General features: G+C 37.0%; 1 protein-coding gene across 1 annotated transcript; it reads left to right on the top strand.

Moving 5' to 3' along the window:
• Positions 1-37,150: 37,150 nt before the first annotated feature.
• On the top strand, positions 37,151-474,463 carry PLCL1 (phospholipase C like 1 (inactive)). The gene is made up of 6 exons (XM_043998093.1): positions 37,151-37,983; positions 394,461-396,932; positions 401,343-401,546; positions 421,280-421,355; positions 422,171-422,280; positions 472,411-474,463. The coding sequence occupies exons 1-6, from the start codon at positions 37,738-37,740 to the stop codon at positions 472,591-472,593; spliced, it is 3,291 nt and encodes a 1,096-aa protein (XP_043854028.1). The 5' UTR covers positions 37,151-37,737; the 3' UTR covers positions 472,594-474,463.
• The last annotated feature ends 24,756 nt before the right edge of the window (positions 474,464-499,219 follow it).

Below are 499,219 nucleotides of genomic sequence, written 5' to 3'. Positions count from 1 at the left end.
AAGAGGGCAACCTTTCCGAAGAAGTGGGGATTCCTGAGACGCCATGGACAGCCCCGCCCCTCCTCCCCAGCATTTGTCGCTGTCACTCATCCCAGGGAAGGAGAGCAGAGGGCCTGCTCTGAGAACAGAGAGCCCTGCATGCCCCACTGCTCACCCCCAGACTTTGCCTGGGAGCCACTCAGAAGAGGAGAGGTTTTAGGTCACTCACCTTTTATCTCGGGAAAAGTCCCGAAATGACCACTTTAGCAGGGGGGTTATTACAAACTCCACCTTCCTAGGTTCTTGGCCTCTGGCCCTCAGGGTTCCAATCCCCTCTCTGAGCTTCTGTTGTGGCTAGGTCCTGACACATTCCTTCTCTCTACTACTGTACTCTGGTATCGGTTCACCAACAAGCCCATAACTCTGCTGATCCTAGCCTGGCTTAGACACAAACCTCCAGGAATAGCATCCCCTATTAATCTATTCCCTATAATAAACCTTATTTCATGTTTTTGAAGAGAATTCTTTCCGTAGGAAATACTACTCCAGGTTTCATTGGGAAGAAAAACTTTGAGTAGTTTGTTCAAGAGGTAGCTGAGACTCATACTTCAAATTTTTTTTTAATTAAAAAAAAAATCACGAATCAAGAAGACAGCTTTTAACCAGGAACAGGAATAGAGAGAAGTGTTTTGCGATACTAATTCTCAATAGTCTTGCCAAATGACCACTACTACAATGGATTTTACTTCTAAGGTAGAGGCTTAAAATAAAAGAATGAAAGTGTCTATATTAATTTAAAATCATTCAAAGATCACCATTAGGGTGATCTTAATGTTATTAATTGAGTATAATGGGAAGCATGCTTTTTATCCTTCTGATGTATCACATCTTTTCTAGATTTTCCCCATGATATTTAAACTTAAATTTTCTTGCTGTATCCCCATTCTAAAGAATGTTAGTCTTTTTTTTTTTGGGGGGGGGAGGATGAAGATTAAGTGACTTGCCCAGGATCACACAGCTAGTGTCAAGTGTATGAGACAGGATTTGAACTCAGCTCCTCCTGAATCCAGGGCTTTATCCACTGTACCACTTAGCTGATCTAAGAATGTTAGTCTTTTGATTGTAAAAGACGTTCTAGAATTCAGTAATTATGTTTCAGATTTCCAGTAAGTCTACTGTACTTTTAATTGCTTATCCAGGAGTGGTGATGGGCTTATATTGAACTACCAAACCTTTCTTGCCTTATTCACACTTTGCCACTAAACACATGTATTCAGAAGACCACTGTCATCTAAATTAGTCAGAAATGCAGGGCCTGGCAAAGAACAGAGAGAAAATGTCTGGCAGAGGGGATAGAGCACATGAGCTTATTAGAGATTCATTATATGCAATCAAGTTCATCAATTGTAGCTTAACGTTCTTATCATCCCCTCTCTTACAGGTGAATAATTCCAATTCCTTTAACCTTTATATCCATCACTCTCCTTTAGATATCTATTTTAGTTATCCTAAAATAAACACTAATTTTCTTACGAGGACAAGCATATCTCAACCTAATGTCATTAATTTCTGAAATGCTAGGGCAAAATAATACCAAAGGAGATAGTTAATTCCACAGGAACAATATTATAAATGGGTTATCACGATCTGAATATAATGTAGTTTTATGACTTTGTAGTAGGCTTTTAGTATAATATGGTAAGGATATTATTGGAAAGAGAGGGACCATGAGTAGTATATAGAGAACTAGCCTTAGAATCAGGAACAATTGGGTTCAAGTCCCACCTCTAAAACATATGGGGTCTTGGGCAAGAAATTTAACTTCTCAATGCCCCGGATAACTCTAAAACTGTAAAGTGCCATTCTGTACCAACGGAGGGAATTTCTTCACAAGAGCTTCCTATAACAATGTAATTAGTTAGAGGACCAACTCCCAGAAAACACACACACACACACACACACACACACACACACACACACACACACAAAACCTCATTAATTCAGTGCCTGTATTCACCTCTCATCTGTTTTCATCATGTTCAACTCATCTGAAAGCTTTCAGTGGCATCACATTAACTAGAGAATTAGGGTCAGATTCCTTGTCCTGGTGTGATTTTCTGACCCCATCCTTGCTTAATAATTTTACCTTCTGGGGGTAGCTAGGTGGTGCAGTGGATAAAGCACTGGCCCTGGATTCAGGAGGATCTGAGTTCAAATCCAGCCTTAGCCACTTGACACTTACTAGCTGTGTGACTCTGGGCAAGTCACTTAACCCTCATTGCCCTGCCAAAAAAAAGGACAAACAATTCATTGCATTAATTTTCCTCCTCAAATCTTTGCTACCTGTATTCTCCCACCTTAATGCCTTCCCTTGCCCTTTTGGCCTGTCTAAATCTCACCCACTCTTCTAGGTTCAGTTGCTCTGTGAATCCTTTTTGCATCACACTATTAAGTATGTAGTTATTTCCCTCTCCCCCGAACTTTTGAGCCAATTGTTTATATATTTAATCATAGGCTCATAGGAGTTAGTGCTGGAAGGGACCTCTGACATCATCTGTTTAGTTGTTCAGTTGTTTCAGTTGTGCTTGACTCTGTGACTTCATTTGGAGTTTTCTTGGCAAAGATATTAGAGTGGTTTGCCATGTCCTTCTCCAGCTCATTTTACAGATGAGGAAAGTGAGGCAAACTGGGTTAAGTGACTTGCCCAGGGTCACACAGCTAGTAAATATCTGAGGATAAGATTTGAACTCGGGAATATGAGTTTTCTGACTCCAAGCCTGGTAGTCTATCAACTTTGCCACCTAACTGCCCATCTGATTTAGCCCCCTCCTTTTACAAAATAGGAAAGTGGGGCCCGTAGTGATGATATATTTGCTTAAAATGAAACAGGCATATGTTAAGTCATAGAGATGAGATTTGAATGAGGGTCCTCTGATAGTATTTTGGGATGGCTAGGTGCTATAGTAGATAGAGTGTTGGGACTGGAGTCAGGAAGATATGGGCTTAAATGAGGCCTCAGACTCTGATTAGCTGTTTGACCCTGGGCAAATTACTAACATCTATCTGCCTCAGATTCTTCAATTATAATATGGGGATCATATTAGCACCTAGTTCATTGGGTTATTGTGAGGATCAAATGAAAAAATATTTGTAGAGCATGTAGCACAGTGCCTGGCACTTAATTATATGTTTTCTTCCATTTTTAATATAGCACACTGCCTTTCATAATATTATTTGTATTGTTCATCAGGTATTATTTGACTTTTTATGTGTGAGTTCCTTCTGAACAGAAACTGTGTGTCTTATTTTTATTTTCCGGTATCTAGGACAACTATACGTACATAAATATCTGGCAAATGAATGATTCATTTAACCCTAATCATTCACTTACAACTTTAAGTTGTATTAACAGAGGCCCTGACACCGCCCCCCCCCCCAGCCCCCATAGGGACTAGACTTGTGATTTTATTAGTGTAAGGAAATCCAAGATGAGAAAAGTCTATCTACCAATATAGTAGAAACCGCCCTGAAATTTATAGCTTTGGAAAGTTACTTGTGGGTACCGAGAGGCTAAATTACTTTGCCAACATCACATGGTCAGTATGTGTCAAAAGTGAGACACAACTCGATTCTAAGGCCAGGATTGGCTATCCATTTCCCTGTGTTCCCTATCTTCCTTACATTATTATACCCAAATCCTATCAGAAAGTTAAAAAAAAACAACAAACGGTTGCAATATAATTCCACAGAATCCCTTCAAGGTTTGCAAAACACTTTATAGGAGTCTGGAAGATCTGAGCTCAAATCTGACCTTAGAAACTTACTTTGTGACCCTGGGTAAGTCACTTAAACCTTATTTGCCTCAGTTCATAATCTGTAAAATGGGGACATACTGGAGAAGGAAATGGCAAACCACTCCAGCATCTTTGCCAAGAAAAGTCCCTGGGAGCCAATACAACTAAATAACTGAACAACAATATAAGAGGTTAAGCCTAGTGAGGGGTTGGTGATTAAGACTGTGGTCTCTCTTCAACAACATCCCTTAGGTGCCTTCAAGGAATGACTTCAAATCCTTCCTCTTCATAAAGCTTTCTGGAATCACTCTGGTGTATTTCAATTCTTCCCTCCCCAGATATTAATTCAATTCAAGTTAATTCAACTCAACTCCTATAGCATTTGTTTGGTCTATCATTCATTTTGAAATTAAAATGTTATTAATCAAATGTAATTAATCTGATCAAATCAATAATCTGTCCTTGTGCCAAGATTGCCAAGTTGCCAAGATTGCCAAGATTGCCCAGCTAATAAGTAGCAGAGCTGGAGCATGAACTGTAGTCTTCTGACTTCCTTTAGACCTTTCCACAATCACAAAAACTCAGACTACTTTTTCTCCCCTATACTCAAAAATTAATCAAGGGCATGCTTGGGTTACAAGGAAAACTCAAGCTGAAGAATTTTTTTCAGATTCTTAAATACATTAAAACAATAATTCCATAGAATAATAAACCTAAATGGGACCTTAAGGTCATTTATTCCATCATGCTGCATTCAGGTAACATCATACTTAAAGCATCTCAAATAGCTAGACATTTATCTGTGGTAAAAAGAGCTACAAAGAAATTGTTTTTGTAGAATAATTATTTTTCTATACAACTGAAATTTTCGTTCTTTCCTTAGAGAAGAAAGATAATAGATACCGTTCCTTTATCAAGTGTCACCAAAAAAAGGACAAAAGTACTTGGTTCCACTTATCTGCAATGACTGGGTAGGCACCTACAAATAATAGAGCTTTCAATCTCAGTCTTGACAATGAAATGTCATAGGAAATTATTAAAAGACCAGCTATCATGGGGCCCTCTCAAATCCTGTTACTCTGAGGGAGATTTGATGGGTTGTTTGAAGAGGCTAAAGTGATGACATAGGAAATTATACCAAGGTCACCATTTGTCATCAAAAACATGGTAGGGATTAGATGTTGGTCTCATTATCTATATTTTGCCTTTTTGGACATAGCCAAACATATCTGTCTCCTGAGCTCTAGTCACATATTTCCAATTTCTGTTGGATCTCTCCACCTGGATGTATTGGGGGGCAGAGATGTATTGGATCCCCTCCAGACAGATTGTTACATTTTTTTAGTGTGAATAAACTGCTATAAAGCAGGATCTTGAGGTTTGTGTTGATTGTACTTTAGAATAGTAATGGAAGGGGCAGCTAGATGAGCACAGTGGATAGAGCACCGGCCCTGGAGTCAGGAGTACCTGAGTTCAAATCCGGCCTCATATACTTAATACTTACTAGCTGTGTGACCCTAGGCAAGTCACTTAACCCCAATTGCCTCACTAAAAAAACCCAAAACACCCCCCCCCCAAAAAAAGAAAGTAATGGGAAAATGTTAATAATGCAAATTAAACTTGTTGTTGTTTGTTCTTCACTCTTGAAGGGGACCGTGACATCAGGGTGATGTCATGACTTGTAATGCATTGGATTTAAGTGAGGGAGGGCTGTACAAGGTCACCAATCTCACTCTCTCCTTCAGAGCCATGTGGGTCCAATGGCAAGATATACATCATGATGACTGGAGATGGCTCCAGATTTTATTTATTTTATTTTAATTTAATTTCTTCTAGGCAATGAGGGTTTTAAGTGACTTGTCTAGGGTCACACAGCTAGTGTTAAGTGTCTGAGGCCACATTTGAACTCAGGTCCTCCTCAGTCCAGGGCTGGTGCTTTATCCATGTAACAATTGGAATGATGCCACCTGCTGGAGACTTATTGTAGAAAAGCTGCGCCATGAGGTGAAGGTCTCTGAGGGCAAGAACATGCGTCTTTTCTTTGGCATCAAGGAAGTTACATTTGCTAGTGGGAGGAAGAAGGGGGAGCCTGGCACTCTTGACTCACTCTCTTTCCTGTGGACTCTGGTGGAGAGCAGAGCTAAGAATGCTCTCTCCCTTTAATAGATAGATGAATGTAGGCCTTTCTCTCTTTACCAAATTCTTATTCTCCTTAATAAATGCTTAAAAGCCTAACTCTTGCTAAAGCTTATAATGTATTGGTGACCACTCATTAGATATTTTAGACAGTTTAGCTAGAATTTTAGCCCTTAACAGATGGCTGAACCACGAAGAGGAAAGCTGAAACTTCCATCTTCTGATCTTTTGGTTGGGTAAGAAATTTCCTCTACCCTGTCTCTTTAAACTGCCAAGTACCAGCTGTTTTCCCTTAAATTTTTTCAAATGGACCTTTTAAACTCCCTAATTACCCTATTTTTGATTTTAGTCTGTTTAACCAGACAAAATGGGAGATAAGATCATGTTAATGCTTTGTTTTTGTGGATTTTCTATTTTTATTTTTATTTTTGTTAGAAGAACCAGCAAGGTGCTCACACAAGGGAATATCTCCCCCTCTCCCAGCCATGCTTTTTCAGAGAAACCTCGGACTCCTGTATTTTTTTCAAATTCTAATGCTAGGAGATTCTCTAATTTTGCATGCCTGGAGGCTAGGACCCAACCTCTCGAAGCCTTTAATCCCCTAGCAGTGGAGGAAGTGGGGGAAGGAGAAACCAGGCCTGAGTTCAAAATTAAGTCTGATTCAAATTGCCCTGGTCCCCCCCCTCCTCTCCAGACCCCCCTTCTACCCCTCCCTTGGCCAAGCCCCTTGATTCCCCTGCCCAGGTAGTCCAGAGATCTAATGCAGCTTTCTCTACCTACATTTGCAGCTTCAGCCCTTCCCCAGCCTGGCTGTGCTTCTGATTCGACCTTAGAAAACCCTTTAAATTCCAGATATGCTCACTTTGTTCATAATTTTGCTAATCTGCTTTTGTCTTTAATTAGTAACCTTCTAGAGCATTTGTATTATGAAAGGACCAACAGACAATATAGAAGGGCTAAAGAAGAAAAACTTAAGCTGAATAAAATTGGCTATCATCATAGTTCAAGACTCCGCTTCTTTTGCCAGGAAGGGTACATATTTTACAGAAATGTAGAAGTAAGCAGCAAGGTATTGATATGAGTATTGGGGATTTTAGATATTAGAATCAAGTGTTCTAACTTCACTCAGAGTAATAGTATTAGTTCAGAGGTTACATAGGATTCTATGCTATTACATCTACATTTTGAAATAATGGTATGGGTCTATTTTCATAGAGATTTCATGCTTTTGAGACTGTGTTTATACTTAGCTTTAAAAAAAGAGAATATTTGTACAAAGCTTTTATAGTCATGTGATCAAGTTTATATTTTTAATACTATTATTAATATTAATTTCATATTCATTGGATTTCCCTAGTTTGATTCATTGTCTATTCATTCATCTATCTAATTTTGAAACATTGCTAGATGTTTTGATTTCATACTACAATGTTAATTCTAGGAGTATTGTGCTCCCATATTCTTGTTTGTTTTTGTTATTTTTTTCTCTCAACTTGATTATGTGAATTAAACTCTATAGAGCATTTCCCCTGGCAAATTGGTTGTCATGGCAAGTGTAAATTGATTCTAGAAGTATTATTTTTGATAAGGCCTATTCCAAAAAAAAAAAAAAAGAGGGAACATTTGTAAAAAGTTTTCTTTTTTTTTTTTAAAGTTTTCTTGAGATTGTATTGTGATTTAACTTGTATTTAAATGTTACGATTTTTCACAAAAGTAATTGTATCTTAGTAAAAAAAAAGGTATTATTTGAAATTGATGCATAATTGTATATTATATTCTTTTTTTTTTTTTTGCGGGCAGTGGGGGTTAAGTGACTTGCCCAGGGTCCACACAGCTAGTAAGTGTCAAGTGTCTGAGGCCGGATTTGAACTCAGGTACTCCTGAATCCAGGGCGGTGCTTTATCCCACTGTGCTATCTGCCGCCCCTGATATTATATTCTGAGTCAAAGTACATTCACATTTTTTGCGATCATTTATTATCTTCAATTTTTAAAATCCATATGAGACTTGGAGGTAGAGGTAACTTATCTATTTATAGATATTAATTGCCTTATATTCTGAGTTATCAGATGCCAGTTGGCCAAGATGCCATCCAATCACAAGACGAATACATGCCAGAGCAGACACTTGAAACCGTCACATCAGGGGAGACATGCATGAAGCCGAGGGAACAGCTTTTGACAAATGTTGAGGCTGGAATCTCTTGGTTTAATATTTTTATTTTCTTTTTCCCCACAATACTATACAATTGGCTGGAAGTTTTGATCCCATGCATTCATTCTTTCACCTGGCTTCTTATGCCCCCTTCCTATATGCCTGATGCCATGGAACATCTCAAATCCCATGCATAATGATTAAGTCTGACTCAGCTATTCCTCCAATATGTTCAGTGGCATGGACATATATTCCATCCACCTATTTTAAGCCTGGCATACTGCATGGGCAGTATATATTGCTCAAGTGTGGGAATGCTCATATCCCATCATTTATCTGTTCTTTTATGGTAACCCCCATAATTATCTTAGGTGTCATGATAAATACAGTGTTGGATTTGGCCTTGACATCTGTTACCAATTGTATTAGATTTTAAAATTTCTCATAATGGCATGAGGATAATTAGGCAGATGATGCAAAAAGTGATGAAACAAAGATAAAAATTATTAAAAAAAATTAATATCACAGCAATTGTCTTCTCAATTTACCCTCCATAAAGGGGAACTATAGTAATATTAATTTAAAAGAATGTTTCAATTTTTGTTTTATTATATGTTTCATGTGTAACAACTAAGATTCTGAATTCCCTTAGACATGTTTTTGAGAACTTTCATTGTTTGATTTGATTATTGACAAAGCTATTTTAAAGTTGTGTTAAGCTCAATTTTGTAGGAAAGATTCCTGGCTTATTACCAGCATCCACACATCAACCCCTGAAAAGACTTCCATTCCACGACTACACCTAGAGGACATCTGAGAAAAGACTTTCAGAGACTTAAAATGAACAGTTTTGTTTCATTGTTGTTGTTGTTGTTGTTTCTTTTCTCTTTCTGTTATAATATACACCATCTGTAACATGTACTCTCTGCAGAGGCCCTCCCTTTGCAAGACTAATGTCAAAGCACAGGTTCATGAGGACAAAAAAACACCCCTCTGGACAAAACTTTCCTCTCTCCCTTTTCTATATTGTTATTAACATATTGTTAGTTAGCATAGGTTATTATATCCTGTTATTTTTGACTGTTTCATCAAGGAAACACCCTGTTTCTTGAAGAAACAAAGCAGGGACTATAACGACTGGAATGATACCACCTGCTGGAGACTTACTGTAGAAAAGCTGCACCATCTAGCTGCCCCAGTGGCTCCAGATTTTAAAGTAAATTGGGGTTAATTCACTTGCACAGGGTCATACAGCTAGTATCTATCTGAGGTGAGATTTGAACTCAGGTCCTCCCAACTTCAGGGCCAGTGATCTATCCACTGCAACACCTAGCTGCTGCTACATTAAACTTAAAAAATGTGTCCAAAAATCTGTGTTTTTCCCCCCAGAGAGCCAGTTCCTAGCACGTTCTTTCTCATTGGCATCTTGAACTCAACATGTCCCAAAACCAAAGCCTTTGTTCAGCCTGTCCCCAATTATTGAAATACCGCCCCCCTCAAGTGCTCTAAGAGGTCTTTCTTGATTTCTTCAGTTTTTAGTGTCCCCACCAAAATCAATTTTTATTTCTTTCATATGTATTTTCTACTTATTATATTTATATATGCATGTTATTTTCCTCCAGGCAAATATAAGTTCATTCCCTTGAGGGGAGAGATTGTTTAATTTTTGTCTTTTTATCCAGCCTCATAGGAAAGTTAATAGCAAAGTGCTGGGCACTTAGTAAGTACTTAATAAATGATTTAATTTAATTTAATGAATGAATTTTAAAGTGTTAATTACCTAGTCTTCTTTACCCCTTGGCAAAGAGTTGTAGTTTCTTTTGCCTAATTTTATTTTATTTTTTCTAGCTTTCATCAAGAGAATTAGTTTGGTTTACTTGGAAGAGCACTAAAATAAGTATCAGGAGATCTGTGATCATTTGTATGTTTCTTAAAACTCTCTGAGTCCCAGAAAGAGTGGTTTGGACTGAAATGATCTTTATGTTCCAATGAGATTCTTTCTGATTTTTCCATTTTTTTCCTATGTGTTTCTATTCTCTGTCCTCTATCACTATAAGATATATATATATATACATTATATACATATATATAAATATATATATGATGCTCTAGCATGACTAGACTTTAACATAATGAGAAAATTTACTTAGACTCATGGAATTTTAGAATCAGAAGGGATATTAAAGATCTAAGCACTCCAACAATAAGGAAAAAGTTCTTTAATCTATGGGTGGACAGGTTATAACTTTGGAAAGTTGTTTTTCAATGTTTATTAAGCTATCAGTAGCCATATAAAATAACACTCTAAATCACTAATAATTTTTCAAAAGTAAAGCACTTCTGACATTCAGTCTCAAACCTATCAGAGTAGTAAAGCTGACAAAAAAAGAAAAATGACAGATGTTAGAGGAGTTACAAGAAACAAGCGCAAGAACACACTGTTGTGGATTGTCAAGTGGTATAATCATTCTAGAAAGCAATTTGGAAACTATGCCCGCAAACATACTAAATTGTCCATACCTTTTGATTCAATGTGTTCTACTACTAGAGCTATATCCCAAAGAGATCAAAGAAAGAAGAAAAAGACTAATGTGTGCAAAAATTGTTATAACAACTCTTTCAAGCACTTAGCACAGTGTCTGGCACTTAGTAGGCACTTAATAAATGTTTATTGGTTGATTTTTGCAGTGGCAAAGAACTGGAAACTATGGGAGTATCCATCATTTGGAGGAATGACTGAACAAATTGTGGTATGTGGAATATAGTGGAATATTGTTTCACCATAAGAAATGATGAAGAGGACAATTTCAGAGAAACCTGGGAAGACTTGCATGAAATAATGCAAGAGAACAACAACACTGTAAAAACTAATAACCTTGTAAGACTTAAGACTTCTCATGAAGTCAATAATCAACCATTATTCCAGAGGACCAATGCTACCCAACTACTAATGGAGATGTAGGTGATAGATTAAATAAGATAATCTGAACCAGTGATTTCTGTGATATGTCAAGAATGCTTGAATGAGGAAATGCCCTCTACCAATAGAGGCCAACACTTTCTCTGTGACTTGTGGTTAGGGGGTTACCTAGAGCAATGAGAGGGTAGTGATTGCCCAGAGCCTCTCAAATAGTGTGTAGGAGAGTTCAGTCAGGAATCTAGGTTTCCTTGACTCAGGGGCTAACTCCCTTCTATGTCTCTTGTAATGGTTATTACTTTAATACATCACGTATTCATTACTTCATAGGTTTGGGTTCTAGCTCCACCCCACACAATTTGAAAATGTTTTTACTTTAGTAGAGGATCTTCATGAGCTACTCTGTAGCCAAAAAAAGTTACCCTCTGCTGGCTGATCTTTTAGTGATGAGCTTCTCTACTCATGGCAAAAACTGGTCTTTAGAGAACACCATCGATCAATTACAGCTCAAAAACTGAAAGCCTTTTCAGCTAAGAAGGACTGTTGAAATATACCTTTCATTAGTATAGGCTTCAATAAATCAGGGTCACATCCATGCCATGAGAAGACATAAGAGAAGACTTTAATGAATGATCACTCAGTGGTGTAGAGACAGATAAAATAATATCAGAATGTTTTGCTTCCCTCATGTTGTAAACATCATCAGCACTTTCTTACTATGTGAAAGTGATCCTGCTTCCTCTTTTAGATGTTAGAGTATAGCTGGATCAGCATTCAGATCTAGAAGAGTGTAAGGGGAAAAGATTTGGCTATAAATAGTAGTTCATAGAGAGTAGACCTTGACTAGCTAAGTGAGAGCTGACTCTTTGACTCTTTCTAGGTTACAGCGGTATACCTTGATGTAGTTTTCCAAAACAGTAGAAATTGAATGGAAGAAAGTGTAGAAAAAGGGCTTGAACTGAAGAAGAAGGAATTGTGAAGATTTGGAAAGTTTGGAAGTTGTGAAGAAGGCCTTATGGAGGTTTTAAAATTAAGTAAAGAAAGAAAAATTACTAAAAATGAAAGGAAGTCAGTCTGTCAATCAACAAACACTTATTAAGGGCCTACTATGTGCCAGGTACTGTGCTTTGTGTTGAGGATACAAAAAGAGGTCCCTGCCCTCAAACATTCTAATGGGGAGACAACGCGCAAACAACTATACACACACAATATATATTCAAGACATATCAGAGGTAATTTTTGAGGAAAGGGACTGGCATTAAGGGATACTGGGAAAAGCTTCTTTCAGAAGGTGATGTTTTAACTAAGACTTGAGGAAGCCAGTGAAAACCAGTAGGTAGAGATGAGGACAGAAAACATTTTAGACATGGAGGACACTAGTGAAAAACGCACTGAGTCAGAAGATGGATTGTTTTGTGTGAAGAAGAACAGTGAGGAAGCTACTTTCAACAGATTGTAGGGTATGTGGAGAGGAGACTGGAAGTGTAGAAGGAGCCATCTTACAAAGGATTTGAAAGAAAAAGAACCTGAAGGAAAGAAATCAAGCAGAAGCAGAAGGAGGAAGAGCAGAATAAGGATGATAAGAGCTAGGAGCAGAAAAAAGATTACTCTAGGGAAGAAGCAAAAGGGATTTAAAGAAGAGGAAAAGGAATTGAAGAGAAGAAAAGTAATATAGAATAAGGGAGACAAAGTCAAAGGTAATAAGGACAAGAGAAAAGTTGTGCGTGTCTGTGAAGGTGCTAATAAGATCTACTGTTGGGGGCAGGTAGGTGGCCCCAGTGGAATTAAAAGCACCTGTCCTGGATTCAGGAGACCTGAGTTCAAATATGACCCCAGACAATTGACACTTACTAGCTGTGTGACCCTGGGCAAATCACTGAACCTTCATTGCCCTGCCAAAAAAAAAAAAAAAGATCTATTGTTAACTAAGGTGAGAAGATGGTATCAGGGTAAGGAGAATGACAGTGTTGAAAACTTAAAAGTTCCATCTTACAAGGGAGCAACTAGAAAGTATAACAAAGGACTAACAATCTCATCAGTAGCAAGCCTTGAAAGCAGGATAACTCTTGTAGGGTGATCTGCTTGGTGTGAGATGTTCGTACTTCCATCAAGACCAGAAGACTATGTTCAAAGTTCAGGGTGGTCTTCCTCCTAGGAGAGAAGGTAAATGGGTTAATGGAACAACTTTTTACTCTCCTTGTTTTTATGGGAAATTAAGTGTTGCTTTAAAAAAAAACCCAAACCAACCAACCAAAAACAAAAAGGAAGGGCTTCAATATAGGGAAAAAAGGTAGTAAAAAGAATCTAAAGAGGGAGAAGGAAATTGGCCTAAATGAAGAGGTTAGAAGGTAGAAGAGTGTGAATGTAGAGGAGGAAGAAAGAAGGGCCATTGTACATTGGGGCTAAGTCATGAATATAAAGATTTTACCAAAGAAATAGAGCTGGGAGGGTTGGGTTGGACAAAACAACAGTGAGCATAGACAATGGACATGTATTTGAGTCACAAAGTGATGAGATTTATGGAAAGGACAACCTCAGTGACCATTAATGTCCCAACATTTATTAAGTGCCTAATATTTGCCAGGTACTGTGCTATGCACTGAGGATACAAAAAGAAGTAAAAGACAGTACCTGCCCTCAAGAAGCTTACATTGTAATGGAGGAGACAATGCAAACAAATATATACAAAACAAACTATATACAAGGTAAATAGAAAATAATTAACAGAAGGAAGCCACTAGAATAAAGAGAGCTGAGGAAAAACTTCCTATAAAAGATAGGATTTTAGTTGTGACTTAAAGGGAGGAGGTCAGATCGGCAGAGGGAAGGATAGAGAAGAAATTAAGTGACTTGCTCAGTCTCACCCAAATTGTAAGTATCTCATGAACACTTGCTGTATAATAATGAAGTAACTCTTCAGGTATGGACTGATAGCAATCCATTGACATCTTTTGACCAGTTCCAAACTGGATGCTTCTTGCTAGGAATGGGTAGCAGCAGTGGTCAATTGTGATCTCAGCATATGGGTATAATAGGACTAATGTGGATATAGATACTTTCTCCAGAATTTCACTGAATACTAGAGCTAAGATGTTACCAGAAAGAGTGTTTGAGATCAGTCTGTGACACACATGGAGCTGGACTATAACCAAGTAGAAGTACAGATGAGAGCTTGGGACATCTTCCAGAATGTATGCCAAATATGTATGTGAACCTTGTTTCATTGAATCAATCTTCTTTGCCTCAGTTGTCTATAGAAAACTGGCAGCAAGAGCAGCTGGCTGATGGACTGAGAGACATGATAAAAGCCCAAAGCAACATAATGATCTTAAATGTCTTGAATTCCAGTCAGCCAAAGATATCTTACTGCTGAGATAATGGCAGAATTTGGAGCAATGTAGTGAAGTAATGAATAATCCTATGCATGGAATCAGAAAACAACTAATGCTACCCAGAGCATGCTATCCCAATAGCTATGCGTGCTTTAGATCAGCATGCTGGCTCACGCCAGACACCCATGTGCCTGGCCAAATTATAATGAGGGAAGCCCCACCATGACTAGAAAGCCAGTGAGGACAGGTCAGGTGATCTTCGGTGTCTGGAAGCTGGGGGGCTGGCATTTGTAGAGCCGCTTGTTAGTTCTGTCAATCAAGGCTGCCAGTCAATTAGCCTGTGCCTTTGTGTGTGTGGTTGGCCCTATTTCCTGTGGGAGAGGGGGCTTCTGGGAGAGAGAAGGGAGGAGAGAGCACTCTGGGGTGAGCAGTGGAGGAAGTGAGACGCTGGAATGCAGTGGGTTCTCTTTGAAATTGCTGATTTCCGGGTGGTGGTGAGTTGTGGATTGTATCTTTTTCCTTCCCCTATTCCCTTTTTCTTTGTCCCTAGTACTATTAACCTTACTTGTGTTTAAATTTGTTCCCATTAATAAACCCTGTTTTGTTTTTTGAAAGAGGCTGTTAATCTCCTTTCTTACCCCAATATTACAGTGAGCCTCCCAATTAACTCTCCCTTTACTAAATTTTGGCCCTTACATTTGTATTGAAATAACTATTTAGAAATGTTTTCTATCTTTTAGATGCACTGGTATTTATCATCCCTTCAGATTTTAGTATCTTTCCTATAGATTTATTTCTGTGCTCTAGGTTTTTAATGAAGTTTTCTTCCTTATGAGATCTTTGGTGGTTTTAGGTTTTTCCCCTTATAGTCTCTCATCATTCACTTTCATACTCCTTCCTCTTTGATGATATGTTTTCTCCCAGGACTGGATATAGCTGTCTCAGCCTCCTCCCATATTGGGGCGTTCACTTTTCACTGGCCTTGGTTCCTGCTACAGGAAACTTCTAGGGGGATAGACCTAGCCTCAGATGGATGCCAGTCCCTTTTCCTTCTTCTTTTATTCAACCTCACAGGCTAGCTTCCTGCCCTAGTATCTTCCATTCTTTAGTTTTCTGGTGGGAATGAGTTGGTAGTACTGTCTGTCACTTTTTGCAGAGTTGTAGGAAGGTGTTCTTGATAGAATTTCTTCCACCTTTGAGTTTCCTGTACTAGGACTACTCTAGGTTGAGCTTGGCCACTCCAAGAAGAGTACAGGACTTCCCTTCTAGAACCTCTCCCTCTCTCTTCCACAAGTGGTTGGGCAGAGTTGAAGTTTAACTGCTTGCTGCAACTGAATGTTGGGAGCAGCAGCATGTGCCAGCAAAGATTATTGATGCAGGGAAATGGCAGACTAGGTTTCAGAGCGTAAGGTGGTAGAGTAGATTGGTGCTCCCTGTTGGATGTGGAGGGTGGTGGGATAGGAGTGCTGAGTGAGTGCTAGGGATTAGCATTCTCCACTGTTAATTCATAAAGCTGTTACCTCGTTGGCCCTCTTCATTTCTTGGTTTCTGGAGTGAGGGAATTGAGGGGATTAGGACAGCAAATAGTTAATTGTGAAAATTGAATGAACCACATTGACTCCATTTTCTAAACTCAGTTCTGGAGCTAGCTTAGTTCCCTTTCTATTCAATTATGGGTTTAATCAAAATTCTTTCTTGCGAGAAAACTTTATTAAATTGTGAGAGGAAACCTTATTATATTGTTTGAACCTACCCCTGCATGGCTGGGACATTCAGTAACTTCTACCTGCTGTTTAGAGACCCTTAACCAAGGACTTGGGTTATGCTGACCAGAAATTTAGGCAGGTCCAAAGATTGATGCAAGGAGTTTTCTCACAATTGTAAATCTCAAGCAACCCATATGTCTTATTTGAAAATTGGCATGGTATTGATAAATCCATTGTTGTTTCTATGTTCCTTTGATTGTTTTTAGACATTTTGGGGTGTGGGATACCTCATTTTCTGTTTTTAGGGAATTGCATCTGTTCACTCTTCTCTCCCAACTTGGAAAGTCCCTAATCTTTCCTCCAGTTAGAAATCAAATTACCACATGTTGTATTGCTTCCTTTTAATTAATTGGCCTTATTTGGTTAATTATTTATAATGTATAAAAGTCTGTCTCTCCCTGTATTTGGGGTCTAGCCCTAATCTGAGGAAGGGGCCTAGTCCCAATTTGTTAAGCAATTGTCATGCATTGTTTAATAAATCAATTCACTCAGAAGAGTGAACTTTTATTTTCCTCCATGATTTCATCTCTCACCTGCTACAGGAGGCAGTTGTACTTGTCCAATCTTTACTGCATAATTTTTTTTTAATGGTGATTGTAGAAAATGTTTAGTCTTCCATTTTGATCATTTGTCTTAGAAGCCTTTAAGATGAAATTTAATCGGGAAATTGTACAACCTTAAGCCAGAGTTAAAAAACCAACACAACAACAACCTCAAATATATGACTGGGGAGGTGAAGCTAGAGAGCAGTTTACCTGTACAAATTTCAGTATTTTATTGAACTGCAAATGCATTGTGAGGAGTCTACAGTGTGATATAACATTCAAAAAAAACCCTAATGTAATGTTAGGCTTTGTTGAAAGAAGCATTATCAGTATCCATGATTAGGTAGGTGAGAGTTCTACTGTTTTCTTCCCTGGTCACATGACATCTAGAATATTGTGTCCTATTATGGGTGCTACATTTTATGAAAGATATTGATAAGTTGGAGAAAATCCAAAGGAGCTCATCAAGGGTGGAAAATAGCCTTGAAATCATGTTTTACTTCTTTAAGTTTTTCATTGTTTATTTATTTATTATTTTATTTTCCCCAATTACATGTAAAACTTTTTTTTAACATTCGTTTTTAAAATTTTGGGTTCCAAATTTTCTCCTTCCCTCCCCACCATCCTCATTGAGAAGGCAAATAATTTGATATAGGTATGCATCATGAAAAACACATTTCCATATTAGTCTTGTTGTAAAAGAAAATATAAACCAAAAAATCCCAGGAAAAATAAATTTTAAGAAGTATGCTTCTAACTGTATTCAGACTCTATCAGTTCTTTCTCTGAGGTGGACAGCATTTTTCATCATAAGTCCTTCAATGATTTGAGTCATTGTATTGCTAATAATAGCTAAGTCATTCACAGTTGATCATCTTACCATGTTTCTGTTATTGCGTACAATATTTTCTTGGTTGTACTAATTTCAATTTGTATCAGTTCATATAAGTTTTTCCAGGTTTTTCTGAAAGTGTCATCATTTCTTATAGCACAATAGTATTTCATCACTATCATATACCACAACTTGTTCGGCCATTCTCCAATTGATGGGCATCCCCTCATGTCTTACTCCTAAAATCTTTTATTAAAGCTCTTTTTTTTTTTTTTTTTGATGAGGCAATTGGGGATAATTGACTTGCCTAGGGTCACACAGCTAGTAAGTGTTAAGTGTCTGAGGCCGGATTTGAACTCAGGTACTCCTGACTCCAGGGCCAGTGCTCTATCACTGAGCCACCTAGCTGCTCCAAAGCTCTTTTAAAAAAATCTTTGCCGTTGCTTCCCAATGATTCCTACATACCTCTCACCAAAAAGACTCTTATAACAAATAAGTATAATAAGCAAAACAAATAAACACATTGACCATATTTAATTATAGAAGCCTGGTTCTTCACTTATAGACCACCACTTTTCTGCCAAGAAGCAGAAGGCATGATTCATCATGAAGCCTCCTGTCAAGACAAATAAAGACCTGGTGGATCGCTGTATGATCAGAATTATGATATTTTAAAATGTTATTTTCCCCTTAAATTACTGTGGTAATTGTATAAATTATTCTTTGGTTTTGCTTACTTTTTTTTTCGGGGCAATGGGGGTTAAGTGACTTGCCCAGGGTCACACAGCTAGTAAGTGTCAAGTGTCTGAAGCCAGATTTGAACTCGGGCCTCCTGAATCCAGGGCCGGTGCTTTATCCACTGCGCCACCTAGCTGCCCCCCAGTTTTGCTTACTTTTCTAAGAATCACTTCATGCAAGTCTTCCTAAGTCTTTCTTCCTCTTTCTTTCTTTCTTTCCTTCTTTCCTTCTTTCTTTCTTTCTTTCTTTCTTTCTTTCTTTCTTTCTTTCTTTCTTTCTTTCTTTCTTTCTTTCTTTCTTTCTTTCTTTCTTTCTTTCTTTCTTTCTTTCTTTCTTTCTTTCTTTCTTTCTTTCTTTTTTTAGTGAGGCAATTGGGGTTAAGTGACTTGCCCAGGGTCACACAGCTAGTAAGTGTTAAGTGTCTGAGGCCGGATTTGAACCCAGGTCCTCCTGACTCCAGGGCCGGTGCTCTATCCACTGCGCCACCTAGCTGCCCCTCTTTCTTTCTTTAGAATTTTATTTTTCCCCAATTACATATTAAACCAAATTTTAACATCCATTTAAAAAACTTTGTGTTCCAAATTCTCTTCCTTTCTCCCTCCACCCCTTTAAGAAGGCAAGCAATTCAATTTAAGTTATACACATGTAGTCATGCAAAACATTTCCATATTAGGCTGTGAAAGAAAACAGACAAAAACTTAATAAAAATAAAGTTAAAAAAATTATGCTTCAATCTGTATTCCAGCATCATCAGTTCTTTCTCTGAGGATGGACAGCATTTTTCATCATGTCATCAGAGAATATGCAGATCATTCACAGCTGGTCATCTTACAATATTGCTGTTACTTTGTACACAGTACATTTTACTTTACATCAGCTCATGTAAGTCTTTCCAGGTTTTTCTGAGAGCATTCTGCTCATTATTACTTATAGCACAATAGTGTTCTATCATAATCACATACCATAATTTATTCAGCCATTCCCCAATTGATGAACATCCCCTCAACTTGGAATTCCTTTCCAACAGAAAAGAGCTGCTATAAATATTTTTTGTACATATGGATCCTTTGCTTTTTTGTTTTTTATCTCTTTTTGGATACTAACCTAGTAGTGGTATTCCTAGGCCAAAGAGAATGTATGGTTTTATAGCCTTTTGGCCATAGTTCCAAATTGCTCTACAGAATAGTTGAATTGGTTTACAACTCCAGCAACACTGCATTAATGTCTCATTCCCCCCATATCCCCTACAACATTTGTCATTTTCCTTGGCTGTCCTATTATCCAATCTAATAGGTATGAGGTAGTACCCCAGAATTGTTTTGACTTACATCTTTCTAATCAATAGTAAGTTAGAGCATTTTTTAATATGACTATAGATAGCTTTGATTATTTCATCTGAAAAGTGTTCATATCTTTCAATCATTTATTAATTAGGAAATGACTCTTATTTTAATAAATTTGACTCAGTTCTCTATATGTTTGAGCAATGAGGCCTTTATCAGACAAACTTGCTTCAAAATTTTTTTCAGTTACTACTGCTAACTGTATTTCCTTCCATCCTATTCCCTCTTCATACCATTTACTCTATTCTCTCTTTATTATTTTTGGTTAGGCAATTGGGGTTAAGTGACTTGCCTAGGGTCACATAGCTAGTAAGTGTTAAGTGTCTGAGGCCGGATTTGAACTCAGGTCTTCCTGACTCCCGGGCCGGTGCTCTATCCATTGCACTCCTAGCTGCCCCCATTTACTCTATTCTCTATCTCCTTTCACCATATCTTTCCTCAAAAGTGTTTTGCTTCTGACTGCCCACTCTCCCAATCTGCTCTCCCTTCTATCACCACCACCCCCTTTTCCTCCTTCCCCTCCTACTTTCCTGCAGGGTAAGATAGATTTCTATACCCAAATGATCATATATATTATTCACTCTTTGAGCCAATTCTGAATTCCAAATTCTATCCCTCTCTCATTCCTTCCCTCCCTATACTCCCCCCTCCATGAGGTGGTGAGCAATCAGATATAGGTTATACATGTGCAGTTATGTAAACATTACCAATATTAGTCATTTTATATAAAAAGACTCAAGTAAAAAAAAAAAGAAAATGCAAAAGCAGCATGCTCCAGTCTGTGTTCATTCAATATCAGTTCTTTCTCTGGAGGTGGATAGTATGCTTTATCATTAGTCTTTTGGGGTTGTCTTGGATCATTATATTATTAAGAGTAGTTAAATCATTCACAATTGCCTTTGAGCCAATTCTGATGAGAGTAAGGTTCAATCACTCTTCCACAGTTCCCCCATCTTCCCCTTCACTGTATAAACTTTTTCTTGCTTCTTTTATGTGAGATAATTGATCCCATTCTACCTCTCCCTTTCCCATTCTCCCAGTCTTCCTAAGTTTTTCTGAATTTTTTTATATTCATATTTTATTATGGCATAATAATTTTCTATTACATTCTTATGCCACATTTTTTTTAGCCATTCTCCAACTGATATGATCATAAGAATTAACTGAAAGAATTGAGAATGTTCAGAATGAAGAAAAGAAAACTTAGAAGGTAAATGATAGCTATCTTCAAGTGTTAGAAAGGCTGTCATGTAGAAGGTTAGATTCTTTCTGACTGGCTCCAGAGGACAGAGCTACTGTAAGAGCAAAGAGTGAATATGACAAAGATTTAGGCTTAAGGAAAACTTCCCAACTATTAGAGCCATTGAAAAGTGTAATGGGATATAGCAAGCTTTCTTTCAGTGGTGGTCTTCAACAAGACTTGGATATGGTAAATAAGGGATTCTTCTTCAAGGATGAGTTTAGCTAGATAGCATCTGAAGTCCCTTATAAGTATGATTTTATAATTCTTTGAATCTATGGAATATCCAAGGCTATCTATTTCATTTCCTAATAAAGAATGAAGTATAAAACATTCATATACAAGAGGGATTAGAAAAAAGAGGGACAGAAATTCGGAAAAAATATTTAGACATGGTATTATAGTAGGCACACAAACTTTTAGTTCTTGCTAAATTAGGGATCACAGAATCAGAATTTTAGAGCCAGAATAATGATGTCTAACTCCCTCATTTTACAGATGAAGAAACTTAGGCTCAGAAAGAGCCACTTTCCCAATTCCAGTAACTACTTAATGGAAGAGCTATGTAACGATTGGAATGACGCCACCTGCTGGAGACTTACTGTAGAAGAGTTCCGCCCATGAAGTGAAGGTCTTTGAGGGCAAGACCAGGAGTCTTTTCTTTGGTGTCAGGAAGTGACCTTGGATAGTGGGAGGAGGAAGGAAGAAACTGGTGCTCTGTCTTGCTCTTTTCCTGGGGACGCTGGTGGAGAAGGGAGCTAGAAACGCGCTCTCCCTTTAATAGATATGAATCTAGGCCTTTTCTTCTCTCTTTACCAAATTCTTATTCTCCTTAATAAATGCTTAAAAGTCTAACTCTTGCTAAAGCTTATAATTTATTGGTGACCACTCATTAGATATTTTAGACAGGCTAGCTAGAATTTTAGCCCTTAACAGCTATAAGTAAAACTCTGGTCTCTAACTCCCTGTCTAATATTGTTTTTATTGTGTAGGTAAAGTGACTTGAAAACTTTGAAGTGCTATAGAAATGTCAGTATTAGTAACAGCTATTATTAATACTACTAATAAAATACACCTTAAACACCTATACTAGTAAAAGATCTGTCCATTTAAACTAACTTTATGATTGTAGAACTGTGCATTGCTTCTGTGATAGACTGAACCTCAACTGCAGGAATAGTTTCTTTTAAACCATGCAAGAACCAAGCTGTGATTCCATGCTCTCTTGGGAAGTCATAGGGTCCTCAGACTTGTCAGGTATTGATGAATTTTCTTTTGTCTTGCAGTGGCTACTCATGGAAGTCTTGATATGTTTGGTTGATCTGGAGGTCATATTCCCTTCTGTTAATATTGTGTGTGTGTGTGTGTGTGTGTGTGTGTGTGTACTTTTTAACCTGTTTATGCTCAAGGTCTTTAACTGAGTTTTCTTCTTCCTAAGCTCTTTGGTTCTTTCCCTCCCCGCACCTTTTATTCTCATATTTATTACTTTCTGACTCTTTCCCCTTTGATTGCATTTTCCCTAAGGGCTGGACATCAAAGTTGTCTTAGTCACCTCCCATGCTGGGAAATTCACATTTCACTAGCTATAGTTTTTGCCCCAAATGACTTCTGGGGGTTCATAACTGGACTTAGCTTGATTTTAGGCTCTTTCCTTCTAGCTTAGTGGAGTCCCATGTAGCCACACAGCTGGTATCCTGCCCCAGTTTCCTCTGTTTCTCAGATTTCTGCCTGAGCCATTGTAGCACAGAGTACTGCATTGATTCTGTCTCAGTCAGGACAAGTTTCTGCCTTTTAGTTTTCCACAATACTAGGTGGAAGAGGAGTAGGTCTGTAGACCTGAGTTCTGCTGAAAGCTTGTGGGTTGTCTTGTATAGCCCTAACCACATAGTGGGTGGTTGGGGAGTGGATGCTGAGCGAACATGTTAGGTGTTAGGGATTACCTTTCTCTGTTGCCATTTCATTGGATTGTTACTTTATTAGAATTCTTGATGTCCTAGACTATGGAGTCAACTAAAATTGCTTTATATCTTGCACATAATTCCTTTTTGGAAGATGTTTGAGAAGTATGAGGTTTGGAGAAAATGTCCTGTCTTTCATCTTATTGGTCATGTGACTCAGAACTTAGCAATATAGTTTAATAATTGATAAAAAGTAGGTCATTGTTGATTTATGTCTAGAAGAGAATTTTTGTGCTAGTCCATCACCCAAATAAAAGGTAATTATAGTTATTAGAATTTAATTCTATCAAAGGCAATTTGTTAATGTGGCAAGAACTCTAAAAAGTTTAAACATGTGCAATAAATTTAAATTTAAATAAAAATGTCAATATTTACTGTGCTGATGACATTGTATACCGATTCAATTGTTAAATTAAATTTCAGCTCTCTGATGCTTTTGAATATTACAGATCTGCTTCCATAATTTTAAATACATTTTCCAAGGATGTTATGTCAATATCTGAATATATTCACTAGTTCAATTTATACACAACACAGAATGGTGTAAATATCCAGTGTGGGTCAGCAGCTGTTGCTTCTTCCCAGAGGACCAAAGACAGAGAGAGTTGTATCCATGGTGACCTTTCTGACTCAATGAGTGTGGGAACTGTGGGATTCCCATTGGGGTTAATGACTGAACAAGCATTGTCAATCTAGGTTTCCTTAGAAAATTGGCTAGGAATAGGATTGACTTTTATTATTATGACATTGAACAAAGTACATGTATTTTTATAGTTTTCCAATTAAAAATAGGTATAGGTGTACATCATAACATTTCTGTTTTCTCATCCTATAAAATATTTATGAAAATAGGCAGTATGTGAATCAAGGGTATTCTCTACAAAATTGAGGGAAAGGAATGAATAGGTTTCTATGGGCAGTTTTTTTATAATGGCTACAACTTTATTGTTATATAGCTGACAGAAATGGAAAGATGGTGATATCTGGCTATTCATATTAGATGATTTTAAGAAATCCTATCCATATGAAATATCTCTTATAGGCACATCAATATCAATACTCCATGACATATTCTACTACAGAGATAATTTTATTCAACGATTCACTAATGACATGAAATAAGATCTTACAGTGATAATAGTTCATCAAAGAAAGGTATTCACTGTTGTCATGGAAGACATCCTATGCAAAGCCCAAAAAGAATGAGCTTCTTCAGAAGCTCCTGTTCACAGATGACATTTTATTAATCACACTGAATCTAAGAAATTGCTACAATTATTCCTGTATGAAATTCAGAGTAATTTAAAAGAAAATAATCTAACCATCCACAATGAAAAAACAAAATGGATGAAAAATGTATAATGCTGAGATTGTGGCATATAAATGCATTGACAGCATATCAAATCAAGCCATCAAAGTATGTATCCTATTAGAAAAATCCTACATATGGATAGTTATCTGAGTCTTAAGTAAGTAGCAGAAGGAGTTTGGGTTGAGCTGCATTTGGGAAGTTGTGCAGTGCTTTTGTTGATCTCATATTACCTGTAATGACCTATTTCTTTACTAATAGTCTCCTGATGTTGTTATACAACTATGAATAATAGATCTTATTAGCACCTTCACAGCCACACACAACTTTCTCTTGTCTTATTACCCTTTGACTTTGTCTCCCTTATTCTATATTTCTTTTCTTCAATTCCTTTTCCTCCTTATTATAATCCCTTTTCTTCTTCCTAGAATAATCCTTTTCTGCCTTTTAGTTATCCTCCTTCTCCTTCTTCTTGATTTCTTTTAAATGCCAAATAACCTAAAGGGCAAGGGAAAGAATAGGTTAAGATGATCATTATTAGGCTGCAACAAATGATAATTTGCATATGAGAAAAAAATAGGATAATCAGAAAAGGAGATGGGCTGGTAATGAAGCAAGAATAAGAAATAACAGATGGATAGTCTGAGTGCTACATTGATATTCTTTTTTTTTTTAAGTGAGGCAATTGGGGTTAAGTGACTTGCCCAAGGTCACACAGCTAGTAAGTGTTAAGTGTCTGAGGCTGGATTTGAACTCAGGTACTCCTGACTCCAGGGCCGGTGCTCTATCCACTGCACCACCTAGCCGCCCCTACATTGATATTCTTAAAGACTAAAATAACAGGAGAAAGGTACTTAGTGAATTCTGTAGAATGTCTTTGAATGATTGAGAGATAAACTTGGAAAAGAACACCATACAACTAGAAGACAAGAAGGGGGTTTTGTTTCATCTGGACTGGTGGAGAGAATACCAATATCAAATAAATCAATGAACCATCAAAGCAAGGTAGATATGTTTCAGACAAGTTCTTTGTAATCCACATTTTTACATAATGCATCATGTAATGATTCATTCTCAGAGAAGAACACTTTTGGCTCCCATCAAAATATATGACTTTCTGACTATGTTCTGGGATACTAATGAGCATGAAGAATTCTCATAGCTTATCAGTCTTGGGTGTTAGGGGGTAGGATCCACTACATGACAGGGAATTGGGCTGGGGATGTACTACTCGTTTGGCACTTGGGTTAAGAGGAAGTAGTTCATTTGATTCTATTGTAGGTTCTCTCTAATAAGCACAAAGTGACAAGTGCTAAGGATTGGTTTGAGTACCTCAAGCTCCTAAACTGTCTAAAGAGCCTCTCCTTTGAGAGGAATGGGGTTTGTGAGTGGCCATTCTTACCCTAAATGCAATTCCATTGAAGTTATTTCTCGACAAGCAGGTATGTTGCTTGTAGAGCAGTAGGAGGCACCATCACTCCACCCCAACTCCAAGATCCATACTAGGGGATTGTGATGTTTAAAATCTTAATTGTGGTCACCAAAAATTAAAAGGCTTCAGTACCAGTCTTTGGGCATTAAACATTTATTAGAACATACAGATATTTACAAAGAGTTCAGAAGGTTATGAAAAAGAAGTCCTACCTAGCCTAGAGTTCCAGCTTGGTTGGGTTCTTCCTGAAGTCCTCCTCCACAAGCCTGCTTTAATCAGGAACTCCTCCACCAGCCTGTTTTAATCAGCATTCCTTAGCAAGATGTTTGTGGAAGCTTTTTTATAGATCTGGAAACAGAGGTGGTCCTTACACACTGCTTTCAAGGTGATTGGTTGGCGTCATCCAAATCCATTGTCTTTGAAGGTGTTCTCAAGTTGAGTTCACAGTCTAGTTTCTGAGAACAATACCTTCTAAGGGATAGCCAGGTGTGATTACAATTCAATTAACTTGAAGTAGGCTTAATCAGAAGTCAATAACTCTCACTTGATTCAATCAGTCTTGATTAATCTCCAGGTGGGTTTTTGGTATCTGCTAAATCCCATTATTTTCATCACAGGATGTTAGAAAGCAGACCATCTACTTATTAGTTTTCAAAGTTGATGCCCAGAGGCTTAATAAAAGGTGGAGGAAGTGTATCCAACATACAATGACAGAACATTGAGGGATTGACCTGAGGACATTCACCGGGAATGAAACCCAGTCTTAGAGTAGAGTTCAATGGAATGTTTTTGAAGAACACTTGGGCATGGATAGTAAGGATACAATGCTTGCCATCAAATAGCACAACAGGTTCATATAACAGATATTCTCCAATGTCTGAATAACATAGAGATATCCAAATCCTAAATTCTTTCTGATAGTTATTGACTGGAGAACCACTAAATAGACCCATTTTTACTAAATTAATAACTTTAGATTTTCATTGATAGGTTCTTTACAAAATGCTTCTTGTATGAAATAGAATGGACTAATTTCTACTTTTCACATGGTGAAACTTTCTTCTCTAATGTTTCTAATAAAATACAAAGAAGTATATTTCCAACACTCCATCTTTGAGGGTTTCTTTGACATAATCACTCAACAAGCATTTATTAAGTACCTACTATGTGCCAGGTACACAGTGCTAGATGGTAGATTCCTTGGAGCAAAGGATATCCTATCCTTTTTATATTTATATCTATGCCTTGTTTTTCTTTGTGTCTCCTGTTTTCATTTATTTTAGTTTGGCATTTATATTATAGATCATTCAAATCTTACTAATTCAGAATTCTATTGACCTCTACCCAAATAACCTTAATACCATAAAAGATGCATGATTTTGTCAGTATAAGTACCTGCTACACTGCAAACCCTCTATCCCTTAACACAGTCTTTCTGAATTGTTGCTGTTCAAACTATGGTAGCTAACTAGGTAACGAGTCTGTCTGAATTTAGCAAGACTGGTGCACAGACAACACATATGCAGTCTATAATGAAGGCTGTGCTCAAGATTTTCCCAATTTGAGAATACCATCTAACACTGCTGGCATAGATTTCAAGAACTCAAGACCATTCCTGCCCTAAGGATGAGTGAGGACTTTACTGGGAAGGTTTTCTATATTATCAAGTCCAAAATGTATATTTACTTTATGTTTGGTAAAGTCCCAAATAAATTAAAAGCAACAACATCAAAACTCTGAGATTTGAACATGCTGTACTTGATTTACAAAGATCTTTGATTTCTTTCAGTTCATCTTGAAGTTATCAGGAGAAATAGTCCTAGATGCCTTGATTTCTTTATTACTCATAAGTGAATAATATTAGGTCTATGCTCTCCTAATCCAGAAAGAGAAACATGTTGATTATCTTCTCTGTCTAAAATCTACCTTGAGCAAAGTAAACAAGGTTCAATCTCAAATTTTAAAAATTGAGGTGATACTGATGGGGAAGTAAGATCTTTGTGACCGTGGTTATTAGTTTTCAATTTTGACAGAATGTTTCCTCAAAATGTAAGAACTGGCTTAGTTACTTTTCCTGGCTTATCATCCACAATATTTCTCCTAAGATTGGGTGTTCCTCAAGGTTCTATCTTGTTGTTGTTGTTGTTGTTGTTGTTGTTATTGTTGTTGTTGTTGTTGTTGTTGTTGTTGTTCTTCTCTCTCTCTCTCTCTCTCTCTCTCTCTCTCTCTCTCTCTCTCTCTCTCTCTCTCTCTCTCAATAACCTTGTCAGCTCCCTTGAGTTTAGATATCATCACTGATTTAGATATTAGATAATATCGCTTCAGGTCTAACTCTCTTTCTTGAGCTTTATTCAGTTCTTTTTATTTAAAAATTAAATTGTATTTTATTTTCAGTTTCAGATTCTTCTCCTTTCTCCTTCCTTCTCCCACTCTTCTTGAGAGGGCAAGAAAAAGAAAGTCTGTTATAAATATGTATGGTTCAACAAAACAGTCTCCCACTTTAACCATGTCTGAAAAAGAAAGAAAGGAAACAAGGAAGGGAAGAAAGAAGGAAGACATATGCTTCAATCTGCACTCTGAGCTTAACTATCTGCAGGTGGATAACATGTTTCATTTTGAATCCTTTGTAATTGTCCTTGGTCATTCTGCTGAACAGTGTTCTTAATTCTTTCAAATTCTATTGTTATGATATAAATGTTCTCCTGGTTCTGTTCATTTCACTATAAATCAATTCACATTGTCTAGTTCTTTATGAAGCTATCTTTTTGAAAATTATTTCTTATATCACAATAGTATTTTATCACCTTCATATACCATGACTTGTTTAGCTGTTCCCCAGTTGATGAATACCCAATCAGTTCCTCAATTACTATGCCACCATGAAAGAGCTACTATCAATATTATTTTTTGTACACATGTGCCTTTTTCCTCTTTCTTTGATCTTTTTGGGCTATAGACCTAATATGGGTATGGCTAGGTCAAAGGTAATACACAATTTAATAGTTTTTGGGGCATTGTTCCAATTTGCTTTCTTAAGATTTCGTTCTGCATTATCAAATTACCTATGGGATCTTTCTGTAAAAAAATTAATTATTAATAACTATAGTCTAATCTGGAAAAATATATAATTGGACTATGAAAAAATTATGATTATGGGCCATAAATTATAATTGGTGCCGTAAGTCCTGCCGCGGTCACCATTCAAATGTGGAATATTTTTGATGACTAGAGCTAATTTGGGGGGACTAATCTATGCATGACTAATCTGGGGACTTTTGACTAACTGGCTATCTGACTGCTGTAAACTCAATGTGGGCCATTATAAAGTTCCACCACACTGCTCCACTCCAAATTGATAAGCAAAATACTAAGAAGCCTCTTAACTAAATAATCCAAGCAGAGTTTATTTATGAGATACTATTTAAAATTAAGAATACAGGGAAATAAAATGTACAACCTGACTGCATTGCAGTGCATCTCTTTGCACTGCATTCTCTTTGGAACTTCTTGAATACAATAGGGGCCTTAGCTGCGCTTGCCTTAGGGCACTCAGTCCTTTATTCTACACTCGGGCCCATTTCACTTTGTAAATCCCCCTGCTTCTAACTTTCCTCCCTTACTGTCACCGCTGAACCCCTGTGTTTCTCTCTCACTGACCTTCTGGTCTGATCTGCTCTGTCAGTCTGCCCTTTGGCCTCTCTTTTCCCTGCTCCTAGTCCTTTCATCTTCTCCTGCGTCCTAGTAGCCACCCATCTCTAGTCTCTCCAATCTTTGCCATCTCCTCAGCTGCCCTCTTGACCTCTTCTTGTCTGTCCAAACCTCTTCTCAGCAATCTCTCGTCCGCACCTTGTCCAACCGACTGAGTCCAACCATTCAGGTCTATATATACCTTTTCTTCTCTCCACTCAAATCTCGGGACTGTCTTGCACCCACACACCAAGCTAATCCACTAGCCCATGGCTTGTAGCTGGTGTGTGTGTGTGTGGGGGGGGCGCTCCAGCTTCACAGGCTACGCCAGAGCCTAGCATTTCTCAGATACCTTCGCTCAGGTTGGAGGGGAGCTGGGGGCCTTTTTTTTCCCCAACTGTCTGACCTGGCGTCTTGTACAGCCCACGGGCTTTTGGGCTCAGCTGAAGAGGAGGGTGGAAGGGCACCAGCCCCTCCCACACAGAAGAGACCTCTGAGGGCCTAAAGGCTTTCCAATCTCAGCCCAAAGATAGGGTCCCCAAATCAAAGTAAATTTCCACATTTCCAACTGGATATCTCAAGAGACAACTCAAAATCAATATGTCCAACACAAGTTATTAAAATCCTACTAAATCTTTTCTTCTTCCAAATTTCCTTGTTTCTGTCAAAGAAACCATCATGCTTCCCAGTCTCCCAGGTCATCACTTTGCCATTATCCTGGTCTTCTCATTATCTCTCACCCCTATGTTTCCAATCAGTTGTCAAATGTTGCTCTTCTTCTACCTTCACAATTCTCTTACATCTGACACTATTCTCACTATTCACACAACTACACACTTAGTTCAGGACCTGACTAACTTTAAAAATAATTTATTTTTTTCCAATTGCATGTAAAAACAATTTTAAAACATCTTTTAAAAATTGAGTTCTAATTCTCTTCCTTTCTCTCTCCACTCCCCCTCCTCATTGAAAAAGGTAAGTAATTTGATATAGGTTTTACATGTGCAGTTATGCAAAACATTTCCATATAATGTTGTGAAAGAAAACAGACAATAAGTTCCAAGAAAAAATAAAGCTTAAAAAGGTAGCTTCAATCTGTATTCAGACTCTATCAATTCTTTCTCCTGGGAGTTGGATATCATTTTTTTTTGGTGATAAGTCCTTCAGAATTGCCTTAGCTTGTTGTATTGTTGAGAATAGCTAAGCCATTCACAGTTGATCATTGTACAATATTGCTGTTACTGTGTACAATATTCTCCCTGGTTCTGCTCACTTCAATTTGCATCAGTTTATGTAAATCTTTCCAGGTTTTATGAAAGCATCCTGTTCATCTTTTATTATAGCACAATAGTATTTCATCACAAAGCATATTCCACAACTTGTTCAGACCATTCACCAATTGATGGGCATCTCCTCAATTTCCAATTCTTTGCCACTACAAAAAAAAGAGTTGCTACCAAATATTTTTGTAGATATAGGACCTTTTATTTGTTTTGTTTATTTTTTTTAATATCTTTGGCATACAGACCTATTAGTGGTATTGCTGGAACAAAGGGGTATGTTCAGTTTTTATAGCCCTTTGGGTATAGATTCCAAACTGATTTCCAGAATGGCTGCATCAGGTCCACAACTCTACCAATAGTGCATTAGTGTCCTAATTTTTTCCACATGCCCTCCAACATTTGTCCATTTTTCTTTTACTCTTATATTGACCATAATTTGATAGTATAAGTAGTGGTAACTCAGAGTTTTTTAAAAATTTGCATCCCTCTAATCAATAGTTATTTTAGAGAATTTTTATTCATGTGACTATAGTTAAGTGTTGATTTCTTTATTTGAAAACTGCCTGTTCATGCTCTTTGACCATTTATTAATTGGGGAATGACTTGCATTCTTATAAATTTGACTCAGTTTTCTATATATTTGAGAAATGAGCCTTTATCAGAGAAACTTGCTGTAAAAATTTCCCTCACCTTTTCTGTTTTCCTTCTAATCTTGGCTGCATTGGTTTTATATATGCAAAAAACCTTTTAAAATTTAATGTAAATAAAATTATTAATTTTATATCCCATAATGCTCTTTATCTCATTTGGTCATAATTCTTCTTTTATTTATAGATCTAACAGGTAAACTATTCCATGCTCTCCTAATTTTGCTTATGATGTCACCCCTTTATATCTAAATCTTATATCCATTTTGACCTTATCCAATGTAGTAAATGTAGACAGTGTTAACTTTATTTGCAGACACATTATAATTTTTTCTTTCCTGTTACCCTTTTATGCTTCTCGTCAAATTGTATTTAAAAGTAAATTTTCTATTCAGCTCTTGTCTTTTTCAACATGTAGGGGTCAAATTTAGTTATGGGTGAGAGTTTAATTGGGTGGCTCACTGTAATAATTGGAGTTGTAGAAAATAATGAGAGCCCTCAAGGTCCAAAGTTTCCTCCCTTACAAACTGCCTTTTTAGTTATTTCTCCAGGCTAATAAGAAAGGAGATTAACAGCTCTTTTCCACAACACAAACCAGGTTTTTATTAATGGGAATAAAATTTCAACGAAGGTGAGTTAATAAAGCAGGGACAAGGGAATAAGGGAGAGAAAATGAATAAGTTCACCTGGCTCTAGGCAAAGATTGGACTCAAACCCCAAACTTGCTTCTGCTCAGTTAGCTCAAAGAGCTGGCCTCAATTCCACTCACCCACCTGGGGGCCATAGTTTCAATGGGAGTCAGCTGTGCCGAGATCCCTCTTCCAGTACACCCCTCTATTCGCCAGAAAGGAAAGAGAAACGCTCAGAAGCACAAGCTTCCTCTTTTTACCTTTATCTCTCCTTCCCCCCAAAGGGGAGGTCCTTCAAGTTAGATGGCTGAGAGTGGTCCCCTAGTGACCTTAGTAGTATACTAACACGTCATTCAGGGCAGCCAGTGTAGCTGTATCTAATCATCCCCAAGTAGTGTACTTATTCCTTTTCTCATTCTCACCCAATTCAACAATATTCAAATCATCAGGTGGAGCCCCTGAGCATCTGCCAAATTCCATTATTTTATCACAAACAGGAATGTTTGCAAGTCTTCTATTTCACTGAATATCCATTTTCCCCCTTAAGAATTATACTCAGTTTTGCTGGGTACATGATTCTTGGTTGTAATCCTAGCTCCATTGGCCCCAGGAATATCATATTCCAAGCCTTCTGATCCTTTAATGTAGAAACTACTAAATCTTGTATTATTCTGACTGGCTCCATAATATGTGAATTGTTTATGTCTGACTGATTGCAATATTTTCTCTCTCACCTGGGAGCTCTGGAATTTGTCTATAATATTCCTGGGAGTTTTCATTTTGGCATCTCTTTTAGGAGGTGATTGGTAGCTAGTTTTCCTTTGAAAGAACAACTCTCAGTGAGTGGGAGTTGTGATAAGGATCTTCAGAACTTATAAGGGCTAAATGTATTTGTCTCCTCCATTAGAATATGAACTCCTTATAAGTAGAGATTATTTTATTTTTGATATTCTTGTCCCCAAAGTCTAGCACAGTGTCCAGCACAAGAGAATGCCTACATAGCTGGGTAGTGGCAGAGGTGGGACTAGAAGACAGGCTTCCCAACTTCTAATTTTGTATATTTTCCTTTATACCACAATTCATAGGATCATGGGCCACAGGGCTAGAAGTGGTTTCAAAAGTTCATCTGGTATAGTCACTTAATTTTACAGATGATGAAACTGAGGCCCAAAGTCCTTGCCCCATCTGCTATTATAATATAGGACTGTAGAATCTCTTCCATTGTTCATAGGGAGTAGCAGGAATGGGGGTCTTCTCTCTAGAAAAAATTAGGCAGAAGGGGCAGCTAGGTGTATAGTGGATAAAGTACCACGGCCCTGGATTCAGAAGGACCTGAGTTCAAAATCTGACCTCAGGACACTTGACACTAGCTGTGTGACCCTGGGCAAGTCACCCTCATTGCCCCACAAACAAAAAAGAAAAAGAAAAAAGGAAAGAAAAAGAAAAATAGGCCGAAAAATAGTATCTTTTTTTGTATCTCTGAGTAGCATGAGAGGCACTACATTTTTGAGGGGTCTTTCTGGGCCTTTCTAAGACTTATGTGGGGAATTAGTAATACTTAAAATTTATTGGAGGGGTGGCTAGGTGGCGCAGTGGATAGAGCACTGGCCCTGGAGTCAGGAAGACCTGAGTTCAAATTCCGGCCTCAGACACTTTTGTGACCCTGGGCAAGTCACTTAACCCCAAATTGCCTCACCAAAAATACCCCACCAAGAAACCAAAACACACACACACACACACACACACACACACACACACACACACACACACACACACACACACACACACCCCCTTATTGGATCAAGGTTGGGCTATTTGCCTAAAGTAGGCTGAAATAGGTAATGTTTTTAGGTAGTTAGACCTGAAAAAGAATTCAATGTTGTGAAGGTGCATGTTGCTTGTGTGTGTTTTTGGGATGTGGGGATGGAATGAGAAGGGATGGGAAAAAAGAGAAATGGTTCAACTAGCAATCTCCATGAAAAAAAAAAATGACATTAAATTGTGGCAAGGTGATAATTAGTTTGTAGTTCTATTGTTGGAATGTCATATAAAGCTTTGTCTTGGGAAATGTAACATGAATATCGTGGCACACTGATGTGATAGCAATGCTTATTCACTTACAGACATCAAAAAAGGTCACAATACAAGATGAAGGCTTTATTCTTTGGGAGATTATAGGAAAAATGGGGTACCAAAAGAATTGAGGGACTAACAAATATTAACTTCAATTCAGGAATAGTCAGGAATTTGTAGAAATTGAACAGCTGTGCAAAGAATTGGGGGAAAAATGGAGGATAATTTTCCTAATCAGAAGGGCCTGAAGTGAGTTTAAAGGTCATGGAAATGGAGAAGAAAACTTTTTTTATTGGAACTCTAGAGAGAGCTTACTGAAGTGGGAAGATTACAATCCGATGGGCCAATGGAGGGGGTTGTCTTCTGTTTGTTCTGCTTTTGTTTGTTTGTTTTTTTGGTGGGGCAATGAGGATTAAGTGACTTAACCAGGGTCACACAGCTAGTAAGTGTCAAGTGTCTGAAGCAGGATTTGAATTCAGGTCCTCCTGAATCTAGGGCCAGTGCTTTATCCACAGCACCACCTAGCTGCCCCCTGTTTGTTCTGTTTTTAAAAATTTCCTTGAATGTTTTTTCATTTCCTTCCTTTTCCTTTTCTTTATCCCTACCATCAGCCTCAAAAAAATGCAGACTATTTCCACTAGGGCAGAGTGTAAAATAAAGCTACAAAATTTCAACCTCCCCTCCCTCCTTTATAGCCAAGCAAATAGTATATTCTAAAAAATCTACTGCTTGCATTTCTTTCAGTTCCGGCTAGAGGGGATGTTGTCTCTAAAACCAGAGATCCCTTCTCATTCCAGTACTTACTCAGCGGCATTTATATTTTTAAGAAAATAAAAAGTTAAGTTTTCTGTTTCTTTCTCCTGCTAAAGTTGGAAAATTCTGCAATTAAAACCACCCAAAAGCTCCAGTCCATACCCCACTGAGGTATGCAGCCAAGACCAAAGCTTCTGGGACCTAAAAGAATTTCAGGAACTAACATCTTAAAACTATGAAAAATCATTTCTCAGATTGAATGTTGATATTTAGGGTCTTAATCTAAATATTATTGTGAAAACTGCCTAAATTATGACCCCTGATTTTAGGCTACACTGTCTTATAGAATGCATAGGGCCTACATCTCACAGCTTTCTTTTACTTCTGATTTGTTTATAAACAAATTTTACCCTAGGTGTTCATTCTGAAGGCAGTTTTGAATAGACCTAGCCTTCCTTAGGTCTTTTTTTTAAACTATTGCAGGCCAAGTTCACTACTCTGGGATTCCAAATCAGAAAAAAATCCTAGGAAATTCTAGGCAGTTCTGTTTTCTAGGCCCTTTGGTAGATGTATTTTTTTTAAAGTATAGCTATCTATAGGCAAATAGGTGATTAAGATTATTTTATGTGAGATTTCATGAACATGGGGAGCTTCAAGTGTTGGAACTCCTATAAGCAGATCAAATGCATGAGGCAGCTACAGGTTAAGTGACACATAGAGGTCATGCTGTCTCAGAAGTGGTATTTGAACCCAAGCCTTCCTGATTCAAAGAAACTCAGTACTCTACCCATTACACCATATTTCCTTATCCATCTGTCTATCTGTAAATACAAATCTCTTTCTTTCTTTTTTTTTTTTTTGGCGGGCAGTGAGGGTTAAGTGACTTGCCCAGGGTCACACAGCTAATAAGTGTCATGTATCTGATGCCGGATTTGAACTCAAGTCCTCTTGATTTGAGGACCAGTGCTTTATCCACTGCACCATCTAGCTGCTCCCTGTAATTACAAATTTGCCCAGCAGGTCAGTTTCCTCTTCTAAGACAATTGTTTGTCTGTCTCTCTGTATCTTTTTAATCTATTATCAACTTCTTCATCATCATCTCTCTATGCATTTAGTTACGAAGAGATCTTTGTTAGAGAAATTAAAAGGCAACATTTTTTTTAAGGCTCTTTAGATTTCTTAGCTTCTTTAGAGCAGTACTTGTTATTGTTAGATAATAAGTAGAGCCTTAGTTGAAGTGACTTGGAACCAAGGTTGTGAACAACCAACTTTCTTTTAAAAAAAACCAAAAATGCGTAATTGCATTCAGACTTTTAAGTTTAGTTCACATTAGTAACATTCTTCCATCACTTTCTTGAATCTAGACAACAAACAAAACAGTAAATCAAGCCCTGATTTGTAGCATTTTCTGATTTCCCAGGGTGTAAATGCTCACTCTGAAAATTTAACAATCAGAGCTGGTCTTAGCATAGCCCTTCTGGAATCCACCCCTATAAGTTCTAGGTATGGGGTAGCTTTCATTCTATCAGCTTCAGGGATTGTGTGTTTTGGTTTGGTTTTGAATAGGAGAGAGGGCTTGTATAATATTAGGATATAAGTATGAGCAATAGTTTTTCTCTATAGGCAGTTTACCTAAACAGTGGTACAATGGGAGCAAAGCTCTCCATAAGTTCTTAAGGTAAGCAGAAGAATTCCATTATTTGTGACTTTACAGGAGGCATAAATTCTTACTACATCTTTTAGTTTGTGTAGTCCTGCTCAGTTCTGAGCAGACAGTTCTTTGATAGGATAAGTGATTAATGCCATAGTCGCAGCTTCTGTTGCACTCGTTTTGGCCTGACAGGACACTGTGGGGCATGTACTAGGCTAATAATTTATATATTTTAAACTTATATATGTATATATATTTATTAAGACACAAGTCAGGCACTTTTCATATTTTTGAAATTCATATTAATATTTGATTCCTTTATTCATCACATTTATTCATATTCTGTCTTAGTGTTACTATCTATCCCTCATTTTATGTTTTCCCCCTCCACATGAAAGAATTGACAATTCCTGAATAACACCCATCTTATCTCTACCTGGTGTTTCCTTTTAAAAGAAGCACGTGTGAAGCTGAAATTAACCTCTCCTTAGGGCGAGGGTCCCTCCTCCTCTGCGCCCCCTTCCACTCCCAAGCCCATTCCCATAAATCACTTTTCTAGGCAATGGATGCTTTTAAGCATTTGCATCCAGCACTCCCAGGAGCTGATTTGTTCTGCAGATGGACGCGACCCCCTCCCTCCCCCCCGTCCACCCCTCCCTCCGTCTATTTCATTTTTCACCTCGTTTCAAATTTCAAAACTTGCCAAAATATACGTGAGGAGCACCCTCTTGCATACGCACACACACATACACACACTCTTAGATCCGTAACACACAGTATTATGTATGAGACCATCTGGACCTATTCCCAATACAGAACACATTCCATTCTTTTCTCTTGGTCACACCCCTCTCCATTGGGGATTGGTCACGCAGACCCCCTCCTTGGTATCGCTCGGCCCCTAAGAGGCCCAGCTGCCTGCCAATCCTCACGGGCTGTCAAAACAAGTCTCCCTCCCTGTCACAACAGAGAGGAGTGGTGGAGGCTGCCGCGGAGCCACTTCCTGCTTGCTCTCCTCGCTCGCTCCCTCGCAGCCTAGCTCTCTGGAAGGCAGGTGGGCGGGGTGCATCCGTGCCGCGCTCGCTCCAGCTCCTTCTGCGCTCTGGCTCATACTCATCTCGGCTCAAGGAGACCACTTTGAAAAGGCGCCTTGGTGTCTTTTGTTTGGTGGCGAGTGGAACGTTTGCATAGGATTTCTTGGCGACCGGACACCTCCCTTCTTACTCGTCCCTCTTTCTCTCCCTTTCTGTGCCCTAATCTTGCTCTATCTTTCCAAACCAAGTTTATCTCCTCTCTCTTCTTCCCTGTTTCCCTCTCGCTCCCCTTTCTATCACTCAACTCATTGGGGTAAGGAGTTCCATGGACGGCTCATCTAGAGTGATGTCTTCTCTCGAGAAAGTTGCAGTGGCTGCCTCGGGGCAGTGAAAACAAAGTCTGGAGGGTCGGTTTTGGGGTGCATGTTTGCTTGTGGGCGGAGGGGTGGATTCCGATCTCCCTAAGTCCTCTCTACCCCGGGAGGAGCCCGAAGCTGGTACCACGATGGCCGAAGGTACGACCTGCAGAGAAGGTTCCTCCTCATCCGAGGTGAACCATGGCGAGGAGGATTCTCAGGTGTGCCCAGATCCTGCATCGTTGGAAGGGCTACCAGCGGGAGCCGCAGGACGCCGAAGGGACCGCAGAAGTGGACTGGCGTTGCCAGCCTCCGCGGCCACCTCTGCAGCTGATTGCGAAGCTAGTCTTCTGGAAGCTGCCCGGGTGACACCTCGGCGAAGTAGCATTATCAAGGTATGTCCCCGTTGACCCGGGAGTGGAGTTGTCCTCTGCGTCCCCGCTGATGCCCGGGCTTCCCTTCCCGAGCATCTGGAGTGCAGCGCAACCCTGGGAAAGAGCAGGCGGGAGCTGGGGGCCAGGATGCAGGATCCCTAGAGACATCTTGAGGTTTTGTGTTGTTTCCCTCACCTCCCTTCATTACCAAATCTTCCTTCCTCCCCAGGATGTTCACAGGCGCTACCGTTGACTACAAGCGACTGATTTCGGTCAATTAGGCGAAGGACAAATCCAACTCCACTGCTATTAATTGTGTGGCTATGGCTCACATCTACCCCCACCCTCTGCTCCCAATCCTCTCTGTATGCCTTCTGAAAGTTTCCAAAAAGCAGTTATCGGGATAGGGCTGCAGTGGGGGTTAGAGGAGGAAGACTGATAAATTCTGTTTACAATAGTACTGTTGGTTGCGCATTAATCCTATAAACATTTGTCTCAAACGGGTACTCAGGCTTCATTTCATGTTCTTTATCTCCGAGAGAGGGTTAAATTTTTTGAACTGCAGCTTGTGAAGTATATACTGTTTTTCTACCAGTGAAAGAATCGCTTTCATTAGCAAGTGGCTTTGAAATTCCGGAATTTAACTTTCTCTTCTGTGAAGTACCCCAAGATCAGTAGAGCCTTTTCCCTGAAGCAAAAAGCAACAAGGCAGGAAGTGGGGTGATTGGGTGGGTTTCAGTCTTGAGGCAAAGTCCAGCCAGGTACCCGATTAAGCAAAAGTGGGGAAAAAATCATCCAGGGGAAAATGCCTCAGGCAGCAAAAGATACCTGGAACATCTTAATGAATTCTGGAGTCCCTCTGATTACTAAAGAGAGTCTAGCGTCTCTTTAACTTCCAACCTCTATTGAATCTAAATTTTCACATTTACCTCAGGGTTAATGAGAACCCTAGGATTCGTAAGGTGGGGTTAGGGGAGAGAGAAAAAGGAGGTAGGGCAACTAGGGATATACTTTGGTTCTTTGACCTTCTTCCTCCTTTCCCTCCCCATCTCCAATCTTCTTTTCCTTTTGATTGTACTCGGTTTGGCATTTTACCTTGTGGGTGCATCATTCCACGATAGTTTTTTTTAAAGTTCTTGCCCACAATAGTCTTCGCACCAAACATAATTGGAAGATGCCTCTTAAAACAAATGCCTGTGAGCAAGCAGACCTATATTTGATTAAGATCGATCTTGGCTGGCATGGTGTTTTGAGTCAGCATGAAACTACTTATGGGAAAAAATGATAACATATGGCTGATTTTGAACTCTTCACTTCTGCATCTTGTTGGTGCTCAAAGAAATGCACATTTTCAAAATCCATGTTCAGATCTGAGGCAGTGTACCCAGAACCTAACGACATTTTCCCAAGATCTAAATTGGAATTCTCAGCCCAAGTGTGGGTAGATTACTCCTATAATACATCTATCTCATCCGTAAATACAACCTCTGCTCTTCCCCCCACCCCGCACAGTACTCTGACACATGCAAGGTTAAGACCATCAAGGAAGGTGCTGTATTAAAAGAACAGTGGGTGGTGTGGACCAGATATAAACAGTTTATAGCAGTTTCGGTGGTTTTGTGGTCCAGTGATTATATGACATTATATGGGAGGTAGTGTCCTTTTCAGGTTATGAATTGGGATAAAAGGGGAAAAAGGCCAAACTGTAAACAAACGACTCCCCCCCCCCAAACAGCATATACTTTTGAAACTAATACACTTGGAGTTACAAGTAGTGAAGGAAGTATCCATACATTAGATGATTAAACTTACATATAATTCTAATTATATATAATAATAATAAATACATTATATATTTATATATAAACTTATATAATGTGGTTATATGCTGAGGAAAGTATACGTTCTCAAGAGATTTAAAATACATATAGTACAATATATTATGTGTTTTTAGGAAGACAGGTGGGAGGTGTTTCCTGATCCATGATATTCTAGGGAGACAACTCTCTTTATCAATGCACATGTCACACTGTTCTGCAATTTGGTATTAGTGAGTTGCCTATGGCAGGCACCGAGAGGTTAAATGCCCAGCAATACATAGCCAGTATGGGTGTAAGGAAGAATTGAGGGTTTCCTCACTCAGAGCCTGGCTTGCTATCCACTATGAAGTATTGCTTTGTGATGTTGGAAAAGCAAAATGAAAATAATAGTCCATAAAAAATAGGTTGCTAAAGAAATATCAATTCCTGCAAACAGGTTTGTTTTTCTTTAGCTGCACATTATCTACCTTGTACATTTTTGGTGATGGCTTAAATTCACACAAGGGCAATTTTGGAATTAAAATAAAACTGGGGGGGCAATGATTATTTTGCTTTTAGTTTGCTTTTGTGATTAAAAAAAAGAAGGTAACAATGTCAGGTCTGATTTTTAAAAAATTCATAGCCTAATATGTAGTGATGTTAACACAAACTGAATCACATTTCAGGTTTGAAGGGCAACAGAGGACAAAGAAAGTTGTGACCTCTCCTAACTTAAATGTTGTAAAATTCAGGAGCAGGTTCTTGTTATATAGGCATGACATTTCAACAATCATCAAATTGGTTTGGAAAAGGTTGGATTATCTAAATAATTATCTAAATAATCTAAAAGGTTGTATCTAGATGAATTTCCAATTAAGAGATCTTGATCAGTGTCATTCTTTAAGGCCAACTAGATGGATTGTGGCTCAGTAGCCACCAAAATGGCCCCCTTTTCTGCAGCTTGAAAACATTTACATCTCTACTTTCCTTTCCATTTCCTCATTTGCTCTCCTGACCTCCCTTACCCCCATCTTTTCATTTCAGTTAACTGAAAAGTAGATTTTTTTGGGGAAAGGTTGGGGCTCATGGCATGATCTAGAGAAATACATAGCATTTGCTTTTTTTTTTTTAAAGTTACATCTTTAAAAAAACTACCTATTGTGTTTTTTGGTTTGGGATTAATATACAGTAAAATGTTTTTTTCTGACATTTTAACTTTGACTTATAAAAAATTAGATAGCATTAATTATTTACTAATTAAATATTAGATGACATCTTAAATATTTACAGCCCAGGGATAACTGATGCTCAGAACAATCTTCACTGAAAATTGTGAATCATCAAAGATTACATTATTTTCAGCAGAGTTTTCAAGCATTTAATTGTTTGCTACTTCTTTGAAAATTGGTGGTCCAAACATGTAGGGTTATTAATGAGAGTATTTCAATATACAGAGAACTGCTTTCCTTTTCCATACCAAATTATGGTGAACAGAAAAAAAGAATCTTTTTTCTATTACTCTGACCTATACTTTGTGGAAACACAGCTCTAGTTTAGATAACATTTCCTTCTGACTTGGAAAAAGTTACATAGATATGCTTTATATTTACATATCTTTCTATCATGCTATGGGAGTTCCAAGGTACACTCTTCCCAAATCCCCTCATGTTTTTTCTTAAATCTTCTTTCTGTAGAGTCTTGGATTTTCCCAGGTTTAATAATCTGAGTTGAACTAGATTCTCCACTTGTTCTCCTACTTTTTTGCTCACTCTTTCTGATTTTTTTTTTTGTGAGGCAATTGGGGTTAAGTGACTTGCCTAGGGTCACACAGCTAGTAAATGTTGTGTCTGAGGCTGGATTTGAACTCGGGTCCTCCCGACTCTAGGGCTGGTGCTCTATCAACTGCACCACCTAGCTGCCCCTCTGAGCTTATTTTTTAAGAGCTATTAGTCACCAAGAAGGTTTTTTTGGGGAGTATGCACACTGAGTGTAGGCAAAGGGAACACACAGGAGTTGATATCAGCTGTCAGTGGACGGTTTGTGGTTTGAAATGCTATATATTAGATAGGATCTGATATGTAAAGTAGTAAAGTTGTAATTTTAAGTAATTTACTATTGTGTTTCTGAATGTATCTCAGCAGTTTCCCTAGAGGTGTTTACATTCTCTGAAATCCTATAGTATGGTTCCATACTATTGTGGAAGTAGCTATACTTCATAGTACATATCTGAAGTGATTCTATCACTTTTCAAGGATGTTGGGAAATTTAATTTAGTTTGGAGTTTATAAAGATCTTTTGCTAAAATGGGATTTAGAAGTGTCTGTTAAGGTGACCATTTATAGTACTATGATTGTACTTTTTTTTTTCTCCTTGGAAAAAACTGCAGATTTAAAAAAAAATAGAAGCAATCACAGTCACAGAGGAGTTAAATGTATACTGAAATTAAGCTTGTGGTCTTGACACTTTTTACAATGGAGAAAATAGGTTATTATATTTTGTGTAGTGATATGTCATTTGGATATTTTTTGCTAAGCCATACCTTAGGTTTATCAATACAGGAAGACATCAGGGGCAACACATAATTGACCTTCTAGGTTACTGTACGATTTCCTGCTCATAGAAAAGACAAGCCACAGTCTCATGGAGCAATGCAATATGAGAGCATGAGGAACTTTCCTACTCTTTTTTAATTTCATATAATGGAAAGAAGCAACATTAAGCACCTACTGTGTGCTGAGCACTGTGCTAAGTACTTTACAAATATTTTCCCTTTTGATCCTCACATCAATCCTGGGAAGTAGGTGCTATTATTATCCTCATTTTACAACTGAGGAAACTGAGGCAGACATTGAGGCCAAATTACCTGCCTAGGATCACCCAGATAATAAGAGTTTGAATTCACTTCCTGATTCCAATTGCAGTGCTCGATCCATGGCACCATCTAGTTGCCTCTAATAGTTTTAAACATTAAACTATTTTTTGGGGCACACAATAATAAAGCTGGGACACAGGTAAGAATGTAAGCATTCTGATTGACAAGCTCAATATATTTACTTATATAAGTTAGAAACTATAAGAAGGAAAGTTATTATTTCATTGTCTCCTTGTTTATCCTGGTCTCTTACAGGTTATCTGATGAGAGTGTGCCTACTTTTTATTACTATAATCAAAACTTTATAAGGATCAAGAGTTACTTTTTGGGCTTATTATAGAAAAAGGCTATTTGTAATTACACAGAAAAAAGATTTTAGAATAAAAGTAGTTCCATATTTTCCTCATAGGTTTCATTATATTTACTAATTCCACTGTGCTGATTACAATAAATTGACAGTACATTACAGGTTAGTTCCTGTTGCAATAAGTACAAATGTACAGCAAAATTTCTGTATAACATAGGTTTTTCCAAGCCCTAGCCAATATTTTACCCAATTTCAAACAATAATTAAACAATAATTATCTTTATAAATAGTCAAGATTCCTTTCACCTGAGAAGAGTAACAATTTGTTAAGGGCAAGTAGAAAAGAATTACAATTTTAATTTCTTTTATTCTTTCCAGGAAGAAGGCAAGCTGATCTGCAAACAAATGTTAAAAACACAAAACTAGGATGATAAGCTTGTTCGATTTATAAAACTTTTTGTGATTATTATAAAAGCATGAGAGAATTAAATTTCCCCTGCTATATGCTCGCTGAGACAGACTTTAGGAACTTTTTTTCTTTTTTAAATATCAGATGAGAATTCAGTAATTTCACTTACAAAGTCCTTCTAGCTCAGGGATTCTTAAATTTTTTTGTAGGTTGATGTTGGCAGGTTGGCAAAACCTATGGACCTCTTCTTGGAATAACATTTTTAAATGCATAAAATAAAACACCCAGAATCATAAAAGAAACTATACTGAAATACAATTATTAAAATAGTACAACATTCATTGACCTTGCCTCCCTCCCCCAACCCCACCTAAATGAAGAACACTTGTTCTAGAGAGTAATCTTTTAAGTAATCTCAGGCATAATTAAATTTAGAATTACATCAATACTTTAGAGTCTGTGATTACTTCTTTGTGAGTCCTCCCTCCAGTGACCCGAGTGGTCACAGATAGTCTTCAAGAGTCACCTTTATTCCATGATAAAGTACTGGAGTAGAATTTGTGGAATTTAAAATTAGTTGTTGAAAATAAGAGTGATGGGGCAGCTAGGTGGCACAGTGGATAGAGCACTGGCCTTGGAGTCAGGAGTACCTGAGTTCAAAGCCGGCCTCAGACATTTAACACTTACTAGCTGTGTGACCCTGGGCAAGTCACTTAACCCCAATTGCCTCACTAAAAAAAAAAAAAAGAAAAAAAAAAGAAAATAAGAGTGATGATCTCTAACTTTGAAAACTTATGTAAGTATTTAAGGAATAAATGTCGTAGTTTAATTATGCTATATAATCTAATAGTTTAGACGGCCTCCTGAATATTGGGTGGCCCTACTCTGTGAAACTTAAAGGAAGACATATAACAGAATTGCACAGGATGGGTAGGCATGGATGGGTTGTTTTCTTCATGGTTGTAAAGAACAACCTAATGTATGAGACTGCAGATCCTTTTGCACAGTCAAATTTATAATCCTCCTATTAAAAAGTTTTACAAAATAAAAGTATGTATTAATTTTTAAGAGGTGTGATTTGGATTGATTTCTAAAGTCAGAATACTTTTTTTTTTGTTCTTTTATACTGACTCTTGAAAGAATCTAAAAATTGCCTTGAAAACTTAAGAATTGTCATTGTTGCGCATTGGGAGACTTATTGTATAAGCTATGCTTTTATGTCCTATGTAGCTCAGGCAATTTGTGAAGATCTCATTATTTTAAATTTAGACCAAATGGTAAAAAATTTTAAATAGTTAACATTTCTCATCAATATGTTTGTTGAGGAAGAAAGTAGCTACAGGGCTTCATCTATATCATGTTGTTGAAACAGCAACTTTCTAAGTTATTTTAAACTTTAACTGATTAAAACTTTTATATTGTGAAGATTACATAGTTATAATTGCATAAATTTTTAAAGTTAGGGGGTATCATTTTTATTTTCCAAGATTAATTTTAAACTTCACTGAAGGATTTAAGTTTTTCTCAGCAAAACCTTACAAAACTGACATTTTTCAGTTTTCATTTGTAAAGGGATAAATTTATAAAGGGATAAAGTATGCCGATGCTTATCACTCACTGAATTCTGTGGGACATTGTCAAGATAAAAGAATACTTGGCTAAGAGGCTATCAGGCATTACTAATCATCAAGCATCTATGAAAAACTGGGAGGTTGTCTTCTTAGTGGAAAGTCCTGAAAACTGATTCCTTCACCGACCTCAAGGAGGGCAAAGACTTCATTAACACAGATATTGCCTTTGTTTTGCTAGAATCTCCCTATGTCAGATGAATAAACATTAATTTTGGGGAAATCCATAACCTCAGGGAAAGCTTAATAGGAGGAATAATAATGTAACTTCTGTTGATAGATAGAACTTCCTTGTGTGGTTAGTAGGGAAATGCTTTTAGTGACTTTAAAAAAAATAATAACACACGAGAATGGATGGGTTGGTAGGGTTTTTTTTTTTTGAGGGGAGAAGGAAAAACTTTGTTTTGTTGAACTGAAGTGGTTTCAAGCTGAAAAAGTTTAAGAATCATTATTCTAAAGCAATGATGGTTATAACCTTATGATTTAAAAAATAACTTAATTTGACTTAGCTTCTTGTTGTTGTTTGGTCATTTCAGTCATGTCCAATTTTTTGTGACCCTATTTGGGGTTTTCTTGGCAAAAACACTGGAGTGGTTTGCTATTTCCTTCTCCAGCTCATTTTACACATGAGGAAACCTAGGAAAATAGGGGTAAGTGACTTGCCCAGGTTAAGTCTTGCCATAGCTAGTAAGTGTCTAAAGTCAGATCTGAACTCAGAAAAATGAATCTTCCTGACTCCAAGCACCACACTCTATCTACTACCCCCTAGATACCCTTGCCTTTACTAGGGTAAAGGAAAATTAATTTGAAAGTGGCATCTTCATTCTGCATTTGGTTTTTTGTTTTTTTTTGGGTTTTTTTGTGGGGCAATGGGGGTTAAGTGACTTGCCCAGGGTCACACAGCTAGTAGGTGTCAAGTGTCTGAGGCCGGATTTAAACTCAGGTACTCCTGAATCCAGAGCCGGTGCTTTATCCACTGTGCCACCTAGCTGCCCCTTCATTCTGCATTTGATGAACTTCAGTGGAAAATAATGGGGGTTACATTTAAGAATCTACATAGTTCTTTTATTTTCATTTTATAATGCAATTAATTTAATTTCATGGTATGATTAAAATTTTACTGATGATTTATGTAGCTTTCTTTTTTATCTTTAATTTAATAGACATATTTATCTTTCTACTGAATGGCAGCATCTAGGAATATGGCTTAAATCGACTTTGATTTTCCTATTGTTTAAATTCTCCTCTAATCATAAAAAAAGTCATTCCAGTAAAAAATTCAGTTTTTTAGTATAGATTGGCAAGTGTAGGAAGAAGGTTGAGACAAAGGATTTTTAAAATGAAGAAGTATAATTATAAATAAGTTTCCTTGTCGATCCTTGCTTAAGCCATTATGTGAGCATAGGTTTAAAATAATTTTCATGAGGAAGTAGTCATTTTGGAGTCAAGCAACCTTTATTTGATCTTTGGGTTTGATATTAGACATGTGATCATGGATAGTCACTTTGCCTTTTTATGCCTAAGTCTCCTCATCTATAAGAAGGGAATGTAATAGTACTTGTATAGGACTAATAGTACTTGTGGCTACCTCATGGGTTTTTGTTGTTGTTGTTTTGTTTTAGGAAATAACTGGATAAAACTTAAAACACTATATAACTATGAGTTTTGTGTATCTGTCTCTATGCACACACACACACATATATAAAGAGAGAGGAAGAGAGAGAAAGGGACAGAGACAGACAGAGAAACAGAGAAACTAAGTTTTCTCTGAGATGGTTGGGTTTTTGTTTTTTGTTTTTCATGAGAAAGAATTGTATGATGGATTTTTTCAGGGATCTTTGGTTTAAATGAGTCCCTTCACAGTTCATTCCTTCCTAGGAATGATTATTGATGTTGTTTGTTGAGGTGATGTCATGACTTGCAATGAATTGGATTTAAGTGAGAGAGGGCTGTCCATGGTCATCAACCTTATTCTCTCCTTCAGAGCCACCTGGGTCAAGTTGTAAGACATATATCAGGATGAATGGAGATGGCCCCTGATGTTTAAGGCAATTGGGGTTAAGTGACTTGCCTTGGGTCACACAGTTAGTGTCTGAGTTGAAATTTTAACTCATGTCCTTCTGACTTCAGGGCCAGTGTTCTATCTACAGCAACACCTAGGAATGCTAATCCCAAAGAGAAGGACTTGGTTTGAAATTTACTCATATAATTACTGGTAACATTTTTGTTTGTTAACAAAACTATTGGGACTAATACAGATGTAGGTTTAATAGTTTGTGTAGACTGTACTTCTTTATTTTTTAATCCCTTTTATGGGTTCTATTCCAACTCCTTCAGAACTGTATAGGTTGAAAATGCATGGGGTGGGGTTGAGATCATTGACATTAATGAAATCAGGAGTCTATCAAGGAAGCACACTTATGATTGCCACCTACTTCCTATTTCTTCTCTTAAATAATGGTACTGAGATTTTCCTAAGATTTGAGGAGAAAGTACTCTTTTAAAGCCATCAGAGTCATTTAACCTTTCTTAGCTTTAGCTCCTTCTCTAAAATATGAGAGGTTAAATTATACAGCCCGTAAGGTCCCTCCCAGATCTAAAGCTATGATCCTATAACCTTAAATTAATCAATCCCAGGTTATCATCTAGGCTTTGAAGGTGTAGGCAGGTAATTGGTAACAAATATCACCGAAGCTCTGATGGCTGACAGTGCTTAATGAATATTTGTCAAATAAATGAATTATTGAATGAAGGTACATAACCTAAACCTTTCTTTACACACACACACACACACACACACACACACACACACACACACACACACACACACACACACACAATTATGAAAGACCTTGCAGGTAAAGTTTAGAGTTGCTATTTAGTGTTTGTAGCTATATGTTGAAGAATTTAATTGACAACAGTAACCTAATGATCTGTTTATTTAACAAACAAGTATTGGGATCTGTTTCTTGAGAAGCTAATGAATTCTCCTGTATTTTCTCATTTGTTACCTATTTTGGTATTTAAATGACTTTTGATGTACTAATAGCCAAGAGAAGACCTTTTAGCCCTTAAAGTATAATAAACAAACCAAACAGGACAGAATTTATGCAATGTGCTACGCAATTTTTTGACTTTTGTGGAATTTAGCCATAAAACACATTTATGGGGGGCAGCTAGGTGGTGCAGTGGATAAAGCACCAGCCCTGCATTCAGGAGGACCTGAGTTCAAACATGGCCTCAGACAATTGGTACTTACTAGCTGTGTGACCCTGGGCAAGTCACTTAACCCTCATTGCCCTGCAAAAAAACCAAAAAGACAAAAACACCCCACATTTATGCAGTGGATAAAGCACCGGCCCTGGATTCAAGAAGACCTGAGTTCAAATTTGGTCTCAGACACTTGACACTTACTAGCTGTGTGACCCTGGGCAAGTCACTTAACTCCCATTGCCCTGAAAAAAAAAACCCCAAACCAAAACAAAAAAACCCCCCACATTTATGCACACATATAAATCTACTGTGACTACCTATGGGTTTAGGAGATGTAGGCTGGTAACATGTTGTTTTGTACCCATAGGAGTTACTTTTGCCTGTCTTGGGAGATTCCTATCCTTTTTACTTTCCTTTACTCATGATGACACCAAATGCTAGCTCCGACTTTTGGTACTCAGTTGAGTTACAAGATGTTACCAGAGATGTAGTAATCTCCCATTGTCCCAAAAGGCATAGACATATAACAAGGTACTTTAACTTCCATTCTTTGTTGAGCAGCTATGAAGTGAAGGCATAAGTGCAGGAGAATAGAGTAGGACTGAATATTCTTTGGCAACTATCAATGTCAAGTTTAATAAATATATTTATCTCCTTTTCTCCATAAAACCTCTCTGAAGTCTTCTAATCTGGAGATCTGATCTCCAATCTGTATTCCTGGGCTACTGACACATGACTTTCTGAGTTAGAAGGCACCCAATTTGAACATCTCTTTTTCAGTCTTTAGTGACTTTTTAATGTTCCTGTTGTTATACTTGGTGCTTTTGCATTGCCCTAGTTATGCTACTGCATTCATGAAAAGAAGCCTGGAGGAGAAATGAAGAAATTTGGCCCTTGTTTCTCTTCCAACATTTTTCATGGTCTAGAGCAAATTGTTAAACCTTCCTGTTTGTTTTTTTTCCATCTGCAAAAGTGCATCTAATTCCTTTTCCTTCCCTACTTCAGGTGACTGTAAAATGCTTTGTGTTCTTTGGAAGGAAAGTAAGTTCAAAATGACAATATTGAAAGATTGGTTGTGGGGAGTTCTGAATAAACTATTGGAGATTCAGGCTCCAGTTTTGGTCTGCTACTCTCCTGTGTGACTATGGGCAAATAACCTCACCTTCCTAAGCCTCAGTTTCTTCATCTGTAAAATGGCCGAGGTGTTGACGGTGGCTAAATTCATTTTGAAGGCAATCTGTGATGTTTTTCACAAATGTAAGATTTTTCATAGAATTTTAGTAATGATAATAATAATGTCAAACACTTACTAGGGGCCAAGCACTCTGCTGAGCACTTTACAATGATCTTATTTGATCCTCTCAACAAGCTGAGAGGCAGGTGCTGTTTTTATCCTTATTTTACAGTTGAGGAAACTGAAGCAAACAGAGGGTTTGTGAGTTGCTCAAGGTCAGCTAGCTAGTAAATATCTGAGGCTGGATTTAAACTAAGGCTGTCTTGATTCCAGGCCCAGAGCTTCATCCGTTGTGCCACCTTTTAAGGTAAGCATTCTCCTCCCAGGTTAAATCTCTCTCTTTTTTTTAAGGAATAAAAAGCTGGCTGTATTGAATTTTGAGTCAAAGGATCTGGGTTCAAATTCTGCCTTTGCCATTTACTACCTATGTGACCTTGAACAAGTCATTTAACTTTTCTAGGTCCCAGTTTACTCATTTATAAAATGAGAGTTTGGGACTATATAATGACTAAGGTCCATTTCAGCTCCAAATCAATGAGCCTATGAAGTCAGTATTATGTTTGATTCATGTATCTTTAATGTATTTTGAGAACTATAATATTATCTGTAGATATCTATGATGGTTATATGTATTTATCACTGTTGAAATTTAAGCTCTAAAACTTAAATTTCCTACTTATTCTGTTATTGGTCCCCACGTACCTACTATATAGTACTTAGCACTTTGTGAATGTTTAGTAAATGCTGTATTTATTGACTGACAGACTAAGGAGGAGCAAGGAAATGACTTTTATCTGGCATGAAGAGGGGAAAAGATTCTTTGCCTTTTTTTACTTTTTTAAAAGCAAAAAAAGCTTTGCTTTACACATTAACATTTCATAATCATTTTGAAAACATATGATGCTATTAGCAAGGAAATCTTCATTTTGAGCTGTTAGTATGCAAAATACAAATGTATTTTGAATTCTTTTCCTTTTTTTGAATTCTCTTCTATCTCAAGAGCATTTTCTGTCATACTAATTTAGCTTTTGTTAACACAAACACAATGTTTTGATTGTTGATGTCCTTCAGAACAGTGATTGTACCCTGTTGAGTAGTTCCTCCTGTGAAAACACCTATTGCTTATGCAAGTAAGAAATTTGTCTATACTATAAGGTCATATAGAGATGTTTGAAGGGAATAAGGGGTCAAGTGACTTATGCATGGTCACACCAATATTGTATGTTAAAAATACAATAGGATTTGCACCCAGGTTTTCCTATCGACTATGAAATGCTGTTTCACTATTTTCGTGAAATAAAACATGCTGTCTTAAGACCTCTATTAAGGGAATGCCATTAATAGCAATATTGACATTAGAAGAAGAGATGTTTTTTGAGGAAGGAATTATGGTTATTTGTGATTTCTGTTTAACTGAGAACTCTGTTTCATCCATTTTATAATGACTTCGGAAAATGTATTTATATATTTTTCTTATTTAATGAGCATTATTAAAGCATTCTTTGATTTATCATCTTATGGTCATTGGTAGTAATCATTATGAACTTTAATTCTCATTATAAAGTAATTGAGATGTAGGATTAACTCAATTTTCACTATTTCCAGAATATATCCCATTTTCCAAGAAAATTAAATCCTTTTTTATTAACTTATTTTATTATCATTTGTGGCTTCTTCCTAAAAAGTCTAATTCCCCATATTTCAGTTATTTCAGGGCTTTAATGGTTGAAAAATTTTATGATATTAGTTTTATTGTTTGTTTTCACTGTTGAAAAGGGTTGTGTTCAGGGGCAGCTAGGTGGTGCAGTAGATAAAGCACCCGTCCTAGATTCAGGAGGACCTGAGTTCAAATCTGCCCTCAGACACTTGACTTGACACTAGCTGTGTGACCCTGGGCAAGTCACTTAACTCATTGCCCTGCAAAAAAAAAAAAAAGAAAAGAAAAGAAAAGAAAGAAAAAAAAAAGGGCTGTGTTCATTTTTGTTCATAGTGATTTGAACCTAAGCAGTAATAGATGAAACAACAGATTCTTTTGTTGCTCCCTTGAAGAGCCAACATGTCAGCAATAAATGGTTCTAAGAATAGCATTTTGAAACTTTCCCAAGGACTATTCAGTAAAGAATTTCCCCCCTTTCTCCAAGGTTCTATCCTTAGAACCCTCCATATACTCTTTCCCTTGACAATCTCATTCACTCCCTTGGCACCTGTGTCCAGATAAATCTCAAATCAATATCTCCAGTCTTCTATTTTTCCTGAGTGCCACTTCAGTCCTGAGCTCCTGCTTCCTAAAGGGTATCACCATTAGGATGTCTAATTTGCCAAAAATGAAATATGTCCAAAGGCAAACATAACATCAATTCCTTCTCACTTTTCCATTTCTTTTATGAGCATTCTCATTTTCTCAGTCCCTCAGGTTCGAAACTTTGAAATCACTTTCATTGCTTTTATGCTTTTGCCCCTGCCCCCTACGTTTGGTCAGTAGCCTAATACTATAAATTCTATCTTTACCATGTTATCAGTCCATCCATCCCCTTTTAAAATTTTTATTTTTCTAATTCCTAGTTGAGGTTCTAGTTTTCTCTTGCTCTCTACCTCCAGATTCTCCTTTACCCAGTCCTCCAAAGGGTATGGATAGGGATTGGACTAAGGATTTCATTTGTATAGGGTACTTGCAGAAGAAATTCTCTACCACTTCTTATTGGCATCATCTCTGCAATGTAGAATCATAGAGTTGCTTGGAGCACCGAGAGCTTGAAGCAGCATGTGCCAGGGGTGGGACCTGACCCTGGCTTTGAGGCTAGCTCTCTATCTACTGCATCAAGCTGCCTTTCTCTAATCTTATATAGCACAGCCAAATTAATCATGCTAATGCACAGCTCTGGTCATATCTCCTTTAATATCTTCAATTATTCCCCATTGCCTACCTAATGAAGTTCAGATACCTCCAGAAAATTATCTCAGCCTGTTCTTCCAAACTCTTCTGTCCTTATTTCCCTACAGATACCCCTAAATATGTATTGTGCTTTCCTCCTTTTGTGTTGAGTACTTTTCTTCCCATCTCTGTCAATTCGATTCAGTTCAATCAACATTTATTATTTAATTACTATGTGAAAGGATCTCTGTGCTGGATGCTGGCGATACAAAGATAAAAATGAAATAGTCTCTGTCCTCAAGGACCATAAGGTCCAGTTGAGGGAAACATGTATGAAGGTAGATAAATAAATACAAAGCACAGACCAAGTAAGAGTACTTCTAAATGGGAAGATCTGTCAAGGCCTCATATTGGAGGTGGTGTCCAAGCAGCTAGGTGACATAAGATAGAGTATTGGACCTCAAGGTTGGAAGACCTGGGTTCAAATCTTGCTTCAAATACTTGCCAGGTAGATGATCCTGGAAAAGTCACAATCTCTGTTGTGTATTTCCTCCTCAGCAAAATGGCAATAATAATATCACCTACCTCACAGGATTATTGTGAAGATAAAATGAAATAATAGTTTTAAAGTGCTTTGCAAACTTTAAGTGCTCTATCAGTGCTATTAAAATTTTTTTTATTATTATTATCCTTGTTTTTTATTTTTTATTTATTTTTATCCTTTTTTTTTTTTGCAGGGTAATGAGGATTAAGTGACTTGCCCAAGGTCACACAGCTAGTAAGTGCCAAGTGTCTGAGGCCATGTTTGAACTCAGGTCCTCCTGAATCCAGGACCGGTGCTTTATCCACTGTGCTACCTAGCTGCCCTCTTTTATCTTTGTTTTTAAAGGAAGTGAAGGCAGGGGTAAGGAGGGAGAGCAGTCTTAGGTACAGGGGATTACTTTTGCAAATGGAGGAAATGAAGTTATGTACAGATTCTAGATACCAGGCCAGTTGGATTAGAATGAAGAGTACTTGGTGAGTAACAAGAAATTAGAATGGAAGATAGAAAACAGACTGTGGAAGACCTGAACTCCCTACACATCTTTTAAGACCCATAAGAAATACCTTATGCTTCATGAAGGTGTCCCTTATTTGTCCAAATGGATGCAATCTCTCCTTCCTTTCCTTTCCCATAACATTTTGTTCATACCTCTTTGTTTGGCACATAGCATATTTTGCCTTTTATTTTATCTACTTGTGTACTTGTCTTATTCCCTCTTTCTAGATTGACGTTAGGTATTATGTCTTATTTATTTATTTATTTATTTATTTATTTTTACCTCTTCTCCCATAGCGCTTAGCACAGTACTTCATATATAGTAGGTGCGCAAGCATTTGATTTTTATTCCTTTGCTTCAGAATCCCCTCTGAAAAGTCCATCTCACAAAATGACAATTTTTGCAAGATAAGCAAGCTTAATATTGTAGTACTACAGTTTTGAGTGAGGTGGTTTGCTACATTTTAATCACCTTAACCAGTGCCGATGCTCACTGATTAGATAAATATTTGTGTGTTTACTATATGTAAGTATTGTTTGTATAATCTTTTTTTTTCCATGAAGAATTTAAGGCATATACTTTTATAGGAACCACATAGGATAAAGCTAGTGGATTGAAACCTGCTAACATTTCTTTCATTTTTGGATTCCTCTCTCAAGCCCCAGCCAAATATATACAAATCCTTGGTACTATGCTTAATACTATGTGAGGTTGACACTGTTAGACACATTCCTATTTTATATGTTTATTCAATCTTGATTTTTCTTCCTATTTAAAAATGCATAGTACAGGAAATTCAAATGGATAATTTCATCATGGAATTATGGTAACAGGGCTACTTTGTTTTATTAATATTAGCTGTCTCATTTTGTCTAGCAGGGAAACTTCAGGTTTGAAATTTGCTGAGATATAGTACTGTCAGTCTAATTGTAAGCCAGGATCTGTTGCAGATTGGTCTGATGCTATAGGGACTATAAGATACCTTTCAGGGACATTTACATGTCAGGTTTAATGATCCTCTTGTAGTTCTTTTATTGTATTACTAAAGGAGACAGACTTTGGTTTCTTTACCTTCTGCTCTGCCACAATAAAGTGTAACGTTTGCAAAGCCATCCCCATTTCAGAAAAGTCAATGGATTATTTAGCAAATCATTTTTCTAGACATTCTCATCTACTATCAAGGTAATTTTATGTCATTGCTTTTCTATTTTAGTGTCCGCTCTGGGTTCACACTTGTGTAATGTGAGAAGCAATGTACATGGTTGAATAGAGTGAAGGGCTGTATTGGGAAAAACTACTAGCTGTGACCATGGGAAAGTCATTTAAGTTTTCTCAGCCTCAGTTTCTTTGTATGAATAAAAGAGGATAATAATATCCATAGCACTGACCTCAAAGGATTGCTGTGAAGCTTAGATGACATAATATAAAATGTTTTGCGAACCTGAGAGTGCTGTTTAGTCACTTATTTGTATGCAGGGGTGGCAGCCTGGCGAGGATAGGGAGTAGGGTGAGAAGACACCATATTACTCAATCACCTTAGAAGTCAGAAGAATTGGTGTTATAAATTCCCACAATGGCAAAAAATGGAAAGGACTGCAAAGGTGATATCATTCAATCCCCCCTTCCTACTGGTCAAGTTTACAGATAAGGAAGCTCAAGTTCATAGAGGTCAGGGGATTTGCAGCCGATCACAAGGATAGTGAGGCAAAAAAAAAATGTGGCTGAAAGGGAGGCAGAATAGATGTCTCTAGCCTCTTCTGCCCCTACCCTTCTCTAAGAGAGATGTTCATTCCTTCCAGGAGGGGAAGCAGGAGGTTGGGGTAAGAGCTTTTCTGCTCTTCTCAGAGAGAGGGGGTACTAGAGTTATATCTATCTGCTTCCTTAAGTATTGGTCATCTAGGTGATATGATCAGGTTCCATCTTACTTCTGATAACTTTGTTATTTTGGGGAAAGGAGCTCTATATCCAAGTCTTGATCCCTTTACCACCAAATGTCAGTTCCACAATGAAAATATGTAGGGAACAACAAAAACAAAGAAACATAAATTTATCCGAATCATTGCAAAACAGAAATCAGAGAAGGAATATATAGGACAGACTATACCAGACAATGCAGAGTGAAAGAGCTCTCCTACCCGCAATGAGATAGCTCAACCGAGAGAGAGAGAGAGAGAGAGAGAGAGAGAGAGAGAGAGAGAGAGAGAGAGAGAGAGAGAGAGAGAGAGGGTCCTGTATCTCAATTTAGGGCAAAACTCCCTGAAGCCTCTAGAGTAGCAAGCTGGAAACAGAGACATGATGGAGCCCACCCACTCCTCTCATATCTTTCCAGAATCCTTTCCTTCAGCAACCTAAAGTAGATTTGTCTGCTTCCATCTTTCCTCTTGAAGTTGTAAAGCTGGTAGTGCCCAAAGTGACTAGAAGAAGTACTTTTAAAGAAGATTCAAAGCTTGATGAACCCCCAAAGGGGACAGGCCCTGAAGAGTCCCAAAGTGGCAATAGCCTTTGGAGAGTCCCAAAGGGACTGGTGAAGGATGGAACTCTGTCCTTCATCAACTCTACACTGCCCCTCACATATGACAGGGCCTTCATCTTCACCAATAAGGAGATTGTTTCATGCCAATGGGCTTTGGGACAGACATTAAACTAGTAATGGAACTTCAAAACAGTAGTGAACAGGAACAAATAGTGTAGGTTCTCTTAAGTTATTAGAACAAGCCTCTGTTTTGTGAATTGAAGTACATGTGAAATGACCCCTAGATAAAAATATCTCCCTACAAAACATTCTATCTGAAATCCTACCACTGTTAATTTACTTTGGGGAAGACGGAGGCCTTTGGTATTTGTGGGACCTTAAGAATTTTTAGTCTTGGGGCAGCTAGGTGGTGCAGTGGATAAAGCACCGGCCTTGGATTCAGGAGGACCTGAGTTCAAATCCAGCCTCAGACACTTGACACTTACTAGCTGTGTGACCCCAGGCAAGTCACTTAACCCTCATTGCCCTGCAAAAAACCAAACCAAAACCAAAACGAAGACTTTTCAGTCTTTAGGAATCTTTTATTAAAATACCTTTGGAAGAGCCAACAGCTCCCAAAAAACATTCTGTGGAACTTTGGTATTTAATATGATTTGTATAGTTATCTCATGAAATCAAACAAACAATTTTAGCCCTATCTCTTCTGCTAAATATATTAAACATGAAAATATGTTATCTGCACCCATTTTTCAGCACATCATTTGGCTTCTAATTTATTTCAAAATTTCTCTAACTTCCCTTTATCCTGGGGATGTATAATGTGCTAAGTTCCCCAGACTAGCACTTATGGACTAGTTAATATACTTCAAGCCCCATGGTGTGACTTTGCCAAATTAATTCGAGAAATGCTGCCTTAAGCAATTAGCAGCTAATCCTTAGCTAGGGATTTATGACAGAAAGTGGGAATAGAAACAGAATAGGCAGCTGGGAAAAGGTATCATATCCAAAAGGGGAGAGAGTAGAGGGTGCTAAAAGATAGTTTACCTCAGTTCTGCAGGGCCAGCTCTGAGGACAAAGATAAGGAAAAAAATAAGTTCATTTTTTTTTTTTTGCTTTTTAACCCCGACCAAGAAATTTTCAACATGTTACAGAAAAATTGACAATTGGTTTCTCATAAGAAAAGTAAATCATAGATATAATTAAAGACTCACAGAGCTGGAGGGGACCTTAGGAATTTAAACATATCATTGTTCAGATAAGGAAACCTTTCTGACATTCCCTTCCCTTCTGACAGGTTGTCTTTAGGGAATAGGTTGAGATATTATTGAAGTCTAATTAAGGATTCTATTTAAGATTCCTATTCCAGTAGGGGTCTGCCAATGCTTTCATTCCATAATTTACCCTCTCTTCTGGAAAGATCTCACTGTTGTTCCTTTGATTTCTGCCTTCACCTTATACTAATTTCCAAAGTAACAACAATGACACTGTCCCCCCCCCTCCCCACCCCAGCTCCCCAACTACAAAACTCACACACAGAATTTATCAGGTCAGTGATTTGGTTGGGAAAGGGGCCCAGCTAGAGTGTAGAATTTAAGGTGGTCTAAGACTGCTGCTTGCTCTGAGATGGGAAAAGCAAGAAGCTAAAGAGGGAGGGCTTAAGGAGGTTCCCTAAACAGCACTGGCAGAGAACCCAGAGAACATTGCCAGAACAGGGCTGGCATTCCTCGGATCATATTTGTGAACCTTTCAAACTTTCCTTTAGTACCTTGGAGGTCACAGCTCCCAAATTTTAAACCACTTCTTTACAGTGAGTTTTTCTTGAGTCTAAATTATTTTTCTTTAAAATCTTTAATTATTCTCTGAATTAATATGCAGTTTTTAAGAGATACTTTTACAGAATTTTTCCATCTTTAATATCTAAATACAGTTTGGCAGCCAAGATCATATATGATTCAATTTCTATATATTTCATAATTCTTTAAAAGGGAACTCTTAAACCCTACTTTTTTTGGTGCACATTGGCCCAGAAATCTGTCATTTAGAACAAAAGAATCCTAGCATGCTAGAGTTGGAAAGGACTTTGGAAATCATCTAATTCACTGCTTTTATTTAACACATGAAGAAACTGAGGCCAAACAGAGTTTAAATAGCTTGTCCATTATCAAGCATCCTGGATTCGAACTTGGGTCTCTTGACTTCAGAACTTGAGTGCTTCTTTCCTTGTGTAAACTTGGAAATATGATGGAAAAAAGAACTTGGCATCCTGTTCAGGAATGTAAGATTTCTGGATAATATCCTTAATACATATTTTTTAAAAATCTGAAGAACAGTTTGCAGATCTTCATAGCATTCTTACACATTTGTTTTGGTTTTAGGTAGACTATAACCTTTAGCACTAGCTTAGGTTCCAGAGATCGGATGTTTGTTTACATAAAATGAGAACATTGTGCAGGATGTTTTAGCTAGATTGAACTCCTTCCAGAGAAGTTAATGGGAACTAAGCAGCAACTTAACTTCTCTAAAAACCATGTCTAATGTCTTATTATCCTTTGAAATCTGCTTTCTTTTGAGGTGCAGAAATTCAATGTTTTGAGATTTCCTAGGAAAACAAAAAAAGTTAACTTGGTGTTCACTAGATTGTGTCCTCAGTCTTTATTTTAATTCTTTTTTTTTTGGAGGGGCACTTTTATTTTTATTTTGCAAAGATAAAGAATGACAAGTATAGTAAGCTTCAAGGCAATGAGGCAACCTGATCTAGTGGAAAGAGTGTGGAAAAGAATGTGACTCCATGGGTTTAAGGCTTGGTTCTATAAAATCAAGGATAATAAGAATCTCATATTAGTGGGATATAGTAGCTATCGGGCCTCGTAGGGTTGTTGTGAAGTTATGATGCATAATATCAAATATGATATATGTGTGACAATATAAATGTTAGCTATTATTTTGACTAAGGTTTTCCCCCCTACAATGTTATCTCTCTTAAGATTATTGTAATATGACACACATAGTAACATGGCAAACATTCATTAGTTTTTCAAGTATTTGTTGTTCAGTTGTTTCAGTAGCATCCAACTCTTTGTGACCCCATTTGGGGTTTTCTTGGCAAAGATACTAGAGTGGTTTGCCATTTCCTTTTCCATCTCATTTTACAGATGAGGAAACTGAGGCAAATAGGGTTAAATGACAGGCCCAGAGTCACATAGTTAGTAAGTGTCTGAGGTCATATTTGAACTCAGGTCCTCCTGACTCTAGGGCTATCACTCTATCCACTGTGCCAACTAGAAGTCAAACAATTAAGGTTTATCTAACCTGCAGCACTCTTTTCCCCCATGATACTGACATCCTTATGATTTAGTGGAAAGAGTATTACTATTGGAGTCAGAAGACCTGGGTTCAGATCCATCCTCTAATAATTACTCTCTGAGTGACCTTGAGGAAATCATTTAACCTGGACCTTAGTTTCGCCATCTGTAAATGAGACTCTGATGTTCTTTCTAGCACTCATTCTATGCTCCTAAAATCTACCCAAGTACCCTTCTAAAGCCTTGTTAACTTTGAATAAGTGGAGCTAATGTACCCTGAAATGTCCCTATAATCTTTAAAATAGGGTGGAATTCAGCAGAAGACTGAGAATATCTGTACTTGCCTTTCTAAGTCCTGTATTTTCAGCTTGGTGATATCCTATCTGTTCTAAATTGCCCCTGTTTCTATAAAAATGTACTGCAGTAAGTAATATAAATGGATTTCTCTGAGCAAAGATGTTTCTGTGGGTGAAGTGCAACATAACTTGTTCACTTGTTCTTGGAAACAGCATAGTGCTAAGAGTGCCTTTGGGATGAGAAGAGCTGAGTTCATATCCCTGCTCTGCTGTTTACTATTTGTGCAATCTGGACTGTGTCTTCTCTTTCCATTTCTTTCATTTGTCAAATAAAGCAGTTATCCTAGTTCTAGTGTCTTGTGATTCGTATAATAATAGCTAAAATTTCTCTAGTACTTTAAGGTTTCACTAAGCTCTTTATACCTCACTTGATCCTCCCAACACCTCATGAAGCAGATGCTATTATTGTTACTGTTTTATTGATGAGGAAATAGACTGAGAGACTGGGTCACTTGCCCAGGGCCACTCGCTAGTAGGTATCTGAGGCAGGATTTGAACTCAGGTCTTTTTGATTCTTAATCCCCTACTCTATTTGGTAAGCCATCTAGCTGGCTATGAAGTAGAGTTTTTTTTTTTTTAAACTGAGGCCTTGCACTAAAATGAAACTGTTTAAATTTCTTATCTGTCAAGTGAGTGGGTGGAACTAAATGATCTCTAAGGTCCTTTCTAGTTCTAAAATAACATCATTTTATAAAATAAGAAAGAGGGAAATCACACTTGATATTTATAGACTCTGAAGTGAAATATGCATGTGTTAAGTTGAAAGAATTAGTCAAGTGAAGTACTCTTAAATGAGTAAAAGAGCCAGGATACTATATAATATCAAAATATACGGAGGAGAGCACTTTTTTCTTGAGTTCAGAATTTTTCCTGATTATGTTTACATGTACACACTAAGTGGTTCGGTTAGCTCAATTGATGAGAGCATGATCTTCATTCCTTTGTGGACCACTTAGTTTCATGCAGAGATATCTCTAACCTACAGCCATACAATGCATTCCTTATATGGGATAGCATGAAAACATATGTCAATTAGCTTTAAGGAGAACTAGGAATGAATTTAAGTTATTTATGAATTTAAGGAGGTCAGTAGAAAAGATGGTTCAGTTCAACCCCACCACCCATTTTGAAGACCCATCCAAAGTGTACATTCTACTCACAATTTATCATTAGAGTCACCATGTTTAAATGAATGAAAAAAATTGGATGTTTCTGCTCTGTTCTAAGTACTATTCAAAGGACTGGAGATTCAAAGACAAAAGCAAAGATAGTCTGCTTTCAGAGAGCTTTAATTCTAATATGGGCAGGCAACAAACAGGGGGAGTAGTGGAGGGGCCACTTTCATTGGGAAAATTACAGGGATGGTGAGTGGTTCTATAGAGGAGCAGAATTGATTTGAACGTGGTTATAGAACAAGAAGGGTGGGGGTAGTGGGAAGGATACACAACTGGCAGGAAGGCAGTTGAAAGGGCCAGGGAATAGGGAGTGAAGTGAAGTATGGCTGGGTCTTCTTGCAATAGTGGACCAGGATATGAGTTGGGAGAGTTGTGGTAGACCAACAAAAGGGTGGCTTTGAGTCCTAGGAATTTGGATAAATTTAACAAGAGCTGCTGCTCTTATGCCAAGTAGGGGAGAACAGGATCAAAATAATGCTTGAGAAAGACTGGCCTGAATAAATGTGTGCAAGTCAAATGAGGAGAGAAAGTAGTAGGGAGACTAGGCTATTGAAGTAATCCATGTGTAAAGTGATAAGCTCCTAGACTACAGTTGTACCTTTGGAGATGCAGTGAAAAGGTGAAAGGTGAGAAATATTTAGGGGGAAGAAATAACAAGATTTCCTAACACTGGTGGAGGGAAAGAAGTAAAAATGACTTTGGGGGGCAGCTAGGTGGCATAGTGGATAGGGCACCGACTCTGGATTCAGGAGGACCTGAGTTCAAATCTGGCCTCAGACACTTGACACTTACTAGCTGTGTAGCTCTGGGCAAGCCACTTAACCCTCATTGCCCACCTACCCCCCCCCCCAAATAATTGACTTTGAAATTTTGAACTTGAATTACCTTAGGACATTTCAGTGACATCTATTGTTTCTTTAGCTAGTCATTATTAGATTATAAAATTATTTTGATTATTGAGATTTGTATCCTCAAGTGGTACTTGGCTTGTTAATTACTTGATTGTGGTTTTTATAGTTATTTTTAGAATTTAATTTGTCAATAATCGATGTTAAGTCAGTTGCTTTTCAGTCATGTCTGACTCTTTGTGACCCCATTTAGGGTTTTCTTTGCAAAGATACTAGAGTGGTTTTGTTATTTCCTTCTCTAGCTCATTTTACAGATGAAGAAATTGAGGCAAACAGGATTAAGTAACTTGCCTAGGGTTACACAGCTAGTAAGTATCTGAGGCCACATTTGAACTCAGGAAGATGAATCTTTCTGATTCTAAACCTGGCACTATATTCTCTGTGCCACCTAGCTGCCCAGTTAATTGATAATAAATAACACATTTGTCACTAATGAATATTATTTGCAAAATAATGCATGGTAAAAGACAGAAAATACTATACTTAAAATCAGGAAATCCAGGTTCTCTTCCTATCTCAGATACTCATTATCCAACCCTGAGAAAGCCACTTAACCTCTTGTGGCCTCAGTTTCTTTATCTCAAAATGAAGTTAATTATACTTTATTATCTATCTCACAGGGTTGTTTGCAAGGAAGGTGCATTGTAAATTTTAAAACATCATATAAATATGAACTATTATCATAATTATTATTACTATTGTTGTACATTTGCTAATTTTAATTCAGTGCAACAATTCACAATATTATCTTGGAGGTAGATAGATATTTTAGTTTTATATATGTACAATCATATACCTAGATTATGAATTTTAAAAACTGAGTTGTGTGTAACTATGCACAGCATGACTAGAGCACTAGTCTTAGAGTTAGGAGGACTTTTCATATCTTATTTTGGATTCAGTTTGGGTATTAACAACAATAACATAATGACATTTAAATAGAACTGTCCATCCCCTGAAGTGGTTTGTAGCTGAGTATTGTTTCTTGTTAACATCAATATATCAAGATGTTGAATGTGGTTTCACCCACACAGTTATAAGTCAAAGCAAAAATTGGCAATGTACTTTGAGGAAAATTATAGTGCTCTTTGTGATGGGACACTGATACCTTCTGAGTATACTCTAATGCATGATTATTTTGGGAATAGACAGACTCCCTGCATGTAATGGTAGGGGAGAGGAAAGACCTTAAATTTAAAAAGGAGAAATTTGAAACGATATTATTTTGTAGATCCAACCAAGCTCTCCACAGTACTTCATTATTTCAGTAGATTTGTTATCTCATTCAGATCACAATTCATCCATTCCCACCTAATATTTTTGACTTTCCATGTTCATGTCCATGACTATGTCTACATAAAGAAATCTACCCAAAATTTTGGGGCCATTTCATTATTTTCACATTGCATTGATAGCAATGAAGTATATGGATAGTTCACCATTTATACCTTCATGGACAGATGAAGTGATCTAATGAGCAGTGGCAATCAAAGGACCAAAATTCATCCTTGGTCTTTATGTCATTTGTCACCTACTTTTACTACTGCAGGGATCATTAATCTATAATTTGGGGAAGAGTTGCTCCTGAAGTGCTGGGAACTACAACATCTACTCTGTAGGGTCTATAATAAGACTCAGTATAAGCTCATTTCCTTTCTACAAAGGAGACCAATCTATAGAAAATGGGAAGGATTGTGGTTGTGTTTTTTTCCCTTATTTCCTCTAACAGTATTTTTGAGAAATAGAGAAGCTATTTAAAATCAAGCACTGACACCTCCCCCACCAATCAGCCAAAAATCTAGTCTCAGTCTTAGGTGTAAATGCTCTTTTGTATCTCACATTAATACTTTAAAGACTCATGATTTAATCTATGTCATTGATTATCCCTGCCTGTGCAAACTATGACTTCTTAATGCCTTAATTTAATGAATCGCTGTGACCAAAGAAAAAAATCATCAGTGGGTGCCTCGGGGAATGAGCCTCACCAAACCTACTTAGTTTGGTCCTCAGAGGATTTTTCATTTGTCTCCAGGCCCTCATTTGAAGTTTGATCCCTCTAGTTGTTAATATACTCTCTCTCTTCTCTCTTCCTAAAATTATCATGTATGTTTATCTGTAGTATCCTCCTAATTGTGCAAGCTTCTTGAAGGCAGAAATTACTTTGTATTTCAAGTGGCTTGTGTGGTGCCAAGTACATTGTAGTGTGGAAATATTTTTGACTAGTTGGCCTAATTTGTTGAGGGACTAAATCTATTGGAGGACTAATCTGACTGGCTATCTGACTGCAATTAATTTAATGTGGGCCATTTATAAAGTTCCACCACACTGCTCCACTCCCCAAATCGATAAGCAAAATATTGAGAAGCCTCTTAACTAAATAATCAAAGCAGAGTTTATTTATGAGATACTATTTAAAATTAAGAATATGGGGAAATAAAATGTACAACCTGACTGTGTTCTGGGCATCTCTTTCCACCTGCTGGGCCTGGAACCTTTTTCAGTACAATAAGGACCTTTGCTGCCTCTTGCCTTAGGGTATGTTCCACTTTCACTGCTCAGCTACTTTCTTCTAACTTTCCTCTTAATCTTCTGGCCTCCTTGTAGCATCTCTAGTCTCTGTTCCCTCCTTGTAGCCTCTTTCTGTCTGTTCCTCTCCAACCTCTTAACCTTCCGGCCTCCCTGCATCCTTTTCCGTTCCCTTAAAATCTTGTCAGTCCTCCCCCAAGCTCTGTCAGTCTGGTCTCCTAATCTTGTCTGCTGGCCCCCCATTCTTTGAATTCCCAGGTCTATATATATTTTCCTTTTCTCCACTCAAATCTTGGGGCTTCTTTCGCCCCCACAGACCCCAAGCTAATCCGCCAGCCAGGGCTGTGGCTGGGGCTGGGGGGACGCTTGAACATCACGTGCCTCAACACAAGCTATGCCAGAGCCCGGTCTGGACAAGCCCAGGATCTCTGGGATAGATGAGTTATCAGAGTAGGACTTTGGTAAAAAAAGAAGAAGTCACAGAAGTAAATTACTTATTCTAGAAACCCAAGAATTGTTACTGTATTTTTTTTAAACAAACATTATAAGAGATCAAACCCACCTGGCAGATCTTTAGGTAGCCTATAATTTCAGTACAAATGAAAATTTATGCCTTTGGGTGTTGTTTTTTAAAAGCTGTTTTTCATAGTATAGTAGGGAAACTGTTGGATTAGGAGTTAGGGGACCTGAAGATATTATCATCCTGAGTGAAGGAGGATGGAGCAGATAGGATTCTGATAATCCCTTTCCCTATGATATCATTCTACTAGACAGTGTTTAAAAATGGAAGGTTTCTTGTTCCATGCTTCTAGACTTTTTTTGGGGAAAGCATTGACAATTTTTCTTAGGCATAGGCAATCTTTGCTTTGGAGACATCTCTTGGAGTTTCCCCTCAAATTGCCTTGTTAAATGATAGAGACAGATAAGTGGTATAGTAGACAAGATATATATATATATATATATATATATGTGTGTGTGTGTGTGTGTGTATGCATGTATTATATATGTACATATATAAAATACATATATACAATACATACATACATATGTGTGTGTATGTTTTATGCACACACATAAATGTAAGCTCAAGGGAAGAGAATGTTTAATTTTTTCTTTGCATATGAAGTGTTTAGTATGTGTCTGACATGTAGTCATTGCTTAACAAATGCTTGTTGATTGAGTGACTAGTATTTATAACTTAACTTCAGTTAAGACAATTATTAGAAATAACTTCTTTGTTGGCTTAGTTTCAATGATATAATCTCAAAATCCAGTTATAGTTTAGAACTTTGTTTCTTGTGGGGTCAAATAAGAGGAATTGTGTAACCAGTTTTGTTACAGTATTTTTCTGGACTTATTTGGGTCCCTTATGACAGTTGGAAAAGACAGCTAAGTAATAATGGAAATATATAATATCCATGCTATAGCCTTCATTTCCTGTCATCTATATTGAAGTGGCTCTTTTGAGAAAACATATTAAGAAACAGTAACAAAATACTTCTTGAACTGGCTTTTCAAAATCTATCATGAATTTATAAAACTATCTTACAAGCAGCTAACCAAATACATAACGAGAAAAACTTACCCTGAGGCAAAATAATTTTAAATGTACTTAGGGTTTGACTTTTAAGATATCTGCATGAGAGGTCAATTCTAATAGAATGGAAAAGATCATAAAAATAAAGTATCATTATAAAAAAGGTGGCTAAAAAGATATTGGTGACTATAAACTATTTATCTACTTTCTCATCTCAATAAAACCTTTCATGAGAATGATCTATGCACATGTGTAGAGTATCCTTGATGAAAATAAGAGAAGAGATCAGGCAAGCTTTTGGAGATAATTCTCTTTAGCAGATTATCTTCACAGTCACATAGTTGCCTGAGAAGTTTAGAGAATTCAAGATTCCACTGTTTGTTGATAACAAAAACATGTGATACAATAGAGCAAAATAGCTTTAAAGACTTTCTTCTAGCAAATTGTCTCCTATGCATATATTTAGAACATTTAAGATTTCCTGATTTTTCCATGATTCTCTGGTTATCAATATCAAGCAATGTGTAAAGGAGGGAGACATGTTTACTAGAGTAGTTTGCCATAGTCATAGAGGATGTCCTATGCAATCTAAATCCCTGATACTCATTTAGGTAGAAGACATTGTACTGATGGTATTTGTAGCTATATACGTTCTTTGGGCCCTTATCCCAACTCCCACTCATATTGATGAGTTGAGTCTTCAGAAAGTTGGCTACTTACATCTCCCCCTCAGGACTCTGAGGGAACACCTGAGGGTTAAGTGGCATTCTGTAAGATTATCAACTCACATATAATCAAAATGACCAAATTATATAGAAAATGAACAAGATATTTACTAGGAGATTGTTTTTGGGTCAAATCATATTCCACCATTTCCATGTTTTTTTTTGGTGAGGCAATTGGGGTTAAGTGACTTGCCCAGGGTCACACAGCTAGTAAGTGTTAAGTGTCTTGAGGCCAGATTTTAACTCTGGTCCTCCTGAATCCAGGGCAGGTGCTCTATCCACTGTGTCACCTAGCTGGCCCCCACCATTTCTAATTGTTAGTTTTAGTTGACAGTGTGAGGTATGCACTGATGGGTGATATAAACCAGATGTCCAAAATAGCTAAAACAGAACACACAAACACATGCTAACTAAAGCTATTGCAAAGAAGGATCCCCAGCTATATGATCATAGACTCCATGGGAGGCAAAGATGATCAACAGTGTCATGTATTGCAGACAGGTGAAGAAGGATGAGGACTGAGAAAAGGTCATTAGATTTATCAATGAAAAGATTAATAAATTTGGACGGGATAGTTTCAGTTGAATGGTGGAATAAGAAGCAAGATTGGGGCAGCTAGGTGGCACAGTGGATAGAGCACTGGCCCTAGAGTCAGGAGGACCTGAGTTCAAATCTGGCCTCAGACACTTAACACTTACTAGCTATGTGACTCTGGGCAAGTCACTTAACCCCAGTTGCCTCACCAAAAAAAAACCACACACACACACAAAGAAGAAGCAAGATTGCAGAGAGTTTAGGAGAGAGAGAAAGAGAGAGATTGTAAACTCCTTGAGGGTGGCGACTGTCTTTTGTTTCTCTTTGTATCCCCAGTACTTAGTATAGGGCAGCTAGGTAGTGAAGTCAGGAAGAGTCATCTTTATTATTTCAAATCTGGCCTCAGATGCTTATTTGCTGTGTGATCCTGGATAAGTCACTTAACTCTATTGGCTTCAATCCCTCATCTGTAAAATTAGTTGGAGAAGAAAATGGCAAACCACTCCATTATGTTTGCTAAGAAAACCCCAAAGGAGATCATGAAGAGTTGGACATGACTAAAAAAACAACTGAACTGCACTTAGTGCAGTACCTGGCACATAATAAATATTATCGACTAAGAATGAGAGGATAGTAAGTGGAAGCACCAAAGTGGATGGCTTTCTCAAGGCCATAAAAGGGGGAGGAGATACCTAGGATGATAGCTTCTGTGGATGGTAGGATTAAGTGGGAGTTTTTAGGGGATGGAGAAGACATAGACATGTTAATAGGGAAGGAGCCAGGGAGAGATTAAAGATAGAGTATAGAGATGATAGAGGGGGGCAATCTACTGGATAAGTCAGAGGCGATTGAATTAAGGATGCATATGGAGGGGTTGGCTTTGGAAAGGAGAAGGGATACTTAATCTGAAACCAAAGTGAAGGAAAATGTTGAGGGGAAAGATGTCTGAATGATGAGATGTGAGGAGTTGGGGAGGAGGGAGAATTCTTGGCAAATGGCCTCAGTGAAGAATGTGGCAAGATCCTCAGCTGAGAAGGTTGATGTGAAAATGAGGAATATTAAAAATTCATAGATACAATCCTTGATGCATGATGGTTATTTACATTCTGGGTAAAGTTAGACCAAATATTATCACCTCAAAATAGTTGTAGTAGAATTGTTAATTAGCTTACCAAATAATAAAAGAATAAAGGCCTTTTAAATAAAATATCAATCAATCAACCAATAAGCAGTTTTTCATAAATCCACCAAATATAACCTCATTCTGAGTTAGGCATGACTCTCCAGTATAATGTAAGCTTCCAAAGGTTGGGATTGTGTGTGTGTGTGTGTGTGTGTGTGTGTGTGTGTGTGTGTGTGTGTGTCTTTCTGAACACCTAGCATAGTCTTATGTACATAGTAAGAACTTAATAATTTTTTGTTGAATGGAATTGAAAAAAATTCCGATGATTATACTATTATTTAGTTGTTTATATAGGTTAATCTTATTTGATTTAGTCTGTAAACCCCTTGAGGGCAGTAACAATGGCCTATACTCCTATTTCCTTTACCACATCTAATGAGTGCTGGGCACATAGCAATTATTCAATGACTAAGGAGAGGTGATCAGAGTTTGCCCCCATGGCACTGAAATTTAGAGGGGATTGTTGGCACTTAGCTTCTTCAGCAATTTAGGAACAACTAAGTGTAGTACCTAATTAATAAGAGTAATTATGTAAAGTAGGAAGCTACCAGATGGGAGCTAATATATACTCTTGCCTCTTTGAACATTTAGATTCCCTTAAGCATCAGCTCAGATACTACCTCTTTTTTTTTTTCCTGTGGGGCAGTGAGGGTTAAGTGACTTGCCCAAGGTCACACAGATAGTTGTGTCAAGTGTCTGAGGCTGGATTTGAGCTCAGGTCCTCCTGAATCCAAGGCCAGTGCTTTATCCACCATGCCACTTAGCTGACCTCTCAGATAGTACCTCTTGTAGGAAGCCTAACTTGTTTTCTAAATTGTTGTGTTCTCTCCCTAAATCACCTTGTATTTATGTATCTGAATATGTTTGAACCCTGTCCCCCCATAGAATGTAAGCTCATTTCTTCTATTCTTCTAAACCCCTCCCTCACCCCCACATGAACTCTCTAGTAGTGGTTTATCTTGAGAAGGATTGGCAACCTACTAGGGAATCTTATACTAACTTTTGCTTTTATACTTCCTCAGTAAGTTATTTAGGACAGTTACTTTTAAGCTGTTAAAATGACCATTGGTCACTTTTCCACTCTCCTAATTTTAAACAAACAAAAAAACCTCTCTCATTGGTTACAGTAACTAGCACTGTTCTTTCTTTGAATGAAGGAGGTGTCTAATACATATTTATAGAATGAGTCATGAAAGATTTACCAGCCTGGAGCTTGAAAAGGTATGTCTCTGGCACTATGGAATACTTTTTTTTTTTTACATAATGATACACCTTAAAACCCCCATGCAAATATCTTAATTATGGCATAAATGGTCTATGCCAGATATTATAATTAAGCAACCACATAACTGGAGCAGAGATATGTGTCTTAAATAAGGTTACCTTCCAACTTCCCTCCCCTAATTCCTTCCCCTAAAGAGCATGAACTATACTTTATTTCAAGAAAAAGTTCACATAATTGATTAAAATCATTGTATACAACGTAGTAAATATGGGCTCACCATAGGGGAGGGTGATATGGAAGTGGAAATTGTGGCTTTGGTGTTTATTTGTACTAACTGAGCTGATATAGGTAAATGAAAGGCCACAGTTAGGAGTCTGTAGTCCTTATTTCTGAGAGTTCAGTTCAATTCCTTTCAACAAACATTTATTTTGTGTCTACCAGATGCAAAGCACTATGCTTGGTCTTGGGTATATAAAATTAAAAAAAACAATAGTCCCTGTTCTACTGCCCTACTGGGCAGGAGAAGAATGGGGGTTTATGACATATTCATGGAACAGACAAGAGATAGAACAGCTAGGTGGTGTAGTGGATAGAGTGCTGGGCCTGGAGCCAGAAAGGCTCATCTTCCCAAGTTCAAATCTAGCCTCAAATACTTCCTAGATGTGTGATCCTAGGCAAGTCACTTAACCCTGTTTTCCTAGGCTTCCTCATCTGTAAAATGAGCTGGAGGGGCAGCTAGGTGGTATAGTGGATAAAGCGTCAGCCCTGGATACAGGAGGACCTGAGTTCAAATCCGGCCTCAGACACTTGAGGCTTACTAGCTGTGTGACCCAGAGCAAGTCACTTAACTCTCATTGCCCCGCAATAAAATAAAATAAAGTTTTGGGGCAGTTAGGTGGTGCAGTGGATAGAGCACTGGCCCTGGAGTCGGGAAGACCTGAGTTCAAATCCGGCCTCAGACACTTAACACTTACTAGCTGTGTGACCCTGGGCAAGTCACTTAACCCCAATTGCCTAAAAAAAAATGAGCTGGAGAAGGAAATGGTAAACCACTCCAGTTATCTTTATTTTTTTATTTGATTTTATTTTTATCATGAGTATTTTACTAGCTGTGTGACCCTGGGCAAGTCACTTAACCCCAATTGCCTAAAAAAAAATGAGCTGGAGAAGGAAATGGTAAACCACTCCAGTTATCTTTATTTTTTTATTTGATTTTATTTTTATCATGAGTATTTTATTATTTTCCAATTACACGTAAAGATAGTTTTTGACATTTGTTTTCATAAGATTTTTAGTTCCAAATTTTTCTTCCTCTCTCTCTTCCCTCCCCCCTTCCAAGACAGAAAGCAATCTGATATAGGTTATATATGTGCAATCACATCAAACACATTTCTGCATTAGTCATGTTGTGAAAGAAGAATCAGAACAAAAGGGAAAAACCCCCAAAACCAAGAAACAAAAATAAAAGTAAAAGTAGAAACAGTATGGTTTAATCTTCATTCAGAATCCACTGTTCTTTTTTCTGGATGTGGGGAACAATTTTCTATCATGAGTTCTTTGGAATTGTCTTTGATCATTGCATTTCTTAGAAGAGCTAAGTCTATCACAATTGGTCATCACACAATGTTGCTGTTACCATGTACAATGTTCTCCTGGTTCTGCTCACTTCATTCATCATCAGTCTACTTAAGTCTTTCCAGGTTTTTCTGAAATCCAAAGAGCAGGGATTGTTAACCTAGTTCTTTTGATGCTAGCATCTCTTCCCTTCACTGCTTAAAGTTAGGAACTCCAATTATCCTTGCCAAGAAAACCTCAAAGAGGGTCACAAAGAGTTGGACATGACTGAAATGACCAAACAATAATATACAAGAGAATTTGAGAAGTGAGAGAACTAACAACTTGAGGATCTGGAAAGGCTTTTTTTTTCTTTAGAAAGGGGCAAATTTTATTTCATTTTTTTCATAAAAGTATTTGATTATTTTCCAGTTATATGTGGAGATAGTTTTCAACATGTTTTTATAAGATTTCTAGTTTCAAAATTTTCTCCCTCCCTTCCCTTCTTCTCCCCTCCCCCAAACTGGAAAGGCTTTCTAAGGGTGTTGCTATCTGAGTTGATCTTTTAGAGAATTCTCTCTAAGAGACAGGTGTGTGTGTGTGTGTGTGTGTGTGTGTGTGTGTGTGTGTGTGTATGTGAATTACACACCATGCATGAGGTACAACTAGTATAAAGGTAATGAGATGAGAGATAGAATGTCTAGTTTAGGGGCCTAGGTTAGTTTGGCTAAAAGAGAATGAATGAGAAGGAATAATACAAAATATTTCGTAAGATGGACTAGGGAGGATTATGGAGGACTTTAAATGCCAAATTGAAGAGTTTGTATTTTATTTTGGGATATAGTAGAAAGCCACCACAGATTTTTGAGCATGGGGATAATATGGCAAGAACTGTACCTTTGGAGATAATAATAACGGCATAATAATTGTTAACATTTATATAACACTTTAAAGTTTGCAAAGTATCTCATTTGATATTCAAAGCTTTGGACCATTTGGAGAGTGGGTGAGGGTGGAAGCAGGAAAACCTAATTAGGAAGCTTTTGTGATAGTCCAGGTAAAAGGTTTTGAACGTCTGAACTAGTGCTGATATTCTGTGAATGGAGAGAAGGAAATGGATTTGGAAAATGTTTTAGAGATAGAATCAGCACAACTTGGCAGCTGATGGGATATGGGGAGATAAGGAAGAGGGAGGGATGCTTCTGAGATTGTAGACCTGGGTGACTGGAAAGATAATGGTGCCTTCAACAGAAATAGGAAAGTTTGGAGGAGGGTTGGCTTTGGGAGATTGAAGATAGATAGAGAACCAGGAGAGAATAGTGCTACAGAAACTAAGAGAGGAGAGAATATCTAGCGGGTGGTTGATGTCAAGCTGCAGAGGAATCAAGTAGGATGAGAAGTGAGACAAAGGTCACTGCAAGTGATAAAGAAGTACTTGGAAAGGGAAGGATATGAGTAGTGAAGTTTGTTGGATAAAGTGGCCCACAGAAAATGATTCTAGGAGTGGCACGCAGGGTTGATTAGAGAGGAGTAGTCTGGATAGTAGACAGTTATGGTTGACTGAGGGATTTGATGGTGGAAAGGAGGAAATTTCAGAACCAATAAACTATTAAATTTGAAAAATAGTTTAAAATTATTTTCAAGAAATAATACAGTATAGTATCACTTTGTAATACAGAGATAAAATTGTTTTATTTTTAAAATTATTTTAAATTTTTTTTTTTTTTGTGGGGCAATGAGGGTTAAGGGACTTGCCCAGGATCACACAGCTAGTGTCAAGTATCTGAGGCCGGATTTGAACTCAGGTCCTTCTGAATCTAGGGCTGGTGCTTTATCCATTGTGCCACCTAGCTGCCCGAGATAAAATTGTTTTAGATCTTTTTAGGATTTTTTTTTTTTTGCTCAAAGATTATTAGTATTAAAGTAATCTAATTTAAAACATTTGTCAGAAATCCTGCAGGTAATATTTACATTGTTTCCTAAAGACACCCCAAATGACTTTTGTTGTTGTTGTTGTGAGTACTTAGTGTGCTATAAATCACTATAAACTGAAATTTTTAGTCAGTGGAATATATTACTTCAGATGATATATTTTTTTTTCTATTTTTATTTATTGATCTTTAACTTTCCTTGGTTATAGTCTGACAGCTCTGTAATATTCACAGATGAACAAGTATATATATATATATTTTTTTTTTGGTGAGGCAATTGGGGTTAAGTGACTTGCCCAAGGTCACACAGCTAGTAAGTGTTAAGTGTCTGAGGCTGGCTCCGAATTCAGGTCCTCCTGACTCCAGGGCCAGTGCTCCATCCACTGCGCCACCTAGCTGCCCCAACAAGTATATTTGTAAGGAAGAAATTAAACTTAATTTGCTTAACTTTTCTAAAGCAGTAACATAAATACATGGTGTCCCAAAAGTCCTAGTGTAGTTTAGGCTATTACATCTTAAAATTCATTGACTTCTGGGACACCCTGGATTATTTTGAATTAAATGTGACTGAGTCATTTTAATCATTATTCATAGGTATTACAGAAATATTTGAAATGTCTATTTTTCTGTTTAGGATTATTAGTTGTATGGGTAGTCCCATTTTAGTGGTTTGATACATCAGATACTTGCAAGAGACCAATGTTTTTGGTCAGCTGCTACAGTGTGGTACAAAGAGTATTGCATTTTGGAATCCAAGGGCCTGGGTTTGAATCTTGGCTCTATTACTTCCTTGGGGGGATAGAACACCAGGCCTGGAGTCAGGGAGACTCATCTTCCTGAGTTCAAATCTGACCTCAGACACTTACTAGCTGTATGACCCTGGGCTAGTTACTTAACCCTATTTACCTCAGTTTCCTCCTCTGTAAAATGAGCAGGAGAAAGAAATGGCAAACCACTCCAGTTATCTTTGCCAAGAAGACCCCAAATGAGGTCATGAAAAGTCAGACGAGACTGAAAAATGGCTGAAAAGTAACAATCTACCACTTGCTACCTATGTGATATGAAATGTCACTAACTTTTAAAAGCCCATTTCCCTTTTTGTTTTTTTTAGTGAGGGAATTGGGGTTAAGTGACTTGCCCAGGGTCATACAGCTAGTCAGGGTTAAGTGTCTGAGGCCGGATTTGAACTCAGGTACCCCTGACTCCAGGGCCTGTGCTCTATCCACTGCACCACCTAGCTTCCCCAAGCCCATTTCCTTTTGTAAAATAAGGTTGTTGCACAAGGTGATTTCTAAGATCCCTTCCAGCTCTAAAACTATGATCCTATGAAGACTATCATGAAATTGCTAATCCAGTGTTATATTTCAAAAATGGTGGACACTGAAGTTTTACTTAGAGGATCAGTTTTTTTTTTTTGAGGGTCAATGAGGGTTAAGTGACTTGCCTAGGGTCACACAGCTAGTAAGTGTCAAGTATCTGAGGCCTGAAGATCAGGTTTTAAAATGTTTATTTTATTTTATTTCATTTCTTTTTTTTGTGGGGCAATGAGGGTTAAGTGACTTGCCCAGGGTCACACAGCTAGTAAGTGTCAAATGTCTGCAGTCGGATTTGAACTCAGGTCCTCCTGAATCCTAGGCCAGTGCTTTATCCACTGTGCTACCTAGCTGCCCTGGGTCATTTTTTTTTTTAAAGAAAAAAACCACACTGTTAACATACATGCATTTTAGTTGTGAAAAATTACCCTTGAGTTCAAAACTTAAGGAATTCCTTTTTATGACTTAAATGCTTTCAAAGTAGGTTTTGCTTTGAAATGGAATACAATATCAAGGTATAATAAAGTATAGTTGAGTGTAAAACTGATCATGGAATTTTAAATTGTTTTTCTAGGAAGTGCATCACTGACTATAAAGAGAATATTAGAATGATAAAATATTATAAAGAGAAAATATTAGAGTGATTCAGCAATACTAATTTGAAATTATAGCATGAAGAGGAGAGATCCTTTAAACATTTTTATCCATTAAACTACGTAGTTATGTAGTGTCATTGGAAGCTTTATTATGGTAGGCATCCAATGTCATGAAATAGTATCGGTGGCCATAACATTCATTGCTGTAACCAATTTTAAGATGACTTGCATAAATCCAGGATTGGATGCCTAGTGACTGCCATTTTCTTAAAAGCAAATGTTGAGTGTTGTCATGAACAATCCCCTGAAGAATGTATCAAGAACATATGGAAATCAGCTGACTTTAGCTGTCCTAAAACAATTCCATAAATGGTCATTACTTTCTCTAAAAAGTTACAAATCCCATTAAATCCATTGTATTTTTTTACAGGGACTGCCAAGTGATTGTGTAATTATATGTCATATAGCAAAAAGCATGATTTATGATGTTATTGTTACAATAAGCATACCCAATAGGAGAATAAAAAAATGGGAAGTATGGTATTAGCAGAAATGTTGTAGTAGAACTTGACAGAATGTTGCCATTGAACTTGATAATGGTAAGGGACAGAACAGATGTGTTGGGGGCAGGGAGTCATGTTCTGAAATGAAGGTCATCTTGGACAAAATAAAGGTATTTAATTTAAACAATGTGGGTTTGCAAATGTAGGATTTGTTACAAGATTACTTCCAATAAATGTATTATTATAGCTTTGATGGTTATAGTGAATTTTCCTATAATAAAAAGTAACAATTCTGATTTCTGTATTTATTTTTTCACAGAATAATTATGATGTATTTTTATATCTTGCATCACTAAAATTTATATAAAGACAGAATTTTGATAGTGGAAAAACCAGTCATTTCTCCATTGAGAATTTCAGAAAATACTAATTTCCTTACTTTCTCATTTTTTAGGTAATATCCATCACACGAACCATTTGCTCATTTGCTATACATAACACTAATAGTCGTCTGCTTTTAATTTTACTGATAAAACTGAATAACTCCATTTAAGCTGGATAACTGGGTAATGACTGTGTTTTTCAGTTGTGAAGAGTTCTCTATAGTCATAGATTATTATTATTATTTTAAACTTGGCAGGCCTCCATCTCTTCTGGCTGCACACATTAGTCATGAAGTGCCCTTTGTATGTTATAGGACACATTTTTCCCATGAGTGTCAGGGGTTGGTTTTTCTGACTTAGCCTCATTAATAATTGGTGAGGGCTTTAATGTTTTGTGGTATTTTTTTTAAAGAAACCAACTGCATCTCTTAATTATGTCCAAGCTCTTTCTCCTTGTGCCCACCAAAAGAAAAAAAGAAAAAGGAAAATAAAGAATGAGGCATCAGAATCAAGCTCCTGCAAGAACTTTACTTGCAATTGATCATTTATAACTATAAATGATCAGAATCTAAGTCTTTAATTACTTTAAGAAGAAACTATTATATGCTAAGATGAAAACATCATGGGCCCCAGTTCCAGAAAACAAATTACTAAAAATTGTCAATGAATTGGTAGCTGGACTATTAAGCTGGACTACTGTTTTCTGCTCATAATCCCTGATTGAGAAACACAATACCAAGCATTATCACTCAATCTCCCATTTAACCAGCAAGTATTTATTAAACACTTTCTATGTTCTGAGCATCCTTCTAGGTGCTAGTGATACAAAAATTAAAATGAAACAATTCCTGCCTTTAAAGAACTTACATTCTACTTAGTAGAAATAGCATATAGATAGAAGTATATGAAAAATATATACAAAAATAAACATAAGGTACTTTGCTGATACATTTAAGTGTGAAGAGTACCTTGCAATGCACTAGGTTAAATATTTGAATCTAGGGGAAAACAATATGGGATGGGTAGCCATTCAGATACATTGTTTGCTTAGCCTCAAACTATTAGAACTCGAAGAGGTCTTAGCAATAATCTAGTCCAACCCTATCATTTTACAGATGAGTCTCTTCCTTCTTTTCTCCCAATCTCCCTTCCCTTCCCTTCCCTTCCCAAGATCCAATGATCTCTTAACTACAAAATCTAATGGCTTTTTCTCAGCCTTCATCATTATTGACATTTCTGCAGCATTTGACATTGTTTATCGCCTTTTCCTGTATACTCTCTTCTAAGTTTCCATGATTTGGCTCTCTTTTGGTTCTCCTATCTGCTTTATTGCTCCTTCTTAGTCTTTGCTGATTCTTTACTCATATCACTCCCATTAGCAGTGGGTATGCCCCAGGGGGTTGTCCTGGGCCCTCTTTTCTAATTTAAACCTTTTCCTAACTTGGCTACTTTTTGAGTCTTATACTTTACAAATCCTCCATGTACATCTATGATCCAATTACAGTCCTTGCTGTTCCTAAAACATAACATTTTCTTTTCTATCTCTGCCTTTGCAATGGTTATCCCTCATGCCTGGAATGCTCTTGGGATAACCTCCACTTTTTTGTTTTTATGAATTCCTTCAAGACTCATTTTAACCTCATTTTCTGCAGGAGGTCTTACCCTATCACCCTTAATGCCTTCCCTTTGAGTTTACCTTCCATATGTATCTAGTTATTTACATGCTATCTCCTCCATTAGAATGTCAACTCGCTGAAGTCCCTTTTCTTGTTTTTTCAGTCTTGGTGCCTATCACATAGTAAATGCTTAATAACTGCTTGAGGTCTTACTCACTGTGATATGGAGCAGGGGAGATGAATGAGTTCACGACTGATAAAGTCTCTGTCTTTTCAGTAGAGTGTGAGCTGAGAGAAGAGGGCATAAAGAAGGAAGAGGAGGTTTAGAATAATTGCTAGGAGGAATATTATATGAAGTGAACACTTGAATAAAAAGATTATCTTGCAGCAGTGAAGCCCATTTGAGGGTAGATAGCATAAATTTATACTGAGCTCCAGAAGTATTCTCAGATTCTCCTAACTAGAAGCAGATGAAGTGAATAATGGTGGTGGCAAGCTTATCCAAGGGTGAGGATAATCAGTAGAAAATCTGAAGATTAAGTGGAGAAGAATAACATAGTTGAAATGCTTGACCATATGACCAGTTGGTTAGTCAATAAGTCCTTATAATGTCTTACTATATGCTAAACGCTGGAGATAAAAAAGAAAAAAACAGGGTCCCTGCTCTCAAGGACCTCATATTCTAATGGGGGAAACTATATGAAAACAACTACAAACACATTAAATATACAAAGGCTAAATGGGAGGCAAAGAGGGAAGACACTAGTTGGGTGGGTAGGTAGAGATGGAAGGAAGCTTCCTCTTGCAGAAGGTGAGACTTGAGGTGAGTCTGAAAGGAAGCTAAGGTACTTAGGAGGTGGAAGTGATGGTGGAAAATCAGGCATGGAAGGATAGCCAAGATTGTTAAGGGAGGACACTAAAACAAAAGGAAGGTGAAAAGCATAGTATTAGCGGAAATAGCACTGGCCTTGGCATCAAAATATCTGGGTTTGAGTACTGTCTCTGGCACTTATTACCTATGTGACCATCTATGACTTCACTTCTCTGGGCCTCAGTGTTATCATCTGTACAATGGAGTTGGATTAGTTTATATCTAAGGTCCTACAAGATTTAACATTCTATGATGAGCTGGGAGAACAGAGAAGTAAGTATACGATAACTCCCTGTTCTATATACCCATACCTAGTTTCTCCTCTGAGCTTCAGTAAATGAATAAAAAAGCATTTATTAAGCACCAGTTCTGTGCCAGGTTCTTTGCTAAGCACTGAATATACAAGCAAGATATTCCTTGTCTGCCAGGATCTTATATTCTAATAGAAGAAAACAGCACATATAGGGAAGTAGTGGCCAGGGAGGAGTCAGAAAATGGTTATTGTTCTTTCTAGGAATGGTAGGGTTGATTTGAGTGGATATTATTTAGAAGCATGGAATGGGGATAACTAGGCTAGAAAAGGTGAAATAAATGCTCACATATCAGAGTGCAGGGTCATAGGAGTGGGAACTTCAGTTCTGGATGAAGACAGAAGTTGGAAAGAAAGTGGATGGTATGAACACCAAAGAAGAGTATTAATTGTTGGTTGCAGAGCAAGAATCAGGAAGTGGCATGGAACAAGGAGAATGACAATTTGTCCTTCTGGACCATTGAGTTGGTGGGGTGAGAAATAAGAGAAAGATCAGTGAATGCTGGAGGAGCTGGTAAGGACTATGGTATATTCGGGAGAAGGTCAGGTGTCAGTTAATAGTGGAAATGGAAAGAGCCACAAGGAATCAAAGAATATTTATAAAGGAAGGAACCAAAAAGCATCTGTTTAGTCTTTAGGGAAAAATACAAAAGTAAATTACTATGTTACTAAATCACTCACTTAAAAGCCCCCAAACTTATATTTTTATTGATTTAGAGGAACTAGATAAATAAGTCAACAAATATTTATTAAGCGCTTCCTATGTGACAGGCACAGTGCCAAGTCATGATAAAACAGTAAAAGGAAGAAAAAAGAATCCCAACTCTCATAGAACTTGAATTTTAATAGGGAAGACAACAGGTAAATAACTGGATGCATACAAGTTATACATTTATATAGAGATATAGATCTTTCTATGCGCATATATATACATATATGTGCATACACATTCACATACCGTAATTGATTCAGCCATTCCACAATTGATAGATACCCCCTAATTTTCCAGTTCTTTTCCACTAAAAAAAAAATGGAGAGATGTTAACTGTCCAATAGAAAAGTTTATATTTGATCTTAGAGGTAATAGGAAGCTACGGGAGCTTATTGAACAGGAGAGTAGCTTGGCAGACCAACATATCAGAACTGTGATTTCATTAGTATAGAGAACCCTTAGGTAAGGAAACTCCCTCTTGCTAATCCAAGTTGGCACCTTCTCTGCAACTTAGTTTTAGAAGGTTGAGAATTAAGTGTTTAAGTTACTTGTTAAGGGTCACAAAGTCAGTATGGTTCAGGGGATGAACTTGAACTCAGGGCTTCTTAGATTCAAGGCCAGCTTTCAATTCACTACACAATGTCACCTCTAATATTAATTTATAATAATATGATGTTCTCTAACTTAAAATTAGTCTGAAGTTTCTTATAGCTGCTAACTAAATAAATTAAATGCCAGTCTTTTTAAAAAATAAAAATGACTAGCTGTGTGACCCTGGGCAAGTCACTTAACCCCCATTGCCCCGCAAAAAAAAAAAAATGAAAACTCAAGACAAAGTAGTCTTTAATCAGGTTTCTGAACTCTGTTTTCTGGAGGGTTTCTAGGGTGACCATATGGAACATATGGAAAATGAATGTGATACCAAGGGTCATTCTCAAAATATACCTAATATTCTTAGAATATTTAAAGAATACCTAGTATTCTTTGAATGTTAACTTTGTCTTTTAACAATTTCCTTTCAAGAATATGGGTTTTATATTAAAGAGAAAAGAATACTTTGACATTTATGTAATGTAAATAGTGAATCTATTTATTTCCCTAGATACTTTACAATTTAATATGACCTCTCCCCCTCTTCAAAATGGATGTAAAAATTGTGGTGGTTGAATTTTATTAACTACTGTTTTGAAAATGTTTATTAATTAAATTTCCCCTCTATTTTGGTGACAACTTTTATTTTTAATCAGGTGTAATAAGCTTTCTAGAAATTTAAGACACAATCAATACATATGCCTTTTTTAAAAAAAATCATTTATTTCAGTCCACTCTAAGGTATTAGTGGTCTTATAATCCTATCTTGGCTAATACATATTTTTTCCCTTGGTCAATTTTGTTGCTTGTTAGCATCCCCATCTGAAGATGGATAGAGGAAATAAAAGATGATAACTGCATACTCAAATTTGTTGATTTTTGTTAGTTCTGGTAAAACATATTTTCATACTTAACTCTATATGGTTCTAAGAGATTAAAAAGGGCATATACAAATAAAATAAGCAAATAAGAGTGCAAGATGTATAAGCCAATCAGCAGACATTGATAGAGTACCTACCTATAATGGTGCAAGACACTCATGAAGGTGTTATGAGGAATATAAAGATTCCTATCTGCCTTAAAATAGTTTAACATTTCAGTTGGAAATGGCATAAGTGGAAAGCTAAAAAATAACTACAGTGGCTTCCATTTGCTTCTAGAATAACATAGAAACTCCTCTTTTAGTTTTTAACTCCCTATACATCCTGGCCTAATCAATCTTTGAAGTTTCATTGGACATTTTTCCCCTTTCCACATTCTGCCATCTAGTCAGATTGCCCTTCTCCCTGTTCCTTAAAGAGGTATCTCAGGTACCATCTTGTGCATGAAAATTTTCCCGATCCTTTTCCCACTCCAAATGCTAATGCTCTCTCTCCTAAATTACCTGATACTGAACACTTTGTACACATTTGCATTTATTAACTTCATATTTATGCTGTATGTATTTTTCATATATACTTGTTGGTTCGACCATTAGAATGTAAGCTCATTATAAACTGAGATTGTTTCATTCCTTGTGCTTATATCCCTAGTACCTGTCAGGTGCCATGTACCTATCGGATACTTAATAAATACATTGGTAGATTGATTGTTCTAAGTGGGTAATACAGACAATCAGTACTTAGGTGGTTCAGATGGCTATTGATGTGGTCTGGACTGATTAGGAAAAACTTTATAGAGGAGAGAGAAGTTATAGGTAAAGGTATGGAGACAGTGGGTAGAACTGACATCTCAATAATTTTATTTTGTTTCAAAAAGCAGTTATTTTATCAACCTATGAAGTTGCTTGTCAAATATTAAATATTAGTAAATAATAGCACTATAGCAACATATCTCTGGACTGTTTCTATCTGAACTCAACTGGAAAAATGAGAACAAGATAACAATAATGATAAAAACTACTGGCATTTATATAGCACTTAATGTTTGCAAAGCATTTTACATATTGAAATACAATTATAAAGTAAATCTTATAGCTTAAACCAGTTTACTAGTATTTTTGAGGTCCTAAAAGGAAAATAATGATAAAAACTTAAGAAAAAGAGTTAGAATTACAGTACTGAAAGGGATCTTGAATGGTTGTCCAATTCAGAGATGTCAAACTTGCCTCCCTAGTGCATCTGGAACCAGATTAAGATACAATGGCGGGGGGGGGGGGGGGGGGGGGGGGGGGGGGGGGGGCAGCTAGGTGGCGCAGTGGATAGAGCACCAGCTCTGGATTCAGGAGGAAATGAGTTCAAATCTGGGCTCAGACACTTCACACTTACTAGCTCTGTGACCCTGACAAGTCACTTAACCCTCATTGCCCTGCAAAAAAAAATAATAATTGGGAAGTACTTAGCAAAATAAATAAAAATACAACATAATGTTAATTTGTGGTTTTAAAATTCAATATGCAGCTTGCAAGGACTCTTTTCTATTTGATTTTTTTTTTTTTTAGTGAGGCAATTGGGGTTAAGTGACTTGCCCAGGGTCACACAGCTAGTAAGTGTGAAGTGTCTGAGGCCGGATTTGGACTCAGGTCCTCCTGACTCCAGGGCTGGCGCTTTATCCACCGTGCCACCTAGCTGCCCCCTCTATTTGATTTTGACAGCACTACTCCTGTTCATTTTCCAAATTCTGTTTTTAGAAGAGTTTGAAGCTAGAAGAAGATAGGACAACATAGGACAAAACTTATGTGTGTCAGCGAGTAGCTGGAACATGACAGCCTTGTGACATATCTCACACTATTCCCATACACATACCCTCTACTACAGCCATATTGATTTTTTTTTTTTAGTTCATAAAGCAGGTTTTTAGATTTCTGATCTCAAGGGATTCCTTTAAGCCAGTTATGTTCTTTTTTTTTTTAATCAGTGAACCTTTCCTTTAAAAAAAAATATTACTATGTTCCTGGCTACATTTTCATAACATTTGTGATTTTAACCTTTGCAGAACACAGCTAGAAATAACCATTTGAAAAGAACCCCAGGAAAAGAAAATGTAAACAACAATTCAGACTGAACTGATTTCCCTTTTCAATTATAACTGTTTAAAAAGTGGTAATGGAAGAGTGCCCTCCTTGTCTAAAAAGTATTACAATAGAAAATGCAAAGTCAGCTTGGAATACAGAAGACGCTAGGCTTTTGAAGAAAGAATGTATCTTAAGTAGGGCAAATTAATTAGTTTGGGGTTGGGGGAGGGGAAAGGGGATTTTCCTTATTTTTCCCCACCAAAGTTGGCACCATTTCTGAAACTGAGGCCGGAACTTTTGGAAGGCTTTACAGATGTCTGGTTAACTTTTTTTTTTTTTTTGCAACTTCTCTATACCCACTTTCCTCACAACACATTTGGTCAGTGTGGGAATGAAGACTTGGGAAGGCCTTGGAAAAACTTCACTGGCTGGTTGAAAGGGCAGACAGTGTTTATGACTCTTCTCTTGATAGAAAATCCTCTTCATATAGCTAGTTCAGGAGGTTTGTGAGCCAAATCTAAGGTATAGGTGAGCCAAATATGATGAGAGATTTGAACTTTTATTTAAGTTCCTTAACTTTCCTTTTCCCCTGCCAATCAAAGCCAACCCTCTCTAGCTATTTTGTTCTGTGGATTGTGGGAGTGCTGGGGGTGGGTGAGTAAGTGATGCTGATACAGCTCAAGCTGCTCCCTTTTTATTTCTAACAAAGCCTGATGGCCATGTCCCACTGCCCGCAGCATCTTTGGAAACAGATTTTGTAAACTCTCCCAGCATTCTTTTAAGGTAGGGCTAGGAGGGAGGTGGATGAAACAGGAGCTGGTGTTACTAGCTTCTAATATAAGTGGACTAATGATGATAATGTGAAAAGAAGAAAGGAAATGTAATATGTTTCCTTCCTTCCTATTCATATTTTTTTTTGTTATAGTCACTATTGTTTTTATGGCTTTGTGTAAGTGTATTTCATTCAGAGGGTGGAGTATGGAAAAGAGGAAAGAATACCTACTGTGGATAGGCCTTCATATTCCATACCTTATCTGTGTGTCCATGGACAAGTAACCTAACTTCTCTAGATTTATGATCCTATGAGAGAGTCTAATAATTCACCTGGGGCTTCTCCCTCTAATTGGAGGGTGAAGGATTTCACCCCCCCCCAATCTTCATTTAATAAGCATGGCCCAGACCAGCCATACCTTCATTTCCTACCAGGCTGGATTCCTCTGGACATATCCCATTGGTATCTTTTCTCCTTGGCCCCAAACCCCTTTCCATATCATTTTATGTATTATCTTCCCCCAGTAGAGTATAAACTCCTTGAGGGCAGGGACTATCTTTTCTTTTTCCTTGTATTTGTATTCCCAGCACTTAGCATAGTGCCTGACATGCAGAATTGAATAAATGCTTATTGAATGACTGACGAGTGGCACACAAGGCTACTTTTTTACTTTGTTTTTATATAGGAGAGGCAGTCTTTCCTGAGCAATAGAAATGTGTTGTCATGGAATGAGACCCAGAGTTGAACTCAGGAGTTACATCAACTATGGGGAAGATATTTCACCTTTCTGTGCCTTAGTTTCTCTCTCCAAAAAAGGGAAGGTGATAATAATTGTATCACCTATATTATACAGCTATTATGAGGAAACCGTTTTATAAATTTTAAAGTGCTACAGAAATATGAGTTAATAATATCATCAATACACTTAAGTGAATACTAGTGATAATGCTGTTTTAAAAAAGAATTGCCACTCATTTAATGTTGATTTGGAAAAAAAATTCAAGAAATGGAAGGACCCTGAGGTCTACCTATGGGCATACAGCTTCTTAACAACTGCTTTCCAACAATATAGATTATCTTATATACTTGTTTGATATTTCTGGGTAAACTATGAATGTCAGAGTCCCCTCTCCTCATCCCCATCATTACTACCATCTCTCTCTCTCTCTTTTGGTGGGGCAATGAGGGTTGAGTGACTTGCCCAGGGTCACACAGCTAGTGAGTGTCAAGTGTCTGAAGTTGGATTTGAACTCAGGTCCTCTTGAATCCAGGGCTGGTGCTTTATCCACTGTACCACCTAGCTGCCCCCATCACTACCATCTCTTAAACCCAGTGGAAATGTGTAACTCACTACAGTGTATAGTCATGTGCCCTGCAAAATTTTAGGACAAAAATTAAAAGGTTCCATGAGTGTGAAAGGGGTCATCAGGTAAGGCGATATGGTGGGAGGAACACCAGCCTTCCAATATCTAGGAAAACCTAGAGCCTAATTATGGCTCTGCCACTAACTTGCTTGTGTGAAATTGGGAAAATCTTTTCACTTCTCTGACCTTGTTTCCTTGGTTGTAAAATGAGGTCCTTGGCCTATGGGATGTGATGCAATGGAGCTTTGAAATTCTATGATTTTATGTCAGCTGAATTTTCCAACCTCTGCATTTCTGTGAGATTAGCAGTTAATTCCTTGAGGGCAGGAAGGTCTGCTTTATTTCACCATAATTTCTAAACATTTTGTCAGATGCTCTACGTGGTCCTCATTGTTCATCAGCATATCATCACAGTTATATGGGCAGCATTTAGAAAGAGCTAGAATGCTTAACAGTTGAGGTAAGTATTTTGAAGTTTATTTTCTCCTCTGTAAAATGGGAATAATAAAAATAGTATTATGTCACAGGTTTGTTGTGAGCTGATAAATTACACATATGTATGTAAAGGCAATTTCTGATGGTAAACTGCATTAAATATAATCTACTGTTACTAGTGACTTGGGTAGTCTGTAAATTGAAGTTTAGCATATATGCAGAATAGCTTCCTTAAAGTTCATATTACAATGATACCACCATCTTCCTAGTCTTTTAAAGACATCTAACTTCTGTCACTGGCTTCTTAAACCGTATCTCCTTCCACTCTAGTCTAAACTTTTCTCTCTGTCCTTCAGGAAAGGAGAGGAAGAAGTAATAGTAAACAATAGTAGGTCCAGGGAAGGTTGGAGAGATTTAATTTTGTTGTACCTCTTCTACTTATGAGGACAGAGGCATTGCAAGATTGTGTGTTGCCTAAGATGATGACAGCAAGAATTGACAATTATATACATTTTAAGATTTTCAAAGCATTTCACCTATTTGTCCTATTTGCTCATCATATAACTGGCCAGTAACAAATAGTATAGGCATGCCTCATTCTATTGTGCTTCGCAGAAATTGTGTTTTTTACAAATCGAAAGTTTGTGGCAATCCTTCATTGAGCAAGTCTGTGGACATTTTTCCATCATGTGTGCTCACATTGTGTCTCTGTGTCACATTTTGGTAATTCTTGAAATATTTCAAGCTTTTATTATTATTATAATTATATCTGTTATGGTGATATGTGATTGGTGATTTGATGTTACTATTGTAATTGTTTTGGGGCACCGCTAATCTTGCTACATAAATCTTAGCTGTTATTATTATTATTACTAGAACGCAGGACTCCTAAGTTCACATGTATTCCTTCTGCAAGGTGATATAGGTTATATCACAGCAACTTAGCGTCTATTTCTAGAGAATAAAAAAAATTCTACAATAAAATGGTGTGGGGAACATAAAGGAATATGTACAGTAATCTAGATGTGGATAGTAGAAAGTAAGTTGGAAATCTAGGATTGGTATTGAACTATGGAGGAACCTTAAGATAGGGAGTGTGAGTTTTGTTTGGTGGGCCATAGGGAGCTATCAAAGAATTTTTAAAAGATGAACAATATATCTCTGCATAAGGCAGTATAGTATAGTGGAAAGAGTGTTAGACTTAGAGGCAGGTGAGGCTTAGTTTCAAATTCAGCCTCTTATACTTAACTAGGTTTGTGACTAGTTAAGTCATTTAATTTCTCTGAGCTTCAATTACTTCATCATTAAAATGGAGATAATTTATAAGGTTATACTAGGATCAAATGAGATGCTTATTAAAGTATTTTGTTTTTTTTGTTTTTTTGTTGTTTTTGCAGGGCAATGAGGGTTAAGTGACTTGCCCAGGGTCACACAGCTAGTTAAGTGTCAAGTGTCTGAGGCTGGATTTGAACTCAGGTCCTCCTGAATCCAAGGCCAGTGCTTTATCCACTGTGCCACCTAGCTGCCCAAAGTATTTTGTAAAAGTTAAAGCACTGAGAAAACATGGGCAGTTATTTTTATTATTAATTATCTGGAATCAATAACCATCATCAGTCAACAAGCATTTATTTAGTACTTGTTATATACCAGCCACTGTGCTAAGTGCTGGAGACAAAAAGGTGAAAAATATCATCCATGATCTCAAGGAGTTCACATTATAATGGAGGAAGACAACTTGCTAATAACTATACACATAAAGGATATATTCAGTGAAAATATAAGATAAACTCAGAGGGAATATATTAACATGGAGGTGGGAATTTGGGGGCAGGGAGAAGTATGGGGAAAACACTGCAGAAAATTCTATTTGAGCTGAGTCTTGAAGGAAGCCATAGAAACCAGGAGGATGAGATGAGGAGGAAGAACATTCCTGGCATGAGGCACACAACCAGTGCAAATGCACCAAGTCAGGAAATGGAATGTCTTATGTGAAGGACAGCAAGTGAGCTATTGTGCCTTGTTTGTTCTGTTCATGGAGGAGAGTAAAGTATGTGAACACTAAAAAAGTAGAAAGGGGACAGATTATGAAGGGCCCTAAATGCCAAAAGGAAAAACTTATATTTGTTCCTAGGGAGAATAGAGAACTACTAGTATTTATTGAGGAGGGAGGTGACATCCCCCAACCCATTCCTTAGACTAGATTGGAACAGAGTGAGCCAAGTTGAGAAGAGAGATTGGAAGCTATTGTAATGGTCCAGGAAAATGGTAAAGAACATCTGTCTTAGTTTGGTGGCAATAAGTATGCAAGAAATCATTGAGGTAGAAATGATGGGATATGACAAGTGGTTGTATATGTTGAAGTAAGGGAGAGGGGAAAAATGAAAAATAACTTCAGGTTTTCAAATGCAGATGACTAAATGAATGGTGTTGGAAATAGGAAATATGAAGGGGATAGGGAAAAATTTTTGGATAAAGATAGTATTCAACCTTGGATATGTTGCAGTTGAAGTGCTGGTGGGAAGTCAAGCTAGAGATGCCTTATAGGCAATAGGAAATGTGAACTTGAAGCCTGGGGGAAAGCTTGGGGGAAAGCTGGACTAGAGATAGATATGTCAAATGCCAGGTGTTTGAGAATTATACACTTCTGGTCAAAGTGAAGAGAGAGCATGCTGCTGTTGAAGTCCCACGTCACTTCTCTAATTACCCTATAGATTTAGAGGTCCCTTGGTTTACCGACAATCCTCCAGGATTAATTTAGCTTGATCCAGGTGGAGTAAATACTAGTTAGTTCGATCTTCCCATTTGAGCAATAACTAAGCAGCCCTTTATGTTAAACTTCCGTTTTTCCTGGCAAAAACAAAGCTTATTCCTCTTAAAGATAGGTCTGGTGGCTATAGAATTGCTGTTTCATTTATTGTGAGGTAGATAGCAAAAGTTCGATTATCCCCATTATACAGACAAGTCAAAGAGCCGATTTATTTGGTCATACAGTGAATCGGTGCTCAACTCATTCATTTCCCAATATACCTTACTGCTTCTAAAAGTTTAATGGGCTTTTATCATGTCGTTTGCTCTCTACTCATCCTTTCCATTTGTTATCTGTTTCATGGGAATTATAGCTGTGCATCTGTAATGTAAACTGTAAAATACTAGGATTAAATGTAATCATTTTTGTTGTTGATTTAATACTGAAATTTGTTGGAAGAACCTTTTAAAATAGTTACAGCCTGGAAACTACTGATTTGTTATAGGATTAAAATAAAAATTCTTCTAATTCCTATTCCCATGACTAGAAGCATTCCTTCAAATGAATGAAACAGCTTTTGGCATTAACAGTAGTTCACCCTGATTTCTCAGGAAGTCATTTAGACATTATAAACCATGCTTCATGTAGGAGAAAGGAGAGGACTGGGAATTTACTTAGTACAAGGACCTTGGAGGTCAAAATTGTCATTTAGAAGGCTCTAAGATATATGAATTGCATTTTATGCTTCTAATGGTAGGAGCTGAGTGTTGTGAGCATTTTGGTCCTTGTGTTTTCAAGTTAAATCAACAAGCATTTAGTAAGTGCTTACTATCTGCCAGTCACTTTGTTAAGCATTGGGAATTTGTGTAAAAGCAGAAGACAGGCCTTGCCTTCCAAGAATTTATATTTTCTTTTATTTTCTTTCTTTCTTTCCTTTTTTTTTTTTGCAGGGCAATGGGGGTTAAGTGACTTGCCCAGGGTCACACAGCTAGTAAGTGTCAAGTGTCTGAGGCTGGATTTGAACTCAGGTCCTCCTGAATCCAGGGCTGGTGCTTTATCCACTGCAACACCTAGCTGCCCCAAGAATTTAATTTTAAAGAGGGAAGACAACACATAAAGGAAAGATGAAAAGGGGGTGGTCCAAAGGTACTCCAGTTGGGGGAATGGTCTGAATTGAGGAGCAGAGCTTGGAGAGGAGTAATAACTGGCTTTGGCACTCCCTCAAAATGGGTACTTAAGTGGATAAGCACTTATCCAAGTATATGGATTTCAGGGTTAGAATCATAGTTTCATAGGTAATTACAGATTACTTTGGAAATCATCCAGTCTAATCTCTTATTTTAAAGATGAGGAAGCTGAGAGTTCTATCTCTTATTCTAGGTCATACAAACCAGAAAATGGAAGAACTGGCATTAGAATCCTGGGAATCAGGAGATTGAGAATCTCCTGATTTGCAGTTCAGAGTCTGATACCCAGCACCACATAATCTTCCATAATTTATTGATCATTCATGGGCTATCTGAATTAAGGAATAGAACTAAAATAACATCAAGAAGTCAGGTATAGTAGAGAGACTCCAGAGTCAGAACACTTGGGTTAAATAGTACCCCCTAAATCTTACTACTCTTGCAACCTTTGTCAAGTTACTAACCTTCCTGGCTTCAAGTTTCCTTCTCTATAAAGTGAGGGGGTTGTATTAGATGGCTTCTGAAGGTCTATTCTATCAATGACCTGACTCTGTGTCATAATTTAGTATAGAGAAACCCAGAAGCATGTGACCCCCCCAATTCAATAAACTCCAATGACTTCCTATTGCATACAGGAGCAAATAAAAATGTTCTGTTTGTCCTTCAAAGCCCTTCATAACCTAGCCCCTTCCTACCTTTCTAGTCTTTTTACACCTTACTCCCCAACATTTACTCTTAGTTCCAGTGACACTGGCCTCTTGTCTGTCCCACAAATAAGACACTCTGTTTCTCACCTCTAGATATTCTTTCTGACTATTCTCCATGCCTGGAACACACTCTTTCCTCCACTCTGACTGCTGACTTCCCAGGTTTCCTTTGACTCCTAACCAAAATCACACCTTCTATAGGAAGCCTTCCCCAATTGCTCTTATTTCCAGTGCTTCTGTCCATTCACTATTTCCTATTTATCCTGTGTGTAGATTGCTTTTTATATATTCGTTTGTATGTTGTCTCCCCCATTGTAAGCTTCTTGAGGACAGGGATTGCCTTTTGACTTTTTTGTATCCCCAGTGCTTTCCTGGCACATATTAGGTGCTTAATAAATGTTTACCAATTGAAGCATTAAAATGTTTAAATATGCCATTAGAGTCCAATATACATATATGTAATATGAATATAGCTCTCTATATACATTAGATAGACAATTTGAATGTATGTTATTGGATAAGAGTAATGAGAAGAGGTAGAGGGAACCTCTAATACTTAAAATTTTTTCTCAATAATAAATATTTTTATTTAAAGTTTTGAGTTCCAAATTTTATCTCTTTCCCTCTTACCTCTCTCCTCTCCCTGAGGCAGTAAGCAATCAGATATAGGCTATACATGTGCAATTATGTAAAACATTACCATAATGGTAATTTTATACAAGAAAATGGATAAAAGAAAAAATGTAAGTGAAAAAGAGCATGCTTCAGTCTGTGTTCAGTCAATATCAGTTCTTTCTTTGGAGGTGGATAGTATGTTTCATCATTAGTCCTTTGGGATTGTCTTGGATCATTGTATTGTTGAGAATAGTTAAGTCTTTCACAGTTCTTTATCAAACAATATTGCTGTCTCTGTGCACAATGTTCTCTTGGTTCTGCTCACTTCACTATACATTAGTTCATACAAGTCTTTCCAGGCTTTTCTGAAATCATCCTGCTTGTCATTTTTTATAGAACAATAATATTCCATCACCATCATATACCACAGTTTGTTTAGCCATTCACCAATTGATGGGCATTTGTTTGATTTCCAATTCTTAGTCATCACAGAAAGATCTGCTATACATATTTTTGTACAAATAGGTTTTTTTCTCTTTTGGGGGATGTCTTTGGAATATAAACCTAGCAGTGGTATTGCTGGATTAAAGGATATACACAGTTCTATAGCCCTTTGGACATAGTTCCAAATTGCTTTCCAGAATGGTTAGATCTTTTCACAACTCCACCAACAGTGGTTTAGCATCCCAGCTTTCCCACATCTCCTCCAACATCCAATATTTTCCATTTTTTGTTATATTTGCCACTCCAATAGGTGTGAGGTGATACTTCAGAATTATTTTAATTTGAATTTCTCTGATCAATAGTGATCTAGAGGGGCAGCTAGGTGGTGCAGTGGATAGAGCACCGGCCCTGGAGTCAGGAGGTCCTGAGTTCAAATCTGGCCTCAGACACTTAACACTTGCTAGCTGTGCGACCCTGGGCAAGTCACTTAACCCCAATTGCCTCACTAAAAAAACAAACAAAAAACCCAATAGTGATCTAGAGCATTTTTTCATATGATTATAGATATCTTTGGGTTTTTTTTGTCTGAAAAACTGCCTGTTCATATCCTTTGCCTATTTATCAATTGGGGAATGACTTGTATTTTTATAAACTTGACTCAGTTCTCTATATATTTGCGAAATGAGGCTTTTATCAGAGATATTTGTTCCAAAAATTCTTTCCCAGTTTTCTGCTTCCCTTGTAATCTTGGTTACATTAGTTTTATTTGTGCAAAAGGCAGTTCTTATTTTCAAGGAACTTACAGTCTAATGGAAGAGACAGTGATGGACATGGTTGTAGTTTACATGCCTATTTGGGTATTTTAGAATATTTGAAGAGAGACTATAAGGTAGGTGAAATAAATGAGTATGTTCTTATGATACTAAGAGTGGTCCAGGTAACAAGGATGTAGTAGTATACTCAAAGAAGAAAAGGAATATAAGAAAATATGAAGGAAATAGCTGTAAAGTAGCAGTTGTTAAAGTATGGTGCTTGGAATACCGGAGATTCCCTAAGACCCTTATTCAGGGAATGAGAGCTTTGTCATTACTAGTACTATACTACTACTACTACCACAACCACAACCATGACCATGACCATGACTACTACCACTATAGCAACATTATTTTCCAATTAAAATTAAATTAAATCCAATTATACATCTGTGTGAAGTTGGGCTTTCTTCATATACTTCAACCAAAACAAGATATCACAACAGATTAAATGCAGAAGCAGAGATGAGAATCTAGCAGTCTTTTATGAAGTCAGATATTAAAAGAATTTTCAAAAACATACAAAACAATGCCACTCTTATAATTAATTTTCATTTTAGAAAATATGGTTATTTTTCATAAAATGTTATGTTAACATATAATGGGTTTATTTTAAAATCAATTAATACATATTTTAAAACTATCCATTTTAATTTGGCATATAGCAAATATCAATAGATATTATACAAACAAAAGCTCTTTGGGGTCCTCAGCTTTTAAGATTATTAAGGGGGCCCGAGACCAAAAAGTTTGAGAGCATAGCTACAGGCACATAGGTAGTACTGTGGATAGAGTACTGTGCCTAGAGTCAGGAGGATCTGATTTCAATACTTACTAGGCATTTGACCTTGGGTAAGTTACTTAACCTCTTTTTGCTTCAGTTTCCTCAGATGTCAAAAGGGGTATAATAATAGTACCTGCCTCACAGGTTGTCATGAGGATCAAATGAGATAATATTTTTAGTGTTTAGCACAATGCTTGGAACATAGTGGATGCCATATAAATGCTAGTTATTATTATTATTATTACAATATTATTTGAAATATAACATCTGTAATAATCCTGAGATTCTATTCTTGGGTATTGTGAAAGATAGTAGTACCTTTAATTAACATGAGGGAAATTGGCAAACACATTGACTTTGGAGAAAAAAGGAGGAATTTAGTTTTAGTTATGCTAAGTTTTTGTTTTGGCAAGGCACTTGATTGGAGTTATGTAGCAAACAAGAGGAATTTTAGGAATAGATAATGGAAGAAAAATAAATTCTGCAGAATTAGATCAAGGAATTGTTTGTGAGATGTTTAGAAAGTAACTGGTATTAAAGGGATGGTGTATAGATTTGGGGACCCAAGATGAAGTCCAAAGGGACTACCATTGTTAATAGAAGGGAGGTAGGTTTGGAGAATCAAAGGCAAATTGTGAGACTTTGCTTTGGAAACAGAGGTTAAAAAAGCATTTGGAAAAGGAGGAAGTGGTTGACATTGTTAAATAGCAGAGACATTAAAGAATAACCAGGATGAAAGAACAGCATTTGGCCTTGATAAACCACTTGGAAACTTTGGGAATGGATTAAGTACACTGGAATTTACAATAGGAAATATTTCCTCACTGAATTTTATGGGAGTGAGGATCAAAGTGTTGGTTTCCCAGTGGAAGCTGGATGAGGCTGAGAAGTACCTATTGTAGAACAGAGGTGTCAAAGGCCCCCGCCAGAACCAGATTAAAATCTAATTGGGAAATATTCAACAAAACAAATAAAAATACAATAGAATTTAGATAATCTTAACCATCCCTCCCCATTTCTATTTGAGTTTGACATTGCTGTTAACACTTTCTAAAGAACTTTTATTAGGTTAATATCCTGATAATGAAAAATAGGCTGTGGGTTTTAGGGAAAGAATGAGAGGAGCTGTGATGTTGGTTTGAAACTTAGAGCCCCTCATTCACATTTTCAAACTTTGAAACATCAGGCTGGGCTGTTGAGCAAGTGTATATTCTTTGGTTTTGCAGGAATGGTATGTACTTTGAATTCTCAAAATAGAATTTTAGTTTACTTTCTTGGTATTTCCAGTGAGAAAGGTTTGGGCCATATCTATTAAAAATTACCAGAAAGCATTTATCAGGGATTTTCTTTTGAACTATAAGAACCTGGGGACATCCATAGACATTCACAGAATGCCTAGCATAAATATATTCCCACCCCTAACCCATTAGGCTGATCTCATTGTTAAAAGCTATGCAATATTCAAATCACTGGAGATGGGACAATTATAATTAGAATGGGTTCCATTTTCTTTCTAGGAAGATATAACAGGAGGAGCTTTACTCCATTTGAAACACAACAAGTAACTGCTTTTTGACTGGGATTTTTAATTTCAAAAATACAGAGATAGAATTTGAGGAGCAGGTTATTGTATTGATTTGAATGCTAACTGTGTCTGTGGATGCATAGTTTGTGAAGATAGACTTTTCTGTACAACTTGCTTTCCTGGGTAATGCCATCTATTTCACCCTTCAAATGTTGCTTTGTTGATGTTCATATTCTGAGGGACAGTAATATTTCATTTTCCCCCCTCCCCTCTTACAATTGGTTTTCTGCTCATTGGCTCTTAAAGCACTGACTTCAATCAAGGTTTTATGATTTTGGTTCTAATTAAGTGTTCCTATTATTTTGTGGCTGATGCTAGATATGAGCCCAGATGAACAAATATGTATTTTTTCAACCTAGTTCTCAAAGCAACCTCCTCACTGTATTTATGTCCAGAAATGAGAAGCTGTAGATGACACAGTTTTACATTTGGCACTGGGTCTCCCAAGAATAAGCTTTCACATGCAGTTTCAGGCACCTTTGTGGTTTGGGTTATATTTTGACAGTTGCTAGGTAGCTTGAATCAGAGTACAGCTGTGCAATGTAACTTTTCTTTCCTCTACCTCATCCTTTCTGAAGAAAACTAAAAAAAAACCCTGTGCTCTATCCACTGCACCATCTTGATGCCCTTCAAATGAAAATTTAGGGAATTGCTTTAAGATCAATTAGAATAGATAGAAATTTTTATTTTGTTGAAGTCTATTGCTAGGAGTAAAAGGGTTTCTTAGAATTAGATGAATCAGACAATGCTAAAAGCATCACTCCCTTTTAATTTGATATGTTTAAAAGAGGGGGAAGCATGGACAACAAGGGAAGGACACTAGGGAAGTCTAATGACCCTTTAATAATCTTTGTACGGGGGCCATCTCTAAAAGTGGGGCTATTGAGGGATAGGAAAGAGATACAAGCAGGGATATCTCCAGAAAGCTCCAGGAACAGTTATCTTCAGGCCTTGTCTGCAAGAAGGAGTCTGCAGTAATTTAGGATTACTAGGTCTATATTTCAGGGCAACTCCTGTATCTTCTTGGATGTTCCAACCAATTTTAGGATCAGAGCCACTCAGGTATTTTTATATGTAGGAGAGGAGTCCTGCTCAGGAAGGTATAAGTGATGTTCTTCCCCTGAGGTCCCAGGCAGGGAGATGCCAATCACCTAGGAAAATCAAAGTGCCTCATGTTTAATGTTCCAGGTATAAAAGTTTTTACATTTTGGGGAGAGTGTGGCAGTTTCTGAGAAAGAACAGGAAAGAAGTGAAGGGCTTTTATGCAGAAGAAAGGAACATGACTAAGGAATAGACAGCCTGCTAGACAGAGAAAGACTAGGTCAGGACAATTAGAAATTTTTTCAGACCACAACATATTTATAAAACCCTTATTTTTATATAGGTTTCTAGGAAGCTCTCTCTCTAGAGATTTTGAAAAAGAGAAATGGATATTCATTTGCTTTATAGTTTATGTTTTCACACAATTCAAGAGACCATTGATACCATTACCCAGTACTTTCTAAATCTTATTTTTGGTTATTCTATCAGAAACAAAGAATGTTGGACTGGGGATTAGGAGACCTGAATTCTTGTAGTAGCTCTGGCAGTCACTGGATGATCTTGGGTCATATCTCTATTTATTCATCTATAAAATCAAAGGATTGGGCATGATTAGACTGAGGACTTGACTAAGGTCCCTGCCAGCTCTAACAAGCCAAATGTTCATTCTAAATGTCTTCTATGTGTAGGGCACTGTACTAGTTGCTGGGGACATGAAGATGAGACAGATTGTCTTTAGGAAGATTACATTCTGCTGAAGGGGAGTGATACAACATTTATGCACATAAATAAACTCAAGATTACTTGAGGAAGGAGAAAGTATTACCAACTAGAGGCATGTGGACAAGCTTCCTATTGAAGATGACACTTTTTCTTTAAAGGAAGTTTAGGATGCTTTGAGGTGGAGATGAGCAGGGAGTGTCTTCCCAGCTAGTAGGATAGCCTCTTCAAAGAGATTAAGACCAGAGAAAGAATTCCAAACTCAGGAAACAGTGAGTAGGCAAGTATGTCTAGAATGTTGAGTGTGTGACTGGGAGTGATTATGAAGTTAGTATAGAAAGGTAGGATGGAGCTGAATGTGAATGGCTATAAATGACAAGTTGAGTTTATATTAGGGCAATAGGGAGCCACTGAAGATTCTTGAGCAATAGAATGACAATGGTCAGATCTGAACTATAGCTTTTCTCTTAACCTATCATTACCCCAAAATTACTTTTGCTTCATTAATAACTGAGGGCCTACTATGACCAAATACTTTTTCCAACCCAAGAACTCAAGGAAATCAAGAGTAACTTGAGAAAATGTGAGACTTTCCTGGAATCCAGAGTATGTTATTGCACAGAATTGCTTTAAAAAACATCAGTGTATTAGTGATCAGATGGTGAACATTTTGGGAGCTGGGGACAAATGAGCAAGTTCCTGATTCTTATTGTTTTTTAGAAAGAGAAAATGAGGAAGTAGAATGCTTGAAAAGGGAAATTAGTCACAAAAAGAGATCATGCACGAGAGCCATGTATTAGGCAAACCTCGGAAAGCATGTACCTTGTCACTACTGCTTTTTCATTCTTTGTAGGAAATGAAGTTATGATGCTATCAACTATAGGTATGGTAAGTTTCAACTTGCAGTGTGTCCAGAGCTAGTGATTTTTAAAATTCTGTTTTACTGTTGTCTCTGTACAGTGAAACTTAGGAGCCTTATTAGGAGATTATTAGGAAACATCAGTATTCTGATGATTACAAATCTGGAACTAACCAGTAAAAAAAACAATAGGGGAACTCCATTGAGAAGACATGAGACCTGAATACTGTAACTGTTATTCTATAGCTGGTTGGTTCATTACAGAGAAGAAAAAAATAGAAAAATAACAACCACCAGTTTGATTTCAGGGCTCTAGGTATAAAAGGATAATAATCTTTGTTGTTGTTGTTGTTGTTGCATGAAAGTCATAAAGTAGATGGTAAGATCTTTGAAACCAAAGACAATGTTGTTTTTCATTTTTGTGTCTCCAGCTTCTAGTATAGTGTTTTGTATTTAATATTTTTTTGGATTGTTGAATGATGTAGTCTCCTGTTTGACAGCCTCTTCTCAATGGTATCCTTGGGCTTGGCAGCTAGATCTAACCTAGTATTTCAAAGGAATTACTATGTGGGAAGCTGTAGTCTTGACAACATTCATAAGTCAAATATTTAGGGATTGAAAAACTTCATCATCCTGAAACTTGCAAAAGTGTCACTTATTTATAGGGCAAATTCAAGCTAAAGTATGAAGTGATAAAGACTGTTTTCTGACATCAGGCACATCACAATTAAATCATCATTTTCTTTTGTAGAAATATATTAGGTGAAAGATATTACTAGTCAGTTCCATAGAATGAGTGTTTGTGTGCCAGTAGCAAATGCTATAGTAATTGAAATAGACTGATGCTTGGTATGTTGAAGGAAAGGGAGCCTCTTAAATTCAAGTGCTAGCTTGAATTGTCACCAATCTCCTTATTTGCCTCCTCTTTAATGGTGTAACAGCTGAATGGTGTTTTCATAGGTGTTGTGGTGAATGTTGAAATTTGGAGTAGTTACCAAATTCCATGAACAAATGGTATAGATGAGATAGATGAGTCTGTGCAAACTTTGGAGGTGGTTGTAGGAGTGGTGGTGGGGTAGAGGCTTCTTTCACTGAGGTAGTAATGAATAAATCATGGATCCTTTTTTTTTTTTTTTTTTGCAGGGCAGGGCTAAGTGACTTGCCCTGGGTCACACAGCTAGTAAGTGTCAAGTGTCTGAGGCTGAATTTGAATTCAGGTCCTCCTGAATCCAGGTCTGATGCTTTATCCACTGTAACACCTAGCTGCCCCCATAGATTATGTTTTAAATGGGGCTGGCAAATTGAAGAATGAACATTAATAGTGAAGGTGATTTCCTGGAAGGTGAGAAAAATACTTAGGATAAAGATATCTCAGCCTTTGATTTGCTCATTTACTATGAAGAAAGACAACTGACCAAGAGGTCAAGTCACCTACATATTTATGAGAATGAGGGAATGTTCACAGAGCAAGTTTACATCAGAGATTCCATTTTTTCCTAATTGCCTTTTTAAATGTCACTGTCATTTTTGGATCTAATCCTGCTCCTCCATTTGAGTCTTTTCTTGTAACAAAAGAAAAACAGTTAAACAAAATCAGCTGTCAAGGAGATCTCATTTGACAGTACATAGTGTATTTTGTACTCATGGTCCCCCATCTCTATTGAAAGAGTGTTTCACCATTTGTTTTTTTGGGGGGAACATAGAGTATTTGTTACAATTAACCTATCGGGGACATTGTTTACCTTCAAGAAAATAAATTCCTAAAGTTGGGGCCAGTTACTAATGCTTCCCTATGTTCTACTCAATAGGATGATAAGATAATAGATGATTTAGAACAGAGAGAGAATTTAGGGATTACCTAGTGCTATTCCTATCTTTATCCACAGCTGCATCTTCAGCATGTTATGATAACTGAAATTCACAAAGATAAACTCGAGTCATCAGGGAAACACTGATTTCTATTCAGGATGGTCAGTTTAAGAAGCAGGGAAACCCGCAAGTCACCATCACAACAAATTTAACTAAAACTTAACTAAAAAGGGTCTAGCACTTAAAATGTTAACTTTCAGCTGGCTGGAAAACTGGAGAATTTTCACAGAGCTGAAGTTTTATTGCCCTTCAGATTGCATTGTCAAGAAGACAGGGAGATGTCATGGTCTGCTAAATTTTATATCTTTACCTGTATTACCAGTACAATTTTATTCATTCTGTTATTAGGAAATACTACACATGTATTCATGGGTAAATCACTGGGGAAAGGTCATATTTAATCCCTTTTGTTGTGTGCATACATGTATATATCAACAGCAGCTATGTCTTTAATCTGTAGCTTCACAATCCATAAATACTACTTCATGATCATAGAGTAAATAATTCTGGATGAAGACTTCTATTCTATTACATATCACTTAGTTTTTACTTTTTATTGCATTAAATATTACTTTTATTGACCTGTACTTTTAGAACTAAATAGGTCCCAGCTCTCGAAAATTTTTCAAGAGCTGGGACCTGTTTAATTGTTTGAACTGGGAATTTGACCTAGTTCACAGAAGTGACAGTTAACAGTGAAGTCAATTCTGTTTTGATTAAAGTTGTTAGTTCAATTCGGAAAATTTTCGTTGAGCCCCTATTAGATGCTTTTTAACAAACAATGAGAATTTGCTAAATATCTATTCTGTACAAGCCAAATCTCTAAGATTTTAAATCAAAGGGGAGCTATCAACATCTATCATGAGGAGAGTTTCTTTCAGTTTCCCACACTGTTGAAATCAAAAGGTCAAGACCAACACACAAGGAGGTACTGTGCAAGGTGCTGGCCTCAGAAAGAGAGAAATGAAACAGTTCCCGTGCTTAAGGATCTTCCACTTTTCTGAATAATAAAAACTGATTTATACCCTACAGCATTAGGGCTTATTTGTTCAAATGAATAATATAAATTCCCCTTGGGACCATCACCATATGTCCCAGGGTTGTATGAAGGGCTGGTAAAAATGGATGGTCTGATCACAAGGACATGTCTCTCTACAAGGCTGAGCAAAATCCATTTCACTTTTTGCTGTGACTGAACATTTTTACAGAATTAATACATATTCATTCATATGCTTTGCCTCACTACTGTTTTAAATATGTAGCTTATTGAAAGCACTTATTTCAAGCTATTTAAAATATAATATTTTATTACTGTATTAAAATACAGAGAGCTAAACACATTATTAAGATTTCTGTTTTCCATAAAATCAAAGAAAATTAAAAAAAAGTCAAGAAGAAAGAGAAAGTGGAATTTAGCACAGACCTTTCCCTATCCTGCCCCAACCTCTCTGTAGACCTCCAATCTCACATCTCCAAGTGTCTTTCAGAAATCCTGAACTTAACATGTTTAAATCAGAACTGATCTTTCCCCCAAACCCTCCACCCTCTCCTACCTTCCCTGTTGCTACAAAGGGCATTGGCATCCTCCTAGTTTCTCAGGCTTGCAATTTAGAAATTATCCTTGACTCACTATCTCTCGCCCTCCATAGCCAATCTGTTGCCAAGGCCTTTGCACCTTTGCAACATGTTTCAAATGCCCTCCCCCTTCTCTCTTCTGACAATGCTAGCACTCTAATACAGGCTCTTATTGCCTCACTCCTGAATTATTGCAACAATCCCACAATTAGTGGGTAGATCTGCTTGCCTCATTTTTCCCTTCTCCAATCCATTCTCTATGCAGTGACAAAAATGATTTTCCTAAAGTGCAAGTTTGATCATATCATCTCCAGGATCAAATACAGAATCCTCAGCTTGGAGTTCAAAACCCTCCCTAATTCAGTCCCCCTCATACCTTTTCATTTTTCTTTCCCCTCATTTCTCACCATATATTCTTCAATCCAGTGACACTGACTTCCTGTCTGTTCCACAAACAAGACTCCCCATCCCTCAGCTCTGGGCATTTTCTCTGGCTGCCTTCCATGCCTGGAATGTTTTCTCTTCTCATTTCTGCCTACTAAATTCTCTGACTATCTTTAAAGTCCTAACTAGAATCCTACTTTCTGCATGAAGCCTTTCTCAACTCCTCTTAGTTCTAGCTCTTTTCCTCTGTTAATTGTTTCCTATTTATTCTGAACATAGCTTGCTTGTATATTTGTTGTATCCCCCATTAGATTGTGAGCTCCTTCATGGCAAGGACTGTCTTTTGCTTTTTTTTTTTTTTTTTGGTAATCTCCAGCACTTAACACACTTTCTGGCACATAGTACATGCTTAATAAATGTTGACTGGTAGACTTGACCTCTCTGGGCCTCACTCCTCATGTGTAAAGCTTGGTTAATAGTATTGTCAATCTATTACCTACTTCATTTTGTGGGGAAAGTGCTTTGTAAATAACTAACATTCATAAAGTCTTTTAAAGTTTGCAAAGCACTTTGCATATATTATTTTGTCTTCCCACAACTCAGTCAGGTAGGTACTACAGGTAAACCTTAAAAAAACCCCTTCATGTGTGAGTTATTACTGTGTAATAACATTATTTACAAGTATTCATTTGTAAGGGACCTAGAAAGTATCTGTTAATGTCAATACCTGTATAAAGTACTTGAGGTGGATAGTGGGGGTTGGGGGAAGTACAGTATATTTATTTCTTTAATCTCTTAAACTCCTTATTTTAAGCCACCCCACCCTTTATTAACCCTGGCTTTTGGAGATACTACATGCTGGAGTAAAAACAGAGAGAAGATAAAAGAAGGTGCCTTTAGACTAAAATACAAAATCATCAACCTGGCATTGAAAACCTTCTACAACATGACTCTGACCCACCTTTCTAGTTTTATATCATATTGCTTTCCTCCATGCTTAGCTTGTTCCAGTCCAACTGGCATGCTTAGTTCTTCCCTGTATATGACACTTCACCTCCCTCTCCCCCAGTAGACTGTTAGCCTTTACATAAATGTGTCAGAAAATTTCTAAGTCCAACGAAGGAATAGAAACAGTGAAGTCTCTAAGCCATAGAAAATAGGTTTATTGAGAGAAGGTACCAGTCTCACTCACAATAAAGCAGGTCAGTCAGGGGTAGAACCTGAAAGACCCCAAGCAGTACCAGGAGATGGTATTTATACCCCATAGACTCCTCCAAGACTCCTTCCATTGCACCCTCAGAGAATTGCAAATGGTACAGAAGAGGATACATTGAAACTTGAACATTATTTTTAGTGACAAAGGCCATCTAGCCAACTAATCACAAGAGGGAAACAGTCTTACAGCTTATTTCTAAAGCAACATGGTTAGGTCTTTCATCCTGAAGCATACTTCTAAAGTAACAGGCCATATATCTCAATGTTGATTGGTTCCTTCAGCTTAGAAGATACAATTCTTAGTCTTATGGTTAACCACAATGCACCTTTTGAAAAGGGACATCACTACAAAGCCGATACATGACCCTTAGTTGAACATGTGGTCAAGAGTCAAGTTTACAAGTACCACATTGGATCAAACCATGAAAAGAATATTCAGAGAACATAAAAGACCAAGTTACCCAATACCTATGCTTTGTGCTAGAATTTTAAGTTCAAAGGGACTAGAGAATACTTAAGATTAGGTAAATCACTTTTAGAATTGAGTAAATCTTATTTTGTAGTCAATAATATTGATTACTGTAATAGTTAAATCACTCATATCTAAGGGGTGGGAAAATATCACTCACAGATGGTTCCCCCATTTTTTAACATACCCCCTCCTGATTTATACCTCCTAGAATATGGGGTTCTTCAAAGCACAGCACAGATGCTATTTCTCATAATGAAATTGAATCAACAAGCATTTATCAAGCATTACTGTGTATTAGGTATTGTGCTAAGATCTGAGAATACAAAGAAAGGCAAAATAGCCCCTGTTCTTATTCAAGTTGCTCATAATCTAATAGGGGAGACAACATGCAAACAGCTATACAAACAAAATATAAAAGGGATAAATTGGAGATAGAAGTTCTAGTCCTTAGCACTATCTCTTTAGAAATTATTTTGTAGAACTGTGTTTATCTTTTGTATTTACATATGTATGTATGTATGTATGTGTGTATATATTATCTGTCTGATGTGTGGTTATCTGTCTATTTACTTGTCTCTCTATCCACCTGTGCATCCATCCATCTGTTCATCTGTCCATCACTCCATCTACATATCTATCTATCCATCACTCCATCTACATATCTATCTATCTATCTATCTATCTATCTATCTATCTATCTATCTATCTATCTATCTATCTATCTATCTATCTATCTATCTATCTATCATCTATCTCATCATCTCCTTTCAGTAGAATGTAAGGTCTTTGAGGACAAGGACCATTTAAAAAAAATTTGTCATATGAGATGTAACTTTGCTCAAAGTAATTGACATCCTGCACATGAAGCACTACTTTTGTATTCAATTCTTTTCTGTACTAGCTAGCTTGAGATCATGTATTAATAATGCCAAGAATAATAATTCCTCATATGAGATGACATATATACTCACATATTTATAGCTTTGCAAACCTTGAAGCACTATATAAATATTATTATTAATAACATTTCTTCGAGGTCCATATATTTCTACTCATAACAACCTCATGTGGTGGGCATTTGTATTTCCATGAGTATTGCCCATTTTGCAAATGAGGAAACTGAGTCTCAGATTTGCTTGTGGTCCAGAGTTAGAGCTCGAACTCAAACATATTTCTTCCAAAATCAAATTTTCTTTTGTAGTGTAGTAGTCTTTCCCTTGCACAGCATTTCTCATAAATCACCTGAGGCCTAGACTTTTAAATTTACCATCAAGAGTCAAAAGTTAATGAAGAAGAATCTTCAAGTGACTCTTCTCTGAATAACAAAAATGTTTCTTGTTTGTTTATGCTTTGTGTTTTGTGATAGAGTAAATCAATCTAAGAATAGGTGTTGGCAATAAGTAATAGCAATAATAATTGATATTTATGTAACACTTGCTATGTGCCAGGCACAGTGCTAAGTGCTTTACAATTATTCCATTTGATCTACACAACTTAGTTGGGCCTAGGAGGTAGGTTCTATTATCGTCCCCATTTTGATAGGTTTGTTGTTTAGATGTCTCCAACTCTTTGTGACCCTCTGGGCCAACTGTCCATGGACTTTTGTGAGAATATTACTCTCCAGGGCGCTCTGCTGAGAAAGCACGAGATGATGTTTCTGAGGTTTCTAAGGTCGAATTGGCATCCTGGAAGTTGCCTCACAATTCATGGACTCCCTTTAAGTCATGTCAATCAATGGACTTGGATGCTACCAGCCAATTAGCTTGGAGCTATGTGTGGGAACCACCCCTCTTCCTGTTCCACAGGGAGCTTCTGGTCAAACTGACTGGGATTCAGTCTCTGGAAGTGTGACCTGCTAGGGGAAAGAGGTTTTCTCTCTCTGTCCCGCATAGATCTGAGCTAGGTTTTCCTATTTTTTCAGAGACATGTGCTCTCTCTTTGCTAACCCCTAATACACTTTGATAAAAGCTTTAAGCCTAAACTGTTGCTGAAGCTCCTAATTTATAAGTAATTCCTAGCTAGTTTTCCCACACACACTGGGGAGGGCGGTGGTGGTGGTAAGGTGATTTAGTTTTACTCATCACACTTTTCTTGGCAAAGAAACTGGAGTGGTTTGCCATTTCCTTCTCTAGTTTTATGCAGGCAGTGGTTAAGTACCTTGCCCAGCATCACGTAGCTAGTAAATGTCTGAGGCCAGACTCGAACTCTAGTCTTTCTGACTCCAGGCCCAGTGCTCTATCCACTGCACCACCTACTTGCCCCATTTTATAGATGAGGAAACTGAGGCAAACAGATATCAAGTGCCTTGCATAGGGGCACAAAGTTAGTAAGTGTCTGAAGCTGGATTTGAATTCAGGTCTTCCTGACTCCAGGATTGATAATATTGTGATTGGCCTGGATTGTGGTGATATACAACAAATATTTATTGAGGGCCTACTGAGTGCAAGACACCCTGCTTAGATTTTAGGGATAAAAACATAGCGATGTCATAGACCTTGATGTTGCAAAGCTGACAGTCTGATAAGGGGAAAAAATCCCAACCATATACAAATAACTGATATAAAAGAGCATGGGCTAAGTATAATAGAGAAGTCCAAGAGAAGATCTGTGAGAAATTGGAGGTGTAAGAGATCACTTTCAGTTGAAGGATCAGAAAAAGTTTCATGGAGGAGACAAGTCAGCTAGGTAGTGCAGAAGACAGAACCCTGGGCCTGAAGTCAGGAAGACCTGAGTTCAAATTCTGCCTCAGACACTTCTTAGCTGAATGACCCTGGGCAAGTTACTTAACCTCTCTCTACCTCAGCTTCCTTATCTGTACATTGGAGATAATAATAGCACCTATGTCCCCAGAGATCATTGAGGGGATCAAATGAGACAACAACTATAAAGCATAATAAATCATAATACTATGTGCACAGTGTCTGACTAATAAATGTTAGTGATTATTATTTTAGAGGAGGGAGTACTATAGTTGGGCCTTGAAGGAAGGGAAGGACTGCCATTTGACAGAGAAGGAAGCACATTCCAGTCATGGTTTATGACATGAGTCAAGAGAGCTGGAACATAGAAAATGGAAAGCTGAGGCTGGAAATACAGGTTGGAGCTAGACTGCAGAAGGCCTTGAATGCCAGGATTAGGAATTTATAATTGTGTTCAACAGGCAGTGGGGAATAACTGAAGGTGTGTAGGAATGAAGTGTGCTCAGAGCACTACTTTGGAAAGATTGCATGCACAGTGATGGAAAAGAAGAATTGGAGATGGGGTAGATTGTAGAGAGGGTAGGTTAGGAAGCAGGGGAACCAGTAAGGAAGCTATTTTAATTATCTAGGTGAGAAGAAATGAAGCCTTAAAATCGGGATGGTGGAAGGAGTAGAAAGGAGCATATAGAGATAAAAGGTAATGCGGAGGTGAGAAACTCCAGGACTTGTCAACTCACTGGATTTATAGGGCGGGAAGGAGGGAAAAGTCAAAGATGTTCCTGAGCTTGAGGTTGGGGGACTTAACAGGTGGATGAGGCAATGGCAAAATAGGCATCTGAGACCAAAGGCTTTATGGAATGCCCAGATTGTGTGTTGATCACTTGAATTTGAGATAAGGTGGGGAAAGGAGCAAACATCTAAAGAACACTCACTTTGGAGTCTGAGGACCTTGCATATAAGTTAACCTCTCTGGGCCTCAAGCATAAAATGAGAGTGGGATAAAATGAGAGATAGGTCTCAAAGTCCCTTCCATTTCTAAATTCTTTTTTTTGCAGGGCAGTGAGGATTAAATGACTTGCCCAGGGTCACACAGCTAGTAAGTGTCAAGTGTCTGAGGCTGGATTTGAACTCAGGTCCTCCTGAATCCAGGGCTGGTGCTTTATCCATTGTGCCACCTAGCTGCCCCCTTCCATTTCTAGATCTATGATTTTGGAGGTTTTGAGACAGGGAGTATCGATGTTTGTCATCTCCTCCTCCTTCTCTGGAGGCAATAGGGGTTAAGTCACACAGTTAATAAGTGTCACCTAGCTCTCCAGGAGTGTCATCTTCTGATGTGTATGCTAGGGATCTCCTCCTCTCTATTCTGTCATTTGACTATAACACCATTTAATAACGATATATGTTTTGTCATGGCCTTTTTGCAGAAGTGTGGATATTGTGTGTGTTGCAGCAGCAACCACAGGAGCCAATTATATACTCATTTATCTGTTTTCCCTGTAGGAAATGTAGGGAATGAAAGTAATCTGTATCTGTCTTTCTAAATTGAATAGCATTTTAGATTAATGTGTCATGTTACTTCTTTCACTTAAACCTTTTTTCACAGGCTGATTTTTCTTCAGTGTTCCAATATGTTAGGAGTGCTGAAAAATAATAGCTGACAATTTGTAGAACATTGCAAAGTTTGCAAAATGCTTTACATATATAATCTCATTTGAAACATAAAACCCTATGAAGTAGGTATTATTAGCCCAGTTTTACAGATGGGGAAACTGAGTTTGAAGAGATTAAGTGACTTGTCCACATTTTCATAGCTAATAAGTAGCAGAGACAAGATTTGAGTGCAGTCTTCTGGAATCCAGATCCAAGAATCCGTGTTCTGACTGAGCATTTTCACTGACTGTCCCAATGCCTGGAATACTCTCCTTGCTCATCTCCACCACCTGGCTTCCTTCAAGTCTCAGCTTAAGACCTACCTTCTGCATTCTTGTAGAATTCTTTCCCAGGCTTCCTCAATCTTAGTGTCTTTTCTCTGAGATTATCCTCATTTAGTCCTTTCTATAATATCTTGTTTGTACATGTTGTCTCTCCATTAGAGTGTGAACAGCTTTAGGGGCTGTTTTTGCCCTTCTTTGTATTCCTGGAGCTTAGCTCAGTGCCTGGAATGTATTATGCACTTAGTAAATGCTTGTTGATTGACTATTGACTGACTAGTCAAGTCAAGTCAAGAAACATTTATTAAGTACCTACTATGTGCTGGGTACTATGATTTTGGAGCCAGAGGACTTGAATTAAAACCCCCCATCTTTGATAATTAGCTGTGTGGCTATGGGAGGTCACTTAACCTTTTTAGGCCTCAGTTTCCACATCTGTAAAATGAGAAGGTTGGCTTAGATGACCTCTGAAGTTCCACATCCCACCCCTGCCCAGCCTTTGATGCTATGATTCTTTTGTAAATTTGACTCATGTTCATATAGAAAGAGAATTTTGGTGTTAAGGAAATCAGTTTTCATAGTACTAATCAATTTAAGATTGTTGAAAGAACTGTTTAGTTTTCTAAACATACTCCTTTTCACCTCATCCTATTCAGTCCTGGATCTAGCTCATTCTCCATCTGTAGTCTACAATTTTCACATATAGACAACTTGCTTGAGAACTTTCAAAAGAGCATACTGGTCTACAAAGCAAATGCTTTTAAAAAAAATTCATTTATATTCTGAAAAACACCAAACAAAACAAGCATGTCCATATATAAAATAGAAAAGAAAAAAGATACACATGAAACTGTGAATCTTTATTATATATAGCAGTGGTATGTCAAACTCAAATAGAAATTTTTTGTTGGTTCAATTGTGTCTGATTCTTTGTGACCCCATTTTTTTTTGGCAAAGATACTAGAGTGGTTTGACATTTTCTTCTCCAGTTTATTTTACAGATGAGGAAACTGAGGCAAATAGGATTAAGTGACTTTTCCAGGATCACACAGCTACTAAGTGTGTGAGGCCAGATTTGAACTCAGGTCTTCTTGACTCCAGGCCTGGTGATCTATTCACTATCTTGCTGCCCATCAAATAGAAACAGGGGCCACTAAGCTGTATATGAGGATCTTTGAAGCTACATATAGACTTAGAAATACATTATCTATGTTCTACAGTATTTTTATTTATTTTGTTAAATATTTCCCAATTACATTTTAATTTGGTTTGTGTCTCTCTTTGGAGTAGGCCCAACATCTCTGATGCACATACCCATGCTTTTTCTTTAAACTAACTATATGATAAACTCAACATGTAACCTTCAAAGCTGTCTTGCATTTCTGTCTTTCTTTCTGGTCTTACTTTTGTTCTCTTTACATTTACAAATATTCTTCAGTGGCCATTTTCTTTCTTTTCCTTTTATTCTTTTTTTGGGGGGAGGTGACAAATCTATCCCTCCTCATTACTCCCTCCAACCCAAGTCAAATACTTAAAAAAAGACATAGATACAAAGGTAACTTGTATTTTCTATACTTCTCAGTCTCAGTTGGAGTATGACCACAAAATAAGGATTTGTTATAGAAAATTTTCTACAAAAGCCTTCCTGGTCCATTTCTATATATTTTTTGAGGAGACTACTAATGAATGCTTTGACGTCATTAATAAAAGTATTTATGGGGATATGAAAGCAGGAATGTGAATTACTAGTACCTGATGCTTTCTTGGTAAGGTAGCATGATAAAATGGAAAGTGTGTTAGAACAAGAAAGATCCAGGTTGTAACATCTCTTAGCCATCTCTAACACTTAATAGCTGTGTTACAGTGACCAATCATTTAACCTGCTTGAGCTTCAATTTCCAAGTCTGGAAAATGGGGTTATTAATATTGGGAATACTTATCTCACACAGTATTCATAGGGATCAAATTAATACATGTAAAGGACTTTATTGATCTTATAGTACTATATAAATGTCAGTTATTATTATCACTGTGATCTTTGCCATTATTTTAGAATCTATTGTTTTATAACAGGGCTTCTTAAACTTTTTCCACTTGTGACCCCTTTCACCCAAGAAATTTTTATGCAGCCCCAGGTATATAATTATATAAAGTAGGTATATATTACCTTTTATTGTTGCCAAATTTTTCATGACCCGCCCATTCAGTTATCCCCTATGGGGTCATGACCCACAGTTTAAGAAGCTTTGCTCATGGGGCAGCTAGGTGGTGCAGTGCATAGAGCACTGGCCCTAGAGTCAGGAGGACCTGAGTTAAAATCTGGCCTCAGACACTTGCCACTTACTGGCTATGTGACCCTGGGCAAGTCATTTAACCCCAATTGCCTCACCAAAAAAAAAAAAAAAAAGCTTTGCTTTATTCAATACCGTAAAAATTGATCCCCAACCCTTTCTTTTTCTTTCTTTTTTTTTTTTTTTAGTGAGGCAATTGGGGTTAAGTGACTTGCCCAGGGTCACACAGCTAGTAAGTGTTAAGTGTCTGAGGCCAGATTTGAACTCAGGTACTCCTGACTCCAGGGCCGGTGCTCTATCCACTGCGCCACCTAGCTGCCCCAATCCCCAACCCTTTCAAATAGAATTGGTTTTGGAGTGGATTTCCTCTAAATATATTTAGCTGATTCTAGCTGCCCCTACCTATTTTTATCTTATGAAGTATTATTATGATTTAATTATATAATGTTTTACACATTGGGATGGTAGAACCCAAATGTAGAGCTCTTTATTGTTGCTGATAAAATGAGATCATTCATTAAACTCCAGTAGCTGTTTGTTGCCTCTGAGATAAAATAGAAATCCTTCTCTTTGGCATTTAAAACCCTTTATAATCTGGACCCAACCTATCTATCTATCTATCCATTCATTCATTCATTCATTCATTTATTTATTTATTAATCCATTTATTTATTTGTTTATTTATTTATCTATCTATTTATTTATTTGTTCATTTATTTATTTATTTATTTTGCTGGGCAATAAGGGTTAAGTGACTTGTCCAGGGTCACACAACTAGTGAGTGTCAAGTGTCTGAGGCTGGATTTGAACTCAGGTCCTACTGAATCCAAGGCCAGTGCTTTATCCGCTGTGCCACCTGGCTGCCCCCCCAACATATTTATTCTTTTTCTCCTTCCTGCACTCCATGATCCAGCTAAACTAGCCTTCTTGGATTTCCTCACACATGGCACTTTGTTTTTTGTCTCTGTGCCTTTGAAAGAGTTGTCCTTCCATGCCTGGAATGTTCTCTCTTCTCTCCTTCTTAGAAATTATTGTTTCCTTTAAGACTGAGGCCAAGCATCACCTTTACATGATGCTTTTCCTGATTGTCCCCAGGTCTTAGTGATCCTCTCTCAAATTAACTTTTTTCAATTTTGTCTATATGCTACACACACAGATTTGTGTACAAGGGGCAGCTAGGTGGCACAGTGGATAGAGCATTGGCCCTGAAGTTGGGAGGACTTGAGTTCAAATCTCACTTCAGACACTTACTAGCTAAATGACTTAAACATCTGGGGTTATCACCAGTCATCCTGATAATGTATCTTGCCACTGGACTCAAATGGCTCCAGGGGAGAAAGTGAGGCTAATAACTCTGCACTGCCCTTCCTCAATTAAATACAATTCATTGCAAGTCATGACATCTGTCATGGTCCTCTTTGAGGACGAAGGACAAACAACAACAGATTTGTGTACATGTTGTCTCTTCCGAAAGAATGTAAGTTCCTTGTGGTTAGAGACATTTCTTTTTTTTTTCTTCTTTTCTTTTTCTTTCTTTCTTTCTTTCTTTCTTTCTTTCTTTCTTTCTTTCTTTCTTTCTTTCTTTCTTTCTTTCTTTCTTTCTTTCTTTCTTTCTTTCTTTCTTTCTTTCTTTCTTTCTTTCTTTCTTTCTTTCTTTCTTTCTTGCAGGGCAATGAGGGTTAAGTGACTTGCCCAGGGTCACACAGCTAGTGTCAAGTGCCTGAAGCTGGATTTGAACTCAGGTCCTCCTGAATCCAGGGCTGGTGCTTTATCCACTGTGCCACCTAGCTGCCCTGTGGTTAGAGACTTTTCATTTAATAATGATAGCTAGCATTTATATATTGCTTTATAGCATTTATAGCTTTATATTTATTTCATTTAATAATAACAATGCCTAGCATCTATATAATTCTTCTTTTTTTTTTTGCTGGGCAATGAGGGTTAAGTGACTTGCCCAGGGTCACACAGCTAGTAAGTGTTAAGTGTCTGAGGCTGGATTTGAACTCAGGTACTCCTGAATCCAAGGCCAGTGCTTTACCCACTGTGCCACCTAGCTGCCCTATATAATTCTTTAAAGTTTACAAAACTCTTTTCAAATACTATCTTATTTTATCTTCACAACAACCCTGGGAGGCAAGTGCTATTATCATTCCCTTTTTTTACAGATGAGGAAACTGAGGCAAACAGGAGTTAAATGACTTGCCCAGGGTTACACAACTATTAAGTGTCAGGGACAAGATTTGAACTTGGGTCTTCTTCCTGTCTCTAGCTTGCCAGTGCTCTATCTATTACAGCTTTTATAGGCCTCATTTTTATCTGTTTATTTCCACTACCTATCCGAGAGCCTGAAACATAATAAGAATTTAACAAATGCTTTTTTGGGTGATAGAGCACTATACCAAAATATGATTGTTTGGGATAGACATTTAGCCAATTTGTATCATTTCACATTTGTTTTTAGACTGATTTCATCTACATACGTCCCTAGAGGTAGAAAAAGAACCAAGAGAGAGAAATGTTATGAAAGCCCAGAAAGGAGAGAGTATTCAGTAGAAGAGGGGAGTTAATAGTTTCAAATACTATAGAAAGGTCAATAAGGATGAGGAGAGGAAAGAAGCCATTAGCTTTGGTGATAGAGAGCTTATTGGTATCTTTAGAGACAGTCTCACCTGAATGAAGAGGTTGGAAACCTGATTGCAGAAAGTTAAGAAGAGAGTAAAATGAGAAAAAGTGGAGATACTGAGTGGAGACAGCTTTTTCATGGAATTTGGCTGAGAAAGGGAGGAGACATTTAGGTTCATAATAGGGATGGCAGGATCTAGTGAGAATTTTTACTTAAGTATGTTTGTAGGTAGCAGGAAAGTAATCAGTAGATAGGGAGAGACTGAAAATAAGAGAGGGAAGAAGGGAGAAAAAGGGAGAGGGAGGGGGAGAGAGAGACAGAGAGGGACAAAGAGAGAGACACACAGAGAGAAACAGAGAGAGAGACAGACAGACACAGAGAGAGGAAGTGGGAAGGGGGAGAGAAAGTGAGGAGGAATGAGAGAAGTAGTGGCAGTGGGAACAAACTAATGGAGGTTATAGTAGGGAAGGAGATAGAAGGTAGCTCTAGGGACTGACTGGTGAAATGAAGCATACACATAGATTGGTAGCTTTTGATGTTTTCTTGATCACTTTTTTTGGCTAATGATATAATCTGTGATTGGGGCAGTCATTTAGTACCTTCTTTTTTGGATATCTTGAAAAATTAATTATTTCGCTTCCCAAATTGTGGTACCTTCAGTATTTATTTTTTTGTGTACTTGGTCTGGTCTAATTGCTTTTTCCATTGTCATTTTAAAAAATGCCATTTTTACTTCCTCACATCATCAGGGACTAAGGTGTTGAGTCCAAACGTGGTGGTTCTCTTATTATCAATGATGAAAATAAGTTATTAAAGAAAATGCTGACAGACATGTCCTATTTTTCATGTATTTATCATCCTCCTGCCTTTTTTTACTTATAAATGTTCTTCTATAGATCACTAGATCATCATCTATCTTAGTTGGGTCTCATGGCAATATTTCTGTTGATTTATTTCCCCTCCTCTGCTCTTTGTTATTTTATGAAGAGATGCTTCTTATGATCTTTTGTCCTATTGCACTATAGCATTTTGCAAATACATTAATATTTAGAACCAATGTTGCCTTTGGCTTTCACGCCTCTCTATTGAGTAACAAGATCAGATGTTTTCTAGCTTAAGTGCTATGTGGGTTTTTTGACCCCCATGTTCTGTTGTTTGCTTTAGGTCAGCTAACTTCTGTATGAAATGGTGACAGTCCAAATTAATAGCTTTTCCTTTATTCTCAATTTTTTTTTGTCATCAAGTTTGAACAGGGTAGGTAGTATCATATTTTCACATTTATTCTTTCTGCTAGTTGATTTTCATAGCTTTAGAACCCTAAAGGGCATCTAATCCAATCCCTTCACTTTACAAATGAAGAAAATAAGGCCCAGATACGTTAATTGACTTGCCTAAAAGTCATATAGGAAGTAAGTTTCAGAACCCAGATTCAAATATTAGTTCCACTGACTCCAAGTTCATTGTTAAATGATCTCTGACTCAACTGACTCAGAGATAATGAAGAAAGTTACAGTCTTTAGATTGTTTTTGAATATTAATTTAACTGTTGTAACTCAAAATGCCCTTGTCCAATGACCAAGCTGACATTATTAAATGTGTTGAAGCATACTAGAATTGACATTCTCATTATAAATAAAGCCAAAGTATATAGAGTAGCCTAAAAATCTTGAAACTAGTGCAATTTTAAGCTAGCAAAGCTTATTTCAAGTTTGGTTGAAACTAAATGGAAGGATGGTTCACAGAATGACATCACAAAGTCAAAAGTTCATAATCATTGTGAGTAGACCAAACTTCTGAAAGCTAAAGCAACCACTGAGTTTGGGGATGAGGTTTTCATAAGGGACCCCTTATAGTCAGTTCCCCATTCTGCTCTTCCTATTTCTGAGCCAGGCATTATTTTAGAAAAATCCAAGTTATCTAGTATTTCTTATCTAATAGACTGGCATTAAAAATGGGAGAAATTAAAATTCTGTAATTTGATCATCAGTGGCAGCAAAAACTGTCAAAGTCTCTATCTTCTTCTGGATGCAACCTATTATTTTCAGGCTTATTTCAGCTTGGAATAATAGAATGATGATATATACACCTTTAAAATTGTCTGTCAAATTTAGCTGTGCTCTACATGGTAAATGCCAGAAATGTCTGGGACCCATGATTTCATTAGTGTGGAAGCTCCCTCTTCTGATGCTTACTGCAATGTTTAAATTCTCAGAGAATTGCTTGAAAATCAAAATTTGCTTGTGGTCACTTAGCTAGTAAGTATCAGAATTAGGATTTGAATCTAGCTCTTCCTAATTTAAATTCTAGCATTATATCCATTATGCCACTCTATAGTAAGAAAGTGATCAAATTGAACTATTCTGTCCCAAGTATAAAAGTGTAGTAGTTAGAGGATTTGCCATCAAATGAGCAGTATTTATTATCAGGCTATACATGCCACTATGCTAAGTAAACAATTGAATACTTTTTGAGTACTCACTATGTGCATTGCACTGTTTCTCACAAAGGGGAACACAAAGAGGTAGTATAGTACCTATATTTAAGGAGTTTAAAACCTTTACTGCCAACCCCAATGTCTCGAATATGGTAGGTTCTTTGTTGTTTGTTGTTGTTGTTGTTTTTTGTTTGTTTTTTTTGTGAGGCAGTTGGGGTTAAGTGACTTTCCCAGGGTCACACAGCTAGTAAATATTGTGTCTGAGGCTGGATTTGAACTCAGGTCCTCCTAAATCCAGGGCTGGTGATCTATCCACTGTGCCACCTAGCTGCCCTGGTAGGTTCTTAATTCATGTTTGTTGGAGCAAATGAATGAAGTAAAAACTTGAGGCTCAAAAAAGGTTAAATGATTTGCATATGGTCAATCAACAAATCAGCCAACATGTATTTATTAAATGTAAGAAGAAGTATCTGTAGTAAGCTAAGAAGTATCTGAGATGGGATTTGAACTTAGGCTTTCTTGACTCCAAGCTCAATTAGTATTCTGACTAATGGCTCCTTTCTTAAAAGAAATAATATGCAAAAATAAATGCTACATGTACTTAACAGGATGTTTTAGGTTGTTCTTGGTTGACCCAGTTGGAATTTTTTCAAATGTCAACAGATCAATGAATGCAGAATGTTTTGACATTAATTCCACTCTAGCCATTTTTACTGAGGCTTGTTTTTCCATTTCTGTTTTTTTTCTCTGAAGGTTCTATTATAGTGCAGTGATAAGGTTCCATTTCACAAAGATTAGTGGTTACACTTGTGAGAGTTGGAATAATGCCCCCTGCTGGGAGGAACATTTTGTGAACTTTGGCCTGAGGATAATTCATGTGGTCTTGGTGTCAGGAAGTGATGTTTGCTCGGGGGTACTGTTGATCAAAGCTACCAGCCAATTAGTTTGGAGGTGTGTGTGTGTGTGTGTGTGTGTGTGTGTGTGTGTGTGTGGCCCTGTTTCTGTTTTCTTGGGAGGCTTCAGGGACAAAGAAGGGGCAAGGGTCTCTCTCTTTTGCCCAGGACCTGGTTCTGAGTGGAGCTGAGATGCTGGCTCACTGAGATAGATAGAAGAAGGAATCTTGGCCTCTTTCTCTCTCCTCACCAAATTCTTATGCTCCTTAATAAATACTTAAAAGTCTAAACTCTTGCTAAAGTTTATAATTTATGGCGATCCCTGATTAGATTTTTTAGACAGTCTAGCTAGAATTTTAGCTCCATACAGATAGCAACTTTGCAAACTGTTAATGAAATGGAGATGGAAATGAGCTGGGGAAGACATGGTTAGATTTCCTTTAGCACAAATGTTATAAAGGTTTTGAAATAAGTGAATGTATTCAGCTTTGTTTGTTGTTCTTTCTCTTAATTAAATTTTTGTTTGTTTTTTGCAGGGCAATGAGGGTTAAGTGACTTGCTCAGGGTCACACAGCTAGTGTCAGGTGTCTGAGGCTGGATTTGAACTCAGGCCCTCCTGAATCCAGGGCCAGTGTTTTATCCACTGTGCCACCTAGCTGCCCCTTTAATTTAAATTTAAGATCAATTTTTTACATACTACGTATGCATATAGTATACTTAGAAAAATATTAAGCATATTCTCATTTCTTTTCAAGAGAACATAAATTATGAAAGCTTTTTTCCCCATTCAATGTGTAAAGTGACAAATGATGTAAAAATGAGTCTTAGCCAAGAGCTAAACAATATGCTGTATGCCATTTAGGGATAATTATTTGACATTTTGGTAAATCTCAAATCTGAAAGCTTTCAATCAGAAGGTGAGGAATTTTAACTGGACTGGAAGCTAGCCAGAAATCTCAACTGTGTAGGAACATGATATTTCTTAACTGGTAGAAAAATGACAACAACCTTCCTCCTCTGCAACAACACACATTAAAAGTAATTTTGTTACTTGGCAGTCACTGTTTCTGTAAACAGTGTAGAGTTAAAGATGAAATAAACAATATTTGTGACTTTCCTGGCTTCTATTGATTGCTTCCCTATTACTTTTGTGATTGCATTTATAATTCATCTTTCAGGTACCTGAACATAAATTAGGAAGATTTCTCTGATATTTTTTTCTAAAGAACTTCTGGAAGACTTTGTAATACCTCTGAAATAGTGCATCCTTTCCTTTCCACTTCTTGCTATTACTGCTCTCACCATCTCAGTCCTGACCTGTAGTATAGAAGGAAAGGGAGTAATTTGGATTGTAGTAAAAAGGCCACACAGGAATGCCATTTAGTAAAACTTTATTACTACTCATAATGGTAGAACAGATATCAAGAGGAAAGAATCTCAGCATGTGGCATCCATTGCCCTTAGTCCAAAGGCAGTACACAGAGGGTGGTCTTGGGTATACCACTGTGCAGTGGTTTGCACGCTTCAGGAAAGGGCCAAATCCTGTCAAGGCTTAAACTTATATAGCATTTCAGACAAAGAGATAACATGGAACTATTAGGAGATGAACCATCATAAGGCAAAAGGGTAACCTGGACTATTGAGATGAGAGGATTTTCTGAATAAGGAATGAGAAAAGTGGTGCAGGAAACTTAATGCTCTTTTGTTGTTATTCAGTAGATCAGTGATTTTTGACTTTTCATTACCCCATGGACCAATTGCCCATGGGATTTTCTTGGCAAAGGTATTGGAATAGTTTGCTATTTCCTTCTCCAGTGGATCCGCTGGATCCTTTTGTCAGGCAATCAGAGTTTAAGTGACTTGCCAAGGGTCAGGAAGCTAGGAAGTGTCTGAGGTTGGATTTGAACTCAGGTCTTTCTGACTTCAGGCCCAGTACTCTATACATAGAGCTTTTATCACTGTTCCCAAAATGTTTGAATTGCTCCAGGTAGAGCAGTAAGACTCATCAATACATACACATAACCCAGTTAAGCTGGGGTCATACTTATCTTTCAGCACCATTCCTGGTTTCACTCTCCAATACTTCCTAAATCAAATTTCATCCTTAAAGAATACCCAGCCTTCTAAGGATTTACTCCCAGATTCTTCTACAAATTGCTCAAATGAAGACATCCACAAACCCAAATACCAAAGTGTTACAACATTCTCTAATCCCTCTCTGTCTCTGTCTCTCTGTCTCTGTCTCTGTCACTCTTTGTCTCTCTCTGTCTCTCTGTCACTCTTTGTCTCTCTCTATCTCTGTCCTCCCTCCCCCTGCCCCAGGCTAACTATCCTGATAATCATCAGTCACACACAGCACTGATTTCCACACTCTCAGTAGCTGTCACAAACATTCATAGGCTTGAATCTTTATTGTGCCTATTCCATCAATAGTCCACCTAATTACCAGTGTCAGGAGAAAGACCTGACCTCTTTTTTTTTTTTTCTAGCCAGGGTTATTAATAACTACAGGCAGCTGTGAGCCCTCTTCTACTTGGATATACATCATTCCATAATCAGACTTTATCAGCTCTGTGCTGGGATACAAAAAAGAAAAAAAAAAGACACAATTCATACTCTTATGGAGCTTACAGTGTCTCCTGTGGGGATTGTTACATATACACAGGTCAATAAAGTATAGTGTGATAAAGGCAAAGGAGAGACCAATATAAAGTATTCTAAGAAAATTTGAGGAAGAAGAGAGAAAAAGGCATTACATACTGAATTATAAACTTAAGGTTTTTTTAATTAAAAAATTTTAAAAAAGAATTTAGAAAGAACTTTTTACTTAGGAGAATGCAGAGGTAGTTGTAAAAACCTATTATACTTACGAAGATTATTGAATTACTATAGAAACTAAACTTTTTCCTTTTCTAGATTCTTCAAGGAACCATAGAAGTGAACCAAAAGGCAAGAATTCATGCAGTCCTAATGTGCAAATCCTGCTTTATAGAAAATAACATTTTTTTCAAGCTAGGCTTTGATTTTAAAGATTACATATTTAAGAAAGTTCTGAGTTGCTCAAAAGCTTACTGTTTGTAAATGTTGGAAAAGTTCTTTGTGAACATGAATGGCCTGTGATTTTCTTGGGAATTAGCTCACTCTGACTACAAAATGCATGAGTCTTCATGCCCAGGATTTCATATTAAAGTTGTGGCAAAATCAGGAATACAGTCTATTTATTAAACTATTACAAAAGACCAAGTAACTAAACATTTAAATTGACCAAGGATTAAAAAATATAAAATTATATTATATTTACAAAAAAGAACTAAATCATGACTTCATTATTTTGTTTTATACATGAATTTTTAAAATACACATTCAAAACCAAGATGGAGGCTAAACAGCTTTCTAGGAAGCCAAAAAAGCAATGTCACATGGTCCCAGCACTAAAATAAATACTCTTTCTTTATAGGAAAACCCTTAGTCTCTCACTCATAATTTACTCTAATTTTATATACAATTCTAATAGGTTTAGTGATATTTTCCAAGCCCTTTTCTTGATAGACTTTGAAGGTAGGTGGGAGAGAATAGCACAGACAGAAGCGAGAAGTTGAAAATTAAAAACTTGATAGGGAGAGAAAAGAACAGAAAAACCATAATGTATAGACTTCAGAACTGAAAGCTAATAGTTTGGGACTATTTACTGAAAGGACAAATTTGGGTACAGGCCCTCATCGTCTCAATAGGAGGTGGGTCTGTCTGCTTCAAGTCTCTCCTCACTCCAATCTATTTTCCTAATACACAGACAGGTCTAATCATGTCACCCCTACACATTCTTCCATCCAGTGACACTTGCTTCCTGGCTATTTCACCAACAAGACACTCCATCTCTTGGCTCTGGGCATTTTCTCTGGATGTCTCCTATGTCTGGAATGTTCTTCCTTCTCATCTATACCTACTGGTTCCCCTGATCTCTTTTTAATCCCAACTAAAATCCCATTTTTTACAGAAAGGCTTTCCCATTCCTCTTAATTCTAGTGCCTTCCCTTTCTGTTATTTATTTCCTATTTATCCTGAATATAGTTTGTTTACATATATTTGTTTGCTTTTTATCTCCCACATTGGATTATAAATTCATGGAGGGTAGGGACCATCTTTTGCTTCTTTTTGTATCCACAGGGATTAAATACACAGTGCCTGGTATGTAGTAGGTGCTTAATAAATGTTTATTGACTGACACAACTCACTGCCACACCTTACTAATACATGGTGCCACTGGGATTCAAATCCTTGTTACTGTGTGTCCTTAGGCAAATCATTTAACCTCTCTTGACCTAAGGTTTTGTTATTGTCGTTTAACATTTAAGAAGTAGGGACTAGGTAGGCCTAAAGTCCATCCTAAATACAAATTTATGATTCTATCTCCTATATTTATTTAAGATATGTATCACCCATTCACAAAGGTAGCAAAATTATTCAGTGGACTTTTTTGTCCATTCATTAAAAGTATGACATTAATTTATTATTCCAGTAAATATTTATTGATTGCTTATTAGGTGCAAGGCATTGTACTTTGCACATAAATTAGAATACACTGCATGGTTAACATATTTCATTTGGTGTTCTCAGAGAGATCCATGGGACTTGAATATCATAGCCCCATTGATTATGTCATTGTTCCCTAGGCAAAAGACATTTTTCATGGGGAAGGAAGACAGAAGACAGAACTCCCCCATTTATTTGAACCGTACAACTTTCATTTATCAAATGTGTCTTGTAAAATGGTAGGGTTTGTTTCATGGAAACATTGTTGTAGCCCTATCAAAATTGAAGCATGCATTATTCCAGTAACCTTTGGAAGGAACTAGTGATAAGCTAGCTAAGAAGCTTACTTCTTGCAGATTCTTTTAACGTTTCTTTTGCTTGAGCAAAAATATGTGTAAGGAATCCTAATGAATCAATTGAAGGACTGATATAATTGATTTAGGTGAAATCCTACCGGGTGACTACATGCTGAAAGTGAAGGATTTTATGAGGGATGCTAACACAAATGTACTTTGAGCACCACTGTATAAATGTTCTTTTCAATGATTTGGAAATAATCTACCTAGGTGTATGTAAGGTTCTATGGCCTCTTGCTGATTTAATGGATTGATTATTATTGACAAAGATATAATTGTTTTGTAGCTTTGATACTTTTTGTAACTTACAAAATACTAAATGATGCCTCCTTACATGTAAGGCTAACACAAAATAATTGCTCTAATAGGTCAACATTCTATTTTATTTTCATCTCCAATGATATTTATTGGCATAGAAATTCAATTACATCAAGAAAGTCTCCTGCATTAAGGAAACTCTAAATACTTAGAAATGCCATTTAATTAGAATTAGTTGTGCATTTAGACGACCTTTTAGCTTGAAGCCAAGTTTGTAGCACATATGCTACACACTACCACCAGTGTGACTTTTGAGGAGGGCTTTTATCATATTATCCAGTGACTGTATTTCTTCCAAGGTTAAGCCTCACATATAGTCAGACAGGAAGTAAGCTCTGTATTCAAATAGGCACACACTGCCAACTTCTTTAGTACTGTTGCTGAGTGCTTTTGACTTTAAACATCATGACCTCTAGACCCGATAGCCTGATTGGATTAACCTCACATGATTTTGGCTACCAGTCTCCCAGAAAGCTAATTATTCTTACAAAGAACTTTATAAATACCAAGGACTATATAAATGTGAGATCATAATAAATGTGGGATAGAGTTTGCAGAACAGTTCAAATTTCTGGTTGTGCCTGCCTTTAATTGCAGTTGATAAATGGATAAATATTCTAGGCATAGCTTGCTTTTTATTTATTTATTTATTTTTTTGCAGGGCAATGAGGGTTAAGTGACTTGCCCAGGGTCACACAGCTAGTAAGTGTCAAGTGTCTGAGGTTGAATTTAAACTCGGGTCCTTCTGAATCCAGGGTCGGTGCTTTATCCACTTGTAGCTTGCTTTGGGGATAAAAATTGCTGATTTTCTCCATGCTTGGAATACTTTCACTCCTCATCTCCACCTCCTGGCTTCTCTGGCTTCCTTCAAGTTCAGCTAAAATCACATCTTCTATAAGAAACCTATCTTGATCCCCTTTATACTACTGTCCTGACTGATTATCACCAACTTACCCTGAGAATATTTTGTTTGTATATAGTTATTTACATACTGTCTCCTTAATTAGACTGTGAACTTGAGAGCAGGAACTGCTTTTTTTTTTTTTTTTTGCCTTTCTTGGTATCCCTAGTTCTTAGCACAATGCCTGACACCTAGTAGGCATTTTTTTTTTTTTAGTGAGGCAGTTGGGGTTAAGTGACTTGCCCAGGGTCACACAGCTAGTAAGTGTTAAGTGTCTGAGGCCGGATTTGAACTCAGGTACTCCTGAATCCAGGGCTGGCACTTATCCACTGTGCCACCTAGCTGCTCCACCTAGTAGGCATTTAATAAATGCTATTGGCTGACTGATAGTAGGAAGAACATCCAGAAATGATGACTCTCCATTTTAATCGAACTAATTGTTCTGATTGCTCCCCCTCCCCCCCCACTTAAGTGATGTTTAATTGGCTGATTGTTTAGCAATTCAGGTCGGTGATAATGATAGATGTGCTGCATGCTGAGCTTACTGACCCAGAGAGAGCATCCTCTAAAGTTTAAAATCTGATGAAGAGCTATGAGACACACTTAGGTTCTCTCAGTGATATTTATGATGATAACAATTAGCTTCATAATGAAAAAAAGCCATTTGAGAAGTTAGTTGGAATAACAACTGCTCTCAAACATTTGAGGGTATTAAATAGTTTCCTTCTGCTTTCTGAACACTGAGGAGGCAAGGATGTTTAAAGGTGAGTGGGAAGTTTTATTACAAGTGTAGGTGGTGGATCAGGAAAAGGAGATTTAGGCATTTCCTCTTTGGAATTGTCTTTCCTTTTGGGCTCTTTCCAAGCAACTACTTTGCCCTGAGTCCTCACATGCAGTTTTCAATGAAACTTAGTAGACATTTCACTCAGGAAGCCTAGAGTGGTGGAAAGAACTCTCGCCTTGCTTTTGAGTCTTAGGTCTGGCACATGTAGACTGTGGGGAAGCCCAAGATGAGTCATCTTTCTTTTCTAGAAATTAGGTATAATAATTAGTGCTAATGACAATTGTATTGCTTGCTGAGTTTCCTGATAGGCAGTGTAACCAATCTCACAGTGGGAAAAATGTTGTATTGACAGTAAGTAAAATATTAGGATATAAGAGGATGCCTATTTTTATCTATAAATATCTATACATTTTAATCTTTGTATCTATAGTACCTGCAGAGCCTTGCACATAGTAAGTGCTTAATAAATACTTCCTGAATGTGAAATATTATTATTGTTATTATTATTCAGTTAACAAATAGTACTGTTGAGAGGCAGTCTAGAGAACAGCACTAGTTTTAGAATCAGGAGGATGGGTTCAATTCCTTCCTTTCACACAAACTCATTGTGGGATCCTAGGCAAGTCACTTAACCTCTTAATGCTCTAGCCAACTTTCTAAGGCTAGACATGACAGAGCAGATACCTCCTTTGAGAGATGCAGTGAAGAACTGCAGAGTTAGCTCAAGTATTCAAATGGATTTGTGATCTCAATGATTTGGGAATTCCCACCAATGAGGCACCTCATCCTTTGGGACTCTTTTTATGTTTTCCTCAAAGTTGACCTTAAGGGGGTCACGCAACATGTTGGAGATTTCTCCTGATAACACAAATGTAGCAGTGGAGCACTCTGACTGTCCATTTGCTCTTCCTTGCTCTTGCCACAGGGCCAGTCCATTTTCTTTTCCTATCATACAATTCCTTGATGACATGCTTTCTCTTGTTCTTTTTAGGAGTACCTTGTTGGTTATTTGGAGCCCTAAGAAGTTCTACATATTTATTATGTTGTTGTTGAGTTATTTCAGTTGTGTCCAACTCCTCATGACCCCATTTGGGGTTTACTTGGCAGAGATAATGAAGTGGTTTGCCATCCTTCTCCAGTTCATTATAGTGATGAGGAACTTATGCAAACAGGGTTAAGTGATTTGCCCAGAGGTCCACAGAAGCCAGATTTGAAATCATGAAGAGTTAAAATCCCACCTGTGTCACTTACTAGGTATGTGTTAAACATGGAGCATGTAAAGATGAAAATCAAACTCCCTACCCTTGAGGAGCTATCAGGTTAATATTTGAGGGTTTTGGTAAATATGATACATTTCCTTGTTTTTAGGTGACTTATCATAGACATGTTAAAAAGTGTTCTCATTGGATTTATTCTGCTTATCCACCCCAGTACATTTTTGCGTGTGTGAGGCTATTGGGGTTAAGTGACTTGCCCAGGGTCACACAGCTAGTAAGTGTCAAGTGTCTGAGGCCAGATTTAAACTCAGGTCCTCCTGACTCCAGGGCCAGTGCTTTATCCACTTCGTCACCTAGCTGCTCCAGTACATTTTTAATATAATTTCAGATCACTAGTGAGAAGTACAAGGAGAAAATTGTAGAAGATCTCAGACATAATTGAAGTAGTATTTATTGCATGATTCATTGCATCATTAGTGGAATATGTATCCTACCTTTTACCCTTGGGGAAAAAAAATATATATATAAATCAGATAGTGATTTATTAGATTCAATTATTTTGGCCTATTTTGCATGCTTTTTCTTTGTGTATTTAAGGAGCTTTGTGCCATCAGGTATTATGAAATTGCCATCTATTCTCACAGGATATTATACTCCATTAATGTGTTTATTTTTATTAATTTCTTTCTTTTTTTTTTTTTGCAGGGCAATGAGAGTTAAATGACTTGCCCAGGGTCACACAGCTAGTAAGTGTCAAGTGTCTGAGGATGAATTTGAACTTGGGTCCTTCTGAATCCAGGGCTGGTGCTTTATCCACTGTGCCACCTAGCTGCCCCCTCTATTAGTTTCTTAAAACAACATTTTAAAGGTATTTAAGTGAGGGAAATTGTCAGAATAATTCCTAATTCTGTGACACCCTCCCATATCGAGGTGTGTGGGTCCCATGACCATTCTGGCCCATTGATCCTTTCCTTCATGAGATAACCCAATGGGATTTTTTCTTAATCACTTGAAGATTATAAAAAGATTTGGAGAATATATCTGACTCACTGAACATTTTCTATCACCATATTAAAGAAACAAAAATTCTATTTATTTATGAATAATAATTTTAACTAAGCAGCTAGGTAGCACAGTGGAACCTGGGCCTGAAGTCAGGAAGACCTAAGTTCAAATTTGACCTCAAACTCTTACTAATTATGTGATGCTGGGCAAGTCACTCTGCCCTTGTTTGCCTCAGTTTCTTCAACTGTAAAATGGTAATAATTCACCTACCTCACAGGGTTATTGTAAGGATCAAATGAGTTAATATTTGTAAAGTCCTTAGCACAGTACCTGGCATATAGTAGGTGTTTAATAAAGAATGTATATTCCCTTTTCTCCTCCTTCCCTTCTAACTGTAAACAATAACAATTTCTAGCATAGGTATTTATATATATATATATATATATATATATATATATATATATATATATATATATATATATATATAGAGAGAGAGAGAGAGAGAGAGAGAGAGAGAGAGAGAGAGAGAGGGGGGGGGGGAGAGGGGGGGAGAGAGAGACACACACATATCTATCTATCTATCTATCTATCTATCTATCTATCTATCTATCTATCTATCTATATCTGTCTATCTAGTTATACAGCTGTATAACCCCATATCTAATCCTTTCACCAGGGCCCATATTCTATATGATTTCTAATAACCCATTTAGAAATTTAGCACTCCTCCAATGGAGGCAACAAATACCATGTTATCTGAACTACCATGATAATTTACTAAAAAGGGATTGGTGGTTAGAAGAAGACAGAAGTTTGTCAATATTTCTTCCCTCCTTCCTTACCAACTTCCATCCCCTCACCTGAATGGTTTTTCTCTTTCTTTGATCTCTGGTGGGATTTCACATTGTTATATCCTGGCAACAGAGGCCTAAAGGAATGAATGTAACAAATCTTCTTTCACCATTTGTCCCCTAGTTCCTCAGCCTTTTCTCTGTTCATTTTCTCTTTGTTTCTGCCTCTGTCTCTTTTTTTCTGTTTCTGCTCTGCTCTCTCTGTCATTCTTTTTCTCTTTCTCGTTAAACAACAGACTTTCTTTGTCTGTTAAGTGCCATTTTTATTCCACTGGGATATTTCAGATGTATGTGATAATGAGACTTCATATGTAAATGAATAGCACCTGAAAGCCATAAAAATGTTACAAATTCCTATCTGTGGAAACAGGTTGAATTTCTGCTTGTGAAAGCACAGTGTTCAGGGCTTATTATCCAGGTTATTTGAGTCCTTGGTACTAATTGCAATTTTATCTTAGCCACTTTACATTAAGCCACTTTAATTAATGGTAGATCTTGAAGCCCCCTGCATAGGACTTATATTCTGTATGATGATTTGCACTTTGGTGCTCAATCAATGTTAGCTTCAAGGTAATAAGCAGCACATGTCATTCCATAATTGAAGAACCTCAGGCATAGCAAAATTAAGTGACTTGTTCAAGGTCAGGCAGTTCAGGATGAAAAAAAAAATCCATGTTTCTTGGTGCTCATTCTAGGAAAGCACGTTTAGGTCTCATTAACCAGTTTTTGAAAAGGAAGGAATGAAGAACTCATATGGGTTTTTTTTTGCTAGTCAAATAATGGATCGCAATCTAAGGCTTCTAATTGAGGGAGCAATTTCATTGAAACTCATCCTACTCACTCTTAAATTTTCTGAACATTTTATTTCTCTTAAGCTACATTAATGTGAACTGTACTATTTATCCTTCTCTTTAAACAGAAGACACCCCATACATTTCTTCTCTTTTTTCCTCTTCCCTTCAGTTTTGTTTTCCTTGAGCAGGTTTATCTCTCTAAAAAGAATGTTTTCATCATATTATTTCATTGTTGAAGAACACACAACTGACTCACCAGTGATGAGTGCATCAAGTCCAAACTCATCTGTCTGTTTTTCAAGGCTCTCTATTATCTGGCTCCATTTTATATTATTTTCTACTACTATCCAGCTAACTTTTTTTTTCTTTTTGCAAGGCAATGAGGGCTAAGTGACTTGTCCAGGGTCACACAGCTAGTAAATGTCAAGTGTCTGAGGCTGGATTTGAATTCAGGTCCTCCTGAATTCAGGGCCACTGCTTTATCCACTGCACCACCTAGCTGCCCCCATCCAACTAACTTTCCACTCTAACCCTATTTTCCGTTGTGCACCCTTTCCTTTGTCAAGGATGGTCCTTCACACAGCCATCTGAAGTGCTCTTCCTCTTCCCTTTCACATATCTAAAATCTTCCCATCCCCATTAAGGTGTAGCTAATATCTTAGCTCCTCCATGAAACCTTCTATAGTCAAGGCCACATTGATCTGATCTACCCTTTTTTGTAGTGCTATTCCTCTTAGTTTCACACAATTTAGGAGTTGTTTAATGGTTTCATGTGTGGTAACTTGGGCTTTCCACGATGCTTGAAGACAAAGGCTTTTTTTTGGGTATCCTCTCATTGCCTGTCAGGTATTGGACATGTTAAGCACTCATTTAAAGAAAATCAATTGACCCCACCTTACTGAGAGGAGTTTAAATAGAGAATCATGGCATTGTGGGTGGTAATCGTTGAGTACTTTCAGAACAATAATGACTTTTATAAACACAAATCTACATGACTAAATTAGAAATGCAAAGTAGCACACATCAAAATAAAGGAAACAAAGGACCAAAACTAATCAGTTAGCAGGTGGCTGAAATAGCTGTTTCAATAATTTAGATTCGGTGACAATGATACTAAATATAGATTGAACTGAGCACAGATGACTATGTATTGCTGAAGTTCACCATAACATTTCCTTGGATAAAGGATAAGGTTAGCTACCTTAAGTGTTTGTCGTGTCGGAAAGTGTTCCCTAACTAAAGTGAAATGAAGGCAGTTTTAGATTCCTTTCTTAAAATAATTCTCCTGCACCATAATTTACACAAGATGAATTTAGCACTTAGTTTAAATACAAAGTATACCAAGTTTTTCATTGTTTTTCATATGGTCTTTCTATTGTGTTGCTTTGCATTTTCTTTTCTGGTGATCCTTTAGGAGACAGTGATTTTGTAATTCTCATGTGTACTACATAAAAGCCACCCTTTTTAATATCACGGAAGTTATGGCAGGATCAATAATACACATTAATAGAATGGAAGAGCTTCTTGAAATGATTTAAGAACCATTAACAAACACAGTACATTTGATCTTTGTTGGACTGCACAGTCCTAGTTCAGAGAAGAAGATTTTAGGGAAAAGGATGAGAGGAATGCTAACTATGCTATGTCACTCTTACCTTTAGATGCATTGTAGGAGTGTTGGGCAGGGAAGAAGGCTCATTGCTTTATTTTCACATTGGCAGGAATCATGTTATTTTTCTTACATACTTTGCATAGTAGGCACTCTGTAAATTATAATTGATTGATACCATCGTGGCTTGCTGCCATGATCTTTTAGAGATGTGTCTGGGACTGCATCAGACAGGGGCTATTCCTTGCTTCCTTTTGACTTTGGAGGTAGGGGTGAGGTTCCCTCTACACTTCAGAGTCAAATCCCTTTCATGGTGTTATCTTTATGCTGTAGAGCAGTGGTGTCAAATAGATTCTTATAAGATGCATATTTACTTAGAAACCCACAAATTAGCAATATCTCTGTTGTATTGTATTTTTATTTCTTTTGGTAAACTCTTCCCAATTATCTTTTCATTTGATTCGGGCTGCATTCTGGCTGGAGTTACCTCTAAGTGGGTTGTAAGTTTGTGAGCATTTCCAACTGTTATCTCCTTTTAAAAGAATTGCTTTCAAGACAAATATTTTTCACATACTTTTGATAAAATGGTGAAACCAATACCACTTTCCCACCTGGTCCTACCTTGTATAGCTTTCAAGAATATTGTTGAAGACAATATAAACCAAGTTATGTTTATTCATATGAACAGGGAATTTTTCTTATACTAAGGAAATAACTGAAAAAATTAAAATATTAATTATTGTCTTTCCTTACATTTACATTTTGTATTATTTTCTAAAGACTATGCTCTTTGTAAGCTTACTTTGTATCAAATCCAGACCATTTTATTGTTTTAAAATTCTTTTAATAAATTGGTTTTATCTCCAACACATAGATCCAGATTTACCAATACTTCTCTTCAGTTTGCACTCCTCCATCATGCCCCAGAAAGCTGCTCCTCCCAGAAATTCATTATAACCCTGGAGGCAGGTAATGGCACAGTGGATAAAGCTCTGGGCCTGGAATTAGGAAGACTTGATTTCACATCTAGTCCCACACTTACTAGCTGTGTGTTTCTGTGCAAGTCACTTAGCCTGTGTTTGCCTTGGTTTCCTCAACTGTAAAATGGGTGTAATAATAGCACCTATCTCCCAGGATTGTGAGGATCAAAAAATGCTTAACACATGGTAGGTACTATACAAACACTTATTCCCTTCCCTTTCCATCCACATTGGGAGTATGATTGGATAGTTCTTCTTAGGACCTTCATGTAAGAAAAGCCCCCAGACAACCATATCTCATTATTTTCTAGGCTGCACTCTGGACTTCAACCATACTCACTCAGTTTCTTCATCCTCCCTCTCTCTCTCTCTCTCTCTCTCTCTCTCTCTCTCTCTCTCTCTCTCTCTCTCTCTCTCTCTCTCTCTCTCTTTCCCTCACCCAAGACTTTTATGTGAATTGAATGGTAAGGGATATCTTTCTGCTTGAATTTGTATTCCCAGTCTTTTGAACAGTGCCTGACACAAGTAAAAAAATACTTTGTAAGAGTATTAAGCCAGTTGATGCTTCCCTTGCAACCCTTCTCCCATAACCATCAGGGTTTTCTGGGATTTTAAGTTGGGGGAAGAACATAGGGGTTAGCTAGGTGGCGCAGTGGATACAGCACTGGCCCTGGAGTCAGGAGTACCTGAGTTCAAATCCGGCCTCAGACACTTAACACTTACTAGCTGTGTGACCCTGGGAAAGTCACTTAACCACAATTGCCTCACCAAAAAAATAAAGAAATAAATAAAGAAATAAAGAAGAACAACATAGGTGGCAGGGCCAGGAAGGTCACTGGATGTGGAATCAGAAGACTTGAATTAGAGTTATGTCTCTGATTAGTCCTTGTTAGCTGTGGAACCCTGGGTAAGTCACAGTGTCTCTGAGCTTTATTTTCCTTCTACTAAAGTATCCCAATGGACCTGTGATTTCACTGACAAGGTTAGAAGGGTTGTGCAGGTCACAACTCATCCATACTTATCCAAATGGGGATTACAATACTCCAATTACTTTCTTCCTTGGTTGTGGTGAAGATTAAATGAAATAATATATGGAAAACTCTTTGTAATTATAAAGTAATATATAAACATCCCTTACTATATTTTTATAATTATTACCCTGCCATGAAGAAAAGACTAAATTATGTTCATTCTACTATGTTTAAGGAGGCAGGGAAGCATGCAAAACAGTTTTAGGAGGCCTAGTCAGCTGGATGGGTTTTTATATAGTTCTTAGTGGTCTGGACAGGCTAGAAACAGGGACAGATTCAGCTTTGTTGTAAAGATAAGGAGGTTGGAGTTGTGTTGTGAAGCTAACATTTGTGACCCTGGCTGCCCAGGTTGTGGGTGGTCAGGAGTTAAGAGTTAGACTGTTTGGGCCAGAACATTAATGGACTTTAGTTAACCTGACTTTAGTTAACTCTCACATTTCCATATTGCCACCATTAGCTTAACTTCACTCTGTTTTGGGGACACTCCCTGAAATTGGTGGGGTTTATGGTCTTTGGGGTTTCAGTGTGGCTCACCATATACACATATTTATATACACACATTTCAATGCATATATTTATATGTATATACATACCATCATAAACAAACCATCAGATACATACATATGTACACATACATACACATATATATATGTATATGGTTTTGGCTCAGAACCATCAATTAGAAGACTTTCACTTTGTTGACTTTCTCATTTGCAAGATATTTAAAACAGTCCACATTCAGGGCTTTTCTGAGTGATAGTTGGTTGTTGTTGTTTATCCTTTATTCATGTAGAGGACCATGATATCAAGGTGGTGTCATGACTTGCAGTGAATTGGATTTAAGTGAGGGAGGGCTTTGGAAAGTTACCAGCCTCACTCTTTCCTCCAGAGCCATCTTGGTCCAGTAGCAAGATATACATCAGGATGATTGAAGATAGTCCCAGATATCTGAGGCAATTGGGTTTAAGTGACTTGCTTAGGGTCACACAGCTAGTAAGTGTCAAGTGCCCGAGGTCAGATTTGAACTCAGGTCCTCCTGACTCCAGGGCCAGTGCTCTATCCACTGTGCCACCTAGCTGTCCTGAGTGATAGGTACTTCTTTGTGGAATCAATAGACTGTGAGTTCCTTAAGCACAGGGACTGTTTTTTACCTTTCTTTGTATCTCCTGTGCTTAGCACAATACCTGACTCACAGTGGGCACTTAATAAATGCTTATTGACTTGACTTGGTTTTGAACTTATCGATAAAGATCAATACCTGCCCATTTCTTGTTATGTTCTGCCCTTGGCTGAATAAATCTTTAAACTTCAAATGCAAAAGTCCAGCAGCATTCATATAAGAGCATCAACAGCTTTGGCCTTAATTGTGTGGTCACCTTAGTCTTTGGCATACATTTTCAGGTGTGGTTCATATATTTGCAATTTTAGTTTTCTTGTTTTAGGAGTTCTGCCACTTTGGAACTTTATAGTTCAACTCTAACAACCCTGCATATTAGGGAAGAGTTGAAATAACAATCAGAAGCACATTAGGGCTGTTCTACTTTGTAAAGGGGTGGATAACCAAGACTCGCACTGTGATTCAAGAGGAGCCAGATGTAATACTGACTTCTCCACTGAGTTGCCTTACACAGATGGCAAAATAACCCGTGGCAGGATGTAACTGTTAGAGCTTTTTGATGTTATCCTACTATTTATGTCTCTCTTCCTTTTTTCCTCACCCTCATTAATTTTACTGATTTTATTTCTGATATAAATGCAGAGTAGACAATTGCTCTAGTTGGTGGCCTTACCTCTGGCATCCGTAATTTACAAACTCCGAATCACAATTTCAATAGTCATCTAGTCCAACCCCTACATCTAAATGAATCCTCACTACAAGATATCTAAGGGGTCGTTACTCTGCCACTGCTCTCAGACTTTCAATGAGAAGAGCTCTATTACTTTGATGATGGAGGCCCTTTCACTTTTGGATAGCTCTAATTGTTAGAAAGATTTTTGGGACATCAGACCTAAATTTATCTTTCTGCAACCTCTATCTGTTGTGCCTGGTCCTATACATTGAGTTAAGCCGAGAAAGTCTTATCGCTCTTCCAAATGACAGTCATTCAAATACTTTGAATATACCTTTCCTATTCCCTTTGAGTCTTCTCCTGTCTAGACTAAACAAGCCAAGCTCCTTCAACTGGTACTCATATTGGCATGGACTGGAGGCTTTCCACTTTTGTTCCTCCTCATCCATTGTCGTTACTCTACTCTGGATGTTCCTCAAGTTATCATTGACATTCCTAAACTGTGCTTCCCAGAACTAAATACAATATTCCAGATGTAGTCTTACTAAAAAGAAGAATAGTGGGATTATCACTTTCTTGTTCTTGGAGTCTATGACTTTTGCAGTGCAGGATTACATTAGCTTTTTTGGCTTTCATTTCATGCTCATCCTGAGGTTGTACACTTCTAAAACCTCCAAATTATATCCAGAAAACTGGGGCCTCATCATGCCTCTCATGTCTGTACTTGTGAAATCAATATTTTGAACCCAACTGTAAGACTTTAAATTTATCCTTATTTAATTTAATCTTATTAGATCTTGCTGCAAATTCTAACCTGTCAAGTTCTTTTTTTGGATACTGACTGTCACTCGGTGTGTTAGCTTTTCCTCTAGCTTTGTGTCAGCTACAGATTAGATCAGCATGCCATTAATGTCTTTTACTAAGTCATTCATAGAAATATCAGAGGGGGCAGCTAGGTGGCGCAGTGGATAAAGCACCAGCCCTGGATTCAGGAGGACCTGAGTTCAAATCTGGGCTCAGACACTTGACACTTACTAGCTGTGTGACCCTGGGCAAGTCACTTAACCCTCATTGCCCTGAAAAAAAAAGAAATGTCAAACAGCATAGGACTAAGCAAGTACCTTGGGGGTACTTCAGTGGAGAAATGCTTTCTAAGTTGATATCAAATCATTAGTGGCTACTTTTGGGATTTGGTCATTCAACCAATTCTAAATCAGTCTAATTGAAGTTCTAACCCATACTTTTCCATTTTTTTGCATAAGAATGGAGCCTGAATTTTAGGTAAAGTGCCCAGGTCAGCCATATCTTCATTCTTCTCAGGTATATTCTCCTGACTCTCTGAATTTTCTCCACCATGGCCCTCTGAGGGTAACTTCTTCCAAGTTTCCTTCCCCTGCCCTCAAGTCTTCCTTTTACATGTTATTTTCCTCCATTAGAAGATGAACTTTTTGAGGGCAGAAAGAGTTTTTTTGATACATAGTAAGTGCCTAATAAGTGCTTATTGACATGACTTGTTGACAAGAATAACCTTAGACAGTTTATTATTTTAAAAAAACTAGACAAACTATATCTACTATTAATTTATATGGGCAATGGGTAGTATCTGCCATATTGCTAATAACTGCTGTTATATTCTCTTTTTTCTCTGAAATCAGCAACAATTCAAATTCTATAATGCTTACACACATGAATTCCTTATCAGAAATCATTCATGACACATACCACACTTCATTAAGTGTCAAATGGCATTGAAAGGTAAAACCCAAATGCCAGCTTGGTTGGGAGACTCTGAAACATCACTGATTTCTTTTTCCTCTGAAAATAGCTTGACAAACTGCTTCAACTGAACTTTAGTTCAGATGATGTATTAGATCCAATTAGGCCTGACTTATGTCAAGGTTACCATCAGTAAGGCAGAAAAAAATGGGCATAAAGAAACTTAAAAAGATGTTAAACTTCAAAGTTTTAAGGTATTTGATCTGCTCTACAACATTGCTAAATTGAGAGTGGCTAAGACCAAGAACTTTGGTATGAGTTGGAGATTTGTTTACTTTGGGTAAGTGATATGAAGATGACAAAAACCTTCATGTAATAAAAGTCTGTTTTAGTCCATGTTTATAACTACAGGATACCCTCATAATTCTTTTCCATATCTTTCCATCCAGAATTAAACTCTCCCCTTACCCCTCTTGCTGTCTTTTTCCAATTAAACTTTGAATTGTACTTATTTGCGTTCATGTTTTGTTTTCCCTACTAGACTACCAGCTCTTTGAGGTCAGGGATCAAGTGTTACTATTTTAAAAAATCTCTCATAGGATTTAAACAGTGCTTTTTATATAGCAGTTATCCAATATTTGTTGAATTGAATGGAACTGAATTGCTACATTGTGTAGATCCTGAAAACAGGGTAATCTGTCAGTGTGTACTGAAAACTTACTGTTAAACAGGAAAGGCAGGGACTAGAACTGCAAACCACATAGATGTGGCAAATGATTGGCAAGATTCTTAGAACTCAGAAGAATCTTTATGTTTTGGTTGCTTAATTTGCTTTATTATTATTATTCTTATTTTGGCTTGGCAAATTCTTATCTTTCTTGCAGTTATTCCAGAGGACATTTCATACAGTTGTAGAGCCACAATGTGTCTCCCTCAAAGTGCTTTGAGTTGGAGAGATGTAGAAAAGCCCTGAACACTGGTTGTAGGATGTTTCCTAGAGACCTCTTGGGGGAGATACTGGGCTAGCTGGAGGAAAGGCCATAGAGTCAGACTGAGATCGGGTGCTGTGGAAAAAGGTGGGAAGTATAGGCTCCTGGGACTGCATAAATGCATCATGCATCTTCAAAGCTTCCATTTTAAAATTTAATTTAATTTTTTCATTTTTAATGAAATGTTTTATGGAAATATTATCTTAATTTCTGAATATATCACTGAGCAATTTATCTCTCTAGTTTTTCCTTGTAACATGGAATTATATAAAGTAAAATCAGTTTAAAAAGCTAAAAATAGGGGCAGCTAGGTGGCACAGTGGATAGAGCCCTGGAGTCAAGAGTACCTGAGTTCAAATCTGGCCTCAGACACTTGACCCTTACTTGCTGTGTGACCCTGGGCAAGTCACTTAACCACAATTGCCTAACCCAAAAGAAAGCTAAAAATACACAGAACCTCTCAAATAGGGATTATTTCATTCATTGTATTTGTATCCCCAGTGCTTAGTACCATGCTTGGCACTTTGTTTTTCAGTTTTTCAGTCACATCTGACTTTTCATGGCCTCCTAGACCTCTGTCCACAGGGTTTTCTTGGGAAAGATATTGGAATAGTTGGTCATTTCTCCAGTGGATCATTGATCCATAGGGAAACAGAGGTTAAGTGACTTGGCCGAGGTCACACAGGAAGTTTCTGAGACTGGATTTTGAACTCAGATCTTCCTGATTCTGAGCTTAGTACTCTGTTATCCCAGCTAGCTGCCTGGCACATAGTAGGTACTTAAAATATTTGTTGATGGATAGATCAACCAAGTGTGACATCATGTAAAAATGTACTAAACTTATCATCTCTCACATCTACAAAGAAGGGAGGGAAGTGAATTTTAAAATATATTTTCTGTGGCCAAGCTAAGTCTTAATTTATCATCAAGGTTTCCTGTACTGGCCTGGCAATGTAATTTTACAAAGAGTTACACTGAAATCCTTTAAATAAGGCACAAGTTAAATAAAGCACAATTTTTGGTTTAAGAGCTATTATAATTGAGGCTCAATATGTAATGTATTTGTAACTGGCAAATGAATAGTCCTATTTGGTGGATAGTGCACAAAACTGGATAAGCCATAATTTTATCTTGTGTCTGTTACAGTAGATGCCCCAGTCTGTACCAATAAACCTCTGCCTGTCTGTCAATGTGGCCTCAGCTGGCAAATTAGAAATGGCTGGCAATAGTTTCTGAGAAAACAAAACAAAACAAAACAAAACTCATCATAGGTTGCCCGTGTTAGTCATCCAGCCAAGCTTCCTCAGAGGATTGATTCACATGCCCCACCAATTATTTTGATCAGACTTGTGATTTTATTGGTATAGAAATTCCCTCCATTGAAGCAAATCAGTAACTCATCTGTAACTTAACAGTTTCTTAGAGAGTTTCCTGTAGTGTCATACCCACTAAATATGGATGTCCTGCAGGGCTCTGCCCTGGGCCTTTTTCTCTTCTCCCTCTACACTACTTGGTGATCTCATCAGCTCCCATGGATCTAATTACTATATCTATGCTGATGATTCCCAAATCTATTTATTCAACCCTCTTCTTTCTGCTGACTTCCAATCTTTCCTCTCCAACTGCCTAGTGAACACCTCAAACTGAATGTCCTGTAAACATCTTAAACTTAACATGTGCAAAACAGAACTCTTTGTTTTTCTCATCAAACTGTCCCCTCTTCTAAACTTCCCTATTACTGGCACCACCATCTTCCCAGTCACTCGGGCTTAAAACCTAGGCTTCATCCTCAACTCCTCACTCTCTCTCACCCTCCATATCCAATCTATGGTTAAGGCCTTTCAATACCATCTTTGTAGCAACTCCTGTATATGGTCTTTTCTTTCATCTAACATTTCTACCTCACTGGTGCAGGCTCATATCATCTCATGCCTGGACTACTGTAATAGCCTGCTGGTTGTTCTCCCCACCTCAAGTCCCTCCCCATTTTGGATCACCCTTCACTCAGCTGTCAAATTAATCTTCCTAAAGCTCAGATATGACCATGTCATCACCTATTCAACAAACTCCAGTGACTCCTTATCATCTCTAGAGTAAAATCTACAGTGCTTTGTTTGGCATTCAGGACCTTTCAGAACTTGACCTCTTCCTACCTTTCTGGTTTTCTTACATCTTACCTCTCCCAATATATACTGCAACCCTGTGATACTGGCCTCCTTGCTGTTCCTTGAAAGAGTCCATTTCCAGTGACTCTGTACATGACAATAGACTCTTCACTGGTTGTTCCTATGCCTGCAATATTGTCTTTCCTCATCTCCACCTCTGACTTCCTTTAAATCCCAGATAAAATTCAATTTTCTAAGACAAGCTTTTCCTGATCTCCCTTAATTCAGTGTTTTCCTTCTATTGGCTGTTTCTAATTTATCCTGTATATATCTTGTTTGTACATAGTTGTACATGTTGTCTCCCCTAGCTTTTGAACTCCTTGAGAACAGCAACTGTTTTTTGCCTTTCTTTGTGTCCCTGGTGCTTAGCACATAGTATGTAATTATTGACTGAGTAACTGAATGACTAAAGTTGTTGTTTGTTCTTCATTCTTAAAGAGGACCATGACATCACGGTGATGTCATGACTTGCACTGAATTGGATTTAAATGAGAGAGGGCTGTGCAAGGTCACCAACCTCACTCTCACTCTCTCCTCTTGAATCATCTAGGTCCACTGGCAATTCCCCCCCCTCCCCCCCCATCTCTAATCAGGATGATTAGAGACGGCACTGTATTTTTGAGGCAATTGCATTTAAGTGACTTGCCCAGGGTCATGAAGCTAGTAAATTTTGGAGGTGAGATTTGAACTCAGGTCCTTTTGACTTCAGGGCCAGTGCTGTATCCACTGTGCCACCTAGCTGCCCAAACTGACTGACTAAAGAGGCCAAGTGATTGACCTATGGTGACAAAGCTAGTATGTATCAGAAGCAGGACTTGAACCCAGGTCTTTTTGGCTCCAAGCCATGGTCCTCTATCCACCATGGAGTCCTGTCTTTCTTAGCTTCTCAGAAAATACAAGTAAATGGAGTCCTCAAAGGAAAAAAAAAGGTCTTTCAGGGGACACTTACACAGCAATACTGCCACAGTTTAACACTCATAACTCTGTATAGACACAGATGAATATACTGGAAAGAGAGGATTAGACATGAAATGTCTAGAAGGCAAGAAGCCAGTCAACAGGACAGTATAGAACACATAATAATGCTGATTATCTTTATACCCAGTGCAGCTCTGATTTGCCTCAGAGCAAACTAGAGGTGGGTATTACTGTAAGACACTAATCAGTCATGAGGCAGACCTCCTGCTGATGTTTATAACATTGCCACCATAATGTTCGGTGGTCATCATATTAAGCTTCCAAGTTGATTGTGTTGTTAAATTTTTTCATATTCCCTATCCTCACTGGAAGTGGGAGGACACGGACACCGTAGACTCAGTCCTGGGATCTGAGAACCCACAAGTGCTAGTCAGTCATTTTACCCTGATTTGGTAGCAGTTTGAAAACCCCCAGGTCACGTACTAAACTTCTCCTTCCACTTTGATAAAGAACCATGTTCCGCAGTTAGGAGTAGAGGTACAGAGTAGAGAATTTGTTATATGGTTCTGTCATTTTGGTGTTGGCAGTGGTTTAAAAAATGGTCAGTTAGAGCTTGTGATGACTTTTATACTGATAAGTAGATGTCTATTTCTAGGAGACCTCTAGTTACATGAACATAACCAATGGATAGTCTGGCCATGGTGCCTCTCTACTGAATTGAAAAAAGACTGAGGTTCTATTTCCTGCTGATCATAAAGTACAGGATAGAGAGAGATCCCATTGATGAATGTGCTCTGGCTGAGATTGTGTATCTTTTTGGGCAATAGGTGAGAACAGAGTTAGCTTATACAATAAGGCAAGCATGAATTTATCAAATTGGCCTACTCTCCTAGGCTTATGGGGGAGAGGAATAAAAAAGAGAAAATATAAGTTTCTTGTTGTAATTGGAAATGCAGACTAGTTACTTAGCATTATGGGATTTGTTAGATCTCAGCCAAAACTGGGCTTGGCATTATCTCACAGTTCTGTCTTCCAGGGAATGTTAGGGGTAAACATTGGACTGACAGTCCAGTGGGGAAAGGAGACCATGGAGTACAAGGGAAGTTTATGGGAGGGTCCCTATGTCATGGTCTCTCTTTCCTCTCCAATACATCCTCCATGAAGCTGTCAAAGTGTTATTCTTCAAGCATGGACTACATCCCTCTCCTGCTTAATAAGCTCTAGTACTTCCATATTGTTTTAGAATTAAATTCAAATGCTTCTGTTTGAAATTTAGAGACTTTCACAACCTGGTTCCAATTAATCTTTCCAGGCTAATTATGCATTACCCCCCTTCACATTTTATCATCTAGCTGACCTGCTTTTCTTGCTGATTCTCACACATAGTATTCCATCTCTTATCTCTGCTCCTTTGCACAGGCTGTCCCCTATGCCTGGAATGTGCCTCACCTTAGAATCCCCAGCTTTCCAGTAATCATCAAAACAAATCTGGTACTGTCTAAGAAATAGAGTGGTGGATAAGTGGAATAGGTTAGGCACACAATGCATAGTAATAAATTACCATAATTATTTAGTGTTTGATACACCCAAAGCTTTTGGAACAAGAACTCACTATTTGACAAAAACTGCTGGGAAAACTGGAAAACAGTATGGCATGCATAAACCAACATCATACACTGTATACCAAGATAAGGTTGACTGGCTTCCCTTAAGGAAATTAGGGGAGCATGGAATAGTTTACCTGTCAGATCTATGGATGGGGAAGAGTTTAGGATCAAAGAAGACATAGAGAACATTACAAGATATAAAATGGATAATTTTGATTATATTAAATTAAAAAGTTTTTGCACAGAAAAACCAACATAACCAAGATTAGATGGAAAGCAGGAAATGGGATTTTTTTAGTGTCTCTGATAAAAGCCTTATTTCTCATCTAAGTCAAATTGATAAGAATACAAGTCATTCCCAAATTGATAAATGATCAAAAGTGGTGAACAGGCAGTTTTCGGATGAAGAAACCAAATCAATTGTACAGTCATATGAAAAATGCTCTAAATCACTATTGAGTAGAGAAATGCAAATTAAAATAACTCTGAGGTACCACCTTATACTTATCAGATTGGCTAATATGACAAAAAAGGAAAATGACAAATGTTTGAGGGGATGTGGGAAAGTTGGGACACTAATGAATTGTTGGTAGAGTAGTGAACTGATCCAACAATTCTGAAGGGCAATTTGGAACTATGCTGAAAAGGTAATAAGACTGTGCATTCTCTTTGAACCAGCAACACCACTATTAGATCTGTATCCCAAAGAGATTTTTTTTTAAAAGGAAAAAGGACAAATTTGTACAAAAATATGTATAGCAGCTCTTTTTGTGGTGGAAAAGAATTGGAAGTTGATTTCCACATCTCCTTCTGATCCAAGGACCCCCATGTGAGGAAAGTACCCAATCATTCATGTCTCATTCTTTTCTAGACTGTACTCTAGAATTTCTCTACCATTCAATAATTCAATAAATTGAATAAATGTATTAACAAATTAATAAATTGAATAAATAAAAATCAATAAATTGAAGCTCATTCCTTATCAGTTGGGGAATTGCTGAACAAGTGGTATATGATTGTGATGGAATACTATTGTGCAATGAGAATTGATGACCCATAAAAAAAAGAATTGATAATGTGATGTTTAAAATCTTAATTGTGGTCGCCAAAAATTAAAAGGCTTCAGTACCAGTCTTTGGGCATTAAACATTTATTAGAACATACAGATATTTACAAAGAGTTCAGAAGGTTATGAAAAAGAAGTCCTACCTAGCCTAGAGTTCCAGCTTGGTTGGGTTCTTCCTGAAGTCCTCCTCCACAAGCCTGCTTTAATCAGGAACTCCTCAAGGAGCCTGTTTTAATCAGGAACTCCTTCACCAGCCTGTTTTAATCAGGAACTCCCTCTCAAGCTGTTTGTGGAAGCTTTTTTATAGATCTGGAACAGAGGCGGCCCTTACACACTGCTTCAAGGTGATTGGTTGCCGTCATGCAGATTGTCTTTGAAGGTGTTCTCAAGTTGAGTTCACAGTCTAGTTTCTGAGAACAATACCTTCTTAAGGGATAGCCAGGTGTGATTACAATACAATTAACTTGAAGTAGGCTTAATCAGAAGTCAATTACTCTCACTTGATTCAATCAGTCTTGATTAATCTCCAGGTGGGTCTTTGAGTATCTGCTAAATCCCATTATTTCATCACATTCCCCCCTTTGTTTCTTCTAGGAAGAGGTGTTCCTAGATGAAACAGTAAAAAATTAATTAAGTCTTTGTAAGTCTTTTCTCAGTTCTCTTGTCTTCTTGGAGTGGTAAGATGTCATCAGGAGGAAGCTGGATTCTTCTTCTTTAACTGTTTGAATTGCTGGATTTTTTTACTAAACCTTAGCATAGCATTGCCACTGATCAAATTTAATACATTTCATTACATTCCCTCCTTTATATAATAGAGGGTTGAGGTAGCCATGCAATCTATCACACTTCTTACCACCATATGTCTGGATCAAAGCCAAATTTATTAATGTATTCATGATACCTGAAAATGTTATGGAAAGGTTATCATACCACATCTCATGGTTTCGAGACATCCAGTAATTGTGCTAGGCCACAGGTGGATGGATTCTGACCATGCCATCAGACTTAGTGAAAGAAAAAGAAAACTTTTAGAAGGGAGAGAGGAAGAAACTGGACTGTGTCCAGCAATTGTGGTCTATATAGTTGCCATCATAAGCAAACCATAGACTTACATGTACCTGTCTCTCCTCCTGTTGTACATATATTCTCTACAGGGCCTATATCAAACTCATTGTAAGAGTAGTTAGTCTCTGAGATGATAAATTTCCATAATTCATAAATCTCATATTAATTTCACCAAAGACAATATGATGGTAAAAATGCATGTTATGCTGCATAACTGATGATGTACTTGTAATATATACAATAATTCCAAACCACAGTATACGTAGTCACAATGACATGTAAATGATAAATGAATGTAAATGATTGATAATATTAGACATTATGACATAATCTTCTTTTAGCAAGTAAACACATTATCTTATACATGAATTCTCTATCTAGTATGACAGTAACAGATACTTAAAGTGATAAACAATTTATCAAAAAGAAATAAGACTCTATATTCAATATGTCCATTGATAAATCAAGCAATAGGTTTTAAACATAATACCATAAACAGACTCATTAAACTCATGGTTCAAAACAAACAAACAAACAAATGGTTTACCTGAAGAAGGAAAAGCTTGTTAAGGTTAAAGTATTTAAGCAGTCAGAATTTGGGGTATGCCACTTTGTTTTATCTATGTTCCATTCCTCCCCAAGACACCATCATTCCTGTGTCCTCCTCTGAGGGGGACCTTGGTTACCATTATTCTGGTACTGCCTTTCTGTATTCCTCTGATAGGGTCTTATTACTGGTATTCTGATACTCTCCCTCTGTATTCCTCTGAAAAGATCTATTTCTATTATGATTTCGCCTGTAATTAGAATTTCTTCTCCAAGTCCTACATTCCCTCAATGTATGCCCTTCCTTATGATAGTAACAACACACCTTAGTGCCCTTATTCCAGTGTTCACATGACTGACTAGGAATTGCCGGCGCCAGAATGCTCTGTTTAGGGCGATCTGGACTTTCCTCACGTGAGTCAAAGACATAATTTGCAAGGTCCTTAATTCTATCAGCTGTGAAGCTCCTCCAATCTGGACATTGAGTCAGAAAATATTTGCGTACTTCTGGTAGTGAATTACAAACAAACATGTTGAGGATAATATAAGAATTTTTTAAATCAATTGGATTCAATCTGGTATATTGCCTAGCGGTCTCACAAAGCCTATCGTAAAATCTGCTTGGTCTTTCATTAGCCTCCTGAAATGTGCTCATAAATTTTGTCCAGTTTTTGGGTTTTTTAGAACATAATTCTGTTCCCTTCAGAAGTGTTTCCCTAGCATCTTTTAATTTTTGGAATTCCCTGTCGTTATTATAATTCCACTCTGGATCCCTTAGAGGCCATTCCATATTGGCCTGACCCTTCGCAACAAGGGCATTTCCTGCTGAGATAATATCTGTAATCTCAGTTGGGGACAGTAAAGTTTCCATAAGGCAAGTAACATCTGCCCAAGTGGGTTGATATGCATTAAATATAGTCCTTAACTGTGAAATTACAGTGTTTGGATTTTTCTCAAAACTAGGGATGATTGATTTCCATGCGCTCAAGTCACTTGGTCTAAAGGGGCTATGTTTTCTAACTTGAATTGGCACTCCCTTTTTACTATGTTCTATAGCTTCCTGCAGGGGGAGCAGTTTCTGCTGATCTGATTCTAAACTTGGATCATCTCTAGTAGAAGGAACCATCTTGGCGTCTCTTTCCATATGTGACAATTTTCCCCATATTATAACAATGATAATAACAAAAATAAAATCCTTAGTTGTATGAACTATGGATGTGGTATTAAAAGGTATTTCAATTGCAGGCATAAAATTTCTACTTATATTAAACGCATTTTCCCAAAGATTCACACTTAGACTATTATACTAAAAACTTTTTGCTGCCTGAATGAAGAAAAAACCAATAATGTTATGAAGCACCATTGAGTAAACTATTCCTCTAAGTTGGGACTTTATGCTGTCCCAATACATTCCGATGAGAAAAATTAAAGGGATAGTAGAACATTCAAGCATCTTGCCCTTTAAACTGGACCGCTTTTCTGTTTAAAGGAAGGCTTTTAGAGGCTTAAAGCAAGGGAGATTAGGCAAATGAGGGAAAGTCCGGGGGAGGGGAGGTATTTGGAAAATCCCCCAAATTAGCTGGTTTGTGGCCAAACTAGGGAGGGTGGGAGGGTCCTTAAGATCCCTTCGTGGTTGCCAAAACTGTGATGTTTAAAATCTTAATTGTGGTCACCAAAAATTAAAAGGCTTCAGTACCAGTCTTTGGGCATTAAACATTTATTAGAACATATAGATATTTACAAAGAGTTCAGAAGGTTATGAAAAAGAAGTCCTACCTAGCCTAGAGTTCCAGCTTGGTTGGGTTCTTACTGAAGTCCTCCTCCACAAGCCTGTTTTAATCAGGAACTCCTTCACCAGCCTGTTTTAATCAGGAACTCCCTCTCAAGCTGTTTGTGGAAGCTTTTTTATAGATCTGGAACAGAGGCGGTCCTTACACACTGCTTCAAGGTGATTGGTTGCCATCATCCAAATCCATTGTCTTTGAAGGTGTTCTCAAGTTGAGTTCACAGTCTAGTTTCTGAGAACAATACCTTCTTAAGGGATAGCCAGGTGTGATTACAATACAATTAACTTGGAGTAGGCTTAATCAGAAGTCAATTACTCTCACTTGATTCAATCAGTCTTGATTAATCTCCAGGTGGGTCTTTGAGTATCTGCTAAATCCCATTATTTCATCACAATAAGGTGGATGATTTTGGAAAAACCTGGAAAGACTTTTATGTGAACTGATATGGAGTGAAGTGAGTAGAACCAGGGGATCATTGTACACAGTGACAGCAATATTGTATGATGAACAACTGTGAATGACTTAGCTATTCTCAGCAATACAATGATCTAAGACAATCCCAAAGGACTCTATGAAAAATGCAGTCTGCCTCCAGAGAAAGAACTGGTGGAGTCTGAATGCAGACAGAAGCATAGTATTTTTTCCTTCCTTCCTTCCTTCCTTCCTTCCTTCCTTCCTTCCTTCCTTCCTTCCTTCCTTCCTTCCTTCCTTCCTTCCTTCCTTCCTTCCTTCCTTCCTTCCTTCCTTCTCCCATCCATGTGTCTTTCCATTCATCCCATCTATTATCCATTTTTCTATCTGCTTATCATCTGGCTATCTAAGGAGATCTCAAAAGCTTTTGCACCATCACTTACCTAGAGCTAGTTGTCATTGTATTCAACTGTTTTCCAGCTCTCACAACTGGAACTTTTTATCCCTTTAACACAATTCTCACTAAACCTGGATCATGATTATTCCCAGATTCTTTGAATTAAATGGAACAAAATGAGCACAACAGCAGTCATACAGCATATGGCTTGATTTTTTTTTTACTAAGTTTGAATGGAATTTGGAGTCTTGGATCTCTTAAATTACAATGACATTGGTGATTTTTCATCTTTTGTTTCCCTGGGACTTTAAAAGTGGTCTTATAGATCAATGTAGATAAGAAATTTTCTCTTAGGTGGATATGAAGTTCAATCTTATCTAAATTCTATGACTTTTTACTCCACTACTTTCTACTCCCCCTAGCTTAAGCAGCTTTATTTAAAGATAAGTTTGATAAACATTTCTCATAGAGAAGCAAAAGAGGTCAATAGTTGTAAGATGAAATGAAGTTAAAGCTTGTTTATTAAAAGCTGTGAATGTAAGAATACATACAGTGACCTCTGGTTAGTTGGTGGTTAGCTCCCTGCCAAACAGCTTGGCATACCTTTAATCAGGACTTAAATCAGTGTGAAACAATGTCCTTGAGAAAACTTCACTGGTTTACAAAGAACACTTTGAAGTTTACTTGCTCTGCTTTTCTCCTTTGATCTTCATTCTCATAAACAGAGACATTAATTGATATTTTTTTCTTTCTAGAGGCAATGGAATGTTTTCAGTTGTTATTATTGATGCTTGTCATGATACTATCAAGAATGTTGGGAACAGGGCTTTATTGGGAGCCACAGAGAACAAAGTTTCTAAGAAACAGTCCATTAAGTTTTAGACTTATATTTACCATTTTATGGAACTTAACTAAAAATTATTTGCCAAAGAACTCGCAAGTTTGAAGCAACAGTTTGTAGTAGTTCTATAAAAAATGGTATCCAGGACTTTTTGTGTATCCAGCTGGTCCCTCATTTTAGATATTAATTTATATCTCCAAAAGTTTCATTTTGCAAATTTTGAATGATCATTTGCTTTGCCATCAAGTGAACATTTCACTTTGGGGCAGCTAAGTGGCACAGTGGATAGAGTGCTGGCCCTGGAATCAGAAAGACTCATCTTCCTGAGTTCAAATCTGGCCTCAGACACTTACTAGTTGTATGATCCTGGTGAAGTCTCCTAACCCTGTTTGCCTCAGTTCTTCATCTGGCAAATAAGCTGGAGAAGTAAATGGCAAATCACTCCAGGGTATTTAGAAAACCCCCCAAATGGGGTTACAGGGAGTCAGACATAACTAAAATGACTCAACAGCAACAACCACAACAACAATCAACACTTTACCTAGTGGTAGAAGGGAAGTATTGTAGGCATTGTGGGAGAAGACACTAAGTTCAAAGATAATACAGTCTATCCTCAAGATCAACTTTTGTGATTTCAAGCATTTGTGTGATTTTATTACTAACCTCATTTTCACTTTCACATTCATGGGTATATTTGTAGCTATGTTCCCATACTTTGAGACCCTTAAGGAGCTCAAATGGTGCAAGAAGCATCACTGGCAAATTATTTCAAGCTGATGCATCCTTCACCATCTCCAAAACCATTCACCAGCTGTGAAAGACAGAGTATTGAAGGTGATGTAGAGACCTTGCCAGTGTCAATGTCTTTCAACATTAAAGTCCCACCAACTTCTCCCTTGATGTTTTGAGGGCCTCTAAGGACAAATGATGAAACCTTCTTTCAGAGAGGTGATGATGCAGAATGAGACATACATTTCTGGATGTGGACAATTTCTTTTGTTATGTGTGTTTGTTATAAAGATTTTGTTCAGATATATATGCATGTGTTTATATGTGTATGTACATATATGTATGTGTATATAGACATATATACATACATCCATATACACACATACTTTTTTTTTTTGGTAGGAGAGAGGGAAGTTGGAAGTATTGACAATAAATGCTTTTTAATTGGTTAAAAAACAAAATGAAATTTCCCTTAAAAAGGTATATATGTTAATAATACAGTTAGCCCTTCTACATTGAGGGGGTTAGGAGCATAGCACCCAACAAGCTGAAAAATCCATGGAAAATTTTTCGGCCCTCCATACCAGAGAAGAAATGTGAATTTTTCTTTTTTATTTTCTTTTAGAGTACCTTATTGTAAAATTTGGGCTAAGTATTTTTCAGTGTTATCTGCTGGCCTTCTAGTGTCATCTGTAACTTTCAACTCTCCCCTGCCCCTTGCAATTAAATTTCTTATGCAGACCCATAATACATAGAAACTTTGAGATGGGAAAAGTTAAGATGAGGAAGGGATAACTAATTGCATTGATTTTTCTGGGCAACAAAATTACTAGTTAAAACTCTGCTATTCTATAGTAGATGTTTGATAGAACAGAAGAAAAGCTTACTAAATTTGGACTAAGAGGACCTCAGTTCAAGTTCTATTTCTGATGTTTAGTACCTGTGAGTTTTTTGGCGAGTCACCTAACCTCCGTGGAATTCAGTTTCCTAGTTTATAAAATTAAAGATTTGGACTAAATGACCTCTGAGGTACTTTTCCGCTGTAGGCTTATGAGTTTATGACTGTGGCCAAATCACTTTAACCCTCTGGGACTTTCTCATTTGTAAAATGAGGTGTTTCAAACAGATTATCTCTCCTAGCTCTGACATTCAATGATATCTATCTAGAGTGGCATGGTGGTTCCACTCTCTTAGGAAACAGATTGTCTGAAATCAATTCCTGGCTTTGAGCTAGTTCCTTTACCTATCGAGGTATCAGCAGATGAGGAGTCTGGGCTAGATAATCTCTGTGGTCCCTTTCAAGTTCTATATCCTATGATCCCATGATATGGAGCCTTTGCTTGGGCCAATTATACAAATATAATTATGAGAAAATCGAACCTATTTTATGACATGATATATATTCAGGCATCACAGGGAAAAGCCAGGACTGCTTATTCTACTACTTTTTGTCTTTTCAAGCTGTTGATAGCTACAAGGGTAGGTAAACTTCTTTTTTTTTATTCTGGACTGATATGACAGTTATCATTATGCAACCCTATCAAAACCCTTCTCTTTTTTTCTATTCCATCTTATGATGTTGCTTGCAAGTCAGACTTTTAAAATAATTTCTCAAAGAGAAGCTAAATGAAGCCAGTGAGTATTTGAGAACTGTTTTATATCATGACCTTCTATCAGGATATAATAAATTTTGGGGGCGGTGGGTTGGGGCAATGAGGGTTAAGTGACTTGCCCAGGGTCACACAGCTAGTAAGTGTCAAGTATCTGAGACTAGATTTGAACTCAGGTCTTCCTGAATCCAGGGCATGTGCTTTATCCACTGTGCTACCTAGCTGCCCCTAGGATATAATATTTCTAAGTCACTTGAAAGGAATGCAGGGTGTTGTTTTGGAGAAGCCCAAAGAGATAGGAGACTTGGGATCTAGACTTGACTCTGCCATTGACTGTGTATCTTCAGACAAGTGACAAGCCCTTTGAATCTCAATTTCCTAACTTTAAAATGAAGAAGCATGAATAGTTAATTATTAAAGGTGCATTCCTGCTCTAATATTCTACTGCTACCAATATTTACAAGATGGCTGATAACTTTCATTAGTTCTTTATTACATCAGGTGTGTGAGGTAGGCTGGTATTGTTATCTTCATATTACGTAGAAGGAAAATGAGGTACTAGGAGAGTAAATGATTTGCCTTGCCTGGGATTCAGATAGTTTTTATGTTTTTAGTCTGTTCTTAGACACTGAGCACCAACTATTCCATGTTAGACTTCACTAAGACATTAAAAGTATCCTGTCTACAGACAAGGGAAAAGGTTAGAAACATGTCGCAAAAGAAACATTTTTCTTCTTGTTGTTCATTAAAAACAAATGAACAATGAAACTGCAGAATTTCTGGTGGGAGTGTACAGGGGACTATAACCCATCAAGAATGGTTCCCTCTTTTTAGATTTTAGTTTGATTACTTACTCTTGCCCTCTGTAATACTTTCTACATGTTTTTCTTGGAGGAGGGAAGCATTAGAATTTAAAAAATTTAAACCTCACACTATAGGAAATTCTTTGGCTAACAAAGAATGCTTGGAGCGTTTATTCTGAAATTGCAAATGGACTTTTCCCAGGATGTTTTCTATATTGAAACCTCCCTGAGTACAGAAACCATACTATCCTTTTAACATATTTATTTTAAAAAGTAGTGTTTGGGGAGCAGCTAGGTGGCACAGTGGATAGAGCACTGGCCCTGGATTCAGGAGGACTCGAGTTCAAATCTGGCCTCAGACACTTGACATTTACTAGCTGTGTGACCCTAGGCAAGTCACTTAACCCTAATTGCCTCACCAAAAAAAAAAAGTAGTGTTTGTACTATGGTGGGCCCTCAATAAATATTTGTGAATTGATTGACCTTTGTCAGAAGTTATTTCTTTATAATTTTGATTTCTGCTGGTTCATTAACAGAAGTCCTTTGATTATTATGTTATATCATATAAAACTGCTGCTATTATCTATATTCTGAACTATTATATTAAAAGCAATTTAGATGATTTACTTTGGCCAAATGTTAACAAAGTCAAATTGGACATAACAAAATCAATTAGAAAAAAATCTGTTCTAGCTACCTAAAACATTTTCATAATAACAATAAAAAGGAATCTTTTATAGAATGGAAATATCCTTACTATATTTTTGACCCTAGGGAAGTCCCTCTATTTCTTTGACCTGTTTCCCAAAAGTAAAATGGGCACAATGACTTGAGAGGCTTGTGATAGTGAAAGTTAAGTCTTAAAAACAAAGCTCTAGAAATGGAAGTTACTATTACCAGCACTTGTATTATAACTTATAAATGACCACAACTCCACTGGGAATAAAATCTTGCCTGAAATATATATTATATGCCAGATATATATGATCTTTTCGGAGGCTTTTAAAAAGTTTTCTAAATGAGTTGGTATCTGCATCATCTTATTGTAATTCTTATTGATTCAGTGATCTCTTATTTCTAAATGACAGAGGTCAGGCCTAATGCAATTTTAACAAGGAGATTGAATTATAGAATAAGAATACCTTAGCATTATGTGCTTTATTAAGAATTATCATTTTACATTCCCCATTATATTTTTACCAGCCATTCATATAGAATTCATTAATTTACTGGTCAAAAATTATTTTGTAATCATTGGATGTACAGTTAGGTCATACACAGATGATTATAGGAATCTTTTTCATTCTTAGTAAAAGTTGTGCTTTTTATATTTTTGGAAGCAAGTTTAAGGGGTGGGGGAATCATATCCTTGGTTAGGGATGATACCATATTCAATCTAGGCCTTGTTCAATTGTTTTACAATCTTATCTGACTTTTTGTGACCCCTTTTGGGGTTTTCTTGGCAACGATGCTAGAGTGGTTTAGCCATTTCCTTCTCCAGCTCATTTACAGATGAGGAAAAAGATGAGGCAAACAGAGTTAAGTGCTTGCCCAGGGTCACACAGCTAGAAAATCTCTGCGGTTGGACTTGAACTCATGAAATTGATGTTTCCAAAGCTCTATCTACTGTGCCACCTAGCTGCTCATCAGTTTAGGATTATGTTGCCATTATTAGAGTTCAGTAATGTCCTCACTGGGAGGACATTAAATGGGAGGCTAGCTAATGAGATTCAAAGATTTTGGAAAGAATTAAGCTGGTGTAAATCAAAGGAGATTGTTGTCAAGCCAGGAGCTGTCCTTCTTGGGCTAGGATACACTGACAGCTCTCTCAGAGTAGTTAACTGTCTAATGCTAAATGGCATAAATGCGGCAGCACTTGATGGGCTAGTGAGGCATCTTTTCACTCATGCCACGGACAGAATTTAGACTTTGATGTAGTTCTGCTTTGGCAGCCCATTGAGGCTCTCATCTTTTTGTGCTAGGAAATAGAAGGTGAAGAACTCTGAAGACTCACAGTGGTGAGACACAGGGGCAAACTGGCCATCAAAATGAGAAATCTTTATTATCTATCCAGTGGGCAAATTGCCAAGGCACCTTTTCCTGCTTATAGAAGTAGAATATCCATGCTTATTTAGTAGTAGGGAGCTGGATTCACAACTTTTCATTCCTGGTGGTTGAGTACTCTTCTTTTTAAGGGGAAAGAAGAGATGAGAGTATTCATTATGGTTTTTTTGGTTATTTATGTTGAATTTTTATTTTAAGTAAATGTCCTTTTGCATTTGTGTGATAAGTGGGGTGTGCTTGTGTAATGCTGGCTCATCAATAATCAAAGAGAAAATAGGAGCTTGTGAGCAAAAAAATGTGGAATCAAATAACTTCTAGATAATTGCAGATAGAATTCAATTAAACTAAAGTGATAGTGTAGACAAAGAAGTTAAAGATGGGAAACATCAGGGTTTGCTGAAAAAATTTTTGGGGGGAGAGGATCTGAACCTGTGATTTTATCAGTTTAGGGAACTCCCACTATGGAATTCCTTCTCCCAACGTAGACCAACACCTGCTCTGCAATTTAGTCTTAGGAAGGTGCTTGGGACAATGAATGAGAAGTTAAGTGATTTTTTTTCAGGATGTCACTGCCAATATGTGTCAGTATGTATTCTATGCCAAAGACTAAATAATTAATAAAACATGTGTGATTTGATAAAAGCAATACTTTAAGTTGTATTTGAGAATGTGCTTATTTGGACTTTAAATGTCACTTAATATCCCCCAAGAACATTTTTGGACACAGTATTAGGCTTAGTTTATTGCTGATAGCATGGAAGATTTTTGCTAAGGTGAGGCAATATTTTGTAGGCTAGAAATGTGAATGAAGCTGGTATATTAACAGGATGTTCAATAATATTTTCTTAATGAATCTGGATCTTTTTTAAATGTGTAGAAGGCCCAGGCACTGGCCATGGAACAAAACTTGAATTCTTTACCCTCATTTAATCATTTTTTTAAAAGTCTAGCTCATTATGTAAGGAACTAGTAAAGGGGCAAGAAAACATTTCACTTTTCTTTTTCTTCCCAATTGGTTAAGAGCTAACTCTAGGCTAACATATTCATTCTCCTGATAACACCCAGGTTCTAAGGATTACTAACCTTTTTGATTTGACTTTGGGAATACTGTTGTTAAACAGTCAATTTTCAGTTGTGTCTGACTCTTTATGATCCCATTTGTGATCTTCTTGGCAAAGATATTGGAATGGTTTGCCATTTCCTTCTCCATCTCATTTTACAGAAGAGGAAACAAAGCTAGTAATTATCTGAGGCTGAATCTGAACTCAAGTTTTCCTTACTCCCGGCCTGGCACTCTATTCACTGTGCCACCTATTGGGGTCTTACTTACTATTTATTACACAGATAATCCAGGACCAAGGTTTACAGTATACTATATAATATAAAGGGCTGGCCATATAGTAGACACTTAAGAAAGACTGTTGACTGATTGATTTGGAAACCAGGGCACACAACACAAGCAGTGTTGACAAGCTATCCCTTCTGTTACAAAACAAAATTAAAACCAAAACAACAGTTAAAAAGTAGCAAGAAAGTAAATGTATCAAATATTCTTCTATTAATCACAAATATTACACTTTTCGACAATGAATCCAAAGCTGATCAGAAGCCATAATCTCAGCAGTGTTGTAACTGTTTGCTCTTTTGAATACAATCACAAAAATGGATTCATGCCTTAAGAAAAAGTATGCAATAAATTTCTTTAAAAGATATAATTGTGTGCAGATGCCCCAAAAGTGTAAGATTTTTTTATGCTTTGAAGTGCAGTGAACTGCAACCTGAGCAAAACTTAAATTCTAGTTATCTTTTAATTGTGCACTGCAGCATATTTCCAGTGTTCAATTATGTCAGTCATCATAGAAGAAAGAAAATCCAGTTGGCCTCACATTTTACTTTTTCTTAATAGCTCTTCTTGGTGAAGAGTGTGGGAAATGAGCTCGCTAAATCTCATATCCCACTTGATGAAAACCCTTTTTGTTATGTTCATGCATAAAGGTCTGTGTAAACTATTGCATGCACATGTTAAGTAATTAAGATAAACATAGGGAAATATGAAGAATATAGAAAGGTTATGAATATAATTAGTTTTAAGCTCTTGGAAGAAATAAAAACCTAACCACAACTTTTCAAGTGAATTAGCTTTTATCTAATTATATTTTTAAAATAATTTAGTTTCCATATCACAGCTGGACCAATAATATTCATAAAATGTAGAAAAGCCCTGGGGATTTTAGTGTAGAAATGAATATACATTTTATACTAGACAGCTAAGTGTTGTAGTAGATGGAGTACTGGACCTGAAATCAGGAAGACCCTAGTTCAAATCCAGTTCCACTCACGTTCTAGTTGTATAACCCTACAGAAGTCACTTAACCTCTGTCTCAGTATCCTTATCTGTAAAATGGGGATAATAATTACCTCTACCTCCCAGCATGTTGAACAGAGATAGGACTTGTAAAATGCTTTGCAAACCTAAAAGCCCTATGTAAATGTAAGTTATTATTTTGATAAGGGGGTAAATCTCTTATCCAGTCTTGGGAATAAGCTACCTTAGTACTTCAAACATCCCTTGTTTCTCCTGTGGGGTCACTTGCCCCACCACTGCAGACAGGATACTACTCATGCTTTCCTAGTTTAAAGCATGCTGTTTCTCAAAGCTGTGTTAGTGAATCTCTCTATTTGATGATGACTAGTATTTAAATGACAGACAGAGTACACCACCAGGCCCATCCTCAGAGCCTATGAAGCTTGGCAGGACCCATAAGAGTTTGTGTTTCTTCCAACATAGAACTTCCAGCACCCATGGACACCTCCAGCTGCAGGAAGGTCGAGGAGTATCACCTTTAATGAAATTGTGAATAATCAAATCACTATCATTTTTTAACCTTGTTCTGTGGAAAGGACCCTGTACTAGAGACTCTAGCAGTTAGATAGTACCTTTTCCCCTTTTTTATTCCTCAGTCTGATTTGTGTGTGTGTGTGTGGAAATTGGGGTTAAGTGACTTGCCCAGGGTTACACAGCTAGTAAATGTTAAGTGTCTGAGGTCAAATTTGAACTCAGGTCCTCCTGACTCCAGGGTCGGTGCTCTATCCACTGCGCCACCTAGCTGCCCCTCAGTAAGACTTTTAATACCAAAGTGCAATGAGGGATTGAGAGAGTTAGTGTGTATTTGTGTAGCTTTCCTTTGCTTGTGGGTCTTACCACTGCATTCAAAAAGATGGTAGAGCCTGGACTGCTGTTTAATTTCTAATGTTGGAGCTTCGGGGAGACAGGATGAAAAGTAATAGATAATGAATTAATCACCAACTTCATAAGATCCCAGACAGAAAGTAAGTATGACACAATATCCATTCAAAGTGATGATTATTTGGAAGACTAATAATAGATAAGCAGTAACAGAATGTCAGAGACCACAAAGGCCATCTCTTCCAATACCAACATTTTAAGTCACTCTCCTATCCAAAATCAGTGATAAAATTTAAATTGCAGCTTTATGTAACATGCCATTTCTCTAGATTGTACATCTTGAAAACGATAGCACAGGTTAGCTAGGCAGGTAGGGTGCTGGGCCTGGAGTCAGGAAGACCTGAATTCAAATTCTGACTCAGATACTTACTAGCTATATGACCCTGAGCAAGTAACTTAACCCATTTCCCTTAGTTTCCTCACTTGTAAAATAAGTATAATAATATCACCTACTTCATAGGGTTATTGCAAACATCAGATGAAATAATTTTTTTGTAAAGTACTTAGCACAGTGCTTGGCACATAGCAAGTGCCACATAAATGCCTATTCCTCCTCTCCACCTCCACCTCTACTCCTACTCAGATTGGAAACTATTAGTGAAAAATTTCACCTTGAAGTGATTTTTTGTGTGTCCTTTGAACCTCTCAAATAATGCTTTGGTGGAATCAATTGTATGGTATTTACCAAAGGAAACTCTGGCTTGTATTCTCATGCATTTCCTCTGCCTTCCCAGACTTTGAGCTTTAGGCAGGGTCTTTGTCATATATATGTGTATGTATTTATGTATCTGTATATCTATCTATCTATCTATCTCTATATCCCCCAAGCAATTAAATAATGACTCCATAAAGTTGATCCTCAATAAATATTTCTGTAATTAATATAGGGTGTGGCATAAGCAGTGTGGCATAGTTAGAAAAAATTAGTAGACTTGGAATCAGAAGCCCTGGGTTCAAGCCTCTACTTTCCCCCTTACTAGATAAGTTACTTTTGGTCTCTGGACCACATTTCCCCATTTTTAAAAGGAGGGGTTAGGACTAGATAATTTCTAGTTCCCCTTAATTTCTAACATTTTGTGATTCTGTGAATGGATGACATTGGGCTAGGAAAGGTTAACATTTGGGTAAACGATAGAAATGTCCTTGCTAATCCTATCTCAAATTGTAAATAATCAAAACTAGTAGAAAATAGTCAGCTATTAGACATCTCAGAGTAGAAGAGAAACTAGTATAGTCCAGGATAGTCAGACCACTGCAAATTCTTAGAGATGGGGGAAAATTGAAGGTTATTTTTGTGTATAGCCTAAGCTTCCATTATCCTATGACAAATCTGCTTCTCCACCTGTTTCCATTACTGTTCTTTTAATAGATTCCCTTCCTTTGGTCTCAGAGAATGAAGTGGCTCTCCTTGCCAATGTTAAATCTTTCATCCACTCTCTTTATCCTCTCCTTTCCTTCCCCCTCTAGGACCTTGCTCCTTCAATTATCTCCTCTTTTATTTTTGCACCTCCAGTTTCTCTCTTGGTACTTTCTTCTTCCCCCTGCCTTGTAAACATATTCAAATCTCATATATAACTAACAAGAAACCATCTACCGGGGCAGCTAGATGACACAGTGGATAGAGCACCGATCCTGGAGTCAGGAGTACCTGAGTTCAAATCCAGCTTCAGACACTTAACACTTACTAGCTGTGTGACCCTGGGCAAGTCACTTAACCCCAATTGCCTCACTAAAACAAAACAAAACAAACAAAAAAACAATCTACCACTACCCTCATCCTCATCCTTTGATCCCAATATCCCCACAAACTAATGTGAGGCAGTGTGTTGGAACAAAAAAAATTTTTTTGGAATGGGACAAGAACTTTCTAAATATTGTTTCCCACATCTGCAACAGACTTTCTTTTTATCTGGACTTTGCCCTAGTCTGACCACATCTGAAATATTGTGTTCAATACTGGACACCACACTTCCTAAACTGGAAGGTGACCATGATGGTGAAAGAAATTATGTCACATGAGATAATTTTTGAAAGAACAGGAGGTGTTTAGCCTAGAGATGAGACGACTTAAGGGAGAAATGATGGCTGCTTTTAGGTAGCTGATCACTTCAGTTGAATAGGCAGTGTGCTAGGCAGTATGCACAGCAGTGCTGGAGAGACAAAAAAAAAACAACAACAAACCCAACCAAAACCAGAAACTCCCCCCCCCCCAAAAAAAACCCCACCCCTCCCAACAAAGCCAGTACCCATTCCCAAGGACCTTACATATTACTTGGGGGAAACAAGATGTACAAAGATAAGTATAGACATTGAGGTTTGATGTAAGAAAAAATATTAATGATTAGAGCTATCCAAGAGGAGAGTGGATTGCCTTTCTAAGTAATGCGTTCTCTCCTTTCTTTGGAATATTCAAGAAAAGACTGAATGATTACTTGTTGAGTTTATTTTAGAGAGGATTCTTGTTCAGGCATAAGTTGGAATAGCTATTCTCTGAGGTACTTTCTAGCTCTGAGATTTTTGTGATTAGGGGCTCTTCTTCCAACTGCTGGTATCCTTCTCTTTCTTCAAGGACTAGCTCAAATACCACCTCCTCCATGAGCCATCATTGTGCCATTGTGAGAGTACTAGATTTGCATTTAAATGGACCTGAGTTTGAATCCTGCCACAGATATGACCCTGGGTCAATCACTTCATTTTTTTCTAGGCCTTCATTCTCTTATCTGTTAAATGGTGAAAATACTCGTAGCCCTTACTTGTTGAAAAGATTAAATGCAAAGCTCTATACAAATGTCAGTTATTGTTACCTATTTGTCCTTTCCTCCATGAATATCTCAGGCTATTCTGACCTTTCATACATATTTCTGTCATTTCCCATCATATCAGAGCGGAAGTGCTTGACCTTTTTTTGTGAAATGGATTCCTTTTAAAGTCTGGCGAAACCTGTGGACACCTTCACAGAATAATGTTTTTAAGTAAAATGAAACACTTAGTATTACAAAGGAAATCAACTATATTGAAATAAAGTGATCAGTATATTAAAAAAAGTTCATGAACACCAGTTCCAGAATTCCTTTTAGAGCTTTTGCATACACATATCATCTTCTTATCAGCTTGTGAGCTCCTTGAGGTAAATATCTCTGGTTTTTTTTTTTTACTTTTTGTATCCCTAGAACCTAATCCAGCGCTTTTAATATAGTATTTAAACTTGTTAAATTGAAAGGACTTAAGAGTACATAGGTTCAGGGCAGCTAGATGGTGCAGTGGTTAGAGCACCGGCCCTGGATTCAGGAGGACCTGAGTTCGAATCCAGCTTCAGACCCTTGACACTTACTAGCTGTGTGACCCTGGGCAAGTCACTTAACCCCCATTGCCTCACCAAAAAAAAAAAAGAGTACATATGTTCTCTCTTGGAACTGCTTTTCTTAAGCCTCTGGATTAGAGCTGGTCCTTTCTAATGAAAGTACACTTACTGGCTTTGGATTCAGTATCCTCCCATTTGTTCAGCTACTGTCATTTACAGGAACCACGACAAGCAAAAAAGGGAGGAAAAAATGTTTCTCCATTCATAAGCCATTAGAATAGAAGAGAGCTTAGCGATAGCTAGGTGGTGCAGTGGATAAAGCACCGGCCCTAGATTCAGGAGGACCTGAGTTCAAATACAGCCTCAGACACTTTACTCTTACTAGCTGTGTGACCCTGGGCAAGTCACTTAACCCTCATTGCCCTGAAAAACAAACAAATAAACCTAGAATAGAACAGAGCTCTAGCCGGTTGTCTCCATAACTGGCCATGGATTGTAAAAAATCTAGTTTTCTTTTTTTATGTACTGACAGGCTGATTGGATTGAGAAATGATAGATATACCGTATTGTAATTTTATTAAGCTTTTGTTTTTGTGTTAAAAATGACACCTATCTTGTGAAATATAGTATATTATAGTAGATAAATTGATCTTCAAATCAGAAAGACCTAGGTTCAAGTTTTACCTCTGACTGTAACATTGCATTTTTGGATAGCTCTCATTGATAGGAAGTTTTTTCTTATATCAAGTCTAAATCTCTTTCAGCTTGTCTCTCTTGCTGGACTTCACCTCCTTGCAAGAATCCTTGCTCCCTTGAGATGACTATGTCCTGGGGCTTCTTCTTCTAAGAAAGTTCTGTCCTGGATTACCATTTCATGAGGGCCCTAAGCCATCCTCACTTCATTCCTAGCTCAGCTCATTTTCTGTGCTTCTTTCCTTCTTTTCCAGTAGCCTGACCAACCTTGAGATGCCTCCAACCTGGGTTCTATTCTTCAGATTGGTGAGACCTTGGCTGGGATTGTCATTTCATGAGGATCCCTTAGCATTCTCACTTCACTTCAAGTTGGGCTCATTCTCTTACCTTATCTACCTTCTTGGTAGCTTCCCCTTTAGTAGGTAGTATAGTGGATAGAGCACTGGCCTTGAAGTTGGGAGGACTTGAGTTCAAATCTCACCTCAGACGTTTGCTAGCTAAACGACCCTGGGCAATTCACTTAACCCCAATTACCTTAAATATCCCGGGCCATCTCTAGTCATCCTGATATATATCTTGCCACTGGACCCAGCTGGCTCTGGAGAAGAAAGTGAGGTTGGTGACTTTGCACAGCCTTCCCTCACTTAAACCCAATTCAGTGCAAGTCATGACATCACCCTGATGCTGTGGTCCTCTTCAGGAATGAAGGACAAACAACAGCTCCCCTTTCTGTGTTTTCTCTTAATAGAATATAAACTTCTTGAGGGTAGAGAGTTTCATGTTTGTTTGTATTTGTTTCCTCAATGTCTAACCCAGTGCCTGGCATATATTAAGTGCTTAACAAATATTCATTATATGCATACATACATGTTTTTCTCTCATCTTTCTAAATCTGCTTCATTTGTACCTATTTCACTTAGTTCTGTACAACACTTCAACTATTTGAATATAGCTGTCTTAAATCCCTGTTTTGCTCTCCATTCTAAAAATCTGGAGCATGTCTTATAGTTTATCCCCCAACTTGCACTAGAAGGTTGGGTCTCCTGATGGTGGCCACTACCTTGGGTTTGAGGGTGCATCTTACCAGACTGCCCTTCTAACACTATAGCTCATAAGTCCTCATTAATGTACTTTCCACAACAATTAGCCAGTATATTTAATATATCGTAAATTATATTAGCTCTTAGAAAAGGCATCTACTAAAATTGTATGATAAGTAAAGGCATTTACTAAGATCGTATGATAAGAATATTTGGTACATTCCTTCCCCAAACCTAGGGTTACCTCACCCACAATTACACAGCATTTATGGGAAGAGTTGACTTAAACTTGGATGACAGTAATAGTGAGGTGCATGTGTAGAATACATGTATGGAAAAGATGAATCACAACTCTAGAGTGCCTGTAAGACATTTCTTTCTTTGTAGAATCTTCATATAACTACATTTGAGTGTAGTGTTTATGTTGGGTAGGTTGCATAGCTGGGTTCCCAAGGTCTGCTTTTTTCTAGAGTCCATAGTCAGGATTCTTCTCTGTCAAGAGGAATAACAGTCCTCAAAGGTGCTTATTCACTTGGCTTACTGTCCTCAGGTGTGAATCTCTCCTATCAGTTGGGTGCATTGTTTCCTGCTGGTCTAGTAGTTCTGATGACATAGCCAATGGGACAGGGATGGGGAGGTGAGTAGAAGGGAGGGTAGAAAGTTCCCTCCTCTCACCCTTGCAAGGCTCTCCCCTACAAAGCATTCCCAAACATGGACTCTTCTTCAACTACTGAATGACTTGACTTCTGACTCTGTTAGTTGAAAAACTATACAAACAAATTTCCAATTGACTTGAACATGGCAGATTATCATTAACTTGTGGTTAGATTTTGCTTCATCAGAATGAATCAGCTTAAAAAGTGGCTTTATAACTTCTCCAACATTGTTCATTTATATTCAGTATTATTATAATAAGCTGTTGGTAATTTACCCCAGTGTTTTGGATTAACATGCAGGATGGGCATGTTAAATCTCTTTCTTATATAAGAAGGAAATAAAGCTAGTCAGCTCTATTAGAATTAAAAAAAAAAGATTTTCTAGAGAAATTCTAGAATGGAATATGTGTTTTTGTGAACTATATGTGCAGTTGTAACATCCTACCAGTGGTCAGAAAAGTAGCTTCCATGTTTTCTTGTGAATCCTAGATTATTCAGGTTGAATGTCAATATTTATGAAACAAACACCAGTTTAACCAACATGCTTACTCTGCTATTGAAGTATGTTTTCAGTGGCTCACATTCAAAGATGATATCTTTTACAATATTCTGATTCGGTGTAAAAATGTGGATAAAAATGATTTTTGTGTGGGGGTTCTTCTTACAGATGGAAAAATGAAAGGCACAGCTCCAAAAGGTTGATATCTGATGTATGATTTTTATATTGTTATAGCTGAAAGGAATCTGAGAGATTGTTGAGTCAAAACTTTCCATTTTATAGGTAATGAAACTGATGCCCAGAGACCTTAAATGACTTACCTGAGAATGCATAGCAAATCAGTGTCAGACCCAGGAATCTAACTCAGACCTTTTAACTTCCACTTCTGTGCAGCAGTTTAAACAAATATTTCTTAGACTTTGCAGGACATAAAACATTTTGAAATGTTAGAAAAGCTAACTATGTTAAGAGGAAAAAGAAGCCAAATTTGGAGGTCAATTTTCTTAATCACAAATGATTGGTGACAGGTGGTATCTATATAGGGCAATTAAACTATGATTTCCTTGAAAAAAAGTCTATGGGATTGAACAGTAGATGAAATTTGATATTTTCCTTATAGCCTTGCTATTAGGAGGAACAGTAGTGATACAATTGCTAAAGGTTATTGAACTTTCCTATCAAATCTCAGTAATACTACATGGGACCTTGGACAAACCATACCACTTTTCTTCGTCTCAATACTTCACCTGTAAGGTAAGGTTGCTAGGTTTGCCAATCTCTAAAGTCCTTTATTTTTCTAATATTTTATGATACATCTGTGAAATTTCCAACCTCCAAAAGACTCCTTTCTTTCTTTCTTTCTTTCCTTTCTTTCTTTGTAAAACTTTTTATTTATTTTTAAATTTTAAGTTCTGAAGTTTCTTCCTCCATCCTGCCTGTCCCCACCCATTAAGAAGGTAAAAATGTGATCTCAGTTATACATGTGAAATCAGGCAAACATTTCCATATTAGCCATGTTGCAGAAAGCAAGAAGAGTAAAGAAAGTGAAAAAATGTTTCAATGTACACTCTGACTTCATCAGCTCTCTCTCTGGAGATTGATAGGATTTTTCATCATGGGTTCTTCAGAATTGTCTTGTATCATTGTATTGATGAAAATAGAGAAGTCACACACAGTTGATGATTGTACAATATTGCTCTTGCTATGTACAGTGTCCTCGTGGTTGTGTTCAGTTTTGTTTGCATCAGTTCATATAAGTTTCCCTAGGTTTTTCTGAAACCATTCCTCTCATCCTCTTAAAGCATGATAGTATTCTATCAAAATAATATGCCACAACTTGTTTAGTTATTCCACAATTGATGGATATCTCTTCATTTATTTTTGCAAAGATCCCTTTCCTTTTTATACTTTTGGATACAAACCTCATAGTAGTATTGCTAAATCAAAGAGTATGCACAGTTTTATAGTCCTTTGTTCATAGTTCCAAATTGTTCTCAAGAATGGTTGGACTAGTTGACAACTCTATCAAAAATGTAGAACTGTCCCATTTTTTCAACATCGCTTCCAAAATTTATTATCCTTTTCTCTTATGTTGGCCAATCTGATACATATGGGGTGGTATCTCAGAATTATTTTAGTTTGCATTTCTCTACTCAATAATGGTTTAGAACATTTTTCATATGTCTATAGATAGCTTTGATTTTGTCTTCTGAATACTGTCTGTTTATATCCTTTGACCAATTATCAATTGGGAATGACTTGTATTTTTATAAATTTGACTCAGCTCCATATGTATTTGAGAAATGAGACCTTTATCAGAGAAACTTGCTATATTTTTTTCTCCTAGTTTCTTGCTTTCTTCCTAAGCTTGGCTGCATTGGTTCTGTTTATGCAAACCCTTTTTAATTTAATATAATCAAAATTATCTATTTTTACTTATTTTGATACTCTCTATCTCATGTTTGGCCATAAAGTTCAAAAGACTATTTTTATGAAAGACTTCCTTGTTTCCTTCCTTCCACTCTTTCTTTTTATCTTTCAAAACAAAATAGGTGGATCTGTGATTTCCCTGGTGTGGGAAGCTTTCATTGAGAATACTCCCTCTACTAATGTATATCAGCAATTGCTTTATAACTTCTTCGAGATACCTTAAAATTATGTATTCTATCATGGTAGAGGTTGTATTTTATGTTTCTTTGTACTTTTCACAATACCTAACAGAGTGCCTTGCAAATACTAGGTGCTTGATCAATGTCTGCTGCACTGAATTGAGTGCTCAGGGGGCAATGCCCTTGCAGTCTATATGATGTGGAATAAAAGAATGTTTTCACTTCAATCAGAATTTACTTCATATTTTTTATATGTCTCTATGTACACCCACATATATTTATACATACAGGTATTATATGTGAAGTACAATTTAACTACTTAGAAATTTTGTAAACTATCCTTAAAATGTGTTGTGGCAATATCCCCCAAGGAAGTTTTGTTTTATTTGACCTCTCTCTTTGCTAAAGTAACATCCTGTTTACTCTTGATTTACTGAGTGAAAGCTTCAACTGAGTCAACTGTTTTGTATATATTAGAGCCAACTTTTAATTATTGAAACTAGTTAAATCTCAAGAATCTCCAGAGAACTGGAGAACATTCTTATGTAGGAGGAGATTTCATACCTAATTGTGAGGCTGATAAATAGCACCAAGATACAAAACAAGTAGCTGATTCCCAAGGCCAGTTTCACTCATTTCTTCAGCAAGAAATTATTAAAAGAAGATTTATATATGAGTACATGACAGGGGAGACAAATCAATAGGTAGGGATTAGGAATGATGGTACTTTTACTTTGATGATACTTTGGGTTTATACTGACTGTACTTATTCTTCTTTTAAACCCAATTCTATTTCTCTTTTTGACAATTTAGTGATTGGACATTGGTTGGAGACTGAACAAATGTCATATAGAGAAGAAAGATGAGTAAAATGTACTCTCACTAAATGTACATTGCTTACACTTCTAGTGTCAAGGCTGATTGTTTTAAATGAAATATTCTTTTCTAAAAACCATCAGTGCTTATGAGCAAAAACAGTGGCTTTGAATGTCCACATTTGTATTTCCCAATAGGAATCCAGACTCAGTCAACACTAGAATGAGCTGATACTTGTAATTCAAACATTGAGCTTTAGCAAAGTTGATAAATGATCATTCTTCACAACTGAAATGTAAAAATGAAACTATATCCATGAATTTGTTTCATTACTTATCCTATCTTGCTCTGGATACCAGGCACTTGAGCTTTACAATCATGTTGTTTGTATCTTAGGTGTTTTCATTTTTTTGAGGGGGAAAGATACCATATTGTTCATTAGCACTGGAGCAGACAGAGAGTGGGGTCATAAAGATGGTTTAGGAGGCTGGTACAACCATCTAAGAGAGCAACATTAGGTCAGTTTTAGAAAGACACTGATATGCTAGAAAAAATAGAGCAAGACAAGTAGGTTGGTGCCTTGAATCCATGAGGTTTATAGAAATATGTGGCCTGGAGAAGAGAAGAACCATGGGTGGCATGATAATTATCTTCAAGTGTTTGAAGGGCTATCTTGTAGAAGAGAGTTTATATTCCATTTGTTCCCTGAGAGTAGAATAAGTAGCAACAGATTGACACTTCAAATGGGCAAATTTAAACAACTTGATGTCAGGAAGACTTTCTCACAATTAGAGCTGTCCAAAAGTGGAATGGGATGTCTTGAGGAAGTAGTGCTTATTCTCATTGGAGGTCTCCAAAGAGGGGCTAAGTGACCATTTGACTAGACTGTTACAGGGAGAATTCATTTTGGGTGTGGGCTGGACTGGATGACTGCTGGGGTTCCTTCTAACCCTAAAACTCAGAAATTCTATGATGTGGACTAGGTTTATATTTATGTGCCAATGAAGAGAAAACTGATTTTGAAGTAAAAATTGATAGAATTTTGTGACTAATTGGTTGCATGTATGAGACAAGAGAGAGAGAAGAATCAAAGATAACTCCCACCTGGGTGACTGGGAAGATGTTGGTATTGTCAATTAAAATAGGGAAATCAGGGGGAAGAACTAGGGTGACATCTTGACAGAAATAGAAGTTTCTTGAGAGCTAGAACTTTTTTTTTTTCATCTTTTTGCATTACAGTGCTTTACCATAGTGCCTGGTGCATAGCGGGCACTTACCACATGCTTGTTAATTGATTGACATCCAGTAAGTAGGACTGAGTTCAGAGGAGAGATGTGAGTCTGGAGTGGTTTTGGACTCATCTGCATAGAGATGATAACTGAAATCTTGGGCAAAAGATCATAAGATCCCAGATTTACAATTGGAAAAATGAGACCAGAGAAAAGATGCTACTTGCACAAGTTCACTCAGGTAGTATCAGAGGTAGGGTTTGAATGTAGTCCCTCCTCTTCACTTCTTCCTCTTCCTCCCTCTACTAGGCTTACCATCACGTACAAGGTCTCTGGTGTTTGGTGTGGATAGAGTAGAGTACAGAAGTTGGAGTCAGGAACTAGGGTTTAAATCCAACATAATGCTTACTGGCTATGTGGCCAAGGAGAACTCATTTAACTTCTGAGTCTCAGTTTTTCTATCTGTAAGATGGTCATAAGACCTGTGGTACCTATGTCTCAGAGTGGTTCTGGGCCTCATATGAGATCATATACTTTGCAGATATGAAAGCCCATATAAGTGTAAATTATAATAAGGTTATATGCAGTTGTTCTTAACTGCACTGTAGTGGAGAAGGAAGCTTATTTATAGAGAATGTAAATATTTGATCTAGTGCCTGTAAATTTTGGAGAAATCAACAAAAGCTTTATCCATGGATATAATATTGTTCTCTCTTAAAACAGATCTGGATTCAAGTCAGATGTTAAAACTGAACATTTGTATTTGAAAAGGAGACTTACCATTGGCAATGCTTCAGTTTTGAGTGACAGTATTTGAAAACGTTGGAGAAATATGTAGTGAGCATAAATTCATCTTTGCTACAATGTGTGTGGAGTTATTGCATCTTGTTACCTGGCAGCTGTATGTTCTTGATAGTTACTCCGGAGCTCTTGCCTCCACAGGAAAAACAGTAAAGTCAAAGAGACCGTTATGTAATTTTACTTGTAATTTCTTTGGGAGAAATAACAATACTCTCTGCTCAGAAGTGCTTTATATCTCTGTCTTTTTTTTTTCCAATTTTTTTTTTTGGGGGGTGAGGCAATTGGGGTTAAGTGACTTGCCCAGGGTTACATAGCTAGTAAATGTTAAGTATTTGAGGCCGGATTTGAACTCAGGTCCACCTGAATCCAGGGCTGGTGCTCTATCCACGGTGCCACCTAGCTGCCCAGAGACAGCTGTCTCTGTCTTTATATATTTATTGCTATCAAATCAAGACAGATTTATGTTATGGGCCTTTACAAGCATTTGTATCATATATGTAATATTAATTTGAAAAGTGTAGAAATCCAGAAATATATGTTATGTCCCCCCTTTCAATCACACAAATCGGTGAGGAAGATCAGCAAAGTCCCCAAATGGGTGGGGTTTGATCTATCCTAAAAATGCCTCTATAAGGAAATGAGCTCGTTTTTCAGGGCCCAGTTTATAATTCCATTCTTGCTTCCTTCTCTAATAATTCTAATAACTCTTCCTTTTCATCACCCTTTATTCCTGCCCACTCCCATATTTTGGACTGTTGAATATTGAGCTATAGACCTAACCCCGAGTTTGTATTTTTTCTCTTGGTAAAACAGTTTAGTTTTATTCCTTTCAGAAAGGGCAAGTGATAGAGAAATTTTGGCATGAATTTTCCTTCTGCATGAATATACATTAATCCTAAATAATAAAAGAAAGGTAAATTCCCAACACAAATATAATAAAACATTAAAGAAAAGGAGGGCATCAAGTAAGGAAAAAAATGCTCCTACAAGAATGAAATGCTTTGGCAAAAACAAAACAAAACTAAAACAGAAACCCAGATGTGTAACCTTCAGCCTGAAGAGGTCAATCAACTTGAACATTTGGCTCCTAGAATACATGAGAAAGCATCCATATTTTTTGAGCCTTCCTTCATTTACCCAATCAGAGACTTTATCGTTTATTCTCCCTTTGCACCATCTTTCACATTTGTCCCTGTCTCTCCATATCTACGACCACCATCTTGATCTTTCCTAACAAGTCTTCCTGCCTTTCTCTCCTTGTAATTTATCCTTCCCATTGCTGCCAGATTAATTTTCCTTATACTTAGAATTTTTATGTCACTCCTCTCCTCAAAATCTTACGATGGCCCCTGAGGTCTCCTTTATAAGTCTACTTTCCTTTAGCTTTGCATTCAAAGCTCTTTTTACCTTCTAGCCATACTTCATAGTATTCACTTTATACAGTCTATGCTCCAACCAAACCAGACTATTTTCTGTCTCCCATATGCACTCCATACTTTATTACCTCTGTATCTTTGCTCCTATTTGATTATTTCCCCCTCAAATGTCTTGTTTTCCCTGTTGAATTCCTAATTTTGAAGATAAATTCAAACATCACCTCCCCTCTAGGAAACTTCCTACTCCTCCCCCCTCAAAATGGTAATGATCTTTCCTTCTCTGACTCCACAAAACATTTTATTTATACCCTTCACAAATTAATACATATATTATTGTTATTTGTGTGTATCATATCTTGCTACTAAATTATAAACTCCATAAAGGCAGAAACACTGTCTTATTGAAACCTTTTATCTAGCACAGTGCTGCACACTCAATATTTTATAAATATTTGGTGAAGTTGAATAGGAAGGGCTTCTGCCACTGGTTATCTATCTAATATCATTCCATGTACTTATGGTAATTCCCTTTGCTACATATAGGCTGATTTACTTTCATGCTTCTTGATCAGTTGTTTTCCCCCAGGTGCTTTATTAATGCAGTTTCCATTCTCTTTCTATTCCCAAATCCCTTCTTTTGAATGTCTTTGCTCCTTCCTCACTGGCAAACCAAATTATATATTTTCTTGAAGGCCCAGTTGGAAGCTCATTTCCCCAAAGTGAGAAGTGTTAGTTAATTTAACAGTAGTCAGCTTAACCCTATACTGATCATTCCATTACTTTGAATTTCTATAGTATTAATAAATTCCCTTGTATTTGTTCATAAATGTTGTCCTGGGATTGTTCTTTAGTTGTTTGATATTAACAAGTGATCTCTCCTAAAATAGATTGTATGCTCCAGCAGAGAGTTTTCCATTTTCATTCATACATTTCTTAAATGTGCACCATATGCACAGGGCAAAGACCTGTACCATCTACTCCTTTGCTATGCTCATGTCCATAGTCTAATGCTCTGAATGTTTGTCTTACGAGAGAAATGAAGCTGCTTCAAAGTGATCAGTGTTTTTTGACCCATCATTACCACTGCTAGGTCTCTATCCAAAAGCGAACAAAGAAGGAGGAAAGATCCTTTATGTGCAAAAACTATTTGTATTGTCTCTTTTTGTGGTTGCAGAAGATTTGGAAACTAAGGGAATTTCCATCAACTGAGGAATGATTAAATGTCGTGGAATATGAATGTGATCAAGTACTATTGTACTCCATAGAAGAAATGAGGAAATAAAGGAAATGAGGAAATAAATGCTTTCAAAGATACATATAAACTGATGCAGAGTTAAGTAAGAAGAAAAATTTATACTATGACATCAAAATGACAAAAAGGACAATTTTGAAGACTTCTATAAACTGACAAAGAATGAAATGAGCAGAACAAGTATAACAATTTATACAATAATAATGCAATAAATAATTTTGAAAGCTATAAGAACTATAATCAATACAATATGCATTCATGATTTCAGGGGACAGAGGATGAAATATGTTATCTGTTACAGAGAGGTGATGGATTTGGGGTCAGAATTAGACATGCATGTACATATACATACATACATACATACATACATACATACATACATACATAATACATATATACATACACACATTGTGGGAATCTGTTTTTCTTGACCATGAATCATTTTATTCTCCAGTGGAGTTGGGGCTGGGAGAACATAGGATGTTAACTTTCATGCAATCTCCAAATGTTTATAGTGTAAAAACAAAACACATCAATAAAATGTGGAATTAAAAAAAAAACACCAAAGTTACCACTGGGAAGGAATGTGTGTGTGGGGGGAATAAATTGATCAGGGGCTGAGGGACAATAGAGTCTGAAAAGATCAATCTAGGATCAGCTTCTGGATTCATGGAGCATACTTGAACCCACTAACCCTTTCTTCTCTCCTCTTCAGACATAACTTATGGCATCTGGTCATTGGACTTTTTCCTTGAAGTGCTGTCTGAGAGCAGTTCAACTATGAAAGTGTTCTTTTTTCCTTATCCAAAAAGCAAAAATTGTGCATGGTAGAATCAATCTTCTGCTTTAGGAAATAATGGATATTTTTGCCATTTTTTTATACATGTATAGTACTGTTCAGATTTCTATTAAAGCGTTTATTAAGTGGCTTCATAGCATTTGAAAACTAATAGAGTAGCAGCTTCTTTTTGTTGTCATTTCTGACTCTTAGCGACCCCATTTGGGGTTTTCTTGGTAAAGATATTGGAGTGGTCTACTGTTGCCTTCTCCAGCTCATTTTACAGATGAAGAAACTGAGACAAACAGGGTCAAGCCCAGGGTCACGTAGCTATTAAGTATTTGAGGCCTGATTTGAATTCAAGTCTTCCTGTCTTTAGGCTCATTGCTTTATCCACTGAGAGAGTAGCAGCTATGCCTCTAGAAATTGTGTCCAGTAGTTAAGCTATAAGGAAACTAACAAATCATTTAAAATCAAAGAGAACTGTGTAACTGGATGTGCACAGTTACAGCCAAAGAGGAATCAGTTATCAGTGTTGTCTCTCTAAGTAGTCCTGTCTTGGAGGGTTCTTCATACATTCTTAGGCCCCTGACATTGCTTTATACTTTTTAGAACTCCTCTTTTGGAATTACTTTCATGGCTATTTTATGATCTGTCCAAGAAAATCACATTGCTACTTTAGAATCACACCTTGCTTTTGACCAAAAATGGTATTCCTCAGTTTGGTCTCTTGCTTGGTTTATCACTCTTGGTGTGGAATGACTTTTGGTTGTTTCCAAAAACCAAAGCCATCATAAAAAATTAAATATTTGCTTCATGAAAGAAAAGAAAATGCTGAAGACACTGAATACATCTCTCAATCTTGAAGACTGATTCTTACATAAAATTTTCATTTTTAAAATTGTCAGCCACTGATGCTCTCTTGTCTAACTTTGAAGAATCTAAGGGAAAACATAGGCAAGTCAAAGATTATTCATTTGGGCTTTTATCTTTGTTTTGTTTCTGCTTATTCGTTTAACTTTATTTTTCAATATATATTGATTTCACATCATTCTAGGAAGAAGTAAATAAGACTCTTTAAGAAAAGAGCTAGGCGGCTCATTAGATATAGTTCTGGGCATGAAATCAGGAAGACTCATCTTCCTGAGTTCAAATCTGGCCTCAGATACTTACTAGCTGTGTGTCCATGGGTAAGTCACTTAACCCTGTTTACCTCAGTTTCCTCATCTGTCAAATGAGTTGGAGAAGAAAATGGCAAAACCTTCCAGTATTTTTGCCAGGAAAACCCTAAATTGGGTCACAAAGAGTCAGACATAACTAAAAACAACTGAACAGCAAAGTATACACTGATTATAAAACACAATTATACATTGATTTCTTTTAAGTTTGCTAGTCTCAGACATTGAGTAATGCAGATAATGATCATATTTAAGTAAATTGTTACTTTTAACAGAATACTTTGAAAGTGTTATTTGAATGACATGCCAAGTTGATAAGTAACCAAGAAATACTTTATTAATAGCTGCTAAATAACAACTTCAAATGAGTCTCAGCTTTGCTTTTTTTGTATGTAGAAGAAGCAATGCTTGAAACTTGATGATTTGGTGTCATGTAACAGCCATGGAACCCCAAATTAACTTGTGAAAAATAGGCCTTGAGTGAGAACACTTGGGTGAAGGAAACACATTGATGTACTTCTGAAGGACAGCTATGAGAATTATTCATATTCATACACACATATGTCAACATATACATACAGCCTGTAAGTTGAGGCCCTTCCTGATCTCCTGATCTGCTAGTGCCTCCTTTTTACCCCCAAACTACTTTGTTTTTATGTTAATTACATTTTGTAAATGTCACATATTGCTTCCTCAAATAGCATGTAAGATCCTTGAGGACAGGCGCTGTCCTGTATCCCCACTGTTTGTATTCCCAATGCCTGGCCCACAGTAGGCACTTAATAAATGCTTGTTGGTCAATTGAAGCCTTGCTATAATGTTGCCCTGAGGTATGTGATGTGTGGGTATATTCAGGTACTTGTTAACCCATTCATGTAAACTCATATGTCACCCTTTCTTGTCCAGCTTCTTTTGTGACCACCAAACTGCATCCTCTTCCTATCTGCATTTAGACTGGCAGCCTTCAGAGCATGGTAAAAAGCTGATGTTAATGTTGAACTCATGATCTTTTTATTGCTTTTTCTTCGTATCACCAGTGAGCACATAGTAAGAGCTTAATAAATGATTGTTGATTGGTTAATTGATGACCTTGACCTAGGTAACAGCATGTTCCAACTTGTATAACTAACCATAGATTACAGATTGTCAGCTGTTCAGTCAAATTGCTTGTGTTCTTCTGATACTGCCCTAGGGATCATAGCATCAATACATTTGTAGCCATAATCATTTGCATGTGTACTAAAATGATTACAAATATAACGCATGCTTCATAAATTATTACACAGTTTAAGACATATTTTTCTCTATTTGCACATGATACATATGTAAAAGGGCTTAAATATGACACATAAAAAATTGTTTATCCACATGATCTTTACACATATGTCTGATTATATACTCCTTTATTCAAACCAGTGATTTTCTTAAACATTTGAATATTCTCTGATTAAAATTTAGTGGTCCTTGTTTACATGTACTCAGTTAAAAAAGAACTTTGGCTTTGTTTTGCTTTCATCCAGTTACTTTTTTCCTGTATGGAAATTTTTGGGTTTAACCTTCATTTTCTTCAGAGGAGTAAAGCTTAGTGCAATTAACATTGCAGGTGATAAACCTGTACTTTAGGACTTGGAGTATTTGGTTTCACCTCAGTTAAAATGGGAGGGGCATCTTTTGCATTGAAAGAAATTAAGATTTAGTTGGGAATATTAAGTAAAGGGAATGGTATGGGGCCAACTTAATCTTCTTTTCTCATAAGTGTAGTACAAAAGCACAAAAATTTAGAATGATTTAATTTAGGTACAGTGAATGCTATAGGCACTGTTCAGAGCCTGAAAGAAGACATGGTCCCTGGCCCTTGGGCCTGTAGCCTAACAGAACCTCACTGGAAACTCCTGGACAGTGTCAATTGAATATTCCCTTTCCCATTTCATTTTTCAATACTCCTTCTTTGTCTGTAGATGTCTCATTGGTAAGTCTTTGAACCTTATTTCCAGCAGCTTTTTTTTTTTTGGTGAAGGGTGCTTATTATAAGGTTGCTTGAAGAAGTAGGTTTTCCAATGGACTTGGAAGAAAGGAAAACACAAAATGATCCCACAAAACTAAAAATATTTTTCTTTAAAGTGTGCAATATAGTCTTCAGATAAATGGATCATTCCATTTTTTCTCCTAACTTCATTTAAGTACTATAATTTTGGAAAATCTATACATAATCTGTGAAAACAGTGAAGTGGAATGAGTGGTAGCCTCTTTGTAACTTGAATTCTGGGAATATAAAGTAACTTATACAAGAATGTCAAAGACAATTGTTTCTGTAGGGAGATTATTCTTCCATTTTGTGCTATTTCTCATATATCAACAAGTAAGTCTTTCAGAGTTAGAATAATTGACTTTTATTGGGGGGGGTGTGAGGCAATTGGGGTTAAGTGACTTGCCCAGGGTCACACTGCTAAGTAAATGTCAAGCGTCTGAGGCTGGATCTGAACTCAGGCCCTCCTGACTCCAGACCTGGTGCTCTATCTACTGCACCACCTAGCTGCCCCAGAATAATTGACTGTTTAAAAACTGGAAAGAACCTTAGAGATCATCTAGTTCAATCTCATTTTATAGATAAAGAAACTGGGGGTCCCAAGAGATTAACAATTTGCTTAAGATCACATAGCTAGTGACAGAACTGGTCTATATAAGCAAGGTTTTCCTGACTTTTAGTCCAATGCTCTTTCTTATAGAAAGAGTTGAAATCCCCAAGAGACATATTTACCAAAAATAAGCATGGAAAAAGTATTCCTCATTAAGTAACTCTGATTAGTGAACATGATAATACAGGATATGAAAAGGAATCAGATGAACCCTTATAAATATCATACTTAAAAAGGGATGCAGTGTACTTGAAGGTCTAGGGTGATGCTCTTATTTTTATCCATGGTTAATTAAAAAAAATTACTTCCTTTGATTTTACTGCTATTAAAGAGTTTGGAAAAAAGTCAACATTTTGCTTGCCTAGTTGCAGTTTTCATTCTAAGTTTTTCTTGGTTCCATGCTGAGAAGATCCAAAGTACCTTATCCTAAAACAGTAAAAAACTCTCCAGTTTCACATTGGCAGTTTGCACTCTGTTTTGATATACCATTGCTGGGAGTTTCATGTGCAGACAAGTATAGGAGGTTAGTGGCTTTCTATCCCCTCCACCCTTCCTGAGGAAACGACTATAGTAAATCACATCCTCTTCTGGGAATATAAAGATTTATCAGTCTGATTGCAATTCTTATTTCTGCATTCTATTTAACAATATATATCCTCACTAGTATTACTTTTCCCCCTTTTAAAATTTTCATTTAACTAAATGGATATAAAGAAATACTTTCCTTCCTTTTAACATGTCTTATAGCATGGAATAGAAAGAAAGGTTAGAGTCCGTAACAAATTGTATGCAACTGCCCTTCAAGGGTAGTGCCAGCTTGCCAAGATCCCTCTTCAAAGAGAAATTGTAACCATGCATGGGGTTATACATTGGAATTTTATGCAATTATTCAAAGACTAAGATAAATGGTATATAATTCTTATGTTTCCAAAGAACCAAAAAGAGGCAACTGGAAAAGGAATTATTTAAAGCTGTGTTCAATTTTGACATTCTATGATACTACCCTAATTGAAAAACCAGTTTTGCATGAGAGTAGAATACAAAATCCTAAAAGAGTCAGGGAGAGGGACAGTTACAATTTTGTACCTATGAAACAAAATGTGTAAGTTTTCTGTACTAAAATATAAAAGCATAGACATTGACCTTTTATTTTTGAGAACAGTTATTGAGTCTTTTGTAGCCTAGGGCACAGTAGCTTACAAAATGTTGTTCAGTTGTTGCTGACTCTTCATGACCCCATGGTCCACAGTACATCAGGCCCTTCTATCCTCTACAATCTCTGTCCAAGTTCATGCTCATTGTTTCCATGTCATTATTTATCCATCTCATTCTCTGTTGTCACCTTTTCCTTTTGCCTTCAGTCTTTTGCAACATCAGTCTACCAAGAAGTGATGTCTTCTCAAAGTATTCAAGCTTCAGTTTCAATATCTGACCTTCCACTGAATGTAATAGACACTAAACAAACATTTGATAATTGAGAACTATTTAATAGAGTATAAACTCCTTTGACTGAGTTGTAAACTCCTTTGCATTAAGGACCATATTTTAATCTTTATGTATCTTGCACATAGTAAGACTCGATAATCTTTATTGAATGAAACACATGATATAATAAATTATGACCATCATGCTACATTTTGAAAGCTTGAGAAAATTAGTTTGCTAAAAGACCTAAAAGTTATGATGATAGGAATGCTGTCTCCTGTATTCTGGGAGATTTGGGGTAAGTCTTAAGGATATGATTTGGATGGGAGTAATCATCATGATTAAAAATAATTGTGGTCCAGTATTAGATGATTTATATAGGATTCTGGGATTCAAATATGTTTACAGTGTCAATCCATTGTGATATGGTTTTGATTACTTAGGTGGAAGTATTATATGTTAAATATCATGCTTCATATACAGTAATAATATTCAACTTAACACTTTTAGAGGCAAGAGATGAAAAGTTTAAGAAATTCATGTTCTCTTCCTTTAGTGAGCTAACTGTAGAAAAAGAAGCTAAGTGTGGTAAAAATTATTTGTGGTAAAGATATAGAGAATCCAGCTTATTGGAAGTTTTAGCTGAATCATTTGAGAGATTGCACATGCTACTGAAGTGGCTTTTGAAGGACCTCCTTTTTTGGGGAGGAGAACTCAAGGAACTCCCGGTACGCAGACCTAAAAGTGAGGGAGGGAATGGAAGTTGGCATTCTCTGGCTGTTAAACTTAGCCATGGTGGCTCGGGTGAGAGGATTTCAGAAACACGTGGTTGGTGTGCTGGTTCTCAGCCTGGTGGGCAGTTTGGGATTTGGTGAGTTTTATAAAGGAAAATAGACTAAGTTTAGATCTAAGGTCATTCATCTGTATTTCTACTTCCCTATTTCCCTAATTGGTATCACCTTTTGTTGTCTAATTAATTCCCAAGCAATAAAAATCAATCCCTCATAGATTAAAGCTCAGAGGCTTCATTTCTTTAGTGGTCTGGGAGATACACACACACACATATATGGGAAAAGTTAAAAGGGGGAGTTTAATGTTCCATATATCCAATTTTGAATCTCACATAAGACACCAGAAGATTGCCACTAAGCATATTACATGATAAGTTCATTAGGAAATTACAAAACAAAGTTCTGGGTGGAGTTTTGCAGGAAATATTGTTACTAACTGCTGGTGGGGAGGGTATGAATCACTAGAATCAGGTATGATATTCCTGTATCACTATCAATAGGCTTATCAACTGTAAGTTGCTTTCTCTTAGTATTTACTGTTAGATTTTTTTTTGAATCATTCATATTCTTCACTTGGTCTACCTTATGACAAATGACCCTGGAATGGATTGAAGCAACTTTCCCTCTTCCCCAAGGATGCCATCAGGTAATTAGTTTAATTAGCACCATATTTAACTGAGCTAAATTAATGCATACTTCTACATGCTTGATCCAAAATCTTCCTTTAAAAATTTTATCTTCAGCATCACAACATTCTACAACATTGAGGTTTTTGCTTCATATTCCTGTATTTGAACAGGGCTGGTTTACAAGATTAGATGAGGCAGATGGAGGAATGATAGACTGCATACACACAGAAATACAAAGACACACTCAATTGTCAAGGCTAATTTTAGGTTTGTTGGCCTTCGCATTGTTCAATCTACACTACAAAAGTCACATGTATTTATGAGGGTGGAGAAAACATATGATAATTAAATTTTAGAGCTTCAAAAAACCTTAGACATCATCTAGTGCAACTTCCCACTCCATGAAGGAATCCTTTTCTAACATCTCTGACAAGTGGTCAGTCATTAGATGTCTGATGGGAGCTCTGTTTGCAAGGCAGTACATTCCATTGTTAGATGGCCTGATTTGTTAAAACATTCCCCCATATGTTGAACTGCCCAAATCTGCCTCCAATTAATCAATTAAGCACCTATTATATGCCAGTCACTGCGCTAGGTGCTGGTTATAGAAAGACAAAAGCAAAATTGTCCCAACTCTTAAGGAGCTTATATTCTAATAAAAGAGGCTGTACATTATAGGGTATATATGTACACATAAAATAATATATAAAATAGATGTAGGAAAGTCCTGGGTGGCTCTTGTGGACTTAGACCTTATGCTGCTTAAAAGAACTTGTACTAGTCTGGCTCCTCTAATGCATCTTGGTCTTCAGTTCTCTCTTTACAAATAAATCAGGAATGCCATATTGTAATAGGACATAATGGGAGAAATAAAGGCAACACACCAAGAATGACAACTTTACATATTACATATTGCTCATTTATTTGTCACAGTGATAAAACATCTTAAGGAATAAAATATGGGTGGTTGGGTATAGCAGATAAGATAAAAACATGGTAGCACATATACCAGTATTTTACAGGCAGATTTTAATATACCATCCTATGAAATTAATTCAAATACAGACAATGTTAAGTATATACTGATCTTATGCTTTCATTATGAATAATAAAATAGAGAAAATATTAAATAGATCCCTGAAATTTTTATTACATCTAATAAAAAGTATACTCTTCATGTAGATGATACTTTTCCACTAACTGACACTGAATAGCAAAAAAGATATTTGAGTTATGTACACTTTTATAATTGTGTAGAAGAGGAGGTAACAATTCTGTACAAAATAGAAACTATTTTTGTAGTATTTTTTGTTCACTATAGAGGTTTCAGAGAATTAGTATTAGATCTCCTTGAAGAAAAAGGAGGCATTTTACATCCCTTTTATTTCAATGCATTGCAGGAAATACTTGCTCTTAAAAAAAGCTATATGAAATCATAACAAGTAAAAAAATATGAGGACATATTGAAGAAAATATTCCATTTGTAAATGTTTAATAATTTGTTTAATGATCAGTGGACAGGTATCTGAATTTCTTGTCTCAATAGCAAGGTTAGTGGTCTTTTTAAAGAACATGCAATAGCGCAGTGGATAAAGCACTGGCCCTGGATTCAGGAGTACCTGAGTTCAAATCCGGCCTCAGACACTTACCACTTACTAGCTGTGTGACCCTGGGCAAGTCACTTAACCCCAATTGCCTCACCAAAAAAAAAAAAAAAAAGAAAATACTGTTTGGGGCAGCTAGATGGCGCAGTGGATAAAGCACTGGCCCTGGATTCAGGAGTACCTGAGTTCAAATCCGGCCTCAGACACTTACTAGCTGTGTGACGCTGGGCAAATCACTTAACCCCAATTGCCTCGCCAAAAAAACAAAAAAAAAAAACAACAAAAAAAGAACATGCAATAATAGAAATATACAGTTCTTTTAAAAGAGGCTGAAGACGAATCTTTGCTATTTCTATGGTGGTAGATTGAGTTCCAGAAGATGAATGTGCCATTCAGTTTCCCACAGCTATTCATTCCAGGAGATATTATATGCATTTGGCTGGTGAGCTCCTTTTTTCTTCACTTGGAAACTGTTTTGAGTTTGGAATTTACTGTTTAGATCATGATTCATATTGCCAGAATAGAATTAAGGAGACTCTTCTAGGTACTTGGCAGAGTCAGGAAATGTTTCCTTATATAGATGGAAAACCTTTGCCACCCATTTTTGGCTTGAGTAAATGTTATTTAAAAAGTTCAATCCCCAATGACTTTTTTTTGCTCAGTAGTAATGGTAGGCACTATGAATTTATGCCTAAAAAGAGTTGATGTCCTTTCAACAAGGAGAAATGATCATGCCTCCTGATAACCTTATTCTTGCTAATTTAACCTCTCCATACAGATAGTTCTCTCCACCCTGTGTGGGTAGTCCTAAAGGTGCAGCTATATTTTTATTTGGGATTAGAAAGGAGAAGGATGATGACCAGTCCTAATTCTATACTGGTCCTCAGATCTCAGGAAAGATCTGAAAGTAGGTTCTTTTACCTCCCCGCCCCCAGTAGAAGTTGCCCTAACATCTTGAGAAACTGACCAGAAACTGTTTAGCCACTGTAAGGAGGTGGGTCTGTAAGGCTTGACTTATTACTTTCATTGCTTAGAGTGTATCTAGGACTTGGTCATGGGAGGGATATAGCTAGGAATATAGCAGCAGGGGTTATTAGCAGAGCTGGAATTAGCAGGGCTAGACATTTGGAGGAGGGGCTTGCTTTCTTCTTCTCCTAGCTCTCACCTCAAATGGCCTTCTGTAATGCCATTCCCCTCCTCCAAATAAAATGAAATAAAAGAGGAAAGATGCTGAACTTGTTATAGCTAAGTGAATTCATGGCTAGTTACAATTCTGGTAGTTAGTATAATATATGCCCATAAAAAACATGGGACCATAGAACTCAAGTGGAAAGGGGCCTCAGAGTTCATCTGTTTTGGCACCCTTATTTTATTTTATTTAATTTTCAGGGCAGTGAGGATTAAATGACTTGCCCAGGGTCACACAGCTAGTAAGTGTCAAGTGTCTGAGCCCAGATTTGAACTCAGGTCCTCCTGAATCCAGGGCTGGTGCTTTATCCACTATGCCACCTAGATGTCCCCTGGCACCCTCATTTTAAAGCTGAGGAAATTGAGGCTCAGAGATGAAAAGAATTGCTTAAGTGTGAGAGGTGACATTTGAACCCAAATCTCTCTCCAGAGCCAGTAGTTTTTTTTTCTTTTTTCTTCTTCTTCTTTGTTTTTTTTTTTGCAGGGCAATGAGGGTTAAGTGACTTGCCCAGGGTCACACAGCTAGTAAGTGTCAAGTGTCTGAGGCCAAATTTGAACTCAGGTTCTCCTGAATCTAGGGCTGGTGCTTCATCCACTGCACCACCTAGGTGCCTCCCCCCCCCCATCCCTGAGCCAGTACTTTTCATCATGATCATAATCATAATAGCTAGCATTTATATTACACTTTGAGGTTTGCAAAGTGCTTTACAAATATTATTTAATTTTATCCTCATGGCAAATCTTGGAGGTAGATGCTATTATCACCCCCACTTTACAGATGAGGAAATTGAGGCAGTTAGAGGTTAAGTGATTTGTCCAGGGTCACAAATTAGTCACTTAACTTTTAACTGCTTCAATTTCCTCATCTGTTGCCAAAACCATGAATGGCCTCTTCTTAATCTTCCTTCTTTTAGACCTCTCTTCAGCCTTTCACACTGTTGATCACCTTCTCATGTTTGATAATGCTCTTCCCTCCACGTTTTGGGGATATCACTTTCTTCTGGTTCTCCTCCTACCTCTCTGACCACTCCTTTATCTACTTTGCTGGATCCTCATCCAGATTATTCCCTCTTACCATAGTTGTCCCACAAAGTTTTGTTCTGGGTCCTCTTCTCTTTTCTCTGTATCATATTTCACCTGGTGATCTCATCAACTCCCATGGCTTAATTATCTTCTCTATCTGATGATTCTCAAATCTACCTTTCCTGCCCTAATCTCTCTGCTGACCTCCAATCTTGCATCTCTACCTACCTTCAGACACCTTGAATTGGATGTCCAGTAGACATTTTAAACTTGTGTATAAAACTTATCACCCTCTTTCCCCCTTTTAACTTGGCTGTTACCGTACAGGGGAACACCATCTTCCTTCCAATCCTCCAGGATCACAGCCTAGGCATCATTCTCCACTGCACTGCCCTGATACTGGCCCTCATCACCTCACATCTGGATTATTGAAATAGTCTGCTTGTGGGTCAGCCTGCCTCAAGTCTTTCCCTGCTCCAATTCATCTTCCATTCAGTTACCAAAGTGCAGGTCAGATCAGGTCACTTCCCCTACTTAATAAGCACCAGTGGCTCCCTATTGCTTCTAGGATCAAATAAAAAACTTCTCTGTTTGGCATTCTAAACTCTTAGCAACCTAGCCCCTCTTACCTTTCCAGTCTTTTTATACTTTACTACACAAAGAAATACTCTTCAAACCAGTGACACTGGCCTCCTGGCTGTCCCATGGATAAGATACTCTATGTCTTGGCTCTGGGCATTTAAAAAAAAATTTGCTATTCTCCATGCCTGGAATAGTCTTCCTTCTCATCTCTGCCTACTGGCTTCTCTGGTTGCCCTTAAGTCTCAACTAAAATCCCATCTTCTAAAGGAAGCCTTTTTTAACCCCTCTTAATTCTAGTGTTTTCCCTTTATAACCCTTCTCTCCACCCCACATATTTTTCTGTATATAACTTGTTTGTATACATTTGTTTGTTGTCTCCTCCATCATATTGTGAGCTCCTTGAGGGCAGGGACTGTCTTTTGCCTCTTTTGGTATCCCCAGGACTTAGCACAATGCCTGACACATAATAGGCACTTAATAAGTGTTTATTAATGGACTCATAAGTGTCTGAGGCTGGATTTAAATTCGGGTCGTTTTTACTCTAGGTCTAGTGCTCTATCCACTGAGCCACTTAGATGTCCCTGTGCCATATCTATGATATGACAAATGCCCCTAGAGAAAGATAGTGAATGGGATAAGTATTTATGACAGATGAGATTAAACAGGCAATAACTGTCAGAAATGGGATTTGAACCCAAGTTCTATGATTCCAAAGCCAATGCTTTTTTTTTTTTTAATGAGGCAATTGGGGTTACGTGACTTGCCTAGGGTCACACAGCTAGTAAGTGTTAAGTGTCTGAGGCTGGATTTGAACTCAGGTCCTCCTGACTCCAGGACCAGTGCTCTATCCACTGAGCCACCTAGCTACCCCTAAAGCCAATGCTTTTTCTATCATGCCCCATGTGTAATATGACAAATGCCCCTGGAAAAGAATGGTAAGTGGGGTTCTCTCTTCAAGAGAATAGTGGTCAAAATAAAAGATTTTAATGACAAAAATTCAGTAAGTGAGCAGAGAAAATGTCTTCCAGTATGAAAGGAAAGTAATTCAAATAACACATCAAAGGCAACTTTTACATGTTCAAGGATATTTCTTAAGATCAACTCTATTTCTAACCTACTTGTATAAGGCGGTTAGATGGCACAGTGGGTAGAGAGCTGGGCTTGGACCCAGGAAGACATGAGTTAAAATCAAGCCTCAGACATTTACCAGCTGTGTGACACTTAAGTTACTTAAGCTCTTTCTGCCTCAGTCTCCTAATCTGTAAAATGGGGACAAAAACCCAACCAGGGTTGTTGTGAGATTAAAATGAAATAATACTTTTTTCTATTTAGAATTGAAAATTTCCCCAATTACATGTAAACACAATTTTAACATACATTGAAAAAACTTTATGTTCCAAATTTTCTTCCTTCCTCCCTCCCCACTCCTTCCTTTAAGAATGCAAGCAGTTAGGGCAGCTAGGTGGTGCAGTGGATAGAGCACCGGCCCTGGAGTCAGGAGTACCTGGGTTCAAATCCAGCCTCAGACACTTAACACTTACTAGCTGTGTGACCCTGGGCAAGTCACTTAACCCCAATTGCCTCACTAAAAAAAAACCAAAAACCAAAATAATGCAAGCAGTTAAATATAAGTTATGCATGTGTAGTCATGCAAAACAAATGGAATAATACTTGTAAAGCATTTTGCAAACCCTCAAGCAATGTAAATGATAACTATTATTGTTATTATTATATATTTGTGGCAGATAAGGTAAATCCCTCTTACACAGTCCTGACTTTGAGAGAACATTAGTTTGAGGGCAAGTAGTAGAGGACTCTTTTAAATTCCTTTTTTTCTAGGATATATTTCATATTTTCTATTCAGAGTGTGAATTAGTTGTGTAGGAAATTGTAAGGAAAAGGGTTGTCATTAGAGAAAACAAGGAAAATGTAGTATCATACATTTTGGGGAACTGACCTAGAATTGAGAAGATTTTTAGTCCATGTAGTTAGATCTGTAATGGATGATATAGGGAGGATGAGAGTGATGACATGCAGAATGGATCAACTAGGATAAGGCTGAATGAAGGGAGGGATAAAAATATTAATAATAGCCAACATTCATAGAGCACGTACTATTTGTCATGCACTGTGCTAAGCTACAATTATTACCTCATTTGATCCTTACAACAACACTGAGAGGTAGGTGCTATTATTATTCTCATTTTACACATGAAGAAACTGAGGCAAATGGAAGTTAAGTGACTTGCCCAGGGTCACATGACTGGTAAATGTCTGAGACTGGATCCGAACTCTAACTTCCTAGCTCCAAGCCCAGCACTCTATCCACCATGCCACCTAGCTGCCTTACACAAGTTTAGGGTAGAAGTAGGGTTGGCTTTAAGAAATATTTTCAAGTATGTAAAATTCGCCTTCAGTGTGTTATTTGAATTGGCTTCCTTTCATACTGGAATAGCTTTCTCCTGGCCACTTGCAACATTTTTTATTTGTCCTTAAAATTGTTAAAATTGACCACTATTGTGGGCTTTGAAGCATTAATTTTTCTCCTCTCACCCCCTTCTGGTAACAATTTGTGGATTCTTTTCATTCAGAAGTTCTGGACAGTTTAAAAAAAGATGTCTTGCATTTTGGTGTTAAGGGTTTTTTGTTTTGTTTTGTTTTAGGCAATTGGGGTTAAGTGACTTGCCCAGGGTCACACAGCTAGTGTCAGGTGTCTGAGGCCATATTTGAACTCAGGTCCTCTTGAATCCAGGGTGGTGCTCTATCCACTGTGCCACCTAGCTGCCCCGGTGTTAAGGTTTTTAATCTTGTTTAGTGTTTTATCTTTTTTGGCATTAAGGTTTTTAACTATTATTTTGGGAGGCCTATTAGCATTATTAGCATTAAAGGATCTCTGCCCATCTTCAAAGACAGTGGCTTATCTAAATTTTTTTTTCTTTAAAAACATTATTGCTTTTTCCTTTTATTCTGTCAAATAAATTTATCTCCATTTCAACATTTTTGTTTTTCAGATTTGTTAATTTCTCTTTCACAGCTTCTCTTTCTTTAGAGAGGTCATCTATCATGGACTAAAATTTTCCTACTATGCTAATTAAAAATTATTGAGATAAAATTTCTAATTTCTTATTTTATGTATTATATTTTGCTTTTGGACCTTTTTGAAATGTCTTATAGTTCTATGAATTCTGGGGAGTCTACAGCATTCTGATTCCCTTTCCTTCATATTAAAATATTTGTAGATCATAGATTCTGAACAGAAAAGACTTGTAAAGACCACCTGGTCAAATCTTTGCATTTTATAGATGAGGACCTGAGGCACAGATATTCAGTGAGTTGCCCAAGGCCACACAAGTACTAAGTTATATGCTCATCATACCTTGTTTCACTTTGAGGTTTAACTCATTCTCATTTCTACTTTTAAGACACAGTTGATTTATCTGCTTATGTGCAGAACTTTTATTGAAGCTTTCTCTCTTGCTCTTTTTTGGTGTTTTTGCCTTTTTTCTTGTATTTTCTGTCCCTTTCTGGCTCCTTTCCACTCTTTGGTGGGAAGACCCTTGAGGCTGGCCTGAAGGGCTGCCTTAGCCTCTTTACTTTGGAAGATATGCTGATCATCATTTGAATCCCTGCCCTGAATAATCTTTGAGAGACTTGGAATAGTCATAGGTGGTTTTTCTATCCTCTTTTCTTTGGGCCTAATACAGGCACACCCAACATATTTTCACCCCACCCAATTCATCCCACAACTCTTCTTCTTTCCTGAAATGGAAGAGGTTCCTATCCTAGATTCAGCCCCTGGACATGTCTATAAGGTTTCTTGTCTTCACTGCCACAGGGATGAGGAGGTAGGTGCCTAAGTGAGCCCTCTAAGCATTAATTTTCTTTGCTGTTAATTACCTTGGCTAGGGATGGCTGGTAGTAGCATTGGGTCTATCTTCTCATTTTGTGTATTTAGTTCTAATTACTATACAACTGGCTCATATTTCCTTTCTTTTAGGGTTAAAGGGTTGAAGAAGTTTGCAGAAAGTGACTAATATTCCATCTTGCTGGTCACAGGATCCTTCCTGGGGTGTGAAAGGAGGCCAAGGGATGGGCAAGATGAACCAAAGGAGGGGAAGCCCTCATATCTCAAATTCCTTGCCCTCCCCCTCAGATTTTCTTGACTACTGGTCAGAATCGATCTCTGACCCTAGGATACAGAATTTGATAAAGGAAAAAAAAGAAACATCACAAACCAAGCAAGACCTCACACTCCTCTTGTATCTACCCAATCCTTCTCAAACCTCTGCCATACTTCTCTGACTGTTACCTTCAGTTTTCATAACCTACTCCTTTCCTTACTACCCTTCTCTTAAGCCTTGGGGAAAAATATGCTGGATGGAGCTGGGGATAGTTTAAGTTACAAGACACTGTAAAATGAAAGGATTGTATGAGAAATCACCAGGTAATCTCCAAAGTACCTTCCAGCAATAACATTCTTTGATTCTAAGAATGTTACTCAGGAGACAGAAAATAGCATTTACTGTTTGTTCCTTGTTCTCTGTTCACAATGGTCATTAGAATACCCTCTAGGTCAAAGCTTCTTAAACTGTGATGATCCCCTATGTGGTCGAATAAATGAATGTGGGGGTCATGAAAAATTTGGCATCAGTAAAAGGTTATGTATACCTCTTTTACATACTTATAGCCCTGTGGTCACATAATAATTTCTTGGGCAAGAAGGGATCGTGATTAGAAAAAGTTTAAGAAGCCCTGATCTAGGTTAATGCCAGATAGAGGTTGTCTATCACTGACCTATTATTATCCCCTTCTTCAACTTCACTTGCACCATACTAATGCAAATTAAGGATAATTGCATTTGGACAGATAGGGGGGAAATCTATGGAGCTGGAGAGATGTTTGAGAGAACAACTAATCACATCCACTGTTTCACACTCCACCAAGTACTTTATTAAACTCTAATCACTCACAGTTGTCTCTGGGATCAAATAGAACAAGTCCTTTCTAACCTGGCCCCTTCCCACCTTTCCAATCTACTTAGACCATGCTCCTCTCTGAGCACTCTGCATTTCAGTGACAGTGGCCTTGCTGTTCCTCACACGCAACAATCCCCCTTCAGACTCCATTTCCAGACTCTGAATGCTTTCACAGGCTGTCCTTCATGCCTGCAAAGATCCTTCCCCCCTCATCTCTATCTTCTTGCTTCCCTGGTTTCCTTCATGTCTCAGCTAAAGAAGCTTTTCTTATTCCTCCTTAATCTCCTTGTTTGTACATAGTTGTTTGCATGTTGTCTCTCTTATTAGACTGTGAGATCCTGGAGGGCCTTTCTTTGTATACTCAGGGCTAAGCGCTGAGCTAAGCATAATCTACTATTAATAAATAAATGCTGGTTGAGGGAGTGAGTGACTGACCCATCCTGGGTGGGAAAGTTATCAGTTACTCTGATTACTCTGGGAAAACTTCATGGAAGAGGTGGGATTTCAAGAATGGAACAATATAATACTTGCTAAAGATGAATTGTAGCAATGGTTATTTTGTGTGCTGAGCAGGACTGAATCTAGTTCCCTAGAAATAACAATACCCTACATCTTTGTTCTACTTGATAAACAACTGCCTATTCCTAGTAGTGAGATGGAACTGAAAAAACAAAAATGAAAGAGCATGAAAATTAATATTTTAATTGAGGCATGCAGGTCAGTATTAGTATCTGAGCAATACTTCAGAAACATTCCTTCAGCAAACAGAAGAGAAATTTTGAACCCATTTAACTTGGTTTAATTTAGGCAGTTTCTTACTTAGTATGGAGAAGAAACAACAGACTGAAAGAAGTTGTTTAATCTCAAATTGTCTGGTGCCCTGAACTGGAGAAGTCCTGAATTTGGATTCAGAGGGTCTTCTTTGAATTCCTTCTCTCTTACTATCTGACTGACCTTAGGAAAGTCACTTTAATTTCCACAAGCCTCAGTTTCTTCACCTTTGAAATGGAAATAATAATATTTGCACAAGCTACTTCACAGGGTCATTGTGTAGAAAGCACTGTGTAATCCTTAAAACTCTCAAAAATGTGAACTATTATTATTTTTCTTGTTTCTATGTTTACAGATATATCATAATAACAAATATTGTATTAATCATAGTTCAAAATAGACATATGCATATTGCCTCAAATTAAGTTTTTCCTTGTAATTAATCAATAAATACATTAGCCCGACAAAATTTAGAGTGGGGCAAGACCCTGACACCCACCCCCAGACTTCAGTCTTTACCCTCAGGGCCTTGTGCTGCGCCACCTGTTACCTTGACCCAGTTCTTGGCTGGCCCTTTTATACCTCCTCCTGCTCTTGCTTGCTGTGATCCTGGCCTCCTGAGACTTCATGGGACATAACATCATGACTTGCCATGAGGTTGGATCTTGAAGTAGGTACTTGGTTAATCAAATCACTGCTTCTTTCAAAAGACCTGTCTTCAATCATTGATACATAGCCTAGACTCATTCCTTAGCGATTCACTAATGTTACTCCCTTATAATCTATCTCTCCATTTCAATGATTGAACCTTTGCCTGACAATTTTCCATCCACATTCTTCATCCCCAGACTCCTACACCCTTACTCCCATCTACCTGAAACCTACCCTTGCAGTGTTTCACTCCAGACTGGCCTGGCCCTTGTACTGTGGTTTCTGGAAACCTGATCCATAATTAACACACTTCTTTTCATCTTAACAGTTTTCTTTTCTTACTCCTTCCATCTTCTAGCATACCAATTACACTTCCTCTCAAACTTCTTAACTATTTCTTTTTCCTCAATACCACTTCCAAACTCATTTTCTGCTGTCATCACCCAGCAACCTCCTTTCCTTTTAGGTTTTCTATTCACATTTATCATCTATTCCAAATCCTTATGACCATTATCCCTCAATTCCCAGGACATATTCCTCTCAACCTCAGTGAATTCACTGCTCAGTCCCTTGTCTTTCTCTCTTCACAATTTCTGCTTTCATACTAGGGGACTTCAACATACACATGTATTCATGCTGCACCAACACTTTGATTTCCCAGTTCCTCAATCTATTTGATTCCCATGACCTGTGCATTAACTCCATCACACCTATGCACAAAGATAGTTATACCCTTGATCTTACCATCAACCACAAATGTTCACGAACTTTACAATTCCTTTATCTGATCATAATCTTTTTTCATTCCATCAAATCCTGGGTGACTTAAACAAGTTGTTTAACCATTTTCAGTTTGAGTATTGGTAAAAGGAGTGGTTTATTGTTTTTGGGTTTTTTTTGTATGTGTGTGTGTGTGGGGCAATGAGGGTTAAGTGACTTGCCCAGGGTCACACAGCTAGTAAGTGTCAAGTGTCTGAGGCTGGATTTGAACTCAGGTTCTCCTGAATCCAGGGCCAGTGCTTTATCCATTGCACCACTTAGCTGCCCCAAAAGGAGTGGTTTAAATTAGATTCTAGCGACTAGATAATATCTAAGGTGGTAGATAGAGCCCTGGACCTGGAGTGAGGAAAACCTAAGTGCAAATACGGTCTCTGTCACTTACTAGATATGTGACTCTGGGCAAGTCACTTGACCTCTGCTTGTCTCAGTTCCTAGAATTGTAAAAATGGGGGTAGTGATAGTACCTATCCTCCAGGGTTGTTGCGAGGATGAAATGAGACAATATTTGTAAAGCACTTAGCATAGTACCTCATACATAGTACACACTTAATGAATGCTTTTCTCCTTCTCCTTCCCTAACCTATTTTAATCATTAATCAAGTAACAATGTTTCACATTTCTGAAGCCCTCTAAGGTTTATAAAGGACTTTACTCCAAACTTCAGGGATAGGGGAGAGGTTATTTTTCCATTTTACAGATAGGGAAACAGCCTGAGCAAGTTTAAATGACTTGTTCGTGACCACACAGTAAATGTTGGAACTGGGATCAAATTAGTAGCTTCATTTCTTAACAATTACAACATGCCAAGTTAAACAATTGGAACTAATGAAATAATTACATAATACAATAAATATGTTAAAATTGCAAAACTATGTGTCAAAGTGAATGAATCTGTAACTAGCACACTTAGGCATTACATTCTTGGCCTGAACTATTATAGTAGTTGATACTCTAAATAAGTGATACAAAACATATACTGGAAATGCTTCATCCCTACCCCACTCCCCAGCCAAGGACCTTGTGCATATTCCATAGAACAATGGTTCATTATATTATCTGTATATATACATTATAACTATTATCTAGGAGCTAACATTATTATGAAATGCTATATAATATTCAACATGAATAAAAATACAAAAATTCCAATTTTTACTAGTAAGTTTGAGCAGTTTTACTTATTAGGCCTTAAGAATCATACATACGGGGGCAGCTAGGTGGCAGAATGGATAGAGCACTGGTCCTGTATTCAGGAGGACCTGAGTTCAAATCCGGCCTCAGACACTTGACACTTACTAGTTGTGTGACCCTGGGCAAGTCACTTAACCCCCATTGCCCTGCAAAAAAAAGAGAATCATACATATGACACTAAATATAAGATGCTTTTGTGCTTCTAGGGGATGACTTTCTTTAATCTTTTCTTTTACATTGACTATTATTCATGCCAGGAGGTGAGTGTTGGACATTAATGAGTTTTTTGCTCTCTAAGCAGTGAAGGCAGTTTTAACAGATTGCTGGACCTAAAGTTGGGAAGAACTGAGTTCAAATCCAGCTTCAGACATTTACTAGCTGTGTGATCTGGGGTATTTCACTTGAACTCTATCTGCTTCAATTTTCTCATCTGTAAAATAGAGATAATAATAGTACCTACCTCCCAGAGTTGTTGTGAGGATAAAATAAGATAAAACTTGTAAAGTTTTGAAAATCTTAAGAATCTATAAAAATTCTAGCTAGTATTATATTACATCAAAAGTAGTGATCAGTATTAAAGAAGTAAAATATCTGAAAAAATTCAGTGAGTTAAGTAGTATTACCATTAAAATCCTCCACACTGTGGGAAAATTGGAACACTAATACATTGTTGGTAGAGCTGTGAACTGATCCAACCATTCTGGAGAACAATTTGGAATTATGCCCTGAGGGCTATAAAGCTGTGCATACTCTTTGACCTATTAGGTCTTTTTTCCAAAGAGATCATAAAAAAGGGAAAAGGACCCACATGTACAAAAATATTTATAGCTGCTCCTTTTGTGGTGGCAAGGAATTGGAAATTGAAGGGTTGCCCATCAGTTGGGGAATGGCTAAACAAGTTGTGGTATATGAATGTAATGGAATACTATTGTGCTGTAAGAAACAATGAGCAAGCAGATTTCAGAGAAACCTGGAAGGACTTGCATGAACTGATGATCAGTGAGATGAGCAGAACCAGGAGAACATTGTACACAGTATCATCAACATTATGTGTTGATCAACTGTGATAGATTTGATTCTTCTCAGCAATACAATGGTACAAGATCATTCCAAAGGACTCATGATGGAAAAGGCTCTCCAAATCCAGAAAAAAAAAGAACTGTGGAATATGGATGCAGATTGAACCATACTATTTCTTTTGTTTTTGGTGCTGTTTTTCTTTTTTGAGGTTTTCCCCTTTTGCTCTGATTCTTCTTTCACAGCAAGACTAATGCAGAAATATGTTTAATTTGATTGTACATATATAATCTCTAACAGATTACTTGCTATCTTGGGGAGGGGAGGGAGGGAGAAAAATTTGAAACTAGAAATCTTATAAAAACAAATGTTGAAAACTATCTCTACTTATAACTCAAAAATAATAAAATACTTTTATAATTAAAAAAAAAGAAAAAGAAAAAATCCTTCTCCAGTCTCTCATGCTGGTATACTATTTTGTTTGCTAATCTCATCAACTCTCATGGATTCAATTATTGCCTCTATACAGATGTTTTTCAGACCTATTTCTTCAGCCCCAACTTCTCTCCTGGCCTCCAATCCTTTATCATTAATTGCCTATTCATATCAAATTGGATATCCTGTAGACATCTTAAACTCAACATGTCCCAAACTGAACTCATTTCTTCCCTACCCCAAACCTTCACTCTTTCCTAACTTCCCTATATTACTTTTCAAGGGCACCATCATCCTTCTAGTCTCTCAGCCTCACAATCTAGTTGCCATCTTTGACTTCTCACTTTATTGCCTCAGCCCCCATATCCAATCTTTTGCCAAGTCCTGTTGATTCTGCCTTTCCAGTGTCTCTTCTGTATGCCCATATTCTCCTCTCTGACAGTGCTATCATCCTGGTGCTGGTACTCATAACTTAACAACTGGACTACTGCAATATTGATATTCCATGGTCTCTCCCTACCCCAGTTCATCTTCTATTCAGCCATCACAATGATCTTCCTAAAGTGTGGGTCTGACCATATCATTATTATTCAACAAACTCCTGTATCTCCCTAATACCTCCAGGATCAAATATAAAACCCCCTCTTTAGCCTTTAAAGCTCTCATAACTTGACCCCTTCCTTTTTTCCAGCCTTCTTACAATTTATTCCCCTCCATGTACTAGTGACACTGCTCTTCTTATTGTTTTTCACACAAGATTCACATTTAAATTAATTAATGATATTTAATAAAGTGTCATGATAACTTTTATTAAGGTATCTGAATAAGTTCCCCTCAGGATTCTTTGTCTAGTTATTCTCATTCACTTTTCCTTTGATCTTTAATCAATTCATAGACATTATATAGAATGGCTAAGACCCAATACCAGTTAATATCCTGTATTAGATAATATTGAGTAGCATATTTTGCTAAAGGATCCTCCTGAAAGCTCTTGGGGATAAATATTAATTTATTAGCTTAAGTAATAATAATAATAATAATAATGAAAATAATAACTCAACAGTTATTGAGTTATATAAAGGAAGACATCATAGCTTGCTAATGATTTTTATTATTGTTTGTAACTATCTTGCTAATTTACCTTTATATTCAATGTTTTGTGGGGTTTTTGTGGTTTATACACAGTTGGATAATCAATATTATTATTGTTATTGCTGTCTATGTCTTAAGTTCCCTATTGAGTAAACTCCTTCTACTGTTGCAGATCAATAACTATTCTGAAATTTAGAGTCTCAGGAAATTGCCTAGAGGCATTGAAAGATTAAATGACTTCCTAGGGACTGTATAGTCAGTTTTTGTCTTTCTGATTCTGATATCAATTCTCCATCACCACTACATTAGGCTACTCCTTGCTTTTATTATAAGTAGTGGTATATAAAAATGTGCTGATTTTGGTTCATTGACAGATGTGATAATCATAATGGAGGTTAAATACCAGTTCTAATAGATTGAACAGTTTTAAATTTAGCTCTAACAGCATAAATGGAGCTATTTCTAATTAAATTTACTAATTGTTTTTATTTTCTATGGCTATTAGGTGATACAGGGTGGGCCCAAAGTCACAAATATTTAATAACTCCTTTATTTTTTGTTTTTAATATACAATACCATAGCATCATATACAGTTTATGTAGGAAACCAATTTACATTTTATGTGAAAAATCAAATCTCATAAATGGTAAAAAAATAAAGAAAAATAATTTTCAAAAAGTTATTAAAACATCAGTCCCCTTCATGACTTTTGACCCACTGTAGTTTATGAACATACACGTACTTTTATTTTTTTCTCTTTTGCTTTAGCTTTTATTTTTCTTTCCCCCCTTTTCCTCCATTTTTAATTTTTGGAGGAACTGATGCAAATATAATGAAGAGAAATAACTACTTGACAAAATTGCAGAGTAAGAAAATAAAAGAGATGCTGAATTTAGATCTTTGGATTACAAACTTTCTGGAAGTCAACTGTATGTTTATTATAATTGCTTCAAGATAAAAACCTTTTAAAAATGACTGGGTTTAATGAACTCACAGAATTCTTGAGGTTAAGTAGTTAAAAAGAAAATGTAAACTGTTGTTTCCCCTCCAAAAAAGATGAACTTTTTTTGATTAATTTTCCCATTAGTACTGTTCAGAATGGAAGTTCTAATTTTTCTAATACACGAGAGAGATAAAAACTTGGGTAGCAAATGTGGAATTATTGGTGATCTTTCTTGTGCTTAATGAAAATGAATGATTGGAGGTTTTACCAACACTTTTTCTACTTTTTCACATGAGAGAGTGTGAACTCTCTTTTGCCTTTTTTCGTATCCCCAGGGCTTGTTACAATGCTTGGTGCATAAAACTTAATAAATGCTTTTTGACTATATATACATAGTTGAGAGTGATATTTCATTCTGAATGATCTATGAATGAAATCAGTAGATTTCTTTAGTTAATACTGACTCCCAGTTTAGTAGATAAGTTCTGAAAAGTTGATAAAATTTGGTAGATTATAGGATAATAGACTCACAGATTAAGACAACCCCTTCATTTTACTGATGAAATGGTGAAGTACAGGAAAGTGAAGGGACTTGTTCAAGGCCACAGAGTTAATAAAGTGACAAAGTCAGGATTTCAATCCTATTAAAACCCAAGTCTTTTGACTTCAGAGCCAGCTCTTTTTACCGCACAACATTGCCTCACTTCTAGGGTATAGCTGGAGGTATATATCCATTAAGTGCCTTATCCAGGGTTGCATAGCTACTTAGTCTCAGAGGTAGGATTTATGTATTTCTGGTTCCAAAATTGTATACATGTAAAATAATAAGTTGGAGTTAAGGAGTGTTGGGTTGATTTTCAGAGCAGGATTCCATAGTGGTAGAAGAATAAAATATGGTACGGACTCTTCATTTTTAGTTCTTTGAGAATAACTACTTATAATGGAAATAAGTTGTATTTTGAAATCTGTGACTTTAATTAAGGAAATACAAAAATGCCTTAAGACTATAGTAGAATAAATGAAAAGACAGTAAATATTTTTCCAAATACAATATTCCTGAAATTTAAAAAAAATAATAATTTCAATAATTTTAAGGCTGCACATGGAAAGTGATACTAACCATTGCCAATGATGCATGTCTATATATACACAAACACACACATAAATACACACATATGTGTACACACACACACACACATACACACACAAATTTCAGTTATCTCAACCTGACATTCATAGCCTTTTTTTTTTTAAAGCGAGGCAATTGGGGTTAAGTGACTTGCCCAGGGTCACACAGCTAGTACGTGTTAAATGTCTGAGGCCAGATTTGAACTCAGGTACTCTTGACTCCAGGGCCGGTGCTCTATCCACTGCACCACCTCGCTGCCCCGATTCATAGCCTTTTAATTTTTGTCCTCCCTAACCAAGTTTTTCTCTCACCACTCTCCAGTTTAACTATTTTGCTCTGTTAAGGCTAGGCTTATGTATCCTAACGGGATTAATATTCACCACCAATCTTTGCTTATATTGTATTCTGATTTTGGATGGATATCAACTTCCTGTCTACCAAACCATACCTATTTAATCATCCAATATAAAGCCTCTTCCTTACAGACTTCTTTTATCCTGACCTCATCATTTTCTTCAGCACTTAGAGATTATATCTCACCATTGAACATTTAGACAATATTCTCTATTGTTTCACAAATTGGCCTTTCTTCTGAAGTTTAAGGTCCTCAAAGTAAGAACTATATCTTATATTTCTCTGTGTCCCTAAATGTGCCTAGTACAATGCTAGGAACACAATATACACATAATTAATAATGGTTGACTTTACTTGAGTATGGACGGCATCATTCCAATTGTGTGCCTCACTTTTTGCATTAGAGGGAATTTCCATTTGTATTGCCACAGAGGAGATGCTTGGGTATTTACTTTTAGATGAGGAAGGAAGTAATGTCACAATTAGTCTGAGTTAACTTGCAGCAAATCACAAATCTATATAGTATAAAGCAGAGGGAGTCTATTAGGGATCTTAATTACTTCATGGTTCCTAAGTAGAATTGTATTCATTGTTCTCTGATTGCTTCAACATTTGATGGAAAAACTGTAGGTAAAATCATCTTTTTTATTTAGATTGAGTTCTGGCTCCAGCCAGGTTAGGATTAGGAGCAGGTCTTTCCTGTTGTTTTGGGAAACTCAGGGCAGGCATCTAAAAAATTATCCTTTCAATACAGGTAGTTCTTTATAACGTTTAATTTGAAAGCCAAGAAATTATTTTTAACTATGTGTGCATTTTCCTATATTGTACAAGTTTCTACTAGAGTAGAAATAAACAGTTACTTGGATTATGGAATCAATTTCTCATTGAGTGGAAATCTTTAGACAAAACAAAAATATATGGAGAAAAAATACAATTTTGGGGAGGGGACGGTGCTCTGAATTGTGATGTTTAGCTCTAGGTTTACATATATGTTTCTAAATTTTGCAACTTAGAATTGAAAATTGTAAATATTTGAAAAATTGTGAAAATATATTCTTAACCTGGAGGAGAGAGAATTGAACTTGGGAACAAGATATCTCAGTTCTGGGTATTAAATTATCAAATCAGAAGACTTTATTTTTAAGCTCTTGCAAGAACTGTGCTCCAAAGTGAATATAAGCCTGTAATAAAAATAATACTTTTTAATGTGTCTCATACATGAACTTCCCTCTGCCCATTCTTTTGGTTGCATCTTCCTTCGATCATTGTAGCCTTCTCTTTATTGTTTTCTCTTGTCTTATGATTTTCCAGTCAGCTTTACATGCCATAGCTATCTATCTACCTATCTTCATCTGCCTTTTTAACAACTAAGTATCACAATGTGAACTAAATGAAAACTTCTTGCCTTAAAACTTATTAAACTTACCATAAACAATCATTTAACAAACATTTCTTAATCATCTCATATGTGCAGAGCACTGTGTAGGAACTGTAATAAGACACAAAGATTGGGTTCCTTTCCTTTAAGTGCTTACTACAATCTAGTAGAAGAGGTGAGTACACAAATGACTTTAGTATAAATTAGAGTATGATGAATACATAGAAGTCTAAAGTACTATGAGACCACTTTCAGCTGAGGGAATGAGGAAAAGCTTTACAAAAGAGTAGCCTTTGAATTGGGTCTTTTAAGGTAGATAGGATGTCAGCAGATTGGGAATGGGGAAAGGTAGAAGTTGAAACATGCAAAAGTTAGAAAGTATGGCATATTTGTTTGGATTGTAGAGAAGATGGGAGAGAATAATGTGAGATAAATCTGGAAAGGTAGGTTAAGTGTAGGTTGTAGAGAGTCTTGAATACCAGCATAAGGAGTTTATACTTTGTACTTTATCCTTCAGCCACTGGGGAGCCAGTGAAGGTTTTTAGGTTGTAAATGTATAGCTTGCAGCTTTAAGACTAATATAGCTATATGGAAGAGGAAGACCAAGGTAATCTCCTCTGTTAGGAAGCTTGTGTGATCAGCCTCTTAAGCTTTATTTAGTTACTTTTTATGTTCCAAATTGCTGTGTCAACAATCAATGTACTCACTCCTTTCTTGGCTTCCCACTTTTAGAATGTGAGCCGAATTGGTATGGACTTCTCTTTTAATTCTGTATTCTGTACAATGCCTAATACCTTTTGATGATCAAAGTTTATTTTTAGACATGAGGAAAAAAGAGAAAGAGAAAGAGGAAGAATTATAATAAGCAAGAATTAGCTGTTAGAGGGGCAGGCAGCCAAGGCAATAATATATGTCTGCTCAAGGTACATCTTGCAAGGACTTGGGAGGAATAGCTACACTGGTTTCTAGATTTAGAAACTTTTCTGGCTCATTTGGAAGAACTATTTGGGAGGAAGGATGTCTCCATAGACATTCTTTCTTGTGGATCAAGCCTTATGATTCAAGTTTGTGTGGGTGAGATATTAATACTGTTCCCAAGGGATGGATTGCATGACTGTTTCTAAGATGAAAATGTTTTGAGCAATCAACATCCATATTTATTACTGAAATTTCATTAGGGTTATGTAGTTCTTTAGGGAGTGACCAGAATAGATAGTTATAATTAGCATTGATGTAGATGTGGTCAGATCATGTGAGAGTAGAATAACAATGCTTTGCACATAGTAGGTTCAATAGAGAGGATAATAGAATCATAGATCTAGGGTTGAAAGAGATCTAATACAGTCTCCTCATCTTACAAATGAGGAAGTTGAGGTCCAGAGCGGTTGTGACTTGTCCAGGGTCACCCAGGGAGTAAATATCAGGGGGCAGAATTTGATCCCAGGTTCTCTGTTTCTAGAGTCAGTGTTCTTTCCATGATACCAGAGGCAATAAATGAAAGCAGAATTTCATTGAACTGGGAAAAAAGGGAAGGGAAGTCTTTTCAGGCCAAGCATGAACATTTTCAATATGAAAAATCCAATAGTGCAAAGACTGAACTTTAATAGAGGAGATTGTCATTGAAATTTGAAGGCATGTATGTAAATATTCTCATCATATTGTCTCCTATCTACACATGAGATATCAATATATCTTTAGGCAGTATGATGTAGCAGAAAGGATCCTGGATTTGGTGTCAGAAGCTTTTGGTTCAAATCTTTACTTTGTCACTTATTGGGGCAGCTAGGTGGCACAGTGGATAAAGCACCGGCCTTGGATTCAGGAGGACCTGAGTTCAAATTCAGCCTCAGGCACTTGACACTTACTAGCTGTGTGATCCCTGGGCAAGTCACTTAACCCTCATTGCCCGGCAAAAAAAAAATCAACTTTGTCATTTATTGTCTGTGTGACCATGGACAAGTAAGTCACTTTGCCATTCTTGGCCTTGGTTTTTTCAATGGCAAAATGGAAATACATGGCACTATTTATTTTATGGGATTTTTTGTCAGAACTAAGAATTTTTAAAGTTGAAAAGTGTTTTATGAATATATTATATGTATATATGCAAATAAATTATAAGTGTGTGTGCTTGTGCACATGCGTATACATATAATACAGAACACCATGAACTAAAAGAACTGGCCATCTACATGCAAATATGCCTTTAAGGAAAATTTTATTCTTTACTTACCTTTGCTCAGTGAACTATGCTGCCAGATAAACATGCAGAATGATGTATTAGCTCTTTGGTTCAGACAAGCATTTTGTTCCCAATTAGATTATCATTCACTTTAAATGGCTTAAATGTCTTGGCAAGGTTAAATCTCCTTGGCTCTGTATTCAGTGGTGCTGAACAAGTGAATGCTGCTATTTTTTCTTCTCTTCACAATGCAGTCCCAACTGTGAAGAGGTTGAGAGTAGCTCTCCATGGATGACTGGCATAGTGAAGCCCATCTTGTCCCCATTAATCAGGAAATTTTGGGGGAAACAAGCTAGATGCCAGACAGTCTTGGAATTGGATGCTTTTGATAAATATTCAAGACGCTATGAAGAGAATCTGCACTGCCCAAGCTACTCCAGGGACAGAGTTACAGAGTAATATTGTATGTAACTTTTTGAAAATGACTACTGCTTTTAAAGTGGATCATTAGCACTGCAAGAGATTGTTTTTTTCTCTTTAACTTTTCGTAGTGTCTGTATGTATGATGTGTTTATAGGAATAAGGGTTAAATTGTATTAATACAATGTGGGCTTAGAATTTAAATCTAGGGGGCAGCTAGGTGGTACAGTGGTTAAAGCACTGGCCTCAGGAGAGGACCTGAGTTCAAATGCAGCCTCAGACACTTGATGCTAACTGTGTGACCCGGGGCAAGTCACTTAACCCTCATTGCCCCACCCAAAACCCATACCAAAACCAAAATAAAACAAACAACAACAACAACAAAAAGAATTTAAATCTAAAAGGCTGAATCTACTGAAAAATCAGTGTTCTACTTGACTTCAAACTAAACTAGGGGAAAATATTAACTTGAGAATAATTTTACTTTGGTGGAGTCTGGGGAGAGAGGACTTAGATACTTAAGCCTTTCATCTTTGATTTCTATTCTTTATTTGAATTCTGAGACTGAGTTTCATTTATAGATAAACAATTAGAGATAAGTTTTGTTGAGGTAACATTTTCATCTTGATGTGTTTCACAATATGTTGCAGCCTGCTTATGCCTACCATTTGCCTTGCCATTACCCTTTGGGTAATTTTCAACTCTATTTCTCTGGAATTGTATTTTTCCATGACTTGTAACCACATAGCTTTACTGGAAGAATGTGGTATTAGAAAGAAGTAAATTTATTCAGAGAGAAGCTTGGGGCCATTAAAAAACAACAACTTTGCAAGGAAATCCAACCTGCGGTCCTCCTTGTGTTCAATTCTCTCTCCATCTAGCTTATTGTTCATCTGTTATTCCTTTCAAGTTATATATAGATGAGCTCTATGACATGTCCATTCAGTTGTATATAATAATCTGGACAACAGGCATTCTTAATCCACTTGGTTTTTCCTATGTGGATAGTTATACAGAATTCTTTTGAATTATTTTACCTCTAATTTAGGAGTATTTGCTTTGTTCTGGGGATTAATGACAATGTCATTTCAGTCAGTTATTAAACATTTATTAAAGGCTATATTTCAGGCACCATGCTAAGCACTAGAGATACAAAGAAAGGTAAAAGCTAGTCCCTAATCTCAAGTAACTCACAATCTAATGAGGGAGACCATCTGCAAATAATTATGTACAAACAAAGCTAGTTGGAGGATAAACTAAAAATAAACAATAAAGAGAAGGAACTAGAATTAAGAGACTTACCTGTAGAAAGTGGGATTTTAATTGGCACTTGCCTGAAGCCAGGGAAGCCAGGAAGTGGAGATGAGGAGAGAAAATATTCCATTTATAAACTAAAGCACTTCATCATCTATAGAAAATCCCTCCTTGACTTGGACTCTGCACTGGATCTCTTCTATGACAATATTGAGAGATAACTGAAGGACAGCTTGTGTATTCTATTGGCTTCATCATGATAGCAAAAGAAATCAAAGATGGTTCTAAATATATTGCCTTTATGAAAAATTTATGGAGGTGGGAAGAATGGATTGGAATTTACATTATTGGACAGAATACCTCTATTGGTAAGCTTACAGATGAATCTGAATGTTCTGAAATACTATACCTTCTTGGATTTTAAGATTCTGTATGAGCCCTGGATGGGAAAGCACTAGTTTGGGCCTCAATTTCCTGGTCAGCATAATATGTCCTGCCTCCAGTTTCTCCCTTTTCCAATCTAGCCTACACACCACAGCCAATGTGCTTTTCCTAAAACACAGGTCTTCCCATGTAATTCCCTGACCAAGAAAACTCTAATTATTCCTTGTTGTCTCTGTGATCCAATAAAAACTCTTTTGTTTAGCTTTTAAAACCCTTCAATCCTGGCCCCAATCTTTTTCCAGTCTTGCACATTATTACCCTTCTTGTTCTCTATGCTTCATGCAAACTGGTCTTATTGTTCCTCACAAAGGATATACCATCTACTGTCTCTATGTCTTTACACTGGCTATCCTCTATGCCTGGAATTCACTCCCATCTCATCCCTGCCTTTCATAATCCTTTGTTTCCTTCAAAACTCTGCTCAAGTAACAATGCCTTCTGCTTGAAGCTTTTCCTGATTCCCCCAGCTACTAAGACTCTCTTTAATTTACCTTGATTTTGGGGGAAATATATTTTGTATATGTTTATTTATGTATTTTTTGTCTCCCCTGATAGAATATATCCTTTTTGGGGTCAGGGACTGTTTTATTTTTGTTTCTTTGTCCCTGGTATCTAGCTCAGGGGTTGGCATATAATAGGCACTTAACAGAAATGATTATTGATTGATGAGTTGTTGATTGATTCTTGGGCCCACCTGATGAAGAAATATCCTTATGATGGCCTCTTTTGAAGTGGGTTTTTTTTTTTTTTGCCATCTAGACTATTCTTTATTCCTATTTCTGGGTGTAGTCTCAACCTTGGTACTTTAAGACCACTACATATAGCCAAGTACTATGTCTGTGAATTGTTTTGGTATGGAAGATATTTGTTAGTTTTTTGGAAAATCTAATTCATTCAATTGTCCACCTTATGGAGCAATAGTTTTTAACTTGGGGTCCATGACCTATTTTCCTTAATGCACAAATAACTACATTTCAGCAAAACTGATTTCTTTTATAATTCTATGTATTTCATTTTATGCATTTAAAAGTATTATTCTGAGAAGGGATTCATAGGTTTCACCAGAATGACAAAGGGGTCTGTGACACAGAAAAGATTAAGAACCCTTGAGTCTAGAGATACAGCAAGTTAAGCCATTAGTGTCTGAATAGTAGATAAATGTTATACAAGGGTTATTGGGGAGTGGGTATTTTGCATATTTAAATGATCAGAGAGTAAAACTGAGAGATGTCTTGAGAAGTTTAGGAAGAATAAAGATTGGACAAATGTAGTGGGTTGAGGTAGAGAGAGGGTTGGGCTACCAATTAAATTCTAATCAGTCAAATGAGTGCTTTTCCTTCATGCTCTCTTCACACATAACTTTCTTAAATCGTCCCCTCCTTCCTGCTATCTCAAAGCTACAGGTGTACAATGATTGTGCAACAGAAAGGAAATAGAGAAAATGAATGAACAAATTATATAGTTAATCAGAATTAAGTTATTGAATAAAATTTATTATCTAAATTAGTTTGTTTGCTAATTCTACTTCCTCCATCTGGCTCTGAGCCACAAATGTTTCACTGAGTGCCAATTGGTGTGGAGGCAGGCAGAGATGGTGTGGGCTACTGCTCCCCAGGGATGAATCTACATAAAAGGGTATACTGTAATTTGTGCAAATGACCTAGCAGTCATAGAGTTCCCAGAGTGAAAAAAATCCATTACTACTGCTCCATATAAACACACACAGTCTTAACGAGTTGAAGTGGTCTGGAATATAATATACACTATTTGAAGTTCTTCCAAGTTAAAAAAAATAAATAGAATTCTGAGAGAAGATAGTGGCATTTCACCATCCAGGGTTCACCACACACACACACACACACACACACACACACACACACACACACACACACACACACACCCACACACCCTATATTTTCATTTTAAATAGATACTTTTTGAAAAGCCAGTCAAAAAGAACCCAAATTACTATGTTTTATTGAAAGTCTCTTGAGGAAAACATCCAATAGAATCACTTCCCAAACAACATTACATTTCACAAATTAATACATACATACAAATACACTCACATACATACATACACACATATATAATACATGCACACAAATACTATATACACACATGTATACACATATGTGCCTGTATTTCAGCCTTCAACATGGATTGCTGTCTTAGGAAAGAGAGCTTTGCCTTCTGTTATTAGTGTTATGGTTATTATTTTATTTTGTATTTGATGACTTAGAAGCTGTAAAAAACCATGAAGTTAAAATTGAAAATGAAACCCCAGGATTAGGCTTAATTTGGTATATATTTTATTCCTTCTCACTTGTTCATTCTGAAAAGGAAATTTGTTTTTGGAATTCTTTATATGCAAGACCTCTTTATTGACTCCTACCTTTGATCTGCTTTGCAAATTTGAAAAAAGAACTGGAGGTCCCTTCAGATCTTTCTCTTGCCCAAACAACAGCTTTTATCAGTAGCCAGGTCATCTGAGCTGCTAACAGTTTGGCTTTCTTGGCAATCATACTAGTTGGGTGACAACAGAGAATTGTCCATGGGGAATTCTAGCCCCCAACGTGGGCCATCATCTCCATAATTCCTTATAAACTTTCATGTGACTGCCTGCGAACAGCTTAAGGTGTGGACTTCTGATTTTATTAACAGAATTAATAACTCTCAAAGCTTACTATATAAGGAGAAAGAATGATACACTGTCTTTTTTTCCTTCTGAGAAATATTTTGGTTTATTGCCTCTTCAAATTGTTTTGTTCCTCTTCTCTTCAGAACTAATCCCCAAGATGTCATGGAAATTTGATCTTTAGGACATTTCCCCCTTAGTATCTCTGATCTGTTATAGTATAACATTTTAGTTAAAATGAAAATCAAGATCAGCTTTGAAGAGAGAAAAGATGTCACAATAGGGCAGGATGAGGCTGAGGGGTGTTTGGCATCAGCTGATCACACTCCTTCAGGATTTTATATTAGTGTCTTAGGTAGTTTTTTCTATCTATCATCTATCTATCTATCTATCTATCTATCTATCTATCTATCTATCTATCTATCTCTCTCTCTCTCTCTCTCTCTCTCTCTCTCTCTCTCTCTCTCTATCTATCTATCTATCTATCTATCTATCTATCTATCTATCTATCTATCTATCTATCTATCTATCATCTATCTAATCATCATCATCTAGCAGCTATGTATCTCTCATCGATCTAATCTGCACTTGTTATTTATACTAGCTAGTGTGAGCTCCCTCATTAACCCTCTATGCCTACAATTCTGACCTTCTGGTCTTTGAAGTAGGAGTTCCTGGGAAATATGAGCTGAAGCAATTGTCTCTGCTTACCCAACCCTAGGGATGTTTCTGGTAGTTATCTAGGTGCTTCCAGTTGCTTTCCTGTTAAATTGACTGACCCAGGATAGGATAAGAATCAGGTTTTTGTGGGACCCTTGTGAAGAGGTTTGCTGGTTTGCTTCTCTAAATTCTGTCCCTACTGATCCTGGCATTTCAGAAGATTTCTGTAGAGTGTACAGTTTACCCCTGACAACCCCCTGTGCCTTGTTACATTGTTGGAGAATGGCAACAACATGTAGGTGAGAAGCAAGGAGAAATATTATCAGTGGCTTACCCACTCAACAGGACTACCCATATTGGGTGAAATTATTTCAAGTTCTGTAGTGTGTTAGGAATTTGGGGATACCACCAGTGGTTTCTCCTGATCAGACCAGGGTTCAAGAATATCTGTATGAGGTCAAGGATGGCCAGTTAAGTATACCCAGCCCACTTGATGGGTCATAGAGTCAGCTAGATCTTATGTCTAGATAACTATGGTTCAATTCAATTAAACCAGTATTTATGAACCACCTACTCTGTGCAAGGTGCTGTTCATAATGTTGATAAAAAAGATTTTAAAAGCACAACTTGTTTGTTAATTGGGTGTATGCAACACACACAAATAAAGGTACTACAAGCAAGAATGTAAGTGACAAAACAGAAATTCAGATAAAATGCTCAAAGAATACTTGAAGATGGAGCAATTGTTGTGAGAGGGGGTGAGTGATTAAAAAAGGCTTCATGGAAGACATGTCACTGAGTTAGTTCTTTAAGAGAAGATTTCCAACAAGAGACAAGGAGGAAAGTGTATTTATGATTAGGATCATAGAATGACAGTTCCAGTACAACTTGGTCATTTTCAAGAGGAGGAAACAGAATTTGTAGGGCACTTTCAGGTTTGCAAAGCACTTATTTTACTTGATTTAATCTTTATAATAGCCTTCTGAGATAGGGGGGTGGTTATCCTCATTTTACACATAAAGAAAATGAAATTCTTCAGTGTCTGAAGCAGGATCTGATGTTAGGTCTTCCTGAATTCAAATCTTACACTGTGTCTACTATGCCATCTTGCTGTCTGAGTGACTCACCTAAGGTTACATAGAGACTGAATAGCAGAACCACCATTCCAACCCATATTCTATGACATCAAATCCTGAACCTTTATAGAACTACCTCCCTCTCCCACTCCCTCCAAGTAACTAAGGTTAGTTTTTCTATAAAGTTGTGAAACCTTTATTTCAGTTGTTTCCATTTATGACAAGTGGCTAAATCCAGAGCTTGTAGCTAGCCTTAAGGACTTCAGGAGATGGAAGTCTGAGGCTACCCTGGAAGACTAGCTGGTACTCCCTGTGGCCGAGGTCTCCACCCCAGGGCAGGGACCAGAACACTGGGTAACATTGACCCAAACTTTTGTGCCACATGTAAGCTAATTTTGGCAAGGACTGTTTTTTTTTGTCAGTCAGTCAGTACAGGTTTATTAAAAGCTTACTATCTGCTGGACACAATCCTGAGTGTCAGGTAATAGAAAGTAAGGCAAAAGACAATCAATCCCTACCCTAGTGCCTAGATCAGTGAATTAAATTGAGTGATTTCTAGTCAAGGAATCCCTTTATGCAGTTAGATGGCAAGACAAGATCAGAGAACAACAGGTTAGGAGAGAAAGTAAAGCAATATGAAATAAAGCTAGTAAGGTAGGATGATGACAGATTGTGGTGGGTCATACATGTCAGGTTATGGAGTTCCTGAATTTGTTATTGAGGAGCCTGAGATCTTAAATGGGCCAATTGTTATAAAGATTAGGGTCTAATCTGATAAATAAAAAATTTAAGAAAGCCAGCCCAAGAACTAATAATGAAAAAGGTTTTAAGGGAAATAGGTTTCCTGTATGTTATAGATCCTTTAAACAAGACATTAGAGAAAAACAGAGACTCCAGCGAGTGGAAACCATCATTAGATGACTCACAGCTCTCTGTTTGGGATTGTTTCTATTCTTGCCATAGATTTGATATATCCTGCATGAGGGTTTGTAGCTCAAGGAAAAAGGATTCTGCTTTTAACTGTAATGAGGGTGGTGATAGGAGTGGGGGAAGGAGGAAGAGGAGAGGGTTGGTGCTACCTCTCTATCCAACTCTTGATTATTAAAAAAAAAACTCCAAATTATTCAGCCATTGAATTATCCAAGCCCTTTTCTTCTTTTCCTCCTTCTCCTTCTCTTCCTCTTCCTCCTCCCCCTCCTCCTCCCCCTCCTCCTCCTCCTCTTCATTTTTCTGCTCTTTAGTGCCCCTACGCTAGGGTAGGGAGACAAAGAAAGAGGCAATGAGTTGCAAATAATTTTATTTTGCATCTGTGGTAAAAAGCTTAGCTTGGGGAGGAGCCTAAAACTATATTATAAATATGGATAATTGAGAGATGAATGAATCCATCAGAACCCTTGGATTGAAGCCATGCTGAGTGAATACTCATCCAGGTATGTCTGGGATGAAAGAGAGAGAGAGGTCTCCTGATTTAACATGATGCATTCCCCTTTTATTTATTTATTTTGGTGCTGTATTCAGCAAATATACCAATTTGTGTTCTATAGTGTGTAAAGATTTCATGTAATCTAACATGACACAATTTCCATCATTACGTAGTGTGATGTTTAAAATCTAAATTGTGGTCACCTTAAATTAGAAGCTTTAGCACCAGTCCTTGGGCATTAAACATTTATTAAAGCATACAGATATTTACAAGGAATTCAGAAAGTTAAGAAAAAAGAAGTCCTACCTAACCTAGAGTTCCAGCCTGGTTGGGTTCTTCCTGAAGTCCTCCTCCATGAGCCTGCTTTAATCAGGAACTCTCTCCAGAAAACTGATTGTGGAAGCTTTTTATAGGTCTGGAACAGAGGCAGTCCTTACTCACTGCTTCAAGCTGATTGGTTGGCATCATCCAAATCCATTGGTTCTGAAGGTGTTCTCAAGGTGTGATTACAATCCAGTTAACTTGAAGTAGGCTAATCAGCAGTTAATCACTCTCACTTGATTCAATCAGTCTAGATTAATCTCCAGGTGGGTCTTTGAGTATCTGCTAAATCTCATTATTTCATCACATTCCCTCCTTTGTTTCTTCTAGGAACAGGTGTTCCTTGATGAAACAGTATAAAATAGCTTTGCCAGTCATCAAATCAAACAATGAAAGTTCTTAAAAACATGAATTGAGAAGACAAGAATTTTTAAAAATCTTCATTTCTTCACCTTTTGTGTCATCTGCCTAATTATCCTCATGCCATTATGAGAAATTTTAAAATCTAATATAATTGGTAACAGATATCAAGGCCAAATCCAACACTGTATTTATCATGACATCTGAGATAATTATGGGGATTACCATTGAGCAATATATACAGCACATGCAGTATGCCAGGCTTAAAATAGGTGGATGGGATATACATCCATGCCACCGAACTTATTGGAGGAAACTGAGTCAGGCATAATGAGATGCATGGGATTGACACGTCCATGGCATCAGGCATATTGTAGGGGAATAGAAGCCAGTTGTAGAATGAGATGGGTGGGATGAAAACTTCCAGCCATCTGTGCAGTACCTGGACTTCATAGGTGTCTCCCCTTCTGTGAGAGTTCAATGCCTGCTCTTGTATGTATTCCTCTCATGGGTAAAGGCAATTAATGTCTTAAATGGTAAATTCCCATAATCCAAGTCTCATATAGATTTAAAAATTTGAGGATAATAATGATAGCAAAAAATGTGAAATGATCACAAAAACTGTGAATTTGCTTTGAGTCAGAATATAAGTTACAATGTATAATGATTCCAAATTATATTTTTTTGCAAAAATAGTATTTCTGGAATTAATTTACACTTGTCATAGTAATCAATTTACCAAGGAAATACTTTATATAATTTGATTAAATAATCAGTTGGAAAACCAAAACACAATCTTAAAAGAATGAAAATCTCTATGAAAACAAACTCATACTATTAATTTCAAAATGTAGATACAATGGCATAAAAAGGAAACCTTTATGTAACATTTGAACTGACATTATTTCTCTGAGTGAATTTAGAGCATTTTTTATTTCAATATCTAAAATCTCCACATCTCATATTAATATCTTGCTGTATACTTCTGCATTTCGGCAAAATATGTGCCAGTTTATGGCAATAGAAGCAGATTCTTGAAATATGATTGATAAAGTTTCTCTTGTTTTTCTTCAACCCCTTTATTTTCTCTTTCATAATACCAGTGCTTTATAAAGTTACTAGTTAAAGGCAAAAGCAGGTAAAGATAAATCAAAACAGAAAGTCCACAAAAATGAAGCATTAACATACTTACAAACATAAAATTTCTTACCTAATGTGAAGATCAGAAGTTTGAGGGGTTCAACAGTCCCTTCATGGTTGCCAAACTGTGATGTTTAAAATCTAAATTGTGGTTGCCTTAAATTAGAAACTTTAGCACCAGTCCTTGGGCATTAAACATTTATTAAAGCATACAGATATTTACAAGGAGTTCAGAAAGTTAAGAAAAAAGAAGTCCCACCTAGCCTAGAGTTCCAGCCTGGTTGGGTTCTTCCTGAAGTCCTCCTCCATGAGCCTGCTTTAATCAGGAACTCTCTCCAGAAAACTGATTATGGAAGCTTTTTATAGGTCTGGAACAGAGGCAATCCTTACTCACTGCTTCAAGCTGATTGGTTGGCATCATCCAAATCCATTGGTTCTGAAGGTGTTCTCAAGGTGTGATTACAATCCAGTTAACTTGAAGTAGGCTAATCAGCAGTTAATCACTCTCACTTGATTCAATCAGTCTAGATTAATCTCCAGGTGGGTCTTTGAGTATCTGCTAAATCTCATTATTTCATCACAGTAGTATTTGACTTTTTAGCTTAAATAAGCTTCCTCAAAGAAAACTCTATATTTAAAAATGACTATTTCAGAAGAGTTCTATTCCATGATGTGTTTCCAGAAGCCTGTGAGGGAAATTTTAGAGCATCTTGACTCAGCATATTTAGCTCAGAGCATCTCCCCTCCTAATCATGTTAAATCTAGGAGATCTCAGCCAATTAGAGTTTATGGCAACTGTTATATAAACACAGTTACATTGAAGGATGTGGATGGCTTTTTGGAAAATCAGCTGTTGGTGTCTTCTCTATCTTAGGAAAAATATTTGGATTGTAGTTAGGCTGCTTTCTGATTCTGTAAGTTATGATTATTCCTTTCAAGGGGTTCCTTTCTTCAGCTGTTTAAAACAACAACATCTATACACATATAATGCCTAGAGTGATGTAATATAACTTTCAATGAATCTCCAAACCCAATTGTATTAGATCCCTAGATGGTTATAGACTGGGCAGCAGTAAGTGGTGGGTAGTGTTTATTAGTACTAAGGAGGAACCATGAATATTGTTTCTATTTTGACTTTTAGAGACATCATGTTAGTTAATAACAAAGCTTTCTTCCCCCTTTCATTCTTGTATCTCTTTTAAATTTCCCTCCTTCCCTCCCTTCCTCCTCCTTCCCTCCCTTCCTCCCTTCCTCCCTCCCTCCCTTCCTTCCTTCCTCCCTCCCTCCCTCCCTTCCTCCCTCCCTCCCTCCCTCCCTCCCTCCCTCCCTCCCTCCCTTCCTTCCTTCCTTCCTTCCTTCCTTCCTTCCTTCCTTCCTTCCTTCCTTCCTTCCTTCCTTCCTTCCTTCCTTCCTTCCTTCCTTCCTTCCTTCCTTCCTTCCTTCCTTCCTTCCTCTCTCTCCTCTCTTGCCTTATAACCCATTTTCTGACCAGGCAGCCTATTGGCCCTCTGTTCCTTGTGGCTGATGATTTCACTTTTGAATTTAGTGATGATACCCAATCTCCCTTAGCCCTAATGCAGTTCAGAAATCCTGAACTCAAGCAATAGGAAGGGCATGTAATGCCACGCTGAGCTTAACTTTCCTATAACCATAGCTAGCAATCAGCACAGTTTGGAGAGATTAATTTTCTTCAAAGGTGCAGGTGGGGTAGGTTTGGGTAGATCACTACCCTTTGAAAGTGTATAATCTGATACAATGGACTGAAAATGTAATTCTGAGACTTTAAAGTAAACATTTTGAAATTTCTTTGCCCTGATTGCATTTCAATCTTCTTTTCTTAATGTGCTCCTGATGGGAGTCCCACTCCATTCAGGGGTCTTCCAAGTCCTTAGGGATTCCTTAGGCAGTAGTTTAGATTTGTGGTCAGATGGTGTTATAGATAGGGAAATGTGGCATCATGGGAAGAGTTCTGGATTTTCAGTTAGACCCAGTTAATTTTTCTGCTTTGAAGGTTGTATGTACTTGGGCAAGTCACTTCACAACTCTGGGCTTCAGTTTCACCTTTCTATAAAATGGGGGACTTGGATCCCTAAAGTCTTCTTAACTTTAGCATTCCATGACTATGAGTAGGATTAAAAAAAATAAAACTCAGTACACTAGTCTTTCTGAAAGATTAACTAGAAACTAACATGCTGGTTTTTGATATGAACAACTTGCAGGAGGTTCAGAGATGCATCCCAAGGAGAAAAGACCAGAAGATGAGACAAGAAGAAAGATCAAAAGAACAATAATGATTGAACTTGAAAGAGAAATGGCTGATCTAAATGCTCAGTAATGGTCTTCACAGCACTAAACTAGCTAATTTTACACCAGAGGCAAGAATGTAAAATGTGTGTCTTTCTATCCTAATGGCATGCTTGATATAGTAGATGCATCTTTTATATATTTACTGTGCCTCAGCTTTGAGTACTAACAGGAAGTGCCTAATTTGCCTCACCCTTGTTATAGCCCTGGATCTTTAAGTAATTTACTCTGGACTGTGAGAGACTAAAGCTCTGTTTACATGCATAATAGATTAGACTAAAGAATTTCAGATCTGGAAGGCACCTTAGAGATCATTTAGTCCAGCTCCATTTACAGAGAAGGAAACTGAGGTTCAGAGAGGAGTGGTTTGCCCCAGGTTAGGTAACTCTTGAGTAACAGCTGGGATTAGAATTCAGATTTCCAAACTCCAAAATTAAGGGCTTTTTACATTTACACCAGAGATATCCAACATCCAGCCATTGGGCAACATGACCAACACTCCTGAGTGTGGTCTGCACAAGATTAAAATGTAGTTCCTATCTGATTTTAATGTGTTGTTGTAGTAATAAAAAAAGAAAGAAATATACAAATGTGTCATTTTCTAAGTCAATCTATGGCCTGCAATGATCTTTGTATTTGGTTTAGTGGCCCCTGTTTCTTTTCAAGTTTGATATCACTGCATTATGCTACTATAACTGAGCATCAGAGTGACATCCAAAGAAGTTGTTGAAAGTTTGTTGTTGTTGTTGTTGTTTTGCTTGGGTTAGAGTTTAAAAGAAGAATGTCGTGACAGGATGATTGGACTTTGGAATGCATGGATTCTTATTGATCAGGAATAGTACAGGTGTAGTCTTGTATGAATTTAGGGGCTGGAGTAGATGATCATTCAGAGTTCCTTCAAGCCTGATGATTCTGCACTACCTCTGGGGAAATGACATATTCTATATCAGCATTTCCATGGGCTTCTGAATAGTGTTATTGATATTCATGTCCTTGGGCCTCAAAAGTTTTAGCATACAAAAGCCTTGTGTGTCAGCCTCAATTTCTATCACTTAAGCCTTGTTAATGTGTTTTCCTGAGGGTTCCTGCTGTGAAATCAGCTGTAATGGGAGATTGCCTTTCAGCCTTTCATTAACTAAATCATTTTGTTGGGGTCCAAAATGAATCTGCTTCATACTGAGTTCTGCTTTACAGGAAACAGTTATAAGGTATGATTCCAAGTAGACTGAGTTTTAAAGCTAATGTGAAACAAGAAAGCTTGACCTCCAAACAGCAAATTAATATCAGAGGTTCAAATTAAACTATTGCCCTTCTGTAGAATTACTTATTAATTACATCTTCACCCTTATAAAGAACAGAATAAAAAGTGTAAATGTGCATCATGAATTTACTTTGAAAATTATATTAAAAACCCATTTTTAACACTGATGTAAATTTTACATCTGTTGATAATATTGATATAGCATTAACAAGGATGAGATTTTAAAGTAATAGAAATTAGAGCATTTATATGTTTAACAACAACACTAATGCCTTTGTAATAGGACACAAATCCATTAGCAGTACTGGAAAATAAACTCACTCCATCTATATTGACGATGCATGAGTAGTATCACCCTCCTCAAAAAATGTAAAGACTGAGTTTGTTAAAAAACAAAATTAAACAAAAAGTAAACCCAATCTCTTTTGTTATTTAACCATTGAAATACATTCAGCATTCATACATTTTTTCTACTAGTTAAAGATGTTGTCCACAGTTGCATCTGTCCAGATGTAACAACAGGTGGAAGATAGGTGAATTTAACATTTGGGGTACATTGTGTGGCTTCCATAAAATACTTGAAATGAGAATATATTTTTCCTATGCTTCTTCAGATGGTTTCATTTGAAAAGGAATTAAGAAAATTTAGTACCTCCCATTTCCCAGTTTTAGTTTTAATATAAAGCTTATGTCCAGCTACAAAGAAAAGAGCTATCTTTTTCTAATGTGGCATTATAACTCTATGGCATTGTCCAGTATCAGATATTAGCAGATATTTTGTGATTTGAACTCTTCGTAAAATTTTTTATGACAATAAACTGAAGGACATTGAATATGCTAAAATGTAAGGCAAAGGGGTGGCATATCTGACATTTTAATGATTAAATATGTGAAATGTAAGTACATTCCAATTTTATTAAGGAAAACATTTGATGAAATGACATGATCTTCCAGCTCCCAGAAGAAAGCTTGATGTTTCCTTTTAGATGTTACTAAGGCATAAACTATAGAAAATGCCTCCAGAATGTATCATATTATCATATGGATTTTTAAATTCTGAAGCATAGTGTGGATCCAGCATCTAGAAATTTTCCCAAATGCAGTATATTGACAGAAGTTATTTAATAAAGCTATGTATGAAGTTGTATTAGTAATATGTTTAAATTGATCTCATACACATTTATTCAGTTGATGTTTAAAATGAAAATAATACTTGGGCACAAAAACAATATCATCACTGGGGTTACGAGGTAGGACCATCATCACCATTTCAAATTATGTATTATCTTCACCATCATGCCTCATCACTTCATTTGAGTTTATTATCTTTAGTCATTAATTTATAGCATACTTTAGGAAGTCTGGTTGTCTCTTTATTCTCCTGTCCCATATGTATATGGAAATGATTATATTGATGATTATATTATATTGATGGCTGTCAAATTCATAATTAGAAGTCCTCTGCCATCTGTCTGTCTGTCTGTGTATCAGTAGTCTATGTTTAAACTAAATAATAGAGCTCTATAGAATCAATAGTGAATAGAGAGCCTGAGTTCGAATTCCATCTCTGCCACGTTTGTGACTATGGGCATATCACTTTACTTTTCAGTGTATCAGGTCATCCTTTAAGACTATAATTAGCAAATTTGTAGTGCTTGGGGAAGTTTCTTTACTAGGAGTTCCCCAGTGACCCTGTATTGACAAAATTGATAGGTTTGGTGCTATGTAGTGGTATATTTTTATGTATATACACATATATGTGTATATGTATGTGTATGGATTGAAGCAGCTAGGTTGTGCAGTGGGTAGAGTGCCAGGTCTGCAGACAGGAAGGCCTGGTTCAAATTTGACTTTAGAGACCTTGGGGAAAGTTGCTTAACCCTGTTTGCCTCAGTTTCTTCATCTATAAAATAAGCTGGAGAAGGAAATGGCAAACCACTCCAGTATCTTTGCCAAGAAAACCCCAAATGGGGTCATGAGGAGTTAGACATGACTGAACAGCAGCAGCAACAACAACAAATATTTTGTGTATGTGTGTGTGTATGTATATATATATGCATATATATATATATACATATACACAAATAATATTAAAGCTATTTATAAACAGCTTTATTTTAAGGATTTGTTGCAATAATTTATTTATTTATTTATTTATTTGTTTGTTTGTTTATTTATCTATCGATTTATTTTAGTGAGGCAATTGGGGTTAAGTAACTTGCCCAGGGTCACACAGCTAGTAAGTGTTAAGTGTCTGAGGCCGGATTTGAACTCAGGTCTTCCTGAATCCAGGGCTGGTGCTCTATCCACTGTGCCACCTAGCTGCCTCTTTATTTATTTATTCATTTATTTATTTATTTTTGTTGTTACAATAATTCATAACAAAATATGCACAAAGTTTTCCTGTTCCATAGAAAATAATGTTTCCAAATGTATAAAGCATATAGTTATAGTGGGATAGTTGATTTTATTTGACTTTTCTCACTGCAAATTTCTTTCACAGATTTGTTGCTATGGCCTTTATTCTGTTATTCTATTTTAATATGCACAGTATCTGCTTTTTAAGTTTTAGGGTAATTCATGCCTTGCTGAATATTGTCAAAAGCTTTCAAGGGCAAAATAGTTAAACTAGATTGAAAAATGGTAGCAAAATTTGAAAATCCCAATTAAGAAGGATAACAGCTATGACAACTCATCTCTATTACCTATATAGATATACCAGAATAGGCTTCTTCTTTTAAAAATGTTTTATTGATGCCTCTTGTCATCATATCACAATCTCTTCCAACCTCTTTCATTTAGACTAAACCTTTCCTCATGACAAAGAAAAACAATTAAGCAAAAATGTCAATATGGAAACCTTTTCTGACAATGTATAGTAGTTTTAATTGTAGTAGTAGTTTTAACACCTCAGCTATGAGGGAGGAAAGGTATGTTTCTTTATGCCATCTTCAAGACCATTGGTTTTTCCATTACTCAGAGAACAATGTCCTTTTAAAGGTCTTTTCATTTATATTGTAGCAATAATTGTGTATATTGTTTTCCTGGTTCTGCTTATTTCACTCTGTATCTGATTATACAAGTCATCTCCCTCTTTTCTAGTAGTTCCTTATATTTCTTATTTTATATTGTATGATAATACATTTAATTTGTTACAAAATAATTTTTGACCCAATCAATGAGTTTCCACTTTGTTTCTACTTCTTTGCTACCACATAATGTTAATATGAATATTTTAATATATTTTAGACATTTTTTCTGTTTTTGACATTATTGAGGTATGTGACTGACAGCAGGCTTGCTGGGACAAAGGGAATCGGGAAGTTTAGTAATTTTTCTTCTATAATTTCAAATTGAAATATAGAATTATTGGATCACTTCACTGTTCCACAAATAAAGAACATCAGTATACCTGTCTTCCTATAACCTCATAAACATTTACTATTCCTATATTTTTTCATCTTTGCCAGTTTGTACAGGCTTAGGTGAAAGTTCAGAGTGGTTTTGATTTGTATTTAACTTACTGCTGGCAATTTGGAGTGTTTTTCTATGGGCATTTAGAGTTTCCATCTTTTTTTGGGGGGGAAACTGTTCATGTCTCTTTACCGCTCATCTACTGGGTAATGATGCTTGGTGTTATACAGGGTGTCTCCAAAGTCTTAGTGCAGTTTTAATCTTAAAGTTTTATTTGTGTCAATTCCCTATAAATTTTGAGTATTAGACTATGCTTATTGAGTAGGCTTGGTCAGAAAGTTGGAAATATACTCTTCTCTAAGGAATATTTAGCTGTTCTACAGGAAACATTTATTTTATGATCAGACTTATTTTTAGGTGCTGAAGGAAGATGTGAACACTATATTATATTAAAAGCACTAAAATATAAACTAACTTACTTTTTATAATTTGTGATTTTGTGAAATTATTTAAATTTAGTCATCCATCAGTCCATTCATTTGTGAGTTTTGTGAGACATGGCATCATGACTCATGAAGTCTTCATGGAAATACTTAAAAAGTTAAAAAATGGAATAACTTTAAATTTATGATCTTCAAATAAATATATAAGAAATAACCTCCTCCCCTTGTTGTTTACTAAAATCTGACAAATCTGCTTCTGTGGCCTCACCCTATAATGTAGGGTCTCCTTGAATATTGTTGAAAGACAACAAGTGAGTAAGAGAGTGAGTGAGTAGAGGTAAGGAATAGGTGATTATACCAAGGTGACCGACTGTGAAGAATTTTTTGGATAAATAGGGGGAAAAAATCACTACAGAACAGTGTAAGGCAGAGTTGTCAAACACTCTGCTGGCTGGCTGGCTGCATGCTCCCCACAACATTCCTGCCAAAGCCAGATTAAAATATAATTGGGAAATATTTTTGTAAAAAGAAGTAAAAATGCAATAAAAATTATTAATGTTACATTTGAAAATTAAGACAATATGCAGAGACCTTATGTATGCTTTAGTGGCCTAAATTTCTATTTGAGTTTATACCATTGGTGTGATGAAAACCCAGAGATAGAAGTAAGGAGTTGTTAACATCATCTAAGGCTGCAGAAAAGTCAAGAGGAAAGGAGATGGAGAAAAGGCTGTTGAGAAAAAGGATTTAGTAATTAAGAGATAATTAGTGACCTTGATGAGAGAAGTTGTAGAAGAGCGGTAAGGTGGAAGCCAGATTTCAAGGGTTTGAGAAGTGATTGGGAAGTGAGACAATTGAGGCAATGAGCATAGAGTGCTTTTTCTAATAGTTTGGTAGTCAAAGGTAGGAGTAATGTAGGAAGATATTTCGAGGGGATGGTAAGATTAATAGAAGGTTTTTAAGGATGGATGGAATATCAGTAGGTAAGAAGAGAGCAGGGAATCAACCAGTATAATACCTCCCCTCCAACCCCCAACCCCCAGGAAAACTTGCTTTAATTCTCTCTATCACTTATCACCTTAGAGCTCATCTATACTACTTTTTTCTTTAAGAAAAATTTTATTGATATCTTTTTGTTTTTACATTGTTTTTATTTTCCAATATACTACTCTATATACAGAAGTAAATTTGTGAATTGACTTTGGGGTAGTTGATCCCCCTAACTAAAGCTTTGTAACACGGGGTCTTCAATTACAACTTGTTTCATTTAAAGGACCCATATTCCTACAGAAAACTGAATATTTCCAATTAAACATAGAAAACAATTGTAAACATAAGAATATAGATTTGTTTTGCATGTCTATCAAATACAAAATTTCCTGATAATTTAAATATTTTCATTCCCCCCCCCCCACCATGTCATTTTAGCAAGCACTCTAGTCTAATATAAAGGAAGTCATAGCAATGCTGGTCCAGGAGTCAGGAAATAAAAATTTTAGCCATGACTTTGCCATTGTGTGACCTGGGTGGGGATCAGCCACGTAATTTTCCATTTAGTAGTTTCCTTTTGTGTAGGATGGCAATGATAATACTTGAACATATTACTTTACAGAACTGTTGGTTATGAAGATTAAATCAAAATGCAGTTGTGAAAAAGCCCTTTGAAACATGACAGCAAAAGGATATACACAGATAAGGTATTATGATTGTCAATCAAGAGTGAATCATGGTTCTAATTGAATCTGGCTCCAGATGATAACACCCCAGTCATTAAAAGAAGTGTAGAGTAACAGCTATTATAATATGGTATTTTGGTAGCATGCTTTTTTGTGTGTGGGTTGCGTATGTTTTTAGATAAAACAGTTTTTGTCTTTTTCACTTCATATCTACATCTAATTTCTTATTGTCATGATTAATTGGCATTTTGATTTGAGAAGAAAAGAGGGTAGATAGGAATGTAATTTATTCTGCCTTTTCCCCCCTTTGAACTTTAATAGTTAAATAGGAATGGAATATGAATGAGGATGATGCTAAAAGTAAAGGCTGCCTAACACTTTGATAGCAGTCTCATAGCATTATATTATCACTGAATGCAGTCTGGATGCCATTAATCTCTTAATGGAAGGTTATTTTATTTTATTTTACTTTATTTTTGCAGGGCAGTGAGGGTTAAGTGACTTGCCCAGGGTCACACAGCTAGTAAGTGTCAAGTGTCTGAGCCCAGATTTGAACTCAGGTCCTCCTGAATCCAGGACCGGTGCTTTATACACTGCACCACCTAGCTGCCCCCGGAAGGTTATTTTAAAGACATTACTGTTTTTATTTATATTATTTTCACTCTAAAATGGGAGTAGTCAGTGGTTGAAAATTAGAAGATATTCTGGATCCTGGTTATTACCTCTATTGCCCTCAACAACCTTAATCTTGGAGATTCTAACCCTCAATTAATTAATAAAGAACAAGTTACCCAAGGTTTATAGCAATTACAAAGTTGAATGGAATCTGCTAATAAAGAATCTGGAGTGGACCTTAGAGATTATTAAGTTTAACTCACCTTATTTGATAGTTGTTAATTAGGGTCAGAGATGAAGTTCAAAGTCATAATATGAATAGTGGCAGAGTTATTTCTTGAAACTAGATCTTTTACCTCTTTGTCAAGTGCTTTTCCCATTAGTAAACTATGTTGCCTTTCTAGCTAGTCAAAGAATTCATCCCCCCTCTTTGTGAAAGATTGGCTATATTTAAAAAAAGAAAGCTTGAAATAAGGAATTAGAATGGACATTTGAAGAAATCATTGACTTTGAATGCCAGTTCGTGTTTGTTAGGAGTGAGAGCTTCAGATTAAGAGGAGAGTAATTTTCAAAATGAAGTGTTTGACTGGAGATGTTTCTATTTATGATTTCCTTTCTAATTTGAAGTGGAGTCTATACACCCTTTGTCATTAGCAAGGAGGATCAGGTAGTTGTAGATAGTTCAGTGAAGATCCTTGCTTCAATGTTTTCTTATGGAATTGGTGTATGTTTGACATAAATGCCTTTGTCCAGTGGCCAAGTGACAGCCTTTCAAGTTTGATGCCTGAAAGATATAGCCAAGAAGAGTGGGAGGCTGACAGAATAAATGGGAAAAGGAAATAAGGGCCAACTTTTGTTGTAATTTTTTAGTTGTGTTTCACTCTCTGTGGCCCTATTTAAGGTTTTCTTGGCATAGATACTGGAGTGGTTTGTCATTTCCTCCTTCAGCTCATTTTACTGATGAGGAACTGAGGCAAAGAGTTTAAGTGCTTTGTCTGAGGGTCACATAACTAGTAAGTGTCTGAGGCCAAATTTGAACTCAGGAAGATGACTCTTCCTGATTCCAGGTCCAGCACTCCATCCATTGTGCCACTTAGCTGCTCCTAGATGGCAACTGGAAAGAAGTAAAAAATGAATACTAATTTGTTCTGTTCCTTCCTATGGTGGAGGTAATGGGTAACTTTAACTATCTTGATTTGTGTTTTATCTATTTCCATTAGTGGTCCCATTGTTTAATGCTGCAAAACTAATGTTTTGGTTGTGGTAACCTGATAGTAATTGCTTAATCACTTTATTATTCTTCAAAGTATAAAATGTTGAAAACTATCTCTACAAGTAACTGGAAAATAATAAAATACTTTTATAATGAAAAAAATTATATCTACTGGGGTAGGTAGGTGGCATAGCAGATAAAGCATCAGCCCTGGATTCAGGAGGATGTGAGTTCAAATCTGGCCTCAGACAATTTGACACTTACTAGCTGTGTGACCCTGGGCAAGTCACTTAACCCTCATTGTCCCCCCCCCCAAATCCCCCCCAAACAAAACATAAAGTATATTGAAGAATCACAGAATTTCAGAGTTGGAAGGGAGATAAGTGGTCATCTCATTCAACCCCTACCTGAATTAATCCCTTCTACAACATACCTGACAAGTGATCATCCATTTTTTTCTAAGACTTCCAATGAAGGGGGATTCTGTTACTTCTTAGAATAAGGTAGCACAGTGTATGGAGAGTGTTGGACCTATAACCAGGAAGACCTGACTTCAAATACAGCCTCAGTCACTAGTTGTGTGACCCTCATCAAATCACTTAACTTCTGGCTACCTCAGTTTTCTCATCTGTAAAGTGGTAATAATGATAGCTGCTATGTCCCAGAATTTTTGTGAAGATCAAAATGAGATAATATTTGTAAAGAATTTTGCAAACCTTAAAGTGCTATATGAATGCTAGCTAATATTATTATTTTCAGGCAGCCTATGGTATCTTTGGATAGCTCTAATTACATGATTGTTTTTCTTTATGTAAATATAAAATTTTTCTCTCTTCTACTTATTACTTCTAGTTACATCCCCTTGGAGCAAGTAGGACAAATCTTATCTTTCTCCTATACTTCTATAAGAGCCCTTCGAATACTATTATGTCCTCTCCAGGCTTAACAACAATTCCTTCCAAGCATGTTCTCACCCCTCTAATCACCCTGGGTACTTCACCCTCTTTTGGGCATACTTCAGCCAAGTATTTCTCCAAAAGGAGTGCCCAGAATTAAACATGTACCTTAGATATGGACAGACTTTAGCTGAATATGTATGCATGTATATTTGTATGTATGTATGTATGCATGTGCATACACACACATATAGAAGAATTGTTTCTTCCTTGTTCTGGACACTGACTTTCTTGGTGAAGCCTTGGGTAGATAGTACTGTCTCTTCTGGCTGCTAAATTGAGCTTGTAGTCCATCGATTGATCCATCAACAACCATTTATTTCATGCTATGTGCTCTGAGATTCAGAGACACTGGCCTCCTTGCTGTTCCTCTCACAAGGCACTCCATCCTCAGACTCTGGACATTTACACTGGCTTTTCCCCATGCCTGGAATAATCTCTGTTTTCATCTCTGCTTCCTGGCTTCCTTCAAGTCACAGCTAAAATCCCACCTTCTGTAAGAAACCTTTTCAGATCTCTTCAATGTTAGTGCCATTCCTCTGTTAATTATCTCCACTTTATCTAGTATATATCCTGTTTGAACCTAGCTGTTTGCATGTTGTCCCCATTATTAGACTTAGCTCGTTGGAGAGCAGGGACTGCCTTTTGTTTCCTTTAATATTTCCAGCATTTAGCATAGGGCTAAGTATTTGCATATGGTACATACTTAATAAATATTTATTGGCCAATGGACCTACTGCATGACAACCAATGCTAGGGCCTGCTTTGCCTTTGGCAAAAAGGCAAAAATGAAAATGCCTGACCTCAATGGGCTTATGTTCCATCTAGTTAAATAACATGTACACATATAAATAAATACAAAGCGTATACTAACTCAGTGAAGTAATTTTGTGGGAGGAGGTCACAGTGCCTGGTGCTATATAAATGCTTCTTTCTCCAACAGGAAACCACTGGAATTTTTCAAATTAGCGAGTGACATGGTCAGACCTTTGCTTTAGGATTATTAATTTGGTAACTATATGGAAAATGGATCAGGGAGGAGGAAAGTAAGACCCCTGGATCTTTTTCACATGAAATGTTGTCTAGTTATGTTACTTTTAGTTAGCATTTATGAAGTTGATTTCTATAATGTGCCTTCTAAAATAGAAAAGTCTCCTTTTTATTGAACTATAGTAACCCCTATATTTTTGGAATATCAAGAAGTGTTTTCCTTTATATTTTGCAAGCAAATATGTGATTTAATAAGTAAATATATGAATACCTTTTTATTTCTTTTTTGTCGGTTACACATGTACAATTATGTAAAACATTATCATATTAGTAATTTTGTACGAGAAAATTTGAATAAAAGAAAAAAGTGAAAAATAGCATGATTCAGTCTCTGTTTAATCAGTATCAGTTCTTTCTTTGGAAGTGGATAGTATGCTTCATCTTTAGTCCTTTGGGATTGTCTTGGATCATTATATTGCTGAGAAGAGCTGTCATTAACAGTTCTTCATCAAACACTATTGCTGTTTCTGTGCACAGTATTCTCCTGGTTCTGCTCACTTCACTATACATCAGTTCATACAAATCTTTCCAGGCCTTTCTAAAATCATCCTGCTTGTCATTTCTTATAGCACAACAATATGAATGCCTTTAATACATCTTGTACCACCAATTATCTTTCTTAAATAAACTAATGGATATTTCCTCTTCACACTCGTACACACATATTTTCTTTTAATTTAACTCTGCAACTTAAAAAAATCATGTTTCTCAAAGATTTAAATAGTTATATGGCCTGAATCCAAAAATTTTTACAAGTGTAAGAAAATTTTAAGATGTATAGTTTGACCCTATCTTTTATACATATGAGGAAACTGAGCACCAGAGAAAGGAAGCAGTTTACTCATACCAAGGTAGTGACTTTCAAGGTCAGGAGTCTTTAGCCTTTTTGGTCTCATGGACTCATGGTCTCATGGTCTGATAAAGCCTATGGATCCTTTCTCAGATTAATGTTCTTAAATGCATGAACAAAATATATAGGATTACCAAGAAAACTTATAGTGAAATCCAGTTTTCAAAATAGTTAAAAAAATTCATGGACCCCTAGGCTAAATCTTCCTGTGCTCCCCCTCATATAGTCTTAAAAACTCAAAATATGATGAGGCACTAGAAAAAGACTTTGGTACAGGGGCGTTACCAATAATTATGTAAAGTTATTTTTTAAAAACTAAAAAGTTTAACCTCCAAAATATGATGGGGTCATCTCCAAAATATAATGAGGCACTGGACAAGGGTTTCAAATAATCATGTAGGATCATTTGTAAAACTCAAAAACTTGAAGGTGGCATATCTTAGTGGGACTGTAGTAAACAAGGCATCTTAGTTAGAGATTCTGCCTTGAAGTTAAAACAAGTAGAATCAGAGATTTTGAAGTTTGGGAAGGGGAGGGTTTGGGACTGGTAGAGAGAGAAACTGAGCTTTTGAATGATAAAGGGCAGGAACCCATTTTTCTTTGCATCCCATTAGTGTGCTGGGACTTTTTGGCTGCCTCTGTTTGGGGGTGGAAAAGTGTTCATAAAATGATCAGAGCACACAGTTATACAATGGGTCTCCTTTATGCCAGTCTTGTGACATCAGTGTCCTGGCAATGGTTTCTGGTTCCCAGGTGTTATTTGGTGTGGGGGTGGGGCAGATGCCTGCTGATCCCAGACTCCTTTCTCTCCTCTAGACAGCCCTTTTCCTTTGTATTTCCAGTGCTTCACACAGTGCTAGGCACATAGTAGGTACTTAATAAATGGTTATTGACTAACTGATTGACAGACCTGCCTCCTTCCCATCCTTGCTTCCAGTTATTTTGCTTGTGCCTTCCCTGCAGTTTTATTTACTTTAAAAATATACCTTGGCAGGTCACCTGTGATTTAATTAGGCCTTCCAGCTACAAATTAGTCACAGGTAGAATTTACAGGTAACAATTACTCCTGGCTCATGTGAGACATACATGATAAACCAATTAGGTTCTTTTCAAAGGCTGCATAGCTGACAACAGACCAGGCTAGACTATATCCTTTTCAGGTTCATGCTTATTGTGCTTTTTGAGACCTCCTACTGTGGAAACCGTTCCCTCTCTAGAAGGAGAAAAATCCCAGATCTACTAAAGGAGAAAGGATTTAAGTAGGAAGGGCCAAGCAAAAAGTGGAGGTAATGCTGTTTTGGGAGAAAGGGGACTGAAACAGAGTTGAGAGGCTTTTCATATTCTTCATAGAATCGAAATGACACTAAGTGGAGTGGGATCTTGGATTTGTGAAGCCCTGACAGAAGCAAGATTTCCAGTGTTTCTGGGCTCCCCGCCCCTGCAACAAATGAGAAGAGCTGGGCCTACATAATCTTTCTGGAGACTTAAGCTACAGAGCTGTTAAGTTTCTTTTACAGAACTCATTTATCATCCTTGTGGGACGTGTACATTAAGGTCACCTTGCTCCCACTATCAGTTGTAAGGAGATTGAATATATCATAACTTCTCCAAATCTGATTATGCTGTGGATTTTCATTGCTCAGACAAGCTGAACAGTATAGAAAGGTTTCTTCTGTGAGAAAACTGGGGTTTTCCTGTGTTGGCCAAAGTAAAGATATAGTAGAGAAGGATCTGGGGCTATTAGGGTTAAGGAAGAGATATTGTCCTTTTAATCACAGAAAGAAGTTTCTCAAGATCTCGGAAGGGAGTTCCTCCTGTTTAGTCTAAAGAACTGATGTAAGCCCATGCAACTACAAGTACATGAGGAGTTAATGTCATCTTTGGGATTTTTTCCCCAAAATGGAATGCTGGAGGAAAACTTTTTCTAGTAGTTGAGTACCATTTCTGGGCCTGACAAAGTTCAAACCACAAGATTTCAGCAGAGGCAGTGGCAGGAAGGCTAGTACTAGATGGTGTTTTGGATAGGGTGCTAGGCCTGGAGTTAAAATCTGGCCTCAGACATTTATTTGGCAGTCATGTGATGCTGAGCAAGTCACTTAAGCTCTGTTTGCCTTAGTTTCCTCACCTGTAAAATGGGGGTTGTAATAGCACCCACCTATTAGTGTTGTTGTGAGGATCACATGAAATAATAATTGTAAAGCATTTAGCTTAGTGCTTGGTGCATATTAAGTACTATACACATGTAATTTATAATAATCAAAATAAATAATAATAATTATTAGTGCTGCTAGGCTTTTGAACTCTGAGTAAGTCTAGCTTCTTTCTGCCTGCATTCTGTTCCAGGTAGGATAAGAAGGAACATCAAAATCAATGGTGCAGTCTTGGGGGTCCTAGCCTTGTAGACAGATGTGGAGTGAGGGATTAATTCTGAACTCATATATTTTACTTACCTAATAGACTGAAAGCCAGGGGCTCCAGTTTGCTTGTGTCTGTTTTCTGATGAAATTTCTGAATGTGAGAGGCAAGATGGACATTTCCAGGATGTACTGTGCTCCATAACCAGAGAGAGGTCAGAGTAAAACTCAAAAACCTCTTCCAGCTTATGTTTCTTGTATTTATTTTTATTTTATATTTAGAATTTTTATTTTTCCAAATTACATGTAAAATACAAATTTTGACATCAGTTTTTTAAAACTTTGTGTTCCAAATTCTCTTCTTCCCTCCCCAACCCCCCCCCAAAACTCAAGCAATTCAATATAAACTATACATGAGCAGTCATGCAAAACATTTCCACATTAGCCAGGTTGTGAAAGAAAACAGACAAAAACAAAACTTCAGATAAAGGAACTAACAAAAAATTATGCTTCAATCTGTATTCAGATGCCATCAGTTCTCTCTCTGTAGATGGATTGCATTTTTTATAAGACTCCCAGAGTTGTCTTGGATCATTACATTGCTGAAAATAGCCAAGTCATTAACAGCAGATCATCTCACAATATTGCTGCTATTTTGTATACAATACATTTCACTTTGCATCAGCTCATGCAGGTCCTTCCAGGTCTTTCTGATAGCATCTTGCTCATCATGTTTAAAATAGTAAACTACATTTATATAGTACTTCAAATAGATATTTCCTTATAATAAACCCATGAGCTTGATTATTGCAACAACAGTAATAGATAACATTTATATAGTACCTTATACCTGACAAAGAATTTTCTTCACAATAGCCCAGCAAAGTAAGTACCATACGTTTTGTCATCACATCATCAATCATCATCAATCAGTTATCATCTATAAATCCTCTTCATCCTCAATCAATCCTCATCTTCTTCCAGTCATCAACAATCAATTAATCATCATGCTCATCTTACATTACTCTTGCCTCTGCTTCAAAATTTTTTTCACAGTTACTATTGTTAACTGTTTCCCTCCATCCTATTCCCTCCCCATGATATTTACTCTCTTTTCTATCTTCTTTTATCCTATCCCTCCTCAAAAGTTCTTTGCTTCTGAATGCCCCCTCCCCCACTCTGCCCTCCCTTCTTTCACCCCTCACTCCTTATCCCTTCCCCTCCTACTTTCTTGCAGGGTTAGATAGATTACTCCACCTAATTGAGTGTGTATGTGGTTCCTTCCTTGAGCCAATTCTGATGAGAGTAAGGTCTTTGAGCCAATTCTGATGAGTATAAGGCTCATTCACTGCCCCATTCTTCCCCCATCTCTCCCCCCACTCCATAAGCCCTTTCCAGCTTCTTTCATATGAGATTTCACCCCATTCCACTTATCCCCTTCCCCCCTCCCCCAGTACAATCCTCTCACCCATCAATTTTATTTGAAAGATGTCATAATGGGGCAGCTAGGTGACACAGTGGATAAAGCACCAGCCCTGGATCCAGGAAGACCTGAGCCCAAATGCAGATTCAGAAACAAGACACTCAGCAACTCAATGACCCCAGGCATGCAACCCAACCCTGACTGTGACAGTGCAGCAGTGGGCTTAGGCTCCACTTCCACCCCAGTATAGCAGACCCCTCTTGCTGAACTTCTAAGCTGTCTTTGGCTGGAAAATGGTCTCAGCCCATTCTTTTATGGCTTCTGCTGCTCCAGGAGTTGTTTTATGGCATTATTTGGAGTATTTTGGAGTGATGCTATCAGGAGCTCCAAGCCTTTACTGCCTTTCCTCTGCCATCTTGGTTCACCCCCCCACCCCCACCCCCAGCTTATGTGTTAATAAGCCCCTGTAGTTCTAAATTTATGACCCTACAAACCTGCTTTTGTACCTCTTAGATACATGCCTTATTGTAGTAGAGGTCAAACCAGTCTTGGAACTAATACTTGGATCAATACATCTCTGGCATGTAAGTGAGCAGGTACAGTTCTTGTCTGTGATGTATTTAAGACACGACCAAGCCCAAAGCACTTCCCCACAGTATAGGGCTGTGGTATCCTCAGATCAACGAGAAAACTTATTAGGTGGTAGAATGCTAAACTTGGAGCCAGAGAGACTGATTTTGAATTCTGACTCTGACACTAACAGTGTGACTTAGTGAAGTTTATTTGGCCACTATAGGGTTCAGTTCCCTCATCTATAAAAATTGTGGGGCAACATGTTTTACCTGTCACAAAATGAAGATGATAATACTTATATTAATTTCCCAGGGTCATAGCTAGAATGAGGAGAGTGAAAGTTCTCCCCAGGGCACCAAAATTAAGAGGGTGCTTACAGCACTTGAAGTCCTTTAGGAATATATAAAAATTATTAAACTTAGCATATAGTTAGCAAGAATAATTAATTAAAGTAGGTATCTACAAGATGGCATGAGATTTTTCCTCCTGGGAGGCCATATGCTGGCTGAGTTCCTTCTTGACTTGGTCTGGCCTTGATCACTACTACCCTGAGTGTGGCCTCTACAGCAATGGCTTCACAGTATTCTAGGATATATGCTACCCAAGTCTTATACCCCACCCCTCCTCCAAACCTCTACTTGGCTCAACTTCCAAATTCAAAGTTGCTAATTATTGCTCTCTGTCATTACCTACCTTACAGGGTTGTTGTAAGGTAAGAGGGCTTTGTAAAGCTCAAAGAGTAGTAGAAATGTGAGTCATTAAAAGTACCTCTTTAGTTCCCTGTGGCCCCATTGCAAACTTGTTAGAATTTAAAGCATCAGCTACTATCCTTGATAATTGAGCCTTTTCTCAAATCACTATTCTATGCATTTTAAAATGATCAGCAATTTTATAAATTGTATATTTTACCCTTTCATGAAAGTAGACTTGGCAGAACTTTTTTTTTTGCTTTGAAGTTCACACTTGGCATACTCATGTTGATTTAAACAGGTAAATATTTGTGGCCTAGTAAATGTGGGAACATGTCAAGTATCTTAAAAACAAACTTGGATAAGATATATTATTAGTTCTATACTTGAACAAAACCTCAACTATTTCATTCATTATTACATACTGAATAAGTCAATCCCTTTTTGCTCTTCTGTCTGACTGCTTCTGTCGACATAATTACATGTATTTACATGGGATTGTTTTTCTCTATCATCTCAGGATTTCATATAGACAATATTTGATCATTCAGAATTTTCTGAGGAAATCCACTGTTGGGCAGGAATGTGGCAGAAACATTGAGACTGACCTTTTGACTCCAAAATCGTGATTGTATGGCATTCTCTCTTAATGAAGTTGTTTCTAGTAATAAAATTGAGTTGCAGAAACTTCTGAAGTTCTCTGGGGCACCTGCAATTAGCAAGAAAAATTTTTTTTTCTAGCCTGAGGCCTGCTTCTGGTGGTGTATGAACATGTTTGTGAAATCTGTTAATCCTCTCTCGTTGGAGTATCTAAATAGGATGTTCATGAAGATGAAGCCAAGAATATCAGGGATAGACTAGAGTGTCAGATTATAGGTAGATAGGGCACAGCATGTGTGTGCATGCATGCATGTATGGTTAATGTGACATACATGACTTTGAAGGCTACTGAATTTATGTCCTTTTGGTAAAAGATGTAGTTTTAAATTCATTTATTGACTTTTTCTTTACACATTGCTTTTATTTTTCAATTTATTTTCTCTCCTAGAGTGTCTCTTTAAAAGAAAGAAGCCTAGTAAAGGGGGAAAAACCCAAATGTATTGGCTGTGTCTGACAACATATGACTCCCTGACTAGTTTTAAGAATTGGTATTTACAAAATGAACAACTAAGGTAGAAATCACTGATTGTGACTTAATGTATTACCTCTTCCAGTTTTCACTTGCCTTTTAATAGAGCTACCTTAACCTCACAGAATGAGTAAGCTGGGAATTTCAGGTATTATTGTAGGTCCAGGCAAGAAAATGTGTTTGAGCAAGAGCTGTCTTTCCTTTCATCCTTCAAATTATTAAAGGTCTACCTCCTCCATCTACTGGTAACATTGCTATGACTGCAGAAATCACTAAATCTTCAAACATGCCTACCTTACCCAATGCTTCATAAAAATGTGACCTTAGGAAAAATAATATTTCTAGAAGAGGAATGTTAGTTTCATAGAAGTAATGTTTATAAACACAGGACAAGGAGTATGGTGATGATAAGCAGAATGTTTGCCAGGGGCCTTAATATTTCTAGGGCTCCAGTTTGGATCATCATTAAAAATTCAATTTTCACTTCAGGCAAGTAACAATATGTGATGGTCTTGCAACTTTGTAGTGTGTTATGTTATGTTATGTCATGTCAGTAACATAATTGCAAAATGACATTGTCATACAGAAACTAGGCATAGACCAACATCTTACATCTTATACTAAAATAAGGTCAAAATGGGTACATGATTTAGACATAAAAGGTGATACCATAGGTAAATTAAGAGAGGAAGGAATAGTTTATCTCTCAGATTTGTGGAAAGAATAGTTTATGACCAAATAAGAGATAGAGAATATTATGAAATGCAAAATGGATAATTTTGATTACATTAAATTAAAAAGTTTTTGTACAAACAGAAGCAATGCATACAAAATTAGAAGGAATGCAGAAAGAAAGCTGGGAAACAATTTTTATGGCCAGTACTTCTGATAAAGGTCTCATTTCTAAAATATATTGGGAACTAAATCAAATTTGTAAGAATCCAAGTCATTCCCCAATTGAGAAATTGTCAAAGGATATGAACAGGCAGTTTTCTTTCTTTTTTTTTTTTTTGCAGGGCAATGGGGGTTAATTGACTTGCCCAGGGTCACACAGCTAGTACGTGTCAAGTATCTGAGGCTGGATTTGAACTCAGGTACTCCTGAATCCAGGGCCGGTGCTTTATCCACTGTGCCACCTAGCTGCCCCTTGAACAGGCAGTTTTCTGATGAAGAAATCAAAGATATCTATTGCCAAATGAAAAAGTGCTCTAAATCACTATTGATTAGAGAAATACAAATTAAAGCAACTCTGAGGTACCACCTGATACCTATAAGATTGGCTAATATGACAAAAAAGGAAAATAATAAATGTTGGAGAAGCTGTGGAAAAATTGGAACACTAATGCATTGTTGGTGGAGCTATGAACTGATCCAACCATTCTGGAGAGCAATTTGGAACTATGCCCAAAGGGCTATAAAGCTGTGCATACCCTTTGACCTAGCAATACCACTATTAGGTCTTTTCCCCGAAGAGATCATAAAAAGGGAAAAGGACCAGTATGTACAAAATTATTTATAGCTGCTCTTTTTGTGGTGGCAAGGAATTGGAAATTGAGGGGATGCCCATCAATTGGGGAAGGGCTGAGCAAGTTGTGGTATATCAATGTAATGGAATACTATTGTGCTGTAAGAAACGATGAGTAGGTGGATTTCAGAGAAACCTGGAAGGACTTACAGGAACTGATTCTGAGTGAGATGAGCAGAACCAGGAGAACATTATACATAGTATCAACAGCATTGAGTGTTGAACAACTCTGATAGACTTGACTCTTCTCAGTAATACAATGGTGCAAAGTAGTTCCAAAGGACTCATGATGGAAAATGCTCTCCAAATCCAGAAAAAAAAGAACTGTGGAATATGGATGCGGATTGAACCATACTATTTCTATTGTTTTTGTTGTTGTTGTTGTTTTTCTTTTTTGAGGTTTTTCCATTTTGCTCTGATTCTTCTTTCGCAGCACGACTAATATAGAAATATTTTAATGTGATTGTACATATATAACCTATATCAGATTGCTTGCTGTCTTGGGCAGGGGGGAGGGAGGGCAGGGAGGGCGAAAAATTTGAAACTAGAAATCTTATAAAAACAAATGTTGAAAACTTTTTCTACATGTAGCTAGAAAACAATAAAATACTTTTATGATAAAAAAGAATATGTGTCAAAATCTTGTAAACTCAATTCCAAAGATATAAAACATATAATTTCAGGAAAAGAGGGCATAGTAATTTTTTTTAGTGAGGCAATTGGGGGTTAAGTAACTTGCCTAGGGTCACACAGCTAGTAAGTGTCAAGTGTCTGAGGCTGGATTTGAACTCAGGTTCTCTTGAATCCAGGGCCGGTGCTCTATCCACTGTGCTACCTAGCTGCCCCCAAATTTTTCAAGATTTTAAAATGTTTAAGGTCTGTTGGATGAGGCAGTAAATTTAAATATTTTGCTTTATTCTAAATAATTAGCACACTGTTATGTAGTCACTTAAAGTCTACACTGATAAGCCTAGTCTACTTTTTCTCAATTTCAGATCCAAAAGAGCTAGTACTGATTAACAATGCCATAAACCTATTACCAAAGCTGCTGTTTTCTTTTCCTAGTCCCATAACTACTAGTAATGTTTGTTTTTTTTCCAGTTGCATCAGTATTTGTCCATGTGTCTTATAGTAGGGAAGAATTGGATTTCCCAGCATAGGGAATGGTGGACATTGCTCTCTGTTGGTATTATATCTTGGTCCTTTTTTCTTTCTTTTTTAGATTTTCTTATTACTAGCCTCTGGTGACAAAGCTATTATAGCAATAGGCAGGGATAAAGTAGGTATACGGTAGCACTCAGCCTTTGCGTCTTTTATTTAAGAAGAATTTTTTTTAAGGCAAATCGTTTTAGCTCTCTGGGCTTTCACAAGGCTATTGCACCTATCAAATTAAGGAATACATACATATACATATACAAAATAAAAAAAAAAGAAACAAACACCTGTGATCTCAGGTTACATAAAAAGAATATGGTATCCAGGACTAGAGACATAATGTGAGAGGCAGTGTGGTAACAATAGAAATTGTGTTGAATTTGGAGACAAGACACCCTAGTTTTGCTACTTCTTAACCGGGGCATCTGGAACAAATGATTTCACTACTCTGTACCTCCATTTCCTAATCCGTAAATTTAGGCAATTAAATGAGATACTCTATAAGGTCTTTTTAGTGCAACTGGTTCTTCAAAAAAAAAGGAGACACAATTTTAAATTTCATTTTCATTGTTAGCATTTTCAGCAGTTAGGTGGCACAATAGATAGACCACCAATCTTGGAATTGGGAAGACTTATCTTCATGAGTTCAAATCCAGCCTCTGACACTTACTGGCTGTGTGACCCTAGGCGAGTCATTTAACCCTGTTTGTCTGTTTCCTCATCTATAAAATGAGCTGGAGAAGGAAATGGCAAACCATTCCAGTATCATTGCCAAGAAAACCCCAATTGGGGTCATGAAGACTTGGGCATGACAGAAAAGACTTAAAAATGACATTAGCATTTTCTCTCTCATTTTCTTAAATCTAGATAAGCCTTCCCTTTAAAAGTATTTAAGATGGACCATGTCAGATAACAGGGGTATGAGTGCCTCATTCAACTGAATCATGGTGTGTCCTCAATGTGTTTCCTTGTTAAATATCCTTTTTCTATTGTGGCTAAACAAATCTCCTTTATTTTTTTTAAATCTTGCATGACTTTCAAGTTTCTCATTCTGACTGGTCTGATTTAGTCCTGGGCCAGAAAAGCTGAAGTTTGAATCCAGATCTTCCCACTTCTAACTTTTATGGGTTATATCCCATAGTGACCTTTTTGCTCATGAGGTGATTCATACTACTTTTAGTTCTTTCAATCCTCCCCTTGCTTTTGTATTATTCTGGAGATGTTAGCCATTGCTGCTTTTATTCTCTTCCTTATCCAACTCTGGATATGCCCAGAAGGTCCTGTTGTGGGTCAGGCTGTCACAATTGTATAATCTGCCTCCCATCAGATGCTGAAGGAGTAGAGGGCAGTAGTTGACCTAGTAAGTTTCAAGGAAGGCTGTGAATATAGTGGTAACCCATGGTTTACCCCCAACAAAAGAGCAGTTTGATCTAAATTGTGAGTCATTGGTTGAAGTCCTACAAAGTGAATCAAGACTATGAGATAGCCATAAACAGCCCAGGGTCAAGTTGTACAGGGACATTGGGAATCATTTAATCCTACATTGTTTAAAAGACTGACTGAAAGATTGGGTGCCCTGGGGACCTCACATGACCCTTCCAGGTGTAATTTGGGGAACTTCTGCTTTAATGAATATAAGTTTCATGATGGCTGGGCCAACATTTTTATGCGTTTACACATAGCTAGGTCATGATTAGTGCAAATAATTAATCTCATGAAGTCGTCAAATTAATAGAATCTGTACTGCATATTTCCATTGGTCTGGAATTGATGATCATATTTTATGTAATTATAGCTATGATTAGTATATATTAAAATAGATTCAAAATAGTTTTTATTTCTGATCCTGACCATAATGGATTCAATCACATATATCTCTAGACTATACTATAGTGTATCTAAAATTAATCTCAGCCTCAGTCTCCTTTTTTATAAAATGAAGGAGTTGGACTTGATGACCAATAAGATTCCTCCCACCTCCTAATACATGATCCTGAAAGGATGGCCTTTAAAATGTCTTGTTTGCCCAACATCACCTATCAAATTGTAGTCAGTTAGAAGAAAAGCATTGTTAGAATGATGAGACTAATTTCCCCCCCAGAAACATATTAGAAGTTTATATCCTAATGAGTAATCACCATGGAAAACTCAACAACCCAATAATACCACTTTGGCTAGAATATCTTTGGAACTCTTTTTTTTTTCTTGGATCCCTCATTGTAATGGACCTTTGTCTTTTGGATCCTATTATGAAATTTTAAAATAGTCAAGACATTCTGAGCCTATTTTTGGTGAATATAGTGTGTGGTCAAGCTGGGTCGTACTATTTTTAGTTTAAACCAAGGTGTTACTATAAAATATAAAGTAGCAAAATAACAGATCTAGTTTTCTCATGTGGTTCATTAACTAGAGCCCAAGGCAATTCTAAATAAGTTTTATGTAGAGAAAATATTTCCACCATTTAAATGTCCATGGCTTTCCAAGGTGACTGCTGTAAAGAGGACAATGCTGATTTAGTCCTTGCATTTGTTTAAAGAAAATCACTCTTACTTTATAGGCACACCTGACATAGAACCAGAAAATATTAGATAAAAATCAGTATTTAGATACTAAAATCTTGAAAATTTAAGTCTGAATAATAGTAATTTATATATTTCAGAATTCTTTGACATTTTTTTTTTTTAGTGAGGCAATTGGGGTTAAGTGACTTGCCCAGGGTCACACAGCTAGTTAAGTGTTAAGTGTCTGAGGCCGGATTTGAACTCAGGTACTCCTGATTCCAGGGCCGGTGCTCTATCCACTGCGCCATCTAGCTGCCCCGATTCTTTGACATTTTTCTATTTTGTATGAATACTTAGAAACCTTCAAAATAGAAACCATTGGCATAATGAGGTACTAACATTTTATTATATTTTATTCCTAAATCCAAAAAATACATATTCACAATTCAAAATAAATCTATATTGGCAATCTTTTTCTCCCCACTTTTGGCCAAATAGTCTCTTTTCTCTACTTTTGTTCTTCTACTTCTATTTTTAATGTATTTCACGATATGTTTTTCTTACTAGCTATGTTACTCTGGGCAAGTCACCTGACCTCTGTCTGCCTCAGTTTTCTCAAATTTAAAATGGTAACAGTAATAACACTCACCTTGGAGGGTTGGGAAGATCAAAATGAGATATTTATAAAGACTCAGCACAGTTCCTAGCTTAACTCCTCCCTCCCTCCCTCCCTCCCTTCCTTCCTTCCTTCTTCACACAGTAATAATGAGATTAGTAATGAGGGGTATAGTATAAAATCCTTGACTTGGCTATTAACCATGTGACTTAAGTAAGTTACTTAATCTTTCTGAGCCTCAGTTTCTACATATATAGAAATGAAGGGGTTGAATGAGGTTGTTTAAATTTCCTTCTAGAAATTCACTTTCCTTTCTTTTCTCAAACTCTTTGATTCTGTAAGGACAGAAAAGCTTGCTATCCTGGCTCAAAGTTCTTTTGGAAAGAGTGATGATTATAGTAATAGACATTGGCATTATTCTACATATTTTTAATTTAAAAAATTTAACTAGACCCATGATTGAATTACTCTAGGGAGCCCCTGGAGAGAAATTCCCTCTACTAATGCACATCTGCACCTGATCTACAATCTTATTTTACAGAATTACCTGGGGGCTATGAAAGGTTAAATTACTTGTCCCAGGTCATAGAATCAGTGTGTATCAGAGACAGTACTTGAACCCAGGTCTTTTTGACTCTGAGTTCAGCATTCTACTACCACTCTGTGAAGTCAGTCTTCACTTTAGGACAAAAATTATAGACAATATAATAAATTATGTGGTTTTCAAAATAGCTTTCTACTTGTTTCTTTCAAACTAAGTCTGGGAGATTCTAATCTGTAATTCTCATCTACATCATGTCAGTATTGTGGTTTATTTGGTGAGCAAATATAGGAGTAGTTTTTAAGAATTATGTGGTGATTTATGATAATAACTCAGATTAATATGGTATTGATGCATGGAAGGAAAACAATGAGCCACACAAGAAATCCAAGTCTTTTAGGTTAGGATTAGAGACACTTTGTTTCTCAAAATCAAGATAATCTCTGTTCTTATCTGACTTTGGTTACAATGCAAAGATAGTGACTGCTTTAAGTGTTCATGGCTGTTATCTACTTCCTTTTTAGAGAAGCTAGGTCTGAGTTTCTAAAAATTGTCATTTAATTCAATAAATGTTTTTTGAGTGTCTACCATGTAGATACTGAGACAGAGAAAGACACTGGAGATTTTTGAGAAGTGAAGGGACACCATCAGAGTTATGCTTGGCAAGATACATTTGGCAATTATTTGAGGGTTCATTTGTAGGTAGGAAGCCCAGTTAGGGGACTACTGTAATATCTTAGAAAAGATATGATGAGGACTTGGACTGAAGGTATAGCAGTAGAAATAGAAAGAAAACTTTGAAAGGATGGGATGACTATGGTCATGGAATGTTGCATATATAAATATATATACATACATATATAAATACTATATATGTTTATACATATCTATATAATTATCTGTTTTGTAGATTTTATTTTATAGATATATGTTGTTTATTTTATAAATTTTATATCTATATTATTTATCTACATTTTATAGACATGTTTTGTAGAGATACATCTATATTTTATGGATAGATATAGTTTATAGATATACATCTATATTTTATAGATAGATAGGTAGATAAATAGGTGTGTATGTGTGTATTTCTACCCCACGAATGGGTTTTTGGGTTTGCTGACATTTTTATTTTCTTTGTTATCAGAGAGAGTGAAGGGAGAGCAGGGAAGGATATTTTTTCCAGAAAAGTATGTAAAAGGAAAAGGAATCAGTATAACAAATTTTAAAAAGAAAGAAAAGTATGTAAGAAGCATCCGTTCCTGAAGATATGAGATAAACTTTAAGATGCCAGTTGAGGTAAACATTATCCAGAAAACAAATATGCTATTATCTTTATAGTGACAGGAAAGGTGTTTGTTTTTTTTTTACAGATAGAAATTGATATTCCCATTAGTTTCCTCAGTCCACAAGTTATTGTCAGTTCTTTGTAACCTCCCTTAGCCTTCTGTGGAATGTGTATTCACTGATGACTGACTGAATTGACTGACTTGTGTTAGAAATCCAGGTCTTTATGAGTTCAGGTTCATCACTTTAACCACTAAACCACAGTGCCCTTTCAAGGCTCACCTCAATATGCCATGCAATCATGCAACATAAATACCATTGCCTGGTATCTCTTCTGTAAAACCTGGCTTTGTTATCCCTGTTCTTAGATACACTGTAATCAGGAACAAAGTTGCTTCAAACTATTCCCCAAATAAAAGAAGTTCTCTTTGTTTAAAGTCTGGTTTTAACCTTACTAGGATCAAATTCAAAGTAATATCTAAATGATATCCAACTCTAATGTAGCAAAGGAGCTGTTGCTTATCTTGTTTCTGGCCTCTCCTCTCTCCTGCCTCCTCTTTTAGACCACTTAACAACTTGCCAGTTTCTTCACCGATTGTTCTGGATCAGGAGGACCAGGAGGAGGAAAGATTCAAGATAGTTCACATTGATACCTGTTAACAGCTCTGACAAACAATTTGGTGAAGGAGGGGAGCTAAAATGCATGGTTCAAACACATTTAAAAATTTTTATTGTCCATGTTATTTTTGTCCTCTGTTTGAATCTGTTTTCTAATCTTTTGTGGTGCCACATCCTACCTTCACTGTGTGGATGTAGACGGGGAATTGGTTCATATTAAATATTGTATGGTTGAGGAATCATTGCCTTTTTTTCTTATTGCAAAAACTGGGATCTAAAAAGCAGCTCTCCCATGGGATCAGTTGAACCTAAATCAGAAGTTCTTCATTGAGCTCCTATCCTCCCTTTGGTAAAAGGAAATCTATTTCATATGCTACTCTCCTACATGAAATGGGCATATTACCATGGCTATGGGGCATGTAGAATGAGAAAGGAGGAAGGACAAGGGAGGAGTCTCAGCAGCATTTGGACGAGTCATGAGATAAAAAGGTGGAGGAACACTTCAGCCTTGCATTCTACGTAGGCAGTTTATAAAGCTATCCACCGGGTATGTTTTTAGGAGGCAAAATGTCTCCAACCTGCTGACAGATGGCTAAACCATGAGAAAAGTTTTATTGTATAATTAAGAAATAAGGCTAAAATTTTAGTAATTGGTATCCCTGAATTTACAGGAAGTAAGTTATGTCAGATTTTTTTTTCCTGGGAACAGCTGTTGATGGGATATTTGAGGAGGGAGAGAGGGCATGAAGAATAGGAAGGGGAGGGAGTCTTTTGAAAGGAAGAAAACAATATTGAAAGGAAAATCTGGGGAAGAAAAGCTTCCTACACATCTACACACCTACACAAAAATTCTACCTAGTCCAAGGTTATTTTTTCCACCTAGCAAACATGTCTATGGTCCTTTTTTTGGTGACAAAATGATATATGTAGTACCTCCAGGACTTTACAAATGAATTACATTAGACCTATGTTGTAATGTCCATGGTGTACTTCATGTGTTAGAATGTGTTTCAGATGTGTGGCATGATTTTGCTTTCTCTAGAAGGTTTCATCCAGTTAAGTATTGTAGGAATGTTAGCCTCCCTGTCAGCTTCTTGGCAAGGGGTATTCAATTATGTATTTGTGCTTCATAGGAAAGATCATGTCAGAAGTATTCTGGCAAGTTTTCAGATTTTATTTTGGAATCTGGCAGTTGACTGATGTTAAATAATCTAAATCAATAATAGTTTGTGAGGCACAAATGTGTTGGCCTTAAATAGTTGTCAGAATGCATTTCAGGGATGAAGATTTGATTAGTTATATTCCCCTTTCCCATCCCCCACCTCCATGCACACCTTAGGGCAGCATATTCCTGGGTGCGTAGCTCTTCCTGTTGGTACTTTGATCTTGGGGAATAATTTGCATCTGTCATACCCTGAGAGAGGGTACAACAGATTTCAATGTCTGATGGATGGATCTTCCTTTTGGTAGCAGACAGGCGAATGAATGGTTGTTTCCACATTTCCCTTTTATAGGACATTTTCTGGCACTTATATCTCTTCCTCTATTAATTTGGGACAACTAAAGGTCAGTGTGAACTTCGGCAAGTTGTTTATTTTCATTCTGGATGAATATTTTTTCCCTCTTCCCTCCTTCCTTTTAGTTTATATACAAATATTTTCATTAGGGACACAGGAAGATAAAAATCATTATCAAAACCTTATGATACTTCATATACAATACTCCCATTATAATTTTACTCAGTACTCTAGATCTTGGATGATTGTTTGCTATTTTATTAGTTTTGTCTGGATCTCCAATAAAATAAACTTAGGACTTGGGGGCAGTTAACTTCTCTTTCCTGTGTTTAAATGATAGATTCTTTTTGAAATAGATGACTTGAGAAATGAGGCTTTAGATTTAAGGGAGTTATTTTTTGACACACAAGGAAAATTCTTTCTCCAGTGTCTCATTTCGCTATGGAATTAACCCTGAGTTCTCAAAGGTTATGTCAAGAGTACAAGTCCTGTAACTATACCAAACAGAAAAGGCTTCTATACAGACTGGCACTGGAAAGTTGTCCTAGATGAATGCTGAGTCATAGAAGAAAACTAGATTAGGATTTAAAATTTACCATGAGTAATCCATACGCCTTTTTCAATCCTCCTTAATTTTAATGCCTTCTTTCTGTGATTGTTGTTGTTCAGTTGTTTTCAGTTGTGTCTGACTCTTTGTGACCCCATTTGGGGTTTTCTTGGCAAAGTCACTGGAGCAGTTTGTCATTTCCTCCTCCAGCTCATTTTTTACATATGAGGAAACTGAGGTAAACAGGGTTAAGTGTCTTGCCTGGGGTTGCACAGATAAGTGTCTGAGGCCAGATTTGAACTCAGAAAGATGAGTCTTTCTGACTCCAGTCCTGGCACTCTATCCACTGCACCACCTGGTTGCTGACTGTCCCACAATCCCTGTTTATTTTAATGACGTTTCAATTAGAGGAAAACAAAATCATTTTGATTTGTGTATTAAAGCAACTCAATTATCTGCATATGGATCATTCATGGTAAATTTTAATTCCTAATCTTTTTTTTTCTATAACCCAACATGCATCTGAGACAACTTTCCTCTGTGATAGTTGCTTTACTTGGGGAAATGCCAATCAATTTTTAATACTAGCCTTAACAAAACATAATGAAGAAGGTAAATCTATATAGTATTATGCACAGTTTCAATTAAATGGATGACATTTGAATGCTGACATTTACAATTCTAGATTGAAATGTGATAATATACATTGTGACTAGTTAGTATAAATGATGATACTGAACTGTTCCTTATATATGGCTCTCCATCTCCAGACTATGAGTACTTTCTTTGATTGTCTCCCATGCCTGTACTGTTCTCCCTTTTCACCCCTGCCTCCTATATTTATCTAGTTTCCTTCAAGTCTCAGCTAATGCCCCCCACACAAGGCAATGCTTTGCTATCTACTACTAGACTATAAAAATTCCATGCCAATTTATAAAAAGGTATCACTTAAATATAATATATTTCTAGTTATATATCTATATATGTATATATACATACATATATCAAGCTAATATATTTCTAATTGTAATTTTGTGTTTAATGCTGTTTCTGGTAATAATTTAGTACTCATGTAAAATAGATATTACCTCCTCCCAGTGCATTTATTCTTTGCTTAAGTTTATTTGTATATTGTTACTTTCTGCTACCTTTACTTTAGCTGATGAACAAGAAAGAATTGAAAAGTACTTATCCTTACCTTCAAGGCTCCATGATTTCATCCTTGTGAGTATGCCTCTTAATCCTATAGCCTGAATTCCCTCTGATTCATTAGATGATCTGCAAATGTGACTATGGCCAAAAAAAAAATCCACTTAATTGAAACTCTGCATAATACTGTATAGATATTAAAGTTTGTCTGGTATTTCCCAGGTCCAGTTTCACTATCCTTTCCACTATGTATGATGTGGTCCCCATCTGCATCAAAAGAGTCAAACCTATAAGCTTAAGGTAAAACTGGAGAAGAGGTTAGCTGTTTGAGACATCTATGTTTTTTGAGGAGTTTAAAGCTATATTATACCATGATAAGAGAATAAATATGAAACAGCTTTTAGGATTATAATGAGTTATGATTTTTCACTGACTCCCCCAGTGCCCTGTGCAATAAGCTTAATGTATGCATATCTGTTAAATGTGAAGGATATCAAGTCAGCACACATTTATTAAGTGCCCAACTTTACAGATAAGTCTTAAGGAAGTGCAGTAATTTACAATTTATTACCCCCACAAACAAGGCAATGCTTTGCCATCTACTACTACTAGACTATAAAATTCCATGCTAATTTTTTAAAGTCAGTAGAAATTGAAAATGGCAGAATTGTGTTTGATGAATGAAGACCTATATAGCTTTCTTTTTATTTTTTTATTTTATTTTTCTTTTTATTTTTTTTAGTGAGGCAATTTGGGTTAAGTGACTTGCCCAGGGTCACACAGCTAGTAAGTGTTAAGTGTCTGAGGCCGGATTTGAACTCAGGTATTCCTGACTCCAGGGCCGGTGCTCTATCCACTGCGCCACCTAGATGCCCCCTATATAGCTTTCTAAGCCAGAATAACTCTCCATAACATCTCTCCCCCCTTGTCAATACCCTTTCATATTTCTCTACTTTTGTAGCCATGACCCTAGTTCAGGCTCTCATCATCTCTTACTTGTACTATTGAAATAATCTCCTAATTGATGTCTCTGTCTCAAGTCTCTCCCCACTTCAGCCTACCCTCCACACAGCTGCAAAAGTGATTTTACTAAAATGCAAGTCTAATCATATTATTTCCTTCCTTATTAAGCTCCAGTGATTCCCTATTACCTATGGGATTAAATATTTTAAACTCCTCTGTTTGCCATTTAAACCTTTTAAATCATAGACTGGCAGCAACCTAATTTTCTAGTCTTATACATATTACTCTCCTTCTTGCATTTTATTGTCTAGTCAAATTGTTCGTCCTATTCCTTATTAAGGGCATCCCATCTCCCACATACATAACTTTGAACTGATTATATCCTATCCCCATGGTTTTCCCCCTTACTTATGCTTCATAGAATCCCTAGTTTCTTTCAAAACTCAGCTTAGTTACCACTTTAATATGAATCTTGGAATCCCAGTTACTGCTATCCTTTCTCTTAAATTCTCTCTTATCTATTTTGTCTATAGCTATATATATATATATATATATATATATATATATATATATATATATATATATATTCACAGTCTTCCCAAATAGAATGTAAGTTCTTTGAGGAAAGGGAAATTTTGTTTTTGTCTTTGTTTTCATGTCTCCAGGGCCTCACACAGTGACAGAATTTAATAGGAGCTTAATAAATACTTGTTGATTGATTGTTCAAAAAACTTTATTAGAAAATCTACTTTTATTTTGTGGTCTCAAATAAAATAATAAAAAAACCAGAAAAAATTATGATCTCTCTTTTAGCTAATAATTAATATTATTTTAATCTACCAATGTTTCCAAACATCTTTCTTGTTCTGCACCAAGTTGCTAGGAGCCGAAACATTCATATGGTGACCAACCTTTTGGTGACAAGCCTCTTCAAATTTTGTTAGGCTTTTTCCTTGGTCTGCAGACACATAATGGGGGAGTAGGTCTATTTTCAAAACTTCTTCTGTTCTTCTAGACCTTATACTTTGCTAGCATAGCCTTTAGGGACCCAGACTCCCACTTGCCACCATTCAGCAATGGAGAAGAATCATTCATATCAGTAAAAATAGCTTATTTAACATTTAACATTCTTCATGCCTCATGTTCTTTACAAATAAAGATGATGTCATTTAATCACAGTCAGTGAGGCATGCACTTTGTATTGGTACTTCATTGGAGGAAGCATAGAATTAGATGCTACCTTTCCATATGCAGTACAAATGACTAATCTTACAGGGAAAGAAGCTAATTGAAATTTTTCCCCCTCCCTAATTCTTGTGAGCTTATTTCTATCATATACTAATCTTCTTTAACAGCTTTGCACTGATGATATCTGTCTGGATGACTAGCTTCTAATGAACACAGTTATTACTGAACCTAATTATATGTTATTTATTATTACAGCGACACTTTGTTACCTCGAGGTAAATTTTCAATCTAGAAGCATAGACTTAGAAAATTGCTGAATTAGACGGAACTCAGTGGTCCCTTAGTGTAAGTCTTAACCAAGTCATGCCTCCTATTTATAAACATATCTGACAAATGATCACCCAGCTTCTATTTGAAGGCTTCTAGTGATAAGACTCTCTGTTTCTTAGGCTATTCATTTCCCATTTGGAAAACCTCTGGTGATTAGGAAGTTTTTCCTTGAATTGAGCTAAAATATGCCTCTCACTAGACTATTGATCCTAGTTTTTCTCTTCAGGGCACAGTCAGTCAGGAATAATTTATTAAGTGTTTACTATGTGCCAATCACTGTATTAAGTCATGAGAATACAAAGAAAGGAAAAATGAATTTCTCTCCTTAAGCCATAATATTCTTTAGGGTAGATAACTAGGTACATACAAGATATTTACCATATTGATGGAAGGTAATTTCAGAGGAGAAGGTACTAGAAACTACTGATGTGAAATTAGGAAATGCTTTCTGTGGAAAGAACTAATGAAGATGACAGAGTCAGAAGAGTTAGATGTAAACCCAGAGACCAAACCATACCTGACAAGAATCTCGTTTTGAAACATCTTTGACGAGCAGTCATCTAAGTCTTTGATTGAAGACCTTCAATGTAGGAAGACTCATTACTTCTCAAGACTTCATTCCACTTTTAGGCAGCTCTAATTATTAGGAGGCTTTTCCATATATTAAGTTTAAATCCCCCTTATGGAAACTTCCACCATGATGTCTGGTCACCCATTGACCTTCCCGAAGTTAAGAGAAACAAATTTGATTCCTATTCCCCAAGACAACACTTTAGATACTTGAACATAGTAATAACATTCTCTCTTTGACCTGGTCTTTTGATTTCCAGTTTAAATATATTGCCAGTTCTTTTATCTGCTCTCATATGACATAGTCTCCAATTCTTTTACCAGACTACTCATTCTTTTCTGAATGCTCTCTATTTACTTTATAAAACTTAGGGTCAAAAACAGAATACAGTGCACAGAAGTAGTCTTGCTAGGACAAAATAAAGGATATTTTCACCTCCTAAATTTTGGACACTATTCCTTTCTTAATGTAACATTAGCTTTTTGTTTTGTTTTGTTTTGATCATGCTGTTGGCTTGTTGGCAACTTGCAGTCCACTAAAAGCCCCAAGTCTTTTTTTTTTTCTTAGACTCTCTTTTTAAACTATGTCTCTCCCATCCTATACTTTATTTTAAATATACAATTGTCAAATTTTGTATTTATGCTTATAAATGTCATCTCATCAGATTTGATCCATTCATCCATTTGGTCCATCTTTCTTGCTTATGAAGTTCTTTTGGGGTCCTATCAACCAATATGCTTAGTGTCTCCCATCTAAATTTTATCTGATAATTAGATAATTATTTCTGGTGTGGCATTATGCAATTTACCAATAAAGACATCAGACAGTATAGGACCAAGAACAAATCCCTGAAATACTTCATTTATGGAAAAAACCAAAAACTTTCTAGTTCATGTCGAATTATTAATAGACATTCTTTGACTCTGCTCCTTTGATTAGTTTTTTTGTTTTTGTTTTTATTTATTTATTTTTTAGTGAGGCAATTGGGGTTAAGTGACTTGCCCAGGGTCACACAGCTAGTGTTAAGTGTCTGAGGCCGGATTTGAACTCAGGTCCTCCTGATTCCAGGGCCGGTGCTCTATCTACTGTGCCACCTAGCTACCCCTTTGATTAGTTTTGAATCCACCAAATAAATCTATTTTCTTGCCTATAGCATCTCTCCATCTTGTCTGCAATATATTTCCTGATTATCTCTTTGTAATTATACACTCTAGAATTTTGTCCACTGTTGAGCTGAAGCTTGAAGGACTTTGCCCTCTCCTCCTTATCTTTCTCTTTCTCTTCCTCCTCCTCCTTCTTGAAAATCAAGGCATCATTCACTCTTTTCTACTTCGGCAGCAACTTTTTCCTTTTCCATGACCTTTTGTTGTTGTTGTTGAATTTAAATTGATTTTTATTCTCAACTTAACAAATGCCAAATAAAATGATCATTTACATATATGTGGTAGAACAGAAAAAAAAAAGATTGTACATTAAATTTCAGGTCGCAAACTTGCTTTTCTTTTTAAGTATATAAATTTAGCATGTGGCTTTTAAAGCTGTCTTGCTTGTTCTTTCTGGCCTTTCCTCTGTTCTGTTCTCTGAATTAGAAAAATAAGCCTCAATAAGTCAACCTTATTATTGCATATTGTACTTTGGACATTCTGTGGCCTCAGTCTTTTGCAGAAACCCAAGATCAAAAGTCAAGCAAACAGCCTTCACCCCTTTTATTTTATTTTTTATTTTAAAATTATTTTTAGTGAGGCAATTGGGGTTAAGTGACTTACCCAGGGTCACACAGCTAGTAAGTGTTAAGTGTCTGAGGCCGGATTTGAACTCAGCTATTCCTGACTTCAGGGCCAGTGCTCTATCCACTGCACCACCCCTTTTATTTTAACATCTAAATTTGCTTAGAGATAAGACTTCTGACTAGGAATATTTGCTCTCTAAGTAACTGAATACATGCTAAGGACCCAGTTTCTAAAGGACCCCCTAAGGACCAAGCAGAAGACAAAGAATAAAGACTACACTAGCAGCAACTACACTGCTTAATGATTCAAAGTTCTACTCATTCTTCAAGGTATATATGTCATAAGATCACACTGTGTTTATGCATATCCCTCCTAAATCTTATAAACTTTGAGGAGATCTTGATTAAGATTAGTACTTCACTTTGTTGAGGGTTAATTACTCATGTCAATCTGGTCTACATCAAGAAAATACAAAAAAATGGACAAATCATATAACCTCTTTGAGCCTCATTTTTTTTCATGTTTAAAATGGGGATTTGGACTGGGCAATACCCATAGTCCTTTCTGACTTCCGAATTCCTTGGTCCTAAATTAATCTTTTACATGATAAATAGGCAAAATTGCCACCTAAGTCAACTCAGCATGAAAAGAAGCAGGAAGTTATTAATTTTTAATTAACAAAAAGTAATAGGGTCCTTCTGAAGTTTTTTATTTCACATATTCCTAAATTGGTCAAATAGGTGGTCATAGTTTGTTTTAGTGTCCAGTTTGAAAAACAAAATTTAAATATCCAGTCAAAGGAATTTGGAGTTAAGGATAATTTTTGTATAAGTTGTTTGTGTTCAAATAAATTCTATGAACTCAGACTTAGACTTTGTTGTTTTTGTGCTGGAGAAGGACGGTGGAGAGGTAGAGAAAGGAGAGGGAAGTAGAGAAGGGAGAGGGAGGGAGAGGTTGAAGCAAGGGTTTAAGGATCAGGTATCAGAGGTCTTAGTGGGCAGTGAGGGTTAGAATCTAGGCCATCAGTTAGGGTTTAAAGGATCAGGCAAGCATTAGAAGTTAGACAGGCGGTAGGATCAGGGGATATACTCATATGAAGATCAATATAAGCAACCAATTAGGAGCCAGGAAAACAGACTAAAATAAGTAAGCTACAAATACTGGAGGTCAGAGACAGGTGAGGAACAAAAGCCAAAGCAAATTGTTAGTAACTAGGAGATCTGAGGGGCAGGGCTGAGTAAAGCAAGCAGGAAAACAGATGCAAGACACCAGTAGCAAGACCTTATTAACTGTGCCAGCACTTAACTTTGGCTAGAAACTTTTATGTGTGTTTTGTTAAACAAGCGCCTGGGGTGGATTATGATACTTTGGAATACTTAGGCTCCAAGATGTTGGGGACCTTTATTTGAAGTTTGAAATGTTAAAGGAAAACATACAGATACAACCAGAAATTATTATATCAAACTGAAATGTTTAAAAGAAAAATTAAAATCTTGAAAACTGGTTTATTGTTCTATTTTATATTCAGGGTTTAAAAAATATTCTGATTTATATGTTAAAATTTAAATACAAAACAATCTCCTGGTACTACACTAATTTTAATGATTTAAGAATGACTTGTAAAGTTGGATTCAAGAAATTGAATTCAGCAAAAATAAAAAGCATAATGTCGTGGAGAAAGCTGTGGACTTGGAATAAGGAAGACTTAGTTAATTTCCTGCTTCAGACCTTTAAGAACTGTGTGGTATTATTCAATTACTTAGCTTCTCCGAGTCTCAGTTTTCTTAGCTATAAAAGAATTGGACTCAATAGAATAATAGTGACATGTATTAACTAGGATAACATTGACTAGCCTCTTGAAGCCATGATTTGCATGCGGGGCAGATAGAACTGGGAATCATAATGCTCAGTCTAGGAATAGGGTACCTGGATATGATATTAAGCTGGGGCTTTATGCCAGAGAGCAAAGACCCTAGCCTTTGAGGATTCTTACAATGTGGAGCATATCCTTTGCCCATACCATCTGACCTGGGTCAGAATCTAGAGACTGGGCTTCAAAGGCTGTACCAGAGGGGTGGAAGTGATGGATTCTGCCAGTATTTAAACAAATGACTTGAAATCTGATGAGCAAGAGAGCTTCAAATAATAGGAGTCAATTTGGCTTCTTCCTGCTAAGTGTCCTGCTGCCATCGTCCTCTTGGAATCCTCAGGCATATGTTTCTGGTTATCTCTGGGGCAATTCAACATTGTAAGAAGTATCACCCAATAAGGTTAACCTAGGACTTGTAGGTGAAGATAAATGAGGGCATTTGCCTAGGATAAGGAGAGAGGAGATGGAGAGAAAACCAGTTCCCTGATAGCTAGTCTAATGTAATCTCATCATAACCATTGCCGTGATATCCAACCTTTCATTTGTTACCTCACTGAAATAAAGTGCTAAACTGCTATTGAAATAATCTTACTACAACTAATTATAGAAGGGAATGTTGATTATTCAGCTATTTTCTTTCCTTTAGCTATTAATAGAATCAGTTACCTATGGCACAATTGCCAATTACTGTCTATGGTATATAAAACCCTTGGCATGTCTCGATGTTCTATATTCATAATGCTATTATGTTCTAGGTCAAGAACAGCGATGAGTTTAAAGATGGGATTTTATGCCATGCTTCCAAATGAACTAAAATCCAAGTGCTAGAGTTTGGTATCATTTATTATTTTGGTGAAAAGTTGTCAAGTGTTTGAGCATGCATGGTACAAATAGAATAAGTTACTTGAGGTTCCTAATGGGAGAAAACAATTCTGTTGTAACTTCTGTTTCATGCATTTGTGTATCATGCAGAATTATTTTTTGGAATTTCTTTTTCCTAAAGGATGTTAGCTAGATTTCTGTATCTTACTTAAGGAATCAGTTTCTTCCAAAGGACTTCAAAGGGACTGTGGATCACATTTCAACTCTCAGAATATTTTTAAGCTATGTTTTCCCCCTGATTACTATAGACTTGAAAATAACTTATTTAACTCTTCCACAACACTACTGGGATTTACAACATCAAGCCCTGTTTAGCATAATGAACTGTGACAGGACCATGCCAAGAATTAATGACCCACCAAAAGCAGATTGAAAGAAAGGAATAAAATGCTTTATTTTCTGCTTTGGCAGAGAATCACTCCAGGGCAAGAAGAGAATGACAGTAAAAAAGTTTTCTGGGCAATTTGGTTTTGAAAACTCTAGATTGTATTAATAATACAGTTTCACAAATTCAGATGATGAGGTCAGTTGTTGGCTAAAATGAAATATATGTAAGTGCTTCTCCTAGAATGTTTGTGAACAGTCTCCAGATGCTTCAGACAGCTGCCTGTATTAGGGAACCCTCAGAGACTTCAGTTTTAATTCTTTCCTTTCACTTCCCTCTTTCCTAAGGGAGTTCTTCACTATCAAGACCTATCCCCATGATCTTAAATCTTCGGGAAAATAAAAAAAGTGTCTCCTTCCCACAAAAAAGGTTGGGTACTCCAGCTTCAAATATTGTTTGATAGTCTCCCAAAAGTACTTAACTCCTACTTTGCCACTGTTGAATGGAACTGTGAAAGAGGGGGGAGTGTGTCTGAGAAGGTTTCTCTGATTGTGATAATTTAGTTATGGCAGCAGAAGGAAATATTTTTTCTCCAAGTTTGATGAATGAATCACAAGATATATTTATGTTTGTTTGTCTGCATGCATGTGTATGAGCAGTCTTTGGTAACTAGCTGTGACAGTGATATGCAGTGTTAATGATGATGTTGCTGAAGGGTTGGTGACCAGGGGGATCAAGGGAACAGAGTGGGATAATGATGGCAGGTGAGGCAAAGTCTCAGCTAAATTCAAGTTGTGCCTGTGGTCAAATATGGAGGAAGACTCTTTCAAAGTAGAGGACTTTGGGGGCAGTTAGGTGGCACAGTGGATAAAGCACTGGTCCTGGATTCAGGAGTACCTGAGTTCAAATCCGGCCTCAGACACTTGACACTTACTAGCTGTGTGACCCTGGGCAAGTCACTTAACCCCCCATTGCCCCGCAAAAAAAAATAAAAGAAGAGGACTTTGATAGGAGACCAGATGTTCTAACAATAGAAACAGAATCTCATAGTTTGGGGAAAGAAGGGAAAGAAAGTATAACATAGAACCCTTCTAGATCAAGAAACTCCCTGTGGTCCTGTTTTGGTATAAGCTAACACAGACCTATGAGTGCATGCTGCAAGAAACCTATAACTAGGGGTAGCTAGGTGGCGCAGTAGATAATGCACTGGCCCTGGATTCAGGAGGACCTGAGTTCAAATCTGACCTCTGACACTTGATACTTACTAGCTGCATAACCCTGGGCAAGTCACTTAACCCTCATTGCTCTGCAAAACAAACAAACAAACAAACAAACAAAAGAAACCTACAACTCCCTCAGCTATGGTGGCCCGTGCTTTTCTGGTTTGTATCAGTGGCAATTTTTTGCGTGTGCGTGCGTGTGTGTGTGTGTGTGTGTGTGTGTGAGAGAGAGAGGGGGGGGGTGGAAATAACCTTAATTTATTCCATGTTGTTCTAAAATGTCTATGCCCTCTTCTTTATTCTGGAGATATTCCATACTTCCAGTACCTTCCTTCCTATCTATATTGGCAAGTGGTACTTACAGGTTATAATACTATGGTTCAAGCCCAAAACACAAGTATTCTTTGTCCAAATTAGTTAGAGATTCTCAGGTTTAATTTATGTCCCATCCCCAGGGGGAACAACTTTAAACAGGAGGATCTAGCCTAATGAGAGTAGTAACATTTCACCATTGATCCATTAGGAATAAACTTTGAGTTTATTTTTTATTAAGTGGTGATACATTTTCACTGATCCAACCTTTCTTACTTTCCTTCCTAGATACCTGGTAATGAATAATAGGCATTTGCAAGAATGGCTCAAGTTAGGGCGTACTTTCCTAGTACTGAACACAGAAAATGCTCTTTGTGTTCCATGGTCTTAGTACCTTTTCAACCTGCATCTTATTTCCTCTGATCTTGATTATGAACTCTTTGAAGACAGATTGAGAGACTATTTCTTATTCCCCTCCAGTACTGCCATAGTATTCTTCATGAAATGGGTGCTTAATAAATGTTTGCTAAATAAATGAATTTTGTAGGGTAAAGAAGATAAACAATATTAGATTTCAAATTCTGACAATGTACCAAACTGAAACACTTGAGGTTCAATTCTGCTATCTCATTCCAATTTCAAAATATATGCTGCTACCCGTGATAAAATTATGCTCATTATTCTCCTTAGGTACACTGAAATAGATTGAGTTTCATCATAGGGATGATAAAAGAAGATAAAACGATTGTCTCATATATGTATCACCAAGGATACAGGATTCTCAGGTCTGTGTGACTTTTTTCTTTTTTTGGTGGGGCAATGAAGGTTGAGTGAGTTGCCCAGGGTCACACAGCTAGTAAGTGTCAAGTGTCTGAGGCCAGATTTGAACTCAGGTCCTCCTCAATCCAGGGCCAGTGCTTTATCCACTGTGTCACCTAGCTGCCCCTAAGTGACTTTTTTCTTGATATTTTTGGTCACTTACAATATTTTATTCTTCTTCCTTCTTTAGCACACTAAATATTGATTTTATCCTAAAGTTTTATACTTGTCTTCCTCCCCTCCCTTCTTTGTGCTCTGCCCCTTAAGAATCTCTTCTACTTGCATAACTTTCACTATAATCTCTATGGAAATGTCTTCTAAGTCTATATTTCTAGCTCTGACCATTCTTTTAAACTTAGTCTTACATTGCAGCTTCCTGCTGCATTTTTCCAGTTCATTGTCCTGATGTCACATCAAATAAACATATCTAAAATTGAACTCCCCATACACTCTAGAAAGCATTTGTAGTTCTCCCTCCTGATTTTTCTATTTCTGTTAAGTGTTACTCTCCTTGCTAACCATTCTCAATCTGTTATTCTACTAATAGAAACCAACTGCCTGATATACTAGTATATTTTACCCTACCTAAATATATCTTACAGTTTGCTTCTTTTTGTTTCCTTCCCATGATTCCCCTCTTCTTTCCTTCTCTCCTTGGAGGCAGCTAAGTGGCTCAGTGGATAGATTGCTGAGCCTGGAGTCAGGAAAACCTATCAAATTCAGCCTCTGAAACTTTACTAGCTGTGTGATCCTGGGCAAGTCACTTAACCTCTGTTTGCCTTAGTCTACTGGAGAAGGAAATGGCAAAACACTCTGGTATCTTTCCCAGAGGGTCCAGAGGGTCATGAAGAGTCAGCCACGACTGATTGAACAACTCTTCTCTGCTTAAAGACTCAGTTGAAGTTATACTTCCACTGAGAAGCTTTCCTGGACTACTCCAGCCTAAAATGATTTTTTTTCTCTAAACAATCGAAATTTAGAGATATCAAAGACATTAGAAATTATTTATTCCATTTATCTCATTTTATAGATGAGAAAACTAAGGCTCAGAGGGGCCTTGTCCCAGGTCAAAGTGGCAATATAGCAGTAGAGTCAGAGCTAAAACCCATGTCTTCTGGTTTTCAGTTTACTGTGCTTACTATTATGTCTTGTTGACTCACAACCCTGTATAATTAATTATTTTGTGTGTGTGTATCTATATCTAGTTATCTACATCTATATCTCCAACTAGATTATAAGATCCTCAAGGAAAAGAATTGCGTTTTATATATCTTGTATTCTCTTCTCCCTCCTATACCCCTCAAATAGTACCATATGTGTGTATTATATATAATTATTAATTGCTGTCTCTTAGGACCATTGTTAGAGCTAGAAAATTTGAAGGACATGGGTTTAACCCATTACCGTAGTCCTTAAATTCTCATCTCCTTATTGTTGTGGCCTTTGCAACAGCATTATTATATTTGGTAAGCGATTTTAGATTTAGCCATCACGTAATGACATTTCCACATTCTTATCATCTTCCTGGTTTGTGTTGACATCTACTGAAGTCTTTAGAACACAAACTTTGAAGTGATATAACATTTTCAGGGGTCAGTTGCATGGTATTTGACCTTAATGTGATATAGGAGATTTGTGGGTAGTTTTTGCTTCTGGTAATATATCTAATAAATTATTTTTTGCATGTGGATCCTTTATTTTGAATGACAGGATGAGATGAGGGATGCAACATAGTACAAAGAATATGGGATTTGAAGCCAAAGCCCTGGGTTTGAAGTCAAGCTTTGTCATTGTGTGAAATCAAGCAAGTTCATGTGTGACCTTTGGCAAGTCTCTGAACTTTTTTGGGCCTCAGTTTTCTGTCTTTAAAGTGAGTGTACTAGATTAAATGAAATCTAAAGTTCTTTTGAATTTTAAAAAACTTCTGTCCTAAGTTCTGGTATAATATCATAGAACAAAATCCTATTATCCTAAGTTCTGCTATAATGGTGTAGAATAATGATCTATGAATTATTGTTTTCCTTTTCTAGATTATACACTACTGACCCCACCTGCCAAGTAATAAAATAACAATGAATCAGCCCTCCTTTCCCCAATCTCTGTTCTCATGGATATTAGGATTTTACAGGATCCTCTCTAAAAGGCTGCAGCTAGACCTGATATGCACTCCTTGAGATTCCATGCTATGGGATCCCATCACCCTTTGCTATATAAAATAAGATTATAAATTTAGAGTTGGAAGGTACTGTAGTCTAAGTCCCTCATTTTTTTTTGTGTGTGAGGCAAATGGGGTTAAGTGACTTGCCCAGGATCACACAGCTAGTAAGTGTTAAGTGTCTGAGGCCGGATTTGAACTCAGGTACTCCTGATTCCAGGGCCGGTGCTCTATCCACTGTGCCACGTAGCTGCCCCCATAAGTTTTTTTTAAGGTTATACATTACAATCATTTTAAACATATTTCCACATTAATCATGTTGCAAAAGAAGAATCAGAACAAAAGTGGAAAAAAAGAACCCAAGAAATAATAAACAAGAATGATAACAAAAAAATAATGAGAAAAGTAAAAATAGTATTCTTCAATCTGCATTCAGACTTCATAGTTCTTTTTCTGAATGTGGAGAGCATTTTCCACCATAAATCTTTTGGCATTGTCTTGTATTGCTGAAAAGACTTAAGTCTATCACAGTTGATCATCACACAATGTTGTTGATACTGTGTACAATGTTCCCTTGGTTCTACTCATTTAACTCAGCATTAATTCATGTAAGTCCAGATTTTTCTGAAATCCATCTGCTTAGCATTTCTTACATCATAATACTATTACATTACACTCATATACCACAACTTGTTTAGCCATTCCTTAATTGATGGACATTCCCTCAATTTCCAATTCTTTGCTACCACAGAAAGAGCAGCTATAAATATTTTTGTATATGTGGGTCCTTTCCCCCTTTTTATGATCTCTTTGAGATATAGACCTAGTAGTGGTATTGTTGGGTCAAAGGGTATGTACAGTTTTATAGGCTTTGGGACATTGTTCCAAATTATTCTCCAGAATGGTTGGTTCAGTTCACAGCTCCACCAGCAGGGCATTAGTGTTCCAATTTCCTCCCATTTTCTCCAACATTTATCATTTCCCTTTTTTGTCATATTAGCCAATTAGATAGATGTGAGGTGGTACCTCAGAATTGTTTTAATTTGTATTTCTCTAATTAGTAATGACTGATAATATTTTTTAATATGGCTTTGGATAGCTTTAATTTCATCATCTGAAAACTTCCTGTTCATATCCTTTGACCATTTCTCAACTGGGGAACGATTTATATTCTTATGTATTTGATTCACTTCTTTATATATTTTAGAAATAAGGCCTTTATCAGAAACATTGTCTGTAAAAACTGTTTCCCATCTTTCTGCTTCCTTCAATCTTGTTTGCATTGGTTTTGTTTGTACAAAAACTTTTTAATTAAAAGGAATCAAAATCATCCATTTTGCATTTCATAATATTCTCTCTTTCCTGTTTGGTCATAAATTGTTCTCCTCTCCATAGATCTGAGAGGTAAACTATTCCTTCCTCTCCTAATTTACCTATGGTATCATTCTTTATGTCTAAATCACGTACCCATTTTGACCTTGTTTTGGCATACGGTGTAAGAAGTTGGTCTATGCCTAGTTTTTGCCACAGCATCTTCCAGTTTTCCTAGCAGTTTTTGTCAAATACTGAGTTCCTATTCCAGAAACTGGAGTCTTTGGGTTTATCAAACAGGAGACTGTTATATTCATTTACTGCTGTGTTTTGTGTGCTTAACCTATTCCACTAATCCACCACTTTATTTCTTAGCCAGTACCAAATAATTTTGATGATTGCTGTTTTATAATATAGTTTTACATCTGATACAGCTGGGCCACCTTCCTTTGCATTTTTTTCATTAATTCCCTTGATATTCTTGACCTTTTGCTCTTCCAGATCAATTTTGTTATTATTTTTCTAGCTCTATGAAATAATTTTTGGTAGTTTGATTAGTATGGCATTGAATAAGGAAATTAATTTAGGTAGAATTATCATTTTTATTATATTAGCACAGCCTACCCATGAGCAATTAATTTTTTCCATTTGTTTAAATCTGATTATATTTGTGTGAAATGTGTTTTGTATTTGTGCTCATGTAGTTTCTGGGTTTGCCTTGGCAGGTATACTACCAAGTATTTTATATAGTTTACAGTTATTTTAAGTGGAATTTCTCTTTCTATCACTTGCTGCTGGAGTTTGTTGGTCACATATAGAAATACTGATGATTTATGTGGGTTTATTTTATATCCTGCAACTTTGCTAACATTGTTAATTGTTTCAAGTAGTTTTTTAGTTGATTCTTTTGGATTCTCTAAGTATACCATTATATCATCTGCAAAGAGTGATAGTTTTGTTTCTTCTTTGCCTATTCTAATTCTTTCAATTTCAATTTCAAAGGAGATAGGTAGGTTGAATAGGGAGAGGAAAATGATTATATTTATAGTGAAAAAAATAGGTTATCCCCTCATCTTAATCTCCTCCTTAAGGAGTTACATGGGAGGTCTTATTCTAATTTGGATTTCCTACGGTCCTAAGATGTCCTCCAAGGCGGTTACCTTTCTCACTAGGGTATGTTTTGGGGATTTAAGTGTCATAAGGTGAACCTAAGGATATATTTGATCTTTTGTGCATATTCATAACAGCATGCTTAGGCTTGTCAGAGCCAAAGGATCTCTCTGTTTATGGTATCTCTTTACTTTAAGATCTGGTTTCTAGGTGTCCTGTTATCTAGGAATATTAATGGCTATTAATGGTTTATGGTCCCTGGCTACTGTTTCCTGTGAAGGGTAAAACTAGATATGTGGTCATCTTATTCCTGTCCCCAGTGTGGGGAAAGCTATGTAGGATTTACTTATAAATTAGAAGCTTTAGCAACAGTTTAGGCATTAAGCATTTATTAAAGTATTTTAGAGGTTAGCAAAGAGAGTACATGTCTCTGAAAGAATAGGAAAGCCTAGCTAAGATCTACAGGAGAGAGAGCAAGCAGAAGCTCCCTGCAGGTCAGAAAGAAGAGGGTCCCCACAAACTGCTCCAAGCTAATTGGCTGGTAGCATTCAAGTCCATTGATTGATGTAATTTGAAGGCAGTCCATGAACAAAACATGCCAAGGTCAGAGTTCAGATCCTCTGGTGGGAACAAGGTTTTGCGAGGTAATTTCTGGATGCTGGATTGACCTTAGAAAGGTCAACCCATGCTCTCTCAGCGGGGGTGGTGGGGTGGTGGTGGTGGTAATAATATTCTTACACTCCTTAGGCTTCTATTGATATTATTGGTTGATAGGGACTCGAATCCTGTAGTTACTGTAAGAACACAAACCTTAGTTTCTCTGTTAACCCTTTTAGGTACTATTGATCAAACCTGAGGTTATTTGTTAACCCCTTTTAGTGACAATTGATAGGAGCTCAAGTCAATTAGAGCTCAGGTCTTAAGTTGTCTGTTAACCCTTTTAGCCTCCTCTGTCACTACCAGGTCCTATGTAATTCTAATTGTTGTTCCTTGATATTTAAATTTCTTTCTGGCTGTTTGCAGTATTTTCTCCTTTACTTAGCTATGATATTCCTTGGAGTTTTACTTTTGGGGTCTCTTTTAGGAGGTGAGGGGTGGATTTTTTTCAATGACTAATTTTTCCTCTGGTTGTAAGACATCAGGGCAGTTCTTAATAATCTCCTGAAATATGTTTTCTAGGCACTTTTTTGATCATGGTCCTCAGGTAGTCCAATTATTCTTATATTGTGCCTCCTGGGTTTATTTTCCAGGTCTGTTGTTTTTCTGAAGAGGTATTTTGTGTTTTCTTCTACTTTTATATTCTTTTGATTCTGCTTTACTTCTTCCTATTGTCTCATTGAATCATTAGCTTCCATCTGTTCAATTCTGATTCTGAGGGAATTATTCTCCTTTTCCAATTGTATTTTTAAGGCATTCTTTTCTTTCTTGAAGCTATTGACTTTTTTTTTTTTTGCGGGGCAATGAGGGTTAAGTGACTTGCCCAGGGTCACATAGCTAGTAAGTGTCAAGTGTCTGAGGCTGGATTTGAACTCAGGTCCTCCTGAATCCAGGGCCAGTGCTCTATCCACTGTGCCACCTAGCTGTCCAGCTATTGACTTTCTATTGCATAACTCTTATTTCTTTTCCCAATTTTTCTTCTACCTCTCTATTTTGGTTTACAAAATCCTTTTTGAACTCTTCTAGGAGGGCTTTTTGGTCTTGAGACCAATTCTTCTTCCCCTTTAAGGCTTCACATGTAGGAGTTTTATCATTGTTGTCTTCCTCTGAGTTTATGTTTTGATCCTCCCTGTCACTATAGTAACTGTCAATGGTGAGGGTTCTTTTTTATTTCTTATTCATATTTTTATTTTAGCCTCTTTTGTGTCTTTTAAGGTTGAGTTCTGCTCCTGAAGTACAGTATGCACTGTCCAGAACTTCTTTTTCTGGGACTCAGGGGCTGAGTCACCAGATTTCTGCTCTGAGGTGTCAGCAGCTTGTGGTTTCTCACTGTACTGGAGTGGCCCAGTTTAGTTGGGCCTGTTGGGTAGCCAAAATTCCAGCTTGCAGATTGCCTTCTTCATTGGGAGTGGGGGCCTCACAACTGTCCTGCTGTGCCACCAGCTTACTGGGCTAGGACTGTGGGTCCTCAGTTGCTGATCTGTGCCTTTTGCTGGCTTGCCCAGACACCCCCTGCACTGAGCTATGCCCCCTTTTACCCAGATGAAACATCTTTCCTGAAGATCTTCTAGTTTAATCTTGTCAGAAGATTGTTTTGCTCTGTTTCTTTTTATTTGTTTTTTGTTGTTGTTGGAGGTTTTACAGCTCCAGAATCTATTGAGAGGCTTAATTTAATGTTGTTTCTAGGGGAAGTTTGGAAGAGCTCAGGCAACTTCCTGGTTTTACCCTGTCATTGGCTCCATCTCCAGAACTCCCCCCCCCCCATAAGTTTTTGAATAGCTTTTCTTCCTATATCAAATTTCCTATTTTTGTAGTCTTAAATGGACATCAAATTTATGGTTAGACTGCTTGTTAATAGTGTAACCAATAATAAAATAAAGGTCAATTATTATTTGTATCATATGAGCTGTGAGGATTGCAAATTAAATCACCTTTACTCATCACTAGAACCATTGATTTCTGAATTCTAAAATTCCCAGCTCCACCATTCAGTTCTATCAAGCTTACGAGTTAAGGTATATTCTAACAATATCTCTTGTTTCTTTGCAAGGTAAGGTTAGACTCTGTTCTATCAGGAAATGTTCTTTTTACTTAAATAGATACTTCCCTGTTCTCTCTTTATTACTGCTAACAATTCCTCTAGAATAATGAAATCTCAGTCCTCTGACAGACTTCTTATAGAATGATAAACTGTTACTACCCAAGATTCCATTGTCCCTTAATAACTCAGAATAACAGTATCTATGGTATTTTGGGGAAAGGCTATTGAATCTGGTGTTACAGTTGCAGTCCCTGAAAGCCATTTTGGGGTGCATCAAATTCACATTATTATTATGTAGAACACAATATAAATCACTACTTATTCAGTGTGCTTTCTACTTCACATCCTGACCCCCTGGGAGTCCTGTCTGCTGTCAACCATTCAATAAACATTTTAAAACAGCTACAGTGTGCCAAATACTGTGTTAAGTAAGAAATGGAGATAAAAAGAAAGGCAAAAGACAGACCTTGTTGTCAGGAGCTCACAATCTAGTGGTTACCCTAAGAGACTCATGTAGTCCACATGGCAGAGATTTCTGAACCAAATTCTACTCTATGAACAATGAAATCACTTCTTTAGGAAGTATGGACACTGTGACTATATATTTTTGTCCTATGCTTACTGTATGTAGTGACAGAATGCTGGATTTGGAGTTAGAGGACTTAAGATTTGAATCCTATTTCTGCCAGTTGCTACTTGTCACTTGGGGCAGCTAGGTGGTACTGCAATGGTTAGAGTGCTGGACCTGGAGTCAGGAAGACTCATCTTCCTGAGTTCAAATTTGGTCTCAGACACTTACTAACTGTGTTACCCTGGGTAAATCACTTAACCCTGTTTGCCTCAGTTTCCTCATCTATAAAATGAGCTGGAGAAGGAAATGGGGAACCATTCCAGTATCTTTGCCAAGAAAACCCCAAATGGGATCACAAAGAATCAGGCATGACTGAAACAACTTGAACAGAAACCTGTCACTTAATCTTGGACAGGCATCTATTTTTTCTGAACCTTATCAATAAATGAAGTTTCCCGCATCTGTAAAATTGCGATGGGGTTGATATGGATGATCATGTTCAGAACAGAGACAGTATCACTCTCTGCAGACTCTGACACTGACTAAGGTTTTAGGATTTCCTAATAGCCAGTTAGTTTTGTTAAGTAAAGTTCTCATTATAGAAATTTGGAGGTAGTGTACTATTATAACACTATATAACACTATAAACACTACTGGTAGCTAGGCAAAACAGTAGATAGAGTGCTGGACTTGCAGTCAGGAAGACCTCCTGCCTCAGTGACTTCTTATCTGCATGACCCTGAGCAAGCCACTTAACCTCTCAGCCTCAGTTTCTTCATTTGTAAAATGGAGATAATAGCATCTACCTCACAGTGTTGTTGTGAATACCAAATGGTGGATCATATGTGCGGTGCTTTGCAAACTTTAAGACACTATACACATACCAGTTCTCATCACCATCATCATAAATAGTAATGATAATGATGAAAAACCAGATAAACATAAAAGTAAAACTTATACCAAAATTAATTTCACATGTGAGTAAAGTGGATATGTACTATATAAACCATTAATTACTTGAAGTACTCATCAACCAATTACAAGTTAAATTAGGAGTGATGGTCTTCCAAATAGTTAAGCTAGGTACATGACTCTGTGTCTTGCCCATACATCACCATTTAGTGTAAGAGTTTTCCAAGATTATATACATATCAATATATCTAGTTTATACTCTATACCCTGGGAGTAATTGCCCAGCAGGTATTTATATTTATATGGAAATATTACTACATTGTAGATCAAAATTTATGGAAATATATTTTTGGTCCCACATTCCCATCCCAGTAGTCCTATTACATGATTTTAAAGTTGAAAGTAGTTAGAAGAGCTTTATTTTTTTGAGGGAAAATAGGCTGTCTTAATGATAAAGCACTTTTCTCACAAATAGCTCAAGGGTCTTAAAGAAAACCTAATATCTTAATTAATCTTCCTTGTACCTGTAAGGTTAATACATGGCAAGCATAATGTGTGTGAAGCTGTTAGGGGGAAGAATAAAGAGTGGGAATAAAAAAGTAAAAACAAAAATCTTTTACAAATATAGGTAATATCTGGATGAACTTTTTACAATCTGTGCATTTTATTTTATTGATTTAAATCCTCAACTACCTCCCTTAAATTCTCTTCTGATATTGGCAAAAGGTATAAGAAACTTCTATTTACCTAGATTTCAAACAAATAGAAAACCCAAATCACCACATTAATTTTCTTTATATATTTTATATGACTATATATTATATAGATACATAGATCTATAATATATATGCATATGTCTGTATGTGTGTATATATGTATGTATACATGTATGTATACACATACACACGCATATATATGTATATACATATGTCTATGTGTGTGTGTATAAACTAAAAAGACCTAAATGACAATTGAAGCACTAAAATTACCTTATTTCCTTCCAGGATATGTCATATAATCTGTTCATTTAGTCAAATTTCTTTTATTTCCAATATATTTAATAGTGTACAATGAAAAATGATGATCATAACAAGGACACTTGGGCTTTGTGAGATCCTGAGGTGTCTTCTTTGTCATTGTCATAAAAAAGATTAAATCACAATCAGTATAACTTTGACATTAGTTGTATTTTCTTCAAAATATTCCATTCTAGAGGGCAGCTAGGTGATGCAGTAGATAAAACAATGGCTTTGCATTCAAGAGGACCTGAGTTCAAATCTAGCCTCAAACACTTGACACTAGCTGTGTGACCCTGCACAAGTCACTTAACCCTCATTGCTCCACAAACATTACATTCTTTGATCATTCTGAGTAAACAAATGTCTAATACACTTGAAAGAGTATTATATTCCTTATTTGAAAATCTTATCATTCAAGAAAAAAAAGATCAAATGCTTAAAAAATCTTCATGTCCAATATCCAGCTATGAGGAAAGACCACAAAAAGAACTCTGAGAGACCTGGAGAGATACCATTTATTCCAGAATATGAAGCCTAGATTAATAATATAAAAAGACATATGAAAACAAAATAGGAAACCAAAAAGAAATAATTTGATTTACAAATGTTTATTTAATAAATACATCTCTAGTTTTTTCTTCATGAGTGTACTAATTATGGAAACAAATAAACTTTGTTCCATTTTCACAGTTGACTTTATGATTAAGGAAGAGATTCAAATGCCCAAGTCAGCTTAAGGTCTAGGCCACAAAGGCTCCTCTCCCCCAGTCCCCAAACGAATTATTTAACCTTTCATTTTACTGGGAGACTGATCTAAAGATTATTGAAGCTAACATTTTCATGTTTATATACACATAGCCCATCAAGTATGTTTTGTTTCTTTTTAGTCTTTCTCAATTCATTCATCTAAAAACCCAACAAATATCTCTAAACTCTCCCCACCAACAAATAACACAAATTCTTAATCTTCACCTTATATTTTATTTATTCTGTAGAACAGTAATATTGTCATGAAGCACAATGCATTTGCTCTTCTTTATTTTCCAACATTATTATCCTTATTATATGGAGATAGGAATTTTTGTAAAATTTTAGCATTTTCTCTTCTGTTTATGCAATATCATTATTAAACTTCTGGTTTCTTTGCTTATTTTAACTATTAATGTATTAAATCTTGTAATCTTTTGTGCCAGCCAAGGATGTACATAGCAAGGCTCTCCTCCATGTGTCACTGAGGAGGAAACATCAGTTTTCAACTACAAAAATGAAAATGAATTTTTGAAGGACTAGATTTGGAATATTGAGATCTCAGCAACTTCAAGATTCCAACAAATATTCAAACTACCACTCTGTTCCCAGGTGAGGGTAAAGGAAGAAATACTATTTAGATCAACTTAACAGAATATAGCATCTATTTTTGAAGCTTGGATGATAAAAAGAGTGAATGCACATGAGATATCAAAACTGTTGGAAAGATTTTTTTTTTAAGTAAACTCATCATTGAAGGGAACTCCCAGTTTATAAATCCCCTACACAGATTTAGAGAGAGAACTTTTAGAGCTGCATGGTCTAGTTAGAGATTAGGTCACTCATCTGTAATCCTAAAGCTAGTGTGTTTCAGACACAAGACTTAAACCCAAGTCTTCTTGACTGTAAGGCTGGTCCCTTATCCGTTATGCCATTCTCTCACAATAGATGCTTTAAATGAAGAAAAATCTTTGAATTTGCATCCATTTATTTACATAAACACATTTGCATTTATGTACAGAAGTCAAAATTTAAATTGGATGGAAAGTTTTAAGTAGGCTACATTCTATTGTTGTTTTCACTAAATTATTTTGAGAAGGAAAACTTTGTAGAGATTAAAAAAAATGCTGTTAGTGAACATTAAGCTCACATTGATTCCCAGGGAGTGCCTTTACTACTGATATTTATAGCATCGATTTCCTCTTTCCTGAACTAGGTTGCAGTTGAATTTGTAGCTGAGTCAAGTTAAAAAAAAAGATGCTTAACAACATGGGGGCAACATTATTTAAGACTGAATAGTATTCATTATACAAAGAAAAAGAAAACCTGTTGTAGGAAGTGACCAAGGAATTGGGATTATGTCATGAAGACCCATACTGAATGATTGCACTTTCGAAAAGGCTGGCTGACAAATTTTGTCAAAGTAATTGAAATATGAGATTTGTCTTGTAATATCTAGAGAACAAATACAGTTTCATTAAAACAACTTTGTGGCATATTCAGAATGGTTATATCCCATTTCAAAATGCCACTTTTATCAACTAAAAGAACAAGCAAATGTAGGAAGCATAGGAGTGTGTCATGAATGCTGTGTCTGTGAATGGGGTTCTAGAAATAGTTATGGGAAACATACAGTTAAATAATTTGAACATAGTCAGGCTTATGCTTGGGACCTGAGTATGTCCCAGCTGGAGTCAAAATTTCAAATGTAACATCCTCCCATAATCTTTGCCATAATCATGACATAGTAGAAAAATCATGAGCTTTGCCGTTAAAGTATCTTTGTTTAAAGCTCACCTGTGCCACTCACTGTCTGGGTCACTTTGGTTAAATAACAAGTTCTGTGAGCCTTAGGTTCCTCATTTATAAAAGAGGGAGCTAGGCTATATGATCTCTTAGCTTACTTCAGTGCTCCTATAATGTTGGGGCTTCCTTTTTAATTGTTGAATGAATGAATGAATGAGGAACATTAATTAAGGGCCAACATTAATTAATGTGCCAAGATTTCTCTGCAGAAAAATATTAGACAATTCTTGCTCACACTTTAAAGTTGACAACAGGTAACATAAAGTTCAACTGGAAGACAGGTAGAAAAGCCTAGGAGTCTTAGGTGTTCAACAGAGATGCAGATAACAAGACCCAGGGATCCTTAGATTATATCAGTGGGTCACATGACAGTGCTGGGTGATGTAGAAGGAGGACTAATGTTTAGACCTAGAAGACCTGATAATACTATAGTAAGGTAGACAGTAACATCTGGTAGTCCTTCATTTCACCAAAAGGAAGAGAGTTGATGACCTCCATCTGAACTAATCCATGTAATCAATCAAAAAGCCCAGGGGGGTTTGGGGTCACCCAGGTGAAAGGGAAAGAGAAAGGGGGAAGGTGCTATGGGGTAGTAGGTCTTCCTGCCAGTCCTGGATAGATTCTGAGCCTCTCTTTCTGTTATGAAGAGTGTTCCTAACACCCAATGCTTGATGGGTTCTGTGATGTCTTGAGGCTGAGGAAAGCATACATCAAATAGTAATTCTCAAACCATATATATATTTATTTTTTTGGGGGGGCAGAGCAATGGGGGTTAAGTGACTTGCCCAGGGTCATACAGCTAGTAAGTGTCAAGTGTCTGAGGCTGGATTTGAACTCAGGTCCTCCTGAATCCTGGGCCAGTGCTTTATCCACTGTACCACCTAGCTGCCCTATACTAAAACCATATTAAGGGGAATTTGTGCATGACTAGGTGGCACAGTAGATAGAATGCTGGGCCTGGAGTTAGGAAGACTCATCTTCCTGAGTTCAAATTTGGCCTCACTTAGTAGTTGTGTGACCTTGGGTAAGTCACCTAAACATGGTTGCCTCAGTTTCCTTATTTGTAAAATGAGTTGGAGAAGTAAAATCAAATCACTCTGGTACCTTTGCCAGGAAAACTCCAAATGGGATTATGAACAGTCAGACAAAACTGAACAATGACTGGACAACAGCAACTAAATGAGTCCTGCTAGAAGAAAAATGACTGCATATAATGCTACTTCAAGTTATGTGATTACATAATCAACTGTCATTATTATCATGTTATTGTAATAAGCTTGTCATCAGATCAATGTGTGAGAGTTCAAAATTTTCTGAAAGATTTTATTATTTTTTTTAGAGAGATTCATTCATTCATTCACCATAGTTGTTCCCTTATCTACCTTTTGCTGAGCCTCCCTCCCCTAATGAATCCTCCCTTACAATAAAGAACAAAAGTTACCAAGAGAAGGGAAATATGTTTCTTCATTTTTTTGGTGGTCATTTAGTAATTACTCTTTAATATTTTGTGATAGTTGATTAGAATAGGCATTTATAATAACCATATAACATTTGAGATAATTAGAGTTAATTTGCAAGTTGTGATTGTCTGAAATAGTTTGTAAACAAAATATAAAACCCAGAAAAAAGTTTGAATCTGTGAATTTCCCGCAAGAGTTATTTTAGGCTAAGCTCTACTGAGTTGTAATGTAGTTTCATGTAAGAATTGTTCACCCTTGGGAGGCTCAATTTTATCTCTGTGTCAGTAATTTTCTTTCTAGGAAACTACCACACACTTTGAGTGGGGTATTATTGGGGTGAATGCTGAATGGGCAACTTGTGTGTATTTATACACACATAACTATACATATATACATTTACATATATTCTGCCTTGGTAGTATGTAAAAAAAACAACTCTCCAAGGGCAGGAACTAATTTTGCTTTTTTCTTTGTATCTCTGCTATCAAGTACACTTTTAAAAAAGGCTTATTGATTGATTGATATACCCCAACTGCTTGTTAAAGGTTTTCTTTAACTGTGTTTTATTAATGTTCACTCGTAATTTCCCCCTAAACTGGATACCATTTAAACCAGTGATTTTTCAATTTAGGGGAATAATGTAATTCTAGAAGCCATATTTGAACTGTGCTTCAAAAGAACACAGCAGGACAAAAAGAAGCACAGAAAGAGATGGGTAGGCAGATGGAAACCAATTAATAGAAACATAGATTCATTTCTTAAGACTCAGAGGGGAAAAGTGCAAAAAGCTGCCAATTACTCCAAGGTCCTTGGGCATGAATCTTAATTGCTCTCTGGGGTAGTTCATTTCTGTTTAGAAAATGATAGTGCCAGGAAGGAAATAGTGTCCATTTGTGGGAACCAGTTTGTGTGCATTTCAATTTTTATTTAGTTTATTAATTTCAGATTTAGATATTTATTGCACAGCTACAAATTCTACTGAAGTTTGTGGCTTTTAATAAAAATCTGACTGAAAATTAATCTCTTCAAAAATTATTTAGACTTGTTTTAACAGGTCTAAATATGTCAAAACCTAAAGTTGCCTTTATTTCAACCTCTACAGGCCAAAATATTGAATGATATCATGTAAACCACCATGAAAGGCACCATGGGGTAGAAATGGTTGTTAGAGGGCCGGTCACAGAGTCAGGCCAAACTGGGTTCCCATCCTACCCATCACATATAAAGGCTCTGTTACTCTAGGTAACTCACTTAACTTCTTAGTAAATATCCCCAGGCAACTTTCTAAGGCTATACGTTGCAGAATAGTTGTCAATCTGCATGGGTAGAAATATATCCTAACCTCCATCTTGCCACACCAAGGAAATCACAGGTCCAGAAAAACAAATAAACTCTGTGCAATTAAATTAAAAAGCAAGGAATTTCTAAAGCAAATCACATTTTACACAGAAAAGGCGAATTCATGGTTTTAAAACACAGAGCTAGACAAATAATGATGCCTATTAGAGACAGTGGCATACATACCACTCAATTTTTTTTTTTTTTAGTGAGGCAATTGGGGTTAAGTGACTTGCCCAGGGTCACACAGCTAGTAAGTGTTAAGTGTCTGAGGCTGGGTTTGAACTCAGGTCCTCCTGACTCCAGGGCTGGTGCTCTATCCACTGCGCCACCTAGCTGCCTCCCACTCAATTTTTTAAAAAGAAAAATCTTCTCTCTCTCTTTATATATGTATATATATGTATGTATATGTATATATATATATATATATAGAAAGATTAATTTAATATTTGCATATCAGTTATAATGAACTCTCATTCTGGAACAAATTCTCTTAAGTCCATCTTTTAGAATTCTATTCTCCTCTTGCAGTCAGTCATTACAGGGTTTGGTTACCATCTCCATTCGCATTTCTTCCTACACACACATTTTCCTAATTTACTACTTCTACATGGAGCTTGAAAGGGACTTTCTAGATCTCACAATCCCCAGATGAACCTAGTGGGTTCAGCATAAACATTGGGTACACCAATCATGACTTTTTGAAAAATCACCTACACAGATGAGGGAAGTGAAAGAATTGTAGCATGTAAGAGCTAGAAGTTAGCTTAGAGATGCTGACCTTTTCTTATTTCTCAGCTTAGGGAACTGAGTATCAGAGAGGGGGAAGTAGCTTATTTGCCTAAGTTCACACAGTGGTTAATGGAAGAGCCAGAACTAGAATTCCAATGTCCAGATTCCCAAGTCAATGTTCTTTCCATGACTCCACCCTGAGCCAAGAAGGAGGGACCTAAATTTTTCCCTCACCCACTGAGGCACAGCTGGATAAACAGCTGCCATTTGGAAGAAAGATTAAGCTTGCTCTATTTGGTTCCAGAGGGAATAACTAGGAGCAATGGGTAAAAGTTCCAGGAAGGTAGATCTCGCTCAATATTAGGAAAAAAATTCAGAGCAATTAAAGCTTTCCCAAAGTGCATTTGGCCACCTTGTGAGGTATTGAGATTCCTCTTCAGTGGAGGTGTTCAAGCAGAGGCTGGAGGATTATTGTCAGGAATGGTGGAGAGGTAAAGGGTTAGAATAGATCACAGTTGAGGTACCTTCCAACGGTGAAATTCTTGGAGCCCTGAACGTTTTCACTTGTTAATTTGAACCTTTTGTGTTGAGCTTCAATATATAAGAGCCGTATTAAAACTGAGAAAGGACAAATCGCCATAATTTTACTGAACTAAATGCCCAGGGAAATTTACCCATTGCACTTAGCATAGTGTCTAGCAAACAGTAGGAGCTTAATAAATGCTTATTGATTGGTTGATTGAATGATTTTGGTTCCAGTGTTTGGGTTTGGTCCAGGTATGATCCAAGAGGATCACAGAAGCCAGAGGAACACAAAATATATGTATTATTGGCTATCATAAGCTTTTGCAGACTATTTACTGAGGTGGGTAGGGAGAGGGGAGGAGAATGGCAATCAAAATGACTATAGCCAAGATGTTAAGAATTGTTCAAATGACACTGAGGAAGAAATGTGAAAATTGCAATGGACAAAATCATTATCCAGGGGCCATTGAAAAGATCATTAGAACTAATAAATTACTGAGTATCTCACACTGTGAAAATGTATAGGCAGACACCAATTCAGTATTCCCCCCACTAATAACAACACCCTAAATTAATAATGGTCTCCTGGAAGGAAAGTTGCTGATTCAGAGATAAAATAAGGCTTCTCAAGGGTGAACATTTTTTTCCCCATTAGAATACATGCAAGGGCTCCTTAGTGATTTATTAGTACAGGACCAATGGTCTTTTCATTGGTCTTATGAGCCTATGAATTATTTTCATTAATAGTAAGTCATTGTTATATAGGTAAAGAAAAGAGTTATCACCTATTTACAGAGCAGTCATCATCCACAAATGCCTTGCCCAGTATCAACCAATGAATCAGAGTTAGAGCTTGAAAGGGACTTTCTAGAGCTCATAATCCCCAGATGAATGCTGAGACTAGCTGCCTTTCTCAATGTAAAGGGGACACTTTAAAAAAAATTGCCAACTCAAGCACTCTACATACCAATGTTTTCTCTGTTCCATTTTTACTTGTCTTAGGTAAATTTTCTTATTTTAGAAATTTCAATAGTCCAAGATACAGCTCAAGGGGGGAGGGCCTTTGAAAGAAAATTTTCTGAAACGAAGAAAGTTTTCTCTGCTTGTTTTATTTATTATGATGAAATATTTGAAGCTAAACAAAGAGAATAGTCTTTGAAAATGTGCCAGATCAGTAGTTATAGGTGTGTGATCTTGAAGAAAATCAAAGGTACAGGGGGTGAAGTGGATAAAGCACTGGCCCTGGATTCAGGAGGACCTGAGTTCAAATCCAGCCTCAGATACATGACACTTACTAGCTGTGTGACCTTGGTCAAGTCTCTTAACCCTCATTGCCCTGAGAAAAAAAGAAAAACAAAGAAAATCAAAGGTACAAATAATAAGTACTAACCTTTAAAAAGTGCTTTAAGGTTTTGCAGAACATTTTATGTATAAAATCTGATTTGATTTTCCCAATGACCCTGTGAGGTATGTGCTACTTAATATTATCCCCTTTTTTGTTCAGTTTTGTCTGACTCTTTGTGACCCCACTTGAGGTTTTGGCAAAGATAATAGAGTAGTTGGCCATTTCTTTCTCCAGCTCATTTTATGGATGAGGGAGCTGAGGCAAAGAGGGTTAAGTGACTTGCCCAGGGTTGCACCACTACTAAGTGTCTGAAGTCAGATTTGAACTCAGGAAGATGAGTCTTCCTGACTTCAGGCCTAGTGCTCTATCCACTGGGCCACCTCTATTGGCCCATTTACAGATAATTAAACTAGGGCTGAGAGAGTTTATGACTTGCCGAGGTGACATAGCTGGTAAATGTCTTTGGCAGAATTTGAACCCAGGCTTTACTGTCTATTCCTTTCAATAATCATCTTCCTTATTTCATTTGAAATATGATTTGATTTACAAATATTTGAGTCTCATGCAGGTTTTCAGGCATACAGCCATTGTATAAAGTGATATCAATCAGTTAGTCAATATATCTTTATTAAGTGCCTACTGTTTGCCAGTATCCTTGCCTACTGTATCCTTGCTAAACACTGGAGATAAAAAGAAAGGCAAAAGACAGTCCCTGACCTTGGGGGAGACTACATGCCAACAAATATGTACAAAAAAGCTATGTATAGGATAAATAGAAAATGATCAACAGATAGAAGGTACTAGAATCAAGGATTTGGAAAGGCTTCCTATAGAAAATGGGATTTTAGCTGGGACTTGAACGAAGTCAGGAGGTAAAGATGAGGAGGGAGAAGAGTAGCCAATGAAAATTCCTGGAGTTAGGAGATGGAGTAACTTGTTCAAGAAACAGCAGAGGCCAATGTCACTGGATCAAAGAGTACATGGGAAGGTGGAAGGTGGAAGGTGGAAGAAAACTGGAAAAATGGGGGGAGAGGAAAGCTAGCTTTGAATGGCAGAGTATTTTATATTTGATCCTTGGAGGGGGGGAGGGAGCCACTGAAGTCTATTGAGTATGGTGTGTGTGTGTGTGACATTGTTGAACTGGAATTTTAGGAAGATGACTTTGATAGCTGAGTGAGGGATGTACTAGTGTGGAAAGATGCTTGTGCCAGACTGAGCAACCAGCCAGTTACTGCAATAGTCCAGGTATAAGGAGATGAGGCCCTGTAGTAGGGCAGAATTAGAGAGAAGAGAGTGTATACGAGAGATGTTACAAAGGTAAAATCAATAGACCTCGTCAAACAGATTGGATATGGGGATAAGAGAGAGTGAGAAGTTGAGGATGACACCTACATTGTAAGCCTGGGGCATTGGAAGAATAGTGATACCTTTTATAATAATAGTGAAGTTTAGAAGGGGAAAAATTTTGGGGAGAAAGATTAGGAGTTCAGTTTCAGTCAGTCAACATTTGTTGTTGAGTTTAAGATGTGTATTTCATAGTACACATGAAGCAGCAGTTAATAATAATAATTCTGGTTGATATCTTTATAGTGTTATGGTTTATAAAATATTTTGTAGTATCTCATTTGATCCTAAATGAAGTATTATTTAAATTAATGAAATGTAAATCTCATGACATTTTTTCAAGTCATGGCTTTGAATTCTAACAGTTTTAGAATTTTTTTGAGATATCCTCTCTTATTTTGTATTTCACCATTATCCCTTGGATCTTTCTCTTTCAAGTCAAAGACAAATTGAACCTAATCACCACTAAGTTGTGTTTGCATTATGCACAACTTTGTTATCAAAGAGCAGATCTTGCTTACAAAGAATTTATTAGAATTGGCTTTATTAGTCATTGCAACAATTAGGCAGACCTGTGGAGAATGGGTACTTTCCAATGTTCAAAAACCTAAGCATATTTAAGAGATTGTTTCAACATCTTGTTTTCTCTGTCTCAGGAGTTGAACACAATCTTGCCTGGGAGAAGTAGAGAAATAATAAATCATTTCCTCAATTTCCTTCATGATAACTTAAAAGAGGACCAAAACTCTGTCCTTGTCATTTATTGTAGACCCTAAAAAGATTATGTGCTCAGATGCAAAACATAACCTTCTAGAATAATTCTGCCCATGAATAATTTTTTAGCAAAATATCTATTCTTAAATTAATTTTTATTGATGTCTTTTTACATCACCATAGCGTCCCCCAAGTTTCCCCTTTTCCTCCACCACCCCCTGCTAGAGAGTCATCCTATATATTGAATAGTATTTTTAAAGAGAAGAAAAAAAACAATGTAACTGATCGATACATTGAAAAAAGTATGTAAAGTGTGCAACACTTGTGGGCCTCCCATGTCTGCAAAGGGTTCTGGTGGGAGTCTCTCTTTTTTCTAGCCATATGTGCTCCTTAACACTTCTGCAACATTCACTTTTGATGTGTGTGTGTGTGTGTGTGTGTGTGTGTGTGTGAATGCATGTGTGTTACTCTTTCTGTTTAAACTGTTTTAGTCATTGTATATGCTGTTTTCTTGACTTTGCTTCATTTTGTACTGATTCATAGACATCTTTTCATGCTTTTCTGTATTCATCACATTCATATTTTCTTATAACACGGTAATAGTCCATTAGATTCATGTACCACAAGTTGTTTAACTATTCCCCAACCAATGGGAAAGCAAAGTATCTTTAAATGTTAAATGGGCATATGTAAAATAACCCACTTTTAACATGTTCCACTCAACTTTTTCTGTAAATATTGAGCATTGGCTCTTTCTTTGAGCTACAGATGGATACAAATGATTCGTTTGGATACTTTTAATGGAGTGCTGTGGCCTTTTAAATTTTCTTCTTGGCTGTCTCCTGTGTGGTCCACAATATCAACATTGTTAAGTTGATATTAAGAATAGATTTGTATTTTGAATTCGAGTTTAGGAGAAGGCAAAGCATGTCTTCAGTGACTGTTTGGAGTGAGCAAGTGAAAGAATTCACTCAGTTCGAGTGCCAGAAAAACTATTTATCTTACCCAGAAACATTTGCAACTTTAGAAATAGCTTTTCTTAGTTGTTTCACTGGCTCTTTATTGAAGACAGGATATAATAACAATTTGTACACTTAATTGAAAAGAAAAAAAGGGCAGGGAAATAGAATGTATCCTTAACCTTCCATTTTTAATTGGAACTAATCTTGTTGCTATTTACTCCTTTTGTGCTAGTGTTTGATTCATTTGAAGACATGTTTTAATGAGGGTTTTACTGTGTAAACATCAATGATATTATTTTCTAGGACATAATTCAGAATATTTTATGTGATTTTTATGAAGATGATCTTTTTTCAGATAACTATGGGCATGTTTTGGATTCATTTACAAAAGAAAAACCTTAGGAGGCCTGAAATTTAGCTAGATGAGGCAAGAATGGTCATAAGGAAACATCAGAGTGGAAAGTGTACTTGGTTTTCTCATAAAAAAAGGTTTTGATCCTCAAGACAAATTAGCATTTGGCATTTGAGTGTTTTGAAATTTATGTAACCTTGTCAATGAATGGCAACAATTATGATACATTTAGCAACAAAACAATTAATGGCTTCTACTGGAACAATAGCTCTCTTGGATTTCTTAAAATAAGCAACATTCAGCCAACCAACAGTACTTCTTTGTTTTTGTTTTTTTTTTTCTTCTTTCTCCTGCAGTTTACCACTGCTGTTCATGGGTTAGACAACAAAGTATTTGTTTCCCCCTCAGTCATATTTGTTGAAAGATTGGGTAAAATATATTAAATTCTCTTAATTCAAAATACATGGAACCAGAAAAAAAATGTACCAGAGAATTATATAGCTTCAAAAGATCATTGAGATCGTAATTCAGCCAGAATAGTTAAGTAACTCACCTGAGTTTGCACAGCTAACTATTAGTGAAGCCAAGATTTAACATTCCATTGCTGTTTTCATACAATGACATCTTTTCATATCATGTAACATGGTTCGATGTTACATTGTTACAGAGTGTTACAATGTTACAGCATGCTGACACTGGAGTCAGAGGACACAGGTTCAAATCCTTACTGTTTTACTGTCTCTGTGAATTTGGACAAATCATTTCCACAGCTCTGGATCTCAGTTTCCACATCTCTAAAATGAGGGAGTTGGATAAGACGACCTCTGAAGTCTCTTGCAGCTTTAGATCTATGAAATAAGTAGCCACAGTTCTGCAGTAATTTGAAGTAACATATAACTTTAAATTGATTGAGAATGGTTTGATAAAGTGAAGAGAGCAAGAAGACCTGGTTCAAATCCTGATGAAACCATGCTTCCAACCAAGCTTCGAGGACTTTGTCATTCCCCTCCACTCTGGTGCTGGTAATTTAGGGGAATATATCTTGTTCAAAGTGAAAATCACTTCTCTGGTTACTCTTAAGAGGTAGGGCATCTCTTAGCTTATCCTTGCCTGCTTAGCTCCTTCCCACCAAATGTTGCTAACATAAAATTCCATCATAAATAATAGTAGAGGGCAGCTAGATGGCGCAGTGGATAAAGCACCAGCCTTGGGTTCAGGAGGACCTGAGTTCAAATCCGGTCTCAGACACTTGACACTTAAGTAGCTGTGTGACCTTGGGCAAGTCACTTAACCCTCATTGCCCTATCAAAAAAAAACCCCAAAAACCAAAAAAATAAATAATAGTAAACTTCTTTATTCAAGTAAGCAGAAATTGGAGAAATTATAGATTGGAATTTGCTGAAGAATATAAAAAAAATGAATGAGTTCTTTATCTCGGAGTGGGATGAGATATCAACAAACCAAGAGCGAAGGCCTGAAATCACCCAAGTACATCAATTTTCTAGTTTCTAAGAAGGCAAGCTGGAAATCAGGGACATGCTGACTAGCTGGTTTCTATTACATATCTGCAGCTTCTGTCTTCATGTGTATCTCTGCTGATGAGTGTCTGGAATTACCTTTCTCTCAAAAGCTCTGCCACAAACTGTTCCTTACACAGGTACGTTATGTTGCCTCAGCATTCTATCCACCAATCCATTGCTACATCTCCTTTTGCACATCCGATAACTGCATGCAAAATACCTCAGTCTGAGGTGGAAGTCCAATCATACTGGAACATTTATTACCTGCGTGATCTTGGGAATATTACCTAATCTCTCTGTGCCTCCATCTCCTCATCTGACAATAAGGGAGTTAGATTAGATGATTTCCAAGGTATTTTCCAACTCTAACATCCTTTGATTCTTAGAGAATAATAAGTTATTACTATATATTTGTCTTTGTAGGCATTTGAAAATGTTAATTTATATTGTTGTCAACACATCTAGCCTATAACCCTGGACTTTTGCAGGCTAAACTTGTTGAAATACAAACTTTGGTGGGTTTTGCCAAGCTAAAAATATCTTGAGTATAGGTCCAGAAATGCACTGTTGTTTAAGAATCAGTCTATCTAATTTCAAAGAAGCTCATCATAGGAGAGTGGCTACCAGGTTTTTTTTAATCAGGGGGAGGACACAGGGATTTATTTAAAAAACATTTATTAATTCATGGAAGAGTTATTTGTATTGGTAGAAGGCATGTCTAGACCAATAAAATCAGAGATCTTTTTGATATCTAGACCATTCTAAGTATTAAGTGAATTTGCTTTTTTAGAAACATCTATATTTTCATCTTGCCTGTCAAAAATTAATTGAGCATCTCCTATGAATATACATATATGTGTGAGAGAGAGGAAAAGGGAGAGAGGCATATAGTCTAATATTAAAAAAAGAGATTAAGAAAGAAAAAAGGAAAAGAAACAAGAGAAGAAAAAGAGAAAATAAAAGGAAAGAATGTTTGTTGCAGATGACCCTGATTAATCTACTTTGGTGGATTAGAAAGAGGAGTGGAGAATAAAAAGGTTAGCTGTTTCATTATCTACAGGTGGGTGGTAGAAATATAGCATAGGAAGTTAAAAGATGTTGTGTTACTGAACAAAGGTAGAGAGATGAGAAGACTGTATCAGGTTTACAAATGAAAAGCAATGAAGCAATCTCTCTCTCTTTCCTCTCTCAGCAGTACATCGATCTTTTTTTTTTTTTAAGTGAGGCAATTGGGGTTAAGTGACTTGCCCAGGGTCACACAGCTAGTAAGTGTTAAGTGTCTGAGGTCTGATTTGAACTTGGGTACTCCTGACTCCAGGGCCAGTGCTCCATCCACTGCGCCACCTAGCTGCCCCACATCAATCTTTTTTAAATTTTATTTTTTGGTAAGGAACAATTTATATAATGGATTATATTGTTTATATATATATGTATATGTGTATGTATGTATGTGTGTATATATGTATATATATATATATATATATATATATATATATATATATATGCAGCTTGGTGGCACAGTGGATAAAGGACCAGCCCTGGATTCAGGAGGACCTGAGTTCAAATTCAACCTCAGACACTTGACACTTACTGTGTGACCCTGGACAAGTCACTTAACCTTCATTGCCCCACCCAAAAATGTATTTAAAAAAAATATATATATATACTAAATAGTTGGAAAGCTCATATTACATGAACCATTAAAATTCATAAGGTACCGAATGATGTTCTTCTCTGACAGGGTATTATCAGTCACTCATTCATTTATTTAACAAATATGTATTAAAGGCAGATGAGATACAAGGATTTATTCCAGGCTCTGTGAAGAACACAGAGACATAGAAAACAAAGTTCTTGCCCTCAAGCATCTTACGATCTAATTCAGAGAGATAAGACATGTACACAAGTTCCTCTACTATATTACATTATAATTGCTACATACATGATCCAGACCATAGTTACTCTGAGTTCAAAGGAGAGAGAGATTTTTTTCGTTTTTTTCCCCAGCCTTATATGTTATTTTTGTCATGCACGCTTTGTTCCACCTAACTAGCATTCTTCCTCTTTTTTATACATAGCATTTCATTTCTTATCTCTGTCCCTTTGCATATTCTGTTTCTTTTGCCTGGAATGTACTCCCTCCTCACATTTCCCTCCCAGAATCCCTTGTTTCCTGCAAAGCTTTGCTAAACCTCAGTTGTTGCCTCTTATATTAAGGCCTCTGTCAGTGCCTCTCCCCACCAAATTTCATTATATTATTTTGCATAAACTCATACATGTGTACCTTTCCTTATAAAATGTAATTCTCTTTAGGGTGAGGACTGTTTTGTTTTTTCTTTATAGCCTTTATTTTTATCCTTATATGTGTACAAAATCTTAATAGTAGTTCTTGTTATAGGCAAAGAACTGGAAACTAAGGGGGCTGAATAGATTTATATATACTAATTTAATGGAATACTATAATGCCATAAAAATGATGAAAGGAATGGTTTCAGAGAAACCTATGAAAACTCAAATGAAATGATACAGAATGAAGTGAACAGAACCACATCAACATTGTAAAGTCAAACAATTTTGAAAGACAGAAATTCACCAACCATGATTCCAGAAGGCCTCTTGCCTTTCATGACATTTGTTCAAAACAGTAAATAATAAATTTTCTTACCTCAAATGGGCCCCTATGGGTATTTAAATGCTGGGTGATGTCTCTTGGCTCCTCAGAATTCCAGAAGATGATAAAGGTAATGGATGGACAGATGATGGACTCAGGGTGCTAACAGACAAATGATATACAAAAGGTGTAGAATGAGATATAGTTTTTGGACATGGCCAATGGAAGAATTGGTTTTGCTTGGTGATGCACAAAGATTAAAAATAGTTCAGTGTAGATTTAATTCAATTTTTATAAAGATGTTTCATCGAAGTGAAAAATGCTTTCAAATCTTGAAAAAAAATCCTAGAAGATTAGTTATTATTTTTAAAGGGGAAAAAAATCAGTCAGCAGGGATTAACCTAGAGTCAATTTAGAGTGTTTTTCATGAGGGTTTAGGAGTTACATTGTTTGAGCAGAGAGTACTGATTACCTGCATACAACACACAAAGACCAAATGTGTTGGGGAGTAACAGCAGATGGTAGATCAAAGCCAGAGGAATGCTCTTTTGCTGGATGGAATATTGATTTTGGAATGATGTTTTCTTTTTGTAATGCTTTTATAGAAAAATTCTCCAAAAGCTGAAAGCGCAGGCCAACAAGAATGCCTCTTGACTTGTATGACATTTGTTCAGGACACTAGATAATATATTTCTTACTCAGATGGACATCTACAGCTGTTTAAATGCTGGGTGAAGTCTGCTGGTTCCTCTTCTGACTCAGGACATTTTGGCTAAGCAGAATTTATTTTGTTAGAAATGCCCTTCCCCCACCCCTCAGGTTTACATAGTGCAGCTAAAGGCCAGAAAATTGAGTTCTCCTCAAAGAGATGCTAATCAGTCGCACAAATCTGTAGTGATCAGAATGCAGGCTATGCTACATCCTGTTTTTGCAACTCCTAGCATATACTGTTTTACTGGTTAAAGGACCTAACTTGCAGGAAAGAAGAAGGGCAAGGCTTGCTTTTTGAGGTGAATTAACTGTAAGGCATATTTTGCACTAGAAATTGTTGTTGTTCAGTCATTTTCACTCGAGTCTGACCCTTCATGACCCCATTTGGGGTTTTCTTGGCAAAGCTACTGGAAGAGTTTGCCATTTCCTTCTCTAGCTCATTTTTATAGAAGAACTGAGACAAACAGGGTTAAGTGACTTGCCCAGGGTCACATTGCTAGTAAATGTCTGAGGCCAGATTTGAATTCAAGAAGATGAATCTTCCTGACTTCGGGCCTAATACTGGGTTGCCTAGCTGCACAATGCATTGGAAAAGTTTATTAAATAGCTCAAATGAATGACTGTGCATCCAGGCCACTCATGCTCCTTTTTTCTAAACTGAGAGAGGCAGAATAATATGGAAGATAGAGCACTACAACTGAAGTCAGTAAGATCTGGGAACAAATCCTGCCTCTGATACTAATTGTGTGAGCATAGACCAGCAGTGTTACTTTGTTAGCCTTTGTTTCCTCACAGGTCCATTCCAATAAAAAGCAAGGCGGGCTGGGTTTGCTAGAATATCATACCTGTAGAATCTAAATCACAGGATTATCACAAGGAATAAGAGAGATGATGTATATAAAGTACTTTGCAAACTTCAAAGTATTTTATATGAATGTCGGCTATTATTGTTGGATGAATCAGGACCAGATAGCCAACCTGATCTTACTGCTCTTTACAGAGAACCACAACACATATTTTCCCCCTACAGTTTTGTAATCAAATTCATTTTCCCCCTATCCACTAGATACTTTAAGTCTTCACCCTTAACACATGCAACTTGACTTGTCATGCATGCCATGGACAGCAGGGGTTTTTTGGCAAAGAGAATGTGCCTGTTGGGATAGTCTTGGAATCTTAGGAATAATGTTTCTATAGGGAACGCCTGCCCTGGGACATTTTCTAGTTGGCTCTGGTACCTGAAAATCCTGGATTTGTTTTGATATGTGGATGGGATGCAAAGTACAAGGGTGATGTGTTAAAGTTAATGGAACTTAGAAGAGAGACACAAGAGAAAGAAATGACAGCTATACCTGTCTCCTGTCACTGGTGTTAGATTTAGTAGTACAATAAGGTATTAACCTATAGGGGATTTAATAAGCATTTCTCATCAGTGATAGAGTTTCAAAGATAAGTAGGCAGGCAAGCCAGACCAATGCACAAAATAGTTTCCCCAAGGTCTTGCATCCATAGGAACACAGTTGGCTCTCCCAAGCTCAGGAAACTAAAGAAAGGAGAAATGAACACTGCTCTGAAAGATTTTGCCTTGTGAATTGGAACTAGGAAGTGATTGGAATGTTGCATTCTGGGATACATGCCTCTGATGCTTTCTGATTCTACTATGATTTTACTGATCTAATTAAACTCTTCATGAATTTGAGGGCCAGTTGAATGTTAACTATCTGAATATGCTAGAGGGAGTTGACAGTGCAATGGGTGAGTCAGGAATATAGACAAATATGGAATATAAGTCTACTCATATAATGACAGTTGCTGTGGGGGTTTTTTTTGAGACACCATTTGTCAAGGTAGGTATCAGCCTGTATTATCTTAGAGATTTTCTTATCATATCAATTAATTGGCAGCCAACAGTGTGCCAGGCATTGGGCTAACTGGAGCTCTGCTTTGTACCTTCTTGCTTGTTACATACCTATTTGTGTACTCGTCTTTCTTTACTATTATAAAGAAAATTCCTTCACATGGTCAATGTTTGATTTATCTCAGTATCGCCAGCACCTGGTATAGTTCTTTGCTTTCAAAAGGCATTTAATTATTTTTTGAATGACTCAGTAAATGTTTGTTGATTGATTGAACAAGCTGCCCTCTGCTTTGGATAACATGTAATCCTTTCCTTCTCATAGTCCTATAGTAATACCACTATTCAAAACAAAACAAAATAAAATGATTGCTTTCTAGGAGCTAAGCAATGTTGTTAGTAAGATGGTCTTATCAGCTGAATCTCCTAGAATGGAAGGGTCAATTCTCAGAATGCTGTAATGAGATTTCTTATTTTTTACAATTTGTACCTGAACTTTTGATATTCCTATAATAGGTGATTAGTATTGCAAACAGCAGAAAGAATCTTGTCTGTTGCTCATTTTGGGCCTCTGGAGATCTTTACAAGAGAATAGTTACAAGATAGCCCAAGAGAAACTACCAGACCCTCCAACTACCAGGTGACTAGGGATGACCTGAATTGTGCCTTGTAGAAACAAACAACCTTGGGAAGTCTCAAGGAGAGCAGCATGATAACATCAGGAGAATACATTAGTGGTTTTGTGGCATTTGTTTGTTGTTCTGAAAAGATGCAACTTGGGATAGCTATTCTACTTCCTTGTCTATCCAGGGAATCCCCCTGAGATAACATATAGTATACATATTCGTTTCCCAAATTGGCTTTTATTTCTAGATAATCTTTGTAATCCTTTATTGTCTGACCATTCTGATGTCTGTTCAGGATGAAGAGATCCCAGAGTTCAGGAACAGATTCAGTTTATTTTACCATATTCAGCTGTTAGTTAAGTGGCTTAGTGAATAAAGTGCTGGGCCTGGAATCCTGAAGACTTCAGCTCAAATCCTGGCTTCAGACACTCCCTAGCTGTGTGACCCTGGGTAAGTCATTTAAGCTCTGTTTGCAAATGGAAAACCACTTCACTATCTTTCCCAAGAAGACTCCATATGGGAACACAAAATATTGGACATGACTGGATAACAATATGGTCATAACTAGAGATTCTTCCACTTAGAATTTTGAACACAATTTGGACAATAACTAGTGAGTGGCAATGAGAGTTAGCCATTAGCTTCACTCACTATTCATTAAACCTTAATTGTTAGCCATTTCTGCTTAGACAGGAAGGGGAAGTCAGTGAAGGGCCAAGCAAGTCTGGCTTTGTTTTCATGGAATATGTGGAAACTTATATGCTATGATTTCAGCTAGGTTAAGGTGTGCTCTCAAAATAACTTACCCTTTCAACTCTTTGATGGGTGAAATTTTACATTTTAAGATTCATTGTTTTGGCTTTCCTTCACCTGTTAAAATGTAAGTGACCATGGGATTGCAGTAAATGAATTTAAAAGAGTCTTTCCAGAGGTCAGGCTTTAGTAGAGGAAGGGCGTAGAGAGTAGGGGAGTAGGGAGAGAGAATGTGAGGGCACTGGATTCTTGAATAGGAGGCACAACAGGTGGTGATGCCAGAGGATAGAGGAAGAGGCAATAGAAAGCTGGGGCCCATGGAAGATAAATTTTGCCTCTTTCACAGTTTTGCCCCATGACTAGACCCAAAGAAGAGCTGAGGTGTGTATATGTATGGAAGTGTATGTGTGTGTGTGTGTGTGTGTGTGTGTGTGTGTGTGTTTTGGTAGAAGGGGAAGGGTTGGGGAAAGAAATGGCAGTTAGTGAGTTGGGTAAACTTAATCTGTTCTACTTAATCAGCTTACATAACACTCACTACAAGCATCTCAAGTCCCCTTGTAATGCTGTATATAACAGTTTTTGATTCTAGACAAAAGTACCTTTTGTACTTAACTAGTGGGGATTGGACTTATGAGGCCAAATATAGGACCCATGGTGTAACATGCTTAAATTGGAGCTGTTCTTTTTATTCAGGGCATTACACTCAAATTAGTAGATAACTATGTCAGGTCTCTGTTTTCCATTATGTTGTATGGATGAGCAGATGTACACTGCATTGGCAGTCAAATGAACTATGTTTGATCACAGCTTTTGCCACTTAACAAGTGTGACTTAACCTTCTCTGTGCCTCAGTTTTCTTGTAAAATGATGGTAGTTCGATTAGTTGACCTCTAAGATGTCTAACTCTATGATTCTATGAATCTATATTTATTCAAATTTCTAAAAGATAAATGCCATAAATTGAGTTCCTTTAGGGTATTATTTTTCTTTTTGACACCCATCACATATAGACATACCTCGTCTATTTTTTTTTCTGAACTAATGTCATAATTGCCATGTTAAGAATAATTACATCAGGGGCAGCTAGGTGGCGCAGTGGATAAAGCACTGGCCCTGGATTCAGGAGGACCTGAATTCAAATCCAGCCTTGGACATTTGATACTTACTAGCTGTATGACCCTGGGCAAGTCACTTAACCCTCATTGTCCCACAAAAAAAACAAACAAACAAATAAAATACTAAGGAATACTTTTTATAAAAGAATAATTACATCAGAAAAAGTGAGCTTTGAGTTGACTTCTTAGAAGTCTATAGAAATTTCTATAGAAGCAAAACAAAACTATATCTGCAGAATTTATATGTGTGTGTTAACTGGAGATAAAACTATGTAGCTGGAGGGTTTCTAATAAATTGTTAATTATATTTTTTGTTGCAAAGCAAATGGTACTAAGTATCCTAATTGCCCATTTCAATTGTTAAATTACCCAAAGGATTATCTCTGAAGCCCTTTCCCCTCTAAATCTGATGACAGCTCTTATACTGAAAGTAAAAACTTTGTAAATGTGCTTGCTCACAATAGTTCATAATGTTTTAAATTAAAGAGAAAAGCTCACAAAATCATCGTAGGATTAACCTGTAATTTTCTTACGATTAATTAGATCATTGTGATTATTAGAACCTTAAAGATATTTGCAGCAACAAATTTCACAGAGTTTACTGAGCTTAGCAGTTTAGCTTTTTGTCTCCATTATGTGTGTGTGTAGAAAGAAATTGAATTTCCAGTTTGTTTAACCACAAAGAATAGCTCCTTTTCTTCTCCCTAACTCCAATCAAACAATAGTCAGATGGACTGAGTTGAACTTGGGTGATATGTGGGAAGAATCAGAAGAGATGGCTTTTGTAGAGCTTATACTGAAGGAATACCCATCGCCAATAAAACCTAAAGATTAAATTCAAGGAATAGTACCCTCAAAACAAGCTATACTTAAGAGGAAGCTCTTGAATATATTTTTTTTTGGTGGGGGGAAGATTATTCCTATATGATGCTGAACATCCTCTGACGCTCAAATGTGGATGTTGACAAGGTACAATGGATGGAGCTTTCTAGATTTTCTAATTTTTAAAAGAATGACAGAATCAAGTGGAAATATATAGTTTATCATTTATTGTTTTAGAGTCTAGAGCATGAATTCTTTTTTACAAAAGCAATGTAGTTGTAAATATAATCTCTGGTCAGAGGGCCCACAAATGCACTAATAGCCTGTTCTTTTGTGGGATTTCTTTGTAGGATATTATTCAGAGTATGATGTAACTGATATTCTGTGACTGGATAAAATCCAAACTTTAGTCACTAATAGGCTTTGTTACAAGATAATTAAAATGCAGAGTTTAAATTTCTATAGGGTACTGTGTTCCTACAAATTAGCTCAAACTTTTAGAATCACAGAATTTTAGGTTTGAAAGAGAGATCATTTAGTCTAAACTTTTCATTTTACAGATGACTTAGAGCCTTAACTAAGCAGAACACCCCCCTCTCTTATTTGTTCCACCCCAACCCCCAGGAATAGACATCCCTTATAGCTGCTCCCTACCCTCAAGGTCATGACTGTCAAATCCCTTTCCTGGTTCCCCACTCATCGATCTTCTCTATGTGGACAGACCACATATGGTTTGGGACTCTGTGCCATACAGGTGAGATGCTTGAGATCCATTGTAAGACTAGCTGTAGTAACTCTTAACCTTGCTCTGGTAATAGAAAACATAAACTTAACCCTTTCTGGGCCCTGCACTTTCTACTGTACTCTCTGGAATCTCCCTCTACTGTTAAATTCTTTGATTCTAGATTTTCCTCTTATTCTTTCCATCCTTTGGTACTTGCTGAAACTAGCTTTCTTCTGAAGACACCACATCTCTTGTAACTTCAAGTCTGGATGTATCTTCTCTCTCATTCTCTGACACCCCCCTTCATTCTCATAACTTATGTTCAGTCTCCTCCTTTCTACTGGCTCCTTCCCTACTGCCTAGAAACACGTCTCCCCCATCCTTAAAATGCCCTCACTTGATCCTTCCACCCCTGCTAACTTTCATCCTATATCTCATCCGCCCTTTGTGGCTAAACTCCTTGAAAAGGCCATCTCATATAGGTTACCTCCACTTTCTCTTCTCTTACTCTCTTCTTTTTTTTTTCTTTTTGGTAAGGCAATTGGGGTTAAGTGACTTGCCCAGGGTCACACAGCTAGTAAGTGTTAAGTGTCTAAGGCCAGATTTGAACTCAGGTACTCCTGAATCCAGGGTCGGTGCTTTATCCACTGCACCACCTAGCTGCCCCTCTCACTCTCTTCTTAACCAACTTCATCATTCCAAAGAAACCGCTCTCTTTAAAGTTATTGCTTATCTCTTAATTGTCAAATGCAATGTGGCCTTTTCTCAATATTCATTCTCCTTGATCTCTTGGCGTTCTTTGACACTGTTGATCATCCTCTCCTCCTTAATACTTTCCTTTCTCTAGGTTATCAGGACACTACTTCATCTTTTTTTTATTAAAGTTTTTAAAAAAAATAAATAAAAGTATTTTATTATTTTCCAGTTACATATAAGGATGAGTTTCCACATTTGTTTTCATAGGATTTTCAGTTCCAATTTTTTCTCCCACCCCCCCTTCTCTCCCTCCTCCCCAAGATGGAAAGCAGTCTGATATAGGTTATATATGTACAATCACATCAAACATATCTCTGCATTAATCATCTTGTGAAAGAAGAGTCAGAGCACAAGGGAAAAACCTCATAAAAGAAGGAAAAAAACCAGCCCCAAAGAAGAAACGGTATGGTTCAATCTGCATTCATAATCCACAGTTCTAAATATTGTGCATTATAGCTATTAGGGTGTGTGTGTGTGTGTGTGTGTGTGTGTGTGTGTGTGTGTGTGTGTGTGTGTGTGTGTGTGTAGCAAATGATGGCTAAATGACTTGCCCAGGGTCACACAGCTAGTAGGTATCAAGTGTCTGAGGTCACATTTGAACTCAGGTCCTCCTGAATCCAGGGCTGGTGCTTTATCCACTGTACCACCTAGCTGCTCCCTACCCCCCCCCCCCTTTGTCTTGGTTCTCCTCCTGCCTACCCGACTGCTCCTTCTCAGTATCCTTTGTGGAATCCTCTTCCAGACCACACCCTCTAAATACAGGTGACCCTCAGGGTTCTGTCCTGGGTCTTCTTCTCTTCTCCCTCTGTACTACTTCATTTGCTGTTCTCATCAGCTCCCGTGGATTTAATTACCATCTACATGCTGATGATTCTCAAATCTATTTTGGATGTGTCAAACTAGGTATGCAGTATACATCTTAAGCTCAACATATCCAAAACTGAAATCATTATTTCCCCCCTTAATCCCCGCCTCTTCCTACGTTCCCTATGACTATAGAGGGCAGTACTATCCCAATCCCCCGGGCTTGCAACTTAGGTGTCATCCATGACTCTTCATTATCTCTCACCATATCCAATATATTACAACATTTTCCCCAATCCATTCCCTTCTCTTCTCTGACACTGCCATCACTCTAATGTAGGGCCTCATCACCTCATACCTGTATTATTAGAATGGTCTTCTGGTTGCCTGGTGGCTTCAAGTCTCTTTCCACTCCAATGCATCATCCATTCAGCCATCAAAGTGATTTTCCTAAAGAGCAGTTCTGACTGTCAGCCATATACTCAACTCCAGTGGCTCCTTATCACCTCCATGTTCAAGTATAAAATCCTGTTTAGCATTTAAAGTCCTTCATAACCTAACCCTGCTCCTAGCCTCTCCTGTTTTCAGGCTTATATTTTACTCCTTGCCACATATTCTTTGGTCCAATGACCCTGAGCTCCTTGCTGTTCCATGAATGTGATGTTACATCTCTCAGCTCCAGGGATTTTCTTTGGCTGTTCCTGATTGCTGGGATGCTGTTCTTTCTCATCTCTGCCTTTTGACTTCCTTTAAGTCCCAACAAAAAGCCTATCTTCTACAGGAAGCCTTTCCCAACCCCTCTTAATCTTAGTGTGTTTCCTCTATTATTTCCTGTTTATCCTGTTTATTGTTGTTCAGTTATATCTGACTCTTTATGACCCCATTGGGGGTTTTCATGGCAAAGATACTGGAGTGGTTTGCCCTTTCCTTCTCCAGCTCATTTTTACAGAAGAGGAAACTGAGGCAAATTTGGTTAAGTGACTTTTCTAGGGTCACACAGCTAGTAAGTATCTCAGGCTAGATTTACACTCACAATGATGAGTCTTCCTGACTCTAGACCCAGCACTCTATCCACTGCGCCACCTAGCTGCCCCTTCATATTTTATACTTACATAAAGTCTTGAGCTTTTTCTAAATGAGTTTGGTGAAAACCCAAACACACAGTGTCAGAGGCCAGATGTGATCTCAGGAAGAATCTTCCTGATTCCAGACCTGTCACTTTTTCCACTGTGAGCTTCCTAAAAAGGGGGGAGGGGTGACTGTCTTTTTTTTTTTTTTTAAACCCTAGTGCTCAGTACAGTGCCTGGCATATAGTAGTGCTTAATTAATATTTCTTTTTTTTTTTGCTGGGCAATGGGGGTTAAGTGACTTGCCCGGGGTCACACAGCTAGTAAGTGTCAAGTGTCTGAGGCTAGATTTGAACTCAGGTACTCCTGAATCCAGGGCTGGTGCTTTATCCACTGTGCCACCTAGCTGCCCCCTTAATTAATATTTCTTGATTCACTGATTGGAGGAATTGGCACACTCCTTGTTTCCCACTGCTCTTTTTAGACTCTCTGTATGACAGATACCATTACTCAGAAACAATATCTCTTTCTTGTGTATGTTCTTGTTGGGAACCTCTGTAGACCTCTATCCAGGTTATTTTCCTTTTTCCAAATAAGTTCAGTGCCTGACTTTTCTTTACTACCTCAACCCTTTCCCCTTTAAAAACTTTGGCTTCCCACATCTTTAACCTGCCCAATTACTCTGACTTCTGTCCCCAGCCTATTTCATCATGATATAGCTATGCATTACCCTTCTCCCCTCCATTGGCCCAAGTTCTGGAATTCTTAAATATAACCAAAGAGGAAATTGAGGGCCAGAGAGGTTAGGTGATTTACTCAAAGAGACATAACTTATGGTAGAAAACTTATATTAGAATATGGGTCTCCTGCCTCTTAGTGCATCTCCCTTTCTATTATCATTACCTTATAGATATTTACCACATTAGAAATTAAAATTTCTTAATATTAGGCCATGTTTTGAGAACTACTGGCCTGGAACACTAAGAATTTTAGTGACTTTCCATGGGTCATGTGGTCATTTTGTGTCAGAGGTAGAACCCAGGTATTTTTTACTTCAAATGTGGTTCTCTAACCACTGGACTACTCTGCCTCTGTTTTATAGATAAAACTTTAAATACTTGCCCCTTTTTAAAGTTTCTTTTGAGAATTGATATTTGCCATGTCTGTTCTCCGGGAGCAATACACCCCCACTTTCTCCTCTCCCCCTTAACTGCCTCTCCCCCTAAAGATAAGCTGAATCTTGAAATCTCATCACCAAGAAGAATGACTTAGATTGTAATACTCTACACTTTTTCAACTCTCCCTCAAAGTACTCTCCGCTTTTATTGGAGTGTTGAAGTACAGAGCACTTCCTTCATAGAGAACTCATACAGAACCTTGCTGGAAAGTCTATTTTCTTTCCATCAGCTGCTCTACTTGGCTTGGACTCTACAGAACAACATACCCCTGAGTTAGGTACCCACTTATGCTCACTTCCCCAAACCCTGTTTTCCAGCTTCCTTTTGCGTGCCATCTTCCTCCATTAGAGTGTAAGCTCCCTGATGGCAGGAACTGTTTTTTCTTTTTCTTGTTTGTATCCCCAGTGCTTAGCACAGTGCCTGCTTAATAAATGTTTATTAAATTGAAATAATTCAGTTACCAGCTTTACTGCTTCAAATAGGATAGTCTCAGAATTTAACACTTCCAACTGCATATCTAGCTTCACTCAGCTAGGAGAAATCATGAGGATGTTATTAACAAATTGAGAAATAGACAATCAATTTTTAGAGTGTTTACCAAGTTAGTTTGAAACATATGAGGTCAGGAAGAAGGAGATCTAGAGTGAAAGGTTGAGGAGTGTGTGTGCGTGTGTGTGTGTGTGTGTGTGTGTGTGTGTGTGTGTGTGTGTGTGTGTGTGTGTGTGTGTGTGTATCTATATCTATGCATTACCTTTACCAGGTCTTCTTGATCAACCACAATTCTTATGGTCAGTGGCTGTAGTAACTATAACTATTTCCCCATGACCCTCACTGCCACAGCTGACCTATTCAAGATGACAAGGAGAAGTGAAGACATCTCTATGGTTTTCCTGGCATAACTATAAGGTTATTTTGGTAGATTCATACCACCTTCAGGTTTATCTACTGTCCCAGCCCCAAATTGCCTCCAATATCTTGACATTTCTGGCCAATGGCAATCATAAGGGACAGAGTTGGGAATTAAAAATCAGCTCAACTGACAATTGAGATAAGTAGTGATAAACCAAATTTAATCTTATAGCCATCATCAAAATTTGTTCGTGCACTGGTATGTGAGGGTACCAGAGCAAAAGGATAACTGTGAAGGAAAGAAACACCTGTGGGCAATCATTCTCCCAGTCCCCTTGCTATCTTCCTCTACTTTGACCTGCCAGAATTTTCTAGAACCTTCAACAAGAAGGCTGCAGCATGATGCAATTTTCCCTTGCCAGGAAATATGCTTTGCAGCTAGGTGGCATAGGATGTGAGACAGGAAGACCTAGTTTAAACCCTGCTTCAGACATTCCCTGGATGTGTGATTCTGGGCAAGTCACTTAACTTCTCAGTCTCTGTTTCCTCATCTGAAAAAGTGGGGTAATAAAAAACCTAATACAAAGGATTATTGTGAGGATCGAATAAGTTTGAACATATATCAAACACTTTGCAAACCATAAGGTGCTACATAAGTACTAACTATATTTTGTTATCACTTATAATTGAGACTTTCCCTGCTAACTGCCAGCTTCAGTTATACGTCTGTGATGTAATATTCTCAGAAGTGAATGTTAATGCTCCATTTTTAGGAGTGAAACTGGAAATTTTCTTGACATGCCCTAAAACATAGTTCTTTGGAATGCTGAAATTCTGAAGTGGAACTTTGGTAAGTAGGATAATCTCCTACAAGAGACCACAAAACTAATCATTTCATAGTCTTAATTATTCACAGAGACTTGCACTTCTGTCTCTGTCTTTTGTGCTGTGAATTTGTTTTATTTAGCTTATTTTACTTTAAGTTGTGGTTAAGATTCAAAGATGTTATTTGTCCTTGAGATATAGCTTCTCTGGAAATTAGAATTTTATTGTCCATATTCTCTTTAATGACTTTTTTTGTTCAGATAACCTCTTTAGTGTTTAGATAGTTATAATGTCCTGTTCCCCTCCCCCACTTCCCCCTGGGGAAAAGCAAAACAAAACTGAAACCTTCATAATATCTAAAATGGAAGATTCTGTACACTACTAAGAGCAAGTTCTCCCCCCTCCCCAAAGGTTGAGTATTCACTCTGTTGGACAAATAGTTTCTTGACAGATAACATATATATGTGTAATTCAGTGCTCAGGGTAGAAATACTAAACTCAGAAGTTAATATCACAGGTATAAACTAGATTACCCATGTGATAGTGATTTACAGAAAAAGCACATAGAAAAGATGTTAATTAAATGACACTATTTAGCAAAGTAAGCAGAGTAATTTAATTAGGATGTGAGCCCTTTGCTAGTGAGGGTTGACTTTAATCAGAATCCCAAAGATCCCTTTACACTATTTATCTGCTAAGAAGGTACTCTGTAGTCTACCACCCAACAGCTGTTCTGAGATCTGAAACCTCTCTTATTCCCCCAAGAGATTTTACTCCTTCCCCTAGGAAAAGTGTGATCCTGAGTATGGAAAAACACTGCTGCATTTTGATTTAAGTTCTTAGTAAGTTCTTCAAGTGATCTTCCATTGCTTTTAAAATTCATTTGGGCTTAGTTTTGGGATTTCTTTTGATGCATTAAAAATGAATCAGTGATACAAAATGAGATGGCTAGAAAACATGAATTTTTATGAGCTGAGCTTGTCCTTTTTAATCTGCTGCCTGTTGTCCTTGTTCTTATGAAAACCTGATTCCCTCTGGAAGATATTGAATCCCTGCCACCCTTTTGTCAGCATGGTCCATCTTTCATGCTGGAACATGCTAGTGCTCCTCCTTTGTCTCTTGAAATATTTGTTTTCCGTCAAGGCTCAATTCAGGTTCCAACTAATCAATCTGTGGAGCTATTGTATTTCCCCCAAATGTTGGTATTCCCCCCTAGAGCTGTAACTAGAGGAGGGCAATGGGGTATGTGCTCAGGGTGTAGAATTTTTGAGGGTAGTGTTAGCACATGTAAACCATGAGAAGGCATCAACAATTGAGCTTTATCACCCATTTAGCAAAGATCATTAGGCAAAATAAGAAACTACTATATTGTCTGAAAGTGGTGAGCTCCTCTTTGATACTAGCAACCCTGACTTCACAGGGTGTTCATGGATTTCTACCTTTGGGACCAGTGCCCTAAGTCTTCTTGCCTCCATTGATCTTGGGTTCTACCATGGGACTTTGTGTCCTGAGTTCTCCTCCACCCTCAAGATTGAATTTGTCTTAGCATGTTGACTTTATGGTATCTTTCTTGTTGCTTCCTGTAGTCACAGGGTGGGGGGAAGGTGGCTTTCAGAATCGCTCATTTCAGCTCTTTTCTCTCTTCAAAATAGTTTTGTAATTTCTTACTTGTCCTAATTGTTGAGGAAGGTATAGGAGATCAGAGATTGTTCCAATTTTGTTTTTGGCTCCTTAGGACATAATCTTGCCTTGCACATGGTAGGTGCTTTAAAAACATTTTACTGAATTCTAGAGAATATAATTCATTTGAAGCAAATGAGATTCTTCCACTTTCATTTCTTATTTATCAATAATCCCTTTTCCTGAACTACATTCCTTAAACAATTGTTATCAGTTGCACCCTAATTAGTTGACACATTGTATTTTTTTGGATACATTTTATTTTGTCTTAAGACTATTTAAAGTTCAAAGCTTCACATACCTGTGACTTCATTCAAGTACAGAACTCTCAGTCAGGGACATAGCCTACTGATACACAAGTTGATCTGTTATTTATACAGTATCTTCTAGAATTGAGAGGTTGTAGGTAAATCAATCAAAATGAATGTATTTAGTGTTTAAAGAACAAACTCTTTGGGGAATGGCTAAACAAGTTGTGGTATATGAACATAATGGAATACTATTATGTTGTAAGAAACAATGAGCAGGAGGATTTCAGAGAAACCTGGAAGGACTTACATGAACTGATGCTGAGTGAGAAGAGCAGAACCAGGAGAACATTGTACACAGTAACAGCAATATTGTGTTATGATCAACTGTGATAGACTTGGCTCTTCTCAGCAGTGCAATGATCCAGAATAATTTCAAAGAACTCTTGATAGAAAATGTTCTCAACATCCAGAAAAAAGAACTGTGGATTCTGAATGTAGATTGAACCATACTCTTTCTACTTTGGGGCTATTTTTTTCTCTTTGTTTTTGAGGTTTTTCCCTTGTGCTCTGATTCTTCTTTCACAATATGACTAATGCAGAAATATGGGAGAAAAATTTGGAGCTAAAAATCCTATGAAAACAAATGTTGAAAATTATCCTTATATATAACTGGAAAATAATAAAATAATTTTATTTTTTTAAAAAAGAAAGAACAAACCCTTCACAGTCATTATATGTCTAAGCAGAACTTTAATCCAGGTCTTTCTGATTTGAGGTCACTGTTCTATGTTGACTTTCAATTTATATCACATATAAACACAAATATATTTGCTTTAAAAATCAGACACATTTTATTTGAAAACATTTTAATTTTTCCTGAAAACCCCCAAGGAAGCATTCTAAAGTAGTCCTGAACTTTAGGAGAATGTGACATTAATTAGAAGTACAGAAAAGTGAGTTGGGAATCTAGGAGGACTGAGTGTGGGATGGATGGGAGATTCAGAACAAATAAACTGCTATATGCTTTCCTCTGTCCCTCCGCCTAACATGAGAATGTAATAACCATTTGTTTATATGGTCAGTTTGGACAGTTGGTGAGGCTGTGCTAAAGCTCCAGGCCCACATGCTCTATCTCCCTTTATTTCCAAGCTCTTGGTCCCAAGTTGAATGAGACAAAGGTATGTAGTTAGATCAGTATAAATCCCTCAGTAATACCAGGAAAATAACCCAGAGTCCATACCCCACCAACAGTGAGCTCATAGAATGTGTTCAACATCTTACATGACTAGGTGGCATAATGGATAGAATGCTGGGCCTAGAGCCAGGAAGACTTGATTCAAATCTGGTCTCAAACACTTACTGACTCTGTGACCATGGGCAAGACACTTAATGTTTCTCAGTCTTAGTTTCTTTATCTCTAAAGTGGGAATACTGATATCATGGTTCTCACAGGGCTGTTGGTAGAAACAAATGAGATAATGTGTGTAATGTTCCTTGCAAACCTTATAGCAATATACCAGCATTAGCTGTTCTTCTAAGGAGCTCATCACAGGGTATGCAAAATGAATTGGGTTCAATAGATTGAGCTATAGAGTAATTCAATGGAATGGACATTCATTGCCATGAAAGCCTTATCTATTAGCCTTTATGCAGGAATGGGAACTACTTGGTAAGGTAATGTGGGAATGTTGTACTGCATGAATGATATATGATCATTGAATAGGAAACTGGGGATAAGAGCAACAAATAGATGAACAATCTGGCCTCTCTCCCAATACTGAATCTATTTAAATTTTAAAAATTCACAGTTCAGTTCAAATGTATAGTCACACATACTATGGAGATTAATCTTTGGAAATGGTTCACTTATCCTCAAGTCCCAAAACCTGGGACATGACTTAAATGCTTTAGTCCCTGGATGTCATATTCAGGCCCCAAAAGATAAATGGCTCTCTATTTTAATTTAATCAAATCTGAAAATTGAGTCTGGCTAAGGTAATGACTTTTTTTCTTGTAATTTGTGAGGTCTACGGGTCTTGTGGTGTGTTGTATAGCCTGGATCAGTGAATCCTGCTTGAATTAGGACATTACTGAGCTGTTCTTAGTAATATTTGGGGGAAAATGCAATAAATTGGAGAACTGTCCCAAGAATAGAGTAAATTTTCTAATGACAAAAAAAGAAAGAGGAGGCAAATTCTTTAAATTATAAATTGGCAAACTTAACTTCAGTTTTTGCAAAAATTCATCATGGCACAATGGATGGAGGCTATAGTGTCTTTGAATGAGGAAGACCTGAATTCAAGTAACACCTTTAACATATTAACTGTGTGACTCTGGACAAGTCACCCAATCTTTCTTTGCCCTAAGCAACTCTCTAAGATTATAAGTTCTAGACCATTTGCTGAAGAGCTGGACCCATGTCTTTCCCCTCACCCCATCATATTAGTGGAAAGATTACTGACTCTAGGGAAAGGGGATCTTGGGTCAACTCTCATCTCACATGTGTAACCTAGAGTGTGCCTCTTAATCATCTTGGTTCTCAGTTTCCTCAGTTGTAAAATGAGGAGGTTGGACTTGATGTCCTCTGGGGTCCTTCTAGCTCTAGACTCTCTCATCCTATGAACTTGGCATGGTTTGTGAGCTTTTGGACAAGGAGGGAATCACTAAGAATAACCATAGATTACCAAGAACAGAAAACACCAGACAACCTAATTTACTTTTTGATAGGGTACCTTGACAGTTAGGTCCTAGTCTACTTGAATTCAGCAAAACATTTGAAAAGTTTCTCCTATTATCCTACTGGACAAAACAGAGAGATATGGGCTAGATTATAGTAAGTTAGGTAGAACTTGAGTTGTTTCAATAACTAGATCCCAAATGTAGTCATCGATGGGTCCATGAAAACTCTTTGGAAGGTTTGGAATAGGGTTGTTGAGTTGTTTTAGTGTCTGACTATTTGAGGCCCCATTTGGAGTTTTCTTGGCAAAGATACTGGACTGGTTTACCATTTCCTTCTCCAGATTAATTTATAGATGAGGAAATTGAGGCAAACAGGGTTAAGTGACTTGCCCAGTGTCACAAGCTAGTAAGTATCTGAGGCTGGATTTGAACTCAGGTCTTCCTAATTGCAGGCCCAGTACTCTCTCCACTGCACCACCTACCTGCCCCTGTAATAGGATAAGTACCAATGATCTTAATCTTGGTTTTCTGTTGTTTGATATTTTTATCAATGGTTTGATCCATTTCCCACTAAGTTACTTGAAATTTTGTATTTCCCAGATTGTAATATTCCCTGATTCACAGCCATGTATAGTATATATAGTATATCCCTCAGAAAATCTCTTAAACAAGAGATGGGCTTCCACAAACTTACTGAAGCTAAAACCCTTCATAGTCTTAAATTGGTTATCTTTCTTCAGATGCCCAACTAAAGTCTGATGGGATGTCACTTGGGTCTGTCACACAACTTTGTTTTTCCATTGTCAAAGTGACCAATATTTCTAGAAAGTGGGACATGACCCCTTTATGTTACTAGTAAATCTCACAGTGGGGTTAAATGGCTTTAAATGACATACAGGACTTTTCTGACACTGAGATTAGCATTACTTCATAATGATACTCTAGCCAAGCAGGTCTTGGCCTATGTTGCTAATGTCTTTTACCACTTAATTATTTTTGAAATTTTCTGCCAAGAGCCATTCTTCATCATGTGAGACCAACAGTTGGAAGGCAAATTGTGTTTTGTACATCTTCTCTTACTCAGGAGACATAATAGTCATTTGAGTGAGTGAGTTTAAGTTCTTCATAGACCCATAACAGCTTTTCTGCTTGATAACATCTCTTCTTAATGGCCCTTTATTAAAAATGACATTTTCCCTGTTGTGAGGATGAGACTTGTATTTTATTTCATTGCCAAATTACTTCTGTGACTGGTATTACCTGCATTACTCAGAGGTCTCTGAGGTAGAATGGGCAAAGGAAAAACTCCATATTTTTAAACAAGCTATAGCAACACACACCATCTGTGCTTATGTTGATGTTCAGTCTGGCCAAGCTGTGTCTCAGAAGCCATTTGCACTCCTCAGTAAGGTCTAATGAAACTCTTTGTGGTTATTCTTATAAGCTACTGATTGATTCATTATATCACCAACATCAATATCACATTTATCTGGCATTTGGTTTGTGATGTGATTTCCCTTCTAACCTCACTGTGCCATTTTCATTTCCCTATGACACTGTTAGTGGCCCATGGAAAGGAGATGATCTTGGAATCATTGTCTGCCATCCACAAATTTTCAGCTCTGGGATTATTGGTAAAATCTATATCGTCCCTTTTACTTACAAAAATGGAAGAGGGAGAGAGTCTGTTGGTAAAGGTGGTAGAAACAGGGGAGCCGACAGCAATTCTCTGCTGAAATAGAACTGGAAAATAGGGTTGTCTGGGCCTTGCAAAGATGAAAGACATGACATCTGAGTTCCTCTGTACATCTGCATCTCTGGATTGTATATACTGTGGAGTGTACTCATCTAAGTGACATGAAACAATTTATTCCATCATAGTTATGAAAAAGAGCTTATGTTTTTGACTTCATATACCTTAAAATTATTTTAACTATTCCTTTTTGTATATATTAATACCTGAGGTTTTTAATGAACCAAGGCTAAAATATGTCTTCCCCTTTTATGCCACACAGAACTATGTAGGTGCTGCATTAGTGGTCATGAATAATTTTAGGTAAGATGTGTTTTAAGATTGTTTCATTGATCTCTTTTAGAAAATCGCACTTGTTAATATTATTTGAAACTGATGTCTGATTTTAGTTTCTGGTTTGTTTTAGGATAACAATTAGATTTCTGATAAATATGGTAATATAAAATAATCTGAGAGCATTGTGTAATGTTTGTTATAACTAATGACAGGAAATATGGTACTTAATAGCTTTAAGTTGTTTTATTGCACATATGTAGTGCAAAATCAGACAGAACTGAGTGGAAACAAGATATCTACAAATCAAGTTTCCACCCACACATTTGTATGAGGTAAAAAAGCACCTCATGATTTTTGTTTCTCATTAAAAACTAGTGAAATTTTGTAGCTACTCTACAATAATTTTATGGCATATGTCTTTAATAAGATGACGGCTTTCTGAGAAAAGGTCTCTGGTCTGTGTGGTAACAGACAAAGAAAGTACTCAGCAGCATTTATTACCAAAAGCTTTAAAAAAATTTGGACATTTTCCCTAGGCAGTGGCTGCACTAGTCAAACACATTGGTATTAACACTTCTAAAACAGGCTTTAAATGAAAAAAAGAGCTTTAAAAGAACAGCAACCAGATCTGTTATTTATTTTAATCCCTGTGTTAATCTTCTCTTCAATTATGGCTTTTGAAAGTCAGATGAAGTAGACCTTCATCTCTGCCTTGTCTTTATATAGGCAGAAGGAAAGTAGCATTAGGGTTCTGTTTGGACGATCCCCAAACAAACACTTGGACCATTTAATTAATTATTTTTTTAAAAAAGAAAATGTCAGTTAAGTTGGTTGATTGGTACCATGGAGATCAAATAAACTGAATTTCATTGTTGAAATTAAAGATTTGACTTATGGATGAATTTTCTAGTTTGGCTAACTGTCTTGAAGTAGCCTTACTCTTAAAACAGATTTAAAAGAACATTGCTTTACTAATAGAGAAAGGAATTGAGAAACTAAAACACTTTCCAACTAATTTTAAATTTCCCTTTTTATTATGAACCTAATAAATACAAACAAAACATAAATATTTTAATATATACATATAAAGATAGGATTGGGTACTCAACCAATCACTATTACCTACTTAAAGGAAGAGAATGCTCCATCCTCTGATACCTTTCTCAGGTGAGGACTTCTTTATTGAATTTGAATATTTAAATGAGGTGTAGAAATATCCATTGATTGATTTGGAATAAGTGAAAGCAATGGGAGAAAATGAAATAATGCTACACAAGAAGTATATTTGGATTGGATGAAGAAATTCAATCACATCCCATAGGGCTTGGTAAGCTAGTTTACAATCTGGCATTCCAGTGGTGGGGCAGTCTAGTGGTGGAAGCAGTTCTGGCCAAGCTCCTGAAAAGGAATTGCTTGGGGAGGAGGGAGGAGAAAGCTTCTGTCTCCTTCCTCCCTTTGACCAGAGGATAACTTTAGGAACTTCAAAAAGTCAGAAGATCGGGCAGCTAGGTGGCACAGCGGATAAAGCACCAGCCCTGGATTCAGGAGGACCTGAGTTCAAATCTGGCCTCAGACACTTGACACTTACTAACTGTGTGACCCTGGACAAGTCACTTAACCCTCATTGCCCTGAAAAAGAAAGAACAAAAAGTCAGAAGATTTTGAAATTCCCAGGGTTAACCTAGCAGTGTCTCTGGAACAGTAGTCACTAATGACAATATCTGTATTAGGAATCAAATACAAACTAGACTAAAGAAAAGCAGCTTTGGGACTTCTATAAAGAGTAAAAAAGAAAGATACACTTTATGAAGATACTTTTAAGTGGAGAAAAGGACTGCCAGCAGCTAGGTGCTATGAGTTATCCCTTTACTTCATTCTGCTCTCTAAGTTTGAGCCCACTTTCTCCTGGACTTTGTAGGACAGTGTGCCCCTGGTTTAGGGGGTGGATGCTTTGTATTCATTGTTCTTATTATACCACCTTAGTAATCACCCATTCCTACAGGCTAATTAAGTCTGTCTGGTTAATTTGATAATCAAATAGAGGGGTGCAGTGGTGGGAGCTCATGAGCAATAATGCTACAGAAAAGTACCGCCCCCCATTATCCCTTAGAATCCTGAAGGGAGAAGTATTACAAGTTTTGATGTAATAAGTCTGATTGTGTCTCCCTGTCTTTTTGTAGGTTCTATAGTTCCAGAATCTGTTTAGAGACTTGATTATTTTCTCACAGTGGTGGTTGAGAGTTTAATCTCCAGAGCCCGTGTATTATATAAACAAAAACAAAATAGGGAATTGTATATAAAACTGTGGACTTCTAGTATGCAGTTTTTTTCCTATCACATACAGCTTTTTTTTTTTTTTTGGTATGTCCAATGGATTTTAAGATCTTCCTCCCCTTTCATCCGAATAGCAAATAGAAGTGCATATTTTCATTCAATGTTGACAACTACTCCTGGCCTCCTGCCCAAAGGTGTGATAGTGTTAGAAAATTGGATTTTCATTGTTGTTTGAGGCTGAGAGCTGAGCTGAGGATAAGGACTTGAGGTTTGCAGGCCAAGAATAGCTCCCTCGCTGTCTAAAATGCACCCAGTTAATATGATTTGAGTCATCAGACAGCCTGCAAAGGCCAATGACAAGTAAAATAAATTTAATTCCTTTAATTGAGAGGAAAAGAGCATTAGTATCCATGACATACACACTAATTAGACACACTAAATCCTTCTGAGTTGCAAAGGCAAAATATAAATGGCGCTAAAGAATATTCAAAAGAAAACAAACAAAAACAGTAGATAGCTTGCTTTAGCCTTATCTTAAACTGTCTCATATCTATCTATGGCATTCTGGGTCTTGGCAGCCTTCCAGCTTCTGGAAAGTTAAAAATCATGGAAACTCAAGGAACTCCATAAAACTAAAGATTCCAGTGCATGGCATGGGTACTAAATGGGAACCAGCAGAGAGGGAGAGCACCAGACAGAGACACAAAGATAGACACACACACACACAGACAGACATTGAGAGATACAGACAGAGACAGAGATAGAGACAGAGTAATACTATCTCCTTTTAAAACTTTAAATGGGGGGGGGTGCAGCTAGGTGGTGCAGTGGATAGAGCACCGGCCCTGAAGTCAGGAGGACCTGAATTCAAATCCGGCCTCAGACACTTCACACTTACTAACTGTGTGACCCTAGGCAAGTCACTTAACCCCAATTGCCTCACCAAAAAAAAAAAACAAAACCCCAAACCCCCAAAATGTTAAATGAAATGGGTGGGCGAGTGGCCATTCTGAGAGATTGTCACAGAGCGTGCAGTATAAATGCATTATGTTAGAGGTGCCATTGTTGAGGTATGTGTCAAATACTACTGCAAATGTTCCCTTCAAGGAACCAGTAATTTCCTAAAGTCCAGATCCAAGACAGTTTTTCCCCCCAATCTATGACCTCTTTGATCTAGCCCTATTGACTGATATTCCTTTCTGAATCTTTCTTCTCTCTTGGCTTCTGACATGCCAATAAGATAGATGGATATTTAGACTTTAGAGATCATCCAGTCCACCTTCCTGACTTTATATATGTAAAGATGAGGACTATGAAGGCTGAAGAGGTGAAGTGATTTGCTCAAGGTTAAACAGGTAATAAATAGAAGAGCAGGAATTCAGACTCAGGTTGTCTGAATCCTGGGCTCTCTCCACTGTATTTGCCTCACTCTGTTCTAGTTTTTCTACTTTTCTGGGTAGTCCTTTGTTTTTTCCTCTGTTTATTCCTCTTCTTCCAGCTCCCTAAATATTGGGATTCCAAAGCTTCAGCTGTCACTGCTCTGTGAATTACTACCAAATTTCCAATTCCAGTTCTAACCTCTCTCTAAAGAAGCAGGAATTTTTCACTACTTAAGAACACCCTAATTAATGCTCATCTGCATAAAACCAGCATCATCATTTCCTCTCATGAAATAACTTCTATTTCAGATTTGCCTCACTGTTTTAATAATACCACTCTTTTCATCATCACTAGCTATATCCCCCCCCACCACCACTTGCAATTAGTTGCCAGATCTTTGTTTCTTTCTTCACCATACTTCTCAAAGCAGTCCTTCCTTTCCATTCCCACTGCCACCACCTTAGTTTAGGCTCTTATTAGCTCATGATTAGACTGTTGAAATACCATCCTAATTGGGCTCCCTGCCTCCTGTCTGTTTCTAATGCAATCCATGTTGCATACTGATGGTATATTAAACATTCCAAGAAACTTACTTTGAATGTGTCGATCTTCTTAAAATCACTTAGTGGTTATGATTTTCTAAGTCTGATTGATTACAAGATAAAGTTTAAACTCTTTAGCCATCCATTCAAATTCATGACCCTTCAGTTTGGCTCCAATCTACCTTTCCAGCCACACTTTCTACTACTACCCACATGTGCTCTATGCCTTAGCTGCTTACTATTTTCTGTACCTGCCTCTTTCCTGCTTACCAAGCCTTTGCTCAACCTGCAGTATTTGAAATATTGCCTCCTATTCTCTACCTCTACTTTTTGAAACTTTACTCATGCTTCAAAATCCAGCACAGATGCTGTCTCCTCTGAAACCACCACATCTGGGGAATGATCTTTTTCTCCTCTAAGCATTTCTTGTTTTTTTTTTCTGCCTGAAAGATCATCTTAGAATTACACTTCAGACACTTACCAGCGGTATGATCATGAGTAAATCACAACCTCTTGAGGTCTGTTTCTTCCTCAGCAAAATGAGAATAGTCACACGTGTGGTACCTACCTCATGCTTTTGTGGTGATGAAAAAGCTCTGTATCAATGTAAATTATTATTATCTTCACTATTAGACTGTAAATTCCTTGAAGGCAAGGACTGTGTCATCATTCCGTTCCTATCACAGTGCTTTGCACATACAAATTACTTGTTGAATATTGCTGAATAAAGGAAATATAATGCATGAACAAATTTAACATCATAATTTGGATAAGGACGTTTATTTCTTAAGAGACTGCTTTGTGTTGTAAGTAGTTTTTAGTGTAAAAAAAGGTCTCACATGATCTTTAATGTTGCACATTCTTTAGAAATCACTTGGGAGTGTGAGCCTTGAAGAAAGTTAAAGATTCTAAGGGGTGGAGGTGAGGAAAGACTATGTTCCAAGCATGGAGGACACCCGGGAAAAAGGTACAGAGATGGAATAAAGTTGGTCAGGTTGACTGGTACATAGAATGTGTGAAAGGGAATAATGTTCAGTTAGCCTGGAAAGGTAAAATGGAGCTAGATGGAGCTAGATAATGAAGGGCTGTAAATACCAGGTTAAAAAGATTCAAGATTATTCTATAGGTAATAGGAAGACACTTAAGACTTTTTAGCAGGAGACTGACTTGTGTCATACTTATGAATGAATTCTTGTGAGATTATTTTTGCAACTGTGTAGAGGTTGGATTGGAGAGAGGAGAGGCTGGAAGCTGATCTTCTAATTAGGAGGCTGTAGGAGGAGCCCTAGGCCTGGAGTCAGAAGGACATGAGTTCCAGTCTGGCCTCAGACAGCTGTTCGACCCTGGAAAAATTACTTGACCTCTGTCTTAATTCAATGGAGAAGGAAATGGCAAATAACTCCAGTATCTTTACCAAGAAAACCCCATGGATGGCCTTGGTATGGCCATGGTCTGTGAGGTCACAAAGAGGAAGAGTTGGACATAACTGAACAACAACAACAATAATGTATGCAGGAGGTAATGAGGGTCTAGAACATGGTGAGGGCCTGGAACAAGCTATGTGAGTGCAAAGAAGGGAATGGATTAGAGATATATTAAGGAAATCAAAGCAATAAGACTTGGCATCTTGAGTTGTTGACTTGAGAGACTAGAAGATGGAGGTGTCTCAACAGAAAAAGGGAATTTCTTTTAATATTTACAGTTTGCTTTACCTTCTCTTGTTTAAAAACAAGAGCTTAGGTGCTGATCCAATGTGAGATTTTTTTTTAGTTTATCTTGCCTTAAAGAAATGGTCTATATTGATAAGTGTAAATTATTTTCCAAAGCTCTCAGTGCAGTAAAATAGTTTATCCCTGATCTTATCCCTTTTTGGTTCATCCCTACAGTCTTAAGGTGTTCAACACTTAATCCACAAAGGACTAAATTATTTCTTGAGTTGTGACATCTGCCTGGCAGCCTGTCCCCTTTGCATTCCTAGTCTCCATTTCAATCCTGCCACATTTTCTCATGGAGAAGAACTGAAAAGTAAAGCTGATTCTTTTGTTAGGGCCTGCCCTTGTCAAGATTGTGAAAAGTGGGAAATTGGTTTTAAGAAACCTCTTCTAACAATATTACTTTTTTATTTTTAGCACTTTTCCATTCTCTCATCCTTTTCACATTCTATTGTCCTAGGATTGACCTCTTTGACTTGGTTCCTTTCTCTAGACATTAATCAGTAGATCTTAGTCCTGCAACTTTCTTGCTTACTATTGAAACATATCTGTACAGTATTTCACCATCAAGCCCCATCTAGTCATTTTGTACTATTAGGAGAAAATAATTTAATTTGGAGGCAGGACACAGTGTTTCAAATTTTAGCTGTGGCACATACTGCTTGTATGGCTTCAAGAAAATAATTTCCTTTCCTAAGATCCCCATTTCCTCCTCTGTAAAATAGGGGATTGGGTTAAATTATCTCTAATGTCTCAGTTCGAAATCCCATGATCCTAAATAATTATAGGATACATACAAAACAAAGGGGAGGAGATGATTCCCTCTATCTCTTTCCACCACCATCACTGACTTGCTGAGCTGTCAGTCAGCATGAGGCCAGTATTTTAATTGCTGGTTATACCATTTCTGACTGATATGCGATGATGGACAGTTTGGCAGGTTAGTAACAAGGGACACATCTTCCTTTTCTCTGTCTTCCTATGCTGAGTCAACAAGAAGAAAGTGACAGACAGTACTCTGAGGATTCAGAGTGTGTGCTGCTGCTCCATGAATGTTGAAGCAATAGCAGGCACTGCTCTATACAGTTCAGGTCTGCCACATCTCCTCTGTTAAAGTATCTTCAATGGCTCCAACTTGCCATTGAGGTAAAGCACAGAATCTACTCTTTGGCATTTAAAGCCCTTTGTAATTTGTCTCCAGCCTATTCTTTCAAGATGATTATACATTACTCACCATCATGTACTGTACATGCCAAACAAACCTTCCTGCTTGCTGTTTTCACACATGACATTTCATCTCCTGCCTTTATCTCTTAGCACAGGCTGTCCCCCATCTTTGGAATGCTCTCATTTCACCTTCCTCTCTTGGTCAGGGACTGTCTTTTGCCTTTTTTTTTTTTTTTTTTTTTAGTGAGGCAATTGGGGTTAAGTGACTTGCCCAGGGTCACACAGCTAGTAAGTGTTAAGTGTCTGAGGCCAGATTTGAACTCAGGTACTCCTGACTCCAGGGCCGGTGCTTTATCCACTGCGCCACCTAGCTACCCCTGCCTTTTTTTTTTGTATTTCCAGCACTTAGCACAGTTTTGGCACATAGTAGGCACTTAATAAATGTTTATTGACTATTTGCATTTGAGAAGGACAGTATGATAGAGTATAGAAAGAGTTTGGGACTTGTCGGAAGATCTGGGTTTGAATTCTGATTCTGACATTTACTTACCCAATTGTTTGACCATAAGTATATCTCTGAGCCTCAGTTTTCTCCTCTGTAAAATAGGAATAAAAATTAATGCAATAATAAATGCATTATTTAAGCCTTAAGATACTGTTATAAAATGATACTTATGTGTCCTTGAGGTTTAGCCTTAGTTATGGTCAATAACGTTTTACTAAAGGTGCCCCAGAAATCATTATAAGGCATTGTCAGATGTCTTGAGTACAGCTACAAATTTCAGCTATTCACAAAAAGACTTTTGGTTAGTTGAGGACAAATCTTTTTTCTGAGAAATAAAAAAGATCAAAATGAAAGTTTCATTTTAACAAGTTAAGCAGTGAGTTTCCCCCCATTGAATTTGTAAGCACTTTGATTGTGGATTCCTTTTTCCCATGACCCTTTTTATGATTTGGTAAGATAAGGAAAAGTGTTTCATAGTCTTTCAGGCCTTTAAATGTCACTGGAATTTGGCCTTAATGTTTTCTTAAAATTTCCTTATTTATCTGTACTAATCTTTGTTTCTGGTACTTATCATAGCCTGGGAAAAGAAGTCCTGAAATCTTTCTACTAGACTGTAAGCTCCGTAAGGGCAGGGACCATGCCTCATCTGTCCTTTTCATTTTCTCATCCCCTCACATAGTGCCCTATACACAGTAGGCACCTATGAAAAGTTAGTGGAATGAAATCGAATTAAATTATTCTTCTGATAGCTGGCTGAAGGGGGAGTTTGTACATGTCTCCTGTACACATATCTTTGTTTATTCAGTTTGGAGGTGGAGGAAAAATTTTAATGGGTAAATAGAGCTCTTTTTATTGCTAGTTTTTTTCCCCACAGTGTGTTTTTGTATACAAAAATTCTCTAAAGAATGTGCAATAAATGTGACTTGATTTTTATCTGGACTCCCATAGGCTTGGCCCCATAGCAACCAGGAGTTTAAGGGAAGCTTATCTTGCTAGTCTGTCATTTTCAGCATCCACATTGTTATCTTACTGTAGGTGCACATAAATAGACCAATTATTCCATTGTGGTCTAATATTTGCTTTCCAAATGTATAATACAATGGCGATTTTCCAGGTGTGGGAATAGCAGAATGTATGCCAAAGTCTTGTAGCTTTGAGAAGCAGAGCAGCCAGGAAATGTTTTTGTTATCCCTACAAGACTCCAAAGAAAGACAGTAAGACAGAAAATATTGACCTGATATTTTGGAAAAAAAAAGTCAATTTTTTGGTGGTGTTTGGACTTTTGTTTTTTTATTTAGCTTCTCAGTTCCTAGGAAATAGAGGCATAAAATAATAATTAGTCAAACTGTAGACTAAACTGTTATTTGAATGTGAGAAAGATATTAGTTGCCTTGTTCAATATTATCTTCCCCTAACAGCAAAATTCCTACAGACAAGCAAACCAGAGCAAAGCTGTGTTCCTCATTATGACAGAGCCTTGTGGTTTTTCACAGGTGAACTAAATATTTCATGGTAGAGTGGGATTAGGGAGGGTGGTGGAGCATAAATTGATTTGGGGTCCTTCTCACTAGAGAAACAAAACTAAACAGAACCCCACACTTTTCTACAGTTTATTGCCAATTTGTAAACTCTGAACTACTGATTTTCACAGCAAGAAGATGGAAAATTCTCACTTCTTTAGTTTTCTTGATAGTAATCAATGATTCAAATTCCCTCAATTAGCTAAATGCCATAAGGGAGACAGTTTTTTTTTTCTTTTGCAACTGCATGTAAGAAATAAAGCAAACAAGACCACTAGATAATAGGATGCTGGGTAAACAGGAATGGAGATTAAACCTGAAATGATTAAGATGGTTAGCTTTTAAAAATACAACTTGTTTCAGGGTAATCCTTTGGAGCCAAGTTCTGTTTAACTAAACATTTATAGTTAACTTAAAAAAGTAGCAAGATTGTTTTTTGGTATGCTTATCAGAGATCAATAGAACTGATTCTTTTAGCTACTTGGGTGAATTCATACAGTCTTTCTGAGTTGTGACCCTGTAGAGAAGAGCTGTCCTTAACTATAATAGTACCTAGGAAAGTTGAGTTTGGTGTGTAATTGGGAGTATGGTGGTATAAAAGATAAGCCCAGTGAATGTGCAGTAACCCTGGAAGGGGGCTATGTGCCCTCCAGAGAATGTGGCCTTTGCTTTTTATAGGGATTGAGAAAGATGAAGTCCAGGAAGAGGTGCATGGTGATCAGTTAATCAATCCATAGGTACTATATGTGCTAGGTGCGAGGGATTACAAGTAAAAAGAATGAAATGATCCATACTACTTACAATGACCTTGCATTCTAATGGAAGAGACAATGAGTAGATACTATATAAAAATATATACAGTATCAATATGAAGTAAATAATTTCAAATATATAAAAATTATGAAATACAAGATAGTTTTGGGGGGAGGGCTTGAGCAAGAAAGACTTCAAGCAGAAGATGATCTTTGAGTTGTATTTTTTTTTTTGGTGGGGCAATGAGGGTTAAGTGACTTGCCCAGCTAGTATGTGTCAAGTGTCTGAGGTCGGATTTGAACTTGAGTCCTCCTGAATCCAGGGCTGGTGCTTTATCTACTGTGCCACCTAGCTGCACCCTTGAGTTGTATTTTTAAGGAAGAGAGGGGCTCTAGGGAGGCACAGTTAAAAAGTCAGATCTTTTCAGGAATTGGTGAAGGTCATTACAAAGACATGGAGTGTGGTGTCTGACCCAGTTTGACTGGATTGAATTACTATTAGGGAGGGAAGTAATGGAAAGATAGGTTTGGGGACATTTATTCACTTCCAGAGAGGATTGCCAGGCAAGATGTGGGGATCATGGTGATGTGGGTAGGCAGGACACCGCCAAGGGAAGTGCAGACTCTGCCCATAGCAGCCCTCCCTGGGCAAACCCCTGTTTACCCCATGGTAGTTATGACTTTGTTGTAGACCACGAATAATAACTCTCATTTACATAATGAGAGGAAAGAATGCAAATCCCGTCTTGCCATTGAAGTAATTGAACTGCAGGGGCTGTATTTTCAGGCACCCCTGTGACAACTTGAATCATCCCATTTGGGGTCATTAGGCTGGGGTGAAGAAATCTTTAGGAGAGACACAACCTCTCTGTAAAGCAGACAGTTTTTCTTAAAAGGAAATATACAGCTTTCAGCCACTTTTGTCTGAGAATCTATAAAACATATACTTTGTATAGAGTTCTAAATTAGGGATCTAGTTATGACTTAAAATGCCCAGATTCTGTTCTTGAGCCTTTATTTTTCTGGGTAAATGAGAGTAAGTTGACTAAATCTGTGCTGTAGGCAGCTCTTCCTTGAAGGAAAGCTATCCCTATCACCTACCTAACAAAGTGACTGATGGGGAGAAAAAAAGAGCATGCTATTTTTGAAATATTTCACAAAAGTTAAGGAGAGCCAGGGTTAACAAAAGGAAAGTCTGAATGCTGCATACTGTATGAAGGGGTCAAATGGTACCTCTATCAATGACTTTTCCCATACTGGGCTCCCTCTTGGTATCATCCAACTCTCTTTTAGATTTGGGACTGGCTTGACTCTTCTGGGGATAATGATAGCCCCTATCTCCCAGGATTGTTGTTAGAAGCAAATGAGATAATGTTTATCAACTGTTTAGCACAGTACCTGGAATAGAGTAGGCACTACAGAAATGCTATTATTATTATTATTATTATCATTAGTTGTTGTTGTTGTTTAGACAACAAGTCCTGTCTGACTCTTCATGACCCCATTTAAGATTTTCTTAGAAAAGATACTGGAGTGATTTGCCATTTCCTTGTCCAGTTTATTTTACAAATGAATAAATTGAGGTAAACAGGATTAAGTGACTTGGCCAGCGTCACACAGCTAGTAAGTGTCTGAGGCCAGGTTTGAAATCAGGAAAATGAGTCTTCCTGATTCTAGGCCTGGTACACTATCCACTGTGCCACCTAGCTGCACTATTATTGTTGTTGTTCTAAATTGTTAACAGCTAGGTGGTGTGGTGCATGGAGTCAGGAAGACCTGAGCCTGAAGTCAGGAAGATCTGAGTTTAAATGTGGCTTCAAACACTAGGTGTGTGACCCTGGGCAAGTCACTTAACCCTGTTTGCCTCAGTTTCCTCATCTATAAAGTGAGCTGGAGAAGGAAATGACAAACCACTCCAGTATCTTTGCCAAGAAAACTCCAAATCACAAAGAGTCAGACATGATTGAAATGAATGAATAATAGTAATGACAACATTTTATAGGTGCACTGAATCAAGATGTGGAAAAATCCATTGCCTCATTTCAGAGGAGATGAGGGGAGAGCTCTTCATTAGGAACTTATAACAATATAAATTAAAAAAAAAGATACAGAAATGAATCAGGTCACAGGGTACAGATCTTTAGAATTAGAATTAGTAGGTTCCTTGATGGTCAGCTAGTCTAACCCTTTCATTTTATAGATGAGGCAGCTGAGGCATAGAGAAGTGAAATGACTTGTTAGTAGTATCAGTAATAAGTAGCAGAACCAGGATTTAAATTTGTCTTTTGCCTCCACATCTAATGTCTTTCCTTTATTCCATTTTGCTGTCTTCAACTTTTTTTTCAGGGCAATGAGGGTTAAGTGACTTGCTCAGGGTCACACAGCTAGTAAGTGTCAAGTTTCTGAGGCCAGATTTGGATTCATGTCCTCCTGACTCCAAGGCCAGTGCTCTATCCACTGTGCCACCTAGCTGCCCCCTGTCTTCAATTTTAATACTAATATGAACTTTGAATTATGGGGCAGCTAAGTAGTGCAGTGAATAGTACTGGCCCTGGAGTCAGGAGGACCTGAGTTCAAATCTAGGCTCAGATACTTACCAGCTGCATGGCCCTGGGCAAGTTACTTGACCCAAATTGCCTTGGCAAAACAAAACACAACTTTTGAACTGGCTGGCTCAGTTTAAGTGATTTCACTGGGTAGGAGGGAGCATGGTGATACTGACTGTATTTTAGCATGATGTTAACTGCTCTCTTTTCTCTTTTGTCAGAGCTCAGAGGTCTTATAAGTTGCCTTTTTTTTTTCACATCTATCTCTACCCATGAGCCAAACTTATCACACTCTCTTGTCATACCTCTATAAACACCATCAACTAAAAATTAAAAGATGTATTCATCTTTTAAATGATCTCAGCAAATGTAAACCTGAATGCAGATTGTCAGATTGCTTTAGAATGCTGGCTAGTTATTTTAGAATTCAAATAGTAAATACTCTAAGATTGTAAATGAGCAACTAGCCACCAGCATGAAGTAGATAGGAAATAAAATATTTTTTTTTATGGCAACATAACAACTCACATTTGTAAAATTCTTTAAGGTTTACAAAGGTCTTTCCTCATAACAATCCTGTGAGGTAGGTAATCCAAATATTATTATTCCCATTTGTCACATGAGAAAACAGAGGTTCTGAGATATTAAGCGATTTATCCAAGGGCATGCAATTTGTAAGCTGATCTTCTCCAGGGCCAGTGTGATAGTTATCCTGCCTCTCAAAAAGTCCTGAATTTGGAGTTAGAGTAGCTGGGTTCAAAATCTGGTTTGGTTACTTGCTTCCTGTCCTACCATACTCAATCAAACTAGTGCTACCCTGTGGGACCTCAGTTTCTTTCTCTGTAAAATGAGGGATTTGGACTACAAGACTTCTAAATCCATATTCTTAGGAACTTTTATAAAGAGCAAAAAAGATGGAAACCATCCCTCCATTTCAAGGTTATAAAATAAAAGAACTATTATATATGTGGACACAAGGGTTTTATTCTTTATTAAGCCTAGAAAGGGCAATTGAATTGTGTGGAAACTTCAGGTTTATATTTTTATTCTAAGGGAATGAACATTTCCATATTACAAATACTGGCAAGAAACCATGCCTACTGTTCATGTGAACTAAATTACATTGGGATAGGCACTGGTAAATATTTAACAACGGTGTCTCTGAAAAAGAAAAAAAAAGAATTACACTTTCAAGTTTAAGCTGCATTATTAATTTGTTCTCCAGTGCTTTCTTAAGTCTAGACAATCAACAAAACAATAAATCAAATGCTGATTTGTAGAGTTTGTTGTTTTCTGAGGTAAATGCTCACACTGAAAATTTACCAAGGGCTTTTTCAAAATCTTTTGAGCTGACTCCAGCACTCCCCGTCATAGATTACCTGTTTCAGAGGTAGTGCTATATAGCGGCTGAAAGGCTGAATTTGGAGTTAGAACATCACAGTTTGAATCCTATCTCATGTTGTATGGCCCTGGGAAAGTTATTTAACCTCAATTTTGTTATCTGTTAAATGATGGGGTTGGACTAAATTGTAGCTGAGGCCCCTTCTACATCAAAATCTTTGCTCTCATGAGTCTTTGTTTTAGAATAATAGTCAAAATTAGATCAGTTATGTCTAATATTTAAAGCTAAAAATCACATTAAAAATTAGTCGATTGATCTTTAGTCAGGGTAAAAAAAAACCACACTAAAACTCATTTAAATACACAATATTTGCTGAAACTGGAAGAGTAGTCTCCCAATTTCTACTAGGAATGAAAATAAGAGCTAAAACTATAATGATAACCCTGTGCATTTCCAGTAGTTACTTCATGCCTGCATATATCTATCTATATCTATATCTGTATCTGTATCTATATCTATACACACACACACATATGCACCATGCTCTGATGAAATATATTTTGTGTGTCTTGGAAATATTTATTTGACCCTATTGATAGAATTTATAGCAATAACCCAGCACTATGGCCTATCCAAATACTGCCTAGTTCACAGTAATTTCTTTGTTCTCTGAACTCCCAGAGCTTGTCACCTGTAGCATTCATTTATCAATGCATCATGCACCATGTTATGATATTCTTGTACCATCCTGGACTCTTGCTTATCTTTTGAATCATTAGTTAACTTTTCATGTGTTTCTCCACATAGATTATAAACCCTCCCCTAGGGCCTTTCTATATCTACAGCAGAATGTCTTCAACGTAATAGGTGCTCACAAGGTACTTGTTACTTGACTGAAACAATAATCCTTTAGAGCATACGATTTGAATATAGTCTTATCATTGTTCTTTATGATTAGTTTTGTCTTAAGAGCAAAAACAAAGAAGGTATATTGTTATAAATTAATGCAGATCTAAAAGTAGGAATTTTGATGCTCAGGGCAAATTTAGTTGACTAGAGAGGAGAGAGGAACCATTCCAGCTGTGCCTATCTCCCAGAGACTTCAGCCCTGGGTGTTTTCTGGACATAACTGATGACTTTCAGCCCTTGAGAATTGTTATGTGGAAAAAGACTGGCCATGGCAGATGGGCATGACCCTGGTCCCATGGAGGATTTCAAGGTATGGAGTACTAGTGTGGGAAAGAACTATTCTTATATGTCAGCATTCTGGGGCAAGGCTTTTGTTGCTTTGCCTTAGTTATGGTATAGGGTATGTGAATCAAGAATATTATCTTTTGCAAATTTTCTCAGGTAAAATATTGGAATATTAGCAGAGACCTTCAACACAATCAAGGCTTCCTACTTTGCTGCTATTTTTCTGCTCCTATATAATGACCTCCCTATTCTGTTCAGCATCTCCTTTTATCTTACCCATATTCATAAAAATAATATCTATTTCTACTAGATATAATTTCTGATGTTCGTATAATAATTTTATTAATCAAGGTTGCCCATAATGTTGATGTTTGATTTTAAAAATCATACCTTGTCCATCTTTGGGTTAATATCATAACTGGACAATTCAGTTTTGAAGGGTTATCTTTAATATTCTGACCCTTATATGTAATGAATTTATTAAATAACAATACAACAATTTCCCTGCTCTAGTCCCACCCTGTCTTTCTAAACTTATTTCTCATCATTTCCCTGCATGGACCTTGTATTGCAAAATGGACTGCTTGTCCTGAGTATAAAAGTAATCTTTTCTCTCTATCCATTGAAATCTTACTGATTTTTCAAGAACCAGTTCAAGTGCTACAACCTTAGTGAAGTCTTCCCAGATGTTCTCAGCCATATATGATGTCTGTATCTCTTTGTCTCTCTGTTTCTGTCTCTGTCTTTCTCTGTCTCTCTGTGTGTCTCTCTCTGTCTCTCTTTCTCTCTCTGTTTCTGTCTCTCTCTCACTGCCAAAGTCGTTATTTCCTCTTTTTCGGTGCTATGAATAATGTTATTGTAGCTGTCTGGGTCTCTCTCTTATGATGCCTCGTGGACTTTAAGCTTTTTGAGAGCAAGGACTATGCTTTATTATCTTTTTATTCAACATAGTGCTTGGCATAGAGTGATACATACAAAACACAATAAGTGCCTTTTAAATGAAATTGATTTTTATCAGTTTCAGCTTTTTTTAGAAGCTTTAATTAGCTCAGGTGATATGGACAGAATGCATACAACTATTTCTCTGGAATACTTTCCTTAAAAGGCGTAATTCTTTTCAGGAAATGTCTGGTGGCATTTGTAAATATGATTTTAATGTCAGCTTCCAGGATAGGGTAAACATAATTTAACAAAATGAAACTCTCATAACTTTTAAAAAGCATGGTCCAGAGAGTCTTCTTTCTTTAAGAAGACAAGAATTATCACTCAATACCAATCTCTAAGAGGAAAAAACCCTTTATATATATATATATATGTATATATATGTATGTATATATGTATATATACACACATACATATATACACATACATACATACATATATATACATATACACATATATACATATACATATACACACACACATATAATTTTTTTTTTTTAGTGAGGCATTTGGGGTTAAGTGACTTGCCTAGGGTCACACAGCTAGTAAGTGTTAAGTGTCTGATGCCGAATTTGAACTCAGGTACTCCTGACTCCAGGGTCGGTGCTCTATCTACTGTGCCACCTAGCTGCCCCTACCCTTTATATTCTTAATGCTACATCTTTCACAAAAAAAATTTTGGAGCTTGTTATTGCATTAGAAGTCATTGGATAATCTAATTGTTCCACCATATGGGATAGGGGAGGTGATCAAGGAGAAAGAAGGGAAATATTTCTACTGATAGGAAGGCACATAAAATTATAGGAATATAGAGTATATATCCAGAATTGGAAGTGACCTCAAAGACCATTTCATCCACCCCCTTTGTTAACATATGAGGAAAATGATACCCAGGGAGGTTAAATGACAGTTTAGAACAGAGGTAGGATTTGAACCCAGGGCTTCTTACTTTGGTTCAATGTTCTTTCTGCTGCACCATTGCTATCTTTTCAGCCATCTGTTTGAAAGCTCTTATGTAATACTTTTCACAGTAGTGACTAGGCTGTTTTTCATTTTGTGGAGACCACTGTATTCAGTACTGTGATAATCCATCTGTTATCTTTCAATCTTGCCACATGAGTCTCCTGACTCTATTTCTGATTATATATTTCCTAGTTGGCATCACTTATTCTCCTTTTGAACATGGGTCATCATTGTAATATGCTTTAGCCTACTGACTCCCACCATGCATCCCTCTATTGCTTGCCCTGTATAGATGTACTTTTTTTTATCCTTGGTATGGTCCAATGTCTTTTCCCAACTTTGTCTTCTTAAATGACACTTCAACATCTTTATGCTGCACATTCGTGACTAAGATATTAGAGTATATGTATTATGGTTCCATGCTAGTCAATGATAATAAATCATTATAAAACATTGGTAAATTGGAGCAATTTTCTGTCAATTTTAGTTCTCCTACCAACTTACCAACTTTATCTCTGAATGCTCTTGAAATGTTATAGCTCATTTAAGCCACATATCAAATTTTCTTTTTTTTTCTTTTTTGTTTGTTTGTTTGTTTTTGCGGGGCAATGGGGATTAAGTGACTTGCCCAGGGTCACACAGCTAGTAAGTGTCAAATGTCTGAGGCCGGATTTGAACTCAGGTAGGTACTCCTGAATCCAGGGCTGGTGCTTTATCCACTGCACCACCTAGCTGCCCCCTCACATATCAAATTTTCTATGGCCTTATTTTCACTATTAATATTTTTATTCCATAGAATCTGCAATCCTATATCATCTTTTAAAAGTGAGTTTGGGATTCTAAATTAGTGGTTGCCCTTGGTTGTCAGGACCTTGCTTGGTAAGGAAATTGTGTTTTTCTGGCCTTTTTTGGCTTTCTCATTGTGACAAATGATCAAGGTTAATATTGCCTTTTTTCTTTTTCCATTTTTCATCACTGATAAATTATTTGTTGAATAGTTCATTATGAAGATGTTGTAATTGTTGGCAACATCTCATTTTTCTTTTTTAAACAATTTTGATATTTTGACCTTGGCTTTACCTAATCAATTGTCTGGCTATCAACGATCAACTAATCCTGGTATGACATATCAATAATCAAGTGTTTCTTGACTACTAAGATGTAGTCCATTTAATTTTTGTATGTGAATATGTGATGTTATTAGTACTCACTCTGTTGAGGGCCTTCTGATTTTCTTCTGGAAGGCTATGTTCATGCTGCATGGGCCTGAGGCACCTGAGTAGTCTATAAGCAACTAGTTTTAGCCTTTTTCATCCCTCAAACATCAGATGTTTTATCCAACATACTTTTTGTCAGTCTTTCCTCTAACTACCTTTGTATTGGAGTAATTGAATATCAAAATATAAGGTGTAGCACAAATATTAGTGTAAAGTTAAGCTATACTAACTAAACTTTTGTTGTTCAGTAATGTTTGACTCTTCATGATCCCATGGACCCTACTGTCCATGGGTTTTTCTTTTTTTGGGGGGGGGAGAGGATATTGGGGTTAAGTGATTTGCTCAGGGTCACACAGCTAGTAAATGTTAAGTGTCTGAGGTCAGATTTGAACTCAGATCCTCCTGAATCCAGGGCTGGTGCTCTATCCACTGCACCACCTAGCTGCCCCAAGAAGAAAACTTTTTAAATGGGGATGTCCCTTGTGCCCAGACCTTCTACTCTAGGGACCTTTGGCCCCCGAACATACATACATACATACATACATACATACATACACACAAATACATAACACAGATACATATACGTATATATACATATGCACACGAGTATATAAATGTAATTAGTTCCTTTTGTAATCTTATATATATTTTATTTTATGCTCTTAAAAATGGGGTTTTCTTGAGAAAGATACTGGAGTGGTTTGCCATTTCCTTCTCCAGTTTATTAAGGTAAACAGAGGTTAAGTGACTTGCCCAATGTCACAAAGCTAGTAAGTGTCTGAGGCCAGATTTGAACTCAGGTCTTTCTGACTCCAGGCCTGGCGTTCTATCCGCTGGATCACCTAGCTACCCTTTTTAAACTTTACTAGGGTAAGCTAGATGGTACAGTCAAATCTTGCCTCAGATGCTTAATAGCTATGGAACCATGGACAAATCACTTTGCCTCAATTTCCTCATCTGTAAAATGAGCTGGAGAAGGAAATGGAAAATTACTCCAATATCTTTGCCAAGAAAACCCCAAATGGAGTCTAGGAGGGTTGGACCCAATTGAAATGAATAGCAATGAGTTTAAAATTGCATTAAGACTTTGGGGACTCTGGGTATATGTTGGCCTTAGTCTGGAGAATTTGATCAAGTACTTTGTAGTTTCTCTTTCTGTCTCTGTCTCTCTTTCTGTCTCTCTGTCTCTGTCTATCCATCTATCTCTCTATCTGCCTCTCCGTCTGTTTCTCCATCTGTCTTTCTGTCTCTGTCTCCGTGTGTGTGTGTGTGTGTGTGTGTGTGTGTCTGTCTGTCTGTCGATCTCTTCGTCCAGAGTTGCTGATGAGCACAAGCAAAATGACCATGTGGATGATAATTGTACCAACATCTGGTGTAGAGGATGAACTTACTGCCTTTGGGTGTAAGATAAAATGACCTTTGCCATTTCTCTTATTTACTTTTACAACATGAATGTGTGAATAATTTTTCTTACCTAGCTGCAGCATCCTTTTGTATTCTACTTTCCTTTATGATGAAAACATTAATAGTGTTACGATTCTGCTTTTTTCCAATATTTTTCAACACTTCAGTCATTGAACAAAGAAAGCCTATTTGTAATATTAGCAATTAAGTCCAAGTTTGTAGACAATGTGGATATTGTGATCTCAGAACCCTATACCCCCATTGCTTTCATTCTACTACTGTCAATATAGTCACAGGAAAAGGTTGACTATGACTGAGGGGTCTTTTTTGAGTTTTCTTTGTTTTGTGGGTTGTCATGACCAAAGAATTCAGTGCTAAATGACCATTTGCTGATGAGTCTTCCACATTTAGCTGTTTTGGTCTGTGGACAGCAAATTTAATCTGAGCCTGGGACCTCACCAGAAACTTTTTCAGCAGGCATTCTTAATTTGTGGTCTGTGAACTTGTATTTTAAAAATATTTTCATAATCATACTCACAATATCATTGGTGTTCTTTGTGATCTTAGGTATTTTATTCCATGTATTTAAAGGATTCCATAGGTTTTTACTAGACCGTCAAAGGTGTCCACGACGCAAAAAAGGGTAAATTTTACATTATGATGGATAGTCCCTGCCAGTGCATGCTCTGTTGACATAGACTTGGAGAGACCTTAGGGTCCTTTGCACCCACAATGAGGGATTAGAATATAAATTTTCAGAGAACTCTGTACTTAAAAAAACCAAAAACCAACCAAAGAAACAAAAAAAATAAGAAAAAAATGTTCCTATAGTTGAAGTTTTTACCCCCAGAAATGGTTAATTGCAATTACGATGGACCATCGTTAGGTGCTGGCAGTGCCAGCTGGAACTGGAATCAGGAAGATGAATTCAAATCCTACCCCAGACACTAGAAATCACTTAACCTCTGTTTCATCAGAGAAGTAGGGATAATTATAGCACCTGCCTCCCAGGGTTGTTTTACTAAACTATGTGCCTAAAATGTGATAGATTTCTTAATCATTTTGCTCACAGAAAGACTAGGATGTTCAAGAGCACCAGACAATTTTTAAAAAGCTCCTTCTCAACTTGGTCAGTAGGGGTTTGTTAGGGAATTGTTTGGCTTGCATAAGAAGCTCACAATTTTTAATCTTCTTAGTTCAGTGCCTAATGCAGCTCCATTGTTAATCAGCAGGCTTTGGTCAAGGTCTCTTAATCCCGATCATCATCTCCTTAAAATAACTAACTTTACCATAGTCTTTATTTCCTAGCAGAGTTTGGCTTTGTGGGTTGGGGCTTAGAATGGAAAGAAACCTTTGCAGTCTGACTGCCAGCTTCACTTCTAAATGTTGATTGCACCTGCTGGTTCTTTTAGCCTTTCAAAACTGGTAGATAATCGGGTTTAATCCCCCCCCCCAACACACATATCCTGCCCCTACTGGGACTTTAGGAGTAAAAATAAAGAAATCATTGTTATTTTCTAGACTTCTAGGAGAGCTATTTTAACAAGAGGGAAGAAAACATTGTATTATATGAAAGGCCTTGTCAGTATCTGAATATTCAGTGAGTCTCAGGTTTAATTCAATAAACATTTAGCACCTTTTCTGCTCAAGCAGTTGAAGGAGCTGGGAATATAACACCCCCTGCCCTAAGAGTTTACATTCTAGGGAGTGAGGATAGGGAGTGTGATATGACAGGTACATGGACAGATATTAATACAGGAAGGGAGTGATGGGGAAAAATGAGATCTAGACAGAGTTCTCTAAGAAAATGTGCTTTAGTTAGGTGATTTATCTAATTTCTGATCAGCTAGTCAACCACCTTTCAAGAGTCTACAAGTAAGAGGTATATGTGTAGTTCTAGGTTCTGTGGGGGATGTAGGAGAAGCAGTGTACAAGATGTAGCTCGTACCTTGAAGGACCAACAATGCAGATACAAACATAAAAGTAAGGTGGATGAAATAATAATAGTTAACATTTATTTAGCTCTTGACACGTTACCTCATTTGACCCTCTGAACAACACTATGAGAGCTGTACTCTTATTACCTGATTTTACAGATGAAGAAATTGAGGCTGAAAGGTTAATTGACTTTCTTTAATTAGTAAGTATCAGGGCAGGATTCTAATTCCCATCTTTCTGAGTGTAAGTCCAACTTCCTTTCTATTTACTTTACTCCCTTCAACAAATAAATATCAGACAAAAATGTGGTGTAATTTGAAATGCTTTTCAAGAAGCCTAGGTTCTAGTCCTGGCTTTGCTAGTAATTAGCTTTGAAATCTTGAGCAAGTCATTTCACTCTTCTGAGGCCCAGCTTCCTCACCAGTAAAATGAGAAGGTTCAACAAAATTTAGCCAACATTTACTTTGTGCAGAGGGGACAAAAGCAAAACAAATCAAACCAAAACAGAAACCGCCCCCCCCCCCCAAAAAAAATGAACCGCAAACAGTTCCTGCTCTTGAGGAGCTTAAATTTTGCCGGGATAACAGCATAAACAGATAAGCAATACAGGATAACTTGAGGAGGGGGGAGGAGCACCAACAAACTAGGGGGCAATCAGGAAAGGTCGTCACTGGACAGTTGATTTTAGCCATAGAACCGCCTGTTTTCTTAGCTTTTCGATAGCCCTACAATTCACCTACTATGATCCTTGACCTTTTAAAAAAATATTTAATCTCTGTTCTGTGCTGTTTATTTTGGGAGAGAAATTGGTCTTGACCCCTCCTCTTGCCAGTCCCTTGGATTCAACATCTCTTTCCCCATACTTCCTGTCTTATAGAGAGTTTCTGATAAAGATATGCATTCATGGAATACTGCATACTTTCCCCCATTATCTGATTGAGACCCAAGCTTCAACAAATGAGAAGCTTCCTGGCCACCTCCATGTTCAGTCGTTTGCTTTTGACTTTACTGCCCTCTTCTAGCCCTTGTGAACTATATAGTCCAAAAGCAGCCCTTTGATATTTCAATTTAACCCCTTGACTCCTGGGTTCCCAATTCAATCCATGTTAGGGATGATCAGTACAGTCAGAGGAAGTAGAATGTAAGCTTCTTGAAAGCAGGGATTCTTTCATTTTTGTCATTTTTAAAATCTAGCACTTAGTACTATGCTTTGCATGTTAATTGTTAATAAATAAATAATGCTTCATTATTACCTGATGAATTGAACAGAAGGATCAAGTAAGACAGAGCTACTAATTGTTTATAATTTTTTTTGTCTTAATCTTTTTTGGTTGGTGAAATCCTTGGACAAAACAGAGTTTATAGCTTGTATTCAGAAGACATTGATATACTATTTATTCAGTAAAACAGAAGGAATTTAAAATAGAGCTAGACTAGGTACACAATACTGATAGTAATCTAAGTTACTTGGAAGTAAATCTTGTCTCATTCTGGATAGGCTGCCTAAACACAAAAGAAAAAGCTCTTAATCTGCCAGTTCTTCCAATGCCTGCTTTAGAAAAAGTTTGTCATGGTGATCAAGATTTAATCTTGGGCTCCATTCTGTCTTTGCAAACAAATTCATCTTGGACACAAATACTTAGATTTGCCATTGTGTTGTTCTATTCATGTCGATCATACACAATGAATTCTTGTAGAAAGTATTTATTCCCTGTGATACACAATTTTTTTCATGTCCTTAAGAGAATAAAGTTAGAGACTAGACCTGTGTTTTCATAGATGTAGACAGCTCTCATGTTAGGAAAAGTCCTCTACTAATGACTTGCCCATGGTCACACAGCCAGAGGTGAGGCTTGAAGGTCTTCCAGGCTTCGAAGCTGACTCTCCATACATTTTGTCTCTCATAAGAAAGGATATTATATCGAAATGGAAGTTCACTTATCACATTATTTCCTAAATTGTTATTATTGTTATTATTTAAAAGCTTTTCTCTTCTCTCTTTATGTAAAGAAATTTGCCATCAGTTCAAAAAGAATTCTGCCAAACTCCATTTTAGATTAATTTAAAGAGTAGCAATTTTCTAAATGGTAATATTAATTATTGTATATGGTATATTGAATTGATGTAATTAATTTATAATCCCATCTTAATAACAAGAGGATGTGATCTCTCTCTCCATAGAGATATATAACTCTATTTCTATTTCTATAAAGTTCATAGGAACTTTAGAAATTTTTTTCATCCTTCATTATACTCTACAACTTAAAAGGTTTGGTGTTTAGATTAACACTACTGCTATATCTTGATAGAATTCACTAGAGAATTTGTTGTTCACTCATTTTTCAGTTATGTCTGACTCTTTGTAATCTTATTTGGGATTTTCTTGGCAAAGATACTAGAGTGGTTTGACATCTCCTTCTCCATCTCATTTTACAGTTGAAACTGAGGCAAACAGAGTTAAATGACATGCCTAGAGTCCCACAACTAGTAAGTGTTTGAAACTAGATTTGAACTCAGGAAGATGAGTCTTCCTAATTCCAGGCCCAATATTTTATCCACTACACCACCTAGCATCCCATTAGGCAATTTCATTCGTTTAAAGATTAGCTCTTACCACTTGTGGCAAGAGGAAGCTATCTTATTAAACATTCACTTGAAGAGTATCACTTAATATATTTATTAATGAATTGATAGGACTGAATGTGCTATGTTTACAAATTGTTGTTGTTGCTTGTATTTTGTTTCCAAAGAGGACCAATGACATCTCAAGATGATATCTCGACTCATGAGTGAATTGGATTCGTTAGGCAGAGTTGCACAAAATTAAATTGGGTAGGATGGTTAATACTTTGGAAATAAGGGTTACGCACATTTGGTAATGAAAGTAATATCAAAAGATGTTTGAATCTGTGCTTTTAGTCAGTAGGTAGAAATATTAATAAGATCTCTAACATAAAACTTAAGTCATTTGACCAGGGTGACATAGTGTCAAAGATGGAATTTTAATCAGGTTTTTATGACTTCAGTCTTAGCCTTCTATCTACCAAGACTCACTGCCTCTCCTCAACTGACTTATATATGTAAAGTGTGGGGAAAACTGACTTTACTCAAATATGGCAGAAGAAGTGGATCTTAAACTCAATGAGTTAGTGCTATGGTTCTATCATTAACAAATAACCCATGTCAAGCATCAGCTAAATCCTCATTGGACTACTATGTCCAAATGGTGTTTCTGCATTTTAAAAAGTAGGTAGAAAAATTGAAGATGATTCAGAGAAAAGCAATAAAAATGATCAAAGAGAAAACTTGGGATAATTTAACCTGGGGAAAAAAGAAGGCTAATGAATGACATAAGTTTGTAGTTCCAACAAATTCCAGCATTGGCTGTGTCCAAAAAAAATGCACCTTGAATCCATCACCTGTCTTGAGTGGTTAATGCGATTCATTACGGATCCTCTGGAATCATGGATTACCTTTGAGTGGCTCAGAGAAGTTGTTTTCCTTTACAATGTTGTTGTTAATGTGAAAATTGTTCTCCTGATTCTGCATCAATTCCTACAATTCTTCTCAAGATTCTCTTGGTATTCCTTAACTATATATATTTGTTACGAGGATTTCATTTGTCTTTTTTTTTCTTCCAATGGAGAAAATAGATATTGTCAATAAAAAAAAAAACTTTAAAAACCCTCTAATTCTGAGGATACTACGGAAGATTGAGTGGTCTACAGAGGAGCCAGTGAATACAAATAGGTTTAAATACTAGCAAGAAAGAGGTTTTGACTAGACATGAGGGAGAACATCTTGACTGTAAGGTTGGAATGGGCCACTAAGGAGGTTGTGGAATCTCCATCCTTGGAACTCACTAAAAATAGTGCTAACAGCCATCTGCCTCAATCAGAGAGCTGGACCATGTTGCCTCTGTCAGTCTTCTCTAGCTTTGTGATTCTGTGATTCTATAAGCACCAGCAAGTAGAGTAAAGCTTTGAAATGAAAGATTTGCTTTATTATAGAATCAGGCAGACAGTCTCACTCCTTTCTTTGAAAATGAACTACACCAAGTCATCTGATCACTTCCCTTCTGAGGCTTCAGTCACTGGCTTGTATCTGGTGTTTTAGAAATTTTGACACAGTCAGCAACCACTGTCCCCCAAATATCAAACCCCTTTTAGTCTACAGGAAGCAACCCTCCTGAACCTCACCCACGTAGAGCCCCCTGGGTGACAGTTAAAGGATTTAATTTTTGATCCAATTGGCCTATATAGCTTAGTTTATTGTAAAGAAAGACAATGTGGATGAAATATGCAAATGTGTTGAATTTTTAGGCATACATAACACTGAAGAATCCTGTTTTCAGTTCCCCAGACCTACATGTTTTAACTCCACAGCAGAGCAGGAGGAATACACAACAAAAATACTGAACAAAAAAGTACTTTATATTTAATGTTGTCAGAAAGCCAGCATTAAAATTTCAGTATTGGGTGACAGAGATCTAGAAATAAATATAGTAGAAGAACTTCAGTAAATTATGATATTGAAATCCCTCTATTTAAACTTCATAGATGTGAAGCAAATGTAAAGACACCACCTCCTCTCCAAGACAATGCCAATCTAACATGTGAATCACTGTGCCTAGAAGAAGAGGGTGTTCTTGGTTTGCCATCTTTAGGCCTAAAGTGTAGGAAATTCCAAGAAGCTCTTGGAACAGATAGAATTTGTATTGTTGAATCCACTGTTAAAGATATTCAAATATCAATGTTTGTTCCTGTTCAGCCAAATGAATGATCTGAAAACAAAGACACAGAAGCCCAAGATTGTACAGATTTATAGATGATTTTAAAACAAGAAGACAGTCAAATAGAAATACATAAGTAAGAAGCAAAAAAAAAATTAGTTCAGGGTTCTGTGGCAAAAACAGAGATGACACAGTTTCCCCTCAGATCTTCCCATAATACCACATAGGTTTTAGTATTTTTTTCTCTTCCACATATATGAAAAATATGGAGATTAGAGTCTTACAAGTATGCAAAATTTAACTGTTAGATGAAGACACTTTGGCACAAATTTGAGAGCAGATAAAGCTGTCACTGAAAATCAAGCTCTGCTTTTGAAATCTGCTTTAGGTCATAGAGATGACAGCCCCATACCTACAAATGATCGAAGCAGTGTAGAAAGCAAAGTGGTAGAGCACCTAGTGAAACATTTCTGCAGTAACCTTTGCTACACAGGCATTAATTGTCAAATTCACCAGTTACCTGTCATAGCAAAAGTTTGCCCAGAGCATGTATTTTCATGAAAAAGGTCAGAGTGTCCCTGGTTGGGCATCAGAATCAGTGAGAGTCCTGAACATTGTCAAAAACTTTTACTACATTTACAATAGTTAGTTGCCTACTGATAAATATACTTAGTACTGGAGAATACATAAATGATTTGGAACCATAGCAAGAACCTTTCCCACATGCATGGGTGATTAGCTTGGGAGATGATCCTGAAGGAGATACAGAAAGGGGCAGTGAATCTTACTCAGCCAGAGAACAAGCTGGAGGTTAAACTGCCATTCAATGCACAAAGAATCATGCCACTTTCTCAAAATGTTTTTCAATCCTTGCCCAAAATGCATGTTAACTCCAGAACAGCTGGATTGTATACATGGTGTTCAAAGACAAAGTAAAAATAGAATTACTGTTGAAAAAGAAAACTAGACTGCACACAAAAATCCTGCATTAAGACATTGAGAAGTTGAAAGGGAGGAGAGTTTACTAAAGGAAATTGATATTTTGTCAACACTGTGTGAGACAAAGCAGGACCTACAAAGCAGAACCTAACTGAAGTCAGATACTTACAAAGTACTCTGCTTCAGGTTGCCCACTTATATTGTTCATTTCTGAAAAAGAAAGAATTACTCCTGACTCTGAACTTGTGCCACCATCATGTATAGATTTACCTCATGGACTGGCCAGAGAACAAAGTTCCCCTTATCCATGTGCAAGAGAAATAAATGATCCAATCCAGGAACAACCACAAGATTCCTATCAGAATTCCCCACAAATTTCATCTTTGCTTGTGGGACATTGTTATCAGGGTTGTAGTATCATAGATTTTTGTCAGATGAGTGCTGTAAATGCACTGCTGATAATTAAAAGCTATGTTTTATTTCCTTCATACCATTTCCTTTTTTTGTTGTGGGGCAATGAGAGTTAAGTGACTTGCCCAAGGTCACACAGCTACTAAGTGTCAAGTGTCTGAGGCCAGATTTGAACTGAAGTCCTCCTGAATCCAGGGTCAGTGCTTTATCCACTGCATCACCTAGCTGCCTGCTGATCTCTAAAGTTTTTTTTTTTTTTTGTGTGAGGCAATTGGGGTTAAGTGACTTGCCCAGGGTCACACAGCTAGCAAGCGTCAAGTATCTGAGGCCAGATTTGAACTCAGGTACTCCTGACTCCAGGGCTGGTGCTCTATCTACTGCGCCATCTAGCTGCCCCCTGATCTCTAAAGTTTTAAAAAACAGTCATACTTCAAGTTGTTAGCAAGCATTTATTAAATGCCCTACTATGTTCCAGACACTGTGCTAAGTGCAGGAGATGCAAGGAAAGGTAGACACTCTAAAACAACTATGTACAAACAAGTTACATACAGTATAATATTTGCATACTCTTGGAGGGAACACAGTAACATTGAGGGGTGGTAGGAAAGGCTTTTTGCAGAAAGTGGGATTTTACCTGAGATTAAGCCAAGGAATCCAGGAAGAGGAGATGAGACAGAATTCCAAGTATGAGATGGCAAGTAAGAACCCATAGTGTTGGGAAATGAGTATCTTGTGTGAGGAATAATAGGAAGGAGGCCAGTGTCACTGGATCAAAGATGATCTTAAGGGAGAGTAAGGGGGCAACGTTTCTAAAATGTTGTCATATATATGGATATCCATATCCATATCCATATCCATATCCATATCTTTATCTATCTATCTATCTATCTATCTATCTATCTATCTATCTATCTATCTATCTATACACATATCTTTTTAAAAAGAACTTTCCACTTCTATCAATAAACAGATGAATAACTATTTTAGGGAGAACTTGGCAAATGAAAGGTACTGTTACAGGCTTCCCAAATTCAGGAAGTTAGGAAGTACTTTGCAATGAATTAAATGTGAGATTTAAAAAGTAAATTTCTGCTAATGTAGAAGGGCTAAATAATCAAGTAAAATGTTTAATTTATTAACAACCAACTTATGAGTTTTTTGGGCATTTCATATGATGCTACTCCTGAATTTCACTTTAAAGTTTAAGGTTTAAAGTTTCCTCCTGAATTAAGATATTATTTTTTTCCACTTTCACTTATAAAGAGAACTAACAGAAAGAAGAGAAGCTATAAGAATTCACAAGACATTTGTTAATCAACAAGCATTTATTAACTAACAGTTTTTTTGCACATGGGGGCAAACATTAAAAAGCAGTCATCACTAAAGCACTAAAATTTTGAGTACCATGGAAGTTTAATTACATTTTCATTGTGTCTGCAGAGGGTTATACCTACTCACACAGTACAAAGACATAAGCAATCGCCTTAGCCTGAATGTTTTTGTAAAGCTTTATTTTTAAAAATTTGGTGTATTAAATGGCATTTAATTCTTCAGTAAAAGCTTAGTTACTAAGGATATATTGCCTTTGTGTGTGTGTGTGTGTGTGTGTGTGTGTGTGTGCGCGCGGCAATGAGGGTTAAGTGACTTGCCCACGGTCACACAGCTAGTAAGTGTCAAGTGTCTGAGGCTGGATTTGAACTCAGGTCCTCTGGAATCTAGGGCTGATGCTCTATCCACTGCACCACCTAGCTGCCCCTAGGATATATTGCATTTTAAAGGTACCTGAAATGAGTTGATCCTTGGAATGGCTGGTTCCATAATTTCCATGATAGGATTTATCTTAAATCTTTAAATAGTGGTTTTGAGAGACAAACTCATTACATATTGAATGACCCTAAAATACATTTGCCATATTTTATATTGGGACCAATCTTTTTTTTTTTTTGGTGGGACAATGAGGGTTAAGTGACTTGCCCAGGGTCACACAGCTAGTAAGTGTCAAGTGTCTGAGGCTGGATTTGAACTCAGGTCCTCCTGAATCCAAGTCCAGTGCTTTATCCACTGCACCACCTAGCTGCCCCAGGACCAATATTAATATTGGAGAAATTTTAAAAATTGTGATTTTCTTCCCCTTTTGATGTGGAAAAATTATCTCTAGTACTTTAATTGCTTACAAACTAAAATAAAGATGTATAACAAGGAAACGAATTGGGTTTTGGTTATTCTTTATAGGCCTGAAGAAATATTTTAAGTGGTCTGAGAAAATAGCATTTTTATGATTGTGAATCACATTTAATAGTTTAAAATAAAATTTATATAAATGATCTAACATAGCCATTTCTTTTCATTCTTGATTATTTAGTCCCCTATAGTGGAGTGTGAAAAAACAAACAATTCTGATTTACAAAATGTCAACTCTTGTATAATCCAATGGCTATAATCTTTGATTCCCTACCTTGTTTGATACATAAATGTTTTTCATAACAGGTATGTATGCAATGTCAAATAATCTTCTCTTATTACTACTGTAATTTGTTCAGTATTTTATGTCAAAGCCTCATTATCTCCAGAATTTGAAAATTATCTTTAAGGCACTTGGTTTTAAGGCTCTATATTCAAGTAAGTAACTAAATGAGCCTAAGGAATCCTTTTCTTGTGCTTGGCCAATAATAGAAATGTTTATTCTTTGATAACTAACACTATTCCTAATAACCACCATGTAATACAGATAATCACTACTTCATAAGCAAGAAGAGATTTTGAAGTTATAACATAGATGTGCAGAGAAGATTAAGATTAAAAAAATTCTTGAAATTGGAAATCAAAGGAATGCCCATTAATTGGGGAATGTCTAAACAAGCTGTGGCATATGATTGTAATGAAATATTATTGTGCTATAAGAAATGGCAAGCAGGATGATTTCAGAAAAACATGGACTTTTATGAACTGATGTATAGTGAAGTGAGCAGAACCAAGAGAACATTGTGCACAGTGACAGCAATATTATTTGATGATAAACTGTAAATGACAACTTTTCTCAGCAATACAATGATCCAAGACAATCCCAAAGGACTAATGATGAAGCATTTTATCCACCTCCAAAGAAGGAATTGATATTGATTAAATACTGACTGAAGCATGCTATTTTTCACTTTCTTTCTTTCATTTCTTTCTTTTATTTGAGTTCTTATACAAAAATGACTCATATGATAATATTTTACATAATTGCACATGTATAGCCTATATCTCATTGCTTACTGCCCCAGGGAAGGTGGGGAAAGAAGGAGGGATAGAATTTGGAACTCAAAACCTTAAATAAGAACATTTATCAAAATTAAAAAAAAAAACATTTTTGCATCCCCCTCCATGAGGTTGAATTTTATTCTATATATTACATAGATTATACATGCAACATAATGCCACTATAAGATCTAATACCATGGGTACCTTGACTACCATTTACAATTCTTCACAATTTTCTAAGGATATATTCATTGTACATGATATGCAAAATCATTTGCTTTAGCCTCCTGTTCTTTTCTTAGTATTTCATGTCTCCTGTAATTATCCTCATTCAAAGCCTGGGCACTCTATTCACTGTTAGCCTCAATCATGTTTCCAAAATCATAGTGGTATATTCAGTAGAAGAGCAATAATCAGTCCACCTTGCAGTCAGGAAGACCTAGGTTCAAATCCTGCCTCTAATAGTAAAAGTAAGATTAGAGACAATTTTCTTAATTTTTCAGTGCCCTCTGAAGTTATGTCACAAATAAGTATAATTTCTGGTTTCCTACCCTGACAATATATTTCTCCTCCTTTAGCTGCTCCCTCTCTGCTTCCCACCATACAACAGATATATACATATATATGCATATATGTATATAAATATATAGGGTTTTTTCCTCCAATGGGGTAGGGAGGGGTAGGAGCGAAAGTAAATAGACTTCTGTTAATTTAAAAAGTTTCTAGCACTTGTTCTTCTATAGTCTTTTTCTTTGGCACTACTCTTCTGTGTTTTACCCTCATGGTTCATTAGAACAAATATTTATTGATTTGACCTGTTGGAATTGAATGAGATAATCTATATAAAAGCACTTTGAGGAATCTGATATCCTATATGAATATAAAGTATAATTATTACAGTAGTACCTCATATGTTCAGAAGCAATGAGGAATGAGGGGTTCCAGAGAAATTAACTTTCCAGTTAATTGAAGCTTACTTTGTTACATTGATGAGACTATGGACTCATTATTGATTAGGATATTCCTTTCATTGGTGCAATTGTAAACCATCCTCACCTCATTCAATATAATTCTTGTCCATGTCTTTAGTGGAGGATGGAGGTAGGAAGGGAAAGATCCTAATGTATTGGTGTCTTTATCTAGATATCTTGACTTTACATAGATACCAATAAGGGCTATTCATTTGTTATCCCTTGCTCTCAATGTTTTACCTCTGTTTATATTTATATCTTTCTAATGCCATCTTTAATCTGTTTCTCCTATATAATTCATTAATTTATATGGAACCCCTCATTCTTCAATGATTCTGAATATATGAATTATGGAATACCACAATCTTTGAAAAAATGAATTTGTCAGTCAGCCAAAGGGCAATAGAGAGTCCTACTTCTATCCACCATTTGCCTTTCTGTTGCCATTTTGTTGGTTTGAAACTTCTATTTTTCAGAGAATTCTGGAATTTTAAAATTTAGCTATATAGCATAAATGAAAGAACATTAAGATGAATTTTTGTATTGGGGAGGACCGTGTGATCAATAAAAGAACTATGTAAGTAATTTTCCAACAGCCATCTAATTTGCACTCCTACTCCAGTTCAATCCTGGATTGAATTTATTGTACATCAGCTGTTTGTTTGAGATATGTATATTGACATCAGCTAGATAGGTTGTCCTTTCAATTGAGAATCATGACTTAGATAATAGGCCTTCTTTATTCACTTGGTTTTTCCTGTCTGTTGACTATATAGAAGTATTTTTTGTACAGCAAAATTCTGTCTTTTAAGACTCTTTTCCAACAAAGTATCTCTTATGGGTGTCAAAATTAAGTAACATTTCTTTTAAAATGCAACAAAAGGCTTCAGTCATTCTGGAGAACTATTTGGAACTATGTCCAAGGGGTTTTAAAACTGTACGTGACTCATTAACCAGCCAATACCACAAGTAGGTCTGTATCCCAAAAAGATCAGAGGAAAAGGAAAAGGGCCCATCTATACAAAAACACTTGTAGCAGCTCTTTTTGTGGTTGCAAAGAATTGGAAATTGGGGGAATACCCAACTGAACAAGTTGTGTTATATGATTGTGATGGAATACTATTGTGCTATAAGAAAGGACAGGCAGGATGGTTTCAGAAAAATCTGGGAAAACTACTATGAACTGATGCAAAGTGAAGTGAGCAGAACTAGGAGAACATTTTGCATAGTAACAACAATATTATAACAATGATCAACTATGAAAGACTTAGCTACTTTGATCAATACAGTGATCCAAGGCAATTCTAAAGGACTCATCATGAAAAATGCTATCCACCTCCAGACAGAGGTGATAAACTCTGAGTGAAGATTGAAAAGTATTTTATTTTCACTTTATTTTGCTTGCTTTTTTGCAACATGGCTAATATGGAAATATGTTTTTCATAACCACATGCATAGGGTGTATCATATTGTTTGCTTTCACAATGTGTGGGACAGGGAGGGAGGGAATTTGGAACTCAAAGTAAAAAGGAATGTTAAAAAAGCAACAAAAGAGACAACTTTGACATTTTGGTTATTAAGATCAAGAGAGTCCAAAAGATGTATACTCACCAAAGGTATTTGCCACCATCAAAGAGGAGGTCCAGCACAAAGTACAAATAAAGGAGGAATTTCCTATAATTGATGTGGTTCTCTAAATGCTATTGTTTGCAGATAACTTTATGCTATTTGAATCAAACCCCATAACACTGACAAATCTACCAAATGAGATCTATCTACAATCATGTGAAAGAGTTTGGCCTAACATTCCACAACAAAACTGAAACTTTAAATGCTCTAGCCATTTCAACTCTTCTTGAAATATGCATACTTCCTGCATTGTAAAACAGTGTATGTAAGTCATAATTTATTTTTTCTTGATATTATGACCATCAGTTATTTTATTCTATATTCTATTCTATATTTTGTTGATTCTTTCCACCTTTTTCATAACTAGATGATTGAATATGAAGCAAAACTCAAGGATTTAAGCTCACAGATTTGTTGTAGATGCAATTTCTTCACAGCTGGGTGATTTTACATCCACTTGTAAACATCCATCTTAGCCCTATCTCTAAATAATAGATGGCACTTATGCAGCACTTTTGGTTTGTAAATTATTTTATGTATATTTATCTCACTTGAACCTCATTGCTCCCAAATATGACTGTGCTGTTTGGTCATTTCAGTAGTGTCTGACTCTTTAATGACCCCATTTGGGGTTTTCTTGACAAAGATACTGGAGTGGTTTGCCATTGCCTCTTCCAGCTCATTTTACAGGTGAGGAAACTGAGGCAAACAGGGTTAAGTGACTTGCCCAGGGTCACACAGCTAGTAAGTGTCCAAGGCTGAATTTGAGCTCTGGAAGATCAGTCTCCCTGATTCAGGCCCAGCACTTTATCCACTGTACTACCCAATTGCCTATAACTATGGGTAAATCACATAATTCTCTGTCCCAGACAATTCTCTAAGATTAAAGGTTCTGTAATGCTTCAGTGGAAGTAATTTCCACATAGATTTCCTTACACCAATGAAATTATAGGACTAAGTAAAAAAGTTCTTCATATTCAAAGTAATGAGCTCATATATTAAAATAACTTCACCTTGTCCTCTTCACTCAGAACAAATGTTTTATCACAAAATGTTCCATATTCAACTACAGTATCTTAAAGAGTAAGCCATAATTTGGGTAAAGTTCATGTTACATTATATTTCTACATCAACTGGTTAACATAAATAACAGGAAATTTTATTGATATATTTTTATTTTAATTATTAATATACCTCACTGAATCAAAGAATTTGGATGAGTGACATGCCTTTTTATATTGTCACTAGTCTTTTTTCTTTTTGAAATTAGTATTTGTTTTTTAAAAATTATGTTTCCTAGAGTGAATCAACAGGCTTTAAAAGACTGATAGATTTACTTTCCTCCTTTCAGTGTTTATTCAATTTTATTTAATGCTGCGGGGGTATGAGTCATAGGATTGGAGGTAATATATTAAATGGAAGCTTAATGTGACTTTATTATCCCCAATTTTATCACACTGGGATAGGTTTTTTTTGGAGAGGGATTAATTATGATTGTATTAATCATTAAAATGTTACTTGACATATCAAACCATCTTCATATGTAAACTTTTCATATTGAGATGGATAATAAAATGGTAAATATTCAAAATTGAAGCATTAATTTATATGTTCTGGAGTTATACAGGGCTTGAAGTGAAGCAGAGAAAATATTCAGTTCACTTAGCATTTTTAGAGTGGTAATGAATTTTAATTTCCTGGAATCAATAGGTGAGCTAAAGACTCAGATTAATTGTAATAAATAGATATTTGCTTGGAAATGGATGTTGGCTACCTTAGGTAAAACACATAGTTGATTGAATTCTCTTACTAATGGCCTCTAAGTAAAAGCCTGATTAGATTTACCAACTGTGATTGAAATGTGGGAAATTTAAATATGGGGTCATATCTCTGCACTTATATGGATGACTCAATAGCACAGTCTAGGTTGCCAGAGTATATGATTTCAGTCTTTCCTACAAGCAGTTTCAGTGTAATACCTGGAGTTTCTTGCCACTTTATTAGAAGATGCCTAATACTCTGTTCATTCTCTCTTTTTTTTTAATTTTTAAAAAAATTTTTTTGCGGGGCAATGGGGATTAAGTGACTTGCCCGGGGTCACACAGCTAGTAAGTGTCAAATGTCTGAGGCCGGATTTGAACTCAGGTACTCCTGACTCCAGGGCCAGTGCTCTATCCACTGTGCCACCTAGCTGCCCGCTCTGTTCATTCTCTATGCATATAATAGGAACCTGATGAATTCTTATCAAGTTAATAAATGAATGAATCAATGCAGAAATGCAACTTATTATTTGCATGGACTTGGGCAGGCCATTTAACTATGTGGGCCTTGGTTTTTTCATTTCTAGAATGAGAGGGATTTACTTGATTTCTAAGGCCCCTTTTAGCTCTAGATCTAAAGAGGTTGACATATACACGGAAGAATTTCATCAACCAACTAAGACTTTAAGAAGACATATATAGAAGATAGAAGCAAAGGAACATAAAGGAAGATAAATGTAAAAGTGTGACGTCATCCTATAAAAATGGTGTCAGAAGTGTGATGGTACCCAGACAGACAAGGGACAGGGCTTGAAACAAAGCCTTGAAACAAAGGAAAAAAGAAGGATCAAAGGATGAACAGGAACACTTCTTAGGGTATATACGTCATGATAATGGAAGATAGAATGTCCAGTTGCTCCATTTTCATTTTGTTTCTGTATTCTCTGCCAAGGAGAATGATATTTGGACTTCAAAAGGCAGAACAAATATGGCTAATATGGAATTGAAACTCAAGCTATGTAGAGAAATGTTAAGAAATTATCTAGGGCCCTCAATGAATTCATGTCACCAGGCCCAGATGAACTACATTCCAGGGTATGAAAGAACTGGTAGATAGAATGTCTGAGCCATTCAAAGTGATCCTTGAAAGATCATGGAAAATGGGAGAGGTTCAGCAAGACTGGAGAAGAGTAAGTGTTATCTCTATTTTATTGGTTGGTGAAAGAGGGTATTAACTATGGAAAAGGTAAACATGACTTTAATTCCTGGCAGCATTTTAGGATATACTATAAAAGGGTTGGTTAGATAATATCTACCACTGGAAGCAGTAATCACAAAGAAACAGAAGGACAGTATGACAGAAGTAATATATATGGTCTTTTGCCTGAAGAGCTTACAGTCATATTATGGGACTAAAGCTCGAATTCATAGAATGTCTAGAGAAGGGTCCTTAATCTGGAGTCTGAAAGAATGAAACAAACATTTATTAAGCACCTATTATGTGCCAAATAGTGTGCTAAATAAACACTTTACAAATACAATCTCATCTGATTCTCACAACAATCCTGGGAGATAAGTGTTATTATTATTACCCCCATTTTACATTGAGAAAATTGAGGCAAACAGAGCTTAAGTGACTTGCCCAGAGTCACACAGCTAGGGAGTATTTGAGTCCAGATTTGAGCTCACATTTTCCTGACTCCAGGCCCAGAGCTTTATCTATTTTACCACCCAGCTACTTGTTCAGAATTCAGGGAGTTCTTCACTGAGAACAGATCATGCCTGCCCAACTCATTTCATTTCTCTTATTTTGTGGACTAAATCCCCTACTAGAACAATTGAGTATAGTGGGTTAGAGATCTTTTCCCAGAGTTGTATACACTTAATTTCTTTAGCACTCATTTTGTTGATTAACTGTATTATGTTGCAAAATTTTATGTGTATGTGTTTGTATATACTGTTCCACCAGTGATTTTAGTTCATAGAGGGAAAGGACTAAGCTTTATACCTTTTTTTTCTCTTTCCTCACAAAGTCTTGACCACAAAGCAGTGGGTTGCTTATGTCCTAAATACTTGTTGAGAAGAAGTGAGTGGATGATGGATACAGTAATGAAGCATCATTTAACATTTGGATGCTTTTATAGCTGAAATGAAAGTTTTGTTGGAACACATTTATTTCCCCCCCATCTTTGGACAATCATGAAGATTTTCCTGGTAATGCTTATCCATAGCAGTTAATAAATCATCAATATTCAGTCAGTTTATAGGTCCTGAGGAGTGTATAAAAGAAATTAAAAAAAAACCCAAAACATTGCCCCTTGCCTGAAAAGATTATAATGTTATGGGGGAGATGATGTTTTCATTCGTGGAAGAAGAGCAAGGGTTCTTGACTTGGGGTGCCCAAAGTCAGTGGAGAGATTTCAGGGAGTCCTTGAACTTGGGTTAGAAAAAAAGATACATCTTTATTTCACTAACCTCTAACTGGAATTTAGTATTTCCTCCAATTATAACATAGGCACTGAAGTGCAGTAGCATTATTTATACTTTTGACTTTCTCATTAATAGAAATCAAAGATTTTCATATCATATTATAGTTGTTGCATTTACACTCATCACTAGTATGTACTATAGCTATTACATCTGCCACAAGATTGCATATGATAGCAGTCTTCCTGTTTACAAACTGTTTTTCTATAAAATTAGTTTCCTTTGAAATTCTATGTATTTATTTTGTGCACGTAAAATCATTTTTTCTGAGAAGGTGGCTATAGGCTTCATCAGACCACCATAGAGACCCATGACAACAAAAAGGTTAAGAACCACTAAACTAGAAGAATGTCCGAGAGTTTGTTTAGGACCAGTATTAACCTGTAAATAAGGGCAACTGACAGAACTTGGGGAAGAACCTTCCTTTGGAAAGTAGGCAAGGTACAATTTATGATCACATACAAAGGATAGGTCATGCCTGATCAAGCAGTTTCCTTGAAGAAGGGAAGGACAGAGACCTTGGGATATAGACAGAAAAGATCTGCTTCTTCAGGGACCAGTGGAGTGGAGAGAAAATAAAAAACCCATCTCAAATCTGATATGGACTTAGGGGATGGCAGTGAGGGGGTGGAAAGTTGGTAATAAATGTAAGAAGCTGATCTTTTGTATGGACATATTCCTAGATTAACTAAGTAACATGAAACCATTTGCCTACAATTTGTGCAATTTCTATGAAGTTTTGCCTTCTGTGTGCCTTGCATTGCTTTAAAATATTTTGTGTGCTATGCTATAGTGGATGATTTAAGGACAGTCACTGCAAAAAGAGTTAAGGTAAAAGGTTATGAGTAGATATCTTTCCATTTATTCTGATGGAGGATATGGGATTTGAATTGGGTCTCAAGGGAAGCATGTGATTTGGATAGATGTGCAGGAAAGAATAGAATGAACAAAGACAAAAAGGAAGAAAGAAATAAGGAGAGCTGATCTGAGAGACAATAGACTGGAATGGAGACTTATGTTAGGGTAGATGGAAGATCAGGTTGAGTAGGGTGGTGTTAGACCATTTGATCAGACTACTTAGCTAATATTCATTTACATTACATTAAGAGCTTTGTGATTAGAACCTGGGATTTTAATTATTTTGCTGAGGGCCAAAAACATTAAGTGACTTGTCTAAGTCACACAAACAGCAATTAAGAGTTTTGTGATTAGAACCTGGAGCCCTGGATTTTATTTGGCAGGATGCACTGGGCCTAAGACATTTTTCTTTTTGATTTGTTTATAAAGAGATGGACAGAGAATAAGACAAATCTTATTTTGTTTTAATCATAGGAATGAATGGTAACAGTTATTATTTCTTCAGGGCAACCGAGCTAATTGATTTTTTTTTTTTTGTGGGGCAATGGGGTTTAAGTGACTTGCCCAGGGTCACACAGCTAGTAAGTGTCAAGTGTCTGAGGCCGGATTTGAACTCAGGTACTCCTGAATCCAGGGCTGGTGCTTTATCCACTGTGCCACCTAGCTGCCCCCCCCCCCGCCCCTGCTAATTGATTTTTAAAAACTAAAACTGAAAGAGGGACTAGAGATTTTCTATAACCTATGGACCATCCTTTAGAGCAAGATGCCAGACAGTCACAGATTAGAGAGATGAAAACATACAGGACATGTTTGTTTATTCATTCATTAAACAAATATTAATTAATGATATGCATAATTTATACTGGGCATTGTGTTATAGTCAAAGCTCTATGTTTTGTGACTCATGAGCCAGATAGCGATATTGAACCTGGAAATTGTCTGAAAGTGAAGATGAGAAATTCTGAGCTTTATTCTACTATTGTTCCCCACCTTTCCAATGAATGTCACTTTTTAAAATGAAGTATTGCCCACATTATAGCTATGAAAAGACATGTTTTCATTGTGCCTGTAACAGTAAATTCCCTTGAGAGGAGGCACTGCTTTCCAACATCTCAGGCAGGCTTTCTAAATAATTTAAAAGGGAAACCTAGTCTCCCATCAGTAGCAGTAGCAGCAACAGCAACAGCAACAGCAACAGCAACAGCAACAGCAACAGCAACAGCAAGTCTCAGACTTCCTAGCTCATTAGGTCTGTAAGTCACGGCATCTTTCAAGAGTCTTGATTGAAAGTTAGCAGTGCCAGGCAACTGCTGTGTGGCAGTCATACTCTTTCTTCATCAATATTAATAGAAGGCACCTTCCACAGAATGATTAAAATGGGCAGGCCTGTGGAAGTAATGATTGATTAGGAAGTTGAAAGATTCCTCAGAGAAGAGAATGCAACTGGGTGCCAAGGTGAGATGTAGCTAAAAGGCTGGTAGATATGAAAAGTTGATGGAAGCATCCATCAACTCTGGTACACAACTGCAATATGGAACAGCTGGCCTTCAAGCTGTGGGAAGTGCTTTAGATGAAAGAGATACTAGACATCATTGCTGAATCAGGGCCAGAAGTGTGTTTGGTGCCAGTGGGGTTGGGGGAGGGATGGTAGGGTTCACTAACTATAGTTGAAGATTTGGCTGGGGTGATGCTTGGAATAATTTGGAAGGCTATGGACTGTAGCCATCTGGTTGAGGGTGTGGAAGCTGCTCCCTCCTCATGCAGTTTTCCCTGTTGCCAAGGCCATGATTTTTTTCTTCTCCCAAATTGGAACATTATGGAGGCCCTGTGGGGTTAGAGAGGGGCCCCTTTCAATCTGGCAGGAAAGAATGAGAAAAAATTCAAAGTATACAATAATAAAAGATGACCCCTAAAAGCCTACAAACTTTAAGAAAAAGTCCAGTGAACCCTCTCTATTTAAAAAAAAATCCAGGTTCTTGATCATGATCAAGAATAAACATGCTTCAGACAACACTTTTGTACATGTATTTGTTAAAATAAAGGAACCGAACATTTGAGTAGTAGATGTGGGAAGAAGCTAATAGAGAATCATCATCTGAGAAAACTTTGAAATAATAAAAACTAGAGAAGAAAACAGAACTATCTCAATACTCTCTTTGAAATGCTGCCTAAAAGATAGCTTTTAGGGAAGGAGATTTTAACACATCTTATCACAGCCTTACAACACAACATCTAATTATCTAATCCTCACAAAACCCCTATGTTATTTCAGGATTTGGAGAGAGAGCATTCCTCTGAATCAGGGAGATCTGGGTTTAAGTCATGATTCTGACACTACTGGCTGTGACGACCAAGACCCCTCAGTGTAACAGGTAGTTCTTTAAAACTGTAAGTCATAGCTGCCGATTTCCATTGGTAGAATGGGTTTCCTGACCACAAACTCCCTTTACCCATGTAATCACAAGTCCAGGCAAAAAAAATAACAAACAAAAAAACATGCACAGACCCTTGAATCTACTTGTGTTTTTCAGTTGATCTTGTATGCTCTTTGTATTTATTTTAGGACCAATTTTCTTTGGAAAAAATATCTCCAAATAATAATCTAGCCTTTATAAATTCTGGTGGTCCTCATCTCAACTGTCATTCCCACGGTTTAGTCAGATCCCCAGAGGGTGATTAGCTATATCTCTCCCTCAGTGTCCTAGGTGCACCCTTGAAGGGTTAGACTGTCTTCTTTTAAAAAAAATCTGAATTTAACCACTCAAAAAGAACATTTCCAAATACAAAATAGAGCACAAAATAGGATTATATATAAATGCATAAATCTCTATTCTGTCCCACTTGTCTGTTCTTGCTTCTAAATTATTGTTTGTATATCTCTGCACAGTTTTTAAATGTTTCCGTGAATTTCCTTTTTTTGGGGGGGGGGTAGTATCACCATTGTGACCATTTCCCTCCACTGTATCCAAGGAAGAACAGAAAAAAAGAAGCTCCCTTAACGAATAATGCTAGTCAAACAAAAACAAATCAATGCAGCATCTGTGTCCTCAAATCTTTCTTTTCTTCTCCAAACTGAGTTGATCACCTTTCTGTTAGATGGCTAACATGCCTTATCCTATGTCCCTAGAAGAGGTAGCTTGGTCATTGCCTTGATCAGAATTATTAAAATCTTTCAAATTTGTTTTTCTTTATGATGTTGTCATAGGATGGATTGTTCTCCTGCTTCAGTTCACTTCACTCTGAATCAATTCCTCCTTCCTAGGATTCTTTGATATTGTTTCTTTATGGCACAATCGTGTTTTTACTTTTTACACACATACCACAATTCATTCAGCCACTCTGAGGGTATCTTCTAATGCTACTAGCTCAAGCCAGTGTTGTATCCCCTTTATCAATCAACAGTTATACTTAGTATCTCCCCTATATCATTAGATGACCCAATAATTGGCACCTCATTATTAATTTATCCAGTTATCTCAGTATCATCAATAAGCAATTAACATCAATTTTTACAAAGGGTTAATTACTGAAAAGGTATGTCAAGAGCAGAAGTAACAAAACATCATCTCCCCTAAACTAGAAACCACACTCGTCCTTCTATTACCTTTGTCCTTGGGAAGAGTGGGCTCAAACTTACAGCAGTTGCTACAATTCATTTGCCCTGCCTAGTTTATTTCCAAATGTGGCATAGCTGCTAGACCAATCCCTCTTTTGCTGCAATAGGCTGTCATCTCAGCATCCATATCATTTCATTTCTGGGTTGGATCCTGTAGGGCTCCATTAGTGCCTCACCAGGCTTGATTCCTGAAAAACTCTGTGGTGGACCTGAGGTGGCTCTCCCAGTCTTTCAAAGTTCACAAAGTTGTTGCCATTTGTAATACTCATTCATTTAAGAACAGTAAAGAACAAGCACAAAGAGGCAAAAAAAAAATACAGGCACAAGGTATTCACAACCCCTTGTGGGCCTGGATGGCTAAAGTAGCCTGGCTAGCCCTAGCTACTTCTCTACCCATCTGTAATCTTAAAACTTTCTTTGCTTTGAGCACTGCTGGGAAAGAAAGAGATTGAATCACATAGATATTTCCTTTTGTATGTAAATTCAGTTCCATTTTACCAACCAAATAGCTTTTGCTTCACTGCACAGTAAGTTAATAGGCAACAGTTAAGAAAATACCTGTGGGGCAGCTAGGTGGCACAGTGAATTGAGCACCAGCCCTGGATTCAGGAAGATCTGAGTTCAAATCTGACCTCAGACACATAACACTTACTAGCTGTGTGACCCTTGGCAAGTCACTTAACCCTCATTGACACACCAAAAACAAACAAGAAAATACCTGCTCATGCTCTCTTGAAGTGGAGAGGTAAGCCCCTAGACTATACTTCATTCTGCAAGCAGTCACACCAAGCCACCCCCATACATATTGGCAGCTGGCAGAGCAAACTGTTCATATTCTGAGGATGGGGTTCCCATTGTTCAGCTGGTTACCAAAGCTCATCTCCCTACGTTTAATCACTTTGTAGCTATTTCTCTTAGTAGACTTGAAGACAGGAACAGTGTCAACTATTTTTTTCTTTTGGCACATTGCCTCATTGACAGGACTTGAGGAGGTGACAAGTGCTCTGGGTGGGGGTGGGTGGGAAGGCAGAAATTAGACAAGTGGTTTTAGCTTGATGCAGGGAGAAGTCAAATTTCAATTAAAGCAAGATGGTGGAGGATATGAAGGGATTTGCTCATGATTGAAAAGTGGGCACCATGAAAGAGCAAAATGAAAATGGGGCATAATGAACATCAGGAGAATTAAAGGCATGATTGAAAAAGAGAGAGAGAGAGAGAGAGAGAGAGAGAGAGAGAGAGAGAGAGAGAGAGAGAGAGAGAGGGAGGGAGAGAGAGAGAGGGAGAGAGGGAGAGAGGGAGAGAGGGAGAGAGAGAGAGAGAGAGAGAGAGAGAGTGTTCTTGTGTTTTTTCCAACAACATTCTTTCTCAGCCTTTCATTTTTGTATTTGTAAACCCAATACTTCACACTGTTCTTGACACAGATTAGGAACTTGATGATGCACTGATTTTTACATTTTTCCCCCTTGTTCCTCTGTATTATCTACTCCTTTCACGTTGCTTTTTTTTAGTCTCTTCCTTTATATTCTCTTACTCTGTTGATAAATTTCTAGGATGCTACTCTCAGGAAGTACATACAGACTTAGATTAACCCACATTTAGCCAATCAACACCCTGAGAGCTGTTTTTAGTTAAAACAGATTGTTCTGAAAATAGTCTGATTTGAAAATTGGCATGCAGTACAATTATTTGAGAGGGAGAAATCTCGAGGTCCAACTATAGAGCTAGAAGGCAGAGACTTAACTGAGTCAATCTTGTCTCTTTTGAGTTCCAGTAACCAAATTCCTGATTTGAACCTAAGGAATGCAATTGAGTTGTCAGGCATTTAAGCAAGGTAGGCTGGCTTGCCTATAGTGGAAAGGGAGCTGAATTTCAAGTCAAAGGACCCACATTTCAGACCTAGCTCTGCTACTTATTATGTGACCTTGAGTAGATAACTTATCTTCTCCAGGCATCAGTTTTCTCATATAAAAATGAAGGGGTTAGATAAATGACCTCTGATGTCTGCCACTTCTAGAACTGTGACTCTATGACTGGATGAGAAAAGAACTCAAAGAATGAAGTCGTTAGGAAGAGATCTGAAGAAAAGGCTGAAAGCTGGAATATTGACTTTCTTACACTCAGAAAGATCTGTAGATTCTGCACTAGATATAACTGAACAGATTTGATGAATTAAAAAAGGCTTCCCTTTGATAACTGGTTCATCACTTTTATAGACTAATGGTATAGACTTTAGGGGAGAAAAAAAATCTACCCAGAACATATTTCTTTTTCTACTTCACCACAGTGTAATAAGATTTAGAAGTGCTTCCATTTTGAAAGTGTTTGAGTATTTGAAATGAACAAAACCTGGAATTCATTTGTTTAGGGCAAATACCGCTATGTTCTCCCTGAAAAACTATTGGCTTCGATCACTAGAGCTCCTCCTAGGACAAATTGTGAGGTTGCTAAAGTTTGTTTTCGGCACCTCTGACCATCCTTTTTAATATTTGATGGTTACTTTCCCTCATTCTGGATCCAATTCCCTCATAATCATTCCCTTTCCATCTAACAAAACATTTCTTTTTTTCATTTATTTAGATTTTTATTCCTCCCAATTACATGTAAAAACAATTTTACCATCCATTTTTAAAACTTTTTCTTCCCAATTCTCTTCCTCTCCCCCTTAAGAATGCAAGCAATTCAATATAAGTTATATATGTGTAGTCATGCAAAACATTTCCATATTAGTCAGGGTGTGAAAGAAAACAGACAAAAAAAACTTAAGTAAAAGAAACTAAATCTGCATTCAGGCACCATCAGTTCTTCCTCTGGAGATGGTTCATATTTTTTGTAAGTCCCTCAGAGTTGTCTTGGATCATTGCATTGCTGAGAATAGCCAAGTCACTCACAGCTGATCATCTCACAATATTGCTGTTTATTTTGTATTACAGTTACTTTGTATTACAGTATCACTTTGCATCAGCTCATGTAAGTCTTTCTAGGTTTTTCTGAGAGCATCCTGATCATCATTTCACCATTACTATTGCTAACTGAATTTCCCTCCATCCTACTCCCTCCCCATGTCATTTACTCTATTCTCTATCTCCTTTCACCCTTTCTCTCCTCAAAGGTGTTTTGCTTCAGACTGCCTCCTCCCCCAATCTGCCATCCCTATCATTTCATCACCCCCTCCCCTTCCCCTCCTACTTTTCTGCAGGGTAAGTTAGATTTCTAAACCCAATTGATTGTGTATAATATTCCCTCTTTGAGCCAATTATGATGACAGTAAGGTTTACTTACTCCCCATCTTCCCCATCTTCCCCTCTACTGTATAAACATTTTCTTGTTTCTTTTATGTAAGATACTTTACCCCATTCAACCTCTCCTTTTCCCTTTCTCCCAGTGCATTCCTCTCTCACCCCTTAATTTTATTTTTTTTAAGATATCATCTCTTCATATTCAACTCATACTTGTGCCCCTAATAATGAGAAAGTTCTTATGAGTTACAAGTATTGTCTTCCCACATAGGAATGTAAATAGTTTAACTTTTTAATATCCCTTATGATTTCTTTTTCTTGTTTACCTTTTTATGCTTCTCTAGAATCTTGTATTTGATAGTCAGATTTTCTATCCAGCTCAGTCTTTTCATCAAGAATGCCTGAAAATCCTTTCTTTCATTGAATTTCCATTTTTTTCTCCTGAAGGATTATACTTAGTTTTCTTGAGTAGGTGATTCTTGGTTGTAATCCCTGTTCCTTTGCCCTCTGGAATATCATATTCCAAGCCCTCTGATCCTTTAATGTAGAAGCTGATAAATATTCTGTTATCCTGACTGTGGCTCCACAATACTTGAATTGTTTCCTTCTGGCTGCTTGCAATATTTTCTCCTTGACCTGGGAGCTATGGAATTTGGCTATAATATTCCTGGGAGTTTTCATTTTAGTATCTTTCAGGAGGTGATCAGTAGATTCTTTCAATTTCTATTTTACTTTCTGGTTCTAGAATATCAGGTCAATTTTCCCTAAAAATTTCTTGGAAGATGATGTCTAGGCTCTTTTTTTTTATCACGGCTTTCAGGTAGTCCAATAATTTTCAAATGATCTCTCCTGGATCTATATTCTAAGGCAGTTGTTCTTCCAATGAGATATTCCACATCGCCTTCTATTTTTTCATTCTTTTGGTTTTACTTCAATGTTTCTTGATTTCTCATAAAGTCATTAGCTTCCATTTGCTCAATCCTAATTTTTAAGGAGTTATTGTCTTCAGAGAGCTTTTTTACCTCCTTTTCCATTTGGCCAATTTGGCTTTTCAAGTTGTTTTCCTCATTGGCTTTTTGTACATCTTTTACAATTTGGCCTAGTGTGTTTTTTAAGGTGTTATTTTCTTCAGTATTTTCTTGCGTGTCTCCTTTGCCAAGCTGTTGACTTTTTTTCATGATTTTCTTGCATCACTCTCATTTCTCTTTCCATTTTTCCTCTACCTCTCTTACTTTATTTTCAAAGTCCTTTTTGAGTGTTTCTATGGTCTCAGACCAATTCGTATTTTTCTTGGAAGCTTTGGATATAGGACGTTTGACTTTGTTTTCTTCTTCTTAGGGTGTATTTTGATCTTTCTTGTTACCATAGAAACTTTCTAGGGTCAGCATTTTTTCTGTTTGTTCATTTTCCCAGCCTATTTTTTTTTTAACTATTTAACTCTATTAACTCTTTGTTAAAGTGGGGCACTGTTTTCAGGGCACTGTCCCAAGCTTCAGGTGGTTTGTGCAGCTGTTTTCAGAGATACTTTAGGAATTTGTACGTTTCTTCCAAGGTGGTATGATTTAAGGAGAGTTATGTTTACTACTCTCCTGGCCTGTGCTCTGGTTTGCAAGCAACCATAGGCCTCTTTTTCTGTCCTGGAATTATGAACAGAGTCCCATTCCATTGTGGCTGCAAGCTCTTGTGTGCTTGTGCTCCTCCCACTCCTAAGACTGTCATCCAAGACTGTAACTTGGATCCAAGTATGGGCAAAACAACAGAGTCCTGCCTCAGTGCTAGGAAAGAGATCCCTGTAATCTCCTTCTGGCCAATTGTTCGACCCCCTTACCATTTGTGGGCTGAGTTCCAGAAGAAATTGCTGCTGCTGCTGCTGATTCAGAGGCTCCCAAGGCCTGTTCCTGGTTTGCTATGGCTGTGGTTGAATCTGCACTGGGGCTGGGGCTGAGCTGGTGGAGCCTGTGCTGGGTGGGCTTCACTCTCATCTGGGTACAATAGACCTTTCCTGCTGACCTTCTAAGTTGTCTGTAGCTAGAAAATTATTTTACCCCATCTTTTTGTGGGTTCTGTTGCTACAGGAATTGTCTTATTTGAAGGCATTATTTGAAGTTATTTGGAGGGGTCTTGGGGAGAGCTCATGCAAATTGCTGCCCTTCCTCAGCCGTCATAGCTCCACCCCCCAACTTATTTTTAAGAATGGATTTGAAATTTATTCATACTAAATTATGACAAGGAGGCAGTTAGGTGGCATGGTAGATAGAACACTGGCCCTGGAGTCAGGAGAACTTGAATTCAAATCCAGCATTAGACACTTGACACTCTGGGCAAGTCACTTAAACCCAATTGCTTCAACAACCCCCCCAAGACCCCCCAAAACCCCAAAACACTAAACTATGACAAAACCTATATTAGTTTATGTTGTTATCCATTTCTTTTATAGCTGAAGTTTGTTGCTAAAGTAATAAATCACTCACCATAGAGTTTTAGGCACCAGCTCTTAGTTGAGGAAGTATCTATATAGTTAGTGGAGCTTTCCTGGTATAATGTAATCCTAACAAGTAAATGATTGCTTCTTCCCATGATATATAAGACAAGACTAACCAATCACTGCTGATTGTCTTCATCTCTTAGGCAATTACCTGAAATAAAGAGATGGATATGGGTTCAAGTACCTTCTTGATATATTTTTGTATCACTGAAGAGTGACAGAATAATAGAAGTTAAGATATGAAATCTTGTGGCCCATTTAGTCAACCCATACCTGAACAAAAATCGCAAATACTTAATTATCAATTATTTTTCCCGGAAGGCCCCCAAGCCCCACCCAGTACAGGGGATCTACTTCCTTCCAAGGCAGCTCATTCCACTTTTGTGACTTTTTCAGACAAAATGCTATCTAGGCATATCTCCTTCATCTTGTACTTGTGAAATAAAATTTTTGATCCCAAGTGTAAGATTATTATTATTAAATAATCATCTTCTTTATTAAGCTCAATTTTTAATTCATTTCTGTTCAGCAAGTATCTTCAATTAAATTCAAGCACCTACAATGTATGGATCACTTTAGTGAGCTAGATATTGAGGATATAAAGACAAAAGGTAATCTGAAAATGAAGAAAACATTAACAAATGGGAAAAATCACCTTCAAGGCTTCCTACAGGAAATCTTTCCTAGTGTTAGTGTTCTCTTCATTTTCAGAATAGCTGAGTCTATTTAGATATGTAAATATTATTCACCTTATAGAATGTAATTTTGAGTACGGGAAATTTGTTTTTCTTTTGTCTTCTATTCTTTATCAGTTACCAGAATATGGTCATGATTAGTATATTACTATCTTTCTGCTGCATTCCACTGGTTCCTCAACCTTCTTTGCTTCCATTTTTATTTATTTATTTACCAAAAGGGTTAGTTATTTTCCATATCATCAACTGGAAAAAAGTCTCTTCCTTCAAGGAGCTTAATTCTAATCTGGAATTAAACTAATATACATGGAGCAATCCAAACCTAATACATGATGGCATATGATCAGGTGCTAAATGACATCAAACAGATCATCCATTTAAAGAACGGAGATTTGCTGAGAGCTAGAATAATCAATTGAAGGAAGCTACCTGGGAAAGTGATATCAATAAATGCACAGAAGTTGGAATTAGCACAATATGTGTAAGAAATCTTGCTTTATTCTCAATCCTATTAGGGAAGTAGAGGTTTTTTACTTATACTACCCTGAAGTAGATTGGATGCCCTGCCTATAACAGAAGGGTTGTGTTGAATGATAATGAGAAATATGTTATCAAGTTAGAATGGACACAGATTCTTAAAAAAAATTTTGGAATATTTTATTTTTCCCCAGTTACATGAAAAAAAAACAATTTTAACGTTCATTCTTTAAAATTTTTGAGTACCAAGTTTTCTCCTCTCCCTTCTCTTCTTCCTCCCTGAGATGCTAAGCAATTAGATATAGGTTATACACGTATAACCATGTAAATGACATTTCTATATTAGTCATGTTGTGAAAGAAAACACATAAAACCCCCACCATTAAAATAAAAATAATATGAAAAATAGTATGCTTTCATCTGCATTCAGAATCCATCAGTTCTTTCTTTGGAGATGGATAGCATTTTTCATCATGAGATGGACACATCCTTCAGGACTTTGAGAATTAGGCAGCAGAATCTGGACTTGATGTAAAAGCCAGTGGGGAAGCAGTAGTGATTCTCAAACAGGGTAGTTATTTGACAAAAATAAAATAAAGTGGAATTTGGGGATGATCAGACTGGCCATAGTGTGTAGAGTGTGTTAGGAGAGAGAGAAGGCAGAGGGAAGTCAGGAAGTTATTGAAAGAATCTAGGCAAGAGGCGATGAAGACATGGACTAGACAGAAGGCAGCATGAATGGAGAAGAGGGGCAAGAGATATTTGAGAAGTATGGAGACATGGTGACTGACTATATGAGTTAGAAGACCAACTAGGATGATAGGAATGTTATTGCCAGAGACAAAGAAACGGGGAAGGGGAACTGGATATAGGGTAGAAGATGATGAGTTTGTTTTAGGACCTGCTGAGGTGACGTGTCTTTTGGGTCTTCTGGCCTCTACTTTACGAGCCATTTCACATCTCACATTTCCCATTTCCTTTAGGGGCTTTTCTGTATTACAGTGGAGTATTTAGAGGACTGCATGTTTTTTCCCCTTTGGGAAAGGGCTAGAGGGTCAATTCAGAGGAAGAAGAACTGCGTGTGGCCCTGCAGGGATCTCCTTTGGCCCTTTGCTGAGCCTGGAACAGACTTCCCTGACCTTGGTTTATTCTCACTACCATTTGGGCAGGCCCTGTAGTAGAATGGATTACAGTGCTGGCTGCTCAAGTATCTTCCTCTGCCAGATATGCAGCAGCTTTTCACAGAGGGGAGCTAAGATGAGCTTGCGTGTGACTCTTGCCAGGATAGTTTTTTTTTTTTTTTTTTTTTGCCAAAGGAGCACTGTGGGAGGGGATATATTTTAACATCCAAATGGCTTGTAAGAAGAACCTGGTCCAGATTTCAGATCAGGTTCAGATGTATTAAGCCAAAAGGCAGATCCTTGAAGTTTAGATTCTCCCCAGTGAAAGAGGCTTCTAATGGGGAGAGCCAAACTTAACCCAAAATTCAGTTATCCACTTTTCCAAGCTATTGGTGGTGGTATAAGAATGATGGGCTCACTGGGAGGGAGGATCCTTTCTGCATCTTCAGCAGCTCCATGTGGAGAGTCCCAGAGTGGCTTCAGGATGGAACAATCATTTGGCAAGTCAGATAGTGTCATGTGGTGGCAATGACGGGGTGGGAATGGAGAAGGGAGGCTAATAAATGAAGAAAAACAGGAAATGGACACCCTATCCAAGCTCCTCTCTTCTTCCCAGATACTTTTTTTTTTTTGTCACGTTGTGCAGGTCGGAGGTTCTGGGAAGAAATATCCCCTGCTTTGACTTGCCTTATGCAATTCTCTCGCTTCCTGTTTTTTAGACTGTTGAGGGGCTTGGGGCTAAAAGATGCACATAAGCAATTGATTTAACCTTTTCAACCCTTCACATTCTCAGACCTCAAGGACTACTGGTTAAAACTTTTCTGTACATATGTAAGAGATCTCTTCCAGATGTGTCCTTAAGCTGCTGAAGTAATTGACTCTCAAATAGTCCCTTATTTTAGGGCAAACTTCCTAATAACCATATACTTAAATTATCCATGTATTAAATGCATTCACTTAGCTTCCAAGTTGCATATAACTTTCTATTATCTATTTGAATGCTGAGTTAATATAGGATTGGATCAGGAATATTGTAATAACAATTTATATAGCATTTTACAATTATAAAATGTTCTCACAGAGGCTGGCAACTACCATTTCAGGTAGATTACCATTATTATGATGATGATGATTGCTATTCATATTTATTATTATATTACATTAATTATCCAATATATAATTAATTATATATTATATAACACCTTAGTAATAGTAATGATACTATTAATTAATAGCAGTATTATTAAATTATTTTTTGCTACAATTATTGGTACTATTAATAATTGCAAGTAATAATATTATTACAATTTACAGATGAGAAAAACTAAGGTTTATAGGAACCAAATGACTTGCTTAAGGTCAATAGCTAATAAGTGGCAGTTTTAGGACATAAATTCAGGCCTTCTAACTCTAAGACCATTGTTCTTTCTACTATGTATAATACTTCAATTTCAGGAAATCAAGACTGATAAGTGACTTTACCAGGACTTTACCAGGGGAGAGGGGTTGAAACCTGTGACTTCATCAATATGGCAAACTCTCTGGTGTGGAAAATCCCTATAATGAATCAGACTGATAACCCCTCTGCAACTTGGTCTAAGACAGTGCTTTTCATTTGGAAGGATTAAGTGACTTGCCCAGTTATTTCTGTATTATCACAACAAATAATGTAATTGGAAGTTGGTATTGTATCCATGATTTCATTTCCATTGAAGTACATCATAACTCCCTTTAACCTTAGTAGATAGTTTAATGAATTGTTATAGGTTAAAACAACAAAAACATTCACCACACAGAGACCAACTCTCTGAATTTAGCCAAGCTGGTCATTTTTATGTCACTTCTGTGTCTCTCACACAATCTCTCCATAAAATTATGCTTGAAATCTTTCCAATGTGGCAGAGCTTGGGCTATTTGACATAATCTTTGAGAATATAAATTCACCTCCAGGAAAATTAATAGTAATTATGGAGATTTATGGAATACTGAAATTTGTACAAAACTTTGTTTTCATTATCTCATTTGAGACGTGTAATCATCTTGTGAGGTAGGTATCATTTTGATTTTACAGATAAGGAAACTTTACCAGTCTAATACTAAATATTTAGTATGTATTGGAGATGGGATTTGAAGCCAGCTCTTCCTGATTTTGTGGCCAGAGCCCTATATAGTCTAACACATCGCTTCTTAGTTTTTAATGGAGATCCTTAACATAACCCCAAATAATCCAATAGACATAGAGCTAGAAAGTCCCTTAGAGGTGATGTAGGCAAACACACTCATTTTACAGCTGAGGAAACTGAGGTTTAGAGAAGTTATGTCATTTGCCCAATGTTAAAGAGAGAGAGTAAGGCGCAGAGCCAGGATTTGACTACAAGTTCAGTGCTTTAAATATTACATTATGTTGTAAAGCAGCCTAATATCCTTCTTTGGAGACTCAGTCTTAGGGTCAGCTTTATCTCTTTTCATAAGATCTAGAACTGGAAGAGAGTTTGGAGTTCTAATCCATCCATCTCATTTGACAGCTGAGGAGTCTAAGAACCAGCAAGGGCAAGGTCATTCGTGTATTACAATATCTAGAATTTGAATGGAGGTTCTTTAAATATAAAGCTAATGCTCTTCCCACAATATTGTGCTGCCTCTCCTTTCATTCCCTTTCTAATAAATGGTGAAAACTGGGAGTGTTCCAGTGAAATTTTATTTCACTGATGATGAGAACACTGAAGCCAACCCCTATTTCATCACTGCTATTGCATGGTCTTGCAAACACAGTGGGACTTAATATCTTGGCAGCCTTTAGCTCATGAAGGCTTTCCATCCAGTAAGCCTCTAAGGATATGGCAAAAAGTCAAATGGGATAGGGATGTTCCAAGTGGAAAATAGAATAATTTGCTTCAGATGGAAAGGGGCTGTTGAAATTTCCATAATGTGGTAGTCAGTCTCTCCTTGGTCTAGGATTACAATGAAACTATGACACATCCATTTTCAATTGGAAATAGGAAACATTCAAAGCAATTAGATAGTTTTTGAAAATTAAAACAATAAAGGGGTATTTGTCTAGACTGTGTGGTGTTTATCTTTTAATAATTATGGATGTATATAATGGTTGAATTAAATTAAATTTAAAAGAGAAACATCTAGTAACCATATATTTTTTTAGGGTAGTCAACTGGTTAAATTTTATTCTTCCCTTCCCACATTAGGTTCTGGGTATCTTGTGCTCCTTAGCCACTATTAATTAATAAAATAACTGTGTTGGGCTTTAGGGAACAATATAGCCTTATAATTTTCCCATGAAAAAAGGAAACTTTTCTGGCTTTTTGGGTTTCTACTGGGGGTTTTTCATTACCTTGAATGCCTAGCATAGGCCTTTGATAATTTGTTCTTTATCCCACTGCATTCTGTCCCAAATCCAAAACAACTGAGGAAGTGTTGGTTATGACCTAAATAACCTATCGAATTTGGCAGTTGTATGTGTTGGTGTTTTAGGGTTACATCTTGCCAATTCTCTCATTTGGGCCTTCATTGCTATATTCAGTGGTAAGTTGGGTCATTGTAAGGTAGTTTGTCATTTAAAATTTGCTTTTTGCTTAGACATCCTTTTTTTTGCCTTACTTTACTTTTGATGCCTACCTTGACTATACAAGTACATCTTTGGTGGTGATGTTAAGTTTGATGAGTGAAGGGTGTTATAATCTTTATAATCTTTAACTTTCAGGAACTTTAAAAAAATAAGGGAATTCTTTTTTTTAAAAGGAAATTCTTTAGTATTGATTTATAATCTGACTTCTCTAGCCAACAGAGGAGAGAACTAGTACCAATAATGTAGCTTTCTCAACTGGCTTTGATTCTTGATTAACCAGCTACAATATGTTTTGTATCAGCACCAGCATCTTCTTCAAGTCTTACTCTTGTCCCTGCTATCTAAACTTTAGTAACAATGTCAAAAATATAGATATGCTTCTATCAGTCATCATCCTTTCCCTTCAAGATTTTTTCCCCTCCCTGCCCCTTATTGCACTTGGTAATGTGTTAATAAAAATAGTTTCACACTTGAAGATGTAGCACACTTCTAGCTGTTATGTGAATTTGCACCTGGCATATGTGAGTGCCCTGGTTTAAATAAAAACATCACAATATCTCAGGGGATTTTGTCTTTCCTTTTCAATTATGTTCTTAATCACACCTACCAAGTAGCAAAATTAAACTTGTTAATCATTCTAACAACCTGCTTTTCTTAATGAGAAGAAGATGCTTCATTTATTTATTTATTTTCATGGTTAAAAAATCCTGAAGTTTCTCACAAAAAGCTATTTTTATCTAAATTTAAAACCTTGATTAAATTGTAATTCCCTAACACATAAAAATCTCACCCTATGTTTGGAAAAGTCATAATTTGATAAAAAACATAACCCACATAAATGCATATTCATGAATGCACACACATACATACACACACACACTATCCCTAGAATCATATTCATATTTTGTATTTCATGTAAGGGCCAAATTTAATATGGGAGAATTAATTGGGCGACTCGCCATAATATTGGGGTAAGAAAGGAGACTAACAGCTTCTTTCAGAAAAAACAAAACAGGGGTTATTTATGGGAACAAATTTAAAACACAAATAAGGTTAATAGAACTAGGGACAAAGAAAAAGGGAATAGGAGAGGGAAAATTATACGACCTGCAATCACACCACTGCCCAGACTCAGCAGTTCCCAAAGAGCAGACAGCTGTGTCCCATCTCTCTCCCTTTCTCATGCCAAAATGAAAAATCTCTTCCCTTTTCTTTCCCAGAAACCCCCCTCCCAACAGGAAACCAGGCCATGGACACACAGCCCCAAGCTAATTGGCTGGCACCTCTGATTGACAGAACAGGTGGCTACTACAAATGCCAGCCCCCCCCCCTCCCGCCAGCTTCTGGATGCCTGACTGCCCTCACCAGACTTCTAGTCATGGCAATTTGGTCAGGCCCATGTGGGCGTCGGTGTGTGGTGATGACGTGAGCTGCAGCGCCATGGTGGCAGCCACAGCTGGTATATGGAACACTGTGCTGACATGGAGGGGGTGGTGCCTGAGGCCGGCTGGGGCTCATGCTGAGGCTTCTAATTTTAGCTAACGATGGGGTCATAGAAACCTCAAATCACAATTCCTTACATTCACTACTTCAAGGATCTGGTCTTTTCTTAGTGTGTGTATTTCCTCTCTGATGTAGAACACAAAACTCTCTCTGACTTAGTAGGTAGTTTTCCAGAGTTGTTGCCAAGATATTCTTTGCCTTTGGACTAACTTAGTGATGTCTTTCTGAACTAGACTTAACTGATCCACTAACAAGACAATCTGTTCCTGACATCATACATTGTTATGTTAACATTGTTAAAAGATGCATTACTAGGGGCAGCTTGGTGGCACAGTGAATAGAGCACTGGCCCTGGAGTCAGGAGGACCTGACTTCAAATCTGACCTCAGACACTTGACACTTACTAGCTGTGTGACCTTGGGCAAGTCACTTAACCCCAATTACCTCACCAAAAAAAAACCCAAACAAACAAAAGATGCATTACTGAATTGAAATTATTTATTTATTTATTTATAAACATAGTATAGCATTTCCTCTGGGCTACTCCCTCAACTTACATTCTCACCTGACTAATAGGTCCCCAGAGGGGCAACTATTCCTAGGATTGAAGGGTTTACTGTATAGTACCACTTTTCTAAAAGTACAGATCACAAGCCCCCAGTAACGTTTTTGCCCTTAATAGTTAGCTAATAGACTCAAGTAGTTTTTAGCAAATACATTTATTCAAATCCCTCTCTCCAACATAAACTTGGGTTATACTTTCCCACAAATAGATACTCCGTGGGGAAAGGGAACAAAAATGTACAGTGAGGCACATCTGTAGTGAACATGAAGACCAAACAGCTTACAAATCTAGTATTGCAGGACTTTGATGTCCTTTCTTTTTAGAATTTTCACAAAGAAAGATATGCTGGATGGGTTACTCAGTAGGTTTTATTCCTCACAGGCTAAGCTATTACTGCTGGATGATCCACTCTCTCTGACTCCCAGGACTTAGTCCTTATAAATTAGTGATAGTCTCGATCACCTTTAGCTTAAGCTGCAATCCTTGGCTGGGTTACCATTTAGCCTAGGAAAAAGAACAGAGACACTTAACCTAAGACTACCTGAAATCTTTCCAATTCTGTTTCTTCAGTCTGACATTTGTTACTTCTTGGTCAGGAGATGAGTCAGCAGAAGTTAAACCTTGCCTTTCAACAAGACTGCATCCTCGTAGTGATAGAATTTGCCCTAACCTATGGTCATCATCCAGTAGTTTCCCAAGTTTTTGTCTCTACAGGGTGGGCCATAACTAGATAATCACCAAATGACTCTGGAGTTCAGGGTTCTTCAGTTTTTTGAAACTTAACCTTTCATTGGTCCAGGAAAATGAATAGTTGGGGAAAAAGGCATGGAAGCAATCCAGACCCTGGGGTCATGTTTATTGATTCTGTAGGCTAGTCAGATATTTCTTGGACTGTTCATATTCAGATGAGTTGCTCAAAGCCTAATATCTTTTCCCAAGTCCACTCATGTCTGAAAACTGATCTTGTATAAAGCTGGTGCACATGCCTTCTAAGCATGAGTCCTTACATCTTGTCATAGTGACTTGTCCCTTTTTGATCTGCAATTTGTTAACTGAAGTCTGAAGAACATACTCCCTTAGATTGTAAATAGATAGTTAGCATTACTATGAAGTTAAGTAGTGATTATTTTAAACATATGTATGTGTAAAAATTCTTTCAAAGTGTTTACCTAGAGAAGTCATAGACTTATTCCAAAGATATTGCTTTCCTGCCTCAGGCCTCAGACACTAGCTGCATGACCCTAGGCAAGTCTTTTAATCTTTGTTTACCTTAGTTGTCTAAGTTGTAAAGTATGGATAATAATAGCAGCTGTCTCTAAAGGGTTATTGTGAGGATCAAATGAAATTATATTTGTAAAGTATATAACACAATGCTTCATACATAATAGACACTGAAAAAGTGCTTGTATCCTGCCTTTGTTCTTTCCTACATATAAATATATGTATATATATATATACACATATATGTATATATACAGACATATATATGCATACACACACACACACACACATATAGACACACACAACCTGCAAGCCATACAGTGCAACACAACATGGTACAAGACAAAAAAAAATGCCTTTGAAATCAGAAAACCTAGGTCCAGATTCTGCTCTTGAAGTCTAATCCCTATATGACTAGTAAAATCATTAGCCTCATTGCATCTGTTTCTTTATCTGTAAGGAAAGAATTGAACTACATGATCTTTAAAGTTTCTTTTCATCCTTGCTCTAGGAGTCTATGTACAGTACTATAAAACATTTAAATAGTAATGGTGAACCTCTAGAGCATTGGTCTAGGTACTTAGGAATGTGCAAATATGGATAGGATGCAATTTTTCCCCATGTGGACCTAATAGTCTAATAACATAACTTTATAAACATACCTTAGTGTTTTGGACCCAAATTGATATTTCCCTGTTTGATTACCTCCCTTATTAATTCAACATTAATCCAGATGGGTTTTGATTGCTACAAAAATTAGTTGTTTACTCAAGGAATGTGGATTTGCCATCACTGAGGATATTAATGAAAATGTAACCCAGATTCTGAAGACAGTTTCAAAAGGGGGTGTTTCAATTCAATTCAATAATCCTTTATTAAATATCTACCATGTGCCAGGCATGGCAACTAGGTGGTACAATGGATAGAGCACTAGGCTTGAAGTCAGGAAGGCTCCTCTTCCTGAGTTCAAATCCAGCCCCAGACACTTACTAGCTGAACGACCCAGGGAAAGTTACTTAACAGTATTTGCCTCAGTTTTCTCATTTATAAAATGTGCTAGAGAAGGAAATGGCAGGCCATTCCAATATCTTTGCCAAAAAAAAAACCCAAATGTGGTCATGAAGAGTCGGACACAAATGAAAAATGACTGAACAACAACAAAAAATATGTGCCAGGCACAACAGCAACAAATTTGAATTAATAATATAGGGCAAAGATCATTTCAATGCATGCATTTTGTTTTATTTGTAAAAAAGAAGCAAAATGTACTACTTTATGGTTTTACTTCAGATAGGAATCTGTGTTTTTGGAAGTTTGACAATTATGCAGTTTTCTATTGGTGGATGTATAGTTAGTGTACTCTAATTTCTTTCAGATTATTTTTTTAGTATTTTAGGAAAAATGTTTAGCATTTGTTGTTGCTCAGTCACGTCCAACTCTTTGTGACCCTGTTTGGGATTTTCTTGGCAAAGCTACTGGAGTGGTTTGCCATTTCTAACTATATTCATTGAAGCAGGAGAGTTTATCTTCATGTTCCAAATTTGGTAGCAATCTTATTAACAGTGTCATTGTGGCCAACCTGATTCAATTATCCAACTCTTTATGTGAATTTCATTAGACTAACAAAAGGTACACATTTGCTCTACTTTTCTCATCATCCTTAGTAACTACCTTTCATTAAGCAGATGAAAACTTGACTAACTGAAGACAATTCTCAAATTATACAGATAACACATCTGTACAAAAACAGACAGTCCTGTAAAGCAGACTGCTCTGAGACTAGAGTAGTTTTTTTTTTTTTTTTTTTTAGTGAGGCAATTGGGGTTAAGTGACTTGCCCAGGGTCACACAGCTAGTAAGTGTTGAGTGTCTGAGGCCGGATTTGAACTCAGGTACTCCTGACTCCAGGGCCGGTGCTCTATCCACTGTGCCACCTAGCTGCCCCAACTAGAGTAGTTTTAAGAAGACAGACTCTAGTTTTCTTCTTTGCTATTATCTTAAGGATGCTTGCTAAATGACCACATTTTCCCCCTATCATTTGAAAACAGACCATACTGCTTTAAAACTTCTACAGAGAAGTCTACATTCATCTCTTTGTGTATTTAAAAAAAAAATCTGTACTCATTAAAAATTCAACAAACATTCATTAAGCATTTACTATGCAAAGCATACTGTGCCAAGCAGTGAGGGGACATAAAAGGATAAATAAGCCTGAGTTTTTGCCTTCAGGGAGATTTAATATAATGCTAACCTATGTCCCATAACTTCCCAATATGAATCCTATGCTCTAGCTAGGCTGATTTCTTCATCATTCTCTGAATTCACCACGCTAAATCTACTCTTCTTGCCTTTGATTTTGTTATCGATCCAAAATAGAATGATGATGATGATGACGACAATGACAACAACAACAGAAACTGAATTTATGTAGTAATATAAATTATGTTCTATATAGTATCTTATTTGATCTTTATAGCAATTCTGGGGCTTGACTACTAAAGATATCATCTATTCTATTCTAGAGATGAACAAATCATGGCTCAAGGAAGTTGGCAACTTATTCATTGTCATATGACTAGAGAGTGTTTAAGGTGGTATTTGAACTTTACTTCTTCCTGACTCCAGATCTACCACTCCTTCTACTTCACCATGATCTTAATCTGCATCGATTTAAACCTTTCAAGACCTAGCTTAAATTTATCCTTCTCCATGAAGTCTTCTGGCTTATATTGTTCTTACCTTTTTCTGAATTTCTAAGGCACTTCTCTTAGTAACTTTTATTTACTCATCAAATATACAGATATATATATGTAGTCATTTCTACCTGTCTGGACTGGAAATTCCCTGGGGTTAGGGATTGTGTCTTTTACTTGTCTCATGCTTTTCCACATGGCCTAACACAGGTCTAGGTAGATAGGAGGTACGTAGTAAGTAAATTTAACTCATAGTCTCCTGGACTGAGCCAAGATGGCAGAGGAGAGGCTGTGACTCTCAGAGCTCCCAACAGACCAGTTCACATTCCTCCAAAAAATGCCATAAGACAACTCCTGGAGCAGCAGAACCCACAAAAGAACAGAGTGAGATAATTTTCCAGCCAAATACAGCTTAGAAGTTCATCAGGAGGGGTCTGCTATACCAGGTTAAGAGGAGACTGTAGTGTGTGGCACAGATCCAGCCCCAGGCAGGCTGCTCCTCCAGAGCCTTGGACTCTTCAGTGTCAGCAGCTTCTTCTGAAACTTGGCTCACAGACTGGTGAGGGGGTCCAGTGGTTGGCTGTGGGGAAATATTGGGGGGGGGGAAGGTCTCTGATGGAGTAGAGGTGGAGCACGTTGCCCAGGAAACTGACTTGAGTGGCAGTGGCCCAGTGGGGGAGGGGCAAGGCATGCCAAACACAGAGAATCAGATTTCAATCAGATTTCTGCTTCCAGGCTAAAGAGCAAGCAGTAATATGGTTACTTACAGGCCAGGTGGGCTGATAAAGAGCCTCTCCCTAAATTGTACCACCTGGGATCCCCTGAAGCTTGGGACGGTGCATCCTGGAAGCAGCGCTCCACATTAAGAAGGAGTTAAGGGGCAGCTAGGTGGCGCAGTGGATAGAGCACCGGCCCTGGATTCAGGAGGACCTGAGTTCAAGTCCAGCCTCAGACACTTAACAATTACTAGCTGTGTGACCCCAGGCAAGTCACTTAACCCCAATTGCCTCACCAAAAAAAAAAAAAAAAAAAGAAGGAGTTAAAAGCCAAGAAATAAGCAGGCAGAAAAAGCAGCAGACCATCGAAAGTTTCTTTGGTGACAAGGTAGATCAAAATACACCCTCAGAAGAAGATAATAACAAAGTCAAAGCTCCTACATCCAAAGTAAATTCAACTCATCAAATTTGACCACCAATGCCCATATTTCAAAGGGATGCTCTACTGTGCTTTAGGGCTATGGATCTGCATTACAAAAGGACCCCATGGCTCATGTAAATTTCAATAACTTGCCCAAGGTGAAAAAGGGAGTGGATGAAAGAAGTAGGACTTGAACCTGGGTCTGCAGACCCCAGGGTCAGTACTCTTTGGTGTCATATGATCACTTTTATAATAAAATACAAACTCCTCTGACTGGCATTTTAAAACTAATGGAATTTTGAAATTTAAAACATGGAATTTGGTGATTGTTATGAGCTAAATGAAAGGCATATTGGTTTAATGGAAAGAACACTGGAGTGGGAACCAAGAGATCCATGAATCTGCCAACAAGATTTTTTAATAGGCACTTACTGTAAGTCAGGACCTGTGCTAACCTGGGGGTGGAGGATACAAAGAAATGCAAAAATATAGTTCCCAAGCTCAAAGAAGTCACGTTCTAAGTGGGAAGACAACATAGAAATAACTATGTGTATATAAGATATATCCTACGTAAACGAAAGCTAATCTCAGGGGGCAGGCCCTAGCAGTAAGTAGAAGTAGGAATGGCCTATCGCAGAAAGTGGGATTTGAGCTAAATTTTTAAGGAAGTCAGTGAGACTAGGAGGTGAAGAGGGAAAATACTCAAAGTATGAGGGATAGCCAGTGCAAAGGTATAGAGTTGGGACATAGAATGTTGAGAATGAGTATGTGAGAAAAAGCTAGTATGCCACTTAGCTGGATGATGGATGTAGTAGATGGATGATGGAAGGGAATGTGGTGTAATAAAAAAATAGCTCCCATTCATATAATCTTAAGGTCTGGAAAAATGTTTTATATATGTCATTTCACTTGATTTACACAACTGTGTGAAGTAGGTGCTATTATTATTCCCATTTTACAATTGAGGAAACTGAGATATACAGAGGTTAAGTAGCTTGCCTGGCATTATATAGCTAGTAAATAACTGAGGCTGGTTTTCAACTCATGTCTTCCTGACTCCAAGTCCATACTCCCTATGCTATCTATCAGTAGCCTCAGTTTCCAGCAGAAGATTTTGTTTCATCCTAGAGGCAAGCCATTAAATATCTGTGTTATTGGGAACCTCTCTTTTTCTTCATCAGTAAAATAAGGGGGTTTAACTGGATAATCTCTGTCCATTTTGGCTATTACATTTTGTGATATTACCCCATGAAAGGGAATATTTATAAACTAATAGTGGAAGACAAATCAATTCTATTGAGATAAAGTTTTGAGTTATCTGTGGAAAGACTGAATGAACATATCACAAAGGGTATCACGGCAGTGAAAGGAAAGCAATATTTTAATTGCGTAATACAAAGCCTTTTGGCAGTTAGATGGCACAGTGGATAGCTTGCACTGGGCTGAGAGTCAGGAAAATCTGAGTTCAAAACCAGCCTTAGACACTTGTTAGTTTTGTGACCCTGGTCAAGTCATTTTCCTCTGTCTGCTTCAGTTTCCTCATCTGTAAAATGAAGGTAATAATAGCACTTACCTCCCAGGGTTGTTATGAGGATTAAATGAAATATTTGTAAAGTGCTTAACATAGTGCCTCTCATATAGTAGGTGCTATATAAATGCTAGTTATTTCACTATGTACCCCGGATCTTTTCATTGAATAATTTCTAAATATGAGATATCCAATAAGATTGGTTCTGTCACAATAGCTTTGAGAATGGTGTATGGATAAAAGTAATACTCTTCCCTTTAGAAATGTGGAAATCTTACTGGATCTTTGCCTTTAAGAAAGGCTATTATTATGTCACATCTTATACTTCCACATTTATCATCACACAATTAACAGAAAGGTGTAAAGAACAGAACATACCAGTGCAGAGTGTTGAATATTTTTTTTACAAGAATTTGATTTGGTAGATTAAAACATTTTCTTAAAGACTTCCCTTCAACAAAGTATTTCCCATGCATATCTCAAAATTTTGCAAGATCTTTTGAAAGATAAAACAACAAATATAACTTTGTTGACCCTCTGATTATTATCTAGTGAATCCCTAAGCCAAACATGGATTCCTGCCACAAATGTTTGTCATTATCATGAAGCATATCCACTTCAGGGTCCATATAGAAGAGAGGATCCCTATAGATGGTAAGGACCTAGAGGTGTTTCTCTTTGTGGATGACTTTGTGTTAAATACATTAAGACCCAGAACATTGAAGAGCCTCTTAAATGAGACTCATTATAACTCCAAAGAGTTCTACCTAGTTATTCAATAAGCAATAACAAAGTGGATGAAGAAAGGCTGATTGTCCAGACTATGATATGTAGTTGGATAGATAACCTATAGAACTTGTTCGTCATTTTATAGATATTGGACAGATATGGCAAATGGACAAAGAACTAGAAGAAGAGTGGATTGGAATTGCCTTTGGGAAACTGCAAACTTCTTATCATGACCATGAATTTCTTCATGAAGCAAAGAGCCATTAAAAAAGTACCACATTTCAGAGACTAACATTCCACTTGATTCATTTTTTTTACCCAAAAAATAAATCAGCAAGTCATATATTTATTTCATAATAGGATAATGATATCCATAAACTAACTTTTTGGTGATCACTATAGGAGAAAGGAGCCTCCAATTCAATATACAGGATAGAGGACATGAACTGTTTTTTCAAAAGGTAAATGGATCAAACTGTGAAAGATTTAGCTATTCTGATCAAGACAATGATCCAAGTCAGTTCCAAAGAACCTATGATGAAAAATGCTATTCACCCCCAGACAGAGAACCAATGGACTCTGAGTGCCAATTGTAGCTTACTTTTTAAAACTTTTTCTTTTCTTTGTGTTTTCTTTTGTAATATGGCTAATATGGAAATGTGTTTTTCATGACTTCACATGTGTAATTGATATCACATTGCTTGCCTTCTCGGGGTGAGGGAGGTATTGGTGTGAAGGTGAGGATTTGGAACTCAAAATTTTAAGAAACAAATGTTAATAGTTTTTTACATGTAAGTTGGAAATGTTTAATTAAATACAATTTTTAAATGGTATATCGATCAGTGATTTGAAGGTATTCCTGTATAATCCATTATAGATGTTAAATTTAGCAGAGACACCCAACTCTGTGTACAGAGCCTGCTGAGAAGGGTAATGTCAGATACCTTGTTTCACAAATTAGCACTTTTGTAGTTCATCTCAGCTGTGTATACTCACTGAGCTCCAGCCCTGGTTATGGAAAGTCAGGTTATTTCAATTCCCTATTTTGTCCCCATGTTGCCAACTTGTCTATGTGGGACAGTTTATGAGAAAAAAAGAGGCATAAACAAATATAAAACCTTGATGAAATACTTTTGGAATGCCAAAGGCATTCTTTTCACAGGGATCAAAAAACCCTTTGTTTAAAAAATATGAGTGGAATTTTTAAAATTAAAAATTCACTTATTTCCATAAAAATATAAGTAAGTAGATTGGGCCATTCTAGGTCATCAACCAGGTCATTCTAGGCCTATAATATTATATATGTACCATTGAACTACTTGCTACTTGATATTATAGTTGTTTAAAACATTTACAGAAGAAGAAATCCAACAGTTGAAGTGACTTGAAAACAATCTTTTTTCCCCCTTTCCTGCTTTGACTGTATTTGTATGTCCATCAGTCCTTCACACAGCTGCCAATTGTATATTCCCAAATCAGAGGTTTTAACCATACCATTCACCTGCTTAAGAAGCTTCTGTGGCTCCTTATGTCTCTAGGATCAAATACAAACTCCTCATCTGGCTCTTAGAGCCCTTCACAACATAGTTCTAGACTATCCTTCTAAGCTTATTGTGTATCACCCTCCTTTCCCCAATCTGTTCTAGAGGAAGTGGCCTACTGACTCTCTTCTGGGTAATTCTGCCTTTTTTCTCCATACCATTGTAAAGCCTAGAATGCCCCCCAAACTATAACCGTACCTCTGCTTCTAGATTCCTTCAAGATTCAGTTCAAGCACCACTTCCTATGAGTCCTATCCTCTTACCCACTTTTGTCTTTAGTTTGTATATATCTTGATTTACTTATCTAATACATTTCTTCCTCAATGTCACTTAATCATTGTTAAAAGTCATAGAACAATTAATATATAAAAAGCACTTAAGGAATATTTGTCTACTCATGACTCATGTTAGTCAGGCAGTCAGGAAAAATTATTAAGTGCCTACTATGTGCAAATAACTATACTAAGTACCAGGGATACAAAAAGAGGCAAAGACAGTGCTAGCCCTCAATGTTATATTTTAATACTTGAGCATTAAAGGTATTGCCATGGTGAGCAATTCTTTGGATAAGGACCCTAATTCCTGCTTTGAAAGTGAATTCAAAATTTGCAGAATTGATTTTACAACCTTAGAAAGTGATGGGCCAGTAAGTGTGAAGATGATTAGTAAGGGAAGTGCCTCATTGAGAAAGACTATCATTCCATCTATTCCAGAAAAAGGATTATTGGCAATATCATTAGAGATTCAGTTTCTGCCCTGTTTGGTTGTGAATAAAGTTCTATTTCTGGAAATCACTGAGTACAGAAAGACCCTTGGGAAAGTATAATCTTAGGTGGGCCACTACAGGACATGGTAAAACAGTGGCTTTATGCTGGTTCTCTGTTGTGCAGGTAGAATTTTTTTGTTTGTTTGTTTCTTATAATTTAAAATGCTTAGAAATCTTTGAAAAACTTGTTTTCATGTGAACCCTCTATAACAGTGAAAATACATTTTTATTTTTGCTTTTGTCAGATACCAATTAGGTTGTGAAATATCTGAGCTAAATTTAAAATTTCAGGGCAGTGTTGGAAACCCACACCAATTAATATTCTGTCATTATCTTGGTGTCAATCTCATTGCTGTAAAGGAAATAAAACAGACAATTAAATCAAACGATCAAGTTAGCATGCAAACAAATGACACATAAATCCACCCACTAAATTGGTCATTCTCAATGTAGACCTGTATTGTCATTTTACATGATAAATGCCTTCCAGAAAAGTTTCCCATAAGTTGAATACCATAAACCTCAAAACATTTCAAATGCCAAGTGAACTTAAGATTTAAAGGAACCTTTTTGGCAAATCATTTTAATAAAACAAAGATTTCATTTATAGTGCAAATAACCCTACCTAATTTATTGGTCTTAGTGTGGAGTGTTTTTTTTCCTTTTGTTTTTCTTAAAACAGTGCATACCTTTATATTGATAGTGATTTTCTAGCTCTTAAACCTCCTATAAAAAATGGAGTGTGCTTGTCAATTGCATTATTTTCCTCTGTTTTAAGAGTTATGACTCCCTAACATTGTTGCTATGATTTTTCTTCATATTTTTCCTCCCCTCCACAAATTATTACAACATACTGGGTAGAATTAAAATTCAATTCTGGTTTTATATAAGTAAGGCTATAAATATATCAATAGCATCTTAACATAAGCCAACTCTATCTTAGTTAAATTATTTTTTTCCTGAGGAATTTGTCAGGCTGAATAGCAATATCATTTCTATAACTGCTTCTTTGTTTCTAGAGTTTTCACTTTCTTAACAATATTCTTTTTGAGGAATGGTGTCTTTTCTTCAGAAGATATGCCATAGCTGAGTACTGGGACTAAAATATTACTTTGCAATAGAATGATAATTTTAAAGTATTTATTGTACGATTAAAACATTCACTCTGGATTTGGAGTCAAAATCCTGGGTTGAAATCCTGACTTTCTTACTTTCTACCTGTGTGACTCTGAGCAATTCACTTTACTTTGCTAGACCTCAGTTTCCTCAACTTAAAATGAGGGGGGAACTCTTCACGTCCTTTGCAGCTACAATTTTTTTTTCTATGATTTTACTGTCATAAATTGAATAACTAAAACTATTCTTTCAGGTTTCATTGTAATTTGTAGCATTTTTGTGTATGGTGTTCTTTTTTTTTTGGTGAGGCAATTGGGGTTAAGTGACTTGCCCAGAGTCACACAGCTAGTAAGTATGTAAAGTGTCTGAGGCCAGATTTGTACTCAGGTCCTCCTGACTCCAGGGCCGGTGCTCTATCCACTGCGCCACCTAGCTACCCCCTATGGTGTTCTTTTAATTGTATGTTTATTTTTTTTAAGGTGGGAGAATATTTATTTAGGTTAGCCTTGATTGTAGATAATAAACTTTAAAAACTTGATTTCAGCACCACCTTTCCTGAATAATATAAGAAACACTATAGTAAGTTTTTGAAGTGTTAAGAACTAGGAACTGGGGTGCTGCATTCTTTTGCTAGCATTGCCTTTTGATTCCAAGCCAAGGAAATCAAGTAATCCTCAATGGGCCTCCATGACCTCAATTTATCTACAAATAAGATGATCTCAATGTTTCTTCCAACTCTAGAGTTATGGCTTGATGATCAAACATGGAGCTCCTTGTGTCTGATGGATTCCTATCTGCAAAATCCATATCATATTAATGACTAGGTCATTTCAGAAGTGTCTTTTAGAAGTGAGTAATTATCAAGTGAATTAATGCTAATATTTTATGTTATTGTTGCTCTGTTGTACCTGACTGTGGTTTTCTTGGCAAAGATACTGGAGTGGTTTGACATTTTCTTATCCAGCTCCTTTTGAAGATGAGGAAACTGAGGCAAACAAGGTTAAGTGACTTCCCCAGGGTCATACAGCTACTAAGTGTCTTAGGTCAGAAGATGAGCCTCCTCGACTCCAGGCCTTGCACACTATCCAATACATAATTATCCTTTCTGAATAAAAGTAAAATGGAATAATAGATTGGATAAATTTGCTTTCTAAAAAAGAGGCATCGAAGGGACACAACAGAACTTTTTGTTTCAATTCACAGGATTGTTTGGTAGATTATTCAGAATTCCTTCCTTTTTGTAAATTTGGATTCTGATGATGAACCAGAGAAACGAGAACTTGACTCAGTGGGTCAGATTCGGATAAGCTAATAGCTTGACATATCCTTAGTATCTTCAATAATAATAATAGCTAGCTAGCTTTTAGTGCTTTAAGGTTTGTGAAATACTTGACACATGTTAACTCATTTGCTCTTCCCAACAACTCTGGGAAATAGGTACTGTTATAATCCCAATTTTACAGATGAGGAAATTGAGGTACAGAGAGGTTATAATTTCCTCAGGGTTGCACAGATAGTAAGTGTCTGAAGCAGGATTCAAACTCAGATTCTCCTGACTCTAATCCATGTAATCCATTCACACACCACTTAGCCATCTTAAAAAAAATTGAGGGAAAAAATATTTTCATCAAACAATGAGAAAATATTTTTGGAAAAAATGTGTTATAAAGCTTTCAGACATTATTTTGTAAGTGTATTCTTTCCCTTTTTGGTGACTAGTCTTTTCTTAATGTGGACATCACTATAAAGCAATACTTTATTATTACTCTTTTTTTTTTTTGCATAGAAAAAGAGATGTGAAATTTCATTCTGGTCTAGATAAGTAAGAATGGTAGAATGATGCATATAACTCCTTTGATGCCTCATTGGTGTTTATAATCAATGACTCATTGATAAAAGTTATGTGTATCAGGAAATCTTGTATGAGTTTAAGAAATGCATGAGAAGGGGGCAGCTAGGTGGCACAGTGGATAGAGCACCGGCCCTGGAATCAGGAGTACTCGAGTTCAAATCCGGCCTCAGACACTTATACTTACTAGCTGTGTGACCCTGGGCAAGTCACTTAACCCCAATTGCCTCACTAAAAAAAAAAAAAAAAGGAAATGCATGAGAAGGGGCAGCTAGGTGGCACAGTAGATAAAGCACTGGCCCTGGATTCAGGAGTACTTGAGTTCAAATCTGGCCTTAGACACTTGACACTAGCTGGGTGACCCTGAGCAATTTACTTAGCCCCCATTGCCCCACAAAAAAGATAAAAGAAAAAAAAAGAAATTCATGAGAGAGACATTCTGAAAGAAATGAAGAAATAGAAATAATAAAATCATGAAAATGGGATTCTAGGCCAAGCTGTACCACTGTCCTTAATTTCCCTCTCTCTAAAACCTTGTAAAGGTCATATAAGAAAAATGTTTGTGAAGTTACATTGGAAAATTTGAAAAGCATTTGATAGATATGAATTGTTGGTAATTAAAAAAAACCCTCTCCCCTCAGTTTAGTACAGGCTTTGATTATGGACAAAAGTTATGTCTTTTTTGGAAGACTATTAGAAACATAGGTTTTATCTATTATGGAATTAGTTGATAATTCCTTAATTCAATTCAATTTAATTTAACAAACATCCATTTATTTACTTGAATGCAGAGTTTCTAATGAGAGAAATGAGGAATGGTGATGTAGTGGTTAGAGTTCTGACCTTAGAATCAGGAAGACCTGGATTTATGTCCTGCCTCTGAAACATACTGGTTATTTGATTATGGGCTAACCTCTACGTATGCAATATAGAAGCTTAAGTTGCTTAACCTCTCAGGGCCTCAGAAAACTGCTTAAACCTATAGGTTCCAGGTGACTTTCCTCTCTATACTAGTGGATAGAGCTTTTCTTTATAGTGACAAAGTCATAGGTCTGTTCCACCCTTTAAAATTTTTAATGAGACGCTATCATTAAAAATGTGAAACTAGGCATGAAAAATTAATATACTATTGATTTATTTTTTCTTCTTTATAAGTTTTTCTAATAATAATGATAATTAAATTTAAATATTCTTTTTTTTTTTGTTGGGCAATGAGGGTTAAGTGACTTGCCCAGGGTCACACAGCTAATAAGTGTCAAGTAAGTAAGACTGGATTTGAACTCAAATCCTCCTGAATCCAGGGCCAGTGCTTTATCCACTGCGCCAACTAGCTGCCCCCAAAATTAAGTATTCTATTAGGTTAAAAGGGTTTTTTTTTCTCCCTAGATGTTAATTGGAGATTATTTCCTGCTATTTGTAAATGTTCTTTGGAGTAAAAAAGTGTGCAGTAAAGGTAGTATACTGGGGGGAGGTTGATTAGTTTGATTGAATATTTTGATTTTGATTCAATTGATTGAATAATTTGATTATTTTATTTCTTTGTCATACTAATTCTAGGAGATAAATTACTTTTGAATTCTTTTAAAATGAGATAAAAACTATTGAAGGCTATTTTTAAACAAAGTGAAAGTAACCAAATGCACCCAGCATGTTTTCTGTATTCTTGAAGCTCATGATCAGCTTTTCCTTTTATGATTAAGTGACTAAAGAGCAAACTGTAATGTGTTTTTTTTCTTTCTGTTTCTTCACCATGGGATATTAATTCTCTAGGAAAAAAAATCTTATTATCAGGCAACATTAATGGAAGTATGAGAGATTTATCATCCCTGGGGATGAGCCACTCAGTTTCATTAACATATGGAAAAGCACAAGCCTTTGGAAAAACTAATGACCTTGTGTGATTTATTTTTTGAGTTTCTGAAATTGTGCATTTAATGTTTTTTGAGTTCAGGCAAATTGATGAACTATAGTAGTATGTCAGTTGAGAACTCTGTGTGTGAATGGTTGCAGTATTAGTTACACTTTTAAGGCCCCTAAGATAGGCAAGCATTTCACATTTCATAGAGTTCTGACAGTCATTTAATAAAAAATTATTAGAATTAAAAGGATCCTTTAGAGATTATCTAGTTCAGGGGCCTTATTTTACAGATGAAGCTCTATAGAGAGAAACAATCACCTGACGATTTAAAAAATGTGAGCCAATGCAAAGGACTTGGAATCAGCAATTTCCTTTTGGTTATACCTGAAACACCCTCATCACTTAACCTTTGAAAGTTTTGGTATGTGATAGCAAACATGTCTGTGTCATCCTTACCTTATTGTATTATTTAGTTCTTAGAAACTTCAGTGGACCCATGATTCCCCTGATGTGGGTGCCTATTGGAACCCATCCATACCTTCTTATCTGGTGAAGTTCTTGTCCATGAATTTCCTTGAGGGCTCCAGAGGGGACCAACACAACATGCTGAAGACTTCCCTTTAGTCTTTTCATATTTTGTGGTTAGCAGCATAGCACATGGGCTATCTCTTTCTCTCAGCCTTCATAATTTTACTCCACCTTATTTGTCCAGCCTTATTATATATTCTTACTAATCCTATAACCTCTGGTACAGCCAAGCTGGGCTATTTGCTGTTCCTCATATCTGACATATTATCTCCTACCTTTGTGCAGTTTATCTCCTAAGCCTCCTCACCTCTACCTTTCAGACTCACTGGCTTGGCTTATGTAACAGTTCCTTCAGGAAATCTAATGCAATCCCCCTAGTTGCTAGTGCGATCCCCTGGAAATCACTCTGTATGTATTTTATATTGACTTATCTATATATGATTTCTACATTTTATTTACACATTTATCTACATGTATATCTACATATTTTTCCCAAAGTAGTTCTTAACCCAGGGTCCATGAACTTGTTTGAAAAAAATTGATAACTGTATTTTAATATAATATAGATGATTCAATGCTGATATACTGATGATTCAATGCTCATAAACTTAATAGGATCTCCATTTAACTGCATGTCATAATCTGCACAACGTGAATTTTTATTGAAATACTGGTTTCCTTTGTTATTCTATACATTTTGTTTTGTGCATTTAAAAACATTATACTGAGATGGGACCCACAGGTTGTAGGAGACTACCAAAAGGGGTGTACTGGAGCCAGCTCTGATTGCATTGTTCAATTTTCTGTTTGAGTATTTAAACCTTAGGAATGACCAAAGGTTACAAATGAGGGCTTGATTCATTGTCTTGTTGATCATCTAGCTTTCAGAAAGTGCTAATAATGCAGATTAAAAGTGTGTTGGGGGGGCAGCTACATGGCACAGTACACTGGCCCTGGATTCAGGAGTACCTGAGTTCAAATCCGGCCTCAGATACTTGACACTTACTAGCTGTGTGACCCTGGGCAAGTCACATAACCCCCATTGCCCTGAAAAAAAAGTGTGTTGGTTTGTATATTTATTTTTTCTGGAGAGGTGACTATTAAACATTTACCAGGACATCCCTAGGTCCATGACACAACAAGTTCAGAACCCCTGCCTCATTACAAGTCAAGCTAGAGAGAAGGGGCCATTTCTATTTTGTGTTTGTGTCTCTAGTATCTAGCAACATGCTGGGTACTTTAAAAAAAAATCAGACTTGTGATTTCATTGGTGTAAGGATCTATCAGTGATGAATTTCCTCTATCAGATTGGTGCCTTCTCTGCAATTGATTGTTTTCGAGAACTCTTGGAATCCCTGAGTCGGGTTACTTGCCCAGGGTCACAGGGCAAGTTTGTTTTAGGGGTAGTACTTGGAGCAAGGTCTTCCTTTCTCTGAAGTCAGTTCTCTATCCACTATACCATAGAGCATTCCAACTAGTAAATAGTTGGCATACTTAACCTATGATTCTTGAGTGAATGAATCAATAAATTCAATAGGATGTCCATTCAATTGCATGCCATAATCTGGGAAACATGTATTTTTCACCTACTTAGTTTTTCCTTATGTACTGAAAAATTGATATTTCTGAATGGTCATGGGTCTCCTGGCGAAGGTCTATAGTGTATTCTTAGTCAAGTTCCTTGTAGTGTAGTGTAGACTATGTCATTTTTCATCTTTGTATTCTAAGCTCCAATAATAGTGCCTTGCACAGAGTGGAAAATTAATAAATATTTGTTTAACTGGATTGGCTTTTCTATAGGATGGAAGCTCCTATATGCTTCTGTTTATAGGTGTCATACTTATCGCATTAAACTCAGAAATATCACAGGACCTTTCAGCTGAGAGGACATGGACAATTTCATTGATGAGAACCAAGCCCAGCCTTGAAAAAGGAAAAGGAACTTAGTAATTGTTGATGGGCCATGGCTTGTGTATATGGTCGGGGTTGGATTGAGATCAGGGAATATTTTCTTGTTTGTTTGGCTGCAATATAGACTGTGTGAAGAGTAATGTGAAACCTGGCTGGAAAGACAGTGTTAAGGGCTAAAATTCTAGCTAGTCTGTCTAAAATATCTAATGAGTGGTCGCCAATAAATTATAAGCTTTAGCAAGAGTTAGGCTTTTAAGCATTTATTAAGGAAAACAAGAATTTGGTAAAGAGAGAGAGAAAGGCCTAGATTTCTATCTATTAAAGGGAGAGCACATTTCTAGCTCCCTTCTCCGCCAGCGTCCTCAGGAAAAAGAGCGAGACTGAGCGCCAGTCTCTTCCTTCCTCCTCCCACTAGCCCGCGTCACTTCCTGACTCCTGGTCTTGCCCTCAAAGACCTTCCCTTCATGGGCAGAACTCCTCTACAGTAAGTATCCAGCAGGTGGCGTTATTCCAATCGTTACAGTCCCCCCTGTTGTTCCTCAAGAAACAAAATGTTTCCTTGACGGAACAGTAAAAACAATATGATAACTATTGCTAACTAATAATATGTGAACAACAATATAGAAAAGGAAGAGAGGAAAGTTTTGTCCAGAGGGGCGATTTTTTTTGTCCTCATGAACCGACGCTTTGACATTAGTCTTGCAAAGGGAGGGCCTCTGCAGAGAATACATGTTACAGATGGTGTATATTATAACAGAAAGAGAAAAAAACCAACAAAAAGAACAAATCAAAACTGTTCATTTAAAGTCTCTGAAAGTCTTTTCTCAGATGTCCTCTAGGTGTAGTCGTAGAATGGAAGTCTCTTCAGGGGTTGATGTGTGGATGCTGGTAATCAGCCAGGAAAATTTCCTACAAAATTGAGCTTAACACAACTTTAAAATAGCTTTGTCAATAATCAAATCAAACAATGAAAGTTCTCAAAAACATGTCTAAGGGAATTCAGAATCTTAGTTGTTACACATGAAACATATAATAAAACAAAAATTGAAACATTCTTTAAAATTATAATATTACTATAGTCCCCCCTTATGGAGGGTAATTGAGAAGACAATTGCTGTGATATTAATTTTTTAAAATAATTTTTATCTTTGTTTCATCATTTTTTGCATCATCTGCCTAATTATCCTCATGCCATTATGAGAAATTTAAAAATCTAATATAATTGGTAACAGGTGTCAAGGCCAAATTCAACACTGTATTTATCATGACACCTGAGATAATTATGGGGGTTACCATAAAAGAACAGAGAAATGATGGGATATGAGCATTCCCACACTTGAGCAATATGTACTGCCCATACAGTATGCCAGGCTTAAAATAGGTGGATGGAATATATGTCCATGCCACCGAACATATTGGAAGAAACTGAGTCAGACTTAATCAGATGCATGGGATTGAGATGTCCATGGCATCAGGCATATAGGAGGGAGCATAGAAGCCAGGTGTAGAAGTGAGATGGGTGGGATGAATACTTCCAGCCATCTGTACAATATTGTGGGGAAAAAGAGAATAAAATATTAAACCAAGAGAATCCAACCTCAACATTTGTCAAAAGCCGTTCCCTCGGCCATACCTTAACTTCATGCATGTCTCCCCTCATGTGACAGTTCAGTGTCTGCTCTTGCATGTATTCCTCTTGTGATTGGATGGCATCTTGGCCAATTGGCATTTGATAACTCAGAATAAAGGCAATTAATGTCTTAAATGATAAGTTCCCATAATCCAAGTCTCATATGGATTTAAAAATTGAGGATAATAAATGATTGCAAAAAATGTGAATACATCTTGACTCAGAACACAATATATAATTATGCAACAATTTCAAATAATACCCCTTTTTTGTACTTAGTATACAATTACTTTTGTGAAAAATCAGAACATATTTAAATACAAGTTAAAGCACAACAGAATCTCAAAGAAAACTTTTTTTAAAAAAAGAAAACTTTTACAAATGTTCCCCTCTTTTTTTTGGAATATGCTTATCAAAAATAATACTTCTAGAATCAATTTACACTTGCCATGGCAACCAATTTGCCAGGGAAATGCTTTGAAGAGTTTGATCAAATAATCAGTTGAGAAAAAAATAACAAAAACAAACAACTCAGAACATGGGAGCACAATACTCCTAGAATTAACATTGTATTATGAAATCAAAACCATCTTGCAATTTTTCAAAATCAGATAGATAAACGAATAGAAGAAAATACACATGGAACAATAAAAAAACAGTGAAATTCAAACTAAGGAAATCTAAATGAGCATGAACTTAATATTAATGAGTATTATAAAATATAAACTTGATCACATGACTATAAAAAACTTTTACAAATATTCTCCTTGTTTTAGAAACTAAGTATAAGACACAATCTCAAATGCATGAAAATCTCTATGAAAATAAACCCATACCATTAATTTCAAAATGTATATATAATAGCATAGAAATCCTATGTAACCTCTGAACTGACATTAATAATCTGAGTGAATTCAGAACACTCTTGATTCCGATATCTAAAATCCCCAATACTCATATCAATACCTTGCTGCTTACTTCTACATTTCTGTAAAATATATACCCTTCCATGGCAAAAGATGCAGAGTCTTGAACTATGTTGATTGTCATTCTTATTCAGCTTAAGTTTTTCTTCTTTAACCCCTCTATATTGTCTGTCGGGCTTTTCACCATAAAAATGCTTTATAAGATTACTAATTAAAGACAAAAGCAGGTTAGCAAAATTATGAACAAAACGAGCATATCTGGAATTTAAAGAGTTTTCTAAGATTGTCTCAAAAGCACAGCCAGGCCGGGGAAGGGCTGAGCCTGAAGCTGCAAATGCAGGTAGAAAAAGTTGAGCATGCGCACCAGATCTCTGGACTTCCCAGGCAGGGGAAGCTATGGGCTTGGCCATAGGAGGAGTAGAGGGTGGGGTCTGGAGAGGAGGGGAGGGACCAGCACAATTTGAATCAGACTTGATTTTGAACTCAGGCCTGGATTCCTCTTCCCCCACTTTGCCTCCAGGCGCTAGGGGATTAAAAACTTCTAGAGGGTGGGTCATTGCCTCCAGGCATGCAAAATTAGAGCAACAATTAGTGTTAGAACTGGGAAAAGCTGCGGGAATCTCTTCAGGTTTCTCTGAAAAAGCATGGTTGGGAGAGTGGGAGATATTTCCTTGTGTGAGTAAGTTGCTGGCTCTTTTAACAAAAATAAAAAGAAAAATAGAAAATCCACAAAAACAAAGCATTAACATGATCTTATCTCCCATTTGTCTGGTTAAACAGACTAAAATCAAAAAATAGGGTAATTAGGAAGTTTAAAAGGTCCATTCGAAAAAATTTAAAGGGAAAACACAGCCAGTACGCCAGTACTTAGCAGTTAAAGGGAGAGGGAGGGGAAATTTCTTACCCAACCAGAAGATCAGAAGTGAGGTTCAGCTTTCCTCTTCGTGGTCAGCCATCTGTTAAGGGCTAAAATTCTAGCTAGTCTGTCTAAAATATCTAATGAGTGGTCGCCAATAAATTATAAGCTTTAGCAAGAGTTAGGCTTTTAAGCATTTATTAAGGAAAACAAGAATTTGGTAAAGAGAGAGAGAAAGGCCTAGATTTCTATCTATTAAAGGGAGAGCACATTTCTAGCTCCCTTCTCCGCCAGCGTCCTCAGGAAAAAGAGCGAGACTGAGCGCCAGTCTCTTCCTTCCTCCTCCCATTAGCCCGCGTCACTTCCTGACTCCTGGTCTTGCCCTCAAAGACCTTCCCTTCATGGGCAGAACTCCTCTACAGTAAGTATCCAGCAGGTGGCGTTATTCCAATCGTTACAACAGATACACAGAACTATAGAATCTAAGACTTGGAAAGGACTTAGTGAAACCTATTATATCTTGAAGTAACTTGTTCTACTTTTGGATAACTCTAATGTTAAGGAAGTTTTTCTTTCTTTTTTTTTCTACCCTTTTTTTTTGTACGAGGTTCCCTTTATGTGATAGCCCTTCAAATAGTTGATGATAACTGTCATATCTACTGTAATTTTTCTCTTTTCTAGGCTAAATATTTTGAGTCCTTTTAATGGGTCCTCAGGTGGTGTGTTCCAGAGACTTTTAGGTAGAAGTCATATTGTGAGGGAAGTTCCTCTCAGTCACCCAGGCTCACAACCTAATATCATTTTCAACTCCTCACTCTATGCAATCTTCTAGACTCCAGATCCTAAATCCAATCTGTTGCCAAGGCCTGCCATTTTTACCTTCATAACAAACCTTGCCTATGCTTCCTTCTCTTCTGTAACACTGCCACCACCCTAGTACAGGCCCTTATCACCTCATACCTCCACTATTGAAATAACCTGCTGGTGGATCTGTCTGCCACAAATTTCTGCCCTTTCCTTTCCATTATTCACTCACCTGTCAAAGTGATTTTCCTAAAGCACAGGCCTTACCAGGTCACTCCCATACTCAATAACCTTCAGTGATTCCCTATCACCTTTAGGATCAGGTATAATATTCTCTGATATTCAAAGCCTCCCTTCTTAACTTCCTTCCTTCCTTTTTGGTATTCTTATAACTTACACCCCACTCTCTCTACACATACTTTAAAACCTCACCTTTTATAAGAGGTTGTTCCTGATTCTCTGTTGATTATTTGCAATTTATCCCATATGTAGATTGCTTACATTTAGTTATATTCATGTTATCTCCCCCACTAGATTACAAACTCTTTGAGAACAGGGACTATCTTTTGCCTTTCTCTTTATCCCCAGTGCACAGTGCCTGGCACATAGTAGGTACTTAATAAATTTTTATTGACTGAATGACTGTCCTTTAAATGTCATGAAAGGGAGTTGGCATTTAATCATGTAGCTATACAGAGCCTCTGAAGGTTTTTAGGTCAGTGTCTTAGGGAGATTATTTTGACAGTTGTATGAAGGATGCACCAGATGAGAAGCTATAAAATAACCCAAGTGAAATGTGACAAGAGCCTGAACTAGGGCCTGAATTACTGTTGAGCCAGTAAGAGAGTGAAAAAGATTTTGTGGAGGCACAATCCACAGGATTCACCAATGAATTTTGGAGGGATAGAAGGTGGAGGGAGATAGAAAATTCTTCAAATTTTTTGAGCCTTCATAAAAGGGAAGTTGCTGGTGTCACCAACAGGATAAAGGGAATCACGAGTTTGGACTGAGTGAAACCTAAAGATGTGTTGTAGAGCAATTCTAAACTTTAAAGTCTACATTTGGTATTGTATTTGGGACAGTATTCAAGTGGAATAATAGCTTTGAATTGAGAGAGAGTGACAGAGCAAGCTCTGGAGGGTTATATTAGTGGAATTGAATTCACAGATTCATGGGAGTTAAATTGAATTAAATTATTAGGTAAAAAACTAGCCCAGGGCATTCAGCTGTACCCTTAACATAGGAATTTTAGGTCCTTAACAAATGTTTGTTCAATCAATTCAAAAGGATAGTCCCTGACTTCCTTTGGAATTGTGGTCAATGGAAAGAAGTTAAACAATTAAGATTATCTAATTCTCAATATAGAGAACTGTTATTGAAGGTAGAATGGATTTTAATTCTTAGGTTAAATAGCCCAAAAGTAAACCAGTTTATCAATTTTTATTGAAACAGACTTTTTTATCAGACTACTTTTATTGCTATATCAGAAAGTAGAATGATCAAAAAACATTTGAAGTGGCTAGTTTGGGAATCACAAGGCCAGGAATCTCCAAATTTTCAGGAAAAAAATGGAATGGTTTTGCCACATAATATTAGTAGGACATCAACTTAAGAACAACGAATGTTGCAGTTGTAAAATTTAACTAAAACAAAAATGTCCATAAATGTATAAGAATTTATACTTTAGATTTTTCTTCTCCGATGTATCTTTATTAAAAACCCCTAATTTTGAATTAGCTATTTCAGTTATATAAGCTAACTTTAAGAAAATGCCTTTCTATTATGCCTTTTAATCATCTCTAAAGACAGTTTGAGAATTAATACAAAGCCTTATATATATATATATATATATATATATATATATATATATATATATATATATATATATATTTTATTTGCTTGTTTTTTGTTGTTGTTGTTTTTGCTGAGGCAATTGGGGTTAAGTGACTTGCCCAGGGTCACACACCTAGTAAGTATCAAGTGTCTGAGGCTGGATTTGAACTCAGGTCCTCCTGAATCCAGGGCTGGTGCTTTATCCACTGCTCCACCTAGCTGCCCCAAAGCCTTATATATTTTTAATAGTATCACCTCATTGCATAACACTTTTTACTCTTCAAAGAACTTTCATAACCATTATCTGAAAGGATCATTATAACAATCATGTGACTTAGGGGTGGTAATATCATCTCCCTTTGACAGACAATTCGGGCATAGAGATTAATTGATTTCCAATCACTGGAGTGATTTTGTCCATCTAAATAATTTAAATAAGCAGGTTGAGATGGATTTGGGGAGGTGGGCACCTCTGAAATTGCATAATGATATCTTCAAAGTTTAGCATCTTAAAATTATGATTTTGTAAAATTCTAAAAACATCACTGGAAATAATTTAAAAATGAAATCATGTTTTAAATGAAACAGGTACAAAGAATTGATTAAAAAGTCTGTATAAATCAAGTGACAGTTTCATATATAATCCTCTTTTTTGTTCTTTATATGCTAAATTGTTCCTGTTTATTGATGATTTCTAAATTCATAATATGAGAAAATTTACAAATGCAAACAATTGATTTGTAACTCTTTTGCTTGTTGAAGCTCTATTGGATTTTACCAGGAGTAAAATTCCATAGTGAAGGAGGCTCTCAGTTGTGAAATGCTATTCTGCAGGATTTATTATTTGTTTATTGTAGATGGACAGATACTGATGACCAGCTAATGAAACACAGTGTAGCTAGGATTAAGGTGCTAGGTGATACTAATTCATTCCAGAGTTCATTTGGGAAATCTTTAATTGGATGCAGCTTGAAGTCAAATCATATGTATGATCTGAAGGCTTCAATCATTTAGGTACTAAATTCTTAAAGAAAATAATGCTCTACCACCATCATTAAAAAAAGATGAAGAAACTGTATGTAGTAGTCTTCTAGGCATTGTACCTTGGTAATTACATACACCAAGTCAAAAAATCTAAGTTCAGATGTTTAATTAAATTCAACAAACACTTACTAAATGTGTATAACATATCAGGTACTACCTTAAATGTTGGAGATACACAGAAAAAAACCCCTTCCTGTCCTCAAGGTGTTTACATTCTACTGAGATAAATTGTAGGAATTGAGTATTGAGAGAAGAATAAGTATGGTGGCTTAAAATTTAATCTAGGGGCAGCTAGGTGGCGCAGTGGATACCAGTGGATACTGGATTCAGTAGTACCTGAGTTCAAATCCGGCCTCAGACACTTGACACTTACTAGCTGTGTGACCCTGGGCAAGTCACTTAACCCCCATTGCCCCGCCAAAAAAAAAAAGTTAATCTACTTGTCATTTTAAGAAACTTTTTTGCATATGGTAAGAATTTCATAAAGAAGCTAATACATTTATGATTCAGTCCAGGTAGATCAGCCTCCATCACCTTGAGAGAAAGGAGAAACATGGAAACAAAGACATGATGGAAGAGAGACTAGAAAGTGTAAGACCCAACTGGAATTCTATAAATCCCTGCGTTTAACCTTATTGGACCCACTCAGGACACATTTGTTTGTAAGAGGCTCCAGCTCTGTTTTTCTACCTTATAAAGCTATGTAGGCCTTCATATCTATGTGTCATTTGATGACTGAGGTAATATTGTATGAATAGCATCAACCTTCTGGGAATACTTCTGTGTATGGTCTCAGTTCTTTGGACTAGACAAGACAGGGAACCCAGGAGGTAGAAGTAAAGTAAAGATTATGGAGAAATGATTACTCCTTACCACCAGAGGAATGGTTTGGATAAAATTTTTATTGAGTGGGAAAAATATTTTTTATTAATTTATGTTTGATTGGTGGAAAACTTAAAATTAACTCCATTGCTCCAAAATCTCCCATAAAATTTTTCTTATGAGACCCTCTATTTTATTTTTAAGCATATATACTGTCAGAAGTACAATAGAGTTTATTCTGTCCCCCAAAATACCCTGAATAAAAGTAAATTTCATAGCTGCCTATCTAGAGTCAAATAGAAAGAAGTACAGCTAAGATGGCATCTTGCTCATATATGCATCAAATGTTGTAGAGGAATTAATAAAATCCTGGCAGTTGACCTGATTTTTCATCACTCTTCCATTAGTCAAAACTTTTTGCTCCTAAGTGTGACTGAACATTTCTATAATTTCAATCTATTAGTTTAACAGTAGATGATTTGTCTCTTCCTTGAAATGTCACCTGTTTCTGAAACTGCTTCAATAATAGCCTGTGATAATGATTGCTAGAGCTGAACTAATCCTGATGGATTACTGGCTTGTCCTCTTCAATTTTAAATATACTTTATTTAAATTTTAATGGCAGTGAATATGTTTAAATTCCAAAGTGACTGAAAATCATGTAAATACTATATTAATATTTCATCCTTGGGGGAAAATGTCAACATTCAGGGAAAAAACCCACAAACCTTAAAAGTCAAAATAAAGGAGAAAAAATTCTGAGGATAGTTTAATGAGCTTACTTCAAATGAAACATAAGAAGTAAAATCTTTTAAAAATCTTTTATAGTTTATTCCTGCAAGAATGCTCATGATATGGAATCCATATAATAAGGTAGGCACATCCCTTTTGACATTTTAATTTTCAGCTAAGGTATTTTAATTATATGCACATTATTATTTAGAGGGAATAATAAACTTGTACATTATAGAAGCTGGATACCTAGTTCTATATCAATTTCTGATGAATGACCTCATTATCACTTTCCATTATAGATTTTAATTATGGGATTTTTGTGAAAGTAATTGGGGCATTATGTTAATTCTATGAAAATGCATGTTTAAAGAGATTCCCTTTCGTGTTTTTGTTTTGTTTGTTATTGCGGGGCAATGGGGGTTAAGTGACTCGCCCAGGGTCACACAGCTAGTATGTGTCAAGTGTCTGAGGTGAAATTTGAACTCAGGTACTCCTAAATCCAGGGCCGGTGCTTTATCCACTGCACCACCTAGCTGCCCCAAGAGATTCCTTTTTTTTTTCATCATTGGTAACAAGTAATACCATTCTACCATAGACCTTTAAAAAAAAAGGTGTGGTGTACTGATAATTTTTGTTAAAAATGAAACTTTCCAATCAACCTGCACAATAATTGTAAAGGTATCAGCATTGTCTGTGTGCCTGGGCTTTTCTGAGGAAGGGCTTTAAAAATAATAAACTTTTTTTTATAGTTTTGAGTTCCAATTTTTATCTCTCCTTCCCTTCCCCTCTCCCTTGCCTGAGGCAGTAAGCAATCAGACAAGGGTTTTACATGTGCAATTATGCAAAACATTACCATATTAGTCATTTTGTACAAGAAAACTTGAATAAAGGAAAACAAGAAAGTGAAAAATAGCATGCTTCAGTCTGTGTTCAGTCAATATCAGTTCTTTCTTTGGAGGTGGATAGTATGTTTCATCAATAGTCCTTTGGGATTGTCTTGGATTATTGTATTGTTGAGAATAGTTAAGTCATTTACAGTTCTTCATCAAGCAATATTACTGTCTCTGTGCACTATGTCCTCCTGGTTCTCTTCACTTCACTATACATCAGTTCATACAAGTCTTTCCAGGCCTTTCTGAAATCATCTTGCTTGTCATTTCTTATAGCCCAATAATATTCCATCGTCATCATATACCACAGTTTGCTTAACCATTCCCCAGTTGATGAGCATTCCTTTGATTTACAGTTCTTAGCCACAACAAAAAGAGCTGCTATAAATTTTTTTTTTTTACAAATACATCTTTTTCTCTTTTGGGGGATGTCTTTGGGATATAAACCTAGCAGTGGTATTGCTGGATCAAAGGGTATGCACAGTTCTATAGACCTTTGGGCACAGTTCCATATTGCTCTCCAGAATGGTTGGATCTTTTCACAAATCTACCAATAGTGGATGTGTGCCAGCTTTCCCACATCCCCTCCAACATCTAATATTTTCCATTTTTGTTATATTTGCCACTCTGATAGGTGTGAGGTGATAACCTCAGAGTTGTTTTAATTCGCATTTCTCTGATCAATAATGATTTAGAGTATTTTTTCATATGATTATAGATCACTTTGATTTCTTTGTCTAAAAACTGCCTGTTCATATCCTTTGACCATTTATCAATTGGGGAATGACTTGTGTTTTTAAATATTTAACTCATTTCTCTAGATAATTGAGAAATTAGGCCTTTATCAGAGAGATTTGTTTCAAAAATTCTTTTCCAGTTTTCTGCTTCCCTTGTAATCTTGGTTACATTAGTTTTGTTTGTGCAAAAGCTTTTTAATTTTATATAATCAAAACAATCTATTTTACATTTTGTTTTGCTCTCTATATCTTCTCTGGTCCTAAATTCTGAGGAAGGGCTTTCTTAAGGAGGGAGAGAATAGCATCTCAATGTTATGATCTGCTTATTCCTGGGCCCCTCTGTTGAGAAAGCTGTCCAGGGTGCCAATTAATTTTAATTGTGGTGTTTTATGTGTGAGATAGATGTTTGTCTTGCTGAAACTGGATTGATACCAGTGGACCATTCCTCAGAGGCTGGTGAATGGATGCTAATGACCTCTGTCTCTGTCCTCATCACCCTGTTGATGATAATATCACTTAGCCTCTGCAGAGTAGCTTGTGTTTTTACTGGATCTTATAATAAATCACATCATGCTTAACATGTAATGGCTGGGACACTTGAAGGGTAGAATAATTTATAACATGCTTGCACTTTGCTTCCCTACTCCATGATGGAGTAGAAACAATAGCAACATTAGACCCCAATGGAAAGGGTTTGAATTCTTTATCTGTCACTTAGTAGTTGTGTAATCTCCAACAAATAACATGACATCCTTAAATCTCAGCTTACTTAGCTATACAAATGGAATGACTATACTTTGGACCCTCTTCTTCAGAATGTTGTTGTGAGGATCAAATAAATGAACAAAATGATTGTTGTAACTATAAAATGCTATATAAATGTGACAATCTGAAGGTAGGTTGGAATTTTCTAAGTAATAAAGAAGCCCCTTCCCCTTAAGCCATCTATTTTTATGTAAGCACATGAATCTTGGGGAGAAACACAATGAATTGAGAGGAGGAGCCTAATGTAGAAGAAGATAATTAAACATGATATTGTTTGCTATACTGACCATGTGCTATATGGAATGTGGTAGTAAATAGAATCTATCTAGCTTGTAACGGCAAAAGAAGAACAAACCGAGTTGAGAGTCAGGAGATCTTGGTTTCTAGTTTAAGCTTTGTCCCTAATTATCTCTGTCCCTTAGGGCAAATCAGTGCATCTCTTGAAGTTTCAATTTTCTTATTTCCAAAATGAGACAGTTGGACTAACTTAGGGGTTCTTAACCTGCAATCTGTGGACAGATTTTAGTCAGTCTGTGAATAGGAAAAATACATCTCTATTTTCACTGGCCTTTGACTTCCTTTGTAAAGCCTGTGTTTTTTCAAATGTATATATTTTGTATATTAAGTTTTTTCCTGGAAAATAATTGTAAAAGTTCATCTGAAAAAGAATTATTCTGAAAAGGGTTCCATAGATTTTACCAGACTGCCAAAGGGGACCATGACCTAAAGAAGTTTAAGAATCCTAAGACTAAAGGATCATTAAGGTCCCTTCCAGTTCTAAAACTTATGAGTCTAGGATTCCCTCTATGAATTCAATCTGTTTCTTGGTCACACCCCTTAGCTTTACCTGTCTTAATGAGTGAACTGCCAGAGATGAAGGGAAGGAGAACGCATAAGGAGAGAAGTGATGTAAATAAATGGAGGGCTTTGATTAGGTCTATAATGTCCCTTATATAAATATTAATAGATATACACACATATATCCACACACATACATACACACATATATCCTATTCTATTTCTAAGCATAAGCATATTTGAGGATTTTTACCATAGGTAATTAATAAGAGGCATTTAACAGGTAATGGAAAGGTAATGGAAAATGTCATACATGGTAGTATTTAGTGCAGTGTTATTCTAACAATGGCTTAATGAAAACCTGATGACGTTGGCAGTTGAAGTATTTTATCCCTCTTTTTCACATGAGGAAATTGAGGTTCAAAAGTTAAATAAATTATGTGAGGTCACAAAAACATGAAATAAGTTGCAGAACTGAGGTCAAACTTGGGACTTCAGACTCCAACTCCGATAATCTGTTTTAAACTGGAAAGCAGAGGATATCTTTTCTATTATGGTAGGTAATTAGGGATATATAAAAGGCACAATGTTATTATTTCTAATAGTTATAATATCTCCCATTGATAACTGTTTTGGGATCTACAATAGAGGAACATAGAACATGCTTTTCCATCTCTGATTCTATCATCCCAATTATAGCCATCTTGATTAATGCGAATAATGAATCCCCTGGAGTGGTCACATGTATTTGGATTCATATTACAATTGATATTACAATTATGCAAGATATGGCAATTGGTTCCATCCCAATGGAAATATGCAATGTGCATTCAAATAATGTGTTTACCTCAGGGAATTTATTATTTACACTAAACAGAATCTAGTTGTATCTCAAAACATTTCCAAGTTGTCTACATTTAAAAAACTTCCTTTTAATTAAAAAATAATATGTAATACTTTTAGGGTCATTGGATCATCAATGTAGAAAGTGGAAGGTCGTTACAAAATAAAGATATGGTAGGGCATTAAGCTGCCTGAGGATGAGGGATTTTGTTGTATATATCTTCATGTAGATGATAGGACCTAAGCCACTCTACATGTTTTGTTTTTTTTAAATAAATGAGAGAATGTTTTTTTTTTTAATAGAAATGAGTGTTCAACTTTATCAAAACCTTTTCTGTATCTATTGATATAATCATATGATTTATTTAATAGAAGGGGAAAGAGACAACCATTGGAGAGGATATGGAAAAATTGGGACACCAATTCGTTGTAGAATTGTGAATTTATCCAATCATTTTGGGGAACAAAGAGTTATTAAACTACCTATACTCTTTGACCCAGCAAACCAAAATTTCTGAAGATAATTAGGGAAAAAGGAAAAGAACCTATATGTTTTAAAATGTCTATAGCAGCTCTCTTTGTGGTTGCAAAGAACTGGAAATTGCAGGGATGCCCATCAAGTGGGGAATGGTTTAGGCTGAACAAATTATGGTATATGATTATGATGGAATGCTACTGTGCTAATAAAAATGATGAGCTCACTGATTTTACAAAAACATGGAAAGACTTGCATGAAATAATGAGGAGTGAAATGAGTAGGACCAAGAGAACAATGTATAGGGGATAGCTATATTGTTTTAAGAATGATTTTGAGCATATCAGTTATTTTGTCTATTATAAATATCCAACTTAACTATAAAGGTCACATAAAAAAGACAATAAATGTATACATATATGTATATGTGTGTATACACAGCTATTTGTGTGTAATGTTAGCCATCTCTAAGGCAGGGGTGAGGGAAGAAAAAAAGAAATTTACATGATAATTTTGTTTCATATTTTCATATCACATTGTGCATATTATTAGATTTACAGTTTTGTTATAGTTTTATTGTGATATGTTATGGAAATGCTTGTATTATTCCAGAAATTAAAAATAAAATAAAAAATAAATAAGAGAATGAGACATTTTATGGATACACTGGGTTTTCCTCTAAATGCTATATATCTTAATACTTCAGTAAATTGATCATCATCGGTGTGTGTCCCCTTTATTGATGTAGGTTACAACCCCACTGGTAGCCTGTCTTTGGAGGTGCTGGGGCCAAAACAATTAATCACTATAGGGCCAATCTGTTAATGAGACTCTATGAACTTCACTATACTGGTTCTTAGATGATAGACATAAAGCTAATAACCGGTACTGATTTGAATCCTTTGTAATAGCCTTCAAGAATACATTGCAACCTTCATGCCACAGTGATGTTTTGGAAAACTGCATTATGAGCATGAGGAAACATTCTTTTAGATAGATTGGATGGAGGCTGAAAGAATTGGCTTGCGTGGTGGAAATTTAGCCTTCTGACAATGCCATCATTACACAGGTTAATAGATGCCTTCACATTGTTATTAGGAGTTATTTTTACTGAATCCCAAATGGTAACAAAACAATAACAGAATAAATTACTATTGTAGATTGCCCTGGAGCTTTTCTGAAAACCTAGGCAAGGAGTCTCATAGGTGACACAGTGTTGTAACCATTTCTTTCAACTACTTTAAGAATGAAACTTCCCTCATGGATGGGGTCCAACATCTGTGTTACTACAAATTCCATTCCTGAGTAGTCAATGTCAAAATGAAGTTCTAATGTGTAAATTGTTTTTGGATTATGGCATTTTTGTTAAAATGATGATGTTTGATAATTCTTTAATTTTGTTTTTCATTCAGACTTTTTTGTGGACTTTGGCCATCTTAGCATATTTTCGCTGCCTCCCTTATTTTTCAACATCTCTCTAAGGTCTGCTATTAAACACACTCAAATATAACCTTTCTTTATGTCTTCCCCATTTTAGATTAATTTGAAAAATATACAAATGTGAATATATGTACATAGCTAGATATATACATTTCAATTCTTTTTTTTTTTGGTGGTTTTTTTTTTGGGGGGGGGTGAGGCAATTGGGGTTTAATGATTTCAATTCTTTTTATCCACTTTACTAGCTTGTTCCAAGTTTCTCTTCCTGAGATAAATTGTTTGGCTGCAAAAGAATTCTTGAAATCATGCAAACATATTGCTTTAAATAAATTTTATTCATTTAAGTAATCTCAAGGATCTTTTAAAAACACCAGCACACATGAAAAACAAAAAGGAAGTATAAAAGATACATAAACGATTCCTGTTCTAGGCAATTTTAGTATTGTGGCAAATCATTTTCTAAGACTGGGAAGAGCTATTTTAATAGTGTATGGTTAATGAATAGGAAGAGTTGTTCATGCAGACAAAACATAAATTGACAAAAAGTATGCAGAGGCAGAACTCATGCTCATTTTTATTTATACAGGGTTCTTTTTAATGAGTTTTGAACTAGCAGTCAATTGTAAGGAGGTGAAATACAATAGATGTTTCATCTATTTAGCAAAATAAATCAATATTAAACATACTACTTAGTAACAGGGATGTTTTCCAGAAGCTGTCCCTTGATTTCCTTTTGAAGCATCTATTTTGTTTTCAAGAGAAGCAGATTGTATTTAAGGGATGATGTGAAAAATTCAGTCACTGGTAGAGCTTTTTTCTAATTGTGATCTTTTTGACTATCTTAATTGGAATAGGGTTCTGGAAAGAGATGGTTTTGAATACAGTCTTTATTCAATAGGTTACTTTTTCCTCCTGCCTTCTGTGAATTGGCTTTCTGGGCCCAACAGGCCACAATATTGCCCTCTGTCAGCATTTTGGACATCTAGGGAAGGCCTTTCTTACCAATATAATGTCCAACCATGGGAACTGATGATGATGATGCATGTTACCCATTTCTTGAGACAGATATTCAGGTGATGGACTCAATATCCAGAATAAGATAAATATTTTTGGACCTGATCAGTATGAGAATTTGTTTTGTTTGACAATACATATTAGTTATGAGGATATTATTTTTATTTGTTTTTCAACTGAAAGGGTGAGGGAAGGGGTAAAGGACAGAAAATGAATGCTTGTTAATTGAAAAATTAATTTTAAAAATCTAATCACCTGCTTCTCTTAAGAGATCTCTAACTACTGATAATCTTCCTGAATTCTTTCTTCAATGGTTACTATACTTCTACCCTGTTGTACTTTACCCATCCCAGTGATTTGGAACCCTTGTCTATTTCCCATCCCTAACTGCCTATTCCCTTACTCTTATCCTCTTTGATCTTAGCTCTTACACGTCCCATTCCAGATCTGCTCACCTTTTCCACTGTGCTCTCCACTCACTTTTATCTTAAACCTTTTCCTATTCTTTCCATCTTTTGGTTTTCACTGACAACTGGCTCACTCCTAATGATGTAGTATCAATGTCTACCCTTTTGAATTCTGGAAGTTGGAATATTCCTTGTTTCCCATTGCCTCTTTTAAATTTTCCTGCTACTGTCATCACTCAGTAAACTTTCTTTTTTAGGGTTCATTCAATCCAAATTTGTCACAAAATCAAGATTCTGGTAGTTGTTATCTACCGACTTCAGGTCATTCTCCTTCCTTCCTTAGTGAACTTAGACCCTGCATCACAGTTTTTCTCTCCATCCCAACTCCTTCCCCCATTATAGGGAATTCAATGTCAATATCTACATTGATATCTATAGATTAATTGATATACCTTCAAACACATTGAGTTCCTCAATTTGCTCAGTTCCCATTATTTATTCCTCTACTGCAGCCCAGTTCCACACAGAGCTCTTGATCATCCCATTACTCAAGTCTATATTTATGAACTCTGAAACTGCTTTATCTGATTCTGTCTCTTTCTATGTTGACCCTTGTGAACCAAGTTAGCTCTGTTTCCCTGTAAACTTGAGTCCCTTGCCTCCTTATTCTATTGCTGAGCCCCAACCCTGTATTTCTCCCATCATCCCACCTTAGCTTCTATTCATGTGCTGCCGAATAGAGATACTGGGGCAAATAATGAAATTGTACTGACTGTGTCCACTACAGACTTGTTACATCATCTCAACTAGGCCCTTATTTCAGCAAAGCAAGTATTTTGTACCTCCCTAATCAATTTACTATCCTCATTTTAATAGTTCTTCCAAACCTCTTCAACCCTTCTTAAATATTCCATGGCACCACTTCTACCATTTCAGTGGAGTACTTTGTGTCATACTTTACTAAAAAAAATTTAGGCCATTTTCTAAGAGCTCCCTCTTCTCTCCTCCTTATCCTTTAACATCACTCAGATTTATTTATGCACTATCTCTCCTTTGGGACAACTAGGTAATACGGTAGATAGAGCACCAGCCTGAAGTTAGAAGACCTGAATACAAATACTACCTCAGACATTTACTAGCTGTGTGACTCAGTTTCCTCATCTGTAAAATGAGCAGGGGACAAAATGGCAAACCCCGCCAGTATCTTTGCAAAGAAAACTTCAATGGAGTCACAAAGAGTCAGATATGACCTAAATGACTGAACCACAACAAAAACTCTTCCTTCATTCATCTAACATGAAGAAGTAGTGGTTTTCCTTGTTAATGCAAACTGGTTGATTCTTATTTTTGTGCAGATGATTCTTCTTTTTATCTTGCCCTAAACTCTTTCCTGATCTTTAGTCTCACAATTCCTTCCTGAACATCTCATACTGGATATTCTGTAGCCATCTGAAACCCAACATGTCTAAACCAGAAATCATTATGTTTTTGAGGGCATCACTGGGAGGATTCCCAGTAACTGGAGCTTAAAACATTCGTGTTATTATTGATTCCCCATTATACTTACCTCATATATCCAGTTTGTTACCAAGTCTTTTCTAATAGCAGTTTTATATTTCTCTCTACTCAGACAACTGCTACCCTAGTGTAAGCCTTCATTACCTCATCTGTGGATTATTGCATTAGTGTTCTGGTTGTTTTTTCCATCCCATATATCTCCCCACTTTAGTCCATTCTCCACTCAACTGACAAAGCGATCTTAAATCACAGGTCTGATCATGTCATTTTCCTACTCAATACACTGCAATGACTTCCTATTACCTGTAGGATCAAGTACAAAATGCTCTGTTGGACTTTTAAAGCACTTTAAAGCTTGACCTCTTCCATTCTCTCTAGTCTTTTACACCTTATTTCCCTCTGGCTACTCTATGATCCAGTGAAACGGATCTTCTTATTCCTTTTACATCATACCCTAGGTCATAAGACTGTCTAGAAATGACTTGTTGTTGTTGTTGAGTTCTTTCAGTTTTGTCTGACTCTCTGTGACTCCATTTGGGGTTTTCTTGGCAGAGATACTAGAGTGTTTCCTTCTCCAGCTCATTTTACAAATGAAGAAATTGAGGTAAACAGAGTTAAGTGACTGGGCTAGAGTCACATGGCTAGTAAGTGTCTGAGGTCAGATTTAAATTCAGGAAGATGAGTCTTCTTGATTCTAAGCCTAGTGCTTTATCCATTGTACCACCTAACCACCTTCAAGAAATGACTTATTTGGTAGAAAATAAAATTTTTATTCAGAGATGAAAATTAAACTATATACTACAAACATAATTAGGATAACATTATGGAATATTAGTCGTACATAGTACCTTAGGTCATGTTCAGGCTATCTCCTACAAGCTGAAAACATCCTTTAGGACCATTAGGAGTTGATTGGTCCAAGTAGTTGCCACTTCTTTGGGACCTTGCACTATCCCAGTCTAGTTCTTCTAGTGAAAAGTCACTCCAAAAATATGAAGTGAAACCAATGAGATTGTGTCAAAATTTAGACTCCCCAATTTTTCAAACATCAGAGGCAGGGAATCTATCTCTCCTTCCATTACTGATTAATTATAGGAGGTAACGAGTTGTTTTGATTTCTTCATTGGAAAACTGCTTGTTCATATACTTTGACCATTTATCAATTGAGGAATGACTTGTGCTCTTATAGATTAAACAACATTCTTTATATATTTGAGATTTACATATTTGACATCAATTGGGGAATGGCTGAACAAGTTGTGGTATATGATTGTGGTGGAATACTACCATGCTGTAAGAAATGATTAGCTCAATGATCTTAAAACACCATGGAAAGATTTGCACAAAATAATGAAAAAGGAAATGAACAGAACCAAGAGAACATTATATACAGTAACAGCAATACAAGTTAAGAATGAGTTTGAATGAATAAGTCATTTTGACTATTATAAATACCCAAATTATAAAGAACATATGAAGAAAGACACTAACTGCATCCAGAGAAATAACTGATAAATAGAAGTATTTGTAGGATAATTTTACATATGTTTCTATTTGTGTCTAATAGTAGCCATCTCTAGGGCAGAGATGTTGCAAAGATGAAATCTACAGGCCTTGGCAACAGATTAGATATGGGGTGGTAGGGTGAGAGATGATGAGGAATTCAGGCAATTTCCTGAGGCAATCTAACCTACTTTCTTCTCCTGTTTAATTCTGGGCTCAACTAATTTTGTTTTTTATTTTATATTTCTTTTTGGTTCAACTAATTTTTTTTTTTTTTGGTAAGGCAATTGGGGTTAAGTGACTTGCCCAGGGTCACACAGCCAGTAAGTGTTAAGTGTCTGAGGCTGGATTTGAACTCAGGTACTCCTGAATCCAGGGCCAGTGCTTTATCTACTGAGCTACCTAGCTGCCCCTCAACTAATTTTTTTAATGCTGTTTGTCTTAGATTTGCATACTGAGAGACAATCCCTGTAGCCCTCTATCAAAAATATTGTATGTAGGCCACACTTAAATTTCCAAGATTTTTGTTTGGAAATTGTTGGAACTATGAATATGTAATAGTAGTATTTATAGGTGAGTCATAAATATAGAGTTTTTCTTTTGTTGAAAATAAGGTTTGGGGGGCAGCTAGGTGGTACAGTGGATAAAGCACTGGCCCTGGATTCAGGAGGACCTGAGTTCAAATCTGGACTCAGACACTTGATACTTACTAGCTGTGTGACCCTGGCCAAGTCACTTAACCCTAATTGTCCCAGAAAAAAAAAAGAAAATAAGGTTTGAATATAGCATGTATGTAAGTTTTTGTTTAGGTTTTGGTTATTCCACTGAAGTTAAATGAAAACTTTCTTTAGGAAACATCAAAATGAAAGGTTGTTTTGTTTTTTAACTTTTTACATTGAAATGGGAAAGTGAGAAACAACTAACTTTTTTGCATTTGCAGTTTTTCTTTATTCTCAAGCAACTACTGTTTCAAAATATAATTGGAAAAGTGGTGCCATTGATTCCTATTTAGAATTTTATCAATTTTACCTCTTTTAAAAATTATTTTAGAACTTTGTTTCCAAACAACTTGGCAAGAAAACATGTGAATGAATGAAATGAATTAAAAAAACACACATTTATCAGCTGTTTACTATGTGCCAAGTAATATGCTGAGCTCTGGAATACACAAATATAAAGGTAGGGAAGTCTTTACATGTGTGGAAATTTATTTTGATTTGGGGACCCTACCTTTAGGCTAAGATTAGAAAGCCTTAGGCCCTCAGGGTCTCTCCCCCTCCTCCTCAGCTTCTGCTGAGCGGAAAAAGCCCCGTGGGCTTTACAAGACCCCAGGTCAGACAGCTGGGGGGAAAAAAAGCCCCAGCTCCCTCCGACCTGAGCAGAGCTATCCGAAAGATCCTGGATAGCCTGTGCTGAGGCACATGAAGTGGGAGTGCACCCCACCCCCCAACCAGCCGCAGCCCTGGCTAGCGGATTAGCTTGGTCTGTGGGGGCGAAGGAAGCCCCGAGATTTGAGTGGAGAGAAGAAAAGGTATATATAGACCTGGGAGTGAGACAGGAGGGGGATGGACAGATGGACTAGATAGACAAGACTAGAGGGGAGCGCAGACAAGGACTGAGGAGAGTTCTGTTCCGACAAGGAGACAGGGGGCTGAGAAGAGGTCAAGAGGACTAGGAGGGCTGACAAAGTTAAAGGCCTTATTACAAACCAGGGAAAGTGTAACGTGCCCTGAGGCAGGAGGCGGCTAAGGCCCTTATTGTATTCAAGAAGTTGGAAGCACAGCAGGTGGGAAAGAGATGCAGTGGAAAGAGACCACAGGAAAGCAGTTAGGTTGTACATTTTATTTCCCTGTATTCTTCATTTTAAATAGTATCGCATAAATAAACTCTGCTTTGATTATTTAGTTAAGAGGCTTCTTAATTTTTAGATTATCAATAGTGGAGCAGTGTGGTGGAACTTTATAAACAGCCCACGTTAAATTAACGAAGTCAGATAGCCAAATAGTCAAAAGTCCCCAGATTAGTCCTCCAGTTAGCTTTAGCCCCCCCAAATTAGGCTAGTCACCAAAAATATTTTTACATTTTAATTGCGACCGCAGCAGGACTTATGGCCCAATTATAATTTTTCTAAATTTTTCATTTTTCATATAATCATAATTTTTCATAAATCAAATTATATATAATTTTTCCAGGTTAGTTATAGTTATGAATAATTGATTTTTTTTACACATGCTTGGGGTAGATATCCCCGTAGCACTAGGAGGCACTCGGCCCATACTTTATGTGACTTTGCAGCCAAAGTTTTCTTTTTAGTATACTGTGATATAAAATCATATTTGGTGTATTCAGTTAAAGAAATTTTAGTTCACCTTATTTCATACTGTTCAAAGAACTCAGATGTGGGGTGGCTAGGTGGCGCAGTGGATAAAGCACCAGCCCTGGATTCAGGAGTACCTGAGTTCAAATCCGGCCTCAGACACTTGACACTTACTAGCTGTGTGACCCTGGGCAAGTCACTTAACCCCCATTGCCCCACAAAAAAAAAAAAAAAACAAAACTCAGATGTGAGGCTGCAGGACATCCCCAGGTAAATAGATTTATTAATTGGACTTATGGTAACACTCAGAATTTTCCTCCCATCTTTATTTAATGAAGCACCTTTGAGAGAGAGATAGAAAGCTCTTTTCATTCTTCTGTCATATTATTGTTTGTTCATTGCTGGTACCCTGCTTCTAACAGTGGATGAGAGTGACTTCATCTTTAGAAAAGAATGAGAAATTTTTGGCCTCTGTGAGCAACATCTGGGAAAACTGCCTTCTAATTGTAGAAACCAGACCGTGCAGCCAACTCAGGGTTGTCTTGAACTTTTGTTTATTATGGGAAGTGATTGGACATCTTATCTTAGAAAGCTTTAACAGAAAAAAAGTAGACACATTTGGCCAGAGTTTTTGATGTTTCTGAGATTGTCTCAGCCTACAATTATAAAAACTTTCTTGAAGGATGGTTACTTTCGGATGTAATGAACTTCAAAAATGTGAAGATCTGCTTGGGATCTCTTTCATGTTTTGATATTTAGAGATGTTTTGTCTCACATATGGAGACTATATAAACCAAAGAACTTGGTTTATTTTATTGTTAAAAACTTATTTAGACATGGTGTTTTCTTGTTAGGTGATGATATTGAAAATTAAACACCAGAGTGTTGGGAAATAGCAAGTATTGAGATCAGGGTATGACTAATTCCTTGGATTAATTCCTTGGTACAGGAATCCAGGCTCTGTTTCAAGGGGTGGTGCCAGAATGATAGGGAAAGGACGCCGAGCATTACAATAGGCTAGTCATCTATTCAGTGGAGATCTTTGGAATCAGCTGCCCAGTAACAACCTGTAACCCTGTGTGAATAGCTCTGACAACTGAGGCTACAGCCCTTTCTTGCTGATTGTAGGCTGCTGGCAGAGAGAAGCTAGGCCTGGAATAAACTAAAAATACTTCTCATTTTCTGACAACTACTTAAAAATACTTTCTGGGCTTTTCCTTCTTTCTGGAGATATTACAACAGCCCAATGAGGAAGAAGTTGGCAAAAATACACGTGAATACATATTAAGCCAAGTTTCTGGTTTAAAGAAAAGTTCCAGGAGTATTTGTCTTACCAGGAGTCAGAAAAGGCTTACAATGGAGTTAGCCCTAGAGCAACTTTAGCCTTTCTTTCATCTCCACAGCAGAGTTTCACTAACTCCTTTTCTTTGGCAGTTTTCTTCCTCCCAGCTGGGCTTCTCCACCCTGCTGATAATTGCCACATGAGGGTGTGGGGTTTTCTTGAAGTCATTACCACCGAATCTGAAGCTGGGATAGAGGTCCCCCATAGATAGCGGGGAAGGAGATTCTGGATTCGAGGCACTCCTTGATTCCTAGTTAGCCTCACATTGCAGTGTCCCTCCTTTCTCTAGTCTCATTCAGCATGACCACATGAAATGGTTATTGAAAATGACTAGAACAAAATGCTTCTGAATGCTGGACTCCTTTTACAACAGCATAGAAACAGACTCCCAGACACATTTTTGATTATTTTGGCTATAAATCATTTTGGCACTTGTCATTGGGAAGTAAGTTTATTTTTGGTTCACACGTGTGCTTTTGATCATATTTAAACTCAGTAGGTGGCTTGTAAGGCCCGAGGAGTTTGAGAGGTGAGATGAAGAATTATGTCCTTTGTGACTTGTTCAAGGCATAAAATATACTTGGTTTGTTTTTATAACTTTAAAAAATGTGTGGCTTAAACGTGATTGCATTAGTAACGGGAACTCCCAAAGAGAAAACTCCCTCTACCAATGCTGACCTTGTTGTTCAGTTGTTTTTCAGTTTGTGTCTAACTCTTTGTGACCACATTTGGGGTTTTCTTGGCAAAGATTTTGGAGTGGTTTGCCATTTCCTTATCCAGCTCATTTTACAGGTGAGGAAACTAAAGCAAACAGGGTTAAGTAATTTGCCCAGAGTCACACAGCTAGTAAGTGATTTGAACTCATGCTAGCTTTGAACCCAGGAAGAGGAGTCTTCCTGACTCCAGGCCCCAAACGCTATCCACTGAGTCACCTAGCTGCCCTAGTACAGACCTACCTGCTAGGTAATTTAGAGTCATAAAAAGTAGCCTGGGAGCATGGGAAATGATCTGTTTTTGCAATTGTTAGTCTAAGAGAGTTGCTTGAGGGCATTGAGAGTTTAAGTGACATGCCAAGAATCATGCAGCCAGTTTGTGTTTGAGGCAGGAGTATAACCCAGGTCTTCCTAACTCCAAGGCAGGCTCTCTATCTACTGTGCCAGACTGCCTTTCATTATAGCTTTGTAGGTGCTGATTTCATTTGAAAGCCAAAGCAAACAATGAAAAGGTAATGTTAGCTTAAAAAAAGATCTGGCATTTTGTTCTAGTAAATAATAAGCACAATTGTGTGCTGAATGCTGGAGTGCAGGATATTTGCACCTGGGTCTACCTGAAGAAAGGGAGGGAGCACTATATAGGAGCTAATTCTAGGGAAAGATATCTACAGAGAAGCTTGAAACATGTCTGGAGGGAGAAGTGATTAATTAAAAAGGGATTTTACTGTTGGCCATTTGGAAACTGATCTACCATCATTCTGGAGCCACATAATCATTTGGGTTTCGGTGAGATTTCAAAGAGGTTTTAGACATGGCGTAGTGGAGCAGCCATATTGGCACTGAAAATGCTGAATATCCCCATACCCATCATTTATAGTTGCTGTGACTCTCTAGGGGGTTAAATTTGCTTAATAAGGTGCACAAAAGGCATGTCATCTGTTTGTATTCTTTGGGGAGAGTAGACTTTAAATGTTCAGGGTCTTAGAAGTGGGTCTGAATGAAGAATCCCAGGGAAGAAATGAAGACCCTCAGGTTCATCTGTTTGCTACATATATGATTATTTATTATGGAAGGATTTTCTTCTTGTACTTTAGTCCTTTTAAGTTGTATCTGACTTTTCATGACCCCTTTTGGGGGTTTTCTTGCAAAGATACTTGAGCAGTTTGCCATTTACTTCTTTGGGTCATTTGAGGCAAACAGGATTAAGGGACATGCCCAGGGTCTCACTGCTAGTAAATGTATGAGACCAGATTTGAATTCAGGGCTTTCTGACTCCAGGTCTATCACTCTATCTACTGTGACACCTAGCTGCCCAAAAACTTGATTTAAGAAATCCTTAACGTTTTGGCCCAGTCTCAATTTCTTTTCCTCTTGACTTTGGTAGTAATAAACAATAGCTCAGGAATGAAATGGTCAGGAAGTAAAGTTAACACATTAATACAGAGTGATATAGTAGTCTTTATAAAAGTGCATAAATTTAAAAAGGAATAATTTCCCTTTCAAGAATTATTTTAAAATGGACTTTTAAAGCTCTAATATTTATGCTACCACGAAGTTTTCTTTTATTAAAAATAATGTTTAATTTGAAAGCTTTCACTAGGGTCAGACAGTGGTCAAATAGAGGTTTTTAGAGGCTGAGTCATATTCTGATTTACTATCACAATTTGTAGTTACCCACTTTATATTATGTAATAGATTAATTTCATTGAAGCAATGTCACTAGTTACCTACATTAATGGCAGGAAAATATACACACACATTTGAAATTTCTACTGATGACTTTGAATTTGCTAGAATATTGTATCCATGCATAAAGCCTGAAGATTTATTGTTTTGTAACTAAGGGGCATAGAAATTGACCACAGCAGGCTAATTAAAAAAACAAAACAAAACAATTTTCTGTTAAGTCCAAAAGTTTAGTTGTTAAATACAAAAAATACTAAGAAAAAGCAAAATTCAGTAGTCTAAAATGGGTAATTTATATTTATGTCACCCAAAGATCTTATATGTGTTTGATTCAATGAATCATTTCACCAGAATCTTGTAATGGAAGTAAATTTTGCTTCATTTTCACGGATGTGGTTTTAGTAGATTGAATAATAAATCATTCTGTCTTTTTTAGACTTGTGGTTGTAAGGGTCTTTCAGATACTACCACAACTAAATTAGGCCAGACAGATAGGAGGCACTCCCAATCTTAAAGACTTCCATGGGGGAAGATCTCCTTATGCCTTCAATGTTGTAAAAACTATGACATCATGTTAAAATGACAGCCAAAATGAATATCAAAGATTTGATGTAAAACCATGGAAGACAAAGATGAGGCCTCACTTGCCCTCATCCAAAAATTGTTTTGTGACTGAATAGTGCCCCTCATAGGGTATATATGAGGACAAGTCCACCTTTCCCTTAGGAATAGTTTGTATACATAGGATTCAATCTATATACACACAAGACTAGGGTTATAAAAATGTAAGTAGTTGCTCTTGAATTCTTCCTTAGGAAGGACATTTGAGCTGCTGAAGATTTAGATTTGTCCAAAGGAAATTAGTGAAGCTGATAATGAGTCAGATATACCTCACTTAAGAAATACATGTTTCTAAAGGTTTACAAAATAGCAAAGATCTTTGAATCACATCTTCCTTACTCAGTGACTTCTTTTGTAAATGTAGAGATGCATTTCTATGGAAATAACTTGGCACTATGACTAAATGATACTTAAGAATGTTGTGTTTTGGGGGCAGCTAGATGGTGCAGGGGATAAAGCACTGGCCCTGGATTCAGGAGGACCCGAGTTCAAATCCAGTCTCAGACATTTGACACTTACTATCTGTGTGACTCTGGGCAAGTCACTTAACCCTCATTGCCCCACAAAAAAATGTTGTGTTTCAAATGTTGAGTAGAATTCAGAAATCCCCTATATAATAAATTTCCCAATCAAAAAACACCACACCACCCAAAACAATACTAATACTCAAAATAATACACAAAGAACAGATGTGTTTATAATGAAAATAATAAACCTGAAGCCAATTCATCTGGTCCTTTAAAATAATTCTGTAGTTATTTTGTTTTCATAAAATAAATATTCCTATTTAAATCCTTTCTAAAGGGGTTTATGTTAAAACTATAGAATCATAGATTGGAAAAAAAAACCAGAAATCATCTAGCCAAGAGATAATAGTCCCCTTTCTTTGTACAAGTGAAAACATAATTCTTATCCTAGAAGATATTCATGAAGAAAAGAGACAATTTTTGATACTGAGTGGTTTTAAACATTATTCACAAGCTGACCTAATTTGATATAGGTGCTAATAAATTCTTTTGAGCTGGATATTATTTTCAAATTGATGAGTATATCCTCCATTCCTTTGTTGAAATCATCAATAAAGATAATTGTAGGGAAGAATTGTATATTAGCAAATTCTCTGGATAGGAAAGCAGGAGACTTGGCTCTGCCCCTGATTTATTGGCACTGTTTGGCAAGTCACTTCATCTTTTGGGACCTTAGTTAATAATCTCTAATTTGAGAGGGTTAAGTTAAATAATCTTTAAGTTCTCTTTCAATCCTCAAACACTATGATTCTAATTTTATTGATGAAAACCTTTTGGGAATTCATTTCCAAATGTTGCATTCCAATAGGTTGTTATCATCATTGAAGAATACCATTTGGATTCAGTCTTTAACATAGTTATTCACTTATTTTCTATAAGAATGCCACATTGTAATCAAAAGGAATTAACAACATTTCTGGAAATTCAAAGAGGCAAGGCAGACCTACTAGATGTATTCTAAAGCTCACAAGTCTATGGTTTGTCAATCACAAGAAGGAACTCACTTGGTAAGGTATGATTTTCTTGTCACAAAGCCATATTGATTGAAGCTTAAATGCTGTTCTACATGATTTCAGAGTGACTGATAATTTCTTCGAGGCATATAGTTACATTCTCATTGAATAGCACTAGTTATGACTGTGAGTGATTATTGGTGTTTCTTTTGTATATTTTGTGATAGAGGCAAATTTATAAAGTGTTTTTTTAAGTTTACCATGCAGTTTCCTGAAAACAATCTTGTAAGATATGTAACACAAGTAATATTTATTTCCCTCATTTGTAGATGAGGAAACAGAGTCATGGAACTGAAATGATTTGCCCAGGGTCACACAGCTAATATGTGGTTGAGCTTGTACTCAAAACTAAGTCTTCTGTCTCCTATTTTGGTATATCCCCCACTACACAATGAATGCTGCCTCCTAAAATTTTATTTGTACTATTTGTCTTCACATACATTGGGATTGCAGATTCTCCTAATATTTCATTCATATAATTAATTATTTTCATAAGTATAGATTTACATAAACTGTTTTCTTTGCACCCCAGTTAAAGCATTTGGACCTTATTTCTGATTTTCTGTGGGCTGGTCATAGACATGGACCAAGAACACCAAGGCTAAAACAACAGTCAACATAGAAAACAGACAGCTAGGTGGCATAGTGGGTAGAGTGACAGGCCTGGAGTTAGGAAGACTCTTCTTCCTGACTTCAAATATGGCCTCAGACACTTACTAGTTGTGTGACACTGGGCAAGTCACTTAACCCTGTTTTCCTCAGTTCCTCATCTGTCAAACGAGCTAGAGAAGGAAATGGCAAACCACTCCAGTATCTTTGCTAATAAAACTGCAAATAGCGTCACAAAGAGTGGGACACAAGTGAAAAGTGATTGAACACCATTCGATATGAAGTAGAGACATCAAACAGAAAGCAAGACAGCAAATCCCCATCAAATTTTCAAACAAAAGTCATGTATCTTGAATCTATCTCTTTTTCTCCATTCATATGACTACCATCCTGAATCAAATCTCTTATATCCCATTTGGACTATTGTGATAGCCTCCTTAATTGGTCTCCCTCCTTCTGGTCTCTCCCCCATCTAACCCATCACCTGCAAACTGCCAAGTAAGTTTCACAAACATCCTATCCTGTTCAGAACTCTTCAGCGGCTTCTATTTCCTGTCAGATCCATTTATTTTCTGTCATTGGTAGCACCTTCTCTGAATAATCCCTTGCTTCGTTCTATAATCCCTTGATGTAGTTAGATCATTTTCTCCTAGTCATTTTCCACTGAGGTTGTAATTAGAACATTGATGTTTGTGTTTCTTTTAATAACATGTTAACAACATGTCTGTTAGGATAATTGAATGTTAAATCTGAAACATCCTTTTACATACTTCACTTAAACACTAGAGAATATTGTGGGGAAAAGATGGGTTTATGTGCCAAGGAACAGCTTGGGGTCATTGAAAATGCCATACACTCTGATTTACTTTGGTTGACTCCCTATAACTCCAAACCCACCCATCTTTTCACATAGACTCAGTGCATATTGTTTTATGTAAGACTTGCCTCTTGGCCTCCCAACCATCTCCAGCAGATCTTATGTCAAATGCATAAGCCATTTCTGTGGTGCTTACTGTATGAAATTTGATGCTGGATTGGTTTTGGCCTCTGGCTTACAAGTTGTCAGGCTTAGAAGACCCCACAGAGCCTAGAATCCTATGGAAATTCCAGATGAATCTCCAATAGCTAGAATATCGGAGAGAAGTTTTTCCTCTGAGAGATAAGCTCAGAGATGATAGATTCATAGATTTTCTACCCCTCCTCTTCTGGGTTATATCTCCTAAAACAGCAGGGGGTACTGTGCACCACTTCCCTCCTGAGATGGGACTCTCCCTCAAATCTATCCCCTTGTTTCAATATTGTTTTTTATATTTATCTTCCCAAGTCTTTCACTTCATATAACTATCTTTTGTATAGAGAATAAGGAACATTGAGTTTTATTTCGGAGTCACAGGTCAGGGAAAGTAAGGAGGTAATTAACACTTCACCTTTCTTAGAGACTATATTTTGGCTATTTATATACCTAGAACATTCAGGAGACCATTTAATAGAATAGAAAATTCTTTGTTTAATGCATATGCATAATAAGTCAACATAATAAGTATTCATGGCCATCCTCTATATCTAGAATACATTCCATCCTCTCCTTTGTTTCACTGGATTCCTCTCTTCCTTCAGCACTTAGCTTGAGAATGATCTTCTATCTAATTTCTTCTGTACCAGAATCCTCTTGCTAGTCTGGTGAAGCCTATGAACCCCTCAGAAAAGAACATTAAATGGATAAAATAAAATACATAAGATTGCAAATTTTATCTATTTTGTCATTGTTGTTTGTCCTTCATTCTCAAAGAGGACCATGGTATTGAGGAGATGTCATGACTTGCACTGAATTGGATTTAAGTGGGTAGAGCTGTGCAAGGTCACCAGCCTCATTTTCTCCTCTGGAGCTATCTGGGTCCAGTGGCAAGATATACATCAGGGATGGTTGGGGATGGCCCCAGCTGTTTAAGGCAATTGGGGTTAAGTGATCTATTTTATTGATATGGCTATCAAAATATTTTCTTTGTTTTGATTTCCAAACTGCTACTCCTCCCAGACTATATGCACTCTCTCTGTATATTTACTATATTTTTGTTTGTTCTATTTTTGTCTCCCCCAAGTGTTATTCCTTTTTTTTTTTGTGGGGCAATGGGGGTTAAGTGACTTGCCCAGGGTCACACAGCTAGTAAGTGTCCGTTCTTTATATTTGTAGCCTTAGCACTTAGCACAGTGCCTGTCACATATTAGATACATAATAAGTACTTATTGATAGTTTCTGCTTTAAAAGATCTCCCATGAATCAGTCAAAAGTTAAGTTACATTTGACACTCTAACAACAGATGACACTATCTGTACTTCTGTTCTTTTATAAGCAATGACTATGAACACATTATGTATAAAAAAGCACTTCTAGTTGATTTTCATGGAAGTTGTTTAGCATTAGAGTTCTCACACTGAAAATTTGCATCTCTCTATTTGAAGGGTAGGATGGTTATAGTTAGTCTTCAAAATAATTTTTAAAAAAGGTTAAAAATTTTGTTTCAGAGACAACTTTAATATAGGAAAGTCATGTTGAATACACAATGCTGTAAAAGGAATATCAATACATATTAACATTTCATAAATTTTAACCAATTTTGGGGAAAATTTATCCCAAATTAGTGAAATGTTTTACTTGTGCTCCTTTTAAGCAGAAAAAATAGTTTTATTGTTTTAGTGATATGGTATCTTAAACTGTAGTATCAAAGAATTACAAAGTTAAAGTTCCTTAGATCTAATACTGATTGATTTATAATTAAGGCATCACTTTATTTGAATTATATGATGGTTTTTGTTGATGGTGTTTGAAAAAAATCTGTTAGTTTATAACCTTTACTTTCCTTCATCTTTATATCATTACTTTTCTTTCTCCCCTTCCCATATTTTGAAGGTGAACATCGGGCAGTTTTGAATTAATTAGGTTTTCCTGAATTTGTCAGTTTTACAAAAGACATGTATTCATCATTTTCCAATTATCTTGCAGGATCCTTCAAACCAAAAATGTGGAAGAAAGAAAACTGTGTCATTCAGCAGTATGCCATCGGAAAAGAAAATCAGTAGTGCCAGTGATTGTATCAGTTTCATGCAGGCTGGCTGTGAACTGAAGAAAGTGCGCCCCAATTCCCGGATATACAATCGTTTCTTTACCCTGGACACAGACCTTCAAGCTCTTCGCTGGGAGCCTTCCAAGAAGGACCTTGAAAAAGCAAAGCTTGATATTTCTGCTATAAAAGAGATCAGGCTTGGGAAGAACACTGAGACATTTAGGAACAATGGCCTTGCTGACCAGATTTCTGAGGACTGTGCCCTGTCTATACTCCATGGGGAGAATTATGAATCTTTGGACCTAGTTGCCAATTCGGCGGATGTAGCAAATATTTGGGTTTCTGGTTTACGGTACCTGGTCTCTCGAAGTAAGCAACCTTTTGATTTAATAGAAGGCAGCGAGAATACTCCAAGGTTTATGTGGCTAAAAACAGTTTTTGAAGCAGCAGATGTTGATGGCAATGGGATTATGTTAGAAGACACGTCTGTAGAGTTAATTAAACAGCTCAACCCTACCCTGAAGGAATCTAAAATCAGGTTAAAGTTTAAAGAAATCCAGAAGAGCAAAGAGAAACTAACCACCCGAGTAACAAAAGAGGAATTTTGTGAAGCTTTTAGTGAACTTTGTACCAGACCAGAAGTTTATTTCTTACTTGTACAGATATCCAAAAACAAAGAATATTTAGATGCCAATGACCTCATGCTGTTTTTAGAAGCTGAACAAGGAGTTGCTCATATAACTGAAGAGATGTGTTTAGATATTATTCGAAGGTATGAGCTTTCTGAAGAAGGACGGCTCAAAGGTTTCCTTGCAATTGATGGTTTTACCCAATATTTATTGTCACCAGAATGTGATATTTTTGATCCTGAGCAAAGAAAAGTGGCTCAAGACATGACTCAGCCATTATCACACTATTATATCAATGCCTCTCATAATACTTATCTAATAGAAGACCAGTTCAGGGGACCTGCTGATATTAATGGCTATGTTAGAGCTTTAAAAATGAGTTGTAGGAGCATAGAACTTGATGTGAGTGATGGGCCAGACAATGAGCCAGTCCTTTGTAATCGTAACAACATGACAACACCCCTTTCCTTCCGTAGTGTCATAGAGGTGATAAACAAATTTGCCTTTGTATCTTCTGAATATCCACTTATCCTTTGCTTGGGCACTCACTGTTCAGTGCCACAGCAGAAAGTCATGGCCCAACACATGAAAAAGATCTTTGGCAATAAGCTATACACCGAAGCACCTTTGCCATCTGAAGCCTACCTCCCATCCCCTGAGAAACTTAAAAGAAAGATAATTGTAAAAGGAAAGAAGTTGCCTCCTGACCAAGATATATTGGAAGGGGAAGTAACAGATGAAGATGAGGAAGCTGAAATGTCTCAAAAGATGTCAGAGGACTATAATGGTGAACAGAAGTTGATATGCCTCTGTAAAGAACTATCAGATTTGGTATCTATATGTAAATCTGTCCAATATAGGGATTTTGAAATGTCTATGAAGAGCCAAAGTTATTGGGAAATTTGCTCATTTAGTGAGACAGAAGCTAGCAGAATTGCCAATGAATATCCAGAGGACTTTGTAAATTACAATAAGAGGTTCTTATCAAGGGTATACCCAAGTGCTATGAGGATAGACTCAAGTAATTTGAACCCCCAAGACTTCTGGAATTGCGGCTGTCAGATTGTGGCAATGAATTTCCAGACTCCAGGTCCAATGATGGATCTACATACAGGCTGGTTTCTCCAGAATGGAGGATGTGGATATGTCCTCCGACCCTCCATCATGCGTGATGAAGTCTCTTACTTTAGCGCCAATACAAAGGGTATCATTCCAGGGGTCTCTCCTCAAGTCCTACATATTAAAATTATCAGTGGTCAGAACTTTCCAAAACCCAAGGGAGCTTGTGCCAAAGGGGATGTCATAGACCCCTATGTCTGTATTGAAATACATGGTATTCCTGCAGACTGTTCAGAGCAAAGAACTAAAACTGTTCAACAAAACAGTGATAATCCTATTTTTGATGAAACTTTTGAGTTTCAAATAAACCTGCCTGAACTTGCCATGATCCGTTTTGTGGTCCTGGATGATGATTACATAGGCGATGAATTTATAGGACAGTATACAATACCACTGGAGTGCCTGCAGCCTGGCTATCGGCATATCCCTTTGCGCTCTTTTGTGGGAGAGATCATGGAACATGTGACACTCTTTGTTCACATAGCAATAACTAACCGAAGTGGAGGAGGAAAGGCCCCAAAACGCAGCCTTTCAGTGAGAATAGGGAAGAAAGTTAGGGAATATACCATGCTCAGGAATGTTGGTCTGAAAACCATAGATGACATCTTTAAAATAGCTGTTCATCCATTGAGAGAAGCCACAGATGTGAGAGAAAATATGCAGGTAACAAGACCCTTATGACATTTGTGTTTTTTAATTTAATTCTTTCTTAAGAAGAAAATTAGTATATTATTACTACTATTATGAGCTAGTTAGCATTTATATGAGGTTTTAAAAGTGCTATATCTATCTACATATAGAGAGATACATAATATATAGATAGATGTACCCAATAATAATGATGCATATATACATGATGTGTATATTTGCACATGCCTCATGTATATATATGTACATACATCTGGAGAAAATAGTTTTGCTTGATTATGAATGTTTGTTATAATATATGTTTTTTCTTTTCTCCAATTAAGTCAAAGACAGGAGGGAGAGAAAATAGATTTCTCTTCATTAAAAAAAAAAAACTAAAACAGGGGCAGCTAGATGGCACAGTGGTTAAAGCACCGGCCCTGGATTCAGGAGTACCTGAGTTCAAATCCGGCCTCAGACACTTAACACTTACTAGCTGTGTGACCCTGGGCAAGTCACTTAACCCCCATTGCCCTGCAAAAAAAAAAAAACAACCAACAACAAAAAAAACAAAAAACCTAAAACAAAAACAAATTTCAACTCTATCCCTTTACTTTTATTCAGAAAAGACCTATGAAAACTGGAACCCATCTCTATTCTCTGCTTCCTGAATAGTTCAAAAGAGGGAAGTAATTTTTTAAGTTGGTTTTATGGAGGATTTGAAAAGGGAGGCAAGGTGGAGAAACTGCATAGCTCCCTTGCCCTGAGTCATTCTTCAGAGTAGTGTCACTGCTTTATTTGGAAAGCAGACCTACTTATCTATAAGTAGAGAAGCACATATCATAAGAAAGAATGCAGATTTGGAGATGATTTGTTCTTTTTGCATTATGTCTGGTTCTGTTTCCTTCTATTAACGCTGAAATGCCAGAGTTCAGTATGCTTTTCCCCAACACTCTTATGCAGAGCAATACTGTGTTGAAGTACTAAAAGGTCCAGACTGTTTGAATGAAAGAATGGTGGGAAAATACTATAAATATTACTAGTTGTTCATTTTCCGCATTTTAATCTTATTTTACTTAATAAACGTACAAGCAGACTCAAGCCAATAGAATTTAGCAGTTAATAGAAATACCATCAAATAAACATCACAATGCATTTTTGAATATACTTAGTTTGAGAAAGAATTCCATTCAATCAATAAAAATGTATTGTGGGGGGAAGCTAGATGGTAAAGTGGATTAAAGCACTGGCCCTGGGTGCAGGAGGACCTGAGTTCAAATCCTGCCTCAGACAGTTGACACTTACTAGCTGTGTGATCCTAGGACAAGTCACTTAACCCTCATTTGCCCCTCCCTAAAAACAATGACCAAAAAAAAATCTATTCTGTGTCGTGTATGAGTTTTTTCCCTGTTTAAAGGAAGTATAAAAATGTCTTAGTTCTTCTTTTTAAACCCTTGAGACTAGTTTTAACATCTCTTACTGGTTTATCTGCAATAGTATAAATAATGACAGAACCAACAGTGCTTTTGAAAAATTAAATCATAGGATGGTAATTATGTATCTAACCTAAATATAATAGTTATATATAGGTAAAACTCAGTAGAAGAGACTGGTAAATGAATTTTCTGAGTATCAACAAGAGGTGTTTTAATTAAAGGTATTATGTTATTTTTGTGTTCCTTCCACTTCTAGCATTCTGTAATATTCAGAAATCATAGAGTATAAAAAAGGCAACAATAACTTTCAATTAATATGCAAGAAACTTATGTGCTTAATGACTGTTCTCCATCGTGAAAGAGGAAAAAGAAATAGTGTGATAGAGTAGTAAACCTGTGAAAGGCCTTAGCTTGAAATGCCACTGGACCTAGATGATTCTGGAGGAGAGAGTGGGCTGGTGACTTTGCACAGCCCTGCTCCCTTAAATCCAATTTGTGCAAGTCATGACATCTGTCATGGTCCTCTTTAAGATATGAAGGGCAGGTGGCAGCTAGGTAGGGCAGTGGATAGATCACCAGCCCTGGATTCAGGAGTACCTGAGTTCAAATCCAGCCTCAGACATTTGACACTTATCTAGCTAATGTGACCCTGGCAAGTCACTTAACCCCCATTGAACCACAAAAACCCAACCAAACCAACCAAACAAAAAGAATGAAGGGCAAACAACAACCAACACATATAAGGAAGGAAAGGAGGGAATAAAAAAGGAGGAAAGGAAGGAAAATAAGGAAAAAAAGAAATAGGAAACCTGTATCCTAGTTTGTGGTTTTAACTTTAACTATTTGTGTCTTATGGAAGTCATTCAACCGTAATCAGCCTCATTTGTGTAATGAGGAGGTTAAATTAGATGCGCTATACTTTCTTCTAAACTCTGAAATTTATAATTCTATTATTCCATTATGTTTGGTCCCTATCTTTAGGAAATGTTTAAAAAACTATTTATAATATATATTAATAATTGCCCTTAACTTAGTATGATAAATACATATCTACATGTACACATGCATACATCTATCTATCTATCTATCTATCTATCTATCTATCATCTATCTATCTTATCTATCATCTATCTCAATCTCAATCATATAAAATCCCTGAGCCTATAGCAATACTTTCATTCTGATGGGCAATTAGGTGGCATAGGCAGATAGAGCACTGGCCCTGGAGTTAGGTGGAACTGAGTTCATATTTGCCCTCAAACGCTATGACACTTACTAGCTGTATGACCCGGGCAAGTCACTTAACCCTCATTGTTTCAAACATCTTGGGCCATCTCCAGTTGTCTTGGTATGTATCTTGCCACTGGAACCAGATGGCTCTAGAGGAGAGAGTGAGGCTGCTGAGTTTGCACAGTCCTCCCTCACTTAAATCCAATTCACTTCAAGTCATGATGTCACTTCTTGATATCATGGTCCTCTTCAAGAATGGAGAACAAGAAACATATTTTCATTCTGATATATCTTTTTATATGTGTGCATATGCACATATACATGTGTATATACATCTATCTATATCCATCTATACATATGTATACACACACTCGTATATATGGCAATTAGGTAGAACTGGATCTGGAGTCAGGAAGACAAGTTCAGATCTAGCCTCAAACACCTACTAGGTGTGTGAACCTTGGGAAGTCACTTAACTTCCATTTGCCCAAGTTTTTTTAATTGTAAAATGGAGATGTTATGAGCATAAAAAAAGATAATGTTTGTAAAGTGGTTAGCACAGTGCCTAACACATATCAGACATTTAATAAATGTTTGTTTCCTCGTTTCCTTCCTTTGTTCCTTCCTTCTTTCCATATATATTTTTTTTTGGGGGGGGCAGGGATAATGATGGTTAAGTGACTTGCCCAGGGTCACACAGGTAGTAAGTGTCCAAGTGTTTGAGGCTGAATTTGAACTCAGGTCTCCTGAATCCAGGGCCAGTGCTTTATCCACTGCACCAACTAGCTGCCCCCTTTCCATATATTTCTGTGCATGTGTATATACATATGCACACACACACACATATATACACAATTATATATGTACGTATATAGGCATTGCTATAGGCTTAGGAAATAGGTCAGGTAAATATTACTTGGGGCAGAGAGTTGTAAAGGATTACTTTATTACCCTAAAGAAAGCTGATTGATAAGGGTCAGATGGAAGCTGCATAGCTTTGATGTCTTCTCTATACCCTAGTGATTATAATACAAGGTGAGTGGAAGATAGGTAATTCCAAAATATATTTTATACAATTAGCTCAAAAAATGCTTTTTCCTTGGGATGTCAGAGGACAACTACTAATGGTAAGTTGACTGGGGTGGAAAGTAAAATGTATGTGTTACTGTTATAATTATGAAGGAAAATGGAGCAAAATAAATTGTGTGTGAAATTATAGTTTCCACAGTAGTCATCAGAAAAAATAAGAAAACTATAATAAACGAGCCATTGTTAATTTTAAAAAATGTCTAAAACTTTTTTTGGAGAAGTTTGCTATTAAAATGCATTAATGTTGGGCAGCTAGATGGCGCAGTGGATAGAGCACCGGCCCTGGATTCAGGAGGACCTGAGTTCAATATCCGGTCTCAGACACTAACACTTACTAGCTGTGTGACCCTGGGCAAGTCACTTAAACCCCAATTGCCTCACCAAAAAAAAAAAAAATAAAATGCATTAATGTGGCCTTTAAAGATGACCTACTTGTTCTTGTGGAATATGAGGAGTTGATAAATCAAGAGAGGTATAAACTGAAATAAAAAAACTAGATGTAGCTATGGATATTGCTACTTTTAAAAATTGGTCATTTTCCCTTTACCTCAAGTTATGAAGTTCTCCTAATCTGTTTTGGAATTATGAAAATTTTTAATGGAATTACCCATCAAGAACAGATGCTGTATAAAGTAGATGTAATGTGTTAAACTATCCAATGTAATCCCCCCCCCTTTTTTTTTCCTGACAGAATTCAATAGTGTCTGTTAAAGAGCTTTGTGGACTTCCTCCAATTGCCAGTCTGAAACAGTGCATGTTGACTTTGTCCTCCCGGCTGATAAACAGTGATGACACACCCTCTGTCTCTCTCATTATGAAAGATAACTTCCCTTACCTGGAACCTCTGGGGGCAATACCAGATGTTCAGAAAAAGGTCCTAGCTGCCTATGATCTGGTATGAAATTTTATATCCTAAACAACATTTTTATAATGGTTTTGTGTGTTTAGAAAAGTGTTACCAGTTTTGCTGATTATAGGTTTGTTTTGCCTATGTGCTACTCATTGAGGTTAATATAGAGAAGAGTTCTCATTCCGGCTACAGGCTGAAATGACATTCCCCTTGACCCCACTTAAAGTAAAGCCTTTTATTTTATTTAAGCTAACAATATGTAGTTACTGCTGAAAATTGTGTTCATGGACCATACATTAGGAGAGCATAGATTGTAAACTTCTGTTCTAAATTGATACATATTGTGAACCAAGCTTAGGTGTCAGTAGTGAATTTTAGTGCAATTAAAATGAAATAATTGTTATAGTTTAAAAACTTTTGAAGCCATAACTTTCTTAACTAAAATTGTTTAAAACCATTTTAAATTTGAAAAATGTTTATTAAGCACCCGCAAGGGACTATGCTAGAGGATTTGAAGACGTTGAAGGATATTGAACAAAATCTATAAAGTGAAACTAAGAATCACTTTATTTTGTGAACTCTTCCAAAATAAGATAAAAGAAATTAAGAGTAAAATACAATTACTGAATTTCAAATCAAATTTCACATTAGTTTTGGGCAGAAGTTTATTTGTTCCCTATGACTCATTACTCATGAAATCTATTTCCTTCCCTTTCTTTTTTCTCCCTTCTTTTCTTTTCCTCCTCCTCTTCTTCCTTCTCTTTCTTCTACCTGCCACCAAACACTTTGCCAATCATGCAGTACATAGATGCATTTGCTATCTAAACAGTGACTTTAGGTCTCCTAGTTACTATCAAAATTGATGCCATGGAAACCACTTATTCCTTCACTTGATTTTCAAGCTAAGAATTAAAATTCATTCCTTTCAGAAAAGTGGGTGAAACCATTCTCCCAGCCCTGGGGCAAAAAAGAAACCAAGAGAAATCAGGATGCAGACTGGTCATTTCTGTTGCAGATCCTAAAGTTGTCATTGACATCACTGGTATCTTGGTTTGTCAATTTTTGTGGCTAATCCAGAGCTTGAACATCAACTTTTCCATTCATATCCCAGAAATATGGCTTATAACTCCATGAACAGCATGCTTAACCAAAACTTTGGCTCAAATACCATAACTGAAAGCACAGAGGCTCATCACTTTGTCTTGCTCATAATTCCCACGTCTCTTTCTTTACAAGTAGTAAACATGACTAGCACATTGGCAATCCATTCTGCTGTGACTCATCTGTACCTTGTGCTATATCTCATGCTTCATGGACATCCATGCACATGCTCTTGAGACAGCCTTTAGAATAATTGTAAAAACCTTTGTCTTAGGTGAGGACATCCACCTACACTTTACAGATCTTGTATGTACCCAAGTATTGAAATGTTGTCTCCCTCATTAGAAGGTGAGTCCTTTAGGTCAGGGACTGTTTTCTTTGTATCTCTAGTGTCTGGCATATAGTAAATGCTTAATTAAATCCTTATTGATTGACTGATGGACTTGTTGATAAAAGAAAAAAAAGAAATATACCTATAATTTTGGCAGTTTTATTCCCTTCTATCTATTTCACCTACTCAAACTAGTGAAAGGAGGCTAGGTGGTGCAATGGATTGAGTGCTGGGCCTGGAGTCAAGATCTGAGTTAAAACCTGATCCCAAAGACATATTAATTGTGTTATCCTGGGCAAGTTAATTAGCTTCTCTTTCCCTAACTGTAAAATGACTATGATGATGAAAGCACCTGTCTCTCAGGATTATTGGGAAGATCAAATGAAATAATATTCATAAATCACTTAGCACAGTGCCTAGAATATTGTAGGTACTTAATAAATGCTTTGTTGTTATTCAGTCATTTCAGTCATGTCCAACTCTTTGGGAACTAGTTTGGGATTTTCTTGGCCAAGATACTTGGAGTGGTTTGCTATTTCCTTCTCCAGCTCATTTGACAGATGAAGAAACTGAGACAAACAGGATTAAATGACTTGCCCAGAGTCATACAACTAGTGTTTAAAGCCAAATTTGAACTCAGAAAGATGAGTCTTCCTGACTCTAGGCCCAGCCTTCTAGCCACTGTGCCACCTGGCTGCCTTTAACGAAAGCTAGCTGTTGTTACTATTACTCTGTATACATCTTGTGTGTGCCTAGTCATTTACATATTTTTCCCTCTTTAGAATGTAAACTCCTGGAAGGCAGGGACTGTTTTTGCCTTTTTTTTTCTGTATTCTAAATGCTTAACACAGGCTACATATGCCAGGGCACATATTAAGTGCATAATAAGAGTTTGTTGACTAATTGACTTGTTGACAGAGGAAAAAAGGTATACATGGATAATTTTGGCAACAGAAGCAAGTCATCTACTTTCGGCTACCTAGGGTGCTGTGTTTGCTTCACACTAGTTGGTATTCCTTATGTTTTTATCCCTTTAATACTTGTTTCTGGGATATTCTAAATATGCCTATTTGTAGAAGCACGGGCCTTGTTCTGTGTGAAAATAATAGTTGTCTCCATTCAATAACTAGGCATGATTTATAACAGTTTCATGAGTCCTCTTTATCCCTTGAAGAACTTGTCCTTTAGTTTTATGATGGGAATTAGAGACCTGTTTATGAAATATGATCAGTCCCAGACTAGTTAGAAAGGCAAAAACATAATTTGTTGTAGAAAACTGTTCTCAAATATGGGGATATGAGTTAGATATAAGACAACTAGGGTACTTAAATTGGACTCTAATCATTACAAATTTAAGATTTGGCAGAAACTGTCCTGTCCTACATAGTTGTATTGCCTTGGGAATAAAAAAGGCAACTACATTAAACAAATGGAAAAGAAAATGCAGTTTTGTTTGGTTTAGAGGACAAAAGTCCATGAAAATATTTCTATAGAAAAAGGTTTGTCTAAACAATCATCCTGTGCTGATAATCAAATGCTTGCACTATATGCCAGGCACTCAGCTAAGTGCTAAGGATCAAACAAGAGACAAAAGACAGTCCCTGCGCTCAAGGAGCTTACCAGCCACTAACATTAATCATCATCATCATCTTAATGGTCCTTTTTTATTTTAATATTTTATTTATTCAATGAAATGTAAAAAACAGTGTTATACATTATTTTTTTTAAAATTTAGTTCCCAATTCTCTCCCTTCCTTTTTCTCCTTTCTTGTCATTGAGAAGGCAAGCAATTTGATACTAGGTTATAAATATGCAGTCATGCAGAACATATTTCCATATTAATCACGTTGTGAAAGAAAACACCCATCCCCCTAAAAATCCCCAAACAAGAAACTAAAGAAAGTTTTAAAAAGTATGCTTCAATCTGCACTCAGTCTCTATCAGTTCTTTCTTTGGGAGGTAGATAGCATTGTTCATCATATGTTCTTCAGAATTGTCTTAGATCATTGTGGTGCTGAGAATAGCTAAATCATTCACAGTTGATCATCTTACAACATTGCTTTTACTGTGTACAATCTTCTCCTGCTCTGTTCATTTCACCTTGTATCAGTTCATGTAAGTCTTTTCAACGTTTTCTGAAAGCATCCTGTTCATCATTTCTTATAGCACAATAGTGTTCTATCACAATCATAAACCTCAACTTGTTCAATCATTCTCTAATTGATGGACTTCCCTTTAATTTCCAAATATTTACCACCACAAAAAGAACTTTGGAATAATATTTTATATGTATAGATAATATTCCTTCTTTTAAAAAATATCTTTGGGATATATACCAAAGATTGCTGAGTTAAAAGTATGCACAGTTTTATAGCCTTTTGGGCAAAGTTCCAAACTGCCCTCCAGAATGGTTGGATTGGTTCACAACTCCACCAACAGTGCATTAGTGTCCCAATTTAACTACATCTCTGCCAACATTTGTCATCTTCCTTTTCTGTCATATTAGCCAATTTGATAAGTTTCAGGTGGTACCTCAGAATTGTTTTAATTTTCATTTATCTAATCAAGAGTGATTTAGAGCATTTTTTCATATGAATATAGATTTTATTTCTTTATCTGAAAAAAGCCTGTTCATATCCTTTGGCCATTTATCAGTTGGGGAATGACTTGTATTCTTATAAATTTGACTCATTATCTCTATATATTTGAGAAATTGAGAATATCAGAGAAACTTACTATAGAATTCTGCTACCCCCTCCCATCTTCTATTTTCCTTTTAACTTTGGCTGCATTGGTGCAAAACCTTTTAAATTTAATGTTGTCATATTTATTCATTTTATATCCTGTAGTGCTATCTCTTGTTTGGTCATAAATTCTTACCTTAGTCATAGATCTGACAGGTAAATTATTGTATACTCCCCTAATTTAGTTATATCACCCGTTATGTCTAAATCATGAATTCACTGTTACCTACTTCTATTTTATGTATGAGTTCATCCCATTCACATTCACAATTATGATTATTAAATATGTATTTCCCTCCATCCTATTTTTCTCCCTATTTATCTTTCTAGTAGCAATGCTATATTGCTATTTCTTAATAATACCAATTCCTATAACTGTGACCCTCCTGGAAATTTAGAACAAATTCAAATTCTTTTGATAGAAGAATTCAGATTAGCTTTATTTGTTTATTTATTAACCATTGAGGAAGAGGGTCTATGCATGCTCCAAACATAGCTCGACTCTATCCTTTCAAGAATTATATAGTATTAAAATTGTCCTTAAGAACAGTTTGGTGCCAAGTTATCATCTGATTTAGTCCTGGCTAAATCCAATTTCTTCATAAGATTACATTATTTTCTGGACATGCATAATGTATCCATATGGTTCTGAATATTAAGCATCCCTGTAATTAGGCTGGGATAGCTGGAACAAACAATATTCACCAATTATTTATATATCTATATATCTGTCATCTATCACCTATCATCTATCTATCAAACATCTATCAATTATCTATCATCTATCAATCATATGTCTAGATATTTATCCATCTATCATCTAACTACTTTACTTTGAAGACTGCCTATTCCTTCCTCCCCCTTCCCAGATTCCCTTAACTATAATGATCCTAACCATAATCCAATTCTAGCAAAAAGCCCTCTGTCTCAGGGGCCCTTATTTTGTGCTAACAATGATAAGCATAAAATGCGAGGTACAGATGATTTCTCTCCCTAACTTGAGTCTAACTCCCTCAGATGCAGTGATCACATCTTTTATATTAATAGCAACCAATAAGACAAGGCTCAGTGGATTTTCTGGCTTATAAAGAATGTTTATAAATATTGTTGAATGACTTTCCTCAAATGTTTTTTCATCTTTAAAGGCTGACATTTTGGTTTCAATCCTGTTAGCTGCAGTGTAGGATATTTCTTGATACACAGCCAGGGAACCCTTGTGGATTCCTTGTTATTTTCTGTGTTTGAATTAATATACAAACTATTTATTGAGTCAAGAGTGTCTTGGGTAAATTAGTCAGAGGTCAAAGTAGTTAAAGGGCATTTGTAGCTGTAAAAAAAAAAAGAAATTCAAAGCAATTTCTGCAGGTGATTACTAGACCATATTCTTGAACATTAACAGAAGTTAAAGTTTTGCTATTGTGGACATAAAATATTTTCTGAAGATACAGAACAAATAAAAACAAGCCATAATACATAGATCCAATGTGCCTGATCTTTGTCAGTAGGAGGGAACTGGGAAATGATTATGAATAGAAAACTCTCAAAATGAGAAAATGGCTATGTAATTCAGTGGTGTGACATAATGGATAAAGCACTGGGTTTGGAGTTGGCATTAGATACTTAGTAGCTGTATGAACTTAGCCAAGTTACTTCACTGCTATCTGCCTCAGTTTCCTTATCTGTAAAATGGGGATAATAATAGCACCTACCTCCCAGGGTTGGTATGAAGATCAAATGAGATAATTGTGTAGCATTTTGCAAACTTTGAATCACTATTTAAATACTAGGTACCTATTATTATTATCTAATCTTTTTCACAGTGGAACCAACATAATGTTCAATATGGCCTTACTGAACATGGGTTTTCAAGCAGAAGTAAATAATTTTTCATGTCTTTGGTGTTACTCCATAGTTCTAAAGGGGTATTTTGTTTTCCCAAGTGATACCAAGGCTTAGAGATGAGAAAGAGAGAATGTGTCACTGCGGAGTCCCAACTGTGTTAAAGTCCCAGTTCTGACATATATTGCTTGTATGACCCAAGGCAAATTGATTATTCCATTAGTGCTTCAGGGAACGAGGGCTATAAAGCTTCCAGTTTTCATTGGGAGAAGGATTTCCCTACACCAATGGAATTACAAGGATGGGCAAAAAAGCATAGTTTTTCAAAACAAGAAAATTTGGTTTTCTAAGAGTGTAAATATACTTCATGAAAACAGTTTAAATTCCAAGCAGCTCAGTAAAACAATGTTTTCTTACCCAGGAATGTTAGGTTTCTTTGGTATTTCATATCAGCATATATCACAGACAAATTAATTGACTCATAAGATAACAATGGGGCAAGTGAAAAAAGAAAAACCCAAACAAATAAAACAATAATTCATTGACATGCACCACTTCACAAAGTACCACAATCTAAAGACTCAGGTCCTAGATCCCAGAATCCCAGAATCCCAGAATATCAGAGTTGGACAGATTTTCAGAGGCTGGAATTCCAAAACTACCAGATGTAACTGACTCATAGTCATCTAGTTTTGGCTTGAGGACTTTCTGTGAGGGAAAACTCAGGGTCAGCCCATAATACTTCAGGTTAATTGTTTATTTGTTAATATTTTTACTTACACTGAACCTAAACCTACCTGTCTCTGTATTCACTGTTCCTATTTTTTTCCCCAAGGAAAAGCAGAACAAATCCAATTCCTCTTCCATGTGGTAACTCTTGACATAATCAGAGAGTCATCACATCCTTTTGTTTTCCTTTTGCCAGGCTAAACATCTCCAGTTTTTTTTTTTAGCTGATCCCCATGAGACCTTTTTTCAACCTTATCATCCTCTTTTGTATACTCTCCAGCTTATTCTTCCTAAAATGTGTTAATCAGAGCTATAATATTCCAGTTGTGGTTTGACCTTATGATAATGCAATGAGATTTCCTTGATCTTGGACACTATATACCTCTTGATCCAGCCTACACTGACTCATGTGAAATTCCATCTTCTATCTCTATGCCTTTATAACAGTTACACCTATGCTTATAATATTTTCTCTCTTCACACTTTGCCTCTTAGTTTCCATGCCCTCCTTTAAGTCTTCACTTGGGAAGGTTTTCCTAGTCCTCCTAGTTCCTAGTGTTGTCTCCTCTGAGATTACCTCCCATCTACTCTGTATATGTCTTGTTTGTGTCTGGTTATTTACACATTGCCTCCCTAGTGGAGTGTAAAAACCTCAGGGCTCTGTTTTGGTATGACTTTGTAGTCCAAGCACTTAGCACAGTGCTTTGCACATAGTAGACAATTTAAATGTTTTTTGATTCATCATTTAACTTTATTGGCTGCTATGTCACACTTTTGACTCATTTGAGATTTTGAGATTTCAGGATATGAAAATTCATCAATTTTTTCAGACAAACTATTATCTAGCTACATATTGCTAAGCTTGTAAAATTCTCTCTCTTACTCTCTTCCTCTCCCTCATACCCATATACATCTTTCTATATAACATTTATCTATCTCTCTCTTTCTCTATCTATCTATCTATTTATTATCTATCATTCTATCATCTATCTATATCTCCCTTACAGGTCTTCTTTGATTTGGCCCAACATTCTGTTATCTGGTATCTTTTTTGACTCCTGACTGGTACCTAGTGTGTTAACTTTGTCTCCTTGCATTGTGATATACATTTTTTTTCCTTTTTATAGTTCCAGATGTTCCATTGATGGAGAATGTATGGCCAATGTTTTTTTTTAAATTGCCCAAAGCAACAAATGGAACGGTATTAATTAATAAGAGAGCTAGTTAGATTGCAGGACATTACCCTTCTTAAACAAGACAACTTACAAAACACACAGCAGATGTTTAGAAAAATAAATGTGAGAAATAAAGATATCGCAGTTGTCCAAACATGTGCTTAGTTTTCTCCTGAGCAGGCACTGCGTACCAAGAGAAGAAACTTTGCTACAAGCTCTTCTCCATGACATGATTCCAAGGTTTCTTCCTCCCCAAATAATATTGATAACTGAGAGGAAGTAAAAAGAGGATTGAGGTGAGTGACCCAAAACAAAACTTAGCTGCCTGGGGGCATCTCCCTTGCTAGCTTGCCAGCAGTAGGCCAGGTTCCATCGAGCTTGTATTGTTCATCACGTGAATGTCATCTACCAATCTGATAAGCATGCTATCTATAGCTTATCTAAGTCACTGATCAGAAATAGGCAGTTAGTAAACAAGCATTTATTAAGCACCTACTATGTTTTATGCATAAAAAGAATCTTGGATCCCTAGGGTACACACTAAAGCCCTCTTTCTAAGTTAACATAGGACTATTCTTTAGGTTTGGCCATTTAACCAGTTTTGAATCATACTGTCTTTTAGCATATAACATTGCATCTTGTCCATAATAATAATATGAAAGATTTTGTCAAAATCTTTGCTAAAATCTAGGAAAAGTATAGCTGGAACATTTTCTTTGTCTATCTAATAAACCTATTAGAAATGGAAATATAATTAGTCTGGACTGGTCTGTTTTATATAAACTTTTGGTGCTTTTTTGATGATACTTTCCTATTTTAAATGTTCCAAAAACCATCCATTTAACATAATCTGGAATTTTTCCAGGAAGTGGTCAAACTCACCAAATTTCCATGTTTTTCCTCTTTTGAAAGCAGGTCAGCACTTGTCCTCCTTTGATCCTTTGGTACACCTCTTTTTCTCTATGATATCATTCACAGTGGTTCAGCAATGACATCTTCCACTTATTTTAATGCTCTGATATGTAGTTTATCTTGGCTTAGTGACTTGAACTTTCTTACCATCTCCTTCACTTGTCTTTGAATTCAACTCCTTTTTAAGTCTTCTTGGTTCTATTCTTTTCTAATGAAAAAATTATTCTCTGTGGTAGAGGAATAGCAAAATTAGAGTTCAGTAGCTATGTCTACTGGCTGTTGTCCATTATCATGGTCCTAACTACCTTGGGCAGTGGTCTTATCCTTTCTTTGATACTTCTCTTTCCCCTCCGGGGAGGTTTTCTGGATACATGCCCTGATAAGAGAGCAGAACTCTCTATTACTATTGTCAGGGCAACAAATAGCTGCCTCATTACCCCTCAGCAGGGAATCACCAATCACCACCACTCATCTCTACTTCCTCTAACCCTTACCAGATGACTCTTGACAAAATCAATTTGACACTGTGTAATGGAGCTGATGAAACATCTTCAGAGTTGGCAAAAATTTCTATTGAATACCAGCATTACTTGAACATTAGGTACCTAAGAGACATTAAGAAACAAGCAAGCAAGGGTGATTCCATGTGACAACTGAGTTTTAGTTCATGAAAAATATTATACTTACAAAAGAATATTACATTGAAAACAAATAGAGATTAAATGCAACATATGCCTGAAGGATTTTTCTTTGGTTCATGTCATATAAATGTCTACTTAGTGATTTTTTTATACCTGTCATGTTTTGTATCCAAAAGAACAAAATATATAGCAAGCTAAAGGTTGACCTGTCTACATTTATTAGGTGATATAAAGCATTTAAAATTCTTTGCAAACCTTGAAGCACTATATTTGTCAGGTGTTTTTTGCTAAATGCTAGTGAACATTTCCCCCCTACTTATTGCTGAACTAATTATGGATCTATAGTCTTACTTAACCCATGATTTCTAACAGGAAGAAAATTAATTAAAAATCACACCTATGAATCCTAACGTTAAGTTCATGAATTCATTGTTCCTTCTTCTGTATGGCTGGTGATAAATGAATTGATGTCTACCTGAGAGAAGTCTTTGGTCGAGCTTTCTCCTCCATCCTTTTCCGTTTAACCTTTTTATTATAAGGCCTTTGGTTGAAGTGACAGATAATATGCTTATCAAATGACAGAAAGTGGGGCAGCTAGGTGGTGAAGTGCATAGAACACCTGCCCTGGAATCAGGAGTACCTGAGTTCAAATCCGACCTCAGACACTTAACACTTACTAGCTGTGTGACTCTGGGCAAGTCACTTAACCCCAATTGCCTCACTAAAAATTTTTTTTAAAAATCAAATGACAGAAAGTGGGGAGTAATAGCTGAATTATATCATAATGAAGATCCAAAGTGTTCTTGACAACTGGTGATGATAGATTGAATTGTTTAACACAAATTTAATTGGGAAAATGAAAAGGGAAATTTTGTTTTAATATAGAGAAATAAGGTGAACTTGCTCATGTAGAAAAAAAAAAACCTGGGTGTTTTTCATGTACTGAAAGCCAAACATGAGCCAATGTCATGAAAGGGCAATAAAGCCAAATTTAATGCAAGCTTTGAGTTAACAGAAACCAAATTTTCAGAGTGAGGAAAGTGTAAGTTCTGTTTTATTCAGCTCTGGACAGATGATATCTGGAGTATTTATGGTCAGTTCTGGTTGTCACATTTTATGAATGACCTTGATAAGCTGGAGTACAACCAGAAGACATGATGATGGGACCTGAAAGAACTGGAGATACTCAGCCTGGATAAAAGAAAGCTTGTGATGGAAGGTAGGGAGGAAAGGGAATAATTGCTATATTCAATCATTTGTTGGACTGTCATGTAGAAGAGGAATTAGGCTGATCTTGTTTGGTCTCAGAAAGTATAACTAGGAACAATGAGAGGAAGTTTCAGAGATGAAGATTTTGGTTCAATATAAGGATACAATTTGTTGTTGGGTAATGGAATGGGCTGCTTAGTTGTTATTGATTTCCTCATCACTAGGAAAGGCAAATTGCCCATTAGTCAATGAGCATGTATAAAGGATTCCTGTTCAAGTACCAGATAACTAGACAAAAGGTAAGGTTTTTTCCCAGATCAATGATTCTCTGAGAATGACTCTGGAGAAATCAGGAAAGATTTTGTGAAATAGGTAGGAATAAAAGTGATCATTGCTATTGTTAGTAAACTAGATAGCCTGAGGATGTAAAAGAAGACATTCCAGGAAAAAGTGAGTACAATATAAGCAGTCATGGAGGCTGACATAACCATTTTGTGTTTCTTTGGGATAGTGACTAATTTAGTGTTGGAGTAGTGTTAAATAAAGTTTAACAAGTAAGGTAGAGTACAGATTGTGTAAAACCTTAACAGCTGGTCCCCAAATGGGAGCTACTAAGGATTGTTGAACAAAGGAATGGCATTATGGAAGTGATGTCATATCATGTGCCTTTATGGTTTAAGCCCCTAGATTGACTATGCCATTATTCTAGGTAAATATAGAGAAAGAGAAGATAGTAAATATGGGAAAGATTTGGGAGATGAGATTGAAATTCAAAAGAACATTAGTAATTTAGAGAAATGGTCATGAATAAATGAAATAAAATTTTGTAAGATTTTTAACAACTAAAAACCCATTTAATAAGCAGTTACACAGAAAAATGTTATACTTTAAAGGAAGATTCAGAGTTCAGATTTTATTCATCCATGTATTAGGAAGTGAGAAATGCAATTGTATACTCATTCCCTAACACACATACACACACAATCCAGATAAACAGACATATAGATAATAGAAATAGTTATGTGGCCAACTAAGTTATTGAGTAGAGACTCCAGGCCTGGAGTCAGGAAGACTCTCATCTTCCTGAGTTCAAATGCAGTCTCACACACTTACTAGCTGTGTGACCCTGGACAAGTCACTTGACCCTGTTTGCCTCATTTCCTCATCTGTAAAATAAGCTTGAGAAGGAAATGGCAACTCACTCCAGTATCTTTGCCAAGAAAACCCCAAAGGGGATCATGGAGAGTCAGAAGGAATTAAGCATCAAACAGCAGTGCCTTTTCCTATCTATTGATCTATATAATATCTTGACCAAACCTGTAATTTCATTTGTGTAGAGAGGTGCCATTAAGTACTCCCTCTATCAGTGAAGGCCAACACCTTCTCTGTACCATATTCCTAGAGAATTATGAGGACACTGAAAGGTAAAGTGATAACCAGCATCACCCAACTACTTTGTGTCATGGGCAGGATGTGAACCCATCTTCTTGACTCATAGTTCAACTCTACTATGCCAAGCTGCCTTCTGTACAAATATGAGATACAGAATTAAGTACTATTTAAATTGTAGCTAAAAATCTAGGAATTAGAAGTGCTGTACAAAAATGATAAAGACATTTGGATTCCAAATGATAAGTATAACCATATGGTCACGAGAAATAATCTTTCCACTATATACAACAGCTGAAACCTTTACCAGAGTATTCTATCCAGTTTCAGATGATGTCTCTCCAGGAGAGCTTGGAGAGGTAAAAGGAAAGAGAAATCCAGTGCAGATTGAAGAATTAAAGAATGACTCTTCATAAGGAAGGATAAAGAAATGGGGATATTTATCTCCAAGAAAGGAAATTTGAGTGATGATGATGTTTATATATAGGAAAGATGTTAATAACTATATATTTATTTATTCATTCAACTATTTATTTATTTGTTTGTTTATTTTGTAGGGCAATGGGGGTTAAGTCACTTGCCCAGGGTCACACAGCTAGTGTCAAGTTTCTGAGGCAGGATTTGAACTCAGGTCCTCCTGAATCCAGGGCCAGTGCTTTATCCACTGTGCCACCTAGCTGCCCCAGTAATTATATATTTATGATCCCTCAGGGCAACCCAAAAAGAAACTGGTTAAAGACAAAGCTATGAGTTCCTTCCAAAACAAATTATAGAATTACTTTTAAAAAGAGCAGATTAAAAAAACAAACATGTGACACTTACTAGCTATGTGACCCTGGGCAAGTCACCTAACCCTCATTTCCCTGCAAAAAAATAAAAATAAAAATAGCAGATTTGCAATTAGCAGAAAAGTTTTAGTCATGGTTATTTCCAAATATAGAGAGATTGGCTAGATGATGCTTCAAACTTCCCCTCCACAGAATCACAGTTTCTGAGTTGGAAGGTACCTCAGTAGACATTTGGTTTAAATCATACCTAAAAGGAATCCCCACTTTAGTATGCCCAGTAAAAAGTCATCCAGTCTCATTTTGCAATCCTCCAATGAAAAAGAACCTACTTTGTCCTGAGGCAGTCACCTATCACACAGTGCCCCATTCCACACATCCTTGGGCAGGTCTAATTTTTAGGAAGTATTCCCTAATATCAAGCCAAGGTTTGCCTCATTTCAACTTCTATATATTGCTTCTTTTGGTGCTAAATGGAACATTCTTTAGGAAACACTAACTCCAAGGCCATATCCACATATTAGTTTTCTTGTGGATTCATGGGAAGGGTTAGGGTAAGGCAATAAAACAACAAACATTTATTGATCATTCACTATATTCCTGATGCTGTGTTAGGTTCTGGGGAAACAAATGGAAAAATGAGACAACCTCTGCCATCAAGGAACTCACACTCTATCAGAAGGGAAGTTGCATCATGTTGTGCAATGGATGTAATATTGGACTTGGAGTTCAGAAGATCTAGGTACTAAATATAAGCTCTGCCACTAACTGGCTATGTGACATAATATGCAAGTCACACAATTCAAGTCAACAGTTTTTTTAGGTTAAAAAATTTTTTTCAACATCTTAAAAATAAAAGCACTGTTATGCATGTAATTTTACCTCTCTCTTTTCTTCTTTAGAATTAGATTGCAGGGCTTGATATTTGTTTCATCCAGCTTTGCATTCTGTGATTCTAAAAATAGACAATATGGTATTTATTTGGAATATGGTTGGGACTTTGTAGCATTCTTTGAGCAGGAATATTTCCCTTACCCAAAAAGATGCCAGATACTAAGCTTTTTTCAGAATAGATCATTTTAAAATTCACCAGAACAGATCATAAAACTTTTTTTGTGAAATATTATTGAAACTAGACAAGTAGTCCATGAAATAAATTATAATACCAAGACTATAAGTGTAGAAAATAATGACTAAATAAGTAGCTAACTCTGGCTTTATATTAGACACTTTTAGAAGCTGCTGAATGAATTCTTGGTAAAATAGTGGATAGAAGACTAGAATTTATCAGGAAAGAAATAAGTAGTATATATCTACTATGTGCTAGGTACTGTGTTAAATGCTTTACAAATATCATCTCATTTGATCCTCACATTAAACTTTATTATCCAAATTTTACAGTTGAGGAAACTGAGGCAGACAGAAGTTAAGTGACTTATCCAGGGTCACACAGCTAGTAACTATCTGAAGCAAGATTTGAACTCAAGTGGTCCCAACTTCAGGCCCAGTACTCTATCCACCATGCCACCTAGCTACTTCTAGGAAGAACTGAGTTTAAATCCTTCCGCAAATACTTGCTAGCTGTGTGAACCTGGACAAAAAACTTAATTTCTCTTGGCCTTAGTTTCCTTATCAGCAAAATGGGGATGCCAATATCAGCTACCTCACAAGGTTGTTGTGAGGATCAAAGAAGATAATATATGTAATGCACTGTGTGAATATTAAAGTACTATATAGGGGACAGCTAGGTGGTAAAGTGGATAAAGCAGTGGCCCTGGATTCAGGAGGACCTGAGTTCAAATCCGGCCTCAGACACTTGACATTTAACAGCTGTGTGACCCTGGGCAAGTCACTTAACCCTCATTGCCCAGCAAAAAAACTCCATAAAACAAACAAACAAAATTAAAGTACTGTATAAAGTGTTAGCTATTTATTTTAAGTGATAGCTGTATAATATAATGAAATCTTCCCATAGTATTTAAAAGTTAATACCATTTCTTCAAATTTGCTTTAAGTGGTTCAGGTGCTACATGACTGTGAATAGCACTGTCAACTGCCTTGTTGTAGACATTCTCAGTATTTCAATGGGTCTGTGATCTCATTGCTTGAGTACTCTATTCAGTGATTCAAATTGCAATCCACATGTGCGTGACCACCCTATATGACTCTTGTCCATGTATTCTTATAAATATTATAATTCTTATAGGCTTCACCTATCATGCTGGGGGCCTTTTTCTTATTCTCTTAACATTATTAAGGCAACAGCAGATCTCATAAATTCTCCATTAATTTTATCTCTTTCTCTACATGGCTAACTTATTTATTTATTTTTTTTGGTCATACATTTTTCTGACAATATACTTTGCACCACTTTCCCTCCATTGACTAATGTCCTATTTGTTATGCATTGTAGCCTGCTCCTGCCCACCATATGCCTCTCCATTGCCCTTTAGGTGACCTCATCTAAAATTCTTTGGTGACTATAGTTTTCCATGATTCATAGCTATAAACATTACCAGGAGAATATTGGTACAAAAAATAATATGGTCCTTTCATTTTTAAGGGACAAGCTCATCACTAAAAGAACTATGTCATTTGTCCAAAGGCAATACAATCTACTCCATGCCTCCTGTGCAATCTATCCCGAGTACATCATCCATTTTCAGTCTTTCCCAAACAAATGTAATGATGAACAAGGGCTATTGATTGTCGATCCAGCTCATTATTATAGTCTGGACAATAGGCATTCTTCTTCCTCTTGCAACTAAACACAGTACTCCAAAAGTGGTCTGACCATCAATGAGGACAATAGGCCCACCTCTTCTGAGTGAACACAACTCTGTTGTAGGAGGCTCTACAATGTTCTGAATGAATAGTTTGGGACCTTATACTTCTAATAGAAGTATAGCAATAAATGATTATTAATCATTACTAATGAGACTCATTAGACATATAGATGTCCACATGCTTCTTATAAACAATATTTTGACAGTCAAATCAGTCAAAAAAGCAAGTTAATCAAATAGAAAATTAAATCAAGCAACAGGTTGACTGAGTTTTTGTTTTGATCCTCAGCTGAAATGCTCAATCCAGTTACTTATGTAGAAATGAGCCCTTTGTAATGAGTTTATCAGAAATGCATGTGTGTGTATTTAGATATGTGTATATATATATATATATAAGTAAAATTTGATCCTTATCATAATCTTGTGAGGTAGTTAGTATAATTAAACTTATTTTATTAATGAAGAAACTGAAGCTGAGAGAGTTTAAGTGATTTGCCAAGATTCATATTGCTGGTAAGGGTATGAAGTAGGTTTGCTTCCAAATTCAGTGCTCTATTCACTAAGCCACCACTGTGACTCCACATAAATCTTTATGAAATTGATTTGAACTGATTTTTTTTTTTTTGCGGGGCAATGGGGGTTAAGTGACTTGCCCAGGGTCACACAGCTGTTAAGTGTCAAGTGTCTGAGGCCAGATTTGAACTCAGGTCCTCCTGAATCCAGGGCCAGTGCTTTATCCACTGCGCCACTTAGCTGCCCCTGAACTGAATTTTAAAAGAATAATCATATACCCCTTTAATTTTCTGTTTTCTAGGCTAATTCTCTCCAATTCTTTCCATTCTTTTTTGTGGTTTCAGGTCCTCATACCTTTCTGGTTACCTTCCTCTGGATGCACTTATTTGTCAGTCACTCTCAGAATGTGGCACCAAAAATTTGTTTAGTATTGTGTGTGTGTGTTGTGCGGAGGATTTATTTGGGTGTTTTCTTGAAAGTGTCTGCTATATTGAAATAAAACTTTTCATTTAAAAAAAATGGTAGAGAATGTATGTTACCCAGAAGTGAACATTACTCTCCCTATGTGGTATGTTTAGCAAAGAGAATAGTAGCATGATAAACTTGTCCCCGACATTTTATTCCAATTTGGTGCATCTAAAAATTGATTTAGCTTCTTTATCAAACACATTACATTTAATTCATATTGAGACTGCAGTCAAAATCCTATTTTTTCTCATACTAAACTTTTATAAAGTAGTGCTTTTCTCTATTAACTTTTATCTTGTCGAATTCAGTCCTCTCTTCATGCCTGCCAAGGTATTTTTATATCCCTATTTTGTCGTTCAACCTGTTATCAATCCCTCCTAGCTTCATGTCATCAACAAATTTAATAAGCAAGCCACTCAAGCAAGCATGTCATTGATAAAAGTATTGAGCAAGGCATAGCCAAAAAAGAGCCCCAGGGCACTCATTGAACTATTATTTCCAGGTTGGCATCAGTCCATTTATAAATGATTTTTGGATTTAGTTTTTAACCAAGGCACATCTGCCAACCTATACAATTATCCAGCCCACATTTATCTGTCTTGTTAATATGATAGACTTTTCCAAATATCATCCTTAATATATATTAGTCTATTAGGTCTAGAACATGTTTTTTTTCTGGTCAACCAGTCTAATGACTGAATGAGAAAAGGAAATAAGGTCAGTTTGGTATGACAGTCTTAGTGATATTACCTTCTATTGATCACCATCCATTTCTTTAAGTATTCAAAACCTTCTAATTTAATGTTTAAGAGTAGTATGAAGTTTATAGTTTGAAGTCCGAAGTAAATGACATAATTAATGTTCCCCATATTCTTAAATGTCATCATCAGTTGCCCAACTTCAGAATTCTGTAACTCTTCCCCTTGACTCATGATTTCTTAGAAATTATTATCATGATTTTTTGGAATTGTACAAAATACTGTTTTATTTTATATGGGGAACTGTCATTACCATAGTAGGATTTTAAATTATTATGAAAGATAGAGAAAATTATGAGAATCTCGGCACCTAATAGCAAGCAAAACCCTGAGGTTAAGTTTGTCCTGGTTGTCTGAAACATGACACTGTTCCCTCAGAAGTTGAGAAAGTTTTCCTTCTAAAACATTAACTGTCATCCAGAAAGGTGGAAAGGAGGGATTTATTTCAAAGAAGAGCTAAATTACAGTCAAACTAAAAGTTAAGAGCTTTTGCAATTGTTGAGAGAACTTGCTTTAAAAGACTAATGTTTTTAAAATTCTCAAAGTTGAAGTCAGGAAGAATTGTTGCAAATCATTTATTTTTAATGAGCATTGCTTAGAGATTATGGGAACAGCTAGGTGGTACAGCAGCTAGAGCACTGGTCCTGGAGTCAGGAAGACTCATCTTCCTCAGTGCAAATATGGCCTCAGACACTTACTACCTGAGAAAGTCACTTAGCCCTGTTTGCCTCAGTTTCCTCATCTGTAAAATGAGCCAACAAAGGAAAGGGCAAAGCATTTCAGCATCTCTGCCAAGAAAACCCCAAACAGGGTCAGAACTGAACAACAAGAGATTATTAACTGTCATTCAGTGATCTCCTGCTTAGGAGTTTTTTCTTTAATTATTTACTTCAAGGACTCAGGAATTTAATTTATCTGGGCCAAGAGATTCACTCTGACTTAGAAAGAGTGTTAATCATAACCCTCCCACTTATGACTTTGATCCCACCTCTTCCAATTTCCTGAGGAATGACCAACAATTTCTAATGACATTTGTTTTCCTCTTCAACAGCAATCCAAATTATCATATTCCTTAAAGCTGCTAAAACACTGCCTTTCTTAAGGCTATCTTATACTCTAATCTCTTCCCTGGCTCCCTAGTGCCCTCAAAATAAAGTATAAACCTCTAAGAGACTGACTTTCCTGAAGTTTCACAGTATGGTCCTACTTCCTCTATCTCGGGCCTTCTTAAACTTTTCCCACTGGCAATCCATTTTTGCCCAAGAGATTTTTACACTATTCCGAGTTGCATATATAAGTATATAATAGGTATACATAACCTTTTACTGTTGCCACGTTTTTCACAATCTCCACATTCAGTTAGGCTCTATCCTACCTTTTCTCCCACTATTTCTGAACTCCAAGTCACCAGAGTGGTTTTTTTCACTCTCTTTGTGTATCATCTTTGTTCCCTTCCTGGTCTTTTTCATGAACAAAAGTCTTCTTTCCTTCCCTTTCCTTCTCCAAATCCTATTTGTTCTTTTAGGTCCAGTTTAAATTCTACCTGTTTCATGAAATCTACCTTCAGCATCTTCAACCTATACTCATCTCTCCTTCCCATAACCATGTTATCAGTCAGTGGGGTTGTGAGGCTAATGAATGTATATAATACTTTTCAAACCTTAAAGCACTATATAAATGCCAATTATTTATTATAATTGTTGTTGTTGTGTTTATTATTAATTAGCATTCAGTTACCAGGGCTCCTGTCTGGTGCTGATTTCACTTCCTGCCCTTTCTATTGCACTCTTTCTGACCTCAAGCAATGTTTATAGAGCAATATAGGGGTGTGTTGGTAAATGTTTAACAACTAAGTTCTCCAAAAATAAAATGCATGCACACAAACACTTTTACGTTTGATCTGTATTATTAACTCATTCTTAAGCCTAGATAACAAAACACTAAAACTAGCCCTGTCTTGTAATGTCTAAACACTCACACTGAAAATTGAACAGTTGGAGGTTAGAGCTGGCTCCAGCCCACCCCTGCATAATAAATAATCAACCATTTATTATACCATGTGCTAATCACTGCTAATCACTGAGGCTACAAAGATAATAAATAAAGCAATTCCTGCTCTTGAGGAGCTTACAATCTGTTAGTGAAGACAGCATTTACAAATATTAGCACATATAGAATATGCAAAAATAAATATAAATAAATACCAGGCAGTGAAATACAAGGTAGATAGGGGAAATACTGGTGATCAGATATATATTTTAATTGATTAGATATATATTTTTAAATCATAGTAACTTTAATATATTAGTGTAAAGTTTGATATGTATAAATTTTACCTCCCTAAAATCTAGTTTCACTATGCTGAGCAATAATTTCCTTTATTTTTGTTTTGTGACAGATGATTCAAGAAAGCAAGTTCCTTATTGAGATGGCAGACACCATCCATGATAAGATTATTCAGTGTCAAAAAGCAGGTGATTACCTGATCTTCTCTTTCTATTTTGTAGAATAAAATTGATATTAACATGAATTTTGCATGGACTTTGAGCGCATAGCTGTGAGCTATGACTGAAATATTTTGCTTTGTACTTTTTGATTAATTAGTCTTTGTATAGGACCAAAGAATTCTCAAGCCTGTTGGTCTTTCTGGGGCTGTGGGGCTTTCAAAAGATATGTAGACTTTTGAGGCATCTGGTCTTTGTCTCTGCACTCTTGGGAACCTGTCCAGGTACCATCTTATAGAGACAGTAGCTGAGCTTTCCACAGATCCCTTTAGCCAATCCTCGGAGTGGCCTTTTTCATTGGACAATTCATATTAATCAATAGTTAGGGAACATTTGGCAGAATATGGGCCCTGGGGACTCTACTTCCAAGTCAGTTACTTACCTGAGGCTCACCCAGGATAGAAAGGCAAAAATGGTTATAATAAGCAATGGTGAGAATACCAACATTGATGAGATAATAGAGCTGCTAAAGTATGAGTGACATCATAAGAAAAGAAGGAAGCTGCCTGCTTATGCCTGAAAATCATTGGTTTTATTCCCTAGTCAGGTATTGAATAGTTATAGCTCATCAGCTTTCATTATTGCTACGTTATTGCCTTTGTAATTTTGCCTAGTACATGCCAATGTGTACTCTAAACAATAAGCTATTGGTGGGGATGAACAAAATAAAAAGAAGGGTTTTCTGGAGGTAAGGAAAAATAGGATTGTTTTTTTCACAATTCCTATGTTATTCATCATTATGGAGAACCTTATTTTCTAAAGTCTGTTACCTTCTACTTTCAAAGGGATGGAATTCCATGAGGAGCTTCATAATCTTGGGGCAAAAGAAGGCTTGAAAGGAAGAAAACTCAACAAGGCAATTGAGAGTTTTGCATGGAACATTACAGTACTGAAGGTAAATGGAAAATCCAGCTGCCCCTTTGAACTTTCCCATTGTCCACCCTATTCTCACAATATGCTCAAGGGCTTCTCAGCTGTGGATAGTGATTTAGGTCTTTTAGAACTATTTGTGGGCATATTGCCTAGCTCATGCTCTGTGGGAGGCAGGAGAACATGCAGATTGAAATCAATAAACATTTTACCATAATAGGGCAATTAGATTTGCACATAAGACAGAGGGTTACAGACATGTGACACCAAATTCCATTCTCTGGTGGTAGGGTGTGTTCTTACTTCAGCTGAACATTATAAAAATTGATAAGTTCTCCATTTATTTGCCTGTGAACAGAATATGACAAAGGGGTGCTGCTACCAGTTACAAAAGACAAACTGAAGTTTGCTGAGGCATCAAGGACCATATAGTCTGTATAATAATCATCCCAAACCCCATCACACTGACACGTACTCTTGCTGTTTGGGCATTGTTTAGAAAACCAGTTTGCCTCTATATATTTTATGGGTGGCAGTGGTACTGGATATAAATTCAGGAAGACCTGAGTCCTTTTCTGACCTCAGCCACTTACTAGTCTTTTGATTTCTCTCCGCCTCAGTTTCCTCCTCTGTAAAAAGGGGATGATAATACCATTTACCTCTCAAGGTTGTTGTGAGGATAAAATGAAGTAAGATTTGTAAAGTGCTCTGTAAACCTTAAGGTGCTTATATTAATACTATTATTATCATTATTATTTTAGCTATAGTTTAATTTTGGAGTAATACAGTGAAGGTACCATTTTCATATTTTTAGGTCTGGTCAGGCTACTTCTGTTCAGTTGTGGGCACTATGTTTTAGGAAGGACTTTGAAAAGATTGAAGCCATCCAAAAGATGGCAACTAGAATGCTGAAGGTCCTCAAAATATCCCTCATGATAGCTGCTTAAAGGAAATCGAGGTGCTTAGGTTAGAGAAGCCTTGAGGATGGGGGTAGTGATATCTGTCTTCAAAAACTTGTAAAAGCTATCCTTTTGTAGAAGAATCTTAGACTTGTCCTGCTCAGCTCCAAAGAGGAGAATTAAGAGCACTGGGTAGAAGCTACAAAAAGACAAAACAAGCTTAGGCTTGATGTCAAGAAGACCTTCCCAACAATTAGACCTATCTTAGAGAGGCAGGGGTTGACTCAGGCAGGAGCTTTCTTATTGTGGAGATCTTTGAGCAAAGGCTGAATGATTTGTGGGTGTTATAGGAAAGATAGGTTGAGGCTAGATGCTGCTCTGAAATTCTGTGGTTGTTGAATTGACCAAATCAGAGGTTATTTAGGCAGCAATAAACTTGAGAATACTATAGCTTATTACTGGTAAACCATAAGCTGAAGGTGCACATGTACATATTTAAATACACAAACTCAAATACTTGCTCAGCCTTGTGCATGCTCATGCAATATATGTATTTGATGGGGAAGATCTTAAGATATCTTGTTACATTAGTTTGCACACAGCAGTGAGGGAAGCTGTAGTTTGATTTGTGACATCAGCTGCTAGGACCTGGGGGGGGGGAACTGCCAACTATATGCAAAGTCTTCTGTTTGGTGGTATATATACACACATGTATGAAATTCAAATATGCTGAGTTTAATGTTTTAAGAGGCAGTGTTAGCAGAACTGCTTTCTGTGGATACAAATATAACCCAAAACAACAGAGAGTCATCATTTACCTAGTCTTGCCCCAGTGGCTATATCTGTTTTTATTGAGAATGATAGACCAAACTGATTTGATAAATTTTAGAAAGATAAGAAGTTCAAGTGAAATTAATTTTGAGAAAGGAGTGCACAGAATATACATATGTTTAGTTTTTAGTATATCAGTCTTTAAAATATATAAATTTTTAAAATTTAGTTTCCAATCTTGCCCAGGCTAGAAGTTCAGCAGCCACTCCTAGGCATGATCTCAATACTGACTAGCATGGAAGTTTTAATTTGCTCTGTTTTTTCCAACCTGGATTGTTTTGCCCCTCCCTAGGCATCCTGAGGGGCATTCTGCTTCCAGAGGCTCACCATATTGGTGCTGGACTTAGTGTGGAGATCCAATTAGTTTTACCCTTACTGCAACTCAAAACTCCTGACCTCAAGCAATCTACCAAATTTCACTCAGCTTCCCCAGTGGGAGAGACCATGGTTATGTATTATGCCACCACTCCAGCAAGACAATGTAATACTTTGAGGAATCTGAGGTTTCATGGTTAGGGGAATTCCCTCCAATGACACAGATTCCAAGCCATGTATGTATATATCTATATCTATTAGCCTTATCTACATAGATATAGATATATTCATATATATATATATATAATATGTTATTTTCCCCAATTGCATATTAAAACAATGTTAGCATTAAAAAAAAAGTTTTGAGTTCCAAATTCTATTAACCCCTCCCTCCCTTGCCCCTTCCCTGAGACAGTAAGAAATCTGACATAGGTTATAAATGTGTAATCATGTAAAACATTTCCATATTAGTCATTTTGTACAAGACTTGAACAACAACAAAAAAGAAAGAAGACACAAAGGACAAAAGAAAGAAGGAAAGGAAGGAAGAAAGGAAGGAAGGGAGGGAGGAAGGGAGGAAAAAAGGAAGGAAGGAAGGAAGGAAGGAAGGAAGGAAGGAAGGAAGGAAGGAAGGAAGGAAGGAAGGAAGGAAGGAAGGAAGGAAGGAAAGAAGTGAAAACTAGTATACCTCAGTCTGTAGTAAGATAATATCAGTTCTTTCTCTGGAGGTGGATAGCATGTTTCATCATGAGTCCTTTGGGTTTATTTCTGAGAATAGTCAAGCCATTCACAGTTCTTCATCATACAATATTGCTGTTACTGTGTACAATGTTCTCTGGGTTCTGCTTACTTCACTTTGCACTACTTCAGGTAAGTCTTTCAAGGTTTTTCTGAAATAATCCTGCCAAGCCATGTACATCTTATCATACTTTGTGACTCGACTATGATCTCTTGTAAATTGTCTGCAAGGACTCCACTTAATATGCCCTATAACTCTCGCCATTCCATGGTACCAGTGAGCACACAAACTCACTGATCTTACTATATGACTGGTTCACCTTTTTGTTTTGTTTTGTTTTTGCAGGCCAGTGAGGGTTAAGTGACTTGCCAAGGGTCAAACAGCTAGTAAGTGGCTGGATTTGAACTCAGGTCCTCCTGAATCCAGGGCCGGTGCTTTATCCACTGCACCATCTAGCTGCCCCTGGTTCACCTTTTTTGAATATCATACTCCTTGCTGATGATATCCTCTGTCATTTCTATGTGGTTCTTTATTGTTAATGTGCTGCTATGTAATTGTACCTACCATGTTCTTCTTCAATGAACTTTAATTCTTCAGAGATTGTGATATTACATGACAGATCTGTGCCCAAAATTGAAGCAGAGGAAGAGTGTGGGCTTGATCGCCTTTGGGAAATTGAGCAGTGTCTTTAATGACCCTAAGTTTCTCCATAAAACAATGGTCTTTTTTGTTGTTTTGAAGCTTTGTTTTGTTTTGTTTGTAACAGCATTCATCCAGTGATGTACACATCCAGACGATGAGTCATTGTTTATGAAAGGACATTGCAAAAATAATATGATAGCCTTACTCATGCATATAGATTTATAAGGAAAATGAAAGCAAGAAAGAACAAAGAAGAAGATACCCTTTCCCATAAAATCTTGTGTGTTATTGAGGCTGTGAAATTCTGGAAGGATGTGGGATTTTGATGACTTGAGTGCTCCCTTTAATGATATATATCATTACCCCTCTTTGACCTAATAGATGGTCTTCAAGATGTTCTGTGGCCAGAAAAAAATCATCACCTTAACCAATATCGTTATGAATCTCTCGATTCAACAACATTTTTTGAGCATCTATTCTGTGCCAGGTACTCTATGAGGTGCTGGGGATACAAAGAAAACAGTGGAATAGTTCTTGCCCTCAGGAGCTTATATTCCACATAGGAAGGGCAGGGAAGAACATGTACATAAAATAGGATAATGCAAAATATATACAACATGATGGGAAGATGGAGAGCATAAACAACCAGAGGGATTAGAAAAGGCCTCATGTAGTACACAATTTTTTAATTGAGTCTCATAGGGATTTGAAGAATTGGAGGTAAGGAGGGCAAACACTCCAGGCATAGAGGATAACTGAATTAGGTTGGTCCTTGGACAACAGATATAGTCCATCATTAGTCCTGAATAGTTTATTATTGATACTTTAACATTTTAATAGATTTGTTATCTCATCAATGGGTACTACCTCCAGTGATGCAAATTGAATCTCAGTCACTCTCTTTCCTCCTTTGAAACTCTTATCAATGTTCTCTGGGAATATCTCCCCCAGGGTCCATCCAACATGAATGCATCTTTCCTCTTGATCTCTTGGCATACTGCAAGTACACCAGTACAGCATATGAACTGTTCATTAGTAAACCAACAATGTGCTTCAAATGATTTTACATGACTTCAAGTCATAGAATTGTTGTTGTTCTTCATTCTCGAAGGAGACCATGACATTGGGAGGTAATGTCATGACTTGCCCTGAATTGGATTTAAGTGAGAGAGGGCTGTGCAAGGTCACCAACCTCACTCTTTCCTCCAGAGCCATCTGAGTCCAGTGGCAAGATATACATCAGGACAACTGGAGATGGTCCCAGATGTTTTAAGGCAATTGGGGTTAAGTGACTTACCCAAGATCACACTGCTATTAAGAACCTGAGGTGAAATTTTAACTCAGGTCTTGACTCCAGGGTCAGTGCTCTATATCTACTGTACCAGCTAGCTGCCTTAGTCATAGAATACCATAGTCACTGAGGAATGAAAGTTGAGGGTCAACTAAAGATCAAGGGAGAGGAAAATGATAGGCAAATGATAGGCTGCCATGGAGAACTCTGCAAGAGAAATGGTACAAAGGATGTAATCAGAGATGTATGTCCAGAAAAGAAGGTGGGCTAGTCATGTGTTGTAAGTGGCAGGTAACTAACTGGTCAGTATTGATGTACTTTAAAAATATTCTCATTTGGATTATTCTCAAACACCTGCCACTTTGGAAGTCTAGAACAGAAATGTATGATTTTATAACTTAGTTGAAAAAGAGATTAGTTGTAAAATAGTTGTATTGCTATACCATTGTAAGAAAGCATATTACTTAGAAGAAATACCTTTTTACCCCCAATATAGTCAGAATTTTTGCAAAGGCAATATTTAAATCTCTGAGAAACTGTATTTATGGAAAAACTGACTCAATATGAGATACAACTGTGCTTCTAGATGCTGCCTTAGTCCTGAAATTTGGAACTCTTCCTCTTATGCAAAAATAAATGAAGCAGTTTAAAAATAAATTTCTGCACAAGCCAGTATAAGTCAATGTTTTCTTTGATTCTACTTCTACCCAATTTTTGGCCTACACACAGACTTTTAGTTGCTGCTTAAGCAGTAAAGTCTTTTCTCAACACTTCATCCTTTCTCATGTTGGGGGCAGAGAGCTTGAAAACACTGTTACAGTGGAGAGAAGGGCCCAGAGACCGATTTTCTATGCAGTGGTAAGATAGTGTAAAATTATTTCTCTTTCCCTATGAGGTTATAGCCACATGTGTAAGGCCATTAACATTTTTTAAAAAAGTAATTACAGATTTGCTGCTCGCAGGTCTGAGGACCCCTCTCTTCACTCTCAGCTTTGCCCCAGTAAAGCTCAGTAGCTTCTTATGACTTCCAGGAGCAAATATAAGATGCTGTTTGGCCTTCAAAGCCCTTTATAACCTAGCTCCCTCCTATCTTTCCAGTTCTTTTACACCTTACTGCCCCGCACGCACTCTTTGATCCAGTGACACTGGCCTCCTGGTTGTTTCACAAACAAGACGCTCCATTCCTCAGCTCCAGTCATTTTCTCTGGCTGTCCCTAAAGACTGGAATGCTCTGACTACTAACCTCCCTGGCTTCTCTAAGTCTCAATTAAAACCCAAGCTTCTAAGGCAAGCCTTCCCTAATTCCTCTTAATTCCAACGAGTTCCCACATTTTATTATTTGCTATTTATCTTATATATAGATTGCTTGGGTATCTTTATTTGCACAATGTCTTCCCCATTAGATTGTAAACTCCTTGAGGGCAGAGACTGTCTTTTGCCTCTTTTTGTATATTCAGTGCTTAGCACGGTGCATGGCACATAATAGGTGCTTAATAAATGTTTACTGAAATGTTTATTAAGTTTAATTAAGGTGCCCCAAATATTCAGATTATATTTTAACAGAATTCACCTGTTGTACTTTTCAGTCACATTAAGAACAAAACAATTTGACCAGATTTTGCAGGTTTCTCTTCTCTTTCCTACCTCCTCCCACCCACCACCCCCCAAGTCCTGGGACTTGCTGCTTGATTGGGTTAGTTCTTAGAGCCATTCATAGGATCAGAGATCTAGAGCAGAAAAAGAACCTTAGAGGTCATCTAGTCTATCCTCCTTAGTTTTCAGATGAGGACACAAAGCACCAAAACAAAAATTTGCAGCCTGAGAAGCATCTACCTTGTTCTTTGAGCAAAATGCTTTAGTAGGTGGCTCCAGGTTAAGGTTCAAACAAATACAAGTAATTTAAACTACACCACCATGTTTTCTCATGTCCAATCTAATTCCACTTGAGACATAAGCTTCGAGAGTGGAGACCTTGTTGTAGTTAGTATTTGTATCACCAGTGCCTAGCATAGTAAGTACCTTGCTTATAGTAAGTGCTTAATAAATATTGGATTGAATTGATAATGGAGTTGCTCAGTAAGGCCTAGGGGGTTCTATGGACCTCTAAAGAAAGAAGTTCTACAAGTTCTCTTGTTTATCCATCGTACTTGTGTTTGGTTTAAGGAGGGGCTATAAAAATGAGAAAGGGATTGATATGTTTGGGGGGACTTGTGACTTGGATGGGGGGGGGGTGGGGACAGCTAGCTCACTAGAATAACCTGGAGGCTCAACTGGAGGCTACATGGCAGGGAATAGACCACCTTGATGACTGTCCCACAGGAGTAAGAGAAAATAGGGTCTTTTGTATCTTTACAAAACAAAAGGGAGGAAAGGGCATTACAAAGAACTGGGAGGGGATTTTAGAATAGTAAGATATGCAGCACCCATCCATATCTTGTCTATCATCTTGAAGACCTTGATATTGCTTATCAACATACTGGGGTCATGTCCTGCTACACCTCATACCTGAGATGGGAGAGTGGGCTGTTTTTCCCTTGGTCTTGGGGGGTTGGGATCTTTAGGTTTCTTGGGGTCCCACTGCATTCCCATAACAGATACATGCATGTATTAAATTCCTGCTAGGGGCAAAGCACTATGGGAAATGCTTTATAAATATTATCTCATTTGATCCTCACAACAATCTTGGGAGGTAGGTGCTATTATTATCTCCATTTTGCCATTGAGAAAACTGAAGCAGATAGAAATTAAGTGACTTGCCCAAGGTTATATAGCTAATACATTTATGAGGCTAAATTTGAACTTGGGTCTTCCTGAACTTTAAGCCCAGGGCTCTAACTTTAAGTCCAGCTGTGCTACCCTAGCTGCCTAGGTAAGGGAAGAGAAAGAGTTTCATCTTTACAAGTCAGTGTAGCCCCAGAGAACCCAGACCTACAAGAAAGAGGGCTGGATCTTAAAAATAAAAATAATGTAGAAAATTTCTCTCATTTCAATTATTTATTTGGATGAATATCTTTAGTTAAAAATAGAATTTTCTTGTTTAGATGTCCCACTGATGTGATATTAATCAATGGGAAAGAGGCTGGTAAAAGATGTAGGATGATTTAAAAAAAGGAGATAGAGAGATGAAAAAAAAAACTGAATGCCCACTTTGCTTATTAGCCTTACAGCTCTGGGCATGGGGTAATTATCAAATAATCAAATTCAAAAGGAGATTTTTGTGTTTTTCCACATGACAATGGTTGTCATTTATTCAGCAGTAATTTATTCAGCAAGTACTCTGTGGCACTAGTGATACAAAGAAATGGAAAAAAACACACAACAGTTCCTGACTTCAAGGTGCTTACAATTCTAATGGGAGAGACAACATGTAGATAATTAGGTACATACAAGATATAAACAGAGTAGGTGAAAGCAATCTGAAAAGGGAAGGCATTAGCAGTTGGGAGCAGGAGTGGAAGGGATAGAACTGAGAAAGTCCTCTGACAGAAAGTGGGATTTGAGCTGAGTATTGAAAAAAAGCCAGAAAAACCAGGTGTGAGGAGGCAGAGCATCCCAGGCATTTGGGGATGACACATATAAAACATAGAGAAGAGAGATGAAGTGTTAAATTTGCAGAACTACAAGGAGGCCAGTGTGGCTGGATTGTAGTAGCCAATTTTTATTCTCCTTCTGACCTCTACCCCACCTCCACTTCTTGCTAAGTATAGGATATACATGCTCTGGAAAAAGCCATTCTGTCTACTTTGTGGTATGCATATACCACATGCCAAAGTGATTCAGACACCCGTACCTATTCCACCCTCACTTATTAGCAGCTACATCTGTCTGTCTTTTCTTAATGATGTTCTTCAGTAATAGCTTTGTTCTGGTTGTTAGCATGATTTTAAATCTAACAAAATCTCTCCTATTTTAAAAGACCTCTGCTGAAAGGGATTCTACAACTTCCCTTGCTTATCTATCCCTCTTGGGGAAATGGGAATTAAATTTAGAAGAGGACCTGGGGTCTTGGAAAGGTTTTGGCATCTACTCTTAGCAGAGAGACATAGAAATTCATGATGTCCAGGAGAAAATGCTATTTTTCCCCCCCTCCAGAATGAAATTGAGTTAAGGTAGTCTCGCCTATAACATGATGTCAAGAATAGACCCTGAAAACACTATTCTAGAGAGATTCTGGAATAGGTTTTTCTAGGTCATTCTTTTATTTGTTTTAAGGGCTCAAAATTCCATCACCATTAAGTTTTAGTGGCTTGACAGATGACATCCATTTTTAGGAGACTGGGAAAGATTTAAGTACAGATGGAAAAATAATAATGGGGAATATATTTTTGGAATTTTTATAAAAAAAGAAAGGAAGAAGGTGTTTATTAGAGACTGAAGTAAGGGATGGTGAAAAACTAACAGGCTTTATTCATGAGTTTTAGTGACAGTGGTTGAGTGACATTTGTGTAGAATAGATGGCATCTTGGAATAATGAAACAATTACCTCAACAGCATTCTCTTCTATGGAAGAATTTATATTTTCAGTTTTCTAAATTCTTGGTAATGTGAGTCAAGGCACATTCACTTTTTTTTTTTTGTGGTCATCATTATCCTCAATTTTTAAACACTTCTGAGATTTGAATTATGGGAATTTACCATTTAAGACATTGATTGCCTTCATTCTGAGTTACCAGATGCCAGTTGTCCAAGATTCCAGCCAATCATAAGAGGAATACATACAAGAGCAGACATTCAACTGTCACAAAAGGGGAGACACGCACGAAGTCCAGATACTGCACTGCCTTGGGAAAGCCCGAGAGAATGGCTATTGGCAAGAGTTGAGGTTGCATTCTCTTGGTTTAATTTTCCCCCCACATGGCACTGGAAAGCTGGGCTATGCCATCTCATTCCACACCTGACTTCTATTCCCCCTCTAATATGCCTGATGTCTTGGACATCTCAATCCTATGCATCTTATTAAGCCTGACTCAGTTTCCCCTCTCTTTCTTTTGTGGTAACTCCATAATTATCTCAGATGTCATTGTGATAAAATAATGGAATTTGGCAGACACCCAGGAGTCCCATCTGATTGATTTAGTATTATTTGAATTGGGTGAGAATGCGAAACTAACTAAGTACCTACTTGGGAATGATTAGATATAAGCCACATCTGGTCTGCCCTGAGTGACATATATTGCTGATGTCAGCAGGGGGACCACTCTCAGCCATGCAACTTGCAGGACCTCCCTTTTTGGGGAGGGAGAGAAAAAGTAGAAAAGAGAATGCTCACTCAGAGGAGCTCTCTCTTTTCCTGTTTGTGAGCTTTGAGAGTGGATTGGAGAGTAGCTGCACAGCTGACTCCCATAGAAACTACGGACCCCAGGTGGTGAGTTAATAGAAATGAGGCCAGCTCTTTGAATTAGCTGAGTTGGAAGCACGTTTGGGGATTGAATGAGTCTTTGCTAGAGCCAAGGAGCTTATCCATTTTTCTCTTCCTCTATTCCCTTGTCCCTGGCTTTATTAACTTTACCTTTGTTATATATTTTATTCCCATTAATAAAACCTGATTTGTTTGTGGAAAAGAAGCTGTTAATCTCATTTCTTATTATCCTGGGAGAAAAAACTAAAAAAGGCAGTTTGGAAAAGAGGAAACTTTGGACCTAGAGGTCCCTCATTATTTTCTGAACCCCAATATTATGGCAAGTCACCCAATTAACTCTCACCATATTAAATTTGGCCCTTATATCATGATAAATACAATGTTGGATTTGACCTTGACATCTGCTACCAATTATATTAGATCCTTTAATTTCTCATAATGGCATGAGGATAATTAGGCAGATGATGCAAAAAATGATGAAACAAAGATAAACATTTTTTTTCTAAATTAATATCATAATTGTCTTCTTAATTTATTCTCCACAGGTAATAGTGTAATAATATTAAGTTTTAGGGAATGTTTCATGTTTAACAACTGGACAATAATTGTAAAATCTCTAAAAGATTATGAATTTCCTTAGACACATTTTTGAGAACTCTCATTGATTTGGTTATTGGCAAAGCTATTTAAGGTTGTGTTAAGCTCAATTTTGTAGGAAAATTTCCAAGCTGATTACCAGTGTCTGAAACACATGAAGGACTTTACAGTCACACCCAAAACTCTACAGCTGAGATTTACTAGTCTTAATCATCAGCATCCACACCTGAAAGAGTTTCATTCCACAACTACACCCAGAGGACATCCCAAGAATCATCTGAGAAAAGACTTCCAAAGACTTGAATGGACAATTTCCTGTTTTCCTTTTCCCCATTGCATACACTGTTTATAATGTCCACCTACTAAAGGGGAATTCATTCCCCCTTTAGTTTTTCTCTGTTTGTAATGTCCACCTGCTAAAAGGGAAGTGCCCCCTTTAGCCTTTGTTAATGTATCGCTCAATTTCTTTTTTTCTCTTTTCATTCCCTTTACTTTGTTAGTCATAAGTATCTGTAATATTATTACTTCATGTGAGGAAATGATGTTTCTTCATGAAGCACAGGGGACAGTGTGAGAATCAGGGTGCCACCCCCCTGCTGAGAAAGACATTGTGAGAACCAGGGCAGTACCACCCTGAGGAGAAAGCATGTGATTAGTATCTAGAAGTTATATATATTCATAGAACTGCCTGTAAATCATGTCAATCAATGGTACCAGCCAATTAGCTTGGAGCTGTGTGTGGGGACCGCCCCTCTTGCAGTCCCAAAGGGAGCTTCTGCTCTCAGAGAAAGGGGGAATCCTTCCTTTCAACTGGAGGTTGCAGTGGTGGCTGCAGGGCCAGGGTAGCTAGGCTTTTTCTTTTTGAACTCCGTGTGTTCTTCTTCTCTCTTTTTCTAACTTCTAATATACTTTAATAAATGCTTAATGCCCAAAGACTAGTGCTATAAGCTTCTAATTTAAGGTGACCACATATTAGATTTTAGTCATAATAATGAAATTTTAAAAATCACAGTAAGGACTCTTGATCCATAATATGCTATTTTCTGGTGTGTAAGATAAAAAAACAAGAACAAAAACAAAACCAGCCATTCTCTTTTGATTTATGTGTAGCATATAGATGAAATATCTTTATCTTTCTAACCCACCTCCCAATCAATCAATTCATTCATCAACAATTATTTCTTAAGTGGTCTCTATATTCCAGGAACTTATGTTAGTATGAATGTAATTAAAAATATGAAACAATTGCTTATTTGGTTGGATTTTAGTGAGGTCAGTGAGGTCAGAACAAATAAATCAGGGCTCAATTGTGTAAGTACTATCTCTTCCACTTCTAAATTTTTGTTTATTTTAACTGCTACTTCATTTTATTTACTTTACTCTAAGATTTTAATTCCTCAATCAATCAATCAATATTTATTAAGAACCTATTATATGCTAGGCACAGTGTTGAGCAATGGAGATACAAAAAGAGGCAAAACACAGTTCCTGCCCTCAAGGAGCTCACAATCTAATTGGAGAGACTACATCCAAGCAGATATATATAAAGCAAGATATATACAGGATAAATAGGAAATAATTAACAGAGGGAAAGTACTAGAATTAAGAAGAGTTGGGAAAAGTTTCTCATAGCAGGTAGATTTTAGTTGGGACTCTAAGGAAACCAGGGAAATCAGTGGTTGGAATAGAAGAGGGAGAACATGGGGGCGGCTAGGTGGCGCACTGGATAAAGCACCGGCCCTGAGGACCTGAGTTCAAATCCGGCCTCAGACACTTGACACTTACTAGCTGTGTGACCCTGGGCAAGTCACTTAACCCCCATTGCCCCGCAAAAAAAAAAAAAAAAAGAGGGAGAACATTCCAGGAATGGAGGATAGACAGAGAGAAAATGCCTGGCATTAAGAGATGGAATGACTTGTTCATGGAACAGCCAGGAGGCCAATGTCACAGATCTAAAAGTTGGGAAGTAAGGTATGTGAAGACTGAAAAAGTCCCAACAAACAAGTTTTCAAGGGATTAGGCATTCTAGGAATCAGTGGTTCCTGACATAAAGGAACATTTCTTCTAATTAAAAGACACATGTGTATAACATAAAATATTTGTAATGGGTGATTATAAAAAGCTTTTATATTAGGCAGTCATAGTATAGTGGAAAGAGCTGGAGTTCAAATCTTCCCTCTTCTATGTGTTAGCCATGTCCTCTGTTTAAATCACCAAGCCTCCCTGGGGCTGCAGTATTCTCTTTTGTATAATGAAGGGATCCAACTGGATCATCTCTACACTATCAGCCTTCTGCTGGGAGACATTAAAGCAATGAAAAGGATCAAGTGATTTGTGATGGGTAAACTCCTTTCCCTTCTCCCTCATTTAACATATATGGAAACTGAAATGAAGAGAGAGGAAGAGGAGAAAGGACCGTCCCAAAGTCAGTAGAGTTGGGATACTACTGAAGGCCTCTAGCTCCCAATCAATCAACATTTATGAAGTGCCTGCTATATGCTAGGTACTGTGCTAAGTGCTGGGGATACAGAAAGAGAAAAAAGAGAGCCCCTGCCCTCGAGGAGCTTGCAATTTAATGGAAAATTCTATGTGATACAACCCCCGATTCTCTCATCTTCCCTGTAATTCTCTGTCAGACTTCCAAAGACATCAAATGTCTTATCTCATCCAGGCATTCACATGACCTTCTACTCTTCAGGGGTCTCTGACTGGGAATCAAATTTTCATTCCTTATTTCATGGCATAAGAGAGAAGAGAGGAGACTGAGAAAAGCTAATTGTTATGCATTGTGTGGATCCTTTAAAAACTTTAAAAAAATAATATCACTTACATAGGACTTTATGCTGTGCAAAGTACTTTATCTCATTTGCTCCTCCCAACTAACTTGTGGGGAAGGTATCATTGTCACACCCATTTACAAATGTGGAACTAGATTATTAGAGGGGTTAGATGGCTTGCCGGGGTCACAAAATCAGCATGTCTCTGAGTTCTACTCTAAGACACTCTCCATATCAGTAAATTGCCACTGTTTTCCTTGTTCCAGCCTGAACAACCTTAGAGTCTTTAAACTTTTGGAATGTCTTTCTTTGAAATTTGATGATAATCTTTTGTCTCTCTTGAAAGGTTCTCTATGGGCTGGTTAGCTACAGGTCCTGAAATGGCTACAGTACTTTAATAAAGACTAGACAGTATGATCCAGAATTATTATTTTTTATTTCCTAATGTAGCATATTCCTCTTTAGGCCTTCAGTGTCATATATGTGTTTAAGCTTCATTCAGATCAGTATCAAAAACTTTAAACCTAAGGCCTGGGGCAGCTAGGTGGTGCAGTGGATGGAGCACTGGCCCTGGATTCAGGAGGATCTGAGTTCAATTCCAGTCTCAGACACTTAACACTTACTAGCTGTGTGACCCTGGGCAAGTAACTTAAGCCCAATTGCCTCAACAAAATAAAAAAAATAAATAAATAAAAGTAAAAAAAAAAACAGCAACCAAAAAAACCCCTAAGGCCTTAGTTTGCCCATCTACAGAATGAGGGAGTTGACCCATAAATAGCATTCTACTCTAATGGTCCATGATTTTGTTGAAAGATGAAATATTAATAGAAAAAATGGAAGAAATGAGAGGAGGTGAGGCAGCACTAGGGAGAGAGCAGGACAGGAGGGAGCAGTCCCATGCTCAGGGGGATAAAATGAGATCTGATGTCTGTCTTTAAAGGGGCACTATAAAAACAACCCTAAGTTCATCTGGCAGTAGTGGGCATCCATTCACATGTAAGTGGGTGCAGGACTTTCCCTCTCTCTGCAAAACAACCAAACAGAAACAGCAAGATTATTAAATGGTTCTGGGATAGCTTCTACTAGGAGAGTCCTAAAGCTTTCCTATCTTTTATATTCCATGTCAGGACTTCAAGTTTCCTCTCCTTAAACAATTTGGTTATAAGTACCTACTCCAAGTAAAACACTATGGTAGATACAACAGGTACATTTTTCTCTGGGGATACAAAGATAAACTATAACCCAGATCACAAATGAGTTATCTGGAAGGGAGAAGAGAATAAAACATACATACATAAAGATTATACAAGGCATAATGTGAGAACGGCAAAGTGCTATAAAAATACGAGAAGGGAGAGATCCTTTTCTGTTGGAGGGTGGGGGGGAGTGCAGAGAAACAGCAGTTGCAACCAGTTCATTAAAGGCTTCATAATAGAAGAGGAGGAATCATGAGTTTGTACCCTATCCCTAATATCTAGTAGTTATATGACCATGGACAACTCATTTAACCTCAGTTTTCTCATCTGTAAAATGAGGAGAATGATACCTGTAACTTCCATCCTCACTGCCTTTTGTATGGCTCAAATATATGGCAAGTGTTTTGTGGACCTTAAACCTGTCTTCCTAGGGGCAGCTAGGTGACACAGTGGATAGAGCACTGGCCCTGGATTCAGGAGTACCTGAGTTCAAATCTGGCCTCAGACACTTAACACTTACTAGCTGTGTGACCCTGGGCAAGTCACTTAACCCCAATTGCCTCACACACACACAAAAAAAAAAACAGAAAAAAAAAACCGTCTTCCTGTTGGTAGGAAGACAGGCAGCATGGTATTAGTGGGCTAGAGACTGGTTTGGGATGACATCAGATCCATCTTGGATATGTTGGACTGTGATCCTAAATAAATACCCTTAACCTTCCAGTGCCTCTGGCAACTCTCCATGACTGGAAGTTGTGGAACACTTGTTAATCTGCACTGTGTAAAAGGAATTTTTTTTCCACCAGAAGTTCCCTATAGGATGAAATCACAAAGCATGATATGAATAAATATTATCATAATAGTTATAATAATAGCTGTACAGTGCTTACTAGGTGCCACACACTATGCTAGGCACTTTACAATAAAAAACTATGTCCCAATGCTAAAAAATTTGAAAAGGGCATTTTCCCCTTTTCCTCCATCTCATCATTACTATGCTGTTGTTGGTTGTTGTTGTTCAGTTGTTTTCAGTCATGTCTTGACTTTTCGTCACCCAGTTTTGGGTTTCTTTGTCAAAGATACTGGAGTGGTTTGCTATTTCCTTTTCCAGCTCATTTTACAGATGAAGAAACTGAAGCAAACATGGTTAAGTGACTGGCCCAGGATCATATGGCTATTTTTTGAGGCTGGATTTGAACTCAGATCTTTCTGATTCCAGCCCTAGCACTCGATCCAGTGCGTCACCTAGCTGTCCCCATCATTACTATATTTCCTTTATAACTCCAGCTCTTACCTCACAACTCTTTTCTCCTCCATCAGAGAGAGGAAGATAAGATTAAGCTTAAAACTTTCTTTGATTTGCAAACTTCACTTCTCCAGGAGGATGTTCTTAATCCTGGGATCTGTGAACTAGTTTTTAAAATAATATTTTGATAAACTATTTCGACATAATGAGCTCCCATTGTAATGCTGTGCATTTTATTTTATGCTTCCAAAAACATTATTTTGATAAGGGGTCCATATACTTAGCCAGACTTCCAAAGGGATCATGACACAAAAAGAGGGGTTGTTAACAATATAAGGGGGTGAGAAGATAGGATTTGTAACTGATGAAATATCCAGGTCTCTTGGAACAAAGAAGGGAGATGAAGAAGAGTAGAGAGAAACATTCTTGGACATAAAATCTTAAATGCTTTTCAGTTTCTCTCTATTGAGAAACATTATTTTAGAGTGGGAGTAGAGCTGGGCTTGGAGTTAGAAGAGACTTTGATGGAAATCTCACCTCTGATTCTCCTTAGCTGTGCAACTATGGGCCTTGTTTTTGTTTTTGTTTTTTTCATCTAGAAAATGAGCATAATAATACCTCTAGTAATTAACTCACAATGTTGTTGTGAGGAATATGTGATGTATGTGTAACAAATACATATGTAGAGTGCCGTGCAAACCTTAAAGTGAGATAAAAGCTTTATTATTATTAATATTAATTAGCCTTGGGAAGGCTGGGAATGATAGGAATTGAAGAGTTAAGGAAGAATTTTTTCCTAGGTCATGTAAGATGCTGTTTCAAATGCCTTGTATATAAAATAATATACTTGGGGTAAGTGGGGCTCCTTTCCTTCTCTGTTTCACTCTGTGGCTTGTTTGGAGCAAATTACCTAAGGTTCTGGAAACCTTTGGTGCTTCTCTTTTTCTCTTACTGTCTCATCAATTACTTTCAAAATTTGGTCACTTTTTCCTTAAGTATGTTTCCCTTTCTCTGTATGTTCTTCAACAAATTTGTTATGTGTATCAACTTTTAAAATTATTATTTGTTTATTCCTTTTCTAAGGCTGCCTTTCTCCTGCCTAGAGAAAAAAAGTTAATTTCCTACCACTATAGGATTTTTAGCAAAGGCTAGATTAGAGGGGTCAAACAATGGTGTGATTTCCTTAGTGCATCCTGAACCAGATTAAAATGTAATTGGGAAAAAACATATAAAAGAAACAATCACATTTGAAAACTAAGGCAATATGCAGCCCTCAGGGATCCTTATATATGGATTAGTGACCTCCCTTCCCCAGTTTCTTTTTGAAGTTGCTCTCATTGGGCTAGATGAAACATTTACAGGGGGTGTTGTAGAATGTATTCTTGGTTGGGCAAGAGTCGGACTAGACTTCTAACCTTGAGGGTCTATGATTTTGTATTGTTCTGATTGCTATCCACCCCTCTTCTACTATTGTAGCATAACTATTGGTTATCATTACTCAATGCTTTCTTCTCTTCGACAACTGTTCTTTTCATGTTTTCATCTCAATGTTCCTTTGCCAATATAGTAGCTTTTCTGGCCTTCTCTGTCAGTACTGTGATGCTGTTCAAATTTAACTGAATTGATGGTCATAGTCAAGGAAGTGTTTCAATTGATTTTGTATTTCACAGAGAAGTCGCCCTACCTGTGAAATTCAGATTGCAGTTTTCTAAACACTGCAGCTTATGTACCAAGTGTCTTTTCATAATCTTTCTTTTTTTCTTCTGGAACATTTTAGTTTGCAATACATAGTACTAGGTAATCTTTAATATGTCCCAAACAGTTTTATGTCAATAGTGAATTGATTTACACTATGCCAGTCTTTATGTATTTTCTTAGAACCATTCCTTTGTGGAAAGTCCAAATACTAATAAAATCTGATTGGAATGGATTTTTGGTCTGTAATTGTTCTTGATAGCATGTATAAATGAAATGCTAGCTTTTATTTTATGTATTTTATTTTCTTTTATTTTTTACTTCAGACCTTAGCATCATAGATTTCAAGGTGGATGGAACCTTGCAGACCCGCTTCATTCCTCTTCCCTTTATTTTATAGAATAGGACATTGAGGCACAGAGAAATTAAGAGGTCAAACACATCTTCCACCTCTAAAACCATCAATCTTTCTACTATATCATGCTGCCTCTTATACATTATTTTCTCAATCAACTCTTATTCAATTGGTGCTGAGGTGCCAATTTAGATACTATTTAGCCTGCTAAAAGGGACTGGTTAGCTCAGTTTAGTAGAAAAGAATTCTGGTAATGGGTTTAAGTCCATATAAGCCACTTAGTTTCCCTTCTTTCTATCACCACAGACTACATGCATAAACCTAATTAGTTGTCTTGTCATCATAAGTCATAGAAGGCAGTTAGGTGGTGTAGTGGATAGAGTACTGGACATTGAGTGGGAAAGCCCTAAGCTTGAATCCTGCCTCAGACAATTACTCCCAGGTAACTTAACTTTTTTCTCAGGCTCAGCTTCCTCATCTATAAAATGAGGATGAATAATAATAGCACCTATGTCATATGATTATTGCAAGGATCAAACAAGATACCATATATATAGCACTTCGTAAACTGTAAAGTGCTATGTACTTATTTGCTATTTTTATTACTATAAGAATAAAGAATCTCATATTCCAATGACTTGGGTCAGTAATAATTTTATATGCAAAGGACAATGTCATCATCAATATTATTATTAGCTACTGGGGTTGAAAATATGCTCATTTGGAAAGTGTGGTATCTACACATGATTTCTTGGAGATACCATGGCTTTTCTCATGAGTTTAGAGAGAGGGCACTGTGTGCTTAGTATTTAGCTAACTAGACATATTTTGGTAACTATAATGTATATGTAGTTAAAAGAAAACATGGCTTCTCCCTATGGTCTATTATATTCACTGGTGAAGAAAAAGCTCCTCTCACCCTCTCTCTCCTCTCACTGTGGTATTTGGTAAGGAAAAGATTTATTTGATCACCACCTTATTGGTAATAAATGTCTTTGACTTTGACTTCATGTCTACATCCTTAGTTTTTTAATTTCTAGATGTCTGTCATTCATTTAGATTAAAGTATGGTTGGAAAACCTCTTCCATGAGTCAAAAGATCTGTGATGTGATTATTATGGGTCCTCCAACTGCTCTGTGCCTTAGAAGATAGTCTTCATGAGTTGTTGCAGCCAAAGTGTTATTAATCTTTTTTGTAACCGTCCTAGTGATGAGGCTGATCTTTAGACAACACAACCATGGTACATGTCATTCCCACACACCAATCCTTTCTGGGGGGCATGTTTGTTTAAATTGAATGATAGCATCCCAATGGAATTTATGTTCCATTGACCCAGCCTTCAAGAACACAAGGCCATATTTGCAATACAGTGAGGCATCATAGCATTACTGTGAAATTGGTTCTGAAAATATTCCTCTTTCAAAGAATTACTCGCCCACATGATCCAATCAAAATTTAAATAAAACTTTTTATTATTTGGCATACAGAGGGATGGCCAGGAGAAGAAGCCTAGACTTCAACTCCTGGGGAGGAACAGGTTTATGGCATGTTCCCTAATCAGTCAGCATATACAGGTATGGCTGGGAGAAGAAGTCTAACTTCGACTCCCAGAACAAAGAAGAAGATGACAATTTTATAGAGGAGAGAAGGGACTGGTTGGGGTTGGGGGAGAGACTTAGGACTGAAAAGTTACAGCTATTTGGAAAATTATGTTAGCTATTTGGGTATATGAATAATAAAAATTCAGCATTTCTAACTTGAGATTATTGTCACTACCTGATCCTAATCACATAGCAAACACGACTGGCTCCCAACTAAGCTCATGTCACAAATTCAAGGTACCCAGCTTTCTGGGTGTCCCTGACATGTCTGTTTTATTATCTGTTTGACCAACCACTACCTGGTTAATCAACTACTTTCCTTCTCCAAAGAAAGAGTAATCTCTAACTGACCCCAGCAAGCAGATCAACTGTATTTCTCCATGTTCATAGTGTCCCCTTCAGAATCAGAGCATCCCTAACTGGACCCAGGCCTACCAGGATGCTACTACAGTAGTATAACTTTAGTCTACTGTTATAAATAGTATAACTTTAGTCTATGTTAGAACCTCTCAAAATGAAATATATTATTTTCCAAAATTACTGAAGCCTTTATTTCATTAGTCACTCATGAGTATTAGAGATAGTTTATTAGTGCATTAAATTTAAACAAGATAATTGTTAATTGCATAAAAATTTAAATATTAAATTATGAATGGAATTAATTAACTAGTTTATAGAAAATAATATAGCATCATTTTATTATTATGTACATCTATAAATGTAATTTGAAACCTTATGGAGGAGAAAGTAGGGAAGGATATTTTATAATATTAAAAGTTAGTTTGTGTTAAGGGCAAGAAAGTTAAGTGACAGAAAGCATGGCATAGTGCAGTGGTTCTCAAAATATGGTCTGTAAACTTCTGGAATGTCCTTAAAATGCTTTCCTGGGATCCACAAGCTAAAACTCTTTTTGTTATAATAATAAGATTTTATTTGCCTATTAAAATGCTCCTCCCTTTTCCAACTATGTATATTTGTGAGGCTGGTTTTTCATCATATACTCCAACCAAATTAACATCACAACAGGTTGAATACAGAAACAGTTATGAGAATTTAGTTGTCTTTTAAGCACGATATTAGATTTTTATAAAAATATGATAAAAATGACATTTTCTGACTATTTTTTATTTTAGAACCTATAGTTACGTGTCATAAAATATATTATTTATATCAACATGTAATGGATTTATTATTGTTATTCAAAAAGGAATTAATAAATAGCAATTTTAAATTTTTATCAGTTTTATTTATAGCACAGTAAATATTGATAGATATAACCCACATAAACAAAAGCTCTTTGGGGGCCTCAACAGTTTCTAATAGTGCAAAGGGGTCCTGAAACCAAAAAAGTCTGAGAATACCTGGCATGGCATAGAAACAATTATCCTTGGGATAAGTAAGACCTGGGTTTGCCTGGCTTCAAATCTTGCATGTAAGACCATTGTCAAACATTTCACCTCTCCTTGCCCCAAGCAATTCTCTAAGAAGTTAAGTTACAGATGAGTTGGAGATCTGCATCAGTGGACTGCTTTTTTACAGGTCCAAACCAAATGAAATAAAATAACAAGCGCGGGTAGGGGGGAGGAATGAACATAGAATTATAGGCTGTGAGAATGAAAAAGGATCTTTGGAGTCACAGAGTCCCATCTTCTCATTTTACAGAGGTGGAAACATGGGATCAGGAATGCTAATCGACTTGTCCAAGGTTACAAGGGCTAGTAAAGAACTGAGCAGAGATCATTATAATTAATATAAGTGTAAAATGGATGTACCTATTGTAATTGTGTAACTAATTTAAAACATGCTCTTTCTGAATTGCTCTTGTTTCAATGACAGAAGGAACTTTGAGCAATGGGTCTCAAATGCTTTTTAGCACTAAATAGGCAGTGACTCCCTCTCTGCCTTTTCCCCTTTGGTGGCCGAACCCCAGCTGTGCTGCCCAGGAGGCTGGCAGAGATAAAAGCCAGGCTGTTGACATGATTATGGAGGCACAGACTACGTTACTTTTCTTCCACTCAAACTAAATTTAGCTTCTTTCTGAGATACACTTTTTCCTTCAGAGGAAAAGCAGCATATCTCACAATGATTATTAAATAATTCACAAGTGGCAGAGTCCTAATGAATAGAGCTATCAAAAAGGCTAGGGGAGTTGGCTGCCAATTTGGAGGCTGTTTCCAAGTCTTATTTTACATTGTAGGGGAGGGGGCACAGGGCAGACTTTGTCTCATGGATATTTAGTATCCCTACAAAGGCTTTTGTAGTTTGAGAAAGTGTTTGAAAGTGTTATTTCAAGTGCTTCCTAGAATGGACATGATAAGGCTAAAAGAAAATGGTGTAAGTGAAAATATGCCAGCTTTATCCTCATGCCCCTCAGCCCCCTTTTAATTTAGGTAACAGTGCAGTAGAGTAGAAAAGACATTAGTCTCAGGGTTAGAAGATGTACATTTTAGTCCTATCTTTGCCACTCACTAGCTTTGTGATTTTGGGCATGCCTAATCTTTCTGAGGCCCAGTTTTCTCTTCTTGAAAGTGGCAGTGATAATGCCTACCTTACAGTACTTTAGAGAGCCTCCACTGAGATAATATATGTGAAGGGCTTTGTAAACTGTAAGGAATTAGCACGTAGCAGTGCCTGACATATATTAAGTGCTTAATGCATGGTTTTTCATAAATTTTGCAGATGTAAAGTATCGTTATCAATTCATATTTGAACAACCTCTTTTCTCTGTCACTTTGGAAACTGAGCAGTCATACCCCCTAATCAGCAGTAGTTTTTCCCCCATTAGTTTGAGCCTACCTTGTGGAATAGGCAAACCCATGATGTGCACATTCAGGAAAACACAAAGACATGAGATTGCATCTCTAAGGGACTGGTTTGAATAGATCCCTGTAGGGAAGAAGAAATATGACTGTTTTCCATGTGTGGATGTTCCCTAATTGAAATTGATTTTCTTCATCGTAGTTCTGAGCCAATGACCTTGGGTCTCACTAGACAAGATACACCAATTCAATTACTTTCAATTCAACAAGCCATTCATTAAGCATCTATGTTATATGCCAGGAGCAGTCTTGGGTGTGGGGGATACAAGGCCCCAAATTCAAAAGTTCGTGGAATCAAAGAGGAGTCCTTTTTGAAGTTCTCTTCTGAAGGGATGCACCCTAACCACTGAAACAATTGTAAAAATTCTGCTGCACTCTTGGTGTGGTTTAAGCAAGTATAATTAACTATATATGATAATTAAGATGTATAAAACAGATCCTTGTCTTAAAGTTACAACCATTTGAGGGATCCTTAAAAGTAGAATATTCCTCTATGATTTGAAATATGATTTGATTATTAGTTTTTGGTTTTGAGGTAGGGGATGTATTTGAGAGACTTTTTTTTTCTTTCCATAGGCCTCGGACCAGAAATTCTGACCTATTGAATCACTGGGCAGGTGTTATCAGATGACTGGGTCAAAGCTGAGGGTTTTAGAAACAAAGAGAACCATGGGCCTTTCTAGCCGAACAGAGTACTTCTTTAGGCAGAAGAGTATATACTGCCTCCTAATGATTAGGTTTGTAAGCCTTTTCTCTGCCAGTACAAGGCTGGTCTAAGAATAGTCAAACTCCTGCTGTGTTTATTTAAAAGATACTATTCTCAATGGGCTTTTGAGTCAATTGTACTCAGTGATGGAAAGTTCTCAAGTTGCTTTACAGTGTGTTTCAGGGTAAAATGATTATAATCCAGATTGCTCACAGGTACCACTTACTCAATGGGGATATTCTGTAACTCCCATCTGCTTGTGGTTCAGCAGCAAGGGAGCTACAGGGAGAAAGTCATTACCATGATGAAACAAATAGAATGACACTGATTTGGAATTCTTATAAATGACAAAGGGAATCTGTTATATGATTGCCTTCATTTCCACTGTCACCTATTTTTCCCTCTCCCACACTGTTTTCTCCTCTCTCTCTCTCTCTCTCTCTCTCTCTCTCTCTCTCTCTCTCTCTCTCTCTCTCTCTCTCTTTCTCTCTCTCTCTCTCCCTGGTTCTTTCATTTTTTTTCTCTCTAAAGTTCAAATAAAAGAGTAAATGTGAGTTGTTAATGTCAGTGAATTAATTGAATCCTTTCACCAAAAAGAATGTATTAAAGTTGTAATAAGACATTGAAAACTGAAATCAACTTGGCCTAATATCCATTGATTTCTATAGGATTATAGTTATCTATGATCTATGTTATCTATATCATCTAGTCCATCTTCATTTTAAAAATGAGGAAACTAAGGCAGAAATAGGAAGAACCTGGATTTGTACTCAGGTCATTTGACTCAAAAGCCAGGTATTCAATCCTGACTTTCTCAAGAATAATAGATAATTTGAAATATATATTGATTTTTATTTATATACTAATATAACAAAACATATTACACAATTTATACAAAAATAGCTCTTTTGACATTGTTTGTTGAAAATGAGACTGATCAGCAATTTTTTCCCTCAAGCATAAATTTTCTGAACCTAAATATCTGTCTGTCTCAATGGAGATGATGTCAAAACATTAATAGTAAATGAGAGGGACTGAAGATTCTAAACAATATACATTGTGTAGCCACAGTGCCAGCTCATTGACTACTTAGCATGTTGTAGTCTGAAAATGGAGGGGGTGGGGTTGGGGGGAAAGCCAGAAACTTCCTTCCTTTCCTCTTTTAATAAAAGATTTGTGTGGGAGAGGAAGACTGTCACTGAAAAGAATGCTCTAAAATGTATTGTGACTGTGACTCTGTGTGTGTGTGTGTGTGTAGTGTGCAAAGGCTACTCTCTGGTTCAAATATTGTAGTGACCCTGTTAATAATAATACTCACTGGAAGGAAGGCTATAACTATACATAACAATGATAGGTAGGATCTTGGTCACCAAGGAGAGTTTTTGGTTATGTGTGTGTGTGTGTGTGTGTGCATGTGTGCACACATGTATACATACATATATGTGGACAGTTATTCTCTCTTAAAACATGTATGTGTGTATGTGTATACACACACATATGCCACCAGTGGGACTTCAGATTTATTCTGAAAAAAATACATGCTCAGCAACAATGAAAAGAGAGATGAAATTAGTGGAAGATGATTCAGGATTGAATCCTGACTCTGCTGCTTCCTTATTCTGTGACCTTGAGCAATTTGTCTATAAAATGTGGGGATTAGGCCTGAGTACCTCTAAGTCCCCTTCCATTTCTAAATTTATAACCCTCTTTGAATACCCACCTTTTCACATTTTGAAACCCACATCGATACAATTCTTTTAAGGTTTGCAAAGTGATTTCCTTACATCAACCCATCCCAGGCTTCATATCTTGCCAAAATGTTCTATTTGTTGTTTTTCAAACTAAGTCTTCCCTCTCCTGAATGTGTTCTTGGACAGTCTTCTCCCCTGGCCTGGAATGCACTTCCTCCTCACCTCATTCATGTAGCTCTCATAACAGTCTGTGTATGTACCACCTCTCACAGTAAGACTTTCCTGATTCCCCCAGTTGTTAGTTTTCTTACTCAATTACCATGTCTTTATTGCTTTATTTAGATGTTGTATTCCCTCAGCAGACTGCAAACTGTTTGAGGGAAAGGACTGATTTTTCCTTTTGTTTTTGAATCCCCCACCTAGTAGGCACTTAATAAATATCTGCTGGATTTATTTGGAGATAAATAGGGCTAATAGTATTATCCTTATTTTATGGGTAACGAAATTGATTTGCAGAGATAAAGTGACTTGCCCAGGTTCACCTAGCTAGTAAGCATCAGAGCTGATAACTCACATGTAGGTCATCAATGCACATTCTACTGTTACACCAGTTCTCTCACTTGCACTAAAAGCTGTGAATTATCAGGAAGTCAAGTTTCATTAGAGGTGCTACATTTCTGTCTCTTGGGGGTGGGGAGGGAGAGGAAAAAGAGAAGTGATAGACTAAATGATTCCTATTGATCCTACTCTTTTCACAAATGCTTCTGATCACATTCCTCCCACCTGATTTGATTCTTAGGCAAAATTGCCAGTGTTACTAGAGTTCATGTGGGAAAATGTGGAACTGATTATAGGGTTATTTATAGAAACCTCTGAACTGTTCATTAGCCCTGCTTATTTGACTGTCCCATTATGAATCTGATTGAAGCAAAATTTGGATTTATCCAAAATCCTCTTCTCTAGGGGCAACTACCCTGAGGTCCTCGCATGTGGAATAATTATATCCTCATTGCTTTTTTTTTTCCTCCTGGCAACCAAAGACTTTAAAATATGATCCTTCAATTTTACAGACTTAGCAGAACTCTAGCCCTGCCTGGCACTTAAGTATTTGCCACTGGATTATCATGATGGGTGGGTGGGTAGGGGTGGGAAGGTATATCTCTGATGCATTATTAATTATAAGGAAGTTATTGAATTAGTCCAAAACATTAATACTTAGTACAAGCCAATATCATGCTGAGGTTAATAGTTTAGGAAGTGATCTCATGATCAGTAATACTTAACTGAGAAACAGTGCTTTCATTATTTGGAAAATTAAAATTAAATTAAAAAACAATAATATACCCCAAAGTAAATCCTAAGCAATCAAAGGCCATGTCTGCTTATAACTACTGACATTATTATTATTATTTTGGTATACTGGAAGCACAGGATATGACATCAAGAGTTGAACTGTAGGAAGTATTATAGAAATTAGTAGATTTCATTTGGTCATAAGGACAATGCCTTTTTTTTTTTTTACAATGCCTTTTGTGGGTCAGCTAGATTTGGACTTTCATTGATTTTGACAACCAAATGTACTTGATTTGGTTTGTTTCTCCACATGAGAAACAAGATCAGAGCAAGCAAAAGTCAATCACTTTTGTAGTTCAAGCCAATTCTTTGAAAGAGCAAATTAAGTTTTGTCATCTGAGGAGAAAACACATTTCTCAATTAAGGGCATGTCTCCTCCCTGCCCCCCCCTTTTTTTGAACAACTTGTAGAAATTTGAATGAGGGAAAATTAATCTTTTAGATGATTTAGATTAAAATATAACCATGGCACCAGTGTAATGAGGTTTTGTGTACAGGTGGTAGTTCCTAAAAGAAATAAGAAAGATTTCTCATTTCTCAGTGGGTTTACCTTCCTCTTCCTGCATTCCATGGAGATTGTTAACAATCCCAGGGATTGAAGTTTGGCATAGCTTTATGTGATCTTTACTGTTATCTGTTTAACTTTGTCCTTGGGTTCCTTCCTTCCTTTTTGAATTATCATCTTCATCACTGTCACCATGAAATATTTATTGAGAATTCATTGTGTGTCTGGCACTAAAAATAAAATGTCTTTTGCCAGAGAGTTATTCTTTTCTCCCAGCAGAGTCCTCCCATACTCAGACCTGGTAGATCTTGTGCCTTCAGTCTTAATGATCCTTTCGGGAATAACTGTCTTTTGGAAACACCTCTTGATGCATTTATTCCTTTCTTGTAACTGGAATCTCTGTTGAAAGGCAACTTAGGTAAACTAGCCAAAGAGACTATATTTTGGAGAAACTAGAAGTGACTGCTGTGGCCACTTGGAACTAGGGAATTGCATGGTACAAACTTGGGTTTGAATCCTAGGACTGCCACTTAATGCCTCTGTGATCTTGGGTAAGAGTCTCAGTTTCCTCATCTCTAAAATAGTATTGCCAAATTAAATTACTTTAAAGTCCATTTCAGCTCTAAACATGTAATATACTTTGTTGTTTTTGGTAAGTTGATACATGGAAATATACATTTACTGAGATGAATAAGGGAGTTTAAAAGGAGTATTTATATTCCAAAAAAGAATAAATGATTCTTTTAAATGGTGACTATCCCATTACATTTAAATGATTACTAGTGGGCCCTTAACTCCTTGAGCAGGAGGCTGTAGAGTCAATCAACTAGCTAAGCAATGGCAGTTGGAGTTTTGAGGAGCAGAGGCACTTAAAGATGTTAACACTGGTAAAATTTAAAACTCCATTGGAAATGAAGATAACCCAGCTTTGAAATTTTTATCACTGAAACAATATAATTTGAAAAAAAACAAAACAGTTATGTGCAAAATCCCAGGAAAGTCTATTGTATAAAGTGAAGTTGTTTTTGTTCAGTTGTGTCTTCTCTTTGTGAACTCATGGACCATACTGTTGTAAAGGCCTAAAATTCTAGCTATGATATCTAAAATCTAATGAGTGGTTGCCTTAAATTAGAAGCTTTAGCAAGAGTTTAGACTTTTAAGTATTTATTAAAGTACATCAGAAGTTGGTGAGGAGAGAGGTAAAAATCAAACTTCATCAATCTCTAAGAGACCCCAGCATCTGACCCACCAAGCTGAGGTCAGGAACCGAAAAGGCCTTGCCTCAGGGACTTCTCCCAGAACCTCTTGTGAAAGAGGAAACAGGGATGTCCACACACACACACACACACACACACACACACACACACAGCTCCAAGCTAATTGGTTGGTAACTTTGATTGACACAATTAATAGGCAGTAACTTCCAGATGCTAAAGTCACATGGTTTCCAAGTCACATGCTTTCTCCTCATGGCGGAGCTTCCCTGCATTATCTTTCTCAACAGGTTGGTAGCACTCTAAATCTCACACTGTCCATGGGGGTTTCTTGGTAAAGCTACTTGAAAGGTTTGCCCTTTTCTTTAAGGTTGAGTGACTTTCCCAGGGTCACACAGCTAGTAAGTATCCAAGGCCAGGTTTGAACTCCAGTCATCCTGACTCCAGCCCCAGTGCTTTATCCACTGAGTCACCTTCCATAAAAGGGTTTTTTCGTATAATGATGCTACCTTTCAGTTTCATAGCACATGAGATTTGCAAAACATTTCCCTCACAATAACCCCCAAACTATGCTTAAACTAGAGGTAGCTTAAGTATTATTACCCCCAATTTATAGATAAGAAAATTGGGGCTTAGAAAGGTTAACTGACTTCTTGCAGTCATATACCTAATCAATGCCTTGGCTGGACCTCAAAACAAAGTCCAGTGCTCTGTGGTGGAAGAGTCCCTGGGGAGACCGAGCATAACATGAGAATTGTAAAAGCCTGGTAAAGAAACTTCCAAAGGGGGTTTTGATTGGTGTCATCATAGTAGAATTGCAATTGGCTTCTGATTTTTAAAACAACAGCTATCTAGGCTTTCACTAATTCAACTCAATATTTAAAATATATGTTCTATTAATACCTTTGTCTTTACATAATTGTTTTACATTATGAACAGTTTTCATATGATTACTAACAGATTTTGTGTTTTCAAAAAAAATTTCAATAAGAAAAACAAAATAACCCCCAGGAAATAAATAAAATAGTTCTTGAGTATTTGGTAGGAATGAACAGTATTGTCTAAAAGAGTGTGGTAGGGTTGTGATTTTCTGGTCACTAACATTTATCTTATTCAGTGTTTGCAGGCTCACACTAGACTGCAATGCAGCTACTGCTTGATGCCTTTGCAAGAGAGAGAGAGAGAGAAAAAGTGTGTTTGTTTGGGAGGGTTGAGGAGGGTGGTCCAGAAAGAGACGTTGGAGAAAAATGATGTCTGTTGGTCTGAGACCCTTGCTGTTGCTATTAGCAGATGTATTAAAATATATGGCAAAAAAGCTGAGGGCAAAACCCAAAATCTTGAGTCAGACATCATGCATCTGCAGTCACACCTGAAGGTCACTTCTTAAAGGGACATTAGATGTCTTACAGAATCAATTGGTCTTTTCTCAAATGGTTAAGTATTCTTTGTAAGGTGTCAGCTTATTTCCTCTTTAAAAAATATTGGAGGGGGTGGCTAGGTGGCACAGTGGAGAAAGCACCAGCCCCAAATTCAGGAGGACCTGAGCTCAACTCTGATCTCAGACAGTTGACACTCACTAGCTGTGTGACCCTGGGCAAGTCACTTAACCCTCATTGCCCCACAAAAACAAACAAACAAAAAATATTGGAAATTCAAGTCAAAAAAGTAAAGGAAATCAGAGAATGCTCTATCTTAGAGATCATTTAATCCAATCCTCTCATTTTATAGATAGGGAAACTGATGCCTGGGAGGGGTCAGGGAATTAATTTACTCCCAGGCCACAAAGCTAGTTGGTAGAAATGCTCAGATTAAAATCTAGGTCTTTTCATTCCAGGCTTCTTTCTCTGTTATTCCATCATTGGTCATCTAGATAGATTTTTTCTTTTTCTTTTTAGTGAGGCAATTGGGGTTAAGTGACTTGCCCAGGGTCACACAGCTAGTAAGTGTTAAGTGTCTGAGAATGGATTTGAACTCAGGTACTTCTGACTCCAGGGCTGGTGCTCTATCCACTGCGCCACCTAGCTGCCCCATCTAGATAGAATTTTAATGGAGGATCAACTCCATTAGTGAGTAAAAATCAGTTTGTGTTTTGTAGGATCACCTCAGCACAATTAGACTTTGTCTTAGTTACTAATTGGTTGATGCATGCATTTCCCAGCCCTGTTGTCATCTCTTATTGGAGGGCAGGCTCCTTGAGGGAAGGGCAGGATTTTGCTTTTTCATCTTCCTAGCACTTAAGTATAGTGTCTGATACCTAGGGTTGAGGATATGTTCATTTATTGATTGATGGAAATCCTTTCCCTCCTTTAAGGAGGGCTCACATACAATTTCCATGTCTCTTTTGACACTTGCCCCACCTAGGAGGGAATTCTCCTTGCATATCTTGAATCCCTCTGTTTAGTCTCTGTTAATATTTACATTTACCCAATTTTTAACTTTTTGTGCTTTCAAAACTCCAGGTAAAGGTATACCTGCAGAATTATAGGATATCAGAGTTGGAAATGGTTTCAGAGATCATCTAGGCTTTTGATTATGTTTTATTTTTGGTGGGGTGTTATACACACATACATATGCATATATATGTATATATCTATGTAGATATGTGTGTAGATGTGCATATAAATAAATCTGTGTGTGTTTATATGTTGTATACATAATCACGTACTCACACCCAAATCCAACACATGGGAGCCACCTGGTGGGCAAGATGATACTTCTTGACACTACACTCATTCTCATCATCACAAAATGCCTGTTTTATTTCTTTATTTTTAGGGCCCAGTTTTAATTTCATTTTTAAAGTGCTACTTTAAAAATTTTCTATTTATTAACTTGCTTTTTAAAAAGTCTAAAGAAAGTGGAACATATATAAGTTGAGGCTTTAAATAAATTCATTCAATTTTATATTTTTTTTCTTGGCAATTCAAAATTCAGGCTGGATGAGTTTACACATAATCAGAAAAAGAAAGATTCAACCAGTCATCTCTGTGTCCTGTACAAAGTATGTTTGTGGCTAGCCAAATCTTTCATCCATGCATTAGTGATGTGAATGACACAGGTCAAGAATGAAGAATGGCCGGTCACAATGTACTGCAGTTGTATTTAAAGTTTTGAGTTCCAAATTCTATCCCTCCCTCCCCTCCCTCCTCCCTGAAGTGGTAAGCAATCAGGTATAGGTTACACATGTGCAATTATGTAAAACATTTCCACCTTAGTCATTTTGTATAAGACTCAAATAAAAGAAAAACAATGAAAGTGAAAAAAACATGCTTCAGTCTGTGTTCAATCAATATCAGTTCTTTAGAGAAGAACTTCTAGAAAAGTCATAAATCAGGTCCCGTTTTTTGTTGTTGTTCAGTTGTATCCAACTCTTTGTGATCCCATTTGAGGTTTTCTTGGCAAAGATACTGGAGTGGTTTGGCATTTCCTTCTCCAACTCATTTGACATATGACAAAACCTAAGCAAACAGGGTTAAGTGACTTGCCCAGGGCTACACAGCTACTAAGTGTCTAAGGCCAGATTTGAACTCAGGAAGATGAGTCTTCCTGACCCCAAGCCAGACTCTCAATCCATTGCTCCACCAACTTTTCCCATATCCTGTTTACTCTTCAATTAAAAAGGATAATAATTTGATAAGTAAGATCTCATGGCATCAGTCCCAGATGTCAGACCATGAAGGTGTTTTCTGAAATGAGTCTCGCTGGTGAAATCTGACGTCTTTCTTTGAAATCTTCTTCAGGTCCCCATGCTTTCATCAGTGTGGGTACTCTACCAACAAACATCATACCTCCTACACATCTCAGTAGATTGTCTTCATAATTGACTAAACAAAAATCTATTACCTGGCCCAATTTCTGGTGCTGGGCCTTTTCACATTTAGCTAAGCTTGTCTTCAGGCCAAAGGCACTCAGACTATCACCTCATCTGTAACTGAAGTCTTTTGATCTTGCTGGGGCCTTCTAGAACTCATGCTCTTCTTGCAAAGTATTAAGAACCCAATGTTGGGGGGCAGCTAGGTGGCACAGTGGATAGAGCACCAGCTCTGGATTCAGGAGGACCTGAGTTCATATCTGGTCTCAGACACTTGACACTTACTAGCTGTGTGACCCTGGGCAAGTCGCTTAACCCCTATTGCCCCACAAAAAACAAAAACAAACAAAAAGAACCCTATGTCACCTCATCACCTCAAGCCTGGACTATTGTAAAAGTCTGTTAGTTGTTCTCCCTCCTGCGAATCTCTCCCCACTCCAAGCTGGTCTCCATCTAGCTGCCAAAGGGATCTCCCTACAGCTCAGATCTGACTCTTGTCCTGCTTCTGTTCCTACTTAATTTGCTCCTGCAGCTCCCTATTACCTATCAGATAGAAAATCCTTTTTAGCATGGAAAACTTTCCACAGCCCTTTCTTCCTGCTTTTCCACTCTTTGTACACTTTACTCCTTTCCAGCTGCTCTACAATCCAGCCACACTGGCTCTTGGCTGTTCCTTCCAAATGGCACTTCATTCCCAACCACACGCCTTTTCAGGGGCCAGCTCCTGTTCCTATGATGCTCTCTCCTCACCTCTGCTCTTGGCCTCTCTGGCCTCCATCAAGTCTCAGCTACAATCCAACCTTCTACAAGAACCCTTTCCCAATCCCCTTCAATGCCAGTGTTTTCTCTCTGAGATTATCCTCTATCTACCCTGCAAATATCTTGTATGTACACAGTTGTTTGAGTGCCGCTTCTCCCACCAGGTTTTGTGCTCCTTGAGAATAGGGAGGATTTATATAGGCTTAATTTTCAAAATTATTTACAAAATTGATTTAAAAATGGTCCTAAAATGATGATATTTGACATTTGGCAGAAAAGTTGTGACAGCTTCAGTGCTGGATTGAACTGTCTATGTTTCCTAAAACAACAGGAAGGGGCAGCTAGGTGGTACAGTGAATAAAGCACCAGACCTGGATTCAGGAGGACCTGAGTTCAAATCCAGTCTCAGACACTTGATATTTACTAGCTGTGTGACCCTGGGCAAGTCACTTAGCCCTTATCTCCCCTCCCCCCTCCAAAAAAAAAAGACAACAGGAGCTATGCTGTGGAAATGTATGTCTTAGAATAAGGCATATTACTAGTGTAAACTTCCATTTAGGGTTATGAATGCTCCTCTTCATAACCCATGCTGTCAACTAAGACAAAGTCAAATCAAGCCTTTATTTTATTAGTACACCTTGTAATTTGAAGTGGTATATGACTTGAATCTTAACTTTGAAGTATTAAGAAAGTTCCATGTTTTGGGAGAGAAAATCTTAGATTTTAATAGTAGAAAAATAACTTAGGAATCACAGAATAATGTTTTGTGAAGTAACAAAGAGTATCTTTCCAAATACAACGCCCCCACAGTTTTCACTTCACTAATGGAAACTTATCAATTCAGCAACTATGGGAGGTACACATTGGGCTTCTTCCTCACTGTAATCCTTTATAAGAAGACAAACATTTCTTTTAGCAGCAGCTATAGTATTAAGAATAAAAGTGGGGGCAGCTAGGTGGTGCAGTGGATAGAGCACCCGCCCTGGATTCAGGAGGACCTGAGTTCAAATCCGGCCTCAGACACTTGACACTCACTAGCTATGTGACCTTGGGCAAGTCACTTAACCCTCATTGCCTAACTTAATAAAAAAAGGAATAAAAGTGCTTGGGGTTTGGGTTGGGGGCAGCAGGTTAAACAAAATTACCTCTTTGACACAGGTATTTCTTTTTTTTTTCTTTTTCTTTTTTTTTTTTTTAGTGAAGCAATTGGGGTTAAGTGACTTGCCCAGGGTCACACAGCTAGTAAGTGTTAAGTGTCTGAGGTCAGATTTGAACTCAGGTACTCCTGACTCCAAGGCCGGTGCTCTATCCACTGTGCCACCTAGCTGCCCCACACAGGTATTTCTAATAACTCAATCTAAGTGAAATTTAACCCAGTGTCAAGAATACATCTGTGCCCATGCACCACTGGCTGCACCACCTGTGGCAGACTATAAAATGTCCTCAAAAGACAACATCTCAATCTATTTAGAAGTGTCATGGACTTGGATCCTGGCTAATGACACTTTCACGGTTTTTTTTTTTTTCAGGTAAAAGGAGATTTCTTGGCCTTTTATTCTTATCATTAGAACCCCATTATCTTCTGAAATCCAGAGCATATTATAGTAGGGTAATCAATTATGACTATGGTTCTAGGAGCCAATTGTTACTGTAAATGGCTTCTTTGGTGATGAAGTATTCATTCTTTAGCATAACTTTGAGGAGCCCTTTGGAGAATTAATTTCTTCTGGCATGCATTACCCATAGTTGCCATCGATGATATATTTGGCATGACTAAACATCTGCTAAAATTGTGGTGCATTTGAAAAGTATATTTCTAGGATTATTAATAGTCTCAACTTTATATTGCATTAATTGGGTTAAGGAAATTGTTATTTAGCTATTCCTTTATTATTTTGGCATATGTATGTCATGACAGTTACATAAATTCAAGTTTCCGGGTCAATTGTTATCCATAGAAAATTCAGAGTATTGATCGTAGGAGTGTAGATTTTGAACCAGGAGAGACCTCAGAGGCCATTTACTGCAAACCCCTTCATTTTATAAACTGGGAAAACCAAGGCCTAGGAAGGTTGTTATGTGGTTTGTCCAAGGTCACTTTCAGGCAGTAAACGTCAAAGTCAGGGTTTGAACTCCTGCCCTTTGGATTCAGAAGCAGTCTTTTAGTGGCTAGTGTTCCAGAGTGTTTATTGGGTTAATAAACATTTTTGTTTTACTTATTGAAATTTCATCTGAAATGTAACTACTTACCTTTACCTTTACCAATTTGTTGAAATTGAGTGTTATTTCTTGGTACACTTTAGGCAAGGCTCACATTAGATGATGTCTAAGGTCCATTTTAACTTTTGGATTCTATGATCTCAATAAGAATACTCAGAGATTACAGAGAACAGAGTCAGAAAGTTCTATATTCAAGTCCTTCCTTTTACACATCTAGCTGTATGATCCTGGGCAACTCACTTAACCTCTCAGTATCCCAGGTAACCTTTTTTTTTTTTTTTTTTTTTTTGTGGCAATTGGGGTTGTGGCTTGCCCAGGGTCACACAGATAGTAAGTGTCAAGTGTCTGAGGCTGGATTTGAACTCAGGTCCTCCTGCCTCCAAGGCCAGTGCTCTATCCACTGCGCCATCTAGCTGCCCCTCCAGGTAACCTTTTAAGACCACAAGTTAACGGAATAGCTGCTGATCTTTGGGTAATAGAATCAGAGCCCTCACTAGGGCAATTTCACCAATGAAATTCGAAGTTTGGACTGGGATGGAAGTGTTGGGGGAATATGTGTACTTGAAGTATGAATGTATATGCATATATATCTATATCTAACAGAGCAATGGCAGATATAACTGAGAATCAACAAGGGGTGATTTACTTTGATTCACATACATGGTATATCACATATATATATTCGTATGTAAAATATGTATATGATGTAGGTATATGAATGTACATACATACATATTACATGTATCAGTAGAAGAAAAAAATGAGACAGCTATGAGAATCAAAAAGATATGCCTTATTTTGCTTCATAAAACGAATGGTTCTTATATATATGTTTGTATGTATGCATCTATATCTAAATAATTTATATAGATTTATTCCTACCAATCCCCACATCTTCCATACACACATATATCTCAGTAGCAGAAAAGAGGCAGAGAATAGTCATGAACATAAACGAGAGGTGACATTTTGGTTCATAAAATGGTTCTTTTTTCAGTGGGAGCTAAGGACATTGTTCTGGGCACCTGAATCACTGTGCAGTCTCATAATGCTTATTTCAATTCAATCATGTTTGAAAAGTTTAGCTTGGATATTTTCCCCCTCTCATTTAGCTCACTGGTGTTGAAGCAATTCTGATGGCATTTTCTATAAGTGGATTATGCTTGCAGTCATCTTTCCAAAGCGAGCAGATGGCTTCCCAAACAGAGCATGCTCACAGAAATGGTGCTTATGGTATCTTCAGAAAGATGACAGGCTTGTTGCAAAGGATAATGTTTGCCATTAACTCTGGGGGTGACAGATGATTCGAGATCATTTTTACTTTTTCTTCTTGCTCAAATGAAACAGCTGTTTAAAAATTTTCCAGAAAAGAGCAACACTTCTGTGTTTTACACAGAACATTTTAGTTATCCTGTTATGATAATTATGGAAACAAGCCCTTTGGAAGGGGCATTAAAATATTTCGAGATTCTCTAATGAAAGTTTCCATGTCAGCATGAAGAATGATGTTTTTTCTTTTTGTACCCTTTACATGACTGGCTGCTGGTTGAGTCCTCACTCTTCTGCCTGAGGAAGGGTTATTTATTTTTTTAAGTGCCCAAGTGATTTTGATTTCCATCCTTGCCCTCCAGTGAGCTAAAATGTAAAACATATAGCTCTAGCAATTGTGGGCTAAAGAAAATGAAATCTACCACCAATACCATCAGTGGAAAAATATTACACTCTCTGAATACTTTCACTATTGATTGTTAAGAATGCAGAAATATGTGCATTTGAACTTCTAAATTAAAGTTTCCACACCAGGTTGTCACAGTGTGTGGGAAGCAAGGAATCCTTGGGACTTGCAGATGGAGACAAAATAATAACAACTTTTATATAGCACTTACTATGTGCCAGGCAGTGTGCTAAAGCATTTCATAATTATTATCTCACTAGAGCCTCACAACACTGGGAAATAGGTCCTATTATTATCCTCATTTTATGGTTGAGGAAACTGAGGCAAACAGAGGTTAAATGACTTTCTCAGGGTCACCCAGATAGTGAGCATCTGCAGCTAGATTTGAATGCAAGTCTTCCTGACTCTATTGTGTCACCCACCTTGCTCCAAATGTGGCATAATGAAAAGCTCACAGGATGTGGAATCAGGAGACCTTTGCAAGTCCCAAAAATACCACCAAATAATCCTGGGCAAGCCACTTAGCCTTTCCAAAGCTCAGTTTCTTTATGTGTAAAATGGGGACGATAATACTTTATTACCCACTTTATAGGAGTATCGTGAAGAAAATACCTTGTATAAGGTATTAATAGTCAAATATTCTGATGGTTCATTGTGGCTTGACTCCAACATTGTGATGTTGCTCTGGTCCTCTTTGAGAATGAAGGACAACAACCAACATCATTGTGATATGAAGATGGCCCTGGGATTTTGAAGGCTATTCCAGCCTTGCAGAAGCTCTGATAAGGTCTACTAGGCTAGATAGTACTTGAATATTAGAACCATGAGGTTTTTGTTTGAGAGTCAGCCTGGCTAAGTTGTCATAGGCTCATCACTGTATTGGTTTCAAGGTGATGCTTTTTTTTTTTTATTCTCAAAATCTCATGAAAGGCCATTTACTAAGTTTGGGGGGGGGGGGGGCTAGAGTGGGAAGTTGTGATCTACTTTGGGGGCAAGAGTGCCAACAATACTGATGAAATCACAAAAGTCTGAAGTATTAGTAGTTTATAAATTCTAACTACTCCTTCCATAACTATCCCTTCCCCCATTTCTTTCTCATTGATATCTATGAATTATTGGGTCCTTTTGAGTGCCACTGTGTACCACTTACTGTTTTACCACTAGAGGGAGCCAGCTTGATTGTCCTCAGCCTTTACAAATTCACACTGACGTGGTGTGTCAATATCACTAGTCTTTCACAATTTAAGAGATATGAGTTATTAATTGGACAATTACACATATTAATAAATGTCATCTTAAAATTGACCTGGCACTGATAATTAACTTGATATTTAAGTATACATTACTTCCCTCATTTATTTTTCTTGGAGATTTCCATGAAGTATCTTTGAAATGAGAACTGACAATTGTCCACTCACATTGGCCACTTTCACTTTCCACCACTCCCTGCAAAGTCACATATAATTCCGACTTTCATGAAAAAATAGAGAATGTCAAATGCTTACTGAATAAAATGCCATCTTCATGTATTTTTGTTGTTATCCATTGCACAGTAGTATTTTTCTATGTATTTAGTTTCTTAGAAATTTGATTCAGATGAAAACATTAGGGACTCGAAAGTTCTACTCTTGGTATACACAGGAAAAAAAAACAATAACTTATCTGTAAGGGGCTGCAACATTTGTATCTGGTCATCTACAGTATTTTTCTAGTGGTCTCATTTTGAGTCATGGCTAATAATAAATGTTATTTATTTGCTAAGAGATCTTTGGGGGCTAGTTAAATTTCTACTCTCAGTCATCTTAATATTTCTGAGAACTATTTTATCTGACATAGACACCTAGTATATTATTCAGCTAAAGTTATATACACAAAGAAGAATGTAGATTGAGGGAAGAGGGTCTGGTAGAATTCTAGGTTTCTCTTCAGAGTCTATACATCTTTCATCTTTTACTTCAGTGGGCTGGGGCTGAGCACAACATTTTGTGGATGCCAACATGTGAGGCATGTGTGGTAGGATTGTGGAGGAATCAGAAGTCTAGGAATTGGCAGTTCATCTTTAGATAGCACTTTAAGGTTTAAAAAGGACTTCACATAGATTATCTAAAGTGACTTGCCCACAGTTACACAGGTAGTTAAGTATTGGAGGTAGGATTTAAACCTACGATTATTTGACTCCAAGCCCAGTACTTTATCCACCATTCTATGCAGACTGACCAGGAGAGGACAGGATCTCCATCCTGAAGTGTCTTACCATCTTGTAGAAAAGACTCGATATCATGACTCCCTCTCACAATTCCATGTTGCACATGTCACACGTGCCATTTTGTGTCTGCTTCAGATCCTTTCCATAGGTGGTCCTGGAATCTGCCTGGATGATCTTCCTTCTCACCTCCTCACCTCTAAAAGTCTTTAGCTCCCTCCAAGATCCCACTCAGGCACCATCTCCTGCATGAGACATTTCCTGATACCCCTGATTATTAGTCCTTTCCTCAGCTGAGATGCTTTTTAATTGATGTCATGTGCACTTTTTCCTTACTAATCTGTGATACTATAGCTTTCCAGGAGAATATAGTGCCTTAGAAGCAGAGACATTGTCACTATTGTCTTTGTATCCTCAGCATCTGGCTTTGGAGGTCACACCTAGTGAGTACTTAATAAATGTGTGTAGAATTGAGTTGGTCTGAATGATGGCACAGTGCATAGAGCACTGGGCTTTGAGACAAGAAGATCTGAGTTCAAATTTTGCCTCAGCCACTTATTATCCCTTGGACAAGGATAGTTAACTTCTCTCAGCCTCAGTTTCCTCTTCTGTAAAATAAAAGGGTTGTACTTGAAGATCTATAAGGTCCCATCTAGCTTGAAGTCTATGATTCAATGAACATCACACGTAAGGAAAATGAAGTACAGAGTGCTATGAGAAATTTTAAGAGAAAGAAGGAGCATCTGATCCTAGGGAAGGGGGTATTTTTTGGAGGAAATGACATTTAGTCTGAGCTTTGAAACATGGGAAAAATTTCAATAGGTAGATCTGGAATTCTATAATTTAGCTCAACAAAATCACCAAAAGCACAGACAGGAAAACATCAGATTTTTTCAGAGAGAATGGAATAGTATTTTTTTTTTGGAAGGAGAAATAAAAAGGAATAATGTGAGATGATGCTAGAAAGGTAGCTGAGTGTTTCAGGCTTCTACCACTACTAATTAAGTAACTAATATATAAATATTATAAATATTATATAAATATTATATTAAATATATAAATAGAGCCTACTATATGCCAGGCAATGAGCTAAGCATTTTATAAATATCTCATTCTATCTTAACAACAACTCTAGGATGTAGGTACTATTATTCTCTCCATTTTATAGATAAATAAGATGAGGCAAACAGGTTAAAGGACTTAGTCAAGGTCAAATAGCTAGTAAGTTTCTGAAGTCATATTTGAACTGAGGTTTTCTTGATTACGGGCCTGGCTTTCTATCCCCTATACTTTCTAGTTGCCCTATGAAGGACTTTGGATGACAAACTGAGGAATTTAGATTTTATTAGGTAGGTTTCTAAAGGTTTTTGAGCAGTAGAATGATATGATCAGTGCTCAGTACCAGAAAGATTAATCTGAGAGTATTGCACTCACTGATGGATTTGAGGGTGTAGAGAAATCAGTTAGGCTATTAAACAACCATTTATAAAGTCTCTACTCTGTGCAAATCATATTTGCTACGTTCTGGGAGTACAAAGTGTTTTTTTTTTAATACTTTAAGAAGGCAGTCTCTGCTGTAAAGGAACTTATATTTTACTGGGAGGGATAGGGCATGTATACAGATAGGTATATGATGTGGTTGAGTGTAATAGAGTCAAAAGAGATATAGACAAAGGCCTTTAGGGACATTTGAGGAGAAAGAGAATATTTTTAGGTGGGGTGATAGAGGCAAGTGTCACAGAAGAGGTGGTGGCTGAGTCAAGCCTGAAGGAACAGAAGGGTTTTGAACAATGGAAATGAAAAAAAGTACATTCCAAGTATGGGGGATGGTCAGCTAAAACAAGTAAATTAAGGCCATAACTAGCTAAAACTGGGCCTGGGGCTAATTCTGTTGTTGGCTGGAAAGTGTCAAAGTTTCAGAGGACATGTACACTGCTGGTAAAGTCACAGTAGGGGGAAGGGTATTTTTATTCCTCAGAGAGTCCCAGCCCTCATCCCCATGGGGTTATAAGGGAAAGAAGTCTCTGGGAGCACCCTTCATCCCCTGGAGGAGTTCAGGTCAAGGTGCAGGGATACTGGTCTCCACGATGAGGAAGCATATTTTTCCCTCTACCCCCCAACAGGTCAATGCCCTGTTATAACACCTTCTAAACAACACGTAGTAAGATAGAAAACCCATTTCAGAATCATAGTGATAAAGGGACAGCCAGGTGGTACAGTGGGTAGAGTGTGTGCACCTGGAGTCAGGAAGACCTTTGTTCCAATCTGGTCTCAGATGCCTACTGTGTTACTCTGGGCAAGTCATGCAACCTTTGTTTGCTTCAGTTTCCCACTTTGCAAAATGGGGATACTAAAAATATCTCCCAGGATTGTTGTGAGAATAAATGAGACGATATGTGTAAAATACTTTTCAAACCTTGAAGAGCTATATAAATACTAGTAATTGTTATTACTACTATAGTAGTGTAACAGGCAGTGAGACAACTTCCCAGCTATATTTTAACAGGAGTACAAATAAAGTCTTTGAGTTGGGAAGGTCTTCAGGAATCTTGTAGAGCTTGTCAATAAATTAACTAATCGCTATGTGTCAAGCATTATGCTAAGAGAAAGTAAAAACAGTTCCTTCCTTCAAGGAACTTACTTTTTAAAGGTAAGACTCTCCCTCACTTCCTGCCCTCCACACACACCTCAACATCCCTAAGGAACCCATCTTGCTTTATTACAATGGAAGGGACCTAATTAGGGCAGTGGCTGTCAGAGTGGAGAGAAGAGATTGGATGTGAAAGAAGGGATATGAAAGAAGAATTGACAAGACTTGGTAACTGATTGAACAATTAAGAGAAAAGTCTAGGGTGACTTCCAAACTTCTACAAACCTAGGTGATTTAGGAGGATGGCACTGTTCTGAACAGAAATAGTGACATATGGGAAAGGGTTGGGTTTAGGAAGGAAAAATGATGAATTCTGTTTTGAATATTTTGAGTTTCAAGAACATTTTATTTGTACAAGTGAACCCTTTCAGTTGTGTTCAGTATGCCATACTCAATAAGGTAAGAGGTGCGCTGGATCGTCAACAACTTTTGCTTAAACTCCCTCTCCCTATCTCCCCTCTCCTTCCCCATTCCCAATGTAGTTAACCATGCATGAAAAGTTATCAGACAAGCCAGGTCCTTCAGGTCAATCAAGGTTCCATTGTCTATGCATTTGCTTTCTAGGGAAAGATAGTACCAAAATGCAAAGTATTTTTATTTGAATAAGAAATAGGTAGAAAGAAGATTTATTTCTTTGATCTTAAAGTGCTTTTTGGAGCTATTAACTCAGTCAAGTTCATTATCCACTTCCCTCTCAGGCTTGTGTATGTTAAACATGTTCTTTTGCATTCTTATCATAGTCAATGAATACATTTTTATTGATTTTTCTTGATTTTATATTACCTTCATTTCTGAATCATCCCCTTTTCTACCCAGAATCATTCCTTGTACAAATCATTTTTTTAAATAGGAAAAAAATAGCATTTAAGCAAAAGCACTTAATCGTGTCTGATAATATATACACTATTCTATACTCATAGTACCCTGCCTCTTCAAAAAGGGGAAAGAGATGAAGTGTATAGTCTCAAGTCTTTTCAGAGGCCAAACACAGTCCTTAAATTTCCATGGACATTTCTTAGTTGATAATATAGTGTCATAAAAATCATCCATTTTTCTATATTTATTTTGGGGGAATAATCAACATATATGTAGTTATATACAGAGGATATCTATATTCCATTTTCTTAGACTTTTGAAAATATAACTAATCTATGTTTAGGGCTAATATGACAATTTGCTGGTTCCAGATGAAGCTGTTACTGGGAGTGGTAAGTTGTTTATTCTTGAGTATTAATTTTGTGAGTAATTTGTGTCATATTGTCATTGTTTAAAGCTGGAGTCCCCAAAGTAATTTCCCCATAAGAGGGTCCTCAGCTATGCCTCAGAAATCTAGGGCTCTAAGTAGAAGGGTGAGAACCAGCAGAAAGATGAAGAAAAGGTATCCATACTTTATTGGACTCTGGCTGTATCTGGTGAATCTAGGAAAGAACTGAAGGCTTAGAAACCAGAAACTGATAGGAAGGCCCCCAGGAGGTCTGGGAATTGGGATAGAAAGAGAAGTTCAGCTTGAAAAGAGTAGCCTTTGTTAGATGCAGCTTATGGACTTGAAGATGGGGAAGGAAATATGGTGACTTAGATTACTTGGTTCCCAAATCTTGTGGTTGTTAGAGAGGAGGAGGCTCAGCTGTCTATCTACAGAATTCATCATGGAATCTTTTGGCACTTGGTGGAGCCTATGGACACTTCAGAATAATGTTTTCAAATTTTAAAGGAATTGCTTCATTTCCCATGCAAATTCATATATCTGCTGAAATCTGTCCACAGACCAAGGAGTCTATGAACCCAGGTTAAGATCCCCTATTTGTAGGATTTTAGTTAGAGAAGTCAATTTCACAAATAAGGATTATACCAACTGTTAGCAGAAACTACTGAAATATTTTCAAATAAGAAGGATATTTATATTGGACCAATGTTGAGAAAGAATCAGACATTTCAGAGATTTGGAACCTTAAACCCCTAAGAATGGTTATTGAGATGACTTTAAGCTTTTTGCATCCTGAAGCCTAAGGGGAGAAAAATATTTTTCAACCTATGAATCAGGAGAAAAGGACAAGGCTCATCTTAAATCCATAGTCACATAGCTGAGAAGGACTTATCTATGATGTAGAGAGGAAGAGCAGATTAAGAAGGGAGCTGAAAAGGGAAATGAACCTGTAGAGGCTTAGTCCTCTATACCTAGAGCTAACTGTTGGAGAAAGATGGTACTAGAAAGTTTGGGACACTGATAGCTTTATCTCATTGAGTCCATTGACTAGAAACATAGAACCAATCTAGCCCAGATACTGTTGGGCTGAAAAAGGGTGTCAGATAAACAAAAATATAGTTGAACTAAGAAGAGTATGTATGAAAATGCTGTCTTCTCTTGCTGCTGCTTCTGTTACAAGAGGCAGGTGGGACCTCAAAACACACAGCCAAGCAAAGGTCTCTAATTTTAGTTGAAGTCAATGCCCATCTATCTTTATCTCTATCTCATCTCTGTTTCTAATTTATAATTCCTATAATATTAAGATGAACTTGTTTAACTTGACACTTACTAGCTGTGTGACCCTGGGCAAGTCCCTTAACTCTCATTACCCAGCAAAAAGAAAGAAAAAGAAAAGATGAAATTGTTTATCTCAATTTCATTTTAAAAATGCAGAATTCAATTCAGCAAACATTTATTAATCACCTATTGTGAGCAAGACGCTATACTAGATACTAAGGGTAAAAAGATAATATAGTTCCGAGCCTCAAAGAACATAGAATTTAGAAGGAGGAACAAGACACATACATGGATAAATCTAGTACAAGTTATAAAATGGTTCAGGTCATAGTAGAGGTCAATGTGTCTTTGGATACACAAATTTCTACTTTTCCCACACCGGGAGGAGGAGAATGCTTTCTGAAAGGGGATCAGACAAACCTCCATGGGGATCAGCAATGAGATTGAGCCCATTAGTAATTACTGTACTTCCAGCTTGGATGAAATAATAGTAAGTACCAACATTTATATAGCACTTGCTATGTTCCAGGTACTGTTTTATTTTATTTTATTTTAATTTTGGTCATTAGCAAAACACAACGGATAATAGTTTTATTTTCTTCAAGAAAATATTTTTCCACTGTTTTATTCTTTTAAAAAATCAACATTTCACTTGTTACAACTCAGTTTATTGTAATAATCAAAAATGGGATTTATACAAAGTGTCTTTTTATATTGTTTACACATAAAGCATTTATTTTATAAAAAAGGGAGGTGTGTGTGTGTGTGTGTGTGTGTGTGTGTGTGTGTGTGTGTGTGAGAGAGAGAGAGAGAGAGAGAGAGAGAGAGAGAGAGAGAAATAGTGAACCGGCAGATGGGGCTGACCAAATGTTGGTCATTATATTATAAATACATCCTTGCAAAGCATGATCGTATTAAAGTTGATTAACAAGAAATACCAGCTGATTTTAAGACAATGACAAAGATTAAAGCTCAAGAAAAATGAAAAAAAAAAAAAAAGCAAAAGCACAAAGGATAAACATCTGAAAGAAGCACCAAATCCTTTATTTGCAAACAAGCCTAGTCCAGCTTAAGTTTCTTGTTATCATCTTTATAATATATCTAATATATATATTCCCTAATAATCCAAGTAATTTTTTTGTGGGGCAATGAGGATTAAGTGACTTGCCCAGTGTCACACAGCTAGTAAGTGTCAAGCGTCTGAGGCTGGATTTGAACTCAAGTCTTCCTGAATCCAGGGCCAGTGCTTTATCCACTGCACCACCTAGTTGCCCCCAATCCAAGCAATTTAACCATGTTATGATGGATTTCAGAATCAACCTTCATTGTTATATTTTGTTTTCAATATGTACTTATTAGGATACTAGAATTATTATTATTCTTTAAAATAACAACCAATCTTTTGACTAAAATAAAGTATGGACAGTTAAGCAAATGTGTGTCATCTAATTCTTTAATGTCATCATGAAAACAATTATGCTGTGAAAATATCCCAAGACACTATTTTAAGCACTTTATCATCAGCGCCTTTTTTTAATCCTTACAATAATCCTGGAAGATAGGTGCTATTATTATCCCCATTTTACAGATGAGGAAACCAAGGCAGAGATAAAGGCACTTGCCCAGGTTCCCATACTAGTTAGTATCTGAGGCTGGATTTGAACTCAGGCCTTTCTGACTCCAGACACTGTGCTCTGTCCACTGTGCCACCTAACCACCCAGAGAGGAAGAACTTGCCTTGAAAAAATGAACAAAGGAGTTATGGAGTACCGATGAGTATAGGATGCCCTTCCTCTGTTGGTGTCTTTCTCCTGGGTGGAAGTAGGTTGTGGGACCAGGGACTTGAAGAGAAGGAAGTTTTGAAATAGCCATGGTGGGAATTGCATTAGAGAGATAGTAAAATAGCAGGAGTACATTTGGGATTACATATCACAGAAGATGCCAAAAGACAGAAATGTTCAGTGTTGGGAGGGTTGTGGAAAGACAGGCACGTTGACACATTGTTGGTGGAACTGTGAATTGGTACAACCATTCTGGAAAGTAATTTGGGATTTTGCAAATAAAATCACTAAAATGTCCACATTTTTGACCCATAGAATTTCACTGTAGATAGCTACCCCCAAGCAGGTCATTTGCAAAAATAAATGCTCCATATGCACCAAATATTTATAATGCCCTTTTTTTTCTGGTCAGGGACAGTACGCCCCTGGGTTCATGCAGCAAGAGAAAAGAGAGGCAGCCCCTGAAAAGAGAGAATAATTTGGGGTGAGCAAATGGTGCTTGTACCTGTTTTACCATTTTGCTTAAATTCAACTATTAATGGGACTCAGGAGTAGGGGTGGGGAAGGAACAAGGTCCAGTAAGCCAATTGTCAATCTTCGGTTGTTGAGATATGGCCTGACATTTTATTTTATTTTATTTTATTTCTTCTTCTTCTTCTTCTTCTTCTTCTTCTTCTTCTTCTTCTTCTTCTTCTTCTTCTTCTTCTTCTTCTTCTTCTTCTTCTTCTTCTTCTTCTTCTTCTTCTTCTTCTTCTTCTTCTTCTTCTTCTTCTTCTTGCTTCTTGCTTCTTGCTTCTTGCTTCTTGCTTCTTGCTTCTTTTTAAAAAAGGCATTAAAATCCCGGCAGGAGTACTTCATGCTTAATCCTAGGGAGCACATGGTTAGCGTCAACTGCCATTAGTCCTTCTTCTTTTAGCTTCTGCCTTTTCTATTTTTTCTCTCTGTATTATGCAGCAAGGACGTTTTGTCTCCTGGGTTATCAGGAGGTGATGCTGTCATGTTCTTGTGAGCCAGTACAAATTGTTTTTCCCAATTTGCTATTGTTTTCTAGAGAAACTGACTTCTGTTTACCAGAGCTGACACAGTCTGGTGCTCAAGCTTACATACTGCTGATTGGTGGCCAAGAGAAAATTCTGGTGATACATTGGTCAATTAATTTGTAATTAAGAAGCTTTAGAAATATTGGATGCTTAGAGGGTGGTGGGGAGAAAAGATGTATGTACAATATAGATTTTGGTCTGTGAAAGATTGGCTGGAGATTGTGAATAGCTTTAAATATGTGTTTCACCATTCACTAGAAAAATGACATTGTCCTTGTTTCTGAGAAAACTGTCCTATTTAGGAAACTGATTAGTCAAAAATTCAGGAGGAATGTTTATTTTGAATGCATTTTGCAGCAGTCCATGCTTGAGAGAGATTTTTCCTTGAAATCAGTATGTGTCTGTTTTTATAATCCATGTAGTTTGCCTCCCACAAGCACATTATTTAGAATAGCTGCAAATACAAAGCTGACTGAGGCAGGGGCTCTGACCTGTCTTACTGTCAAGAAACTTTTTAGAGGAATCCAAGTCAACTCATAGCATCAGAGGAACACAGATTTGGAACTGCAGGGTGATTTAGAGGTCACCGAGTAAAATCCCCTTCATTCTACAGAAGAGGAAACTGAAGCATAAAGAGATTAAATAACTTGCATGGGGTAACACACCTAGTAAGTGTCTGAGGTGGGATCTGAACGCAGACCTTCCTGACTCCAAGTCCAGCACACTTCCTGTAATTCCATTTTACCTTAATAAGTATTTATTGTGTCTCCTTTTAGCTAGCACCGGGCTAGTACAAACACAAGAGACAAAATAGTCCTTGGCTTCTTAAGTAGCTTAGGTCATGTTGGAAGGAAACAAAATATTTAGCAAACATGAAATATATACATATATGTTCATGTACCTGTATGCATACATGTACATATAAAAATGAACATATATTAAATGCCAAGTAATTTCCTGTGTATGGGAGAAAGCATTAAAAATTGGGGAGGCATAAGGAAAGGCCTTATCTAGGAGGCATTACTTTAGCTGAGGTGTATAGGGAGTTAAGGATTACTAGAGGTAGAGGTAAAGGAGGGAGGGAAGTTTATGTATGAAGGACATTCTTTGTATGTGTGTGTGTGTGTGTGTGGAATACATGTAAATATCGATGAAGGTTCTATTCTAACACCTCTTTGTGGAGACAACCCTGGAATCACATAGCTAATAAGTATCTGAATCTGGATTTGAACTCAGGTCTTCCTGTCTTTGGGAAAAGGCAAATAAGATAGTTTGCTTACAGTATATAAGGGGAAATCACATAGAATTAGTCTTGAAAGATTGGCTAGAGACTGTGAATAGCTTTAAATATCAAACAGAAGAGTTTGAAATTGATCCTAGAGATGATAGGGAGCCCCAGAAACTTAAACAAGGGAGTGACTGTCAGAACTGTGGCTTAGGGGTAAGTTTGCATAGTTCTCTATAATACAAATCATATTAAAGGCATTGTTAAAATTAATTGCCTTTATATTAAAATATGTCTTTCATAAGCATATACACACATATGTATATATGAATACAGGTAACCACAGAGATTCTATTCCAATACCTCATTGTAGAGATGACCCTGGGGTTAGAATAGATATGGGTTGTGGCTGTTCAGTTGTTTTTCAGTCATGTCCAACTCTTTGTGACCCCATTTTGGGTTTTCTTGGTAAGGATACTAGAGTGGTTTGCTCTTTCCTTCTCCAGCTCATTTTACAGGTGAGGAACTGAGAAAAACAGGGTTACACAACTTATAAATGTGTGAGGCTGGATTTGAACTCAGGTCGTCTTGATTCCAGCCTTGGTACTCTATCTACTCTACTACCAAACTTCCCTAACACATATGGGAACAGATGATTGATCGACAGACAAACAGACACACTGACAGACAGACAGATGGATAGATATGGGAAGACCCACTGATTTGTGGTCAGAGAATATACATTTGTTCTTTGAGCACCTGTTCAGAGACTTGTCACCAGGGGTTTGGCTACTGGATGATTCTTTAGCTACAACAACTCATTAAGTGGTCTCCTAAGGCACAGAGGATATGGCAAGGTGGGCATGAGGAGTGGGTACTTGCATTTGTTCTACTCAGGGAAATAACAGATGAAATCCTCGATTTTTGAAGTATAGGAAATTTCCTCAACAATGAAGCTATATACCTGTTTGCAACTTACAATCTTATGAATTCAGTAGTTCCAGATTCTGAGTTTATTCAGTATGCTACACTGCCTTTTTCCCATGTCTGTCAATCTCCTCTCTCTGTCTTTGTCTCTATAAAACATGTATGTATATATGTGTCTGTTTGTCTCTCTACCTCTATCCATCTATCTTTCTTTCTTTCTATCTATCTATCTATCATCACTAAAGTCCTACTGTCATATCTAACAATATACATATACATGTAGAGGTATATGTTTTTGGAACCTAGGATCAATCCCACATTACTGTGAGGCATTGGAGTAGGACTGGGGTGGGGAATTTATGTGATATTGTATACATACATACATGTGTGCATGTATATAAAATATATCACACACATAAACACACACATACACCAAACATATATTTATATATAAAACACATGGTACATACAATGCACATATATACATATAATATGTCAAACCTGTTCTATATTATATACTACACATGAAACACACATATCAAACATATATAGTAGATGTGAAATACATTATATAAAATATACACACTATACATCAAACACATATAACATATCAAATGCACATGATACATTAAGCACATGTTATATACAAACACACATGGTACACACCATACAATACAAACACTGGTGGTATATAAACAACACTATACATTAAACATGCATGTATATTAAGGATGTGTGTTTTTAATTTATATAGATAACATGCATGATATATAAGTATATAAATTACATATGACACATGTCTATCAAACATACCTCATTTATGTGTATATTAAAAACACAATACTCTATAAATATAAATTAGACACACATTATATATCCCAAATGAACATAATCTATACCAAACACACTATATATAGCAAACACACATACATATATGACAAACATATATACTATATATCATGTATACATCATATATATATAAACATTACATATTAAATACATCTATATCAAACACATCACATACATATATGTAGACACAGGGTAACTTGAAAGTCTTCATCAATCAACATTTGTTAAAGGCCTACTACGCGCCAGGTACTGTGTTAAGCACTGGGTATACAGAAAGAAGCAAAACAGTCTCTCAAGGAGCTTACAATCTAATAGAGAAGCTAACATGCAAACAAATAAATACAAAGCAAGCTACATACAGAATAAAGAGGAAGTAATTAAGTGAAGAAAACAACTAGAATAAAGAGGGGATTGGAGAGAGCTTCCTATAAAAGAAAGGATTTTCCTTGCACCTTAAAGGAAGCTAACGGAGGTCAGTAGGTGGAGTGGAGGAGGGAGAGTGTTACAGGCATGGGGGATTAGTGCAGTTCTAAGCTTTAATAATACATTATTATTACAAAATAATATGGGGCATATGTTTGGGGAAAATGGACCTGTGACTCATTTACTTGAGCAATGGCACGAGAAAATTTGAATTATTTCACATTGAAAAGATGTCTCATTCCTAATTTCTTCTTTGTTCATATTTACACCTATGCACAGGGACAAAGCGATCTGTTGAAGAATGCCAAGAATGAGGCCCTGGAGAACATGAAGCAGATACAATTAGCATGCTTGTCCTGTGGCCTGAGCAAAGCCTCTGCTGGTGGTGCTGAAGCAAAGAGCAAGCGAAGCCTCTCGGCAATTGAGGAGAAAGAAACTGGAGATGAAAATGGAAGGCTCTGAGCTGAGGCACAACTACCAGGCTTGTCCTATGGGTCAAGCGTTTGAAACTATTTTTTTAGAGCATTTAGGAATTCACAAAGAATGCCCTCTCTAGGGTGTTGGAAGTATACAGATGATTTCACAATGTCAGTATTTAATTGTGGTTAATTTATCGAAATTAAACCCTTTTGTAGCCATGTTTTAAAACAAAGCAGAGTTCCGTGTGTTTCTGTGCACACACACACGTATGCACATGAAGGAGAGAGAGATTGTGTAGAATCTATTCTATGTTGCATCTCCATGTACTAAGTTATTTGTCTCCCAGTTCTCTAGCACCCATTAATTTTGAAATTCTTCTTGTAACTGCATTTGTACCTCATTTTACTTTCTTGCTTTTGTCATTTAAGTTAGAGCTCTTAATGTATCTTATTATTGAAGCAAGCCGAATTTACCATAGATTTACCAAATTTACATAGATATTTCAATAGGTTAAAATATAGATTAGAAGAAAGTCTCCAAATCACAGTATTGATGTGAATTAATAAAAACAACAACAAACCAGCAGAATTTATGGATAGATCATCAAAGCCATTGCATTCAGCCATCACCATCTGAAATTTATTTGAAAAAAAAAATCATTTATTAGAATTCAGGAGAGTGATACACCTAAGACCTAGTGAACACATATGACTTCAAGTGGACAAGCCAACCATGAATAATATAATGCCCACCCACTAGGGACTCATAGTGAAAGCTATGTTTGCAATTAGGGTTTCAATGCAGAAATGATATTCAGGGATTCTGAAATTTCAGTTTTGGTATTTGTAGAGAGTTCTTGAACTTCATTTACCATAAATCTCTTAATAGGTTTTGTATGATCAACAGAGGGTCATCAAAAGAGCGTATCTTGATAGGAGTTTTAATGAAGAGTGCCTGATTACTGTAAGGGATGGCATGGGTTACAGGATTGTAGAGCTTGAGATCGAACGGACCTCAGATGTCATCTAGGCCAGCCCCCTTATTTTACAGATGAGTAAACTGAGGCTCAGGGAGGTTAGAAATAGCTCTAAGTAAAGGGCAGCATTATTGATATTATCATCACCATTATTATTGTTGATAATGGGTCTTTTATCTTGCCCAGGCTGGAAGTTCAGTAGCCACCCATGGACCTGTCCCACTGCTGATTATCATGGAAGCTTCAGCTTACTCCAGTTCCAACCCAGTCTAATCCATCCCTTCTTAGACAGCTTAGTGGCAACCCTCTCAAGAGACTTATTATATTGGTGCTGGACTTGGGGTGGACAGCTGATTGCCTTTAGCCCTACTGCCTCTCAAAACTCCCTAGCTCAAGTGCCCACCAGCCTCAGCCTCCCCAGTAGCAAGGGTTATGGGTGTGCATGCTACCACACTCAGCTGAAAGAGCACCATTATTGTCAACTGATAGCATATTGAGTGGTCCAGGTGTCTTTAACAATGGTGTAATTTTTGAGAAATAACAAACTTCAAGGCACTTTTAACACACATTAGAAGACACATAGGTCAATGAAAAGACAAATTAGGCTCCTACCATGGTAGAATCTGTATCATTGTTATTATTCCATCTTCTTGATAATGTACTTGAGTATAATATGTGTTATCTCTGAAAGAACAATATGTTCTATGGTTATAAAAAGAATATATTTATTTAAAGAATTGCTTTTATTTTGAAAAGCTAATTAATTAATTTGATTAACAAATGTGCTAATATTTTGAATTTAATGGAAGGTAATTGTTGAAAGTTTGCCTATCTTAAAATCTAATATTGCTAGTGTGTTAAGTTATTCTGACTTCCTCTTAACACTATTATGTTCATGTTGCACATTACTGAGAGAGTAAAGATATGAAAAAACCACCACACCTTTGACCTGTTTTTCTTTAGTGAATTGATTGAAAAGGCTAGACTTTAAAGATAAATGAAAGCAAGTGGGCATCTATCTAGTATCTGGTTTAACAAAAGTATGATGCAAAAAATTCTGCTCTTTCTCAGTGGACCAGCTATGATAGATAAGTTAAGATTGGACATTTTAATTATATAAATGAAAAATTGATTTAGGCCAAATGGCACCTCAGTGGTCTCAAAGTATTATGGAAGTAATGACTCCAAATGCCTAATACTAACAGAAGTAAGAATAGATCTAAATGAGACCAAGACCAATTTGTATTATCCAAGGGATTCTACTTCATAACTTCTGTTTTAATACTTAACACATCAAAAGCTTGAATAGATCTATATATTTCTCTTAAAAGGCACACACATTTCTTTTTTTTCCTCTGGTGTTGTTTTGAAGAAAGGCAAAAAGATCCAGGTGGTTTTTATTCTTGTAAAATGATATAGTAGGTAATTGAAGAATGTGAAATTGGATCAAATGTGGTGATCTTAACTTGATTAAAGAAATATGAGCTAAGGGTAGCAAAGATCATAATCACCAAATCTTTAGGGTTAGGAATGAACTCAGAGGCCATCTGGAGCAAATCAGGCTGAAAAGGAATCTCTACAACCATGTGAAGGGTAAAAGCTTATCTAGCCTCTACTTGAAGACCTTCCTCAGGGCTTCTTAAGCATTCTTGGCAAAAGGATATGTGTCATGACCTGCTAATTGGTTATTATTAAAATGAAAGAAGTTTTTTATGTATATTTAATTTGTAAGGAAGACATAGCTACTTAAATTCTAGATAGAGATGACTGTTTCAGAATATATGTGAGTACAGGCCTGCTCCAACAGAAGTTTTTAATCTACATGTAAAGCTTCATTTACCCCAAGTTAGATTTCTACTGGAAGGATAACATAATTGTAGGAGGCCTGGCCCGAGAGTTGGGATAGACTGCATTTAAGACCTTTAAGATCTAACATATACTAATTGTGTGATCCTGGTAAGTCATGTAACTTAGTGCACCAGGAAACTCTCTAAGACTTTGAATTACCTATTGGTTGCTAATATTCACGGTGAAGGGGGTTTCTACACCTGCTTTCAGCATTGGTGACATCACAAGTCCAGCTTCCCACTCAAAAAACAAACAAAATCTACATGAAGGTAGCAAAACCTATATACCCAAACATAATTGGGGTGGCTGGGTAGCACAATGGATAGATTGCCAAGCCTGAAGTAAGGATGACTTCTCTTCCTTAGTCCAAATTTGGCCTCAGATACTAGCTGTGTGACCTTGGCCAAGTCATTTAACCCTGTTTGCCTTACTTTCCTCATCTGTAAAATGAGCTGGAGAAGGAAATGGCAAACCACTTCAGTATCTTTGCCATGAAAACTTCAGATGAAGTCACAACGAGTTGGACATGACTGAATGAAACAACTGAACAACAAAAAAACCCCAAAATATTTGTATAACATCTCAATGAAATCAGTAAAATACTGCTGAACTTGTGTAGTTAGCTGGAGAAAGTGAGGCCCTCAGTATCACGGTTAACCTTAGAAATCAGATCTTCTGAATCCCAGTGTCTTTTCTATTTCACCACAGGGGTGTTCATTGCATGATTTCCAATTTAGACCAAGGATATTGGCACTATTTTTATTTGGAGTAGTATTCTGATATTTCAGCTTCCTTAAACTGGAGCTTCCCAAGTGCAAAGTGTAGTAGTGGGGATAATAGGGCACCTAACTTTTTAGCTAGAAAGCTGGAAGGGACTTAGGCAGTTATGTAGTCCATACCTTTTATAGATGAGAACACTGGGGTTAGAGACATCATCTGTTCAAGGTTACCCAGTGATCAGCCCTTTGCCTCTACACCAGCATTCATCCCACGATACTCTGCTTCCTCCTTTCTTCCCATGGTATGTTTTCACCCAGGATAATGTGTCATCGGCATGTTTGGGGCATCCTAAAGACATGAATCCTAAGGTCATGGTTCATTAAAAAGCCACAAGAAATTATAGACATGCCATTCTTGGGGTCAACTTTCTCTTTGATGACACCATCTGGACAATTCTGATATGGACAACCTTTGCTGCAGTGATAGAGAGAACACAGAATTTTCCATTCTGTATCCATCTGTTTCTGAATATAGCACATAATAATTCGTGTCTCTTTTGCAAAATCTCCCTTTGGAGTGTGTACTATTTGCCAGATTGCAGGTTTGCAAATAATTCTTAGCATCCTTAAAAAAACAAACAAACCAAGAAACAACAACAACAAAACATGATGTAATTGCAAATTCCCGCATATTTTAGAAGATATTAATAACTATTGAGGTTTGGGGAGGGAGGGAAGCAAACTATTAATATTGGAATTGACAAAATTATATATTTTTTAAAGCTGGTGAGAGTTTTCATTCAGTTGTTTGATGTTACAGAAAGCCTTTGAAGCTTTTGAAATAATAGGTTTTGTTTGGATCTATAATTAAGACAATAACTTTTCCGGTCATGGTCAATGGCTCCTTTTGCTTAGTTTTCAAAAAGGGCCGTGCAAAGGCTGAATATGGTAGGACACTTTACAAATCAGAGCCCCAGTGCATCTTAACTACACATCTACCAGAAGCTGAAAAGGATCTAGTCTTACTCTGTCTCCTTCCCCACCCCATTTTACAGATGAGAAAACTGAATACAAAGAGAGAAGAGATAGTTCATAAACTCAAAGATTATAAATAGCAGATTTGGGATTAAACCCAGGTCTTCGGTCTGAATTGAGTTGCCTTTTCCCACTATGCCACACCTTCTCCTTCCTTATATTATAGGTTTTGTGCTTATTATTATCCCACCTAGACTCCTCCCTGCTTCCTCCTTTTACCTCTTTCCCCTGCCCAGGCCACCCAAAACCTCTGACTGCTTACATAGCTTGGATGAGATGGAATTCACCAATTCTATTTCTTTTGGTAAGATAGCTAAACAGGGGCCTTACTACCTGTCCTCTGTCTCCTGAAGTCCTTCCGCCTTGCCCTCTCCTCTGACTCTACTCTCTGCAGACAACTGGCCTTGTCCTCCAAATGGTTGCTGATGTAATCAAAAGCCTTTAGGCCTTGCCACCAGCCCCCTCCCAAGCAGCCAAAGCCATTCAGAAATTTCCCATCAGACTTGTAATCACATTTTCTTCAAGGTGTCATCTCCTTCAATTAGAATGTAAACTCCTTGAAAATAGGAGCAATTTAGCCCTTTCTATTTGTGTCTCCAGTGCTTGGCACATGGTAAGCACCTAATGCTTTTTTCATCCATTTATTCATTATACCACACTGCCTCTCAATCGCTTTGATTAACATGTAAATTAACTAGGATGACCACTGACAGCTGTATCATGTGGGTTTGGATGGTCCCTCATTAAGGCAGTTTCACTGCTATTCCCTCCCACCCCTAGGAACTTGCTCTCTGTGTCCATCATCAGTTCTTTGTTTCCTTCTAGTATTCAAATGTTCAAATCCTTGGAGTCTGCATTTGAGGTTTCAGGAGCCCTCACTGATTATCTACTTTCTCCAGTATATAACTTGTTTGTGGGTTCCCTCCCCCTCCCCCTCCCCCTCTCCCTTCCCCTCCCCCTCTCCCTCCCCCTTCCCCTCCCCCTCTCCCTCCTTCTCTCTCTCTCTCTCTCTCTCTCTCTCTCTCTCTCTCTCTCTCTCTCTCTCTCTCTTTCTCTCTCTTTCTCTCTCTTTCTCTCTCTTTCTCTCTCTTTCTCTCTTTCTCTCTCTCTCCCTGTCTCTTGTCTCTTTCTCCCTCTCTTTTCTCTCTCAATTTCTTACCCCCCTCTCTCCTCCCTCCCCCTCACCTTCCCCCTCTCCCTTTCCCCCAAAAAACCTTCCTCCCTTCCCCCTCCCCCAACTTTCTTTTTCTTTCTGTCTCTCCAGGGCTCAACTCAGTACCTGGCACATAGTGAGTGCCATATACATGTTTATTGACTGACTCAATTCACTCCTATTTTATTCCTATTTTCTCTGTCAAAGAAAATAAGCTTCAGCCTGAGATGGGTTGTTCACAAAGAGTTACGAAGACAATGAAATCCAAGAGAAATGAGGAAAGAGTAAAGGATCCATTATGTAAGTGTTCTCTCACTATCTCTTTCTGCCTAAATGAATTACCTTCTAAAGGAATGAGAAAACTTATTGATGTTATTGCTTGAACTGGTGATATTGATCTTGAAGGAACATTGTGGAAACCAAGAGAGTTATAGGCTAAATGCTAACAGGCAAGTTTTGTTCCTATTTTCCAAAAGGGGAGGAAGATGGATGCAACTGACTTTTAGTGGTTGATAAGCATATCAAAATTCTAGAATAAATTCCTAATTTGATGATTGGACAGCATCTATAATGGAAAATGATAATAATGACAAGCCAGCACAAGCCCATAAAGGACAAATCATGGCAGGCTAACCTCATTGCTGCTTTGGGCAGAGTTTCTTGCTATTTGTTTGTTTGCTGGCTGGTCTAGATATATGATTTCGTTGGTGTAGGGGACTCCTAGGATCAAACTTTCTCCACTGTTATGGACCTGGTTACCTCATGTGAATGGCCCTAGGTACTGCAGAAGTTCTCTGGGGTACATCAAAGATCCTTTTCCTTGAGAAACTAAACCAAAGGACAGATGCACCTAAAGAGATAAGTGGCACCAGATCTGGACTGAGTTAGCTCCAGGACCACCACCCTTCATTCCAATCTCCCCCACCCCTGGGGAGATAAGATTAGGTGTGGCTGCTGCCTTTGTGGCATGAGAAGGAGAGAGATGGCTTGAGAAATCCACAGCCAACCCCTTACCCGATTTCCCCAGCCACCACCAGTGGTCCTTCCCCAATAAGGGAACTTTCCACAGTCAGATGATCACCCCCATCAGTCCTCTATAAAAGTATCTGCCTGTCTCCTGCTCAAGGAGATAGGTGTCTCAGAGCCATGCCTCTGTGCTATACCTTCTCCCCATGAGAAATCCAAGGATTTCTCTCTTGGTTTCCTTTCCCTAGCACCCTAAATAAACTATTATTTTATTCTACTTGGATTTGTGTTCAAGAGGATTTGTGTTTCAATTCCTGAAAGAGGAATTCCTAAGAACCCCTATCCCAAACCCCCATCTATTTCCCCATAACATCCACTGATCTAGGTAGGCACCTTGTCTTTAATTTAGGGTTTCTATAGACCATTGTTTGGGAAAACTGAGAGGTTAAATGACTCAGCCACAGGTACACAGTTTGTGTCCTTGGTGACACTTGAATATAGGTTTTCATAACACTAAGGCTGGCTCTCTATTCATGATGTCATGCTGCCACCATTTCAATGATAAAAAGAGCCTCCAGTGAAGAATTTCTCTACCACCATAGATCATTCTCAGAAACTTATGGTCTTAGAATGTTCATTAAGCATGCAGAGGTTATATGACTTGTCTAGGGTCACATAGCTAGAATATGTCAGAAGTAGGACTTGAACCTCGGTCTTTCTTGGCTTTAATGCCAGCTACACATTTATAGGTACTCTTTTCATGACATGGCTAAGGTTTTCTCTAACCCTGTATAATTTGGGTCAGAGAACACCTGGGTAATATATTCACTTGTCTTGATTGATAGGCAGCGAGCATCCATTTTATGTTTACTCATGGCATCAAGATTGAGTAAGCATAAGTGAAAGATAGATAGGAAAGGAAAAGCAAATTCTTCAAATCCAAGATGTAGAAGAATTGACTACATAGGAAAATGGCAGAAAATGATCTAGAGTTCTTAGGGTTATAGGCCCATTGGTATAAAGCTTAAAAGGTTTTCAAGGGCCATATAATCTTAGACCCAGCAGGTTAAGTGACTTGTTACAGTTAAGTCATTTTCAGTTATGTCTGACATTTTTGACCTTATGTGAAATTTCTTGGCAAAGATACTGGAGTGGTTTGCCACTTCCTTCTCCAGCTCTTTTTACAGATGAAGAAACTGAGACAAACAGCATGAAGTGACTTGCCCAGGGACAAATAGCTAGTAAGAAGCCAAATTTGAACTCAGGAAGATGAGTTTTCCTGACTTCAGGCCTGGCTTCTATCCACTGTGCCACCTAGTGGCCCAAGTGGGTTAGTCAAGGTCATATAAAAAGCATATAAATCCACTTCCTCTGACTCAAGGTAGCAACTCTGTCTAAAAAGAAAATAGTTATGTTCTTTTGTTTGTTTGTTTGTTTTTTAGTGAGGCAATTGGGGTTAAGTGACTTGCCCAGGGTCACACAGCTAAGTAAGTGTTAAGTGTCTGAGACCGTATTTGAACTCAGGTACTCCTGACTCCAGGGCCGGTGCTCTATCCACTGAGCCACCTAGCTGCCCCCAAAATAATTATGTTTTAGACAGACTGATACAAAGACCTCTCCTGCTAGCATAGATAGGGTGAAGAAGGGTGTTCAGAGGCAGTTATGCACACTTAGGTTGCTTTTAAAACGTATCTTGTTTTGTCTTGTCCGACAAAATGTTTAATGTTCTCATTCTAAATAGGCCCCTGTGGAGTGATAATATTTATGGAAAGTAGCAGCCATTGACAATAAATGCGATCTTCCTACAGAAGAGGATTGAGGATGGGAGGACGAATGTGGACCAAAAAGTATGAGAGAAATGGTAAAACTACAGCTGCATTCTCTAGAAAACATCTCACAGAATCCTGAAGTGCTCATTCTTCCCCATGGGTGGTTGAATCAGTAGTTTTCAGTTGTATATCAGAGGATGGGTTCCATGGAAATAAGGACCTGATAAAATAATGCTAAATATCTTTCCTACCTAGTCTTTGTTCTGTCAGACCAGGTCAACCAAATGTTTAGTATGCTTATGCACGCCAGAAAAGTCTGTGCATGCAAATACAAGGGAATATATGGTGACTTTCATGCTTCCAAGAGTCCCCTTGCTGAGAAAGGTAAGGCTTAGGGCCAAATGTTCTGGAACAGGGTCAATTTCATGTATTTCATGTAACACAGAATGGGAAATCAGAAGGTATGTGTTTAAATTACAGCTCTTCTAATTACTTGTGTAGGGATATAATGTTATCTTTCTGGGCCTCGGTTTATTAATCTATAATATGAGGGAGGACTAGCCAATCACTAATTTACCATCTAGCTCTAGAGTCAATGAATTGGGGTTCAAAAATGAGAGGGTGCATTGATTTGCTTATGTGACAGCTACATACGTATGGTTTGCTATATTCCAGGGCCTGATGTGAACTTGCATTTTGTAGTAGGCTGTGACTTTTCTCATTTGGATGAACAGGAGACTGATTCCTAAAATATCCTGCTATCGGGGACATAATTCTAATTCCTCGTAGGTGCCTTTTATCTTGATGTCCCATCCCCCTTAGTGTTATAAGGTATCCATGTGAACAGAGAGCTTGCTATCTAAATTGCATCCATTTCCCTCTGGCTTATGTGATGCTGGATAATGTCATGGAATTGTCAGTGCCATTCCCATGGTAACAGGCGACTGTGTCACAGAAGAGAGGGTCAGCTTCTAGTTTCAGGAAAGATAGATGGATGTTATGAATTTCAGAGTAATCTACTCTACTAATATTTATTTTAGTAGGAGCTCTGATGCACTGTGACTATAAAGTAACTCATTCATTACATCTACTCAGGGGTAGGGTGAAGAAAAGGCAATTAGTTTCTCAATGACATAGGAATTAATTTGAGATTTCATGGCAACAAAAGGTTTTACAGATTGTTAGAGCTAGAAAGGACTTTAGAGGTCATCTGATTCAAATCCCTCATTTTATAAATGAGTATCCTGAAGCCTAGGGGGGAAGTAGACTTGCCTAAGGTCACGGTTCACATAGCTAGTTGGTGTCAGAATAGGAAGTTCTTATCATTTGACTCACTGAATCAAATTGATTCCTTAGCCATCCATGGACTATTTTTGATTACTCCTGATATAGGCTTGAAAGCATCCATACTTAAGTAAGTGAAGGATCTGTGATTTTGTCAATCTTAGGATTCTTGGCATGGTAATTCCTTCCACTAACAGGTTACAACCCATTAGGGAGTTGCTCGAGGCACTTAGAGGTTAGGAGACTTTAATAATAATAATAATAATAATAATAATAGCTAACATTTATATAGAACTTACTGTGTGCCAGGCACCATGTTAAGTACTTTACAATGGTTATCTCATTTGATCCACAAAACAACCCTGAGGGATAAGTGCTATTATTATCCCCATTTTACAGATGAAGTAACAGAGGCAAACAGAGGTAAAGTGATTTCCTCAGGGTCACTCAGCCAATAAGTGTCTGAAGTTATATTTGAACTCAGACCTAATACTCTATCTGTTGCATGACAGGACACCAAACAGGTGCTTCCTCTATTCATGTCTCACACTCTATTGACTCTGCTGCTTGTCTTCCATATGAATACACAAATAACTTGATGTTTTATATGCCTGATTCAAATGGTTTTGATTCTAGGTTTTAATCTTTTGGGCTATATGTGAAATAAACTCAGAGGCAAGAAACCATTTCTGATTGACACAACATTCTTAATTTGTAACCCACTTACAATCTGCTATTATGTCTGAAGTTGGGATGATCTTAGATAAGCTGTTTTGAATGATCTGAACCTCAGTTTCCTTATCTATAAAATCAAGTTGGGGATCAGCTAGGTGGCTCAGTGGATAGAGCACCGGCCTGGATTCAGGAGGACCTGAGTTCAAATCTGGCCTCAGACCCTTGATACTTACTAGCTGTGTGACCCTGGGCAAGTCACTTAACCCCAATTGCCTCAACAAAAAAAATCAAGTTGGGCTGGACAATCTTTAAAGTGTCTTCTATTTCTAGGAATCCCACTTTAATCATGGAATCTCAAATGAGCTCCAAAATTATTGAGAAGATAATCGCTGTCCATTCCACTCAAATGTTCCATGATTCTAGGAATGCTTTGTGCTATTAGAATCTTTTTAGCTTTTAACAATGCCCTAATCAGGCCATCCACCTATTTAAGGATAATAATCACACCCAATGTATTTGGGGAAGGCAAGTCCTGTAATCCCTCAAGGGTGAAATTCTGCATAAACGGGCAGAATATAAAGAGGGGAGATACTTTATTGAAAAAGAAGAGAGACTATATATGGTAGCATTGGGAAAAATGGTTCTATGAATATTGTCTAGATAAAATAGGCCAATTTGTTCTCATTTCAGATTGAGTATGTATCTTTATATTGATGAAAGGAAAGACAATCTATTGCATCTTTTCCTTCAACTGTCTGTGCTATTAGAGACATTAGCTGGGGCTATTATGTCGGGAGGGTTTTCTATCTCAGGGAGTTGCTGTTATCCCATTTTTATGATGTGAAAGGAAAGGGTGGACATATTTAGAAATATTTGGGAGAGAAAGGAGCATGTACAGGAAAAAATTTTAATGAATAGAGATTATTTCTATCTGGTCGAATAAGATAAATAAAGTTTTCTTTTTCATCAGGTAATTTTACACATGGTCCTGCATTTTGATATTTTATTGGTAATGTTTAACATTTGTTTAATAAAAGCTGTCATGTAAATTGTCCCATGACATCTTCTGAATAATACTGTAAAGTTGCTATCTGTAATAGGCTAAAATTCTAGCTAGACTGTCTAAAAATCTAATGAATGTTTGCCATAAATTATAAGCTTTAGCAAGAGTTTAGACTTTTAAGTATTTATTAAGGAGCATAAGAATTTGGTGAGGGGAGAGAAAGAGGCCAAAGTCCCTTCATCTATCTATCTAAGGGAGCCAGTATCTCTGCTCCAGCCAAGCCAAGGTCCCAGGTCAAAGGAGCGAGCCTCTCACCCTTTCTTCATACCAGAAGCCTCCCTTGAAAATGGAAACAGGGCCATCCACACACCCACAGCTCCAAGCTAATTGGCTGGTAGCTTTGATCTACAGTACCCACAAGCAAACATCACTTCCTGACGCCAAGTCCACATGGCTTGTCCTCAGGCCAGAGCTCACAAAATGTTCCCCCCAACAGGGGGCGCTATTCCAACTCTCACTATACCAAGAGACTATTTTGTAAATAAAGAACTATACTAATTATTAGGATTAGAGGACAACTAGGTGGTGCAGTGCATGGAGCACCAGTCCTGGAGTCAGAAAGACTTGAGTTCAAATTCAGTCTCAGGAACCTACTAAGCCCGGTAAAGTCACTTACCTCAGTTTACCTCAGTTTCCTTATCTGTAAAATGAACTGCAGAAGGAAATGGCAAACTGCTCTAGTGTCATTGCTAAGAAAAAAGTCAGATAGGATTGAACAACTACAACATTAGGATTATAATGAGGAGGTGGAGTTGTTAAATTCTTTTTGATGCTTAGTGATAGTCAGGAATGGAACCCTGGACTCTTTCCTTAGAGTCCACATTATTTCCACTATACCACCCTTAATTCAGTTCACCCCAATAATCCTTTGTTAAGTGCCTGCTATGGGCAAGACACTGGGTCAGGTGTTATAGGAGATAAGAACATAAGAAGAAAGTCTCTGGTTTGGGGAGCTTCCACTGAGATAGCCTGGTGGAGTGAATCTAGTGTTCTATGTCAAGCATACCTGGCCTCAAAATCTGTGGCTGACATTTGCCAGCTGTCAGACTCTGGGCAAGTCCCTTGGCTTCTCTGAGTCTTAGCTTCTTTCTTTTTAAAAATGCAATCATTTCCTCATAAGGTGGATGTGAGGTTTAAGCGGAATAATGTATATAAATAAAATGAGATAAAATGCTTTGCAAACTTCCCAGTGCTACATAGGCAGCAGCCAGTATTACTTTGGCAAAGTATTTACAGAGATAGGTAAATACAAGATAATTTGAGGAGGGAATGAGTAATAACAACTCTAGGAACCTGGGAAGACTTACCAGAAGAGGTGGCACCTGATTTGAGCCAGAAAGGAAGCTAAGAATTTTAAATGGTGGAAGTGAGGCAGGAGAGCATTCAAGGTAGCAAGATGGCCTATGCGAAGGCTTGAGGCTGAGAGAGGTGGAATACTGAATCCAGGTAACATCAGGAAGGCCTGTTGGGTTGGAATGTAGCATTCAGCAAGGGTCTTAGTATGAAATGACTCTGGAAAGACAGTGTAAGAAAGACTTTTAAGGGCTTTAAATGCCAGACTGAGAAGGTTGTTCATTATCCTGGACATAATAAGGAGCCATGAAAGCTTCTTGAGGAGAGCACCGACTGTCAGATCTGTAATTTAGGGATATTATTTTGGCATCTGTGAGGAATATTTTTGGAAGGAATAGAAACCTGACACAGAAATCAATTAGGAGGCTATTACAATAGTTCAGGGCAGCTAGGTAGTGGAGTAAAGAGTCAGGCTTCTTCATGAGTTCAATTCTGGCCTCGGACACTTACTAGCTGTGTGGATAGAGCCCTGGCCCTGTAGTCAGGAGGATCTGAGTTCAAGTACAGCTTCAGACATTTACTAGCTGTTTGGTCCTGGGGAGTCACTTTACTCTGTTTGTCTCAGTTTCCTTATATATAGAGTGAGCTGGAGAAGGAAATGGCAAACCAGTCCAGTATCTTTGCCAAGAAAACCCTAAATGGAGCCATAAACAGTAGGACATGACTATAATGACTTAACAATAGTAATCAATGGGAGAAAATGCAGCTTGTGTGTATGGGGTTTTTTTGTTTGTTTTTGTTTTTGTTTTTTTTGAGGAAGGTCCTCTGATGGTAAGATGGAGAACAAGGATACCAAGGGAGATTTGAGGAGAGAAGAATACATTTGGAACAGCTGCAGAGGTGAATGGGATAAAGAATCAGTTGGGGAGGAGTGGAATTGTTGCCTTCCTATAAGGAGACTGATAGTAGATAATGCAAATTTGTAACAGATCAAGTTGGCAGTTTCACCACTTCTTCTAGCTCTGCTCAGCAGCACACATGGAAGAGCAAAAGAAGAAGATTGTGGGAGTAACTTAGGACTGTCTGAGAACCCTGTGAGATAGGTATGCATACTTAAAAGGATCTCTGTGTGTGAGAATTCCCTTTTGATTTATTTTTTTTTAGTTTAAATGACTTGCCCAGGGTCACAGAGCTAATAAGTATCTGAGTCTGGATTCGAACACAGGTCCTCTGAGAATTCTTTTTCTGTGGTATGCTGATGTGACTGAAAAGAATTCTGGACTTCAAGACAAATTCCAATCCTGCCTCTGGCACTAATGTGCCTGGAAGCAAGTCACTTAAACTTTCAGAGTCTTAGTTTCTTCATCTGTAAAACTGGATGAATAGTGCCTGTAGTACTTAACGTGTAAGGATGTGATAAAGCTGAAATGAAGCATATATATAGCAATGTAAACATCAGGTATAATAATAATAGCTAGCATTTATAGAGAGCTATGAGATATGCAAAGAGTTTTATAAGTATTATCTCATTTAATTCCCAGAACAACCCTGGGAGGTAGGTGCTATTATTATACCTATTTTGTAGATGAGGAAAATGAGGAAGGCAGGGGATTAAGTGATTTACCCAAGATCACCCAGTTAGTAAGTGTCTGAGGTCAAATTGGAATTCAGGTCTTCCTGACACCACATTCCAGGTTCTATCTACGAGGCCACTCAAGTGTCTCTAATTATCCACTGAATGGCATAGAAGTAAATAGATAGGAGAGAAAACTTCAAGAGATTGTTTTTTAGATTTTTTTATTCCCAATAAAATTTAAATTTGAAGATCATATCTGCTTCTTCCCTTAGATTTTAATCATCCTTTTTTTGGGGGGGGGGCAGGACAATAAGGATTAAGTGACTTGCCCAGGGTCACATAGCTAGTGTTAAGTGTCTGAGGCCGGATTTGAACTCAGGTCCTGCTGAATCCAAGGTTGGTGCTTTATGCACTGTGCCACCTAGCTCCCCTCCTTTAGATTTTAGACAAAGACATACTATCTCTGCAGTTAATACCGAGTCCTAATGCTAGGGCTACATTTCTCTCTTGTGATATAAATGAAACAAAGAGGAAAAGATTCCTTTTTTTAAACATTATCCATGACTCCAACTTCCCTCCCAAACCCACCAGCCCATTACTTAACTTTTCATGGTATACTTCTTAGATTTTAAATAACCCTATGTTATTCCACTTGGGTGATTTCTTCAACTACAGAAATTAACTATTTGGCTGATGTGGTCTATAGAGGGTAGGGAAGGAGATGGCTCATTTCCTACTTATTGCAAGGGCAGGGGTGGAGGGTTTCTAGTGATGAATAGATTTAGTTTTGTGAGGGCCAAAATTTGATATATGGAGCGTTATTTGGGTGACTCGCTTTAATATTGGGGTCCCGGGGGGCAGCTAGGTGGCACAGTGGATAGAGCACTGGCCCTGGAGTCAGGAGGACCTGAGTTCAAAGCTGGCCTCAGACACTTAACACTTACTAGCTGTGTGACCCTGGGCAAGTCACTTAACCCCAATTGCCTCACTAAAAAAAAAAATATTGGGGTCCTGGAAATATGAAGGACTTTTAGGTTCACCCTCCCCTCTGAACTGCCCTTTTTTAGATATTTCTCTCAGGCCAATAAAAAGGGAGCCTTTAAGCTTTAGTTCAGAAAAGGATCAGCTTTGCGGGGCGGAGCCAAGATGGCGGAGAGGAAGCAGCAAGCTGCCTGAGCTCTCCTTCTGTTCCCTCAAAACGAACATTAAATCAAGCCTCTGGACGGATTCTGAAACTACAGAACCTGCAAAGAGACAGAGAGACACAGTCCTCCAACCAGAGATAATTTAGAAGACTTCAGGAAAAGGTCGGTCTGACTCGGGCAAAAGGGAGGCCCAGCGCAGGGCAGCAACCCAGCGCCGAGGGGGTCGGGGCAAGTCAGCAGGAGCTGCGGGCCACAGCTGAACAACTGAGGCTCCCGGAACCTGGTTCAAAAATCTGGTGGCCAAGAAGGACAGTGGAAAAACCTACCTGCACCAGCCGAGAGGGCCACGAACGGCGGGATCAGACGCCGGGGTCTGGCGCCTGGCTGGCCGAGCATGATCAGACAGGAAGTGCAGGGTGGGGGATCTCCACACACCATAAAGGCCTCAGAGTAAAAGCCCGGTCACACAGCACCTATACACCTGCACAAGAAGCCCAAAACAGGGACCCTGGTGCCCCCAGAGCAGACCTCAACTTAAAGAATAAATAAATAGGCTGCAATAATGAGTAAGAAGCAAAAAAGAGCCCTCTCCATTGAGAGCTTCTGTATCAATAGGGAAGAAGTCAACACAAACTCAGATGAGGACAATAGCCTCAAATTGGCTACATCTGAAGCCTCACAAGGGAAGGTGAATTGGTCGCAAGAACAAAAGGCCTTCCTGGAAGAGCTCAAAAAGGATTTTAAAAATCAATTGCAAGAGGTAGAAGAAAAAATGAGGAGAGAAATGAAAGCAAAACAAAAAAACTATGAAAAAAGAATCAGCAGCTTGGAAAAGGAAGCTGAAGAAAACAAAGCCTTAAAAAATTCATTTGGCCAAATGGAAAAAAAGCTGCATAATCTCACTGAAGAAAACAATACCTTAAAAAATTCACTTGGCCAAATGGAAAAAAAGGTGCATAATCTCACTGAAGAAAACAATACCTTAAAAAATTCACTTAGCCAAATGGAAAAAAAGGTGCATAATCTCACTGAAGAAAACAATGCCTTAAAAATTAAAGTGGGACAGTTGGAAGATAAGGAATCCATGAGACACCAAGAATCAGTCAAGCAGAATAAAAAAAATGAAAAAATAGAAGAAAATGTGAAATACCTCATTGGAAAGACAACTGATCTGGAAAACAGATCGAGGAGAGACAATTTGAGAATCATTGGACTGCCTGAAAGCCATGAACAGAAAAAGAATCTAGACACCATATTCCAGGAAATTATTAAGGAGAACTGCCCTGATATCATAGAATCAGAGGATAAAATCATCATTGAAAGAATCCACCAATCACCTCCTGAAAGAGACCCCAAAAGGAAAACTCCAAGGAATATTGTAGCCAAATTCCAGAATTATCAGGTGAAGGAGAAAATACTCCAAGCAGCCAGAAAGAAGCAATTTAAATATCATGGAGCCACAGTCAGGATTGCTCAGGACCTGGCAGCTTCAACATTAAAGGACCGCAAGGCTTGGAATATGATATTCCGGAAAGCAAAGGAGCTTGGATTGCAGCCGAGAATCTATTACCCAGCAAAAATGTGCATTTTCTTTCAGGGGAAAAGATGGACATTTAATGACATTAGGGACTTTCAATCTTTCCTGGTGAAAAGACCAGAACTGAATAGAAAATTTGATCTCAACATACAAGACTCAAGAGAAGTTTAAAAAGGTAAACAGAGGGGGAAAAAAAGTTACCCTATTAGGTTAAACTGTTTATATCTCTACACAGGAAGATAATACTCATAACTCTTAAGAACTGTAAATGTATTTGGGCAGAGAGAAGGACTTTATATAGAGGGTATAAATATAAATTGTCTTTGATGTGATGATACAAAAGAATTAAGGGGATAAAAAAGGAGTCTATGGGGAGGAGAGGAAAGGGGAGGTGGAATGGGATGAATTATATCATATGAAGAGGTGGAAAAAAACCTATTACAATAGAGGGAAAGAAAGGAGGGAGGAACATGGTTTCAACCCTATTCTCATTAGATTTGACTCAAAGAGGGAATAACATATACGTTCATTGGGATAAAGAAACTTAACTCATTCTTTAGGGAAACAAAAGGGGAAGGGAAAGGGGGGGGACTGATAGAAGGGAGGACAAAAGCGAGGGAGAAAAGGGTAAAGAAAAGAGAGGGGGGTGATAAAAAGGGAGGGCAGATCGGGGGAGGCAGGGGTAAGAAGTAAAACGTCGGTGAGGAGGAATAGGGTGAAAGAAGGGGGGAAAAGTACAAAGGGGGTAAATAGAATGGAGGGGAATAGACAGTCAGTAATAATAACTGTGAATGTGAATGGGATGAACTCTGCTATAAAACGGAAGCGAATTGCAGAGTGGATTAAAAACCAGAACCCTACAATATGCTGTTTACAAGAAACACATTTGAAGCAGAGAGATACACACAGAGTAAAGGTAAAAGGCTGGAGCAGAATATATTATGCCTCAGCTAAAGTAAAAAAGGCAGGGGTAGCAATCCTTATCTCAGACAAAGTGCAGGCAAAAATAGATCTCATTAAAAGAGATAAGGAAGGAAATTACATCTTACTTAAAGGTACTATAGATAATGAAGTAATATCAATATTAAATATGTATGTGCCAAGTGGTATAGCATCCAAGTTCTTAGAGGAGAAGTTAAATGAGTTACAAGAGGAATTAGATAGTAATACTATACTAGTGGGGGATCTGAATCTCCCCCTCTCAGAATTAGATAAATCTAGCCAAAAAATAAATAAGAAAGAAGTGAAAGAGGTGAATAGATTACTAGAAAAGTTAGACATGATAGATGTCTGGAGAAAATTGAATGGGGATAGAAAGGAATATACCTTTTTCTCAGCAGTACATGGCACATTTTCAAAAATTGACCATGTATTAGGGCACAAAAACATCATAGTCAAATGTAGAAAGGCAGAAATAGTAAATGCATCCTTCTCAGATCATGATGCAATAAAAATTACATGTAAGAAAGAGCCAGGGAAAAGTAGAATGAAAATCAATTGGAAACTAAATAATTTCATTCTAAAGAATGAATGGGCCAAACAAGAAATCATAGAAACAATCAATAACTTTATCCAAGAGAATGACAATAATGAGACAACATACCAAAATCTATGGGATGCAGCCAAAGCAGTGCTTAGGGGAAAATTTATAGCTCTAAATGCTTACATGAATAAAAAAGAGAAAGAGGAGATTAATGAATTGGGCATGCAACTTAAAAAGTTAGAAAAAGAACAAATTAGAAATCCCCAATTAGACACTAAATTAGAGATCCTGAAAATTAAAGGAGAAATTAATAAGATTGAAAGCAAAAAAAACTATAGAATTAATCAATAAAACTAAGAGCTGGTTTTATGAAAAAACCAATAAAATAGATAAAATATTGGTTAATTTGATTAAAAAAAAGAAAGAAGAAAACCAAATTACCAGTATCAAAAATGAAAAGGGTGATGTTACCACCAATGAAGTGGAAATTAAAGCAATAATTAGGAAATATTTTGCCCAACTGTATGCCAATAAATTTGACAATCTAAATGAAATGGATGAATATTTACAAAGATACAAACTGCCCAGGTTAACTGAAGAGGAAATAAAATCCTCAAATAAACCCATATTAGAAAAAGAAATTGAACAAGCTATTAATGAACTCCCTAAGAAAAAATCCCCAGGGCCAGATGGGTTTATGGGTGAATTTTACCAAACATTTAAAGAACAATTAATTCCAATATTATACAAGTTATTTGGAAAAATAGGTGAAGAAGGAGTTCTACCAAATTCGTTTTATGACACAAATATGGTGGTGATACCAAAACCAGGCAAAGCAAAAACAGAGAAAGAAAATTATAGACCAATCTCCCTAATGAATATTGATGCTAAAATCTTAAATAAGATATTAGCAAGGAGATTACAGCAAGTGATCACCAGGATAATATACTATGACCAGGTGGGATTTATACCAGGAATGCAGGGCTGGTTCAACATTAGGAAAACTATTAACATAATCAACCACATCAATAAGAAAACCAACCAAAATCATATGATTATCTCAATAGATGCAGAGAAAGCTTTTGACAAAGTACAGCACCCATTCCTAATAAAAACACTAGAGAGTTTAGGAATAGGGGGAGCTTTCCTTAGAATAATAAACAGTGTCTACCTAAAGCCATCAGCAAGTATTATATGCAATGGAGATAAATTAGAGGCCTTCCCAGTAAGATCAGGGGTGAAACAGGGATGTCCATTATCACCCCTATTATTTAATATTGTTCTAGAAATGTTAGCTTTAGCAATCAGAGAAGAGAAGGGAATTAAAGGAATTAGAATAGGCAAGGAGGAAACAAAACTATCACTCTTTGCAGATGATATGATGGTATACTTAAGGAATCCTCGAGAATCAAGTCAAAAATTACTTGAAACAATTAACAACTTTAGCAAAGTAGCAGGATATAAAATAAATCCACATAAATCATCAGCATTTCTATACATGACCAACAAAGTCCAGCAGCAAGAGATAGAAAGAGAAATTCCATTTAAAGTAACGGTAGATAATATAAAATACTTGGGAGTCTACTTGCCAAGACAAACCCAGGAACTCTATGAACACAACTACCAAACACTCTTCACACAAAGCAAATCAGATCTAAATAATTGGAAAGATATCAATTGCTCATGGATAGGCAGAGCTAATATAGTAAAAATGACAATACTGCCTAAATTAATTTACTTATTCAGTGCCATACCAATCAGACTACCTAAAAATTATTTTATACAGCTAGAAAAAATAATAACAAAATTCATCTGGAAAAACAAAAAATCAAGAATATCCAGGGAAATAATGAAAAAAAAAATTCACAGGAAGGTGGGTTAGCGGTACCAAACCTGGAGCTTTACTATAAAGCGGCAGTCATCAAAACTATCTGGTACTGGCTAAAAAATAGAGTGGTAGATCAATGGAATAGGCTAGGCTCAGGAAATGCAGTAGTAAATGACACTAGTAATGTAGTGTTTGATAAACCCAAAGACTCCAGCTTCTGGAATAGGAACTCAGTATTTGACAAAAACTGCTGGGAAAACTGGAAGATAGTATGGCAGAAATTAGGCATAGACCAACATCTTACACCTTATACTAAAATAAGGTAAAAATGGATACACAATTTAGACATAAGAGGTGATACCATAGGTAAATTAGGAGAGAAAGGAATAGTGTACCTATCAGATCTTTGGAAAGGAGAACAGTTTTTGACCAAACATGAGATAGAGTATATTATAAAATGCAAAGTGGATGATTTTGATTATATTAAATTAAAAAATTTTTGTACAAACAGAAGCAATGCATCCAAAATTAGAAGGGAGGCAGAAAGCTGGGAAACAATTTTTGAGGCCAGTGCTTCTGATAAAGGCCTCATCTCTAAAATATATAGGGAATTAAATCAAATTTATAAGAATCCAAGTCATTCCCCAATTGAGAAATGGTCAAAGGATATGAACAGGCAGTTTTCTGATGAAGAAACCAAAGCTATCTATTCCCATATGAAAAAATGCTCTAAATCTCTAATGATTAGAGAGATGCAAATTAAAACAACTCTGAGGTACCACCTGACACCTATTAGATTGGCTAAAATGACAAAAAAGGAAGATAATAAATGTTGGAGAGGCTGTGGGAAAATTGGAACACTAATGCATTGTTGGTGGAGCTGTGAGCTGATCCAACCATTCTGGAGAGCAATTTGGAATTATGCCCAAAGGGCGATAAAGCTGTGCATACCCTTTGACCCAGCAATCCCACTTTTAGGTCTTTTGCCCAAAGAAATCATGGAAGGGGGAAAGGGACCCACATGTACAAAAATATTTATAGCTGCTCTTTACGTGGTAGCAAGGAATTGGAAGTTGAGGGGGTGCCCATCAATTGGGGAATGGCTGGACAAGTTGTGGTATATGAATACAATGGAATACTATTGTGCTGTAAGAAATGATGAGCAGGAAGAGTTCAGAGAAACCTGGAGGGTCTTACGTGAGCTGATGATGAGTGAGATGAGCAGAACCAGAAGAACATTGTACACAGTATCATCAACATTGAGTGTTGACCTACTGTGATGGACTATATTCTTCTCACCAATGCAATGGTACAGAAGAGTTCCAGGGAACTCATGATAGAAGAGGATCTCCAAATCCAAGAAAAAAAAAGAAAGAAAGAACTGTGGAGTATAGATGCTGATTGAACCATATTATTTCTTTTGTTTTGGGTGCTGTTGTTTTTTTTTTTCTATTTTGAGGTTTTGCATCACTGCTCTGATTCTTTCTCTTGTAACAGGATTAATGCAGAAATAGGATTAATGTTATTATGTGTATATATATGTGTGTGTATATATATATCTATATGTATATGTATAGATATATATAGATATAACCTATATCAGATTACCTGCTGTCTAGGGGAGGGGGGGAGGGAGGGGAGGGAGGGAGGGAGAAAAATCTGAAATTGTAAAGAATGTATAAACAAAAGTTGAGAACTATCTTTACATGTAACGGAAAAAATAAAATATCTCAAAAAAAAAAAAACAACAAAGGTGAAACTAATAAAAAATCAAAGATAAGGAAATAGGAAAACAGAAATACAGATAAATATTCTTAACTCTAAGCTTAACCTATTCACTGCCCAGACCATTTCCAATTAAGCTAGTTCAAAGGAATTTGGGGTTTTCCGTAATTAACTCACTGAACCTGAAAGTTTACAGAGACAGCTAACACGCACCACCACCACAAGGGCCAAACACGATTAAAGGGTTACCTAGGACCAAATCAGAGGTTTTTTCTACCAAAAGGGCTGTGGCTGCCAGTGCCCTAAGGCAAGGGGGCGCCTCAGACACTACAGGGTCTAGTTAGGTTGAATGTTAGGCTATGGAGAGTTGGTTAGGCCCCAGCAATTGAGTCAGAACTCCAGAAGCCACCCCACTTTGTTCATGCACAAAGAGAGTGAAGGGTTTACTGTAATCTGGGAGTCCTAGGGCAGGTGCTGATAGCAAGGCCTATTAGTTCACATAGCCTAGTCTGTAATTCCTGTCATGGTATATAGGAGGCAACAGAAGTATCACCTCCCACTAGTGATGAATAAACTGGGGAAAAAGTTTTAGCTTGGATAGGAGAGTGACCAAAAAGCATTTCATAAGGAGAGTTTCTATTTCTCCATATGGAGATTGGTATGGAATATCAATATACAATACATGGGTTATTGAGCTCAATTCAACATGGGGTTTATTTATTAAGCATTTACAAAGTGTCAGGTACCAGGCTATGCTCTGGGGATACAAAGACAAAAATGAAATTGCCCCTGACCTTAAGGACCTTATGTGCGTCCTTTCTTTCTTTCTTTCTTTCTTTCTTTCTTTCTTTCTTTCTTTCTTTCTTTCTTTCTTTCTTTCTTTCTTTCTTTCTTTCTTTCTTTCTTTCTTTCTTTCTTTCTTTCTTTCTTTCTTTCTTTCTTTCTTTCTTTCTTTCTTTCTTTCTTTCTTTCTTTCTTTCTTTCTTTCTTTCTTTCTTTCTTTCTTTCTTTCTTTCTTTCTTTCTTTCTTTCTTTCTTTCTTTCTTTCTTTCTTTCTTTCTTTCTTTCTTTCTTCTTTCTTTCTTTCTTTCTCTTTCTTTCTTTCTTTCTTTCTTTTTCTTTCTTTCTTTCTTTCTTTCTTTCTTTCTTTCTTTCTTTCTTTCTTTTTCTTTCTTTCGGCAATGAGGGTTAAATGACTTGCCCAGGGTCACACAGCTAGTAAGTGTCAAGTGTCTGAGGCCAGATTTGAACTCAGAAACTTATCAGATACTCAGATACTGAATCCAGGGCCAGCGCTCTAACCACTGCTCCACCTAGCTACCCTAAGGACCTTACCTTTTATGTACAAGTCTGTGGTTAGAAGACATGTGGTATTAGATGATTTGATTGCAAATTAGGAGAAAACCTGAAGAAGCAAGAGGATTACAAGAAGGCCAGAGCATGGTAGAAGTCTAACCACTAGGTGGCACTGCAAGTCACTACCCTGATCCAATTAAAAAAAAGAAATCAGCCCTAAGAAAGCCCATCATCTTCCTGGTGATTATTCTTGGAAAGTACCAAGCTGTCTGTGGTTCTTAGAAGGTGTATGACATTTTAACTGTAAGCTCCATTTCTCTGTGTGGCTGACTGTTCTCTTTAGTCTAAGAGCTATGTTTAGTATTAGCCCTCCTTCACTTAAATCCAATTCACTGCAAGTCATGACATCACCTTGATGTCATGGTTCTCTTTGAGATGGAAAGACAAACAACAACAACAACGTGTTTAGTATAGATTTACCCAGTCAGAATAGGTTTAAGCACCCATTTCCTAGAAAAGCCCAACTCTTTCTTGAATAGACTATTGTTATGGGAATTATGGGACTCGGTTACCCCAGAAGTTGTCTGGGGAGGTCAATGAACCTTTTCCTTGAAACCCCAGGAGTTTTCTCTAGAGATCAAGAAATCTTCTCCTTGAAACTAAACCAAAGGACAGACACACCTAGAGAGATAAGCAGCACCGGATCTGGACTTGAGATAACTCCTGGCTGCATCAGGAGGGAACAGAGCAACTGCCAACCACCAGACTACTTCCAGCCCACCACCCAATAAGGGACATTTCATCCTTACTTGGGTGTCATGCTATATTGGCCCTATAAAAGGGTACTCCCCAGTCGGGGGGGGGGAGGGGGAGAGAGTTTTAAACTTTCTTCCAGGCCAGTTTCTCTTGTATCCAATAAAACTTTTCCTTTGGGACAGCTAGGTGGTGCAGTGGATAAAACACCAGCCCTGGATTCAGGAGAACTTGAGTTCAAATCCAACCTCAGACACTTGACACTTACTAGCTGTGTGACCCTAGGCAAGTCACTTAACCCCCATTGCCCCGCAAAAACAACAACAACAACAAAAACCAATTAAAAAAAAAACCAACAACTGTTCTTTTATTCCTAACTTGGACATGTGCTAGACTGTAATTCTTTATAGAGGAATCCTAAGGACCCATGTGCTTTCACTATAACACTATGTTGTACTAAGCCCTCATCATGTGACTTTGGCACAATATAACTGGTACTCCATGGGAGCTGGCATGATTATTTCTCTCATGTATTATTAAATAACTATTGAATCAGAACCAATAGTTTTACCCTTTTCCACTTCCTCATCCAGAAATCAATCAGTGTGGCAAATATTTCTCAAATATTTATCCAGGATGAGATATAATCAGACAGTGAAAGAAATTCTAAGCTTGGACTAATGGGAGGATTCCTGCTCATTGTATTTTCTCTGACAGGTCTAGGAAAATGTGGAACCTCCTTTTTGTCAGACAAGTGGCATGGAAATTGACAAGTCTCTTTAAACAAGACTTTGGTGATCCAAGTCACAAACCTCAAGACCCTCATTGGAATATAGCCCAGCTCTTCATTGTCATATTCATTCTCTAATTTTTAACCAGAGTTTATTGCCGTCCTCAGGAATACCTACTATTCTAAGTGCATATAAACTATAAGCCTACCACTATGAGGGGTATTTGGAATTTGAGAGGGCCACTGGCCTTCTATTAAAATGATGGCATTATTGATAAAATGACAATTTACTCAGAAATGATGTCTCCTGAACTTTTAAAATATAACAGAAACAAACAATACATAATAAAACATTTAACACCTAGCTATGTGCCTGAAGCATCTTAGAGACTGATGTGTCCCCCAAATATGATATAAGATGCTTCAAACCTAGAAATCCCAGGAAAAGCATAGTTCATTTGCTTAGTCTCCTCACATCTGCCACTTCTATGAATGGGTAAAGAGTGTACAAAATGCCACACCAAATGTGTTCTTTGTTCTTTCTTTCTTTCTTTCTTTCTTTCTTTCTTTCTTTCTTTCTTTCTTTCTTTCTTTCTTTCTTTCTTTCTTTCTTTCTTTCTTTCTTTCTTTCTTTCTTTTTTTTGCGGGGCAATGAGGGTTAAGTGACTTGCTCATGGTCACACAGCTAGTGTCAAGTGTCTGAGGTCGGATTTGAACTCAGGTCTTCCTGAGTTCATGGCTGGTGCTTTATTCACTGTACCATCTAGCTGCCCCCCCCCACTTACTTCTTGATGCCACTAACTTATTGCTCTTAGAGTACAACAAATGGATTTTCCTTCTTTCTACTTCCCCTTTGTAGAAGGAAGTATTATTTGTGCTGTTAGGCTTTAGGAATGTTTCTTTGCTATCTTGAGTGTAGACACTAAAGAGAGATGTGAATCGAGGGTCACTGGAAAACCCCACTCCACAAAAATCTGTCCTCCCATAGTGTCCATATTTTTGCCATTAGAAATTCATTTTTTGGGAATTCTAGAAGTGAATTCCCTTTTAGCATGTACAAGTTTAATGAAAAGTAGCATAAGGAGACATTTACCACCTTACAATTAATTAGAGATGAGCAGAATAGTCCTCCTAAAGTTACCTGAAGGAATGTAACACATGTAGTAGATAACCAATACAGTGTCATGGGTGAGGATAGTGGTTCTTTAGGTTAGCCTAACACATAAAATAGTTCCAGGTGAGCAAGCTTGGGTAGGGCACTTCAGTGAGGGACTATTGGCCACTAGGGTCAGAACACGATTCTGGACTTTGTGTGGGGGTTAGTGTATGCTAGCGAGCATGTGGGGTGCATCTATTTTGAACTTGGACTACTTTCCAACTGTATGAGGAGTCAATCCAATTGAAATGCTTTTACAAATTTGAAATCCATTCTCAACGTTTACTTTCATTATTTAAAATGATCAAGTTTACTTTAAAAATAGATAAGATACAATTGCTTGTGAGTTCTGATGAAATGCTTGTCCACATTCAGAACTTAGTTTATGACAAAAGAGGATTATTAAACAGGGAGGTGCTAGCACTTTACTAGTAAAACCTTACTTCCCGAACAACTGCTTTTTTATGCAGGAAGTACCAGCCCCTATCATCTTATCACTCTGTTCGAGGCTGTGTTGTGCCAATATTTTTTCCAGTGGTTTTCTTCAACATTTAACCACTGTAATATCCTTTCCCTAAATAATTTTGCTGCTGCTAATGGCAGTCACCAACTTAATGTTCCCACTGCTCTCTGAGACACCTATTACAAATGAGACACA

The sequence above is a fragment of the Dromiciops gliroides genome, chromosome 3 (genome assembly GCF_019393635.1).
Source record: "Dromiciops gliroides isolate mDroGli1 chromosome 3, mDroGli1.pri, whole genome shotgun sequence".
NCBI classification, from domain to species: Eukaryota; Metazoa; Chordata; class Mammalia; order Microbiotheria; family Microbiotheriidae; genus Dromiciops; species Dromiciops gliroides.
This window is presented reverse-complemented; position numbering and strand designations above follow the sequence as displayed.

What these genes read in the sequence shown, in the direction of transcription:
- PLCL1 (XM_043998093.1), top strand. Translation starts at nt 37,738, where the DNA reads ATGGCCGAAGGTACGACCTGCAGAGAAGGTTCCTCCTCATCCGAGGTG. An exon ending in ATGTGAGAGAAAATATGCAG is followed by an intron (nt 396,933 to 401,342) that starts GTAACAAGACCC and finishes TTTTCCTGACAG; the next exon opens with AATTCAATAGTGTCTGTTAA. An exon ending in TCCTAGCTGCCTATGATCTG is followed by an intron (nt 401,547 to 421,279) that starts GTATGAAATTTT and finishes GTTTTGTGACAG; the next exon opens with ATGATTCAAGAAAGCAAGTT.